At 40.2% G+C, this 576,716-nt stretch overlaps 1 protein-coding gene across 2 annotated transcripts; it reads left to right on the top strand.

Annotated features, from left to right (window-relative positions):
• The first annotated feature begins 231,657 nt into the window (after nucleotides 1-231,657).
• PDZRN3 (PDZ domain containing ring finger 3) lies at nucleotides 231,658-487,264 on the top strand. Of its 2 annotated transcripts, XM_070738250.1 has the most exons (10): nucleotides 231,658-232,489; nucleotides 246,932-247,018; nucleotides 251,296-251,403; nucleotides 446,312-446,559; nucleotides 452,862-452,949; nucleotides 477,357-477,455; nucleotides 479,717-479,779; nucleotides 481,150-481,254; nucleotides 483,313-483,429; nucleotides 484,520-487,264. In XM_070738250.1, the coding sequence occupies exons 1-10, from the start codon at nucleotides 231,770-231,772 to the stop codon at nucleotides 486,059-486,061; spliced, it is 3,177 nt and encodes a 1,058-aa protein (XP_070594351.1). In that variant the 5' UTR covers nucleotides 231,658-231,769; the 3' UTR covers nucleotides 486,062-487,264. The 2 variants fall into 2 exon arrangements, with proteins under 2 accessions (XP_070594351.1, XP_070594352.1); XM_070738251.1 differs by lacking the exons at nucleotides 231,658-232,489; nucleotides 246,932-247,018; nucleotides 251,296-251,403 and adding an exon at nucleotides 402,050-402,195.
• Nucleotides 487,265-576,716: the final 89,452 nt, after the last annotated feature.

The following is a 576,716-nucleotide window of genomic DNA, read 5'->3' as shown; positions in this document are numbered from 1 at the left end:
GGATCCTTTCGGATCGCCTGGGCACAACACCAGGCTGTAAACTCGGCGGCTCGTCCGTACTCTGGCCGTCAGCCGCGGCCGTTTCCCCAGATTTCCTGGGAGCTAAAAACTGTTCCACGGAACTCCTACCCGGACTTCCAGTAACCCCCGGGTTTTCGCAACTGTCCCCTTTGTCCCGCCAAATTTGGTCTAGGTGCCTCTTCCAAATCTGACCATCCTGAAGCTCTACCTCATAAGATCGGGGCCCAAGCTCCTTGCAAACCGAACCTTTCTCCCATCTCTTATGCCCGGAGTAATCGCGGGCATACACTGCGTCTCCCACCGATATCTCTCTTCCGGTAGCCTCCGGCCAGTGCACAGCTGCTGTGTACCCCGGGTGCAGCCTATCCAGAACAATCCGTAGTTTGCGACCCATCAAAAGTTCTGCCGGGGTCCTACCAGTGGCTACACACGGGGTCGAATGTTGGGCTAACAATAGCTCGGCCAGCTTCTCCTTCCACGAGCCCTGATGCATTCTTTTAAGGGATTCTTTCATTGACCGAACTGCCCTTTCCGCCTGGCCATTACTGGCCGGATGCCAAGGCGAGGACAATGCATGCCGGATGCCTGCAGCCACCAAAAAAGACTCGAATAACACAGAAGTGAATTGCGGCCCATTGTCCGAGACTAGGAGGTCCGGAAACCCGTGCATGGCAAAAAGGGCCATCAGGGAATCTATAACTTCCTGGGACTGAGTGGACTTTAACTGAGCCACCTCCACCCACTTAGAAAAGGCATCTACCGTGACCAAAAAGGTGTGTCCCATGAAGGGGCCAGCTAAGTCAATGTGCAAGCGTGTCCATGGGCCAGATGGAGGTTCCCAAGCCAAAGGTTCAGCCCGGGGAGGAAATGACTGTCCTTCTTGACATTCTGAGCAACCAGCGACCCGCTGCTCCACATCCTTGTCTATACCTGGCCACCAGACGTAATCCCTGGCCAAACCCTTCATTCTCACAATGCCAGGGTGCCCTTTGTGCAGCAGTGTCAATACCTGATTCTGCAGTCTAGCCGGGATGACCACTCTTCCACCCCTCAGGAGAGTTCCCCTCTCAACCGAAAACTCACTATGGCAACGAAAAAAAGGAATATAAACGTCCGCTGGAGCAGAGGCCGGCCACCCTCTCAAAACCCATTGTCTCACCTGGGCCAACACTCGATCTTTACCCGTTTCCCTGGCTACCTCTGGAGCGGCCAAAGCCAAGGGCCCCGCAGACAAAGCTAAAACTGAGCAAGCCAGAGCGGGGTCTGCCAAAATTTCTGCGAGGGGGCATCTGCTGAGAGTGTCAGCGTGAGCAATGTGACGGCCGGGTTTGTAAGTTAAGGTGTAAGTATAATTGGCCAAAAACACAATCCAACGTGTCATGCGCGGGGACAATACCGTGGGGCTCTGGCGGTTACCTGCTAATAACCCCAATAATGGCTGATGGTCAGTGACCAACTCGAAGTGCCTACCGTATAAATACTTGTGGAAACGGCGGACCCCGGCAATTAGGGCTAAAGCCTCCTTGTCAATATGCCCGTAATTCCTTTCCGCCGAGGCCAGGGTCCGGGAAAAAAACGCTAAAGGGGCTTCAGAGCCATTGGGCAAACGATGGCTTAGGACTGCCCCCACTCCATACCTGGAAGCATCGCAGGTGAGAACTAATGGCAAACTTGGGGAATATTGCGCTAGGACACTGTTCGAGGTAAGTATTCCTTTGACCGCTCTGAAGGAGGCTTCTTCCCGCTCCCCCCAGTGCCAAGCAGACCGCATGTCCAGCAGCCGATGCAACGGTTCCGCCACCGAAGCCTTATGTGGGATAAAGACCGCATAAAAATTTAAAAGCCCCAGAAAGGCTTGCAGCTCCTCCTTCGACTGGGGTCTGGGAGCATTCCAGAAAGCCTTAGTTTTCTCCAGGGTGGGATGGATACCCTTCCCATCCACCCTAAACCCCAGGAAATCAACCTCCTCTTGAAACTTGTTCAGTACCTTTTTTACTCTCCGTAGCAATTCATCCTCGGAACTCCCTGAGACCAGGACATCATCAAAGTAGGGCACCGTGCCCTCCAACCCATATAATAAACGCTCCATCAATCCTTGAAATATTCCAGGGGCAATAGAGACCCCAAACTGCAATCTATGACACCTAAAAAAAACCCGATGTGTGATGATTGACTGGGCCTCTGCAGTCATAGGGTCGACGGGGAGTTGCTGGTATGCTTGGGACAGGTCGAGCTTGGCAAAGACCCTACCAGTACCGAGAGTGTGGAGTAACTGCTGCACCACTGGGAGCGGGTATGAGTGGTGAGCCAGAGCCTTATTAACAGTGCATTTGTAGTCTCCACACAACTTCAAGCCCCCATCCCCTTTGAAAGCGATTACCAATGGGGTCTCCCAAACTGTCTGGTCAACTGGCTCCAATACCCCCTGGGCAATCAGCCGGTCCAATTCAGCATCAACCTTGGGTCTGAGGGGAATGGGCACTCTGCGGGCTTTCAGCCGCGCTGCGGGCACTTTGGGGTCGAGGCTAAAAGAGATTGGGGTCCCGGTGTAACAACCCAGCTTGTTATCAAATACTGAGGGAAATTCCTTAGCTAATTCACTGAATACAGACTCCCCCTTAACGGCGTTGACCCCCGAGACGGACAAACCCAAAGACTTGAACCAGTCTAACCCCAAAAGGTTGGAAAATGGTCCGCCTACCACAATAAGAGGCAATCTGCCCACGAACGATTTGAACCTAACAGGGAATCTGCCCTCCCCCAGAACTGGAATAGGGGCCCCCTGGTAGTCCCGTAAAGTCACATTGCAAGGCTGCAGGTGACTCTTGCTCAAACGAGGGATGCACTTCTTCAACGTGGCCCAGGAAACCAAAGAATGTGCGGAGCCGGTGTCCACTTGCATGGAGCATGTCACGTCCCCGAGGTGAACCGTCACGGAGATCTTTCCCGCCGAGTCTAACGTCTCTTTAACATAAGTAGTTGCCGGGCGTGGACAGCTGTAAACCGCGTTGCAATCCTCTCTCTTATTTGAAGAAAATCTCCTCTGCCAGCGGGGATTGAACCCTTGGGAGTCCCTCTGCTCTCGTGAAGCGGCCGGAGGGGACCTGCGGGAACGGCAGACCCTCGCAATGTGGCCTCTGGCACCACAACGCCGGCAAGCCACTTCTTTAAAAGGGCAATTAGACTGATAATGGCTTCCTCCACACCCTCTGCAAGGGGATAGAGGGGGACGGGGGTGAGTAGCAGGAGGCTCACGACCCCGGGAAGCCCCCATCCGGCAAACTTCCTCCTCCTCAGCCTTGCTGCCATCCTCTTTCTCCGCAACAGCTTTAGGTTTCTCTGGCACGGCAGGCCCCTTGGCTGTAGTGTTAACGGAGCTGTCCATGGCTGCCAGTGACTGGGTGGACAGCTCAAAAGCACGAGCCTCAGCTAACGCCGTTTGAAAAGTTAAATCCCAGGTGGCAAGAAGACGCCGCTTAAGGCGGCCATCCCAGATTCCGAAGACTAGCCTGTCCAGTAAATAATCGTTTAGGTCAGAGAACTCACAATATAAGGCTGCCTGGCGGAGAGCGGCCACAAAGTCATTAATCGATTCTCCCTCCGCCTGGTTCCTTTGATAGAAAACGTATCTTCGGGCACAGCGGGAAGGGGCTGCGGCATAATGGTCCTGGAGAGTTGACAGGAAAGTCTGCCAAGGCACATCATGTATTGAGACTGGAGCAAACAAGGCCCTGGCCGTCTCAAACATCTCAGGACCACAGAAACCGAGAAAATAAGACCGTTTGCGGTCCCCCGAAATCTCGGTATACCCATTGGAAATCAAAAAACAATCGAAACGGGTGACATACGAGTCCCACGTCTCCCCTTGTGGGTTAAAAGGGGGAAAAGTCAGCTGCACAGACATTCTCACTTACTGCAGATATGGACTAAGAAATCCGGAAGGTCAGGTTTGAACCCTCGTCGCCAGTATAATAACTGAGGCCTTTATTAAAACATGGTAGTTTAATCAAGGAACGTGCCAACCGGGCAGGTACAGGCTTAAGAGTAAAAGTTAATACACAGGCTTTTTATATCTCACTCTGCCTGAGGCAGTCACCAATCAATACAGAGGAACTTTCCCGCTTACATTGTAACTGGGGCTTGCACGCCCTATCAGCACCTTGGATAGGGATCAGCGGCGCGGCTCTAAGCGGCCGGCTGTTACTATGCGGATACAGCAGGATTTCCTTGAATATCCACTCCTCTGGTTGGGAATTGTGAGGGTTAACCCAACATTTCACATGATCATCAGGTTGAGATATACAACCTGAGAATGCACACTTTAACAAAAGTTTGTTCAAAATTGTGATGAAAGGGGAGAAACATGAATCAAATACAAAAATAACAGCATGAAAACAACTGGTGTGGAGATATAAATCAACTCTTACAGAGATCAGACAAAGATATCAATTATTCACAACTACAGCATTCCTGGAAAATGTATCAGACAGAACTTTGAAAGAGGTAACATGTCTCATTCCACAAAACCTATTTGCAAATTATCTCTGTATCTCTGTCTCATTATTTTTCTTTTGTAGTTGTCCTTTCATATCTTTAGGAATCTTTATTAAGATCATCTCTATTTGCACATCTCTGGGAATAAATTTGAAACTGATCCGTAATGGAAATATTTCTATAAAACAATTTTTGAATTAATCGTGTCTAGCATATTTATTCATTTGCTTATAGTCTTAGCCAGTCTTATGTGATATTTTACTGAGTACATAAGTAGAAAAACAACTATGCAGATGAGTGTGTGCAAGAGATGGAAACAGGACTGCTCTAAATATCAAGCAACCAATATTTCATCAGTGATGAAAATTAGAAAAGGAAGAGAACAAAGTAAATATAATAAGGAAGAGAAAGGAAAGTGGTATTTTATTAAATGCCATCTATTGCACAAAGAGGATTCGAACATTCCGGGCAATAAACAGATTTCTTTTAAAAAAAAAAAAAAAATCTTCCACCATCTTCTACTCATCCATAATCCAAATACAAGATACCAACCTTTATCGTTATTTAAATATTGTCCACCTGTATAGATTGATAGATTGAGTCTTCGGAGAGGGGCGGCATACAAATCTAAGTAATAATAATAATAAAAGGAAACCTCTTATTCTCTTTCATTTTAAAGCCCCTCAATTTATCATTCACTTTAGTACCATATAAGCAAAATGCAAAAATGTGCATAAAGAATGTTACTTTTATTTTAAATCAGATAGATGAGTTTGCTTTTCAACAGGAATGCAATAATAGCTTATGCTCAGTGCTAAGCATTCAGAGACCTGAATCAGAGGCATTGCACAAATGCTTTCCCAGCTACTTTCTCTGCAGCAGAGAAAACTGATCTTCCCCAAATCTACTTATGTTTGGCTTCCTACCAAATATAAAAAGGAACACCTGTGCAATAGCCCACACAGATTCATCTACAGGGGCATCGCTGGACTATTTTCTTTCCTTTGGGTGTAATGGAAGATAGCTTCATTAAAGGGAACCCAAAACATAATTAAAGGAACAATATGTTTGTCCAGCTGACTACCCATCCTGTACTTTCATTATCTCTCTAACAAGTGAGACTAAATTCTAATTTTCCTTTTTTCACACTTTACCACCTAACAATTCAGCAAAGTTTATATACTCTCAGTGCTCTTTTTCTTCAAGGCTAATGTAGCTTTCCCCCCCTGTGCTTCCAAATTGTAAGTTCTGATCCAAGGTCAGAAGCTTTGGGGAGTTTAAAAAAAAAACTCCAGCAGAGAAAATAGGCAAAGTGGAACTTTCTTCTAATGAAAAGGAAATGGTTAGTGAGGTGTATGCTCCACTGGGCCACAGAATGAGTATTCTGTTTCTCAAACCACTGGATGTGACTTTAATCTATTTTGTATATGAATTTCTAAACAATTTCATATATATTGATTTAAAGATACAGCCCATTGTGTTAAAAAACATTTATTTCCTGATATCTGTGTTTCAGATTACAATTTTCAATTGTTGTCTTAAATTGGGAATAAGCTGCCATGAATTTGATGCAAGTTAAATAGATGTGTTTATATCTTGAATGCCTGTTCTAGATGGTGATGGAGAAAAAGACGCTTTTTAAAATATGCAAAGACTCTAGAGATAAATCATACCTATTGCTTAACTTCTATAATGATTTTTAATATGAATGAGAGAGAAAGCTGATATTATAAGATGCAGGCACACAACTGTATTTAATACATTGTACAGGCAGAATTAGCTGTTATACTTTAATTCACCAGAAAGAAAGAAATACTTCACTGCTCGCATGCTTGAACTAAATGAATGCATCAATTTTCTTAAATAGTTTGAAGGAGTAATTGTCTTGCATTTTTTAAATCGTTAATTGGCAAGCCAGTTCTTCAAAGTAACATGAGAAAAACGTTACGATTGTACACTGCCCAGAGTCCGCAAGGAGTTGGGCGGGTTAAAAATTCAATAAATTAAAGTAAATTTAAAAAGTGACTAAGTCCCAATTCCCATAATGTCAAACTCTCACATAAAATCTAAACCAAACTGATAGAAGCTTAAGAAGAGGTGTCTTAATATAAGCCAATTGTTGGTGATTGTAAAAAGCAATTTTAAAAAAATTCTCCAAAAATGAAGATTTTTCAATTATTGGCTCCAATAATTTAAGGATCTTTTAAAACACATCAATTTATCACTTACTTTAGGATCAAATAAGCAAAAGCATTTGTTTTCATGTAAAACAGAATGCTGCCTTTGACTCATAATACCTTACATAATAATTGTTAGGTGTCATCTTTCATTTCTTAGGGCAACAGACTATAGTGGATGCTTGTTAGCCGTCTGGCCTATAAATTCTATTGACTCCTGGTCATCTGGATTTATTCCAGATTTTCAAAGGTTAACTGGGAGAATCAGACAATGGTGCATTTTTACTGTGTTATCAAATTAAAAGAAGGCACTGGTCTATGATGACTTCTCTTGAACTCCTGTGTGTTAACCAATACTTTTTCACAAATACCCAGAGTAAAAGCAAGGAACTTGAGGTGTTTGCGCAGCTGCAGGTGTTCATGGGTAAGCTTGGTTATCTTCAGTCTTTTCCATCTGGATTCATGATTGATTTTAGGACAGAATTGGCCATAGTTATTCTGATTTATTACTCACAGAAAAAGACCATTGAACCTTCTTAGTAGTTTCTGATATCCTTGACCAGAGAATTCTTCTGGCCAGTTTTCATAAATGAAAGGCACTTTGCTGAAGTATTTGTATTCATACTTGCACAGATGGACTTCAGAAATAATATACTGGCAGTTGAACCCTGACAAATGCCTGGAGGGCAATATATTGCTTCCAGTCTACTTAACAGCTATATGATCATGTTTTAAATTATAATAATTTAAGGATCTTTTAAAGCAGATCAATTTATCACTCACTTTAGTACCAAATAAGCAAAAACATTTGTTTCCATGTTAAACAGAATGCCTTTGATACAGTACATAATAATTGCAAGGTATCATCTTTCATTTCTCAGGGCCATAAACATTCACAAATACAGTACAACCGGCATTATTTCATCTTTTAGATACTGGTGCTGTGGCTGTGTCATCTGGAATTTTTTCTCATTAAAATTCCCTGAAATAACTATGGTGACATCTTTTAGGCATCTTTAAATATTTTGTCTCTATCAAGGTTTTCCATGAATAAATACTGCAGATATGAATAGTTGTTTTCATTTTGCTTTTCCAGTTCTTTATCTCCCTTACCCCAAACCATTTAAATATATTTTAATAGTATATTTTATGTAGCTCTAACTTCATATATTTGATTATTAATAATTTATGTTATTAATTATTAATAATAGAAAACAATGTTTTCTGTTTTTATTGTAAAATGCTTCAAGGTGAAATGGAATGGAATGGAATATAGTATAGAAACATACAGAAGAAGAGGAGAAATGGGGAAGCAAAAAAAAAGGAAATAAATAAATAACAAGGAAAAGTGTGTTTGTAGACAGCTGTGATTGTGGGATCCCTGATGGTCTGGTTGGTTGGTGATCTTCTTGCCGAGATCTCATTTCCCAACTAGCTGTATCATTACCTAGTTGGATAAAGAAACATCTGAAAGAAAATAACCAAGTTCAAAGTGTACCAAGAACCATACAGTGTTAACCTCAAGCTACAAATATTTTATTCTGTTGGCACAGGTGTAATTTTCTACTTTCGAAGGACTACAACTAATTATGAAGAAATACAGGGAAATGTATCAGGGATGAAAAATATGAACCAAAACTCAGAATCTTCTCTCACCCAATTTTTTAAGCTTTCCTATTAAGAACTTTTAACAGAATAACAGATTTGGAAGGTCTTCTAGTCCATCCCCAATTCAAACAGGAAACCCATTTCAGACAAATGGTTGTCCATTTCGGGAGATAAGTTGTTCCATTAATTAATTCTTCTAACTGTCAGGAGATTTATCCTTAGTTCTAGTTTCTTGCTTCTCTCCTTGATTACTTCCCGTCCATTGCTTCTTGCCTGCCTTCAGTTGCTTTGGAGACCAGGTTGACTCTCTCTTCTTTGTTGCAATCCCTTACATATGATTTAGCCTCCAATCCCCCAATCTTTGTTGCTCTTCTCTGCACTCTTTCTAGAATCTCAACATCTTTTTTAAATTGTGGTCACCAAAACTGAATATTTACACTTCATGTGATCTTGATTCTATTCCTCTATTTTTCTTCATTTGGATCTATTAATTAATTTCACTGGTGTTCTTACTTTTGACACCTGTATTTTAATTCTAAGTTGTTTGAGTCTGGTTCCATAGCTCTAAATGTTACTCAGTTTGCCCTCTACACTGTAATCACAGCACTGGCATTCAAGAAACCATGAATTGGTCCCCAAACTTTCTCTCCACAAATGGTCTCAATAAATCTGAATTAGTACTATAGATGATCACTGAAGGGACTCTTCTATTTTTGCATCTCAAAACCTAACTAAAATGGAGAAGTGGCTTTTGATTCTGCAGACAAAGGATTTTTCCAAGGCACTCAAACAAGGAAGAAGGTATTTTTTTTAATTTCAAATCTTTTTGGTGACCCTCATTTGCAATCAACCACTTTGTGAATTTCTAATCAGATCAGATTCTTGCTGTGCAGGAAATTGGAGACCAAACACAACAACAGAAATGTGTGACACACCACTGCAGATGTTCAGCATGCTAAAATGCGAGCCTCATATATCCTCAGACACTGACAATTTTATAAAAAAAACCCACAGTTTTGCTATATAATAAATATCTGTGGCTGCATAAAATGATTGTAGTGTTATGTTTTGCTGTTATTTGGAAGAAATGTTGGCAATGTGTCAAAAGAATCCACATTGTTTTCAAATAGGACAAATTACATATGACTATGTAGGATTTTTTAAGATGTTCATTTTTTGTCTTTTTTCCCTAAGACGAATACAGAAAAGACAATAAAATGGAACATACACATGAAGGGAAGGACAAATAAACTGCTGCTATTTTATTAAAACCGACCCATTTTGTATGCCACAATAGAAAAACTGTCTATATGTTGTGGTTAGCTCTGGCCCAGCTCCTGCCCCAAGGAATGTGCAGGTGGATGTGGGGGAGACATCCACATGCCGTAGGCCTGTTTTGCTCCCAGTAGAATCTGCCGACGAAGTCTCCTCTGACCAAGGAAGCGTGAGTGACAGGGAAGAGGGGAGTTTGGCAGACAGCCCAGGAGGAGATCAGTCATCTGTATCATCCCTGCATAGGATGCATAGGAGACAACAACTGAAGGATTATTACAAGAGAAAATGAGGCCACCTGTGGTTGGGTGGGGCTGCTGTAATTAGTGCTACAGATAAAAGTGCAGCCTGGTGTTTTAGCCGCATGGCAGTTTATCTGATTCATTGTTTCGTCAAGATCATGGTTTTTGCTCTTCAGGATTGTATGTGTGGACTCTCTGGACTTTATAATTGGATTCAATTTCCCAGTTATTGGGTGAGCAATTGGACTGCATTTAACCTGTGCCTTGTGTGTACCAGAAAATCCCTTTGACATTTAAAAAGGGAGCTCTTTCTGTTTTTCTGTTTATAAAAACTTTTGGGTTTTCCTTTTATCATGTGGTGTGTGTCTTCCTGGACTAATTACCCTGTAATTATGGGCGGTTGAAACACGCTGGCAGAACATCTATATATTTTGTTTTCCTTTTCTTTGGTAAAACAAAAAGTCTCTCTCTCTCTCTCTCTCTTATTATTTATTCTTCCTCTTTTAAAAAATAATTCCACTGAAACTACTGTCTGTCTATCATCTATCTATCATTCATGTATCATCTCTGTCTCTATCATCCAGTTTTCATGTCTGTCTGTCTGTCTGTCTGCCTATCTACCTACCTACCTACCTATCTGTTTTCCTTCCACTTTTGTTGTAACTGGGAGGAAGGCAGAAGGGTCCCCCAGTATTTAAATTAATATGCTCAGTCATTTTCAGAAATAGTGATGGTAAATGCAAAGATATATTGAATTAAACATCTGGTTTGGTCCTCATTTGTGGTTCCAAGGGCATACATTTCTAAATGAAAAGAGGTCAATTGATTCCCAACCCATTACAAAGTAATGATTCACTAGAACAGAGGTCTTTACAGTTGGCAACTTTAAGACTGGTGGACTTTAACTTCCATTGGAATGTTACCTAATCTCTCTCAAATTGTCCCCCCCCCCATTAGCATATTTTCTTTCCTTTGCTCCTTATTGGCAGTGGGGGATATTCACATACAAGGACAGAATTACTATTGGTTTGTCCTTTCTAAAGATTAAGGAACCAATTTTAAACTGGGGATAAAGATGGTGCAGAGAGCTAGACTTGTGCTTTCCACAAGCTTAAAAAATACTTTTAAAACTAAAATGACTGGGAAAATAAGGAGGCTGAGAGGCAGCAACAGAATTGTTCATGGGCACAAATGCCTGGATACCACAGGGCTAGAAGTATTCAGTCAATTTCAGAATTGATTGGCAGCAGTGAAGGGCTACCAAATTTTTTACTACCATAGTCTGGGCGTGGCTTATGCAGGATGCCCTGCATTTTCTTTCAACATCTTTCAGTGCAAATTGGGTGCTCTGGGGTGGAGCTCCATTTTTGTTACCCCACTGAGTTTTCCCCCCATCTGGGCAGCAGCCCACTCCTGATTGGCAATATGATTACAGCCAGATGTTGGGGAAAATATTTTATTGCATGAGCAGAAGAGGCTTTATACATACCAGGGCATTTTTCCAATACTCACTACTGTACAAAGGGGATCTCCCCAAAGGAGGTGAGTCCACACTCTGAAATTACCTTTGACAACCAAATTGCTATATCTTCCTATTTTCTAGCATGATTAAAATGATGCCTCCCCTAAACTATTTTCCAGGATAATTAAATGCACCTTAAATGTCAGCTAAATCTGTTTACGGAGACATATGCATGTTCACAGTAATTTTCTATGCCTCTGCCACTGTTTTGTGTGTTTATTTTTTCCTAGCTGATTGCGCAGTAAAAAAACCTCCAACTTTTGTGGGTCAGGCACATTCCTCTGGAGAATTGTGTTACAAATTATTTTTAATTACAGTTCCTTCCTTTATATAATACTTCTCTGTTTAAAGAACTAGAAAACTGATGAGAAGGGGCGTTGGTACTAACCTAATATGTCCATTCTCATAGGGTGGAACTATAATCCAGGATGGGTTCATCTCATCCAATTAGATAATGACTGAGTATATTAATTTAAATACTGGGGGACACTTTTGCCTTCCTCCCCCAGTTACAACAAAAGCTAAAGGAAAACAGATTTGATGTGGCAATATTGAGTCAGAAGGCAACAAGTCCATGCCTAGGGAAAAAAACCATGCTCAAAAGGAGACAATAGAAGCTGCAGAACAAATAGACATAGAAGGAAGAATGCAAGGATGAAGTGACCCCACTATTCTATCCACATCCCATAATCCAAAGGTACAACTAGCCAGGGTAGGTCTGCATGATATTTCCACCCTATGAGAAGGAGCATATCAGATTATTTCCAATGCCCCTTCTCCATAGTAGCTGGAGCTATCATCCAGGATGGGATATACCCAAGCAGTTTGTCGTAGGGAGGGAAGCTTAGGAATACCTTCAAGTATCAGCATGCAAAGCAGATTGAAGTACGCTATGGCCAAAGGGCACCTCTGCAGACGTGAACTAATCTATCCTGTAATGCCTCATGAATAGCAATGGCGATGCCCATGCTGCAGCACAGCACATCTCCTCCAGCAATACTTGAGTCTTCCAGGCCACTGACATGGCAGCACTCCTACTGTGCTGCCACGTACAGTGATTCTGGTAGGACAGGATGTCGAAGACCGAGATGACAGCTCGGAGCCAGTGACCGAATGTGGATGCCAACACCTTAAGCCCCGAAGAAGCAGGCAGGAAGGACACAAACTTTGATTCAGTGCATCTAATAGGTGCGGTGTGTTTAATAAAGGTCTGATGTACGCACCCTCCATACATCTAACTTGTGCTATTTGCGCTTGAGCTCATTGGAGGAATTAGTACAAAAGGTTGGCAGTATTAACTCAGTTAATGAGCTCAGTGGTACCAGGAGTTGACCTTTGGGACGAAGGTGGAGTCTAGACAGAGGACCACCCTGTCCTGATGTATAATGCACATCACCCCTAACAGAGAGTGCAGACATCTCAGAGATCTTCCTGGCTGAGGTAATACAACCAGGAAACTACCTTGTACATCAGATGGTGACCTGAGAGATCTGGGACTGGGTCCCCGGGGAGGCTGCAGGTGCTAGTGATCCATCAGACATAGGTGGCACAACTAGCATAGGTGGAGTAGACTGAGACAGTTGCCCCCAAAGGTTGTTGTCATGCTGGAGAATTTGGGCTCTATCGAGAGATAGGCTGTGTGTTACTGCATTGCTTCTGTCTATGCTTTCTCCTCCAATCTCGTTGAGAAAGCTCAGGTTGTGATGAATGGGATTTCTTGGACATCCCTAAAGCTATCTGCTGTGAAGAAGACTGAGCAGAGGCCTCAATTGAGTGGGCCTAGGTCTTGGCCTTTTTCTTAGAAGGGAGATCTGCCATGTCACCTGAGGGAAAAAAAGGAAAAATAGGCTAAGTCAAGAAATACTGGGGTAGGCTGTTGCTTAGTGGCTGTAGCTGGAGTCCCCAGATGCCTAAAAATGCCTAGAAGAGTGGAAGCAGGGCCAAGACAGAAACAAAATGGTGTCCAGAACCAAGTGGGTCCTAAATGGCCACTCACAATGCTCTGAGTCACAAGAAGCCAACCCAGAAGTGAGGCACAGCCCAGGAGATAAACATGGCCATAGGAGAGGCCAAGGGAGTTGCCTGCAATAGACTAGAAGCTTCGGCTGTGCTCCGAACACTCGTGGGATTCCATAGTTTGCCAAACAACAGCCCATTGCTCCCAGCTGACTGTTGGCACTCAGAACTGCTTTCATGTGCATGTGCACCACTCGACAGGCCTTACCATTGTGATCGGACGTCTGGAACCTCTCACTGACAGATGATCATAGGGAGAATTGTGGAGGCAGCAGCAGCAGGTAGAGGAAAAAAAGACATCAGGGAGCGAAGGCATGACTCCCCTCATGCTGTCCAGTCAGTGGATGACCAGTTGATCCTTGAGGCAATGAGGTTCATGGCAGATAGAATGGCTTCATGGCAGAACTGCTTGTACTAGAGCAAAAGTCAATGATTAGCTCCCAAAGCAACTTAAACCTTTCCCCTCACACCGAGACAGATGATTGCAATTGAGGGGGAAAGATGGAGTATATGAGCTCCTGTAAGTAGCTATTAGCCGGAGAGAAATTAAGGTGGAAGAAGGCCCTAGATGTCAGGAGCGGAGCAGGGCCAAGGCCCCTTATTGCTCTTGCCACCCAATCAGAGTCAGTGAAAAATAATCAAAGAAGCCTCAAACCCATGTGCTATGAAACAGGAGAAAAGTAGAGATATCAGGTAAAGAAACTAATAATCCTAGGATGGAACAAAACCACATCTGTTCAGACTGAGGACTGAATTGTAACTGGGTGAGGAATGCAGAAGTGTCCCCCAGTATTTAAATTAACAGATTCAGTCCACCCACTATGGAGTTCCACCCACTATGGAGAAATCACAGTCATGAATGCAAAACCTGAAATGTGCTCTCTGTATTTCCATCCATATCAAAATACATTCCTGACCATTATCAACAATAAGGCATATTTGACATTCATTTATGTTGCCTTTTTTGGAGGCTAAGAGAATCAAGATTGGTTGTATGTTTGATCACACTCTTGGGTTCAGCCTACAGTTAAGGTAATAGGAATAAAAACAGAAGTAGGTATCATTCTGATACTAAAGATTTTTCACTGATCAGCAATAGTTGAAAAATAGTATATAAAATCATGCATGGGACAGAAAAGGTGGATAGAGAAAAATTCTTTTCTCTGTCACACAATACTAGGACGAGGGAGCACTCCCTAAAGCTCATAGGTAAGAAAGTGAGGACAACTAAAGAGAAATATTTCTTCACCCAGAGGGTCATTGGTTTATGGAATTCACTTCCAAAAGAGGTCATGACAGCTGGATTAAACAGGCAGGATTAAACAGATTCATGGATGCCAAGTGTATCGGTGGTTATTGAAACCGATGTCCAAGTGCTGCCTCTATGTTGGTTGAAGCAGGCGGGATTTCCTTGAGTACCATTTGTTGGGGGTCAAAGGAAAGGGAGGGTTTTGCCTTCTCTTTCTGCTCAAGATACCCATGCACAATTGGTGGGCCCCATGTACAATTGGTGGTGACACAGAATGTTGGACTTGATAGGCTTCAGCCCGATTCAGCATGGTTCTTCTTATGTTCTTATGAATAATTATCAAACAAAATATTCCGAGACCAGAAAACATTAAGACATCACATCTGTTTTACAGCATATGGTCAAACCACAGTATAACATGATTCAGTGGCATTTTGCTGGTACCACAGGATTATACCAAGTGAGGGGCTGCCAAATATTTTACTACCACACTGTAGGTGTGGCTTATGCCAGGTGCCCTGCATTTTCTTTCAACATCTTTCAGTGCAAATTGGGTGTTCTGGGGGTGGAGCTCCATTTTTGCTACCGCACTGCATCCCCGCTCACACTGTCTGGGCAGCAGCCCTCCCCTGATTATACCATAAATAATATTTAACACTAAAGCAATATGAAATTTGAAAACCATTACTTTCCATTTTAATAATCCAGATGCAATACTCCTTTAATATCATCCATTGATTATCTTGTGTAGATGAGCGAAACATATAGTTTCCCCTCTCGTCCCCTTTCCATATCTGAAACCTTAAAAGAAACTTTTTGGGCACATAGAAAACTGTATTGAGTGACAGAGAAAATTAGATTATCTCTTGTTCAGAAAATATTTCTGATAGTAAAGAATTCTAATTCAGTGTAAACCTATCATTGGATATATATCCCGCTCCTTCATGAAATCTGAGTTGCTCATAGTAATTGCTAAAGACTGGAAGAGCAAACCAAGGCACTTTCTATTTATAAAATGCCTTTTTTATTTTAAAAACTTTACCAGGAAATAAAACATTCTAGGTCCAAAGTTATATCTGCAGTCTTTAAGGTTTACAAAACAAAATTCATATATTATTGCTGAAACTGATTAGTCTTCCATGTACCCAGATAAAAATGAGATTGACCAGGCCTCAATGAAAAACCTTAATTAGAAGACATGGGGAATTTCTACATGGGACAGGAAATCATTTATAGTTTTAATTATCAAAATATCAGAAACTTGTTTGAATAGAATCCAGGAATTAGTGAAAGCTACTGCAGTCCTTTCATTAAGGATGCCATATGCTCCCTCTGTTTGATTCCTGGAAGGGAACAGACTGCTCTGTTTTACTATTTAGTAATAGTTAGTAAAATCAGCCACACGTGGGCTGGAGTTAAACATGTTAAACTACAGTGTGACTTGTTTACCTTATTGTAACATGCAAAGTCTGCGGACAGGGGCAGCATACAAATCTAAATAATAATAATAATAATAATAATAATAATAATAATAATAATAATAATAATAATAATAATGTCATTCACTACCTCTTATATAATATGTTCTGTCGGGCTCTCTGGTAGACTCCTCCCAAAAATTCACAGGTACAAATTTCAGACACACACACGTTTGAAAATTCAAAACAATGTTCTTTATAATGAAAATTCACTTAAACTAAGCCCTCTTTTGGTATAGCAAAGAGCACTCATCTCCAAACAAACTGGTAATTTGTACAAGTCCCTTATCAGTTCTGTGATACTTAGCTTGCAGCTGTGAGGCAATTCACAGTCCTTCTTCTTTCACAAAGTGAAGCACACTTTGCTCTGGTTTAGTTTCAAAGCAGGGAAAAATCAGCACACTAAAAGTCAAAGTCAGTAAAGCAGTCACGAAACACAACGATCAGATAATCCTCCACAATGGCCAGACCCACAGGCTGCTATTTATAGCAGCCTCACTAATTACCACAGCCCCACCCAACCACAGGTGGCCTCATTTTCTTTGATAATAATCTCTCAGTTGTTGTTGCCTATGCATCACTCTCCGCATGCGTGGCTGTATCATTAACTCTTGTTCTGAATCCAAGGAGGAGCTAGATAATTGATCTCCTTCCGAGCTGTCTGCCACACTCTTCTCCTCCCTGTCACTCATGTCTTCTTGGTCAGAGGAGCCTTCATCAGCAGATTCCACCAGGGGCAAAACAGGCCTGCAGCATGTGGATGTCTCCCCCACAACCACAGTCCTTGGGGCAGGAGCTGGGCCAGAGCTAACCACAACAATTATATATAAACTTTAGTTTGAGTCATATACAAATCAAATAGGGGGATGGGAAGACTCTGTTATTGTTATAATATTATGTCAAGTTTTTACACTTGGCAGCTTCCTGGATAAGTCCTTGCAGGTTTTTTGATGATTTTTTTTTTTGTTTTTATATGGCTTCCTTTGCTTTCTTACGAGAGATAAAGAGTGACTTTTATTTAATAATAAAATTGCTGGTGAAATAGGGATTAGAGCAGACTTTAGAAGACATGAAAAAGAAATGGGAGAAACAGAAAGATAGTTGGGGAGAAGAAGAAGGAGTTAGAATAGGTAGTCATAGAATAAAACATTGAAGGACAAAGGCAAGGGGGAAAAATCTGGAGATTATTGTCAAAATATAGACTCAAAAACAGATGAACTAAATGATCTAAAAGAAGTATATGGGAGACAACCTTAAAAAAAGAGGGATAAAACTTTGGATGAGGTTGAAAGATGTGAGAATGCAGTAAGAGTAATGAAAAGAGGAGTACAAAGCAAAACATCCTATGAAAGTTTTTTAATAACATGTATGAATATTAAAATATTAGAATTATATAAGTTGAACAATTGTTTGTATGGGATGTAAACAGTAATGGGCAGCCAAAATTTTTAGTGCCACAGTGTGGGTATGGCTTATTTTGTGGGTATTGCTTGATGGTCATGTGACTGGGTAGGAGTGGCTTGCCGGCCATGTGACCAGGTGAGAGTGTCTTGAATGATCATCATTGTTCAAGTGAACTGCTAAGTCCTCAACTTACAACCTCATCAGTGTCGCTCTCTGGGTTGACAATTTGCTTCACGTTTCCCGCACTCTCCTTCATAGGTCGCCCCCTGCCTCAGGCTGGGTAGCTAGGCTAATGGGTGCCGATCAGCTGTTGAGAAAAGAGGGGGGGTAATGGGTCCCCTGAAACTCCTGCTGGTGCTGGTCTCCCTGCTGCTGTCCGAGGATGAGGAAGAGGATGGGAGGGGGAGGGATAGTCAGCTGGGCACACAGCTTCATTTCCACTGGTGGAACTGTGTTCCACCCCATCCTGCCTACTGCCCACCCTGGGTGTAATAGATAAAAATTATGTTTGAATATTTGTTAGAAATGCAGTTATGGAATTTATAGGTCTTGGCATATTCGGGTTTCTTCGCGTGTAAGTTTCAGAGATTTCTGGGTTTTTTTCGATAAGGTCCCACTCGTCATCTTCAGGCTGTTGCTTTTGTCCTTGTGCTAGGGTGAACACAGCAAGACCTGAGCTGCCTTCCCTCTATAAATACTGGTGGGTGGGTGTGGAATGCTGGCTCAGCAGCTGCAAGCTGTATTAAAATTTTCTGGTGAGTCAGTGGGGTAACACCTGGGGTCATTGATGTAATTGATGTATGCTGATTAGTTGATGTTTGTGGATTGGGGGTGATATCCTGAGTAGTTGGAGCTTGCAGACTACTTAGTTGTTTTGTAATGTGTGTCTGGGGTGTAACAATTTTGGTTTGGCTATGAGTTTGTGGTCTGATCATGTGTTTATGGTGTTTGTCAGTTTCCTTTGTGTGCATGTCAGAGGGGGTTGCAACAGTTGGGGTACTGCTATAGTTTGGCTTCTGGGTGGTGGTTGTATTTGGTCTGTAGGGCGGGTGTGGGTTTGGGTCTGGTGGGGGTGATTGGTGGTAGTGTCCTGTGTTATTCTGGGTCTGGTTTCAGTTTGTATGGCTGGGATATGTTTGTTAATGAGGGCTGGTTTCCAGATATCTGGTAGGCGGGAGGTATTATCATGTTTGTTCATATTGTGTGGGTGTTTTTCTATTTCATTGGTTTATATGATTATTCTTTTGTTGTTGGAAATTAATTTAGTTCTGTCAAAATAAATTTCATGTCCTTTTTGAAGTGTTGGAAAAGGGAGGAAGTTTTTTTTCTTCTTTTCTTAATGTGTTCTTATGTTCTGCAACACGTGCATTTACTCTCCTATTAGTTTGTCCAATCTGCTGGGCAGATTTTACATGGTAAATTTACATCAAGACAGTCTTTGGCACTAATCAAAAAATAGCCAACATTCTAAGAAACTCCAAAACCTAAGGAATTTATGGAATACCATGTAAAATGGCAAGATCTTCATACCTGTACCTGTGTATGTGTGCTTAGAAAATGGGGTTTTTAAAATGTTTTTAGTAGAAATTTAGATTTGCTGAAATTGTCTTCTGTTATTCTGTTGTGAGCCGCCCCGAGTCTGCGGAGAGGGGCGGCATACAAATCTAAATAAATGAAATGAAAATGAAATGAAAATCTATGAAAAAAACCACACTCACACACATAGTAATAATGAAAAGTTAGAGAATTGGTCATGATTGATATATGAAAAAATTGAATATTGAAAACAGGAAAGATCACATATTTGATTAGTAGAATGATAGGAGAAGGGGAGAGAAAGTGAGCTAAAATAGAGACAGAACTATGAAGAAATGTGAGGAAGAAAAGAGTAAAAATGGATATTAAAATGATAGGAATTATGGTAGATTAGAATTGAAAGATGATAACAGATATTTTGTGTTAAAATCAAAAATGAAAAATGTTCTGCCGGGCTTCTCGACACGAGCCCCCAATTAAGTTCACAAGTAGGAATACAGACACACACAGTTGTAAAGTCAATAACACTGTTTTATCGAAAGTAAAGTACGAGCCAAACACACTTTTAGTCAAAGTGCTCACCTTCAAAGCAACAGCCTTTAATGCTGTGAAGAACAATAAACAAACACAAAGCAGATAAAAGGCAGCTGTAAAGACGTCACAGCCACCCCCCTTCATGAGTTCTCAAGTCACAAACCTAACTATGATTTAGTTCAAAAGTCCTGGAAACAGTTCAAAGAGTCCTTGTAGAATCTTGATGCAAAGTACACATCTCTCCTTCACCGAACGGATAAACTTCCATGCCCAGAGGCAAGAACACTGACAATTTAACAGCAGCCCCATTAGCCTAATTACCCCCAGCCACAGGTGATCTCCCTTATTTCCTGTAGTATTTACGCAGTTGCTCTTTCCTAGACATTGCCCTGTATCTGCGCACATCAATGAATGTCTCCTCTTCCGAATCCAGTGATGATAATGATGACTCAAGGGGCGACTATCTAATCGGCTGCCTGCCATTACCTCCTCTGACGATCCCACTTCACTTTCGCTATCTGCTACAGACGCTTTGCTGTCAGAAGCAGTTGGCAGTAAAACTGTCCTCTGACAAGGGGAGGATTCACCCACATCAACCCCCACAGTCCTTGGAGCAAGAGCTGGCCCAGAGGTGTTGTGGTTAGCTCTGGCCAAGCTCCTGTCCCAAGGACTGTGGATGTGGGGGAGACATCCACATGCTGCAGGGCTGTTTTGCCCCCGGTGGAATCTGCTGATGACGGCTCCTCTGACCAAGAAGATATGAGTGACAGGGAGGAGGAGAGTGTGGCAGACAGCTCAGAAGGAGATCAATTATCTAGCTCCTCCTTGGATTCAGAACAAGAGTTAATGATACAGCCACGCATGAGGAGAGCGATGCATAGGCAACAACAACTGAGAGATTATTATCAAAGAAAATGAGGCCACCTGTGGTTGGGTGGGGCTGTGGTAATTAGTGAGGCTGCTATAAATAGCAGCCTGTGTGTTTGGCCATTGTGGAGGATTATCTGATCATTGTGTTTCATGACTGCTTTACTGACTTTGACCTTTTGTGTGCTGATTTTTCCCCGCTTTGAAACTAAACCAGAGCAAAGTGTGTTTCACTTTGTGAAAGAAGAAGGACTGAGAATTGCCTCACAGCTGCAAGCTAAGTATCACAGAACTGATAAGGGACTTGTACAAATTACCAGTTTGTTTGGAGACCAGTGCTCTTTGCTATACCAAAAGAGGGCTTAGTTTAAGTGAATTTTCATTATAAAGAACATTGTTTTGAATTTTCAAACGTGTGTGTGTCTGAAATTTGTACCTGTGAATTTTTGGGAGGAGTGTACCAGAGCGCCCGACAGAACAAGAGCCAACTACAACAAAAATAAATTGTAATTATTAAGAATAATATTGTTATAATTATTTGTATTGATATGTATGAAACCCAGAAAACAAACCATTCACATGACATATGTAAAATTAAAAAAAACCCCACCTTCTATTTCAAAAAGAGAGAGAAGAAGACGAAGGGCACCTGAGCTAAGATGTGGAATATATTCTCTACCATCTACAAGATCAAGAAGCTAATTTCAGGTAGCTATTAAAATAATTACTTAAATTATATTAATGAATGTGTATTTTATGTTAAAACTCATCGCACCTAATTATCTACTTTTGGCATTTTACAAGTATTGCAGCATTTGGTATTTGTTCCTGGATCTGAAACAACTAAGAAAAATTGTCTGGTGCTCTCCTTGAAAAGCAGAAAAAGTGTTGTGTAGTTCTGACATTCCGTGGTAGTGAAAAAAATTATCTGTCACATTTGCTTTCAGTGAATAACACCCGTTTTCTTTCCTAAGAGTCATAAAAAAAGGTTAATTCAAAATTTATGAGTATCTGGAAGATAGATTAAAGGTACGACAACAGACATCAAACCAATCAATCCCTCTATGAAGAATAAGATCCTAAAAACAGAAGAAGGTCTTCTTGTATTTATTGTTTACCAGCTGTCCTGGTATGTTTAATCAAAAATGGATTTTTGGCTCACACTATTAGATGTTGTTATTACAATATTTTGGGTCTGGTTTTCAGACGATATGAAAAAAAAATATCTTGTGATCTATTTTATCAGACCTAACACAGATGCCAGTCTAATGAGTTGATATATTAGACTGGAGAGAATGAAGTGGGAGGTGATGAAAACAGAGGGAGGAATGCTGAGGTCTCAAGCTGAGCATTTGTGTTCAAAGCCAGTTATCTGGAAATGCTGAAAGTTTGGTGGCTGAGAGTTTACCTCAACAAATAATTCCCTCAACACTGTCAAACTATTTACTAAGTCTGCACTATTATTTCTACTAGTTTTTTCTCATCATTCCTATCACCCATTTTCTCCCGCTTATGAGTGTTTGACTAACTTGTTGCTTGTATTCTTAAGATTTATATTAATATTGATTGTTTCCTCATTGCTTATTTTGACCCCTATGACAATCAGTAAGTGTTGTACTTCATGATTCTTGACAAATGTATCTTTTTCTTTTATGTACACTGAGAGCATATGCACCAAAGACAATTTCCTTGTGTGTCCAATCACACTTGGCCAATAAAGTATTCTATTCTATTCTATTCTATTCTATTCTATTCTATTCTATTCCATTCCATTCCATTCTATCTAGAAGTTTAGCCAGACAAAGAATGTAACAATTTATGCAAAATAAAAAGATGGAGACTTAGAAACATAGAAACATAGAAGTCTGACGGCAGAAAAAGACCTCATGGTCCATCTAGTCTGCCCTTATACTATTTTCTGTATTTTATCTTAGGATGGATATATATTATTTGGATTTGTATGCCGATATATGTTTATCCCAGGCATGTTTAAATTCAGTTACTGTGGATTTATCTACCACGTCTGCTGGAAGTTTGTTCCAAGGATCTACTACTCTTTCAGTAAAATAATATTTTCTCATGCTGCTTTTGATCTTTCCCCCAACTAACTTCAGTTTGTGTCCCCTTGTTCTTGTGTTCACTTTCCTATTAAAAACACTTCCCTCCTGAACCTTATTTAATCCTTTAACATATTTTAATGTTTCGATCATGTCCCCCCTTTTCCTTCTGTCCTCCAGACTATACAGATTGAGTTCATGAAGTCTTTCCTGATACGATAGTTAGGCAATGTGTAACGGACAGATTGGATGTCAAATTGTGAGTTTAATATAGATTGTATCTGTTATTTATTATTTTATTCTATAATCTTAAATTGGATATTGCTTGACTGTTTTTATTTGTTCTGGTCTCTGGTTTTTGACTATAATAAACTTGATTTGATCAGATTTATTCTATACAAAGTAGGAATTTTTCAGTAGAAAGTATAAGGTCTGTGTGATGATGCTGGTAATTCAGACATGATACTTACACGTATAATAACAATGTAAAAATAATCATTGCATCATCATGACAAAATGTGTCACACCAATTAACATTCTGTATGGATGTAATCACTTGGATAATTCATTTTAGAGATTTGATTATCATCTGATATGTCTAATATTGATTAAAGACATGTGTTTAATTATTAAATAATGTTTGCTTTGGATATTTGTTTACAATAACTCTTGTAAAGTTTTTCTTGGTTTTGCTATTGTAATTTCCTTTGAAAAGCAAATTAATAAACAAAAATATTTACTCCCCCCCACTTATCTATTTTAGATTTATCCCTTTTTTAGGTTTGTCCTTTATTTTATTTTTTTTTAAGAACGTATAATCCTTGTAAACATACTGGTGCCACTGATACATACCCATATATCGATACAAATCTCTATATATTTATGAAACTGAAGCAATGTAGATATATTCTGAGAAAGCAGTCACCAAGGCAGCATAAATTACATGACTGATACTCATTTCTACACTGCCCTCAGCTCCTTTGGAGTCAATATTATTTTGGTGAAACTGCTTTAATTCACATGATCTGGATATTATTATTATTATATGTATATAAAAACTACCAAACTAATGCAAATAGTACAGAAAGAAGTTCAAGGGAGACACTCTTTCAGGAACTTTTTTTAAAAAAGATAGGAACTTCTGAATAAGTGGCTACTCCAATAATTAAGGCTTGTTAATTAACATGCTCACTAGTACTATTAAAAATAACCTAGTGGTACTGTAATGGATGATTTCTGAAATATCATTTTTTGTAAATATGGGAATATCATTACAATCTACACCTGCATTATCAATACATTCTGTGTTTACCTTATTAGTTTATCCATTTTTCACTGCTCTAGATTAGGGAGGGCCACATCAGTGTTGTGTTTAATCTCTGGATCCTGGGGTGGGTGTAGTCAGGATGGGCATGGCCAGTTTGATGGTGGCACCTGTAGCAGTCCAAACACTCTGGGGGCACCTGTAACAGCCCAAACATACTGCCAATGAAAACAAGCTCCTAAGCTCTGTTTTTGGCTGCAACTGCCTCCTGCAACCTTTTTCCAGTGAAAACAGATCTCAAAAGGGCTGCATGCGGCCATCCCAAGTTCTGTTTTCACTGGCAGAGCCACGAGCTGGCCTTTCACTGTTTCCATGGTGGCCCCACAGGCCAGATCGAAGCACCACACAACCAGATCTGTCTCATGGGCCTTGAGTTTGACACCCCTGCTCTAGATGTATTGGATTCAGATCTGTTGAGGCAAATGTGGCTTGAAAGAATAACCAGATCTCTGGAACAACAATGTGGGTAAAATACTGTATTTACCTGAGAAGAGGACTATTTTCTAAATTAATGTAACTTTAAAATGGAAGAGTCAAACAGATGTACACTGGTACCTCGACATAGGAGTTTAATTCATTCCAGACTCGAGCTCGTAAGTCGATCAACTCGCATCTCGAACAAATGCCTTTAGACTTTGTTTTTCGTGCCAAGATAACTGGAAGCAAGGAGATTCTTGCGCCACCTAGTGGAAGCTTGGCTCATATCCCAAATTTGAGCTCGGGTGTCGAACAGAAATGTAGCTTGCGTTGCGGCTCGTAACTTGGAATACTCGCACATGGAGCAGCTCGTATCTAAAGGTACCACTATATTGTGAATATAAGTAGGGATATACAGGTAATCCTTGATTTATCACCATTCATTTAGTGACCATACATAGTTACAAGAGCAGAGAAATAAGTGACTTGACCATTTTTCACAGTTTCAGCCTTTGCAGCATCCCAATCAGGAGTGAAATGCTCCCGGTTCGCTCATGCCTGTCAGTCGTTGGAGAGCCAGTCGTGAAGGGAGTTCAAGGCTCTGCCCACCCACCCGGACATCACCATTTGGATTCTTTTACCCTCTGAACATGCTCAGAATATTTTGTGCATGCATGGAGAGTAAAAGATAGTGGTGTTCAGGAAGGTGAGCAGAGCCTCGTGATCCCTTCGTGACCAGGTCTCCAACGATTGACAGGCATGAGCAAAACAGGAGCATTTCACCCCTGAACCCCATGATTATGTAATCAAAATTCAGATGCTTGGTAATGGGTGCATATGACCTTGGGATGACCATCGCTGCATCCCAAGGTCATGTAATCACCTTTTATGACCTTTTAACCAACTCCCCTCAGAGATTAGGACTGCCCCTACTCTCCCTGCCTTCCGTAAACTCCTTAAAACCCACCTTTGTCATCAGGCATGGGGGAACTGAAACACCTCCCCCGGGCATGTTCAATTTATACATGGTACGTTTGTGTGTGTGTTTGTTAGTAAATGGGGTTCTTTTTAAATCTTTTTAAATATTTTAAATCTATTTGGATTGTCATGATGTGCTGTGTCTTGTTGTGAGCCGCCCCGAGTCTGCGGAGAGGGACAGCATTCAAATCCAAATAATAAATTAAATAAATAAATAAATAATAAGCAAAGTCAATGGGGAAGCTAGATTTACTAAATAACTGGATTACTAATTTATCAACTGCAGTGATTCACCCTGCAAAGATACCGTGTTTCCCCGAAAGTAAGACAGTGTCTTACTTTCTTTTTACCCCCAAAAGCCCCACTACGTCTTACTTTCGGGGTATGTCTTACATTGGAAAAAAATTGAAAGGGTCGCGTTCCCGAAGGCATCTCCCCAGAGTCCAGAAGGGCAGCCGCGGGACAGGAGCCTCATGAGCCCTTTTCCAAGTTCAACCTCAGGGCTCCAAGCGGTGTGCACGCGTGGAGCCACAGACGCGTGTTGGGGAAGCGTGTGTCTGGAGGGGAGGAGCCGCTCTGCGCAGTTGGGCAGCCCCACCTGCCTGCTGGAAAGGAGGCGGGCGAAGGAGGGCGCAGCTCCGGCCGCTCGCCTCGGAGCTGGTCAGCCTCGCTGGCCGCTTGCAGCCGAGCCTCGGCAGGACTCGGTTGCTGGGACGAGCACCTTCGCTGCAAGCCGCCGCCCACTCGGCTTGCTTCGGACCAGCACTGTCCTTCGCTTTGCCAAGCCTGGGAAGAGGTGGTGGTGCCGCGGCGAGGCGAAGGCGAGGGGCGCACGGGGAGCTTGGAAGCGACGTCATCGGGCTCCCCCCCCGGCAATACCCCCGTGTTTCCCCAAAAGTAAGACATATGTCTTACTTTCGGGGTACGGCTTATATTAGCCAACCCCCCTGAAACCCCCGATATGTCTTACAATCGGGGAAACAGGGTAGTAAAATGGGACAAAACTCACTCAACAAATTTCTTAATGGAAATGTTGGGCTCAATTGTGGTTGTAAATTGAGGATTACCTGCATGTAATGCATACAAATCCAATAAATCAAATGTTTGTGCAAGAATGTTATAGGGGAAGATTTAAAAAAAAATTCCTGGTGGATTAATATGGTAATTTGGTGACAAAAATTCCAGTGTACTCTTTTTTTTTCAATTATGTGATGTAAAAACAAGCACATTCAATGTCTTCTTTTCCAAAAGAAAGAACGAATTATCCAAGCTTTATTTCCTTTTTTTTCTCTCCAAAAACTATGTTTTGTATTTGACTATGCAACAAAATATATAAAATACAACCATGTTTTCAAGGTAAAATGCATGATATGACACTGGCAAAGAATATACTATGTTCTACTTGGAAGTAAATCACACAGCACTCAATGCTTATCTGAGTGCAATGGATCTGTTTTCTTCTCTACTACATTTATTTATAGACAGGTTCAGCATCAGTGAAGATCTACATGGAATATCACATTTATAGGCAGGTCACATCCCTAATCATGCAGATGCATTAATTAAATGTTTTCAAACTCAGTTTCCAGATTTCAGATTACTTCATAAAAGTGAGGAGTAAAGGCAGGCACTGAGAGAAATATGTCATGTTAGTTTATGGTGATCTAGCTGATTTCGGTAAAATTGTGGTCAACAGATAAGAATGCAGTCGGGATATTTGAGAGACTGAATTGATACTTTCCATACATTAATAATTCCATGAATTATTTGGCTTTTTTGTTTGTTTGCAGAGCTCTTCAGTTTAATAAAAATTCACCTGGTGTATTAGGTGAAGAAGAAACATAAACAAAAGCTCAAAGAGAGAAAAGAGAATAAATTAGATATTTTTATTTTGAATTTCAAAACCATATCAACTGGTGTATCCCTTCTGATCAAATTCAATGAAGATAAATGATACATTCAGATTGACATTCTAGGATATCTCATTTGCAGGCTTGATAATTATCATAAGATTCAGCCTACCACCTAATAAACAGCACTCTTTTGTTTGCCAATCATATTCATATTTTATCCCCTTCAATTTCTTCAAGTAGTTCTCTCCTCAGGCACACTGACTAGATGGAATCTCACTGAAAATATCAGGACTAATGTCACTTCTAGAATTTATCAACACAGATTTGCCATTTTTAAAGTATCCTAATTTATAGGGCATGGATGAGGAATACTTTCAGCTTTCAGAGACACACAATCATTCCTTTCTGACATTTCCTCTGACCCTATCAAACACAACACCAAGGTTGTATCACTCTAAAAACAACCACATATAGCCCATATTTATTGTAGAGTGAACTGGAAAGAAGAAAAAAGAAACAAATGTGAAGGCAAGAGAAACTCGGTCTCTAATCAGTTCTGCTCTCTATTTTGTTCCATGATTTTCTTATCTTTTTCCAGGGTTCTTTGATGATTGATCTAATGGGCTGTCAACAAACTTGTAATAAAAGGAAATTCATGAAACTTCCAGGAAGAATTATTTGATTGGAAAAATGAGAAGCCTTCCTCCCTCCCTCCCTCCCCCCTCTCTCCCTCCCTTCCTTTCTCCTTCCTTCCTTCCTCCCTCCCTTTCTCCCTCTCTCCCCTTTCTTTCCCTCCCTTCCTAACTCCCTCCCTTCCCTCCCTCTCTTCCTCATTAATCCTCAGTGTTTAACTGAATATAACTTTATAAAAGCTATCTATCCTTTGACTGAGAGTTCTAAACAACAGATTAAAAATATCCCCTTTCCTGGTGTATCTGTAACATGCAGATCTCTGGTGGGCATTTATCCATTCTGAGAGTTTGTATATTTATTTTCAGATATATATGACATTCATGGTGGAATGTCGTGTACTGCATATGAATAATGCCAATATGAATCAGGCAGAAATCCATGAGGTGCATCTGGAGAAAATGACTAAGGACAGACTATTAATCTTTTGGATTTCTGCCTACCAATATTATATAAATAGAACCTAGAAAAAGGACTATGCCTTGTAGATATACATCAGATTAAATTAACCAAAGACATAACTGTGGATTGATCTAAGGAGCAAGTTAGACCGAGCAATGAACTTGACTATCATCTACATGATTGGTTGTTTAATTGTGGGCATTGCATTCCACTGAACATGGGCAGCACAGAAGGGAAAAGCAAGCATTGTTTTATTCTGCACTACCGCGATGTCATTTCACCAATAAATATATAGGTGTACAAACATGCATTTTATGTTGGCATTGACTTTTTAATGGCTATGTAATATTCCTTCTTTTCTTTTAACTCTTCATGCCTCATTTTTAGAAAGATGTGAGATACATGCAGTGAAGGGCTACCAAAATTTTTACTACCACACTGTGGCTTATGGAGGATGCCTTGCATTTTCTTTCAACATCTTTCAGTTCAAATTGGGTGCTCTGGGGTGGAGCTCCATTTTTACTACCCCACTGCGTTCCCCCCATCTGGGCAGTAGCCCCCCCGGATATATATGCGTGTGTGTAAAATATCACATATAAGACCCTAAATGATTTTATAGCTCACAAAATGGGCGTACTATTAGAAATGTACCCCTATTTGCTCTTCTAATTCTTTTCTTGCACTCTTTCTCTCTCCAACTTGCTATTTTTAGATATGTTGGTTTACAATAGTTTGGCTGAGAACAAGGAAGTTCCAGTGTATCTGTTGCTAATCAGCTGGTACTGTTATGGAGTATAATCCTTGGCCTGTTTTACATGTTTATCTAGCAGAATATTTGATTTGCACTTGTTAGATGCATAAGGCTTACAAAAGAATCTTATATGCCTGCAAAATGTTTTGGGACTCATGTATGAACTATTTACACAAATAAGTCTGCTCTGTCTTCTGACTAAATGGACAGTTTAGCATTTTATTTTTCATGGTGCTAACTTTCATTTTCTAAAACAACTCAAAGAAATGAGATCAACACAAAATAATTTTTTAGGGTGCCATCTTTCAGAAACACTGAAGGAAAAAATTAAATGTGTGTGCCATGTAGCTTTTTAAGTGAACTTGGCATGACAGTTGATCTATTATTAAGTAGACATTGAAGTTCAACTGTTGAATTATTAAATTCATGTTACATTTGCTTGCCAGAGGTTTTTTTTTGGTCAAATAAATTCATCATAACTATTATGTGCACATCTTCACTATTATCATAAACATGTTTAGCATGAGGAGAGGAAATATATTTTAATGTGACTTTTAAAAAAAATTCCTAAAATTTTATTGTGATCTGGTCAGATTAAATTATATTCCTAAAAAGTTTGAATATATATTTCAACACAGCATGCAGCTGCTGAGCCATCAAACCACACCCACACACCAGTATTTATAGAAGGAAGGCAGCTCAGGTCTCGCTGTGTTTGCCCTAGAACAAGGACAGAAACACCAGCCTGAAGATGATGAGTGGGACCTCGTCGAAATGTTGCCAGAAATCTCTGAATCCTACATGGGAAGAAACCCAAATATGCCAAGACCGTCATACCTGTACCCATGAAAATCTACGAAAACATATATATATATATATATATATATATATGTAGGAAGGGAGGATAGCTGCTGAGAGCTAGCTTGAAATAGATCTATACTAGTCTCCCTTCATTTTCATATCAGCAAAATATATTGCAGATATAAAAAATAATTTGTCGGCTATAGCAACTGCTTGGATGGCCCCCGGAATATGCTCAGAATAATATCTATCTAATTTCCTTTGAGTCTTAAATTGAATGAATATTTGAATTGAATATTTCTATAATTTATACATTGCATTCTAAGATAGCAAATGTCTGGGCCCCCTGTATGATGAACCTTTTCCTGAATTGTCCATAGAAGTTCAAAAGCAACTTTATCAACTGGAAAAGAATAAAGCTCCCTGTAAAAAATTAATCTTATTATATTTTTTAAAAAAATTAAACTCTGTATGTGGCCATTTGTCCTTGTTACCTTTTCAGAGCCATAGCCATTCTGCATCTCTTAGCTGAAGATATTACAGTCAGTTCAAAGGTACCACTATGGAGCTTTTATAGATCTGAAGGCAGCCTTTGATTCTATTCCATTAAAACAATTCTGGAAGAAATTAGCATCCATAAAAATAGACTTCTATCTATCTTCACAATTATGTCCCAGCAACTCTAATGCTATTTAAAGACAAAGTATTGGCTACATGGTGCTTCATTATGCATTTATAAGGACTCTTTTAGTTTATATGCAGTCCAATCAAAATTCTTGAAACTCTCACTAAGAGTTCCTTATTCAACTTCTAATATCCTAACATGAACAGGATTACGCTGCATTTCCCTTGGGGCCTGATTAAGATTTTGTTGTCTTAGATTCTGTATGAAACAAATCTACTGGGGAACTTCCTTACTTCATCTCACCTGACTGGATAGGTTCTCTTCTAACTTAAGAAGACAAGTTAATGATGATTTAGCATATTGCAGTTTCATCTTGTCAGCACCACCTGCTTTGGGACTTGATAAAACACTGGCTGAACTACAGCAGAGAATTTGAAGTCTAGATATTGAAAATGACAGAGCCAAAACCTTCTATCCCTTTTATACTGGGAATGTCGCTAGAAATCTTTTCAACATCTTATGTGCTACACATAGAAGACTATTTACCTTGGCCTGAATTGAAGAAGTAACTATAAGGACAACAACCTGTAGATATGTAATCATCCCATACAAATCCTAAAGTTGTTTCTTTTCAGATTTGAAGGCAAAATACATTTTTAAAACATACATACATTTTTAAGATGGCCTCTATATACACAATAATGATCAAGTTTAATATTTCCAATTGTCAATAGTTCTAATTGCCATTGTGATCAGGAGTATGTTTGTTACATATGTAGGATTATTTGCATGAGTGCCGCTGATTGGCTAATCATGCGGCGGGAGTTTTAAATGACTGCCAGTGGCTGGCAGGCTCCAGGCTAGCCCTTCAAAGCAGCTTCCCTGGAGCTTGCCGGCAGTTCCGTATTAGTTTAGTTAGTTTAGTTTAGTTTAATCAGATTTGTATGCCGCCCCTCTCCGCAGACTCGGGGCGTCTCACAGCAATAGCAATACAATGTAAGACAAATCCAATATTTAAATTAATTTAAAAAAAACACCACAAATTAAAACCAATCATACACGCTAGCGTACCATGCATAAATTTTATAAGCCTAGGGGGAGGGAACATGTCAATTCCCCCATGCCTGACGACAGAGGTGGGTTTTAAGGAGCTTACGAAAGGCTAGGAGGGTGGGGGCAACTCTGATATCTGGGGGGAGTTGGTTCCAAAGGGTCGGGGCCGCCACAGAGAAGGCTCTTCCCCTGGGTCCCGCCAAACGACATTGTTTAGTTGATGGGACCCGGAGAAGGCCAACTCTGTGGGACCTAACTGGTCGCTGGGATTCGTGCGGCAGAAGGCGGTCCCGGAGATATTCTGGTCCAGTGCCATGAAGGGCTTTATAGGTCATAACCAAGCTACAGCTAGGAGAAAATAAAGTGCTGAACTGTTGCTGTGACTCGTCTCCTCATTTACGTGCAAATCTAACAATGTTACTCTTCTTTTAGGTGACTACTCTTCAGAAACCTCTAAGAAGATTTAAAATTATTTATTGTTTATTAAATGTGTTTGACACCTATCTAGGTTCCATCATTTATAGCAGAGGTGACAAACTCGCAGTGTCATGTTGTCATCATATTACCCTTTCATTAAAATGGGAATGTGCCATGAGTTTGATACCTCTGATCTATAGCATGAGTCCCCAACTACTGGGCCACACAAGCAGATGTCAAGTATTTGAGTGCACCTGCCTCTCACACAAATAGAGATGCACACACAAAACTATCCCTTGACATCACTGCTAGTTTACAAAACCAGAATGATAGAGGACTGCTGATCTATAAGTGTTTCCCAACCTTGGCAACTTGAAGATATCTGGACTTCAATTCCCAGAATTCCTCAGCCAGCATTCGCTGGCTGGGGAATTCGGGGAGTTGAAGTCCAAATATCTTCAAGTTGCCAAGGTTGGGAAACAATGATCTATAGGAATTATAAACTATTGGATTCCTCTTTCATGCCACTACTTGTTAGCTGCTAATTGTTTTAGAATTTTCTTGCAATAAAAAAAAATCATTGTATTGTACTAGTTGTCCTAGTCCTTTATTAGAATTGTGCTTTGAAACCTCATTACCTTTTGATTGATCAATCACTATAATATACTTAGGTCTTTTGTTTCTTCGCTGCATAAAACTATTTTTGTTGTTGGTGTTATAGTTGTTGTTTGTTTTTTACATTTCATTTTATTTAAAGAAGGACAATAATATAAAATTCTGACGTTAGAAGGACTTCAAGATTTTGGAGGTAGAACGAGAAACTTGAAAAAGGTTGTGGGGAATAGAGTTAATTCTCTTGATTCTCTTGCAAGTTCTTATGAGGCAGAATCTTATGGGTTAAATCACATGACATAATAATACAGTGACATCATTTAAGGGTTAAATTTACAATCTATAGTTCTGCGGGTTTGGGGTTAGGGATGGAAATAGGCTCCCTGAGGTTTTCCAGAACTTCTCAAACTAGTGCTATTGAAATTCAACCATGTTCCAAACAATCACTAGAAACAGCATGATGTGAGCCATGGTGGTATAGTGGTTAGAGTGTAGTACTGCGGGCTACTTCTGCTGACTGCTGGTTGACTGCAATTTGGCAGTTCAAATCTTACCAGGCTCAAGGTTGACTCAGCTTTCCATCCTTCTGAGGTGGGTAAAATGAGGACCCAAATTGTTTGGGGAAGTATACTAACTCTGGAAACTGCTTAGATAGGGCTGTAAAGCAGAGGTGTAATTCATATTTTCCCCCTACTGGTTCTGTGGGTGTGTCTTGATGGGTATGGCGGGGAAAGATACTGCAAAATCCCCAATCTCACCCCACTCCTCGAGAAGGACACTGCAAAATCCCCATTCCCTCCCCACTCTAGGGCCTGTCAGAGGTGGTATTTGCTAGTTCTATGAACTACTCAAAATTTCCCCTACCAGTTCTCCAGAACCTGTCAGAATCTGCTGAATTTTACCCTTGCTGTAAAGCACTGTAAAGCGATATATAAGTCTACGTTATATATAGTGCTATGTTATATATATATACAGTGTTCCCTCGATTTTCGCGGGTTCGAACTTCGCGAATAGCCTATACCACGGTTTTTCAAAAAATATTAATTAAAAAATACTTTGTGGGTTTTTTTTCTACACCACGGTTTTCCCCACCCGATGATGTCATATGTCATCGCCAAACTAATAATTTTTGCAAATAAATAACAACAAAAAACCCCATAAATAATTATGTTTATAAATATCAGGATCACTAAGTGTCTTATTCAATGGTGAGTGCCAGTAATAATGGTGAGTAAATGGTTGCTAAGGGAATGGGAAATGGTAATTTAGGGGTTTAAAGTGTTAAGGGAAGGCTTGTGATACTGTCCCTAGCCAAAAATGGTGTATTTACTTCCGCATCTCTACTTCGCGGAAATTCAACTTTCGTGGGCGGTCTCGGAACGCATCCCCCGCAGAAATCGAGAGAACTCTGTACGATATATAAGTGCTACGATATATAAGTGCTATGATATATAAGTGCTATGTTATATATAGTTTGTATTTTTCAAAATACTTTAAAAGAAAAGGTCCATATTGGGATGAACCTGGGCCACAGGGAATTGTGTATGTCTAGTAGTCAAATGAAAACAATGACAGGAGTGACATAATAGCACTGTTCCAATATTTGAGAGGCAATATTTGAGAGCAATCCAGCAATGGAACAGCTTGCTTTCAGAAATTGTGAGTGGTCCATCACTGGAGGCTTTCAAAAAGAGACTGGACCAGAGGGGGCTCCTCCTGATTCAGACCGATTCATCTGAACTGGTACCAACCCACTGGGAATGTTACGATGACATTCTGGAACCAGTTTGGTCAGTAGTGTCTGTGGATGCACCCATCTTTTTTTTTATATTATTTGTAATTTTTCAGGGTTTTTTTTCTTTTGCACATGTGCAGAAGCTGCGTTTCTGGCACTGTGCATGCATTTCCATCTTGTTTTCAGCTTTTTTGGGGGGGGGGGTTATTTTATGGCACTGTGCATGCACATGCCCATGAGGTATGGCCACATGCTGCAGGAGGAAACAAACTGGCAGCAAGGTAAGTTAGAACATACCCCTGGAGTGGACATCTATTTGTCTGAAATGGTATAGGTCTCCTGCTATACCTGTGACCCTGCTATAGGGTTGTACTAAAAGACTTTCAAGGTCCCTTCCAATTCTGTTATTATATAATGCTATGTTCTATGAAACAATTGCCCACTTTAATTTAAGGATGAGCAAACCCTTTCATAACAAATCAAAAGCCATCCGTTTTGATAGATGAACCATAGACATTTCCTTTTGTCAATACTCACTTAGTCGCCCTTATCCAATCTAGCATTTCCACTACTTCAGCAAAATCTGATAGAAAGAAGGAAAGAACTGCTGGGAGTCATCCACATGCTCATGGCATTTTAAATCTACAAATTATTTCATTCAATAGTTCCATGTTAAATAGCATGGGGAATAAAAGCAACTCCTGCAGAACTCTACAGAACAAAAGTTATTGTGCTGAAGAGAATCCCCTAAGCACCACTTTCTGGAGTTCACCATCCCGGAAATATTGAAATATTGCGTTGCTATTTCACCCACATGAACCCATGGTTACAATTTCAAGGTCCTTGATACTGAACATTACTGAATGTTCAAAGAAATGCAGTATTTTCTATCCCTATCTTTGCCAGCAAAGATATTCCATGGAATATTCAAAATGGTTCACCTACGCTGATTACAGATTTTCTAATAATTATACCTGTTTTCATTATGTAATAGATGAAGAAGAGCCTGTCATTATAATTCTAACCATTTACTGAAAGTGCAAATGAGCGGTCCAAGAATATCAATGAAACTATTATGTTGATTAAAATCACATTTAAAATATGCCTAAATTTCATACCAGGGTGACATTCTACCAGGACCATCACAATATTACAAAGTGAAGAGCAAATCTGAAACTTTTCTCCAGGAACAGAAGAAAAAAAATGTGGGATGAGAAGAAAAGATAAGCACTCTAGAAAATATTAGAAATGTGGAAAGAAAGAGAACAGGACAACCAGAAGTAAGGTGGAGGGACTCTATTAGCAGTGATGAGTGCACCATTGCAAGACTTGAAAACATGGGTTAAAGATTAAAAGAGCTGTGACCCTGCGGCACCACGGTTAGAAGGCAGCCACTGCTCACTCCAAGAGTTCGATCCTGACTGGCTCAAGGTTGACTCAGACTTCCATCCTTCCAAGGTCGGTAAAATGAGAACTCAGATTGTTGAGGCCAATTTGCTGACTCTGTAAACTGCTTAGAAAGGGCTGTAAAGCATTGTGAAGTGGCATATAAATCTAAGTGCTATTGCTATTGATCATCATAGGGAAAATCTATGTGGTCACTAGAAGTTGAAAATGAATTGATGATAGCACATAATCAATCACTCAATAGTTGTGTTAGCTTTGATTCATGACTAGTCAAGTTCCAAGCCTAAGTTTTAATATATTGCCCATAGTAACCAGGCTGCCCTGGTTGTCCTGTGAATGTTTATAGAAGAATTGGCCAGTTTTATATTGCATGTATTCAAACTGCAGCTTGAATATTCCAGTCTCCAATATGGTTCTAGCCATTAATAGATTCAAATTGTTTCTTACTCCATCCTTGCTCACCACAAAAGCTGTAGAACTTTTTAAAAAAATTAACTTTAACAGTGATAACATTTCAGTGAAATCCAAAATCACAATGTGATATCTTTTTCCCCAGTTTAAAATGATACAATCAGAATAACAGAATAAAAGTTGAGGGGGGAGTATATATTTGGAATCCTCTGAACATATTGCAGTCAGAAGTGAAATCAAGGTTTAAATGACAATTTACTTTGGGATTAAGGAAAACCCAATTCAACTAAAATGAGTGGTGCCTGTGCTATGACAGTTAATCAGATTGCAATGTAGTTCTGCAGAAAAGAATTCCCTTTTCAACCCAGAAGGCAAATTCTTCAATGTTGTTTCTTTCAGGAGAGTAATACATTCTATTGAACAGACAGAAAATTACCTTTATGTGAATCCAAGCCTAATGGAATTGAAAAAGTGACTTTAAAGTTCCATGTACCTTCATAACAAAATATCAACAAAAAAAGAGTTGGAAGAGATATTGGAGTCCTCGGAAAGGGGTGGCATAGAAATAATAATAATAATAATAATAATAATAATAATAATAATAATAATAACAACAACAACAACAACAACAACAGCAACAATAACAACAGCAACAACAGCAACAACAGCAACAACAGCAACAACAATAATAATAATAATAATAATAATAATAATAATAATAATAATAATAATAATAATAATAATATTGGAGGCCTTCTAGTCCAACCGCTTGCTCAGACAGGAAACCCTACTACACCTATTAATCAGACAAATGGTTATCCAATCTCTTCTAAAAAACTTCAAGTGTTGAACCATTTACAACTTCTGGAAGCAAGTTGTTCCACTGATTAATAAAGAGGTTTGAAGAATTCATCTTCAGAATGGTCTGCTTTTCTTGAATAATAATAATAATTTTGTGTCTTTTAACAAGAATCCAAAAAACATAAACTTTATGATTTGCAGTGGAAACATGATCCTCTATCTATCTACCTACCTATCTACCTATCTACCTATCTACCTATCTACCTACCTACCTATCTATCTATCTATCTATCTATCTATCTATCTATCTATCTATCTATCTATCTATTTTGTCAAGTACGTATTATTAGTAATATACATAGATATAACATTATTTCTATCCATAAGATGGGGACTAATAAGAGGGAACATCAGGACAGGGACGGTAGGCACACTGGTGCACTTATGAACGCCCCTTACTGACCTCTTAGGAATTGGATGAGGTCAACAGTGGACAGTCTAAGTGTAAAATTCTGGAGGTTTAGTGATGAAACCACAGAGTCAGCTAGTGAATTCCAGGCAATATGGAATCTGTTACTAAAGTTGTATTTTTTACAGTCAAGTTTGGAGCAGTTCCCTTTGAGTTTGTATCTGTTGTGTGCTCAAGTATTGTTGTGGTCGAAGCTGAAGTAGTCATTGACAAGAAAGATGTAGCAGGTGATTTTATTAGCTATGCTTAGGTCATGCCGAAGTAGTTCTAAGCTTTCTAAGCCCAGGATTTCACATTTGGTTGCATAAGTTATTCTGTTGTGAATAGAGTAGAGGCAGTGATGGGCTCCTTTGGGAATGGCCAGGAACACAGCTCCGGTAGCAAAATTTGGAACTCCACACCAGAGCACCCAATTTGCACTGAAAGATGTTGAAACAAAATGCATAAGCCACGCCCACAGTGTGGTAGTAAAAATTTTGGTAGTCCATCACTGAGTAGAGGGCTCTTTTCACAAAGTATCTCTGGACATTTTCCATTGTATTTATGTCTGATATACAGTATGGGTTCAAAACAGATGAGCTGTATTCAATGATTGGTCTGGTGAATGTTTTGTATTCTCTGGTTAGTATTGTGATATTACCAGAGAAGACGCTATGTAAGATTAGGTTAACAACTCTTGAAACTTTTTTGGTGATATTGTTGCAGTGGGCTTTGACACTTAGATAATTTGATATGAATATTTCATGGTCTTTTATGGAGTGAGGGTTGTCTGCAAGGTCTTGTCTTTTAAACTTCTATTTGATGTTCTGAGTCTTTTTGCCAATGACAGAGCATTTGTTGGTTGAGATTTGCACTTGCCAGATGTTTGACCGTTCTGACATTCAGATGTTTGACCATTCTGACCCTATGCACAAGGTCTTTTTGAAGGGTAGCAGGATATTTAGACAGCTTTTTGTAAGTAAAGAAGATTTTTGTATTTTTATACATGTAATCCTTGACTTACAACAGTTCATTAAGTGATCATTCCATGGAAAAAGTCAGTAAAGAAAGTGACTTATGACCATTTTTCACACTTACAATTGTTGGAGCATCCCGCATGGTCCTGAAAGGCTAGGCAAGAAGCAGCACCCCTCAATGTGAGTGATGTCAAATTGGCCATGCCCACCCAGTCACATGACGACCTGGCCATGCTGAGTTCACATAGGGACTATTCAGAAGGCTGAAAAAATGATTTTTGACCTGCCCTCGCACTTACAACTGTCCTCACATTTTATGTTTTATGTCCTATCTTATCCCCATGGTTAAGAGCAGCACCCCAGCTGTGAAATAAGTGACATGGCTGTTAAGAATGCTGCAATGGGCATAAATGTGAGGACAGTTATAAGTGCGAGGGCCGGTCATAATTCATAATTTTTCAACCATCTGAGTAGTCCAACACATAGTCACACCCACCCAGTCACATGACTAGCTAGCCATACCCTCCCAGTCACATGCCCACCAAGCCACACACTCTCAAATAAGCCATGTCCACAGAACCAGTTGTTAAAAAAATGAATCCCACGACTGCATAAATTATTACATAAATAGAATGTACAATTTTCTGAATCCCTTGGATGAAGATAATCATAATAATAAAGGAATGATTTAATGTTTTCCCAGAAAAAATCATTAAGTAAATAATAATAATAAATTAATATGTTGCAAAGTATTACTTTCTATTGATTTCATTTCAGAGATCTATTGCTTCCAAATTATAAACTTATCTTAATAGAGATATGCATTGGCACTGTAAAGAGTTGGAAGAGTCTCTCACTAGATGCATTTTTTTTTAGTTGATACATTTTAGTTAGATCCTTTGCAAAATCTTTCATTTGTGTTGTTTTAACGTTTTAATAGGTTTGCTCTATTAACGTTTTAATACATTTGCTCTATTGTCTCTTTTGAAAAAGTTTATATGTCACTTTGTGGGCATTCAATCCAAAATTAAGGTGAAATGTCAATTTGCTGGATCTTGATACAATTGACTTTCTGTGCAATGGACACAAATGTCCAAGGCAATTTAGTCTGTATGCATAATTAGGACATTATGCTTATTTCATTAAAGTGGTCATTGCATCAACTTGTATCATTTGGATAATGACCTTGTTAAACAAATATGGAGTCATCGTGGAAGTGACACAAATGATGTCATTTACATAATGATTTTATAATGAAAATGCTATAAATCATTGCAATTGTGTGCTGTCATATATAATGGTAATTGTAGAATAAGAGATACACCATCCCTAATTAGTCCATTACAATAAAATTTTAGAGTTTTATTTTTTTAGGCTCAGTGTATGTATTTATCAAATTATTCAATAATCAGCAGGAAGCTAATGTTACTTCCCACCATAAGCAACTTCAATCAAATCCCACTAATGTCATTGGAGATTGTGCACCTGATCATTCTGAAAAATTGTGTCAAACTTTGTGCCAAGAACCTTGCCTATTTTTTTCATTTAATTTGGATCCTGAATTGATATAAAGATTCCTATAAAGAGATCTCATTTTAAATACTGAGATGGGTGGCATATACATTAAACAAGCAAAACAACAACAATAACAACAACCCAAATTACAATTACCGGTAATCTTAATGACAAAACTGAATCTAAGTGACTAAAAAATATACACCTTGGAGTAATGTAGCAGTACATTAGTGTTTTATAAATAAATAAACTTTGTTATAAAGCCCCGGTCCAAAGATATTTCACCAGAAGAGCCCTTCACTCCTCCACTCAAAACAGAATATCCTACGAAAATAGACTAACAATCCTGGGCCTAGAAAGCCTAGAACTACGGCGCCTAAAACACAATTTGAGTATTGCCCACAAGATCATATGTTGCAACGTCCTACCGGTCAATGACTACTTCAGCTTCAATCGCAACAACACAAGAGCACGCAACAGATTCAAACTTAATACAAACTGCTCCAAACTTGATTGTAAAAAATATGATTTCAACAATCGAGTTATCGAAGCATGGAACTCATTGCTGGACTCAATTGTGTCAACCCCTAACCCCCAGCATTTCTCCCTTAGACTCTCCACGATTGACCGCTCCAGGTTCCTAAGAGGCCAGTAAGGGGTGTACATAAGTTCCCTGGTGTGCCTTTCGTCCCCTGTCCAATTGTCTTTCCTTTCTTTCACCTATCATACATATTCTCTTCCTTTCATATATCCTCTCCTCTAAGTTCACTTTTACCCTTATATATATTACATGTCTATTTTTCTTCCTATGTATTTGTGTATTGGATAAATAAATAAATAAATAAATAAATAAATAAATAAATAAATAAATAAATAAATAAATAAATAAATAAATAAATAAACAAACAAACAAACAAACAAACAAACAAACAAACAAACAAACAAACAAACAAACAAACAAACAAATAAATAACATCATACATGTGAACAAATTTACCTCACTACTTATGTGGGCTCCTCCTGCCCATACCCCCTTATCTTTCTTGGAGACCTCAATCTACCTCTCATTAACTGGACCCTAAATTAATGTATGACTGAACGCATCCATACAACACTGTTACCAATCAGGGACTCGACCAACTAGTAACAAACAATACTAGACTCAACAACTGCCTTGACCTCATATTCTTCAACAGCAGTTTGTAGTTTATGGACTACAAATAAAAGAATCCTTTTCCAACAGCAATCACAACATGATAGACGTCAGCCTCAATCTACACCATTACAAGAGGCACCTTAATAATGGGACACACAGGTACAACTTTTAAAAAACCAACTATTAACTCATAGATGCAGTGTCACTTATTTCATAACTGGGGTGCTGCTCATAACCATGGGGATAAGATAAGACACAAAACGTAAAATGTGAGGACAGTTGTAAGTGTGAGGATAGGTCAAAAATCACTTTTTCAGCTTTCTGAATAGTCCCTATGTGAACCCATTATGACCAGGTGGTCATGTGACTGGGTGGGCATTGCCAATTCGACATCACTCACATTGAGGGGTGCTTCTTTTTGCCTAGCCTCACATGATCATGGGGATGCTCCAACAGTTGTAAATGTGAAAAATGGTCATAAGTCACTTTTTTCAGTGACTTTTTCCATTGAATGATCACTAAATAAATTGTTCTAAGTCAAGGATAGCATGTACAAAAATACAAAAAGCTTCTTTGCTTACAGAAAGCTGTTCTAAATATCAATCATTACATTAGAAATATCTGCAAGCTGGAGTTACCAATCAGGCAGGGTGCCAGAGCACCTTGAGGAATTAAAATAGTTAAAAATCAAAGATAACTATCAGCAGCCAACTCTTGCTCATAAAGAGAATCCCTTTAACAGAGAGATCATTTAAGTTCTCCAGAAAGAGCACAACTAGGAGAAGCAATCCTTAGATCCATTTGTACCACTTAAAGATACCAGCTGGTCTCACTCACCTCATAAGATATCCTAAGGAAATCATCCATATTTTAAAAAAGATTACATGCCCCCCTTCCCCCCCCCCCCAAAAAAAAAATCAGTGCCAAGCTTGCATCCTGCTTCTTGGAAATATACCCCAAAAGGACAGTAACAAGAACCACTAAAGCAATGAAGGAAGACCCCCCTCCAAGATAGAAAAAGCACTTGAGATAAGCCTAGCTAGAATGAAGCAAAGGAGCAAACACAGTAGTTGTTGCTTGTTAGAACAATTACAAATAGATACAGGAACTAGCCAGATTTCTGAAGCTGCTTCTTTTGAGCAACAAGGATTAACATTTTCGCTTCCAAACAAAGCTGAGAAGGGAAAATTATCACATCAATAAACACATGATTAAATATCACCAAGCACATAATTAAACTTCACCAAAACCAGTTTGAACCAAAATTCAAAAAGGATATGTAAACTCATGTTTGAATGTCAATCTTTTTAGTTAGCCAAGAAGCCTCAATGAATGTCACTCAGCTTGGTTCCTTGTCATTAAAAGCTTTTTTCTGAACTGCAACAGGGGATTATTTCCTCCCAACAGCAGCAAAAAAAAGCAACCCTTCCCTTTAAGAAAGTCAAGCAAAGAAATAAAAACACTCTGGAGAGAGTAAGTCTAGGGGTACTGCCAAGAATGTTACCAGGGTTAACTGAGAAACAGTTTCTGTAAGCAGGTCAGTAAAGATTAGTCTCAGGAGTGGGTTCCACTTACCTTCCCCTGGTTCGCATCACAATGTATTAACCTGTGAATGGGTGGGAGAGGCTCCTTTTTCAAGCAGCTGAACAAAAAAAGATGACAGGATACAGAGACTGGCACTGGCCGATTCAGTTAAGTGACACCACCAGCGAGTCACTACCAGTTTGAGTGATCTGGTTCAAACCCAGAGGAATCCATCCCTGATTAGCCTGTAGAAACACCACCATGTTTTAATTCCTTATAGGATTAACCCTGTGAAGTAGAAAAAACAAAAGAAGCTTTCTTCTGACAACCAGTTCTCCAAATTGCTTAGAAAGTTAACAATTGGTTTTAGAGAACCAATCTAACAACCGGTAGAATCCCACCTCTGAGCTTATGTCTCCAGCAACCAATTTATCAGTATAAACTCAAATCCATTTCATATGCCTTCAGCATAAAATGCCTTTCCAATCAGAAGGTTATTTATTATTTTTCTCAAAAGAATAAGATCTGATTGCCAAGGAACTTTAATTTTGTGTCCTTACTGACACAGGAATAAGGAACCATAAGACTAGAGGATTAGTAATATGGTCTCTTTCACAGATAAAATGTACACATGGAAAAGAGAACAGAAACATACTATTCAATGGGAATGATTCTTATATTTTGTTCTTATCTTCTCAGGAAAATCCTATAAATATACTGTAGATAAGTAGGTTCATTTTCAGAGAATTAGGAAGCCACAAAGATACAAGTTTTTCCCTCTCTAATACCACAGGAATCCATTTATTAATTTCGAGTTTTGAATCCTGGATGTCATGTGGCTATTCGTTTTCTAGCCTGCAAGGTTTCTAATATCTCTCCCTTGTTAACAATACAGCATTCTCTGGGTTGTAAATCAAAGGTTCTCATCTTGCTTTCTTTGACCCATACATGTTCTACTTGCCTCTGGATAAGTCTGTCTTGATAACAATCTTCCTCACCCTGGTTTCCTCCAAATGTGGATTTCGAGTCCAAAGGGATTTCCAGAAGGGAAAATTCTGGAAGGTTGTCTACAGACATGCCACATCTTGCATTGCCAGAGGATTTTTCTGGACCCATAAGCTCATACACAGACAATTGTAAGAAATAAAGATCTTTTTAATAGCATAAATATTCTATGATTTCATCCAACTGCAGACTCAATGATATAAATAAGCTCAGACTGTCAACAAACTATAACGTAACCAAAGGCATAATTTGATTGTATAGCATGAGAAGTTCTGTAGCTTTCAGACTTACATCTACATAACCTTGATATTGGAAGACATAACATCAAGGAAGAAGGAAAAGAAGAGACCTAAAAGACTTACTAGTGAATTCCAAGGTCGTATGATATGGTCATCTTTCAGAGAATGGAAGAAAGACAGAACTTCAGAACAATTGGAAGTGGACTGCATAAATATATAACCATGGTTTCTTTTTATTATGGTGACTCTGTAAACTGCTTAGAGAAGGCTGTAAAGCACTATGAAGCGGTATATAAGTCTATGTGCTATTTATGAAGTAAGAACTATCACTTTGCAATTAGCAGTATTGAATAGGTACTAGAAAATTTTAGCATGGATATTTAGTCCTTAGTGAGCCTAGTGTAGTATTACAGGCTCTGCCAACTGCTGGGAATTCAATTCTGACCAACTCAAGATTGACTCAGCCTTCTGTCCTTCTGAGGTTGGTAAATGGAGGACCCAAATTGTTGGGGGCAATATGCTGATTCTGTAAACTGTTTAGAGAGGGCTGTAAAGTATTCAAGTATTGTGAAGCAGCACATAAATTTGAGTGCTATTGCTTTCTCCAACAAAGACTATCTTGCATAGTGCTGGAGGGAAATGGAGTGAAAGATCTGCATCTTAAACTCTGGAATGTTTATACAAAATGTACAGTTCATTATTCAAAAGCAGGACAGCAATTCAGCAACATAATTTCACAGAGGTTGCTATGTATGATTAATTTTCAGTTGGAGAAAAAGATCAACAGTGCTAGATAAAAAAGAGGCTTCAGATTTTTTTGTATTCTCCTGCCAATTGGCAATATAATTATTTCCTAAATAGGTCTCTGGTCTAGTTAGGAGCATTTATGCTGGTCTTGCCTGGAGCTGTTTTCCAAGTGTAGTCATCACAACCTTATCTCCAGACAGCAAGAAAAAAATGATCAATGTGTTGATTATGTTGAGTTCGGTTTTCCCTCCAGCCGTTCAACCAACTGCTCTCTTTCGTTATCGAGAAGAATAGCTGGCAAAAGGCCTTGTGACTCTCATTATCCTAAAGGCCACAGAGCTGATTCTTAACTTTTTGAACCAAAACCAAGGTCTGATCAATTCATTCATAGAATTTAAAAGTTGTCTCTCACTCAAGACAGTATAACACAGATTTCTCTAATATATTATTCAGGTGTGCTAGTTGATAATTCTGGGAAATGATGTCTCATACAACCAGGGAAAAATAAGATCAGAAAGGGTAAAAAACCATGTTCACCCACAGAATGAGTATTAATAGAGGTGTAATGGTAATGGCAAGGAATTGAAGTTGTCTTTCCAATAAACTGTTATTTATAAGGTAGATAATATTTTTGTATGATTTAACAGAATAAGAGAGGTGGAAGGGACCTTGGAGTCTTCTAGTTCAATCTTTGGCTCAAACAAGAAGCCTCATACCATTTCAGATAAATGACTGCCTAATCTCTTCTGAAAAGCCACCAGTGATTGAGCATCCACAACTTCTGAAGCTAAACCTGGTTAATTTGGTTAATTGTTCTAACAGTCAGGAAATTTCTCCTTAGTTCTAGGTTGTTTCTCTCTTTGCTTAGTTTCCATCCATTGTTTCTTGTCTTGTTTCATTTTCTTCTAAAATAACAACACTACAACAATGAGATAGTGAAAATCTTATGAAAATGCTATTCTCACTTTGAGCAATATTATGATAGTTACCTCAAGTGAGAGTGGCTAGTCATCTATACAGGTAATGCTTGAACTATGACCTTATCATGAAGGACCCTTCAAAGTAAAAACAGTATTGAATGAATGATGTTTGCAACTGGTTCTCACAATTCCAGCTGTCCCAGCACCCCCACGATCATATCAAATCATATCATTTCGCTTCAGGCCAGTCTACCTGTGTCTTTTCGGCCTGGGCTACCCAATGTAAAGAGGAATCATCGGACTATTGTGGCTTTGACCCAGTCTACCCGATGCAAAGAGGAAACGTGCCATCAGTTTGAGGACTGGAGTCAAGCTGGCCATGCTCACCCAGTCAGCCACACCCAGTGAGTGGCATCAAGCTGGCTATGCCCACCCAGTTGGCCATGCCCACCTAGCCCCCTGAGGTCAATCACACCCTCTGATGCTGTCCTCAATGAAATTGAGTTTGTCAGCCCTCCTCTATACTATGTACGTCTACACACATTCGCGCCACTCATACTCTCTATCCTGCATGACATTCCTTGTGCCCCTCTCCTACTTATGCAGGGCCTCTTGTGAACCACCGCAGACCTTCAAGCATGTTCTACAACCATCGCTGTACCTCAACTCTCACACATACTTTTGAATTCTTGTGCACACTCTTGCATCCTCATTAACTCTCCCAAGCACTCCCTGCATGTTCCCTTGCTCCTTCCCCCCACCTGGTAGCTTCTTATCTGACCTGACCTGACCTGCCTTACCTCACCTGACCTCACCTGACCTGACCCTACCCTACCCTACCTTACCCTACCTTACCTTACCTCCCTGGGACTTGCAATTTCCTTTCAGCTTTTCCCCACCATTTGGACCTGCAACGTCTTCCCAGCTTCCTCACCTAACAACCATAGGGTTCGATTAATGATGGCAACCAGAACTGTAGGAATTCCCATCATTATGTGATATGGTCCCACTTTTTGATCACATGGCTTACAGTGGAAATTCCTGTTCCAATTGCCCTCATAAGTCAAGGACAACCTGCAATCCTTTTTCCCTTCTTATTTTACTGTGTGGTTTCACTTCTACAAATATCTTCATAAAATATAACATTTGTTTGTAAAACCTTACTGTCTGGTTTATCCATGTGCTTGATGTGGATCTTTTTATCAGCAATATCAGTTTGAAACTGTCTGTTGTGGAATGATAGGAAAATAGAATCCAATAAATTATTTGTTTGTTTGACAAAAACATGTACAAGATAGCAGGTGTTGGTATAAACATAAATATAAGCAAAGTAGGTACAGGTAAATTAGAACAATAGAACAGTAAGACAGGGATGGTAGGCCCAATGGTGCTCTTAAGCACACCCCTTACAGACCCCTTAGGAATGGGTGAGGTTAACCATAGGCAGTCTAAGGTTAAAATTTTGTGGGTTTGGGGGGGGAAAAACCACAGTCAGGTAGTGCATTCCTGGCATTGATCACTCTATTGCTGAAGTCATATTTTCTGCAGTCGAGTTTGGAATGGTTTTACATTGAGTTGGAATCTATTGTGTGCTTGTGTATTGTTGCAGTTGAAGCTGAAGTAATCATTGACAGGTAGGATGATTTTTTAAACTACATTTAGATCATAATGAAGGCAATGTAGCTCTAAGCTATGTAAGCCCATTACAAGTCTGATGGAATATGGTATTCTGCTGCGAGCAGATGAGTGGAGGACTCTTTTTGTGAACTATTTCTGTACTCTCTCAGTTGTATTAATGTCCAAAATGCAGTGTGGGTTCCATAGAGGTGAGCTGTACAAAGTACAAAGTACATCTATCATGAAGAATATTTATTTATTTGTTTGTTTGTTTGTTTGTTTGTTTACTTACTTACTTACTTACTTACTTACTTACTTACTTACTTACTTACTTACTTACTTACTTACTTACTTACTTACTTACTTATTTTGTCCAATACACAATGAGGGTTTTAGTGGGTATATATCTATATACACATAATAAAATACATGATGTTATAGAGGAGGTACTCATAGTAAAATATATCTAAGAAATAATAGAAAAGAAGGTATAGTAATAGAACATATCAATGAAAGAATAGAAGAGGAGATATAGGAATAGAAGAAAGGTATAGAACAGAGGTCCCCAACCTTTTTTGCACCAGGGACCGGCTTTAAGCTAGACCAGTTTTCCACGGCCCGGTGGGGGGGGGCTTTGGTCAAATGGGGGTGGGGTTATGGAGGGGTGGAGCTTAGTGACGCAGCCCTCCACACTTCTCCACAGGGCGGGGAGAATCAGGAGGCTCCTTTGGCGGCTGGGGGCTGCCTGGCTTTGTGATTTTGGCTGGGGGGGGGAGTTAGGAAGGTCCTACTTCTCCCCCCCCAGCCAAAAATTCAAAGCCTATCTGCTGGATACGGGCAATGAGTGGGACAGAGCGGCACGGAAGCCTCTTGCAGCAGCTGCCACAGCCACCGGCTTCGGCGCCGCTCGTCCCGCTCATCGCCCGTATCCAGCAGATAGGCTTTGAGTTTTTGGCTGGGGGGGGGAGAAGTAGGACCTTCCTAAGTCCCCCCCCCAGCCAAAATCACAAAGCCAGGCAGCCCCCAGCCACCAAAGGAGCCTCCTGATTCTCCCCTTTGAATCCCGCCGGCCAAGAGCACTTGGGCAGCAGCTTCTGCCAGACACGGGGAATGAGCGGGACGAGCGGCGCCAAAGCCGGTGGCTGTGGCAGCTGCTGCAAGAGGCTTCCGCGCCGCTCTGTCCCACTCATCGCCCGTATCCAGCAGATAGGCTTTGAGTTTTTGGCTGGGGGGGGGGAGAAGTAGGACCTTCCTAACTCCCCCCCAGCCAAAATCACAAAGCCAGGCAGCCCCCAGCCGCCAAAGGAGCCTCCTGATTCTCCTCGCCCTGCCCGATGCCCCACCCTGTCCTGCATAATGTCCTCTGCCGGGAGGGCAGCGCCGCCGCGGACCGGCTGGAAAACCCCAACGGCCCGGTCCCAGTCCGCGGACCGGCGGTTGGGGGCCTCTGGTATAGAAGATATAGGAGAGCAATAGGACAGGGGACGGAAGGCACTCTAGTGCACTTGTACTCGCCCCTTGTAGAAGTATATGGTCTTCTACTAGGTTGGTTGTTGCTAACGAGTCAGTTGAGGCGACTGGGGCTAAACGTCTTTGTCCACCTGTCTGGGCGGAGTTTGACTTGGTGTCACCTGATGAAGTGGACAAGGCCATTGGAGCTGTGAGTTCCGCCACCTGTTTACTGGATCCGTGTCCCTCTTGGCTGGTTTCGGCCAGTCGGGAGGTGACACGGAGCTGGGTCCAGGAGATTGTCAACGCCTCCTTGGGGAGGGGGTCCTTCCCGGCCCTTTATAAGGAGGCACTTGTGCGCCCCCTCCTCAAGAAGCCTTCCCTGGACCCAGCCGTGCTTAATAACTACCGTCCAGTCTCCAACCTTCCCTTTATGGGGAAGGTTGTCGAGAAGGTGGTGGCACTTCAACTCCAGCGGTCCTTGGAAGAAGCCGATTATCTAGGTCCTCGGCAGTCTGGATTCAGGCCCGGCTACAGCACGGAAACTGCTTTGGTCGCGTTGATGGATGATCTCTGGCGGGCCCGGGACAGGGGCTTGTCCTCTGTCCTGGTGCTCCTTGACCTCTCAGCGGCTTTCGATACCATCGACCATGGTATCCTTCTGCGCCGGCTGGAGGGGTTGGGAGTGGGAGGCACTGTTCTCCAGTGGTTCTCCTCCTACCTCTCTGGTCGGTCGCAGTCGGTGTTAGTGGGGGGTCAGAGGTCGACCTCGAGGTCTCTCCCTTGTGGGGTGCCTCAGGGGTCGGTCCTCTCCCCCCTGCTATTTAATATCTACATGAAACCGCTGGGCGAGATCATCCAAGGACATGGGGTGAGGTATCATCAATATGCCGATGATACCCAGCTGTACATCTCCACCCCATGCCCAGTCAACGAAGCAGTGGAAGTGATGTGCCGGTGCCTGGAGGCTGTTGGGGCCTGGATGGGTGTCAACAAACTCAAACTCAATCCAGACAAGACGGAGTGGCTGTGGGTCTTGCCTCCCAAGGACAACTCGATCTGTCCATCCATTACCCTGGGGGGGGGAATTATTGACCCCTTCAGAGAGGGTCCGCAACTTGGGCGTCCTCCTCGATCCACAGCTCACACTAGAGAAACATCTTTCAGCTGTGGCGAGGGGGGCGTTTGCCCAGGTTCGCCTGGTGCGCCAGTTGCGGCCCTACTTGGACCGGGAGTCATTGCTCACAGTCACTCATGCCCTAATCACCTCGAGGTTCGACTACTGTAACGCTCTCTACATGGGGCTACCTTTGAAAAGTGTTCGGAAACTTCAGATCGTGCAGAATGCAGCTGCGAGAGCAATTATGGGCTTCTCTAAGTATGCCCATATCACTCCAACACTCCGCAGCCTGCATTGGTTGCCGATCAGTTTCCGGTCACAATTCAAAGTGTTGGTTATGACCTATAAAGCCCTTCATGGCACTGGACCAGAATACCTTCGGGACCGCCTTCTGCCGCACGAATCCCAGCGACCGGTTCGGTCCCACAGAGTTGGCCTTCTCCGGGTCCCGTCGACTAAACAATGTCGTCTGGCGGGACCCAGGGGAAGAGCCTTCTCTGTGGCGGCTCCAACCCTCTGGAACCAACTCCCCCCTGAGATTAGGATTGCCCCCACCCTCCTTGCCTTTCGCAAACTTCTTAAAACCCACCTCTGCCGTCAGGCATGGGGGAACTGAAACATCTCCCCCTTGCCCATGTTGTTTTGGTATTAGATTGATTGTATGTGTGTTTTGTTTATTTGTTTTAATACTTGGGGTTGTTTTTGTGAATTTTTAGCTTAAAACTGAAATTGGATTGGTGGGTATTGGATTGTCATTATATATTGTTTTTTGTCTTGCTGTGAGCCGCCCCGAGTTTTCGGAGAGGGGCGGCATATAAATCCAATAAATCTAATCTAATCTAATCTAAAGACAGCCAGTTTGGTTAAGGTATCAGATTAGAAACTAGGAGACAGTGAGTTCTAGTCCCATTTTGGGGAAAAGCCAGGTGGGTGACATGGTCCAATCCCTTTCTCTCAGGCCTAGAAAGTAGGCAGTGGGAAGCCATTTTCAAAAAAAGTATTAAGAAAACTGCAGTCACTTCTCCAGGCAGTCACTAGGACTCAAAAGCACACATAAACATACTATAACCTATTACTAATTTATTGTGGCTAATGCTAATTATGTTCTTTAAATGAATTCTAGGAGTAATCTCAAGATTACACTTATCATTAACAAATCAATTCAATCTGCACTGAATACTCTGAGGGTCATGTTAAACTGCAGGCCTTATGGTTGAAACATCTGACCTAATTTTTTGGACTTTACTGCTTCCTTCCCACTTGTTGCTTTTTCTAATATTTTGCCTGAGGAAACGTTCTGTAGAGACCAAAACTTTCCACACACATTTGTGCCACATTGATTGGGCCTAATAAAGGTATTGCTCAACTATGAATTTTAAATCTGTATTTAATAGACCAACTTGGCTGTGCTTGCTTTTTATCTCCAGAGGTAGGCTCTACCATAAATATTACTTATTTTTCCCATTTGTGACAGAAAACTGATATTCAGTACTGTGCAAACTTCAGAATTAAAATCAAGGGAATGAAAACACTGAATAGATATCCACACAGCAATGCACAAAAATGAATTGCACATATTGTACACCTGGGATCCAGCTCTGAATTATACTGTTCAGGGGAGAAAAAAATGTGTGCAGGATTTTATTTGCTGCCTACTTGATTAGATTAGATTTATTGGATTTATATGCCGCCCCTCTCCGTAGACTCGGGACGGCTCACAACAATGGTAAAAAACAATATATAGTAACAAATCTAATATTTAGCAATCTAAATTACAGTTTTAGGTTAAAAAATCCAAAAGAAACCCCAATATATAAAAAAACCAAGCACACAATTGAATCATACACAGAAACTACATGGGCAAGGGGGAGATGTTTCAATTCCCCCATGCCTGACGGCAGAGGTGGGTTTTAAGGAGTTTCCGAAAGGCAAGGAGGGTGGGGGCAATCCTAATCTCTGGGGGGGGCTGGTTCCAGAGGGTCGGAGCCACCACAGAGAAGGCTCTTCCCCTGGGTCCCGCCAGACAACATTATTTAGTTGATGGGACCCGGAGAAGGCCCACTCTGTGGGACCTAACCGGTCGCTGGGATTCGTGCGGCAGATTTGGATTTGTGACAGTTTATAATTAAACAGAATGATATTATACAACAAAGCATAGAATTCACTAACTACCAACTAATTAAGCTAAGCCTCGCACCATTGGCATCCAAACACCTTGCACAATACCCAGGTCTTAGCAGTTTCCCAAAGAGCTCAGGTGGCGCAGCAGGTAGAGTGCAGTACTGCATGCAGCTAAAAAGCTGACTGTAGATCTGTAGGTCAGTGGTTCAAATCTCATCACCAAGTCAAGGTTGATTCAGCCTTCCATCCTTCCGAGGTGGGTAAAATGAGGACCGGGATTGTGGGGGCAATATGCTGGCTCTGTTTTAAAGTGCTATTGCTAACATGTTATAAACTGCCCTGAATCTAAGGAGAAGGGTGGCATTTTAAAAAAAATGAATAAATAAATAAATAAAGACCAAAAAATTTGGGACATTCTGGATCTTGGAAGGCAAAGTGCTCCAAATTTAGGGACAGACATGTCATAATGTTATCCCTTTCTTCTCATATGGGGGGAGTGTTGAATCTTCATTTTCTTTTTGGTATAAAAGCACACAGGACAGATGAATATTCTAATAAATATTTGTAAATTATCTTTATCAATTTCTCATCAGTCTCCAATAATAATTTATCTAGAGTCATTAGTTCTCTATTAATACCCCAAGTTTTCACCTCCTTCATATAAGAACATTCGTAGGCACAACCACCATTCTAATTCTACCCCTTGTACTTACTTTCCATCATTGTCCTTCTTGCCCTACCTTCTAGCTATGCTTAAGATAGTGTCTAACAACAATAATTAATTGCATAGATGCAGGTGATCATTTTATCACTATCGTATGAAGTTTTGTTGCTGCGGTAATGGTTTTCTTTTTAGATCTCTCGCCCTCCCTCCCTCTCTTCATGTAAACTTCCACACACATTTCCTAAATTATATTGTATAACAGTTAAATTGCAAGCTGTAGAAAGCAGCAACCTGGACAGCCTATGGAGACGAAACCTTGAAACAAATGTGGGTTACAACAAATGATTGGGGGGAAAAAAACTTGTGGCAGTCTTAAGCCATTTCCCCCCAGCAAGCTACCAAGGTAAGATAGAAAATGAATCTCGGCTTCACAGTCTGATTCTTTTGGCAGCAGGTTCAACTATTGTTGCAATACATTTTCCCCTTGCTTTTATTTTCATTCCTCCCTCTCTTTCTTTTTCTTCTTGCATGACTCATGTTAGACAACAGAGAGCACAAGGAAAAACAACTGTGGTGTTTAACCAAATAGCCAAGTAATGCCTGCTGCTTTCATTATTCTCTGGGTGATGGTGGCGGTCAGATTAATCAAAGGTGGCAACAGATGGGAAAATTTCATAAAAGAAATTGTTCAAACACATCCGTGTCCTGGGATATTGACAGTTATGGTTGCAAGGTAACAAGGGAATAAGCTTATAGCCATTTTTTTCTACTGATTATAAAAATTGAATTACCTTTTTGGACTTCTGGCACAGCATTGATTGATTGCAGTTGTGATTTCCTAATTGAGTTGTTCTGTTGTTTCTCAGGTTTTAATTTCTCATTTGCCACCCAGAGTCAGAACAGAGAGATGTGGCCATGTAAAAAACCACAATAATAATAAAAAGTAAACTTCAAACAAGACCCCTGTTTCCAATGCTTGGCAGTAGATTTCCACTATTCTGACCATAGAAAACAAACAAAAAATGTAAGGTTAGCCTTAATGAAGAGTTATCGCAATTTTTTTAAAGGAATAAATCACCATATCTAGGAATAATGAGAAAATCTTGGGGCCACATGAATAAGGGATAATTTAGCCACTTTTGATCACTTCAACATCCATGTTGTCAGTGCCCCAAATAGCATCTGAGAAATAAATCAGATTCCAGTCCAATTCTCTCAGCCAAGTTTCAATTTATTAGCAGAGCCATGTTGGTCACAACATTGCCATCCTGATACTTACTTACTTCCATTTCCCCACCCAGGTTAATGTTCATCCCACATCCCTATACCCACAAGTTCATCACAAGGACCAGTCCGAGTGGCAGGGACCGACTTCCTCTTTACTTCAGTTGATGCAGAACAAAAGATGATCTTGGACTCTAAGAAAGGAATTTGTTGTGGCTAGTAACTTTCCCTCTCATACAACTACCCCTCCCAGTTTCCTCTAATACTATTCCACTGTGGCAGGCCAAAGTCTCTAACTCCATGTGATGGCTTCAGCCTGACACATCTACTCCAAGGGTGTCAAACACATTCATAGGCTGGATGTGTCACACACTGGCCATGCCCACCCTAGGTCTACGATTGGAAAAAACATTGTGATATGTCACATGATGGCAATGTGATGCTGTGAGTTAGACACCAGTGATCTAAGCCATTCGTTATTTTTCCCTCACTACCTTTAAGGAGGACTTTAAAGGAATAAGTGTGGATTTGGGTGTTATAACCCAAACCCGAATCTCCTAAAACAGGGGTGTCAAACCCGTGACCTGTGGGCCCAATGCGTTACATGCGGGCCATACCCACCCACCCCATTTTAGCAAAGGGGAAAAAAGTTGTAATATCATGTGGCAATAACATTGCAAGTTTGACACCCCTGTCCTGAAACAATCACTTTGAATATACAACTTAATTATATTATCATGCAAACAATAAAGCAGTGTAGACTGGGCTCTCAGCAAATAAATGGCAGCTTGTTGGGCAGCCCTGGACAAAGACAGAATCATAGTTTATATACTGTTGGCCTATTAAATTGCAAAGGTAAAACAAAGAAAAAGGCAGGCATGGAAAATGTTGGAATATTTTGGTAAAGGAAGCTGTATGACCTTACTGTTTATTCCTTCCTTCTAGGTCAACATGACATATCAGTGAATATAATGAATACAGCTGACATGTGCAAGTAGTCTTCAACTTACAATCACAATTAAACCCCAAACCTCCTTTGCTAAGCAAAGCAATTATTGAGTTATGACCTTTTTTGCCATGCTTGTTAAGTGAATCACTGCAGTTGTTAAATGAATCATGCAACTAGTAAGTGAATCTGTCTTCCACCATTGACTTATTACAAATGGTGATTACATGATCTCAGGAGAGAGCAAGCATCATAGGTACATGCTAGTTGCCAAGCACTCAATGCTCACATGACCATAGTGATGCTACAGCAGTTACTATAGCGAGGCTATGTAACTTTTTCAGTTGTTATAATTTTGAATGGTCACTAAATAAATGGCTGTAAGTCAAGGATTACTTGTTTATGGGAGGAGGTACCTTTTACCATCATATAGATAATTTCTTTCTAAAAGAAGATATCTTCTTATAAATGATTGATAATTTGGGACTACATCAAGATTCTGAAGAGTGGAGAAGGTACCTAATTGACTGACTATATATCAGCAAGTTGATTTTGATTCCTAATAACAACATAGATAGATTTTCTCCAGGATGATCTGTCCCTCACCTGGTTTGTCAGGTCTTCTAACAATGAACTCATCACCATGTACATAAGTCTGTAAAAGAGAATAAGAGGAGGGCCAGCAGCAAGGTAGACCCATCCAACTTGCTGATGGCTACCATTTTCTCTTTCATTCCAACTTTCCCAGTATTATAACTTTTTTTTCCCCAAAAGAGATGAACTTTCATCCCTTTCATCTCTATTCCAGAGAGCTGGGTTTTCTCACAATATAGGACAATTCCACCAAAGTAGGTCAATTCAACATAAAAGTTCAAAATGGAAATAAAAAGCTGAATTGTTAGAGAAGAACTGAACCTCGGGCCAAATCAATGCAAAAAGACCAATCAAAAGATACTGGTTTTGTTTTCTTCTTTCATGACATGGGCAAAAAAAATGCAGAGAAAGGAATAATATAGGATTGAAGTGGTTTATGATAAGGCAATGAACTAATTAGTTTGCTTAGTTTCTTTTCTACCCATTTGTGTGGAAACCCCCCCCCCCCCCCCAACTTACAAAACTTCAGAGAAGACTGACTCAGGCTGCAAGCCCATTTTGCTTTCTTCTTCGACTCAGTGAAGCATCCGGTATGAGTTGAATGCTTGCCCCTTTCTCTGTGGGAAGGAAGGAAGGAAGGAAGGAAGGAAGGAAGGAAGGAAGGAAGGAAGGAAGGAAGGAAGGAAGGAAGGGAGACATCACATCTGCAATATACCAATGGCTCAACTGCTTCCATTCTGATCCATATTGTAGATATATATACCGAGTCTACGGAGAGGGGCGGCATACAAATCCAATAAATTATTATTATTATTATTATTATTATTATTATTATTATTATTATTATTATTAACAGATTGGAAGGGACCTTGTAGGTCATCTAGTTCAAGCAGACCCTATACCATTTCTGACAGATGGCAGTCCAGTCTCTTCTGGACAGCTTTCAGTGATGAAGCTCCCACAACTTCTGAAGGCAAGCCATTCTATTCATTGATTGCTCTCACTATCAGAAGTTTTCTTCTTATATCCAGGTTGCATCTCTCCTTGTTCAGTTTCTACAGTTCTGCTTAATAAATCAAAGCTATAGTACTTAATTCATTACTCTAATTCCTTAACTCTCCTTTGTTTTTCCAAACTACTATTTACTCATAACTAAATGCCCTTAAAAACTCCACAGTTACTTATTTTCAGAAATGAAGTGTCAATTCATATTAAATATTTTATATATTATATATAACTAATATCTTTTAAAATACAAGAGAAGGCAGATATTTTTTCAATGGATTTTGATCACATACTTATGGCCAAAATCTAGAGTATTCTTATATCTACCTCCATCACAAAAGATGAGCCTATCCTTTCCCTCGTATTAGTTTTAATAATGCCTCAGTGTGGCTTCCTGTAGCTGTAGAACATTCCAATTTCATGTCAATAGATCCTCATATCTGACATTGGAAGAAGAGAATATGATAATAAACAACCACTTTCAGAAAATCAAAATTCTGTTGCATTTTGTTATTTTCTGGAAGTGAAGCTCAGCTAAATGATAGTTCCAAAGAGCTAGGTAGGCACTAAATAAATTAGAAGCAGTACAACAACTAATGGCTAAAATTACTCAACTGAAATGGAAAACAGGTGGACAACAAGGTATAAGGTCTACATTTCCTTGAGATCAATTGGACAAATAAATTTCTCTAGGTGCTACTAAGTTATATTTGGACAGGAATTGAAAATACATCAAGGATTCCCAAATTATCCCTTCCATTACCACTCACAAAAGTTAAGCGACCTCTACTAAGAGTGTCTTAACATGTAGGGTTTCACAAATACAACTGTTATAAATTGACTGAAATATGTGATGAACTTGGGGGGGGGGAGGAGATCTATGATTGCATTATGTGCAGAGATATAACAAAATGTGGACTCTGTGAATTGCATCCATTGCAGGCAAAACCTATTGAAAATATGCTGGTACTACACATAGTAAGTGACAAAGGTCCATGAAGGAATGGGTGTTCTCACATGCAGCAGATTTCATTGCCATCTAATTATATTAGTTCACTGGAACTAATATATTCATATAATTCTAAATACAGCAGTTTTCATCTTTTATTTATGCACTAAAATGAAGAAATGAAATTACCCAAATATTCAGAAAATCAACTTCTTGAACAGTGTCACATTTATGGCTGGTTTAACTCTGATTCTCAAAGACATAAATAGACATTAATTCATTCTGAACATACACAAGGTGATTATGCTTTTTAATGACTCATTTTCTCTTTACCCTTCATTGTGGACCAAAATTCCTGGCTAGGATTGGGAGAGAGGAGTGGATGAGAAAAAGAATCACAAAGCAAACTGCAGATGGAACTGTTGTGATTCAGCCTGAGGCTCCTCAGGGACCGGCTGCGTCTCTGCTGGCTCCACGCCCAGAGGAGGAGGACAGTGAACAGGAGGGGGAGGACCAGGCAGACGGGGGAGAGGAAAGTCAGGAAGAGGAGGAGGGAGAGCAGCCTGAGAGCCCCGGGGGGGGGGCTCTCCCCAGCTAGTAGCCTGGACTCATTGGATGAAGAAGCACAGGCTATAATTGACATGAGACAGCGATGTGCAGCTCAGAGACGGGACCAATTAGAAAGGTATTTGCATCACTGAATTGGCAACAGCTGGGTTTGGGTGTGGTTCTCCTCAGCAGGGTTTAAAAGGCAGGCCCGCCCTTGCAGCCTTGTGGAGTGTTATCAACTGGAAGTTCTGTGACCCTGCTTTGCTTCTCGACGTCTCTGATCTTGGCTTGTGGCCTAGAAGTCTGGAAGACTTGGGGGAGTCATGGGTTTGTTATCTCCAGCGTTGTTTTTGACAGCAAGAATCCTGTTTTATTTCATGGCCTTCGTGAAACCTCCGTGAAGTTCCAGCGTGTTCCTGTCTGTAAGAACAGTTTTTGTTACCTGTGTTTGCTTTGAATTATATAAACTGCCTTTGCTTTTTACCAGTGTGTCTGGCTTCTCTTTTTGGTTGGTGTTGGCTTCTGGAGGGACCCAGACAGAACAGTATAATGCTTCACCAACCACCAGACACCTGGTTCATAGTTTGGGGGTGGTTTGTTTGTTTTTTCTTCCTGCTCTCTGCTGCTGGTTCCTTGTTTGGCATTTTTGCTTTTTTGGGTTCCTGTTTTTGCCTTCCACCATGGCAGTTTCTGCAGCTGACATGCAGGCTGTGTTTGATGAGTTGCGCAGGGACATTGCGCAGTTGACCCAGACGGTCCTGGTGTTACAACGCCAGGTGGAGGATTTGTCCCACCAGCTGGCCCCACCCCAGTCGTCCCCTGTGGTACCTCCTTCAGCGCCTTTGCCGAGGAGGAAATGTTTCGTGGCGATGCCGGAAAAGTTCTGGGGGGACCGGCAGCTGTTTTCTGCATTCCTGAGCCAAGTGCAGCTGTTTATAAACGCCCAGATGGTGCACTTTCCTGGAGATGACCACAAGGTGGCGTTTCTTTGTAGCTTGTTGGCTGGCCCTGCAGCGTCGTGGGTGGCACCTTACCTGGCTCGAGATGACCCTCTACTTCAGAACTTTACTGCTTTCTGTGACCAGCTGTGTCATCAATTCGCAGATCTGGTGCAAGAGCAGATGGCCACGCGGGAGCTGAAGCAACTGCGCCAGGGTTAGCGCCCCCTGGCGGACTACATGGCTGACTTTCGGTCCCTGGCTGGGCAGGTCCAATGGAATGAGGCTGCCCTGCTCGAGGCCTTTCAGGATGGATTATCGGACACTATGTTGGATGAGCTGGTGCATGAGGTGCTGCCCGGCACTCTGGACGCTTTGGAGCGGCATTGCCTGGCGATAGAGGCCAGGCTGTTGGCCAAGGAAGTCCATCGAGCGGGACGGTCCAACCCCCGTGCTTCAGGCGTCCCGCCGACACATGTTCTGCAGCGGGGGTTGTCGACCGTAGGAACCCCGGCTCTGGTCCCTGCGCCCCACCGTTTTCAACCAGTGCTGCCTCCACGCCTGATGGATCATGTTTCCGCCGGGGAGCCGATGGACATGAGTTACACACGACCCTGCCAGACCCCGGAGGAACGGGGGCGTCGGCAGGCATCTGGGTTGTGTTTCCTGGGACATTTTGCTGTGGTTTGTCCCCACAAGAGGTGGAGCACGGTGGCTGCCGCCGTTCCAGTACCCTCCAGCTCTCCTGTGCTTCCAGTGACTTCCCCCGTTCAGTGCCAGGAGACAACCCCTTGTGTCCCTGTCCCTGTCATGGACTCTCTGATGGCGGGGCCTACGTCTGGATGTCCTTAGTCATCGGAGCGGTCGGGAAACGAGGAGGGCCCGGCTTGGTGGCAACACTAGGTCGGGCGGGAATCCCACTTTCTCCTGACTCCGCGGCTACCGACTTCGGACCGTTTTGACACCTGACGATCTCTGGGACCCTGCAAATTGCCCAACGGACTCAGACCTATCCTGCGTTGGCCCTCGTGGATTCGGGGGCGATGACGAATTTTCTGGACGAAGCCTTTGCCCAATGTCATTCCTTGTTCCTTTGTCCTGTCATCCCGCCGTTAACTGTTGAGACCATTAATGGGCGGGTGTTGCTGGCTGGTCCCATCCGTTTCCAGACCCTGCCGGTGCGGATGTGCATCGGAACTCATGAGGAGGCCCTGCAGTTTTATGTCACCAAGGGGCTTCATTTTCCCCTCATGCTGGGGTTGTCATGGCTGCGCGTGCATGACCCGCATGTGGTGTGGTCCCAGAACCTGGTAACATTCTCCGGTTTGCAGTGTGTGGACCACCACCGACATGTGTGCGCAGCCCATGGCCGAATAGTTCCCATGATCCAGTTACCCCGTTGCCTCGAGGAGTTCGCCGATGTTTTTAACGAGAAGGAGGCGTATCGGCTACCACCGCATCGGACATACAACTGTGCCATAGACCTGATCCCTGACGCCAAGCTCCCGGCTGGTCGTTTGTATTCCATGTCAGACCCGAAGCTTGTGGCTCTCAAGGAGTTTATTGAGAAGAATTTGGCCAAGGGATTTATTTGGCCATTCAAGACCCCTTTGTCTGCCCCTGCTTTGTTCGTGAAGAAGAAAACGGGCGATCTTCGCCTCTGCTGTGACTATCGGCGCCTTAACGCCATCACGGTGCGGAATAGGTACCCCTTGCCCTTGATCCCCGAACTCATGGACCAGTTGCGGACGGCAACAGTGTTCACCAAAATTGATTTGCGCAGTGCGTACAATTTGGTCCGGATGCGGGCCGGGGATGAGTGGAAGACAGCGTTCGGCATGCGTTACGGCCACTTCGAATACACCGTGATGCCCTTTGGCCTTACCAACGCCCCAGCCGTGTTTCAACATCTGATGAATGACGTGTTCCGGGACATGTTGGACCATTTCATTGTGATTTACCTTGATGACATTTTGGTGTATTCCCCGAACCATGTCCTGCATTTGGGCCATTTGCGCCGGGTCCTGCTCCAGTTACGGGAGCAGCATTTGTAGGCCAAGCTGGAGAAGTGCCAATTCTTCCAGACTACCGTCGAATTCCTTGGGCACATTTTATCTCCAGGTGGCATTTCCATGGACCCGGGCAAAGTGGCCGCACTTCAGTCTTGGCAACCTCCACAACGGGTGAAAGACGTACAATGTCTCTTGGGGTTTGCGAACTACTATCGAACTTTTATTCCGGGGTATGCCATGTTAACCACGCCCTTGACTCGGTTGTTACAAAAACAAGTCCCGTTTGTTTGGGGGGAGGCGGAACAGTGGGCTTTTGATGCCCTGAAAGCGGTGTTCATGGCGGAACCGCTTCTGCGCCATCCTGATCCCGCTCGGCCGTTTGTGGTGGAAACAGACGCCTTGGACGTAGCGGTTGGTGCAGTGCTCCTCCAAGCCCATCATCCCGGTGACATTCTGTTTCCGTGTGCCTACTTCTCCTGCAAATTGTCACCCTCGGAGAGAAATTATACAATTTGGGAGAAGGAACTCATAGCGGTGAAGGCCGCCTTTGAGCATTGGCGGCATTACCTGGAGGGGGCCCGTCACCAGATTGAAGTATGGACGGACCACCAGAACCTCGAGTATCTTCAGATGGCTCGGAAATTGAACCAGAGACAGATCCGCTGGTCCTTCTTTTCCGCGTGGTTCAATTTCCGCATCAGGTACACTCCCAGCGCCCAGAACCCTCAAGCAGACACATTGTCTCGCAAGCCGGAGTACACTCACCCAAAGGAGCTGGCTCCTCTTCAGACGGTTCTTCCCCCTGCAGCTTTGGCTGCGACCCAGGACCCAGTGGACTTGCGTCGCCATTTACGGGAGGCGCAGCAGGGGGATGGGTTTGTAGTGCAGAGGGTGCAGGAGTTAACACCCAATTACCCCTGGACATTCCAAGACGGTCTGCTCCGGTACCGGGGGCAGCTGTATGTTCCAGCTGGCCCAGTGAGGGGCCTGATTATGGCCCAGTGTCATGACTTTCCAGTGGCGGGGCATTTTGGCCTGTTCAAAACCTTAGAGCTGGTCACTCGGACATTCTGGTGGCCACGCATCCAAGATGATGTGCATTCCTATGTGGCCACCTGTGTCCGGTGTCGTACGGCCAAGGGGGTGACTGGAGCCCCGCCAGGATTACTGCAACCTTTGCCCACGCCCAAGAGACCCTGGGGTGCCGTGACCCATTTGCCTTCCTCTGCTCGCTTCATGGTAGTCATGGTGGTAATGGATATGCTCACCAAGATGGTTCATTTTGTACCTTGCACTAGGGTGCCCACTGCCCAACTCACGGCTCAAATGTTTATCAGCCACGTTTTTAGGTTACATGGGCTCCCAGATCGGGTGGTCTCTGACAGGGGAACACAATTCACAGCCTGGTTCTGGCGGGAATTGATGTCGGCCCTGCATGTGTCCGTGTGCCTCGCATCGACGCAGCACCCCCAGACCGATGGAGGCACAGAAAAGGTCATCGGGATACTGGAGCAATACCTGCGGTGTCTAGTGGCGGATCGCCAGTCTGATTGGTCCAGGTTCCTCCCTGTCACGGAGTTTGCTTTTAACAACTCCCGCCACTCCTCGACCCGACTCACGCCCTTTTTTGCAAATTATGACTTCCATCCTCGCTTCTTTCCCTTGACCCTCCTAGATTCCCCAGTGCCTGCTTCAGAGGACTTCCTCTCGGAGCTGCAGGCGGTCCACGAGATGGTGAAAAGGTACCTTAATAAGGCCAAGGAGGACTATAAGAGAGTGGCTGACCGCTCCAGATGGGATGTGCCCCCCTTGGTGGTGGGGGATCAGGTGTGGCTGTCCACAAAATACATAGCCTCCGAATTACCCAGACACAAGTTAGATCCCCGGTTCCTGGGCCCTTTTCCTGTTGAAAGGGTTATCAACCCGGTGGCCTACCAGCTCACCTTGCCGGCCAACTTGCGGGTCCACCCTGTGTTTCACCATTCGCTGTTAGTCCCTGTCCCTCCCGATTGTCCGCTCCGTCCCAACATTCCTGCCCTGTGTGTTCGTGACCACCTCCCTGATGCTATGGTGCATGCCATTCTGGATTCCCGTTGGGTGGACGCTGGCATCCAATACAAGGTGCAATGGGTGGAGGGGGACCCTGATGATTGCTCCTGCGTGGAAGCTGCCTTGCTGGATGCTCCCAACCTTCTTCGGGATTTTCACGCCCGGTTTCCCCAGAAACCACATCCTCTCTGCTGGCAGGTGGGGAGGGGCCTTCCGAGGAGGGGATGGTGTTGTGATTCAGCCTGAGGCTCCTCAGGGACCGGCTGCATCTCTGCTGGCTCCACGCCCAGAGGAGGAGGACAGTGAACAGGAGGGGGAGGACCAGGCAGACGGGGGAGAGGAAAGTCAGGAAGAGGAGGAGGGAGAGCAGCCTGAGAGCCCCGGGGGGGGGGGCTCTCCCCAGCTAGTAGCCTGGACTCATTGGATGAAGAAGCACAGGCTATAATTGACATGAGACAGCGATGTGCAGCTCAGAGATGGGACCAATTAGAAAGGTATTTGCATCACTGAATTGGCAACAGCTGGGTTTGGGTGTGGTTCTCCTCAGCAGGGTTTAAAAGGCAGGCCCGCCCTTGCAGCCTTGTGGAGCGTTATCAACTGGAAGTTCTGTGACCCTGCTTTGCTTCTCGGCGTCTCTGATCTTGGCTTGTGGCCTAGAAGTCTGGAAGCCTTGGGGGAGGCATGGGTTTGTTATCTCCAGCGTTGTTTTTGACAGCAAGAATCCTGTTTTATTTCATGGCCTTCGTGAAACCTCTGTGAAGTTCCAGTGTGTTCCTGTCTGTAAGAACAGTTTCTGTTACCTATGTTTGCTTTGAATTATATAAACTGCCTTTGCTTTTTACCAGTGTGTCTGGATTCTCTTTTTGGTTGGTGTTGGCTTCTGGAGGGACCCAGACAGAACAGGAACCTTTCAGGAAAACCAATAAAGGAAACCAAATAATTTCCAGCCTCTTAATTTAGATTTCTGCAAAAAAGAAAAAAGAAAGAAAGAAAATAAAAAATAAAAAATGGGAGGGATCTGGACTAGCCTAACAACATAACTAAAGTCTAACAGTCTAATATACTTTTTGTAGATTGTTTCCGGATCATGTAAGGAGCACATTAATGTAATGATGAAGGTACAGGTAAGGATAACTAGAATCCAGCACCACACTCATATACAGTAGTACCTCTAGATACAAGCTGCTCTACATGCGAGTATTTCAAGATACGAGCCATGAGGGGAGAGACATTTCTGTTCTAGTCCCGAGCTCAAATTCGGGATACGAGCCGAGCGTCCACTAGATGGCGAAAGAATCCTTGCTTTTGGTTATCTTGGAGGGGAAAAACAACGTGTAAAGTTATTTGTTCCAGATACGAGTTGCCTCGACATACAAGCTCCCTTCTGGAATGAATTATGCACATATCTAGGGGTACTACTGTATAAGGTCACAAGTGAGTTTTATACTGATTTTCTGAATGATAACAAAAAAAATATATCTACATATACAGTATTTTTCGGAGTATAAGATGCACCGGAGTATAAGGCACATCTTAGTTTTTGGGGAGGAAAATGGGGAAAAATATCTGCCTACCAGGTATTCATCTGGCAAGCATCCTTAGTCTGGTCAGCTTCAGCACATTATTTTATCCCCTGGTTAGGGCTTAAAAAAACTTATTTGGATTGAGCAGCAATGAATAAAAGCCTTATGGCTGGAAAAACCCTTTGGAGATATTAGCAATGAAAATGCCTGTAAGCTGGTAAGAGCAGGGAAGATCATTAGCAACTCATTAGGGCTGGAAAAAAAACATTCTTCAGAACAATTAGCAATGAAAAAAAAGTCTAGGATGTAAGAACATAAGAAGAGCCATGCTGAATCAGGCCAAAGCCCATCGAGTCCAGCATTCTGTGTCACACAGTGGCCCACTAATTATCCATGAGGATCTTGAGCAGAAAGAGAAGGCAAAACCCTCCCTTTCCCTTGACCCCCAACAAGTGGCACTCAAGGGAATCCTGCCTGCCTCAACCAACATAGAGGCAGCACTTGGACATCTGTTTTAATAACCATCTATATGCTTGGCATCCATGAATCTGTCTAACCCTGCCTTGAAGCTATCAAGGCTGACAGCTGTCACGACCTCTTCTGGAAGTGAATTCCATAGATCAACGACCTTCTGGGTGAAGAAATATTTCCCTTGATGTATTTCCAGGCACACAAAATTCTAAATATCAGATTCGGAATACTTTCTGTCTTTAGCTATTTACATGGAACACATACCAAATCACTGGTGGATTTTGTCCTAGTTTTTTTTTTTCAATGCGTCATTCTTTAAGAGTTCATAACAGAAAGATCAGGTGGAAGAGCTAAGTCAATTTCTTTGCCAGATCAAGTCAATTTCTGTAGCCTTTAATAGTAGTGTTTCTCAACCTCAGCAATTTTAAAATGCTGGCTGGAGAATTCAGGAAGTCGAAATTCACATACCCTAATGTTGTTGAGGTTCAGAAACAGTGTCCTAAAGCAGAGGTCGCCAACCCCAGAGCCACACCCCACTACTGAGCTGTGAGCTGTTTGGGCTGTGGAAGAGGTGGGCGGCACACGGATCACCCAGTGATGGGCTCCTATGGGTATACTCAGGTATGCAGAACTAGTAGAAAAATTTTGATTTTTTTTCTTTTTTTCTCTTCTGGGTTCTAGGTATGTTTTTCCTATTGCAGTAAATGAGGTTAAATGTGTATAATTTTAGAAGAGCTGTGTGTGTGTGTGTACATATACATGCCATTTATATAGTAGATTATGTATATTTTTGTGTGCCTGTGTGTAATATGTATGTACACATATAAGATATATATACATAGAATTAAATAGTATATTTTGGATGTTCAGTAATAGTAAATAGATAGGGGAATTGTATCTCTTTTGAGGAGAGGCCAGGCACCCTAACCCTAACCCTTGATGTGAGTGATGTCAAGTTGGCCACCTTTAAGTCAGTTACATGACCTTTAAGCCACCCCCAGGTCACTTGATCATCAAACCATTCCCACCGGGTCACATGGCTGGCAAGCCACACCAACAAAATAAGCCATTCCCACAGTAAAATTTATTGCAGCCCTTCACTGGTATCCCCACTTGTGTGAAGAGCAGTTGAGTGTGTATGTCCACACTCCATTTGTACAAGCAGCAGGTACATGTGCCCATCACTTGTGCAAAGAGAGCTGTGCATGCTCAATTGCCAGCAACTCACATGCACACCTCCCAACTACCAGTCTGCAAAGTCAGAAAGGTTGAGGAACTCTGTCCTACAGGAATGGCCTATTGTCCTATGACATATAACTTTCCTCTTTTCCTTTTTCTGATGTAGGTGCTTGGATTTGCCACTTCCCATTGTATTCCATGTCATGGATTGTTAGATGACACCAACATTCTGTAATTCAGGTTTTTAACATTACAGCAGGCAATGATGAACTTACTAGTTATTGCTGATCCCATAATTGCAGATACTACTATGATGACCAAAAGGATAGGAGGAAGCATGTTAAACTGTGCATTAAATCCATTGTAGAAAACGTATTTAAAATGTAGGAATATTGTCCAGAATAATTCCCTTGGTTTCATGAAGCAATTTAAACCACATTTTCTCTATTGCATTCAAAGTTGGCTCAGGTTCATAAAATTACACATCTGACTGAGATGTAATTTTGGAAAATCATTACCCCTTGCACAGATTTGTCATTTCGTTGGAGAAACATCACTTCTAAAGGAGTACTGGCTTGATCTAAATCTCATGACAAATTGTGGATATCAGAATGTAACTGACTTGCAAATGGATTAAAGAATTCTAGGTTGAACAATTTTTTTCATCCTTCTAGGCCTAGATATGTAAGATCTTGTTCTTACTTTCCAATTTCCTAGGATTTGGAAATACAGTATGGGTAGAAATACTTCCAGGAAAAAATTTCCGATTGAACATTCTCAAAGAGTGGGGAAATTATTTTCCCCAATGTTTTGCTTATATGTTTTGTTTTGTTTAATGTTATGTTTATTTGTATATCTGTTTGTTTGTTTTTATTTACTTGTACTTATTTTGGTTGCGATGTCTTTGTATGTATTAAAAAAATAATAATAAAAAAGAAATACTTCTAGGTACAGTATTTTACAGGTACAGAATATGTGATACCTTGCTCAATAGAAGCAACAGTGAGAGGGATCTTGGAATCTTAATGGACAATCATTTAAATATGAACCAGCAGTGTGCAGCAGCTGCTAAAAAAGACAACACAGTTCTAGGTCACATAAACAGAAGGATAGAATCGAGATCACATCAAGTGTTAATACCACTTTATAATGCCTTGGTAAGGCCACACTTAGAATACTGCATCCAGTTTTGGTTGCTACAATGGGAAAAATATGTTGAGACTCTAGAACGAGTGTAGAAAAGAGCAACAAAGATAATTACAGGATTGGAGGCTAAAACATATAAAGAATGGTTGCTGGAATTGGGTATACAGTGGTATCTCTGCTTACTTAATTCGTTCTGTGACCAGGTTCTTAAGTAGAAAAGTTTGGTGTTGGGCACGTTTTCTTTTAAGTATTTTTTGTTTGTTGTTAATTTAGTAAATAAACCAATTAAAAAAGTAGAAAAGTTTGTAAGTAGAAGCAATTTTTCCCATAGGAATCAATGTAAAAGCAAATAATGCGTTCAAACCCATTACAAAAGAAATAAAAGCTTGGAATTTGGCTGGGAGGAGAAGGGGGAAGAAGAGGAGGACAGGTGCTGCTGAAGGAAGAAGGTGAGGCAAGGGGAATCCAAAAAATCCAAAACTTTAAGGCTTAAAAAGAAGAGTGACTCTGAGGCGGCGAGGAGGAGCATGCACCTCCCATACACCTGGTGCCTTCCATACATTGCACCAGAGAGAGAAATCCAGGTGGGGGAGAAGAGGGAACCTCCTGCTCCTTTGATCAAAAGGCATTGCTGCTGCTGCTACCTGCTTCCTCTTCCTTCCCATGCTGAAGGGCTTCCCTCTCCTCTTGAAACAACTTGCCTCCAGAAGTTATGAATGCTCCAACACTGGAAGTTTTTAAGGAGAGATTGGTCAACCATTTGTCTGAAATGGTGGTGTAGGGTTTCCTGCCTAAGTAAGGGGTTGGACTAGATGATCTTCAAGGCCTCCTCCAACTCAGTTATTCTATTTTATTCTAAATTACAATATAGTGTATTTGCCCCCGGAGGCGGAGTAAAGACGCTGAGACATGGATTGTGGATTAATTAAGAGTCATTTATTAATTAACATATTTAAATAACTTTAAATAACTTTAAATAAATTTGAATAAATTTGAATAAACAAATTTGAATATTTGATTCAAAACAAACAAAGGACCTGCAGAGCAAAACTAACGGGGCGGAAATTCCTACCATAACATTCTTTGGCAACATTGGGCAATAACTCCTTGCTGATCCAGGTGAAGGTACCACCTTCACCTGGATCCTAGCCACGCTTCTGCGTGTGGGAGGAGATCACCCTCCAATCCCTGAGGGACATTGGATCCGGTGATTCCCATGGACATCCTCTCTCCAATCCCCGACGTTGTTCAAACCTCTGGTTCCTGGAGAGAGGCGGTCCATCACCCTTTAATGATGCCCTGAAAGGAGCATGCGCAGTTGCATCTAATTGCCCATTTCCGCCCCAAACCTGCCAACCCCAATGACCAAAGGGAGGCCTATTTATTATCTAACTGCACCGCGCCCCCTAACCAATCCAATCCGCACCCGTCAGTGTGGAATAGGCGAAAAAACGGCCGCCTCTAAAGGGGAGGCCGCAAAAAATTCCTATTCGGCCCCGAGGCGACCTCAGGAGGACACACTGGTGATAGCGGAGGGTGGGCGGGTGTTTGCAAACAGAAAGCAACAGTGCGGCTGCTTTTGCAGATCGCCCTTTAAATAGGGCGATCTGTGGGCCCGCCTTAGCCAGCCGGCAGCGCGCTCTCATTGGCGCGCTGCCAAAACCCGAACTTCCGGTTTCCCAAGAACCCGGAAGTTCGCAGCTCAAAAGAGCTGCCTCATCGTCCCCCCGCCCCTGAGGCAACTCCGGCCGACGGTTGAAACCGTTGGCCGGGTATTTGCCCCCGGAGGCGGAGTAAAGACGCTGAGACATGGATTGTGGATTAATTAAGAGTCATTTATTAATTAACATAGTTAAATAACTTTAAATAACTTTAAATAAATTTGAATAAATTTGAATAAACAAATTTGAATATTTGATTCAAAACAAACTAAGGACCTGCAGAGCAAAACTAACGGGGCGGAAATTCCTACCATAACATTCTTTGGCAACATTGGGCAATAACTCCTTGCTGATCCAGGTGAAGGTACCACCTTCACCTGGATCCTAGCCACGCTTCTGCGTGTGGGAGGAGATCACCCTCCAATCCCTGAGGGACATTGGATCCGGTGATTCCCATGGACATCCTCTCTCCAATCCCCGACGTTGTTCAAACCTCTGGTTCCTGGAGAGAGGCGGTCCATCACCCTTTAATGATGCCCTGAAAGGAGCATGCGCAGTTGCATCTAATTGCCCATTTCCGCCCCAAACCTGCCACGGAGGGGGGGTCAGATCTCAATCTTGGCCCCCCCGACCCCCACCCAGCCTCCTACACAAATTCCTGGAGGCACCTCTGCAGGTCCGACAGGAAAATGGCGTTCCCCTCCTCTGAGACGTGAACGCCGTCGGCTCGGTAGAGCCAGGGGGTTCCAAATTTTATATGGGGATGCTTCACTACACACACCCCCAACTCCCTAACCACCTTCCCAATGGCCTGGTTGACCCTCAACCTGGCCTTGTTAACGGCTTTGGGTGAAACAGCATCCCGCCAGACAAGTCTGGGAAGGATCTCAGACCACACAAGACGTGTGCCTGGATACGCGGCTGCGATGGCCCGAAGGTCTTCGCGAGCCTGGATGCTCACCGACAAGCCGCTCAAAACGCCGAGATCATTGCCCCCGAGGTGGATCACCAACAACTCGGGGGCTCCCTCGGAACGACACCGTTCAAAAAACAGGGGGCAAAGCCCCTCCCAGCGCATTCCCCTTCAGCCCATCCAAACAACGTCCATCTTCGAGCCCAGGGAAAGCTGCGATCCGACAGGGGACCGTGAAGCAAAACGGCCGGCCCAAAACACGAAACTGTGGCCCATGAGCCAAACTGCGGGCCGGGAATCAGCAACAGCTGAAACAACAAACAGAAAATTAAAACAGCCAAAACGGGTCCCTATCGGGGGGGCCTGACGTATGTACGAAAGGCTGCCGACCTCCAACGGCCTATGGCCATAATGTGGCGATCCGCCAGACCAGCATTGGCGGCTGTGGTAGCCGCGCCTATACGAAACGAGTGGGTGCCGAACCTGGAGGGGTCCGCGCCCACCTGTTCAAGGGCCTGCTTGGTAACCGCCCAGAACTGGTACTTAGTCAAGGGGCCCCCATTACAATGACAAAATAAAAAACCCTGGGTTTCCCCACGACTAGCGCAAAAAGCAGTTAGAGCCGACACCGGGCAAACGGCACCATCAGTCGTTGGTGCTAAAACAATCTCCACACCACAACCACGCTGGTCCGTCTTGGACTGTCGCAGGCGTATGGAGACCCCACTAGTTCGTAGCTGCACGTCGCTCCGCTGGAGCGCGCGCATGCTATTGTCCCGAACAGAGCTGGCTAAAACTTCGCTCACCCGAAAAGCCCCAAAAAAGAGCGTAGTCGCTGCCGCATGGAAAAGGCAGGCTTCATAGTGTGAAGTGCACAGCCTGATCCACGTGTGGCTTAGGGTCGACAGCTGTAATATGGATAAGGGCTGCCGGGCATCAGCCGCTGGTGTCGGCCGTTCCCGGGACCACCCTTCTAACATTCTCCTAACCCGAAAGTCACTACACGTGTCAGGGAACCCTTGAGCCTTGGCGATGAATGCCAGGCCAGCCAACTTGCCCCTAATGGTTTTCACGGTCAGACCACGTTGGTGTAGCAGCACGCAGTTCTCCAACAACTGGTCGACCGGTACGGGCCACATCTGCCTATAGCCCTTACTAACCCTGAACTCCATAAACTCCTTACCTGACCGGAGGTACACAGCCCGGGTGCTTGGGGCTATCGACAGCCCAATGGCCTGATTTGCCTCTTGCCTCCATGGTTCTGCAGCCCGGCCAGGCTCCATAAGTGTCCTGGCATCTGTTCTGGTGTGCGTTGCGCCCAGGGTGCCAATGCCCGGAACCTGGCAAGCTGTCCACGGGATAAAGCGTCAGCCGCACCGTTCTCTAACCCCGGCACATGGCGTGCCAAGAACAGTGCATTCAGAGCCAAGGCTTTACTGATGAAAAATCGGACCAGGTGCATTACCCTCTCATTCTTTGAAGACAAAGAATTTACCACGTGGACAACCGCCAGGTTGTCACACCAGAAATGAACCACCTGATTGGCGAGCTGACTGCCCCACAGTTCAACCGCCACCACTAAGGGAAAAAATTCTAGGAATGTGAGATCCCTCCCTATACCGGCCGCAGCCCATTCAGCCGGCCATGTGGAGTGGCACCACTTCCCTCCTAGCATCACCCCGAAGCCAAGGGAACCCGAGGCGTCGGAGTGCAATTGCAAGTCTGCTTGGAGAAGCAAATCTTGCCGCCAGAAGGAGATCCCATTAAAATGGGCCAGGAAAGTCTGCCATACCCGCAAGTCTTCTCTGGCCCCCATGCTGAGCCGCACATGGTGACGGGGCGAGCTCAGACCCTGCATGGCGGAATACAGTCTGCGTAAAAACGCCCTACCGGGAGCAATTACCCGGCAAGCGAAGTTAAGCAGCCCTGTAAGCTCCTGGAGTTGCTTGAGGGTCACCCTCTTCAGGCTGGCTACCTCCTCCAGTTTGAGCCTCATCTTCAACAGCTTGTTTTCCGGCAGTCTGCAAGACTGCGTGGAGGAGTCCAGCTCTATACCTAAGAAGGACATCCTAGAGGATGGCCCTTCCATTTTCTCTGGCGCTAGGGGCACCCCTAAATAAGCACACAGCCCCTCAAATGCCGCCATTAGGGCCTGGCATTGAGGTGTGCCCGCCGGGCCCGCCACTAGGAAGTCATCTAAATAGTGTATGACCGACCTGGACCCAGTTCGACTCCTGAGCGCCCACTCAAGGAAAGTGCTAAAGCTCTCAAAGAGAGCGCATGAAATCGAACACCCCATGGGGAGAGTTCGATCCATGTAAAAACCTCCCTCAAAGCAGAAACCCAGGAGATCGAAATCGTCGGGGTGTATGGGCAGGAGCCTAAAAGCGGACTTAATGTCGCTCTTGCCCATTAGTGCCCCAACTCCGCAAGCCCGAACCATAGCTACTGCCGCGTCGAACGAGGCGTAGCGGACTGAACACAGCTCCTCCGGTATGAAGTCGTTCACTGACTCCCCCCGGGGGAAAGAAAGATGGTGAATCAACCGGTACTCACCCTGTGCCTTCTTGGGTACCACCCCCAGGGGGGATACCCTTAAATTCGGGATGGGATGGGAGGGAAAGGGGCCCAGTACCCTCCCTTCATCTACCTCCTTCTTAATCTTTATCCTAACCAACTCCTCATTACCTTGAAGTGACCTCAAATTCTTTGCCATAAAGGCCCTACGGGGACCCTGATACGGAATTCTAAAGCCTTCACTAAAGCCCTGTAGGATAGCAGCCGCCCTCTCGGGCGGGCGATATCCCCGCAAGAGTTCAGTCAAGCGCTCAAGCCTGACCGGACTGGGGCCCTTGAGTCGCAGGAACGGCGGGCTTGTTCTTGTCCCTGCCGTTCCTGTTTCTCCCGGGACGCGGGCACATGTGCGTGGCGTGGGAACCTCCGCACTTCCCGCAGGCATGCCGGAACTTACAGGAGGAGCGAGCGCAAGAGCCCTTGGCGCCGTACTCAAAACAAAGTGGGGCGGTTCGAACACCCTGCCCCGCAACCGTGCGGGGCGCAGCCGGCTCCTCCTCCATTAAATGACCACTATCGGTCCTTTGACCCGAACCGCTCTTGCGGGTCGCCTGAAACCAGAGATCGGGCACTTCCCGATCCCAGGGCAGAGAAGGGTCAAACTCCACCCTCATTCGGAACGCCTCGTCGTAGGTCTGCCAGGCATCCCCTTTGACCTCGAAGTGCGCCATGGCAATGAGGTCAATGTACTTAAGGAGCGCCGTGGCCCTGCCCGGCTCCTTCTGTATGATGACGGTGGCATAGGTCAGGAAGGCGTAAAGCCAAGACCTGAAAGACCTAGGTACCTTGACCTTTTTGGCCCGATTGGTGCGGGCCTCCTCATCCCTTTCCTTTTTGGGAACTTCCCTATTTAATAGGGTGTAGAGATCAATATATTCCCCCCTCCAAATCTTATCTCTAATTGAGGGGTGCAAATGATACCCTAAAGGAGTCGAGGGAAGGCCTGCAGGAACCGCCCCCATGGCAGCCGCCATGGGGTCGGTCGAGGTGGCCACGCTGTTATTGGCCAACCCCGCAGAAGACACGGCCGCCGTAAGGCTGGCCAATCCAGGCAGAACCACAGAACCACCCACCCCCGAGGGGGCTACCTGAACCCCTGCCACCCCAGTCGTGCCGAGCAAAGACCCCGTGTTCACCACTGGCGCCCCGGCTGGAACCAAAGCCGGCGGTGCAGTCGCCCCCCAAACCTGGGAGCAGACCATAGGCGTGCTGGACCCCAAAGGAGGGCCCAAGCCGGCCGGTCCTGCCGGGGGGGTTAAGGTGGGTAACCCCTGAACAACCGGTGCGGGTGCGATGGAAAGAGACTCACCCCTGCCATCCAATGGGGCCCCAAGGGCCCCTGCCATCCAATGGGGCCCCAAGGGCCCCGGCCGCAGAACTGGCATCCCGTGCCACAGGGTCGCTCTGGTCCGGAGCTTCTTGCGCATGCCCAGCGACAGGAGGGGCTCCCAATGCTGCTGAGGGCCCGGATCCACTGCGTGCCCCGAAGGCAGCTTCCCAGCGGGCGTCCATGCAGTCCAGGCGATCTAAGAGAGCAGAGAAGGCTTGAGCAGATACCACGGGTTCCTGGCCCCGAGGGGGCTGGGCGGCAGGAGGGGGTGGCACCTGGGGGGTAGGAACTGCAACCCCTGCCTCCCTAGCCCGTAAAGATGGGACCCTGGCCCTCTGTGAGCGAGGGCCCTGTGGAGCCTGCTTGGCTACACGCTTCCTGGGGCCCATACTAAACAGGCCACCCAATCACAAACCAAATACAAAATTAAACCCCAAAATTGGGCCTATTCCCCCTCAGCCACCTGGATGGGAGGTACTGAGGTCCTAAAACCCGGGGCAAACCCCACCAAAGGGAAGCCCAAAACCTACCAAAGCGTGGCCTCCTAATGGGAGCCCCAGGGACCGTGGGGAACCACTAGGTCACCCTACCTAATCCCAGCACCCCCAGAACAAGGCCCCTTGGCCTCACAAACCTAAAAAACCCCTATGCCCCCTACCTAAAAAAGGGGAGGGGGTTCTCCACCCCTTCAGAGGGTTCTAGGCTGGGGTGGGTGGGCTAGCTTACCACCCCCGGGGGAAGGGGCCTACCTATAACCCCCTTTACCCCGGGCACCACCTTTCCCAGACCAAAAATAAAAGTACCCAGCAAAATAACCAAAATCCCGAACCCAGACTCAGAGGCAAAAGCCTCTGAATCAAAGACTGCCACCGGGTGAGGCCTTCGGGCCCTACCGCGACCTACCCCCACCCCCCTGGAGAGTAGGCTACCCTACTCTCCGCTGTAAAAATAATAAGGAGATGAGTCAGGGGCCCGCAAGCCCCGGACCCTGAAACCTGCCGAGGCCTCGATAGGCCCCGTCCTCCCAGGAAGCAATCCGCTGCCGCCGCCGCCGATTGCCGTCCGTCACAGCCGCTGTCCGTTCGCCAAGAAAAAGCCTGTTTGCAAACTGTTTGCAAACAGAAAGCAACAGTGCGGCCGCTTTTGCAGATCGCCCTTTAAATTGGGCGATCTGTGGGCCCGCCTTAGCCAGCCGGCAGCGCGCTCTCATTGGCGCGCTGCCAAAACCCGAACTTCCGGTTTCCCAAGAACCCGGAAGTTCGCAGCTCAAAAGAGCTGCCTCATCATCCCCCCGCCCCTGAGGCAACTCCGGCCGACGGTTGAAACCGTTGGCCGGGTATTTGTTGCCATTCCAAACAACTTAATATAGGTACAGATTAACTGGATGTTCTGGAATGCATTTAGAAATCTGCTGCAATCAAACAGAGTTTTAAAAATCATTATGATTTTGATGTTGCCCTGTAAATACGTCTGGACTCCCGAAATTTAGCAAGCCATGGTTTATATTCTTGCCAAGTGCTTCAGGGTTTAACATGGATTTAAGATTAATATGGTTTGTTTTCTAAGTGATTTAGTTGCCACAGTGTGGTCTGTTTCTGCTCCTTTTTTTACTTTTGTCCTTTGCAGAGAAAATGGTTTCTTTTCCCTCACCCCTGTCTCCAAAATAGGACAATAATAACCCTCTTAAAAATCACAGGTGATGATTGGAGGCAAGAAGCAACTGGATTCATGAGATAAAGTTCCCTTTAGGGAGGAAATTTCTGTTGAAAATCTTGCCCAATCTAATGCAGAGAACATAACATTGTATAAAGCCTGTTATCATCTCCAAATAATATTTCCAGCCGTGAGAGGTAAAATTTAGTGCAATTTGAAGTTCTGACCGTATTGTGGGTTAAGGGCAGGACAAATATCCTAAATCTTATTATTTGGCACTTTCTTTCTTTCTTTCTTTCTGTCAGTCCCAGCACAGAGACCGAACAAAATTAACTTAAAAGCTGTGTGGCAAGAGCTTTCAAATACTAAAATGCTTGATCTGTTTTTGAGAAATTCTAAAAATAGAAATGCAGGGATATAATTGGTTCAGACTGGCAAATGGACTTGAAATTGGCCTGCAATCATTGTGTACTTGTGTATTTGTCTTTTCTCTCTGTCTCTTTCTCTCCTGCACATTCGCATGCACATTCAAACAGAGATAAATATGTACTCATATCCCTGTGCAGTGGATTATAAATGCTCAGTGCCATTCAGCTGTAACGGAAACAACCATTTTCCAGTTATAAGAAATAAACCTACATTCTGCTCTGACATATGTCAGTCCTGAAGTAAGCCTTGAAGAATTCAACAGATTTTCTTATTGAAGCGCCCATAAGTCACTAAGCATGTGGTCAGAAAAGATGGTGGCTGCAGTGTTGCAGGTTCACATATGTGTATCAACATAAAATTCAGATCAATATTTGACCTTCGTTGCAGCTACCATCTTGAATCTTTTGACCATACCCTACAAATACATCTGACACGAAGCTTGTCAATTCTATTACCTACAATACCAGAAACATTTATATCTAAAAGCATGGATGCTCCATTCCACTGAAGACAAAGAGGAAGTTCAGAGGAATAGAACATAATTGTCTAAAAATCAATACCCCCAAAAGAAAATGTATGATTTGCATGACGAGAAGAGAGAAGGGGAATAGTCCAAGCAAAGAAACCCAACCAATGTGATATTTCACTCCTTAGGGATATCAATAATGATTTGATTAGTAACATAAAATATTTTTAAAAATTGCATTCATATGAAGAACAAATTGATGCCATTAAAAATGTACGTTTTAAGGTTTTTTATTTTTTTAAAAAAATATTATTATTATTATTATTATTATTATTATTATTATTATTATTTATTAGATTTGTATGCCGCCCCTCTCCGTAGACTCGGGGCGGCTCACAACAATAATAAAAACAATATACAGTAACAAATCTAATAATTAAAAACTAAAATACCCTTATTTAAAAATAAAACATGCACACAAACATACCATGCATAAAATATATAGGCCAGGGGAGATATCTCAATTCCCCCATGCCTGACGGCAGAGGTAGGTCTTAAGAAGTTTATGAAAGGTAAGGAGGGTGGGGGCAATCCTAATCTCTGGGGGGAGCTGGTTCCAAAGGGTTGGGGCCACCACAGAGAAGGCTCTTCCCCTGGGTCCCGCCAGCCAACATTGTTTAGTCGATGGGACCCGGAGAAGGCCAACTCTGTGAGACCTAATTGGTTGCTGGGATTCGTGCGGCAGAAGGCCGCACAAATCATGTCTCCCAGGAAATATGGTCCCTTAGTTCTATTTAAATGACACCTGAATTCTGCAATTCTGCAAAAAGTGACTTACGAATTGGCTGAATATAACCTATCAACTTTTGTGACAGCAGAAAGTTGAACTTCCTTCTTATTGCTCCTTCTGGAACAATATTGTCAGCATCAAATAGTTTTAGCAGATAAATTCTAAATGGAATGCTCCGTAGAATTGATGAAGATAGAAATAGGAATAGCACTTAGATTTATATCTCGCCCCATAGCGCTTTAGAGCATTCTCTGGACAGCTTACAGAGTGATTGTCCCCAACAATCTGGGTCCTCATTTTACTTCCAAGGTCATTTTTACTGACCTTGGAAGGCTAGAAGACTGAATCAACCTTGAGCTGGTCAGGATTGAACTCTATTCTGTGGGCAGAGTTGGCCCACAATATTGCATTCTAACCAATGTGCCACCAGGGCCCTTCAAGATTATTATTTATTTGTCTTCTATGCTGCCCAATCCCGAAGGACTCAGATAGAGGATGGAAATACTTTTCCACGTATAGTGGTTACAAGTTCTTAGAACACCTGAGCAGACCTTGTTGTAAACAAGTTGAATAATAATCTGCACCTATTTGATTTTGACTTTATGTTAAAATATTCTCAAAGCTAAAGGGGTGAGGAAATGAATCATCTTATCATCCCCAATGCCCTCCCCTGATGCCCTCCTTGATTTTGATTCATTCCTATGATATTTAGACCAGCTACATATGGCAGATGGTTTCTAATTCCTTGGTTGGTTACTGTAGTTTCATAAAAGCTTTGAAGATTTTGTTTTTAAAAAGATCAGAAATGACTTGAAATTAAAACAAACCCAGCATGGGGTAAAATAAAAGCATTGTTATTTGTTGTTGACATTAATAACCCTGATATTTCCAAATTGTTACATTATCTCCAGAAGTTTAGATTCAACTGATGACATTATTTTCCATATTTTATTTGATATTTTTTTATTATACAGTCAAGTGAAAAATTCCTTCTAAATCTATTGCTTCTCTAACACATTTTATAGACACTTACATGTTTTCCCACTGGAAATTTCCTTAGTATTTGGTAATCTTTTAATATTTTTTTACTAGCCTTGTTTGCTAAGCGAATATGTATTTATGTCAAGGTATTGATTGACTGATTTATAAGAATCTGAAGCAACTTTTGTTTTAAGAAAACCTCCAAGGTGTGCAAACTATAAAGTTATAAACAACAAAACACAAAAAATAACTCTAATGCAATGCTGTACCAAGAATAGCAAAAGTATTTATAACATAGAAATACAATATAGTAATTTCCAGTACTTCTTTCTGAATTTTACCCAGTGAAGCATATCCTCCACTACAAAGGAATTGTTGACACCAAAATCCAAAGGGCAAGCTAAATTGACATCATTATTGTTGGGGATGCAGAGTTGTACTAAACTAACATCTGGCAATATCTACCAGATAGGTCTTCCATTAATATCTCCTCCCACCCCATCCCCCAAAAAACTATGTTCCCCTAACACCACCACCACCACCACCACCAAATCTCAGGCTAGGACCCAAATAAAATGAGTCCATAGTCATTTACTGTATTTTACTTTCTCTTTTAGATATTATGGTCCAAAAGCAATCATGCCTTTTGATTGATTGATTGATTGATTGATTGATTGATTGATTTTGTCCAATACACAATGAGGGTTTTAGTGGGTATACACATAGTAAAATACATAATGAAGGTTATAGAGGATATACTCATAGTAAAATATATTTAAGGAAGAATAGAAAATATAGGAATAAAATATATCAATGAAAGAATAGAAGAAGAGATATAGGAATAGAAGAAAGGTATAGGAGATATAGGAGAGCACTAGGACAGGGGACGGAAGGCACTCTAGTGCACTTGTACTCACCCCTTACTGACCTCTTAGGAATCTGGATAGGTCAACCATAGATAATCTAAGGGTAAAGTGTTGGGGGTTTGGGGATGTATGGTATGTTTGTGTGTATGCTTTTTAAATAATGGGGCTTTTAGACTTTTAATGTTAGATTTGTTATTTTAGACTTTTAATATTAGATTTGTTACTGTATATTGTTTTATCACTGCTGTGAGCCGCCCCGAATCTGCGGAAAGGGGCGGCATACAAATCTAATTAACAATAACAATAACAATAACAATAACAATAACAATAACAATAACAACAACAACAACAACAACAACAACAAAACAATAATAATAATAATAATAATAATAATAATAATAATAATAATAATAATAATAATGACACTATGGAGTCCGGTAATGAGTTCCATGCTTCAACAACTCGGTTACTGAAGTCATATTTTTTACAGTCAAGTTTGGAGCGGTTAATATTAAGTTTAAATCTGTAGTGTGCTCCTGTGTTGTTGTGGTTGAAGCTGAGGTAGTCGCCAACAGGCAGGACATTGCAGCATATGATCTTGTGGGCAATACTTATATCATGTTTAAGGCGTCTTGGTTCTAAGCTTTCTAGGCCCAGGATTGAAAGTCTAGTCTTGTAGGGTATTCTGTTTCAAGTGGAGGAGTGAATGGCTCTTCTGGTGAAGTATCTTTGGACATTTTCAAGGGTGTTAATGTCTGAGATGCGATATGGGTTCCAAACGGATGAGCTGTATTCGAGGATGGGTCTGGCAAAAGTTTTGTAAGCTCTGATAAGTAGTGAGAGATTGACAGAGCAGAAGCTACGTAGGAGTTTAATAGTTGGAGTTTAATATTTCAGTTAGAAACAGTACTCTCTACCCATCTCTTTCTAGTTTTAATGGAAGAAGGGTTTGATCTTATTTTACTTATTTATTTAGCCATTAAAATATTTGGTTCCTTTTAACGTTAAATTGGCATGCTTTTTTCCCCCTAAGCCAGTGATGGTGAACCTTTTTTTCCTATGGTGCCGAAAGAGCATGTGTGCACACTATCACGCAAGTGCAAGGGCCCACACCCATAATTCAATGCCTGCGGAGGGCAAAAATAGAGGCTCTCTGTAGGCTGGAAACAGCCTCTTTCACAACTTCTGGTGCACCCAGTAGGCTCGTGTTTCACCCTCCCCAGGCTCCAAAGGCTTCCCTGGAGTTGGAGGAGGATAAAAACACCCTCCCACATCCCCCCCCAGAGGCTTTCTGGAAGCCAAAAATGCCCTCCCAGAGCCTCTGTGAAAGCCAAAAATCAGCTGACTGGCACACACATGCAGGTTGGAGCTGAGCTACAGCAATGGTTCACATGCCAGCAGATATGGCTCCACTATTTGTACCCTATGACAATCATTAAGTATTGTACCTCATGATTCTTGACAAATATATATTTTATGTACAATGGGAGCATATTCACCAAAGACAAATTCCTTGTACATCCAATCACACTTTGCCAATAAAGAGTTCTATTCTATTCTATTCTATTCTATTCTATTCTGCCATTCAATTTCTGACCTGTGCTCTTCTTTCTGTTTTCAATTTCTCACCTGAAATTTCAACTTTATTCCATCATTGCTTTGATGGAATAATTCTAATGAATTAACCTTGGCTGTTGGTCTTTGGCAGAAATGTTTTTAGAGTCTAACGTTTCATTTGAAAATCATCAGTTCTGTTGAAAATGTTTTTTTCACCTATCCTGTCAAGGTTACATTATCAAACCTAGTGATAAGAGTGTCAAGTTTCCTAAACTACTTTGGGCTTCTTCCAAAGAGATAAGAGGCTGGGGTTGCAGAGGGAAGCTATTAGGTTTTTAAGTTAATCAACAGATATCCAGTCCAATCTCCTGACTGACTTTACTAAAATATGCAATAGAATGTTACCCAGATATTTTTAAATCGGTATTGAACTGTTTTATATGTTCAAGTGAATGAGAAAGCATTGCTGAGATCAGGAATATAACCAAAGCAATTATTAGTGTAGCAGGCTTTAAAACTACTGATTGGTTTTCTCTTAATGGCCAATCACTTAGCAACCATTCAAAGTTATAACATAGCTACCCAGGGCCTGCTTATGATCCTGTTCCATAGTGGCTCACAAATATGGTCAAACACTTGCAAACTGGCTTGCAATTACAGCCTCGTGACTTTGAACTGCCCTTGATTTTGGGCAGTTTTTGCTGGTTTCAAAACATGCTCATTTGAAACAATGGCTGTGATTTAAAAACATTCTCTGTTTGAGCCATGCTGTTCTCTTAAGAACTACAACATTCATTTAATGACCACTGTAATAACTGGAACTCACGTATTAATCAGGCCGTTTATTATTAGAACTCGTGCCAGAGCAGGCAGATACACACACTTAAGGTTACAGCAGAAAGCATAACATTTATACAGCAGACAGGCTGAGGAGCCAACCAATACAAAACAGAATAATCTCCCGCCTGCATTGTTACTTAGTAAGCGCGGCCAATCAGCACCTTGGAGAAGGCGCCAATCCCCGCGGCTTTCCTTGCTGCCGGTCGTCAGGCAGATATAACACTCCTTTCTTCTTGGTTGGAACAAACGTAATCCTTCAGGTAGGCGGGTTTTTTCGAAATCCTGCTGGAGCGTCTGAGCTCTTCCTGAGACTCCGGCTCGGCTTCTAACTCTGTCAATCTTTCCCTTAACTCCCTGCGTGGAGAAGCCACTCCTGAACAGATACCTGGGGCCGGACTTCCCAGTCCCCTAACTGGGGCTGGTAACGGAAACACCTCCCTTTCCAGCAATCCTTCCCCGCGCTCAGTGACTTCCTGATCTCTTGCCCTGTCCAACCTGATTTGGTCCAAGTGCCTCCTCCAAACCCTGCCATCCCTTAATATAGTTTCAAAGGAACGAGGCCCCAATGCTCTACTTATTGTTGCCCGCTTCCAGTTCTGCCCCCCTGAGTATGCCCGCACATACACCCTGTCACCTACCTCTATTTTCCTTCCCGCTGGATCTGGCCACTGTGCGGCAGGGGCATATAAGGGATGTAACCTGTCCAGGGTAATCCTCAGTTTCCTGCCCATTAACAATTCGGCCGGAGTCTTACCAGTCGCCACACATGGCGTGGAGTGCTGAGCCATTAGCAACTCCGTGATTCTCTGGTGCCATGACCCGTGTGGCAGGGCATCCTTGGCAGAGCGTACCATGCGTTCCGCCTGCCCATTTCCGGCGGGATGCCAAGGCGATGCCAGGGCATGTCTGATGCCCACAGCTGCCAAAAACGACTCAAAAGCCACAGAAGTGAATTGAGGGCCATTGTCCGAGACAAGTATGTCAGGGAACCCATGAGACGCAAATAATGATTCCAAAACTGTCACAATAGCCATAGACTGAGTAGACCTCAAGCGGGCCACCTCTAACCACTTAGAGTGGGCATCCACGACTATTAAAAAATTCTCGCCCATAAAAGGACCGGCCAGATCAATGTGTAGCCTTGCCCATGGCCCCGCAGGTGGCTCCCAACACAACGATTCCGCTCGGGGGGGAAGAGACCTACTCTCTTGGCACACCTGACAAGCTGCCACCCGCTGTTCTATCTCCTTATCCATGCCAGGCCACCAGACATAGTCTCTAGCAAGCCCTTTCATACGGACAATGCCGGGATGTCCTTTATGTAACACAGATAGGACATGTGCACGTTGCTTGGGGGGAATTACAACTCTACTCCCACGGAGCACACAACCCTTTTCCACTGACAGCTCTAGTTTGCTACGAAAATATAGGGCATATTCCTCCCCAGGAGAAGAGGCAGGCCAGCCCCGGAGAATCCACTGCTTAATCCTAGATAAAACTAAATCTTTTCCCGTCTCCCTGGCTACCTCTGGAGCTGCCAATAAAACAGGCTCATTCCCAATGGCCAAAACCGTGCTGGCAGGAGCAGGATCTGACAGGAGCTCCGTAAGGGGACATCTACTCAACGCATCCGCGTGTGCAATGTGGCGGCCCGGCCGGTAAGTCAACGTATAACAATAATTGGCTAAAAATATTATCCAGCGCGACATGCGCGGAGACAGCACAATCGGACTCTGCCTATTCCCAGCTAGTAACCCTAACAGAGGCTGATGGTCCGTGACGAGCTCAAAGTGCCGGCCATACAGATAGTTGTGGAATTTCCGCACCCCCGCGATCAGAGCCAAAGCCTCCTTATCGATATGCCCATAATTCCGTTCTGCCTTAGCTAGTGTGCGGGAGAAAAATGCCAATGGAGCCTCCTTCCCATCTGGCAACTTGTGGCTCAGCACCGCCCCCACGCCGAACTGTGAGGCGTCGCATGTAAGAATTAAAGGCAACGTCGGGGAATACTGGGCGAGTACACTGTTGGAAGTCAGAATTTCTTTTACCGCCAAGAATGCCGACTCTTCACGCCTCCCCCAATGCCAAACAGCCTCCTTATCCAGCAACCTATGGAGCGGCTCAGCGACCGATGCCTTGTGAGGCAAAAATACGGCATAAAAATTTAATAAACCTAAAAATGCTTGCAGCTCTTGTTTTGACTGAGGTCTCGGCGCCTCCTTAATTGCCCTAGTCTTATCCCCTGTGGGGTGGATTCCCTCAGCATCTACTGTGAAACCTAAAAATTCTACACTCGGGACCCCATAAACACACTTTTTTGCCTTTAACTTGAGTCCAGCATCTCTAAACTTAGACAGTACCTGTCTAGTTCTCATTTCCAACTCCTCCGCCGTCCCCCCAGAAACCAATACATCATCGAAATAGGGGACAGTTCCCCCAATTCCGTAAAGTAACCGCTCCATGAGCCCCTGGAAAATTCCAGGGGCAATAGACACCCCGAATTGAAGTCGGTTGCACTTAAACACCCCCCGGTGAGTAATTATAGATTGCGCCTCAGCAGTTTGGGGGTCCACAGGCAGCTGCTGGTACGCTTGCGTTAAATCCAGCCTCGCGAACAACCTGCCCTTTCCTAGTGAGTGGAGCAGCTGCTGCACCACTGGCAGGGGGTAGGAATGATGAGCAAGCGCCCGGTTGATAGAACATTTATAATCGCCACACAAGCGAATTCCCCCATCCCCCTTGACCGCAATTACCACTGGGGTTTCCCATTTCGCCTGGTCAATAGGTTCTAAAACGCCTTGGCTAATTAATCTGTCCAATTCTTCGTCCACTTTGGGCCTCAGAGGAATGGGTACACGGCGGGGTTTAAGTCGGACAGCTGGGACATTAGGGTCTAAGCTAAAAGAAATCAATGAGCCCTTGTAACAGCCCAGGCTGGAATCGAACACCGAGGGAAATTCCTTGGCCCACCTGTCAAAACCAGTCTCCTCCCTCACTGCATTCACTCCCGTAACAGATAACCCCAGGGCAGTAAACCAGTCCAAACCCAGCAAATTGGCAAAAGGCCCATTCACGATAATTAAAGGCAATTTGCCTGTAAAAGCCTTTAAATGAACAGTAAAGGTACCCTCCCCCACAACAGGGATCTGAGTTCCCTGATAGTCCTTGAGGTTGAGCTGACACGGCCGAAGTTGAGACTTCCTTAGCGCGGGAAAACATCGCTTCGCCGTCGACCAGGACACCAGGGATCGGGCGGATCCAGTGTCGACTTGCATCGGGCAAACAGTGTGTCCCAGGCGCACAATCACGGAAATCTTGTCCACCGAGGAGGACGTCTTTCGCACGTACGCTGTAGTCGAACGCGGAGAAGTATAAATAGCATTGCAGTCTTCCCGGCGAGAATACGAGGACCGTCTCTGCCACCGAGAGCCTGAGTTAGAAAAGTCTTTTTGCTCCCTCTGAGCCGGCGGAGGAGATCTGCGGGACCGGCAAACCTTAGCGATATGCCCTTTAGCACCACAGCGCCAGCAAGAAGCGCCACGGAAAGAGCAATTTACTCTGAGATGCCCCCCCCGCACCCACGGCAAGGAGACAGTGGGGCCCGGGGCCGGGTGGCAGGCTGCTCCCGTCCACGACTCGCAGTCAACCGACAAACTTCCTCCTCAGTAGGCGCCGATGCCCCCTCTGCTTCTGCAGGCACCCCTGGCTTGTCTGGTGAAGGGCTAATTGGCACGGTGACATTAACTGAAGAGTCCATGGCTGCCACGGATTGTGTGGACAACTCAAATGCCCTGGCCTCTGACAAAGCTGTGTGAAATGATAAATCCTGGATGGCCAATAACCGCCGCTTGAGGCGACCATCTCTTATGCCAAATACCAGTCGATCAAGGAGGTAATCGTTCAAATCCAAAAACTCACAATAAAGAGCAGCCCTGCGTAAGGCAGCTACATAGTCATTTATCGATTCGCCCTCACCTTGATTTCTCTGGTAGAATTTATACCTTCGAGCACAACGGGAGGGAGCAGGGGCATAATGATCTTGAAGAGTTTTAAGAAATTCCTCCCAGGGCACATTGTTAATGGAAACCGGGGCAAACAAAGCCCGAGCTGTCTCGAACATTTCCGTGCCGCAAAATCCGAGGAAATAAGCCCTCTTACGGTCACCAGAAATCTCTGAAAATCCATTTGCGATTAGAAAACAGTCAAACCTGGCCACGTATGAGTCCCAGGTCTCCCCTTGTGGATCAAAGGGGGGAAAAGATACGTGGGTAGACATTGTGGTAAATATAGTTACCCACAATAGTAGGAATCCTCGTCGCCAAATGTAATAACTGGAACTCACGTATTAATCAGGCCGTTTATTATTAGAACTCGTGCCAGAGCAGGCAGATACACACACTTAAGGTTACAGCAGAAAGCATAACATTTATACAGCAGACAGGCTGAGGAGCCAACCAATACAAAACAGAATAATCTCCCGCCTGCATTGTTACTTAGTAAGCGCGGCCAATCAGCACCTTGGAGAAGGCGCCAATCCCCGCGGCTTTCCTTGCTGCCGGTCGTCAGGCAGATATAACAACCACCACAAAAAAGATCATAAAATTGAGCTCACGGGGTAACCTGCTCAACAATGACCACAACCTATGACTATAATTCCAGGCTCAATTATGGTCCTAAGTTGAGGACCACCTGTACACAGAAAGAAGAACATCATATACAGCAGACCAGCAGTCAAAACCACAGGGGAAAATTAACATTTAAAAAACCTCTTGACTAATAACCACATGGGTAGAGTGAATACATGGGCTAGCAAAAATGATCCTGGGGTTGGATTAAGCAGTCGGGGGAGACCCTGAATTCAGCTTCTGCACATGCTCAGAAGGAAATAATAGTTTTTTAAAAAAATTCAAAAAAAGAAATTCAAAAGAAGACTGGTAGTTCCCATGGACCAGCACTGACAGATCTGGTTCAGTGATGTCATCATAACATCAGCAGTGGGTCACTACCAGTTCGGGTGAATCAGTCTGAACCGGGAAGAACCAACCCCCTGGCCTAATGGTTAGAATGCAGTATTGCAGGCTAACTCTGCCCACTGCCAGGCGTTCCATCCTAACCAACTCAAAGTTGACTCAGACTTCCATCCTCCTGAGGTGAGTAAAATGGAGACTAGGATTGGTGAGGGCAATATGCTGAATCTGAGGGTTGTAAAGCACTATGAATACGTTTAAGTGCTGTTGCTATTGCACTGATACTGAGTTTCTGATAATTCATGGATTTAAAGGTCCACCCATGTATTGTTTGTAAGATTTTGAAAAAATGCAGAAATTATTGCAATTTGACTGTCCAAGATAAAATGATTACTCAACATAATGATCTTCCATTGTGCGGAGAAGAACATGGCGGGCACTGCAAGCAATTATAGCTCAGCTCTGAAAGGCTTTGTTCATTCATTCATTCATTCATTCATTCATTCATTCATTCATTCATTCATGGAGATTTATATTGCCGCCTAATCGCACATGGCAACTCAAGGTGGTCTACACGGATATAATATTTATATAATTCTTTAGGCAAGTATTTGTCAGTGCCTCTCAATCGTGACAACTTTAATTGTGGACTTCAACTGGCAGAATTCTCCAGCCAGATGGGTAAATAGGTCACCTGGTGGGATCCAGGAAGGAGACCTGCTCTGTCATTGCCTACCCTCTGGAACACCGTTCACGTGGCTCCTATCCTGGCCTAAGGCCTTAAGGTCTACCACAGAGTTTTGGTTAGAATGTGTATCAGATCTTTTGGGGGGATGACACTCAGCCAACATTTAGATTGAAGTTGGCATTTTTATACCTCTTTCAAATTGTTCCCAAGGATCCAGGAAAGGCAGATATTGTTGACTGATGGTGTTAGAAGAGCCATTACAGGTTATAAGCTGTTCCAAGTAAAGCTGCCCTCTGCAGTTGATTGATTTGTTGTTGCTGCTGCTGATGCTGATGCTGCTGTTGTTGTTTGTAAGTCATCCAGATGTTTTAGATTAAACTTGCCATTTTATCATTATTATTATAAAACTATTTTTACTGTTGTATTTGATAAAGCAGAGAGAGTTATGAAAGATTGAAGGAGACTATAAATCATAAATAAATTTTGATTATTTAAAAATGGAAGAAAGTTGTACACTTTAAATGGCAGTTGTAGATTTGAATTATTCTAGAAACAAGTCTATGGTTCCAAAAAGAAAGAATATTTGTACCTCTGGATTGAAATGTAGGATCCTTGTAGTGGAGTGCACCAGTTCCATCACATTTGAAACAGGCTTGAACCAAACTTACTTACTTACTTACTTACTTACTTACTTACTTATTTGATTTTTATGCCGCCCTTCTCCTTAGACTCAGGGCAGCTTACAACATGTTAGCAATAGCACTTTTTAACAGAGCCAGCATATTGTCCCCACAATCCGGGTCCTCATTTTACCCACCTCGGAAGGATGGAAGGCTGAGTCAACCTTGAGCTGGTGATGAGATCTGAACTGCTGACCTGCAAATCTACAGTCAGCTTCAGTGGCCTGCAGTACAGCACTCTACCTGCTGCGCCACCCCGGCTCTCAAATACCTCCTGAAGTACCCATATAGGGTTTCATAGATAGTGATCAGCATGTCTGCCACATAGGACTTTATAGGGAATACCCAGCATCTCAAATCACACCAAAAGAAGCAAACTAGGGACCAGTGTAGCACATGAAGCATAGATGTTACATGGACATACTGAGTTATTCCCACCACTGCCCACACATTCTATATGAGCTGCAGTTTCTGGGTGGTCTTCAAAGAAAACCTCAAGCAATAGTCAAGCTATCAGGTGACCAGGGCATGAGTGACTTTCTGAAAAGTCTCCCAATCTAGGAAAGGGCACCATTGGCACACTGATATATTTGAAGAGTATATATATTCCCCAAATATGCAGGAGATCTCTTAAGAGAGAAGGGAGAATCTGAGAAATTGTACTCTTGCTAACCATAACCTCTATACATAGAACTGACAATGGAATTGAAAGTTTATGTGTGATTATTTCACACCATACTAAGTCATAATATGTGTGTGAATTATTATTTTTTACATCATACTAATGTAATAGCACTTAGACTTAGATACGTCTTCACAGCCCTCTTTAAGCAGTTGCAAAGTCAGCATCTTGTCCCCAACAATCTGGGCCCCATTTTTAACCTCCTTGGAAGGATGGAAGGCTTGAGACGGTGAGATTCGAACTGCTGACTTGCTGGCAGCCGGCAGTCAGCAAAAGTCAGCAAAACTGTACCACCAGGGCTCTTGTTGCATGCAATATACAGTATGGATTTAGTCTTTATAATCAAACTACCACATGGAAAAGGATAGAATTTGTTGCTGTATGAGGAGCATTTCCCAGATGTGTGTAAACACTACAGAGAAATGAACATGTAAAGCTGCCCTGATTAAGAACTCTTCCTGAGATGTTCTTTTAAAATGCCTGTTTGCTAGCTCGGCTTTCTTCTTCAACGCAGCAAGAAAGGTGGCTGTGAACTAGGTCAGTAATAAATGGAATTTCCAAGCCTTCCAAAATCCAATTCATAACCATAGGAAGATTTAGTATCTTCTCACTAAAAAAAAATTATTTCCACTTGAGGAGTGATTTGTCGAAGGGAGGTATTTTTAGAAATGCTTACAGGTATCTTTGGAGTAGTTTCTAGCTGTTGTTGCCTTGCGTTATTCACCAAATAATTCCATTCCCCCGTTAAAAGTTTTTTCTGGCAAACTTTTTGTTCCACTACCTGCTTATGAATATTCAGTAAAGAAAAAATCCATCTGTTTGGATTTGTGTGAAGTGTGCATTTTAGCTGTTTTCCTATGTTCATCCTTCCAAGCACATAATTTTCACAGAGCAATAGTATTTTGAAATCCCCCATAGAGGCTGCATATTGTAATTATTTTTTTGAGAATCTTATTCAAAAAATTAAAGTGAAGCCAATGATCATTTACATTGTTTTTTTACATATTATGAAGCAGGATTGGATATTTGAACCCCATATGTAATAATTAAAATGGGTTTAGGGTATATATTTTAGATTTCTAACCCCACATTCACATGACATGTTAAACCATGTTATCAGAACCTCAAAACATGAGTAAGGAATTTTAAGTATACATGATTTGTCCTTGGTTTCATAACATCAGCCTGTTAGTTTATTCTCTCTTAATCTACATCTCACTCAAGTCTCTTTAATTTATCCTGCTAGCATACATTACTCAGTGCCATGATCAATAATCACCACAGTGACTTCTGTTCCTTAAATATCTCTAGAACAGGGGTGATTTCATTGAGGGCTGGATCAAAGTTCTGTTTGACCTCGGGGGCGGGGCAAGGCAGATGTGGCCAGCTTGACATCATTCATATAAAAAAGACATTGAAACTCTAGGGCAGAAGAGAGCAACCAGAATGATAAAGGGACTGGAAACCAAAACATATAGGGAAAGGTTGCAGGAATTTGGCATGGATAGTCTAGGGGAGAGGAGGTTCAGGAGGGATATGATAGCAGTCTTCAAATACTTGAGGGGCTGCCATAGAGAGGAGGGAGAGGTCATACTATTTTCCAAAGCACCTGAGGGCTAGACAAAGAGCAACAGATGGAATCTGACCAAGGAGAGATTAAACCTGGAAATAAGGAAGAACTTTCTGACAGTGAGAGTGATCAACCAGTGGAACAGCTTGCCAGCTGAAGTTGTAAATTCCCCAACACTCTACACTTTCAAAAAGAGATTAGACTGTCATCTGACCAAGGTGGTGTAGTGTCTCCTGGTTAAGCAGGGGGCTGGACTACATGACCTACAAGGTCCCTTCCAACTCTAATAAATAAATAAATATTGGGAGCACTTGTAGTGGATGAGCATTCTACCAGCACAAACAGGCTCCTAAGCTCTGTATTTGACTGCAGCAGCTTCCTGCAATCTTCTGCCAGTGAAAATGGAGCTCAGGAGGGGCTCATAAGGCGCTCCTGAGCTGCATTTTTGCTGGCAGAGGCACCATGGGCCAGGCTTTTGCTGTTTCTAGGGCAGCCCTGTGGCACAGATCTAAGCACCCTGCAGGCCAGATACAGCCCCCAGGGCTTGAATTTGACACCCCTACTCTAGAAGCAACCTGATCTAAAAAGTTCCCAGAATTTTCTGTTTCTACCATACATCTTGTAGCTCCTCCATTTTTAAGATGTGATCAAAGATTCAGTAATTTGTTTGTGCTGGCTAAGCTACAATCTATTTTTATATTTTTTCATTTTGAATCTTTTCTTATGATCTAGCCATCATCTGATTCATCTGATAACTTTCATCATCATTCCTACTAATGACAGGGCCTTCATTCTCAATATAGCTAAATTTAAAGTTTTCAAATTGAACTTGCAGTAAACAGTAAACTTATTTTGGACTACAGGAAAACATCACATATTTATATCTGAAAAAATTAGGTCAGAATATCAGCCACACAGCTCCAGGTGTTACCTGCATCCCAGCTAATGCTTCGCTTAAAACACAATAAGAGAGCTTGAAGGGATCTTGAGGTCTTCTAGTCCAACCTCCTGCTCAAACAAAAAGGTTTGCCTACACATTTTTATATTAAGCAGTCATTCATCCCTTAAGAAAATGATGCAAATAATTCCCCCAACAAACTATTTACTAAGTCTGCACTACTATTACTACTAGTTTTTTTTCTCATCATTCCTATCACCCATTTCCTCCCACTCATGACTGTATGACTGTAACTTGTTGCTTGTATCCTTAAGATTTTTATTAATATTGATTGTTTCTTCATTGCTTATTTGACCACATGACAATCATTAAGTGTTGTACCTCATGATTCTTGACAAATGTATCTTTTTATTTTATGTACACTGAGAACATATGCACCAAAGACAAATTTCTGGTGTGTGCAATCACACTTGGCCAATAAAGAATTCCATTTCTGATCCAAAACTGGTAAAGATCCCTCCAACTAGATAGAAATACAGCCTAACTCTGACTTTTCTCGATTCAGCTTCGGTCCCTTATACCTCATCCACATTGTATCCTGAATCAAACAGAGCCGATTGTGATGGCCATCACCCAGTTATGTCAAAAGCAAACTGCAGCGATGCCAAAATGTTGACTGTTGGGCAGTAACATCTTTGTGCATATACTCTGACTAGAAATTTGCGTTCCAATATTTTACACGTGACAAATCACAGCATTCCTGTGATGCAATTGTGCACCTTTTCCCAGCTGATCCCTTTTTCCCTGCCAACACAAAGCCCCTTGCCAACATATCTGAAAAGAAATGGAAAATAAATCTGACTGTTATTTGCACAGAGATGGGACTCAGCTTGCGAATCATTGCACCTAATCCCCTCACAGAGATATTGAAAAGCACTAAAAAGAACTACAGTGCCTAAAACACGATTTGAGTATTGCCCACAAGATCATATGCTGCAACGTCCTACCGGTCAATGACTACTTCAGCTTCAACCGCAACAACACAAGAGCACGCAACAGATTCAAACTTAATACGAACCCCTCCAAACTTGACTGCAAAAAATATGATTTCAACAATTAAGTTATCGAAGCGTGGAACTCATTACCGGACTCAATTGTGTCAACCCCTAACTCCCAACATTTCTCCCTTAGACTCTCCACGATTGACCTCTCCAGGTTCCTAAGAGGCCAGTAAAGGGCGTACATAAGTGTACTGGTGTGCCTTTCGTCCCCTGTACAATTGTCTTTCCTTTCTCTCACTTATCATATATATTTTCTTTCTTTCATATATCCTCTCCTCTAAGTTCACTTTACCCTTATATATATTACTACATGTCTATTTTTCTTCCTATGTATTTGTGTATTGGACAAAGGAATAAATAAATAATAAATAAATAAATAAATAAAAGGATAGACAAATCACCTGTGAAGGGTCACAAACCTCTGGACTTCAGTCTTCTGACAAGACCCAATAAAAATACCCTTCTGGTTATAACCTCTTGTGAAAAATGCACTTCTTTAAAAGAAGAACTGGAGAGAGACCATTGAGAGCTACTTTAGAAAGCTTTCCCTAAAAAGATTTCAGAAGGGGGGATTTTATTTTGTTTTATTTCTGAGGTTATGACATGCTAAAAGGGAGGACGGGCTGCAATGATTCCAAGGAGCAGAGCTGGAGATCTGAAAGAAGAAAAAGAGAGAGTTAGAAGACCTTTCACCTGAGAATAATACAGGTTAGCCTGCTAATTCACAGCTGAACAGCTAACAACACTCCATTTGTTTTGTTTTCTAGTCTATTAAATTGATTAGTAGCGTTGCTTCTCCTTCCTAGGACATGCGTGCGATGTAGCTTGACAGAGCACAAAACTATTTTGGTCTTTCTAATCAGGGCATCTCCGGAAGGGATCATGCAAGAGCAAAGGACAAAGTTTGTGTCCTGCTGTCATGACAAAAAAAACTCTCCTTAGGACATTATATGCAAAATATACAAAATGAGTGGAATTCTCCTCCAGAGGGTGCCTCACTGTATATCGTTTTGATGAAGACACAGGAGCCTTCAGAGGATTCTGTTCCTAATAATTCTAAAAAAATAATAATAATCAAAGGCCTAATGTTGCAGCATGAAGAAGAAGGAGAGAGAGAGAGATGAGGAAAACCAGAGAGACAAAATAATACTAAGAATAACTGCTGCTTTCTTCCCACCTTCTAGGTCAGTGATGGCGAACCTTTTTTTCCTCGAGAGCCGAAAGAGCGTGCTTTCACACTATCACTCATGCACGAGTGTCCACACCCATAATTCAATGCCTGGGGATGGCAAAAACAGCTCCCCTCCCCTTCGGGAGGCTCTCTGGAGGCTGGAAATGACCTGTTTCCCAACTTCTGGTGGGCCCAGTAGGCTCATATTTTGCCCACTCCAGACTCCAAAGGCTTCCCTGCAACCGGGGGAGGGTAAAAACGTCTTCCCCCATCCCCCCAGATGCTCTCTGGAAGCGAAAAACACCCTCCCAGAGCCTCTGTGCAAGCAAAAAATCAGTTGGCCGGCAACCACATGCATGTTGGAGCTGAGTTAGGGCAATGGCTTGCATGCCAGCAGATATGGCTCCGCGTGCCACCTGTGACACCCGTGCCATAGGTTCACCATCACTGTTCTAGATTATCTTCTGAGCCTTCAATCATCTGATAAACAAAATGCAAAGTATAGGGGAAGCCTTAAGTTCGGTTTCTCTCTCTGCAATCCTTGTTTCCTCTCTCCTTATTAATATATATGAGCTCTAGCCTACATGACTTAGCATTTTTTTTTCATTTTCCCCCATATTAAACCTGGAAGATAGATGCATCCATAACCCAGGAGCTTTAAGATTGAGCATTATCTATAATCTAGCTCTACATCTAGAATGTAGGGCATATAAGTAAATCAAACATTTGAATCCCCTTATTACCACCCTATTCTCTTGTCTGTGCTTGATGCCAGAGGCTCACTAATGGCTCTAGACCCACCCTGCTAATTTCTGCAATAGGGAGGTTGTAATATTGAGTAAACATTACTTTCCTCTTGTTATCGTGTTGAACAGTATATAGATTAATATGAACTCTCACTAGAACTATTGATTCAAAGGAATAATCCTGAAATGTGTTTTTCAATTACACTCAGAAATTGGTCTTTTGAATTTCCAAATTATGAAAGGCAAAGCGGGTTCAATTTAATCTGCAGTACTTTGACACGAATAGACCATTTTATGAAAGTGGCTTTTAAAGTGTTGGTAGGGAGAAAGCAGACTTTGGTTTGCTTTCATTATCTTTTGCTTCCCTCTAGTGGCCAGAGGTTGCATGATTTTATTTCAATCAAAGTTGCTTGTTGAATTCATTTCAACCTAAATCATTGTTACACTTTTTTAAAAACTTGATTCTGTTATTATCATACACTATCTTCTAAAACAGAAAATACATAGCAATTTAAACAATTATCTTCTATTATATTACAGTGCTACCCTTGTAAATTATGGTAGGTAATGAGAGAAGCATACAATTTACTCTACATAGCTTTCTCTTAAATTACAATTCAAAACCAGTTATATGCCATTGCAGTCATTTATATATATATATCTACAAATATATGTTTTACAATCAAACGAATACAACATTTGCAAAACTGCACATTTACATACCATCACATTCAAATTCGAATATATTTCAGACATTTTATCTATACATTTTAGCTCTGCTTCTATTTTGTCTCTTTGTTCTCTTTTTTTCCTATTCTCAATCCATTCGGACCGCTTCTCCCATATTGTATAGTATTCTGAGTCTTTTTATCCTTTTCATTCAATTGTCAGTTTGTCCTTTCAGCACATTCATTTTTTTTTATTATTAATAACCTTCGTAAGGTATTTTTGTATTTCTCCAACATTACGCAAAAGCTCTTCTTGCTGCTGTTATTATATGTTGAATAATATATATTGTTCTTTTGTCTTATATCCCTTTTACTACCCCTAGGAGAAATAGTTCTGAAGTCCTGTTATTTCTTATAAAGTTACTGCAGTCACGATACAATGCTGCATTATTCACCATATTTTAAACCATTTATACAGCATGTGCCCACATATTTTGAAAAGTCTCTTCTTGTTGAAATGTTTCTTCTCTTAGGCACGAGGAAGAAATTATTACAATTGGTTGGAAGCCTAGCTTTTTTGTGAAATAGCTCTGATCAGATTCCTCCCATACATTCATGGTGTCTTGTATAAGTAGATGAAAGCCAGTTAAATGTATCTAAAGATCCATTTCAAATCCAAAATACAAGGGAAGGCAAGTTTATTAAGAAAGTTAATACTTCAGCAAGATGCCTGCATTCCTGAGAATTCTGTTTTATTGCTGGGGGGGGGGAGAAAAGGAGAAGGACTTTATTGTTCTGTAGAAAATTAGCAGTCTTCTAATGAGGGAGGCAGAATAGAGAGAAATCCCTATTTTTCCCCCTGGCTGTTTGTCCACAGTATCTTGCTAAGCAAGAAAGACCAAGTAAGAGAGGGAGAGGGAGGGAAGGAGAAAGAGAGAGGGGAGAAGGAGGGAGAGGAAGAGAAGGGGGAGAGAACAAAAGGAGGAAGACAGGGAGGAAAGGAGAAAGAGAGAAAGAAGAAGGAGGGAGAGGGAGAGAGGGAGGGAGAGAGGAAGGAAAGAGGGAGAGAGAGAACAAAAAGAGAGAGAAGGAGAGGAAGGGAAGAAGAGAGAAAGAGAGAGAGAAAGGAGAGAGAGGGAAAGGGAGACGGGAAAGAAAGAACAAAAAGAGGGATGGGTGGAGAGGGAGGGAGAGAGGGAGGGAAAGAGGAAGAGGAAGCAGGGAGAGGGAGGGGAGAGAGGAAGGAAGGAGGGAGAGAGAACAAAAGGAGAGAGAAGGAAAGGTAGGGAGAATAGAGAGAAACAGCGAGAGAAAGGAGGGAGAGGTGGAGAGGGGGCAGAGAGAAAGGGAGGGAAAGAGAGAGAGAGAAAGGAGGGATAGGAAGAGAGAGAGGGAGATAAGGAACAAAAGGAAGGAGAGAGGAATGGAGGGAAGTAGAAAGAGAGAGAAAGAAAGAAGTGAGAGGGAGAGAGAATGAAAGGAGGGAGAGAGAGGGAGGGAAGGATAAAGAGAGAGAAAAAGGAGGGATAGGAGGAGAGAGAAAGAAAACAAAAGGAGAGAGAGAGGGAAAGGGAGGGAAGGAAGGAGAAAGAGAGAATATGAGCAAATGGGGGCTCTGCAGCAAACTCATCTGCAATGTGAATGGGAGCTTCTGATCAAGCAAGAGGCCAACTAAACCCAAGGATTTGGCCATCTTCAAAACTCACCCCTTTCCCCAGCTCTAGCCTCAGCTCATCCCATGTTAACAAGACTAATTGCAGAAAATCCTTCCCACCAGCAGAAAATCCTGGAATTGCTTTCCTTACCTCCTCACACATTAAAGCTGCAACCACAGCACCGCTCGCTGGCCAAATGATGCTGCCGTACTTTTACAATGCCTGATGAATCAGAAGAAGGCAAGTTAATCCAGTTGCCTGAATGTCCCCAGTTTGCCAGCTTGCTGTCTCTGTCCTAACGATCATGTAGGATAAATTATGTAAAGAATCAATGCTCCTGGGACATTCTTGTTCTTTAGAGGGGATGATGACTGGACAACCATTGAAAGAAGTTTCTACATAAACAAAGCATCTTACAAAAAAGCCAGACATCTGAAGAAGTGGACAAAGAGATGGATGATGGCAGAAAAGCAAGTTCAGGTGATAGGAATCCTATATCTTTCTATGTATAGAATTTAAATAGAAGCTAAAGCTTCAACACACAAAGTCACCCTCTATGGAATTAGAGTGAAATGCTGACCTCTAAAACTGAAAGTTTACTTGAGGTAATGGTGGCACCATAAGACCTAAGTTGGGAATGTTATGTCCAAATAAATCAATATTTTTTTTTAAAAAAAATGATCATTGCCTTTCAGCTTATTCCAGCTCAAAGGGCTGCTGTGCAGCTAGAAATCAGAAATAGAAGAGAAACTGCCATTGTCTCAAGGACCTTGAGGAAAAGCTCAATAGAAAGAAGCTAAATATAAATGACGTTAAGGCTTACTGAGAAGCAGGAAGTAATTGAATGAACCACAATGCAAGAATAATGTGGATTTAAGGAAGGGATCTGAAAGGCATATCTAGGGAAACTTGGGAGTGGCAAGAAAAATTTCCCAGTTCCTTTTATAAAGGGTTAATTAACATGCAGTCTCTTTGAAGCATTGTTTGTTTGTTTGTTTATTTGTTTGTTTGTTTGTTTGTTTCAATAACCACCAAGTGTATCGGTGGTTATTAAAACGGATGTCCATGTGCCGCCTCTATGTTGGTTGAGGCAGGCAGGATTCCCTTGAGTACCATTTATTGGGGGTTAAGGGAAAGGGAGGGTCTTGCCTTCTCTTTCTGCTCATGATCCCCATGGACAATTAATGGGCCACTGTGTGACACAGAATGCTGGACTCAATGGGCTTTGGCCTGATTCAGCATGGCTCTTCTTATGTTCTTATGTTGTTTGTTCATTTGCTGGTTGGTTAGTTGGTTTATATCCTGTCTTTATTATTTTTATCAGAGTTCTGTCTGATAAATATCCCTACCTATCCCCATTTCAGTGGTGAAATCCAACTTTTTTACTACTGGTTATGTAGGTGTAGCTTGGTGGGTGTGTCAGGGGGAAGATACTGCAAAATCCCCATTCCCACCCCACTTCTGGGGCCAGCCAGAGGTGATATTTGCCAGTTCTATGAACTACTCAAAATTTCCACTACCAGTTCTCTGAACTACTCAAAATTTCTGCTACTAGTTCTGCAGAACCGATCAGAACCTGCTGGATTTCACTCCTGCCCTATTTCCCACTGTATTCCAGGAGAGACCTACACATCCTTGTAGCCACATAAAGCCCTGCCCACTTGTCAAGCACCTTCAATGGTGCCTAGGTCCTAGCTCTTCCACCTCTGAAAACCAACCTTTGAGATGTTGTGCAATTCTCCTTCTGTTTTCAAGACCACTGATCTTGCATGTCTCTATCCTTCGTTATGCAACTGATCCAAAATGAAGCCTAGACAACAGGGCATCTGGTGAGAAAGGGAAACAGGGCAGTGGAGGCATTTTTCTGCTTGCCTCCAGAAGATCTGGGTGTTTCATTGCTGAAGGTTTTGAAGACGAAATAGGACAACCATTTGTCTGAAATGTATAGACTTCTGCTTGAACAGGAGGTTGGGCTAGAAGAATTCCAAGTCCCTTTCAACTGTGTTATTCATAGAGTGAGCCAGGTTTGACTAGTAATGGTCAAACATAGTAATCTCCATGGCGTGATCATCATACCCTTTGGGGAGGTATTGTGTTTCATCATTCAAATCTGCATAAAGTACGAATGTTTAAATTTCAATGCCCTGGAATCTTTGAGGTTTTTTGGGAGAAATTTGTTGCAGTCAGAAAGTTCCTTAGAGCTAGCTCAGCAGCTTAGCACAATGGATACTCAGTGAGGAAGAATGTTTGTGGCCTCACCACTTATATTCATGGTCCTCACTGTCATCCCAGTTGCTACTAATCAGTACTAATTGAATGCTTTGCCTGAACTTTTTTTTTTTTGCAGACTACATTATATTAGGATGAATCAGCCAAATATTTTCTTTTACATGGAAATTCTGTGAAATTACAAAGTAGGAATTAATTCTGATGTGCTGGCTCTGTCCTTTTGACTTTGACATTCAAATTGCTGAACCCATCCAGCTTTGCATCAGACATCATGTCTAATGCAAAATCGAGAAAACATGACTTTAAGCCTCTCAGAGTTTTTAACTACACCTCCCTGGCAAGGAGTCCTGCCAGATTTGCAAAGAAAATGAGACCATGGCTGAAAAGAACAAGTGTCAGCACATCAGTTTCTCCACTGAGTCTAAATTTAACTGCTCAGTGTCTGTTAAAGATAATATTACATCCAATGAGTTGTATCCTGCTATACCACAGAACTCTTTTTGATGCTTCCTTCATAGACTTTCAGACTCATTTGTTGGCACCAGGATTGGCTGAAGGAGCTCCTCAGTAGCCATTATGGTCTGCAGTGGCATGAATTCTGTCCAGGATATTTAAATTAATACAAAGTCTACTGGAACAAGACAGTCATGTATCTGAGAGTCTGATTCTGGAGCTGGTTTGCTTAGTTAACTCCATTTTTGCCAGAGTTTTAACTGGAATTGAAAAAAAATGATCTGAAGTACATAGGGTAGTGAGGATGAACCTATGGCACGGGTACCAGAGGTGGCACGTGGAGCCATATCTGCTGGCACGTGAGCCGTTGCCATAGCTCAGCTCTAATGTACATGTCTATGCCAGCCAACTGATTTTTAGCTAGCACAGAGGCTCTGGGAGGGCATTTTTGGCTTGTAGAGAGTTTCCGAGGGGATGTGGGAGGGCGTTTTTATTTTCCCCTGCTCCAAGGAAGCCTTTGGAGCCTGGAAAGGGCAAAACACAAGCCTAGTGGGCCCACCAGAAGTTGGGAAACAGGCCATTTCCACCCCCTGGAGGCCTTCTGGGGGCTTCCAGGGTGTGGAAGAAGCTGTTTTTGCTCTCCCCAAGCATTGAATTATGGGTGTGAGCACTCGTGCAGGCGTGACAGCATGTATGCATGCTCTTTTGGCACCCGATGGAAAAAAGGTCCGCCATCACGGATATAGGACAACTATATAAGAAATAAAAGCTAGGACAATTCCTACATCTTTCCTGCCTATTTAAATATCCAACAAGCAAATATTTAAGGGAGTTTTCTAAAGGCAGCAAATGATGTGTTACTGCTAAGGTAGTTTCCCTAACCTAGTGTCTTTCACATGTGCAGGTCTGCATGGCCATTGATATCAAGTTGGGAAGAGCTTCATGAAGGAGCTTAGATATTTTTTTTCTCCATGATCTCCTGGCTTTGGTGTATTCTAATCTCTTTATTGAATACATTTCTTGGATATGATATTCTAGCACAACTTATTTCCTTTGGGGTTCTTCAAGATTTTCAAACTTCACTGAGTAAGATAGGCAAATTCGCTTTTCAAAGCATTCCTTGGCTGGTCACTTGAGGCAGCAGTAGTAAAGTATTTCATTTCTACCACTTTCATCCAAGAAAATTTAAATAGTTCTCCCAGTATTCATATACTCTATTTACCATATAAACAATTTCACTGTCCCCATTTCTTTAAGAAAGGGATATCTTCCAAAGGAGAAATTGAAGAGCAATTCTCTCTATAGCTTCAGTCATATCTTCATTTAGGAATTCTGGACCCTCAGATTGGACCACTTATGCTTCCCTTAAAAAACACTTAGAATAAGAAAAATGGGATAAGGAAAAGAATAAAGGAAATGTTGTAGGCATGGTTTAATTAGACTTTAGTAAGGCATTTGACAATGTAGGTGTAAGTTACCTCTTGATAATATGGGATAGAGCATACCATCACCAGTTTGATTCACAACTGGCTGACCAACTGTATTCAGTGGATAGTCCTCAATGTAACTACATCTACATGGATGGAAGCATGCAGTGGGGTATCCTATCTTAGACCTGGTACTAGAAAGGGAATTCATTAAATTTGCAGATGCCACCAAGTTGATAGATAACAAGTTGATAGATAGATAGATAACACTTTAGATGATAGGGTAAGGATTCAGAAGGTCCTTGAAAGACTTGAGTATTGGGACCTATTCAACAAAGTGCAATTCAGAGATGAGAAAAGGAAATACTTATACATTGACAAGACAAATCAAATGCACAGATACAAAACAGACAGTATCTAATTCAACAATAGCAATTGTTAGAGATATATATGTGTCCTAGAAGACCACTGCTTAAGTATGAGACAGGAGTATGCTGCAGCTGCCAAAAAAAAAAAGCTAATGCGGTCCTAGATTGCATCAATAGAAGAGAGTTTTAAGATTATGTAAAGTGGTAATATCACTCTATACTTCACTGGTGAGACTGCACTTGTAATACTTGGAACACACTTGGAATTTCGGAAAGCGTTAAAGACACACCTGTGCCGGCAGGCCTGGGAACCATGAGTGACAGTTTTTCTCTATCATTGCATGAAAGAAGGTTTATTGATTGTTTTTATTGTGGGTTTTTAAATTATTTGTAATGTTTTAAATTCTATTTATTGTATTCTCTCTTTTTTATTCTTGTAAGCTGCCCTGAGTCTGTGAGGAGAAGGCCGGCCTATAATTTAATAAAATAAAATAAAGAATAAATCCAATTCTGATGATACCATGATACAAAAAAATTGTTAAGACCCTTAAAAGAATGAAGAGAAGAGCAACAAAATGATAAAAGGACTGGAAGCTAAACCACATAATAAACAATTTAGGCACCTAGGATGTCTAGTCTAATGAAGAGAAGAACTATTATTTATTTATTTATTCATTCATTCATTCATTCATTCGACTTCTATGCCGCCTATAGAGGTGACATGATAACAGACTTCCTATATTTCCAAGATTGTCACAAAGAATAGGGGGAAATCCTATTCTCCAAAGCCTCTGAGAGCAAGACAAGAAGTAATGGATGGAAATTGGTCATAGAGAGAGACAATCTAGAACTAAGGAAACATTTCCTGATAGCGAGAGCAATGGATCAGTAGAATGGCTTGCCTCCAGAAATTGTGGATACTCTTGTTACTGGAAGTTTTCCAAAGGAGACTGGACAGCCATCCATCCGGAATGATGTAGTGTCTCCTGTTTGAGCAGGGGATTGAACTAGAAGACATGTAAGATCCCTTCCAATTCTTTTATTCTATGTTCTATTCTTCATAAGCAAGGTATAGATTAGAAGAGGAGATAGAAGGGATCTCCTTCATTCTTCTGTGTCCTCTACAACTCATTTTAACAGACTACAGGGATGAACATGATTTGACTTAAACTGGGGATATTCAAGGACACAAAATTTTCATTAAGAACTCCCTTCCCATCAACATACTTCTCCTCCAGTCTAATTCAAACTCTGCTGAAATAGCAAGTTTATTAAATAGTGCTTTTGACAAATGGAATCATTTCAGTTGCCAACCATGGACCATCTTCTCCTCCTCCTAATTACATAGAGTATGATAGCTGAATTATAATGATGTTTTTTAAAGAGAGAGCAAAAGAAAAAAAGATGAAACAAGTACTTAATTTTTTTATTTCTTCAACAATAAACAAAATTGTTGGATCATTTTAAATAAATTAGAATTACTATATTATATTGTTCTTCCTTCATAACAAATTACTTTATTAAAGGCTTTTGGTATTTGTATTAAGGTTTGCCTTCTACACTTTTCTGCCTATACAACGGCAGAAGCACTGAATACATTATAACAGAATATAACATATTGCAGACAAAGCAATTTCCTCTGATCACCTCTGTTCCAAAACTACTCCCCCCCCCACGACAATCTGATGTTCCTAGTTCAAAAGCAAAATGATGGCAATCTGCCAGTTTCTCTTTATGCAGCAGACCAATGGGGAGAGCTCCAATTTCACTGGTAGAGGCATCACAGGCCCTGTTTCCTGGGAAGCTCCCATGGGCCAGATCTAAATACCCTACAGGCTGGATCTGGTCCCAGGGCCTTGAGCTTGACACCCATTTTCTAGAATAAGGGTTCAACACAAAAACATAAGAACATAAGAAGAGCCATGCTGAATCAGGCCAAAGCCCATCGAGTCCAGCATTCTGTGTTACACAGTGGCCCACTAATTGTCCATGGGGATCTTGAGCAGAAAGAGAAGGCAAGACCCTCCCTTTCCCCTGACTCCTAACAAATGGTACGCAAAGGAATCCTGCCTGCTTCAACCAACATAGAGGCGGCACATGGACATCCGTTTCAATAACCACCGATACACTTGGCATCCATGAATCTGTCTAATCCTGCCTTGAAGCTATCAAGGCTGACAGCTGTCTTGACCTCTTCTGGAAGTGAATTCCATAAACCAATGACCCTCTGGATGAAGAAATATTTCCATTGATTTGTCCTCACTTTCTTACTTATGAGCTTTAGGGAGTGCCCCCTTGTCCTAGTATTGTGTGATAGAGAAAATATTTTTTCTCTATCCACCTTTTCTATCCCATGCATGATTTTATACACGTCGATCAAGTCACCCCTTAAACGTTGTCTTTCAAGGCTGAAGAGACCAAGGCATTGCAACCTGGTATCATAAGGGAGGTGCTCCATTTCCTTTATCATTCTTGTTGTCCTTTTTTGTACCTTTTCCAGTTCCATTATATCTTTCTTGAGCTGTGGTGACCAGAACTGTACACAGTACTCCAAGTGTGGTCTCACCATCAATTTGTACAGAGGCAATACAACACTTTACCGACTTATTTTAGATTCCCTTCCTAATCAAGCCAAGCATGGAATTTTATTATTATTATTATTATTTATTCAGTTTGTATGCTGCCCCTCTCCGGAGACTCAGAATGGCTCAAAACACAAAACATGGTATAAATCCAACAATAAAAAGCAATTTAAAACCCTGAGTATAAAAACAATCATATATCTCAGACAAACATTGCATAAAACTGAAGACGGCCCGTGGGAGAAAGTTTCCCCAGAGGTGGGTTTTGAGGAGTTTACGAAAGGCAAGGAGGGTGGGGGCAATCCTAATCTCTGGGGGGAATTGATTCCAGAGGGTCGGGGCCACCACAGAGAAGGCTATTCCCCTGGGTTCCGCCAGATGACATTGTTTCATTGATGGAAACCCGGAGAAGGCCAACTTTGTGGGACCTAACCGGTCACTGGGATTCATGCGGCAGAAGGCGGTCTCAGAGATATTCTGGTTCGATGCCATGAAGGACTTTATAGGTCATAACCAACATTTTGAATTGTGACCGGAAACTGATCGGCAACCAATGCAGACTGTGAAGTATTGGTGTAACATGGGCATACCTAGGGAAGCCTATGATAGCTCTCGCAGCTGCATTCTGCATTATCAGAAGTTCCCGATGTCAGCTGTGTATTGAGGAGGATGCCCAAGTTGCGGTCCCTCTCTGAGGGGTCAATAATACCCCCCAGGGTAATGGACGGACAGATGGAATTGTCCTTGGGAGGCAAAGCCACAGCCACTCCGTCTTATCAGGGTTGAGTTTGAGTCTGTTCCAATAAGTTTACTTTTTTTACTGCTGCTGTGCACTGGGTTGACATCTTCATTGAGCTGTCCACCAAAACCCCAAGATCCCTTTCTTGGATTGTCTCAGAAAGTTTGGTCCACATCAGTTGGTAAGTATAATTGAGGTTCTTTGCCCCAATGTGCATAACTTTGCACTTGTTTAGGTTAAAATGCATTTGTCACTTTGTTGCCCACTTACTCAATTTCAAGAGATCCTTCTGGACAACAAACTTATTTGAATTGTTCTTCTTTTCTAATTTAGACACAAGATCTGAGAGCCAAAATTTGGCCTTAAACAAATGCTTCATTTAGGCTATACCTATTTCCACATAACCCCTTCAGGATGGATGAAAACAGCATCAAATTTTGTTCACTGTAGAGATTTGAGAAAAATTTAGCAAAATTTAAAGCCAGTCAGGAAGGATTTGTGGACTTTTTTCCCAAAAGGTGTTTTAAGGAGCTTTCTGGTTTTGCTTTGAAGACATTTCACTTCTCATCTAATTCAGCTCCCATCTCTACAGTGTAGGAAAGCCAACCCTGAATTTTCCTTCCTAATTGCCAGATTTTCTTTGTTCGTTCATTTATGTCAGAGAAAATTACTTTGGGCCACCTGAATCTAGACCAGACAGGCTGGGCACCTCTGGGTTTTTCACTGTGTTGGATTTGCAGGATGTGGAATGAAACCTGTCCAATATGTTGCTTTCTGACATTTTGGAAGCAATCTTCCTGGATCTAGGAAACAGCCTTGCAATGTAAGAAAAATTGAGTATATCTCTACTCGTTAAGTTCTCCGTTCTAGAAGAACTGAGATTTAAGAAGTAGAAGATTGCAATAAAACCAGCTATAGAGCACCGAGAAGTGGTTTGATAGAATCCCCTTACCTTCCTTCTCTCTAAACTTTGGAGGATTCATCCAATACTGAATTTCAAGGACCACAGTTCTACATGAACTGCTAAGTAAAATGTGTTTTTTGTCCCATTTCAACTCAGAAAATGCTATTTCTATTTTATTCTCCATTCCCAAGTGAAGTGAAATTCTCACATAGCCCATGTGGGCCAGAATATGAAAATGCAGCAGTTTAATTGTCTCGTCCTCCTTGCCATGGCAAGAAGCTTCTGAGATTCTGGTTGTGTTTGCTATGTATTTATTTATTCATACATTTGTTTGTTTGTTTCCATTTGTATGCCGTTCAACTCCCTAAGGACTCTGGGTGGTTCACAACAATGAAGAACAACACATACAGTATTAAAATATTCGGAAACCACCTCAGAAAAAGAAGTAATTAATAAAACATATAGTTGTTCCGAAATGGACAAACTGATGATGGAATTAAGGGGCATCACACACTGGCCACATCCACACCCAGTTTAGCAAAGGGGGAAAGTCATAACACATCATGTGACAATACCATGACGATGCGATTTTGACACCCCTACTCTAATCCATCTCGGCCATTCTCAAGATATAAACACAGCTTCATCAAGATTTTAGAAGTATTCGTAGCAACCAATGATGTCATTTGAAAAGCATTAGAAATATGGGTGTAAGAAGGTTCAAGATACTAAAGAACATATAACTGGACCTCCTCATTGTTACATAAACCAGCCTTGAAATGGAAGCTCCTACGCAATTATAGTACTTTTTCCAGATAGTATGAAACATGAGTTATACAGCATTTGAAGACTATTTGCATATAGGCATGTATGTTCTTGAATAAATACAGTACATGCAGTTATCTCTAAGACAAAATGTAGGAACGCTGATGGTTCTGTCAATAAACACAAAGAAATCTAGGGAAGCTAGATTTGAAATTAAATATGTGCAAGGAGAAATATTTTTATCACATTATTTGTCTCTTGAAGACCACAAGAATGGATCAGCTACCAGGTTGAACAGCAGTCCAAAGATAACTGACTAAGTGCATCTTATCTTGCCCCATAATTCAACTGGTAGAAAAAATGAGGCCAGTACAAACTTCTGCTTGATATATTCTCTACACATCATTTTTTTAAAAAGATTTTTTTTAGGTCTCTGTGTTACAACTTTCTATTGTTCTCAAGGCAAAAGAAGGATAAGATTCTATTGGGAAGGAATAAAATATAAATCTAAAATGAGTCCTTTCTTTTGTTACTGCTGATAGGTTAAAATAGAAGTGCATAAACAGATAAGAAAGACTTTCTCCTCAGCATTTGTGCTGCCTTTGCATCTTAAGAAAAATGCTTAGTTGTAATAAATCTTCTCATATTTAAGAAGAAATGTTTCCAGTCACTTAAAAACTTGTTTTTTTTGGTGTGATTAATTGAAATGGACAGTACCAAGGGGTTGTTTTATTTCCTATTCCCTCCTTTGAAGTTGGAGATAGGGCTGCTTTATCTATATCAGATAATAAGGCACAGAGGGCCAGTCCCTAATTTGAAAAGGGATATGAGACAGAATCTAAAGAAAAGTTGTGCTTTTTTAACCAGAAAGAAAACAATTACAGCAGTCAGAATTCCATCATTTCCTCCCTCCCCCTACCTCTCCCTCACGGATCATCCTTTGAAGATATTACACCCAACACCGTCTAGATACACCTGCTATTTTGATAAAGGTAACCATTTCCCAAGATGACCCTGAGGCAACATCCCAGACTGTATTTGAGGTCATCTTATTTCTCCAAAGCATTAGAAAAACAAAAGAATCTGAGAGAAAGGAGAGAGGAAGCCATTTATGGAATCCATCTCATATATCTTTGCTAATGAGCTGGTTTCTTCCCTTCAACAAGGACACACTGTTGGGTTACTGTGCGCAGTTGGAAATCTGTGGCAATTGGACTTATTTTGAACAACAGATGATGCCCCTACAAAACGTTTAACCTTGTGAGTAAACCATCCAGGTGTGAAGCTTCCTTTTTCTGATTGTCATCAAAATCACATGGCCAATTCACTTTATTATGCTCCAGATTTTGCTAGTTCTGACTCTAAAACAGATGGAAATGGAATAAAACAAAGAAATAAATAGATCAAACTTTATTTTTTAATGACCAAAAAACTACTTGAAGTCATTTTTAAGAGGTTTGTACCTAACCAAAAAAAAAAAAAAAAAGGAAAGGGAAATTTTTCCTTGTTCTCCATGGGAAAATTACTCTCTTCAATTGGTTTCATAAGTATTGAATTGTGCTTCCATAATTATTTGTATATTCACTATTGAAGAACCCTTGAAAGACTATAGAATATTGTTATAGGCTGTAACCCTGAGTTTATAAAACTGATAGCAGTTTAAGCATAAACATCTATGGATGCAAATTATTATCTTCACTTAGACTAAGCTAAAATTTATGTGAGGCCTACTATTTTAACAAAATAAAATGGAACAGTTTCATTGAAACACCATAATTTGTAATAAATTGCTAGCCACTTGATTGATTGTGTTCATGTTACATTGGATTTAAGTTGCAGGATAATTCCAGGCAGTTTACATCATAAGATTTAAAAATATTCTAAAAACATAACATTGAATAATCACCAAAATAAGCATAATCCAAAAGGTTCAACAGTGGTCGTTTATTACTCAAATTCTCTCTGGAACTGCTCTTGTCTCTTGTGGTTTCTGGAAGGTCAGCAATGCAGGATGCAACATGGTAATCATACATAAATGTAGTAATAGGAAAAAAGATAATAAAACCAAGAAATCTGTAAATTAGATTTTAGAATTGCCTATGAGGTTAGTTTCATTAGTCCTATAGTTTTACTACTATATATAAGATCTATGTATGCAACCACTACAGTGTGAAAAGTAACTTAATGGCACATAATTAGGCAACTATACTTTCTAAACTGGTTTTAAGTAACATTTAAGTAATCATATTTTTAAAACAGTAAGGTTGATGATAAACTTACACTGAAAAATACTTTTCATCTAATTTTATTTATGGTTTTACAGACTTTTAAGTTAACAATGCCGTATTCAGCTTTGATTGGTTTCCAGTTTTTAAAATGGCATGATATAAATCTATTTAAATTACATGTTGAGTCTCTAAATTGACAGAGCAATTTGATTCAATATACAAGGTGTTGTGTTTGGGCCTGGGCCAGCCGTTGCTCCCACAGATGGGAGAGATATGGCACAAAGTGAATGTGAAAGCCTGGCTGACAGCCAGGAAGACGTGGCAGACAGCCAGGAGGATGAGGCCACTGGTTTGCAGAACTCAGCAGACAGCCCAGGGGATTTGGCATGCAGTCCCTCAGACAGTCTTTCGTCCTTGGATTCCTCTGCAGACCAATTCATAGACATGCGTAGCCGAAGAGTTATGCAAAGGAGGGATCAATTGAAGGATTATTACAGGTCATCAGAGTAGTACCTGGGCTGGGTGTGGTTCTTATACTGAGGGCTGGGTGTGGTTCCCTTAATGAGGGCTAAAGGTATAAAAGGGAACAGAGGCACAAGGCAAACTGTGGCTGTTTATCTGTGCTATTTTGTGGTTCCTGCTCTGAAGTTTCTGTTCTGTGCCTTTGAAATTTCAACCCAGCTTTTTCAGGCACATGGGAGGTGAAACCTCTGGGACTTGCTGTTTGCTCCAAAGATTCAAAGGACTCCTGAAATGTCTCTGCTCATTGCAGGTTGTCTTTGTTTGCTTTTTCCTGTGTTTTTGTATGCGGCTAAAGTAAGCCTTGCACTATCATTGTTTCCTGACACTAAGGACTGTTTTAAGTAACCCTTTTTTGTTTGTTTAATACAAGTTTGCTGATTAGAAGAGCACGTGTGTGTTTGATTTCTTTTCCTTGGACTGTTACGCACTGCCTGAGCCCAGTCAGGCAAAACACAAGGAATGGAGAATGTTCTTTTGTATGTTTGTGGTCCCCTATCCTTTACTCTTACATTACCAAGCTTAACCTGGTTCATATGCGGTTTTTTGTTCAAGAATACTGCTTATTTCTATACTACTCATACATCTGTTCTGCCTCTTAATGAGGGGTCTTTGGTGAACTCTGAGCTTGCTTGTTTTTGTACAGATGTTTAGTCACCCAAACTAAGTAATTGATAATGTTACTGTAGAAAGTCAGCACCCAGGCACCCTCCTAGAGAATGAAATATTTTGAGGAATATTAAAGAGGCAGGATAAAATATTTCTCCTAAAGGGAAAATGGGGGGAAAATCTTAAGGGAAGCAGAAATCACCTCCAGTCTCCCTGCCTAAGTGGCGCAGTGGTTAGAGTGCAGTACTGCAAGCTACTTCTGTTGATCACCAGCTGCCAGCAGTTTGGCAGATCGAATCTCAGTAGGCTCAAGGTTGACTCAGCCTTCCATCCTTCCAAGGTTGATAATATGAAGACCCAGATTGTTGGGGACAATGTGCTGACTCTCTGTAAACCACTTAGAGAGGGCTGTAAAGCACTGTGAAGTAGTATATAAGTCTAAATGCTATTGCTATTGCTATTGCCCCAGCAGAAACTGAGGAGGCCAGCTTTTAAAAATGTAGATTTGGTAATCCTTTCAGAAAGACTGGTCAAGACAAAAACTTCAGATCAACAACAAGCCAAAAGTAGACAGGATTAACTAAGCCAAACACCTAGGATTTATATTTTCCCTTTTGCCTATAGAACCAGCCATGGCACCCTTCATGATCCCGTAGAAAGCTCAAAGAACACCAAGGACCCTTCATATCAACCTTGAACTACAAATATTCTCCTTTATTACTGACCCTTTATCCTAGATTTCTTAATCAACAGAGCTGTGGTTATATCTGGAGCAAAGGAACCTGATCCCCCTCCTCCTTTTTTTAACGCCAGGACCAAATTGTATCAACTTGTCTTTTTTTTTCCCCTTCATTTTTTCCTTCCTTTTATGGATGTTAATCCTCACACTCTCAGAGAAAAGCAACACGATAGCCAGCCACTGTCAAAGCAAGATGACCCAGATGAAAACTGGGCCACAAACACAAAAGAAGGATTTAGGAAGCCTTACCTAAGGTAGAGATGAGAAAATCCAAGCTTGTACAGCCAAAAGATTGTTGCCCCACCCAAGATTGTTGCCCTACCCAAGATTATGAGTACTCTAACAACCACAAAACTCCAATAATGTTTTACCTTTTTCAAACCAGGCAGGCAGTTATTATGTCTCACCACTCTGACACCAACTATTAACATACTGTAACTATGACAGAAACTATTGGTGGATCTCCACAAGACATTTCATTCCTCTAGTCCTGCTTTGGAAAATGTGCTATAAGTTTATCTCAAAGCCAGAATAACATTCTGTCTCCTGAGGCAAGGAGCTTGCTTCATGTAAAAGCTTGAAAATTCTCAGTTATGTCTTCTTCACTCTGCTAAACAAATAATTCCCTCACCATTTTCAAACTGTTCACTAAGTCTGCTTTACTATTACTATTATTTTTCTCATTGTTCCTATCACCCATCTCGTCCCACTTCTGACTCTATGACTGTAATCAGTATGACTTGTTGCTTGTATCCTTACAATTTATATTAATATTGATTGTTTCCTGATTGCTTATTTGAATCTTATGACAATCATTAAGTGTTTTACCTCATGATTATGGCCAAATGTATCTTTTATTTTATTTACACTGAGAGCATATGCACCAAAGACAAATTCTTTGTGAATGCAATCACACTTGGCCAACACAGAATTCTATTCTATTCTATTCTATTCTATTCTATTTCTATTCTATTCTATTCTATTCTATTCTAGTCTAGTCCTGTTTTACTCTTCTTAAGGTACTGCTTTACTACTTACCACAATAAAAACTAATAACTTAAAACACCTTGTTTGAAAATTATAATTACCATGTTTAGAAAGTAAACTTATTTTTTTTCTTGACTGCATAGTAGGCACTAGTATGGTTATTTGATTGAAGAACCCGAGTGGTATGATCCTTTGAGAACGGTATGCAATGAAATTTCTTTTTAATATATGACAATTACTGTACACTCAAAGTGACAGTAAAGTTCTAAGTCTAAGTTTTGGGTCTTTCATTGAAAGAAAAATGACCACAGTCTACTGAGATGTTTTCAAGGTCAATCTTCTGTTTCATTGTGAAGTATAGATAAGAGTTTATTGAGTTCATCTTGGACAAGCTGCAGTCTCCACTGGCAACTGTTTCAGAAAGCAACAAAATATATTTGGAAAATATGGTCCACCTTATTTTTTGCACATATGTCCCAGAAATGTTTTAGATCCGGTTTCCAGCACACCCGTGCACTTGAAAACCAACTGGCCCATGTGCCAGAACCCAGAAGAGCAACAGGCGATGCCTCTGTATGCCCAGAGAGATGACTCTGCATGCCACTTCTAGCATGCATGCCATAGGTTTTCCATCACAGGCTCAGAGCTTCAAACGTTTTGTATATCTGTTTATTAAAGGCAAAGAAATTATTTCCACAAATAGTTCCACATCCCTAGATTACATACACAGTTGCATGTTAAGAATTTGCAGTTCTTAATATGATTAGATCATGCAGTCCTTAATATGATTAGATCATGTACTGTCTGGAGACTGTGAGGTTTAATTTAAGAACTTTGGATTAAATCCTACCAAGACAGAGTTAGTGACTAGTGATCAATAGATAATAATAATAATAATAACAACAACAACAACAACAACAACAATAGAGTTGGAAGGGACCTTGGAGGTCTTCTAGTCCAACCCCCTGCTTAGGCAGGAAATCCTACACTACTTCAGACAGATGGTTATAGAACATCTTCTTAAAAACTTCCAGTGTTGGAACATTCACAACTACTGGAGGCAAGCTGTTCCACTGATTAATTGTTCTGTCAGGAAGATATTGGAACACTGGTATCACGTCTCTCCTGATATTTGGACAACATTTGAACAATATGTAATATTGGTTCTGTTAATTATTCTGGATAGGATCATGCTCCTCCCAAATAAATAGTTGTGACTGGAGAATCCACCTGGGCTTAAACAGCGGGGAGAAGTTGTGGCTGGGGATAGTTTAGCCAGCTCCATCTAGTGCATGAGTCATGACCATAATATGCTAGGATGTCCTAATTGCTGTGATTCACCATTGCAATTCTGCATTCATCATTCATTTGGACTACTGTCATGTGCAAAAAATCAGGAACCAAAACAGAACTTGTACTTCAAAATTACAAGTTTATTTCATACATAAGAATCTGAACTACTAATAGTCAAGGTGAATTGGCACAATACAATACAAAACCATTCCCTAAAACTGGATAGTTTCCCACCTCATTAAAAAACATTGATTCCTTTTGTCTGATCAAGCAAAATCATTGTTCACATATCTATCAGCAATTATCAGGCCAGTGGCAACCCAATTGACTAATTTCTGCTTACAGCTTCATGCTTCCACTCACTAAACAGGTCTTCTGCTGTTATGCCATAGGCTCCTCTGATTTTTCTAGCCTCCTCTCTGCACAGCCACATATACACGCTCCAAGTGTCTGAACCGAAGAGCACTATTGGATTAGCCTGCACAACCCCTGTCCCTGATATGTTGCTTAGGACAGCAAGTATAATACGTACAACAGGCATAGCAGACAGGCTGTGTCTCTTTAAAGAATAGTACAAGCTGTTTGGGATTTAAGAAGCAGGTTTCTTGGAGAACTCTAAGCAGAATCCCTGCAGACCAATTCTCTTTAAATAAGGCTGGTGCTGAATCTCCAACCAGTAGGATGGAGGATGCCTTCCAAGTGGTTAATTTCTGTCCTCCTTTCTGGGGCTTCTGATAGAAAATACACAAAACCTCTAACTGTGAGCAAATAAGAATAGCTTTACTATTTATAACAAGATGACAATGCCACAGGGGTTTGGATACAGGCAGTATCATACTGGTATAAGACTAACTAAATAATACTAAACCATTGAATCTCCCTTTATCTTGCTTAAAGCAGACGTGGGTTCCACTTACCTTCCCTACTGACAGTCATGCAAAACAGCTGGAAATGACTCTCTGCACATGTGCAGAATCCTTTGCGCATGCACATAGGGGTTTTGTTTGCAAGCCACAGTGACATGGAGGACCATTTTGGGAGCATGGACTGCTGGTCATTGCTGTGGGTTTGGCGAGCAGCAGTAAATTTCCGCTATTGGTCTGAAACCGCAGGAACCCACCTCTGGATAACCCCCCACTCCTTCTCTCTCTCCATCTCTCTCTCTCTTTCTCTCTCTCTTTCTCTTCTTTCTATAATAACTGAGGCCTTTTACCAGAACATGTGAGTTTAATCAGAACATGCCAACAAGGCAGGTACAGGCTTAAGAAAATACAGGCTTAAGAAAATACAGGCTTAAGAAAATACACAAGAGAACACAGACTTATATACAGGACGCCTTCTGAGGCAACTACCAAAGGAGGGTTCCCGCTTTAACAGTAACTATGCTTATGCGGCCAATCAGGACCCTGGAGAGGGATACGCGAGCTCGAATCTGACAGCCGGCTTATTGCTATGCAGACACAGCACTCCTGCCCCTTCGGCTGACACAGACATAATCTTTTAAATACCCAGGTCTGCGACAGATTCTCTCGGAGCGCCGGGGCTCTGTGGGATGTTCTGACCTCTCGATCTCGGCCGGATGGATTGGTTTGGGAGCCTGGCCCACCTCTTCTTCCCTGTGATACGCTGAGGAAAAGCTTCCTGAAGTTCCTGCAGCTGTGGGTGGTTCCTGAAGACACACCCCCTGGAACTCATTGGCTTCCCGATCTTCATTTCGATCCTCCCTATTAAGTCTAATCTGATCCAGGTGTCTTTTCCAAATTCGCCCGTCTCTTAGTTCTACCTCGAAGGAACGAGGCCCCAGTTCCCTGCATATTGTACCTTTTTCCCAATTCTTATGTCCTGAAAAGGCACGGGCAAATACCGCGTCTCCTACAGACACCTCACGTCTGGCAGCTTCTGGCCACTGTACTGTTCCCGCATACCCTGGGTGCAACCTGTCAAGTATGATCCGCAATTTGCGACCCATTAAGAGCTCCGCTGGCGTCTTTCCCGTGGTTACACAGGGGGTAGTATGTTGAGCCATGAGCACATCAGCCAATCTAGCCTTCCAAGAGTTCTGGGGCAGCCGTTTGAGGGAGTCTTTAACTGACCTAACTGCCCGTTCCGCCTGGCCATTACTGGCCGGATGCCAAGGCGAGGTCAAGGCATGTCTAATGCCAGCAGTGGCCAAAAAAGATTCAAAGAGGACTGATGTGAACTGCGGGCCGTTATCCGAGACTAGTAGGTCCGGGAACCCATGCGTGGCGAATAGGGTCATTAAGGATTCTATGATGGCCTGTGACTGAGTGGACTGCATCTGGGCCACCTCTACCCACTTGGAGTATGCATCTACGGTGATTAAAAATGTTTGCCCCATGAAGGGACCGGCCAAATCTATGTGCAAGCGTGTCCAGGGGCTAGCTGGTGGTTCCCATGTTAAAGGTTCCGCTCGTGGGGGTAAAGACCTGCTCTCCTGGCAAACAGCACAGTTAGCCACACATTGCTCCACTTCCTTATCTAATGCTGGCCACCACACGTAATCCCTGGCTAGACCCTTCATTCTAACTATTCCAGGGTGCCCCTTGTGCAGCAGGGACAACACCTGGTTCCTCAGCTTGCCTGGTATAACCACTCTGCCACCCCTTAAAAGAACTCCTTTCTCTACTGAGAACTCCGTGCGACAGCGGAAAAACGGAATGAACTGGTCAGCTGGGGTAGAGAGTGGCCACCCCCTCAAAACCCATTGCCTTACCTGGGCCAGAATGCGGTCTTTCCCTGTCTCTCTAGATACCTCGGGGGCAGCCAGTACAACTGGCCCGTCTGTCAAAGCAAAAACGGAGCTGGCCGGTGCAGGGTCTGTTAATTCTTCATGTACTGGGCACCTGCTGAGTGCGTCTGCATGTGCAATGTGACGACCCGGTTTGTATGTTAACGTGTAGGTGTAATTGGCCATAAAGACAATCCAGCGTGTCATACGTGGAGACAAGACAGCTGGGCTCTGGCGGTTACCTGAGAGTAACCCTAGCAAGGGCTGGTGGTCCGTCACTAACTCGAACCTTCTGCCATACAAATACTCGTGGAAACGGCGAACTCCCGCCACTAGGGCCAATGCCTCCTTATCTATTTGGCCATAGTTCCTTTCTGCTGCGGCCAAAGTCCGAGAAAAAAACGCCAAAGGGGCTTCTGAGCCATTTGGCAATCTGTGGCTGAGGACAGCACCCACTCCGTACCTGGAAGCGTCACAGGTGAGAACTAATGGCAGACTAGGGGAATACTGAGCCAGGACACTGTTTGAGGTGAGTATTCCTTTGACCCCTCTGAAAGAAGCTTCCTCCCGCTCCCCCCAGTGCCAAACAGACCTCTTGTCCAGAAGCCTATGCAACGGCTCTGCCACCGAAGCCTTGTGCGGGATAAACACCGCATAAAAATTCAAGAGACCCAGGAAAGCCTGCAGCTCCTCCTTCGACTGGGGTCTGGGGGCATCCCAAATGGCCCTAGTCTTTTCAGGGGTGGGATGGATTCCCTTTCCATCCACCCTGAATCCCAGGAAATCAACCTCTGGAACCCCAAAGACACACTTTTTCGATTTGAGCTTCAGTCCCGCTTCTTGGAATTTGAGCAATACCTGCTTAACCCTGCGAAGAAGTTCGTCCTCGGAACTCCCCGAGACCAGCACGTCGTCAAAGTAGGGCACCGTGCCTTCCAGCCCATACAGCAACCGTTCCATCAACCCCTGGAACAACCCCGGTGCAATAGAGACCCCAAATTGCAGCCTGTGGCACCTGAACACCCCCCTATGCGTTATGATCGCCTGGGCTTCTGCTGTCAAGGGGTCTACGGGGAGCTGTTGGTACGCCTGGGATAAATCAAGCTTGGCAAAGATCTTACCATTACCCAGAGTGTGAAGTAACTGCTGCACCACTGGAAGCGGGTATGAGTGGTGAGCCAGGGCCTTATTAACAGTGCACTTATAATCCCCGCACAGTCTCAATCCCCCATCCCCTTTGAAAGCGATGACCAGTGGGGTCTCCCAGACAGCCTGGTCAACCGGCTCCAACACCCCTTGTGCAATCAGACGGTCCAATTCGGCATCAACTTTTGGCCGGAGGGGAATGGGCACCCTGCGGGGCTTCAGCCTTACAGCTGGCACTTTGGGATCAAGGCTAAAAGTAATCGGGGTTCCCGTGTAGCAACCCAGCTTGTCATCGAAGACGGAGGGGAATTCCTTAGTAAGCCCTTGAAATACTGATTCCCCTCTCACAGCGTTCACCCCCGCAACTGAAAAGCCCAAAGCCTTAAACCAGTCTAAACCCAGGAGGCTGGAGAATGGCCCGTCCACCACCATCAGAGGCAACCTGCCCATGAAAGATTTGAACATGACAGGGAATCTCCCTTCCCCCAACACCGGAATGGGCGCCCCTTGGTAGTCCCGTAAAGTCACAGTACATGGCTGCAACCGACTCCTGCTCAATCCGGGCATGCATTTCTTGATGGTGGCCCAGGAAACCAATGAATGCGCGGAGCCCGTGTCCACTTGCATGGAGCAATTCACGCCTCCCAAACGAACTGTCACGGAGATCTTGTCAGAAGAGCCTGAGGTTTTCCTCACGAACGTAGAAGCTGGGCGCGGGCAGCTATAGATGGCATTGCAGTCATCCCTCTTAGTGGAAGAAAATCTCCTCTGCCAACGGGGATTGGAACCTTGGAACTCCCTCTGCTCTCTAGGGGCGGCTGGAGGGGACCTCCGGGAACGGCAGACTCTTGCAATGTGGCCCCTGGCCCCGCAACGCCGGCAAGCCGCTTCTCTAAACGAGCAATTTGACCTATAATGGTTTCCCCCGCAACCCCTGCAAGGGGACAGAGGGGCCCGGGGGCGGCTGGCAGGAGGCTCACGACCCCTGGAAGCACCCAGCCGGCATACCTCCTCCTCCTCAACTTCGCTGCCGCCCTCCTTTTCTGTAGCGGCTTTCGGGTTCTCTGGCACCGCTGGCACTTTAGCTGTTGCGTTCACCGAGCTGTCCATGGCTGCCAGGGATAGCGTGGAAAGCTCAAAAGCACGAGCTTCAGCTAAAGCTGTCTGAAAGGTCAAATCCCGGGTGGCCAGCAAACGGCGTTTAAGGCGGCCATCCCAGACTCCGAACACTAGCCTGTCCAGCAAGTAATCATTTAAATCTGTAAACTCGCAATATAATGCAGCCCGGCGGAGAGCGGCCACAAACTCATTAATGGATTCACCCTCTGCCTGGTTTCTCTGATAAAAAACGTAGCGCCGGGCACACCGTGACGGGGCAGGGGCATAGTGATCTTGGAGAGTTGATAGGAAAGTCTCCCAAGGCACATCATGGATAGAGACGGGAGCGAATAAAGCTCTGGCAGTCTCGAACATCTCGGGGCCGCAGAAACCGAGAAAATAAGATCTTTTGCGGTCCCCAGAAATCTCGGTATACCCATTTGAAATTAGAAAACAGTCGAAGCGGGCAACGTAGGAATCCCAGGTCTCCCCTTGTGGGTTGAAAGGGGGAAAAGTAAGCTGTACAGACATTGTCACTTACTGCAGACACAGATGCTGGATGGAAATGCAGGGCTGAAATCTCGTCGCCAGTATAATAACTGAGGCCCTTTACCAGAACATGTGAGTTTAATCAGAACATGCCAACAAGGCAGGTACAGGCTTAAGAAAATACACAAGAGAACACAGACTTATATACAGGACGCCTTCTGAGGCAACTACCAATCACATACAAAGGAGGGTTCCCGCTTTAACAGTAACTATGCTTATGCGGCCAATCAGGACCCTGGAGAGGGATACGCGAGCTCGAATCTGACAGCCGGCTTATTGCTATGCAGACACAGCACTTTCCATCTGCTGACTGTGCAGATTTCTTGACATAATATATTGTGAGACCATAATACTTATTTAAACAAACCAAGTATCCCTTTGGAAAATACTTCATGCATTAGTTGAGGTATTGAAAAGTGTTCTTATGTTTCACTCTCCTTTCTTCTCTCCCGAGCGGGTTGGATCGTTTTGAGCATCTGATCTCTTCCCTGTTGCTCTTCTTGGCTCTTCCAAGCCTTGATTCTTCTCCAATCAATTTGCTCGATCAGTTCCCTGCTAGTGATGTTCGCCTTAATCATGCATTGAAAACTGACACCCCAAAGCTACCCTTCTCCTCTGTTAGCTGCAGACAGGGGACAGCTGTGTGCTGAATGCTGCACAGAGACAAGCCTCGCACTCCCTTTCTTTTATTTCTTGTCCTCCTCCCTGAATCATTTCTCTCTCTTGATGCTAAGAGAGAAAAGACTCCCAGTTAGACTTTTTTTCAAACTTATTCCCTCTCCATTGCTCTGAATTGGATGACTTCTACTTCCCACCTTGCATTCCCACACCCAGCCATCTTTTCTTTACACTCAGCTCTATAGCTGACTTTTGAAAAAAAAAAAAAGTAGGTTAAACTCCTGAGGAGTTTCTCCCTGTCTCTCTGTCCCCTAGTGTGACCCCTCTTTATTTGGTGATCCCACCAAGATATGATGTTGCTCAGATTAGCTATGTTAAACTCCACATGCACTGGTGATCTTAAATGCCAAAGGAAGGTGGGTTGCTCCCAGTTCAGGCTGGTTCTTAGAACTGGTAGTGCCAGCTCCACCCATCTGCCCGGGATGCTTCTACACATGCATACAAAGTAATTTACAACCCCCACAGTGGTTAATTCTTCCTGGATGGAGGGGATGAACAGGGTTTTTTTTAGAGTAGGTTGTGGAAGAATGGACTCTAGATGAAGAACGAAAGGGATCAAGGAACAGGATGGCTATAGTATGTCCATCTTTGCTCTTCTTGAACTTTCAATAGTTTTTGATGTCATGGTATCACCTTGGAGCTTGTATGAGTCATGGTAGCCTCCAGGAGTTCTGGATGGGGAGCATAATTTTGTGCTGATTCAACCTCCGTCCTCCAAAGGAGATCCCAATGGGGGGTTGATAGGGAGAAAGAAATCCAGCCCACAGCCCCTGCTTTGTGCGTTGGAGCTAGATGTTCTCTCTCCACTCCTACACCTGTTTAACATCACACAATAATCACTAATATGCTAACATACTGATTTTTACATCTCCACTTCCTTCCTTTATGTACTGCCTTAGTGCTTGGTGGCTCTGGTAGCCTTGGTGGGAACAACAGGCTTCAATTCAACTAAAGCAAGCTGGACTAACTGGAAGTTAGCATTGGAAGGGTTTTTGGACCTTCCAATGCTGAATATTTTCTATGTTTGGTTTTCCTCGGATGGACCCAGAGGAAAATCTGGTAGACTTCCTGGACTCACTCTCTGTGTGGACTTGACTTGACTTCTTGATTTGATCTACATAATGGCATCCCCATACATAAACCTTGGATGACCTTTTAAAGATCTGTAAAAGTATAATCTGAAATGTAAAGTGTCCTCTTTAGTATTAAGTTAAAGCAGGTGAGTTAAACCTTGATTTAGTTATGTTTGGAGTAGATCTATTTAAATAATTGGGAGGAGTTAGTGTGACTACATTTAAGAAAAACATCTGGTACTAATATATTGCCATAATGTACGTTTCTCCAATTCCTTGCTATTTCTACGGGTCAGATACACATGCACAGAAATACACAGTGCAAACAGTGTATATCATCTGTACATCTCCCATTTTTGATGCGAGGCAAATTGTTGAGAGGCAGAGGCAGATTTTTTCCCTCCCCCAAAACTAAGGTGCATCTTATACTCCGAAAAATACAGTAAATTTCTCATACAAACTGCTATAATATGCTTTCCACATTATCTAACTTCAGTTTCATTCCAACTCATTCATCAGTTTTAATTTTAATCCCATCCATTCTGATGCAGTTTCTTCCTTTATTCCCCTTCACATACTTCCAAAACTACATTTTATTTCTATCAGAATGGCTTTGTATTTATTGTGTTTTAATCTTAAGCATCCCTTGCTTTCTTCAACTCTATTTTATATACATTTGTCTATATGCATTCTATGAAACATTTTCTTATCCAGATTTTTTGCAGCAATCTCAATTTTTTTGCATTTAGAGCCTCTCTCATTTCATTATTTTACTAACCATCCTTTTTCACATTTCCCATTAACACAACTGTACAAGTTTCTATGGCATTCTGGAATACAATTCTTTTCACTCTAGCCATTCTAAGTAGCTTCCACATTCTCTCTTCTTACAACCTCTCATCCTTACACTCTCCTTTAGTAATCTCTCATAAATAATCAACAATGGATGGTTTTGAATATTGTGTTTAGCAGTAGCGCCCAAATACATACTGTTAATGGCTGGAGGAAGCTGGGTACTGATTGTGATTTACACTTTTGTAGTATGGTTTGGTAGGGTTTTAACCTTTTCCCCTTTAGACCTGAAATTGCAAGATCAATTAGACAACTCTGCAGGTAAACAGATGAAAAAAAGATAGCAGGAGGACCCTCTGTACAAAATACTGATTTTACACAAATTAACATAAGCTTCTTGAACAGAGAGCTGTCTTCTCCATAATGATCTGAAATGACATCATAAAGGAAAAGGCCATGACCTATACTCTATTGTCCCAGAATGCAGGATAATTATCTTAAGTTACAGGAAGGCAAATTCAGATTGCATGCTTGGATTAACTGCCTAATAGTAAGAACAGTGTGACAGTGGAACCAATTATTCAGAAAAGTAGTAGACTTCCCTTCACTGGCTATCAGAATCTGATAACCATTTGACAGAACTGCTGCATTGAACAAAGGACTGGTCTTAATTGTCTAAATAACCACTTTCTACTCTTTAAACCGAATCTAGGCTCTTAGAGTTTTCTTCCTAGTCATATTATGAGTAACATCCCTATCTGTTCTAAAGAGAGGAAGCAAGGCAATCCACACATGTTACATGGATTCCATAAAAAGAAACATAGAGGAGGTATAAAGGGCCTAGGGGATGAATGTTTGTTTTTAATAATTGGGGTTTCATATTAGATTTAGATGAGTTTTAATGTTTGGGTTTTTTATATGTTCCATTTTATATTTATGCTTGTTGTAAGCTGCCCTGAGTCTATGGAAAAGAGAGGCCTAGAAACCCAATAGATAGATAGATAGATAGATAGATAGATAGATAGATAGATAGATAGATAGATAGATAGATAGATAGATAGATAGATGATAGATAGATAGATAGATAGATAGATAGATGATAGATAGTAGATAGGTAGGTAGGTAGGTAGGTAGGTGATAGATAGATAGATAGATAGATAGATAGATAGATAGATAGATAGATAGATAGATAGATAATGCTTTTTCAGATGAAAGAAATTGGTTTTAAGGAATATTTAGGACAGTAGTTAATTCAATCCTCTACCAAGATTGGACTGCTCGGTGTTCCCAGGGATTTGGGAGAATCTCTATCTAAGATTCTGTGCAGTTCAGAAAACCCACAAATTCCACTCCTGGCTGACCCTGCCCACTCAGCCCCTCTCCTCCCAGTAGTCCCCATGCAGTCCATTTTAGATGCAGGTTAGGGAAGTGCTCACACAGAGGCTTGGGAAGGGCAAATGAATGGGCCAACCAGAATTTTGGGAACATTTTTGGCCTCCAGAGGGCCTCCAGAGCCAGGAGAGGCCATTTTCGCTCTACTGGAGGCTTGAGGAAAGCCTTCAGGGCCCGGGGAGAGCAAAAATGTCCCCCATGGTGCAGGAGGCTGACATGGCCACTCCCACCCAGCAACCAGACAGAGAACTCCTTACTAAAATTTTTGAAGCTCATTCCTGACCAAGATACGTTCTAAGCAGAATGTTTTACATTACTCCTTACTTTTAAGGGGAGTTTACGATGACTTCTTAAAGAGAAGAAATAATGGAAAAGTTATAATTATAGCTCAGCTTCCAAAAAAAAAAAAATTCAGTAAAGGATTTAAAGCTTCACAAATATGAAACTGTTTCAACCATAAGATGCAGAGAAGTAATGGCTTTGGTTTCCTGTTCTCTTCTAAGCCAGTTATTGCTTTAATCACATTTTAGGGCATGGGTGTATTTATTTTATTACATACTGCATTTTTATCTTACAATGAATCATGCAAAAGATTAATCTGAAGGTTTACTGGTGGGGAAGGAGTTGGAATCTTTCACTGAAATCTCAGTATCGGTTTGTTGTACTTGGAATGACAGTGTGAGGGGTAGAAAGATTAAAGTTTTGACCTTAGCATACGAGATAAAGCAGGAAATATCTGGTTTATTTCAGAACTCCACCTCAATACTATGTTTTATTTTTAAAATGTACCATTAGAACTCTCTAATTGAATAGTTGCTACAAAATGTCATAGACCAATAGTAAACCTGTGCCTTTGAGATTCGGCTATTGTGTTTCATGTCAAGTCCTATCCAAGTACACGTTCTCATTTCTCGTGGTTTGGCTTTGGTCTGTAGTATTTTTATCCTGGTTTTCCACCATTTCCATCAAGAATCAATGTGATGCAGTGGTCAGTGTCTTAATTAGAACCAGGCACACATAAGTTCCTGTTGCCTTGAAAACCCAGTTTCCTTGGCTGTACTCAAAAGTTCCTCCCTACGTGATTAGAATTTCTGAAAGAGGAAATAAACTTCACTCAATGGACAATTTCTTCTAGTGTTATTCTATTATATTTCCATCACTCAGCACAATGGCACTTCATTGGGGAATATGCTTATTTTCTTCATCAGGAAGGTTTTAGAAACACCTGGTAAGGGGAGGAGAATATCACAGGGAAACAAGCAATCTTAGAGATGAGGCTTATTGGGATGGTGAAGGTGTAAGTAAGATGCATACTGGATCCCAAATGTAGTTGACAGCACTAAGATGTTTTCAAGCAAAGAAGACAATAATGAACAAACTAAGTTCCACTCCTTTATTTGTTTAGTGAATTATAATTGATTGTGATCTGCACAAAATTCCTTCCAATGCTGGAGGTTTTCAAGAAAAGATTGAACAACTATTTGTCTGAGGTGGTATGAGGATTCCTGTCTTGGACAGAGGGTTGAGCTAAAAGGTCTCCAAAGTCCAAGCATGGGTATGGTTAAATGGAATGAGATCGGTTCAAGCTGATATCATTATTTAACTACTGAACAACTTTTTTAAAAAAAGATGAGAAAAATACAAGGTTTTATCAACACTTATTGCAAATTTGTTCTATATTATCTTACAAACAAAGTAATAAAAATGGAATGATATTATACATATGCCATGGATATTGCCCTTCAGAATTAAATTTAACCACACCTACAGTAAAAACCATGGAGTCATTCTGTATTTTTCAAAAGCAGACTTCAGTATAGAAGTTAATGGTTTGCAATGGCAATATGCAGAATAGAATAGGGATGGAGCTGATTGAAGGCTTCAAAAAATAGCCTCAGCAAACCTGCAAGCCAAAAAGCAATGTTATTGCATCCTATGAACAGTTGTCATGTCAGCTGTCAGAATTATTAAAGTAGAATTTGAGCCACTTGAGTTTAAACTTTTTCTTTCCTTTCATATGCCAAATGTGCAATTCCCATATATCAATAACCAATTTCTATTACCAGCTTTTATTTTAGCCTTTTAATTTTTCCTTGGGGGAGTGGTTATATATTTCTTTTGAAAACAGAGATATATCTATACAGATGGAGAAGGATTGTTTCATTAATGCATTTATATTGAGATTACAATGAAGTTGAAAGAAAATATCTTCCAATATTGATTTATGTGGTTTGTATTGCTCATGGGATAAGATCATATACATAGGAAAATAGGATGTTAACAGATGTAAGCAGGAGTCTCTAGTGTTTGTGGCACATGAGTTAGTATTTTAAGTTCCAGAATTATGTTTCCCCCCTCAGTTCAGTTAAACTTAGCACCTCTCAGTGCTTTAAGATAAAAGGATTATTCAAACTTGTTTTGTTTTGGTGTGTGGTTGCACTGTTTCAGATACACGGTCTCTGTGCGTGCGGGTACACACACACACCATAAATTTTATATGGTCCTTTCATTTTATGTTCAAAGACTCCAAGCACTCAACATATGTGATCTATGTACCAAGGTGATACCCTAACAGAGACAAATTATGTTCAGGCATCTGAAAGTCATCATTTCAACACACATGTACATGTTTTGAAAGGAAACCTACAAGGGGATCAAAAACATAGCTTAAGCCACATCTGTTTGGGTTTAAAATACATTGTCTGAAAGTTCAAAGTTGTTTCTTTTTGTCTTAACACCCCCCCCTCAAACTCTCCTACTCAGCTGTTTTTTCCCCCTTACATTCTTCACTAGTATCAAAGAAACATTTTCAGTAACCATTCTGTGCTATTTTAAAATAGTAAACTAGATAGACATATAGATATATAAATAGATATACATGCACACACATCAAAGTTTCATCAAGGTTTTGGCTTTCTCACCCTCGGGACATAGAAATTAATTGGGAGAAAGAGCTGAGGAAGTCTCAGTTAGGAGCTCAGTTATCTACTGTATGTTGGCATGCTATATATTAAAAGTTCAATTAAGTGCATCCATGAAAATTTCAAAACATGTGGGACATTGTGGAAATACTAAATATATCACATCCCTGGTCTTAATTTATCATAGATGAGTCATTGCTCTATTGGACCACAAAATATAAATGAGTAAAGGTGTTTAATCCTACCTCTGCTTGGCCAATTTGATGTGCTCAATTTCATTTTTGTAGACAATAGTTGGAATCTAGTCCCACCTGTGTCTGGAAAGTGTGCACATTGCCTGGCCAACTGTAGCCTGGTTCACATTAATTTCATCTGGAGATAGTCAAATTTATTAGGTTTTCTAGAGATGAGAAATTAATAATTGCTTTCTTCTCAAAGAAAGCTTTGTACAGAGCAAAGTATTCAGTGAGAATTTGAGTGTTCCCTTTATTTTTTTGAGCAGTATATACTGCTCAAAAAAAATAAAGGGAACACTCAAATAACATATCCTTAGATCTGAATGAATGAAATATTCTCACTGAATACTTTGTTCTGTACAAAGCTGAATATGCACAACATCATGGGAAATTGATTGTCAATCAGTGTTGCTTCCTAAGTGGACAGTTTGAGTTCACAGAAGTTTGATTTACTTGGAGTTGTTTAAGCATTCCCTTTATTTTTTTTGAGCAGTTTAGTTAAACTGGTCTTCCCCATAGTAATGTATGACTATGAGAGTTGGACCATAAGGAAGGCTGAGTGCTGAGATGTTGAAGAAGACTCTCAAGAGTCCTTTGGACTGCAAGGAGATCAAATAAGTAAATTCTAAAGGAAATCAACCCTGATTGTTCTTTGGAAGGACAAATACTGAAGCTGAAACTCAAATTCTTTGGCCACCAAATGAGAAGAGAGGACTCATTGGAAAAGGCTCTGATGCTGGGAAAAATAGAAGGCAAAGGAGAAGGGGACAGCAAAGGATGAGATGGTTAGATGGTCATCAAAGGAGTGAGCATAGATATAGTCAGACTCCGAGAGACAGTGGAGGACAGGGAGGACTGGTGTGCGGTGATTTATAGGATCACGGGGAATTGGGCATGACTTAGAGACTGAGAAACAATAACTATGTCATTATTATCATTGGCAATATGTGTTTTAGGATAACAAAGTGTGAGTATCATAGTGTGTGTAATATATAGTTCACTTACATGCAAACTTGACAGAAATGAAACTCTAACAAAATGAAATTCAATGCAAAGAAAAGTAAAGTCTTACACTTAGGGTAGAAAAACCAAAAGTACACATATGGACTGGGTGAAACCAGGCTTAATAGCAGTAATTGTGAGAGAGATCTTGGAAACTTAGTGAACAACCAGTTATTTATATAAGCCAGCAGTGTGTGGCGGCAGCCAAAAAAGACAACACAATCCTAAATTGCATTAGCCGAAGGATACAAACAAGATCAAGTGAGGTACTAATATCACTCTATAAAGCCTTAGTAAGACCACACCTAGAATGCTGCATCCAGGTTTGGTCACCACACTATTAAAAAAAAGATGTTGAGACTCTACAAAAAGTGCAGAAAAGAGCCACCAGGATGATTAGGGGACTGGAGACTAAAAAATATGAAGAATAGTTACAGGAACTGGGCATGGCTAGTCTAGTGAAGAGAAGGACCAGGCAAGACATGAAAGCAGTGTTCCAATATTTGAGGGGCTGTTACAAAGAGGAAGAGATCAAGCTATTTTCCAAAGCTCCTGAAGGCCAAACAAGGAATAAGTGATGGAAACTGATCAAGGAAAGATTCAACATAGAAATAAGGAGAAATTTAAAAGTTAAAAGAACTCACAATAAAGGACAGAACCTTACACTGCAGAACTTTCTCCTAACACTTTAGGTATTCTGCCAAAGTCCTGCTGAAAGTGCAGATTGAGTAATTTGCTTCTAGTAGACCCATTTCAGGACAAATGCTAGAACAGGATAGTTTAACAACAAATATTTCAGGCCTTAATCAAAGTCAAGATGGAAACAACAAAAACCCAACTTAGATGCTTTGTAGAGATTTATCATCTCAGTGTCCCACTTTATAAAACTGTCAGATTCAGATATATAAGGATGTAAGTAAAAATAAGTCTCTGCAGAGTAACCAGTAATGCTGACCAAGTATCACAATGAGTGGAACTGAGGTCAGTAAATTAATAGCCAATACCTTGGCTCCACTCAGTTCTTTCTCTGCTGCTTATACCAATTTGCCCTCCCTAATTTGAATGATGGATAAGTTTTAACTGAGGCTGCTGAGGTTTTGGAATAAATGACAACCCTCAAGTCTGCTCAAGTGGTATGTAATTGATGTTTTAAAATAAAGGAGGAAAATTTTAAGGCATCCCAGAAATAACTGTTGGTTCAGCAAATATTAAAACATTCACATTTAACTGTTTTATGCCTCTGAAGGAATATGAAAACTTCATCTGCTATAAATGCAAGTCTTTCTCCTCCTTCTCTACTTCCTTCTCCCTTGCCATCTTCCTGGCCAATGAATTTAATTTTAATTTAAAATTTTATTATTATTTAATTATTTTCAGGACTCTGAGTAAGGGCAATGTGGTAAATTATCTTAGGGCTCATAGATTCTTTCAAATAAAGTTCAATTTTTGAAATCTATCAAGAGCACTATATTTTTCTTTCAAGGCAAATACAATCTTATTAGTAATTTCTATTTTCTGGGCCATTGACTGAAAAGGAGAAAAAAGAATGGAGGAAAAATATTTATAAATAAAGTGGCAGTGGGCTCAAATGAACATACTCCTTGACATTATTATTAGATTAAAAGTCCTAATCTATAACTTTCCCACATATATGGTTGGAATTCAATACAACACACTTGGAATACTGCATCCAGCTTTGGTCATCACAATATAAAAAAGATGTTGAGGTTCTGGAAAAAGTGTAGAAAGAGCAACAAAGATGATTGGGGGCTGGACACTAAGACATATGAAGAAAGGTTGTAGGAATTGGGTGTCTAGTTTAATGAAAAGGACTGGGGGAGGCATGATAGCAGTGTTCCAGTATTTAAGAAGCTGTTACAAAGATTGGGAGGGGGAGACTATTTTCCAAAGCACCAGAAGACAAGGCAAGAACCATTGGATGGAAACTAATCAAGGAGAGAAGCAATCAAGAACTAAGGAGAAATTTCCTAACAGTGAGAACAATCAACCAGTGGAATAACTTGTAGACTACAGGCTCTCCTCCTCTCAGCTTGTATCAGGGAAGAGTTATATATTTTTTCCCCTGTAGAATCACCCTGGTATACCCAAATATCAGAGGAGCATACTACTTTCTTTTTTGCTTTTATTTAAGGGTATATTTATTTATTTATTTATTTATTTATTTACACAAACAAACTTATTTGTTTATTTACACAAACAAACTTTACACAAACATTAAAAACATTGGACATTTTGTGACAATCCTGTTTGTTCATTTCTTTGTAAAATATTTACATAACAATAAATTCCATTATTGCTGAATATAAATTGCTTTTTTCTTTTTCTTTTTTTAATCTTACATATGTATCCCTCATCATTGTTGATTTATATCCAAACCTTCTTTTAATTTCCCTTTTTCCAATTTTTGCTCTCTACTTTTTGACTGTATTTTCTTTCTATCCACTGATAAAATTTATCTCATATTGCATGGTAATCCGTCCCCCCTTAATTAATTTGGTTCCAAAATTTCCTTTCTCTATTACACAACTACCACATATGATAATAAGAGCCTTTTACTATTTTACTTTTCCAACATTGTGCTGGATATTTACTGTCTTTGTTATTTTGCTAATTTTGCTATTCTGTCCTTGAGAATGATTGGTGGAAATATGTTTGGTTTCCAAGTTAAACAGGTCCTGTTGCTTAATAATTTAGGATTTTTAAAAAATGTTCTTAATACTGTCATCTATGGGAGAGGGATTCATATGCAGGTTTATTTTCCAATGTAAACTTTTCTAAAAAAAAAAAAAAGGCAACTGGACTTTTTTGGTTTTGAGAGGGTTTTTTTGCTCTTAAAATGTTTTGCTTCTCATCCAAGAAGTTCCTTATGCTGCAAAGAATATAAACCAATTCCCCACCAATCAGTTACAACTGAAGAAACCTTTTGGATGAAAAGCAAAATATTTTTGCTTTCTTTGACTGAAGAAAGGCAAATGAATGTGGAAAAAGAGGGTCTGGATACAGCATAGTTTCACAAATTGCTGAGAAGAAAAGGCCATCCTGGTAAATTAAAAACGCTCATGGAACTTCCACAGAGAAATACCTGGAGCATCAATCAGCTGTTCCATTGGCTAGGTGGAAATACTAAATCTAGCAGCAGCAGTGAGGCTTGGAGATGGTGAGTAGCATGTTTTTTTCAGGGAAGAAACAGCTGTAAACATACTTTTTTAAAAAATGTGGGCTGCACAAGGCTGCTTGGCATGTTGTGTGTGAATGGATTAAAGTATGATAGAGAATTGTGAGAAAGAGTAGCCATGAGATACTGTCTATGAGGTCTACCTGCAGTGGATTCATTTGTTTGTTTATTAGCATATGTATGTACCGTATATACTCGAGTATAAGCCGAGTTTTTCAGCCTCAAAATGGGCTGAAAAACCCGACCTCGGCTTATACTCGGGTCACCACAAGAGGGCGCCGGGTGACCACAAGAGGGCGCACCGCCGGAGCCCGGCAGACATTGCTGGCTTGGGCGAGTGTGGGAAACGGCAAAGTGTGGTGAACCGAAGCGGCTGTGGCAAGAGTGTGGCAGTTGCCTCCTCTCCCCTGCTCTAGCAAAGATGCCAGCCAACTGCAAGAGCGGAAAAGACGATGGGAAGCTGGTGAGGTCAGGGGGGGGGACTCATGAAGCAGGAATCCCCCCCCACTTCGCATCGTCTTTTCCCCTCTCGCACGCCGTCGGAGCAGTTGGCTGGCAACTTTGCTGCGTCACTCGGAGCCCCCTTTTACTTCCTGCTTGGAGCTCCTGTCGGCGCCTTGCAGCTGCCTTCCCTTCTCCGGGTCCAGCAAAGTTGCCAGCCAACTGCTCCGATGGCGTGCGAGAGAGGAACAGACGATGTGAAGCTGGTGAGGTCGGGGGGGGGACTCAAGAAGCAGGAATCCCCTCCCCCCTGACTTCCCATCGTCTGTTCCTCTCTCGCACGCCGTCGGAGCAGTTGGCTGGCAACTTTGCTAGACCGGAGAAGGGAAGGTAGCTGCAAGGCGCCGACAGGAGCTCCAAGCAGGAAGTAAAAGGGGGCTCCGAGTGACGCGGCTGTGGGAAGGGTAGGGCAGCTGCCTTCCCTTCTCCGGTCCAGCAAAGTTGCCAGCCAACTGCTCCGACGGCGTGCGAGAGGGGAAAAGACGATGCGAAGCTGGTGAGGTGGGGGGGGGACTCATGAAGCAGGAATCCCCCCCCCTGACTTCCCATCGTCTGTTCCTCTCTCGCACGCCGTCGGAGCAGTTGGCTGGCAACTTTGCTGCGTCACTCGGAGCCCCCTTTTACTTCCTGCTTGGAGCTCCTGTCGGCGCCTTGCAGCTACCTTCCCTTCTCCGGTCCAGCAAAGTTGCCAGCCAACTGCTCCGACGGCGTGCGAGAGAGGAACAGACGATGGGAAGGCAGGGGGGAGGGGATTCCTGCTTCATGAGTCCCCCCCCGACCTCACCAGCTTCGCATCGTCTGTTCCTCTCTCGCACGCCATCGGAGCAGTTGGCTGGCAACTTTGCTGGACCCGGAGAAGGGAAGGCAGCTGCAAGATGCCAACAGGAGCTCCAAGAGAGAAGTAAAATGGGGCTCCAAGTGACGCGGCTGTGGGAAGGGTAGGGCAGCTGCCTTCCCTTCTCCGGTCCAGCAAAGTTGCCAGCCAACTGCTCCGACAGCGTGCGAGAGGGGAAAAGACGATGCGAAGCTGGTGAGGTGGGGGGGGGACTCATGAAGCAGGAATCCCCCCCCCTGACTTCCCATCGTCTGTTCCTCTCTCGCACGCCGTCGGAGCAGTTGGCTGGCAACTTTGCTGCGTCACTCGGAGCCCCCTTTTACTTCCTGCTTGGAGCTCCTGTCGGCGCCTTGCATCTACCTTCCCTTCTCCGGTCCAGCAAAGTTGCCAGCCAACTGCTCCGATGGCGTGCAAGAGAGGAACAGACGATGGGAAGTCAGGGGGGAGGGGATTCCTGCTTCATGAGTCCCCCCCCCCGACCTCACCAGCTTCGCATCGTCTGTTCCTCTCTCGCACGCTGTCAGAGCAGTTGGCTGGCAACTTTGCTGGACCCGGAGAAGGGAAGGCAGCTGCAAGATGCCGACAGGAGCTCCAAGAGAGAAGTAAAACGGGGCTCCAAGTGACGCGGCTGTGGGAAGGGTAGGGCAGCTACCTTCCCTTCCCCGGGTCCAGCAAAGTTGCCAGCCAACTGCTCCGATGGCGTGCAAGAGGGGAAAAGACAATGCGAAGCTGGTGAGGTGGGGGGGGGAACTCATGAAGCAGGAATCCCCCCCCCCGACCTCACCGGCTTTTCCCCTCTCGCACGCCGTCGGAGCAGTTGGCTGGCAACTTTGCTGGTGCCGGGGAAAGGAGGCAACTCACCCTTCCCACAGCCGCTTCACAGTGTTTCGAAAGACAAGTACTCTGTCATTTCATCATTTAAAATAGCCCGTCGAAGCCGTACATCCAGGAGACCAGCCTGTCGGAAAAAATCCACCTTGCCAAAACCGCACCGCACGTGTTTGTGGTTCACCAGGTGCAGTTTGGCTCCTGTTCTCTCCTTTAGCAATTATTCCAGTTCCCTGTTTGAGCAAAGGGCTCAAGGGATCATTAAGGCATAATAGATGAGTCTGCATTCTCCAGCTAAATGTGGTTGCTTCATTGTAAACTCTGGGCCGGTGAGAATTACAATCACTTGGCTTCAACTTTTACAGTCTTGGAGGCTCAGCCTGGCTTTGGAAGAAACTGGTGAACTTAGCTTCTTGTCATTATTATTATTTATTTTTATTTTTATTTATTAGATTTGTATGCAGCCCCTCTCTGTAGACTCATTAGTAGACCATGTGGCTGACATGGACAAAATATAGCAGCAACAACAACAACAAAATCAACAACAAAATCAACAAACAACAATAACAGAGTTGGGGGTCATGCTGATAACCTCACAGCAGCTAATGCTGAAGCTCTTCTTTGGATACAGATTTATTTATCTATCTATCTATCTATCTATCTATCTATCTATCTATCTATCTATCTATCTATCTAATTGGATTTGTATGCCATCCCTCTCCAAGGACTCAGGGTGGCTGACAGCATATATAAAAACAGAACAATAATGTAAATCCAATTAATGATGAGAAGGAATCCAGTTTTGAAGGATTCTAACTCTTAGGTTTTAGCTTTGTTGCTGATTGAGCTACTTTTTTTACTTTTTAATTTATTGTTAATATTGTTAATTTGTTTACCCTCTTTTAAATTTACAGAGCTAGTTTACTGCTTTTCTTTAAAATAAATATTCTAAAACATGTCTCAATTAATGTAATTTTATTGGTTTCCATTTTTATAAGTTACCAGTAGCCACTGCATTTTCTAACCTCGGCTTATACTCGGGTCAATAAGTTTTCCCAGTTTTTGTGGCAAAAATTGGTGCCTCGGCTTATACTCGGGTCGGCTTATACTCGAGTATATACGGTATGTTAGAAATCCAATTATGGAATCCCAGAATTGTTTGCAACTTCTCACTTTTTAGGAGTTTTCCATGCTTTGAATTATATTGACATACGCAGAAATGTCTCCTGTTCTCCTATTCAGCTAACTGCTGCTCAGATCTGTCCTTTTCCATTTGTAAACTACCAATTCATTTCCTGCTGTTAATCTGACCAAGCAACACTACAATATCACCTGACATCATACTAAGTCACTCTTCTCAACCTAGGTTTAAGGTACAGTTTCCAGCAGTGTTGACAGGACATGTGTCTCAAACTATATGGAGACCAGGTGAGAGAAGGCAGGATACGGAGTAGAAAGACTGTGGTTCCTCCTCATTTTTCACCCATTAAAATTATCCCGTGAAGCTTTTCACTGTGGGGAGATTACAACAGTCATGTCAGGTCTAGTAATAAGTTGCTCTCTCTCTCTCTCTCTCTCTCACTCACTCTCCTTCCCTCCTTTTCTCCCCTCTCCTCTCAATTTTCCCTCCTGCACACTTCCTTAATAGGCAAAACATTTGTTAAAAATTATTTCCTCTTTTTCTGCCTGTTCTGTCTGGGTCCCCCCCAGACGCCAACACCAACCAAAAAAAGTATCCAGACACACTGGTAAAAAGCAAATGCAGTTTATATAATTCAAAGCAAACACTGGTAACAAAAACTGTTCTTACAGACAGGAACACTATGAAGCTTCACAGAGGTTTCACGAAAGCCAGGCAATAAAACAGGATTCTTGCTGGCAAAAACAACGCTGGAGATAATAAAACCCACGCCTCCCCCAAGTCTTCCAGACTTCTAGGCCACAAGCCAAGATCAGAGACGCCAAGAATTGAAGCAAGGTCACAGGACTCCCAGTTGATAACTCTCCACAAGATTGTAAGGGTGGGCCTGCCTTTTCAACCCTGCTGAGGAGAACCACACCCAAACCCAGCTGTTGCCAATTCAGGGATGGAAATAACTTTCTAATTGGCCCCGTCTTTGAGCTGCATGTTGCTGCCTCATGTCTATTATAGCCTGTGTGTCTTCATCCAATGAATCCAGGCTACTAGCTGGGGAGAGTCCCCCCCCCGGGGGTCTCAGGCTGCTCTCCCTCCTCCTCTTCCTGACGTTCCTCTCCCCCGTCTGCCTGGTCCTCCCTCTCCTGTTCACTGTCCTCCTCCTCTGGGCATGGATCCGGCAGAGATCCAGCCGGTCCCTGAGGAGCCTCAGGCTGAATCACAACACCGCCATACTTTTATTTTGCTTGTAAATTATCCATCTTTAGCCAACATTTTACAGGGGGGGGGGGGAGAGACAGACACCCATATATATGGAGTTCTTATGACCATTCATTTAAGCACAATAGTGCTTAAAAGAAATAACTTATTTCTAAACCTTGCACTTATAATTGTCACAACATCCCCCCAGCCACATAGTGAAAATTCAGGCACTTAACAATCAGCAAGTAATTATAACAGTTGCAGGATCCTGGAGTCACCTGATTGCTATTTACAACCTTCCTAGCTGGTTTCCCACAAGCAAAATCAATGTGGAGATGACTGCAAAAAAAAGATTGTAAAATGAAAGTGCAACCCATTTGATTTTGCAAGGAAGGAAGGAAGGAAGGAAGGAAGGAAGGAAGGAAGGAAGGAAGGAAGGAAGGAAGGAATATCCATCCTTCATATCTGACTGTTTCCCAGGAAAACATGTTCTCAGCCTCTTCATACTAGCTAGAAATCCAGAACAAATTGTGGCCCTCTGGATCTCAAAGTGGAGGCTGTTCCATAGACAAGCACCATGACAGAGATGGAATGATGGGTTAGTCTTACATTATTTCATAGGGGAGACATGAAGTGCACTGGATACATTGAATGAACAAAGATCTTCGGAGATAGGAAATTCTGAAACTAATCAGACCCCACTATATGTCATTCAGCACTTAAAGATAGCCTTGAAGCAAATTTAGAAGTAGGGCATGACTTGTGCTCATTGTCCCTTTTCCATTGCTGGCATATCCCACTGCCTACCTATGTCCCCATCTTTCTAGGGCATTATTTTTCCTCCCTTCATCTCCATAGCTGCCACAATTCAACCACTATTACCATAGTTGTACTAGCCCATTTGCTTTTTCTTGGCAGCTAGTCCTCGAGTTACGAATGTACTCGTACTGCCAATTACATTCGTAACCCAAGGATTCCCAGAATATCTCCGGGACCGTCTTCTGCCGCACGAATCCCAGCAACCAGTTAGGTCCCACAGAGTTGGCCTTCTCCGGGTCCTGTTGACTAAACAATGTCGTCTGGCGGGACCCAGGAGAAGAGCCTTCTCTGTGGCAGCTCTGACCCTCTGGAACCAGCTCCCCCCGGAGATTAGGATTGCCCCCACCCTCCTTTCCTTTCGTAAACTTCTTAAAACCCTGCCGTCAGGCATGGGGGAACTGAGATAGCTTCCCCAGGCCTATATTGTTTATGTATGGTCTGTTGTGTGCATGTTTTTTAAATTATGGGCTTTTAGTTTTTAAATATTAGATTTGTATTGTATATTGTTTTCTATTATTGCTGTGAGCCGCCCCGAGTCTACGGAGAGGGGCAGCATACAAATTTAATTAATAATAATAATAATCGTTAGAGTGAATTACATGAAATGAATGTGAAAACTCCCTGATTTCACCCATGCATTTGATAATCAAATGTGTGGGTCGTTAAGTGTACATAAAGTATCTCAGGGTGGAGAAAGCCGAGTGCAGGAATAAGACCACTGTATCTAGCTAACAAAGGCCTCCCCAGTCCACTGAAATATCTCATGGTCCTCTTCCCACTCCTTGGGGGTCACAAACTGCTTGGGCCTTTCTTCCCCACCTAGAACCAACCACTCACTTACTTTTGGCACCATGTTTCAAATCCCCATGCTGCCCATATTTGGCCTCGGGTGCTGGAGCCGCGTCCAGCTAGGCTGACAAGGATCACCACCACCCCTTCTCTGTTGAGCCCAGCCTCTTTCACAAGGGGGTATGACCCTGCTTGCTAAAATGCCAAACCCACCCAGATATCACAAATTGTGCCACCACAGAGCTGGAGAGCTTAGCATGCCACCACTCTATTTCTCTCACTTACCAAAAGTACTCCTTAAAAATTGGAAGAAATGTCTCCAAAAAAACCTACTTTTGGGTTTCTCCCCACAGTCCCAGACACTTTTCTTTCACTGGAGAAATGGAAAAACTGGGAAAAGTTGGAAATGAAAAAAATTTGCAGGGAAACTCAAAATGTTTGTGGGGCTTTTTTCTAAAAAAGTAAAATTGCCCTTTCTAACTTCGCTAGATCTTACTTTTTTTTCTGATGAGAAGTTGGAAAATCTGAAACTTTCTTTTTGTTAAGGAACTGTCATAACTCGAGGATTATCTGTAATGTCATTCCGCTCAGTCATAGTAGCAAACACAGGGGCCAGAAGAAGAGATTCACTATCCTCGTCTTCCTGTTCCCTCTATTTCCTTGTTGTAGTCTTTCAGTCAGGACCACCAATAGCTTGTTTCTCTTACTATGTTCTGAAATCACTGTTGCCAGAAGCAATCTATGTTTCTATCTATTGTTTTTTTATCAATTTTTATCCCAAACATGCATGCTTTGCTTTGGGCAGATAGCATTCAAAACCAGCTGCTCTATGCAGACAAGAGTTTGGGCAAACAGAATTGTTGGGGTCTCAATAGCATCTACTTAAATCATATTGAACCTAAATTTCCATAACACTTTGCTTTTGTTCTTTCCCTGATGTGGTTACCAAGTTGTGTAGCTTCTACTTATGTAAAACATGTGTCCCTTCTCTGGCTTCTCGATGAAAATTTGGATTATCTTCCAGTAATAACATTTGGCTTTAGTAATAAGAAAATTTCTTCCTCCCACGCTCACCACTCTTCCTCTCTTGAGTTTTATCTTCCTCTTTCAACTGATTCCATTTCTGATTAATTGTTCTGTAGATATTCTAGACATAATAGCTCTGTGGCTTAATAATGCTAGAGATGGACTCCACTCCAATGATTCAAGCCCCAGAACTGTGTAGGCAGGGTAAGTTCCTGTCATTCGCCTTAACTTCTGGACACCTAACAGTCAAAAATATGTTACAAGTTGTAAGCCACCCTGAGTCCTACAGGATTGGGCAGGATAGAAGTCAAATAAATTAAATTATATTAAACTATGCAAGAAGATAGGTAGATACCACTTCAGTGGGGAGCTGAGCTGGTGCTCTATGCAGTTAATCAGATTCCTGATGACTCTGCGTCTTCCTGGTTGGGGCTCCTGCTTGCAAGGCAGCTCCAGGAAGTGAGGGGTTCTTGGGTGACACTACAGGAAGAGCTGTCCATCTTTCTCTCTGTTGTGAAGTCAGCTCACTCTCCTGTGGCACATTTTGGGAAATGTGCAAATGTGTCCTATCATTGGGTTGGTAGCTTAGCAAGGCAAACTACTACTCTGCAATAGCATTGTAGTCTCCTGCAACACCATGTGAAGAAGAAGAAGAAGAAGAAGAAGAAGAAGAAGAAGAAGAAGAAGAAGAAGAAGAAGAAGAAGAAGAAATTAAATTGCCCTGGGACTTCAGAATTCAGGCAGAGAGGCATTTGCCACATAAAACCCCAGACTTAACAGGGTGCGTTCCAAAAGTAATGCATTTTTTAAAAAGTAATTTATTGAACAGATTTGAACAAACACTTAAAATTCTTCAAAGTACTGTCCTTGGGCCTAGAAGAGATCCAATCAGCGTTGACGAAGACCTTGCGAGAGGTCTCCGAAGATGTCTTCCATGGCAGAGTTACTGGAAAAAAAATGTGTAGAGGCCCAAGGACAGTACTTTGAAGAATTTTAAGTGTTTGTGCAAATCTTTTCAATAAATTACTTTTAAAAAAATAATTGCATTACTTTTGGAACCCACCCTGTAGATATGAAACACAAAAAAGTCAGGATAGTGGATGTGCCTGTACCTGGAGACTTCAGAATAGTAGAGAAACAACTGTAGAAAATAATGAAATTCAAAAACCTACAAATAGAAATAGAACAACTGTGGCAAAGGCAAGCAAGGATAGTGCCAATAGTAACAGGTGCCTTGGGTGCAGCCCCAAAACAACTGGAGCACCACTTGAACACCATGGGCATTGACATTGAAATTTTCCATTAGTCAATTGCAGAAGGGGGCTTTTTTTGGAACTGCTTCCATCTTGCTACAATATCTATAATACTGTCAAACATCCAGATTTGACTATTCCAGGTCCTTTGTAAGGACTTGATAGGTAGACAAAAATGCCAAACCCAGATGAACATCTGGCTAACTGTGATGATGATGACGACGACGACTATTATGATTATGATTATGATTATGATTATGATTATGATTATGATTATGATTATGATTATGATTATGATTATGATTATGATTATGATTATGATTATGATTATGATTATGATTATGATTATGATTATGATTATGATTATGATTATGATTATGATGATGATTATTATTATTATTATTATTATTATTATTATTATTATTATTATTTACCAAGGAAAATAGGTGGTAGAGGACTTTTGCAAGTGAGGCAGACAGTGAAAGAAGAGAAGCATGCATTAGCTGACTATGTGAAGGAGAGCAAAGAGTCAGTGTTGATAGAGGTCAACAATAGGAAGCTTCTCAAGGTGAAGCAAACCAAGGATCAGTACAGCAAAACTGTAACTCAATGTCAGATGGACAGTTGGTGGAACAAAGTATTGCATGGCCAGTTCTTGGAGAAGATTGAAGGCAAAGTGGATAAAGAAAAGACCAGGTCATAGTTTACAAGTGAAACACTCAAAAAGGGTACAGAAGGACTAATACTAGCTGCACAAGAACAGGCCATTAAAACAAATGCTATCAAAGCCAGAATTGAAAAATCAGCAGACTCTGTAAAGAAACAGATGAAACAATTGATCACATACTCAGCTGCTGCTAAAAGATTGCACAGACTGACTACAAGCGTAGAAGCAATGCTATGGCACAAATGATCCACTGAAATTTGTGCCAGAACTACCATCTACCAGTGGCAAAGAACTGGTGGGATCATAAGCCCTCAAAAGTGGTTGAAAATGTGCAAGCATGGGACTTCCAACTTACCGAATTTTGAAACATAATACACCAGACATCATGATCGTGGAGAGAAAGGAAGTATGGATCATCAATATTGCAATCCCAGAAGACAGCAGAATTGAGGAGAAGCAGCTAGAGAAACTAGCAAAATATGAAGATCTGAAAATCGAGCTGTAACAACTCTGCCATAAGCTAGTGAAAGTGGTCCCAGTGGTCCTTCGCTTGCTGGGCGCAGTGCTAAAGAATCTCACCAGACATTTGAAAACCATCAGAATTGACAAAATCTCCATCTGTCAATTTCAAAAGGCTACTTTCCTGGGATCGGCATATATAATTTGCTGCTACATCAGGCAGTCCTAGGTGCTTGGGAAGCACCGAACTGGTGATGAAATACGAAATCCAGCATAGCGATCTCGTTTGCTGTGTTGCATTGTTAATAATAATAATAATAATAATAATAATAATAATAACAACAACAACAACAACAACAACAACAACAATACCAACGGTGGTGGTGATGATGATGATGATGATGATGATGATGATGATGTAGATATTATGCTACTCCCCCTCCCCCCGCGTAACAAATTGGGATGGGAGAGATGTCTGTTTAAAGTTCCAAATCTATTTCCAATTCAGTGCAATCTAACTGTCCCCAGTCATGGGGACCAATATATTACCATACCCATAAATATTGCCAAACTTATTTATAATCGGTTATTCTTTTATCTGCTCCAAGATGCTATAAACAATAGGAATCAAAGGGACAGGAGGTGGGGGGAATAAAGTTAGTCATTGATTCACTATATAAAATATAAATACCTATATTATGGTGTAGAAAGTTTCATATAATTGAAGATATTTTCGTATTCATATTCTCATTTCCCATAAAAAGAAGATCACTTAAAAATATAGGCCAAACAAAATCTTTAAAGAAGTATAAGTTCAAAATGAATATTTAGGCTGTGCCCCACAACTGGCTCGCTGCAGGAATCCAGATGAAGATGTAATTCATGTCTTCTCTCTATGATCAAATTATGGATTGCACAGCCTTAGATCACGAGAACTGAGAATTTTGCTGTTCCACTGTAAATCACCATGCAAATTTATGCTATTGCTATATGCTATATCATTACTGTCTTCATCACCTTCCATATCATAAAAATATAAGGCATTAATTTTAGCAAATTATTATGTATGCATCTGTACACATACAAACATACATTGTAGGAAATGTTGAAGAAGCAGTTTAATTTAGGATTTTACTCTGTCCATATGGGAGAAAAACATACTTCAGGAAACATATGGAAGCAAGGATTAAATCTGTTCTAGCCTATTTAATTTATAGAGCAAGCATCCTTTGGGGATGCAATAAATTCATATCCTTTCTTGAGTGGTAATGCTTGCTGAGGGACTTTAGATTCACAGATAGGTGTATGAATATCTATTGAACTGCCATCTGTATTGCAATAAATGAGCATATTGAAGATAAAGATAATTTTATTTTTCTTGCAACCTTATCTCTGGGGATAATTTTTGAGAAAAAGTCAATGTTAGTAGAGAGAATGCCAATTTTTTTTTAATCCAATTTTATTTTTGTGCATTGATTAGAGAAGTTCATAGAGCTAAAGGGATTGGATTAGAAGGTTTTAGAAGGTAAAACCAATGCCAAAGGATTGAAGAAAACCACTGGAAATATATAAAGATAGACCTAAGAAAATTAGTATGTACCGTTTAAAGTTTCTTTCCAACATTACAAGCCACATGTAGCCATCCATGTTTATGTAAGCATCAGTTTTATTCACAAGTGGTCAACCACCATATAATTTGAGTCTCTGCATTCCAGTGTTTTGCATAGCCACCACTGGATTTGTGCTTTTGAACCATATCTCTTCTAACCAGTGATGGGATTCAAATTTTTTACTACTGGTTCTGTGCGTGTGACTTGATGGATATGGCATGGTTTGGTGGGCATGGCTTGGTGGGTGTGGCTTGGTGGGAGTGGCAGGGGAAGTATACTGTAAAGTCTCCATTCCATACCCACTCCAGGGGTGGGTTATTGAAAAATCCCCATTTCCTCCTGATCAGCTGGGACTCAGTAGGCAGAGAATAGATGGGTGTAGGGTCTGTCAGAGATGGTGTTTACCATTTCTCCAAACTACTCAAAATTTCCTCTATCGGTTCTCTGAACTACTCAAAATTTCCTCTATCGATTCTCCTAACTACTCAAAATTTCCTCTACTAGTTCTCCAGAACTGTTCAGGACCTGCTGAAACCCACCTCTGCTTCTAACTCTGAAAGTTGCTTCTATAATTCCATAAATCATGAGAAAATACAATATTCAAGAAATCACCATTATACTATAGAATATTAGCATCTACCCCTCTCCTAGAAGAATGAAACATTTTGAAAAATATTTTTAAAAGGTAAGATAAAATATTTCCCCTAAAAGAGAAATAAAAATCTTAAGGGAGACTGTTACGTACTGCCATATGGAACACAGATTTGCATAGCTACTGATGATTGGCTAATCTAGTAGCGGGATAAATGAACTACTGTCAGTGGCTGGCTAGGCTAAGGAAAGCCCTTAAAAGCAGCTTCTCTTCAGCTTGCCAACAGATCATATTACATTTAGCCAGGAGGTTAAAAAGTTGCTGAACTGTTCCTGTGTCTCATTCCTTCTTTCACGTGCAACCTAACACTGGAATTGAAGGTGGGATTCTGAGGAAGGACAACAGAACAAAAGCACCTTGAGGCCTCTGTGGTCATCTTAGAAGCATGCATCACCCTGTTCCAGCCATACTTGAGGCTGGATACTCACATCACTCTCGCTCCAGCAATCTTCAATCCAAAAATGGAAGAATGGCACACCTATATGAGCCACTTTTGCATGTTCCTGGAGGCCAACAACTTCTAAGATCTACCCGACAATAGGAAGAGGGCTCTCTTCCTAACCTACTGTGGGCCAAAAATTTATAAAATGACACACACATTGGTGACACCCACAGACATCGAGTCCATTTTGTGGACAATGCTCCAGCCAATTCTGAAGGACCATTATGCTCCAGCAGCAACTCCAATGATCAACACAGTAACTGAATTTAAACATGCCTGGGATAAACATATATCCATCCTAAGATGAAATACAGGAAATAGTATAAGGGCATACTAGATGGACCATGAGGTCTTTTTCTGCCATCAGTCTTCTGTGTTTCTATGTTTCTATAAACAAATTTTACCATCGCCACAATCCAGGATATTGCAACCAAATCCAAATTTATAAACCAGGAGAAAATTATGAAAGATCAGATCATCTTAGAAATGAGATATCTCAATCTACAAAAGAAGCTGCTGATCAGTAGGGGGGAAACCTTCAAAAATGTCATAGAATAGGTTCAAGCCACTGAATCATCGAATAACTCAGCAGTAGACTTCTGAAAGCCTGGCACAGTCCATCGCACACACAGGGAGCCTAATTGGATGACCAAAATCTCTAAATATGATGACGAGTCCGTGGAGGATGAATTGGTGCACCACGTCCACATAGAGAAAAGGATAATCCCCAGAGGCTATGAGAACAGGCAAATCTGATGCTTGGTTTGCCTAGGGTGCCATGCCAGGGTGCTTTAAAATTTAAATAGTCTACTTGCCGCTGGTGCCAGAAAAGAGGACAAATTGCAGAAGCTTGCCAAGCCACCAACCAAACGCTTACTAGCCAGCCCAGTACCAACCTAAACCAACCACGGGACCATGAAGCCAAGGGCAGAACCATTCACGGATCCTATGAAGTAGGCACAGGAACAATTATCAATACCAGGACAGCTGGGGAATATACAACCCCATTGTGGATCACTCCGATGCCTGCCAAGGTGGAAAGTTCCATGTCACTGTGATGATTGAGAGAACACCATGCAAGATGGAGCTAGACACCGGCTCCCTATTCACCATAATAACTTGGGAAAACATGGACCTGGTCCTGCAAACCATCACAAGGCACCAATTCAAGCTGCAGCACATTCAGCTCAATTATTTCCATGGAAATCTCATATGAATGCTTGTAGGGATTGTGTAAGCCAAATATTAGCTATGCTTTAGGATATACACAGAGACAGTTATCTGAAAAAGCATGGTGAAGATTTGCCCAGAGACAGTGAGTCATACAATAGCCATGAACTTTGGACACAGTAAGAAAAAACCCTCAACAGCGCTCCTGGCACGAGATAAGACACTGACAGTGTGATTGGCTGGCAACTCAGCTACCGATAGGTGCATAAAGTGAGAATTTAGTAGCCTATCATAAGCTGTAGATGATACCTTTTATAACCAATTAGAAGCTTAATAGAAATAGCCTATGAACAGTTAGGTATCTAGAAGCCTTATTTTTGCATATAGAAATAGCCTATGTACCTCTGGAATTCAAAGAATTCAGAGACAAGCTACCTCTAACCATCGTCAAGTGAAACAAACCAACCCTGCTCAGAGTAGAATAGCTTAAGCTTTTTGGTATCATCATCACAGAGCTGCACCAAATTAAGGGGGATGAACTGGACAAGTTACTGGCAGACTTCCAAGGTATGTTGAACGGGACTCTATGTAAATATAAGGGAAAGACCACATCATTTAACCTAGACCCCAGTGTCACCTCCATTAGATTAAAGCCCCAAAGAGTCTCTTTTGCACTTAGGTCAAAAGTGGATGGACAACTGGTTAAGCTAATCACCCAAGGGGTCCTAGAGCCAGTTGACCATGCCAGTTGGGAGACCCTCATCATCACCCCAATGAAGCCAGACAGCTTGTGCATGGACTATAAGGGCATCATTAATAGGCCTCTGCAGCAAAATGTTTATCCAGTGCCCATAGTGCAACACTTATTCTACTTCCTAGGAAATGGATTTTTTGTGTGTTAAATTAGAGCTGGCTCAAGCACACCAACAATTGCCAGTAGATGCATCCACTGCAGAAGCCCAGACAATTGTCACACACAGGGTGGATTTTAAGTGCAACTGCCTGCAATTTGGGGTAAGTATAACTGTTCCAGAGAATGATGGAATGTTTATTACATAGCATCCCTGGAGCAGTATTTTGATGACACCCTCACTGATTGGACTTTCTACAAACTAAGAGGGGAGGGGTGTTACATACTACCATAGAGAATACAGATTTGCATAGCTGTCACTGATTGGCTAATCTAGCAATGGGAGAAATGAATGACTACCAATGGCTGGCTAGGCTAAAGAAGCCCTTAAAAGCAGCTTCTCTTCAGCATGCTGGCAGATCATATTGCATTCAGCCAGGAGAATAAAAAGGTGCTGAATTGTTCCTGTATCTCATTCCTTCTTTTGCGCACAACCTAACAGAGACAGAAACTCAGAGCCCCAGCTCCCGACCCCCAAGCAGATACTAAGCTGAGGCCAGCTTTTAGAAATGCAGATTTGGTAATCCATTACTCACTGCAGCAAGGTCTGAATAAAGGTAGTGTTAGCCTTCAGTCACAATAGGAATTGCCCAATAAGACCCTTAATTGCATCAGCCAATCTTCAACCAAGTAAACTCAGACAAACTCCTAGGATTTGTACATTGACCCATGGGAAACTGACAACAGTCAATAGAATGCACATTCTTAAACAGGAAGTTCCAGGGCAAAGCCCAAGATAAGGTATAAATATTCCCCAATCTTTCCAATTAGCCTCCAATCTCCATTTTATTTCCAGTGCCTTTCCCGGCTTGGAACTGAACTATATGAATATTTCTATCAACAATACATAGGTATTAAAGAAAGAAATACAGTAATACCTCGTCTTACGAACCTAATTGGTTGCCGGGGGAGGTTCGTAAGGCGAAAAGTTTGTAAGGCGAAACATTGTTTCCCATAGGAAACAATGAAAACTAAATTAATGCGTGCAATGGGAAAAAAACGCAAAAAAAACCGCCGCCGGGTGCTTCTCAGCGTTCTCCCAATGCCGAACCCGAAAGTTCGGCAAAAGTTTGGGTTCGGGTGGCTGCCGAGAAGCCCCGCCGCCTGGCTGTCACCTTTTGAAACAGCCAGGGGGCTTCCCAACATCCTCCTGAACCCGAATGCCAAACCTGAACTTCTGGGTTCGGCGTTCGGGAGGCCGCCGAGAAGCTCCGCCGCCCGGCTGTCGTCTTTTGAAGCAGCCGGGGGGCTTCTCGGCGGCTTCCCGAACGCCAAACCCGGAAGTTCAGGTTTGGCATTCAGGTTCAGGAGGATGCTGGGAAGCCCCCCGGCTGTTTCAAAAGGTGACAGCCGGGCGGCGGGGGCGGGTTCGTAAGACGGAAAACATTCGTAAGAAGAGGCAAAAAATATCCGAACCCCAGGTTCGTATCTCGGGTTATTCGTATGACGAGGGGTTTGTACCATGAGGTACCACTGTATAGAGAAAGAAATATATAGACAGGAAAGAGAAAATGTGTACTGTATATTGAAAAAGGTACAGGTTGGAAAGATACTGGATATAGTTTCATTTCCTGCAGTGTAGACCAAGAGTATCACCATTCTTTGCAAATTAGTAATCTATTTTTCATTCCAGCAATAGTTATATAACCAGAAGGTGGCAGCATTCTATTCAAAATAAATAAATTCAGAGCAGACTAAACCCGAAGGGTAACAGCTGTCAAGAGAACATTTAATCTTAATATTGACAAATTAGACATCAACTGCTCAATTATCAGCCTAGTCAGAATTAGCACAGCAGTTCTGTCTTTTAGCTATAGCATATCGTGGTTTTAATGCTTATTATGTAGTGTTGGAATTAATCAGATCTGCATGCTCATCAACACATTAATTTGATGTGGTGGAGTTGAGCTCAGCGCAAGAGCATTTAAAGAAATAGATTCTGCATATTTTACATATGAATTCAAAAGAAGGAAAATGTCTCTCTTTTTTCTTACCATTGTTCTCCGAAGAAATCAAATGTTTTCTAAAAGTTTGGAAATTCAGTACTTTAAGAATAAACCGGACTTGAATATGGACAAGATCTTCAGAATCTATGCTGATATAGTTCTGCAGAGGAATTATTGAGTCCATCATCTGCATCTCTATAACTGTCTGTTTTGGTTCTGCAGCCCAACTAGACAGACACAGACTTCAGAGGATAATCAGAACTGCAGAAAAAACAAGTGCTACCAACCTGCCTTCCATTGAGGACCTGTATACTGTATACTGCACGCAGGGGTGGGCTACTGTCCGTATTGGGGGGGGGGGGGAATGCAGTGGGGTAGCGAAAATGGAACTTTACCCCAAAACACCCAATTTGCACTGAAAGATGTTGAAAGAAAAGGCATAAGCCACATCCAGAGTGTAGTAGTAAAATTTTTGGTAGCCCTTCATTGACTGTACGAGTAAAAAAGAGTGCTGTGAAAATATTTACTGACCCCCTCACATCCTAGTTATAAATTGTTTCAACTCCTACCCTCAAAATGAGGCTATAAAGCACCAAGACAAATTCCTTGTTTGTCCAATCACACTTGGCCAATAAAAAATTATCTTCTCTTCTCTTCTATTTTCTAAGTTATTTAATTTGTTCTGGAATTCCCTGCATTTGAAATATTCTTGGGAAAGCATAGAATTACTGTAAAGGTTATGTTTATATTAACAGATTTGATGGTGCAGTTTAGCTATGTTTATGTCTGTGTATTGTTATTTATTTATTTAGCCTATGGCATATCATACCATGTTTGCCCAAAAATAAGACAGGGCCTCATATTTTTTTTGAAATATGGCTTTGGCCTTATTATTGGGTGGGGGTTGATGGATTATTATTTTGGGGATACAGTAGGCAGCGAGAGTGGGACTGGATGTCTCATTGCTGCTGCTTCCTCTACTTGTTCTGGCCTCCGCCACTGCCTCTTGGAGCAGGACTCTGCAAGGTTTGTTGTGCTGTTGCATGCATGAACTGCAGGACTGCCAGGAGCTTCATCATACTGGAGCAGCTCGAATCCTGCTGCCATTCATGCATGCAATGGCACAAGCTTGCAGAGTTCTGCTCCATGAGACAGTGGTGGTGGTGTGGTGAGTCTCACATAGACTCATTTCCATGCATAAATCTTTCTCCCCTTTCACTCCAAGAGGCTGTGCAGACACGATGAGTCTCATAAAGACTCATTTCTGGTGGCGTTTGGAAGAGAAAAGATTTCTTGCATGCAGCGTGCAGCTAAAAGGTTCCTTGTTCTTAGTGCCTTATGTGCACTCTTCCCATCCCCCTTGCTGAGAGAGAGGAGGGAGGGATGGAAGGCAGAAAGGCAGGTGCTTTACCTTAGGAAGCCTATGAGTGTTTCTTCCCCCTCCCGCTTCACTCGAGAGCTGGAGACAGGAAAGGGTTAGTGAGCACACCACCAAGGAACACAACAGAACTACAAGTCCCAGGTAGGACGAGGATCTCATGGTGCGGAATAATTTGGGGATTGCAGGTGAGGCAGGGAGGAGTGGAGTGGCCCACGAGATGTGTCTCTTACTTGGGACTTGTAGCTCTGTCACATTCCTCAGAGAGAGAGAGAGAGCAAGGGAGACGCAGGTGCGCTGGGTGGCTGTTCCTGTGGGCTGTTCCTGCAGGCGATGCCCATGCGCCATCATCACCTTCATCCCCTGTCTGAAGGAAACAGAGAGGACAGGTGGAGGATGAGTGGCCTGAGCCAGTAAGGGAGGGAGGGAAGGGTGGGAGGCAAAGCTGAAGAGGTTGCAAGGCCAAACCACAGCCCAGTGCTCTCTAGCTGACTTCAGGGTACTGCAACATCAGTAACCACAGAGGCACAAGCAACAAGTGCCCAAGAGATGAGCTCACCAGCATATCCACCGCAGAAACAGCAGCAGCAATTCCAAGCAGTTCCAAGCCAGCACATAGCTCCCCCTGATTGCTGTGGCAGGTACCTGGAAATCCTAGGTCACTGCATACACAGGAACAGGGACAGGCTGGATGCGCCCATCTGTTGCTCAAACCCTGCACTTGTGGGCTCGCTGTACCCAACTGGTCTCCTTTCAGGAAACACGCTCCTGCCTGCAAGGAAGAGGAGGCGAGCGTTGATCCCTGCTTTGAAGCCTCTTCTCAGGCATGAGTGCATTTCAAAATGCCACTGGAGGCGGAGCCCAGAGGAGCCAAGCCAGTCCTGCGGTGTGTGCCCACATATGCACACCTGCCTCTTGCTTGCTCTCATCTTTCTCTCCCGGCCAAAAAAGTGCCCACCACAAAAAGAGCAGCTCCTGGTGTGTCCCCCTATTTCCCTGGAAAGTAGTTGGGGGAGGACTTATTTTTGGGGAGGAGCTTATTTCAGCACATGTCTAAAATGCCTGATGGGCCTTATTATGGGAAAATGTATTATTTTGGGGAAAACATTGTACATGAACTAGCAATATTTATTAATTTTTAAATTACTTCAATAGAACCCAATAAAAATATAAATCCTTCCCCGCAGGGAGGCGGAACCAATTAGGAGGTTCCGCCCCAGATGCCTGATGGATCCAGAAGGCTTCCAGATGGCGCTTGGGGTTATTCCAGATACACTTGTCCACAGTTCGGCAGAGTCTCTTGCTGAGGCCTGGAACAAGGCTGCAGGGGAGGCTCTTGACCGGATTGCACCGTTGTGACCTCTCCGCGGCACTAGACCCCGTAGAGCTCCATGGTTCAACGAGGAACTCCAGGTGTTGAAGCGCCAGAAGAGACGTCTGGAGAAGCGATGGAGGAAGAGTAAGTACAAATCCGATCGAACACTTGTAAGAGCTCATATTAAGACTTACAAAGTGGCGCTCAAGGCGGCAAGATGCGCGTATCATGCCGCCTTGATTGCATCAGCGGAATCCCGCCCGGCCGCTCTGTTTAGGGTAACCCGCTCCCTTCTTAATCAGAGGGGAGTCGGGGAGCCCTTGCAGAGTAGTGCCGAGGATTTTAACACGTTTTTCGCTGATAAAATCACCCGGATCCGAGCGGACCTCAACTCCAATTGTGAAACAGAGTCGACTGACAATGAGTCAGTTGAGGTGACTGGGGCTAAACGTCTTTCTCCATCTGTCTGGGAGGAGTTTGACTTGGTGACACCTGATGAAGTGGACAAGGCCATTGGAGCTGTGAGTTCCGCCACCTGTTTACTGAATCCGTGTCCCTCTTGGCTGGTTTCGGCCAGTCGAGGGGTGACACAGAGCTGGGTCCAGGAGATTGTCAACGCCTCCTTGGGCAGGGGGTCCTTTCCGCCCCTTTATAAGGAGGCGGTTGTGCGCCCCCTCCTCAAGAAGCCTTCCCTGGACCCAGCCGTGCTTAATAACTACCGTCCAGTCTCCAACCTTCCCTTCATGGGGAAGGTTGTCGAGAAGGTGGTGGCACTTCAACTCCAGCGGTCCTTGGATGAAGCCGATTATCTAGGTCCTCAGCAGTCTGGATTCAGGCCTGGCTACAGCACGGAAACTGCTTTGGTCGCGTTGATGGATGATCTCTGGCGGGCCCGGGACAGGGGCTTGTCCTCTGTCCTGGTGCTCCTTGACCTCTCAGCGGCTTTTGATACCATCGACCATGGTATCCTTCTGCGCCGGCTGGAGGGGTTGGGAGTGGGAGGCACTGTTCTTCAGTGGTTCTCCTCCTACCTCTCCGGTCGGTCGCAGTCGGTGTTAGTGGGGGGTCAGAGGTCGACCCCGAGGTTTCTCCCTTGTGGGGTGCCTCAGGGGTCGGTCCTCTCCCCCCTGCTATTTAATATCTACATGAAACCGCTGGGTGAGATCATCCAAGGGCATGGGGTGAGGTATCATCAATATGCCGATGATACCCAGTTGTACATCTCCACCCCATGTCCAGTCAACGAAGCAGTGGAAGTGATGTGCCAGTGCCTGGAGGCTGTTGGGGCCTGGATGGGTGTCAACAAACTCAAACTCAACCCAGACAAGACGGAGTGGCTGTGGGTTTTGCCTCCCTAGGACAATTCTATCTGTCTGTCCATTACCCTGGGGGGGGGGAATTATTGACCCCCTCAGAGAGGGTCCGCAACTTGGGCGTCCTCCTCGACCCACAGCTCACATTAGAAAAACACCTTTCAGCTGTGGCGAGGGGGGCGTTTGCCCAGGTTCACCTGGTGCGCCAGTTGCGGCCCTATTTGGACCGGGAGTCATTGCTCACAGTCACTCATGCCCTCATCACCTCGAGGCTCGACTACTGTAACGCTCTCTACATGGGGCTACCTTTGAAAAGTGTTCGGAAACTTCAGATCGTGCAGAATGCAGCTGCGAGAGCAATTATGGGCTTCTCCAAGTATGCCCATATCACTCCAACACTCCGCAGTCTGCATTGGCTGCCGATCAGTTTCCGGTCACAATTCAAAGTGTTGGTTATGACCTATAAAGCCCTTCATGGCACTGGACCAGAATATCTTCGGGACCGCCTCCTGCCGCACGAATCCCAGCGACCGGTTAGGTCCCACAGAGTGGGCCTTCTCCGGGTCCCGTCGACTAAACAATATCGTCTGGCGGGACCCAGGGGAAGAGCCTTCTCTGTGGGGGCCACGACCCTCTGGAACCAGCTCCCCCTTGAGATTGGGATTGCCCCCACCCGCCCTGCCTTTCGTAAACTCCTTAAGACCCACCTTTGCCGTGAGGCATGGGGGAACTAAAACACCTCCCCCTTGCCCATGTTGTTCTGTTGGTTGATTGGCTGTCTGCCTGTTTTTTATATATACTGTTTTTATGAGATTATTAATTTAAATTGTAACTGGATGGGTGGGCATTGGATTTGGTATTGTGTACCGTACTGTTTTTTTATTATTGTTGTGAGCCGCCCTGAGTTTGCGGAGAGGGGCGGCATATAAATCCAATAAACCTAACCTAACCTAAACCTAACCATAAATGTTAAAAAGATCTGTGTTCAAATATCAATGTCTAGGCCATCTAACCACTGAAGTATGGCATTGTTTATAGTTTTTTAAAAAATAGATACTGGATCAGTATATGCCCCCAGTTTACAGCCGCTTACAGTGTGACATACAGTCTGTGTGCATGAAAAGAATGACTGAAAGTGATTATAATTGTTCATTTATATTTTCTACAGGAAGGGCAAATACCTATGTGCATATCAGTTCCAACTTTATTCATTGATGAAGAAGGCTTATACACATTCTAACTTTAAATAAGTTTGTGTCAATTTCATAATCTTGTATATGTTTAATTATAGCTATTCTTTGCTATGCTTTTGCTTAAGGAGCTTGCTACTTCGTTCTCTAGTTCAAACCATATTTTCGGTTAGTTCTCACAAATGCAATTACCACTCAGATTAAATAAAAAGATATATATGAAGCACTTAAACAAAATTCTTGCACTTTGAAAAGGCTGGGATAAAGCAGGAATGAATAAAACGTTGGAGTCCAGATGAAAAACTCCTAACTCAATAAATTTTACGCAGACGGATCCTTGTGACCATTTCAACTTTGGAAAGGCTGTGTGTCACCCTTATCTCTGATAAGGAGTTAATTTTCACCTTTCTTGTTACCTTGATCCAGATTTCACGATGTCACATGCCAAATAGCAAGGCTCTGTCTACAATATAAACGAAGAACTGCTCAAATATAAATTCTATTAGCTTTCTGCTGACCTCATTTCAGCTACCTATCCAGATAGATAGAAATAGATTGTAAAAATCTTCTCTCCACAACTCATTTTTAAAATAATTAGTACTGCGTTTAAAATAATAAAAGGGAAAGGAAAAAAGAAGAAAAAAATGCACAAAGCACAAACGTATCCTATATACATTACAAGGAATTATATATTATAAGGAATATATAATAGGAATTGTGCTGGTATAGTGGTTAGAACAGATTGTTGCATTTTAATTCTGCTCACTGCCAGGAGTTTGATCCTGACAGGCTCAAAATTGACTTAGTCTTTCATCCTTATGAAGTTGGTAAAATGAAGATCCAGATTGTTGGAGCCAATATGTGTTTAGATATTTTCTAAATATTAGATTTGTTCATTGTACACTGTTTTATTGTTGTTGTTAGCCGCCCCAAGTCTGCAGAGATGGGTGGCATATAAATCTAATTAATAATAATAATAATAATAATAATAATAATAATAATAATAATAAATCATGCTGACTCTCTAAACCACTGATGGCAAACCTTTTTTTCCTTGGGTGCTGAAAGAGCATGTGCGTGCTCACATCCATAATTCAATGACTGGGGAGGGCAAAAACAGCTTCCCCCACCTCCCGGAGGCCCTCTGCAGGCTGGAAACAGTTTGTTTCCCAACTTCTGGTGGGCCCAGTAGGCTCATGTTTCGCCCTCCCCAGGCTCCAAAGGCTTCCCTGCAGCTGGGAGAGGGTAAAAACACCCTCCCCCATCCCCCGGAGGTTCTCTGTAAGCCCAAAACGCCCTCCCAGAGCCTCTGTGCGAGCCAAAAATCAGCTGGCTGGCACACACGCGCATGTTGAATCTGAGCTAGGGCAATGACTCACATGCCAGCAGATTTGGCTTCATGTGCCACCTGTAGCACCTATGCCATAGGTTCGCCATCACTGCTCTAAACTGTTCAGAGAATGATGTAAAGCACTATGAAGCAGTATATAAGTGTTATTGCTATAGTAAGTACTTAAAAATAAGTGAGTTAACTTAATATGACACTTTTATCATTTTTTAACCTATTGTGCTTGGTATAAATGAGTGCCCTATTTAATTATTCTATTGTACTTAGACTCTAATATTGTTCCATCCCCTCAAAGGTGCTATAAATGTATATTTTAAAACTTCTCAAATCTTAAAATTAACATTAGTTGTTTGCTTCCATTATTTAATACTTGACAGTAAGCTTGATGACAGCTCCATATTCAGAAAACCAAAATTTCTCTTATTAATTGGTAATTTGCATTTTCAAAAAAGATATTCTTAGTATTGAAGAAGTTCATAAACATTTACTAAATAAAGAGTTTATTTTCTGAAAATATTTTCCATATATTTCCACAGGGATTCCTCTCAGAATATAAATTAGCCTGGGAATAATATTCAGTTTGACCATATCCATCTTTTCCCAAAGGATAAGGTCTAATGTTTCCAATCTATCCATATCTGAAGAAACCTCTTTTTATATTTTATTTATGTTAATGTTATAGCTTTCACTGTATCAGTGGTGGGTTCCTCCCAGTTCGAACCAGTTTGCCCGAACTGGTAGTGACCTGCTGGTGATGTCATTGAATTTGATAGGTTGGTGCTAGTCTGTGGATGCCACCATCTTTTCTTTTCTTTTTTTTAGTTGTGAATTTCTAAACTTTTTGTGACTTGAAAGAAGCCCCCCCCCCTCCTGCCATTGGGTTTATGCTGACCTTTATTCCTTCTTCTGAAGCCCATTGGATCAACTCCTCAGCTGTGTTTCTGGCTGATTTCAAGCTATTGAGCATGCACGGAAGCAAAATTACATGTGGGGATGCATGCACAAAACATGTACTTCCATCACAATGAGAACCAATAGGGAAGGTAAGTAGAACCCACCCCTGCACTGTATATAAATATAGATGTATAGATATGTGTAATTCATGGCTTATGTGTAATTCACTTAGTGTCCATTCGAAGTTATAATGGCACTGAAAAAAGTGATTTATGACCAATTTTCATACTTATGACTGCTGCAGCATCCTCATAATCACATGATCAAAATTTGGGCCCTGGACAAATGGGATACATTTATGATACCTGCCCTGACTCAAAATCATGTGATTACCATTTGTAAACTTTCCAGCTAGCTTCCAACAAGCAAAATCAATAGGGGAATCCAGATTTGCTTAACAACAGCATAATTCACTTAACAACCACAGTGACTTGCTTAACAACTGTGGCAAAAAGATCATAAGATGGGGCATAACTCATTTAACAATGGCCTTGCTTAGCTAGAGAAATGTTGAGCTCAATTGTGGCCAGAAATTGAAGATCAGCTGTACTTAAATATTTAATGAATCCATTACAAGATAAAATTGGCATTCCTTAAATGGGTGATTAATCACCTATTGCCAACAATTCCAATTTGGACTTATTAATAGATATCCTGCTTTTTTACTAAAGGCATGTGAAATGAATGAGACTCAGACAAGGAGTACAAGATGGTTCCGTTTATTCAGCTCTCTCGAAGTGACTTCAGCAAGGAACGCATCTGAGCTGTCAGTGTCAGAACAGCCCTTTTTATACGTTTAAGGCTCGCGCCTAAAAGAAACGGCCGCGCGTCTTAGCCAATCAGACGCGGCCAAGGTTTATTCATAGTTTAAACAGTATTTACAAGGTCTTTTCTTTTACAGAATTTTACATTGGTTATATACAGACTTAACACCCCTCCCTCATTAGTTGAATCAAACTGTCAATCCGTGAGCCAAGTGACGTAGTCCTCCAATCGATTGGGCCGGCGTGACGTGCGCTCAGACCTGCGCAGATCATTACCGGCTGGTATGTCTATGGTGGAGGTTGGCTCGTCGTTGTCTCCTGTCCGCGGCTGGGCCCAAGTTGGGGCTCTGGCCTGCGGAGATAAGTATGCTGATGGCGCACCGTGCCCAGAAGAGGAGGAAGGCTCGGCGTCGCTGGAGGATGCATCTGGCCGTGGTAAGTCCTTTTGTAATTCCAAAAGTTCGAGTTGCGAATTAATGTCTGCTTGGGGGGAAGAATTACCGTTAGCGGCCGGCTCTTCATTTGATGTTATGCGCCCCCTTAAATGATCGATGTGCCGCCTCCATGTGCGGCCATCTTCCAATTGTACCACATAAGATTTTGGGGCTGTTTGTTGCATTATCTTTCCTTTCAGCCAACTCAACCCCCCATCAAAATTTCTAGCAAAAACAAGTTGCCCTAGGTACATATTTCTTTCAGGTGCTATACATGTTTCATTATTTACATTTTGAGTACAATAACGAGGGTGCAACCTGTCCAGGGGAGACCTTATTTTTCGACCCATTAAAATCTCTGCTGGGCTTTTGTTTGTGATGGAATTTGGGGTGATATGCTGCATTAGTAAAAATTGATCTAATTTGTGTTGTATTTCCCCTGGGCCTGCCCTGCGCAAGGCTTCTTTGGCCACACGTACATAACGTTCTGCAAGGCCATTAACCCATGGCGAGTAAGGGGATGTGAGTGCGTGTCTGACCCCTAAGTTGCTTAAAAAACACTCAAATTGTCTGGCAGTCAATTGTGGCCCGTTATCTGAAACTAGGATGTCTGGGCACCCATGTGTGGCAAACAAATGGTATAATGCCTTAATGGTGGCACAAGTAGTAATGTTTTGCATAGCAATGATTTCCACCCATCTGGAGAACGCGTCTACCACAATTAAAAAGTTTTGAGTTCCAATAGGCCCTGCGAAGTCAATATGAATGCGGGACCATGGCCCAGTGGGTCTTTCCCATTCCAGAGGTGTTGTTTTCGGGGGATTGGGTCGTGACTCCTGGCAAGGGTCACAGTTTGCTACCCATTGCTCAATGTCCCTATCCAAACCTGGCCACCACAAGTAACCCCTGGCCAAACCCTTCATTCTGACAATGCCAGGGTGTCCTGCATGCAACATACTTAGTACCTTCTGTTTTAAGGTATTGGGAATGACCACCCTGTCGCCCCATAACACGCATCCCTTCAAGTAGGATAATTCCAACCTTTTAGCTTTGAATTCTGACAGCCCAGTTTCCTCAGAGTCTCCCAACCATCCTTTTTGAATACAATTGATTACCTTTAACAATAGTAAATCCTTCTTAGTGTGCTCAGCCACCTCTTTGGCAGTGGTCAGGCGGTTTTCCTCAAGGTCAATTAGTAAAACATCCTCTGTGGGGGTTGGATCTGAGACTAACTCGGGCATGGGGCATCTACTTAAACCGTCAGCATGGTTTATTGATTTTCCCCCCTTATGTGTTAGATGGTATTGGTATCCTGACAGGAATAGAGCCCATCTTATTAATCTAGGGGACATGAAGGGAGGAGTTGGTTTATTTGCAGCTAGAAGACCAAGCAGGGGTTTGTGATCTGTTATTAGTTCAAAACTCCTCCCACAGAGATAGTAATGGAATTTCTTAACACTAGAGACTAGGGCCAATGCCTCTTTGTCTAATTGGCTGTAATTTCTCTCCGCCATGGACAATGTTTTAGAAAAGAAGGCGATGGGGGCCTCTGTATTGTTTGGCATTATGTGAGCTAATACCCCGCCAACCCCATACGCCGAAGCATCGCACGTGAGCCTTATTGGCAAAGTTGAGCTATATTGAACCACTACGCTTTTAGAGGTCAATAACTGTTTTATTTTATGAAAAGCTTCGCGCTCCATTGTGCCCCAGGTCCAGGGAACTCCCTTCTGCAGCAGTCGGTGTAGCGGTTCTGCTGCCGTTGCCTTCTGTTTTAGGAAGACAGAATAAAAATTAAGGAGGCCCAGAAATGCTTGGAGTTCTGTCTTGTTATTTGGCTCGGATGCTTTGGTTATGGCCTCTAATTTATCTGCTGTGGGGTGTATTCCCTCACTGTCTATTCTATAGCCCAGAAATTCTATGCTACTGGCTCCCCACACACATTTGTCTGGTTTTACTTTTAACCCCTTAGCTTGCAGTCTAGCCAATACTTCTCTGATGCGCATGTTTAATTCTGCTTGGTTTTTTCCTGATATAAATATATCGTCAAAATATGGGGAGGTTCCTTTTATACCTGCCAATAATCGTTCCATGAAACTTTGGAAAATACCTGGGGCGGTACTGACCCCGAATTGCAGGCGGGTGCACCTGAAAGCACCCCTATGGGTCACTATGGTCTGGGCCAGGGATGTGGCCTCATCGACCGGAAGCTGTTGGTATGCCTGTGCCAGGTCGATTTTCAAAAATACCCTCCCTTCCCCCAAAGAATGTAGCAATTGTTGGACTACTGGGATCGGGTATGGATGGTGTTGAAGGGCCTTATTGATAGTGGCTTTGTAGTCTGCACAGACCCTTAAGGAGCCATCAGGTTTAACTGGGGTGACTATGGGGGTTTCCCATGGCGCTTGTTCTACAGGGACTAAGATGCCCTGGGCAATCAATTTGTCCAATTGGATGTCTAGTTTAGGCAATAGTGGTAGGGGTACCCTGCGAGGCTTAAGTCTGACTGGGGGTACCTTGGGATCTATAGAGAAGGAGATAGGGGCCCCATTATAGGTGCCCAAAGTAGGGCTGAAAACCTCAGGAAATTCTTGGATAAAGTTAGGAATATCAGGTTCAGCATTTACATGACAAAGACCCAGTATTTCAATACCCAAAGGAGACATCCATGTTAACCCCAGGAGGGAGTGTTTGGCTCCCTCAACCACAATAAGAGGAAGAAAATATTCACAATTTTTAAATTTTACAGGCACATCTACTTTCCCCAAAACAGGTATGATATTACCTTGAAAATCCCTTATTATTAAAGTTGAGTTAACAAAGTCAGTTTTAAGAAAATTTGGCATATACATTTTGAATTTGTCCCAAGGCATAATAGAATGCTTAGAGCCTGTGTCTAATTCTAGGTTACATGGTTTGTTATTTAAAAGTAGCGAGATGATAATCTTGTTCCCTCCTTTAGCAGTTGCGCAATTTACGTAAGTTTGTGCTTTACCTCGTGCGTAGTCACGGTTAGCGGTAGAGTCGTTTCTGCGATTGAAGCCTCTGGGAAATTTGTTGTCTCGCGGTTGTTGTGCCTGGTTGTTGAAACGTTGTTGGCGGGGTGTAGAGAAGGACTCCTCTGGAATGGGCGCTCTGCAAGCCTCGGCGATGTGCCCGCGTCGATTGCAGCGGCGGCAAATGGCGTCCCTGAATGGGCAACGCTGTCGTGGGTGATTTCCTCGGCAACCGGGGCATGGGTTGGAGGGGCGTTGGTATCTGGGTTGTCTGGCTTGCTCGGATGGCAGCAGGAGACAGGTGTCGTCGTCCGTGGCAGCTGGGCTGAGGTCATCTGTGGTTTCGGCGCGGGAAACAGCAACGGAGATTTTGGAGACGGTCTCCTTCTTTTCGTGTTCCTTGAGTTCTTTGGCGGCCGCGTCAGCTACTTCGGCTGTTTGAGCCAGCTTGATGACTGACTGCAGCGTTGGGTCGTCCTCTGTCAGGATTTTGTTTCGGACCGTCGCATTCTTCATCCCAAAGATCAGAGCGTCTGTGAGGCGAGCTTCTGGGCTGTCAAATTTGCACTTTGACAGCACCGTGCGAAGTCTCGTGGCGAATTGATTGATTGTCTCAGACTCACGCTGGGTCATCCTGGAAAATTGATGTCTGTAGACTACGGCAGGCTTCGTTGGTTTGAAGTGGTTTGCAAGTCTTGCTTGGAGGTCGTCCCACGGAACGGATTTAGCTGGAAGCGGGTCGGTGAGCGTTTGGACGAGGTCAAAAATCTCAGTCCCACAATAGTTCAAGAAGATCGCCCGCTTCCTGTCGTCTTCAGCTTCTCCCATTCCTGCCGCTTCTAGGAAGATTTCAAATTTCGCCATGTAGGCGTCCCAAGACGACTTCTCGGGGTCGAAGTAGTCGGGAGCCCGGCCGATCTGGAGGTGATTCATGCTTGCCTCGTGGATTCTTCGTTCTCTCGTCGCCAGTGAAATGAATGAGACTCAGACAAGGAGTACAAGATGGTTCCGTTTATTCAGCTCTCTCGAAGTGACTTCAGCAAGGAACGCATCTGAGCTGTCAGTGTCAGAACAGCCCTTTTTATACGTTTAAGGCTCGCGCCTAAAAGAAACGGCCGCGCGTCTTAGCCAATCAGACGCGGCCAAGGTTTATTCATAGTTTAAACAGTATTTACAAGGTCTTTTCTTTTACAGAATTTTACATTGGTTATATACAGACTTAACAGCATGTATATCATTTACCCCAACACTGGAACAGTAGTGTGAAGTTTAGAAATAAACATCACATAATCTACAAATAAAGACCAGTTTATATTAAATTATACAATTCCTTTGAGAGTCTATGTGATTTTTTTTTGGCTGCATCACAAACAGCTTAAGAATATATTTAGAATAAACCCAACCAAATCTGAGAAGTGGCAGGCACGAATTGATGACAACAATATCAATTAAATCCCAATTCCAATAATTCCCAAGAAGCTCTTCCCTCCATCATTGATTTACCTGCTACAATTTTTCTTGATCAGATACTATCCTTTGGACTACAGCTAATCCTTGACTTACAACCATTTGTTCAGTGACTGTTCAGAGTTACAATGGTACTGAAAAAGGTGACTTACGATGGGTTTTCACATTTAAGACTGTTGCAGCAGCCCCATAGTTATCAAAAAAACCATGGTCCTTGACTAAGTAACTTGAGATCAAATGGTCTCCTGTCTATAGATAGTGATCAAAATTTAGGCACTTGACAACTGCCATGTGTTTTTGACTATTGCAGTGTCCCGGGGTCATGTGATTGCCATTTGTAAACTTCCTAGCTGGCTGGGAAAGATGGTGAAAAATGTCAATAGGCCAAGTTTATCCTTCCTTGGTGTAAGATAAGCTAGCAATCTATTGCTCTACAGCTATTTCACACTTCACCTCTTATCAACATCCAATAACACGGGTAACATAAAAGAATGGAGAGAGTTGCAGTCTAAAATATTTGAAGGACAATATTTTAATCAGCCTGACATGTAGAAAGAATATTTTGTCATGTATCCCCAATGTTAATCTAAGTAGAGAAAGTAGCCTCTACTAAGACTTCATTCAGTCATCCACAACAAAACAGTGGAAGTGTTTGTGCTTCTTGTAGTTCTTTCCTTTAAAAAAAATCCTTCCATAATGGAAACAGCTGAATATGTAGAGTGTCCTTGGAATTACTGTTCCTGGGAATTTTTCTCTCTCCCTTTCTCTCTCCTTAACTAAGTAACTTGAGATCAAATGGTCTCTTGTCTATAGATTTTGCTTAATTCTAGAAAAACAGTGCTTGCTGTGATCTTGCCAGTCATGCTTGGTCAACCACCTTTCATGCTCCAGATACATCAAGTTGCTACACTAAGTGAAGCTAAACAAATGAACTCAAGAAGATAAACAGGCCACAAGGATGCTGGAGTGGGAGGGTGTAGAAGCCGAGGGGGATCTGATGCTTTGCTTTAACAGAGTGTCCTATAAAGCTTTATTGTTGGAAACAGAAAGTATGCTATGCATGATCACATTTTAATGAGTTAAGCCTGACTCTGGAAAGTTACATAAGCAGAACACTTTATTCAACGCTGAACTTTTTCCCCTTTTCCACTTCAACTTCAGGCCTGAATTTTGCTCTGCTGTGGCAATGCAATTTTCAGTTTTCAAATTCTCCAGCTATTTGTCTTTTGTGGTGTGAGTTGAGACAAAAACAGATGCTGTAATTTGTCTGAAAGTGCAATGTTTGGAAATGCATGTTGGGCAATGATAATGCAAAAAAAAGAGAGCTTTTTTGTCTTAAATTCAGATCCAGATGAAAGAATTTAATCTCATTTTGAAATTGAAGCTCTGCTGTCACTGGCAACCCTTCTAAATTTTGATGGCAAACACCACAATTCTGTGCCTGTATTAAACACAACATTGTTATTTTTGCTTTGACCCTAATATCTGCTAAAATCAGAAAACAAGGCAGAAACTATTTTTCCCTGTTATTCAGAAAAGCTCATGCAAAGATTATTTAGAGAAGCTCATGCAAAGATTGAGATCTGTTCCCAAATATTTTCTAGGTATTTGTTCCTCCTGTACACCAAAATGTTTAGTATTTAATAGCAATAGTACTTAGACTTATATGCCGCTTAACAGTTCTTTGCAACCCTAAGCAGTTTATAGGGTCAGCAGATTATCCCCAACAATCTGGGTTCTCATTCACCAACCTTGGAAGGATGGAAGGCTGAGTCAACCTTGAGCGGATCAGTATTGAGCTCCTGGCAATAAGCAGTGAGTTATCCTGCAAAACTGCATTCTAACCACTGCTTCACATCTGTTTGGAAACAACTCAAACCTTTCACTCTGCCTTTTTTCCATGGTTAGGTCTGAAATTCCAGAAACTGGATGGAAAAAATATATATAAATTCATTTTATACCCTAAATCCTCGTAACCAAATATAGTCTAGATGGAAGTGAAATAACATACATTACCCTCAAAGGCTAACAGAAAAACCCACTGTGGATTATATGGAGTGGTAATGTAGGGGCTATTGACATATGGACCACACTTGCTTTGAATCCTACATTTTGCTTGGAGGGCAAAATGTAGGATTGAAACCAAACTCTTGTTTCACATTTTATTTATTCATTTTAATAGAAGACACTTTCTAGGTCATCGGTATTAGGAAATAATAATGTTTCGTTCTACCCCAAATGGCATGGGCTATCATCCATTTCAACCTATACCTAGCTGAAGTTTGTCTCGGACGGTGCAAGTGATTATAGAGTGAATAATATGAAGTGTTACATCCAGCCTTTTCGTATCATCAACAAAAATGGTTGAGGAATTATGGGAATTAATCTACACATCTAAATGATGCCCACAGTGTAAATTATTTCAGTAGAGTTTCAAAGAAGGTTCTTATATCAGTTATTCTACTTTCCTTATAGGAGAAGGAGATGGCATCAGGGACCTTCTATGTGAAAATCTACCTGTTCTGTTACTTAATTTGCTCCCTAATGTATGTAAACAACTTTTAAAAAGAAATTGGTTGAGCCACCTGCTCTCTGTAAAAATAAGTTTAGAGAATCCACTTCCTGCTTTGAAAATCTTATAGAGTGGGAAGACGGAGGTTGGAGATTTAGGAGATTTCTTGAATTACAGAACATTCACAAATTATTTTATTCACTAAGCAGGAACAATATTGTTTATTTTAAAGCAGCCATTTACCATTAGTTCAATTGCTTCTTTAACTACTCTATGGGAAATGCAGCATATTATTATTAGTTTAAACATGCATGCCTTGAAAACATTATACAAGTCACAGTGAGACCCTCAAGAATTATTAACCTGAAAGTTTAATAGCTCTTAAAGCTACAGTATATTTCAAATGCCACATTAATTTGTTGCTGAATATACTGTATTTTTATACTGTTTGGTTATAGAAAAGGTATAAAAAACATATTTATCTGGAGGTGGGTTTTTTTGTTGTTGTTGTTCTGTTCCTGGTAGAATATTAGCTCCTATTTTACGCCCTTAAATAAGGGATAAATAATGCTTTGAGCTACAAATTCAGATTTGTACAAATAATTGTGCTGTAAAGAGATATTATAGTGTCATAGGAATATATTTATGCAATATTACAACAGGACATCTGTTAAGTTGTGGGAATAATGATGCTGGAGACTGACTCTTTGACCACTGTTTATTAGGCAACTTTCTATATACAACCAGCAACTTTTGATGTGACAGCCGGCTCTTTTATAGGGAGGTCTCAGATGCTTTAACCAATAGCATTTGAGCATTCTTCCCACTCAAACACTGGACCTTAATGGAATCATTCTAACTGTCAATACATAACAACATAAGCAGTCATAGAGGATAAAAGTCATCATGTTCTTTAAAAATTACAAAATATTAGTAAAGGGAGAGACCATATTTTACTTCATCTTTCACACATAAGTTATTTATTTATTTATTAGATTTGTATGCCGCCCCTCTCCGAAGACTCGGGGCGGCTAACAACAATAAAAAAGACAATGTAAACAAATCTAATATTAAAAATAATCTAAAAAACCCCAATTTAAAGAACCAATCATACATACAAGCATACCATGTATAAATTCTATAAGCCTAGGGGAAGGGAAAATTTCAATTCTCCCATGCCTGACGACAGAGGTAGGTTTTAAGGAGCTTGCAAAAGGCAAGGAGGGTGGGGGCAACTCTGATATCTGGGGGGAGCTGGTTCCAGAGGGTCGGGGCTGCCACAGAGAAGGCTCTTCTCCTGGGTCCCGCCAAACGACATTGTTTAGTCGACGGGACCCGGAGAAGGCCAACTCTGTGGGACCTAACCGGTCGCTGGGATTCGTGCTCAAGATCTTCAAATGCTAGATCATAAAGTCATTTCAAGTTGAAATATGCACTGCTGAAAAAAATAAAAGGGAACACTTAAACAACATAATATAACTCCAAGTAAATCAAACTTCTGTGACAACAAACTGTCCACTTAAGAAGCAACACTAATTGACAATCAATTTCATGTGCTGTTGCGCACATTCAACTTTGTACAGAACAAAGTATTCAGTGACAATATTTCATTCATTCAGATCTAGGATGTGTTGTTTGAGTGTTCCCTTTATTTTTTGAGCAGTATATATTAAGCTGTATAAATGGCGTTACAAGTCCCTGTTTTAGAATCTTTGCTATGAGCCAGATTGTGTTAAGTAATATCTTAATTACTGAAGGATAACACAAGATCAAACTTCAAATGTCAATATATACTTACTCTCACTTTGAAAGTTAAAGGTAGATATATAAAGCCATCCGTTCTGTGTGGTGATGTTTATGGCTGTGATTTACATTTATTAATTCATTAGTTTTATCTAATTATCAGTTTAGAGAGCAGAAGCTGGTATATTTAATACTTATTCTTCTTGCACAACTTGGAATTAAACTATTAGATTTGTTTATCTGCTTTTACAGAGCAATTCCTTTATTAGCTGTTCAAAGTCATATGAAGGAACCTATACAGTTAGCCTACAAAGATACAACCTGTTGTTTCATCTATATAATTACCATGTGTGCACAACAAGAGTTTTTTTTTAACTTACAGTCTTGTTTTATTGTTATTGAGAAGTCGTTTACAATGCCCCTAAACCAATTAATGATTAAGAAAAATGCCTGAGCATTATTCCCCCTTCTCTCATATTTTCACTACTGACATTTATTGGTTAGGCAAATACCAGATGTTATGGATTATAACGGTGATATTTGCTTGCTCCACTCTTTTGCAAAAGAATAATAAATTGAAGAAATCAAGGAGAGCTTGTCTTTTATTCATCCTATCCTTCTAAGATTCCTTCAGTATTCAGGGTCATTAATTATTCTGGAAATGTCATTGTGTAAGGACACGTTGCTAACTCTGGCATTAAAAACTGGAAATGTGAAGAGTCTTTTTGAGACAATCATTTCTTACCTGTAAGGTTATAATCTAAAGATAAACAAAAGTACACTACCTGTATATGGATGGCATTTGCAAAACAGAGATGTGCCATTTAACATTATTATTATTATTATTATTATTATTATTATTATTATTATTATTATTATTATTTCTTAGATTTGTATGCCGCCCCTCTCCGCAGACTCGAGGCAGCTCACAACAATGATAAAAACAATATATAATGACAAATCTAATAATTAGAATTTAAAATAACAATGGTACATTTAAAAAATCTAAAAAGCAAGGAACCCCAATATTAAAAAAACATACATACAGTCATATCATGCACAAAAAACTACATTGGCAGGGGGAGATGTCTCAGTTCCCCCACGCTTGATGACAGAGGTGGGTTTTAAGGAGTTTACGAAAGGCAAGGAGGGTAGGGGCAGTTCTAATCTCTGGAGGGAGCTGATTCCAGAGGGTCGGAGTCACCACAGAGAAGGCTCTTCCCCTGGGTCCCGCCAGATGACATTGTTTAGTCGACGGGACCTGGAGAAGACCAACTCTGTGGGAGCTAACCGGCCGCTGGGATTCGTGCGGCAGAAGGCGGTCTTGCAGATATCCTGGTCCGGTGCCATGAAGGGCTTTATAGGTAATGACCAACACTTTGAATTGTGACCGGAAACTGATCGGCAACCAATGCAGACTGCAGAGTGTTGGAGTAACATGGGCATATTTGGGAAAGCCCATGATTGCTCTCGCAGCTGCATTCTGCACGATCTGAAGTTTCTGAACACTCTTCAAAGGTAGCCCCATGTAGAGAGTGTTACAGTAGTCGAGCCTCGAGGTGATGAGGGCATGAGTGACTGTGAGCAGTGATTCCCAGTCCAAATAGGGCCTTTCTGTTTCAAAACATGTATCATGCAACATTCTATTGTTCCCCTGATTTAGGATGTGACCAGAATAAGCTAAAATCAGAAGCAGGATATATTATGTCAGGAGGAAAAGTTGGCAGGCTCTGGAGAGAAAATATATTTTGCTTTATGGTTTCAAATAATCCCCCTCATAAGGCTCTTCTTAAATATAAGCTTGTGTTCTAAATGGTACCCCTTTTCAGTGATTATGCCTTCTTTACATAGATAAACAAAGAGGGTAAGATGGAAGGGCAAGATTTATTTTTCATTTTCCCTCCAGAAGCCACAACTTTAAAAGACCTTAATGACATTCTTCTCCAAAATGTAAGTGAGACAGCAGAAATAAAGTTATGTTTTAGTAAATGGAAATAATGCCAAGAAGTTTCTTTCTAAAACATTAAGTGGCTCTTTTAATCCTTTGTGTAAGAGGAGAGAATTAGAGTTAATCTCCATGGGAATGATGAAATCATCTTTCTTTTAATTTGAAGTTTAATTTGTTATAAGACAGGGATGTAATTTTATCCTCCTATCTGAGTTTCTTAGCCATTGACATTCAGAGACATATAAGTGATAATGATGGCAACATACAGCAATCATCATAAGTGGCCATTCATTACTTCATCCACCATGAATCTAATATTGAAAGTTTTCACTTACTTGCCTCTCAGATGTTACTAGTAGGCAACCTCCTAGCTAGAACTTGCTTATAGTTATATTCTATAACTTTTATTCTCATTCTTTCACTTTATAGAACATAACTTTATTTAAAATAAATTTACTTTACTTTAAAGAGCCATGGTGACACAGTGGTTAGAATGCAGTATTGCAGGCTAACTATGCCCACTGCCAGGAGTTCAAACCTGACCAGCTCAAGGTTGACTCAGTCTTCCTTGATTGATAAAATGACCCAGATTGCTTGGGAGCAATAGGCTAATATTGTAAACCACTTAGAGAGTGCTGTAAAGCACTATGAAGTGGCATATAACTCTCAGTGCTATTGCTACTTGCTTTTTCAGATTTCCGAGACTGGTGTAAGAGATAATTTCTATAACTTCCTAGGGTTTCATCCTTCCCAAGGTAAAATCTGGTTTTCTAATGGACAAATAGCCTCCAGGCAAGGTTTTATAGATAATTTGTCTATGAAATCTCTACAGTTTTTGTGCGTTGATTAAAATCAGTGTGGCCCTTGACACATTAAATAGAGAACTAAGCATTTGCACTCTATCTTCTGCAGCACATTTCACATTTAGGCACAGTCACAATCATGTTCCTTTTTGATATAGCAACAATATTTATGATGAGCCTCATATCATGCTGTCTCACTTCCACAGTCTGCTTACTAACGAGATTGGAGAACTTTAACTCTAGAACAACAACCTCATTCAAAGCAAAATATTAGTCATATTTTGGGAGATGAGTAGGTACCGGTATATAAATATGACAGACAGACAAACAAAAGAAAAATAATAATAAGAGATTAAAGACTATGTTATGCATGAGTAAATGTTAGTGGTTTATTTTTCCTACCTTATTGATTAAAATATGCTTGGCGTAGGAATGATCATAAAGTATATAGTACATAGAATAGTGAAAATATAAAAGTCTTGAGCTAGGATTTGTAAATGGTATAGGACAAGGCATCACAGTGTCATCACATGTCATAGGACATTTCTCCCTTTGCATTTTAACATCCATGGGCACTTATTTCTTTATTTTTATTTATTTGTCAAACATATATAGGATAGTAGTAGTTTGTATAAACATAACATAAGTAAAAAAAAGTAATGATAAAAGAGGGTAATAGGACAGTAGGACAGGGACAGTAGGCACAATGGTGCATTTATGTACGCCCCTTACAGACCTCTTTAAAATGGGGAAAGGTTGACTATAGACAGTCTTAGGTTAAAGTTTTTGGGGCTTGGGGAAGAAACCACAGAGTCAGGTAGTGCATTCCAGGCATTGATCACTGTATTGCTGAAGCTGTGTTTTCTGCAGTCGAGTTTGGAGTGGTTTACATTTAGTTTGAATCTATTACATGCTCTTGTATTGCTGCGGTTGAAGGTGATGTACTCATTAACAGGAAGGACATTTTGGTATACTATTTTATGAACTACAGTTAGATCAGATCGGAGGCAACATAGTTGTAAATTGTCTAAACCCAGTATTTTAAGTCTGGTAGAATAAAGTATTTTGTTGCGAGCGGAGGAGTTAAGGACTCTTCTTATGAAATATTTCTGGACTCTCTCGATTGTATTAATGTCTGGTATGCAGTGCGGGTTTCAGATAGGTAAGTTGTATTCTAGAACATTCTAACAAATGTTTTGTAAATTCTGGTTAGCAGTGTAATATTGCCAGAAAAGAAGCCCTGTAAGATTAGATTAACAACTCTTAGTGCCTTTTGGGCAATGTTGTTATAGTGGGCTCTAGCACTTAGGTCATTGGATATGAGTACTCCAAGGTCTTTGACAGAGTGAGAGTCATTTACAAGTTCATTTCCTCCAAATTTATGTTTTGTATTCTGATTCTTTTTGCCAATGTGTTAGACAAAACATTTGTTGGTTGAGATTTGAAGTTGCTATGGCCAGGAATTTGACAGCCCTGGTACAGGGTCTCCTGCTTGAGCAGAAGGATAAACTAGAAGACCTCCAAAGTCCCTTCCAACTCTGTTATTCTGTTAATGGCTTTAATATCCAGCTATCTTTTGGAATCTAGTTGTGTAAGGAATCTGATAGTTACATGTATTTTCATGTATGGCTGGATGACAATCAGGTGGATGAATATTGTGTAGTCTCTCATCATTTATTTTTATTCTTATATTGCTAAAGAATGCCTGTAGATGGCTCCACATCACTCTGGATGATAGTGTCCAATTGGGTATTGAATGGGTGCTCCATTGATAGTAAGTTTCAACCATCTTCTTTTCATGTCCTGAAAAACAGAAGAGTTGAAATATCCTCATACTTGTAGATCTGATTATTACTATAATACTGTATTTCAGTGTTCCACGCACCATATTGGAAATAACCTGTTGCTTATGATCTTGATGTAACCAGTCTTACCTAGCAATAATTATCAAATCTTCTGCATGGGCAAACAGATCTAATGTATCAGTGTATTCAAATAAATGGCTTCCTTCTACATTCAGAAGAAATATTCCGATTCACACCTCTTGGTCTTCTCAAGACACATTCTTTCTTCCACCTCATAAGTGTTATCATTTTGCTGGGAAAGAGAAAGATATTTGCTCTCAAAATGACTAGCTGGTGACTCATATGCTTGTTTAAAATCTACTGAGCTATGAATCTCCCTTATCTTATCCTGCATGTTTCTAACAAAAACACTTAAGCATTGCCTTTTGCTGACCTCTTTCTGCATAAATTTCTGCAAGGACAATTGCTGATGGTATATATTGGTAGAATGGTCAATATCAAAGAAAGAGTAAGAAGTGCGATTTACAATGGGAACATCTGGTCTTTCCTAAATAAATATTATTCACTCCCAATTAAGTATAGTTAGATCATATCCTCCCCATTAATGGTTCTCCTGCCTTCAGACCTTTTATCAGTTGCAAGTAATAGGCAGTAAACTATTTATTTTATCATGGGTTTACCACGGATGGGTCTGGTCATCCTATTCCCTTGGACAAAGAAGATATTATTCAGTTGCTCACAGAATATTTTTACACAGTTTTTCAAGAATTTAATCTAATAAGGAATTGAGTCATTAACTGCTTCATGTGAGTAACAAGAGCTCCTTGGAAGAGAGTTCTATTAACTAAGTAACTCCCATAAAATTGAAGGACCATTTAGAATTCCCTGATAAATATTCACAGACTCCGAAGTCCAATTTTCATAAGAGACTCTATAGCTTTACAATTTTGCAGTAGACATCTCTATATCATCTTGCTATAAATACATTTTGGTCAATATAATTTTATGAACTCTGTAAATCTTGAATCTAGTGGGAAAATGGCATAATTTGATAAATGGTGAAGAAACCCATAAAACTTAAAATTATCTTACCTTATTTCTTATTAATCACACAAATGTATTTGCTCAGACACATTAAATTATTGCAGAATTACATTCTGGGATTCTGCGTGAACAAACACATGCACATAAACATACATAAAGGCTTTGATCACCAATTTTTAAACCATGGCATGTTTTTGTACCATTGCATTGTGTGGCATTAAAATAACTCGTCATTGAAATTCAGTGGTGTGTGCTTTTTCATTAGGTCTCTTGCTGCTATAGAAAACTGTTTGTGTAGGCATTAGAACTACAAAAGTTTTCTAAAAGAAATGAATGCACTTTTTATTTGAAAAACAATTGCTCTTATATTATTAGACAATTAGTGTTGAATACAAGACACAGTAAAGATATGCATCATAACATCATCACACAAATGATGCAGGGGTGGGTTGTGGATCATTTTGGTGTCGGTTTGCCAAGGTTGCACTGGGTGCTCACATGTGCAGAAGCAAAATCCAATATGGTGGTGCCCACGGACTGGTAGAACCGGCTCCATGAACTATCACCAATTTACTAATGGTTCTAAGGAACTGGTTAGAAGCAGTAGGAACCCACCTCTGAAGTGACGTGAATTATATAATTTCTATCAGTCATATCCAAAACTGTCACAAATTAAATTATTCATGTTATTATTAAAATTGCATGAATTATTATTATAAGTCTTAACAATATGACATTACCCGCCCCTCCCATCTAGATTAGAACTGCCAATGTTTTTGTTTTGTCTTGTCTTTGTTTTGACTGCATATGTCCCTGTGTTTTTAACTTAAATAAAACATTCAGACAATGCGTTGCAAATGAGTTCTGTGCTTTCTAATTTTTTAAGTCATAGTAATTCTAGTCATTTAATGTATAACATTTAATATCTAACAGCAGTTTAATGATGGGCTGGTCAGATTTCTCTAAACAGCCTCTCTTTATCATAAACAGATAACTAACAGTACAAGTTCAATATCTGAAGCTTTTCTTTAAAAAGCTAAAAATCTTCACTTGAAAAATTATAAATTATATATATATATTTATTTATTTATTCATACACTGCTTAGGCATCACTCCCTCTATTGATGAATTTGTTCATTTACTGTAAACAGACATATAAAATATAGAAGGACCAATCCATTGCATTTCCATAGAATTTTAACGATTGATTGTCATGCTAACCAGATTTCATGTGGGTCTTCTGTTCACGTTGCCATGGAAGCTTTGGGAGCAAAATGTTAAAATTCTCCCCTGCTAAAATACTGGCAGTATTGTTTTATTATAAATCACTAGTTTGAATCCACATATTTTTTTACTGGTGTAGAAAGGTTGGTGAGCTTTGCTTGCCAATTTTCCTGATATTCCTGATATTCATATTTATCAGTTTTGTTCCTCTAATATTTAAGATGCCATTTTATACACCCATCTATTTTAGATGCTATTTTATATACAGTATGCATCCACTCCAATAGCTCTATGTTTATTCTATTTATTTCATCTTTATTATTCATTGTTATGTTCCGGTTGCTACGAGGATAAAAATATTAAGACTATCAAGGTTACAAGGATTAAATGTATCTATACTTGGTCTTTGTAATCTAACCTTGAAGTAGTTTAAGAAAAGGAGGTATTATTTTATATAGAAATAGGAGCTATATTTTAATTTTAAAAATCCATTCTTAAATTATTCTCTGTCTCCAAAACAATATTATAAGGTCTTCTACCAGCCATTATTTTTTTCCTGTCTAATTTATGTTATTTAAAAATATCCATTCATTATATGACATTTCTGGCAGGGTAAAATACGATTCATATATAAATTAAAAGTCAAATACAATGCACATAAGATTGAGGTGACCAGACATCCCGCTTTTAACAGGACAGTCCTGATTTTTAACAATTTGTACCGCATCCCGCGGCATTTAAAAAGGTTCTGATTTTTTGAAAGAATTAATGTCAGGCTAGGGAACTTCTTCCACCACCGAATGAAAGGAACCACCCTCTGAGTGGCTCAAAATGAATAAAGTGCTTCCTTTCTCTGGGCGCTGGTAGGAAGAAGCTTCTTCCATCACCCAGAAAAAGGAAGCGCTTTATTCGCTCTGAATGGCTCAAGAATCAAGAAACCCACCCCCTACCCCGCTTTAGCAATGTTAAAATCTGGCCACCTTACACATGATAAATCAATTAATAGTTAAGTAAAGGAAATTTGGGGTGTTATAGACTTTGACTTTAAAAAAGGGGTGTCTAATTGAGGTTTAGGTGAAAAAAGATGAAAATTGTACACATTTTTATAATGCCTGTACAACTTTTTAAGGAAATATCTATGTGTTGATAAAAGGCATTTAAAAAAGCATAAGTGATGTTATTTGTTTTCATTTCTGTTGGTTTTTCCTTTGACAAATAAAGGCCAGTTCTGATGTTCTAATTTCGTGTTTTATAAAGCCCTTTTTTCTAGTTAAAATTAACAATCTAAAACTATTGGTAACATCAGGACTTTTGGAGAAGAAATGGCAAATTAAAGGTGAAATGAAGAGCTGGCAAGTAGACTGGCTATTCTTAATACTCTTCAGATGAAACAGGGATTTGAGATCACCCACAAGTGCTCCAGACAATTGCTTTTTACAAGGAGACAGCAAGACAATCATGATTGGCAGTTTTATAAACTCTATGTTCATATACCTACTTCCCTTTCTAATTACTTTTGGAAATTGTTTGTTAAATACTTTTCAATTGTTAGAAATGTTTTGGTTAACAAATTTTACACATCAGGTGAGTTTTCTTCAAACCTAAATTAAGAAATAAAATAAAATAAACAGCAAAAAGTTATTAGACATTTAATTTTTGAAAGTTAATTTGAAAGAAAATTTTGGAATTAATTATAAGACTCCTTCCTGTGAAAAAATGTTTTAGTTTGAATTATATTTTTAAAATGCATGATAGGATAGGATTTTGAAGGTTTGACATTAGAGGGAACTAGAAAGAACTAAAGATTACAATTAAAGGAGAAGAGTATTTAAATTTTATTTACATATTTTCATGTAGATTATAGATTGAATGGAATAAAATACTTTAGTATTGGATGTATTGAAGGACATTTGTGAACAATGGTCTCATTAATTAAAATAGTGTTTGCCATTAGGCTCATTGAAAGAGTGTTTAAATGATGTTATGGAAGAAGAACAAGTTCTACTAACATAGGTACTTGGAGCAACCTGAAAGTGGATTTAAGAATGAAAGGCTACAGGAATGATATGGGAAAAGATGTTATAATTGATGTTATAATGGTTATACAATGGATTTACAAATAAAACTGGCTGCTGCCTTAATAATTAAAAAGAACATATAAATAACAAACCCGAAGAGTGTTCTGGATAACGGTTAAAATTGTATATATGGTATATTGCAATCTCTGGTAATTCTTAATGAACCTTTGCTGATCAGGACTGAATAATAAGGCTTGAAGAAATTGTTATAGATAATAAAATACATGAAAATAAACAATTTGTTCTATTTTATTAAGAGAAGGTAATAAGTTAGCAAAATTGTTTATGCCTGTTTTGATGTTTGAAGAAGTAATTCATATGTTTTTCTTTTATCACTCTATTCTTATTTTATTCCTTTCTTTTCTGTGTTTCTTTCTGTTTTCTTCTTTACTGCACATTTTTCTTTTCTTTTTGAAGTTTATATTAATTAATTAATAAGCTGCGGTAGTGCAGTGGTTAGAATGCAGTACTGCAGACTATTTCTACTGATCACTGGCTGCCAGCAGTTTGGCAGTTCAGGTCTCACCGGCTCAAGGTTGATTCAGTCTTCTGTCTTTCTGAGGTCAGTAAACTGAGTATCTGAATTGCTGGGGGCAATATGCTGATTCTGTATACCACTTAGAGAGGGATAAGTGAATATTTGAATGGAATATTTCACATCTTCTTAATAAAAGATTTTTTTGGCTCAGAAGTTGTCACTTTCTTAAGTTAGATGGAGAGACAATCCTTACAGAAAGCAATGTCTGCAAAATGGTCAACCCAGAAAAGCAATCTTTGCTCTACTGAGGGGATCTTGCAAACAATGTCCAAATAAAACAGGGAACAGAAAGAAACAAAATGCTGTGGGGAAAACATCACCCATCACCCAGCTGGATGCCTATTCCTTACGTCCCATCAAAGATGATGGGGAAACATTGCAGGAAAAATCCCACTAGTCCATTGGCATCGGGAAGAAAGAAAGCTGGGATGGGAGAACCAGAGGAGTCATTCTCAACCACATAAATTGTAAGCCGCGTTGGGAATTGGAGCTAGAAGCCCTCTCTGACCAGGGGGAATTCACCGAAGCACCACTGAGAGAGGGGCATCTGAAGAGTCTTCATATTTTCTTCAGACAGCCGCATCTCTGCACAATGAACTGAAAGGAATAACAGCAGTTTGCCAGCAAAGCATTTCTGGAAACCTGGATCTAGGACCTCCACCATTACAAACATTGATTCTCCATGCCTCTTTTCCCATAAATCCTCACTTATATACTGTCTGGGTGTGGTAAATTGTTTCCTAGAGATATTCAATGACCAGATTTCCTTTCATAGAGATATTCATCTTCTAAAACCTTTCCCATAAAGATATTCATGTGTGCTTCATGACCTTCTTACCCTGGCATCTAATAGAGGCTCCTGGTCCCCAAGGTCTTCTTCCTCCTCTGAGTCAGACTTTACCATAATTGGGGTTTCTAGTGGTTCCCCAGGTTTTTCAAGTTACAATTCTACCGCACTCTCACTCTATGATGTGGGCACCAAGATGGACCCTTTCATACTCCTCAGAATCTGTGACTAATCATGGACCACTCACAACACCAAGAAACAAGCAACTAGAAAAAAGAATACAACGAAGAGATGATTGAAATACAGAGGGTGAAAAAGATAACAAAGCAGATGGGGAAGATCTCTGGGATGGGAAAGATAAGGAAGTAAAAGAAAGCTAGAAGCGGAAAGAAAAAATATAAAAAATGGAAGCAATATCAGACAACAAAAAAGGGAAAAAGAGAAGAGAGAAAGATAGAGAATATAACAAAAAAAATGAGCTAAAGATAGAAAAAAGAGCTAAAAGAAATATGGGTGAGGCAACCAAAAAAAGAAAAGAAAAGAGGATTAAAACTTTGGAGGTAGGTAAAAGAAAGGGGATAAAAGAAAAATGTATCTTTTTCTTTTATGTATGCTAAGAACATATGCACCAAGACAAATTCCTTGTGTGTCCAATCACACATGGCCAATAAATTCTATTGATTGATTGATTGATTGATTGATTGACTGACTGACTGATTGATTGATTGAAATAAAAAGTGTATATTAGTAATAATATTTTTGAATATAAGCTTGATAATAGAAATTATGAAGATTGAAAATATGTAACTTTTAATATGTTTTGTGTGGAAAAAAAGAAATAATATTTTTGAATATAAGTTTGATGATAGGAGAAACATATAGAAAGGATGTTATAGGTCAATGATGGCACACTGAGCCACATCTGCTGGCACGCTAGCTGTTGCCCTAGTTCAGCTACAGCATGCATGTGTGTGCTAGCCAGCTCATTTTTGGCTCACACAGAGGCTCTGGGAGGGCATTTTCGGCTTCCAGAGGGCCTCTGGGGGGGATGAGGAGGGCATTTTTGCCCTCCCCAAGTTCCAGGGTAGCTTCTGGAGCCTGAGGAGGGTGAGAAACGGGCCTACTGGGCCCACCAGAAGTTGGAAAATGGGCTGTTTCTGACCCCCCGAGGGCCTCCATGGGAGCAGGAGAGGCAATTTTCTCCTTCCCAAGGCATTGAGTTATGGGTCTGGGCACTCGCACAGGCATGATAGTATGTGCACACATGCTTTTGGCACCCAAGGGCAAAAAGTTTCACCATCACTGTTATAGGTGTTGGGATATAAGAGATAAAAATTGGAGTTAATGTGTTTGTTTAATTAATTTCGTATTATATAAATAAAAAATATAAATATTGAAATATGCAATATATTTTTGAATATATTTGATAATAGAAAAGATGAAGATTGAAAATATGTAACTTTTAAATATGTTTTACATGGAAAAAAGAAAAGTAATATTTTTAAATATAAGTTTGATGATAGAAAAAACATGTAGAAATGAAGTTATAAGTGTTGGGATATAAAAATTTGTGTTAATGTTTATGTTTAATCAATTTACTAGTATCATATAAGTATGAATAAAGTGTTCATTGTAATAAGGATAAAATATATGTATGAATAACATGTAGATATGAAGTTATAAAATAATATAAGAAAAGGTGAAGATTGAAAAATAGAAGAAAATATAAAGATTGACATATGTAATTTTGAAATATATTTTGTAGGGAAAAGTAATGATGTGGAAAAGAGAACACAGAAATCATAAGTTTATTGTTGATTAATGTTTAGGAAAAAAAGTGAAGTAAAATATACTAATATTAGAAATATAGCTTTGCTGGCATTAAAATAGAATAGTAGAAAGAGTAGTAGATTACTGAAAGAGTAGTAGATCCTTGGAACAAACTTCCAGCAGACGTGGTTGGTAAATCCACAGTAACTGAATTTAAACATGCCTGGGATAAACATATATCCATTGTAAGATAAAACACAGGAAATAGTATAAGGGCAGACTAGATGGATCATGAGGTCTTTTTCTGCCGTCAGTCTTCTATGTTTCTATGCTTCTATGTTAAAATAGAGATAAAATAAGAGGGCATAAAAGACTAAAGACAGATATTAAGACAAAAAGAAACGTGAGAGATGTATTGAAAAAGAAATGATAATTGATGGTTATTTTTTTAAATCAGAAAATATTGTTAAGAATATTGCATGGATTTTTGAAACTCAGAAACAAATGCTCTCGCCTTGAGATGCTGAAAGACAAAAAAAATGGGAGAAAAATTATGAAAGCTTTCCTTGATGCAGTTCTACTCTACAAAGATCACAGTCAAAGAGGAAAATATTTAGATTTCAGATTCAATTTATGTGGAGGGCAAAGGTCAGCAAGCAGAGACAAAAATAATTAAACTTCACTGTAGAAAAGAAGTCAAAGAATCCTGGGTCCTGACAAGAAGGGCAGGAGAATGCTTGGACTGTTACTTATACTTTGTCTCAGACAATGTAGGCAACATAGGGCTTACTGCTGTGAGCCGCCCCGAGTCTTCGGAGAGGGGCGGCATACAAATCTAATTTATTATTATTATTATTATTATTATTATTATTATTATTATTATTATTATTATTATTATTATTATTAAGACGAAGTCATCCTAAAGGTAGCATATAGAGTTCATCTTCCCTAAATAGTTTAAGCAATTGTTTGGAAGTGTCCAAAGTGTCTAGGAGCTGGGTGATTGTCATTTTTCTTTGCTCACTATCACCAATGCTTTACTCACACGATAGAGGGCTACCCTTGGAGATGACCCAGACATTGCAACTAGTGCAGAATGCATTTAGGAGGTATGGTGGCACAATGGTTAGAATGCAGAATTGTAGGCTAATTCAGGTCACTGCCAGGAGTTCGGTCCTCACCGGCTCAACCCTTGATTCAGCCTTCCATCTTTCTGAGGTCAGTTAAATAAGGACCCAGATTGTTGGGGGGGGGGTATTTTGACATTGTAAACTGCTTAGAGATTGCTGGAAATCACTAAGTAATGGTATATAAATCTAAGTACTATTACTATTGTTATAGCATTTAGACTTAAATACTGCTTCATAGTGCTTTTATAGTCCTCTCTAAGCAGTTTACAGAATCAGCATATTGTCCCCAACAATCTGGCTCCGCATTTTACCCACCTTGGAAAGATGGAAGGCTGAGTCAAACTTGAATTGGTGGTGAGATTTGAACTGCTGAACTACGGCTAGCAGTTAGCTGAAGGAGCCTACAGTGCTGCACTCTAACCACTGCGCCATCCTGGCTCTTTATAATTCATGCACAATTTTGGATGCCTCAATGTTCATTCATGTAACACCACTGCTGCATAGCCTGCACTGTCTTCCAGTTGCTTCCTAGGTGCAATTCAAAGGGTTGGTTACCACTTTTAAAGGCCCTACATGACACATAGCCAGACTTCTTGACGGATGCTCCTCTCCCTGTCAATATCAGCCAGTCCTATTAGGTTATATAGTATGAGTGTACTCCATGTCTTCTGTTTTATTGTTGCCCTTTGATGAGATTTTGGAGGAATGCTTTCTTGGTGGGAAGCTGTCACAGCTGTTAGGACAGCCTCCCACCTGAGATCAGAGAAATCTTTCTCCTTTTGACTTCCAGAGGTCTGTCAAGACATGGCTCTTCCCCCAGTTATTGAGTTAAAATGGAGACTGAGCTGGGAGGATCTTTAGTCTGGCATCTGGTGGGTGTTCTGGATGTTGCTGGAACTTTGGTTGGAACTTTGGTTAATTGGAAATAACGCTTACTGGATGAAGAGATTTATAAGTAAAAACTCCATCTTTATTCCTCCTCTCCTCCGTATTCAAAATGCATTACAGGCAGTCAAATTCCTTCCTCTCCTTTCTTCACGATCACAGCACACAACAGCATTTCTCCGAACATCTTCCCTTATCTTAGTATTTATGGCTAGTCAGCTTTAGTTCCAAGCAATTACAAAACAGCTATTAAATAGTAGAGAAAACATTTGCTTACTTTGTAGCCTTATCGGCATACATCCATGATGGATTTACAACATTGAGAACTCCACCCTTCTTCCCCGCTGGCACCCGGACGTGATGAATAAATCACTTCAGTAATTAACCCATTCCTCCCCTTAATATCTCTTCCCTAACACTTTTTCTCTGTGTCGCTGTACCCTCTTGAAATGCAGATTTAACCATCTATTATCTGTTTCTTCTTCACTGGAGTCTGGGCTCATGGCAACGTCCTGTGGCTGGCCTCCCACCTGTTCTGACACCTGTAACCAGGACCTGCCACTAATTCATAAACACTATCTGAATCAGAATCTGCAAACTCTTCACAATTTTCCAACTGACCAGGAGTATATACAACAGTGGGAAGGGTACTTTTATTGGTAACTATGTTTTATGGATTGTTGTAAGTCACCTAGATTTATTGTACCACATAGGTAGCCACATAGGTCCTGTAAACACATATTTTTTCCTGCATAATTTTTATTGACTAGTTTGTAAAAATATGTGCTGCAATAAACTGTAATAAAAATCACTTTTAAGTATAAAAAATAGTTACTGCAGATTACAATGTTAGATTGTAGATATTTTTACTTTCTCTTTATAAACTAGCTCTTTATCAATGTACTAGAAAGTGACAAATATATTTTAAATGATCAAAGTTTAATGCATGGTTTAAAATTAGACTGAATTCAGTGTAATGCAATATGAGCTCACTTTTATTTTGATCTTTTTCCTTTCTTAAAATTTATTTTTTAAAAGTTATTATTGGAAGGGAGATCATGACCCCATTGCAAAGATCAATGCTTAAAACTATTGAGTCTCTTTCCACTGTAAAGTTTACCCTTCATTCTGGCCAGTTCTTGTTGCTGGATATTGTGGGTGTGGCCTATGCCACTGGTTATGAATCAGTCCTGGGGGAAAAAGCAGCTGAAATAATACATAATAAAAAGACTCAGTGAGTGAAATGTTCTAATCATTTTTTGTCTAAATAATTTATTATTCCTAGGGATATAAAAAAAAGTCAGATACTGTTCTTACAAATAAAAATGTTTTGATTTGAGTCACTGAGAACTAGGTCAGCCACAAAGGTGTAGCTCCATTAAAATAGCGATCAGATGTGTCTTCCCTGCTGTGCTTTTTAAATTCCTAAATCATACTGCGCTTCTGGAGATAGAGTAATAGACATGGACTAATTTAACACACATATGTACATACCTACATGTTAAGGAGTGTGCAGAGCAAGCCTTGAGTTATCAAGGACATAAGAGAAAATGTGGGATTGCAGTAGATATCCAGTAATTATCCAGTCATACACACAAATACATTGAAGTACAATTAATGTTTATTTTTAGGAATAACATAGTCAAGTTAAACAATCGGGTCATACACATTCAAATCAGTCAATATCTCTTAATACAATAATTTTCTTACAAGCCTGTCTTTGTCTTACATATCAAATATACATTACAGCTTAGAAATACATTAAACTATCAAAGAATAACACAGAGCTCACTATTTCAGTCAACAAATGAATCAGCACAGAGTGCAGAGAGAGAATCATGATCTCTATCTCCCTCTTATGGTAACTTGAAACACCACAGCCAATCAGAACTCAGTAATACATTTAAAGCTATATTACCTTAATACATACAAACATACTGTATATAGTTGGTTTGTTTATATATTGCCAACCCAGTTGTTTAGACATCATCCTAACAATACATATGGCAACAGAAAGGGCATCCAACCAGTAAACACTCTGCTAGCTCCATTTAGTTGCCCAGGCTACACCCTACCAGGGATTATGGTAAAAGAGGATGATGATGATGTACCTACATATACATTATAGACACTTCAAGATCAAAGAAAAATATGTAATGGTAGGTACCTATAATGTCCATTATTCATTCCATTGGTATAGTTCCTATTTAGTACTTATGTTTCTTTGCTATCACTAGACCGAGAGCCTGTTTTTAATATTATTTTTAATAAAAGTATGGAAACTATTTTTAATAAAAATATGGAAAACCCCTAAATGGCACAAAAGACTTTTTCCCTGCATTGTTTCTCAACATTTAAGCAACAGGTGGTCCTTAATTTATGATCATAATGAAGCCTGTCCATTACAGTTGTACGTTGTGATGGTTGTAATCTATAATTAGATTACTTACCCAATTTCACAACATTTTTGTGGCAGTCATTAAGTGAATCAGCATTGTTGTTAAGCAAACACCACAGTCATTACATGAACATTTGTTCGTATGGGTATTACTGCTGAAAACTGGAAGATTCTTTTTGCAAAAAATGTTGTAAATCATGATATGTGACTGCAGAACCTGGCCAATGCCACAAATGTGGGCAGGTTACTAAGTGTGCAAAATGTGGTCACATGATCAGAAGGAAAACAGGTGACAAAACGTCAGAACTGGGTCACAGGTACCTTAATAGTTTGGATTATTCAGAGCAGGAAATATCAGCCTGATTTGATGGTTGTGAAAAAATTTCTCTTCTGTTTGCATAAAGGTCCCATGTTTAAAATCAAGTCTCCTCATTTCAATTTCAGGCTAAATGCTTGATGCAAACACATTTTCTAAGGAAACCCCCCCAATCCTTTGTGTTTTGGAATGATCTCCCATCATCACTGCCCTAGTAAGTCTGAAATAATTACTCCAGCATACAGTACTTCAGCAATGTCATCTGAATGAAAGTGCACATTATCATCTTTACACTGATTTTCTTGTGTTTTTCTAATTTGGCTGCCGAAGGCATGGGAATATTTTGGATGCTTGCTGGAGCAGCTTTGAATGTTTCCATGAGCAATAAAAAAGGAATGGCTTTATTTTCTCTGCTTGTTCATAGTAAGCCTCATTGGGGAGGGGGGGAGAAAAATAGTTAAGCGGGATGATTCTTCAGGTCCAAGACCAAGAAAAAGTTGATCTTTGGTGGAATTTGATATAGACTTCACATGATTCTCCACAAAGGTGGAGGATCCCCTCTATTCCTGCACAACCTACTTGGGAAAAAAATTGTAAGCAGAGTGTATTTTGCAAGAAGTGACTCTAAGGGATATCTTCTTATGGTATCATCTAATTTTCTCCACATGTCTTCATTCCTCAGCTATGCATGTATAAAATTCACTGAAAATATAATAATATAATAGCAAGATCCATTAGATTCTGAAATATGTTAAATTGTAATGTTGTCTCAGTGGTCTGTTTGGTGAAATCCCTATTTATTGACGGCTTTTTGCTCCAATTAGTGTTCAATGTGTGCTGACCTGCCTCTCTTAAATTCAGAGCCAACTGAGAATGATTACTGTATTTTCCGGCGTATAAGACGACTTTTTAACCCCTGAAAATCTTTTCCAAAGTGGGGGGTCGTCTTATACGCCGGATATAGGACAGTGGCGCCGATATTTGCGATGGCTGGGAGGGGCGAGAACACCGCCTCCCAGCTGGGCGAGCATGAGCGGAGCGCAGGCTCGCCCACACGCTGCCTTTGGCAGCACAAGCGTGCCTGTCCGGCCGGGGAAGAATCGCCCCGGCCGGACGTCAGTTTCAGCTGGGGGGGGGTGAGAACACCGCCTCCTAGCTGGGCGCGGCTGCGCAGAGCGCAGGCTCGCCCACACGCGACATGTCTAGCTGCCACCGTCTGTGCCTCGGTTCCGTAGCTCCACCTCACAGCTGATCACCCTGCTGCCGCTGCTGAGAGAAAAAGAGAGGGAGAGAGGGGGGAGAGAAAGAGATAGCAAGAGAGGGGGAGAGAGGGGGGATAGCAACAGAGGGAGAAAGAGAAGGAGAGAGAGAGAAAGAGACAGGGAGAGGGGGGAAGAAAGAGAAAGAAAGAGATAGCAAGAGAGGGAGAGAGAGAAAGAGAGATGGAGATAGGGGGAGAGAAAGAGATAGCAAGAGAGGGAGAGAGAAAGAGAGGGAGAGGGGGAGAGAAAGAGATAGCAAGAGAGGGAAACAGGGGGTTAGCAAGACAGGGACAGAGAGAAAGAGAGGGGGGATAGTAACAGAGGGAGAGAGAGAAAGAGAGAGGGAGAGAGGGGGGAAAGAAAGAGAGAAAGAGATAGCAAGAGAGGGAGAGAGAGAAAGAGAGAGGGAGAGAAAGAGATGGCAAGAGAGGGAGAGAGAGAGGGAGAGAGGGGAGACAGAAAGAGAGAGAAAGAGATAGTAAGAGAAGGAGAGAGAGGGGGAAAGAGAGAAAGCAAAAAAAAAGAGAGAAAGAGAGATAGCAAGAGAGAAAGCGAGGGAGAGAGAGGGGCAGAGAGAAAGACTTTGATCATTTCCCCAGGTATTTTTGTACCTACTTGACCAACATTATTAGTGGTTGCAAAATTGAATGTATGAACTTGTTCATTTCAATAAAAAGAGCCAGGGAAATGATTGAATGTCAAACTGGATGCATTTATTTCTGCGTGTTTGTATTTGTTCTTATGTTTAACCATTGAAAATGTACTTTTCCTCCAAAAAGAGTCATATTTCCATATTTCTTAGGCAACATTTTAAAATAACTTTAAAAGCTGAGGTCATATTATTCACCCTGCTCTGTATCATAGCACACTGCACAGTACTGAAAATTGGCAGGGTCACTAATTAAACCCGACAAGTTAAAATCTGTTTAAGTGACATTGCAAGAGGATAAAGACAGAAAGTGCGGAAAGAGGAAAAAATGGATGGGCTGTTTGGATTGCCATATCATGATATCACATATAGATTCTCATTCCATAATAGAATTTCACATAGGTGTCAGCATGCTGCATGTTAGACTGAAAGATACCTACAGAATAGATGGTAGGAGAAAGAAAAATAGCCAGGTTCACCTTTTTGTGTTGACAAATTATGATGAGTTATAATAATAAACTTAATTGTGGTGAGGAGAAATATGAGATGCAGACAAGACAGATAGACAGAGACATATGGAGAGATAGACAGAGGAGTGCTCCCACTTGGCTCTCTCTCTCTAAATAATTCATTCATAATTTTAACAATAAGATCTTCATCATTAGTAATTAAAATATTGTGTTATCATGTTCAGAAATGATTTTTTTCTCAATGCAAGTACATCATAGACCTAGACTCAGTTTTTGACAGTCAGAAGAGGGGTAGTCTTATACGGCGAGTATATCTCAAATTCTATATTTTAACTGGAAAAGTTAGGGGGTCGTCTTATACACCCAGTCGTCTTATACGCCGGAAAATACGGTACTACCATGAAAGGACAGAGCTAAAAAAAACCCCTGGTTTCCTGTAGCTTTTTCTAATTACAAGATCAACAGAGAACAAGACTGACAGTTTCTTCCCTCATCTCTCAAGGCCCCATACAAGTGCCTTTATGGTGACGATCACTGCTCAGAAGGCAGAATTTTAACAAGTGCTCTTTTCCTGGCATACCAGCCACTGACAAATGCTCCACTAACACATTCTGGCCAGTGGTGGGTTGCTCCCGGTTCGGCCTGGTACTAAGAACCAGTAGTGCCAGTGATGGGAGGGTCCGGCCACCCACCTAGGACACTTCTGTGCATATGCAGAAGTGTTTCACACCCACACGCAAGAGTGCATGCAAACCAGTAGTAAAGGGTTTTAGAACTCACTACTGATTCTGGTGAAAAAAATAAAACAGGGTCCAAGTTACACATAATATGAATGTCATGGCCCCTCCAGTAGCTGAATCAGATGAGGACAAGGTGTGGGAATCAGCATCAAGGCAACTTGAGAGCTCCAAGGGGGAAGAGCTCCAAGGGGGAAGAGCAGCGGTCCCCAAACTACGGCCCGTGGGCCGCATGCAGCCCACTGTACCCATTTATCTGGCCCGCCGGTGATTGACAGGAGCACAGGGAAATGAGAGCAAGAAAGAAAGAAAATGGAAAGTGAGGGAGGGAAAGAGAAGTGGAGAGGTATGAAGGAGGGAAAGAAGGAAAGAAGGAAAGAAGGAAAGAAGGAAGGAAGGAAGGAAGGAAGGAAGGAAGGAGAAATGGAGGGACAGAGGAAGGAAGGACTTTTTTCTCTTAACATACATTCAAACAATACAGTGTACCATCTAATTTTCCATGAATAAAATGCGGTGTTTTGTTAGTAACTAATATCAGTCATCAAAAAAGTTGCAAAAGTTTTTTTCTAATTTTGTCATCCAGTTACATTCATTTTTTAAATTAAATTCCCTCCTTAATGTTCCTTCAAAAAGTACAACACCAATTATTTTTATAACTTATTAACCATTATGCCAAAGTGCTTCCTTCTTTCTTTATACATTTTTCTATAAGCCAAGAAAACCTTGTATAGCCAATCAGATGTTAACAAAAGAAAATTAAAAACAAAACATAAACATATATGAATTTCAGACTTCTTCCCCCCTCTGAATAGTACATTCCCATTTTGTTTTTTACTTTAAGATAAGGTATGTGCAGTGTGCATAGGGATTTGCTCATAGGTTTTTTTTATAGCCCTCCAACAGCCCAAGGGACAGTGAACTGGCCCCCTGTGTAAAAAGTTTGGGGACCCCTGGGGAAGAGGGACTGGAGCTGTCAGGGAGAGGGTGGCACTCTCAGAGGGAGAATCAACAGCCCTCAGATCTGGAGATGGTTAATGAGGAACAGGAAGAACAGCTGGGTTCAGTGCCTGAATGCCCAGAAACTAGAGGAGAGGAGAGCAGTGGAAATATGTGAGCCAATCCTTGGGATGGAAGAGCCACCACTGCTAGTGAAGCCCCCTCCTAACTCTGGGGATAAAAAGCAGGGGTACGAGATGAATAGATTGATTGTGATTGTGATTGTGATTGTGATTGTGATTGTGATTGTGATTGTGATTATGATTATGATTATGATTATGATCATGATCATGATCATGATTATGATTATGATTATGATTATGATTATGATTGTTTATTAGATTTGTATGCCGCCCCTCTCCGAAGATTTGGAGCGGCTCACAACAACAAAACACAGTACAAATCCAATGATTAAAAAACCATTTAAAACCCTTAATATAAAATGTCATACATCCTAGACGAACCATACATAAAGCGGAAACAGCCCGGGGGAATCAATTTCCCCATGCCTGACGGCAGAGGTGGGTTTTAAGGCATTTGAGAAAGGCAAGGAGGGTGGGGGCAATCCTAATCTCTGGGGGGAGTTGATTCCAGAGGGTCGGGGCTGCCACAGAGAAGGCTCTTCCCCTGGGTCCTGCCAGATGACATTGTTTTGTCGACGGGACCCGGAGAAGGCCAACTCTATGGGACCTAACCAGTCGCTGGGATTCGTGCGGCAGAAGGCAGTCCCGGAGATATAGTTGCAGACAATTATTCATCTCCGTTCCAGACAGACATATAATAATAATAATAATAATAATAATAATAATAATAATAATAATAATAATAACAACAACAACAACAACAACAACAACAACAACAGAGTTGGAAGGGACCTTGGAGGTCTTCTAGTCCAACCCCCTGCTTAGGCAGGAAACACTACACTACTTCAGACAGGTGGTTACAAACTACTTAAAAACTTCCAGTGTTGGAATATTCACAACTTCTGGAGGCAAGCTGTTCAACTGATTAACTGTTCTGACTGTCAGGAAATTTCTCTTTAGTTCTAAGTTACTTCTCTCCTTGTTTAGTTTCTACCCATTGGTTCTTGTTCTACCCTCAGATGCTTTGGATAATAGGTTGACTCCTTCTTCTTTGTGGTAACCCTCGAGATATTGGAACACTGCTATCATGTCCCCCCTGGTCCTTCTTTTCATTAAACTAGCCATGCCCAGTTCCTGCAATAGCCTCCAGTTTTAGCCTCCAGTCCCCTAATCACCTTTGTTGCTCTTCTCTGCACTTTTTCTAGAGTCTCAATATCCTTTTTGCATCATGACAACCAAAACTGAATGCTGTATTCCAAGTGTGGCCTTACGAAGGCCTTATAAAATGGTATTAACACTTCAAGTGTTTTGATTCTATCCCTCTGTAATTAATGCAGCCTAGAATGGTGTTGGCTTTTTTGGCAGCTGCTGCACACTGCTGGCTTATATTTAAATGGTTGTCCCCTAGGACCCCAAGATCCTTCTCACAGTTACTACTGTTGAGCAATGTACCACATATACTATACCTGTGCATTTACTTTTTCTTGAAATTCACCATTGAATTTCATTTTGTTAGATTGTACCCATTGTTCAAGTTTGTCAAGATCCTTTTGCATTTTGTACCTACCTAACTTGTTAGCCTGCATTGAGAGAAAAACTTTTTGCCAGGGCTGCTGGGTTGCTGATTAAAGGAATCATTGGTTTAAATACAGAAGGTTTGTAATGTTTGGGGAGCTGAGTCAGAACAATAAAATTCCAAAATCTTCTTTGATAGTCTGTTTTGGATGAGCTATTCTGGGACATAGGAGACAGTTATTAATGTAGTTCTTCCAGATGATTAAAAAACAAACACCAACACAGGAAATCTGCTGTGTTCATACCTGCTATGAAATTAAATATGAAACCAGCTGGACCCAAGCGATGGGGGAAATTGGGACCAGCCTATATAGGCTATACCCCCAATCTACCACTCAAAGCAATTGCTTCCATACACTTAGAACAAGTGGTATTCCATCCTGCCTATTGATGAAAAGACTGCAGAAGCTCAAACCATTGTAACCCACAGGGGAGCATTCTGCTACACTAGACTGCAATTTGGGGTGAGCATGGCCCTGGGGTTGTTCCAAAGCGTGATAGAACAGCAACTTCACAGTATCACTGGGGTTGTGCCATATTTCGACGATGTCCTCATATCAGGGGCATCTAGAAAACAACTAATGGAGAGGCCATAGCAGTGATAGCAAACCTTTTTTTCCTCAGGTTCTGAAAGAGCATGTGTGAGCACTATCGTGCATGTGTGAGTGCCCACACTCATAATTCAATGCCTGGTGAGGGGAAAAACAGCTTCCCTTACCCCCTGAGCCCTCTGGAGACTGGAAATGGACTGTTTCCCAACTTCTGGTGGGCCCAGTAGGCTCGTATTTCACCATTCCCAGGCTCCAAAGGTTTGCCTGGAACTGTGGGAGGGTAAAAATACCCTCCCCCATTCCCCCAGAGGCTGTCTGGAAGCCAAAAACGTCCTCCCAGAGCCTCTGTAAAAACCAAAAATCAGCTGGCCAGCAGCACACAGGCATATTGGCGCTCAGCTAGGGCAACGGCTCATGTGCCAGCAGATATGGCTCCTGCGGCACCCGTACCATTGTTTCTCCATCACTGGGCTATAAGAAGCCTTTAAAAGATTCCAGGGAAAAAACTTAAAGTGAGGAGAGATAAATGGCTAATGGGGTACCAAGTGTAGAATTCTTGGGGATAAGACTGGAATTCATCCCACTGAAGTCAAAATTAAGGCAATCAAGGAAGCCCCAGCCCCTAAGTATAAAGCAGAACTGCAAGCCTTTTTAGGGTTATTAAACTTCTATAGTATGCCATTTTCTTGCAACAGAAAATGAGCATTGATGAACCCTGACACAGACTTTTTGGAAAGGCAGTCATGTGGACATGGGGACAAAAAGAAGCCAATGCCTTCAAAGTTGTGAAGAACCAACAGAGATGAAATGATAGAAGGTGTTGAAGCTACAGGAACCTTGGGGGCAAGTGATCATACAATATTGGAATTCAGCATTATACAAACACAAGCATTAGAACAAAGTCAAACTAGAGTCTTGGACTTTAAGTGAGCTAATTTCAATAAACTTAGAGAGAACTTGAGAAAGCTTCCATGGATTAGAATCCTCAAGGGGAAAACAACTCAAGAACCTTGGGAAATTTTGAAATGTGAGATTATAAAAGCCCTGACTAGCACAATACCAATGTGGAAGAAAAATAATAGGTCACAAAAGAAACCAACATGGCTGCATAAAAATCTCTCTGACAAATTGAAAGACAAAAAGGACAAGTTTAAAAAGTGGAAAAAAAGAGGAAATAACTAAGGCAGAATACCAGCAAATAGGCTGAACCTGTAGCCATTTGTCTGTTTCCTGCCTAAGCAGGGGGTTGGACTAGAAGATCTCCAACGTCCTTCCAACTCTGTTGTTGTTGTTGTTGTTGTTGTTATTATTATCATCATCATTATCATCATTATTATTATTAAGGGGTGGCACAGTGTTAGAGTGTGGTACTGCAGGCCACTTCAGCTAACTGCTAACTGTAGTTCAGCAGTTCAAATCTCACAACCGGCTCAGGGTTGACTCAGCCTTCCGTCTTTTCGAGGTGGGTAAAATGAGGACCCAGATTGTTGGGGGCAATATGCTGATTCTGTAAACTACTTAGAGAGGGATGTAAAGCACTGTGAAAAGGTATATAAGTCTAAGTGCCATTGCTATTATTATCATTGGACAATGTCCTTGTCCAATACAACACCACCTTACCCCTGAGACTCACGTATGATGCTTCCCCTTTTGGAGTGGAGACAGTTCTTAAGCCACATCTTCCCAAATGGCTCAGAGGCACCAATCAGAGGCTGATGCTGAAAGGGACAACAAACATTGCAGGCCTCTGCCCTGGGAACAGTACAATCAGGCAGAGACCACTACAACTGAACCTGAGGCAACAGCAGGAGACAAGTCATGGACCGAGGAAACTATCAGAGGTACCTACCGGATCTTCCCATTGACTCCAGCAATGTTACAGAAAATGATGAGATGGAGAGAGACTCTATAGTCACCAAGCCTGGAGACCAGTTCCAAATCTTTCTCTGGGACACCGTAGGAGCTAAAGCAGGGCCATCCAGTCAGCCCAGAAACACCTAAGAAACTGAACTACGCAGACCAATGTATTGATAGGACTATGTCACATTGATTAACTCCTTATCGGTTAAGCCAAGAGCCTAGGGGGAGGAGTGTTATGTATTTAGGTATGGTTTAAATTTGCATGTCACTCACTGATTGGCCTAGTCATGAGCAGGAGTTTTGAATGGCTGTCAGAAGCCATCCGCCTCCAAAGCAAGCCCTTAAGAGCGGCTTGCATGGAGCTGGCTGGCATTCTGCATTTACAGCTGAGATACAATGAAGCCTATACTTCTTGATATGTCCCCGAACTCATTTTGTTATGTGAATCTACCCTGTTTCCCCGATAGTAAGACACCCCCGATTGTAAGACGTATCGGGGGTTTCAGGGGGGTCGGCTAATATAAGCCGTACCCCGAAAGTAAGTCATATGTCTTACTTTCGGGGAAACACGGGGGTATTACCGGGGGGGAGCCCGATGACGTCGCTTCCAAGCTCCCCGTGCGCCCCTCGCCTTCGCCTCGCCGCGGCGCCACCGCCTCTTCCCCGGCTTGGCAAAACGAAGGACGGCGCTGGTCCGAAGCGAGCTGAGCGGGCGGCGGCTTGCAGCGAAGGTGCTCATCCCAGCAACCGAGTCCTGCCGAGGCTTGGCTGCAAGCGGCCAGTGAGGCCGACCGGCTCCGAGGCGAGCGGCCGGAGCTGCGCCCTCCTTCGCCCGCCTCCTTTCCGGCAGGCAGGTGGGGCTGCCCAACTGCGCAGAGCGGCTCCTCCCCTCCAGACACACGCTTCCCCGACACGCGTCTGCGGCTCCACGCGTGCACGCCGCTTGGAGCCCTGAGGTTGAACTTGGAAAAGGGCTCACGAGGCTCCTGTCCCGCGGCTGCCCTTCTGGACTCTGGGGAGATGCCTTCGGGAACGCGACCCTTTCAATTTTTTTCCAATGTAAGACATACCCCAAAAGTAAGACGTAGTGGGGCTTTTGGGGGTAAAAAGAAAGTAAGGCACTGTCTTACTTTCGGGGAAACACGGTAACAGTCAGTTTCTTTGCAAAATGTCAATGCTCCTTGGTTTTTTACCTCCTATCTACCTCTTGACTAGAAAATCTGGTATGCAATGAATCAAAGAGGAGATATTTATACCCACACTGTGAGAATGTTTACAGTGTTCAGTAAATTCTGTCTGTGGTTTAGACTTTGTATATTTTCAGAACAACCAAAGGTTTTTCCAATGACATTGCTGCCGAAGCCAGGGGAAATCTTAATTTATGCAACTCCAAAGCTTTACAACATACTAAGATTAAAAACATTTTGATGAATGAATCAAAGCAATACAGAAAAAAAAGATCTGCAATGTATTAAGGTTTTTCTCCCTGTCCCTCCCCAAAGTCCAAACCCCATCCAATTATTTTGCAAAAGTATAATCAAGTCACTTCTGTTCCCCAGAGAAGTCTTATTGTTATTGTTTTATTAACTGAAAACTTGATTTCTGTGTTTCATGAGAAATGAATATGGTAATTACAGATTTGCCCATTAAGTGCCTGCTATCATATTCCAAGAAATTCCTTTGTAAGCAACCTTTAATACTTTTCATATGGGTTGTCTGCAATATTTCAAAAATGCGGTGCAAATGCTGGGAAGACCAAAGCTTTGGTCAGATGTTGAGAAGTAGAAAAGAAAATTAAGTCCCTTCATCACCATGTGTTGATGACAATCAGACAACAGTTCTATTATATGTTTCTCTCCCCACCCTAGTCCTTGATTAGGAGCAAGATTTAACTCAAGATCTATGCCAGCACTGCAAACAGTATGCAGACCTCTGGTGCAGTCAGGGTGAACAAAATTCCTAGGCCCATTCATCTCTGTGCACATAGAAGTTCTTTTCATACCATACACTGGATATAGTAAAGTGAGAAGTTTGCTATCATCCATTCTTTATTCAGTAGTGAAAAGCAAAGTAGGCAATGAGGATATCCAAAAATTGTACTGAATAAAATGTCTTTTGTTTCCATCTCGTCCCTAAATGTGGCTAAAGTTGACTCAGTCTTCCATCCTTCTGTGGTCAGTAAAATGAGGACCTAGACTGTTCGGGCCAATATGCTGACTCTGTAAACCGCTTAGGGCTGTATAAACACCATGAAGTAGTATATAAGTCTATTTCTATATCTGGATATTTTATTCAAAGGATAAAATTATGAAATAAAAAGGGAAATAATCACATTGACTGTAATTGTAAATAGCTCTGATTACTATTATGATTTGGTGCACAATCCAACAGATGTTTAGGCTGGATTTGACATTTTTATCCGCCGGTTAAGTTCTTCCCAAGACCCAGGGATAGACAGATGTTGATGTTTGATTGTGTTGGAGATATCATCACAGGATGTAAGCTGTTCCAAGTAAAACTGCCTTTTGCAATTCATGGGTGATGAATTTGTCAATGCTGATGATGTTAATGTCACTTTGGCTTTATCCTGCCTACTTCTTCATGTTCAACACTAAAAGGACAAATTCAGCCACAGCCCAAAGAGTAATGAATATCCCTGTTTGAAACTTAGGATAAAGTGGGCAATGCTTCTGAAATAATTTGTTATTACAGTAAATGTCCTTGTCAGGGTTTCAAGTAACACCCCAAAAGAAAGAAGACCCCGAGGGTTGAAGTTCCTCAAAATTCCATTTTATTAGTTACGTCATATAGGCACATCTGGGAAATCCCAAATCTGAGAGTTCCTGATTTTCCAGAAACCAAAAGAAATTCTTTTTTTTTCCTTTTTCCCCAACCAAAAGAAAGTCAAAAATCCATCCCCTGCACCCACAAGTCCTAGTCTATTTAAGGGGTGATGATGAAGGAGCCAATTTGCAGGAAACAACTTTGTTCATTGTAAGAAAAGACAAATAATGCCACAGGAGCCAGATGAACAGGAACAGACTTTTACTCACTCGTTGATCCAATACAGCACCACCTTACTCCTAAGACTCACGTGTGATGCCTCCCTTTTCGAGTGGAGGCAGTCCTAATCCACATCTTCCCACATGGCTCAGAGGCACCAATCTCCTTTTATTCAAAAATATTATCCCCTGCTGAGAGGAACTATAGCCAGCTAGACAAAGAGCCCTTAGCAGCAGTGGCTGGAATCAAAAGATTTTATTAATACCTCTATGGGTGGAAGTTTGATCTGGTCACCAATCATAAATCAAGAAAAGACATTGGGCAAGCCGATGCCTTAAGACATTGCCTAATGGACAACCATTTAAATATGAGCCAGCAGTGTGCAGAAGCTTCCAAATACCACTTTATAATGCCTTGTTAAGATTACACTTGGAACATTGCATTCAGTTTTGGTTTCCATGATGTAAAGAAGATGTTGAGACTCTAGAAAGAGAAGAGTAACAAAGATGATTAGGAGACTGGCGGAATGGTTGCAGAAACTGGGTATGTCTAGCTTATTGAAAAGAAGGACTAGGGGAGACATGATATCAGTGTTCCAATATCTCAGGGGTTGCCACAAAGAAGAGGGAGTTAAGCTATTCTCCAAAGCACCTGGGGGTAGAACAAGAAGCAATGGGTGGGAAATAATCAAGGAAAGAAGCAACTTAGAACTAATTTGATTTAATTTAATTTATCTAATTATCTTATTTATCTAAGGAAAAATTTCCTAACAGAACAATTAATCAGTGGAACAGCTTGCCTCCAGAAGTTGTGAATGCTTTAGCACTGGAAGTTTTTAAGAAGATGTTAGATAAACATTTGTCTCAAGTGTTGTAGGGTTTCCTACATAAGCAGGGGGTTGGGCTAGAAGACCTCCAAGCTCCCTTCCAAATCTGTTATTCTACTTTAGATCAGAGGCACAGTGGAGAAATCAAACATTTGTATAGGAAAAAGCCATAATAACCACATTAGACTTCAGTATTATATTTCAGTGTTTCCTTGTTAAAATGTTGGTACTCATCTTTCTTGTGTGGGGAAAAAACTCTATAATGAAATCCTACTTCCAGGTGCAGGAGAGAAAATTTGTTCTCAGATATTCTCAGAGGTCCTCTTTAGATACCTCACCATAATCAGAGCTGTCATTCATATAGTGGTCTCCTTAATATTTACCAAAGAAAAAAGGCAAAGCAAGGGATCAGATTCTGGTAATCTATTCCCTAATGTTTGTGGGAAAAGAACATCTCAAAAGCAATGCAAAGATGAATAGAATCTTCTTGATCTACAACAGCTTCTTGAACTCATATGGGAGATAAAAAGAAACCAGTGATTCCTATTCCTAATACTAATCCTGACAACATAATATCTCCCCCCCCCCCATAAATTGCAGAGCAATAAATGAAAATAGCTGATCCCTATCAACTTCTGGTATAAATCTATCTTAGATATTTGTAAAGTCAAGTTGTGGTATCTGTGTTATCACCAGGGAAATAGATTGGGTGGGGGGAAAAATCCCAAGTAGGGCTAAAAAAAAAACCATGTTTCTAGCTAAAGCTCTGCTGAAGTTCACCTGAGGTTCATTCCTTCTATATCAGCTTGTCAGGAAGCCATTTTTTTTTCTTTCATATCCTCCATGAATCTGAGGAACAGCATTTCTTTGAAATGGGATTCTGAAATTCATACCCTGTTGCCAGAGAATTCACTGGTCCGCAATGTCAGTTTTTCTTGTGCTGTATGATAGGCTGAAAATAAAGCAGCAATAGAATTCCAAGCATCATTGTGGCAACAGTATTTATTTAAAGAGAAATTGTATAAGCATAGACATATTGGGACCAGCTGGCTAAAACAGAGGCTGGAGTCAAGGAAGACCATTATTTGAACTGAAATCCATTGAGAACCCTTAATTTCACTCTGCAGATTTTTATCCTAACAACCTGATGTCTCTGATAAACTTCAAAACATCAGGAGTTTTTTTAAAAAAGACAGGTAATTCGCCGTTATATAGAATTTTAATTCAAAGCAACTGCTGATTCAAGGCACATCCAAGTATCCCGGAGAGGGGCGGCATACAAATCCAATAAATAAATAAATAAATCCTTTTAAAAAGGAATTCTGAATGATATTTAACTAGTTTCCTGATAGTGATATGAGCAGCATATAAGTTAAATACATGCTGTGCATACATACATAATATATACATACATACATATCAGGTGAAACCCAACAGGTTCTGACAAGTTCTGGAGAACCAGTAGCAGAAATTTTGAGTAGTTCATAGAACTGGTAGTGAAAATTTTGAGTAGTTCAAAGAACTGGCAAATACCACCTCTGACTGGTCCCAAAGTGGGGTTTGAATGGAGATTTTGCAATATCCTTCCCCTACCATGCCCACTAAACCATGCCCAGCAAGCCACACCACATCCACCAAGCCACACCCACAGAACCGGTTGTAAAAAAATAGATTTCACAATACATACATACATACATACATACATACATACATTCTATGATTATGACTATATCTATCTATCTATGCTCTCTCTCTCTCTCTCTCTTACAAACACATACATACACACATTCTTTAGATAAAATATTTCAAGTTGAACAAAGGACACACTGATTCTAGATCAAACAAAGAGGACTTGAACAGGTTATAGACTTTTTTTTTTCAGAGAAGCACTGTGAGTGGCAGCTCACCCCCAGTAATGTAATCCTGGGAATGTCTTATGATCAGGATTAACAAAATGATCAGGGTGAACTTGAAATGAAAATAATCAGGGAGACATCGAAGAAACAGACACTGTTTTTAAAATATTATCATCCTACTGACTAGGTCATGGCCTATTCTAATCTAATCTTTTTAATGTCAAAATGACCTTGTTCAGAAAAAAAGGTGTTCTGGAAATGAAATGAAAACTGAGAAATTTAGAGCAAAAAAAGAGCTCAATCATAAAAACCTTCAATAATAGAAAAGCTTCATAAATTTACCTGAATACATATAAATGTGAAACTAAATATAGAATTTGGAATGCAAAGTTGTATGTCCTTCTTCTCTGCCTAGTCAACGTGGATATCAAGTTTTGAAACAAAAAAGTAATGTTACATTGAATAAAACCAGAATTCAAACAAAATTGTCCTCCTTTACTTAGTTGGATTATAAAAAAGATTAGAAGGGTTCCTTGTAATAGTTACTAATGGATAAAACTGATGCAGCATGACTTTTGTTGCCTGAATCTTGCAAAATTTATCACCACTATTTATTGTAGGCTACTAAGAAAACCAAAATGACATCCCCTATTATTGAAAACAGTAGAAGACATGTTTTCAACATGCTAGGATAGATAGAATTTCTAATGAGGAATGGACTCAACCATCAAGCTTAGCTTTTTATCTTTATTTTTTACAGTCATATTTTTGCATCAGTTGCAATAAGTATGTTTATTTTAAGCATATGTGTATGTCTGTCGATGTAATTCCTTGACACCTTTCTTTCTTTCTTTCCTTCTTTTTTCCTCCCTCCCTTCTTTCTTTTCTTTTTGCTAATACATGCTTTTTTGCAAGCTATTTTATGTATTTGTTTTATTTATTTATTTATTTATTTATTTATTTATTTATTTATTAGATTTGTATGCCGCCCCTCTCCGTAGACTCGGGGCGGCTAACAACAATAGTGAAACAACATATAACAAATCTAATATTTAAAGTAGTTTAAAAGACCCTAATTTAAAAACCAAACATACACACAAACATGCCATGCATAAATTGCATAGGCCTAGGGGGAAGAGAATATCTCAGTTCCCCCATGCCTGACGACAGAGGTGGGTTTTAAGGGGCTGATGAAAGGCGAGGAGGGTGGGGGCAATTCTGATCTCTGGGAGGAGTTTTAATATTCATCTTAATTAAAATGAATGTCAATGTAGTATGTATGTATGTATGCATACATACATACATACATACATACATACATACATACATACATACACATTAAATTGCAAGTCATTTTCCCATTGTCCCCATTCTAATATTGAAAATCCAGAGATGCCTCTAAACATTTCATAAGGTGTATACAGATACTGATTCTCTAATCATATATATAAATGGTATAATTAATTCCTTCTGTACTTTGTTACCTGGAATTCCTTATTTCCTATTGGCAATGTTTCTATAAATGCTGCTTTTATTTTTACCTGTCAGACTATATAAGAAAGCATAATGAATTCTTAGTAGCCAGGCCTTTGTAAAGAGAAACACATCATTGCCCTGAGAACATATTTCAATATGCCATGGTTTGCAGCATGACTTTTGTTGCCTGAATCTTGCAAAATTTATCACTACTATTTATTGTAGGCTACTAAGAAAACCAAAATGACATCCCCTATTATTGAAAACAGTAGAAGTCTTAATTGCAGGGGTGTGCTTAATTTGGCTTACTGGTGTGCTTATGTCTAGTTCTAAGGTTCCAGATTATATATATCTCCCAAAAATCTCTTAAAAATTTGACTGCAAAGTAATATTGTGACAATAGACAATCTGAGAAGAAAAATTCAGAATGTGGTAATGACAAGTCATTTATGTATTGTAATTACGGAAACGGTATAAATGTATATATGAAGTCTCTTGGAACTGAGTTTGATTCAAACACTGCACTTTCAAAAATGGCATGTGCATTAGCACATTGCCTAGAGCACAAAACCATGCAAGACCATCTGTGGAAAGAGAATTATCTATAATATTGGAGCTTAGAGTCTTGCACATCTGTACAAGTTTATTATAAACAAAAGCATGTAATTGGACATGTACAGTACAGATGGAAAAGACTTTCAGGCAAGTATCCAAATTATTCTAGAAATTGTTACACTTATTTTAGCCTTGAGAAAGCCTACAGATTTTATGTGGTTGTAGCATACAAGATTATTTTCAGCATGTATTTATCCATTGCTTTTCAAACGAAATAAAAGCAGAAACAAAATTACATCTCCATCTGCATACACAAAGCAATGTTTGTTAGCAAGCAATCTCACAATTAATCAGAAAATACTCAATAATTTAATCATGCTTTCAATTTTATTTTTTCTAATAATATTTTTGAAAAATATGATTAATGGTTACACTGTATGGGATAAAATTTATCCCATACAGTGTAATATTCTTCTTCCTGTTTCTTCTGTAACTCTAGAGTAAGTTTACTCCATTTTGCACATTCTAGTATTTTCTTAATTACCAGATCTTTGGTTGGTACATTTTCTTTTCTTTTTATTTTGCAATTTTGTGCAAAAACCAGTTGAGCTGCACTTAATACATGTACTATCAAATAATAATTAGCCTTTTCGTGTTGTCCTCTGATTATTCCTAATAAAAATATCTCAGGTTTAAATTTTAATTCAAACTTTGATATCTCTTTTACCATATTTTGAATCATAATCTAGACTTTCCTTGTTTCTGGGCATAAGCACCACATGTGGTAGTAAGTACCATGCATTGACTTACATTTTCAACAGTCACTTTTCAGGTTTGGGTAAATTTTTGCTAACCTTGGCGGGACATAGTGCCATCGGTAAAACATCTTATATTGATTATCTCTGTATGGTACCAACATTGTAATTAACTTTCCAGATCTTTTACCTACTGACAGTTTTTTAAAAAGACACTTTCTTCAAGCAGTAGTGCAGGAATAAGTCTGCATCTTTCAAGACCATGATTTTTATGTAGGACAATGCTCTATCACATACATTGAAATACAGTGATACCTCGTCTTATGAACTTAATTGGTTCAGGGATGAGGTTTGTAAGGTGAAAAGTTTATAAGACGAAACAATGTTTCCCATAGGAATCAATGGAAAAGCGATTAATGCGTGCAAGCCCAAAACTCACCCTTTTGCCAGCAGAAGCACCCGTTTTTGCACTGCTGGGATTCCCCTGAGGCTCCCCTCCATGGGAAACCCCATCTCCAGACTTCCATGTCTTTGAGATGCTGCAGGGAGATCCCAGCAGGAAAATCCCAGCAGCGCAAAAACGTGCACTTCACTGGCAACGGAAGTCCGGAGGTGGGGTTTCCCAGCGAGGGGAGCCTCAGTGAAATTGCAACATCGCAAAAACACGTAAGTCCTCGAAACCCCACCTCCGGACTTCCATTGCCAGTGAAGCGCCCATTTTTGTGCTGCTGGGATTCCCCTGCAGCATCGCAAAAACATGGAAGTCTGGAGGTGGGGTTACCCATGGAGGGGAGCCTCAGGGGAATCCCAGCAGCACAAAAACAGGCACTTTGCTGGCAACAGAAGTCCAGAGGCGGGGCATCCCAGTGGCAGCGGCTTGGGTTTGTAAGGTGAAAATAGTTTGGAAGAAGAGGCAAAAAAATCTTAAACCCCGGGTTTGTATTTCGAAAAGTTTGTATGATGAGGGATTTGTAAGATGAGGCATCACTGTACTCCACTGTGTGGCTAGCCAGTAAAGGCCTTAAAGATGAAAGAATAATGACATGGCCCCCTTTCTCAACTGACCTAAACCCTATTGAGAACTTGTGGACCCTTCTTAAATGGGAGATTTGTGGTGAAAGAAAACAGTACAGCTCTCTGAGCAAAGTCTGGGAGACTGTGGTTGCTGCTGCACAAAAAGTTGATCATCAGAGATCAAGAAACTGACAGACTCCATGAATGGAATGCTTATGACTGTTATTGAAAAGAAGGGTGGCTATATTGGTCAATGGTATTTTTTTGAACTGTCAGAAATAAAATTTATTTGTAAATTTTGAGTTGTTTGTTCATTTTTCTCACTTTAACAGATGAAAATAAATGAGTGAGATGGGAAATTTTCCATTTTTCATTTAATCACATAATTATTCTGCACACTAATGATTGTCTAGTAATTGTGCACATGTAGATATTCTCGTAAGAAAACCATAACCTCACTTTTACTTTTTTAAAATATTCAGATTTGAAGTTTATTAACATTTTGGATTGACCGAGAGCACTATAACTGTTCAATAATAAAATCAATCCTCAAAAATACAGCTTGCCTAATAATTGTGCACTCTCTCTCTCTCTCTCTGTGTAATATCTACATCCACATCCATCCGCTAAGGGACGTCTTTAGTCTTTGAATGGCATATGAAAGATGCACATGGCACTCATTTCTATCATCTTAAACATGGGAAGGATTCTATAGATTCTGAAGAGGTCCTGAGTTCCCCAGTTATATATTCATAAAGTAAAGGAAACAATAAATGAAAATATACATGAAGGATAAAAAGAGAATATTCTAATATTAGAAAAACTTAGAAATCCTTATAAACACAGTATATGTAAAGCATAACAATCTGGTTTGCTTCCAGGCTCTCTGCAAGGTTATTATTAAATTAAACTATACAGAGAAAGAGAGGGAGGGAGGGAGGGAAGGAAGGAAGGAAGGAAGGAAGGAAGGAAGGAAGGAAGGAAGGAAGGAAAGGTCATTGGCTTCAAATTGGCTTCACATTCCCAGAGAGTTGAAAAAAACAATCATCACACAAGTATATGCTGTAACTATATCAGCAGTAGTTTGAAAAATTTGGAAATAACTGGGGAGGCACTTGAAATGTCTCCACGCTGTATTCTTTGACCTAGATGGAAATATGAAATATGTTTAAATACAAAAAATGTTGAAAAGGCTGATTTGTAGAAGGGGAAAAAATAATGAAGGGGTAGAAAGAGCCACTTATTTATGCTTAGTTTCCTTGGTTTGGTTCAATGAACCCAGCATTTATCTGGCAATGAAAATGGGAGGAGTTTAAACTGATAGCTATCACTTGCCTGAAGCCGCCTAGTGACCGTATAGTTCAGAAAAGATTTGAAGCTCAATTTGCAATAAATACACCAGTAAACAAGGCAGGCTAATACAATGAAGATTAAATGCAGTTTGCCATAGTGGGCATAGCCTTCCCCCAAACTTCCTTTTCTGGTTGCTTCTGAATTAAAATTCATTGAAAAAATCTGAATGCTGTGTCCCTTTTCCAGAATACAATCTTCACAGCCTAAGATCCACAATTCACTCTGCCTCATAAAAGGGTGAGACTTTTTATTATATTTTTAATCCCTTTTAAACATGTATTTATCATGTATGCATTTTACTTATATAGGCACGCTGCATCTTTCGATTTTCTACAAATCCTTGTCATCTCGACACAAAGTATATGCTAGCAATTCAACTCAACCAACAAATGCTCTTTCTTACACATTGGAAAAATAATAATAATCAGAAGATCGTAGATGATTCTCACTCTGTCAAGGATCTTGGAATGCTCATCTCAAATTATCTAAGTGCCACAGCTCACTGTAACAGCATTGTCAAAAATGCATTAAAAGTTAATACCCTAATCTTGCATAGCTTCTTCTCCGATAATATTGAACGACAAAACTTTTACTAGACCAATTTTTCAATACAGCTCATCTGTCTGGAATCCACACTGCATATTGGACATGAATACAATTGAATGAGTCCAGAGATATTTCATGAGAAGAGTCCTCCACTCCTCTGCTTGCATCAGAATACCTTATGCCACCAAACTTGAAATTTTGGGATTAGAAAATTTAACACTTCGCCATCTTCGATCCGACCTAAATGTAGTACATAAAATTATCTGCTACAATGTTCTTACTATGAATGAACACTTCAGCTTCAACCACAACAATATAATAGATACAAACATAAAATAAACCACTCCAAAATTGATTGCAGAAAATATGACTTTAGCAACAGAGTAGTTTATGCCTGGAATGCACTACCTACCTGACTCTGTGGTTTCTTCCCCAAACCCCCAAAACTTTACCCTTAGACCACCTACTGTCAACCTCCCCCATTCATTCCTAAGAGTCTTTAAGGGGCATGTATAAGCACACCAGCATGCCTACTGTCCCTGTCCTAATGTTGCATTTTATTTGTATCCATTTCACGTATTCATAATTATGTTTATACTTGTATCTGTTATCTAATACATGCTTGACAGGGAAAAAAATACAAATATTGAAATGCTCACCCATCCTTAAAGATAGATGGTGGGAGAGATGGAGGGAGGGACAGAGAGGGGAGGTGAGGGAGAGAGAGATCAATCAAGTTTTAAGACTGATGACTATCCAATTTTATAGTAAAAGTATAAAACATATACACTTCAGAGCAATACCTACCAGCCAAAATGCCGGACAGCAAGCAAGAAAGGGAAGGCACAAGAATAGCTAGGGCAGCTTACTGTTTTGAGGCCGATTTTTTTTTCACTGTCATGAGAAACTCTCTCTTCCAGACTTCTGAAAGTTTCTCTTAACCGCTGCTAGTTTTTAGAACATAACACAGAGAAAAGCAACATCAACTTTTTACCATTAAAGGCTCTGCAGCAATCTTGAAAGACGTGGATCCCAGCTTGGTCAAAAGCCAGGCTTCTGAGCGGTGCAGATTGTTTGCCAAGGACAGCCAAGTAAAACCAGATGCTGTGTGCTGGGATTGTGCAGGATGGATAAAGAAAAGGAAAGGGAGCTGAAGAAATAAGGCCACATTTAAATATATTTTAGGAGCTCTTCTGGCAAAAATAAGGAGAGTTAGATTTAAATTAATAAAACTTAAATGTGGACAATATCCAGATATAGAGATCATGGCTGAAATAAATTGAAAAGTAGTGAAAGTAAAACAAAACATTATCTAGGTAGGTTTCAGCCACTTTTAGATCAAATAATTTGACACTGAAGAAACACTGCAACTGAATAACTTTAGAAAAAAATCAGCAACTTCAAAACTCTCTGAACACGGAGAAGCAAAAACATCTATAAAATGATGGAGCCATAAAATATTTAATGGACATTTGGAGGAATATTCCATTTCTGAAAGTTTTTGATTTCCCAATGCCCACAATATATTTCAGAAATAGACCTACATATTCCATAATTATAAAATCCTACTGACAAAAGCCAAACATCAGATTCATATATCAAAACAGTGGCTTGCAAAGGAAATTGGGTTTGTAACTGCAAAAAACATGGGCAGCTATGTATATCTATCCATATGGGAATCTTTGAAGCTGTTGGAAAGTAATTTCTTCTGACCACACCCAATATGTAACCTTTGCCTTGGAGAGAAGTTTAATCCAATAAACAACTCAACTTTAACTCTGACCCTGTTGCCTTTGGCTTATTTCATCAGTCTGATGCCTGTTCATCAGACATACAGGCTCTAACATGACAGTTTTCAAGTCTCTCATATAATCTCCTGAAACTTAGTTTAGTTTCTATTACTATTTGTTTACTATTCAGTCAGCTACTATTCTCCAAATTCTTTGCAAATTATAAAAATGAAAGCAAGCACATATATTTGTCTATAGTGTGACTGTACAAGACAAATGATACAAAGAGTAAATAATATAAGTAAGGAGCTTGGCCCTTCAAAAATTATTTTAAGTAAAATTCAAAATCAAAACAAGGATCGTATTTTGATGGCTTTTCATGAATACATTTATTCATAGATATCATAATAGGAAAAAGCAACATGTGATTCCAATATTGAAAAGAACTGTACTGAGGTAGCATCCATCTTGCAATAAGTTTACATTTGTTTGGATATGTCCAGGCAATAACTTTCTTTGGAAAGACTGGAAACCAACTTTTGGTTTGTATGGTTCGCCTTCAGAGCAGGAAGTATGAAACATATGGACCACTTTATTCCAATCTGGGATGGTATAAAGTGAATGCTGCAATCCACTTGAAAGTATATGAGAAAGAAACAGTACTCAACATATTTGATGAGAGATGTAAATTCAAGCTTTATGCATTCACATATTTGGACTGGATGTAGAAAATTCAGAATAAGGTCTGTAAATCAAGGATCTTCCTAAAGTTGAAATTTATATAAATTTAAGTAATTTTATAATTGAACAGGTTTTCATTTAAATAATTGTTGCACAGAATGATGCCTTCCAGATATGGTTATGTTGGTGTGGCACAATGGAATAATAATCTAACATTTCAAAATCATACAAAAATAGAAAATGTGATTTTAAACTTTGATATATTTCCTGCCGTCTTTGGTACTCTCAGGATTTTTCTTCAAATAATTTCCTACAAGTTGATTTGTTCTCTTTTTATCTTTTTCCTCTCAGAAATTATTTCATGTTTAACACATTGTTTCTGTAAATCCAAGATAAGAGAACTGTCTAAGTCATTTTACAACTGTCTAAGTCATTCTTCTGGTTTATTATTTATATGTTCCCTTTTAATTATTAAGAGGTCAGCTGGTTTCATTTGCAAATACAATGAAACAATATTTACCATATCATTCTTGTAGACTGACATTTTAAAATTCATGTTCAGATCCATAGTCAATGAATGAATTTTTATAATACGGACATTCTTAGGAGAAATTTCTGAGTACATAGTTCCCAAATATCCTTGAATTACAATGGAGCAATATTATTCGGCATGGAATAATTATTCCATGCCAAATAATATTGCTCCATTTTATATTAATGGATTTCCCCCCCTCATTTAATTATAAACTTTAGTAGTTATTTCTGATTCCCTCTAGTTAATGTTCAAAGTCACCTCTTATCATGCGTTTATTTATTTATTCGTTCATTCATTCATTCATTCATTCATTCATTGATTCATTTTGTCCAGTACATAGTACACATTGAAGAGAATAGATATGTAATAATATAAATAAAGAAAAGTATAGAAGAAAAGATATAAAAGTATAGGTGAACATATTTGAAAGGAAGAAAAGATAAATGAGATAAGGAGAGACAATTGGACAGGGGATGGAAGGCACACTGGGGCACTAATGCACGCCCCTTACTGACCTCTAAGGAACCTGGAGAGGTCAATCATGGATAACTTTATTTCTAATTAACAACAATTTCCCATGGGTAGGTTTCTTAGGTTAGTTTCAAAATTTAAATATTTATTTGTAAATTTGTAAACACACACAAACATTATTAGAGAAATTAATTGCTGAATGTCTATTCTTATTTCTTGTTCAACTTCCCCCTTAATCCATTTATAATTTTTCCAAAATTAACTTTCTAGTCACCTTTCCACTGTTTTTTCTAATTAACATTTTTAAAATTGCATAAAAGCATCTTTCATCAAGGATTGAATGAAACTCACTCCATTTTTTTTTTAAAGTATGCCCTTCTAAAAGTTCTTAACAACCAAAAAGCCATTAACAAGCAATTTCCTAAAGTGGTTAAGTAAGGAAGCATGCTATTTGGAAAGTGCTTCTGGATTTTAGAATTGAGGTGGAGAAGAGTGAAATTTTGACTCTGGGCTTTGTTGATTAGATACATTTGTTGTTATAGAAATGGCTAGTATGTATTAAGTCTATAAAAATAAAACGTTGTGGCTGTAATGTTGTTATTTTTATTCTACCATGCTAAAAAGAGTCCTTTTGTTTTTGTTTTTCTTTTAGCTTTTTACCTTAAATTTCCTGTTTCTACTCCTTTCATGCACCAATTTTTCCACTTTTCTTTTGTATTTTATATCTTGATAAATCTATTAAAATCATTAGTAGCAATAGCATTTACACTTATATACCACTTCTGTGTGCTTTACAAATGTCAGCATATTGCTTCCAACAATCTGGGTCCTAATTTTACTGACCTCGAAGATTGCAAGGCTGAGTCAACCTTGAGCCTGTCAGGATCAAACTCAGTATTGCTTTATAACCACTGCACCATCATCATGGCTCTTAATAACCTAGTAAGAAAGGAAGCGTGAGAAACCCAATGTCCTTTTGAAGGCGACAGGCTTACCAGAGACCAAATCTTACAGGTTCTTCACTGTAAAGGAGCACTTGTGAATCATCTTGGACCTCTCCTGTGATACAACTCATCCCATTCTGTCATTTCTCTTCCTTTGATCTGATTTTATTTTTCAATTGCTATATTACAATCATTCAGTCATACAGTCATTCTACCGATTATCTACCAATAATTCTTTTCTTTCACTATTTTTTTAAAAGTTGTCTTGCTTTCTATACTCAAAGTCAGGGTGAGTTCTACTTACCTGGCTACCAGTTTGTTTTCTCCCATGCCATGTGGCTACACCTCATGGGTGCGCCTGCGTGGATCTGTGACATCATTATGATGTCACCAGCAGGTTGCTCCCAGTTCGAACCAGGAGGAACCCATCTCTGCTCTAAGTGCTATTCAAGACACAAAAGTCATGGATTTTATGGGAAAATATATTTTTAAAATATTTAAAATTTTCTTTAGAGGTCTCCCCTCCCCCCTAGGGAATGGTTTGATAAGCTCAATTACTTCCCAAAATTCCATTTCAGTGTTATTTTTTTCCTTTTCATTCTCCAGAAATACAGATGACAATATTGCTTCAGCAATTCAGCAAAAAGCAATTCAGGCTTTTTGTTTCTCTCTAAATCTTCAAAATCTACAGGGAATATGTCCTTTGAAATGAGCCATTTGGAAGCTTCCTCAACTTTTCCAACAGCTAACTCACTTGGCAAAAACAGAAATGAAGAAAAAATACTATAAGAAATGTCCAAATGTTGACTTCTCCTCTATCAGATTTCTAAAGGAACAATCAGCTTCCCCAATACTCTAAAAGTTCACCTTAGTTCCCTTTCTACTATTCTTACAGAATGCTTATCTTAATACTTACACACTCCCAAGTGATATTCTATTTAATTTTTTTTTAAAAAAAGATGCTGATAGGAGAAAAAAATTCCTAACCCTAACTTTTTTTTCAAAATTATAATCATTTCTTCACTTTTAAAAGTAAGCTATAATTTTATATTAATATTAATATAGATATGTAAATGCATTAGTGTCTTGATACAAAAAGCTACCAATGTGGAAGAGCTTCTAATAGAACATCTAGCTCAGGTTCACAATGGTTTATGTTATCAGTCACTGGTTACAGTCATGGACACTTGTAAATACGGTCTTAAAGCCGGGGTCACCAACCTTTTGGACCTCAGGCACCACTGAATTCATAATTTTAAATCCTAAGCATCACTGATATGATTGTCCTAATGATTGGCTGAGTGGGCGTGGCTAGGTGGTGATGTGAATGGGTAGGCATGGCTAATTTAATGTCATTCATCTCAAGGAGTGCCTCGTAGGCCTCTACTTGCCTCTCCCCTCCCAGCCTCTCCTCCCCTGCCTGCCCAAGCTTCTTATTTCTCAAACAGGAAGCAGTTGTTGGAACTAAGGAGTCACCATGAGAAAGAGTTGGCAAAACAGCTCACTTCAAATTGGATCTGACTGAGAAGGAGGCTCAACAGAAGCATCTCACTGAGGACTAGAAGCATAGGCTTTCCAAGCAAAGGGAAGACCTGCAGGAGTGCAAGGCCAGGAACCAGCACCTGTAGGTTCAGCTGGGTGAGTAAGTCAACCAGTTCCAGGCCATGATACAATCATAGTACGAGGCCTCTGGCTGTTTGCCCCCAGCCTTTGCTCAAAGCCCCATACAGGAGGCTGAGGCAGATCCCAAGTCCAAATTTCTTTCCTCCTCCAACATGCACAAAAACACCCAAAAGGGGGAGACTCTCTGCAGCAACATAAAGGTTCATTGCAAGTATCCATCCTAGGGGTCATAGTTTGAGGATCCCTGATTTAGTGCAATATAAAAAATGCAAAATTTTCTTGTGGACCACCAGTGGTCCATGGACCACCAGTTGGTGGCTACTGTCTTATAGGACGCTTGGAAGGAAATACTTTATTTTCAAAAGTAAGAGTTCATCCTTTTTCAGCAGAAGTGACAATCTCATCATAGTTTGTGTTCATCCAACATCAGAAATATGTACCAGCAGGCAAAGTACATAAAAAAATACATATCTGAAAAATAACTGCTGAGGTCCAGAAGTAATGATTTTCTGCAGGCTTTTTCAGGTAGTTGACTATCCCCTTTAAAATGAAGGTAGCTGCTCTTTTAACTTGGTCTAGCAGGTTCCTGTCTTGTGAATTCTCTCAGGATGTAGGAGAAAACAGAAATAAAGCTTAGCCAAACATCTGGATTATTTTTCAACCAATTTAGCATTCTACCTGAATGTTTTCCCCTCCATGAATCACTGAAAAAAACCTACAACTTGAGAACTGCAACAGGATTATTTCCTCCTCATTTCCCTCAACCTTTTTTCTTTGGGGTTATGTTTTCTTTAATTGTTTAATTAGCTACCATAAAGCAGCTTATTCACATTGTAAAAAAGATAACATAGAAAGGAAGGAAAACTACAATGCATAGAAATACCCCTCCTGGTTAAACCAAATAAGAAATACGACTAGATGAGCTAAATCTAGTTTATTGTACATCTGCTTTTTTAAAAAAATGTGTCTGAAAATATAAAACTTTCTGTCTCCATTTTAAAATGTTTGATCCATTAGGGCAGGTCTTTTCTAAGTTCCCTTCTCTGACTGATTGGGAACTCCTGCCTCTCTTATCTGAATGTTTCTTGGGTAGTGTCTCTTCTCCTTTTCCCCCAAGGTCAATCTTACATTCCATTACAACTTGATACATTGCCATCATTAGTCTTCATCTGAAAAGCTTAAAGTGTCTTACCCAGTCAAGCAAATCAAAGGGCAAATCAGACTAAACACATGTAGGAATCCATATTCAGACCTACTGTCAGATTCACCAGCTAGCACCTTGCTGGCATTCTGTCATCAGTTGGGAAAAGTTTATATCTTTATGATAGGAAATTGGGAGGGGGAAACTGACAGTTGACGAAGAACAGGATGTTACAGAATCTGGCTTGTATTGGTGCTGGCATCTTCAAGACCGTTTACCCTGAGAATGGGATTTCACCAGTCCAAACACCTCAGTGCTTCTCATAACATCTTGGCAGTGCTACGCACTGGTTACGCACAAAAAGACCATGGGAAGAGGGCAGCAGTAAACCGGAGACTTAGTTCTGTATCGGCAGAAGAGAATTTTAGATTCTGCTTGATTCAGCATGTCTTAGTAAAAGTGCCTTTTCACTTCAATCAAATGGAATTGAGAGTTTTACTTCCCTAAAGGTTCAGACTGGGATTAGGGTGATAAGTACAGTGAAGTGTTATGATTTCTCTATCCTTACAGTGTCCATCCACCCAGAGGTCCAGTTTAGAACGATCCATTTCTTAGTGAGGAGGGACAGGCCCCAGAAGCATCTACTGGGGCACTGTCAGCATTCCAAGTAATGCACCCATTTAAAGCAGAACTTCGAAGCAGGTAGACTCCTCAAAGAACAATTTATTGGATACATCAGATTGGCACAAATCCGACTCTGAAGTTCCTACAGTTTTCACCTAATTAATAAATTAAAGTTTCCCCTTCCTCCCAAGTCATCAATCACATTGTCCAATAATGGTGCTGTCAGGTTGCCTGGTTACTCCACTCATCCTCTTCTCGACCATTTATTGGAATGACCTTGGTTCCAACAAGAAAACTTTTTATTTTGATGGCAAAGCCGAGCTATCTAATCCCCCCCCCTTTCTCCCCCTCTACTTTGTGGCAACCATGAAGCCTCATAGATGGTCTCAGCCAGGTTCACTTCAGTGCCATACTACATGGCAGATTAAACCACTTCAATTCCCTTGGAGTGATGTCAAAGGTCCAAACAAGATGCCCAGGACATAATTTTCTAAAGTTATCTAGAATTTGATTGAATGGCTAGCAGGAGGCAATGGCAAATCATTTCTGAAAACCTTGCTAAGGAAACTGCAGAAACAAAAGACCCTGAGCAAACAAATGATTAAATATGGTTTGGCTTTATTCTCTTTTTTAATATGTGGTGTTAGTGATTCAACAATAGCCATTTAGGCAACTATAATGCCTAAATTATAGGAATAAAAGATAATTTACATACAACCACTGCCAGAATGATATAAAATGATCATCAGTGCACAGTGCAAGCTTCAAAAATATAAAAGGCAACCAGATGCTTTGTAATTATTTGAGCAACTCCAACAGAATAGGATTTTTCCCCTATAAAAGGCATAAGTTGCAATTGCTATTATCCCTTTTCTTTTCTTAGTTAAATTGCTTGTGTGGTTTAAAAAAATGTTTCAGGGATATCTTGAATGTGACTAAATTTACATTTGGAAAAGGGAAAAGAAAAAGAAAAACAACAACCCAGAACTAGAATATTAAGAAATGCCACAAAGAATGTTTTCAATTAGAGAATATGGGGGGGAAGCGATGGATATCAACATTTAACAATATAATTAAAATAGATCAATTTATTTATTTATTTATTTATTTATTTTATTTATTATTTAGATTTGTATGCCGCCCCTCTCAGCGGACTCGTACATTACATTACAGTACATTATGCAGAAAGAACTAAAATATATATTGATTAGTTGATAAGTACAGTTAATACTCCCAATACAGGTCTTGCATGATGAAAATATAAAGTTATGTTTATTTATTTTTCCACATTCATCAGTTTCAGGAAACTTCTTGTGCCAGTGGTGACTCATTTTCCAGTTATATCTGGTTTGCATCACTTGCAATTTATTATACATTGACCACTGTCCACAAAGGAAAATTAATTAATTACTTCTCTGAATTTTGTAAAATCCTCTTGCAATAGTAGAAATAGTAATGGAAATATTAAAAGGTTTTGGGGATAGTTAGTCTTAAAATAAACAAGCAAAGTAACTTCAAAACAAATATAAAAAGTGGAATGAAATTGATGGGAAAATGTATTTTTCAGATTGACTAATATTGAATATTATACCATAATATACCATAATGTTAAGACATGAAAGAAAAATGAAGAAGAGTACAGTATTATGGGTGAAATTGTTGGAAATAATTTGTATAATAAAAGTGAATGTTTTACTTGATGATTTTGTTTTAAGTTTACTTATTATGACAACTGATGCCCCATTTAAACAATGGCAGAAATATATATCTAAGTTTATATGGCAAAGGAAAATACAAAATATTTCAAAAAGCAAAAGAAATGAGAGGGATTTGAGCTGCCTGATTTGAAATTGTATTTTGCAGCCTGCTACTTAGTCTGGACAAAAGAGTGTATTTTGCTGAGTAATAAAGAACTGTAGAATCCGAAGGACTTGAACTGAAGGTCAGATGGTTTTCTATGGTACAATAACATTAAAATAGTTTTAAGTATCATTTAATTATTTGTTTAGCAAAGTGATGGCATTTGGGAAAAACTTGTTCTTGTGTCTAGTTGTTCTGGTGTGCAGTGCTCTATTGCATTGTTTTGAGGCTAGGAGTTGAACAGTTTGTGTCCAGGATGTGAGTGATCTGTAAATATTTTCACAGCCCTCTTTTTGATTCGTGCAGTTTACAAGAAGGTAGGTTGGTAGCAAATGTGTTTTTCTGAAGTTCTAATTATTTTCTGAAGTCTGTGTCTCTCTTGTTGAGTTAAGAATCAAACCAAACAGTTATAGAGGTGCAGTTGACAGACTCAATAATTTCTCTGTAGAACTGTATTAGCAGCTTCTTGGGCAATTTGAGCTTTCTGAGTTGGTGCAGAAAGAACATTTTTTGTTGTGCTTTTTTGATGACATTTTTGATGTTAGGTGTTCATTTTAGGTCTTGTGATATGTTAAAATCTAGAAATTTGAAGGTCTCTACTGTTGTTACCTTGTGGTCTAGCATTGTAAGAGGTGGACGTATGGGAGGGTTTTTCCTAAAGTCTGCCACCATTTTTATGGTTTTGAGTGTATTCAGTTCCAGATTGTTCTGGTCTCACCACAAGGTTAGTTGTTCAAACTCCCTTTTATATACAGATTCATCATTGTCTCGAATAAGATCAATCACTGTTGTGTCATCTACGAACTTCAGTAGTTTAAAAGATGGATCATTAGAGATGCAGCCATTGGTATCTAGAGAGAAGTGGAGACAGCATACAGCCTTGGGGAAAGAGGGGCTTTGTGCTAATTGTACAGGTATTTGATGTGATTCTTCTTAGGTTCACATGCTGGTTCCTGTTTGTTAGAAGGCTTATGATCCACTTGCAAGTGAGTTCAGGTACCGCTAGCTGGTTTAGCTTAATTAGAAGAGCATCTGGAATGATGATATTGAATGCTGAACTAAAGTCTACAAAGAGGACCCTTGCATAGGTCTTTGGAAATTCAAGATGTTGTAGGATGTAGTGCAGAGCCATATTAACAGCATTATCTGTTTATCTGTTTGCTCAGTATGTAAATTGTAGGGGGATCCAACAGTGGATCTGTGATGGTTTTCAAGTGGGACAGCAAGTGGGATAGAGTTGTGGAGATAGGTGGTAGTTTCCTTTCAAACCTGCAGTAAAACACATTCAGGTCATCTACCAGTTGTTGATTTCCTTCAGTGTGGGAAGATGGCTTGCTGTAACCAGTGATATTTTAAAGAGTTTTCCACATGTTTGCTGCTTCATTTGTTGAGAACTGATTCTTTAGCTTTTCTGAGTAGCTTCTTTTTGCTGCTCTGGTCTCCCCTGTTAATACATTTTATGGCATCGGACCAGAATATCTCCGGGACCTCCTTCTGCCACATGAATCCCAGCAACCAGTTAGGTCCCACAGAGTTGGCCTACTCCGGGTCCCGTCGACTAAACAATGCCATCTGGCAGGACCCAGGGGAAGAGCCTTCTCTGTGGCGGCCCCGACCCTCTGAAACCAACTCCCCCCAGAGATCAGAGTTGCCCCCACCCTCCTTGCCTTTCATAAGCTCCTTAAAACTCACCTCTGTCGTCAGGCCTGTGGGAATTGAGATATTCCCTTCCCCCTAGGCTTATAAAATTTATGCCTGGTATGTCTGTATGTATGATTGGTTTCTTAAATTAGGGTTTTTTAATTTAACTTAAACTTAAATATTAGATTTGTTTATATTGTCTTATTATTGTTGTTAGCCGTCCTGAGTCTACGGAGAGGGGTGGCATACAAATCTAATAAATAAATAAATGAATGAATGAATGAATGAATGAATGAATAAATAAATAAATAAATAAATAAATAAATAAATTCTGGCTTGATTTTATAGCATTTTCTCACCTTTTCTATAGGTTTTTTCTTTGAAACTATGTATCTGCTTAGGTTTAGCTATGAACCAAGGTTTGTTGTTACTGTATATTCACAAATTCATAGTCGCTACACATAGGTCTTCATAGAAGCTGACAAAGGATGTGGAAACATGGAGAATATAAGATGAAATCAAGAGAGCAATTGACTGCACAGGGATTTAGTTTCAATGGTTTCTGCATGCGCAGCTAAGAGAAAGACTTAATGTAGATAACAGGATATTGGAATAGAGCATTTAAAGTTGACCTACATACAAATTAAAAATATATAATTGCTAATTGCTAAAATGTACAAACTTTTATTGAAACATTAAACAGAAAAAATGGAAAACTGTATTATAAAATAGGTTAAGAACATTGGACACAACATATTTATACAATAGAGGAAATATGTGGTTAAAAGGATTGAAATTTACACTATATTTTAATTTAAAAGAGAAATTTTATGATGTACTATTGGTATATGACTCAGGAAAAAATGTCCAGAATATAAAAATGTACTTCAATTTATGTTGGAAATGTGAACAACATCAACATCAAGGGTCAATTTATCAGCTATGATGGACTTTTAAAAAATCAGATTTTTTTGTGTTCAAATACATATGATACAAAAAATAATAATAAATCAACATTAAACTGAAACCAGAACATTTTTGGCTGATTGATTGACAATCAACTAGAAAAGAGAATATTATTTGTATATATAATTATATACAATAACACTATTATATGTGCCAAAATTCAAAAACCCACAATGGAGGATTGAGGAAGAATACAAAACTAGCAGAGATGACAAAAATAATTTGTTTGATTACAAAAAAAGGCAACAACTACATTTAATTGTGACTGGAAACCACTTTTGATTTTTTGCTGGGGAAAAAAGAGAAAAAATGAATTAGGGATGTGAAGATTAGAAAGGTAATTGATGGGGGGGAAGGAGACTACGATGTAACCATAGAAAAGAGGTCTTTTTCTATTTTTTAATTGATTCACTATTTTTACTTCTTTTCTTTGTTTCTTCTTTAATATTTGTATTGTCTTATCTCAATAAATACTTATTTAAACTTTTTTTTCAAAAAGTGATGCTTTTGCATGATGCTTAAGCCCAAATAGCTTCCCAGCAAAGCAAAGATCAAAACCTAAAAATTTTACCCTTGTTCATGGATTTGATACAGACTTACCCATTTTATAATCCCTGTGGGTTTCAGGTCTCTGAGCACTGTTAAGGTCAGCATCAGGCACTGAAAGGCTACCCACTGGGGATTTATTAAAGTATGCAAAAAATTCTGACTTCTGAACCACAATGTCCATACAGTTGACTGTCACTACCATGTATAGTTGATTATACAGCCTAAGGATTTTCCTCTAAATTCTGCTTCCTTTGCAAAGCTTTCCTTTAGTTTTGTATTCAGTATTCCAAATCAAACAACTACAATATCCAGAGCAGATACAACTTTTCTAAGTTAAAACATTTTCCAGTTATAGTTTTGCAAGTTCTACTTCCTGCAGCAATCAGTCCAAGTTCCCACTCACATTTTAACAGATCTGTTGGGTTTTAATTTAGTTTAGAATGGTTCAAAGAGTGAAGGTTTAGAAAACCTACTTTTCTCCATTTTGCCTATCTTTGCTTAACTGTAATTATATTTAAGTGTACAGAAAATGAGACTGGGAACAGAAGCTATAATTTCCAAATGAATTGTGCCTAAGTGAAACTAAAGATTCTAAGATTTAAAGAAACATTTCATTAAAGAAATGGATAAGCAGGGCTGGGCTTGGTAAAATATTAGATTGGATAGATTTAGGAAACAACTGTACTGTAACAAATCCAAAATGAAAAGTTGAAAAAATATCTTAGATGAAACAAATAGCAAACTACTCCCATACATTACTGGTGCTATGAAGCATTTCATGGATATGTCCTTAAGTCACAAGAGTCTATTTTATGCCTCGCCCCTCTCTCCCTCAGCATGTGTGTTGTGTCATTCTTCATTATTACTTTTCACATTCAATTTTCATTCATTGCTTGGTTGGTTGGTTGGTTGGTTGGTTGGTTGGTTGGTTGGTTGGTTGATCAATTCATTCATTCATTCATTCATTCAGATTTAAATAGCTGCCCATCTCATCAAAGGCAACTGGACGGCATACAACAAAATTCATATCTGATAATTGAATCCAAAGCTGATAAATATGGCAATATTATTCTATATGGAGACTATAATTCAAGCTTATGTAACAGTCAGCAGCAGATTCAACTCACTTTAGGAGATATCCATCTCATTGCACTCCTTGTCTCTTTTCTTAGGTGGAGTGCTACAAGCAAAAAACCAAGAGGAACTCTTATGCATTCTTGCCTTGCCTCTTCTTACTGCTCTTCTGCTAATTATTCATTAGACGAATCATGAAACTTTCAGTTATGCTGGAACTGCATTCCAAGAATTCAGTCAATATATTTAGAACCTTTTTTGGGTTCATGTGCAGAGAAGTGTGTGGGGTCATGCATGTGCACACCCTTAATTCCATGTGCCCCCACACACGTGTTTGATCCCCTCCCCCAAATTCCTGGCTTGCAATGGCACACCTGTTTTTCACTCTCCCCAGAGCCTTTGTAGGAGCCTGGGGAAGGTGAAAAAGGCTTTCTCCACCCCCTGGAGGCCCTCCGGAGGCAGAAAATGGCCCATTTGCCAACTTCTGATTGAATCAGAAAGCCTTTTTTTTTGCTCTCCCCAAACTCCAGAGCCTGGGGAGGGCAAAAACAGCCTTCCTCACCCCCTCAGGGGGCTGGAAACAGCCTGTTTCATGAAGAAGACCCAAAAATCAGCTGGCTGGCATATGCATGCATGCCAGACCTGAGCTCGTATGCCCACTGATATGGTTCCATGTGCCACTTGTGGCACCCGTGCCATACATTTTTCATCAAGGACCTAGAAGATTCCTCCTTCTCCTCCTTCTTCTGTCCAATCCCAAACACTGGACAAGTTTAATTTAATTTATTTTAATTTATTTGACTTATATGCCGCCCAATCCCATGGGACTCAGGGCAGCTTACAACCATAAAATGATACAATAATACAATAAGTCAAGTGTAAAACAGTAGAAAAAACAATAAAACACAATTAAAATAATCCATAAAACCCCCTAAACTAAGCAATACAATCATACACAAATCCATACTAAACATCTCACAATTTGGCCATGACTAGGTGTTAACTTTCACTGCACCCAGGCCTGCCAGCAAAGCCAGGTCTTGAAGGCCTTTCGGAAGAGTAGTAGGGTGGGAGCAGTAAGGCCATTGGGGGGGTAGTTGGCTCCAAAATCCCAGAGAAGGCCCTCCCCCAGGGGCCCAGCAACCTGCACTGCTTAGTTGACGGGACCTGGAGGAGGCCAATCCTGTGGGATCTAATTGGCCTCTGGGAGGTATGCGGCAGGAGATGGTTTCGTAGATAGTCTGGCCCTAAGCCATGTAGGATTTTATAGGTAATAACCAACACTTTGAATTGGGCCCACAGACAAATTGGCAGCCAGTGCAGAGCATGGAGCATAGGTGTTATGTTGGTGTATCTAAGCACACCCACAACAGCTCACGCAGCTGCGTTCTTGACTAATTGCAGTCTCCGAACACTCTTCAAGGTTAGCCCCATGTAGAATGCTTGAAGTTGCGGCAATTTTCTTGGCAAGGTTTCCCAGAAGTGGTTTGACATTGGCTTTTTTCTATGGCTGAGAGAAAGTGACTGGCTGAGAGTAGAATTAGAACTCACAGTTTCTTGGTTTCTAACATGATATCTACAAACAAATTGGCTCCAACTAAAAAATAACAAATTGGAAAAGATTGATTTACTTCTGGAAGGAGAAAGGAGTTTAATTCCCACCAAAAAGATACAGGATAAAAGGGATTTAAGTACAAAACATTTCTTTTTTTAAAAAATGTTTCATCTGAACTTCTTTTTCCTTCTAGTGACAAAACCTGGAAAGAGAACTTTTGAATTTTCCCATGAGATATCTTTATTCAACCAGCTTTCATTTCAGAAAGAGGCCTCCTTTTGCTCCTCTTGATGACCATAAGAATTATGTCTGGGACTTCAAAGAAAAAGAGGCTAAACTCAAAGCCTTCAGAGGTAAATAAAACCTACCTTTAATCCTGGCTATTTAACCTTTTAGGTTCTCACAGTATTTGCACTGTGAGTTGTGATTTCAATGTAAGCAAAAACACCGGGATAACAGTTTCTGAAGCAACAATATGTTGAAGGCAACCATGAATGTCCATGCTCTCCTAAAGACAGGTTCATAATATGGGTTTTCTTTAAACACTAAAAAATTAATCCAAGGCTAAGTTATGTATCACTGAATTCCACTGATTGATTTCAATGGGAAAGAGGGTCATCTATGAAAAAATTACCCTTTGAAAAAAACTGAACTGAAAATTGCCATGTTCAATGAAGTCAGATTACCCTCTCATGTAGAATGAATGATGGCTTAAATGGGTCATATTTGACTGGGTATCTTAAATTATGCTATGGTAAATTGTTTTACAGTGATCCCCCGTTTATTGCGTCCCCAACCATTGCGAACAGGGTACTTCGCTATTTTTCAACCCGGAAGTCAAAAATACCATCTACGCATGCGTGCCGGGCACGCATGCGTAGATGGCAGCGGCTTCCCTGGGTCTTCCCCCTCTTGCTGACGTCAGCGAGGAGTTTCCCCACCGCCCACGCAAACTCCTCGCTGCCGCCCGCCCTTCGCCCGCCCACGCCGTTCATTCTCGCCGCTTTCGAGCTGAATCCGGGAGCAAATTCGCTCCTGGATTCAGCTCGAAATCGGCGAGAATGAACGGCGTGGAAAAGGCGTTCCTTGCCGTTCGTTCTCGCCGCTTTCGAGCTGAATCCGGGAGCGAATTCGCTCCTGGATTCAGCTCGAAATCGGCGAGAATGAACGGCGTGGAAAAGGCGTTCCTTGCCGTTCGTTCTCGCCGCTTTCGAGCTGAATCCAGGAGCGAATTCGCTCCCGGATTCAGCTCGAAAGCGGCGAGAACGAACGGCAAGGAACGCCTTTTCCACGCCGTTCATTCTCGCCGCTTTCGAGCTGAATCCAGGAGCGAATTCGCTCCCGGATTCAGCTCGAAATCGGCGAGAATGAACGGCGTGGAAAAGGCGTTCCTTGCCGTTCGTTCTCGCCGCTTTCGAGCTGAATCCAGGAGCGAATTCGCTCCCGGATTCAGCTCGAAAGCGGCGAGAACGAACGGCAAGGAACGCCTTTTCCACGCCGTTCATTCTCGCCGCTTTCGAGCTGAATCCAGGAGCGAATTCGCTCCCGGATTCAGCTCGAAATCGGCGAGAATGAACGGCGTGGAAAAGGCGTTCCTTGCCATTCGTTCTCGCCGCTTTCGAGCTGAATCCGGGAGCGAATTCGCTCCCGGATTCAGCTCGAAAGCGGCGAGAGCCAGCGCCCCCCGGACCCCCAACCCGGGTTTGGGGGGCTGCTAGGAAGCCCTCCATGCCGGCGGCAAACAGCCGCGCCGCCCCCAATCTTCGGCTCCTCGCTAGCGCTGTGGGAATAAAAACACAATCTGCACATGCGCAGAAGGTGTTTTTACTTCCGCATCGCTACTTCGCGAAAACCCGCTCGTTGCGGGGGCTCCTGGAACGGAACCCTCGCAACGAGCGGGGGATCACTGTAGATATATATTTTAGGTATAATATAAAACCTGTGAACCGACACAGTTGTCTTAACCTCATCTACACTTTAAATTTAACTGAACTAAACTGTGTTCAACTATGGGAGAGGAATAGAGGTGGTATTCAGCCAGTTCGGACCAGTTTAGGTGAACCATTAGCTGAAAGTTTGAGTAGTTTGCAGAACCAACAAATACCACCTCTGGCTAGTATCCCTGCCCACTGGCCTGTTGGTTCGCCACTTGTTCCATCAGTCCAGTCACCTGTCATTTGGCCGACATGCCTGCTTGCCACCCTCCTCGCCCACTTGCCCCACCCCCTTGCCCCACCCTACCCCACCCTACCCACCCCACCCCCTTTACATCTTGCCTCCGCCATGCAGCCCAGCTCATCTCTGCACCTGACCTCCACACCTTGTCCACTTTGCTCCCCAAAAGTAAACATGCATCCCACTTGCTCTTCATCTTGGGTTGGGGTCCAATCTTGCCCTGGAACCTCCACCCACTCGCCATTACCTCGTCTAGGTTGGGCAATGTGCTATTCTCCTGCTTTGGACTTGCCCCATGCCTCCACTCACATGCTGCCATGCCCCTTTGGCCTCAAACTATGCCCCCGGGGCTGAAACAATTTATTCAGCCTGTGGCTTGCCATGCTAGGCCAAAGAGCTGTGGGCGAGAGTGGCGTGGGCATAGGAGTGCTGAAGCGGTTTGGGAATGGACTGGATAGTTCTTGTAAGAGGTCCCATCTGAAAAGTGCTGCAGTGGAGATCTTGTAGCTGCTGTTTCTGTCCCTTGCCAAGCTTGGTCGCTCATGGAGATGCTCCATGTGCTCTCTTGGTCCACAGCTGCTTCTCTCCACTGCTGCTCTTGCTAGGATAACATCTTGTGCAATTTAGCAGCTGTGAGTCACCACTTTCCTCTATTTATTTATTTATTTATTTATTTAATTTGACTTCTATGCTGCCCAATCCTGATGAACTCAGGGCGGCTTACAACAATATAAAATTTCCATATAAAGTTACAAATAACAATAAGAAGTCAATTAAAAATATAATTCTAAAACCCTAATTTAAAACTCATAACCACACATTTCACTTATTAAACGGGGGGGGAGGGGGGGCTTGATCTAATTGCCCCATGCCTGGTGACATAAATGAGTCTTAAGACGCTCACAAAAGGCAAGGAGGGGGGCAGTGCGAATCTCCAGAGGGAGCTGATTCCAGAGGGCTGGGGCTGCCACAGAGAAGGCTATTCTTCTACACCATGCCAGATGACATTGTCTGGCCAACGGGACCCAGAGAAGGCCAACTCTGTGGGACCTAACCGGTTGCTGGGATTCATGCGGCAGAAGGCAGTCCCATAACTAATCTGGTCCAGTGTCATGTAGTACATGGTTTCCCAAAGCAGGCAAAATCACAATAGATAAGCTGAAATTATGCCAATGTCCCCTCCTTACTAACTTGCCGCCTGTTCTTCAGGCAGCTGCTCTTCTCCACGACATGAAACACAGCAGTGCCCCCAAATCCAATGCTTGGAGATACACCAAGTTGAGGAAACTTGGGAGGGTTGCATTTCTCCTATTCCTGGTGTCTCCCAAAGTCATCCAGAAGCATAATAAATGCAGCTTCCATGTTGTATCCTGGATGAACACTGACTGCTAGAGCCAAAGAAAACAAATAAATTAAAAAATTAGACTACACGTGAGCATTTAAAATTCTGCAGAAATCTGTGGTAAAACTGAGTAGCAATAGAGAATATGCAGGAATAAGAACTCCTAATAATTTTATGGCAGAGAACACTTTAAATGTGACGTGCATTCTTTCATGAGCATAAAGAGCTTTATTCATAATTTTCCTCCAGTTTTCTCCTGAAGAAAGGGTAAGACTTAAGTGAAGAAGGAAGGAAGACAGTGAATAAAATCTTTACTGTCCTGAAAAGAATTCATTTCTGTGGCACTATCAGAAGTTTTTCCATAAGTGCCTTTGGATTATTGCAAAAAGAAAATAATGAGTAAGCCTGCTTTCCCGCAAGATGCAACAATAGTTATGCTTCAGGATCGTATGGAGGAAATAAAAAACTGGGCTGTTCTCCAGAATATAAAATACTGAAAAACTGGCTAAATGGAATTTGCTGAACATATTTTGCCGCAAGAAGAATTTTTGGTTGTAGAAGAGCAGAAATGGTCTGAAATATGCCTACATACACACATCCCTATAAAAAACAAACCCTACTGATGAAAATTGCCTGCTGCAAACAACAACAAAACTCACATTGGGTTTGTGCCAGTGCTGAATCCCTCTAGCATAGACCAAGCACTCTCAGATCCTGGTTGAGATAGGAAATCAGCCTTGAAATGAGTATGCCCTGATGGTTTAAGGAATGATTTCACTCCTCTACAATGCCTGCACTCAAGAAAGGCTTCAGAGGAATTGAATAAGCCCCCTCACTCTTTCTTCCAGCAAAGGTACACCTTGGATGGCAGTTGCGGTAGAAAGCAGGTCTCCTGCTTACTTCAAACCTCAGGCTGGAAGGGGAAAAAAAAAAACCTTCTAAGAAGGCAGGAATGGGGCCTCCTCCTTCATGAAGAACTAAGGCATAGTGTTCCAACTGAGAAGAGCTCCTTTCACAGGCTCTGCTTTTCTTCCTGCTCGCCCCGCCCTGTGTATAACGGCTTTTAAGAAAGGATCTGAACTATGAAAACCTTTCAAAGCAATGCTCCAGCTAATACAGGGCACATGATTGGAGATCAGATTTTTAAATTAGCCTTTTTTTTCACTCGTTCATAAACAAAAGCTTGGCTCTTGCTGAGCTAACGATATTCAAGAGAACAGTACTTTTTAGCAACATCTGCATGAGCTCCCTGGGGAGCATCTTTAAAGGAAAACATGTCTTTTTTTTTTTGTAATGACAACCTGTATTTTTCCATCCTGACAGAATAACTTTGAGAGGCCTTAGTTAATTTGGGACAAACTTGACGCTATGCTTTATAAACAAGCAAGAGAGATTTGGTGACGGTATCAAGGAGATTTTGCTAGCATATACACTTAGCTTGAACCTTACTTGCCTGGCGTGTAATTCTGTTCTCAGTGCTCAGAATATGATATTTTGTTCTCCATATCACAGGGTAAAAAAACAAAAACAAAGAGCAACCGCTTTGTGTTGCAGTGACTGGGAAGAAAGAAGTAAAAAGAGGGAAACCAGGAAAATAGGAGCCCAAAATGTCAACTCTCAGGCATATTTCAAATATGATAAAAGTAAGGATTGTATGTCAAGACCCATGTGTGACAGCTGTGAAAAACGCAAATTTCATGCTAGGGATTGTTAAGAAAAGAATTGAAACAATTTTCATGTTTCCATACAGAGGTACATGAAATATAGTGGTGATTCTTCAGGCTGTTCCATCTCAAAATAATTCAGCAGAGTTAGGAAAGGTGCAGGGGGAAAAAAGATGAGGTAACAATGGTGAGTAAAGGTTTTGTCCCACCTCTAAAAAAAACGTGGCTAGGGAAAGATAATGGATGGGCCCAACTGAAACACACCAGTGAATCTAATGATGATGATGATGATGATGATGATGACGATGATGATGATGATGCATGACCAGTTCTTGGAGAAGATTGAAGGCAAAGTCGATAAGGAATAGACCTGGTCATGGCTTACAAGTGGAACATTCAAAAAGGAGACAGAAGGACTAATACTGGCGGCACAAGAACAGGCCATTAGAACAAATGCTGTCAAAGCCAGAATTGAAGAATCAACAGACAATCCAAAGTGCAGACTCTGTAAAGAAACAGATGAAACAATCAATCACATGCTCAGCTGCTGCAAAAAGATCGCACAGACTGACTACAAGCATAGACATGATGCTGTGGCACAGATGATCCACTGGAACTTGTGCCGGAACTACCATTTACCAGTAGCAAAGAACTGGTGGGATCATAAGCCCGAAAAAGTGGTCAAAAATGATCAAGCAAAACTACTGTGGGACTTCCGACTTCAGACTGACCGAATTCTGAAACATAACACACCAGACATCCTGATTGTGGAGAAAAAGAAAGTATGGATCATTGACATCGCAATCCCAGGGGACAGCAGAATTGAGGAGAAGCAGCTAGAGAAATTAGTGAAATACAAAGATCTAAAAATCGAGCTGCAACAACTCTGACATAAGCCAGTGAAAGTGATCCCAGTGGTACTTGGCACGCTGGGCACAGTGCCAAAGGATCTCAGCGGACATTTGAAAACCATCGGAATTGACAGAATCTCCATCTGTCAATTGCAAAAGGCCGCTTTACTGGGATCGGCAAACATAATTCGCTGCTACATCACGCAGTCCTAGGTGCTTGGGAAGTGCCCAACTGGTGATGAAATACGAAATCCAGTATAGTAATCTCGTTTGCTGTGTTGTATTGACATAATAATAATAATAATAATAATAATAATAATAATAATAATTTATTAGATTTGTATGCCGCTCCTCTCCGCAGAGTAATACTTTATTGGTAATAGATTTTAAAAAGAAATAAAGGGAAAGCATTGTTTGTCTCTGTTTTTGCCATTTAAGATAAGAACATTTAATGCACCAGTGCAATAGAATTAAGGTAGTCCAAATTAATTGCTTGTTGGAGTTCCTGGGAAAATTTAAGAGTCACATATCCTCTTGGTCATTTCACTCACTTTTTTAGACTTGTCTCATGACAGAATTTCCACTGTTGGGGAAATCTAGTCCCAGAGCATGAAAACCTTGGACATCTTCTTTCTTGGAGCAAGAATGTTGAGGAATCCTATGAACTTTGGTCTTGAATGGCTGCTTATGGAGAAATATAATATATGGTCTAAGCATATTTATATTGTGAAGAAAGTAAATTAAAACTTTTACAATTTTTATTTGGCTCAGGAAACATGATTGGCAGGGGTTTTTTTTAAATGAGAAAGATTCAATTTTTTTTAAAAAGCTAACTTCTTTTCAACTTTTCTAAGAATTTCATCTGCCTTCAATTTTTGGAAATGTTTGGCTTATTGTAAAGGATTTGATGTAGGCCTGATATTAGAATGTATTTAGTATTTTTGCAAATGTTGGAATCTTGACATCTCCTTTTTTTCTTAATGAATTCTTTGGCTAGAATCCCATTGACAACTGGATTGGTATTTGTTAATGTTTATCTATGTATGAATCTCATCTCTGTTTATCTTTGACATAGCCCACAGTTCATCCTTCAAATATGTTTTAGGTAGTTTAGACTAAGGATGCCAGGTGTTCCCAGCATAGCTCAGTTTTCTAGCTGCCATGCCATACTGTCTTCTTCCCCTTTTCTGACCCAACAACCTAGTGAGAAAATTTGGGTTAAGGGAGCCCAAAGTCATCAAAATAATTTCCATGGCTGACCCCCTCAAGTCACCCTATTCTCTATATAACACTTTAATTACTGCATGCTTCAGCTCCATAATTCTATAATGGCAGAAGTTAAATCAAGGTACACAAATTGTTCTTGATCCTCTTCTGTCTAGCTATAGAAAGATATCAACAGGAATCTCTCCCCTAAGTTTGTACTTGTATACTATAGTTTGGAGTTTTGGACATTTCTCAAGCTTTGGTTTGTAGTCCTCATGTCCTGTCACAGGCTTATTCACATGAGATCTCTGATTCCTCATAAGTAGTATGAGAGCGCTTTCCTCTGATCCTTGAGGGGGGGGACTTCAGTGCAGGTATATTTTATACTAGCTTTATTGCCAAATCCTATTCTGCTTCGGTAATGAGAGCAGTGTTGTTTTTACACATTTACTGCAGAACATGTTAATAAAAATGATCAGTGAATTCCTCTGGATTGTTTCTCCTAGTATTAAATATTCTCCCTAACAGGAAATGGGGATCAGAGAGGATGTAAGAATATGAGAGTATATGTGTGAAGGATTTGATGTCAAGATTTTTTTATGCCCTTCTCCATTTGTATAGAAGCTATGGTTTATGAAGTGGTGCTTTATTCCTTTTAGACATAATCGTCCATTGGGGACTCCTTCCTCTTCAGCTGCTTCTTGCTTATGGAAAGGATGGTATATGTAGATACCGTAAGGTATGATGGATCTCTTAGAATAAATTCTTCCAGGCTAAACAATTAATATGACTGAAGAGGGGAAACAATATCCCGTAAAAGAGACCCCCGCTCCAAAAATTGTTTTGGAAAACTACGCACCCTCTTTGGAGTCAATCCCATCCCTCCTTGTTCTTTAATTTCAGTTCTGCTTTCTCCCTGTAGGTGAAATGCGTCAAGGCATGTCATGGAGGGGGTTCCTTTCTTTGTTTCTGAAACCCAAGAGCTTATCTGGCTTTGGTGTGCATTAAACATCTGTTTGGTGTGCATTCCTTGGCTTCCACAGTACAATCTCTCCTGCAACCCAAGCCAAAATAGCCATGGAGGGCAACACTGAGTGACTGGAGAGGCACAGGTGTCCATGGCAATAAGACATTTTATGAGGAGGAGGAGGAGAAGAAGAAAACATGAATTGTAATATTTAAAAATTACCCATGATGTTAGCGGAGGATGAAATGAAGGCAGAATCATGAGGGCAGACCAGCAAGCATCTTTGAGTGAAAAGACAATCACCCTATATAGCTTCTGAATTTTTGTTGAAAATAGTTAGAATAGAGTAGAATAGAATAGTAGTTGCAATAAGCATGATAATCTGAATATATACGATACTGAAAGTCTTCCTGTATCATTTAACACAATATTTATCTCTCATATGTGCCTTATTAAGAGATTAAGCTTAATGTTTGAGCTCTTTAATAATTTAATTTTTTTCCTGGCTTTTTATTCTGAAGTCTTCCTTATTTACAAGGCATTTTGAATAACTTTGTTCATTAGGTTATTTAAAGTTTTTTTTTTAAATGGTAACTGACTGTTAACTTTAGCAAGTTATGTCATCTATTGGTCAACATTGTTTTGTCACTGCAATCTTCTTGGTGATGCCTGCAAACTGCAGCAAAAGAGATTGGATCCAAGGTTATAGTTAAATAACCATCCTAATTGCAGAGAAGTCTTTAAAACAAACAAACTAATCAAATATATTGCATTCAATCAGGGAAAGGTGTGTCCATCCTATATTTTGTAACTTCTTCACTTAGGAAGAAAATTATTTTAAAGATCTTCAATATTCTTCTGGTGTGGTCTTACGTAGTTGCTCTTCATTATACCTTCAAAATGAATGAAGATTATATATGTATGGAAACAGATTTTCTGAGAATGAAGCTTTCCTGGCCGTATGACATGCACACATAATTCTCAGTGACAGTAATGGGACAGTAATAGACCACACAAGGCACAAAACATATTTTCCATAAGGAAACCCAGGCAGCATGTGGAAATTCCATTGCTTCTTTGCAACAGTTTGGAATCCAGCTGGCAAAATGAAGTCTTTGTAAATGGAACCATCTCCATGGGTTGAAATAGTAAACTGCTTCCTCTGTCCACAAACTCTTTGCATTTAAGTCCCGCTGGTTCTAACCAAAGGGCTTCAGGGGATAATAAAATTACTTACTGTAGAAGTAAGTAACAAACACTTTGAAATTCCAATTCCCAAATTAAAAATGTTCTGGTCTATGAAAACAATTGTCATTAAAGTCCCTTTCCTAGATACTTCCACAGCATTTCATTCTTCTATTACTATAAACCAAATGTGTCAGGCTTGTGTAATCCAATACTGGATATTGGACTAGCTGTAGCTCTCAAAGGTGTCAGCCTGCTCTCAAATCTAATGCCTGGGAACATTTAAAGAGAGCCTGAAATGAATGGGATCTTTGACATGGCAAAGCAAGTGTTCACTCCACAACTTTAGTGGCCAAGTCACACAGACATCTTGGTTGCATAAACCAACTGTGACTATGACAATATGGGGAAAGATGCTGAGTACATGGTGAATTGGATGCAGGCTGTTCGATGTTAAACAAAGAAAATCCATTTGTATAAGATGACACAATGTGGGTAGCATATTGGATACTTGAAAACATTTCACAGTTTCTAGAATTTTAGGATAATAGCTATTTTATTCAGTTAGCCTCTTCATAGGTTCTACGAGGGGCAAATGTATTATTTAATATTTATAAAATACTCCATGATGTGGAAAGGTTACAGACCTATATTTCAAGCATGTTTAACAAATAAATAAATATTACATTTTTATTCTATATAGAAAAAGAGGAAAAATGGTAAAGGGATATTAGAGCATATACTGGACATTGAAGCCAAAACAAGAGTTCAGTTCTTAAATAAAGCACAATATTCTTCATTTTGAGCAGTATTCTGTAAAAGTTAGATGATGTGATAAAACCTTAATTCAAAAATATTCATGAATTAATATTCAGAAAGAATACTCATCTTTGCTCTTCTTTTTTTAAATTAATTACTTGCATGAGGAATTGGAAAGAATGTTTAACCGAACGACAGATTATAGAAACTGTCAATGCACTGTTGATTCATACACTTTCACTGTTGATCTTGGCCACTTTCATCCTTCTTGCTGTACATTCCTTATTCCCACTGAAATTTTGTCCTTGCAGGTCCAGATTTCCTATATGACAAATCAGCAACTAAATGTTTCAAAAATTCTAATCTAGCCATGTCTTAAATAACATTATAAACAACTATAGCGCTGTAATAAATCTTCAACTTTTTCCTCTGTAGCATGTTGAAGGCCATCTGACTTGGGGGCGATCATCTGGCACTATTTCCTTCACTTTCTCTATCAATGTGGTTTTCCTGGGAGGAGCCATAGTGACATGGTGGTTAGAATGTAATACAGTGGTCCCTTGACTTTTGCAGGGGATACGTTCCAAGACCGCCAACGAAAGTCAAATTTCTGTGAAGTAGAGATGCTCCCTTCCTTCCTCCCTCCTCCATAGCTGGTTTTACTTGCTGTTCTGTTCGAAAAAACTTCCTAATGTTATGTTCGGGTCACATACGACCTGGACCGAAAACTCTTCATTTGAAGTGCTTATGTTTGGTCAATTTGAAAACTTTTTTCACTTGGAAAGTAGTCTGAACATTTCTGTACACAATGATATGAAAATTGAAATGAAAAAAGTAAATCTTATTGGTTTATTTTGCAGATATATTGCATGCCCCCCCGTTTTTGTGAATTTGTTTCAATTTATGGATAGTTTTGCTTGCAAAATCCATTCTATTTTACTAAAGTTGGTGTGGGATTGGTAGCTTGAACATTTCTGAACATAATGATATGAAAATTGAACTGGAAAAATTGATGCATATTGGTTTATTTTGTTGATGAAATGCATGCCCCCCCTTTTTTTGAAATAGTCTTCACTTTATGGATAGTTTTGCTAGCAAAATACATTCTATTTTACTAAAGTTGGTGTGGGATTGGTAGCTTGAACATTTATGAACATAATGATATGAAAATTGAACTGGAAAAAATGATGCACATTGGTTTATTTTGTTGATGAAATGCATGCCCCCCCCCCGTTTTTTTGAAATAGTCTTCACTTTATGGATAGTTTTGCTAGCAAAATACATTCTATTTTACTAAAGTTGGTGTGAGATTTGTAGCTTGAACATTTCTGAACATAATGATATGAAAATTGAACTGGAAAAATTGATGCATATTGGTTTATTTTGCACATAAATGGGCCCCCATGCTCATACTCAAATAGGCTTATACTCGAGTATAAGACAATATGGTTTTATATTCAAAAATAAACCAATAAGAATCATTTTTTTCAGTTCATTTCTATTTTTCTTATGTTCAGGATTGTTTCAAAAGGATATTCCAAATATTTCTAGCCAAATATGTATAAAAAGTGACAATAATGGCACACAGCAAGGCCGAGGGGGGGTGGCCCTTTTGTGGCAAAAATAAACCAATAAGAACCATTTTTTTCAGTTCATTTATATTTTTCTTATGTTCAGGACTGTTCAATTTAGTATATCAAACCTTTTGGGGGGAAATTCCTTAGGGATTTGTAGCCTTAAAAAATAGAAATTGACACGAAATTCAGAAAGGATGGGGGAGGGGCTTTTTGATCAAAATAAAAATATAAGTCTCAATTTTTCCAGTTCAATTTTCATATCATTATGTTCATAAATGTTCAAACTAGTTTTCCAGTTGAAAAAGTTTTCAAAAAGATCAAATTCAAGTACCTAAAAAAAATCATTTTGGTCCAGGTCTATATGACCCGAACAGAGTAAACGTGACTTTTTTTTTGCCCAGAAAAAACATTTCCCCCCAACCCCACAAATATTTTTTTGATGATCAGCATTGTTAAGTTGAGTAAATGAATGCCTAAAATTTTAAAGAATATTTCGTATTTGGAGCATAAAAAAATAAAAAGTGAAAATGGATGCAAGCAGCCGAAGGGGTGGGAGGCCTTATTTCTGATGTTAAAAAACCAATAAGAATCATTTTTTTCAGTTCCTTTATATTTTTCTTATATTCAGAAATGTTCAAGCTACCAATCCCACACCAACTTCAGTAAAATAGAATGGATTTTGCAAGCAAAACTATCCATAAATTGAAAAAAATTCACAAAAACGGGGGGGCATGCATTATATCTGCAAAATAAACCAATAAGATTTACTTTTTTCATTTCAATTTTCATATCATTGTGTGCAGAAATGTTCAGACTACTTTCCAAGTGAAAAAAGTTTTCAAATTGACCAAACATAAGCACTTCAAATGAAGAGTTTTCGGTCTGGGTCGTATGTGACCCGAACATAACATTAGGAAGTTTTTTTGCCCAGGAAAAACTAAGCCCCCCACCCCCCAAAAAAAATTCTCATAGAGAGAACCCCTGAAATGATGAAAAGTCATGAAATTTCAAGTTTCAGATATGCAGGGAAAATGTTTTACAGGGGACTCAAACTTGGTTTCGGGTCACATACGACCCGAACAGAACAGCAGGGTTTTAAATAAAAGTGAGAATAAAGAAGCTTTCTTGAGAGAAGAAAATTGTTTAGAGAAAATAATAAAAGAAAAGATTAATAATACAAAAGCTCAAGCTAGCAATATATATAGAATGTTATTGCAAGCAGAAGAGGAAGTAATAAAAGGTTTGACAAGATGCTGGCAAAATGATTTATAAATAGATGAAAGTGAAATGAAAGAAATACTAGAAAATATACATAAGATTAAAAACACAAGAGTTAAAGAGATGAGAAGAAAAATCTTACACAAATGGTATTATACACCAGCACAACTTGCACACTTCCAGGGGAAAGAGAAAGGTAATTGTTGGCATGGTTGCCAAAAGAAAGGAATTTTCATGCATATGTTCTGGGAGTGTGTAGAAATTCAGAAATTTTGGAAGGAAGTGCAGAATGAAATAAATAAAATGTTAAATATTAATTGGACAATTACAAAAGAAATAGCGATTTTAATTAAACAAAGAGAACTAAGAGATTTTAAAGAAATAAAAACTGCAGCATTGGAAAGTGCTCAAGCGGTAGTGGTATTGGGTTGGAAAGAGTCTATAAAATGGACATTACAGAACTGGTACTGGTACATGGTGGATCACATACATTTTGAAATCATGGAAATAAGATTAAACAACTTTGATGAAAACAAACTGGAGAAGCTGATGGTACGATGGAATAAGGTGAAAGGTTATATGTTGAGTAGAATCTGTGAAGCAAATGTGAAAAATAAACTCCAATCACTTTTTCAGTAATAACAAATGCAAAGTAGAGCCAAGGAAATATATATATATAAACTAGTAAATTTTCGAACCCCCCGCAATGGGTGGTGGTGGTGATGGGGGTTCTTTTGTCGGTCAGGTGATGGGCACATGCACTGTGCACTGTTTTATGTTTGTTTTTTATGTAACCATATTTACAAAATCAATAAAAATATATTTAAAAAAAACTTACCCCCAGAACCCGCAAGGGCAATGGAGCAACAAGCTGGGGGCTTTGCTACACAGCGGCAGGTGGCAGTAAGGCTCGGCTTCAAGTGGAGTGTACCAATGCTCCAAGAATTAAAGGGGAGGGATCGGGAGGCTGGGGCGGAAGCAGAGCTTTTATTTAAAGAAGCAGGATGACTGGGGTGGTGGGGGAGGAGAAGAGTTAAAACACACAATATTGTACATCTGGCGGCTGCGGGAAAAAGTTCAAATGTTCAAAAAAACCCCACAGAGTATTTTTTTTATTAATATTTTTTGAAAAACCATGGTATAGCCTTTCCGCGACAGTTGGACCTGCAAAAGTCAAGGGACCACTGTAGATAACCAACTAAATATGAACCAGCAATGTGCAACGGTGGCTAAAAAAAAGCCAACAAAATCTTAAGCTGCATCAACAGAAGGATACACTCCAAGACTAGGGAAGTACTAATACCACTCTATAAGTTCCTGGTTAGACCACACTTAGAGTACTGCATTCAAACTAAAAAAACCTAAAAAACTAAAACTAATTTTGGTCACCACATTATAAAAAAAGACATTAAAACTCTAGAAAAAGTAGAGAAGAGAGCAACCAGAGTGACAAAGGGACTGGAAACCAAGACATACGAGGAATGGTTGCAGGAGCTGGGCATGGATAGTCTAGAAAAGAGGAGGTCCAGGAGGGACATGATAGCAGTCTTCAGATATCTAAGGGGTTGTCACAGAGAGAATGGGGTCACACTTTTTTCCAGGGCACCAGAGGGCCAAACTAGGAGCAAAGGATGGAAGCTGAGCAAGGAGAGATTCAACCTGGAAATAAGGAAGAACTTTCTGACGGTGAGAGTGATCAAACTTTGGAACGGCTTGCCACTGGAAATTGTGAATGCCCCAACAGTCAACATTTCAAAAAAGAGATTGGACTGCTAGCTGCTAGGAGGTGCAGGATCTCCTGCTCCAACAGGGGGTTGGACTAGATGACCTGCAAGGTCACTTCCAACTCTAATAATAAGTAAATAAAATTAAAATAAAGAGTGAGCAGGGGATATCTAACCTATTTTTAATTACTTATACTTATGTTAAGTAAATATGTAAATATGAGTCAGTCCTAAACTTGGAAGCCAGGAAAGCAAGTTTACAAATTTTTATTTCTGCAATAGAATAGAATCTTTCACTAATACATTCTGTAGTTAGGAATAGAATATTCTAAATTGTGTTAAAATGTGACCTTGATCTAAATGCTTTCCTGGGTCAGTTTTCACCCTGTTGCCCTCTTCTTTTCTCCTTCTCTGCAACAATTCCTTTTCCTATGGACATTTCTTCAATTTAGAACATATGAAGGTCTAGATATGATATGTAATGGTTAGAGGTAGTTTTATGAAATTTCTGAGTTTAGCCTGCATTAGCTGCCCCCTAACTATTTTTAAAATGCCTACAGACATTATCTTTTCACCCTCATCTTCTGCTTCTCCACCTCTGGTCTACTCAAGACCAAGCGCACAAAGATACCTTTTTGTCATCCTGCATAAAACTAGGTACCATTGGATAGATATGACAGAAATAACTGTGGTCTTTCTAGAAAGAAAATCCTAGGTCCAATCTCTGGTATATTCAGGCAGGGTGGGAAGTTCTTTACCCTGAATCTTGGAAAACTAATTTTGGTTAGCAAAAACTCCCTCCCTCATTTATTTTTTTTTTGCTCTCCAAGTAGAGACTTCAGAGCATACATTTGTATACCTGGATAATTTCTGATGAACATTCTAGGGCACAATTTCTCAGTGGGAGGGAGGAGGTGGTCTGTTGTCCTGATAAAGTGGTTTGTTCATTTAGTGCTTGGGAAAGGTCCCATCAGGCACACCTCTTACATTTCAGAGAGTTGGGAGGGATTTTATACATCATCAGCCACAAACCTCTACTCAGTGAATAAGAAAGTTAGGCAGAAAGTTAGGCAATCTCTAGTTGAAGTCCTGCAGCAATTACATCACCCGTCTTGAAGATTTGTTCCACTGACAAAGCATCCTGTAATTTAAACCCATTAGATTTAGATATGCTCCTTTGTATTTTTGCTCTCTTCCACGTGATAGTGGTTTTTTAAAAAAATATCTGAAGAATGTGATTGTGCCCCCATCTCTTTCTAGGCTAAAGATATCCAATTCCTTCAGATTTCTTTCTTTCTTTCTCTGTCTCTCTCTCTTCCTTCCTTCCTGCCTTCCTTCCTTCTTTCTGTCCTTTATTTTTGTTGTGAGAATTGTTTTCTGAATCACTGACATTCTCCATTGCCTTCATTTATATTATTCTCCATTGCCTTCATTTATATTATTTATTTATTTTATTTATTTATTATTAAGTTTTGTATGCCACCCCTCTCCGCAGACTCGGGGCGGTTCACAACAGAACAAAACAATTCATGACAAATCTAAATTATAGTTTAAAATATTTAAAAAAACCAATTTACTAATCAAACATACCATGCATAAATTGTATATGCCCGGGGGAGATGTCTCAATTGCTCTCGCAGCTGCATTCTGCACGATCTGAAGTTTCCGAACACTTTTCAAAGGTAGCCCCATGTAGAGAGCATTACAGTAGTCGAACCTCGAGGTGATGAGGGCATGAGTGACTGTGACTATTCTTAAAGATTCTCAGAAACAGAGATAGTACTGTATTCTAGATGAGAACTGTTGAACACAAAATAAAGATACTGTAGAAATATTCTTTTTTAAAAAAAAAGTTTTATTGAAAATTTATACAATTAAAAAAGACAGTACATAATCTTTGGAATCTGCTTCATACTTCTTTACACTAATCTTGTTTTGTACATTGTCTTAAAACGGACAAACATCTCACACAAACAGAGATAGAAATAAAAAACAAATAAGAAAGAGGAAACAGAAACATGTAACAGCCCTTCTCCTTTGCTGTCTATCTTGACAGCTATTTCTTATATCTTATATATTATTTTACGACTATATTATTTATATTACTTCTTATGACTACAAAACTACAACTACAAGCTCGGTCTTTTTCTTTCTTTCTTTCTTTCTTTCTTTCTTTCTTTCTTTCTTTCTTTCTTTCTTTCTTTCTTTCTTTAAGACACATCAGACTGCTGCTTCCACATATACAAGAGTCAAGCCAAGAACCTCCTTCCCTTTGCTTATGGATCCCTGTTCTATTTAAGTTGTACTGAATTGCATTTCCAAGGGATTAGCATTTCCTGCAAAGTTCTGTCACCTGCAAGTTTGACAAAAATGCTCTGGGAAACCAACCACCCTGGAAGATCTGTCCGCTTTCTTTCTGCCAGAACATACTTATTATTATTTATTTCTTAATTAGATTTCTATGCTCCCCTTCTCTAAGCGACTCAAGAAAACATATTGCAAGTAAACATGGTGTGCTCCAGCTCCCATCTATTTCTTCAAGGAAAGGGGGGGGGGGGCAAATAAGTTATTTGCAATGATAGAGACAACCTTCTTTGCATAAAATCCCCGAATACCAGAAACAACTCCAAGAGCCTCTCGGCATAGAACTTTACCATCCATTAAACAAAGAAAGCTTCAGGGAACTGCCGTCTACCCTTCCCTGTGCAAACTCCCGAATGCCTCAGCCGAGACTTTTTTCTTTCTTTCACCCCTCTTTTTTCCTCCTTCATATATCCGGCGACCCATACTGCTGATTATGCTCATGAATAAACAGCATTCTCAGCTTCAGGGAATGAGGCGTCCCCCGTCCGAATCTTTCTCTCTCAAAAAGAAAAGCAGAGAAGAAGCTAAACCGAGCCAAAAAAGGCGAGAGCAGGAGGGGTTTGGGAAAGGCCGTGCGTGAGGGGAAGAAGGGAAGGGAGGTGGGCGAAAGGAACCCCTGCGCTTTCACTAGGATCAATGCGGTAGAGGATTCCTCACCAGCCTTTGCAAGGAAGTCTGAGGCAATTAGTTCAGTCAGTAGACAGCCCGCAGTCAGCCAGTCTGGGCTGCTCCTCGTGCCTCGCAAGGAATGAGAGAGGAGAGCGGTGAGAATAAATGTCCGGTGACCTCTGCAGTTGGGGCTTCTTCTCTCCAAGGAAGATTTTCTTTTTGTTTCTCCCTTTCCCCCCCCTCCTTGGACAGCGTGTGATTTGGAACGCTTTTATATATTTATATAAAACTAGCTGATTAAAACCGCGGCTTTATTTTCATTTCTCACCCCAGAGAAGTGGGGGAGTTTGGGTGGGTCCGTGCGCTCGGGTGGACGGACGGACGGAGGCGTTTGCCTTGCGGTCAGCGAAGGCGGAGAACGATGGGGTTTGAGCTGGATCGCTTCAACGGGGAGGTGGATCCCGACTTCAAATGCAATCTGTGCAACAAAGTTTTGGAGGACCCTCTCACCACCCCTTGCGGTCATGTGTTCTGCGCCGGCTGCGTCCTGCCGTGGGTCGTGCAGCAAGGCAGCTGCCCGGTGAAGTGCCAGCGGATGTCCACCAAGGAGCTGAACCACGTCCTGCCCTTGAAGAGCCTCATCCTCAAGCTGGACATCAAGTGCGCCAACCGCGCGCGGGGTTGCGAGAAGGTGGTCAAGCTGCAGCACTTGGCCGAGCACGCCGAGATGTGCGACTACTCGCCGGCCAAGTGCCGCCATAAGGGCTGCGCCGAAGTGCTCAACTTGCGCGACGTGGACGCGCATATGCGCGAGAGCTGCGAGGCCCGGCCGGTGGGGATCTGCGAGCAAGGCTGCGGCTTGGTGCTCACCCATCGCGAGCGCAAGGCCGGCTCCCACTGCTGCCTGCAGGCGCTCAAGGCGCACAACGGCGCCCTCCAAGCCAAGCTGGCCGGCCTGGAGAAAGAGCTGAAGAAAGAGGCGCTGCGGGCCGGCAAGCGGGAGAAGTCGCTCCTCTCGCAGCTCTCGGCCGTGCAGCTCGAGCTCCAGATGACAGCGCTGCGCTACCAGAAGAAGTTCACCGAATACAGCGCCCGCCTCGACTCGCTCGGCCGTAACCTAGCCGCCTCTTCGCCCACTAAGGTGAGTGCGACGCCACCCCCTCCCCCCCCCCCGACAGACAGGCGGCACTGCGACACCCCCAATCCAGCTATTTCTCTCCTTCCACCCCCACTTTTTTCCCTCATGGGTAGCCCTAAAGACAGAGGAGTGGGAGCCCTATGGTGTCTTTAATGACTGCCACAATAATGTCTTTGGATCTAATCAAGTGACCCGTGGCCCCAGGGAAATCAGAGGACACAACCCTAACCTCTTAACCCTTATCCTAAAGTTGCATCCTTCAACATTCACTTCTGAACATTCATGGATATAGGATTGCTCTGCAGATGTGTGAGCGTTGAGCTACCCAGACATGGCCTGTGTGCGCAGCTTTCTCCAAATCTCTTTTGCAATTCATATCGGTGGGATGCCCCAGTTAGGGAAAGCTTGGTTATACAATCCAGTATTTCGCTCTCTCCTCTTTCTCCCTCCCTCCTTTCCTCCTCCCCCTCTTTCTCCCCTCCCCTCCCTCCCCCTCTTTCTTTCCAAACATTACATACCAAATGTTCTGGCCTCTTTTATGCACCTCCCATATTCATCCCTGCAGGATAAACTCTTTTGAATGCGGTCACCTCCACAAATGTGCCAGGCCCTTTGCAATTCGAGTGGGGTCAAGAATAGTTTGGCACAAATGTTTTGGTGAGAGAAAACATCCCTCTTGGGGGGAGGGGAGGAAACAAAACAAGACCCTGAGGTTGCCATAAGACAGCCAGACTTTTGGCATCCTGTATCTGTAACTTGGGAATCAGCAAACAAATCAAGGCAGAAGGAAGAGTGAGGAGACAGGATATTTGTTGTTTATTTTCTTCTCTTTTCCTTATTAGTGAGAGTTGGAGGGAGAGCTCTCTCTTCCTCTTTACTTTGAAATCTGTTTAGCCCCCTCCACTCTCCCTCTAACTCTCTCCCTTCTTTACAGACATATCTGTCAGCTGCAGTTTTAGCCAGCTGGTGGGCTCAGCGTGAAGGGCAAATATTTACAGCTAAGCTGCTTTCCACTAACTTAGGAGAAATAGGACCTGCAAAACAGAGGTGTGGTGGGTGGTGGGTGGTGGATGTTTAATCAGAGTTTAAGATCCTCTACCAAGTTCCTTTGCTCTTTCTGGTACTGATTTTTTGGAGGGTGGGTGGGATGCAACTCCTCTCATATCCACAAAAAGTTGCCTTTGTGGACTTCTTTTCTTTACACAATTAGGTTTTATTGTAGACACCTCTTATTGAGCATTTCTCCCTTGGAACTACAGTTTGTTCAATCACGACTGATTTTGAGAGGTTTCACACCATTTCCCTCACTTCTAGCAAAGTGGCTGGGAATTATGGAAGTCAAAGTCTACTTATCCAAAGCCCCTGATTGGGGGAGAGAGGTAGTAGAGGGTTTGAAATACTTTAATGTTTTGATAACAGTTAGTACAGAGTTTTGAAATACTTTAATGTTTTGATCACAGAAGGAGGAAAATGTCAAGACATCTTTTGAAACAAAGACATGGATATTCAAGAGGCTTGCTTTATTTTATTCATTTATGATCATTTGGGCAAGTTACATATATTTTCTCTTAAATTTAAAAATTTACTCAAGCTCTCTAGATAATCCTTAAGGCCTTCAGCATTTCTTTCTGCAAACCACCAGGAGTTCATGCATATTACAGTGTATATAAATAGAATGAATTAGTAAATAAATAAATAAAAGAGAAAGCATAAATGGTGGCTCTCTTAAGGAGAATAAAAAAATAACCCAGATCAGTATTTCTTTTTCGCTTGTCCCAGAAAGGAAATGTTGGTACCGCAGTTGGGATGATATCACTCAGGGTGATAGCAGGAATTGGTAATTATGTAGAAAGATCACCATGTAGCTTTGGTAGCAGCTGTTTCTCATTATGTTACAGAGTGTGGCTGTCCATTAACATATCTAAGTTCATCTATTACTAAAAGCACGTGTGAAATCTGTTTTAGGATCTTGAGAAAGCAGAATGATAAAATGGAGTTTGTCCCTTGTAGCTTACAAAAAAAATATCTTGATTCAGTACTACCCAAATAAATGAACGATCTATCTTTTCACTTCAAAATCCTTATAGAAAGAACTTTAATTGACATCTTATAATAATTAAGAACCAACATTGGTTCTTAATTATTTAACTCCAAAGTTGCCTACAACTAATATTCTGTGACTTGATGGAAAATACTCATATAATTAAACATTTGTAAACACTAAAGAAAACAACAACAACCAAGGAAGATGCAGGGGAATACAACACAGTAATAGAAGAGCCCATGTAAGCAGGAGAGACATGGCCCAGTATTGCCTTCTAAGATGTTTCTTTGACTGGGGTGGGCAAAATGGCCTCTCCCTCCCCCACAGGGCCTTTGGAGGCCAGAAATGGCCCATTTCAATTTGGGAAATGGGCCATTTCTGGTTTCTGGAGGTGAGGAAGGCCATTTTTGCCCACCCCAGCCTCATAGAAAGGCTCTGGAGCTTGGAGAGAGCAAATAATGGGTCTCCCACACTCCCTCCGGAGGCTGGAAACAGCCTGTTTCCCAACTCCCAGTGGGTCCAGAAGGCCCAAAAATCAGCTGACCAGCACAGACATGCACACCAAACCTGAGCTCATGTACCTACTGATGTGGCTCCATGTGCCACTTGTGGCCTGCGTGCCATAGGTTCGCCATCACAGTCCTAGGAGGACAACCAGGATGCTAAAAGGTTTGTAAGAAAACAGAAGGAATGGTTGGAAATGTTGGGTGCTTGGGGAAGAGAAGACTGAGAGGAGATATGAAAGCTTTCTTCGGGTATCTAACTACCTGTATTATATAATAGTAGAAAATGGAGTAAGATATGGTTCTCCATATCTGGGTTTAGATCTTCAAAATTTTGGTTGCTACTAATTTTAGAATCTATAAAGAGCCATGGTTTCAGATCAAGGTAATATATGTTGAGTTCTTATCTGAGAGCAAAAGGAAACAAATGGCCAGAAATTTGAAGTTTCTTCAATTTGCTTCCCCCAGTAAGATTGACAGTTCTTAAGGAACTATTTTAAATAAACTTTCAATCCAATCTACTAGATCCAATTACTAGAAAAAGTTAATATTATAAGAGACCAAGAAGTAATTGTCCCATATTGCTCATTCACATTGTGGACTGTGGGATAGCAAAGACTATGCCAATGTGACTTGATGGTAATCCAGCAAATCTCAATCATCATTGTGGTGCCATGGGGAAAATTCAGTGAGCTGTAACATTCAGGTTCCACATTTATTTTCAGCATGCAACTTTATCTTCACTTTTTTTTCAATTTACTATTCTGTTGAACTCCATACCTTCATTTGTATACTACTGGTACTAACCTGATAACTTTGATGTTGATATGAAACTTTTTGTCTCCTGGTGTTTTTTTAATCCAAGTTAGGGTATATCACCAAGTTCTTCTCTTTTTGCTCTCTATCCTGGATACCTAAACGAAAGCCAAACTTTCTTGACAAATACGATACTATTATACACTGATTATATACAGTGGTACCCCTACCTATAACATCTCTACTTACAAACTTTTCTAGATAAGAAAATATTTTTTGCCTCTTCTCAAGAACCATTTTCCACTTACAAACCTGAGCCTCCAAAACTGTAACCAGAAAAGGCAGGGAGAAGCCTCCATGGGACCTCTCTAAGAAACTCCTGGGAGGAAACAGGGCCAGAAAAGATGGGGAGAAGCCTCCGTGGGGTCTCTCTAGGAATCTCCTGGGAGGAAACAGGGCCTCCACCCTCCCTGTGGTTTCCCCAATCACACACATTATTTGGTTTCACATTGATTCCTATGGGAAAAAATGTTTCGTTTTACAAACTTTTCTACTTAAGAACCTGGTCACGGAACAAATTAAGTTCGTAAGTAGAGGTACTACTGTACTTTCTTTCATGTTAACTCTTGCCATGAAACTAGCATCTGAATACCTAGATGTAGAGCTTGGATACCTCTTTAAGGTTGTAAAATACAGATAGTTTTTGAAGTTTCTTATAAGTTTTTTATTAGCATATTGGAATAATAGAATTAGATCTTAGAGATCCCATTCTGAAATGTGCAATTGTGAGCAAAAAGCTATATGCATTTCTCAATCTGTTTTCATAAATGCGCAGACGGGGAATGATCTCATCATTGGAACATGTAATGTCTGAATTGACTTTTGGTTTTGCAAGAGGGCTGGGGCATTATTAAATTACCCAACTGGACACTTGCTATTTTCTTGTTTAAAGTCTTCCAATAGCAGTGCAGCAATGTTTTCATCAGATTTATGGACACAGCTGGATAATATGACTGTTTGTTTTCAGCCTATCCACAAAAAGGCTGTTATGCAGTTTTCAGAAAAAAAGGCAGCATGTAATCTGCAGAAAGCCCAAAGGTGTCAAGTCACCATAAAAGTGTGGCCCAGTCTTCAATCAATTACATGCCTTTCACAACTTTTTGGGCAACTTTCCAAGGTTAAACATTTTGGCTAAAAGAAGTGTAATTAGAAAATATACATCTTTAAACACTGAAGAAATACAGAGTTGAACCACAGCATGGCTATAGACCTGTTCCCCTTTCTCGCCTGTGTGAGGAGTGAAAGGATGGCAGGTTTCCAGTATTTTGATCCCTGGATTATTTAATCAGACCGCGATGTCAACATAGTTATGTGCAGCAAAGGGCAAAGTTATAAACAAATGGCAGTCAGGCATATTGGCTCAGGGATTAGAGTGATACTAAGATATTCTGCAGCAGTTAATGTAAAATGGTTTTATTCATTAAGCCCACCATGCTGCACCATGTCAAAATAAGCTTATATAAAATACTAATTGTCTCAAGGGCAGCAGCTGTTAGTATTTTGTTTGCTGTGCTTATTAGTATTAAATCAGTCAATTCAACTATAAAAATATAATTTTGTTTTAAATATATATTTTTGGCTGCGAGAAAAGATCAATGTGCATTTTGTTATATTACGACTAAAGATGCACATCAATAATGCATATATATTATTGACTTGTACTAGGAAGTAAATAAATTTATGTCCAGGATATTCACATCCTGGACATAAATTGTTTCAACTCTTACCCTCAAAATGTCGCTATAGAGCACTGCACACCAAGACAACTAGACACAGAAACAGTTTTTCCCCCCAAACACCATTACTCTGCTAAACAAATTATTATTACTATTATTATTATTATTATTATTATTATTATTATTATTATTATCATTATTACTATTAGTCTTCTCATCATTCCTATCACCCATCTCCTCCTACTTATGATTGAATGACTGTAACTTGTATCCTTACAATTTATATTAAGATTGATTGTTTCCTGATATTTATTTGTACCCTATGACAATCATTAAGTGTTGCACCTCATGATTCTTGACAAATGTATCTTTTCTTTTATGTACACTGAGAGCATATGCAGCAAAGACAAATTCCTTGTGTGTTTAACTTGGCTAATAAAAAAAATCTGTTCTGTTCTGTTCTCTAGCATACATTAAAAAGACAAATAATCATAGATAACAACAATTCATTTAGTGGCCGTTCCAAGTTACAATAGTGCTGAAAAAAGTGACTTGTGACTGTTTTTCACATGACTCTTGCAGCATCCAATGGTCACAAAATTCAGAAGCGTGGCAACTGGCAAGTATTTATGATCTTCTGACAAGCAGAATCATATGTCAGATGTGGAAAGCCACATTCACTTAGCAGCCATGTTGCAAACTTAACCACTGTACTGATTCATTCAACAACTCTGGCATGAAAGGGAAAAAGATCCCACTATATGGCATCTGACTAAGGTGGCATAGTCAATGTGCAAACATGTTGTAAAAATGCAGATATGTAAGAACTTTCTTGAATATTGTTTAGAGTATCCTCTACTGTTAGAGATAATACAGTGATCTCTCGATTATCGCGAGGGTTACGTTCCAAGACCTCTCGCGATAATCGATTTTTCGCGATATAGTGGAAACACCATCTGCGCATGCGCACCCTTTTTTCCCATGGCCGCACATGCGCAGATGGTGGAGCCGGTGGATGGGGAGGTGGATTCGCTGCCCCCACCAGCCCTTCCTGCTCTGGGTCAGAGCCGCGGAAACCTTCGGCTCGCTGAGGCTGCGTCTCCAAGCTTGCCTGCCGCCGCCGCTACGCCTCCGCCGCCTCAGCCACCCCCTCTGCTCTGCAGGGACCTCGCATGCCACGATCTCCCTCTCTCGCCCTCCCCGTGCTTCTGCTCGGCGGCGACCAAGCGGCAGGTTTACAGTAATGGGAGAAAAGAAAAAAAATCCCCAAAAGAGAGGGACAAGAGGCAGGCACAAAGCGAGGGCACAAGGGGAGCTGCCCGGCAGATGTTGCTTTTTTTCTTCTCGTGGACAAGTGGAGGGGGGGAGAGAGAAGGAAAGAGAGAGAGAAGAGTGGAAGGAAGAGAGAGAGAAATGATAGAAAAAAGGGGAGAAAAAAAGAGAAATGAGAAAATGATTGAACCTTGGTGTAGAAAAAAACCCGGACATATTTTTAATTTATTATTTTTTGAAAAATCGCGATATAGCGTTTCGCGAAGATCGAGATCGCGAAAATCGAGGGATCACTGTATACAGTATTTCAGAATGTGGACAGTGCAAGAGAAGAGGCATCATCAAGCCCCCAATCTACTTGGTGAATTTGCTCTCAGCATACTTGTCCCAAAGAAAGTATAAGATGGTTCAAAGTAACTGAGGTGAGACTGTCTTCAAAGTTCTTGTTAGCTCATCCTTATAGGGCAGGGGTGTCAAACTCAAGGCCCACAGGACGGATCCTGCCTGTGGGGTCTTAGATCTGGTCTGTGGGGCTGATCTGGAAACAGTGAAGGACTGGTCTGTGGTGCCTATGCCACGAGGCCCTCCCGAGCTCTGTTTTTGCTGGCAGAGTGTTACATGAGGCTGTCGCAACTAAAAACATAGCTCGGGAGCCCATTTTTGCTGGCAGAGTCCTCAGACAACCAATGGCACCTCCGACATGAGTGATGTAAAGCTGGTCATGCCTGTCCTGCCCGCACCCATCTTGGCCCTCATGAGGTCAAACATAACCCTGATGCAGCCTTCAATGAAATTGAATTTGATTATAGAGTGATAACCAGAAGTTTGAACTGGATCCCAGAAGTAATATATGAAGAAAGAGTGAATGCGCTTAAAGGAAAGGAGAAACTGAGAATGTTAATGTTGGAAGACGTTGATCTGCTCCTGGGGGGAAAAAGAGATTACAAATTTAAAGAACAAAATTCAGTATCTTAAAAGGTGTATTGACTTAGTAGAAGGAATTATAGTTAATTTATGACTGTAGGAGATATGAGAGGTGTGATAAGGCTGGATCCACATAGATCGTTTTTATTTTTTTCTGTATTTTTTAATTAATTTAACTTTAAACTTTCTGCAGGTTTTTTTTTTACTTTTTAAACTTTACATTTCTTTTACTTATTGCTTTTCATTGTTCTCTGCTTTACATAATGTTTACTCAATGTGAAGAGTATTTGTTCTTTGCTTTCGATAAATTTAATAAATAAATGTCAAATAGTAACCAACTCTAAGAATATATAACTTCTATTACCTAGAGATCTACAAGGCTTATTAAAGTATATATCATAAATTATTGATAAAACCTCAAGTAACATAAGTTTTGGGAAGAGAGGTCTGAGAATTTTAAGTGGTGGAAACGGTGACTTCAGTCTGTATGGCCCAAAATTTCTCATTTGGTGTCTTAAAATCTCACAACTCTAAAAATGGAAGCAAACAAGCAAGCGAGGCAAAAACCGCACCCCTACTTGTCTCACTTTGAAAGCTACAAAAGGAACTCTTAAAAGGTTCGTTGTAGCCCTTACAAAATACCTTTTACCACCAGTTTTTATAGTGGTGGTGATGCGTTGAAATAACTGTTCATATTTTGATTTTTGCTCTTGTATTTTTATTTTCTGAAACAACCATTATTGTTAGTTTGGAATGCAGAATTATTTCTTAAGAGCTTGACTCAGCTGTGGGAGGACCCAAGCCAGAAACATTCCATTTGTTTTAGCATCAGATGATCTGAATTGGGGTAGGGGTGGCAATGACATTTTGCAGCAAAGTATTTCCTTAACAATCAGTGTGATTGACAGAGAAGATATTTAGTAGAGGGGAGCACTGCATTCTTTAAAAATGTGAATTTCTGGAGGGGCAAGAAAGTTGTGACAGCTTTGAAAGCACATCTGGTAGAATTATCAATATGGTTCTTCAACCTCCCTTCCCTAGTTATTCTGCTAAAATGCAAACAGTTATGAAATTAAGGTGCATAGCAAAGTTGATGTAGACAATGTTTACAAAACTTTGCTGAAACATTCTCTTCCAAACTTCATTGGATACTATCCTGTTTCCCACCAATAAGACATCCCCTGATAACAAGTCAAGATAATAAGGTAATAAGGATTTTGAATGCATGACAATAAGGCCAAGTGCTTATTTTAGGGTTCAAAAAAATTATAGGAGAGGGTCTTATTTTTGGGGAAAACACAATATACAACACCAACATTTTGTTCTTTTCTTAGAGCAGCATTGGAATTAGAAGTAGCAATGGAAAGCTTTCCCCTGCTGCTATAATCATGGCTTCAATTCTAAATGAAATCTAGAATTGGCTTTTTGGTAAAAATAGTTCTTTTTTCTTCCATCAAGCAATAGAAAAGAGAGGATAGGATTTTGTGACAATGACATCCTTGTGTTTTATTTTCTGAACTTACTAGATCATAAAACCAGTCTCCTAGGACTGGATGATTTTGTCTTTTTTTCTACTTTTTTCCCTTCTGGAAGAGGTAAGTATGCAATAAATTATAGTGAGCAGAAAGCAGAGTTTCCCTGCAGACTGGATTTTGATGATACACAGCATCAGACATTTAGAGTTTGAGATATAAACATGTTTAGCTTATGTGAAAAAGAATCTTGGGGAAATCAGTGGTATTTACATATAATTAAACTTGAGGCATTATGATACATTGGCCTTTGAAGTCTAACTTAGTAATATTTTCCAAAGGCTACTTTCACGTTAGTAGGAATTTCTAAGAGTCTGTAGTATTTACTAGTTGATTTTAGCTCTCTTCCCTTTTCATTCAAAGAAGTGACAGGAAAATATGTGACCCTTCAGCTTACAGAATATTTCTGAGTATTAATATAACTTGACTGACAGTTTCATTATTAACATGCAAAAAGAAAAAAGACCTTGGAGCCCCTTTAGTCCAACCCTCTGCCCAGGACAGGTGTCTTTATAACATCCCAGACAAATGGTTCTCCAAACTTTTTTTTTTTAAAAAAACCCTCCAACAATCAGGGAGACAAGCTTTTCTTTTGATTAATTGTTCTCACTTCAGGAAATTCCTCCTTATTTCCCGGTCTCTCTTTGACAAGCTTCCACACATTGCTTTTTGCCCTTCCCTCAGGTGTTATGGAGAATAAATCAATGCCCATTGGTCATCCAACTGCAAACCCATCTGATGGTGATACTGTCTATGTCATATTGTTCTATCTTACCAAGACATAGGCTGTGGTCTACTTTGTCAAATGCTTTACTGAGTCCAAGTATATTATATCCACAGCATTTCCCTGATCCACTCTTTTAATTAAACACTTTATCAAAGAAGACAATAAGATTTATCTGACATGATCTGCTTTTAATATACCCATGCTGAACTCCAGTAATCACCTTGTTCCTTTCTAGGTGCTTTCAAACCTGCTGTTTGATTATCTTTTCCAAGATTTTCCCATGTATTGGTGTCAAGCTGATTGGTCTATAGTTTCCTGGATCCAATTTTTTTAAAGCTTTATGAATATTGGAACCACATCAGCACTTTTCTAGTCCTCTAGCAACTCTCCAGGCACTCTGAAAGATGTCATTCTGTGGTTCTGAGATCACATTAGCCAGCTCCTCCAATATTCTGGGATGTAAAATAATTAGTCCCAGAGATTTGAACTCATCAAAAACAAATAGGTGTTCTCTTGTCAATCCCTTACCTATTTTGACCTCATTTTTTGTTTTGTATCCCACAGTGCTATTTTTGATACATTGGGCTATTTTTTCCCCTTTTGGGTAAAGGCAGAAATTAAGCATTCTGCTTTCTCTGTGTTGCCCATCGTCTGTTTGCCATTTTCTCCCATTGGTGTACCAATCATTTCCTTGATTTTCTTTTTGTTCCTTTTTTATTGAAAGATACCGGTAACTTTTTTTTGTTGTTATTTTTGGTTTTTGTTGCAACTCTTAATTCCTTCTGTCTTTGCAGATTCTGGCTATTTCCTATTATTCTGCTCTAGTTTCATGTCCTTCTTTCCATTTTTTTTACTTTATCTCCCAATTTGTCACAGAGCTTTTTGTGCAGCCATGCCGGTCTCATCTGGAGTCTCTTGTTTTTTCTTTTCAGTGATATTGCTTTTGTTGGACCTTTTATTATCTCATTTTCAGAGTATCCCAAGCATCCTATATCATTTTTCCCATTAAGATTTCTATCCGCAGAATCCTTATTTTCTCTTATTTTCCTGAAGCCTCCAGGAGCATGCAAAAATGAGACATATATGTTCACCATTCTTCTGTCTTGGGGCCAAAGAAGGCTGGAGCTGGAAATGTTTGTGCAGTTATCCTCTAGGTTGACCACGCAATTTGGGGTTTGCTTCTTAAGATGGCTGCAGATGCCACAAGGTGCCTTTGTTCTGTTATTCTTCTTCCACCACCTTTGTTGCCAGTGTTAGATTTACATGTAAATGAAGGGGTGAGGCATAGTAACAGTTCAGCACCTTTATTTTCTTTTAGCTGGAACTAATACTGACTGCTGGCAGGCTGCAGGGAAACTGTTTTTTAGGGCTTCCCTGAAGCCCACTAGTCACTAAGAGGGGTTAAATCTCCAGCTGCTAGATTAGCCAATCAGCGACAGCTATGCAAATAATCCCTATGTAACATAAGCATTCTTCCCAATTTCAATGCATTTTTTGACAAGACTTACTCCATTATTTCTATAAAGATTAATAGATTTTTAAAATGACTTACTATTTTAATATCTGGGCTCCTCTGTGGCACACTTTAGTTTTTCAGAAGGAATTGTGGTTTAAAGGTGAAAATCTTGATTTAGATGGCTTTGTGAACAGAAAAAGAATTGTTACTCGTGACTCTGTAAAATACATTAATTTCAAGCCACTTACATATTAGCTAATACTTTTACAAGATGTTAAAGGTGGAGCAAAAATTTTATCTTGACATCTGCATTTTTCTGCTTTGTTAATTCTCTGGACCATTTGGAAAGCAAATGTCCTTTGAAATCATAGCAGATGCAAATAAGCAGGTTTATTAAATTAGAATCTCTGTTTCCTATTTTGAAAACTGCTAGGGATATTAAATTATTAATCAGCAGGTTGTAATTTGATCCTCCATCATAGAAGTTGATTTTCTATTAAGAAATGCCCTTGCTTCAATAGAACCAACAATTCAATTTTAAAAGGTATTGAAAAATGAAAGGAGTTAATCTTAGTTACATTGTATCAATTTTTATTTTATGGAAGCTTCAAAATTACAAGTTTATATCTTTTTCACATATATACATTGATTTCATTTCTATTATTCAACAATATACACTGCTGTTATAGTAGTAGGGAGACACAGTTGTTGCATTTTTCAGTATTACTGATGGGAAATTAAAATACACTTAAAATTCTCCTATTTTCCCAAGAAATACTATACTGTCCATAGGCTCTTTTATAGCACAGTAATGCTACCTTTGAGGAGAGTGCATCTTGAACTTTGTTCTTGAAGGTCCAGGTTTCAAGTAGAATTTGTTTCCATCCCTGATATTTGATATTTGGAATTGCAAGCACTAATTGCTGAATCCACATGCATGAAAGAGTGATTTTTCCTTCAGTACTATGTCTCCCCATTTCAGTAGTGATAAAGGATGTAAGAGCGGCAAATAACTTTCCTATATTTAGGAACAGGCTCAACAGCGGACCAGACGTGATCAATTTGCAGAATTTCACGGTCAGTTTGTTATTGTATATGTGCTTGCTGTTTCATAATTAAACAAATGGTAGATACAGCATTTTTCTCTAACCATTGTTTCCTATCAGACAAAAACGTATTCATTATATTTAGAAAAGTCTGCATACAAACAATAACAAAATATTTTGTAAATCAGGGTGAGGTGAGTGGAACAGTCACTGAAGTTGATTAGATTCAAGTAGCATTTCACTAAAAGTATATATGTATTTATGATAGACATTTCCACTATTTTCCTGGTCAGAAAATAGCACAATAGACAATTTACAAAGATGAAAATTGTGTGATTTAAACAGTTCTTTTGTTGTTGTCAGTTGCGAAGTCATGTCCTACACATCACGACCCTAGGGCTTCCTGTTTTCTACCATCCCCCAGAGTCCATTTAAGCTCACACCTACTGCTTCAGTGACTCTATCCAGCTACCTCATTCTCTGTAGTCCCTTTCCTTTTTTTGCCCCAAACCTTTCCCATAATTAGGGTCTTTCCTCATTTGGTCACCAAAGCATTTGAGTTTCATCTTCAAGATCTGACCTGAGTAGTCAGGGTTGATCTCCCCTAGGACTGATCAGTTTGATCCATCTTGCAAACAGTTCAGGTTTACTTAAAATGGTTAATGTTGATAGGGCATAAGAGAGTGGAATCATTATCTCCAAGTTTGATTTCAAAAGATTGCCATGTTTTAGTAAGAGGTACCATCAAATGAAAAAAAGAATTCTGTTTTCCTTCTATCTTTCTTATTGTTTTCTTCTCTTCACGCTCCCACTTTTTCTTATCTTATCTTTTTTTTCTCCTTATTGTCAATAATATTACTATAACTAGATATCTTATATCTATTATATATTATATGCTTTTAATAATATCATTAGGATTATGACCTTGTTATGAATACCAACTTATATACATTATTGACTTGTCTTTATTCTGTTTGATATCTCTATCTCTTTTATTTGTAATAAAACTTAATAAAGATTATTTTATTAAAAAAGGAAAAAAGAAAAAAAGAATTCTTCCTTTAGAATAAATATTCTAATTTTGATCCTTTCTCCTTTATTCTGATGTCATGTTTATAACACAGTTGTGAACAGCCATATTCCTCCCTACAAATTTATTAAGAATTAGATTGTAATAAATTGCAGTAAAATGCTTGAGGAAAAGGAGGAAAAGGAGAGAGATAACAATATTGCATCATGAATATTTATGGAAGATGTGTACGGTGTACACTACATTCCTAGAACTATGTTTATTGAAGGTAAGCTCTATTTGCATTAACCAGCACCATCAAAGGCTTCTAGCTAATTAATATTCCAATATTTGTTTTTGTATTTTCTGAATGCTAAATGCTTGTAGTCATACATACGAAGATACCTGTTTCAATAAATGTCTTAGAACAAAAAGAAAAAATCCAAGATAATAAAAATTAGTGACTGCTTCATTTTTTTAAAGTTGGAGAAATCAAATCTTTAGCCAAGTCCTAGTTGTTTTTCAAATCATAGAAACATAGAAGATTGACAGCAGAAAAAGACCTCATGGTCCCTCTAGTCTGCCCTTATACTATTTCTTGTATTTTATCCTAGGATGGATATATGTTTATCCCAGGCATGTTTAAATTCAGTTACTGTGGATTTACCAACCTCGTCTGCTGGAAGTTTGTTCCACGCATCTACTACTCTTTCAGTAAAATAATATTTTCTCAGGTTACTTCTAATCTTTCCCCCAACTAACCTCAGATTGTGCCCCCTTGTTCTTGTGTTCACTTTCCTATTAAAAACACTTCTCTACTTAACCTTATTTAACTCTTTAACATATTTAAATGTTTCGACCATGTCTCCCCTTTCCCTTCTGTCCTCCAGACTATACAGATTGAGTTCATTAAGTCTTTCCTGATAAGTTTTATTATTTATTTATTATTATATGATAAGTTTTATGATTAAGACCTTCCACCATTTTTGGACCTGTTCAATTTCATCAATATCTTTTTGTAGGTGAGATCTCCAGAACTGAAGTACTCCAAATGTGTATTACACAGTATTCAAAATGTGGTCTCACCAGCGCTCTATACAGCGGGATCACAATCTCCCTCTTCCTGCTTGTTATACCTCTAGCTATGCAGCCAAGCATTCTACTTGCTTTCCCTACCGCCTGACTGCACTGTTCACAATCTACTTGCTTTCCCTACTGCCTGACTGCACTGCTCACCCATGTTGAGACTGTCAGAAATCACTACCTCTAAATCCTTCTCTTCTGAAGTTTTTGCTAGCACAGAACTGCCAATACAATACTCAGATTGAGGATTCCTTTTGCCCAAGTGCATTATTTTACATTTGGAAACAAATCACCTTATGAAACAAAATTTGTCTCACACTTGCCAATATTAAATTGATTTTCCTCACTTCTTTCCAGGGTGAAGAGACAAAGACACTGAATTTTATTCTTCACCGTGATTCAGGATCTCTTGGATTTAATATAATTGGTGGTCGTCCGTGTATGGTATGTTGATAGTGAACTTACATTTCTTATGAATATTTAATCCAAAATATGTATTTTGGAAAAATAATGAAATACTGTATATAAAACTATAATTCTAAACATAGGAAAAAAGGCCAATTGAAGATCAATGTACAGTATGTAGTTCTCATTTAGTGACCACAATTGGACTCCTTGATTATTCTCACCGCAGTTGCTAGGTTAAACTTTGAATTTGTTTATGATCTTACATCAGCTTTCCTTTGCTTTCCAAACCTGAAAAAGTCAAAAAGTAACTTTTTCATAAGTTCTGTAACTATAAACATCACTGTAAAAGGCAGTTGCTAAAAAGTTGACCTATAGGATTTACTCCAAAGAAACCAGAGGTGAGTTCCTACCAGTTCTAACTGGTTCTTTAGAACTATTAATAGCTCGGTGATAACATCACAGAGCTGGTTCTGTGGGTGTCTCTGTGGGCACTGCCATCTTGGGTATTTATTTTTTTGCAAAGTTTTATTTTATTTTATAATATATATAAATTCCATATTCAATTTAAACAAGATGTTGTTAGGGTGCATATATCTATATACACATATTTTTAATTAAAATGTAGTCACGTTAATTTAATTATAATAATATATTTTTTAACCTTTTTACAACTTCCATTATAGTATCAATTAATGTCAAATAATATCAAACCACCAAATTAACAAAGAAATTACCCATCTGTTTATTTTCTTATATACATTATATTTTGCCCAATTTTTCAAGAATCCATCTCTTCCTATCTACTTTCCTCTCTTCACTCCTCCCCTCTACTTCCCTCTCTTCCTTCCCTTTCTCCTCTCAGCTCTATTTCCCTCTTCTCCTCCTCTCCATCTCCTCTCCTACCTTCACCACTTCTTTTCTTTCCATTCCTCTTTTTCCTCTCTTGCCATCTTATATTTTTCTTATCAGCGACCCTGTGGGGTCTGAGGTCAACCCAGCAACACAGGAGTATTTTGGGGCATCTAATTCTCCATCAAGCCTGGCAGAAAGAGTGGCTGGAGAGTGATGGAGGGTGGCCAGCTGCTCCTCCTTGTCCTCCCTGGAGGGACTCACTTTGCCTGCAGATTCTTTACCGCCAAGAGCCGAGCCGACCATAGCTGGTCTGCCTGATCCCAGGAACAGGCAAATTGAATGGTGGGCAAGGGGGACAAGGACAGGTTCCTCTTACCTCTTCCTAGTGGTGCATGTCATGATGTTTCATGTCCCCTCATGCAATTTTGCTTCTTTGCACATGCAGAGAGACGATTTTTCTTCCATGCATGTGCAGAGAGCCAAAAATTGGCTGAAATTAGAAAAAAAAAGAGATGGTGGCATGCACAGTCTGGCAAAGACAGCACTGCAACATTGCATCATCGGCATGGCAGGCCAGAGTCTGATTGTTGTCAGTGCCCTAAAAAATAGCATCTGAGAAATAAAGTAGATTCCAGGCCATTCTCTCATCCAAAGTTCGATTTATTAGCAGAGCCATGATGGCCACGTCATTGCCATCCCGATACGAACTTCCTTCCAGTTCCCCACCCAGGTTAAGGTTCATCGGACATCCCCACACCCACAAGTTCATCACGAGGACCAGTCTGAGTGCAGGGATTTCATGGACTTCCTCCTTATTTTAGTTGATTCAGAACAAAAGAAAATAATTTGTTGTGGGTAGTAACTTTCCCTGTCATGCAACTACCCCTCCCAGTTCCCCTAATACTAATCTACTGTGGCAGGCCAAAGTCTCTAACTCCACATTGTGGCATATTGGAGCGGTGCACCAGACCACACCACACCAGTAGAAGCCCACCTCTGAAGGGGGATGGCATCAGGCTGGGCAGTGATTGGATGTTGGGCAACCCAGCTACGATCAGCTCAGTTCTTCATGAGTGAAGAATCTGTGGGTGAAGTAAGCCCCTCCAGGGAGGGCAATGCCTGGAAGGATCTGGCTGCCCTCCTTCACTCTTCAGCCATCGTGTGACCAGGCTAGCCAGAGGATTAGGCACTCAAAAATGTGTTTGTGTCACTAGGTTGACCTCAGACCCCGCAGGACAGCAGAAGCCAGAATGCCATCACAATCTGAGCTCCCTTTGGAGTCGGTTGCAAACAATGTACAAAGTGGCTCCCAAAGAGAATGAAGTAGGCATAGCATACCCAGAACTTCCATTTCTTTGCAATAGCTAAGGATGGAAGAGATGCTGCTTTTTATTGATATGTTCCGAATGGGTGTTTTTATTATGTCTTAATTTATTTCTATGTAAAACTCACTTTTGATGTCCAATTTGAATACCATCCCTTGTTGAAAAGATAAGATATAAATTCCATTAAGTTCCTACTGGTATAGTAAATTTAAAATTGGAGAACAGAGATGGTATTCAGCAGGTTTTGACCGGTTCTGGAGAACCAGTAGTGGACATTTTGAGTAGTTCGGAGAAATGGTAAATACAAGTTCTGAATGGCCCCACCCCCATCTATTCTCTGCCTCCCTGCTGATCAGGAGGAAATGAGGATTTTGAAGTATCCTTCCCTTGGAGTGGGATGGGAATGAGATTTTACACTATCCTTCCCCTGCCATGCTCACCAAGTTATGCCATGCCTATCAAGACACACCCAAGAACCAGTAGTTTAAAAAAAAATTGAATGCCACCACTGGCTTGGGAGAGCCAAATGCATGGATTTGCCTTTGCTAGGGATATTATTTGAATGCCTATCTCTCAGTTCAGCTTACTTGTTGAGAGAAGAATTAAAGAAGAGAGTGCTGTATATATTGCCTTTTTGCTCGTAGAGAAAAGACTAATAAACAAATGAATTCTTTGGAACAATATCGCCTGACCTGATTTTATCCATATGCTGAACTTCCCATGCCCATTGTGAATTCTGGGAGTTGAAGTCCTTTACATCTGGAAAACAGCAGTTTGGAAAAGATTGCTGTATGACTCGAACAGTTTCTTCAAAAGCATCCTTAAAAAGTGGACTCTGGAATAGAAGCCAAAACAATAGATACATACAGCTGTGGAAGGCTTAAAAGACACTTTACCTGGATTGATTGACAACCTCTCTTCATTGAGATTTTGAGTATATTTTTCTAGTATTACCAGCACAGTTCAACTCTGAGTTACAAATATTTTCTTTTATCTTTAAAAAATTAAATTGGTTATTACAAACAACATTTATATAAAATTCTGTTAACAATTTTAGGTTTTAAAAATATAGAAGGTTACTCTACTTGCATTAAAAATGAGATGGTTAAAAGCTTAAAATAAACTAGCTACTGTAAAAGTAATGCTGCTAAGCAAATTCCAGCTGGTCAGCAACGAATAAAATGTTTCCATGCTATGGAGTAATATTCATCACGGAAGCAAATGCGCCCTGTTAAAAGAAAAAGCAATGTGCAATGATACATATTACAAAACCTCTTAACAATCAGCAAAATGTTTACAGATGAATCCTGAATCTAGAACCTTTTAAAAATATAAAGCTTTAATTTATTTTAAACTGTTACTCATATAAAAAGTTTCCACTTTATGAATGGGTATTTTAGCTAGACTACAGATTCTGCTCTGCAAATTCACACTAGAACAACTAGAGACACATACAATTTTTTCCTCAATGCCATCACTCTGCTAAGCAACTAATTCCCACAACATTGTCAAACTATTTACTAAGATTGTATTATTATTATTATTCTAATAATAATAATAGAATAAAAGTACCTATCTTTTCCCACTTATGACTATAACTTTGTTGCTTGTATCTTTAGGATTTATATTGTTTTTTTCTACGGTGACTTGATTGTTTATTAGTAACCTATCACTAATATCTTATGATATTATCTTATGATTCTTGGTGAATGATTTTTTTTCTTTTTATGTAGATTGAACATATGCAAATTCCTTATATGTCCAAACACACTTGGCCATTAAAGAATTCTCTTCTCTTCTCTTCTCTTCTCTTCTCTTCTCTTCTCTTCTCTTCTCTTCTCTTCTCTTCCCTTCCCTTCTTATTTGTAGATGTGGGCAAAGTAAGAGGCATCTTGGGATCTAGCTTATTGTATTTCTTCTTATTAGGAGCATCCAATGTAGCTATTCCAAATTAGATACCAATTGTTGATGCTCTTAGCATTTACCTAGGGAAGGTCTGCATTCCTGTGGTGCAGACCAACAATGTCCTCTAGCATCCACATGGCATTCCATATTTAAATAGTGAGCATTGCTATGATTTCGGTTTCCTTCTCTCATACGTGCTGTTTGCATTCTTCTTCTTTGCTTTGCTTAAAGGACAATCAAGATGGCCCAACTAGTGAAGGAATCTTTGTCTCTAAAATAGCCGATAGCGGGCCTGCTGCGAAGGAAGGAGGACTCCAGATTCATGACCAGATTATTGAGGTAAGAACACTTGGTCTAATCTATTTTCAATTGGCATAGCTCTATCCTCATTCTGTGGCAAAAGTATAGCATGCATTTCCAATCCAGGAGAGTAGTAACATGGGCAACAGAAACTGGAAGAGAAGGCAGCTGAAGCATACTTGACTGTTTCAATGTTGACCTTCTGGGCTTTAGGTATAGTTGTTACCTAATTATAGAAAGCAGATTATGGAAGGTATGTGCTTGTCCTGATATTTTGAAGAGCAAGCTTCTACTTGGTATGCTGCAGTTATTTCTTCTGAAGCTGATGGAGACATGCAAGTGGTTAAGTTAAAACCATATGTGAGGGCAAATATTTGTTGTGAAAACTGTGACTTTATTTAGCTTGGTTTCTAAGAAGTTTTTTTTCCGAAGAAGACCAAAATGTTTCAAACAGTTGATAAGGACAGATGCCTCTCTTAGTGAGTATGGGAACACATTTTGATAAGCTTCCCTTAAAGAGTTACTGGATGCTCATTTTCGACTTCTCGACCCGCCCCATTTCCCTAATGTCCTGATTGCTTGAAAAAATAGTTTTTATTGTTGTGCTTCTTTCTTAAGATGGTGTTAAAGCTCTTTTTATGTTTTGAAGGAAAAAGTTAAAGTTATGGAACAAAAATCAATTAATTGAAAATCGTGTTCAACTGTTGATTTTCCTCAGCATTTTAATTTTTAAAATTGTTGTAAAGATAGAAGCATTACTGGACTATTGTTCTTTTCTTTTTTAAAAAAAGAAAGGCAAAAAGGAGTTTTGTTTTTGGGCCAAAGATAGCAGTGGAGCAGCCAGTCTCTTCAAGTCCTTGAATTCCTTTGCTCTTATGTTTTTAAAACATGCAATAAGCAGCTGTAATGGATTTTCTATTGTCAGAAAGCAATATATAGACTTTCTGTTTCCTGCATATATAAAATAAATGTATTTATTCATGTACTTACTTATGTTAAAGATAGAACTGGTTATACTTGGAAAAGGCTGTTTAAAGATGCAATGGAGGCTGAAAAACAGAAAGCAGATTATAAAATAATATCTGATTTCAAGTTATAAAGAGGCTGTCTGGAAGAGAAAGAATGAATATTCATGCAGTCTTTCTCCACTAACTTTTATAAATCTTGAAGCAACTTCAATTTCTCTCTCTAAAAACTGGATCACATGGTTTTGGTTTTCTGGAATGCAGCCACTCCAGCAGTCATGGGTCTCCCAAGATATGCCCATGTCTCCTCCGCTGACTGCATTCGCTGAAGATTGGTTTCTGGACATGATTCAAAGTGTTGGTTATGACCTATAAAGCCTTAAATGGCATCGGACCAGATTACTTGCAGGACCCCCTCCTGCTGCATGAGTCCCAGCAACCGGTCAGGTCACACAGAGTCGGCCTTCTCCAGGTCCTGTCAACTAGACAATATCGCTTGGCAGGGCCTAGAGGAAAAACCATCTCTGTGGGAGCTCCGGCCCTCGGGAATCAGCTCCCCCCCAGAGATTCATACTGATCCCCAACCTTGTCACCTTCCATAAGAACTTGAAAAGCCATCCATGCTGCCAGGCTCAGGGTCACTAGACCCTAGCTTCTGGCCAACTAATGTGATGTATGCTTGTTGTTTGAATGTGAACGAATTATTTTTAATGTTCTAGGGTTTTTAGAATAGTTAGGTATATTAATTGGATTTTAAATGTTTATATTGTATACTTTTTTTTAATATATTGAGTCCACGGAGAAGGGCAGCAAACAAGTCCAATAGATAAACAAACAAGCAAACAAACAAACAAACAAAACAAACAAATAAATACATACATAAATACACACTTACATACATACACACACACACACACACACTTCAGGTGCAGCACAGCCATGGTTCCCGACTTATAACCAGCCATGCCCTTCTTCAGACCTGTGTGTTGGTCACATGGTCTCAAGGTAAAGAAAACACTCATTTGATTTCAGGAGGCTTTGCGTAGGTGACAGCAAGATATATCCACGTGTAACTACCAGGGACAAGTGTTTTTTTTCCAGTGAGACCAGTCCATCAGGGTAACCTGATCTACCCAACTATGGAACTGTTTTTGCCTTTCAGCTCCAATCTGGGCAGGCAACCTTTCTGCCAATGAAGAACACACACACACACACACACACACACACACACACATGAAGACACATCATATATGTACCATGTAGGGAATATTGATGATCTATTTATGAAGTTATAAGATTTAACGTTCTGTAACGAGGTTCAATACATGAATCTGAAGTAGGAATAACACATCCAGACAGTTGGATTAATTTCTTTATAACTACGGAATAACTTTGGTAGAATAAGTGGGAGAGATCGGATACTGTAACAGAGTTATCTTTAATTTCGTTTGGTGTCTCCAACCTTCACAAATCTTGAGATTTAAAAGGCTCTGGATGCCTATGTAACTTATCTTCTGCTAGTATGATGGGTAAGTCTATGTTTGGTTGAACATTTGAACTGTATTTAATCTCTTTAATGTCCAAGCACATTAACGCTATCTGGACTCCCAAAAACAATCTAATCTTAATGTCTGAGAGATAAAGATATGTTTTAAAGGTGACCTTGTTCTGGTAGAAAGAATTTGAAACAGATAAGGAATGGTGTCACTCTGTAGTTATTAATCAGTAGATACTGGTCTCTTCTACTGAGGAATTAAAATTTATTATTTTATAATTATTGATCTGGGCATCAGTGATTACTGGAACTGTAAAAGATGGAGAGCATTCTGTACTGTAGAAGAGTAAGGATTGCTATCTTTTAAATATCGGCATTGTAATTGAACTACAATTTTGTGGCAGTTCATTGAACTCATGGAGATTATGTATGCTGATATGGGATGATAATAAACTTTACTGCTGTCTATGGATTTTACACTGTTCTTTACTAAAAAATGAAGTTGGGTTACATCAGTGCTTCTCACTTATTTTCTGTTACCCCCGCACCCCCACCAGGAAGAAGTAAATATTTTGTGCCCTCCCAACTATCCACCACAACTGTAAATAGTATCGCGGCCTTCCCTGCCTTCCCTGCCACCCCTAAATTGCACCCCACTGCAAGACGCATATCCTACCTGACACTTGTACTGGTACCTTGGTCGTATTCCTCAGTGTTGTGTCCAGGGCTAAAAGAAAATGTTTCACAAATTTGAGAAGTTTGATTGAACTCACAAAACATTTTCTTTTAGAATGGGCTGCCCTGGACACAACACCGAGGAATGCGACTGAGGCACCAGTACAAGTGTCAGGTAGGACGTGTGTCCTATTCCCTGCGGTAAAGAAAGCATATTCCCTGGGTCATGTGCCCCTTGGCATCTCTCCACTCGCCCCCCAGGGGGGCATGCCCAGGGGTAGGCTACTGCCCAGACCGTGTATGTGTGTGGATGCAGTGGGGTAGCAAAAATGGAGCTCCATCCCAGAGCACCGAATTTGCACTGAAAAATGTTGAAAGAAAAATACAGGGCATCCTGCATAAGCCATGCCTACAGTGTGGTAGTAAACATTTTGGTAGCCCTTCACTGGGCATGCCCCACTATTTGAGAAACACTGGGTACATAAATAGAGTGTAGGATGAAGATGGTTCATGTGGTGGCTTATTCATGCTCTGAAAGATTGACATGACTGTCAATCTGAAGGTTGACATGAAAGATTGACATGACTGAAAGATTGACATTTTACTGAAAGAGTAGTAGATCCTTGGAACAAACTTCCAGCAGACGTGGTTGATAAATCCACAGTAACTGAATTTAAACATGCCTGGGATAAACATATATCCATTGTAAGATAAAATATAGGAAATAGTATAAGGGCAGACTAGATGGACCATGAGGTCTTTTTCTGCCATCAGTCTTCTATGTTTCTATGTTTCTATGACAACAAACTATAGGAAAAATTGAAAAGGAACCCAAATCAGCTCTTTTAAAAACATCTATCTGAGTAATGTATATAACTTTTCTGCATTCCCATTCATATCCATATGCCTTCCTTAAAAAGAAAGAAAGAAAGAAAGAAAGAAAGAAAGAAAGAAAGAAAGAAAGAAAAGAGCCGCCCTGAGTCCCTAGGGCCGTGATGGTGAATCTATTGCATGGGTGCCACAGGTGGCACATGGAGCTATATCGGAGGGCACATAAAGTGTTGCCCTATATCAGCTCCAGCATGCATGTGTGCACTGGCCAACTGATTTTCAGCCTTGGGAAAGGCCGTTTCATTCTCCGGATGCTTTAGGGAAGTTTCCCTGAAGCCCTGGAGGCAAAAAAAAATTGCTGAACAGACATTGTGCTGTTTTTTGCATTCCAGAGGGTTCAGGGAACCCTGCCCAGCTGGCAGTATGGGCTTTCACACATCTGTTTCTGGGCACGGTGCTGCTGCTTCTCAGGCTATCTTTTGAAGCCAGTAGCTCCATGGACAGCTGCTTCACTTTTCCGTCTTATTTGTCTGCTGCTTCTCAGGGCCCGAGCCTGGTGCCACTGTTGTGCTCCCTGCTTTTCTACCCTCACTAGCCCGCTGGGGGGGGGGGCATCTGCCCAAGAAATGGCAGGTGCTTCATCAACTTGATGGAGTTTGGCATGGAGTGTTTGTCCTGGGTGGAGGTGTCCATCTTCCTGGACTGGACTGGACGCCACAGGCAAAGGGCTATGTGGCCAGTGCAATTTTTGCAGAAACCTGGATGGCAAGAGCAGGCTCTGGTGCTTCTACCGAAACAACCATGGCGTGGTTGAATGGGACTACTGTGACTGCAGACAAAGTGACACAGGATCTCCACGCCTGCTATAATTTCTTGCAAGGATTGGACGGGTGTTAACATGCCTGTGTGAACTATACCCTTGCCTTCATATGGTCGGGCTACAAACGGACAGTCAGGCGCAGCCATATTTCACACGCTTCCCCTTACTTTGTCCCTGATATATTTTAACAAATGTATTTTATTTGAAAGCGTGCGGCGTGATACATGCCTATTGGGTTAGCGTTTCTAAAGAACGTTATGTATCTATTGAGGGCGGGTTTCTCTGAATGTCAAGCTTTTGGAATTTTCTAGTTTCTAGTGATTCGTGCCTATTGGGTTAGGAGTGCAAAAAATAGCACAGCGGCAAACCGGAAGTGCATTTTTCTGAATTTCCGATTTGTCCATTTGGCAATTTTTTCACCTATCGGGCTTCACACCCCTTTTGGCACGTGAACCAAAAACGATTCGGCATCACTGCCCTAGGCCGTTGGGTGGCATAGATAGATTAGATAGATGATAGATAGATTAGATAGATGATAGATAGATGATAGATAGATAGATAGATAGATAGATAGATAGATAGATAGATAGATAGATAGATAATAGGTAGATAGATAGATAAGGTAGACAGACAGACAGACAGACAGACAGACAGACAGGCAGACAGACAGATAGATAATAGTTAGATAGTTAGATAGTTAGATAGTTAGTTAGATAGATAGATAGATAGATAGATAATAGATAGATAGATAGATAGATAGATAGATAGATAGATAGATAGATAAGGTAGACAGACAGACAGACAGATAGATAGATAATAGTTAGATAGTTAGATAGATAGATTAGATAGATAGATAGATAGATAGATAGATAGATAGATAATAGGTAGATAGATAGATAAGGTAGGTAGACAGACAGACAGATAGATAGATAATAGTTAGATAGTTAGATAGTTAGATAGATAGATAGATAGATAGATAGGTAGGTAGGTAGGTAGGTAGGTAGGTAGGTAGATACTAGAAGGCAATTCCCGAACTTTGAATTCATTGTAAAGAACTTGATTTGAAGCAAAGAAACTTGGAATCCAAGCTGGAAAGAATTAGAATTCTATATGCTGGAGAAGAAATCTGATTCCATCGAACATGCTTCAACATGAGAAATGCTCTGAGAAGATTTGATGAGGAGACAGTGTCAAGCTGTATATATGTTATTTAAATCAACTCTGTATGTTAAGTAAAACATATGACAACCCTCACAGTGCCTGTAGGTAGAATTATAGAAACAGAAAGCTGATTATGAGGCCCACTGCCTAGTTAGGGGATACCATATCTAATAATGGAAATGATACCCTGTTTCACAGAATTAAATTATGGAAACGTTGATTAGCAGGATTTTTTTTTTAAAAAAAAAACCTATTTATATGTCTGTGTTGTACTCTAGTTAGCTATTTTGTGTTCATTTCATGATCTGGAAAAAAATAGCAGTGTGAAAGATTGTCTTTGTGCTCTTAACAGTATATGCAAAAATGCAGTATGCTTATGTCTCAGCTAAAATCAGGACGTTGCAAACTGGCAGATGATGAAACAGAAAAATAATAGGTTTATAACAAGAAAAATATGTAGGCCTGAAAGAGAACAGGATAAGCTATTTTTGCTGTAGTTTGGACCATTCTTAAAGATTGCTTCACTTTGACTTCTGAAGTGAGAAACAAGAAAGAAAAGGGTGTTTTTGTAGATTTTATTTAATAACTGCACAGAAACATTATTACCCTTTAGCAGAATGAATTTGATTGAAATCACTAGTAAAAAAGCTTGATTTAAAATCAACTCAATTTAAATCATATTTTTAAGAGCAACTGTCATCTCTGTCTCACAGCTCCTACTCCTCTGATCTGCTGTTGACTCACCAAGAGTCCCAATGTTGCAGAATATACAGCCTTATGCTTCATAACTAAGCTCCATTTCATGCTGAGTAAACAAAATTATAAATGTATCTTAAATAGAAAACTATTTTAGATAGATTTTTACTCCAAAATCATTTTATTAAAATAAATCTGATAAAATTTTAAAAAAAGATTTAAAATTTAAAAATCCAATTTAAATTAAAAACAATTAATTTTTTTTAAAAATCATTGATTTTTAACCATTTTATCCTTAGTCAGTAGCCAACACAAAAAAAGAAGAATGATCTATTAATACAAATTTTAAAACAAGTGCTGGTCATATTCAACAGTTCATTTATAAATATACAAGTAAGATAGAATACCTATCTTACAAAATACTTTAGATATTAAATGTCATAGTCAGGTTGTACTTGAACAACTTTTAGAAATAAACAAAATTCCATTTCATGATGATCTTAATAAAAAAAATTCATAGTGTTAACTTGTGAGCCAGGAGTATGAAATTTCTATAAGGTTCTGTTTTGATTTTATTTAATTCAAAAATATATTTTATCATTTAAAGAAATATGTAAATAGCAAGAATAGAGAGCCGTGATGGCGAACCTAGGGCACGCATACCACAAGTCGCACGCAGAGCCATATCAGTGGACCCGCGAGCTCAGGTCCAGTATGCATGTGTGTGCCGGCCAGCTGATTTTCAGGCCTTCTGGGCCCACTGGGTATCAGAAAATAGTCTGTTTTTCAGCCTGTGTTGTGGTTAGCTCTGGCCCAGCTCCTGCCCCAAGGACTGTGGATGTGGGGGAGACATCCACATGCTGCAGGCCTGTTTTGCCCCCGGTGGAATCTGCTGATGAAGGCTCCTCTGACCAAGAAGATATGAGTGACAGGGAGGAGGAGAGTGTGACAGACAGCTCAGAAGGAGATCAATTATCTAGCTCCTCCTTGGATTCAGAACAAGAGTTAATGATACAGCCACGCATGTGGAGAGTGATGCATAGGCAACAATAACTGAGAGACTATTATCAAAGAAAATGAGGCCACCTGTGGTTGGGTGGGGCTGTGGTAATTAGTGAGGCTGCTATAAATAGCAGCTTGTGGGTTTGGCCATTGTGGAGGATTATCTGATCGTTGTGTTTCGTCACTGCTTTACTGACTTTGACCTCTGGTGTGCTGATTTTTCCCCACTTTGAAACTAAACCAGGGCAAAGTGTGTTTCACTTTGTGAAAGAAGAAGGACTATGAATTGTCTCACAGCTGCAAGCTAAGTATCACAGAACTTATAAGGGACTTGTACAAATTACCAGTTTGTTTGGAGACGAGTGCTCTTTGCTATACCAAAAGAGGGCTTGGTTTAAGTGAATTTTCATTATAAAGAACATTGTTTTGAATTTTCAAACATGTGTGTGTCTGAAATTTGTACCTGTGAATTTTTGGGAGGAGTCTACCAGAGAGCCCGACAGAACAGCCTGTAGAGGAGAAGGTCTTCCAGAGGCTGGAAACATTCCTTTTGCCGACTTCTGGTTGAACTGGAAGTTCCATTTTTTTTGCTGTCCCCAGGCATCAGAGCCTTTCTAGGAGCCCGGGAAGGGTGAAAACAGCCTCCTGGAGGCCCTCTGGAGGCCAGAAATGGGCCATTTTCTTCCTCCAGAGAGTCTCCTAGGAGATGGGGAAGGCCGTTTTCGCCCTCCCAAGGCTCCTAGAAAGTCTGAAGCCTTGGGAGAGGAAAAAATGGGTGTGTCATCATGTGTTGGTGGTGCATGTGCATATGCATGGGGGGCATAGTATTACAGGTGTGGGAATGCAAATGCAAACCAAAAACGGTTCACCATCCCTGGTATAGAGAATGGCTGAATTTCAGTTCAGACAATTAATTTTAAAAAATGAAATACAAAAATGAAATTAATAGCATATTTCTTCCAGTGGTTTTTATACATAATTCTCTGTATGTTGTTCACATTTTAATTCTGCTCAGGATTAGATTAAACACTTGTGAACAGTTCCAAAAAGGATGTAAATTCTGCTGAGTTGTATTTCTCAACTTGAATTGAAGATATTGACTTTACTTTAAAAAGTTAAGATACAATTCTTCCACTTCTGGTTTAATTCCTTCAATTTTAGGTAACTAAAAAGTATCATGATTTAACTTTTGGATGTTAATTTGTGGGTCTGGATGTTATTTTAGAGATACTATAGCAACACAGTGCTTTCCAGATGTGTTGGACCACAGTTCTCGTCAATCTCAGCCACTGTGGAAAACACATCTGGAGTACACTGGGTTTTGGAAAACTCATCTATGGTACTTTTTTGGAGCTCATGCACAACACAATAAGTAGACAATTAAATATAATCACACTTAATGTCTCACATATTTAGTAAATTACTATGTCAGTTGTATAAAGTGATTGGAATAAAATTAATGTGGATCAGCTGAAGAACTATTGAATATTGAAAGTATTCTTACTCAAAAAGTGGTTTAATTTTATTTAAAAATATGGGATCATCTGTATTTAAACAGCAATATATAAAGGAAAAAGACCCCTGAATTTTCTCTAACCTTTTGCATAGATTTTTACAGAAGTGATCATTGCCTTTGAATTCCAGCCTATTGCACTTTTATGACTTTTCCCACTATTCAATTTGAACCAGTTTTTGGAAATTGTCTGGACAAGTTCCTGCAGCGTTCTTGGAAAGGTTTTTCAGAAGTGGTTTGGCATTGCCTTATTACTGAGAGAAAGAGATTAGTCCAAGGTCACCCAGTTAGCTTTGTGTCCAAGCAGGACTACAATTCATGGTCTCCTGGTTTAGCTTTCCAATAGGCATTGAAAGTTAAGTATCAAAAGGAGGTTTCCATTGCCTGCTAGAGATTAGGGAGATTTGTATGCCGCCCCTCTCTAATGTACCAGTGGTGGGTGTAAATTATTTTGCCACTGTTTTGTATGTGCTTGCTCATGCAATGCTTCTGTACATGCGCAGAAGAGTCCCAGGCAGGTGGGCAGAGCTTCCTGCCACCGGCGCTACAGATTCAAAGAACTGGTCTGAACCAGGAGCAACCCATCTCTGCAATGTATCCTTTCTCAAGCTGGTATCTATTAATTGCATTGAAATGCAATTAATAGATACCAGCTTGAGAAAGGATACATTGCAGAGATGGGTTGCTCCTGGTTCAGACCAGTTCTTTGAATCTGTAGTGCCGGTGGCAGGAAGCTCTGCCCACCTGCCTGGGACTCTTCTGCGCATGTACAGAAGCATTGCATGAGCAAGCACATACAAAACAGTGGCAAAATAATTTACACCCACCACTGGTACATTAGAGAGGGGCGGCATACAAATCTAATAAATAATAATAATAATTGGGGTAGGAGGCATGAAAGTAACTACCTTGAGAGGGAGGGAGAAAAAACTAAACAGATAACCATCTAATAAGAGACTTTGGGAAGTATGTCTTCTGTTCCGATACTAGGCCTTTCATTGTTGTCCTTCAATCATGTGGAATTCATTGCTTTGAAACTGTTCATTTTTAAAATTGATGCAAAACATAATGTCAGGATGCACACTTGGTTTCTTACCCTCTTCCATCCCAGCTCAAAATGAAGACCCTTAATAAGTATAAGAATTCAGCTGTGCTTGAATCCATCCACAGGGCACCTCTTTGAGGTCTTTGGAGCATTTTGTTTTGAATCCTTTGAAGCAGCTTGGAAGACATTCACAGTTCATTGGCTATTATACAAAGTAAGGAGCGTGTATTATTGCAACACACTCTACACCCTGAAGACTGTTTGGAGACTATAATTGATCCAGAATGTAGGTAGGTACACTCACATTACACCAATACTCCGTGAGCTGCACTGACTCCCTATTGGTCTCCGGGCACAATTCAAGATGTTGGTTATTACCTTTAAAGCCCTACATAGCTCAGGGCCAGGGTATCTTCGAGACCACCTTCTACCTCATAATGCCCAGCAACCAGTAAGATCCAACAGAGTTGGTCTTCTCCAAGTCTTGTCAGCTAAACAGTGTCGGTTGGCAGGGGAAGGGGAAAGGCCTTCTCTGTGGCTTTCCCAACTCTCTGGAACCAAATCCCCCATGAGATCTGGACTGCCCCCACTCTATTGGCCTTACAGAAAGCATTGAAGATCTGGCTGAATGATATGTTTATATGTGATTTTTAAAATTGTTTTAAAATCTTTTATGATGTTTTTAAATGTACTTGCTATATCCTGTTGTAAGCCGCCCAGAGTTCTTCGGGAGTTGGGTGGCATAGAAATACAATAAGTTAAATTAAATTAAATTAAATTGTAGCAGCTTCCTGTTATTCTTTATACATCATTTTAAAGCAGAACACTATGATTACATTGAAATAATATGTGTCGTTTTAAACAGCAGTGTTCTCTAATAAGCTTGTAGAATTGTTTTGACATCCCTCCATAAATATAAATGATAACCGTCTGACAATATTAACAGTAAAACCTTTTCCTGTTAGTTTAAGTGCTTTCAAATGTGGGTGATTTTTTGAGACTCTGTGTTATGTGTCCTATTGATCACGTCTGTGTACAGACGTTTTTTATAGACTTATGTCCTAACCAAGAGAAATAGACAGAGAAAGCAGATTCCTTTCCTGTTCTTTTATTCAGCTTCCTTTTATTGCTTCTTATAGTGACATGAGCAAGCCCTTTTGGCTTGGTAAGTATAGATTGTTGTCAGCTTAGTTTCTGCGGAAGTAAAGCCAAAGTAATCCACCCAAGCTGGACTTTCAGAAACTTTAGAAAGTGTGAGAACTGGAATATTTAGTGCAAGAAACAAAGAAAACATTGTCTATCACACCTCTGCATCTGTGGAAAGGCTTACATGACGTTGTTTTACCGAAGTAGATTTTCCTTAAATGATTTTTTTCAGTTGTTTTAATTAGTTTTGTGCTATTGACTCTATTCATGTGATTCACTCAACCTTAAATCAATAAAGTAAATTTTAATCAAGTGTTTTGTATGAGTCCAGCCATAACTCATAGAGAAAATCTACCTATGTGGTTGCTAGGAGTTGCACACTAGACATAGCTTTCTATGTTTCTCAGTATTGCTGCCAACATGGATTTATCAAAAACAGATTATGCCAGACTAATCTTATTGCATTCTTTGACAAAGTGAGAAAATTAGTGGACCAGAGGAAGGCTGTCGATGTGGTTTACTTGGACTTCAGTAAGGGATTTGACGAAGTAGACCATAACCTACTACTAAATAAAGTAGAAAAATGTGGGATGGGCACAAATCAAAACTGGCTATCCAACTACACTCAATGTGTAGTGCTCAATGGAACTTCATCTACATGGAGGGAAGTATGCAGTGCAGACTCCAAGGTTCTGTTTTAGGCCCAGTACTCTTCAACATCTTCATCAATGACTTGGCCAAGGGGCTAGATGGGGAACTCATTACTTATATGACAGTCATGAAGTTTTGTACCTCATGATTCTTGACAAATGTATCTTTTCTTTTATGGACGCTGAGAGTATATGCATCAGGGACAAAGGATAGATGGGGAATTCATCAAATTTGCAGATGACACCAAACTGGCAGGACTAGCCAACTCTCCAGAAGATAGGCTCAAAATACAGAAGGATCTTGACAGACTTGAACACTGGGCTCTATCAAACAAATGAAATTCAAGAGTGAAAAAAGCAAGGTTCTACATTTAGGCAAGAAAAGCAATATGCACAAATATAGTATATGTGGTATCTTGCTCAATAGTAGTAACTGTGAGAGGGATCTTGGAGTCCTAATGGACAGTTAGAACAATTAATCAATAGAATAGCTTGCCTCTAGAAGTTGTGAATGCTCCAACACTGGAGGTTTTTAAGCAGTTGGACAACCATTTGTGTCAAGTAATGTAGGGTTTCCTGCCTAAACAGGGGGTTGGACTAGAAGTCCTCCAAGGTCCCTTCCAACTCTGTTGTTGTTATTATTAGAGTTTGAGGTTTTAAATGCAAACCTTATGGGGAAAAATGTAGTCATCAAATATATAAATAACATAAATAACAAAACATTTACAGGTAATCCCTGATTTATGACCCCAATTGAATACCAAATTGCTGTTGTTAAGTGAGATACAGTATTTGTTAAATGAGTTTTGCCCCATTTTGCAACCTTTCTTGCCACAGTTGTTTAAGTGAATCTGTTTTCCCCATTGATTTTGCTTGTCAAAAGGTTGCAAAATTTGATCACGTGATCTTGGGACACAGCAATTGTCAAAGGTATGAACCAATTTCCAAATATTTGAATTTTGATCACATAATCGTGGGGATGCTATAAAATTTCTATTTCTGAAAAATGGTCATGTCCCTTTTTTTTTTATGCCAGTGTAACTTTAAATGGTCCCCAAATGAACTGTTATAACTTGAGGTTTATCTGTATTCTGGGGGAAAAGAAAAAGAAAATGCATCTGGATGATTGCTAGATATATATATTGTCTTCTTTGCAGCTCTTTTCCATTTCCTAATACTGTATATTTATAATTCTATGATAAAAAGTGATTTAAAAATCTACTAGTCAGGAGCAAGCTCTTGAATACTGTAGTCCTAAAAGTATGGTACATTTTTACCTTGTGGCAGGATCAGTACAGTACAGTGGGGCAATATTTATAATGTGTATGGATTGTGCTTCATGAAAGTTTATAACTAAAATATTTGCAGTGGGTGTTTTTGCCCACGCCATATGATTTTTTCATTATTTACTGAATATGAAGATCAGGATTTGAAGAAACCCATGTGGTCTGCGGATCTCGTCCATAATGGTCCAGGGAAATCTTCTGATCATACAGTACTGAATGTTTGAGTAGAAAAATTAGGAAAGGCAGAAAGAAGCGGGGAGAGATTCTTTGTACAATACATTATTTGTTGCCCTTTGGATCCATACTTTTATGGATTTGGTTCTCAAAATTTATATTTATCCTCCCCCAACAATCTTTTTCCTGTTTTAAGTTGTTTGTGACAGCCATGGCAAATCATTGGCAAACAACAACAAAAAAGAAATTCAGCTGAACGGTAAATTAATAATGGCTCTCGTCCAAACCATCTTGTTTCATTTTAAAGTATTTCCACACATGGATGGGCTGTTGCCCATTTTATTTATCCCATATTGTTTCCCATCACGTTGGTTTTTCTTCTGCTGCTGAAAGCTTTGAAGATAGAACCTCCTTTGTGGCAAGGGAAAACCCATCCTCCTCTTGTTGCAGGCTTTTTCAATAACTAGAGATACCTTTCTTGACTCTTCTCTAAATTTAGACAACTTATTTGCTTGTTATTTTGTTTTGTTTTTTGTTTGGTAGTGTACAAAGATATAACAATGTTTATATACATGATATTAGTAAGAGAGAAACATTACTGTTACTGATTACTGCAACACTCTCTACATGGGGCTACCTTTGAAAAGTGTTCGGTAACTTCAGATCGTGCAGAATGCGGCCGCGAGAGCCATCGTGGGGCTTCCTAGATTCTCCCACGTTTCTACAACACTCCGCGGCCTGCACTGGCTGCTGATCGGTTTCCGGTCACAATTCAAAGTGTTGGTAATGACCTTTAAAGCCCTACATGGCATTGGGACAGAATACATCTGGAACCGCCTTCTACCGCACGAATCCCAGCGGCAGATAAGGTCCCACAGAGTTGGCCTCCTCCGGGTCCCGTCGACCAAACAATGTCGTTTGGCAGGCCCCAGGGGAAGAGCCTTCTCTGTGGCGGCCCCGGCCCTCTGGAATCAACTCCCCCCAGAGATTAGAATGGCCCCCACCCTCCTTGTCTTTTGCAAATTACTCAAGACCCACCTTTGTCGCCAGGCATGGGGGAGTTAGGATATTCCTTCCCCTAAGCCATGACAAGTTATGTATGGTATGTTTGTGTGTATGTTTGGTTTTTATAATAAGGGTTTTTAGTTGTTTTATTAAATTGGATTGTTACATGTTGTTTTTTATCGTTGTTAGCTGCCCCGAGTCTGTGGAGAGGTGCGGCATACAAATCCAATAAATAATAATAATAATAATAATAATAATAATAATAATAATAATAATAATAATAATAATAAATAAAAACATTAGGACAGGGGACAGAAGGCACGCTGGTGCACTTATGCACACCCCTTACTGACCTCTTAGGAATCAGGAGAAGTCAACAGTGGATAGTCTAAGGGTAAAGTTTTGGGGGTTAGATAGTCAGGTAGTGAGTTCCATGTATCAACTACTCGGTTACTAAAGTTGTATTTCCTGCAGTCAAGTTTGGAGCGGTTTACTTTAAGTTTGTATCTGTTATGTACTTGTGTGTTGTTGTGTTTGAAGCTGAAGTAGTCATTGACAGGAAGGATGCTGTAGCAGATTATTTTATGGACTATGCTTAGGTCCTGTTTAAGGCAACGTAGTTCTAAGCTTTCTAAACCTAGTATTGTAAGTCTAATTGCGTAGGGTATTCTGTTGCGAATGGAGGAGTGGAGGGCTCTTCTAGTAAAGTACCTCTGGACATTTTCTAGAGTGTTTATATCTGAAATGAGATGTGGGTTCCAGAAAACAGTGATGAAGAACATTCATTTCTTTCTTGTGGGAAATGCTGTACTTAGTTGGCAAAGGATATTTTGTAATACTTAGGAGCAGCAGGCTCTCCAAATTAGTTTAAAAAGGAGAAGAAGCCTACAAAAGTGTCAAATTAAATGTCTTTTAGAGAATGAAATAATGTCAAGTTTTATAGAACTAGCAATAGCACGTAGACTTACATACCACTTTACAGTACAAACAAAAAGAAAACAAATATGACATGCTAGGAAATTGCCCCCAATAATTTTGATCCTCATTTTACCCACCTCAGAAGAATGGAAGGCTGAGTCAACTTTGAACCTGGTGAGATTCGAACTGCCAAAGTGCAGGCAGGTAAAGTAGCCTGCAGTTCTTCAGTCTAACCACCGCACCACCATGAAGAAGAAGAAATGGCAGTCTTCTAACACGTGTCTGAATTGCAGTGTTCCTAGCGTGTCATATTTGGTTTTGTTGCTGTTGCTTTAAGCCATATTTAGATAGCTTGCAATAACTTCACAGATTAAGATAATGTTTTGCTCCAATGTTGCACATAAGCAGAGGTTCACATAAGTTTCTACTTTGATGTCTACCATATCTAGGGAGAAGCCAAGAGAAATAGCTCCTATTTTATGATATGAACACGTTAAGCCATTTCACAGTAGTTAGTTAATAATATTTCTTGAGTTTTGCATGTATTGACACTGATAAGATAAGAACAGAGTAGACAACTTTTGGCACACTAGGGAGCTTTTCAGAACTCTTTTTGGAAATATTAGTAAATATTGATGAGGTAGGTCAGGAGAAAAATGACTTTTTTTCAAAGACAGGAAACTTTATATGGGCTTTTTATTGAACAAAAAAAATGTTGAATTAATGGTTTATGCATTTGAGTTTTAAAAAAGGGCTAAAGTGACTGTGGAGGAAAGCATAAAATGGTAATGAGTTTATAGAAAAAGGTGAAAATCATATCCCTCTTCTCTATTGACTTTATTTGATGTGTATATTCAAAAATTCTAATAAAAGAAATGTCACGCTGAGAATTGCCAGCCAACAGAGACATTCAGTAGTTAAAGAGTTAATGTGTGTTTTCCCCTCTGAGCACACCCCCTCTTACATCACTCCCACAATTCATATCTTTCCTACATGTCACATCCGCTTGCTTACGTAGGCGAGCATTCCAATCTATACTCTTCTCTCTGTTCAGCCATGTTCCGTTAGGCTGCTTGATAAAGAAATGCCGCTGCTGGCACAATGTACTCCTTTTTATTTTCTAAATAAAGTTTGTTTTTACTTTGATTCCTGCCTGCTGAGGACTCATTAAAATTCCCTCCATCGCAACAAGAAAGCAATGATATAAAGACAGCAAATAAACAGTATGATATACAGGATTTTTAAAAAAATTCTTGATTTTGGAGAAAAATTGGAAAAAATTGGAATTTTTCTTGTGTCCATGTTTCTGTATTTTGGTTGTATAATAAAGAATATCACAGCATAGAATAGTATAATAAAGCACATATTTTTTATTGTCCAAGTGTGATTTGTCTTGGTGCATATGCTCTCAGTATACATAAAAGAAAAGATGTTCGTCAAGAATCATAAGGTGCAACACATGTACAGGTACAAATAAGCAATCAAGTCATATTAGGAAAAAGTCAATATAAATTGTGAGGATACAAGCAACAAAGTTACAGTCATACAGTCATTTGTGGGAGGAGATGGGTGATTAATAGTGGTGCAGACTTAGTAACTATTTTGACAGTGTTGAGGGGATTATTTGTTTAACAGAGTGATGGCGTTCGGGGAAACCCCTGTTCTTGTGTCCAATTGTTCTGGTGTGCAGTGCTCTATAGTGTCGTTTAGGGTAGGAATTGAAACAGTTTGTGTCCAGGATGTGAGGGGTCTGTAATATTTTCACAGCTTTCTTTTTGACTTGTGCAGTATATAGGTTCTCAGTGGAAGGCAGGTTGGTAGCAATTGTTTTTTCTGAAGTTCTAATTATCCTCTGAAGTCTGTGTCTGTCTTGTTGGGTTGCAAAACTGGTAATACCACTCAAAATATTAGGAAATAGCTAAACCAAAATTTGATGGTAGTGTTGATGGGGTCTCCATTCAAAGTAGCTTAGTAACTTTATACAAATCCTGTGTCTGAGGTTGACAAGAAATTAAATTCATAGTCCAGAATTAAAGTAAGATCATCACAGGTGAGTATTTAAAGAAATGGAGGTCAATTAATATCTCAGACCTTTTTAACGTTTATTTCTGTGGGGGTATTTTACTGGCCCAAAGCCAATAGATGGTAATAAATACTGTTGGTTTAATTGGAACTATCTTTTAGTATAGTATTAAAGATTAACAGATAATCTGTAAATTGTACAGTTGATTTCATAAAATTATTCCAGAATTTTCAATTTTCAAGGAAAATCAGTTTCTCTATCCCAACTGATTGTTATGACCTACTTTCAGAACATTAAAACACAGTTTCACACTATTGTTTAATCTCCATTTCTCTAAACCAGACACATATGCACATACATACATACCCTGTGGAACATTTCCATAATGTTTTCAGGAAGTCTTGTTTTTATCACATATGCTTAATTAAACTAAGCTGTCAATGAGGCGATAAACCATAGCAGAACCCACTTGGAAGCAGAATGCAAATTTGGAGCAATAAATAGAGGTCTTGGGAAAGGTCTCAGTGGTTTCTGTGGGTCCAATTTACCACCCAAGGTCATTCATATTTTCAGTGAATTAGTTGGAGGAGCTCATCTTCCAAGTGTGAAAATGAGTGTGAAAGTAAATTGTGAAACAATTGCAAAGGGGGAGGGGGCTGTTTGATTATGTAATCTATGTTACTTGTACCTCTTTTGAAGACAGAATATTTTAAACCTACCGGCTCTTCGTTTTAAATGTACAGTGATCCCTCGATTATCGCGAGGGTTCCGTTCCAAGACCCCTCCCGATAATCGATTTTTCGCGATGTAGGGTTGCGGAAGTAAAAACACCATCTGCGCATGCACGCCCTTTTTCCATGGCCGCGCATGCGCAGATGGTGGGGTTTGCGTGGGCGGCCGGGAAACCCGGATCTTTGTCTGCTCGCTGCTGCTGCAGCAGCAGCGAGCAGACGAAGATCGGGGTTTCCCCGCCGCCCACGCAAAGGGGAAAGCCCGATTCGGCTCCTCGCTGCTGCCGCCGAGCAGATCAGCTGCTGGGCGGCCGCAGCAGCAGCGAGCAGACGAAGATCGGGGTTTCCCCGCCGCCCACGCAAAGGGGAAACCCCGGCTCCTCGCTGATGCCCCCACTCGCCCGCCCGCCCGCCGCCCGCCAGCAAGAGGGGGAGAGATAGAGAAAGAGAAGGAAAGAAAGAAATGAGAGAGGGAGGAAGAGAGTGTGAGAGAGGAAGAAGCAAGATAGAGAAAGAGAGAGAGAAAGAAAGATGAGAAAGGAAGGGAGTGACATCATCGGGTGGAAAAATCGCGATATAGCGTTTCGCGAAGAACGAGATCGCGAAAATCGAGGGATAACTGTAACATGAAAATATCTTACGGTTGCCATTAAAAATAGTGCTCAGAAAAAGGAGAAAATACAGAGGAGGGTCCTGAAGAACTGTCTTGAGTGCTTGCTTTTGGTATATCCTTAGCCTGTCATGGACAATAATAATTCAAATACAATCTGAATTTAAGGAATGCCTTCCTTAACAGTAATACAATGGTACCCCTACTTAAGAACTTAATTCGTTTTGTGACCAGGTTCTTAAGTAGAAGCAATTTTTCCCATAGGACATTTCTTCAATCAGAACTGAAGAAACTTCTTGGATGAGAAGTGAAACATCTTCAAGGAAAAACAAAGTCCAGTTGCCTTTTGAAAAAGACCTTTGGGAGTTTGACTCTAGCTATTTCCATACATCCTTTGCCATGGCAGATAGAAATATCACTTTCAGAACTATGCCCTCAATCTTGGTTCCTTTACCTTACTAAGCAGTTGCTGCCCATACAGAAAGTGACATACAGTACATTACTTTTTGTGCAGTGATTGGAATGTAGGAAGATGCTATGTGCTACTTTCTTAGTCCCAGAGAAACAGTCTCCCTTTAAATACAGCAGGACTGCTTAACTGGAGAATCCCATTAAGATAAAGCTGGGAAGGGGAGAATTCATAGCATAAGGACCAAAATATGTGGCTTTACTAGAATTTTTATCTGTGGTATGTCTCTTTTCACTCTCTAAAACTCTCCTGCTGAGTTTAAAGAGAAATTGTTGAGGAGCAAAGTTATTTATTATTCCTAATAAATAATTGGGAAAGGAGCAATTGATAGCAATCTGGTGTGTACACTCTGTATTGTGTGTGTGTGTGTACATTTAGTGAGACTTGACAGAAGCTGGAAGATTGTTCTACTGCAGAGGTAGAACATATTCCACAAGGTCATTGCTTGGAAGCAAGCAAGTTTTGGCTGCTGAGTAAGGCTCTGTTCTTTCAACCAGCCAGACTGTAAATGGCTGTAGAGGCATAAGGCCAGATGATGGAAGGTGATTTTGCATGGAATCATTCAGTGCCTTTGATGTGGCTGACTTTTCTAAGCTTTTTCTCCTTGCAATTCAGAAAGTTAGCATATGAGCCCTTGTTCCATATTCCATGAAAAAACACAATGTTCTTTCTGGATTGCATGGATCCAACTTCAGTATGGTTCATCAAGAATACTGCAATGGAAAGAATAAATAAAAGCAGGGGTGGTTGCCCTATGCTTTTGAACCATCTCCCCTCCCCTTCCATGACAGATAACAGACACCATCTCTGCTTATCTTTGGGGGGGGTGTAAGATCTGGTTTTCCTCTCAAGTCACCATTTGGTTGGTTAAGTACAGCTAATATTGTCAGGGTTCCAAGTAAGAGTTCCATTGCAGGCAAAAACTCTGAGGCAGGTAGATTCCTCAAAGAATAGCTTTATTGGAAATATCAAATTGGCACATATCTGGTGAAAACCAACTCTGAAGGTTCCCATGGTTTTCACCTAATTAAAAGTGAAAAAATGTTTTTTTGCCACAAACCCAAACAGTCACATGGCCCAATCAAAGCAGCATCCACTGAGCTGGTGGCATCACTCCTCCTTTTTCCTACTAGATGTGAGAACATCCTTGGTTCCTAGAAGAAAGTATTTTATTTTGACTACACAATCCCAGCTATTCCTAACCCTCCTCCCTATCCCTCACTTGAAGCTCCAAGATGGCTTCGACCAGGTCAAATTCAGGGTTGAAAAATATTTTACAGATGACCATCAAGGAGCATGCCAATTTATGGTTGTATGTCATGATTTGTTGTGGCCTGCCAGACAATGAGGTTGGGAAGGAACTTGGACTCTGGGAAAGGCTCTGATGGATTGGAAGCAGAGCTAGAGCAGTCCAACATTTCCCAGATGACTTCGTAGTCAGAGATGAGTGGGGAAGAAGAACAGCTGAGGCCTGTTTCAGAGGCACATATTCACAGAGCTGTCAGGAGAAGAGAACATTATTATTATTATTATTATTATTATTATTATTATTTGGATTTGTATGCCGCCCCTCTCCGAAGACTCGGGGCGGCTCACAACAAGTGAAAAGCAATCCAATACATTTCTCAGAACAACTGAGAAACAAGAGCCAACTTGGGAAGAAAGGCACATGTGGATGCTGAATGGCCCCTCCCTGGCAGGAGTGGTGATTACAGGAGACATTAGTTCATATTTCTGAAGATTTGCTTATTATAGTTTGTGTCTCAGAAACTTCTTGCCAGAAATTAATTTACAGTTTTGCAATTGGAAGCTGTTGGTCTGACAATTATTGAAGGAATGATAAGGTCTGTTATTGCAATTAACCCATGGAAGGATTATTGCCTGGACATTTCTCTGTGTGAATACGACAAATTCACAGTAGCTAAATAAGGGGTGGGGGGTGGGGAAAAGGATTTTGTTTCTTGGTTCTGCTAAAGCTGGGTCTGAACATGATGGTCATAAATTGGGTCAGTCAAAACCTTTTTTGTGCAAGAGTTATTAGGCAACCATGGCAATCATAAAATAAACACACTGGCATTAAATGAGGGCTGTGGTGGTTTTATGAACCCATTCACTGTACTGCAGTTTGCCGTGGTGGTGGGGAGAGGCTCTGTCAGAACTTTGGAATTGGGTTGTAACACCCTTTTTCCAGGGAACTTATAGTAGTGAGTCAAGGACTACCAGGATTAAATGACTGGTGGAAAACTGAGTACCAAAAGAATTAAAATTGTTAAATAACACCTAAATAATCATAAAGGTTTCTTAAATGACTTTATCTATGAAAATGCTTTGTTTGTTTGTTTGTTTGTTTGTTTTTGTCATCTAAAGAGTGCACTACATTTTGCATTTAAAATGGTCTCTCTTGAATTGTGTAGCACCTTCACTTTTACTGATGCCCATTGATTTGTGGCTACATAAACTAAGCAGTGTGCAACAATGATTGAAAATAGATGCTGTTGACCTTTTCTTGTTCACTCCTGTTCAGCTAGATCTCCAATCCATCGAGTGTAATTGGGTTCTTTACTTTTTCTTAACCACTTTTCTTTCTCAAAAGTGGCAATGAGTCCTCGGGTAACCCAATTAATGCAATGAAGTTTACCTTCTTAATTCCATAGGAGTTAATGGCTAAGGCCATGGTTAAACATTTTCTTTTGAAAACTGTGCTAAGTAGGGCAGTTTGCAAAGCCAAGGTCAATGCCAAAGCAAGTGGTTGGAACTTAGCCTTGGTTTCACATTTTATGTTTCTGGCAAGTACTGTACTATAGTTATGCCTGTCAGTTCATAGGCCTTGCTCTACATTTTATTGCCATGGGCAATTTTAACTGTTAAGCACTGAAGTGTATCCTTAAAATGGCAAAGGGGCTTGCTTTTTATCTATAATTTATGGGGGATGCCTTATCCCTGTCAGTGAAAAGAGTACAAGCATCAGCATTAGGAAAGAATGCACAAGACTAATGGGTGATGACTCAGTATTTCAGGCCACTTAATCTGAGAATTCTGGGATCAACAGAAGTTCAAGCAAATGTGAAGTTGTTTTAAGGAAAAACAAAAAGGAATTTTAGTAACACCATCGAACGGAGAATAAATACCCAAAGTTTTGGAAATTGCTGGGCATTTTATATAGCAATGCACTTTTTTCCTTCACGGAAATTAGCAGTCTCTGTCTACTTCATTATCATTCATTGTGCCTCTGATATTGGCATGTTAAAACCTACAGTATTCTGTAAGTAAACTTCACCCAAGACTTATGCACAGAATCTTTTTCCATTCGCAAAAATCCTCTTCCCTTCTGATCCAAATAATTTCATGATTCATTGTACCTAAATTACATATGCACATGGAAAATGAACTGGATCTAATAGGTTTCCTTAGATGTATCCCACAGGACATTGTAGTCTAGTCTAGTCTATTCAATCTAACAAAAAGAAAGACTAGGGCTGACCTGATAGCAGTCTTCCAATAGTTGAGGGCTATCACAAAGAAAGAGGGGGGAGGGGTCAACCTATTATCCTAAGCTTGTGAAGGCAGGACAAGAAGCAATAGATGGAAACTAATCAAGGAGAGAAGCAGCCTAGAACTAAGGAGAAATTTCCTAACAATGAGAACAGCTAATCAAAGAAATAGGTTACCTATAGAAGTTGTGGATGTGCCACCACTGGAGGTTTTTAAGAAGGGCTTAGACAGCCATTTTTTAAAAAATGGTATGAGGTCTCCTGCTTAGTCATTCTGTCCCTTGAGAAGATGATTCTTGAGAAATCATTTGTGTTATTGATCTGGCTCAGTTCTTTCAGCACTGGTAAACAAGACAATTAAAATGACAAAGATGGATGTATCTCTTTTAGGGGGTATGTGTGATAAAATGTTGTTACATTGTGTGTTTGTGTCCATCATAAATGCAAGACCATTCCCGCCTTGCTCTGCCCATCTGTTTCTGACTTCTGCCCATAGCAAGGGAAACTACTAAAGCAAAGCAGGGATGAGGGAAATTGGCATCATATTGCCAAAGCTGCAGACTAAACATTTTAGTTATGGATAGGGAACAACAGAAACAGTTTTCTGATTCATTCCAAAACCATGCATTCAGGAAAGCCAGCCATCATTGCAGATGGATCTCAGCTGCAGTACTTTTGAGTAACCACTTGGATAACTTATGGCTGGCCTTAATACACAAGCAATTGGATCGTTTGCCTGAACTGTCCTACATGGCTGCCACTTAATGTGTTTTTCAAAAACAATGAATCAGTAGAGATGATGTTGTGAGCCGCCCCGAGTCTTCGGAAAGGGGCGGCATACAAATCCAAATAATAAATAAATAAATAAATAAATGTTGTGAAATGCAATTCTGTATATATCCCTGTCATTATTTTATATGGATAAACTTTTCTAGTAAGACTGGACATATATTTTTAACTTTTAAAATGAATGTTTAAAATGTGCTACTTGGATATTCTTAAAAGTATTTTTTTCAAAAGGCAACTGGACATTCTTAATTTTTTTTTCTTTGAAAACATTTTGCTTCTCATCCAAGAGGCTACTAAACTGAAGAAACTTTCTTGGATGAGACAGAAAATGTTTTTAAGGAGGAAAAGAAACTCCAGTTGCCTTTTGAAAAAAAACACCACCTTTCAGACAACCATGACCTGGATGATTGAGAAGCTCTACAGATACTAGTTGGATATAAATCACAATATAAATGGCTAAATAATATGTGCTTTAAAAATGCAAATGCAGCATTTCTAAGCATAGGATGAGATATTGCCTTGTGTTAAGGATTTGCCATTTGTTTAAAAATCAGAATTTCTTGTTCAGTACACATGTTCTTCACCCTCAGCCATGAAAAGGGACATATTAGGAAAATTAAATATTGAGGCTTATTAAGAGCATGAAACCCAGTGCACTATTATACATAGCCAATACAGATTCTTGCGTGAGAAGGGTCCGATGTCTGAGAGCTCTACATCAGAATTATTACAGTGGTACCTCAAGATACGAACCCCTCGTCTTACGAACAACTCGAGATACGAACCTGGGGTTCAGAAAAAAATTGCCTCTTCTTACAAACTTTTTTCGTGTTACGAACACCAAACCCGAACTTGTTTGTTTATGTTTGTTTATTTAGATTTGTATACCACCCCTCTCCGTAGACTCGGGGCAGCTCACAACAAAGTGCAAAAAATACAATTTATAACAAATCTAAATTTCTACTAAAAACATTTAAAAACCCCATTTCTAAACACACATACCATTCATAAATTGTATATGCCCGGGGGAGATGTCTCAGTTCCCCCATGCCTGGCGACACAGGTGGGTCTTAAGGAGCTTGCGAAAGGCAAGGAGAGTAGGAGCAGTTCTAATCTCCGGGGGGAGCTGGTTCCAGAGGGTCGGGGCCGCCACAGAGAAGGCTCTTCCCCTGGGGCCCACCATCCGACATTGTTTAGTTGACGGGACTCAGAGAAGGCCCACTCTGTGGGACCTAATTGGTCGCTGGGATTCGTGCGGCAGCAGGTGGTCTCGGAGATATTCTGGTCCAGTGCCATGAAGGGCTTTAAAGGTCATAACCAACACTTTGAATTGTGACCGGAAGTTGATCGGCAGCCAATGCAGACTGCGGAGTGTTGGTAAAACATGGGCATACCTAGGTAGGCCCATGACTGCTCTCGCAGCTGCATTCTGCACGATCTGAAGTTTCCAAACACTTTTCAAAGGTAGCCCCATGTAGAGAGCATTACAGTAGTCGAACCTCGAGGTGATGAGGGCATGAGTGACTGTGAGTAGCGAGTCCCGATCCAGATAGGGCCGCAACTGGTGCACCAGGTGAACCTGGGCAAACGCCCCCCTCGCCACAGCTGAAAGATGGTTCTGTAATGTGAGCTGTGGATCGAGGAGGATGCCCAAGTTGTGGACCCTCTCCGAGGGGGTCAATAATCCCCCCCCCAGGGTAATGGAAGGACAGATGGAATTGTCCTTGGGAGGCAAAACCCACAGCCACTCCGTCTTATCCGGGTTGAGTTTGAGTCTGTTGACACCCATCCAGGCCCCAACAGCCTCCAGGCACCGGCACATCACTTCCACTGCTTCATTGACTGGACATGGGGTGGAGATGTAAAGCTGGGTATCATCAGCGTACTGATGATACCTCACCCCATGCCCTTGGATGATCTCACCCAGCGGTTTCATGTAGATATTAAATAGCAGGGGGGAGAGGACCGACCCCTGAGGCACCCCACAAGGGAGAGACCTCGGAGTCGACCTCTGACCCCCCACTAACACCGACTGCGACCGACCGGAGAGGTAGGAGGAGAACCACTGAAGAACAGTGCCCCCCACCCCCAACCCCTCCATCCGGTGCAGAAGGATACCATGGTCGATGGTATTGAAAGCCGCTGAGAGGTAAAGAAGCACCAGGACAGAGGATAAATCCCTGTCCCGGGCCCGCCAGAGATCATCCATCAACGCGACCAAAGCAGTTTCGGTGCTGTAACCGGGCCTGAAACCCGACTGCTGGAGACCTAGATAATCGGCTTCTTCCAAGGATCGCTGGAGCTGGAGTGCCACCACTTTCTCGACAACCTTCCCCATAAAGGGAAGGTTGGAGACTGGCCGGTAGTTGTTAAGTACGGCTGGGTCCAGGGAAGGCTTCTTGAGGAGGGGGCGCACGAGCGCCTCTTTATAGGATGATGGAAAGGATCCCCTCCCCAAGGAAGCGTTGATAATCTCCTGGACCCAGCTCCGTGTCACCTCTCTGCTGGCCGAAACCAGCCAGGAGGGACACGGATCCAGTAAGCAGGTGGCGGAACTCACAGCTCCAATGGCCTTGTCCACTTCATCAGGTGTCACCAGATCAAACTCTTCCCAGACAGATGGACAAGTACGGGCCCCAGTCACCTCAACTGACTCGTTGTCAGCCGACTCTGTTTTCCAATTGGAGTCGAGGTCCGCCCGGATCTGAGCGATTTTATCAGCGAAAAACGTGTTAAAATACTCGGCACTACTCTGTAAGGGCTCCCCAACTCCCCTCTGATTAAGAAGGGAGCGGATCACCCTAAACAGAGTGGCTGGGCGGGATTCCGCTGATGCAATCAAGGCGGCATGACACACGCATCTTGCCGCCTTGAGCGCCACTTTGTAAGTCTTAATAAAAGTTCTTACAAGTGTTTGATCAGATTCAGACTTACTCTTCCTCCATCGCTTCTCTAGACGTCTCTTCTGGCGTTTCAACTCCCAGAGCTCCTCGTTGAACCATGGAGCTCTACGGGGTCTAGCGCCGCGGAGAGGTCGCAAAGACGCAATCCGATCAAGAGCCTCTGCTGCAGCCTTGTTCCAGGCTTCTGCAAGAGACTCCGCCGAACTGTGGACGAGTGCATCTGGAATAACCCCAAGCGCCGTCTGAAAGCCCTCTGGGTCCATCAGGCGTCTGGGGCGGAACATCTTAATTGGTTCCACCTCCCTGCGGGGAAGGATTGGAGCCAGGAAGTCAAGCCGTAATAGGAAATGGTCTGACCATGACAAAGGCAATACTTCTAAGCCCCTTAGTCTCAGACTATTGCTCAATTGCTCATAGAGGAATACCATGTCGGGTGCGTGCCCTCCCTCATGCGTTGGACCCTGTATTACTTGAGTCAGGTCCATGGCTGTCATGGTGGCCATGAACTCCTGTGCCAGTCCAGAGGCTTCGCCGAGTGACGGCAGGTTGAAGTCCCCCAAGACAATAAGTCTGGGGAACTCCACCGCCAACCCGGCTACCTCCTCGAGCAGCACAGGCAGGGCTTTAGACACGCAGCTGGGAGGCAGGTACGTGAGAAACAAGCCCACCTGAACCCCTAAGTCCAACTTCATCAAGAGAGACTCGCAACCCGCAATCTCTGGAGCAATGAGTCTACGCAGGCAAAGGCTCTCCCTGGCTATAATAGCCACTCCTCCCCCCCTTCCCTGGGGTCGAGTTTGATGCCATATCTGAAACCCAGCTGGGCAAATTTCAGAGAGAGGAACTCCTCCCTCTGGGCCCAGCCAGGTTTCAGTAATACATGCCAGGTCGGCCTCCTCATCCAGGATTAAGTCCCGGATGAGGAGAGCTTTATTTACCACCGACCTGGCATTAAGCAGCAGCAACCTGAGCCCAGGGCCAGAATTACACTCACCACCAGTACCCAAGGTTGAGCTGACAGAGCCAGAACAAGGGATCGTTATTACGCAACGATCCCTCGTTCCCCTGGAACGGCTAACTCTGTGGCCCCCGCCATATCTGCCTCTCCCCAGCAACACCGGGATGTTCTGACCCTCTGTCCCCCCAGAGATAGGTGCTTCCCCCCTTCCTGCCCTTCCAGCACCAGGTGGGCCAACTATGTTACTTACATCCTTCCCATTCACTTCACCCATATTATAACCCCATTCATCCCATCCATCCCGTCCATCCCAATCATTCATTCCATACCTACTACACCCTCCCCAGTTGTCCATCATTAACTCCCCCAATAATTTAGTTAAAAGTAGCTCAATTTATAGTTAAAATACTAAAACTTAAAATACTAACAAAGTAATAAATATGCATAGAAATATAAGATATATAAAATATGGATAATGAAGTAATAACTTAGTTAATTAAAATGAGTCCAATCTAATCTGTAATATATAAAAATGTACATATAGAAAATATAGGAATATAGGAATTTGATTAGCAGCAAAGTCGTATCTGATTCTCAGTTTCTAAGTTCTGGATTAGTAGTATGTTCTATGTCCCCGAAAAGACAAAAAAGAGAGGGGTGGTGGTGTAGGGGAATGTCCCAGTCCTGGATAAGTCGTCTCCTCTTGATGTTGCCCGACTCTGCATCTGGCTCCTTGGCTCCAACCAGGACCCCTGGCTCTCACCAAACGTTCATTCCACAGCTCCAAACGCTCACAATGCAGCTCCAAACGCTCGCAATACAGCTCCAGACACTCACAATACAGCCTCGGCGTCACCCCGACATCCTCCTCAGCTCCTCTCCCCTCGCAGACCTCGTTTTCAGATCCTCTCTCCTCACAGACCTCGTTCCCAGCACAGACCTCTTTCCCGGCGACGACAGTCGGTCCGGCCTCTCCACGCTGGCCTTTCAATCGGCAGACCCTCCGGCGCTGAGCGCTCCCACCAGCAGCGTACCAGCGACCCCGGCCCACCTCCAACATCTCCAGCCAGCACAATCCAGCACATTCGCCTCTCGTTCTGGGTTCGGCGTTCGGGAGGCTGCTGGGAAGCCCCCCAGCTGTTTTAAAAGGTGACAGCCGGGCGGCGGGGCTTCCCAGCAGCCTCCGAACACCGAACCCGGAAGTTCGGGTTTGGCGTTCGGCTTCGGGAAGCTGCTGGGAAGCCGCCCGGCTGTTTTAAAAGGTCACAGCCAGGCTGGGGGGCTTCCCAGCAACCTCCCGAACCCCGAACTTTTGCCGAACTTCCGGGTTCAGGGTTCAGGAGGTTGCTGGGAAGCCCCCCAGCCGTCTCCCGAAGCCAAACGCCAAACCCGAACTTCCGCGTTCGGTGTTCGGAGGCTGCTGGGAAGCCGCGCGGCTGTTTTAAAAGGTGACAGCCGGGCTGGGGGCTTCCCAGCAACCTCCCGAACCCTGAACCCGGAAGTTCAGCAAAAGTTCGGCATTCGGAGGCTGCTGGGAAGCCCCGCCGCCCGGCTGTCGCCTTTTAAAACAGCCTGGGGGCTTCTCGGTGGCCTCCCGAATGCCGAACCTGGAACTTCGGGTTTGGCGTTCGGGAGGTCGCTGAGAACACCCCAGGCTGTTTTAAAAGGTGACAGCCGGGCGGCAGCGGTTTTTTTGCGGGGTTTTTTTTGGTTGCACGGATTAATTGACTTTACATTGTTTCCTATGGGAAACAATGTTTCGTCTTACGAACCTTTCGTCTTGCGAACCTCCCCCTGGAACCAATTAGGTTCATAAGACTGTATTTCCAACAACTGTGCATAGTGTTTGTTCTTTTCCATTTAAAGTTTTTCACACGTTCTCTACATCACTATAGTTCAAGCATAGTGTTGATGTAAAAATAGAGCAGTCTACATAGTGTCTAGACTTGTTAACCTGATCCTACGTAGCTTCTGCTCCAGTAATCTCACACTACTTACAAGAGCCTACAAAACTTTTGCCAGACCCATCCTTGAATACAGCTCATCTGTCTGGAACCCATACCACATCTCGGACATCAACACCCTTGAAAACGTCCAAAGATATTTCACCGGAAGAGCCCTTCACTCCTCCACTCGAAACAGAATACCCTACGAAAATAGACTAACAATCCTGGGTCTAGAAAGCTTAGAACTACGGCGCCTAAAACACGATTTAAGTATTGCCCACAAGATCATATGCTGCAACGTCCTACCAGTCAATGACTACTTCAGCTTCAACCGCAACAACACAAGAGCACGCAACAAATTCAAACTTAATATTAACCATTCCAAACCTGACTGTAAAAAATATGGCTTTAACAATCGAGTTGTCGAAGCGTGGAACTTGTTACCGGACTCAATAGTGTCAACCCCTAACCCCCAACATTTCTCCCTTAGACTATCCACAATTGACCTCTCCAGGTTCCTAAGAGGTCAGTAAGGGGCGTACATAAGTGCACTAGTGTGCCTTTCGTCCCCTGTCCAATTGTGTTTCCTTTATCTCATATATCATATATATTTTCTTCCTTTCATATAACTTCTCCTCTATTTTTACTTATTATCTTTACTTCATGTCTATTCTCTTCCATATGTATTGTGTATTGGACAAATGAATAAATAAAAATAAATAAATAAATAAACATACTAATGAAGTAGTTACCATGTTTTATGTTTGTCTCTGATAGAAGTTGAAATATGAGAGGAAGTTCAATTTAGACCATGCATCGATTCTTGGATAAGAAAATATTAGATCACTTGAGGTATGATATCTTTATGGATACTATATCATAAGTTAGGTCATGCAAATTCCATTGGTTTGAGGATGGCACAAGGGTTTTATTGCAGTAAATTGAGGCTGTATTGCAAAGGTGTAGTTTGCTAAATGGTTGGGACCATTTTTTGTTATTGTTGCCATTCAAGGTATAGAATGAATAGAAAATAAATTTCTTGTGGTGATTGACCACGCTCGTCTAGGAACAAGGAAACCCATGTCCTAGTTCTTTTTAGGTACAAAAGCCAGCAGGGTGACTAGGTCACTTTAGCCAATTTCTCTTCCTCTGTTTTTCTGTCTCCTAGGCCAGGGGTAGGGAAAGTTGGCTCTTCCATGACTTGTGGACTTCAACTCCCAGAATTCATGAGTCAGTCATGCTAGCTCAGGAATTCTGAGAGTTGAAGTCCACATGTCATAGAAGAGCCAACTTTACATACCCCTGTTCCAGACTGAAAACCATTCTTGAAGACCATTCAAGAAGAAGTACAGACATTTCTAAAAATGTTGCCATGAAAACTGCATGGATTGACTTGAAAGGCAATTGCATCTTCTGAATATATATGGAAGTTAAGAAGCTGAAAGATTAATGCACTATAGATGATATGTCTGGGGTCCTTGGTGCTTTCTGGGTTTGGTGGGTTTTTTTTGCAAATATTTCATTACCCAACTAGATAACATCATCAGTGCACTATTTGATAATGAAACATCTTCAAGAAAACAACCAAGCTCAGAAACTCTGAACTACAAATATTTTCTTCCATTAGTAGAGATGTCATAATTAGACAATGATTTAACTCATGTTTCAACTTTCATTTAATTGAGGATCCTGTTTCCAAAAGCTGCTTTTTAAAAATTCATTTAAAACGTTTATATGTTTTCCACTTCTCTATTAGTTCTGGCAATTAACAAAGATGAATTAAAAACCTTTTATAAAACCATTAAAATTAAAATAAAGCACAAGTTTTACAACAGAAGCACTAAAAAAAATTGAGCATTATTCTTTTCATGGTCATATTTACACATTGGGACCCAAGTGACAATGTTATACACTTAAAAGAAATAAAATAGAAAGATAAAATAATAAAAAGGAAAGTGAAATAGAATAAAGATAAAAACAATAGTTAACAATAGAAAATGGATAAAAAGAGAAATTAGCTTTTGATTACTTTTATCCATAGCACAAGAAAATGAAAATGTAAGACTTTTAAAAAAAATAATCATTCAAAACCGTAAACAATTAAGCTTTATAATAGCAATTACACCAAATCTTGGCTAATGTATCTGTTTCAAAAAGAAGAGTTGTTTTTCTCATCATCAGATCAACTAGCAGAGCTTTGCAACAGAGTGATTATTTTAAAGTGGTTTAAAAATGGCAAAAGGGTTGGGGAACAGTATTCTTCACATTTTGGATTCCAGATGTTCTGGAAATAAATCTTCCAAAAGAGAAAGTTTTTTGGGGGTAAAAAGTCTTCCACTTAGATTGGCAATCCATGTACTGCATTTATGGAAGCTAAGGAGATAGCAATACTCCTTAGACTTATATACTACTTCACCATGCTTTATAGCCCTCTCTAAGTGGTTTACAGAGTCAGCATATTGCTCCCAACAATATGGATCCTCATTTTACCCATCTCAGAATGATGGAAGGCTGAGTCAACCTTGAGACTGGTGAGGTTCGATCTGCCAAACTGTTGGCAGCCGGTGATCAGCAGAGGTAACCTGCAGTATTCTAACCATTGAGCCATCGTGACTCAATGAGTATTAGCTTTTATTGCTTTGTGTGACTATCCCTGAAGATCATCTGCTTGGAGATGAATGGGTTTCTTTTGCAGTTGATTGACCATTTGTAAGGACAGAGTGCTGTACTAGGTGGTCCAGGGACACTATCCAGCAAGCCCTGCTAATGTTCATTGGGAGAATGATGTACTCTGGTTGCTGCTACACAACATACATTAAAAAAACCTAGAAGTATGGGGGTATTAAAATATGTTGTGGGTTCCTTAGCTATAACATAGAGTTTTGGCTTTGATATCCATCTGTTCCATAAGATGGGCTCCACCATGTAGATCAAAATTTAATATATCTTTGTGCCTAAATGGGAACAATCATTATGATTGTCCCAGCAAAATTAGCAGATTCTTGTTGTTTTCATGAATATACACAATAATATTATACAAATTATTATTCCAATTCATGTCCTACAATTTGATTAGTGTTCAGTCACTTTATTGCTTCCAGTGGTATTTTAATACTAAAACTTGCAGCCTTTTCTTTTTTTTCCTTTTTCTTCCCCCCCCCTCCTTTTCTTTTCCTTTCTTTTCCTTCCCTTCCCTTCCCTTCCCCTTTCTTTCTCGATAAACCAGTGCATGTAGTCATTCAAGCATTTTCATTCTAGGGCTATATCAGTCTAGCAGCTGTTGCTTTGATTGCAAAGGTATGCTTGACAGCTTAGGAAGAGTTTCATAACAAATGGCAGCAACTTCTGAAAGAGATAAATACATTTTCAGTAGAACCATCTCTGAAGAGCTTTATAATTTAAGCTCTCAAATGTTCTTAATAATAAATCAGCAAATATATATATTGGTCGATAAGGAGGTAGATGTAGGCAAGTTCAACAATTTCCAAAGACTGAGACACTGAGCCTTATGTATCATGTTTCTATTGACAATGTAGTTTATTTGAGGATGGTACAGGATTGATAGTTTTCAGTAATTGCTGTACAAGAGGTTGCTGTTAGTTTTAAGCTAAGCACTACCATTCCATTGCATTAACCTCAAACTTCGGTATGCTTAGTTCAAAGCCTTTATATGGAGGGTGCTGGATAATTTCAGTCTGAACTCATGTTTAGAAATCCGTAGAAGTATAGCTAGATGCAAGGATTGCTACATGCTGAAGAAGGTATGGCACATATCAGGCTGTCAGCAGTTTAAATAACACAAAGGGGGAATGGGAAAAGGTCATACATTGTCCTCATCCATTCGATTTCTTTGTTTCAAACTTTTTTATTCCCTCCTACCCCCACCCCCCAAATTGCCTATTCACCTTTCCATTTATCCTGGCAAACTTAAAAACAGGATACTTTTTGTTTGTATATTGCTTACTATGATAGCGAGAGCTATCATGGGCGTTCCTAAATTCGCCCATGTCACACCAACACTCCGCAGTCTGCACTGGTTGCCGATCAGTTTCTGGTCACAATTCAAAGTGTTGGTTATGACCTATAAAGCCCTTCATGGCACTGGACCAGAATATCTCCGGGATCGCCTTCTGCCGCATGAATCCCAGCGACCAGTTAGGTCCCACAGAGTTGGCCTTCTCCGGGTCCCGTCAACTAAACAATGTCGGTTGGCGGGGCCCAGGGGAAGAGCCTTCTCTGTGGCGGCCCCGACCCTTTGGAACCAACTCCCCCCAGATATCAGAGTTGCCCCCACCCTCCTAGCCTTTCGTAAGCTCCTTAAAACCCACCTCTGTTGTCAGGCATGGGGGAATTGACATGTTCCTTCTCCCTAGGCTTATAAAATTTATGTATGGTACGCTAGTGTGTATGATTGGTTTTAACTTGTGGGGTTTTTTAAATTAATTTAAATATTGGATTTGTTTTACATTGTATTGCTATTGCTGTGAGCCGCCCCGAGTCTGCGGAGAGGGGCGGCATACAAATCTGATTAAACTTAAACTTAAACTTAAACTTACTGATAACAGAAACATTTCCCCCTTTCTGTCTCAAGTTAGTAAACCGCACAATTTTAGACCAGTGCTCTTGAAGCAACCTGGTTTATGGAATATCAGAACTTGGAGGTCTCCTACTCCAACACACTGTCTGAGCAGGAGACCATACCTTTCTGAACAAATGGTTGTCCAATCATTTCTTGTAGACCTCCAATGTTGGAATACTTACAACTTCTGAAGGCAAGCATTTAACCGATTAATTGTTTTAACTGTCAGTACATTTGTCAATTTTAGGTGGGATCTGTCTTTGATAAATTTCCATCCATTACTTCTTGTCTTGCCCTCAGGTGCTTTGGAGAATAGGTTGTCCCACTCTTTTCTGAGACGCTTTCTCAAATATTGGAAATTATCATGTCATCGCTGATCCAGAGATATCTTAAAACAAGGATCTTTTAAAATTGTTATTATTCCAAGTCTTACTGGTATCTTGAAATAGCCATTCTGAATTAATACTGTTGTGCGCACCTCTATAGAATGAGTTCTTTAAGTGAGTTAAGTCTAAACCAGACTGACCAAATTAGAGCACAACATAACGCATGGATACAGCCATTAATTTTTTCATTTTTGTTTTGTAGCAAACCAGACAGAGAGAAAAAGCGATCAAACTCTGGGGGGGGGGACGGGAACAGAGAGCGTGTATCTGAAAAAGACAAATCCTGTTTTATTTTACATGCATGAATTAGTGGTGTGAATATTCCATAATAGATCACTCCTCTTTAGAAGGTTTCCTATGAGATTAGATTTGATCCAGATTTGTTGCCATTGTCTCCCAACATAATCTATGGAACACGTCATAACTCATGTGCCTTATCTCACACTAATCCTGTGACCTCCATCTGGATTCAGTTTGTAGTGCTTTTTTTTGCTGCCTCCAGAATTGCCTCTGGCTTCAGTTGCTAAAACTGATGGGATGGTTTTCCGCCATTCTGAGGAAATATTGACATGCAGTTGGAAAATCCTTAAGAGGCTTAGCATAGTTAAATAACTACAAAAATAAACCCATTCCTTCAAAGCCAAGGAAAAAAAAATGAAATCCTGACTGTTCCTTCTTGCATCTACTGTATACCCAACAATCAGACCACTCCCATGCCATTAAATTATAAGTATCCTCTCTGGCTCATTGGTCACATTAACAATAGTAATTTAAATAATTCACATGGGCCAAAATAAAGGGGAAAATCAGCTTTGTGAATGAAACATAATTTCAAAGAAAGGAATTCTCACCCAGATTTCTACCCTAGCCCTGAATAGAAATTTCTATAGAACTTTCCCCTAGCTTCTCCCATAGCTTCTCATATGTTGTGATTGTCATAAAAAAATGTCAGTCATATGATCAACACATTTTACAACCTTTTTTTTTTTGTAGTGGTTGTTATGTGAATCCATTTTTTGTTATGACTCAGTATGGCCCAAAAAACCCCAACCAGAAGTAACTTCTGGTTTTCAGCGAAAATGTACCGTAATAATGACTGCAGTCACATGACTGGGGAGCACTGCAAATAGCTGTGAATGCAACCATTTTGTCAAGCTCCAGAAATGCGGTCACATGACTGCCAAGGGATGGTGAGATTGTTGGAACTTCAGAACCAGTTCATGCCTTCCTTTTGGCATTTAGTTCACAACTTGAAACCATCAGAAGGTGACCTGTTGTTCTAAGTCAAGGTTTATATGTAGACATTGGTCTGGGAAACATAAAGGCACGAATAGTCTCATTGCTGATCCAGAGATATCTTAAAACACGGATCTTTTAAAATTGTTATTATTCCAAGTCTTACTGGTATCTTGCCAAGGATAGAGTTGTGGTTAAGTTGGACATTGCTTGCTACCAAAAAATATGCATCAAGCAAAAATTGTCCGGAAAATGAGAACCATAAGTCTCATGAGGTTATTTAATTTTTGCAATTTTGCCCTTTTGTTTTTATATTCCCTAAAAGGGTCAAAGAGTAAATAGGTTATTAGATTTTGCAATCCTAGTAAACTCTTCAGCTGACCTATAACCTTAGCCTTTCTATAAGCACCTGTTAGAAATAGACATCCCATCTGCGCACAACAGTATAAATAATAGGAATTTGAGTTGTGGGAACCCTTAACAATTTTCTTGGATGACAGCTTAAAACAGCTGAGGACAATATTGGAAAAAGTAGCTTATGTCTCAAGATTTAGTCTGTTCCCTTAACAACATGTTCAATATACTACACTTTTTGTTAAATAGTGCAACTTCATTGTTATATCTCAGAAAAAGTACATCAGTAAACCTAGATATTGACTTGTGACCACAATTGAGCCCCAAATTTCTGCTCTTAAGTGAGACAAGTATTAAGTGATTCCCCCCCCCTCCTTTTTACAAGTAAAATGCCCTACATGGCTCAGGGCCAGCTATGAGACTGTCTCTTGTCGCATACCTCCCAGAGACCAATAAGAGCACACAGAGTTGGCCTCCTCTGGGTACTATCGACTAAGCAATGCAGGTTGGTGGGACCACGGGGGGGAGGGCCTTCTCTGTGGCTGTCCTGACCCTATGGAACCAATTACCCCCTGATGTCCATACTGCTCCCACCCTAGTGGCCTTCCGTAAGGCCATGAAAATCTGGCTTTGGCGGAAGGCCCGGGGGGGGGGGCATGAACTAATAACTGACAAGACCAAACTGCATGAATGGTATGTATGCATTTGATTAAGACTGTTTAGTATTAATGGATTCTTTTTTAATACGGGGTTTTTATAGTTTTAGATATGATATTCGGCTTCTTCTTACTGTTCTGTATCTATTTGTATCTGTATTTATATTATTATTGTAAGCTGCCCTGAGTCCTTCAGGATTGGGTAGCATAGAAGTCAAACAAGCAAACAAACAAACAAACAAACAAACAAACAAACAAACCTTTCTTGCCATACTTATTATATGAATGTTGTTAAGTGAATCTTGGATTTCCCAATGACTTTGCTTGTCAAAAAGTTGCAAAAGGTGATTACATGACTCAAACCCAGCAGCCGTCATAACCAGTTGCCAAGCAGCTGAATTTTGATCACATGATCCTGGGACTGCTACAAAAGTCACAACTGTGAAAAATGATCATAAATCACTTCCTTCAATGCTGTAACTTTGAATGGTCACTAAATGAACTGCTGTAAGTGGAGGAGTGCCTGCATTTAGATAAGGTTGTTTGGTTATGGACACATAGCAATATATCAGTAAAAAATGGAGTTAGATCCAGTCTTTCCTTTGTAGCAGTGCATTACTTTGCTACTAACATATTATTTTGACTTTATTTATTTATTAAATTTATTTATTTTTTAAATTTGTATGCTGCCCCTCTCCGTAGACTTTGGGAGTGAGGCTGCCAAAAGGAGAGTAGAACCACAACTCAGGTTTCTCTTTGGCAATTATTGGGCTAGTCATTGACCCACAGTTCATATATAGATGCATAAATTTCCAGGCCAGCCTCTAAAGATTTCTTGAAATTTAATATCCTTCCTGTTCTGCCTGTAATAATGGTAGCCTAGTATTACTGAGAAAACCGTTCCTTATGAACATAAAATTCATCTTGTCAATTTCCCCATCATTAAATTGGAGTTTGCATCCTAAATATTTAAAGAGTTAATATGGGAATGTGACACTGGCCGTTTTGACAAAGGTATGTTCTCTAAAATAACAATTTATATTATAAGTTCTAGATACCATATAAGTTTACCCTTAGATTTGCTTAAGTAAAGTGAATTAAGAAGCTAGTACAATGTTGTTTCCCTCCCTTCTTTTCTTGACCCTAGATCCACGTTGGCGAACCTATGGCACATGTGCCGCAGGTGGCATGTGGAGCCATATGTGAGGGCACCCAAAACACTGACCTATGTTAGCTGCAATGTGCATATGTGCACTGGCCAGCTGATTTTTGGCATTTTCATTGTCCCCAGGCTTCAGGAAATCCTCAAGGGCCTGTGAATGGTGAAAAATTAACCAAAAGGGCCCATTGGGCCCATTTTTCATCATGCACAGGCTCTGGAGGCTTTCCTAAAGCCTGGGGAAGGTGAAAAATGGCCAGTGGGCCTACTGAAGGTCCAGAGAATTCAGTGAGGTCTGCATCATACACTTGTGGGGGAGTGTCAGTGTGGGTGGTTTGTACATGAATGCACAGGGGTAAGGGCATTGTATTATAGGGGTGAGTGCAAGCGCTATCGCATGCACACACACCCTTTTGGCACCCGGGCAAAAAAAAGTGTCGCCATAATTGCCCTAGATCCTTGTGTTCCATCTCATGTTGCTGGAAAGAGCTGGAAAAAGAAAGAGGGAGGCAAGGAAATTTAATTTCTGTGAAGGGTTTTTCTTTACTGTTCATTTTATCTCAAGTATAAAACTGGCATATAGATCATGATATACAAATATTTTACTTATCCTAATTCCATTTCTGTACCAAAAACAGGTTTGCTAATAATAAAAGAAAGCTTTGTTTTTGTTCTGGTTTCTGGTAGAACTTTAGCTATTACAAATAACTCTTACTAAATGCAGTATTTCATAAACAAAGAAACTCCATTTTTAGTCTCTTCTGTATTCAAAATGCAGTTCATACTAGCACATTCCTTTCTCCCGTTATATCTCTTAATTACATTCCTCATACATTCCTCCCAGCCTCCTCCATTTACCAAGATTTATGTACTCACAGCAAGATTAAAAAAACAGCAGAAATGACTGTAAAATACAGAATGAATTCACTCGCTTGGGAGCTAAACGGGAATACCTTTCATTTTAGCACTACAACATTGAAATTCCACCATTCTTCCCCACTGGCCCCCTGATGTACCAAATACATCACTCCAGTATTTAACCCATTTCTCCCCTTAATATCTTCTTCCAAACACCTGTTCCTTACGTTTTTGGACCCTTCTGAATTTAGGATTGACCTAGCGAACGTCTGTTTCTTCATCGCTAGATTCTGGACTCATAGCAACATCCTGTGCTTGGCCTCCCACCTGTTCTACTATGTGTAATTCCAGGCCTACCACTAATTCATAAACACTATCTGTATCTGAGTCCTCAAGTTCATCATCATCCTCCAACTGACCAGGAATATGTACAACAGTTTTTAGCTCTGTTTGCATTTTTGCATGTATATATTCCATTTATTCATCCTGGAGACCTGCATCTAATTTCACACATTTCATGAGCTGTATAATAAATAAAACTTTGTCATTGCATTTAGAAGGAGGTTCAGTGCAGGGCATTGCCAAAATTGAGTCTTGAATGATTGCCAGCAGATTCCAAGTTTATACTCCATTTTTTTTTGTATCAAATGAGTCACACTACAGTTTCAATACTGAAATGGACAACTATGGAAGAAATGAATAGTACAAACACATAATCAGTAATTTTTGTTTAATAGAATAGAATGGAATAGAATAGAATAGGAATAGGAATAGGAATAGAATTTTATTGGCCAAGTGTGATTGGAAACACAAAAAAATTATCTTGGTGCACTTGCTCTCAGTGTAGATAAAAGAAAAGATACGTTCATCAAGAGTCATAAGGTTCAACACTTAATGATAGTCCAGGTACAAATAAGCAATCAAATCATATTAGGAATCAATTGAAAGGATACAAACAACAAACAACAAAGTTACAATAATAATTCAGAGAATCTAAAAATAATAATAATAACAATAACAATAACAATAAGTCTTCGGAGAGCGGTGGCATACAAATCTAATAAACAACAACAACAACAACAACAATAATAATAATAATAATAATAATAATAATAATAATAATAATAATAATAATAGAAAAATTGAAAACCATCAGAATTAACAAAATCTCCATCTGTCAATTGCAAAAGGCTGCTTTACTCGGATTGGCAAACATAATTCGCCACTACATCACACAGTCCTAGGTGCTTGGGAAGCGCTCGACTGGTGATGAAATACAAAATCCAGCATAGTGATCTTGTTTGCTGTATTGTATTGACATAATAATAATAATAATAATAATAATAATAATAATAATAATAATAATAATAATACAGTCATATGTGGGAGGAGATGGGTGATGGGAACAATGAGAAGATTAATAATAATGCAGACTTAGCTAATATTATGACAGTGTTGAGGGAATTATTTGTTTAGCAGAGTGATGGCGTTCAGGAAAAAACTGTGTCTAGTTGTTTTGGTGTGCAGTGCTCTATAGTATCCTTTTGACGATAGGAGTTGAAACAGTTTGTGTCCAGGATGTGAGGGGTCTTTAAATATTTTCACAGCCTCTTTCTTTTTACTTGTGCAATATACAGATCCTCAATGGAAAGTTGGTGGTAGCATTGTATTGTTTTATATTGCATTGTATTGTATTGTATTATTATTAGTGGGTTGATGAGGTATTATATTAGAAATTTGCAGGCATAGGCAATAGAGATTTGCATTTGAAGAAATGCTAAGACAAATTCTCCTACTTTAATTAATCTTTAATATAGGTCTTTATTCAACCCTAGATGGAAATCTGAACAAAAAATCTGTTTTAGTGAAAAGCAGATATGTGTTGTATTAGCGCACAGTGTTCCAAATCTTTTTAGAAGTCTTCATAGCCATAGTTTTAGAAAAACCAAGGTCGGAATTAGGAAGAATAAATCAGCTCCTAGTGATTTACGATAGCATCATTCAATGATCAATACCCAGTCTTAATCTATTATTACTCTTAAAATAAGTTATCTCTGCTGTGCAGATAAATAAATGCCTCTTTTGATCTTTAAAAAAAAATCTTGTTGGACAGACAAGAATAATGGGGAAAAAGAAATGAAAGAACACAGATAGTCCTCGAGTTATGACATTATAGTCATAAATAAAGTCATCTACTCTATGTGACTTTCCTGATGTTATGGTCTTTTTGTGATGATTATTAAATAAACGACATCATAATTAAGTGAACTGTGGTTTGCTGTGGGTTGGTTTTGTGTTTGCAGGAGTTGCAAGCCAACACGAAGCAACTGAGTCCTACTTGTAAATTATTTCAGATGCCATAGCAGTGTAGGAAGTTAGTACAGTACCTGCCTCTCTACTAGGAAAATGAGATATTTTATGAAATATTAAAAGGGCAGAATATTTCCCCTAAAAGGGAGATAGAAACTCATTTCCTTACCTATGTCAATGAGCCATTAAGGCCTGTGCCACTCTATTTTACATAACAAAGATCTACCTCTTTCAGGCAGAGCTGTAGTAGGAATTACCCAAATCCCTTTCATTACATCATCACCCAGCAGCACTCAACCAAGCCTGGGACACAGACAACCTACAGAGGTTACCCCTGCACGGCCCCATAGAAGTCTGACAACCAATCAGAATGCAAGCTCAAATTCCAGCAGAGGATATAAAACTCTCTCCCTCTGCCACCCATCTGGTTTTTTGCCCAGGATCTCAAACCATGTGGTCCTGTCCACCATTAAAAACCATCTTTACAAACAGCCACCATGTTTCCAGTGTCTTTCTCCTCACTTGGAACTGAACCCAGATGTACATTGCTTCCACAATTTAGATTACATACATTGGATGAAATGTGTGCCAATTGCAGTTTATGCAGATTAAAACATTTCTTAATAACCCTTCAGTTTTTCTTTTTTAAATGGCCCAATTTATTATTTATTTATTTATTGGATTCTATGCCACCCCTCTCCTAGGACTTGGGGCGGCTCACAACATATAATACACAATATACAATATCTTGAATCCAATGAATTAATTAAATAATCTAAACCCCCCAAAAAGCATAAAAACAATCATTTCATTCAGTCAACATTCTCTCAACACATTCATTGGCCAGAGGGCAAGGGTTTAATGACCTGGCCGCAGAAATGAGTCTTCAGACTCATAACTACTTTGAATTTGCTAAGTAAAGCTTTTGATTGTCTTAGCCCATGGCCACCTAATGGGACAACAAGCTTTTTCCCTTTTCCTCATTTAATAGACATTCTTGAACAAAGCTGGTGGAGCTAATTGTTGCCAAGATTAAATTGAAACAATTGTACTTTATGTCCTGTTTATCATTATGACACCTCCTGCTCAATTCAAATTTGAGTTTAGCCTTAAGCATATCCTATATTGTTGTCTGAGTTCATCTATGTGTTCTTATGGAAAATATGACTATATCCATTTACTTTCTAATGCTAAACCAGCTGTGACACTTCTTTATTGCGTATGTACTTACAAAACAGATTTTTATTTTGATGAAGTTAAATTTTAGCTATGATTTAAGTTTCTTGCAAAGTTATTATACATTTCCAAACATGCAGCAATACAGTCAGGTAATTGATTCCAGAATAGTTAATGGCTTTTGTTTTTGTTTTCTCAAAAGCTTCATTAAAATGTGCTTTCCTAGCAAATGCTTGGATTGCAAAGAATGCGCTTTTGTTTAAGGCTTAAGCAGCTTTCAAAGTAAAGTGATGTAATCTGTTCGTGATAAGTAAAAGTATTTGTTTATCAGTTGTGATTAACTGCATTCTCATACTAGCCACAATTTAGTCTGTAATTGTGAAATGGGTAGAGAAAAGATATCTGGCTGCAAAGGTGGCAGGTTAAAACCAGAGGTGATAGGGCATGCAACAGAAAGACGATAGGTAACAATTTAAACTTTAGAAAGTACAGGGGTGGACAAAAAACTGGAAACACCTTGAAAAATCATCAAAATATCTTTTAAAATGGTGTTGGTCCACCTTTTGCAGCAAATACAGTCTCAATTCTCCGAGGTATTGATTCATACAAATTGTGAATTGCTTCCAAAGGAATTTTAGCCCATTTTTCAGTTAAAGCACCCTCCAGTTCTTTTACAGACGATGGTGGTGGAAATCGACTTCTTACTTGAATCTCTAAAATCCACCATAAATGCTCAATAATGTTGAGGTCTGGTGATTGTGGTGGCCAGATGAGATGCTGAACTTCATTAGAATGTTCCTCATGCCGTTCTTTAACACTTCTTGCTCTATGGATTGGTGCATTATCATCTTGAAAGATGGCATCCCTCTCTGGAAACAGTTCTTGAATGATAGGATGAATTTGGTCAGCCAAAATTCCTAAATAGTGATGGCTGTTAATTCTTCCATGAAGGGAAATCATTGGCCCGGCGGATTTCCAAGAAATAGCACCCCAGATCATCACTGAACCCCCGCCATGTTTGATGGTTGGGAGAAGGCAGTCTGGATAAAATCATTGTTTTGGCTATCTCCAGATGTAAACACAGTGAGAGGTTGGAAAAAGGGTAAACGATGATTTATCAGAGAAAATCACATTTTGCCAGTGCTCGAGGGACCATTTCTGGTGGTTTCTACACCACTCTAAACGCTTTGAAACATTTGTCTTTTGCAGCTTTGCAGCTCTTCAATGGAATCCAGATTTGTGAAGCTCCCTTTGAACAGTTTTTGTGGAAACTGGGTTCTGTACATGTCTATTGAGCTCTGCAGTGATTTTAGGAGCTGTGGTCTTGCAATCTGCTCTAACAATTCGCTTTACAGTCCGACGGTCTCTCTCAGACAACTTCGACTTTCGACCAGACCTGTGCTTGGCTGAGGACATTTTCCCTTCTCTTTAAAAAGCAGTCATTACTTTTGAGACATTACCTCTTGAAACGCCAAACATTTGGGCACTTTCTGTTACACTAGCGCCTGCCATTCGAACACCAACAATTTGGCCTCTTTGAAAGTCCGAGAAGTCTGCCATTTCTAGAAGGTTATAACCAATTTCCTTAAATTTCTGTAAAAAAAACAGAATTAAAAAACAAAACAAAACAAAAAACATTAAAATATGTCAAGTTTTGATTGATTTGAACATGTTCAAACATTATGATGCCAAAACGTCAAGTCAAGTTTTTGTCCACCCCCTGTATCACTAGCACTATCAGTTTCCCCCCCCCCCCCAAGATTTTAAAAGTTTTAACCTGGGAAACCTACTAAATAACCTAAATATGGATTAAAACAAAACTGCACTGGTGGATTTTAGGACAGTGGTTGCCAATTTTTCCAGTTTGGTGCACCAGTGGGGGTGAGGGATCATGGTTCCATTTGAGCTGCAACTCCATGCTTGTCCATTGCATGAACGTCAGTGCCTGTGCAACTAGAGCTGCATCTACATGAATATTAGTGTGGTGCGATCCAAACTGGCCATGGCCCTGTAATAGGCTATGGCCGGGGGGTTGGGGATCACTACTTTAAGAAACAGCCCTCTTTAAGTTACTCTTCTTTTACTTTAAAGCCATGTTTCCCAACCTTGTCAACTTGAAGATGTCTGGACTTCAACTCCCATAATTCCCCAATGGGCATTTGTTGGCTGTGGAATTTTGGACGTTGAAGTCCAGACATCTTCAAGTTGCCAAGGTTGGGAAACATGGCTTTAGAACATCATTTTTTTTGGGGGGGGGGGGGGGTTTCCTTTCTTTCCATCCTTTTTATGAACACAAATCCAAGATTTCTGTAGGAAATATTGGGTACGGTATTTTCAAATGGCAGAAAAAGTGTCTGGAAATATTATTTACAGAATGGAAAGTTGAATATGATCCCAATACTACTGTGTTTGCTAACTCAGCAAGCAATAGCCATATAGAAAGAGTTTGTGATTCCTTCCAAATGCTTACAGCTTCATACTGTTAAGAAAGTATTGGCAGGAAGTAGTAGCCTTTCTCCTCGAAATATAAACAGTATATTTTCAATGGTTATGCAGGGTTTGTTTGTTTTTTTGTTTGTTTTGCCCATAGCTTGTGATAGTGAGTTTAAAAATCATCACTGTAGTCAGGCATTTTAATTGAGTAAATTTTGTTTATTATGATAAAATAAATGAAGCTGGAATTAAGCTGATGAAACAAATTACAGTGGTACCTCTACCTACAAATGCCTCTACTTAAGAACTTTTCTAGATAAGAACCAGATGTTCAAGATTTTTTTTGCCTCTTCTCAAGAACCATTTTCCACGTACAAACCTCAGCCTCTGAAACTATAACCGGAAAAAGCAGTTATAGCCTCCCTGGGATTCTCTAGGAATCTCCTGGGAGGATACAGGGCCAGAAAAGGTGGGAAGAAGCCTCCATGGGGCTTCTCTAGGAATCTCCTGGGAGGAAACAGGGCCTCCACCCTCCCTGTGATTTCCCCAATCACATGCATTATTTGCTTTTACATTGATTCCTAGGGGAAAAATTGCTTCTTCTTACAAACTTTCCTACTTAAGAACCTGGTCACAGAACAAATTAAGTTCGTAAGTAGAGGCACCACAGTACTTGGTTCTTTTACAGTCTAAATTTTCATGAAAATGGTTTTGATCACCCTGATGTATGATCTATAGAATGAAGAGACAGATGTCAAGATTATGAACATCTTATCTTGCTGAAATGTTGGTGGTTTTGCTTCTATCTTTCGGGGTACTATAAAGTGGTACTGAGAAACTCTAGCTAAAATTATCTTGAACTTCTGTATTATTGTACCATCCCATTGCCTCCTATCTCATTTAACATCTGAAATGTTTGTGAAGAATCACTTGAAAAATTGAAGCAAGATAGTCACCAGTGAAATTCTAACATTGGGATCATGATGAAGCGTGAACAATTAATAGCATGGCAGAAGATATTGGTACTCTATAACTGAAGTTTTTCAAGAAAAGATTGGACATCCATTCGTGTAGGATTGTGATGGTAAACTCTCTGTGGGTGCATGCGTGATTGTCAGCTGCGCTTCTGGGTTCCGTCGTGTGTATGCATGCCAGCCAGATGCTCTCTTCTCACAAAGACTGTGCCAGAACCCAGAAGACAGAAGCTGGCTGATGCACACATGTGTTGGACCAGCTGGCTGGTCCACATAGCACACAGCAGAACTTGGAAGAGCAGCTGGCAGCTGCATGCATGTGCAGCCGGTCAACTATTCTCTTCCGGGTTCTAGCACTCTGGTGCACGTTCTCCAGTTTCAACACTCGGTGGTAGAGTCTCCTGGTATAGGGTCTCCTTTTCGAGCAGGGAATTAGAAAACAAAACCCCCAAGGTCCCTTCCAACTCTGTTATTCTGTTGTTGAGTGGGCAATTGCTGTTGTGATTGTAACTACCCACTGTAAGATTGAACTTTGGGGCAAATTAAATAAGGTAAAATTTAACCAAGTAATATATAAGAGCTTGTATCTGGGGGATAAAACATGGAAGGTTTAAGAAACTGGGGAGTCTGTCTTGACCACTAGTAGACCCCAAGATGATGATGAGCAGAGAATGTGATATAGTTGCTAAAAAGATAAATCCCTTTGGGGATATATTAATGAAAACCTCTTGTGATGATATATTTATTCTGTCTTGGTTGGGATTTTGTGTCTCGAACTGGGAAGCACACTCTGGAAAGAATATACTGACCATGTGGAGCAAATTCAGAGGAGGCTATATCGAGACAGGGTAGGATTTTTTTATTAACACAACAAGGCTGTGTTACTATATCTTCTAGACTTTAATACTGTAATGAACTTTGTTGGGTAACCTTTAAGATGGTTTGTAATTGTAGCTGGCCTAACATGTGATGATGCGTATTGCCTGCTAGAAGTTCCAAATGACTCTTGTGTTGAAACAGCTTCACTGGTTGTCTTCCAGAGCTAATTCAATCTGGTCATTAGATTTTACAAGACTTAGGTCCCAGCTATTTATAGGCCTAATTATTCCCTTATAATCCTTCCAAAATTCATGATTCATCAGCAGTGGTACTGTTACAATTCAAGGAGGAATTAAACTCATTACAAGTTATTCTTAAAGTGATAGAGGATAGAAACGGATAAACAGATTGATTATAAATAGCCTAATAATCTAAAATAGATTATAAATACAAAAAGAGACAGTATATTGATTTACTTAAATAGGGACTTGTTTTTAGAAAAACTCTAATTCACACCCACAAACTATATGAATTAATTCTATTACATTGTAAGGATGGTCTTGCAATCCTAAAAGTGTAGACTTCCCCCACCACTTCTAACTGCTTGATCCTATTAGGGCAGGTCCTATCCAAGTTTCTTTCTCTAACTCTTTCTCTAACTGAAGCATGGTTATCCAAACTTTTGGGTTGCGTTGGGTAAAGATGAATTGTCTTTGACCACATATAAATATGCAATGTAGTTAATGTATACAAATATATTGTTTTAAAATATTTTTATTATCTTGTGGGGCTTCAGTACTACACTTGGCCTAAAGACTAATTCCTCCTCCTCCTCCTCTTCCTACATCTCCTCCTGCTGCTGCTGCTGCTGTTTTAGGTGTTGAAGGAGATACAAAATTCTTGTTCTTGCTATTCTGGTGATCTCAACCAGTGGTGAAATTCAAAAATTTTCCCTACCAGTTCTCTGGTCATGGGCTGGTGGGCATGGGTTGTTGTTGATGGGATCATGTGACTGGGTGGGCATGGCCCACTTATTTTTTGTAACTTTTAAAGCATTTTTTAACTGCTGGTATCGGTAGTTTAACAAATGCTTTAAAAAGTGTTTTTTTTTTAAAGTTCTGATGATCAGCTATGACAATCATCGGTGCCCGTAATCATCAGAACCTTTTGTTTTAAAGGTAACCCCCCCCCCCTCTTTACATTACTTCCTATTCACCAGAACTGGCATTAAAATTTCTTTTAAAAACGTTAAAAAAATGTTCTGATGATCGTGCGGCACAGCTGATTGTCACATCGGATTGTTGGAACATTTAAAAAAAAACTTTGTAAAAGCATTTTTTACTACCAGTTTGGGTGAAGCAGCCCAAAATGGTAGCATTTCACCCTTGGCCTTAACCATTGGTAATTAATGTTGTTGTAATGTTGTTACATGCTCTTTTTTGTCACTGTTGTTAGCCACCCCGAGTCTGCGAAGAGGGGCAGCATTCAAATCAAATCAAATCAAATCAAATCAAATCAATCAGTCTTTGATGTTGTCATTCCATCTTCTTCTGCCTTGTGTTCTTTAACCTTCTCCTCTTTTTGTGTACGCCTTGTATGGTATGGAAACCCAAGACTAATTTGTGGTAACAGAGGAAAAGCACAAGATCCCTGCTAAGATAGAATGAAAGATCTTCTACCCCAGCTTGCTATAGATGCAGTCCTAGGCTGAATATTTCCTGAAGCCAGCTCTGATGTCCTCTAAATAGATATAAGCAATTCCAAACATTGGTGCATGCCAATACCTTGACTCAGCTTTTCTCTTTCTTCTGTACCAAAAACTTTCCCTTGGCCATTGAGGAACCATAATGACTCAGGGTCAGCTGCTTTATAGCATGCATTTGTAAGGTCTTTTTCTAATTTATGTAATTAAATAAACTTGCATAAGAGTGCAGAAATCTTTAGTGATACAGTTTACCATGCATTTCTACATTAACTTTGAGTAGCCCCTTGGGCTTTCTGAAGAGGCTTGTGAAAATAAAAAAAACACAGTTCATCATTAATAATAGTTCATAAATAACGCTTTTAATGTTCTTACAATATACAACTGTATATTGCCACATTTCCTGATTAGGTTAAACTGAAACCATATATTTTCTTTTTACAAAACAGAATTGAATGATATCAGTTATATTTGTATAAATACACAACCAGTGTTTGAGTAAAAATATTAAATAATCCTTCAGGTAAAAACTTTAGAACAAGAGAATAGATAGAATAGATCTTGGATCTCCTTTAATCTTTCTAAAGGCCTCTTAATCATGTTGGGTGTGTGCCCCCCTTCGTGAATCGGACCCTCAACTACTTGGGTCAAGTCCATGGCTGTCATGGTGGCCATGAACTTCTGTGCTATCCCAGAGAATTCGCCAAGCGATGGTAGTTTCAAGTCCCCCAAGACAACAAGTCTGGGGACCTCCACCGCCACACTGGCTACCTCCTCAAGCAGCACAGGCAGGGCTGTTGACATGTAGCTGGGAGGCAGGTATGTGAGCAACAAGCCCACCTAAACCAATAGATTCAGCTTCACAAAGAGGGACTCACAACCCGCAATCTTAGGAGCAGCGAGTCTGCGCAGGCTAATAGTCTCCTATTCTCTGGGGTCGTGGCTGGTGCCATACCTGAAACCCAGCTGAGCATATTTCAGAGAGAGGAACTCCTCCCTCTGGGCCCAGCCAAGTTTCAGTCACACATACCATGTCGGCCTCCTCCTCCAGGCTCAAATCCCGGATAAGGAGAGCTTTATTTACCACTGACCTGGCAAACTAGACTTAAACTTAAACTAGACATACCCAGTACTTGCAAACGTTCTTCATATGTTTTAGCCTCCAGTCCTCTAATCATCTTTGTTGCTCTTCTCTGCACTCTTTCTAGTGCCTCTACATCCTTTTTACACCATGTTGACCAGAACTGAATACTGTATTCCAAATGTGGCCTTACCCCTTGGTGGTTACCCCATTACATAGTGGTATTAACACTTCACATGATCTTGATTCTATCCCTCTGTTAATGCAGCCTTGAACTGTTTTGGCTTTTTTGGAAACTGCTGCACACTGCTGGCTCATATTTAAATGGTTGGCAATTAGGACTCCAAGATCCCTCTCACAGTTATTACTATTGAGCAAAGTACCACATATACTGTACCTGTGCATTTTGTTTTTGTTGCCTAAATGTAGAACCTTACTTTTTTCACCATTGAATTTCATTTTGTTTGATAGCGCCCAATGTTCAACACTGTCAAAATCCTTCTGTATTTTGAATCTATATTTTTGAGAGTTGGCTATATTCCTGCCAGTTTGGTGTCATCTGCAAATTTAATGAGTTCCTCATCTATCCCTTTGTCCAAGTCATTGATGAACATTGTCCAAATTGGATTATGAGAAAAAAATGCTTGGTTTGATGAATAGAATATAGTATAGAACAGAATAGAACAGAACAGAACTCTTTATTTATCTTTGATGCATATCTTTCAGTATACATAAAAGAAAAGATACATTTGTCAAGAATCATGAGGTACAAGACTTAATGACTGTCATATGGTACAAATAAGAAATCAGGAAATAATCGATATTAATACAAAACGTAAGGATACAATTGTAAGTATGATTACAAATCACTTGTCACTTATAGTCAATTATCTCTCATAGCAAGAGAGAGTTTATCTAAATCAGGGATGTTATCCATTCTGTTATTCACTCTATCCATACTCTAACCCTGGGAAAAGGAATTGTCCCACCCTTAATAAAGGAAGCTGTAGTGAGACCACTTCTGAGAAACATATAATTGGATCCGATAATTATAGGTTGGTAACCAACATTCCCTTCTTGGCCAAGACATTTGAACATTTGTGTCTGATCAGATGCAGATACCATTAGAGAAAATTGATTAATTAGATCCATTTCTGTTGAGGTTTGGGTGTAATTTGGTGCAGAAACATGTTGCCATGTAGAATGATATTTCCTATGAGTAAGGTAGAGTGCAACCTTGTTCATTCTCCCAAATGTCTTCCACCCATACATGGACCACTTCCAGAAGATGTTGTGGGGAAAATATCTGTTTAATTTCGTCATTTATACTGTGAGGTTCTACAAAGTTCCATTTTGTTCACCATTTGTGCTTCTGTTAAATCATAGACATTCATAAAAATACACAGAGAGAGAGAGAGACAGAGACAGAGACAGAGAGAGAGAGAATATTTAGGGGTCTTTGGTACTATCTGAGCTTGGTTATTTTCTTGTAGACATTTCATTACCCAAACTAGGTAACAGTGCTAGTTAATTTTACTTAATTTTATACTTTACTTTATTTTTACATAATTTTAGATACTTAATTTTAAGTAACATTGTTAATTTTGTACATTTCAATTAATAAAATATTTACTAATATATCAGTCCATTTAATTTGAGGGAGGTTTTTTTTTTTTTTTAAAGTCCAATTCAACAAATAGATGAATTAATTAATACCTACGGGACCGTCTTCTGCCTCTTGCACCCAGAGGTACCACAGAGTCGACCTTCTCCAGGTCCTGTTGGCCAGACAATGTCGTCTGACAGGGCCTGGGGAAGAGCCTTCTCTTTGGTGAAGCCAGTCTTCTGGAACAAACTCTGGAACAAACTGGAACAAATTCCCCCCCGGAGATACGTACTGTCCCCTCCCTCCTGGTCTTTCATAAAGCTCTGAAGAGCTACCTCTGATAGTGGGCATGGGAGCCGTGAGAGATTAGATTGTCTCCGACCGATGTTGTGAATGATTGAATTGAATGAATGGGAATGACTTTTTATGATTTTATTAATAATTCTTTTTTAACAATAATTAGATATCTTCATACATTATGTGCACGCTGCCTGAAGTTGCTTCGAGAAGGGCGGCATAGAAGTCAAATAAGTAAGTAAGTACGTAAGTAAGTAAGTGGGAGGAAAGAGAAAGAAAACCAAAATTCATATAACCCTCTATCTCTAGCCCTAAGAAAGCTATTTAGCTGCTATTTAGGTCTGGGATGTTTTGGAATTTCTTTGAGCTCAAAAATCAAATATTAGTAGTAATGTAGAAAAACTAAATACACTGGATTACAGTAAGAGGTGCCATTTTAAAAAAAAAAAATCACTGGACTTCCATCTTAGAAGAGAATATATGTGTGTGTGTAAGCAACTATATTGTAACTGAAAGGCCACACAAGAACTCCAAGTTTTCAGTAGCCAACTGATAAATCACAGATTTGCCTTGTTGGAATTAGGAAGCAGGGAAATTAAAGCTTAACTCTTCATATTTTTGCTGAAAATTCATTTTCCCAAGTTGCTTTTCCACCCCTGGGAAAAAATATATTATCTTCCATTTCAACTCACAGTCTCCTGCCACTGTTTTTCATTACAAAAATCCCAAAGTTCTGCCTGTTGTGTTGATCTCTTACATGTGTCGGCTGAGCAGTGTCTAATTTGGAACTAAATCAATAAAAATCAGCTATAGCAATAAATATAAAGAGAACAGTATTTAGTTCTGATCCTTTGGTTTAAATTATCTTTGGAGGGGGTTTATATGATCAAAGCTAATAATCATGGTTTTGTTGGGCTTTTCCCCCCCTCCTTCCTTGCTTGCTTTATTCTTTCTTCAGATAACATTCTCCACCCCCACTTTGTATGAAAGTGAAGCTGGAAATCTTGCTTAAGTTTTCACTTGATGGAAAGCATAAAGTCGATTTATGTGCATGTTTCTTTATAAAGTCACTGAATTTAATAAATGACTGTGAATAGTCTGATAGTGAGGACTCCAAAATAGCAGTATTATATCAAGAGTCTGAAAATGCCTCATTCATTGGTTTCCATGAGGTAGAAAGTTATATAATGGGAGAAACAATATTTTAAATTGATTTTAAAGCTCTGATTAGTCTTGAGAATGGAATTTAAATCCAAGTTTTTCCCCCTCAAATGTAACAGATGGAATGGAATGGAATTCTTTATTGGCCAAGTGTGATTGAACACACAAGGAATTTGTCTTTGGTGCATATTCTCTCAGTGTACATAAAAAAAATATACATTGGTCAAGAATCATGAGATACAACACTTAATGATTGTCATAGGGGTCAAAGAAGCAATCAGGAAACAATCAATATTAATAAAAATCTTAAGGATACAAGCAAAAAGTTACAGTCATACAGTCATACGTGGGAGGAGATGGGCAGTGATGGGCTACCAAAATTTTTACTACCACACTGTGGGCGTGGCTTATGCATTTTGTTTCAACATCTTTCAGTGCAAATTGGGTGCTCTGGTGTAGAGCTCCATTTTTGCTACCCCATTGCATCCCTCCCATCCGGGCACACCTGATTATCTACTATATAAAGGGTATGTGTATACACACACACACACACACACACACAGCTCTTCTAAAATTATACACATTCAACCTCATTTACTGTGATAGGAAAAACATACCCAGAGCCAGAAGGGGGAAAAAGAAAAAGAATCAAAAATTTGCTGCCCATACTGTGTACCTGGCCAAACGTTTGCTACCGGTACCTCATACCTGACCATACCCGTAGGAGCCCACCACTGGAGATGGGTGATAGGAATGATGGGGGAAAAATAGTAGTAATAAATACAAATAAATTCTGTTATTGGATTTTTAAAATATGTGTTTATGGAATTAAAAAGAGGGACTATTTTTGGCAAAGACTACTTTATCAGATAACTAGGATGATATGTTCATAAATAGCAGTTTTGACAGGGGAACCAATTATTGAGGGAGGTGGTGGTCTCCTTTTTGTACATTGTGTTTAGGCACAGGCTAGATCAGAGTTTTTCAACTTTGGCAATTGCATTATGTATTGACTTCAATTCCCAGAATTCCCAAGCCAGCATACCTGATGGGGAATTCTGGGAGTTGAATTTATTCACCATAAATTTGCTAAAGTTGAGCAGCTTTGCACTTAGATAGTGAGGAACACATTATTTCTGGGCTGAACTGGACTTAATGGTCTAAATCAGTGGTTCCTAATGTGGGGCCCACGCCCCACAGGGGGGCAATTTGATTTTTAATAGGGGCAATTGGAACCTTGTTTAAACCAAGTTAATGGCTTTTTAGGCTTCCTCCACATGAGTAGGAGTTCTCTTTTTGAATAGTAAGAATTATATGTCATTGGGGAGGGGGTGTATCAAGATTTTAGAGATGCTTAGGTGGGGCATGGGCAAAAACAGATTGGGAACCACTGGTCTAAATAGACCCTTCAAACCTTATGATATTATGAAGTCAGATAAATGAAGAAAAGAATGTCCCATTGTTCCTGATTGGTGTTCAATGTACTCATTGTGTAAAGGGAAAGAAACAGTCTGTATTCTTGTGTTGCTTTCCAGAAATCCTAGGGGTACAGTTTCCAGAATTCCAAGCTATTGTGAACGCCTTCTCTTTTACAAACAGATTGAAATGATGTATTCAAAGCACTCTTGTTTGTTTTCTTAAAAAGACAAATCTGAAACTTGTCAACTATTTCAAGACAGAAATTTCTTTTCAAGTTGAAAACAGGCTTTTGACTTTAAGATTGTGACCCATTCCCATGAAAATATAAAAGTTGTTTAAGTACAAAGATCTGTGTCTGCTTATTTGGGTTTTCCCTTTATTGAAAGAAAAATTCAGATTGATTAACGTGAATAAGAATTGTGCACTAGTCTTCTAAATAATTGTATTGTACAGTGATGGAACATGGGCATGAATTGCTTAGCCAGAGACAGAGCAGATGCATCATTTTAAGTTGTGGGATTCTAGTAATAGTTTTAGTTTCAAAATGATAATGGCTTTAAAAATATATATAAAAATAGCTGCTAACATCTGATGAAAAGAATATCTATATATTGACCAGTAAAAGTCCTTTGTATTGTTCTAGAATTTATTTAAAAACCAAAGCCATTTTAGGTGATAGTATATCCTTGGATGTGAAATATTACGCCTCTTCTGCTTTGCTTCTTCTAAAACTCAGATGCTTCTTATTAGTCTATATAATCAACTTTTGCCAATAGAAAATAATTTTGGGAGCTCTAGCCTGTTCTTGCATGAAACTTTAAAGATAAACAGGCTCAGTTTCAGCATTCCTGTGGGAGCAGAACAGTACTGTCTAAAAAATTCATATTTTGGGACCCGCTTACCAAAGAAGCAATTTTTATTCCTGAAAAATTTAACAATGAGGCGTTTCCTTAACATTACATTTAATGAAGGAGCCCTACCAAATATATTCTGTATGTACCTCAGTCTGGACTACAAAATTCTTTGTTCATTTTCTTATATAGAAGTTAGCATATGTTAAGTTCATGTGGAAAGCATTATTAAAGATAAAAATGATTAGCTGTGTAAATCAATAAATCTTGTTGGAAAAGAATCTGTATGGTGCTTTAGCACTTAGATGGGAATAACTGTAATGGACAGTGTTTAGTAGGACTTCAAAAGGTTACTTCTTGTTGTTTAGGGATAGTGAGGAAGGGGGCATGATAAGTTTAGTTAAAGATATTCATACCATGGAGAACGTAGGCAGCATTTACCCAGATATGCATGGTCTGGAGAATATGGGTGGGAAGAAGATCTTGTGAAATTAGAACTCAGTCTCAACTATAAATGAATAACATGGAAAAAGATGTTTATATAGTAAATAGATACCACATTCTTCAAGATTCAGTGAAAACCACTAATCTGAATTTGAATAACCTTAAAGGCAATTCAGATAAACAAAACTCATTATTGTTTTGTGTGTGTATATATATATACAGTACTGTATGTATATAATGTATGCATATGTATATCTATGTACAGTATGTATATATATACAGTATATCTATATATCTATCTAAATCTATATAGTCTGATCTCAGTATTTTTATATTTATATTTTAAGATTCAAATCAAATGTTTATTATGGTAAAAGACCAACATAATACTTTGAAGTTACTCGTATACTGTTGTATGAATCCTTGGATGTAAATATTCTATATCAGGGCATGTAGCTTGATTGGAAGATCAATTGGAATCCCATCCAGTTGTATAACATATTGTAAGTGCATGTTCTTATAGACAGATGGCTATCCTTTAAAAGTTAGTATCAATGGACAAAATAACATATAATGAATATCTTAAAGCAAACGTTTTACATTCACAGAGTTTGTTTTAGAATCCAAAATTGGTATAACTGTAAAATATCCCTTGGTGACCAATCTTGATGACTATATGAATGAATGTATGATAGTTATTATCTTGTCAGCAATATGGAAGTAATTTGCTATTGCCTTCCCTCATGTTCCTCTCCCCTCCTGCCTCAAGCTCAATTGTATGATTTCTTACTAGTTTCTCATCCAGGTAGTAACTGTATTTGACCCTGCTTAACTTTTTTCGAAATCAGCGACATGCTGTCACTTGCTCTTTGATTATATTTTGGGTGAACTACTGAGATCTGACCATAGCATCTGTGATGAAAAATCAACATATGCTACTTCACATCAGAGGTTGATCGTGCATTAACTGTGGTATTACTTCTGTTTGCTGCAGATGTGTATCTGTTTCTCTACTTTCTCTACTTTCATACTGAAAAGTGTTGGAAACTTCAAAGTTATACTGTAATGTGCTGTTCCCTCTATTGTCTTTTATTTAAAACCGTGTTTTACTTTTCTTTACAAATTCAGTGTACATATCCTTTCTTTATTTGTTGAAAAAGAATCTGTTAGATGGGAATAACTGGAATGGACAGTGTTTACTGAGACAAAGAGCCTCAGTGGTGCTGTGGTTAAAGTTCAGTACTGCAAGCTACTTCTGCTGATCACCAACTGCCAGCTGTTTGGCAGATCGAATCTCAGTAGGCCCAAGGTTGAGTCAGCCTTCCATCCTCTCAAGGTTGGTAAAATGAAGACCCAGATTGTTGGGGGCAATATGCTTGCTCTCTGTGAACTGCTTAGAGAGGGTTGTAAAGCATTGTGAAGTGGTATATACACCGCCCTGAGTGGCTTCAAGAAGGATGGCATAGAAGTCAAATGAATGGATGGATGGATGGATGGATGGATGGATGGATGGATGGATACTATTGCTAAATGCTATTGCTATTTTTTTTTTACAAATAACTCAAGGTGGGAAGCATATATTTTCCCCACAACAACTCTGTGAGGTAAGTTGGTCTGAGATAGTGTAATTGGCCCAAAGTCGCACAACTAGATTTTATGGTTAAGGCAGAACTAAAACTCACAGTGTTCCTAACCTTAACCATTAGACAAAACAGTCCCTCTTTATCTTTCTTTATCTGTTTCTACTCTACAAACACGGCCAAGAAATTCATATTACAATGAAATATTGTAGTTATATGAATAGAATATCATATAACTGAAATTTTGTAATGTCAGAATAGATAAACTATTTATCTATAGGTTACTCAAATGAACTATTGAATTCAACCTGTTTTCTCCCCTAATAAATTGGTATAGATTTGATACCTAAGTAAACATTTAAATATATAGTAAGAACCAATAGCATATTAAAACTAATGTCTAGATCGTTTGTGGACCATTTTCCATTTGAGAACATTATGTATTTCAACACAAATTCTTCAAAGCCTATTTAAGTACAGTAATACCTCGTCTTACGAACTTAATTGGTTCCGGAAGTAGGTTTGTAAGGCGAAAAGTTCGTAAGACGAAACATTGATTCCCACAGGAAACAATGTAAAAGCGATTAATGCGTGCAAAGGGGGGGAAATTGCTAAATGGCACTCCACTGGGCACCGCCGCCTGGCGGCCACCTTTTAAAACAGCCAGGGGGCTTCTCGGCATTCTCCCGAACCTGAACTTTTTGGGTTCAGCTTCGCGAGGCCGCCGAGAAGCGCCGCCGCCCGGCTGTCACCTTCTGAAACAGCCGGGGGGCTTCTCGGCGTTCTCCTGAATGCCGAACCCAGAAGTTCGGGTTTGGGTTCCGGAGGCTGCCAAGAAGTGCCTGGCTGTTTCAGAAGGTTACAGCTGGGTGGCATCACCCGGCGGAGTGCTGTTTTTGCGATCGGCGGTGGCATTTTCGGCCGATCTGGAGGCTGGAAAGGAGGTGGGGAATCCCAATAGGGAATTCCATGGACGGAGCTTTGACGTCACGAAGACGTCCTTCCTGGAGGCCACGTTTCAGAAGGTGACAGCCGGGCGACGGCGCTTCTCGGCAGCCTCCCGAACCTGAAAAGTTTGGGTTCGGGTTCAGGAGAATGCCGAGAAGCCCCCCGGCTGTTTTAAAAGGTGACAGCCGGGCGACGGCGCCCAGCGGAGTGCCATTTTGCGATCTGCGGTGGGTTCATAAGACAAAAAAAGTTCGTAAGAGGCAAAAATTTTCCGAACCCCAGGTTCGTATCACGAGGGGTTTGTATCATGAGGGGTTTGTATCACGAGGTAGCACTGTAGTTTGATTTATGTTGAGTTCTTTTTTCTTTCAGTAGCAGATTGAGTGTCACAAAGAAGGTGTCTCAGAGTTACATGCAATGAATGTCCAGGTATTTGTCTTGAAATTTGTTGACTGGTTTCACTGTTCACTTTGGCTATTAGGAATTAAGGCCAAATTGTGACCGCATAGTCAATTTTTATTACTGAAATCAGAATCGGAAACATGCTGGCGGAAATTGGATCAGAACTGTCCAGTGAAATGTTTCCAGCCTTCTGATGATCAAGTTCCAAGAAACAATCATTCAGAAGTTTCATAAACTCAGACCAGCTGCTTTTCTTTAAAATAACATAATATTTTTCTTCATAAATGGGACAGCCATGGTACATAGTGAAGAATAGGTCCTTGCGTATATACTTTTTTCTGAACAGCTGTTCTTTATCTTAACACTTCTTGTTTGAGAAGTCATTACAGTAAAGTTTTTGATTGATTGATATACCACTATAAATGTTCTCTATATAGAAAAAATATGTTTAATCATGTGAAATGCAGAAATTGAAGGCTTATGAGATGCAATTAAGGATGGGAGAGAGGAAATTGCAAAACACAATTATTATTCTCTCTCTGTTTACAGAATAAAAATATCATCCTCCACGTAAGTTCTACTTGGAATATTTTCCAAGGACACCTGCACAATTCACAGATTTAAATCAAAGTTGAAACTGAAAGCTTCTGGAATTAGAAGTCAACCAAACAGCAGAATCAGAAAAGAAGAATCTCTGTGAAAATATTGTTTGGATTCCTTCTTATCCTGGCATACATTAATCACTAATTGATAGATTTGAATTGGGATGTAGAAGTTTGGGTCAAGATCTGTCAGTCTCTAGATCAGGGGTAGGCAAAGTTGGCTCGTCTATGACAGATGGACTTCAACTCCCATAATTCCTGAGCTAGCATAATTGGCTCAGGAATTCTGGGAGTTGAAGCTCACATGTCATAGAAGAGCAACTTTGCCTACCCCTGCTCTAGATAGAATTTGTTTTTCTTGTATTAGAATATTTTCTTCTTTAAAATATTATTTGTTGAATTGCCAACATTGCTTGATTGACCTAAGTGTCTCTTCAAGGTTTGCCTTTCATAAACTCATTCATTGATCGGTTTCAGCAGTTAAAGCAAACATGTTGATAAATGCAGAACTGAATAGTGAACCGAATATTAGAATAAAACTGAAATGCTACTACAGATAGTCCTTGATTTATGATCCCAATTAAGCCCAAAATTTATGTTATTAAGTGAGACATTTGTTAAGTGAATTTTGCCCCATTTTATGATATTTCTTGCTGCCGTTGTTAAGTGAATCACTACAGTTGATCAGTTAGTAACCTGGTTGTTAAGTGAATCTGGCTTCCCCAATGACTTTGCTTGTGAGAAGGTTGTAAAAGGGACACAGCCACAGTTATAAATATGAACCAGTTGCCAAGCAGCTGAATTTTGATTACATGAGCATAGGGATGCCAGAAAGGTCATAACTCTGAAAAACAGTCATAAGTCACTTTTTACAGTGTTGTTTTAAATTTGAACAGTCACTAAATGAATTGTTGTAAATCAAAGACTACCTGTATCACATTGAGTGTTCAGAGTTCATTACCGAAAGTAGTTTACCCATATATTGTCACTGATTAACAAAATATCAGTAACAAAGAGGGAGAAAAACAAATGCTTTTGTTAACCTATTCACAGATTCATATATCACCCAATTCCAGACAATTGTAGTGGCTTCATTCTTTGAGATTGATGCAATAGGTTGATTTCTGCCCATGGGCCAATTGGAAAAAAATTCTACAGTTAAAAACAAAAGTAACCAGTAGATAGGTCCATCCAATAGGTCTCTATTGATTCCAGGAGGATAGTGTCTTCAATAAGATACTATTGCTTTTGTAGCAAATTCAAGCAGCACTTTTGCCACTTCTTTCCCAGCTTGCCAGCCTAGAAACACAGAGAAGAGGTGATGTAGTATTGCTTGTTGCTGGAGTGGTACACCTATAGTTGTGGACTTTATTTTATTTGCAGGGGTGGGGCTGGTGATAGGGATGAAAAATACTGCTGTTGCCGAATCCTCAGCTAAAACTCTTACTGGTAGGATAATCAAAATCTTGATTATCACATTTACTCTGTTCCTTTTTTCCCCCGAACGCCATTACTCTACTAAACAAATAATTCCCTCAACACTGTCAGACTTTCTACTAAATCTGCACTTCTATTCTACTAGTTTTTCTCATCATTCCTATCACCCATTTCCTCCCATGTTGACTGTATGACTATAACTTGTTGCGTATATCCTAAGATTTTTATTAATATTGCTTCTTCATTGCTTATTTGACCCCTATGACAATCATTAAGTGTTGTACCACATGATTCTTGACAAATGTATATTTTATGTTATGTACGTTGAGAGCATATGCACCAAGACAAATTCCTTGTGTGTCCAATCACACTTGGCCAATAAAATTCTATTCTATTCTATTCTTATACTCGTATTCACTCTTCCTCACAGGATTATTATGGAACAATGAGTACTATCTAGGAACTTAAATAATATGTTTTACAATGGTGAAAGAATAAAGTCATGCAGACTCAATGTAGATTATGGTCTAAATCTTAACTTTCATACCTCAAACTGGCCAGAATTTATGTTCACGGGAACGAGCTTTTCCACATATCCTTCCCTCTGCAATTCTGGGCCTCTTCAAATTGCTGTTTCTGGAAAGGACATGACCTTATTACTTTTACAACCTTTACAGACAGCTGTGAATGCATATTGTAAGTCCTAATGACATCCTGTGCACACTGGCCAACTCTAAGTATCTGCCTATATCTGTTCTCTTACTATGGAAATAGTAAATGGAGTTTGGATTTCATTGAGCCAAATGCTTCCATAGGCAAAACTTAACAATTGCACTATATTGTGTGTGCATGTGGATGCCATTCAAGGTGATATAAACAATGAAAATTGTATTGTGCTATCCTGCCAGATGCTCTTACCCTTGTGATAGGAGCATCAAGACTTCTCTTACCAGTGCATAGTGCAGTTTAAATTAAAACAGTGTGATGCAACTTGGAATATAATACTTTCAGAAATTAGACTGGTCTTCATATTGACAGTCTTTTATAAGATCCTGAAGACTTGATTTTGCCAGTGGGTCTGGGGGATCCAGAGTGTGATAGAGCCCATCAAACAGCTTATTTAATTGTATGTTGTCATGGTGTGCGTGTGTGTTTTATTTTTATTTTCCATACAGTGCTTTTATTGCTTGTAAGCTGTCTAGAGTGTGGGTGACTATATAAATTTCATAAATAAATAAACACATACATATATAGATGTGTGCATACATACAATACATACCATATTTTTGGGATAAAAGACGCACCTTAGTTTTGGGGGAGGAAAATCGGGGAAAGAATCTGCTTACCAGGTATTCATCTGGCTAGCGTCCTTAGTCTGGTCAGCTTCAGCACATTTTTTTATCCCCTGGTTAAGGGCTTAATTTTTTTTAAATTATTCTGAGAGAGTAACAGTGAAAGAGCTTGGGTACATTAATAGCACCTGGTTAGGCCTCGGAGCAAGTTAAAGTAATGAAAAAAAACTCTGCAAAGACTTAGGGCTTGGAAAACATTTCTCACAGAGAGCAACAATGAAAGAGCTTGGGTACAATAGCATCTGGTTTGGCCTGGAAAGAAATATCTGGAGCAAGTAAAGCAATGAAAAAACCCCTACAAAGACAGGGTTTGGAATATGTTCTTGGCAGAGATTAACAGTGAAAGAACTTGCAAGTCTGTAAGAGCTGGGAACATCGTTGGCACCTGGTTAAGGCTAGAAAGAAGCTTACTCAGAGCAAGTTAGAGTAATGAAAAAAACCCTGCAAAGACTTAGGGCTTGGAAAACATTCTTTGCAGAGACAAACAATGAAAGAGCTTGCAAGGTAAGGACTGGGAAGATCGTTAGCAGCTAGTTAGGGCTAAAAAAAAGCTGAAAGTTGCTATTGTGTTATTAAGTTCATTTGATGTTTAATAGTTTTTATTTCTGCCAGTGTTGAAGTATTTTGAGGGTGCATTTGCAAAGCCTTTTCAGCATGTTCTAAAGATATACAGTGGTACCTCGTGATACGAACCCCTCATGATATGAACATCTCGAGATATGAACCTGGGGTTCGGAAATTTTTTGCCTCTTCTTACAAACTTTTTCCGGCTTACAAACCCACCGCAGATCGCAAAATGGCACTCCGCTCGGCTGTCACCTTTTAAAACAGCCGGGGGGCTTCTCGGCGTTCTCCCAAACCCGAACTTTTCAGGTCCGGGTTCGGGTTCGGGACAATGCCGAGAAGCCCCCCCGGCTGTTTTAAAAGGTGACAGCCAGGTGGCGGCGCCTAGCGGAGTGCCATTTTGTGATTTTTTCCCCTTTGCACGCATTAATCGCTTTTACATTGTTTCCTATGGGAAACAATGTTTCATCTTACGAACTTTTCGCCTTACGAACCTATTTCCGGAACCAATTAAGTTCGTAAGACGAGGTATTACTGTATTTAGTTTTTGTAAGTTCTCTTCTTTTTCTTTTCTTTTATTTGATGAATAAGATATATAGATTCCTCGAATAAAGGCTTTGGTAGTGTCCCACACAACTTGTTGTGAGGTTTCACCATTGCAATTGCATTCAAAGAAGGTATGTTTTTAATATTAATGTTAGATTTGTATTTGTATTATTTGTTGTGAGCCACTCCTAGTCCTCGGAGAGGGGCGGCATACAAGTCTAACAAATTATTATTATTATTATTAAATGTAGCTACTCAGTGTCATCTTGTACCCTGAGATGAACAGCATATAAATAAATAAAAGTGGTTTTCTAAAAAGAAATGGAGAGTGACTGGAAAGACTCTAGATCTTGTTAAGGGTCCCGAGTCCAAAATCATTTAAATAAAATATTTTTCAAATGATACCACACCAGTGTTTTACCTCTACATTTTGCTAGTATCAAACTAATGGAAGGTTCCTCAGTGTGTTGGAGGAAAAAAAAGTAATCTCATTGGAAGAAACTCACATGGAAGATCTGCTTTTTTTGTCAGACACTAAACGTAGTTTTAAAGAACTGACAGCTAAGTAATGTTCCACATATGGATCTAAATTCAGTAGTTGCTTGATGAGTTAACAATATATTTTTAAAGTAAATGGATAGGAAAGCTAACAAATAAGAATGTGGGTTTTGGAAACAGAGTTCTGAGCCAGATTTAGGTCAATAAGGATCATAAGGAACAATACTAATTTGTATAGTCCTGAATTCACCTCATTAAAGTTATTATTATCAGTTTATTCTGTGAAAGAATGTGTGGGCTTCATCTCAGTTCAGTTATTCCCAAAGAGATTCAGAAAATAGTAACCAATCAATATTCCTAGTAATTCTTCTAACTTCTAGTTCAGCCTTTTTACCCAAAACGAGGAGAAAAATGAACCAGTTTTCCATCAAGGTTTTTATGACCGGCGAATCAGGAATAATGTGCCAAAATACATATGAGCAGAGAGCTAGCCCATCTGGGATCCTTTGAAACATTGCCCAATAATTTAGAAAATATACTTTGCACATTGCCTCTTCATTGTTATTTCATACAGTTCTAAAATTCAAAATCACCCAGCTGGGTGGATGCTTGAATATGAAGGCAATGAATACTAAGGAGGGAGGTGGAACATCAAACAAAAAGACCATATTAAAATTACATATGCGACACAGAAATAAGAAACGTTTGCCTACTATTCTTTAACTCTTAGCTGACAGTCATACATTAGAAATGTAGTTGATTGACAGAATTTATTGAGGCTTCCAATTGTTGATTTTGCTATTATTGGTTGTACTACTTAAACATAATGGTTTTTACTGCTTAGCTGTGTGCACATATATGTGTGTGTGTACTTATGTGTGCTTTTATTACTATTGTGTTGAACATACTGTATATTGGCTGTAAATACAGTTGCATTACTGCTTGTTATGCTATAGAAGAGCCCTTTTGAGTTGAAAGCAACTTATAAATATTAATATCATGCAACACATCTGAAGACTGCAGCTGACTGAAAATATAATAAGTATGTATATTGAACATCTGACTTGGCCCAAACGCAGCAACCCTAAGTTAGACAATTCTTCAAGGTCTCAGCAGAAGACTTTTCATTGAGGTTCCATAATTGACGATGACATCAATTGATCAGGATGCCATATGCCTGCAAACCATCTGGTATATACATGATCCAAGTATGAAATCCATGTAAAATTGCTTGAAATTCAGATGCTGTTGTTGTTTAACCACCCACTGCAAGGGAGGATATCTCATATTTTTCCCCCTCTGGTTAATACAACTCTGTATGTATCTCTGGCCTAAGTCCAAAATGCAATCTCTTTCATCACACTGAAATATAAAACCTCCCATTTGAGTTCATGTCAGTTACTAGTCCTCCCCTAATGAGCAGTTTCATAAGGCCACAAGTAACTTTTGGGCACAGTGCCATGGTACACAAAGATAGTCAGCAAATAAAGCAACACTTGACCTGCTACAATTAAAAGATGACTTTGATGGGAAAAGTAAAAACATGAGGCAGCGGCAATGTAAGTTTTGTATTGAAGAACACTATTCCAATACATGTTAGAGAGCAGCTGTGATGGCCCACAATTTCTTTATACAAGGACAATGTTTGACCCTTCTGTTTACCTAAATTAACAATTTGGTTTCAGAGTTGGATAATTCCATACCTTCAGCATTCCAAAGGATGTGAATCTGGATATAGTTTCAGTGAGAATGTGATTTTTAAACTTAAATGGCTTGGTCCGGAACATATAAAGAATTGCCTTGTCCACCATATAACCTGTCCACTTCGTTAGGTCAGTTTTCTTGTCCACCTAGAGTGAATACACAATAAATAGCACCTTTTTTGTTACTGAAGGGTGCCTGATGGATCAGCAGTTAAAGACACTGAGCTTGTCAGCTAGAGAGCTGGCAGCCTGGTTTGAGACCTGAGCTTTGCACTATGGGGTGAGCTCCCATTACTTGTCCTAGCTCTTGTCGATCTACCACAGGGCTGTCAAACTCCTGGCCAGATGTGTCACATGCTGGCCAGGCCCACACTCATTTTAGAGAACGGGGGAAGTCCCAATACATCACATGACGCCACAATGATATGAGTTTCATACCTCTGATCTACCAGTTCAAAAGCATGCAAATACAAGTAGATTAATAGGTACCAGTTTGATGGAAAAGCAATAGCATTCTGTACACCTTTGGCATAAAGCAATGCTGGTCACATTACCCCAGAAAATGGTAGAACAATGCTGGCTCCCCTTTGTCAGGGAATGCTGCTAATCTAGAGTCGGATACAACTGATGGGAAAATCTTTATTCTGCCTTTTGTTTGTTGCTGCACCAGGGGCGGCATACAAAAATCAAATCAAATCAAATCAAATAAATAAATAAATAAATAAATAAATAAATAAATAAATAAATAAATTAATTAATTTAGGGCATGCCAATTTTTTCAACTTTCAGTTTCCAATTAATAGGAGTACTCAAAGGTTGTGAAATGCCTTGTAGATTGGAAAGATATTTTGGTTAATATAATTTAGATATGCTTACTACATAAATATCATAACCTTTTAACCTTTTGTTTCTTTCAATATTAACACCTAAAACACCTGAGAATCAAACAGTATAGCAATGCTAGTAATAGATAAATAGCTGTAAATTTTGTGTTGAGGGATTTTTTAAAATTATTCCGGCACTGTTGACAAACTTAATTTGTAACTTCTATTTTACTCATATTATTTAAATGGGTAACCGTGGCACCAGACCAGAATATCTTTGGGACCACCTTCTGTCCGCACAAATCCCAGCGACCAGTTAGGTCCCACAGAGTTGACCTTCTCCAGGTCCCGTTGACTAAGCAATGTCGTCTAGCGGGACCAAGGGGAAGAGCCTTCTGTGTGGCAGTCCCGGCCCTCTGGAATCAACTCCCCCCAGAGATTAGGACTGCCCCCACCCTCCTTACCTTTCAAAAGCTCCTGAAAACCCACCTATATCGCCAGGCATGTGGAAACTGATATAGCCCTTAGCTACTATGGTTTTTTAAGTATGGTCTTAGATTTGTACATTGTGTGTTGTTGTTGTGAGCCGCTCCAAGTCCTCGGAGAGGGGCGGCATACAAATCTAATATTATATTTATTTATTTATTTATTTATTTATTTATTTATTATTTGGATTTGTATGCCGCCCCTCTCCGAAAACTCGGGGCGGCTCACAACAAGTGAAAAGACAATCCAATACATGATCCAATTAATTAAAATATTATAAATTTAAGAAAAACCCCTATACTAACATACACACACACAAGCATACCATATATAAATTCAACGTGCCCAGGGGAAGATGTTTAGTTTCCCCATGCCTGACGGCAAAGGTGGGTTTTGAGGAGTTTACGGAAGGCAGGAAGAGTAGGGGCAGTTCTGATCTCCGGGGGGAGTTGGTTCCAGAGAGCCGGTGCCGCCACAGAGAAGGCTCTCCCCCTGGGGCCCGCCAACCGACATTGTTTAGTTGACGGGACCCGGAGGAGGCCCACTCTGTGGGACCTAATCGGTCGCTGGGATTCGTGCGGCAGAAGGCGGTCTCGGAGATATTCTGGTCCAGTGCCATGAAGGGCTTTAAAGGTCATAACCAACACTTTGAATTGTGACCGGAAACTGATCGGCAGCCAATGCAGACTGCGGAGTGATGGTGAAACATGGGCATACCTGGGTAAGCCCATGACTGCTCTCGCAGCTGCATTCTGCACGATCTGAAGTTTCCGAACACTTTTCAAAGGTAGCCCCATGTAGAGAGCATTACAGTAGTCGAACCTCGAGGTGATGAGGGCATGAGTGACTGTGAGCAATGAGTCCCGGTCCAGGTAGGGCCGCAACTGGTGCACCAGGCGAACCTGGGCAAACGCCCCCCTCGCCACAGCTGAAAGATGGTTCTCTAATGTGAGCTGTGGATCGAGGAGGACGCCCAAGTTGCGGACCCTCTCTGAGGGGGTCAGTAATTCCCCCCCCAGGGTAATGGACGGACAGATGGGATTGTCCTTGGGAGGCAAAACCCACAGCCACTCCGTCTTATCTGGGTTGAGCTTGAGTCTGTTGACACCCATCCAGGCCCCAACAGCCTCCAGGCACCGGCACATCACTTCCACCGCTTCGTTGACTGGGCATGGGGTGGAGATGTAAAGCTGGGTATCATCGGCATATTGATGATACCTCACCCCATGTCCTTGGATGATCTCACCCAGCGGTTTCATGTAGATGTTAAATAGCAAGGGGGAGAGGACCGACCCCTGAGGTACTCCACAAGGGAGAGACCTTGGAGTCGACCTCTGACCCCCCACTAACACCGACTGCGACCGGCCAGAGAAGTAGGAGGAGAACCACTGAAGCACAGTGCCTCCCACCCCCAACCCCTCCAACCGGTGCAGAAGGATACCATGGTCGATGGTATCGAAAGCCGCTGAGAGATCGAGGAGCACCAGGACAGAGGATAAACCCCTGTCCCGGGCCCGCCAGAGCGACTTTATCAGCGAAAAACGTGTTAAACTCCTCGGCACTACTCTGCAAGGGCTCCCCAACTCCCCCCTGGTTAAGAAGGGAGCGGGTCACCCTAAACAGAGCGGCCGGGCGGGATTCCGCTGATGCAATCAAGGCGGCATGGTACGCACATCTTGCCGCCTTGAGCGCCACTTTGTAAGTCTTAATAAAGGCTCTTACAAGTGTTCGATCAGATTCGGACCTGCTCTTCCTCCATCGCTTCTCTAGACATCTCTTTTGGCGTTTCAACTCCCGGAGCTCCTCGTTGAACCATGGGGCTCTACGGGGTCTAGCGCCACGGAGAGGTCGCAAAGGCGCAATCCGGTCGAGAGCCTCCGCAGCAGCCGTATTCCAGGCCTCCGCAAGAGACTCCGCCGAACTGTGGATGAGTGCCTCTGGAATAACCCCAAGCGCCTTCTGAAAGCCCTCTGGGTCCATCAGGCGTCTGGGGCGGAACATCTTCATTGGTTCCGCCTCCCTGCGGGGAAGGATTGGAGCCAGGAAGTCAAGCCGTAGTAGAAAATGGTCTGACCATGACAAAGGCACTGCTTCTAAGCCCCTTAGTCTCAGACCATTACTCAATTGCTCGGAAAGGAATACCATGTCAGGTGCGTGCCCCCCCTCATGAGTCGGACCCCGTACTACTTGAGTCAGGTCCATGGCTGTCATGGTGGCCATGAACTCCTGTGCCAACCCAGAGGTTTCGCCGAGTGACGGCAGGTTGAAGTCCCCCAAGACAATAAGTCTGGGGAACTCCACCGCCAACCCGGCTACTTCCTCGAGTAGCACAGGCAGGGCTTTTGACACGCAGCTGGGAGGCAGGTACGTGAGAAATAAGCCCACCTGAACCCCTAAGTCCAACTTCATCAAGAGTGACTCGCAACCCGCAATTTCTGGAGCAATGAGTCCACGTAGGCAAAGGCTCTCCCTGGCTATAATAGCCACTCCTCCCCCCCTTCCCTGGGGTCGAGGTTGGTGCCATATCTGAAACCCAGCTGGGCAAATTTCAGAGAGAGGAACACCTCCCTCTGGGCCCAGCCAGGTTTCAGTAATACATGCCAGGTCGGCCTCCTCATCCAGGATCAGATCCCGGATGAGGAGAGCTTTGTTTACCACCGACCTGGCATTAAGCAGCAGCAACCTGAGTCCAGGGCCAGAGTTACACTCATCACCAGTACCCAAGATTGGGCTCACAGAGCCGGAACAATGGACCGTTATTAAGCAACGGTCTCTCGTTCCCCTGGAACGGCTAACTCTGTGACCCCCGCCATATCTGCCTCTCCCCAGCAACACAGGGATATTCTTATTCTTATTCTTATTCTTATTCTTACTCTTACTCTTACTCTTACTCTTACTCTTACTCTTACTCTTACTCTTACTCTTACTCTTATTAAATTTTTTTTTTAAATTAGCATAATTTTAAATCTCTACAAGTGATGCATGGTCACAAGAAGGGCAGGGAAAGTTATTTGTAAAATAAATAAACACACACACACATGCTTACAACTTTTTCAGGGTGAAGAATTTAAACTATTAGTACATATATACATAGAGTTCAAAAAAAATATTTCTACAGTGTCCAACAATCCTATTAATAATACATTAAAACAATCCTTAAAATTCTAATTTAAAAAACTATGATTACAATTCATTCGACAATCATATTAAAAACATTCATTGGTTGTCCCACTTGGAGAATATTTAAAACGTAGTTGCCACTAATAAGCACCTTTATTTTGAAAAAAATATTTTGCCAATCTTCCAAACATTGATAATGGAAGGGGAAGTCTTATCACTGTGGCTGCTGCACGAAATCTACCTACCATCTAAGATCTATTTTCCTATTGGCTGTCCATTGACAGCTCAGCTGGTGGTAACATTACATCCCCGCTATTGGCTACCAGTTTTGAAAGCCACCATATAAATAACTGCCTGGCAGAGGCTTGCCTGTGCCAATTACTACTTTGTTCTGTTGACAGCTGTTCTAATAAAGGGGTTCAGTTCTAATCACATCTAGGCCTCAGTTCCAGATCCTGTCATTTTATCCAATCTAGAATAGTTGTATTGATTACAGAACAGAAAGTAGAGTTGAAATGGATCTTGGAGGTCTTCTAATCCAACCCCAGGAAACCTTATACTATTTTAGACAAATGCTAGTCCAGTCCCTTCTTAAAAATTTCCAGTGTTTTAGCATTCACAACTTCTGGAGGCAAGTTGTTCCACTGATTAATTGTTTTGTCGGGAAATTGTTTCTAAGTTCTAGGTTTCCTTTATTAATTTTTTTCCATTGCTTCTTGTCCTGCTTTCAGATGCAGAGAGACAAATGTAGAGAACCTCAATTAATAGCAGTGGGAACAAGAAGTCTACAGCTGGCCAGATACAGAAGTGTGCCAGAATCATGCTGTTACCTCTGGCAGCTGATACATAACCTTTTCAAGGTACAGCTCAGGCACAAAGCCATCTATGGCAAAATCCCATATTTGTCTGCAGGGAGTATATTTATACTGCCATGCATGGACAATGAAAACTGCAGTGTTTGCTAAACTCATAGACAAGGCATTGAAGAGCAACACCATATGGGTTCTGGCTTATATAGCTGGATAATTGACTCTGTAGCTTAAAATGTAAGATTATCTATTTAGGAAAATTTCTGCTGCAGAAAAAAAATCAGACAATTTCCACCACCTAGGCTAAGTTGCAACCTAATTACAACCACTCAGTGATCCAGTGATAAGCCATTCCTATTCTTGCATTGCAGGTAATTTTTTTTCACCTCGGGAAATGGAAACAAAAGTTATCGCAGAGATGGTGGGAGCTATATGTGTACGTGGCTTAATTTATCCTAATGTTTCTTGCGTTCCTGAGACAGACAGCAGCTGTTCTTGTGATGTGGAATTTGACAGCACAAACTGGCCTAAACCACAGCGAGCTGAGGAGACACTGGATTAATAATGCTCTCTAGTTTCCCAGCTCTTTAGAAAACTTCCTTTTCTTCTGGAGCAATCAACCATGGATTTGTTAGCACTGTTGCTGATAAAGCCCCTTTCAGAGGATGAGATCTTTATATATATATATAACTTTCTTTCTGCCCATGTTTCTGCTGTCTTCTTTGAAGACCTGGCCACATTTCTCCAATGAAATCTTCAGAGTTTTGAACTCTGAAAAGGAGCAGATTCCATGCTTGGGATAAAGTTCTTTCCCACCAGTTTTTTTTAAGAGCAAAAGGCCTGTTCCTTTTTTTATGGTCTTTAAAAAAAAACATGTGAGACTGAAACTGTGTTATAGTACACGGTAAAGCTGTAACTCTACTCTGTTTCTCCTTCCCCCTCCCTCTTCCACAGCCAGCAATATTTCTGGTTATGCTCAGCTGCTGTAATAAGATCTCTTTGCTGCTTGCTGCTCTGGAGCTTGTTTGTCTTGGCACTCTGCTTACCGAGGCACTTTAAAACAGAGGGTCAGTCAGAGATGCTTGGGGTTATTTCTTCTCCTTTTCCTGCTTTCTTGAAATAGTTTTGCAAGTAGTAGAATGGTATACTCTTTGACGGCCTTCCATTTACACACTGAGTAAGCACCTTTTCAGTAGGGCAGAAGGAAAGCCCGTTAAAATGCTGAATATAAAAGATCCAGTGGGGCCTTACAGATAGTCCTTATTTTACAAAAGTTCATTTAGTGACTGTTGAAAGTTACTGCAGCACTGGGGGGGGAGAGTTATGACCATTTTTCGCATTTATGACTGTTGTAGCATCCCCTTGGTCACGAGATCAAAATTCAGATGCTTGGCAACTGACTCATATTTTTGACAGCTGCAGTGTCCCAGAAGCATGTCATCACCTTTTGTGACCTTCTGATAACCTGGAAAGCCAGATTCACTTAACAGCTGCGTCACTAACTTAACAATGGTTGTGAATCATTTAACAATTGTTGCAAGGAAGGGTTGTAAAATGGGGCAAAATTCTACTTAACAAATGTCTCACTTAACTTAATTTTGGGCTCAATTATAACTCCAAGACTCCTTATATTAGAGGCTCCAATTGGTTGTCTTATATCTCAAGGAAGATAATGCTGACATTATCTACTGTTGATGCAAAATATAATGGGTTACTTGCTGATGGGTACAAGGACCACATCTATAGTACAGGATATCCACCTGTTGTCAATTAAAGATAGTATTATATATAGTCCCCTTTATGGCTTGGGGTTTTGATATCTTTGGAACTGCCTGCTGCAGTTAAAAATCTGCCAATATGTGCACACATTGGTCAAGAAGGGATGCTACAGATTCCTCACCAGCCCCTGAAGAAATGAAGGTGATAGAGCCTCTTGGTCTGAACGCCACAACCCCAAGTTTAGAGGATGTGTCTTTCTGCTGATACTTAGGAAGGCTGCAAAAACTGCTTTTCTATGGGGCCTTCAAATATGAGGCTGTTATATAATGATGGGTATCAATTATAGCTAGTTGCTGGCTACATTGGGTGATATTGTTTTAAATATTGTTTTATGCAGTGTTTTATTCCTTTTATGAACTGTAAGCTTCCTGGGTGAAGTGGCATGCAAAGAGATGTTTAAATAAGTAAACACATAAATAAATAACGATTTTGCATGTACAGGTCAGAGAAAACTGCACGTTTAAGATCAAAATGGCTGGACGGGGACATTGAGCATTTCCGCCTCTTATGTTTCAGCTTAATGGTGCATCGTATTGTGGCTTTTTAGTTCTAAGAATACAAAATCATTATTATTTGATCAGTTTGAACTTGAGATGTTTTATAGATTTTTATCTTCCACCAAAGAATTGTAACATAGTTATAAAACATTAAACAGTGAAATCATTGGGGGTTTTTTATGTAGCAGTTATCCAGTAAGTAGCAATAATGAAAGGCTTAGTTTTACAAAGCTTGTTAAGATGTTTCCCTACTTTTCAAAGCTTTTATACTGTTAATGTATAAATTGATGGAATGAATGTCTTCAGAGTTACTTGCCAAGGAAAATGAGAGCTTTGCATTCTACAAATGTTGAACATTTAGAGCTTTTTGTATTACCATTACTAACATCAGCTCAGCCTCTGCATTATAAAATGTATCAAAATACTAATAGTATTTATTTTTCTCATCTCACATGTAAAAAAAATGAATGTAGAATGAACAGAGCATAGAAACATGTTATTGTTAATTAAACCTCAGCAGGGTTAGATTAAAAAAAATGCATACACGTGGCTATGTTAAGCAGTGACTTTTTAATTCAATGTACTGTTTTGTAGAGGTAATTAGGAATAGAAGAGTAGTTAAGGTGAGAAAATACCCATATCCATATCCACCATGTGTTCCAAGTGACACTTCTTTATTAATCACTTTGTTTTGAAACTTTCCAAGCTTCTTTTGATCCTTTTTCTGGAAGAGGTTCTTAGGAAGCTAATTTGGAATAGGGTGATGGCGTTAAGAGAATAATTACTCCATTTTCACAGGGAGAAGTCATATTCTGGAGTTCCTCTCAACTCATAGGCCTGATCAGTATCTGGGAAGCTGTATTTAGGAGCTTCCTGCAAGTTGTCTCAGATACGTTAGATATGAATTAGACATCCTTTTGGAAAACGTTTGGGGACGTTATACAGATAGTCCTCAACATACAACCAAAATTGAGTCCTAAATTTTAGTTGCTAAATGAGAAATTTGTTAAGTGAGTTTTGTCCCATTTTATGATTTTTCTTGCAACCTTTGTTAAGTGAAACACTGCAGTTGTTAAATCAGCAACATAGTGGTTAAGTGAATCTGGTTTCCCCAATCAGTTTGCTTGCAGAAGGTAGCAAAAGGGGATCACATGACTCCAGGACATTGCAACCACCATAAATGTGAATTAATTGCCAAGCATCTGATTGGTGTGATCATTAGTATGAAAAACAGTCATAGGTTCATTTTTCAGTGCCATTGTCCACTTCGACTGGTCACTAAGTGAACTGCTGTAAGTCAAAGACTACCTGTAGTTACTACCATATGTTCTAATGAAAGCATAACAGTTAGGAAGTAAAAAAATACTTCAACCAAGAAGCTAATAATTTGAACAAACATACCCTATATGCAACTGACTGTAACCAAGGAGATACATTTTATTATATATCTGGCACCTATTTATATATTTAATAAATTTATACAGATGACCATCTTATACACATGATTTGTTAACAATTGACAAAACACCAACCCTTTGTTTTGTGATTTCACTGTGAAAAGGAAGAATGAGCCAGTCCTTAGCTTTCCATATATGGCAATCTACATTCTGAATTAGTCCAGAAAAGAAAAGGTATTTGGGTCCTCAAGATTCAATGTGGCTTAGGAAGCAATAGAAAAAAAATTGTCTGAGTTCGGGTTTTGCCCCGGGTAATATTTTGAATGTCTATGCGACGTTTCGGTGAAATCACAGTCACCATCATCAGGCTGAAGTTGTTAGCTTCGTGCTGCTGTAAATATAGTTTGTTTGCCATTTGCTCCTTATAAATAGTGTGTGTGTGTGTGTCACATGTTTTTTTGCTGAATTTGAAAATTAAGGGAGACTAGGATAGATCTATTTTGGCCTTATTTTGGCCTCATCAGCTAGCCATACCCACTGGGACTTGAACCTGCAACCTTTGCCTTGTAAGGCAGAGAATTATCCTCTAGGCTACAGTATCCAATCCCTTCAGCTCTGCACCAGGGAAGGGTTACATATTTTTGTGTCGAATCATATACAGTGGTACCTCAAGATACGAACCCCTCGTCTTACGAACAACCCGTGATACGAACCCGGGGTTCAGAAAATTTTGGCCTCTTCTTACGAACGTTTTTCGTCTTACGAACGCCAAACCCGAACTTCCGGGTTCGGCATTCCGGAGGCTGCTGGGAAGCCCCGCAGCCCGGCTGTCACCTTTTAAAACAGCCGGGGGGCTTCCCAGCAGCCTCCCGAAGCTGAACCCGGAAGTTCGGGTTTGGCGTTCGGGAGGCTGCTGGGAAGCCACCCGGCTGTTTTAAAAGGTGACAGCCGGGCTGCGGGGCTTCTCGGCGGCGGCGGCAGCAGGTTGGTAAGACGGAAAACGTTCAGGAGGCCGCTTTGGGTTTTTGGCTGGGAGGGAAGGCAGGAGGTCCGGCGCTGGGGAAGGGAGTCAGGAAGGTCCTCCTGCTCCCCCCTCAGTGAAAAACACAAAGACGGTCTGCTGCCGCATGACAGGCAGGGCGGAGCAGCATGGAGCAGACCGCCTTTGTATTTTTGGCTTGGGGGGGGGGGAAGCAGGAGGCGCAGGATCGGGCGGGCGGCGGGCGAGGCGTGACCGAACGGGCCCGGCTCAGGCTAGGACGGGGCGGGCAGCGGCTGGGCGCGGCGGCGAGGGTGCGTCCGACTGCTTGGCTTCCCTCGCCGCCGCAGGCAACGTGCGTTGCGAACTTTCGGGCCGGCCAGGCTCAGTGGATCAAGCCGTGCCTCCTGGGCTTTCCGTCACTGAGCCGGCGAGGCTCAGTGATGGGAGGCGCGGCTTGATCCACTCAGCGGCCCGGAAAATTGCAGCTCGTGTTGCCTGCGGCGGCGAGTGAGGCCAAACCGAGAGCAGCATCACCGCGGCTCCTGGCTCGGTTTTCCCCGCAGCCGCAGGCAACACGGGCTGTGATTTTCCGGGCCGGCGAGGCTGTGACAGGAGGCGCGGCTTGATCCGCTGAGTGGCCCGGAAAATTGCAGCCCGTGTTGCCTGCGGCGGGGAGGGAGGCCAAGCCGAGAGCAGCATCACCGCGGCTCCTGGCTCGGTTTCCCTCGCAGCCGCAGGCAACACGGGCTCCGATTTTCCGGGCCGGCGAGGCTGTGACGGGAGGCGCGGCTTGATCCGCTGAGCGGCCCGGAAAATCGCAGCCCGTGTTGCCTGCGGCGGGGAGGCCAAGCCGAGAGCAGCATCACTGCGGCTCCTGGCTCGGTTTCCCTCGCAGCCGCAGGCAACACGGGCTGCGATTTTCCGGGCCGGCGAGGCTGTGACAGGAGGCGCGGCTTGATCCGGAAGGCGCGGCTTGATCTGCTGAGCAGCCCGGAAAATCGCAGCCCATGTTGCCTGCGGCGGGGAGGGAGGCCAAGCCGAGAGCAGCATCACCGCAGCTCCTGGCTCGGTTTCCCTCGATGCCGCAGGCAACACGGGCTGCGATTTTCCGGGGCGGCGAGGCTCAGTGATGGGAGGCGCGGCTTGATCCACTCAGTGGATCAAGCCGCGCCTCCCGGGCCTTCCGTCACTGAGCCTGGCCGGCCTGGAAAATCGCAGCCCGTTTTGCCTGCGGCGGCGAGGGAGGCCAAGCCGAGAGCAGCATCACCGCGGCTCCTGGCTCGATTTCCCTCACAGCCGCAGGCAACACGGGCTGCGATTTTCCGGGCTGGCGAGGCTCAGTGACAGGAGGCGCGGCTTGATCCGCTGAGCCTGGCCGGCCCGGAAAATCACAGCCCGTGTTGCCTGCGGCGGCGAGGGAGGCCAAGCCGAGAGCAGCATCACCGCGGCTCCTGGCTCGGTTTCCCTCGACGCCGCAGGCAACACGGGTTGCGATTTTCCGGGCCGGCGAGGCTCAGTGACGGAAGGCCCGGGAGGTGCGGCTTGATCCAGGAGGCGCGGCTTGATCTGCTAAGCCTAGCCACCTTCCCCAAGGAGCCTCCCAACCGCAGAGGAGGCAGGGAGAACTTTGCACCACTTCGGAGCCCAGCGCAGCGCATCGTTGGGAAAACCTTCAAGGAGATAGTGGCAGCAGGAAAGAAACGGGCTCCGAAGCGGCGCAAAGTTATCCTGCCTCTCCACCTCCTACCCCTGCGGCCGCCTTCCCAAAGGAGCCTTCTGGCTGCCCAGGGGGCGGGGTTAGCTTTGTGCCGGGGGAGCGGGGGCTGCCACCCGAGCGCTCTTGCCCAGCGGGAGGCGAAGCACTGGGGTGGGGTGGGGGGCTGTCGGGACACCTCCTACCCCAGCACTTTGAATCCCGCCAGCCAAGAGGACTCGGGCAGAAGCTTCTGCCAGACACAGGCGATGAGGGGGAAGCTTCTGCCCGAGTGCTCTTGGCCGGCGGGATTCAAAGTGCTGGGATGGGGGTGTCACGACAGTCCCCATCCCAGCACTTTGAATCCAGCAGCTTCTGATGAAGACGGGCGGTGGGCGGGGCGAGCTGCCACAGCCCCTGGCTTCCGCGCCGCCCGTCTTCATCAGAAGCTGCTGGATTCAAAGTGCTGGGATGGGGACTGTCGGGACACCCCCATCCCAGCACTTTGAATCCTGCCGCTTCTGATGAAGACGGGCGGTGGGCGGGGCGAGCTGCCACAGCCCCTGGCTTCCGTGCCGCCCGTCTTCATCAGAAGCTGCTGGATTCAAAGTGCTGGGATGGGGACTGTCGGGACACCCCCATCCCAGCACTTTGAATCCAGCAGCTTCTGATGAAGACGGGCGGTGGGCGGGGCGAGCTGCCACAGCCCCTGGCTTCCGTGCCGCCTGTCTTCATCAGAAGCTGCTGGATTCAAAGTGCTGGGATGGGGACTGTCGGGACACCCCCATCCCAGCACTTTGAATCCTGCCGCTTCTGATGAAGACGGGCGGTGGGCGGGGCGAGCTGCCACAGCCCCTGGCTTCCGTGCCGCCCGTCTTCATCAGAAGCTGCTGGATTCAAAGTGCTGGGATGGGGACTGTCGGGAAACCCCCATCCCAGCACTTTGAATCCAGCAGCTTCTGATGAAGACGGGCGGTGGGCGGGGCGAGCTGCCACAGCCCCTGGCTTCCGTGCCGCCCGTCTTCATCAGAAGCTGCTGGATTCAAAGTGCTGGGATGGGGACTGTCGGGACACCCCCATCCCAGCACTTTGAATCCTGCCGCTTCTGCTGGATACGGGCGGTGGGCGGGGCGAGCTGCCACAGCCCCTGGCTTCCGCGCCGCCCGTCTTCATCAGAAGCGGCGGGATTCAAAGTGCTGGGGTGGGGGCCTGTCGGGACAAGCCGCGCACAAAGGCCGAGGCAAGGCTGAGCAGGCTGCGAGCGCTCTGCCAGGCGGCCAAGAAGCATTCAGGGCGAAGTGACTTCGCCCTGAATGCTTCTTGGCCGCCTGGCAGAGCGCTCGCAGCCAGCGGGCGGCGGCGGGGGGGGGGGGGAACCTCGCGGGGAAGCCGGGCAAGAGCGATCTTCTGCCGGCCATGGGCGAGCGGCGGGGAGTCGCCAATGGCCGGCAGAAGATCGCTCTTGCTGACCTGATGCCTCGCGGTGAAGCCGGGCAAGAGCGATCTTCTGCCGGCCATGGGCGACTCCCCGCCGCTCGCCCATGGCGGGCAGAAGATCGCTCTTGCCCGGCTTCCCCGCGAGGCAGCAGGTCAGCATCCTGGGCGGGCGAGCGGCGGGGAAGCCGGCGGCTGTGGCAGCTGCTGCCCCCCCACCTCCCCGGCTGTTTTAAAAGGTGACAGCCGGGCGGCAGCGGTTTTTTGGGGGTTTTTTTTTGTTGTTGCACGGATTAATAGACTTTACATTGTTTCCTATGGGAAACAATGTTTCGTCTTACGAACCTTTCGTCTTACGAACCTCCTCCTTGCACCAATTAAGTTCGTATCATGAAGTATTACTGTATATATATATATGAATAAATGCAATAACCAACACATGGCGCAAATTCAGAAAAAAGCTATTAAGATGGTGAATATTCTGGAAACTAAGTCCTGTGCAGAACAAAGAATATCAATATGTGATCAATATATAGAGGGAAGTTATGACAACATATCCTATATATTGGAATTGTATAGCAAGCACCAAACTGGGCTCTAGATTCTCAGTTTTTGTCTGAAGCTTTGTCCATGCTTTCTCCTGGAAATAGTTATGTCAGTTTCTGCTGTTTCAGAAAGAAATATTCTGCGAAATAAAAGACCTGCCCCAAAGGAATGGGGCTGCATGCAGAGAAAGGCGCATGTTTAATTCTGCAGCTATCTAAATGTATTTGAGAAACTACCAAAACATTAAGAAGGGCTGATGTGCTCAATTAGACAGTCTGCAGACTTGTTTTCAATCAATATCTTAAACCTTTATTAGACATCCATCTTTGCAATTTCCATTTACAATATGTTCATTAATAGCTGTTAACTGTAGTCAATCATTTTGTACAGATTAAGAAAATGGTAAAACTCTCTTAGAAACAGTCTATGGTCCAATCTTTATGATAATTGGACACTTGTCTTAATGAAAGAATAGAGCAGCACCGTGGCTCAGCAGTTTTCTCAAGGAAATAAACCTCTATTATAAAAAATAAAATGCTTTTAGAAATTATTAATTAGTCAGCCAAGTGATTCTAACTGCATTCAAAGGTGATTGTACAAAAACAAATGGCCAGGTATATACTGTATAGCATTCTAGTTAACATGTCAAAAAGGCAAGCCATCTGAACTCTGATGCTGCAAAATCCAGAACAAGTTTATTCCAATGTTTTAGCAATGTTAAGTAATTTTTACTTAAAATTATTTTATTTACTTAGAAAATTATTTACTTGGAAAATTATTGACAACTTGGGCAGCACTGTCAGTCTTTGTGGACAGAAAACTGATGTTACATGAGAAAAACAACAACATTTAACTGTTTCAGTGCTTCTTGCAATTATTAACCCAGATTCAGTCAAGAGTCTAATCTAAGGGAAATGCAGACCCATACTTTGTAAGGTCATTTGAAAAGAGTAGAAATGAAGGTCTGTCTTTAATAAAGGATTTAGCCAATTGAAGCTCTGCATTTAAGTTTCCTTTTTTTTTTTATCATTCTCAGGAGCATGTGTTAAAATTTAACAGAGTACATTTAAATCCACTTCATTCCCATGCTCAAGCAAATGTTTGCCTGCTGCTAGGATTATATTACAGTTGCTCCCTGAATCTTTCGTAATTTGGAAGCACAGTGGTCTGTTGTGATATTGAAAAATAGTCTTACTCAACCTCAACAACTTTAAGATGCGTGGACGTCAACTCCCAGAATTCCCACATTTATTTTGTAGTTTTGGAACTGCTACAAAAACTATAAACATTGTGTAAACATTAAATAATAATAGTTTTGACGCAGTATTACAATTTTTCTGCTGTAACAGCATTGTTAGAGGCTCAGATGTCTAGTATTTTAAGCATATGTTCACTCAGGTGAGGGGACAAGATATTGATTTAAGTAGTTAATAGTTTGTTTTGAGTAGTTAACAGCCCTGTTTTGCACAAGAGTCAAAATTGCTTCAAAGGATTATTTATTCATTAAATTTATATGCCGATCACCTCTGTATCCAAAACTACTATGAACACTTCTAATGTAGTAAAAATAGAAATCTAAAAAGAATTTATAAATGTAAGAACAATTAAAAGCATAAGGATTAAATGTAGACTAAAATCCAAAGCTTGAATGGAGTATTGGGTGGTGCCTTCTCTATTACTCCACCAGTCATCTCTAGGCAAAAGTATCTTGATTGAGACCTCATACAGAGCCAGGTTTTAAGACCCTTCCAGATCAAGCCAACTCTGGTGACAAGAGGTTCTAAAAGGTAGCGACTCTGGCAGAAAAAGACTCTTTTTTTCTCTTACAAACCATCAGCTGGAAATTCATGGGTTGGTGGCCCATGTTTTGTCAGAACAGTTGGGGCAGACCAATCACTTTGGGGAAGCAACTCTTTAGATACCATGGCCCTATGCCATAAAGAGCTTTAATCAAGGTTGAATTGGGCCCCAAAAGATTAGCAACCAGTGCAGCTATCATCTACTTCCTAGGAGTTTCCATAACATAGTATCAGGGTTTGAAATGTAGTTCAAATCCCAGTGTGAGGGTATGGCTAGCTGATGTGCCCAGAAAATCATTAGGTATATTCACAAATGCAAGAGATATCAAACATAAATTGCCTAGCCTGCTGTTCTATTGGAGATAGGTTTAGTCTTTTCAAATAAGGTCCAATGTCTTGGGAACTGAAATTAGAAAAAGTGTGGGTTACTATCTTCCCATCAGGCTCATATTAAACTCAAATTTCCCACTAGGAAGCCCAGTAATTGAAGCAAAGGAAACATCTGTTTCAGGAGGCTTGCGTCTGCAGAAAAAAGTACAATATTTAGGCAAAGTGCTATGTTAAATTTCTCTTATATAGTGATAAAGTCTCGTTGCTCCTGTCTTTTTACTCCATTCTTCAGATTGTGTTCATGAAATTATAACATTTCCACAGACTTTTCCATAACTTGGTTCATAAACATGAAACCTTTCCAATGCCTTGTCAAAAAAGATGAAAGATAACTTTGTTTCATAGGCATGTTGTCTAGAGTCTTAGCTTTTATTTGGGGTTTAATTTCTTCTTTATCTATCTGAGTTACAGTACTATATTTTCCCCCCGGACATGACAGCTTTGTAACTTTCTTCATTCAGTAGAGTTTTGTATTTTAGTAATTGAAATTAAAGTGTTTGTATTTTACCTTTTCTTTTTAAAAATGATTTTGTTTTCTGTGAGATAACACTGCAGTATTCAGTCTCCAGCCCTAGCAGCTGTCTAATATACCACCCAAACATCAGAAGGCTGCTGTACCTTCCCTTTTCCTCCCAATAGAAAAATATATATCATCATGTCTGGAAGAAACTTCATCTGTATAATTGTAGGAGGTTTTTTTTGAGATTAGATCAAGTCCTATCTAAGTCATCTGGGAGACGAAATTGGCAGAGCCTTTCTGAAGAGCATTTGATTTGGCATGTGTAGGGGATGGTACTGTATTTGGGGTACTCACTGTATATCTGTCTTTTTGTATTCTAGTTTTTATTGTATTTGCAAGCTGCCCAGAGTTGGATAGGTTGTAGAACATTTTTTTTTAAAAAAAGAAGCCCTTAAGAAAGGACTAGGGAAAAAATTACTTGACTGTTGAATGTCTTTGCATATTAAAAAATACATCAAACTGTGGAGGGAAAATTAACAATTTATTCAGATATTTTCAGATATTATAATAATAATAATAATAATAATAATAATAATAATAATAATAAAAAATAATAAAAAAAAATAATAAAAACTACTGTGGGACTTCCGACTTCAGACTGACTGAATTCTGAAGCATAACACACCAGACATTGTGATCGTGGAGAAAAAGAAAGTATGGATCACCGATATCGCAATCCCAGGAGACAGCAGAATTGAGGAGAAGCAGCTAGAGAAATTAGTGAAATACGAAGATCTAAAAATTGAGCTGCAATGACTCTGGCATAAGCCAGTGAAAGTGGTCCCAGTGGTACTTGGCACGCTGGGTGCAGTACCAAAGGATCTCAGCGGACATTTGTAAACCATCGGAATTGACAAAATCTCCATCTGTCAATTGCAAAAGGCCGCTTTACTGGGATCGGCAAATATAATTTGCCGCTACATCACGCAGTCCTATGTGCTTGGGAAGCGCCCAACTGGTGATGAAATACGAAATCCAGCATAGTGATCTTGTTTGCTGTGTTGTACTGACATAATAATAATAATAATAATAATAATAATAATAATAATAATAATAATAACAACAACAACAACAACAACAACTATTATTATTATTATTATTATTATTATTATTATTATTATTATTATTATTATTATTATTTATTAGATTTGTATGCCACCCCTCTCCGAAGATTTGGGGCGGCTCACAACAATAATAATAACAACTCAGCTTTGTACCAGGGAAGGATCAAAACAATCTGAAAACATTCCCTTCTCCCCCAAAAAAGTCTGAAAACAAGATGACAATGCATGTGCAGTGCTGGAAACTCAGCTTCTGTACATGCACAGAAGGAAAAAAACGCAATAAAATTTAAAAAAACCCTCAGAAATAAAAAGATGGCACCCACAGACTGGCATAGACCAATCTGGTTCAAATCGGGAGGAACCCAGAGAGAGGGGTGGGGGAAGGGAGAGGGAGAAAAGCACATATATACACTGAGATGGTCTGCTACTTCTGACTTTAAATCTTGCCAAAAGTGTTCAGCAAATTATAAAGTTAATTAAGACAGAAAGTCTGATGGGTGGTTGACCTTCCTTTTATAAATCCCTCATTGTTGCTTCATTTAACTCTGCCAAGAAAACTTATTCTCTTTGATGTTAATGTAATGGGATTAAAATAAACTTGCTACCCTTCAAGACTGAGGTCGCAGGAAGATTCATTAAGACAGGTTTGATTAACATGGCTGTTCTTCCTTGGATAAAAAGCCCTATTACAATGTTTATTAGTTCTTTAAGCTTTAGGTTGTTCTTCTTGCATCACCTGGATTTTTTCAATAGCCCTGGACAGTATTTGCGAAACCAGGACATCCTGGATATGTCAGACTATCATTTTGACTTGGGAAATACATACACTTTGGAAAGGATGTGCACTTTCTTTGTCTTAAGTGGTTTATATTCTGCCTTGGAGTACGAATTAGTCTAAACTGGCAATATAAACCAAAGTCTGCTGCTCCATGGTCCTTTACATTACAATGTATAGATAAGATCAGAAAAATGTACAAGCTTTGGAATACTATTTATATTCCATACCAACGGTCCTTCACTAAGTTCAGTTGTTTCGATTTTATACTTTCTATGTAAAATGATGATTGCTGTTTTGGTCAGAGTAGATATGAGGGAATTTTGAGAATATGTGAGTGACAAGGTTTGGTAGGGAAGGTTTGCCTATTTGCCAATGACTCTGAAGTGTGCAATAGGGTTGATATTCCTGGAGGCATCTGTAATATGTTAAATGATTTAGCTTTACTAGATAAATGGTCAAAGCAATGGAAACTGCAGTTTAATGTTTCCAAATGTAAAATAATGCACTTGGGGAAAAGGAATCCTCAATTGGAGTATTGTATTGGCAGTTCTGTGTTAGCAAAAACTTCAGAAGAGAAGGGATTTAGGGATAGTTATTTCTGACAGTCTCAAAATGGGTGAACAGTGTGTGGTCGGGCGGTAGGAAAAGCAAGTAGGATGCTTGGCTGCATAGCTAGAGGTATCACAAGCAGGAAGAGGGAGATTGTGATCCCGCTATATAGAGTGCTGGTGAGACCACATTTGGAATACTGTGTTCAGTTCTGGAGACCTCACCTACAAAAAGATATTGACAAAATTGAACGGGTCCAAAGACGGGCTACAAGAATGGTGGAAGGTCTTAAGCATAAAATGTATCAGGAAAGACTTAATGAACGCAATCTGTATAGTCTGGAGGACAGAAGGAAAAGGGGGGGCATGACTGAAACATTTAAATATGTCAAAGGGTTAAATAAGGTTCAGGAAGGAAGTGTTTTTAATAGGAAAGTGAACACAAGAACAGGGGAACACAATCTGAAGTTAGTTGGGGGAAAGATCAAAAGCAACATGAGAAAATATTATTTTACTGAAAGAGTAGTAGATCCTTGGAACAAACTTCCAGCAGACATGGTTGGTAAATGCACAGTAACTGAATTTAAACATGCCTGGGATAAACATATATTCATCCTAAGATAAAATACAAAAATTAGTATAAGGGCAGACTAAATGGACCATGAGGTCTTTTTCTGCCATCAGTCTTCTATGTTTCTATATAAATGATTTGATTTGATTTTCCAGCTGAACAACTTTAATTTTCTTATGGCTTTATAGGTGTGCTTGATTTATGTCCAAAAGTTTTGTTGCTAAGTAAGGTGGTTGTTGTAAATTTTGTCCCATTTGTTATCTTTTTTTGCCACAGTTGTTAAGTGAATCAGTGCTGTTCTTAAGTGAATCATGTGGCCATTAAACAAATCTAGCTTCCCCCATTGAGTTTGCTTGTCAGAAGTTAGCTGAGAAGGTTACAGATGGTGAATGCATGGCCCCAGGACAGTGTGAATGTTATCAATACATGCCAAATGCCAAGCACCCAAATTTTGATCATATTACCATGGGGGTGCTGTAACAGTAATAAGTAGGTGAAAACAAGTCACAAGTCACTTGTTTCAGTGCTGTTGTAACTTCCAACCATCACTAAAAATCTAGGATACCTGTATATTTAAATGCCAAATTTATTAGGTTTTACAGTTCCTATTATTCCTGATTTTTCCAGTGAATTATTAGCTCTTTTGCTCTATAGCCTATGTACATACACACACACATTTTTGTGTAAAATATAAAATAGCTGCTTCCAATGTGTGAAACTTTTTGACACTTGTTTTGGAAGCAGCAATTATCATCATCATCATCATCATCATCATCATGTACATTTCTTTTTTTCCCTCCACCTTTGGTGCCTACTGTTTTGTGGGTAAACCTATGTGGGTAAATGTCTAATGTCTAATGCCATTTTTGACCAAGGATATAAGCTGCTAAGGAATTTGGTGTTTTAGTATATTTAGCATATTTTCTCCTTAAAAGACAAGGGGTTCTCATATTCTCGGCATTAAATAGTAGCAGCTTTTAAGGGAAAATAGAGGCCTAATTTATCACCCTTATGGCAGATTGCTCTGGGTGTAAGAATCATATAATCTATATTGATCTAATACTTTCTTTAATCCCTTTTAAATAGTCACTTGGTGTTTGCTTGAAACCATCAAAGCCATAAATTCTCTGTATTTGTTTCTCTTCAAGTCCAGCATGTAATTACAAGCTTTGAAAGTGACTGGTTTCAACTGAACTTCAAAAAGAGCGTCAAGCCATTTTAATCTTTCCTAGATTACATGAAAGTGGTAGCTGTGCTGTTTTGAAGGATTAACTGACCGGCGCTTTAAGCTGTGCCTCCTGCAAAGTGGTGGCCCGGGTTTCACTCATGTGTAAACTAAAGAACCCAGATTGCTGAGCAGATGATGCTAGCCCTTCAAAGCTACATGCTTTGTTGGTTTTTAATGGGAGACCCTGATGCAAAAAGATTTGAACTATAACCTTGACCTCACCACCCTTGGATCAACAGGAGTAATTTGTTAAGAGATACTGGGTGTCCAAAATCTGTTGCATGTTCGTTACTCTGAAAGCAAGGGAGAGCCTGGCCACTTAATTTTTTAAAAATGTGATTTGTAATTTCTATCTACCTAGACACTAACTTTAATCATGTCTGCACCTACCTTTAAAATACCTTCATGCTAAGAATAATCTACCTCTTCCTTTTCTGTGAGTTACTTTAATTTTTATTATAGGTTAGCTGCAAGCATTCCCTGTTTACAAGCTCACCAATTATTTTTGTGCCATTCCTCTCTGTTTTAGGGCTTTCTAGACCTCCCAGAATGCTGTGATTTAACTTTCCCAAAATCTCAAAAAGGAAGCATTGAAATCTCATAACATGGGCCACCTTGTGAAGGTGCATCTATCAACACTGCTGCTATTGTTATTATTTTAATAGAGTAGGTAGAAATTGGTGTGTTCATTCCTTATATTTGGGGAGATTGTTGAATCCTGATATTAACAAAAATATGCCTCAAATTGCTGCTTCCAAGAAGGGGGGGGGTATGTGTATATGGATATGGATATAAAAGGAGGGGGACAAATTAGACTTCTGAGCAAATTATTTTTTTCCCAAGTGCCTCCCTGCTTTTCTGTGTTATAGTGTCTTGCTAACCCTTCTATACATTTAATTCTTTATAAATATTAAAAGTATTTAATTTTTTCTTAATTACTATAACAATAATCTGTTTTAACATTTGAAGTGAATAACTATTGGTTATTGAAGAGTCTTGACACAGCGGTTACGAGACGGTTCTTTATTTTCAGCTCTTTTAGAAGTGACTACCAGCTGGAACGCGTCTCAGCTGGGCAAAGGAAAATCGGCTCCTTTTATACATTTATTTTCCCGCTCAAAAACAAGCTGTCAGCGCCTTAACCAATCAGGCGCAACCTATTTACATATTTTCCCTGGATACAGTTTATAGCGAATTTTAAAGTATTCAACACCCCTCCCTTTCTACAGAAAAAAAAATACATGTCAATCAGAGAGCCATGTGACGTAGTCGTCCAATCGGGATGGTCTCTGTATGCTTCTTGCCGACCTGCGCAGTTCAGTTGGTCTCTCGATGTCGGCGGAAGAGGAGGTCGGTTCGTCGGTACCTCCTCTGGTTTCTAAGGGCCGAGGCTGAGCTTCGGCCCCCAGAGTCGAGCTGGCTGGCACATCACCGACCTCTGCTGATGAAGATGGCTCCGGGGTGCTGGCAGAGCAGCTTCGTTGTGGTGAGTCTAAGTTTAGTTCCAGTAATGTTGGTATTGCGTCATCCTCAATTGGATGTTTTACATTTACAACAGGTCGTTGAGCCATAGGCTCCGTTTCGGGGCACCTCCTTAAATGATCGATGTGCCTAGTCCATACTCGGCCATCGGCTAACAGTATTTCATAAGTTTTTGGTGCTTTTTGTTGAACCACGGTGCCCTTAAGCCAATTAAGGCCCCCACTGAAATTTTTTGCAAACACACATTGCCCTAAAAACAGACGTCTTTCAGATTTTTTAGACATGTAATTGTTTGTACAAAACATAGGGTGTAACCTGTCCAAAGTTGACCTCAGCCTTCTACCCATGAGGATTTCTGCTGGGCTTCTATGGGTTACTGCATTTGGAGTGATGTGCTGGGCCAATAGGAACTTATCTAAATGCTCTTGCACTTCTCCAGGCCCAGCTCTTTTCAAGGCCTCCTTGGCAACACGAACATATCTCTCTGCCAATCCATTCGCCCATGGCGAAAAAGGAGAAATGAGGGCGTGCCTAACTCCTAATTGGTCTAGGAATAGTTCAAATTGTCTGGCAGTCAGTTGGGGCCCATTGTCAGATACCAATACGTCTGGACAGCCATGTGTGGTAAAGAGATGGCGCAGAGCTCTTATAGTTGCACATGTGGTAATATTATGCATAACAATAATCTCGACCCATTTAGAATACGCATCAACCACTATTAAGAAATATTTTGATTCAATGGGACCAGCGAAATCTATGTGAATTCGGGACCATGGCCCTTTGGGTTGCTCCCAATCCATGGGAGTGGTCTTAGGAGGTTTTGGCCTTGATTCCTGACAGGGGTCACACTTGGCCACCCACCTCTCAATTTCGGCATCAAGTCCTGGCCACCAGAAATGACCCCTTGCTAACCCCTTCATCCTCACGATGCCTGGATGACCCACATGCAACATATTCAACACTTTAGACCTAAGACTTTCCGGAATTACTACCCGGTCACCCCACAATAGACAACCTTTAACATAAGATAGTTCCAATCTCTTACTCTTAAATTCAGAAATGTCTTTCCCATTATACTCGTTATTCCATCCCCTTAATACACAATTAATAACTTTCATGAGAATGGGGTCTTTTTTGGTATGCTCTGCCACTTCCTTGGCAGTTGTCAGGGGGTTATCCTCTAACTCTATCAGTAAGACATCAGCAGAAGGGGCAGGGTCTTCTACTATTTCAGGGATGGGGCATCTGCTAAGGCCATCCGCATGGTTTATGGTCGTCCCTCCCCTGTGTGTTAGGTTATATTGATATCCTGACAAAAAGATAGCCCATCTAATTAATCGTGGGGACATGAAGGGTGGAGTTGGTTTTTCTGGGTCTAGAAGGCCTAACAATGGTTTGTGATCGGTAACCAACTCAAAATGTCTACCAAAAATGTAATTGTGGAACTTTTTAACTCCCGCTACCAATGCTAAAGCCTCTTTGTCCAGCTGACTGTAGTTCCTTTCTGTGCTGGACAGCGTTCTTGAGAAAAATGCTATAGGGGCCTCTGTGCCGTTAGGCAGCACATGAGCCAGGACACTACCCACCCCATAGGGAGAAGCATCGCACGTAAGACGTAGGGGGAGTAACGTACTGTACTGTACCACTACGCTTTTGGAAGTTAAGAGGTTCTTTATTCGAGAAAAAGCTTCATTTTCAATTCTCCCCCAATTCCAAGGAACTTCTTTCTGAAGCAGCCGGTGTAGAGGTTCTGCTGCTGTGGCCTTCTGTCTCAAAAAACAGAGTAGAAATTAAGTAGGCCTAAAAAGGCCTGCAATTCTGCCTTACTCTTGGGCTCTGGGGCCTCCTGTATTGCCTTGACCTTATCACTGGTGGGATGGATTCCTTCGCCATCTATTGTATAACCCAAAAAATTGACACTTCTGGTTCCCCACACGCATTTGCCTGGTTTAACTTTAAGTCCCTTGCCCTGCAGCCTTGTTAGAACTTCCCTTATTCTTGTGTTTAGCTGGGTTTGATCCCTCCCTGAAATTAGAATATCATCAAAGTAGGGTATGGTTCCCCTGATTCCTGTCAATAACCGCTCCATGAGACTCTGAAAAATCCCCGGGGCTACACTGACACCAAATTGCAACCGGGTGCATCTGAAAGCCCCTCTATGGGTAACAATAGTTTGTGCTAATGAGGTAGGTTCGTCTACAGGCAGTTGTTGGTATGCCTGCGCGAGGTCGATTTTTGCGAATACTTTCCCCTCCCCTAGGGAGTGGAGTAGGTGTTGTACAACAGGTATGGGATATGGATGATGTTTCAAGGCTCTATTTAAGGTTGATTTGTAGTCTGCGCAGACTCGTAAGGAGCCATCTTGTTTGAGAGGAGTTACTATTGGGGTTTCCCAGGGAGCTTGGTCTACTGGGACTAAAATGCCTTGATGGATGAGCTTATCCAATTCTATATCTAATTTAGGAAGTAGAGGCAGGGGGACTCTCCGTGGTTTGAGGCGGATAGGAGGCACATTAGGGTCAATGGAGAATGAAATTGGTGGTCCTTTATATGATCCCAGAGTGGGACTAAAGACGTCAGGGAATTATCTGACGAAATCAGGAATGACAGTATGTGATAATTTGTGAATGCCTGAGACTTCTATACCAAGGGGAGCCATCCACTCTAAGCCTAAAAGTGAGTGAGTAGGCCCTGACACCACTAACAATGGAAGATCAGCTTTAAAACGTTTGTTTACAATTGGCACAGTTAGTATCCCCAGGACAGGAATTAACCCCCCTTGAAAATCCTTAATAATTACATTTGAACGCATTAAATCATTTTTGCTAATATGTGGCATATACAGTTTGACTTTTGTCCAGGGCATAATACTATAGCTAGAACCAGTATCCAGTTCCATCTGGCATGGTTTAGAATTTAGAAGTAAAGAAATATTAATTTTGGCTTTGTTGGCCGTTACTGTGTTATTAATTGAAATGTCCCGGTTACCTCTTAAGTAGTCGCGGTTAAAGTTGGAGTGATTGTTGCGGCCGGAAGGTTTGAATCCTCTGTTTTCGCACGGTTGATTTTGGAATCTTGGCGCCCGTTGAGTGGAGAATGCTTCCTCCAGCATGGGGGCTCTGCATGCTTCGGCTATGTGCCCCCGGCGGCCACAACGGTGGCAATTGGCATCGCGGAAAGGGCAACGGTGGCGGGAATGGTTGCCGCAGGGATCGAGGAAGGTCTTGACGGATGAGAAAGCAGTCGTTTTCGGAGGTCGTAGATGGGCTCACCTCGTTTGGAGAGTTGGCGCGTTGAATAGGTGAAGAGATGTGAGCCTCGACTTCTTGCTTGTCATTCTGTTTAAGCTCTTTTGCAGCCGCCTCAGCAACTTCCGCGGTCTGGGCTAATTTGATGACCGTTTGAAGTGAAGGTTCCTCTTCGGTCAGGAGTTTGTTTCTGACAGTCAAATTCCTCATTCCGAAGATGAGAGCGTCAATTAGGCGTGCTTCCGGGTTTTCAAAGCGGCATTTTGACAGCACGGTTCATAGGCGCGTAGCGTATTGGTTGATGCTTTCTGCCTCTAGCTGCCCCATTCTCGAGAACTGGTGTCTGTAAACGATCGCCGGCTTCGTTGGTTGGAAATGGGCTGAAAGTTTTGTCTTCAGGGAATCCCAGGAGATGGAATTTGCCGGTGCCGGGTCGGTTAATGTCTGGGCGAGATCGAACATCTCCGAGCCGCAGTAATTTAAGAAGATCGCTCTCTTCCAATCGTTGTCGGCGTCCCTCATGCTGGCAGCCTCGAGGAAGATGTCGAATTTCGCGAGGTAGGCATCCCAGGTAGATTTCTCCGGGTTGAAGAATTCCGGAGCTCTTCCGACCGGCAGGGAATCCATAGCGGCAAGCGAAGGCTCATTCTTCCATCGTCGCCAGGTGAAGAGATGGTTCTTTATTTTCAGCTCTTTTAGAAGTGACTACCAGCTGGAACGCGTCTCAGCTGGGCAAAGGAAAATCGGCTCCTTTTATACATTTATTTTCCCGCTCAAAAACAAGCTGTCAGCGCCTTAACCAATCAGGCGCAACCTATTTACATATTTTCCCTGGATACAGTTTACAGCAAATTTTAAAGTATTTAACAGTTATCATTAATTAAGAATTGTCTCTAAGTCATCATTTCAAACCACAATGTAGAATAGATGGTTAAACTATGGTTTGAATACAAACTTGCTTAACACTGGCTATGAGGACTCATTCCCATTATTGGCATTGTCATCTGTTTTATTTTGTGGCAGCAAGGACTCCTTAATGCTCCATCCCAATATTCACTGTTTTCTACAACGGGTGTCTAACATTGCCCCACCAGTCATACACCGCTACCCGACTTAGGATCTTGGGAAAGTCCTGGATTTCCTGATGGATTTTCCATACGAATTGCTTCAGCAGCCAGTTTACAGCACTTACTTATAAGGTAGCATTTTTTGTGGCCATTACATTGGCCAGGAAAGTGTCCAAGCTGGCTCCCCTGTTGGTCAGGACCAATTTGTGTGTGTTTCACAAGGACAAAGTGGTCCTCAGATTGGACCTGTCCTTTCTGCTGAAAGTTAATACATTGTTCCATCAGCAGCAGATTATCCTTCCAAATTTTTGTCCTCACCCAGTTCACCCTTCCAAAAAATGTTGGCCCATGCTTGATATATGGCGAGCACTATGTATTCATATGAACGTTCCATGAGTCAGAATAATTTTTTCTCTAATTTCAACAATCATCATTGGGGCCTTTAGTGATGCCGACCACAGTAGGTCGCTGGATACGCTCCACTATAGCCAGAGTGTACAAACTTCAGTCACAGCCATCACATATCCTGCCCACTCAATGAGGAGTGCTGCTACCTCGGCAGCGTGGGTGACTCAAAGGTCTCTTGAAGAAGTTTGCCATGCTGTGATTAAGTCATCACCATCACCCTTTGTGTGGCATTATAAGATTGATGTTTGCACTTCAGCTGAGGCATCATTTGGTACGAGAGTGCTGCAGCAAGTTATACAGGCCTAGCTCCTCAGAAACAGTCTAGGCTAGGGGTAGGCAAAGTTGACTCTTCTATGATTTGTGGACTTCAACTGCCAGAATTCCTGAGCCAATCATGCTAGCTCAGGAATTCTGGGAGTTGAAGTCGACATGTCATAAAAGAGCCAACTTTGCCTACCCCTGGTCTAGGCAACCAGTTCTGCCAGCTTTGGTATGTCACATTCCTGATGCTATATCCACCATGAGAGAAAAAGTGAGTATAGCATCCAGCCACACCTGGTACAGTCAAGCGGGACTGTTGGCTTTGGATTAGTGGGAGGAATGTGTTTTTCATTGACTATAGCACAGTGGACTCTGTCTTCTTCGTGAAAAGCTGTAAAAGATAGCAGCAAGGGGGTGGGGATCTGGACAGCTTTGACAAACTCAGTCCAATCAGAGAGCAGACCGAGTTAACCCAATCATGGATCCTATATCCAGCTTTCTGAGAAGAGGCGTATCAGGAAAGACCAATGCCCCATCTCATCACTTCCTGTTTCTTTGTCTGATATTGTGCACGTAAGATATCTGAGTTGGTGTTTCTGCTGAAAAATTAAGGATCTTTTCCCCAACTCTTATCTGATATCAGTATTCCTGTAACTTACATGCACAATTCTCTGTCTTCATTTCTGCAATAATAAGGAAGAAGTCTTAGTCTTCTTCTATGTGGCTTCTTTTCAAGTATTTGAAAATGCTATCATGTATCCCCCTCAGTTTTCTCTTTTCAAGGCTAAATGTTCTCAGTTCCTTCCATCTCTCTCCATGGGACAGCTTTAATCCTCTAATCGCCCTTACTACTTTTCTCTGAACCTGTTCCAATTCATCTAAATCCTTCTTAAAGTGAGGTGTCCAGAACCAGACACAATATTTGAGGTACCGTATTTAATCGAGTATAAGTTGCTCCGACTATAAGTTGAGGCACCTACTTTTGCCACAAAAACTGGGAAAATTTATTGATTCCATTATAAGCCGAGGGTGGAAATTGCAGCGGCTACTGGTAACATAAAAATGGAAACCAATAAAATTACATAAATTGAAGTATCAGTAGATTAAATGTTTTAGAATATTTATTTCAAAGAAAACCAGTAAACTAGCTCTGTAAGTTTAAAAGAGGGTAAACAGGTATATGTCCCCCCAAGGCAGGTATAGGCAAAAAAAAAATGCAAGTACCTACTTACCTCAACCCCCCACTGCTCCTGCTGGTTTGGGTTAGGGTTAAGATACTTAACATCTCCTTGCTTAAGTAGGAGACAAATAGCTGTCCAATCTCTTCTTAAAAACCTTCAATGATGGAGCATCTACAACTTCTGTATTCAGGTCTGTTCCACTGTTTAATTGTTCTCACTGTCAGGAAATTTCTCCTAAGTTCTAGGTTGATTGCTTTCCATCCTTCGGTTTTTGCCCTGCTTCCTGAAGATTTGTAAAACAGGTTGACCTCTTCTTTGTAGCAGTAATGCAATGGAGCCTCTTCAGACATACAGTGCTAGATTCTTGCCATAAGTTTGCAACATTGTCTGTGTAAAAGGGATAAGAGTTACTGAATTATTGAGGATGGCATGACATATGATATGAAACCTTGGTTTAATTATTATTTATTGAGTATTCCATAATTGAATGAGTTCATGCCTCAGACTAAGCCAGACCTAACACACCATATTGTAGTTTAATGCAGTCCTATCATTCACTTTGCAATCCTTGGAGAACCAAGGGTTGTGTAAAATGAGATGAAAGAGCAGGATCCATAAGAAACTTGTAAGTCTGCATTATTTTCCCTGACCATAGTGTGCAGAAATGACTTCTCAATTGCATCTGGATGTATGCCTGAGACTGCAACAATCATCATATTTTGGTTCAAGGAAGTTTCTGTTTTTAGATTGGAAATGTCTCTTTGAAAAACTGTTTATAAACCTGGTCCAGACTTGGCTTTGAGAAGAAAACAGCTTTGCAAAACATCAGCTCGAGGCAGGACATTCCAAGCTTTTCCAAATGGCAGGTATATGTTTTAAGAGGTTCCTGAAAAAATAAAGTACTATTTGGAAAAGAGGCTTAACTTCTGCTCAGCAGCATCTGTTTTTTGACTTACTTTGCACCCCTTTCAATGCAATCCCAAAAGTGTTCCAGCCAGAACTGTGTTTATTTCAGGCAGACTTGCATGGAACAGCTTTTAGCAGGTTGTACCTTTTTTTTGCTTATGTCTACATAGGTATAACAAATGACTTACCTGGTTGTCAACCCTGGAGTCATCTTGGAATATCTTCAGAATTGGCACAATGAGACTGGGTAGAGCTGCGGGAAAGGGGGAGGGGAGTAGGGATAGTTGGGGAAATATGTAGTCAAAATAACATTCTTTATTCTGGGAACTGAGGACATTCTCACCAGCACCTGTCGGGTGTGGATGACCTGATTGGGGCATGTGATGGTTTTGTGTAATGGGGGAAAGAACTTGGATTTTGAGTTGACTGGGGAAAATCTGGGGAGATTCAAACTTAATATGAACTGCTCCAAACTTGACTTTCAACAACCAAGTCATCGAAGCGTGGAACTCATTACCGGACTCAATTGTGTCAACCCATAACCCCCATCACTTCTCCCTTAGACTCTCCATGATTGACCTCTCCAGGTTCCTAAGAGGCCAGTAAGGGGCGTACATAAGTGCACTGGTGTGCCTTTCGTCCCCTGTCCAATTGTCTTTCCTTTCTTTCAACTATCCTATATATTCTCTTCCTTTCATATATCCTCTCCTCTAAGTTCACTTTCACCCTCTTTTATATTATCACATGTCTATCTTTCTTCCTATGTATTTGTGTATTGGACAAATGAATAAATAAATAAATAAATTCAGAGTCACGTTTTCACCAGCTGTGCCAATGTGACATTCCTAAACAAAAAAAATATCTATGCTTTGCGGAAGCCTCTGGCTTTGGAGTTTTAATTTCACCTGGGTTTTACTTGGAACCCTGACACTGGCCATCTGAGGAAACTATGACCTCTTAGTGACCAGCAGAAAATGTAAACTTTAAGTCTACTTTGCCAAAAAAATGGTTTTTAAAATCATTTTTATTGAACTCACTGGAAAAGAAATCATCTTCAAATGCCCATCTTCAAAGGAAAAAGACAATTTTAGTGGCATACTTTGGAAAGTGCATTTGGCCCTATTGTCTTTTATTCTGTTACAGTTTTTTTTCATGCTCTATTTTTTCCCTTTTGACTTACTGTATTTTTTGGAATACAGTATTTTTAGTTTTGGGGGAGGAAGACAAGGGGGAAATTCTGCTTCTGCCTCGCAGCAATTTGCCTCACAGCAAACAGTATAGATGATGCACACTATTTGCTGTGTATTTTTGTGAATGTGTGCCTGACCCATAGAAATAGCAAAGTATTGAAGAAATGTAAATTATGGCAGTATATGAATGCCGGAAAGTTTTTGTAAATGTAGTCACACCAGCTCCTCCCAATTATTTAAATAGATCTACTCCAAATATGACTAAGACAGGGTTTAACTCAGCTGCCTTATCTTAAAACTAAAACAGGACACTGTTACATTTCATATTATACTTGTACAGATGCTGTTAAAACTAATGTGGCTTTCTGGAAGTGTAGTTATTCTCTGCTATTTAACCCTCCTGTTCTGTTTAAAAAAAGTTACAAATCTTCTGTTCCCGGGTCACCCTGACCCGGACCGAAAACTCTTCATTTGCAGTGCTTATGTTTGGTCAATTTGAATACTTTTTTCACTTGGAAAGTAGTCTGAACATTTCTGCACACAATGATATGAAAATTGAACTGAAGAAATTAATCCTTATTGGTTTATTTTGCACATAAATATGCCTCCCCCCCGTTTTTATGAATTTGTTTTAGGTTTATTGATAATTATGCCTGAAAAATACATTCTATTTTACTAAAGTTGGTGTGGGATTGGTAGCTTGAACATTTCTGAACATAATGATATGAAAATTGAACTGGAAAAATTGATGCATATTGGTTTATTTTGCACATAAATGTATGCCTCCCCCCATGTTCAATTATTTCAATTTATATAAAAATTATGCTGTTAATTTCAAACTTACACACTTTTTTTTAGTAAAATGGATTTGTTTCATAAAATTAGTTCTCTGGCTACAATGTGGTTGATTTTCAAAAGGATATTCCAAATATTTCTAGCCAAATATGTATAAAAAGTGACAATAATGGCACACAGCAAGGCCGAGGGGGGGGGGGTGGCCCTTTTGTGGCAAAAATAAACCAATAAGAACAATTTTTTTCAGTTCATTTATATTTTTCTTATATTCATAAATGTTCAATTTAGTATATCAAACCTTTTGGGGGGAAATTCCTTGGGGATTTGTAGCCTTAAAAAATAGAAATTGACACGAAATTCAGAAAGGATGGGGGGAGGGGCTTTTTGATCAAAATAAAAATATAAGTCTCAATTTTTCCAGTTCAATTTTCATATCATTATGTTCATAAATGTTCAAACTAGTTTTCCAGTTGAAAAAGTTTTCAAAAAGACCAAATTCAAGTACCTAAAAAAAATCATTTTGGTCCGGGTCTATATGACCCGAACAGACTAAACGTGACTTTTTTTTTGCCCAGAAAAAAAAATTTTCCCCCACCCCCACAAATATTTTTTTGATGATCAGCATTGTTAAATTGAGTAAACGAATGCCTAAGATTTTAAAGAATATTTTTGATTTGGAGCGTAAAAAAATAAAAAGTGAAAATGGTTGCAGGCAGCTGAGGGGGGGGGAGGCCTTATTTCTGATGTTAAAAAACCAGTAAGAATCATTTTTTTCAGTTCCTTTATATTTTTCTTATATTCAGAAATGTTCAAGCTACCAATCCCACACCAACTTCAGTAAAATAGAATGCATTTTGCAAGCAAAACTATCCATAAATTGAAAAAGCTTTCACAAAAACGGGGGGGGCGTGCATTATATCAGCAAAATAAACCAATAAGATTTAATTTTTTCATTTCAATTTTCATATCATTGTGTGCAGAAATGTTCAGACTACTTTCCAAGTGAAAAAAGCTTTCAAAAAGACCAAACATAAGCACTGCAAATGAAGAGTTTTCGGTCCGGGTCAGGGTGACCCGGGAACAGAAGATTTTTAACTTTTTTTGCCCAGCAAAAACTAAGCCCCCCACCCCCCACCCCCCAAAAAAAAATTCTCATAGAGAGAACCCCTGAAATGATGAATAGTCATGAAATTTCAAGTTTCAGATATGCAGGGGAAATTTTTTACAGGGACTCAAACTTGGCTTCGGGTCATATAGACCCGAAACAGAACAGCAGGGTTAAAAGAAGATACAATAGCACTGAGCCTCTTCAGAGCAAGCATTTATTTTTAAAAGCTTCTTCATTTCGTTAAGTTGTCTAGAACAATAATAAAGCAATCTTTAAAAAAATAAATCTAATAATTTGAACATTCTACAGACATTTATAATTATTGACTTACCTCCTTCCATCCATAGTTATTGACTATTTTCCAGCAATTTGCCTCCTTGCCAAAGAGTGGGGGTGGCTGGGGGGGGGGCTATATTTAGTGTATAAGATGCATCCAAGTTTTCACCCTCTTTTGGAGGGTAAAAGGGGTGTGTCTTATATGCTGAAAAATATGGTAAATCTCCAAGAACAATTTCAGGAAGGATTTTCCTGATCTATTATTGTTTAATATTATTTGGCTGGAATCACATGGAGATGACACATACTGATATGCTAGTAGTGTGATTCTCCAATGTAAATACAATCTGATCAGCATGTCAGCATTCCAAGCAATGCACCCATAGAAAGCAGAATTCTGAGGCAGGCAAATTCCTCAAAGAACAATTTATTGGATAAATCATTGGCACAACTGGTGAAAGCTGACTCTGAAAGTTCCCATGGCTTTCACCTAATTAAAAAGTAAGTTTCTCCTTTCCCCCAAGTCACTGATCATACTGTCTAGTCAAAGAGATGGCTGGTTGCTTGGTTACTTCACTTCTCCTCTGGCCATCCACTAAGTGCCAAAGCTCACTGTAACAGTATTGCAAAAAAGGCATTAAAAGTTGTTAACCTAATTTTGCACAGCTTATTCTCCAGTAATATTGAACTGCAAACTAGGGCATACAAAACTTTTGCTAGACCAATTCTCAAATACAGCTCATCTGTTTGGAACCTGTACTGCATCTCAGACATTAACACAGTTTACCAAGTCCTGAGATATTTCATAGATATTAAATACCTCAAAGTCCATAGATATGAGAAGAGCACTCCACTACCTTATGCCACCAGACTTAAAATTTTAAGCCTACACAATTTAGAACTTCACTGTCTTCGATCCAGCCTAAATGTAGTACATAAAATTGTCTGCTATAATATTCCACCTGTCAATGAATATTTCAGCTTCAACTACAACAATACACGAACACATAATAGATGCAAACGTATGGTAAACTTTGCAAACTTATTTGCAGAAAATTTGACTTCAGTAACAGAGTTGTTAATGCCTGGAATGCACTATCTGACTCTGTAGTTTCTTCCCCAAACCCCCAAAACTTTAAGCTTAGACTATCTACAGTCAACCTCATTCCATTCCTAAGAGGTATTTAAGGGTCATGCATTAGCATAAGCATAGTGCATAAGCCTACCGTCCCTGTCCAAAATTCTCTTTTATTTGTATACATTTCATCCATAATCATGTTTATACTTATATCTGTTATCTAACATATGCTTGATGAAATAAATAAGTTAAATAAATAAAAATAAATATCCTTTACTTAATTTGCTTGAATAGCCTTTTCCTGTTCTTTGGAATACCCTGTGTCATTGCCTTTTCAAGTCAAACTCATTTCATATCACTGGACCATTAACCTTTCAAGAATTAAATATTAACTATGATAGAATTTCAGCTGAAGTAGCTAATATAGAAGGTTATATTATTTAGTAGAACATCAAGTAAGTGGAATTTGGTAGAATTCAATATAGCAGAAGGAATAATAGGAATATACAGTATCTGGTATTATGTGTCCAATGAATGAAATCCAAAAATGGATGATTTAGGAATGTCTAAATAACTCTATTGTATTTAAATGTATATTTACCAATCCCACTATTTCCTTTCAGAGTAAGAAGAATAGTGTAAGAATATGCCAAAGTTAAAGATATGAGATGAGAAAATAAAGGAGGAATTAAAGCTAAATTTATTGTTCTCCATACTTCTTCATGCCTTGTTACTTTCTCAATCCATTCTTGCTTTTATTGCATCCATATAATAATTCATAGCACTGCCTTTTGCTCTTTAAATTTTGAACCTCTCTCTTTTTAAGGATCACTAACCACAACTGTCTTATTCTCCCATTCTCTCATCTAATCTGTGATTACTTCATACTTTTTGTTATGCAAGTCAGTCCTCATTCATTCTCATTTATTCTCCACATTATTGTAAATCACTTACTTTTGTATTCAAACTACAGTGCAAACTTCGCATCGCGATGGAAGTGCACATTTTGCGTATGTGTGCAAGAAATGACTCTCTTCCCAAAAATGACCTTCTGCACATGCACACAGATTTTAATTACAATCTGCGGGGACTAGCGGACCAGTTTGGAAGCATGGACTGCCAGTCATCACTGCTGATTCAGCAAGCATCACCGAATTTCAGCTACTGGTTCTAAAGAACCGGTCCGAAACAGCAGCAAACCACCACTGCTACAGTGGTACCTTGATCTTCAACTACTTTGAAACTCATCAAATTTGATACTCAACATGTTTTGATGTGAATATTTTGTCCCAGTACTCATCGGTTGTTTGGTACGCAACACAGAAGCTAGAACTTATCAGTATCATCTGCCTTCCGACATATTACAATTCTTTTGGGGGGAAATTTGTTGGGTACTTATTGTTTTTGGTATTCCTCGCACTACCACAAAAACAATTAATGATGAGTACCGAGATACCACTGTACATTTCTTTGCTTCTTATTTTAGAGGCACATTTCTTAAGTATGCTATTGCTGCTACATTCAATTTACTTTTGTGTTTTTATTGACATATTGAATCCTGAATCCTCATTTACATACTTTCATTCCTGCATATCCTTTACTTCCTCTCCACCAGTATCTCCCTGACTTCATGTTTCGCTATCTATTTTCCCATCTAAAGTAAACATTCAACAGATGTGGTGTTTGTTTGTTTTTGCCATTTATTCATTTTCCCTGTCAAACATAATTACCTTAGGATTTTCATGCAATAATACTCAGATCCAGACTCTCTTTTTCATTGTATGATCTATCCAGGGGCGGGCTACCATTCCCGGCCCTACCAAAACAAGCTGGGAGAGCACCCCGCCCCTGTGCGTGTGTGCCCGTGCGCACCCACCCGGATGCATGATTCAGCTTCTTTGCATGCACAGAAGCCGAATTTAGCAGGAGGACACACGTGTGCGAGATTTCTGGGTTTTTTCTCTTCTGCGCATGCCACCATTCGCCCCACATGCCTCTCACGCTGGCTTCCCTCCCCCACTGCCCACTCTGCCACACCACCACCCACCGGGCCGTTCGCCCCATGTGCTTCTCATGCCATCTTCCCCCCACTGCCTGCTCTGCCATGATGCTGCCCACCACGCCGCGCTGTGCTCTGGTGACCTTCTGCAGGGGCGCTGAGAGCATGCAGGCCGGGTGACACCAAACTCTGGTCACATGGCCTGCTCTGTGCTCACCTGCACTGCAGGCATCTCTCTCCTGTGGGACAAGAGAGCAGGCATGTGGCCAAAGCTCGGGCAAGCTGATTTTGCCAGCTGTCACTCTAGGTGCTACAGCGAGAGCCAAAATCTCGTGAGGGAACGTCCTTCTGGAAGCAAAAATTGCTAGTTTCTTTGCTTCCGTGCATGAGTGGCAGCAAAAAACCCAGTATTTTTTAATTGGAATTGCTCCAGCTATGTGTGCACAGTGCGTGCACGCCCGGCAGCAATGGAGCAAGGCTACGTGCTCTGTTTTGGCTGGCAGCAACCGTTCTGGCTGCTGCCCATCACTGGATCTACCTGATTCTCATGGGAAATCCTTTAATTTTTCAAATTCACTGCTCAGTATTAAATCTTTTGCTAAGCATTCTGATGATGTTCATGTACTTCTATCAATTATTACCTTAATCAGCAACCAGTTTTCAACTTCATGTTTGTACCAAAACTACCAAATATAATGCAAATCTATTCACTTTATTATACGCTTACCCCACATTAACCAGTCGACAGTACAGGTAGTCTTCCACTTACAACTGGTTGCACAGTGATTGACTAAAGCTATTAACTATCTGAAAGGGGAGACTTAAAATATGTCAGTCATTCCATCCTCTGGTCACATGGCTGCACAGCAATCCAGCTGAATGTATGGCTGTTTGCATTATCCCATGCTCATATGAGCATATTTTACAACAGTTTTGGCAAAAACCTGCATTTCCAGTTTTGGGCAATACCATGAGCATAGCAAACAGTAGATTTGCAATTAATGACCACTGCAAAAAAAAAAAAAAAAGATCAGGTCCATCATGTTTTACAACTGTTAATGACTTACAGTTGTGATAGGAAGACGCCAGTGCACTTGTAATAATAATAATAATAATAATAATAATAATAATAATAATAATAATAATAATATTATTATTATTATTATTATTATTAATTAGATTTCTAACAAAAATGTGTGCAATACCTTCCAGGCACACTTATCAAAATAACATCTCCCTGTTTTTTCCCTTTACTTTTTCTGTCTTTCTTTTAAAGAGCAAGAACACCATTCTCCCCCTGCTTATTCAACAAATCTCACAGCCACAACATGTTTAATTTATCCAGTTGTACATCAGCAGCCTTTCCACTTTTCAACAGAATTTATGCCTGCCTTTTCATGCAGTTTTTTTTCTTCAACATCAATCTTTACTATTAAAGTTAGTTGCAAAATTCAAAACCAGAAGCACAAACAGATGACTGATTCAGCTGGATTCATAAACTTCTTTATAAACATAGTAACATAAATTTACAATATCATAAACCAAGTTCTTCTTCAAGCAGTTATAGACAACAGAGAACAGTTAGTTTCACTTCAGCAGCAGAAAGCAGAGTGGACAAAAGAACAAAGTGGACTGAGCCATGCCCAGCCTTAAGTTTCCAGTTTCAATTCTCTGCACAGACACATCAGTGGTTAGCTCCTACTGGCTGACTTAATTGCTATGCCTATTCAGAGGCTAACCTTATTAACATGACTTTCCCAGTCATCAATATTCTAACTTTTACCATACTCATTTAAGTAAGTGTGAGCTTTTAATTTCAGGTTGATTTTGCAAATTCTCATTCTTCTTTGCTATAGAATCATATTCAGCTATACCAAGTTTCCTTCCACACAAAAGTAACCCCCCCCCCCCCCAAATAAAAAGTCAAACTAAATTTAACGGGCATAGGATTACTTTTTAAACCTTTCATGTAAAGTCTTTAAGTCAAATTATCACTAATGTTTCATGAACTCTAAGAATTGTTTTGAGTATACTTTTAATTCAAGAATTTGCAACAACATATTTTCTAATATCTCTGTGGATTTGATACTATATTAATAAACCCTAGGCAAATTTGGGAGTTTAAAACTATTCCCCAGTTCACTTTCATATTAATATTATAATTAAAGTTATAAAATTTTGATTGCAAAACCCTGGACATCTACTAGAAGGCTGCAAATAGGAAGCTTTAAACTTTTTCTTGCCAACTTTGTGAGCCACCCCAAGTTTTTGGAGAAGGACGGCATAGAAATCTAATAAATAATAAAGTGGAAGCCCTAATTATAATATCACAAAAGATTCAATACCATTTTGTGTAGAATGTAGGTATGATGTCAGTCAAGGATGGGCTACTGCCCAGACAGGCTGGGGGGAATGCAGTGGGGCAGTGAAAATGGAGCTCCATCCCAGAGCACCCAATTTGCACTGAAAGATGTTGAAAGAAAATGCAGGGCTTCCTGCATAAGCCATGCCCACCATGTGTTAGTAAAAATTTTGGTAGCCCTTCACTGCATACAGTACACATTCTGATATATTTTCAGTGTGATTTACCAAAGCAATCATAGTTGTCTGCTTCACATAATAGGCAGATGAAAAGCTATTTTATGTGAATTTGTATATATGTATGCAATCTGAGTATATTAAGTCTTCTTTCAATAGATTTATATTTATGCCTTTTTACAGAATCTATGAATAATACTATTTTACCAGTGTGATTTTTTTCACAATTTTCTCCCTTACCCACCAACCTAAGCATTTAAATTATATTATGAAGGTTTATACTTTAAGCCTTAGTCATTCAAGGAACATTATACTGGGGCATTAAAATGAACAAATCTATTTCACCATGCTCTGAATTTACTCTGTTGACCCTCAAGTCCACTGCATCTCTCCATTGTACTTGAATCTCTTTAAGATTTTGGAACAGAAATAATTGGAACATTATATGAAATATGAAATACTAAAGACACCTATGCAATACATTTTGGAACTTTCCAGCTGAATGCAGCTGATGTTTGATAGAAGTTTAAAGAGAAAATCAGAAGTGTGTGATTTTGTGTATCTGTGTAAAGATACACAAATGTAACATGCCATAAAAACATGTCCCGAATTAGGGGTTTTCAATTTTGCTGCAGTGTTTCTTATGTATATTCTGTCCTGTCTAGTACCAAGTCAGGAGAAAATAAAATAAATGGAGGCTGGCTACAAGGAATGAAGTTCCCTGTTTACTTGATTTTCAGAAACTTCAGTGACAGCAGCATATTTCTGGAATGGCTGACAAAATAGCTGAGTGAGTGGATGGATCTTTGTAGGGTTCTGGGGTTTTGTGATTGAGATGCTCCAGGGGGTTGTGCAATGTAGTGAGCCTTCTGTCTTTTACTATTCCAATGGTGGTGGATTAATCCTATTATGTCCTAAAGGACATGTCCTGTCCTTAGACTTTCTCCATTTCTCTTTTGGTGAAATATTCTATCCTGCCTCTTTTTAATATTAAGAATAAAGAATATTTTAAATACATTAAAAGCCGGATTGGCACAATGGTTAGAGTACAGCACTGCAGGCTACTTCAGTTAACTGCTAGCTGTAGTTCAGCAGTTCAGATCTCACCACCAATGCACATTGCAGGGGGAATGTATCTATTTATCCAGCTAGAGAGAGAGTTTCTGTCTAAACTTGTAGTAATGTGTTTTGTTTTGTTGGCTTTGACCAGTGTGTGGAGCAGGGCATAAAATATTTAGAAACAACTCTTTTGCTTAGAAATAGATGACTTTTAAATATTAACTTGGCTCAGAGAAATAAAGAAAGGGAGGGTGAGTGGGGTGCTTGCATGATTTGTTTATCATTACCCTTAATGGCAATGTTTTATGATTCAGAACACACTCCGGCTGTATAGGCCATCCACCCATTGTCACAGCATAGGTTACATTCATATATTCCTATTGGGCTTGCCCTGAACTAGGTTCTTCTTGTCAAGTTGAAATTAGGTGAACACAGTGCTATTTTATATCCTAGGAACTAGACTGGTACATATAAGTAAAGAATATAGTCACAAATAATATTTTCACTTTCTCAAGGCCTTTTGCACACATAATATTTGGGGTACCGGACTCAGGACAAGTTTGCATTGCATAAGTTTTAAGCTTCTTTGTGTGTTAGTTCTATAAAAACTGAATGGTTAAGAATCCAATCCAGTCTATTTGAAAACTTAACAGTGTGCTCATAGTGATGCTATTTTACCACAAGAGCCCAGGTGTTTCCTGTCTGAAGTTTGGAATGGCTGTTTGGTTTTCAGTCTCTTTAGAGGAACATGCTTCTTATATAGGTTGAATATGCAGCTATGAAATATTTTACTTTCCTCTGCTTCAGCAAAACACAAATGACAAGAATTACTAAATGGAGCCAAGTCATGTAACTGAAATAACATGTAGATAATAAGCATTCAGAACAACTAGTTGCTTTATGCTGTAACTCCTTAAAGATGGCTTTCTGGGGAATTCTGCTTAAAAGAAGCAATTCTTTTAAAGGCTGAAATGTGGTTTCCCTTGTATCAGTGATGATACCAATGTAGCTGGATATAATATGTTGATTGCTTCATCTGTTATAAAGCGGATGCCTCAAATTAGTGTAAACTGTTTGGGATTCAAATGTTGAAGTGGAGCAGCCCTGCTGTTGAAATCTTTATGAGTGGCTAGCTTATTTTCCTGGCTGTTGTCAATGCAACAGGGGTGGATTCCATTTACCTTTGCCACTGGTTTGCATCACAATGTTTCGTGCACGTCCCCTTGTGCAAATTTGCTTCCGTATATACTCAGCAGGATTCACACTACTTGAGGAGCTAATCATCTGTGCTTTGGCTGAAGAAATAAAGGTCAGTATTAACCTAGGGATGGACAGGAGGGCTCTTTTTCAAGCAGTGGAAAAGGAGAAGCCATCCAACCATGGAAGAATTTGCCAAAAATTCCCTTAAAAAGGTGGCAGCGCCGATGGACCAGCACCGACTGAACCAGAACAATGATGCTATCGTCACATCACCAGGGGGTCGCTAATGATTCAGGCAATCTGGTCAAAATCAGGTGGAACCCACCCCTGCAATACAAAATTAAAGGGGGACTGAAACAAATGCCTTCTCAGTTGTGGCCCCTAATTTTAGGTCCGTGCCTTTGGAAATAAATAGGACAACTTCAAAAAAAACTCAGCTAATTTTGATAACAAATAATAGAAGACAATATTACAACACTCATGTTTTTTTAATGAGAGACTTACATTTTATTCTTTCACTGCCTGTAGCGATAATCAAGTGCAATTTTTTCATACTTCAGCTTTACTTATAGCCTTTTCCCTTTGTTGATCAAATAGTATCTAGTCAGCTTTTGGACAAAGTAACTTAGTTGTTAATTCTTTGTACTTGACATTGTGTAATGGAAGTTGTTCTGTTATTCATAAAGAATAGCAGCTAAGCTTTCATCAGCCACTTCTCTTGATGGTTCTAACCAGGATCCTTTTTTATAGCTTTAAATTCATTATAAGGAAGCCATCTAGTGGCCATTTATAGGTTGGCTAATATTTTGTATCTCACATTTTGAAATACAGTAAGTTCAGTTCATTATTTTTTTAAAAAAATGCAAAAGGTTTAGATGTTGTGAATAGTGTCAATCAGGATCCCTAGATCGATTATAGATGGGGAGAAAAAGAGAGAGAAGGTGGGCATGATATGCACACACTGCCTATACCAGTGATGGCGAACGTCTTTTGGTTCGCTTGCCAAAAGGTAGGTGTGTGTGTGTGTGTGCTAGTATGTGTGCACGTCCCCACACCCCTTCCCTTCCCCTCCACACATGCACACACTCCCCCATGCTGTGCTCCACGCATACGCACAGGCTTTCTGAAGCTTGGTGGGTGAAAAAAATGCCCAAACGGGCAAACGAGATAACTTCCCCAGGCCTATATTGTTTATGTATGGTATGTTGTGTGCATGTCTTTTTTTAATTATGGGTCTTTAGTTTTAATTATTAGATTTGTATTGTACATTGTTTTTTCTATTACTGTTGTGAGTCGCCCCGAGTCTACGGAGAGGGGCGGCATACAAATTTAATAAATAAAATATAAAAATAAACCAGAAGTTTGGAAAAAAAACACTTTCAATTTGCCATTGTGCTGTTTTTTGCACTCTTGAGCTCCGGCGTGCATAAAACAGCCCAACAGGCAAACTGGAAATTTGTTTTTAAAAACTTCTGGTTTGTCCATTGGGGTATTATTAATTTTTTTTGCCTCCAGGGCTTCTGGGAAGCTTCCCTGAATAATATGTTGAATCCCTGAAGCATTCAGACGACAAAACGGCCTTTCCCAAAGCCAAAAATCAGCTGGCTAGTGCGCACATACGTGCTGGAGCTGAAACCTGGCAAAGTCTCGCATAGAATAAATTAACTGCCTTGAAATGGCCCTGGGCTGGGCCTAGAGGCAAAAAGGAGCTGTGACGTTCCTTCAATATACCAGGGTGATCCGACATGAAAAACACATAGCCCCTCCCTGGTACAGAGCTGAAGGGATCAGGTCTGGTGGCTCAGCTGTTAATTCTCTGCCTTACAAGGCAGGAGCTGCCGGATCAAATCCCAGTAAGGGTGTGGCTAGCTGATGAGGCCAGAACAAGGCCGAAATGGTGCCATCTTAGTCTCCCTTAATTTTAAAATTTCAGCAAAAAACATGTGATACACACACACACACACACACACATATATATATATATATATTTGGGAGGGGAGAGTATGCCCTACCCAAATTAGTTGGATTTATGATGAATATGCTTGTAGAAGACAAAGCTACAAATATAATCAAATTTGGTATCTGATAATAGTTTTATTACAGATTAAGATTAAGATGCAGGATTGCAACATAATTTGTTTTATATCAAAGAGGTAGCAGGCTTTCCTTTTCAACCTCATCTTTAGTTAAAATATTTTCAGAACTTGATGAGAGAAATGTTCCATAACATATGAACCAATATGAAATATAAGTATAATTTAATTACAGTGGTACCTCGGTTCTCGACCACAATCCGTTCCAGAAGTGTGGTTGAGAACCGATTTGGTTGAGAACCGAATTAATTTATCCCATAGGAAATAATGGAAATGGATTTAATTGGTTCCCAGCCCATTGACTTGCTGGGAACCAATTAAATCTACAGTATTTCCTCTATATCCTATGGGATAAGGATCTGAGGGGACGGGGTGAGAGGGAATGGGAGTCGGAATCCCGACACGCCCCTCCTGGCCGCCCTCTTAACAGCCTCCCAGTCTCTACCTTGTAACTGCTCCAAGCTGCAGGAAGGGTAGGGCTGGCTGCAATACCGGCAGTTTTGGGGGGCTCCTTTCCTCAGCGGTTCAGTTCGGTACCTCCAGGCAGCTGCACCAACTTTTTCCTTCCCGGCAGCGGCGGCTCCGGCGGCTTACCTTCATCACATGACGTTCCTGACGCTGCTCCTCCTCGTAGGGAAGCCGCCGGAGCCGCCGCTGCCGGGAAGGAAAAAGTTGGTGCAGCTGCCTGGAGGTACCGAACTGAACCGCTGAGGAAAGGAGCCCCCCGAAGCTGCCGGTATTGCAGCCAGCCCTACCCTTCCTACAGCTTGGAGCAGTTACAAGGTAGAGACTGGGAGGCTGTTAAGAGGGCGGCCAGGAGGGGCGTGTCGGGATTCCGACTCCCATTCCCTCTCACCTCGTCCCCTCAGATCTTACATTTCGGATAGTAAACAAAATTTTCTGTTCAGTATCCGAATTTTTGTTTGGATACCGAAGCAAATTTTTGCAGAAAATTTTGTTTGAAATCCGAAATGTATGAAAACCGAGGCATTTGAGAACCGAGGTACCACTGTAATTACTGTGGCATTAAAGTTAGATACTGTATATTGTTAGGGAAATCCATTGTGAAATACTGAAGAACAATGCTGCACATTTGCTTTTAATGGAAAAATCACCTGTGCAAATAGCCAGGTCAGTTAGCAAACAAGTTTCTATTGCTCAGAAAAAGAATTTTGTCTTCCAGAGGACAAATCCAAACTTCATTATTCTCTTCTTTACAAGGAACATTGAGTTTTTGAAAGATGTTTGCATACAACTTAATAAAGATCTTAATGTATTTCTTAGCTGGTAAATTATTTGTTTTCTGTCTGTTAATGGCCATTGAATTAGATTTGATCTTTAGACATCAGCTTTTAAACATTCTAACATTTGATACAAATGCTGTAATGTTCTTTGATTCCACATAACCACAGTAGACACTAAAAGAACCAAATAAATGCTTTAAAAGTAGTATTTAAGTTTATTTGAGCATTAAATTATATTGTTAGTTTATATAGCAGCTAATATTTTGGCAAGTAATTAGGTATATCCATCATACAATATTTAAGATATTATCCGAACAGTAATTTACTATATAAGGGCAAATATATATTAGTTATAAGGATTTGGCACCTGGAGTATTTAATCTGGTAATCTTTACATTCACAATGGTGTGAATATCACTTAATTATTGTTTTGGAAAAGGAAAAAGAAAACTGAAAACAGAACAGAATCCAATAGAGCAGTGTAGTGTGGTGTAAATAAAAGAAAAAGATGTGTCTTGAATTGTTGCCACAACAAAAATCTATTTTGGATTTATGGAATTGAACAGTTATTTCAAGATACACATAAAATAAGTCAAAATTTGTGTGAAGACCTAAAAGAATTTTTTTTTCTTTTAAACTTTGTAGTATTTTATAATTTAACCCAAATACAGTTGTTTTATGTATATTATTTCCTTGGAAAGTTAACACACTGTCTTAATAAACTGCACTATTTTACTCTTGATATTAGTTCTGAATTAAGGCAAGGCATTATGGAAGAGGGAATTTATTTCTTAAAGTCATCACATTTTCCACTTGCAGTTCTAATCACAGGAATCAGATAAATTAGAAACTAAAGTAATAAACAATTACTATATAGAAAGCTATATACTTTTAAAATGTGATATACAACCTACAAAAACAAAGGCATGGCATCGGACCAGAATATCTCCGGGACCTCCTTCTGCCGCACGAATCCCAGCGACCAGTTAGGTCCCACAGAATTGGCCTGCTCCGGGTCCTGTCGACTAAACAATGCCATCTGGCGGGACCCAGGGGAAGAGTCTTCTCCGTGGTGGCCCCGACCCTCTGGAACCAACTCCCCCCAGAGAGCAGAGTTGCCCCCACCCTCCTTGCCTTCCGTAAGCTCCTTAAAACCCACCTCTGTCGTCAGGCATGGGGGTAATTGAGATATTCCCTTCCCCCTAGGCTTATAAAATTTATGCTTGATATGTCTGTATGTATGATTGGTTTCTTAAATTAGGGTTTTTTAATTGATCTTAAATATTAGATTTGTTTATATTGTCTTATTATTGTTGTTAGCCACCCCGAGGCTAAGGAGAGGGGCAGCATACAAATCTAAGAAAGAAAGAAAGAAAGAAAGAAAGAAAGAAAGAAAGAAAGAAAGAAAGAAAGAAAGAAAAAGTATACCATACAACTTTTGAAAAAATAAATATTGCCTTTATCAGAAAATGCACATTGCAAAATAGTAATAGCACTTAGACTTATAAACCACTTCAAAGGCACTTAGACTTATATACCACTTCACAGTGCCTTACAGACCTTTGTAAACAGTTTACAGAGTCAGCATATTGCCCGCCAATATTTGGGTCATTTTACCGACCTCAGAAGGATGGAAGATTAAGTCAATCTTGAGTCGGAGAGAATCAAACTGCCAAACTGCAGGCTGCAGAAGTAGGCTGCAGTACAGCACTCTAATCACTGCACCATCATGACTAATTTACAAGTAACTTTTTTTTCCTTTTCAGTCACATTTGCTCAATGGAAGCTTTACTTTGGTAGCATCTTTTTCATTCTTGTATCTCTGGTTTTTTTCATTCTTGTATCTCTGGTTTTTTCATTCTTGTATCTTTTTCATTCTTGTATCATCTTTTTCATTCTTGTATCTCTGGTTTTTTTCATTCTTGTATCTCTGGTTTTTTCATTCTTGTATCTTTTTCATTCTTGTATCATCTTTTTCATTCTTGTATCTCTGGTTTTTTTCTTTCTAAAAATTCCCCTTTTCATTGTTTCTCCTTCCCATTCTATCCTCACATTCTTTTTGGCTTCCAGGAAAGAGATTCTTGAGAGAGATCTAATTGCTTTCTTTCAAAAGACAAGAGTGCCAGATGATAATAGGTCCACCATGACCCAAGGGCCAAGGTTACTCAACCCGTCTTTTAGTTTTAGTTGTGCAAAAGAAGAAAATTATAAGCAATCATTGAAAGATTGCTGAGATGTAGTTGTAAAAAGGTAGCATTTATCCTAAGAGAACAGAACACTGTTTTTCCTTGTTAAATAGCATATTAAGTTCTCTACAAATTTCAAGTTCCATTCAGTTCTGAAAACCACAAAATAAACCTGTTGAAATTGGGAATATACAAATATAAGTTATGTACTACTGTACTTGAAAGGGGATTTTTTTAATTAAAAAGAAGAAGAAATCTAGGATATCCATGTGCTCTTTTTCTTTAAGTTCACTTCAGTTCTGATTAATTCCTGATTGTATACACAATCCACAGTTGTATCAAGTTAGGGTATTTCTAAATTGCTGATCAGGTAAACAGATGGTGAAATGTTTAGATGATCCAGTGTTAAGAGAAGGAAAGGCCACCTTCAAATACATGTTACAGGATTCTTGAAAGGTTTACATTCTCGTTCTTTTGTTACTGCATTTTTGGAAAATAATTACACCCATGGAAGCTTTACTTTGGTAGCATCTTAAGATATGCCAGTCGTGTCCATACAACAATACAATGTGCTGTAAACTTTCACTAGATGGCACTAGAATGCCATAATTCTTTGAATGAGTCCTAATTTCCAGCTCATCTCTAAAATAACCAAAAGTTAGGAATTAAATTTACCTGTCTAATGTAAATCAGAAATCAGGGCATAGATTGCAGAACCATATAACTCCCTTCTATCCATAGACATATATACATACCCTTGATAAGCAAAGAAAATATAGTTTTACTTTGATGGTTTTTAATATGAAGACAGTATTACAAAATTAAAGAGCAGATTAAGCTTTTATAAGATTCTATAGTTTTTCATTTCTGGAGATTACATGAACTCATCTATGTTATTTTCTTGGCAAAATTACGGAAATGTTTTTCACGACATTCTTGTGATGTTTTTTTTTATTTCTCAGTTTAGTTCTGTGTTATAATAGTTTTTCTCTTGCAAATATATTATTAATAATAATACTTTGCACAATTTCAAGCAATGTTTTTTATTATTATTATTATTATTATTATTATTATTATTATTATTTAGATTTGTATGCCACCCCTCTCCGAAGACAGCTCACAACAATAACAACAATGTAATATATTGCATTCACCTCAAAGAAGAATCTAACATTATAGTAATTGGTAGATAATATCTAAGAAGCACAGATGTATAGTCACTGCTGGGATAACAGAAATCACAAAACACTTTATCAGCATAAATACCTGTCCTAATTATTATATTTGTGAAGAACTTAATGTTGCAAAACTCTAATGTTTAAATATGATTAGCTGAATCAAGATAATGTTTTATAATGCTTTTTGTGTGACTATTAAAAGCAAAGTGCTATTAAGTTTTTAAATGCTGCATACAACTTTATCCATATTAAACCAATGAGGTTTTAGAATTTAATGACCTCTGACCATTTGTTTCAGACCCAATGTGTTAAACTATAATTCTCATAAATCTCAATCAGCAAAGCCATTAGTTTTGGGAAGGCTATGGCATCATTTTAGTTTAAATTAGCAGTGAGTAGCAGATGCATTGAAGATTTTATTAGGAAGTACATTCTATTATAATCTTATTCTTTTCTTTCCCTGTTTCTTATATTATTGGGCATGGAACAAAGTAACTGCTGTCCAATTTTTTTAAAGTGTTCCTCTTTTAATTTTGAAAGATACAACATGCCTATTCAGGATAGCACAGTTTTTGAAACAGAAGATCTCATCTTCTCTTAAGCTGCCAAAGCCAGAATTTTACACTGTGCTAATTCAGTGACTTCAAAGTTGCAGTATTTCCCATTTTGACCCTTTTGTTATATTTTGTAAGAGAGAATTAATGCCAACAAGCTCTGTCCTGATTGCCAGGAAGAGAGATGCATTTTGGCTGAGCCTCTCTGCAATTTACAATTAAGTCAAAGCTAGCACTAATAATTGGAAGGCTTTAGCTGGGCAAATAAACAAGGTGATTCTATTAAATAGGTGTGATCCTTCCTAAATATTAAGATCTTCCCTGGAAATCCTGCTTAGAGTAGCCACCCACATCTGGCTAAAAAAAGGGAGAGAAAACCTTTTTGATACAACAATCTTTCTTAACAGATGACAGGTCTATTCAAGCTTTTAATGGAAGGTCTTTTAATTTCTTCCTGGATGTGTAAGAATGTTAAGCTTTTAATGCCTACTTCTGTTGCTGTTAATGTATTGTTTTTATTGGTTGTATTATTTTTTAATACCCCCTTCAATTTTTAATATTACTTTTGTTTGGGTTCTTAAATTTTGTTTTGTATAATATTGAGAGGCAGGATTGAGATAATTAAGATGCAGAGAGCAGGATATAAATATGTGGATGGGTAGTCAGACAAAGAGACAGAGGTAGGTAGCGTATAAAGGGAATTAATCATGTCCTGACTTAAATAATTTCCATAGGGGTAATTTGATAAAGGGACATTGCTCTGCAATTTTTTTCAGCCGTTCTTATTTCCAAGTTATCTGTTTAAAAGTTTGCTCCGCATTACAGAAACCCTTTGTGCTTTCTTTCCAATTTTTATAGCAGATTTTACTTGATAATCCCATTAACAAGCATGAAGTGAGCACAAAACCATGCTGTTACCTGGCATTACAGATTCGTTCAACATCAAAAAAAGAAATTGATGGGGTAGAATAATCCTATTTAGCATCCTTCATTGAACATCTTTTGAAAATAATTTTATTCATTTAATTAGAAGATTTCTCCAAATGAAGATTGCTCTGGCTTTATCAGGTTAAAAGAATTTGCTTTGGTGATTCAAAGCACTTCCCCTTTCCTTTTACTTAAGTGCCTGGGGCTGGATCCTGGAAAATATCTTATTAAATTGATTCTTATTTTTCAAAAAACAAATTATATTACTTAGGGCACCTTCAATAATAAAGAAGCAGAATATGTCCCTTTATACTTTCCTATGTAGAATTTGGCCTCCAGTACCATGGATTAGTCATGGCAAACAATGACATTTATTCAACATTGAAAGGGATTATACAATATCATTTTCATACTGGAAATGTGCATGCATAAAATTTAGCATCAAATAAAGGAGGCTTGCAAATTAATTCCATCTTTTCCCCCTCTTTTTGAGAATGATTTAACTCAAAAGTATCATTTTAGTCTTCAGAAACTATCAAGATTGACTCATTAGGAATGTGACAGTTTCCTCTGGTCAAAAAGTGTAATTCATACTCCCTTTAACTTGACCCACTGGTTAACAGGGGATAAAGTTGACTTCTTACAATTATTTTTCTTTTTAAAACTCTTTAACATTTCTCATTCTCTTACCATAATGGTTTGCATATTTTGTATTTGCATGAAGGAGAAAAATAGCATTGCTCTGGCTTGACATTTCAATCATTAAAGAAACATAGTGAAGAGCCCATATACCCTATTTTTCAGAGTATAAGATGCAACTCCCACCCCCCAAAAGAGGCTGAAAACGTGGGTGCGTCTTATATTCCGAATGTAGCTTTTTCTAAGCTTCCCCCCCCCCCTAGTTCTAACGAGGCAATGCGATCTTTCCAGATTGCAGGCTTTTTCATTGCTACTCTGAAGTTTTTTTCCAGCCCTAAGTCTTTGCAGGATTGTTTTCATTGCTATTCCCTCCGAAAAAGGTTTTTTTTCCCCCAGCCTTAATCAGGGAATAAAATTATGTGGTGAAGCTGACCAGATTAAGGATGCTAGCCAGATGAATATTTGGTAGGTAGCTTTTTCCCCTATTTTCCTCCCCCAAAACTAAGGTGTGTCTTATACTACAGTGTGCCTTATACTTTGAAAAATACAGTACATCTGGTGGTTTCTAGATGTTTTGAACTTCAAGCCTTATGATCTAATAATTGTAACTAGTGATGGGCGAACCCAACAGTGTTCGGGTTTGGAAAGTTCAGACAAACTTCACGCAAAGTTCGGCCAAACCCGAACCTGAACGGTCCATGGCACCAAAGCTCCGCCCCCGGAATCACATCATTTTTTAATTTAACAGATTTTTTATTTTTATTTATTTTTATGAAAAAGGTGCCACTGCGGCGGCAGTGGCACCGCAAGCAACGGGAGGTCTTTTCACGTTTTAAAAAAATATTTTTACATGAAAACACCTCCCTTTGCTTGCAGCGCCGCTGCGGCATCCTTTTTCGTAAAAATAAATTTTCTTTTTTACATGAAAAAACCTCCCTTTGAAGGAGCTAGGGAATCCCTCCCACAAAGAGATTCCGGGGGCGGAGCTTTGACATCACGTATACCGGCAGGTTGCTAAGGATGCCAAGGTGATCATGATGGAATTCCCCACTCTCTTCCCGGGCGGCGGCGTTTTGTGGTGTTCAGTCGAACCCGAACCCGAACACTGCAAAGTTTGGCATGAACCTGAACTTTGCAGGTTCGGTTTGCCCAACACTATACACAACCAAACTGGCTTCCTTGCATTGCTATAATTTTGAAGGCATTGTTCTACAAATGCTTCTAGTGGTTGAATCAGAAATTTGAATTTGGGCTTTCCTGGTTCAGTTCAACAGACCCAAAATCAGAAACAGAAGAAAAAAGAAAGGAGTAAGAGACATGATATTGTATAGATTAGAGAACAATTCAGATGAATGATAGGATGGTAATAGCTTGTGAGTTGGGGATATTACAAAGATTGGGAAAGACAGATCCAAAATACAAAGACAGACATGGTTTTTCCTTCGAGTTCAGTTTATTGTACTGTTTCAAATTTATAGTATACGTGCATAATTATATGCATATATTTATTTACTTTTATAATGGGTTTCAAGAATGTATTAGAAGCATTCTGGGATTGTGGGATATAGGAAAGGTTGGGAACCACTAGTATAGAGCAAGAACATATAAATATTTCATCAACAAGGCCATATTTGTTGGTTCTGGATGTAGCCATGCCCATACATATTTATTCACTTTTTAACTTTGAACTGTCACTAAAGTAACTGTTGTAAGCCAAGGACTACCTATATATGAAGGAGCTATATGTTGTAGGATAGATGAGCCAGAAATGCACGTATGACTGTAATTGTATTTTTGAAAGGATTTTTGTTGTTTCTTTGTTCCATTCAAACTTCTGGCTGAACAAGCAGCTTGTTTGAAGTCTTAACCAAGTAACAGACTGTAGCAAATGTGTCTGGTTACAACCATGCACATTCATTGTTGCTGGGTTTAGGATGTTTAGGATTGTGGCCAAAATCTGCCTAGAAATCTAGGTAATAAAAAGGTAATGTAGAACACCCTGCAGGGAAAATTTAATGCATGTTCATTCATAGTCTTATGCAGTGAAGGGTTACCAAAATTTTTACTACCACACTGTTGGTGTGGCTTATGCAGGATGCCCTGCATTTTCTTTCAACATCTTTCAGTGCAAATTGGGTGCTCTGGGGTGGAGCTCCATTTTCACTACCCCACTGTGTCGTCCCCCCCATCCGGACACAGTATTTCAGCAGATAATTCATTTTTATTTTAAAAATCTATTTCAGCAGATTATGGACAAGTTTGACATTTTTCAGTGTTTTTTTTTTTTAAAAAAAAATCCTACTATAGCAGTAGCTGCATTTTCCATGATATAAAAAAAGAACAAGATAAGGGAATTAAATCAGCTTATTCAGTTTAAAGTATCCCAGATTTGTTGTATTTTAATCTTACATTTGGTTTGTATGGTATATAATAGGATTCCAATAATAGTGTCTCATACAATATCTATTTCCAACACTGTGTGCAGAAGATTTTGTTTGCAAAATCAAGGTGAAGATGAGAAATGATTCATGTCTATCTGCTTCCTCCAAGGTTCTCATTAAAGTGATGCTTTTTTGACCTGTGCCATTATAAACCAGCCTCAAATATGAGAGGGCTTGTACTAATGAATACCAAGCATACCTTTGCTTCTTACAATTAAGGTAAAGTCCGTGGCAGAGCCAGATGGGGCATTTATCCAGGAGTCAACAGTAGCATTAAAGAGATAATTTAACTGGCTCCTCTCTAGAGTGGCTTTGTAGTTTAGTTCGGTATTTAATAAGATACGTTTATTAACCGAAACCTTTGTATTTGAAGCAGGTTATAGAACATTCATTTTAAATACATAAAACATGGCTATATTATGATGAAATCAATCAGGAAGGTTAACCTCATCAGAAAACACCTGCTGAGTTGCAAACCTTTTCAAACCCTTCAAAGCTGCAGAACTGACACAGGGCCTGCTATCATAAATCCTCCTAAGGTATTTTTCTGAGCACAAGGAAAGTCTAGGTTGGGGTTGGCATTGTAGCCCCATTTATTCTTCTCTCTAGCCACCATGCTTGCTGCTAGAAGGATTGAATGCACTTTGTCTGAATGTGCAACTCAAACAAGATTCCACTCGACTAAAAGTCTGGTTTCAATTAGAACACCTACAGTATACCTGTATACTGCACGAGTCAAAAAGAGGGCGGGGAAAATATTTACTGACTCCTCACATCCTGGACACAAATTGTTTCAACTCCTACCCTCAAAACGTCGCTACAGAGCACTGCACACCAAGACAACTAGACACAAGAACAGTTTTTTTCCGAACGCCATCACTCTACTAAACAAATAATTCCCTCAACACTGTCAGACTTTCTACTAAATCTGCACTTTTATTTCTCATCATTCCTATCACCCACTTCCTCCCATGTTGACTGTAACGTTGCTTATATCCTAAGATTTTTATTAATATTGCTTCTTCATTGCTTATTTGACCCCTATGACAATCATTAAGTGTTGTACCACATGATTCTTGACAAATGTATATTTTATTTTATGTACACTGAGAGCATATGCACCAAGACAAATTCCTTGTGTGTCCAAGCACACTTGGCCAATAAAAATTCTATTCTATTCTATTCTGTTATTTAGATCCTGTCTTTTATTATTTGTACAAATCACTCAAAGCAGCCAATACTGTATATCTAACATACCTTCCTCTTCCTGTTGTCCCCACAATAACAATCTTTTGAAGTAAGTTGGGTTGAGAATGACCAGTCCAAAGTTATCTATCTCAGAGGTAGGCTCAGGAATTCTGGGAGTTGAAGTCCACAAGTCATAGAAGAGCCAACTTTGCCTACCCCTGATCTAGCTAAGATGGGACTTGAAATAATGGGCTCCCCTTTTTCAGCCTGGTGCCTTAACCATTAGACAAAACTGATTCCTTCTAAATGAATGAATGGAGGTCAAAGGCAGGAGGGGTAGCCAATGTAATGATCCTGTTTTCTACTCTGTGTGAAGTCCTCTATGCATTAGATACATTCTCTATAACTCTTGCCTTTTTTCTACCTTTTCACCTATGACTCAAGATAGCCTGTGTAGTAGTAGTAGTAGTAGTAGTAGTAGTAGTAGTAGTAGTAGTAATAATAATAATAATAATAATAATAATAATAATAATAATAATAAACGATTCTGGCATAAGCCAGTGAAAGTGGTCCCAGTGGTACTTGGCACGCTGGGCGCAGTGCCAAAGGATCTCAGAGGACATTTGAAAACCATCGGAATTGACATAATCTCCATCTGTCAATTGCAAAAGGCCGCTTTACTGGGATCGGCAAACATAATTCACCGCTACTCCTAGGTGCCTGGGAAGCGCCCGACTGGTAATGAAATACGAAATCCAGCATAGTGATCTCGTTTGCTGTGTTGTATTGAATAATAATAATCATCATCATCATCATCATTATCATCATCATCATCATCATCACCATCACCACTTTCCCAGTTTAAGGAAGTCTGAGATTCATTGTATCTCTGTATCAGCAGTGGGTTGCTCCCTGTTTGGGGGCTGCAAAGTGGTAGCATCGGCAGCGGGAGACTCCACCCATCCACTGGCATGCGCAAAAGTGTCACACAGGCATGAACTGGTAGCAACGGGTTTTAGAACCCACTACTGCTCTGCATCCATTGTGCATTGCTGAGCATAGATGTGAGGAAAGTGTCAATATACTGTATAAGCAACTTGAACATGAAAGAGCCAGCAGGAGAATAATTATTCCAATTTAGGATAATATGCACCTCTTCAGAAAACACTCTCAGATATACCCACAAAACATACTTGGAATTATCCTTTAAATATTTCATGTACGATTAAAATAATATGCAAATGCAACAAACAAAATGTTAAAAGGTTTTTATATTTATGTAGTTACTTACCAAGCAACCATCTAAATTATACTGAAGTAACCAAAGTATCTTTACAGTTCTCCAGGAATGTCACAACTTTGGAGCATCCCTAATTTTTGTATTAAGCCATGGTTAACTGACTCGATTTCCACATTTCCATTTTTCTATTTTTCTATTTTTTTTAATCCATCTGAATCTCAGGAATTGGAATAAAATAGTTTTGGTTTTAAATGAATATGGCAATAACACTTAATATTGTTAATGAAAGCCATATCTCATACAGTGGAGAGAGTTTTGTTACACAGCGCTACAAAATGTATGATATTTTGCTATGAACTCTGGAACATTTTCATGATTATTTATATGGTGTTGATGTTGATGATTTATTAAATTTATATATTGCCCAATTTCCAACAACTCTGCGAATGATTCATGCTAGAATAATCAAATAGAATATGCTGTGTATCAATAAAACCTGCAGATCAGGGATGGGTTCCTCTTACCTTTTGCTACTAGTGCACATCACGATTTTTGTGCATGCTCACTACATTTGTGCATGCATCCCCTTGCACAATTTCTGTGCATGCTCAGAGGGTCAATTTTACTTCTGCACATGCTCAGAGAACTGAAAAACCACAGAAAAATTACAAAAATATATGGTGGCATGCACAGACTGGCAAAGACAGCACCGGAGCCATCACACCAAAATTGTGTCATCAGCAAGCCACTACCGGAGCACGCACACCGGACTGCACTGGTAGGAAACCACGCCTGCTGCAGATAAAAGAACATTGCAAAAAATGAGTATGAAAGAAAGATACTTCATGAAATGCATTAGATAGGTAGGTAGGTAGGTAGGTAGGTAGGTAGGTAGATAGATAGATAGATAGATAGATAGATAGATAGATAGATAGATAGATAGATAGATAGATAGATAGATAGATAGATAGATAGATATTAATCGAACAAATTTGTTGGAAAATATTCTTGAAGTAGATGAAGAAAAATCTTGCAACAGAACAAAAATCCTGCAACTGTATGGTGCAGCTTTATGATGGTTATTGGAATGCATCCCAAATTGTTGCTTTTCAGTAATTCAGTAATTCATTGAGAAATAGAAACAGAAACATAGAAGACTGACGGCAGGAAAAGATCTCATGGTCCATCTAGTCACAAATGTGTGAATGTGAACAGGTATGTTGGAGAAACTATGTTTGCCAGTTTTGATTAAGTTTGTGATAAACTGTATAGATTTGAATTATGAAACATTTTACAAAGCTAAGACAGATTGTTGCTAAATGCAGTAAGATTCATATAAAAAAGAAGTAGAACCTGGATGAGATCAACGAGAATACTTCAGCAATGGAAAGACAGTAAAGCAGGAATATGTGATGTCTCCTTAGTCATTTATTTATGAATACAGGTAGATCTCAATTTACAACCAGTCACTTAGAGAAGTTACAATGGACCTCCTCCAAAAGCTACTTATAAACTGGTTTCGAGGTTACAGCTGCTGCAATGCACCATAGTAATTAAATGACCAACCATAGTGATGCTATTGCAAAGTTTCTAATCTTTCTTTGTAATGTAACCTTACAAATGTATTCAGATATTTTGGATTCAGATAAACAACTGTGGGTTTAACAAGTCTGTTGCTTTATGAAATTACAGAATGATCTATATCACCTAGATTTGATTACATAGTATTAGTAGAAGTACAGATTTTGCACCAACACTGATACAATTACAGTGGTACCAGGATTTAATATGATAAAGTCTATTTTTCATTATCTCTATTTTTGTTCTTGTTTTGCCTGTGGTTGCTGTCCAGAAACATCGTATCAGCAAATGTCTCCAAAATGAACAAAATATGTTTATGAATATTAAAACATATACTTTAAAGAACTTCATTTCCTTTTGGTTCTATTTTCTGTAGCTTTATGTCAAAATTAAAATTTCTAAAATCAGGAAATATGATGTAGGAACAAAGAATCCTAGCTATTCAGACTAAGATCCAGTGATGAAAACCAAATGTTTTTATTACTGGTTCTGTGGGCGTGGCTTGGTGGGCATGGTGTGGCTTGGTGGGCGTGGCAGGGGAAGGATATTACAAAATGTCCATTTCCTCCCCACTCTGGGGTCAACCAGAAGTGGTATTTGCAGGAGTGGGGAGGGAATGGAGATTTTGTGGTATCCTTCCCCTGGCATGCCCATCAAGCCACACCCACCACACCCATAGAACCCGGTAGTAAAAAAAAATGGATTTCACCATTGATCCCAGGTCTATCAAGAGATATGGTGGAGGTTCTGACCTTGTGTGTGGATCAGGATAAGGGAAATTAGGATCAGTCATTATAGAAGTTGCAGTAGAAAAATAAATAACCAACCAAGCATGAGAGGTTTTTTCCCCCACTATGTAATAATCATTTTATATATGGGTATCGTAGTATACTCACGTATAGTAGTATACATAGTATGCAAATAGTGAAAAATGAATTTACATAGGCTGTTCTAATGTAATTGGTATAAACCTTTTGGGGAGGAGATGGAGATTTAGCTAAAGATCAGTTTTTCTCTCCCTCCCTCTGTGTGTGCATGTGTTTTTATTCTGGCATAAATAATTACATAAATGATTTTGGATTATCACTATAGCAGCTCCCGCCAATTTTAGGGACTTCAAATATATACTGTTTGGAATTATGAGTCCATCACATCTGGAGAGTACTAATCTCTGTGCACAGAGGCATCCAGATGATGAACTACAGCTTAGTAGGAACAAATGTCCAGAAGGAAGGAGGGGTCTCTTACATGGAATAGAAGATAATTGCTCTATTGAATTTGGAGAGAGAACTATACGAATAAATTTTTCTGTGGTCCATAAACATTTAGACATTTATGGGCACAGAATGCATTTCTTCCCTTATAACCTCTCTGTGGCATTGGATGTATCACTTGGCTGCCATTATTCTGCTTTCTGAAACGCATCTTGTAAAGTTATTCTACCTGAAACTTCATGAGATCCATGTCTGCCAAGATTTTACATCCTTATAAAATTGATTGCAACCTGCCCACAATAGGGAACAGTAGAAAACTGAACTCGGATACATGGCTTGTCCATTAAACCGGAACTAATAGTTGTTTTTTCCATAACATGGTCTTCAAAAGACTACTGTATTCTGAGCTAGTAAGAAATGAGGCATGTTTGTTGGCTTTATCCGATCTTAATGATTCTATAGTTAATTTGGAAGGAAAACAGCAGAGGGCTATGAGCCAGAACACAAAATTGCGCTCGCCGCCATTACTTGTTCTTTCGAGGCCAGCGCGATTTTGCTGTTGCACCTGTGGAGGTAGCAAAAATGTGAATGGAGCCGCAAGTAAAACCTAGCCGAAACACGGGTGCAGCAGCAAAATTGTGCTGGCCCCACAAGAACTTACGAGCTGTGGCAGCGAGCGCAATTTAGCATTCCGTTTGTAGCCCACCACTGAAAGAAAACCATTATTATTATTATTATTAGAAAGATAAAGCTGCCCATAAGGACTACAGGAGGCCTATTGAAAAATCTGCAAAAGTAGTACTATTCTTTCAGAATTCAGATGTTATCACTACATGATTACTTAGCCATCATAGGCATGATTGCCATAATGACTTTTACTCCCATTCCTTTCTAACTGTACTTGAAAGGTACAGTAAATTTATGGAGTCAAGGGTATTTAAAACAATTAACAGATGCTCTATGTTTAGGGATAACTATGACTCTCAGATTTATTAAGCATACATCTGAGTCTTCACAGAGGGACGCAAAATAAAATAATAAAATAAATTAAATTAAATTAAAATAAAATAAAATATGCAATTCAAAGATCAAATGAGGGTTTTGGTGCAAAGAAATTTTGTGACTTTAAGTCCATGAAATGTTCTCAAATGAAACAAGGACATCCTCTGTTTTGTTGTGTCATCCATATACTATATGATCTGATTAAACAAGGAAGATTTGACTGTAAAGCTTACATTTCTCTAGTGTCTACTGTATTATAAAAATAGGTTCTAAAGCAAGGTAGTGTATGCTTTGAGTATATTTTCCATCGTGTTCCACTGCATCTTTCAAATTCACATCCAAAACAAAATATGAGCCTTTTATTATTAAAATATTTGAAATATTTATATTCGTCTTTCCTTCAGAACCTCTGGGTGACATGTGTAGTCTTTCTCAGTCCAATTTTATTTTCAGTACAAACTTATGAAGGAGCATAGGCTAATAGAGATTGACCTTACCACCAAATGAATTCAAGGTAGGTATTTGAATAGGAATCTCCAAAGTCCAGCCTTCTAATCATTTTCAAAAACACAAAAACAGGCAAAAAGGAAGGAAGGAAGGAAGGAAGGAAGGAAGGAAGGAAGGAAGGAGGGAGGGAGGGAGGAAGACCGCCTTCTGCCGCATGAATCTCAGCGCCCGGTCAGGTCCCACAGTGTCGGCCTTCTCAGGGTCCCGTCAACCAGACAATGTCATTTGGTGGGGTCTAGGGGAAAAGTCTTCTCTGTATGGGCCCCGGCCCTCTGGAATCAACTCCCCCCAGAGATTCGCACTGACCCCACCCTCCTCGCCTTCCATAAAAGGCTAAAGACCCATTTATGCCGCCAGGCTTGGGGCCATTAGATCTTAGCCCCCTGATCAACTAATGCTTCAGTGAATGTTAATGAATGTTTTTTTAAATTATTATTATTATTATTATTATTATTATTATTATTATTATTATTATTATTATTCATAGAAACATAGAAACATAGAAACATAGAAGACTGACGACAGAAAAAGACCTCATGGTCCATCTAGTCTGCCCTTTTACTATTTCCTGTATTTTATCTTACAATGGATATATGTTTATTCCAGGCATGTTTAAATTCGGTTACTGTGGATTTACCAACCACGTCTGCTGGAAGTTTGTTCCAAGGATCTACTACTCTTTCAGTAAAATAATATTTTCTCATGTTGCCTTTGATCTTTCCCCCAACTAACTTCAGATTGTGTCCCCTTGTTCTTGTGTTCACTTTCCTGTTAAAAACACTTCCCTCCTGAACCCTATTTAACCCTTTAACATATTTAAATGTTTCAATCATGTCCCCCCTTTTCCTTCTGTCTTCCAGACTATACAGATTGAGTTCATTAAGTCTTTCCTGATACGTTTTATCCTTAAGACCTTCCACCATTCTTGTAGCCCGTCTTTGGACCCGTTCAATTTTGTCAATATCTTTTTGTAGGTGAGGTCTCCAGAACTGAACACAGTACTCCAAATGTGGTCTCACCAGCGCTCTATATAAGGGGATCACAATCTCCCTCTTCCTGCTTGTTATACCTCTAGCTATGCAGCCAAGCATCCTACTTGCCTTTCCTACCGCCCGACCACACTGCTCACCCATTTTGAGACTGTCAGAAATCACTACCCCTAAATCCTTCTCTTCTGAAGTTTTTGCTAACACAGAACTGCCAATGCAATACTCAGATTTAGGATTCCTTTTCCCCAAGTGCATTATTTTACATTTGGAAACATTAAACTGCAGTTGCCATTGCTTTGACCATTTATCTAGTAACACTAAATCATTTACCATATTACAGACCCCTCCAGGAATATCAACCCTATTGCACACTTTAGATTCATCGGCAAATAGGCAAACCTTCCCTACCAAACCTTCCCCTATGTCACTCACAAACATATTAAAAAGAATAGGACCCAGAACAGACCCTTGTGGCACACCGCTTGTAACCTGTCTCTGCTCAGAATACTCGCCATTAACAATAACTCTCTGATGTCTATGCTTCAGCCAGCTTGAAATCCACTGAACTATCCAGGGATTAAGTCCAATCTTCACTAATTTATCTATCAGCTCTTTATGTGGAACCGTATCAAAGGCTTTGCTGAAGTCCAGATAGGCAATATCCACGGCACCACCTTGATCCAACACCTTTGTGACATAGTCAAAGAACTCAATGAGATTAGTCTGACATGATTTGCCTTCAGTAAAGCCATGCTGATTTGGGTCCAATAAGTTATTGTTTTTTAGATGCTGATTTATCCTCTTTTTGAGTAGAGTCTCCATCATTTTAACTACAACTGATGTCAAGCTAACTGGCCTGTAGTTACCAGCTTCTTCTCTACTGCCCTTCTTGTGGATAGGCACAACACTGGCCATTCTCCAATCCTCAGGGACATCTCCTGTTAACAGGGATTGGTTAAACAAATCAGTCAGGGGGGTAGCAATGACAGATCTGAGTTCTTTAAGAACTCTGGGGTGGATGCCATCTGGACCCATTGCCTTATTTATCTTTAATCTTTCAATTATTCTGTCAATACAACACAGAAAACAAGATCACTATACTGGATTTCGTATTTCATCACCAGTCGGGCGCTTCCCAAGCACCTAGGACTGCGTGATGTAGCAGCAAATTATGTTTGCCGATCCCAGTAAAGCGGCCTTTTGCAATTGACAGATGGAGATTTTGTCAATTCCGTTTTTTGTTGTTGTTATTGTTGTTGTTGTTATTATTATTATTATTATTATTATTATTATTATTATTATTTATTAGATTTGTATGCCGCCCCTCTCCGAAGACTCGGAGTGGCTCACAACAACAAAACAGTACAAATCCAATGATTAAAACAATTTAAAATTTTTAAGTATTTTTAGCTATATTAATTGGAGAGGAGGGGCATACAAATCAAACCAAATCAAATCAAATCAATCAATCAATCAGTGAGGAAGGAAGGAAGGAAGGAAGAAGGAAAGAAAGAAAGAGAGAGGGAGTGAAAAGAAAGAAAGAAAGAAAGAAAGAAAGAAAGAAAGAAAGAAAGAAAGAAAGAAAGAAAGACTCAATTAGCATAGTGGAGTTAATCTAACAACTGTCAGAACATTGCATTTATTTATATGTAAATAAAGCAAATGCACAAATCAGCTAAAAAGCCATATCATGATGCATTTGACTTTAAACCCCAGCTTTTAATAGAACGTATTGCCTTTTATATGATCAAGATAGGTTTCTCTTTTATTACTGGAAACATGTGCTACTGTGCTGCTTAAAATTACAAACACGAATCCTTGTTTTTACAGTATATTAATATGTATCTTTAAACAATCCCTCTCTAAGTAGCTGCATTTAAAGAGAACAAAATAATTAGAATGTGTAGCTTATTTTAGGATTTACTTTTCATGCCCAAACACACCCATACACACACCCTTACACATTCTTTATTGGCTCTGTTTCCATCCATGTCAATCACATGAACCATTTTTTTTTAAAAAAAACCTACTATATACTATGTTTACTCTATTCCTTAAATATATGGTAATTGCAGAATATCTAACACTGAGTTAGGGTCTTGGAGTCCTCCCAGTAACCCTTTACAAGTGACCAAGATGAGATCAGGTTCCCCATGCATAATCTCTACTACTGCTAGAAGATTTCAATTCTATTTTTAACCAGTTATTTTATTCCTGACTAAACTGGGAAACTGAACACCTACCTTTGTCAAAGGGTTCCTTTACTACCTTCTCGTGTTCTAAGAAAACCTAGTCATATCTTATATAAAGTAAGTACACCCTACTTTCTTGGAAATGTTCCAAACCTGTTCTAGTGACTCTTACATTTATGATTCAGATCTTTCTGCAGGACTAACATCTGAGTAAAATCTTTTTATCAGGAATACTATGCTTCTGATTCTCTCTCTGGATGGTTGAAGGCAGTTAAAGGCTACCAAAATGTTTACTACCACACTGTGGGCATGGCTTGTGCAGGATGCCCTGTATTTTCTTTCAACATCTTTCTGTGCAAATTGGGTGCTCTGGGGTGGAGCTCCATTTTCGCTACCCCACTGTGTTCCCACCGTCCGGGCAGCAGCCCATCCCTGGTTGAAGGACAGCATCATGGATGAAGTATCTTTGATAGCTATCATAGCCTTGAGTGGTGTCCTTCTCCCAAGCAGGTGATGAGCATCCTATTTTGCTTGACCTTTGGAGAAGAGGTTGACAGAAATAGTGACTGATGCATTTTGTTCCGGTTAGAGTTGACTATTTGACGGTGATAGCTTGAGATGGAGGCAGCATACAAATATTGTTAACTATTAAAAATGAATTAATTAATTAATTGAACATTAAAATTTATAAAAATAACCAAACTTTGAACAACATTGAAGTGGGTTTTTTTTTTTAAAAAAAATGTGTTTCTTTTCAAAGCATACACCTTATCTAGGATAAATCTTCCATCCCATAGAACAGTGGTGCACTTGTACAGTATATTTGATAGTAAAACCTGCAAGGTTCTGTAATAAATTTTCTCCCCCTCCTCCAATATGTATTATGTCAAAAAGATTGCCAGATCCTGTTAATTTATTTTGGACTGGCATGATGTAATCGTTAACAGGCCATAATGAAGATTGAAGGTTTAATAATGCCAAGTGTTACAAATTTCTGTTTAATCATTTCTAAATTGATTAGTTGCTCTTGCCCAAATGCTTAGCCACTGAAAGGCAGGGAGCTAAAAATCCATGCTCCTGTGGTCGAGCTTTGATGGATGTAGCTTTGGTACAGTGGTAATTGAGTTATTGAATTTACTCATCTTCCAAATGATGTTTGCATTGTCTCAGCATATGTGTTTAGGGCCAAGGGAAGGTCATTAGGAGCTTCAGTCCGGGGGCATGTTTAGGTTAAAGTGATTTGGAACAGCCCACACTGAGCTGACTCAATTAAAAGGAATAGCACAGCAAGAAGCGAAGGGCGACAGAGGAGGGAGTTAGGGTGGATGTCACACACTGGTCAGTTGGCAGGTCCCAGCGGTCTCTTTAAAAGAGTCTGAAGATCCTTTAACTAAATGTCTACTTCTTGCCTCAGGCTCTTTAGCCATTGACAAATGGCTGCTGTAACTGGGAGCCAATTTTGTATGAAGGACACCTAGAAATGAAACCTTTTATTTTATAGCTGAACATAGGAGATGAAGGGCCAAGGTAAAATATCAACTAATAAAACCTCCCTGTTCTGTAAGTGAGAAGAGCTTTTATAGAAGTATTTTTTTTATTTGTTCACAATTTAGAATTGTCCTTGGTGACTTGTATAGAGATACATGTCTTAAGTAAAAGGGAGTATCTTTGAGCCATACTTGACTATTATTTTTGAAAGAAATCTTATTTACAGATCTTATTTGAAATTAAGCTTGACCAAATTTCCTATTCATCAGCTTTCAAGTCTTTTGTACTAAGGGTTGGCTTAGCAGTTGGAGGCATAGATGTAAAGCCTATCTAAGTTGAGTAATTGCATAAATCTGGAATGTTGATTTTTGGCTACAGAGATATGATTATTATAAATATTTAGGGTAGGACTTTATAGGTATAGTAAACCTTGAGTCAAAAAATTGTGACACATGTGTGAAAAGACAAATAACACAAGGTGATTTTTCCACTTCTAGTAAAGTGGAAAATTGCACAACGTTGCACTTAATTTGGCATTTTGAAAGGGTTAAACTCTGCACTTGGCAGACTGAGATTATGAAATATAATTATTTCTTTTCACAAGGTATTAGAAGTTCCTTTAATTTAGCTCCCAAATGGCCTAAACTCTCACAGTATTGCTGAATCCTTTGATAATTTAGTAATGTCACTTTATAGGACAAGAATACTAATTTCTTTTCAGTTTGCTGATATTTTCAAATAAGATATTAGCTGAGTCTGTAAATCTCACAAAACTGGCCAGCCTTGCAAGATTTCAACCACTTTTCTTTTTTTTAATTGTTATTTAACTTAACTGGAAGGTGTTCTCTGATCTTCAGCAGTCCTGTGTGATCAAGAGCTCCCATGTCCTTAAATGTTGTTTTTTTTTTAAGAAAAAGAATTGAGATGTACAAGTTTGGAGAGGAAGAACAGTCTCTGATACCTTATATTTTTACTGTGAAAATTATAGGGAATCTATTCCTTTTTTAATGAGATATAATATTTTTTCATACAACAATCTTGTAAAAATAAGAACTAATATTTATACAATGAAATGATAATAACAAAAATAATTAATATACTATGGATGGGAGAACACATTTTAAATTCACCAACCTTATGGATGGTGTACAGTAGGCCTACATATACAGCGTCTTCCAAAACATACTGTAATTCTTTCATTTCCCTTACGCCAGAAGGCAGAGGAGAAATATAAATGCCTGCCTTTTTTTTTAAAGAAAAATCTTTTAAAACTACTTATTTTTATACATATCCTAATATCCTTCAGGGAAGAAATATTCAAGGAAGAATCTTATCTTTCTATCTTAGATACAGGGGAAGGAAACATGATCTAAATCCAATCACTCTTAAAATACTTCAAAATATTTCAAGCATTCTAAATTAAGGCTGGCTGTTTTAGAAGGTTCAGTCTTAGAGAAACAGATACTGTCCAAACACTGCTTTGTATTTGATTTCCATCAACTAAACACTATTAAAATCAACAGTAATATTTCCTAATCCTTTAGACCAAGAAAGAACACTGGCTTTTAATCAATAAGCATTTGATAAAAGCATTGCTTGAGGATATTGCACTGAGTGATGGACAATAATTGTGACACTACATTGGTACTTCCGCATGTAGCTTTTTATGAGACACCAGCTTTCTGGGTGCTAGACACATTTATGGCTAATGAGAGTTATACATTTAGTATGCTGGATTTAACAGATCTTGCCATGAACAAGTGAAACAAAGGCCATTTTCCCACACAGCCTACAGCCTAAATATAGCAAGGGAGAAAGCCTTCCCCTTGCTCAGATTTGTTTCTATTACTGGTGATGACAAAAATCACAATTTAAGGGCAGTTGAAGAGACCCACTGGAGCAATTGTTATGGATAAAAGACAGCACTGCTTATTCGTTCTTCAAAAATATCATTAAAATATGACTAGGGGATTTTATTCAGTAGTTGATTAAAAGGCAGAGGGTTTCACTTCTCCCTATTCTTGACAACCATTGTTGACCAAGAGGGAGGCATCCATCACATCAAGTTGTTGTCTTCTCAGGAATCTTCCATTATGCAACTTCTTTTGATGATTTAAGGCTCTTCTATTTCGAACCTCCATTGTTCATCTCTGTTCTATCTCTCTGGTTTACACATATTTTTACTTATCATTCCTTAACAACTGAAATGTTGCAGCATTGTGGTTGTCTTTCTTTGGTTTGCTACATATAATTTACTTCATAATTCTTGACTTTTTAAAATTATATTTTTATTCCACTTTTTTTTTTACTTTTTAAGTAACTCAAAGAGGTAAACATTGTCCCTTTTTTTTCCTCCACAACAATTGGGATCAAAGACAACTAGCTCAAAGATACCCAGCTGGCTTTTTTGCCTAAGGCAGCGCTAAAATGCACAGTCTCCTGGTTTCTAAGCCTTCACCTTAACCACTACACCAAACTGGCTATTTTATGCTGTGTCTTTTGTATTGTTTGTTTTGTTCATGGCTATTAAATGTTAAGCCTTATTTAATTTTATGCTGTAAGCCTTCCAGAATACATCTAAAACTGAGTTATCTACCCAGGCTGTAAGAAAAAAAGGAAAAGAGATTAAGGCAATATAATTTGTTACCTTATATAATTCTCTTTAAACATACCGTATAAACTGGATGTACCTGGCAGTTTTATGGATGGGAAGTGGGTGATGGAAAATATGACATTTTTGTTCAATCTAATTTTGAATCCATCTTAAACTCTTCTCTTGATATGCTCAGCTTAAGGGTAGCACATACTCTTAATGTATTTTTAAGGCTATGTTAACATGCACATTTTATGTTCCTCCATGAAAGAGTTACAATCTTTGCAAGGAGAGAAAAAAATATCAGAAAGGATCATTAAGTCACTTCCTGCTGTGAAAAAAAAAAGGATGCTACTGTGTGGCTTTACAATGTAGCTCAGGACCTCTTTCAAGCCCTACTTCTCTTTGTGAGCTCTATGAATTGTGGCACGTCTGTTGCAGGGAACAGAAGACAAATGAAAGCAATCCAAATGGTCTCACTTTCATTCATTCTCTCAAACATTTTCTGCCATCATGCCCACCGGTTAGGTTAAAGAAAAATGACTGAAAGATATTCGTCTTCTTAATGAGGAGCAACTCAAATAAATGAAATATTGGGACATTTGAATATATCATACACCATGCATTGCTCCAACTGGAAAAAGTCACCCAAAGTAGCATCTAAGATGACAGCTAAGCAATTAAGGAAAAATATGTCCAAGGCTCTTCCCCTGTCAAACTGAATCATGACCCTTCTTTTGGCAGACCTATAGGCTGAATCCCTCCCAGAAGTGGGCAGGGAGCTGTAGACAATAGCTGACATGTCATTAAAGATGGTATGGACTTTTATGCACACATGTCATCTTATATACCATTGGGTCATCACTAGCAATGAAACAGATCATGCAGTCCCTTTCATGAATAATGGGTGAAAGCAAAATCAATGTCACGGAAGAAGTGGGCATTATGTTCAGGTTTTTGACAATTTATATGTGCATATTTTGTACAGATTTTTCATTTTCTGATTGGACGCGGCTTTGGGAAAGAAAAGGACATAGAGAATGAAGCTGAACAAAAGAGGCTGTCATTTTTTTAAAAAAAATCAGGAAGATAACAGAGAAAACAAAAGATCTTCCCTCCTCCAAAAGACACCAAGCTCCATAATACATTTTTTTCTCTCCTGAATATTTTGCATACAAAAAAAAAAAAAAGGAAATAATATTTTTCAGACGCATTTCTATTTAAAGAACAACTTGCTTACATTTGCTTCCAGCTGAGGTTTTTATGGTCACCAGAAACAATCTGCACAATCATAATAGTTACTTTGAAAAGGTTCAGTTTTAATTATCATGTTTTATAACATTCACTGAAATTAATAAATTGATACTTTGTGGCCTGTAGGATGAAATTACTCTTTTTCTAATTAGTCTTAAGACAGTATTGTATTGCAAGCTGAAGGAGGAAACACCTCTGTCTGAAATTTCAAAAGAGGTTCATCTCGGCTTCATTTGGCTAATGGCAATTAACACAGATGGCTAAAAAAAAGTAATTATCTCTTCTGCCACCTGTCACAAGTGAACTATTTTCTTTAATTGCTTCAAATTACTCCTAATCACACAAAACAGCTATTTAAATCTGCATCTTGAAGCTCAGGAAGAAGATTTAACACCTGACTGGTATGACCATCTTGGTGGCATAAGGTAAAGTCCTTGAGATTGGCTTCAAGGATTAGAAATTCAAGTAAATGCCAGTCCTGGCTTAACCAAAGCATTACCTGATCTACATAATTATGAAATCAAGCAAAAGGTTGTCTCTTTGTCAGGTCTATGGTTCCCCTTCATTAATTCTCCTTCATTAACTGCTATTGTAATTGATCTTAGCTGTAGTCAAAGGAAGACATTTGATGTGTGTACAATCTCAAAAATTCGTACCTAATTCAATCTCTAACTGCTTTTGCCCTGGTACATGCCATACAGTGGTTATAATGCATGTACAGATCAAATGTACGAGAGTAAAATAGTATAGTTTTAAACAAAAGTTATTAAGTTTGTCTAAAAGCAGTATTTCTTTTAAATAGTTTTTTCTGGAACAGGTAAATTGCCAATTTATTGACTACAGCAGTGACCTCCACCGGCTCAAGGTTGACTCAGCCTTCCATCCTTCCAAGGTGGGTAAAATGAGGCTCCGGATTGTGGGGGCAATATGCTGGCTCTGTTAAAAAGTGCTATTGCTAACATTTTGTAAGCCACCTGAGTCTAAAGAGAAGGGCGGCATTAAAAAAATCAATCAATCAAACAAACAAACAAACAAACAAACAAACAAACGGACGGACGGACGGACGGATGGATGGATGGATGGATTCTAGTGACCATAAGAATTTGTTTTGAGTATAAAAACTGAATGCGGTCATTTAAAAATCCACTCTGGAAGAAGATGGATGTAGGGAGGGGAAAGGTGAGAGGGAAATGGATGGGAGGAAAGGAGTAGGAGAGAGGGAAGAAGAGGGAAGTGGAGAGGATGAAACAGGAGAAGGGAGAGGAGGAGAAGAAATGGGAGGTGAGAGAAGGAGAGAGAAGTAAAGAGGGGAAAGGAGATAAATATATAGAATACTATGGTTCAATTATGAAAATAATGGTTATAACTTTGATGTACAAAAATATGCATTTAAAAGAAACTATAATATATGATTAAGAGAATATTGGTTATAAGCAGAGTGTATACAGTAACACTATGTATACATAGAAAAGACTGGATACAACTAATACATTATCATTGCATAACTGGAAATACGATGTATTATAAAGAAAAATGTTTAATAAAAATATTTATTAAAAAATAAAAATAAATATCTACTCTGGGCAGCCAGGCTTTCTTCATTTCAGCTACTTAATTTAAAGCAGTTCAGAAAATGACATATGTCTGTTTATTATATTACTCTTAAATCTATTGGTAGATCTCAGTTTTGTCCATTATACTCTACTTCGGTGTAAGACTTTTGTTAATCCTTGATGATATATGCTGCTTAATTTTGGATGGATACAGTCTTGAATTATAAAATAGCATGGACCAGAATAAAGAAAAAGAAAACCTGTATTTTGCTTAGATAATCGACTGGAACAATTTTATTTATCAACATGTAGATTGCCTTAATTGCTGATGTTACAATCCCCCAAAGGAGCTCCTATGATCACACACACGCAACTAAAAATATATAAAAACACAAGTAGATGGAAAGTAAATAGTATTGTAGGAATGTCTATTGTTTTTCCACTTTATATTGACATTTGTTATTTATTGTCCATTCCTTGGTGAAATTGTGATCAAGTATTACAATTTTATGCTTAGAGTGGCACTTTTTCTTTGTTCAGTCAATGTTCTAACCAGTGGCAGGCTACCATTCCTGGCCCTACCAGAATGGGCGAGGAGCGTGCACGTGTGCCCACGCCAGGAGTGCGCGCTAATCCGCCGCAAGATTCGGCTTCTGCACGTTTGCAGAAGCCGAATCTCACATGAAAACGCATATGTGATTTATTGGTTTTTTTGCTTCTGTGCATGCACGGAAGCCAAAACACCTGGAAAATGGACAGAAATTGATGCGACCTTCAAAACAAGGTAAGGACTGACGGTCTACTCCCATCCACTCGCCTGTGTGGTCCCGGTGGAGGGGCGAGCTGAAAGAGCTGCTGCTCGCGGCAGAGTGAGCAGGATGCTTGTTGCAGCACCAGTGGGTGGCAGGGGCTCGCAGCATGGGCTAATGGCGCGGTAGAGGGGCAAGGGGCAGCTTGGAACCTGGGGAGGGCAAAATGTCTTCCCCAATCCCTCCAGAGGCCTTCCAGAAGCCAAAAATACCCTCCCAGAGTCTCCATACAAGCCAAAACTCAGCTGATCAGCCCTCACATGTGCACTGGAGCTGAACTAGGGCAACGTCTTGCGTTCCAGTAAATATGGTTCTGCGTGCCACCTGTGGCACGCTTGCCTGAGGGTCACCATCACTGCTTTAGATCAAAAGATAGTGCTCTGATATTGCTGAAATGTAACTTCCTACATCCTTCACCATTGATCAGATTAGCTGATATTGCTAGTAGTTGTAGTTCAGCCATTTATGGACGGCTAATTATTATTCACTCCTATTTTGTGCATTCATTGCTGACTCTTGTTACTTATTTTATTGAAGTGTGCCATTAATATTTTTAAAACTTTAAATGGTTACAGCATGAAAAGTTATGGGGTTGATGGTCCAAATCACCTGGAAGGCACCAAATTGTAGTTTCTGATCTAGGTCTTGCAAGCCAATTGAAGAATCTTATATTTTAGGATATTCTCAAAACAGCATGCCTATTATAATTACTGTTGAAATCGTAGCATTTCAGAAATTTTTGGAAAAACAATATTGGAAAAACATTCAAAGTAGGGGGGAAAAAAGGATGTTTGCCAATATTCTGCATTGGATAATTGTTGAAGAAGCCTTCCTTTTTTGTTGAAGTACGCAACACAGAGTTTAAAACTAAATAATGGAGAGGTGAGTTTAATTTAGCCACTAGCAGGAGTGGGTTCCTCCCAGTTTGGACCAGAGTGCCCAAACCATTAGCGATCTGCTGGTGATGTAATTTTGACGTCATAGATCCAGTTCTATCAGCCAGTCCATGCTCGCCACTGTTGTGTTTGGGCCTGGGCCAGCCGTTGCTCCCATAGATGGGAGAGACGCGGCACACACTGAATGCGAAAGCCTGGCTGACAGCCAGGAAGATGTGGCAGACAGCCAGGAGGACGAGGCCACTGGTACGCAGGATTCAGCAGACAGCCCAGGAGATTTGGCATACAGTCCCTCAGACAGTCTTTCGTCTCTGGATTCTTCTGCAGATCAATATATTGATCTGCGTAGCAGAAGAGCTATGCAGAGAAGGGATCGACTGAAGGAGTATTGCAAGTCATCATAGTAGCACCTGGGCTGGGTGTGGTTCTTATACTGAGGGCTGGGTGTGGTTTCCTTAATAAGAGCTAAACGGATAAAAGGGAACAGAGGCCGAAGGCAAACTGTGGCTGTTTATCTGTGTTATTTTGTGGTTCCTGCTCTGAAGTTTCTGTTCCGTGCTGTTGGAGTTTTCAACCCAGTTTTTTCAGAGAAGAGGGAGGTGAAAGCTCTGGGACTTGCTGTTTGCTTCAAAGATTCAAAAGGACTCCTGAAACGTCTTTGCTCATTCCAGGTTGTCTTTGTTTGTTTTTTCCTGTGTTTTTGTATGTGGCTGAAGTAAGCCTTGCACTATCATTGTTTTTGGACACTAAGAACTGTTTTGAGTAACACTTTTTGGTTTATTTAATACAACTTTGCTGATTAGCAGAGCACATGTGTGTTTCATTTCTTTTCCTTGGACTATTACGCATTGCCTGAGCCAGTCAGGCAGAACAGCCACCATCTTTTTTCCCCCGTGAATTTTTGGCTATTTTTTGGTATGATGGCTTTTCCTTGTTCTGTGCTTTGAAAAAAGCCCTTCTGCCCGCCCCGGGTTAATACTGACCTTTATTTCTTAGCCCGAAACACAGCTGATCAGCTCCTCAGCTGTCTTTCAGGCTAAATCCACTTTCTGAGCACACATGAAAGTTAAATTGCATGAGGGGATGCGCGCGCGCAAGGGGAGCAATGCAAACCAATGGTGAAGGTAAGTGGAACCCACCCTTGGCCACTAGGGCTCAGCTGGTGACTGAAGATTTCAGTAATTCAGGCAATTTGGTATAATGTTTAGAGCACCAGACTAGAAGCTGGGAGACTGGGACGAGTCAGTCTCTCACAGCCCTAGGAAAAAGACAGCAATGGCATTTCTGAAATCTTGCCAAGAAAACTGCAGGGATTTGTCCAGGCAGTTGCCAACACCAATTTCGAAGGTGTGCACATACGTAAGCACCACTGGATTATGTGAACACTGCTTTGGGCTTTCATATATTTAGCTTTCTGTGAAAGATGTCCACAAAAGCATTTCCAACCAGGGGATTAATTGACACTGATGCTTATATTTCTGCATTTGAAAACAAGCCATTAGTAACTTTAAATTGTTTAAGAACAGCAACAATAGAGCCCAATACCTTAGCTGTGTTATTAGTTGATCTTATTGATGTCAGAAAATGAAGGGTAAGTCCTGGGAAAAAAACCCAGCAGTCTCCAATGTGAGGAGATAATTGTATTATTGATTTTTAAGGATTATTGTTCTTATGGGATTGGGAATTTTGTAACAACTGCCTTGGCTCATAATCAATGAGTTAGAACAAATTCATCTCAGCTCCCTCATGGTGGAGCTTTATTAAATACATGTTTACCTCCTGTATGAAATAAAAAATGGAATAACTTATGCTACATGCACCTTTTCCTAACTTAGGAAAATAATCCATTGCAAAAAAACACAACATAGTGTGGCAAGAAAACAGTAATAACTATGAGTTGTTTTGTGAGGTGTGCCTTTTTAAATAGGCCCTTCCTCATAATCATTCAGAAATCGGTATGTACCCCTGGAGATCATATTTTTCTCTCCTGCTAGTACTTTGTGCAGTTCGGGTGGCCTTTGCTCATTTCCCTATGAATGGTAATGGTGACTACCTTGGGGCACACAAAGCAATCTTTAAAAAAAAGAAAATGTTTAACTAGAACCACTGGGACTAGAACTTCTGCTCCCTGGGCCATAATGTGAATATCAATAAGACACAAGTCTGTGGAGCTCCCTGCTTGATTTGACAGATAAAGGATCACTTAGTTAATTAGAAGATGACATAGTGCGTTTGTGCCCCTTAGTTATACCTTGCCTTCTGCCTCATCCTTTTGTTTTTCCTATGTCCCTTCTTTCTTTTTTGACAAGCTAAATTACATCATTACTGGTGGTTTCACTTGTTAAGCACACCAGAAACCGAGAATATTTTTAGCAGTAATGATATCCAGTTTCCCATCAGATTTATCTTTCCTTCAGAGACAGAAATGTCTCTAGATGTATCAAGCCTTTTATAAAATGTAGTAGTCTCTAGCCTTCATCTGTATACTTTTAAAGAGATTATTAAACACAGATTGGGAAGCTGATTCTTCAAACAGCCTCCACAATGAAGGCTCACTTTCTGTATACGTCTTTAAGACTCCAGCCTTAAACCTCATATTTCTTTGTCTTGTTGTCTCTCAGTTAGGTTATGATTTAAAGAGTTATTGTCTATCACACATAAACAAGCTTCCCTATTTACAAGTCATGTGGAACGTTAACTGCATCGTACAACATGCATAAAGTGCATGTCCATTTCAGAATCAGCACTTGAGCAAATAGATGTGTATCTTATAACATCAAACTCGACTCATAATTTAATGCCGATAAGAGAAGAGGAAGTCCACGAACTCTTCTGATGAAGATACTCCCTCCTTACCCTTGTATTTTAATATTTATCAAAGTCCTATCCAAAAAGACAGAGAAATTGCTAAAAGGGTTTTGTAGGAATCGTATCAAGGAAGGAGCAAATGTATTTATTAATTAATGGATCTTTTTACTTTGTGGATACATTCATGGATGGATGTAAAATGATTAAAATAATGTGCTCGACATCAAAAGCTCTAAGATCACACATTCAATGGGGCTGCATACTTTTCAAAAATAATTTGGAAGAAGTTCTTTGGAGCATTTATAAGTACACATCACCTCACTGCTATTAATTAAAATATAAGACTGCAAAATATATATGCGCTTGCTTTAAGAAACCTGCTCATTAAGGTTAATGTGCTTCTTCGAGCAATAACACCTTTTATTTCAAATAGAGAAAGCTTAAAAGTATCCACTTTAATTAAAAAAAAACCAGACACTTTATTTATACAATACTAAAATGACTTTTTTTTAATCATCTTTGAAGTGTGCAAATCCCTAACTTGGAGTGAACAAGAATTTAATAGTCTCCATCGTCCACTTAGAAGAGTGATGGTGAACTTTTTTTCACTCATGTGCCAAAAGAGTGTGTGCCCACACTCATGCCCTCTCCTGCACATGCAGACAATCCTAATGCTGCCCCGCTCATGAGCACAACTGCTCCCATGCTGCTCCCCCCTGCACATGTGTACAGGCCTCATTGAAGGCTCTGGACTCCTGAAGCCTGGGGATGGTGAAAAATGGCCAAATGGGCCAACCAGGCATTTGGAAACAAAACTTCCAATTGGCCCATTGGGCCATTTTTTGCCATCCCCAGACTTCAGGAGGCTTCCTTGAAACCTCTAGAGAATGAAAAATGGCCCAACAGGCAAACTGGAAGTTTGGAAAAATGGACTTCTCCTTTACTCGTTGGGCTATTTTTTGCACTCTGGAGGCAAATGATTTATATTTACTTAGTAGCTGTACCCAGACACGCGTTGCAGTGACTCACCCACAGTCATTCACATGGCTATATTCTGGACCAATTGTAGTCTCTGAATGCTCTTCAGGGGTAGTCCAATGTAGAGTGCATTGCAATAATCCAACCATGAGGTGATAAGAGCATGAGTGACTGTGCAGAGAGCCTCCTGATCCAAGTAGGGTTGCAATTGATGCACCAGATAAACCCTTGCAAAGGTCGCCTTAGTCAGAGCTGTTAGATGTTGGTCCAATCTTAGCTGTAGGACTAGGAGTACATCCAAATTTGTGAACCCATTCTGAGGGGGACAATCCGCCCCCCAGCCAAGGATGGACAGTCGATACAGTCTTTAGGAGGCAATATCCACAGCCACTGTCTGGTTTAGGTCTGAGCCTGTTGACACCCATCCAGACCCTCACAGCTTCCAGGCACCAGCACATCACATCCACTGCTGCACTGAACTGACATGGGGTGGAGATATACAACAGAGTATCATCAGCATATTGCTGATACCTCACCTCAAAATTGTCAGACGATCATATCCAGTGGCTTCATGTAGATATTAAATAGGAGGGGAGAGAGGACCGAGCCTTGAGCCACTATACAAACAAGGGGTCTAGGGGTTGACCTCTGTCCTCCTGCCAATACCGACTGTGAACAACCAGAGATAAGAGGAAAACCATCGCAGCACGGTGCCTCCCAACTCTAGCTCTCTTAGTCATCCCAGAAAAATAACATGGTCAATGGTATCGAAAGCCACTAAGAGATCAAGTAGCACCAAGATAGAGGAATGATCCCCATCTCAGGCTCGTCAGAGATCATCCATCAGCGTGACCAAAGCAGTTTCCATGCTATAGCCAGGTCTGAAGCCAAATTGACAAGGATCCAGATAATCCGTTTCATCCAATGACTGTAGGAGCTGAAGTGCCACCACTTTCTGTACAACCTTTCCCACAAAGGGAAGGTTGGAGACTGGATGGAAGTTCTTTAATTCCGCTGTATCCAGGGAAGGCTTCTTGAGGAGGGGTCTCACCACCGCCTCCTTTAAAGGTTGAGGGAAGGGCCCTTAAGTTTTATTAATATTAAAGATAAATTTGAAATCATGGAATTATAAACGAAAGTATGTTGTAGTAAATGGTATCAAAATTTGTTACTAAAATGAAAATGTCATTATTTTATTTTTTTACTTCTTATTTATTTCTTAGAAACATAGAAGATTAACGACAGAAAAAGACCTCATGGTCCATCTAGTCTGCCCTTATACTATTTCCTGTATTTTATCTTAGGATGGATATATGATTTATCCCAGGCATTTTTTCTTTATTTATTAGATTTCTATGCTGCCCTTCTTGAAGCGACTTAAATGTTCTGAAAATATGATATGGCTGAAATGGAACTTGTTTCTTGGAAAAATTAAGATTTCGTAATTATATTTAAAAAGCTAAAGGGAGGTTGGGCAAGTTACTTGCTTCTGTGATGTGAAAATAAAAAGAATGCCTCCAAAGCATGTTTCGTAAGGATGAGATACAGGAAATGAGGACCCACCAGAGATCCTGAAGGATATTATCTTGTCCACTCTGAACTAGACTATTGTAGATATTGTAGGACTTCTTTCATGAAGATGTAGCAGCTTGTTCCTGGCATTTCTTAGCATGCTAAAATTGGTTCTTGGATCATTAACAGTTTGTTAATTTAAAATAAATACATGTGTAAATAAATTGATATTTTTCTAGTTGTCCACTCAGAAATTGCCAAAACTTTACATTATCAGTGGAACATTTTGTGAGTGTTCAGTTGTGTAGTGTTGTGGTTCAGCCTGAGGCTGCTCAGGGGCCGGCTGTGTCTCTGCTGGCTCCATGCCCGGAGGAGGATGACAGCGAAGAGGAGGGGGCTGAACAGTCGGATGGGGGAGAGGAAAGTCAGGAATGGGATGAAGGAAAACAGCATGAGAGCCCCGGGGAGGGGGCCTCTCCCCAGCCAGTAGCTTGGAGTCATTAGGTGATGACGCACAAGCAGTCATTGACATGCGACAGAGACGTTCAGATCAGAGAAAGGAGCAATTAAAGAAGTATTATCAGCACTGAATTAGGAACAGCTGGGCTTGGGTGTGGTCCTCCTTAGCAGGGTTTAAAGGGCAGGCAAGCCCTTGAAGCCATGTGGAGTGTTATCAATTGGAGTTATGGTGTCCTGCTTTGTTCTCGGCGTCTCTGTTCCTGGCTTGTGGCCCAGCAGTTTGGAAGACCCGTGGGAGGTGTAGGTCTGCTATCTATAGCCTCATATTGGCAGCAAGAATCCTGTATTGCTGCATGGACTTTTGCCTTCGTGGATATATCTGAAGATACAGCATTTTCCTGTTTGTAAGGACATTTTCTGTTACCTGTGTTTTTTCTTGAATTTTATAAACTGCCTTTGCCTTTTATCGGTGTGTCTGGCTTCTCTTTTTGGGTTGGTATTGGCTTCCGGAGTGACCCAGACAGAACATGTAGTATACAGTACTAAATTGTGGATAACATCTTGGTATTCATGGGAAGATCAAAACAGTTAAGGTTCGGTCCTGAGATAGAAATATCATGGATCTGTTTGTGCATAGCAGTTGGGATTCCTGAATGGTAACAAAATAGCTGCAGAAACTCATTGCACTCATTTAGTCACTGCCAATGACAACTGTAAACATGAAACTCTTCCTTGATTGTGCAAGGAATAACAGGTCAAAGGAGGCTGGCTTTCCTACAGGCAATGCTTTTAAACCAGCCAGGACATAAAAGTCCTGGTTGCAGTTAGATGGAGGCCATCTGCTTGATGTAACTGTGATTTGAAAGACATCACTTCAGAACTACAGTGGTACCTCTACCTAAGAACGCCTCTACTTACGAACTTTTCTAGATAAGAACCGGGTGTTCAAGATTTTTTTGCCTCTTCTCAAGAACCATTTTCCACTTACAAACCCAATCCTCCAAAACTGTAACCAGAAAAGGCAGGGAGAAGCCTCTGTGGGGCCTGTCTAGGAATCTTCTGGGAGGAAACAGGACCGGGAAAGGTGGGGAGAAGCCTCCCTAGGGCCTCTTTAGGAATCTCCTGGGAGGAAACAGGGCCTCCACCCTGTTGCTTTTACATTGATTCCTATGGGAAAATTGCTTCTTCTTACAAACTTTTCTACTTTAGAACCTGGTCATGGAACAAATTAAATTCATAAGTAGAGGTACCACTGTATAGTTATAATGAAAGCTTGACCTCTGCCTAAGTATTTGAGGACAGGTAAAAGGCTGTAGGAAGATATCAGCCCTCCGTTTCTGACCCTCAGTCTGATTAGATTCAAGTCATCTTTTATCACAATCTTTCTTGATTCAAAAGTTTTGACTGCCAAACATGAAGCACAGTCAATTTCTCATTGATTTGCTAGCCAGTGCCTTAGGTTCAAAATAAATGCTTCCAGACAAATAATTCTTCATTTATAGTTATTTCAAATAGGTTTGGAGAGTGTGCAGGGAGATTCAACTATCATATTTGCTATCAAAATTATTTGAAATGAGATTTCAGAGCCCGTTTGTTGAAGAAAGTATATCAGGTAAATACTAAAAGTAAAGGAAATCTTCTCATTTTAGAAGAACACAATCAAGTTTGACCTTCTTGGTGGCTTCACTTAAAACTGAATTCATTCCAATAGAGGGCAGTAGTGTCTCGCTAGATAGTAATGTTCCTTGGAAAGAATGTTTGCCTGTTTCACACACACACACAATTACTTTTATATAAATTAATTCCTTCAGGTAAAAAAATAATTAACTAATAGAGTTAATTCAGAATAAAACAATCTTTCTTCATCTACACAGAATAAGAAGGATCTGTCAGGTAGCCTTGTGTTTTAAATATCCTTTTGAAAAAGAGAGATACTGAAGCTGTGTATGAAGGTAATACATGTCTGGAATGGGAGATAATATTATTCTTGAAGATCCCCATAATCCAAAAACAAACTTGCGGGTTTTGAATATTCATTTTTAATGCATTTCAAATATTTGTTTGCCAAAACTGTTTGCGAAAAGTATCCTGTCTTTGATTTTTGCTAGATTCTAATCCAGTAAACTACTTAAATCTGATTGCACTGTGACTAACTCAAACACATGGGTTTGAGTATTCCTGCCCAGCATATCAAAGAGGATAAAACTGAACAAAAACTGTTGTTATTTAATTACATAGCATGTGTCAAATCCAGAAGGTTTCAGAAGTATTGTAGTTCTTAGAAGAACAAATCTGTCAGCTCCACTCTTTTTTTAAAATCCACTTACTGTGAATATCGCAACAAAGATTTATTTTTTACAAATCTTCCATTTAATTAATGAACAGTAGAGCTGTGCAATGTTAAAAAGTGGAGATATTTTGGAATATGAACATATGTGCAACTTTAATTTTTTTCAGCCTTTTGCTGGAATCTTGGTTTTTTTAGTGAGTTAACTGTTTAAAGCAGCCATGTCTTTGTTTCAGGTTGAAATAGAAGCCTGAAAATAGATATAGCTGTTTTAAAGAGGTCTTCTGCGCCTGCTTCTTGGAATTCTAAAGAATATCTTTTGTGTCATTTACGAAGCATGTATAGCGCTAAAGACAGTGGTTTTTCTTTAACTCATGCAATATCTACCTTTTTTTTACAGTTTTATTAGTTTACGGTATAAAATACAAAATTACAAAAGCGAATAGTAGAAAAAATAAGGGAGGAAAAGGGGAAAGAAGTGTAGGGGGAAAAGGAAGAAGAAGAAGAAAGGCATTGAAATCTAACTCTTTCTGGTGTTAACATTAAATCTCTATTGTTTACTTTTACATAATAGTATAAAGTACCATTTCTATGACAACTAATGTATCTAATCAATAAAATCAAAGATTCATTTTTTCCACCTCAATCACAAAGTCCAGAAGCGATTCCCAAGTAGAAACAAAAGTGGTTTTTCTTCTATCAAAGCAGTCAATTTATACATATCTGCTAATTCCATCAACTTTTGCAGCCATTAATTCCTTGTGGGGATCGAAATGTCCTTCCATCTTTGTTAACTCATGCAATATCTGTTTTATACAGATACAAAACATGGTTTATCTATAAATATTGGTTCAGTGATTAGAGGATTGTTCTTGATTTCCGCCTGATCTTTTCCACTTTGATTGAAAATTAGACTCTGAACCTGGGATTCTATTATGAAAAGTAGATAGTTATCTCTTTCTTATGTCTATGGGAGATGATTATGTGTAGCTATTTCAGCATTAAAGCTGCAAAATTATGTGAAATTTTAACATTGGTTTCAAGAAGATAAAGATCTCATTCAAATTTCAGATGAAAGAGTGTCATCTAAAGATAGTTTGTTTGTTTGTTTGTTTGTTTACTTACTTACTTACTTACTTACTTACTTACTTACTTACTTACTTACTTACTTACTTACTTACTTACTTATTAGATTTGTATGCCACCCCTCTCTGCAGACTCGGAGAGTCTGTTCATCTTTTCATCTTGTTCATCTTTTCTTCTTGTAGATGGATTTATGTATTTAAAAAGTCCCTGTAGTTACTTTGCAAAATATAATAAACTGCGACAGAAAACTTACTTTTAAATATCATTTCCCAAAGCATGGAAATTACATAATATTGAAAGCTTCCGGAGACTGTCTTCCATCAGCTTAAAGGATAGAGAAGGACTGACTTTTATAGCAATCAAGACCCTTACATGAGATCACAAATAGGCAAAGAAGATAACGTAAGTAAACAAATAAATCAACTTAATAAGCAACTAAGGACAATTTACACTGAAAGCACTGATGAGACTCTTGTAGTATACTTTACCAGAAGCTATCAAAAAGTCCATAGAACAATTGTCCCTAGGCTGCTGCTAGTATCACACAGATTTGTGGTCTATAGAAATGACACTAAACAACATTGACTTGACAGCAACAATGTGACGAGGGCACAAAATCTAGGAAATGTAGGAACTGGAGGATAATTAAACTGATGATAGTAAGATACAACTAGATAGCAATGAAATAATCTTTGTACTGTTCACTAGGATCTTTGCAACCCAAATCTTGTAGCCATACAGCAACTTATGAGGAAAATGAAAATTCTATTTCAGTATAGGAGGATCAAAATAGAATATAATTATTTATTGGCCAAGTGTAATTGGACACACAAGGATTTTGTCTTTGGTACATATGCTCTCAGTATACATAAAAGAAAATATGCATTTGTCAAAAATCATGAGGTACAACACTTAATGATTGTCATAGGGGTCAAATAAGCAATTAGGGAACAATCAATATTAATATAAATTGTAAGGATACAAGCAACAAGTTACAGTCATACAGTCATAAGTGGGAGGACATGGGTGATATGAATGATGAGAAAAAACTAGTAGTAATAGTAGTGCAGATTTAGTAAATAGTTTTACAGTGTTGAAGGGATTATTGGCAACAATTGTTTTTTCTGCAGTTCTGATTATCCTCTGAAGTCTGTGTTGCTCTTGTTGGGTTGCAGAACCAAATCAGACAGTTATAAAGATGCCAATGACAGACTCAACAATTCCTCTGTAGAAATGTATCAGCAACTCCTTGGGCAGTTTGAGCTTCTTGAGTTGGTGCAGAAAGAATATTCTTTGCTGTGCTTTTTTGATGACCATTTTAGGTCTTGAGATATGATAGAACCTAGAGATTTGAAGGTCTCTACTCTTAATACTGTGTTGTCTAGTATTGTGAGAGGTGGTAGGATGGAAGGATTTCTCCTAAAGTCTACTACCATTTCTACAATTTTGAGTGTGGCTCGTTGTTCAACCTCCCATCTTTATGCAGTTTCATTGTTGTGTCGAATGAGACCAATTACTGTTGTCTAGTGATGGACGAACTGAACTCGCACAATTCGGGTCCGTACCGAATTTTGCGGTGTTCGGTACGCCGAACATGAACCTGAAATTCTTTGAAACTTCGGGCAAAGTTCGGGGTCGTGTTCGGAGGTTTGACATCACCGGCAGGTTGCTAAGGAATCCAGGAAGTGGTCACCTTGGCGTCCTTAGCAACCTCCCAGTGAAAGGACCATGGCTGTGGCAAGGGAAGCAAGAGAGTGACCTAGCGCCTTCTCCGCTTTGCTCTTTATCTGTAACTATTTAAAAAAGCAGACTGGAGCTGTGCAGGAGAGCTCTATCCATCTCTCCTGCACAGCTCCAGTCCACTGGCGAAAGCTTCAGCTGGGCTTTCCCCCATTTGCCTCAGAAATGGTCCAGTCCCACCTCTCCTGCTTGGCTCCAGTTTTTTGCAGCTCACTGAGTTGGGACAAAATAAAATCGTACAAAAGGCAGCGGCTTCTCCTTGGTCCTTCTCCCTTTCTCCAAGCAAACCCAGTCAGCCTAAGGGGCTTTTGGGGGGGGGGTTAAGTCAACATTTCTTCCCCCCTGCAGTTCCCAATGCGTGCTGCTCTTTCTCTTCTCCCCCCTCCAAATTATTGGGGAGAGGAGAAAAGAAACGGCACAAAGCCAGAAAGAGAAAAATTGAAACAATTCTGCCGGCACTCTAAAAGCACCTTCCTCTGCCGCCACTAGTGCCCGGCTCCTCCTCCTCTTCTCAGAAGATGACAGCTGGGTGACGTCATGGTGGGCGGGGCCAGAAGTGTTCAGGTTCGGGTTTGGTGATGTCACCCGAATTTTTTGTAAAGTCCGCCCGAATCTGCCGAACCCGAATTTTGTCGGGTTCGCCCATCACTACTGTTGTCATCTGCTAACTTCAGTAGTTTAACAGATGGATTGTTTGAGATGCAGTCATTGGTATATATAGAGAAGTGGTGAGAGTACACAGCCTTGGGGGGGGGAGGCTGTGCTAATTGTACAGGTATCTGATGTGATTTTGCCTAGCTTCACCTGCTGCTTCCTATTTGTTAGGAAGCTTGTGATCCACTTATAAGTGTGTTCAAGTACCACTAGCTGATTTAGTTTAGTTAAAAGTATGTCCATTGTGATGGTGTTGAATGCTGAACTAAAGTTTAAAATGAGGACCCTAGCGTAGGTCTTTGGAGATTCAACATGCTGTAGGATGTAATGCAGACCATATTAACAGCATCATCTGTTGATCTAAATTGCAGGGGGTCTAACAGTGGATCCATGATGGTTTTCAAGTGGGATATCACTAGCCTTTCAAAGATTTTCATAACTACAGATGTTAGAGCAACTGGTCTGTAATCATTCAGTTCCTTGATGGTGGTCTTCTTCAGTGCTGGGATGATAGTAGAGCGTTTGAAGCAGGAAGGAACATAGCACACCTCTAGTGATTTGTTAAAGATTTGGGTGAAGATGGGGGTCAATTGGGTGAAGATGGGGTGAAGATGGGGGCACAGACTTTTAAGCAAGAAGGGGTTATCTTGTCTGGGCATGGTGCATCATTAGACATTAGATGTATCTTCATAGAATTTGCCTTTGGTATCATTTTTCTTGCATTTTGCCAGTGCTTCCAATTATTCATAAGTTTAAAAAAAACGCCTTCCATCTTCACAAATGACTAGTCTCTAATTATAAAGAGCCAAACTCTAATGACAGTCGTAAGAGTTTTATGAGCATATGAAAGACCTGATAAATAGCCTTATTGATGGTGGAATACATACTTCACATGGATTTATAGTTATTTCAGAGTTGATTAGGTTGTCCAATTTCTGTGGCTGATTAAAAATAATTTTGTATGGAAATGAAAAATCTAGATTAAAAAATAAATGCTTGTGCTCAAAGGCATGCATTTTTTTTCTTTTTTCTTTACTTTGTTTCCAAGAGTGGTCATCATCATTAAATGAACTCAGCATATATAAATGGTATGATTTATTACAAAGGAACAGCTGCTCATGTGTTCTGCCATCTTTTCATATGAGAAATGTTCAGAATGAAAGAGAGTTAATTAGGCTATTGATACAGTCATCCAAATGTACATTGCTCCCAACATATATGAAGCCACTGTCCTCAAACCCTCATAAGTCTCATACATATTATAATGCGAGTTAATTTGCGAAGTAAAAATGTATTAAGAGTTGGGTGCAAAACAAAAAATACTAAAACTGTTTATGCTTTTTTGCTTGAATTACTACTTATTGGACTTATTTCATGGATGTTGCAAAATTAAATGAATATTTGTTAACAAGAACATGAAATGTCAAAGTTTCTTGACTTATCCTCCCAACTGATATTATGGAATGTTTTAAAAGTACACTCTGATGTTCTAATTTGTTCTTCTGAGAGGATTCTTACATGAGATACCTATTTTGTTTCATTTTCTTAATAACACTAGAATAATTTTATTTATTTTATTTTATTTATTTTATTTATTAATTTTGTCCAATACACAATAATACACAATGAAGGTAATAGAGGACACCTTCAAAGAAATAGAATTAGAGAAAGAATAGAAGAGAGAGTATAGGATAAAATAATCAATGAGAATAGAAGAAAGATATAGGGATAGAAGAGAAGATATATGGGATATAGGAGAGACAATAGGACAGGGGTCGGAAGGCACTCTAGTGCACTTATGCACGCCCCTTACTGACCTCTTAGGAATCTGGAGAGGTCAACCATGGACAGTCTAAGAGTAAAATGTTGGGGGTTAGGGGATGATACTACGGAGTCCGGTAATGAGTTCCACGCTTCAACAACTCTATTACTAAAGTGGTATTTTTTACATTCAAGTTTGGAGCGGTTAATATTGGGCTTGAATCTGTTATGTGCTCTTGTGTTGTTGTGGTTGAAGCTGAAGTATGGTTTATTTCAGTTGCAACTGGTGCAATGTCATTCCGATCCTGGAGAGGTAGATATTGAAAGTACATGGAGATACAGTAAATGACGAAGAACTTATACACTGTGACACAAGAGAAGAAAATTTAGCATGCAGTTTAATATATCTCACTGAGCACAGAGTAGCTTTGTAAGGTCACGACCCAAGAATGCAACATTCAGTAAGTGCAGGACTAGAGAAGTCTTCTCAACACTGTCTTCTTAACACTTTGCCCAATATTTGTTACCCTGAGTAATACTTTTCCATGCTCAGTGTTTCCAATGTTTAAGAGACAAATTTCTCCTACAAAACAATTTCCTTCTTTGCATTAGTAAATAGGTTCCTAGAGATTGCAAGTCTTCTTACCACTTGCCATAAATCATTCATAAAAAGGACAAAATGTTCATCTTCATAGTAAATGAAACTTGAAGAAGTGAAGACATTAAGTGTACCATAACACCCAACACTAACTACTCTTCCTTTTAGCGCACCAGCGGAGCCACGTTACTATCAGTTTTTTCCCTTGGCGAAGCTGGGATGGGTGTGGCCTGCACGTGACACATCCAGCCTGCAAGCCTTCATTTTGGCACCCCTGTAATTTAGCATATCATCATGGTGTGTCTCTTAACACAATAGACTGAGATCAGCAAAGATAGCAAGCAAATATATGGGTCTCATTTGAGGATTGAAGCTGAAAATTGTCCTTTACATGATGCAATATATTTACAATATAAATGTATATTTGAAAGTACATCATTGTACAACCTTAGGTTATTTGCATTTCATGTGGCTTTCATACTGAATATAAAATATCATTTGGTGAGCTAAGCTAGCAATCATATTTCTATAAGGAATACTGTGGGAAAGTTCTACTTTAAACTCAGAAGTTTATTGCCAGTTTGGGACAGGCTTTTATCTGTTGTAATCTTGTGGTATATCTGAAAAAAAAGGTCCTACATGTGTGTGAGCAAAGAAATAAATTTGCAGGTCATCACTGCATATTCAAAGAGATGAATCGTCTCAGGAATAGATGTATTGCTGGAAGATTCTGGATGAGCTCTAGAACTTTGTTGTTGTTAGTTGCAAAGTCATGTCCGACCCATCGTGAACCCATGGACAACATTCCTCCCAGCCTCCCTGTTCTCTACCATCCATTTAAGCTCACACCGACTGCTTCAGTCAATCCATCCAGCCACCTCATTCTCTGTCTTCTCATTCTTCTTTTGCCTTCAATCTTTCCCAGCATTAAGTTCTTCTTTAGTGAGTCCTTCGGTGAGTCCTTCTTAGAACTTAGCAGAGGTGTAAACTAGATTCTACTTCAGAAAGTATTTTAATTGCTAGAATGGCCACATTTTTCTGTGCCCCATTTTATCTTCACAACAGACCCTATGCTAACTTATAATGATTGTCCTAAAATCATGAAGTCTAGTACTGTAACTATAGTATCAAACCACCTCTCTGGTTAACTTATGAATAAGACTTACATAACATATGAACCAATCTTTGGTATGTTGTAGCATAGGTACTGTGCTCTAATTATTTCTTGTCGGTGCTTAACCTGAGGGCACGAATTTAGACAAAGACAGCATGAAGTATTTATCAGATGAAGGCAGTAAATCAGTATGTCTTGATGCATCCCAATACAAGTGAAATTCTAATTTATAGGTTGAATGCTTGACAAGAACTTATAACATTCACTATCCATTTTGAACACATATTGTGGGCTTTTCAAAGAAAGCTGCAATAACCTCTTCTGTTTTAAATATACATAAACATACCATAGCTATACAATATTATCTGATATCATTAGGTGCTAGAAGCACATTCTAATTATTATGATGCTAATGGGAATTGAGGTATGATAAACTTTGCTATTATGGGATTCTCTGGTAATAATGTGCCTTAAAGACAGGTTCAGAATGTTCTCTTCCCAATTTTTAGGGCTTTCAGAACAGCTTCTTGACCTTAGCAACTTTAAGTTGTGTGGACTTTAACTTCCAGAATTGCTACATCTTATCTAGCATACTTGGCAATTGAAGCCTACACATCTTAAAGTTGCTGGTGTTGAGAAACATTATTCCAGAGGGTCCTTGGTCTTAAATCCTTTTGTTCAACATATGACCTCTTCACAACAGACTTTTTCTTTAGTTGTAACTGAATATTTGTCGTTTTCTTTAACTTTGCTGCATAAGTTAATATTGCCCATAATAGCTGTTTTTCTGCAGCAGAAGTGTTTGGGATATGACTTACATTTAAAATGTACTTTTAATATGCTTAAGTATGCTAAAAAATTATCCTTGGGGACTACAGTAAAATGCAGTTGTGTTTATTTGTAATTGCTACAAAATGGTTTACAGAATTGTTAGTGTCTTTTATTATGCCCTGCTACTGAAGTGCTTGCTTGTTAATTAGAGAAATTTCAGCTGTCATAGGCAGCAATTATCTTCCGTATCTTTGCCTGTTATGAATAGTCAATGAGAGCTGATTAATATGCATGAATAGCAGTATATAGTGTGTGCATTGGACTAAAGCAGGAGAAGAGGGAGGGTTGTATACCGTGTGAGGGCGTGTGTTAAGGAAGAAGGCAGAGCAAGTGATCAGAGCATCTCCACTCCGAGCCCGTTCAGTTTCATCTGATTATCTTGTATGTGTCAGAGGAGTATTTGCCTGCATGCTTGGAAACAACAACTTTCTGGCTCTCACAGCAAATAAGGAAGACTCTTTTTCTGAAACATGGGATGCAGCCTGTGCTCTCTTCAGAAGCAAGAAGAACAATACAAATTACTATATGAAGTTTGCCAGGTAATGCTGTTTTTGCTTTCAATTGGAAGGATCAGGGTACATTAACTTATCCTGGTGATAACTGATGGTAGTCTAGGTTGCTAGAACAGGGTGAAGGAATGAAGGGGGAATTTTAATTTGATTTCCTCGATGAGATTTCTTTCTTACTTCAATGGAAAGGTTTGGGAATCTTGCTTCACAGCATGCAGTCTGACAGAAGTTTAAATATTTGTTGAAATGCAAAAACCAGTTAATACACTGGGGAATGTTGTTCCCATTGGTAGGTTTTGTTTTTTTTTAAAAAAAACCCATCTCAGCCAGGTGAGCTTTGGTTAAGTCCTCTGAACAACTTTGGAGTAATATGGATTATGATTGACAGACTGCAAGGGGAGCTTTCTGTTTACCAATAATATTTGTTTCTACAGATCACGTGCATTAATTTACTTACCTACAGGAATCAGATCAGTAACTGATGTCAAAGTCGCAAATTGTGGGAAAGATGGCTCTTATAAATAAAATGAATAAATGTTTCCTCAAATATTTACCCAAGTTGTACTCTTAGATTCCAGAAATCTATGAGTCAGTGGTGACTAGTTCTTGCAGAATTGTTTTAATATCATTTGATAAATTTGCCAGTCCCAAGTGTCCAAGAAAGAGGAAATAATGCTTTTAATAATAATTACTCCTTTGGGGAGGACTCTTTATTTCTCCTTTTCAGTTGCTTTGCCTGTTAAATTCTGTCTGAAGTTCCTTCTGAAATATCCAGTATTTACTGTAGATTTGTACTCATAATGAAGGTAGATGCTGTCAAAGATTGTGGGGGGAAAAGCCATTTGATAGCAGAAACTATTTAACTTCTCTTTGTTAAAAAAACATTTACAAGCTTTGACAGATCAAAACTTACCTTTAGAAATACATCTCATTATCTGTATGTAAATAATGTGTGCACTGATTTTTATCTTACAAAGTGGTGTTTTACAAAATGAAAACACTTAAGTAGTTTAGCAACAATGCTACCTGTATTGTCAAATACAAAATCTGGACTGCGTTTTTTTTATATATATATATACTTGCCAGCAGAGGGTGTTATTGTAAATCATTGAGAAAGGTGATTTTTCTTAGCATTCACAATGTAGTGTGTAAAATGGATCTTGTTCTATTGTTGACAGAAATAGAAAAGGAATAGAACTCCTTTATAAACTCTCCTATGGATGTATTGCCTGTCGTGAAAGATGCAATTAATCCAGAAATGATTTTGTAACTACAAACACGACATTGAGCTCATTGTCAGGATGTTTTACAGTAGTGGTCTACATCTCTTTTATAAGCAATTGCAATGTATATCTTATGTTTTAAAGTTAAGTAAGGATTTTTTGCCTGTCATTCTGGCTTCAGAAGATAGAAAATGTAGTTTAAGAAAATGAAGTCTTGATCCTAATTTAGCAGACTTCATATGCAATAGACCAAATTTTTGTTTTATATATTCTCCTCAAAATAAGAGAGATATCCATTGCATAAAAATGAAATGGACAGTTAATGTTATTTTAATGTTATAACAGCCATGTGATGCAAATTGTTATTGGCACCAATTTCCATGATTTGTATAGTAACATCATTATGCAAATTATGTAAACCACCATAATGACATCATTCCATATTTAACGGGCAGTTGAGAATAGCAAATGCCCTTTTGTCCCAGGCTATATATTAAAAGAACCATTTATTATCTTATTATTATGTATTTTGTGGAAGGTTCCGGGTTTTTTGTCCTTTAACATTACATTAGAGTATCAAGTTATTATGTCACATGAGCAAACTTATTTATTTACCTTACTTTTATTAGGGCCACCCACTTGTAGAATCATTCTGAGCAGTTAATGGGGTAATAAAGCCTCACATTGCAAAATGAAATACTGAAGATATAAAATATAGATCACACTGAAGAGAAAACACATCAATCATATATTTATATGTACAGTTGACCATGCATATGAATTCCCTGCTATAAGGATCCTATTACTCATATAATATCACATACAATCTTCAACTTTGGCTATGAAACAATATTTTTCAATGCAACAGATTCACCTTCTTGGTATAACATTCTTATAAGTCTCTTATCTTAATTGGTTCCAGACAGTTGAAAGAACCTCTGGATAAGGGAGACATCTCCCCCAGGCTTATATAGTTTAATGTATGGTATGCTTGTGTTGTATGGTTTTTTAAATGATGGGTTTTAGATGCTTTCTTTTAAATATTAGATTTGTTACATTATCACATTGTTATTATTATTGTTGTGAGCTGCCCGAGTCTGCGGAGAGGGGCGGCATACAAATCTAATAAATTATTATTATTATTATTATTATTATTATTATTATTATTATTATTATTTGATAAATGAATTACTTACTAGTTCCTATATTTTTAATAATTAATTTTATAGTTGTATAGTACTTAGCTTTATATTTTTATATATAGTATTCCTTTTAACTGTTTTAATTATTAGTAATTATCTATATTTTTAATTAAATTATTGGCGGGGGTTTAATTGATGGATAATTGGGGCGGTTAAATAAGGTATAGTATGAATGATTGGTATCGTTGGGATGGGTGGGGTGGGTGGGATTATGGTATAGATGGGATGAATGGGAATGACGTGTATGATACATTTGGCCCACATGGCGTTAGAGAGGCAGGAGGAGAGGGGACACTTATCTCTGGGATGGCAGAGGATTGGAATATCCCAATGTTGCTGGGGAGAGGCAGATATGGCGGGAGCCACAGAACTAACTGTTCCAGGGGAACAAGGGATCGCTGTTTAATAGCAATCCCACATTCCAGTTCTGTGAGCTCAACTCAGGATACTGGTATCGAGTGTAATTCTGGCCCTGGGCTCAGGCTGCTGCTACTCAATGCCAGGTCGGTGGTAAATAAATCTCTCCTAATCCGGGATTTGATCCTGGATGAGGAGGCTGACCTGGCATATGTGACTGAAACCTGGCTGGGTCCAGAGAGAGGAGTTCCTCTCTCTGAAATCTGCCCAGCCGGGTTCCAGGTGTTGCATCAGCCTCGACCCCAGGGAAGGGGAGGAGGAGTGGCTATTATAGCCAGGGAGAGCCTCTAGGTTGCTCCCTTGTGGGGTGCCTCAGGGACGGTCCTCTCCCCCCTGCTATTTAATATCTACATGAAACCACTGGGTGAGATCATCCAAGGGCATGGGGTGAGGTATCATCAGTATGCTGATGATACCCAGCTTTACATCTCCACCCCATGTCCAGGAAGTGAAGCAGTGGAAGTGATATGCCGGTGCCTGGAGGCTGTTAGGGTCTGGATGGGTGTCAACAGACTCAAACTCAACCCTGATAAGACGGAGTGGCTGTGGGTTTTGCCTCCCGAATTGTCTGTCCATCACCCTGGGGGGGGGGGAAATTATTGACCCCCTCAGAGAGGGTTCGTAACTTGGGCATCCTCCTCGATCCACAGCTAACATTAGAAAACCATCTTTCAGCTGTGGCGAGGGGGACGTTTGCCCAGGTTCGCCTGGTGCACCAGTTGCAGCCCTATTTGGCCCGGGAGTTACTGCTCACAGTCACTCATGCCCTCATCACCTCGACGTTTGACTACTGTAATGCTATCTACATGTGGCTACCTTTGAAGAGTGTTCCCTAGGTATGCCCATGTCACACCAACACTCCGCAGTTTCTGGTCACAATTCAAAGTGTTGGTTATGACCTATAAAACCCTTCATGGCATCAGGCCAGAATATCTCCGAGACCACCTTCTGTCGAACGAATCCCAGCGACCGGTTAGGCCTTCTCCAGGTCACGTTGACTAAACAATTTCATCTGGTGGGATCCAGGGGAAGAGCCTTCTCTGTGGCGGCCCCGACCCTCTGGAACCAGCTCCCCCCGGAGATTAGAATTGCCCCCACCCTCCTTGCCTTTTGTAAACTTCTGAAAACCCACCTTTGCCGTCAGGTATTGGGGAATTGAGACATCTCCCCCGTGCCTATACAATGTATGCATGGTATGTTTGTGTGTATGTTTTTGTTTTTAATAAGGGGGTTTTAGTGATATTTAAATTATTAGATTTGTTGCATATTTTTTCCGAGTCTACGGAGAGGGGTGGCATACAAATCAAATTAAATAAATAAATAAATAAATAAATAAATAAATAAATAAATAAAAATAAATAAATAAATAAATAAATAAATAAATAAAAATAATATTATTTGAGGAACTTGATGAGAAATGTGCTATAAAGGATAAAACTTGAGTTTTATGCACAATAAATCACAATTCTCCCAAAGCAACAAATATAATAATTTTTGCATGATACTTTTTCCCACAGTAGCCTTTTTTCCAAGATTCCTCTCTTATTATTTATTTATTATTTTATTATTTGATTTATTAATTAGATATGTATGCCATCCTTCTTCGAGCACTCAGGGCAGCTCTTCCCACCCTCCTTTTATTTGTTGAGCAATTTGATCCACAATTTTGGATCAATTACTTTTTGCTCCATAAAATGCACCTGATCATAAAACACACTCCTAGTTTTGGCATCCGCACATCCCGTTTTCAGCCTCAGCATGAACTGTTTTGGGGTTCTGCATGTCCCATTTTCAGCCTCCGCACAGTCCATTTTTTGCCTCCTTCATGGAAGTTGAAAATGGGGATGTGGAGGCCAAAAAAGGGGGTGGGGGTGAGCGTGCGGGGCTTTGGCAATATTTGCTCCGTAAGACACACAGACATTTCCACCCACTTTTGGGAGACAAAAAAGTATGTCTCATGGAGCGAAAAATGTGGTAGTTAAAATGAAGTACTTTATTTATTTATTCGACTTCTATGTTGCCCAGTGATGGGCTACCAAAATTTTTACTACCACACTGTGGGCATGGCTTATGCATTGGTTGCTCTGGGGTGGAGCTCCATTTTTGCTACCCCACTGCGTTCTCCCCCATCCAGGCAGTAGCCAACCCCTGATTATCTACTAAAGTACACACACACACACACACGCACAGCTCTTATAAAATTATACAAACTCATTTACTGCGATAGCAAAAACATTGAGCCCAGAAGGGGAAAAAAGGGGGGGAAAGTTCAATTTTTTGCTACCGGTATTGTGTACCTGACCGTACCCATAGGAGCCCATCACTGATGCCATGCAATCCTGAAGGACTCAGGGTGGCTTCAACCAGTTTATAGTGTTACTTTTGAACCCTTTAAGATAATAGTCTTGGGCATTTTGATCAGCTTTAGCAGCATAACAAGCAATTTGTGTACTGCAAGTTAAAGGAATGCATAGGGTAAGAATAATGTTCTGTCCTTTGTTTAGAGTGCATTAATGTTCCTGTTGTTATAGTACAGGAATAATTCTTGCTCCCCAAGCTATTCGGCAGTTATTAAGATGATTACAAACACGCCAGGTCATGGTTCAAGCAAACCATGGTTAGACTTGTTTGTTTGTTTGTTTGTTTGTTTGTTTGTTTGGTTGGTTGGTTGGTTGGTTGGTTGGTTGGTTGGTTGGTTGGTTGGTTGGTTGGTTGGTTGGTTGGTTGGTTGGTTAGTTGGTTGGTTGGTTGGTCAGATTCTATGCCACACTTCTGCGCAGATTGTTTGTTTGTTTGTTTGTTTGTTTGTTTGTTTGTTTGTTTGTTTGGTTGGTTGGTTGGTTGGTCAGATTCTATGCCACCCTTCTGCGCAGACTCAGGGTGGTTATGAGAGAAAGGAAAAGGAAAGAAATATCTACTACTTTGGCATGTGGTTATCGTTATATTCCAAGAGAAGTATCTTCTTCTCTCTCAAGTACAGCATACTCTTTGAACATTCATGTGCTGCTTCAACTTTATGAAAATGTTAGTGGGAGGAGAAGAGTTTGTTTTACAGCTTCTCTAGTGCAAGGTTGTCAGACCCACCACATTGTCTGATATATTGGGACTTTTTTCCCCTTCGCTAAACTCGGCGGGGTGGTCCCAGCACATGACACAATCAGCCCATGGACCACAAGTTTGACATCCCTGCTTTAGTAGATTGTGTGGAGGACAGTTCACTAATCACTAACAGAGAATTATTGGACAGAAATCCTATCTGAAACAAGTGTTTATCTTTTTTTTTAAAGAAAAAAGTGTGTGTGTGTTTGTGTGTAAAACTTAAAAGTGGAAATATAGCAATAGCAATAGCACTTAGACTTATATACTGCTTCACAGTGCTTTATAGCCCTCTCTAAGCGGTTTTCAGAATAAGTATATCACCCCCAACAATCTGGATCCTCATTTTACCGACCTGGAAAGGATGGAAGGCTGAGTGAACCTTAAGCCTAGTGAGATTTGAGCTGGTGAACTACAGCCAACAGTCAGCAGAAGCAGCTTGCAGTACTGCACTCTAACCAATGCTCCCCCAAGGCTCTTTTGTTATTATGAAATATTATGAAATATTTTGATAAACTATAAAGACTTCATTTTATTTCATGTTTTTGAACTATTTAAAGTTATAAATACAGTGGTACCTCCTCATACGAACTTAATTGGTTCCAGGAGGAGGTTTGTAAGGTGAAAAGTTCGTAAGATGAAACAATGTTTCCCATAGGAATCAATGTAAAAGCAAATAATGGGTGCAAATCCTTCAGGAAAATCCCAAAATTTAGAAGGGAGGCGAACAGAGGGCAGGGAGGAGCAGCTAAAGGGGGCGGGTGGAAGAAGCAAGGCTAGGCTAAAGGGTGAGTGGGAAGGAAGAAAGGCAAGGGGGGTGCCCCTCCCTTTTCTTTCTTCAAAAGACACAGTTTCAGTGCCTTTGCAAGCATACGAAATCATTACTCCTCCAAGCTGCCCCTCCCTTTTCTTTCTTAAAAAGAGTTTCAGTGTCTTTGAAACCATGCGAAATCTTTACTCCTCCAAGCTGCCCCTCCCTTTTCTTTCTTCAAAAAAGGGGGGGGGAAAGAAACCGCTTCATCCCACCAGCAGCTGCTTGGGTTCGTAAGGCAAAAATAGTTCAGAAGAAGAGGCAAAAAAATCTTAAACACCGGGTTCGTATCTTGAAAAGTTCGTTAGAAGAGGTGTTTGTAAGATGAGGTACCACTGTATTAGCATATAAGGCAAAGCAGATAATAGACTTTCCCTAGCAGTGTGTTGAAGAACCTTTTCTGACATGGGAGTGCGAGCGGGGGGGGGGGGGAGGAAGCACCAGAAACCAGAAGAATAGCTGCCCAGCATAAGCATGGGAACAACAAAAACCAGAAGAGCTGTTCCCTGATGCACATCCAAGGGTGGGCTACTGCCCAGACGGGGTGGAACACAGTGGGGTAGTGAAAATGGAGCCCCACCCCAGAGCACCCAATTTGCACTGAAAGATGCTGAAAGAAAATCCAGGGCGCCCTGCATAAGCCATGGCCACAGTGTGGTAGTAAAAATTTTGGTAGCCCTTCACTATGCGCATCTCTGGCTCCTTTGTCTTCTGGCTCCTGGCCCATTCGACGACCAGTTGGCACGCGCAACAGGGAGCTGCTCTTCCAGCTTCTGGCATACGCAAAGACCAGCTAGAACCTGGAAGAGCTACGGGTGATGGCTGGTGTGCCTGGAGAGATGACTCTGCATGCCACTCCTGGCATGCGTACTATAAGTTCACCGTCACTGCCCTAGCACATTGTCATTAAATTGAAACATGGCATATAAATACTATTTGCTTTTCTGTCCATATGTAACAACATAAATATTGCTTCAAAACAGGATGAAAACCTACATGATAAATATGAATAGATGGTCCTATCCTAAAGTCGAAGAATGCAAATTCTACAGAGCTAGAGGGATTCACAGGCAACACTATGTTCCAGGCAGTGAAGGGCTACCAAATTTTTTACTACCACACTGTGGGCGTGGCTTATGCAGGATGCCCTGCATTTTCTTTCAATACCTTTCAATGCAAATTGGGTGCTCTGGGGCGTAGCTCAATATTTGCTACCCCACTGTGTGCCCCCCCCCGGTCTGGGCAGCAGCCCACCCCTGGTTCCAGTTTACTCTACATTTGACATTGGCTTTATTTTCAAAGCACATATAGTATCCATGCATATTTATGGCGCTTTGAGTTAATGTACATATATATTCTATACAGTTACAACTATCTGAATACAAGTTGTCACATGACAAAAGCTTAATTGTAAATGTTTTCTTGTACAGTTTATTCTAAAGAGGAAGTCTTTAGAAATTTGAAACAAAAATGTTCCCATGCTGCTCTAGATATTACAGAAAGATAGGTGTTCTAATTTGTTTTGTTTTTCGCCAATATCAACAATAAGATTTCAATCAAGGCTGGCAATCTGTGGCCCCATGCGAAACTGGTGCTTCATATGTTTTGGAATTGCACCCAAAGAGCCTATCACTGTTGGTACTATGTTTGCTTTATTTTGTCATAGTCATCCTACTTCTAGTCACAGGCCTTCATATTTTGGGAATTTCTTCAGTTCTTTCTCTTCTATTCTGTTGTCCCCAGGTACTGCAACATCCACCATTTAGACTTATTTTCTTCCTTTCTTATGGATAGTTGTTAAGTCTAGAGTATTATGTATGCATATCATTTTCTTTTGAATTCTAAAGTTCCAGAACCCTTTAGTGACCTTTTTCTATTTGTTTGTCTATTTTGGAATCCCATCAGTTCTTCAAGTTATTCCAATACACCATTGTTATTATAGTCAATTTGTCTAGTCAACCTCTTACAGCAGTAACTGGGTTATCTCTGTTTCTTCAGCATTTCATTTTCTGTCTGTTGCTGACTTTGCATGCATTTGTTTTTAAGGCTTGATCTTGTGCAGCCTCTCTGTCTCCTTCTTCAGCTTTCCTACTCCATTTGTCTGCTATTTTGTTTATGTACTGACCACATAATACTTTGACATGGTCTATTTTCTGTTCTTTATTTGGCCTTTCTTGTAGACCACCTTGATGTCTCCAGTAGTCAGTATGTCATCGTGATATACTAGTTTCAGGGCATCTTCATTATTGTCCTTGAGATCTTTGTTTTCAGTCTTTGAATACAGTAGTACCTCTACCTAAGAACGCCTCTACTTACGAACTTTTCTAAATAAGAACCGGGTGTTCAAGATTTTTTTGCCTCTTCTCAAGAACCATTTTCCACTTACAAACCCGAGCCTCTGAAACTGTAACTGGAAAAGACAGGGAGAAGCCTCCATGGAGCCTTTCCTCCTGGGAGGAAACAGGGCCTCCACCCTCCCTGTGGTTTCCCCAATCACATGCATTATTTGCTTTTACATTGATTACTACAGGAAAAATTGCTTCTTCTTACAAACTTTTCTACTTAAGAACCTGGTCACAGAACGAATTAAGTTCGTAAGTAGAGGTATCACTGTATTTACAATAGGTAAACAACTTTTTTTCACAGAGTGACTTTGAAGGACAGTTGGAAGATCTGATACCAAGGCAACAAGCAGAGAAGCACAGTTTAAGCCCATTCCAAAACAACTTACTTGAGGAAATAAGATAGGATTTGATAGGATCCTCCCCCCAATTCACACAAAGATAAAGGGAGAAAGGAGAGAGACATAATAAATCTTTTAATATTCTATTACTATAGATAGTCCTCAATTTACAATCACAATTGAACCAGAGTTTTGGCCACTAAGCATCATAGTCTTTAAGTAAGTCATGATGTGACTACAATCATTTTAACAAATAATGTCAAGCTAATCATGTGGTCATTATGTGAACCATCCAATCATTAAGCAAATCAAAATTCCACTTCTAGCTTTGCTTATCCAAAGCTAGGTAGAAAGGTTGTAAATCATGACCATGTGACCATAAGATGCTGAAACTGATGTAAATGTGAACTACTTATCAGTGGCTAAATTGCACTTATGTGACCATGGAGGTGGGAGGACAGGTCATAACTCATTTTTTCCAAGGTTATAGTAACTTTGAACTGTTTTTAATCAAATGCTCATAAATTAAAGACAACCTATAGAACCTGTTGGCTCTTCTAATAAAAGTAGTTTTAGACTTACATGGCATTGGTTCCTTAGTCTGCTCCACTCTGTCACACAAAACATTTGTACAGAGTTTTGTTATATATTTTTCTTTTCTCACAAGGTATTTTTAATGAGGCATTTTCGCCAGTGTATACAATATCGTGTGAATCTTTCTTCCATGTGTACAGAATTGTGTGGAGTTTTCTCTGATGGATACATTTCATTAGATAAGTCCATTACAAAATTTTCAGAAGAGAAGAAAGTGAAAAATAAATGTTGATGCATCAGCCAGATGAACATCTTCAAACTTAAAAAAAAATCCAGGCATACAATATATATTTTGGTAATCCATACATATATTAGCAATTTTGAGCACTAAAACTTGGACATAGTATTTAATATGCTATCATCAGTGTCTATGACATGGTTGGTAAATAATAACGTTTTGAGAATTTGAGAAGACAGTGAATGCCATCTGGAAAATGGACACACTTTTCATTAAAGAACAATGTAATAATAAAAGACAGGAGGTTGAAACTAAGGATTTTGCTGTAGACAGTTTTCTGCAGAGAAAGTAGCTCACCATTCTCATCAGTGAGAGAACTGTAACTTTCTGAAAAATGGCTCATAACGATATTGATGTCTCTTTGTGGATCAAAATCCACTCTTAATTAGAACATTTCAAGAAACTGGCAGTAGGATTTTTCCTTTTTGCTTAGTTATAAATAATGCAATTTTTTTTTTCAATTATCTACAAACAAATTTCCCTACATTTCATAATAGAAGGATTTTTTGCATAGGTAACTATGTGCACGTGGATAACTATGTATTGAGAAACAGTTCCAGTATACATTAAAATAAAAATAATAGTAATACAAAAATACTAAACTAACATGGCTGATAGATGTCTATTCCACTATATTCCTTCCAAGAATTGTAGTATGTTTAGTTAAGCTAAAACATTAAACCAAAGATGGTATAGCTATTGTACTTTGCTTATAAGAAAGCATCTTTCCTCCTTAAAATGATAAATGATTGGGTGAATAGGTTTTATAAGGTTTTACATAGATACATCTGTTCAATGCTAGGAAGCAGGTGGTAAGAATTCACAGGGGAGGAAGCAGTGGGGACATTTACTTGAAGCTTTACTGTCACATGTCAAATACTGGAAGGAAAAACAGGCATCAGGAGCAGAGGGGAAAGTACACATTTAATAAATGGGTTATGTTATGTTCATTAATAATGAAAAGGAAGGTCATGGCTCATTTTCAGGAACACCAAACCAAGCAGTAAAGCGGTGTACATTGACACTGAGTCAATTGAAGGGTTGTGCTGTAAAGCATTGATCTATGTTTTCTGACTTGGCCCTCAGCCAGATTCTGACCAAGAGAAGAAGAATTTATGGTGAAGATGACGATGGTATATTCAGATACCATCAGAAGATACTTTCATTTGTTTGTTTGTTTATTCAAATTTATATGCTGCCCAAATCCCAAAGGGCTGTGGGTGGCTCACAACCTAAAAACAAAATGCACAATTTTAAAGACCCCTTAAAAACAATTTAAAACAGTTTAAATTCCATATTCTTCCCCAATATACGTATATATATATATATCTATAGACTAAAATTTTATGCTACCTATCTTCCCTACAAGGTGACTCTGGGTGACTTACAAATTGGAAAAAAGTAAAAGATAGTTAAGAGAATAAACAAACACAAAGTTAAAATATTAAGAAATATACCAAAAACTAAACTAAGAAAGTTAAAAACCAGATAGTTAAAAACCTTATAAGTCACCTCCATTTTTAAATAATTTTTAAAATAGTTATTTTTAACATTTATATGGCCCATCTCATAAAGTGACTTGATGATGTACAACTAAGTTAAAAATAATAATGGAGTAAGGAAGGAAGGAAGGAAGGAAGGAAGGAAGGAAGGAAGGAAGGAAGGAAGGAAGGAAGGAAGGAAGAAAGAAAGAAAGAAAGACTTGTGGGTTGGTTTCCAAACATTTAATTACCAGCGGGTGATAGCCTTCACAAGACTCGATGATGACTCACACCTGACCAATCACAAAAACCTCACTTGACATGCCCACACCTCATAAATAGAAGAACACGGACAACCACATGGCCTATACTCTGCTGAAGATGTTGGTAATGAAATGTTTGGAAACCAACCCACAAGCTTGGAGAATTAACTTTCGCCCTCATCCTAACAAACTCAATCCAGACAAGACGGAGTGGCTGTGGGTGTTGCCTCCCAAGGACAATTCCATCTGTCCGTCCATTACCCTGGGGGGGGGAACTACTGACCCCCTCAGAGAGGGTGCGCAACTTGGGCATCCTCCTCGACCCACAGCTGACATTGGAACATCATCTTTCGGCTGTGGCGAGGAGGGCGTTTGCCCAGGTTCGCCTGGTGCACCAGTTGCGGCCCTATTTGGACAGGGAGTCATTACTCACAGTCACTCATGCCCTTATCACCTCGAGGTTCGATTACTGCAACGCTCTCTACATGGGGCTACCTTTGAAAAGTGTTCGGAAACTTCAGATCGTGCAGAACGCAGCCGCGAGAGCTATCGTGGGGCTTCCTAGATTCACCCACGTTTCTACAACACTCCGTGGCTTGCATTGGCTGCCGATCAGTTTCCGGTCACAATTCAAAGTGTTGGTCATGACCTTTAAAGCCCTACATGGCATTGGACCAGAATACCTCCGGAACCGCCTACTACCGCACGAATCCCAGCGGCCGATAAGGTCCCACAGAGGTGGCCTTCTCCGGGTCCCGTCGACTAAACAATGTCGTCTGGCGGGCCCCAGGGGAAGAGCCTTCTCTGTGGCAGCCCCGGCCCTCTGGAATCAACTCCCCCCGGAGATTAGAACTGCTCCCACCCTCCTCGTCTTCCGTAAACTACTTAAGACCCATCTATACCGCCAGGCATGGGGGATTTGAGACACCTTTCCCCCAAGCTTATTATAATTTATGTTTGGTATGTATGTGCTGTTTGGTTTTTAATTGATAGGGTTTTTTAGTTTTTTCTTAATATTAGATTTGTGCCTGTACAATATTGTTTTATCGCTTGTTGTGAGCCGCCCCGAGTCTTCGGAGAGGGGCGGCATACAAATCTAATAATTTTTTTTATTATTATTATTATTATTATTATTATTATTATTATTATTATTATACCTGAGCTACAGATATTCACCACTATTGAAAATACATTTAACAGGTGAATGTTGTTCCATTCAATTAAAAAATGCTTTAGTCTTAGTATTACTACTTTGCCATTTATAGATTATAAGAGACAAAGGAAGTATAAAGGCTCACACACAGAGATACTGTACTTGAAAGCCTATTTGTAAACAAAGCTGCAGTTGTACTTTCTGAAAAGACTGCCCATTCCAGTGAATTTCTTTAAAAGAAAAATTAAAGGAAGCTGTAAAAGGGATTAACCTTAATTTTGAACCTCTTTTCTCTTTACCCCCAGGGAGAAAAACAGATTTAGAAAACAGGTGTTGTTCCCAGCTGTGTTTGTAATAAAGTTATAATGTTTTTCTTTCCTCAAAATGCAGGTATCTTTAAAGTAGCTAAACCAGGACATAAAGGGATCCAGATATTTGTAGTTCAACAGAATTGACATTTTTAATAATACAAATCCCCAAATTACTATGATTTTATATAAAGTTCTTTGCTCTTTACATAAGGACAAAGTTGTCATACTCAGAAGTTAACATTCATTTAGAGTTCACTGGATGCTACTCACAGAACAGAACAGAATTCTTTATTGGCCACGTGTTATTGTCCTCCAAGAGGGGCAGCATACAAATCCAATTAATAAATAAATATAAATAAATAAATATTTGACACACAAGGAATTTGTCTTTGGTGCATATGCTCTCAGACTATATAAAAGAAAATATACATTTGTCAAGAATCATGAGGTATAATGCTTAATGATTGTCATAGGGTTCAAATAAGCAATCAGGAAACAATCAATATTAATATAAATCTTAAGGATACAACCAACAGGTTACAGTCATACAGTCATAAGTGCATGACTGTAAGCTGTTGGTTGTATCCTTATGTTCTGTCGGGCTCTCTGGTAGACTCCTCCCAAAAATTCACAGGTACAAATTTCAGACACACACACACGTTTGAAAATTCAAAACAATGTTCTTTATAATGAAAATTCACTTAAACTAAGCCCTCTCTTGGTATAGCAAAGAGCACTCCTCTCCAAACAAACTGGTAATTTGTACAAATCCCTTATCAGTTCTGTGATACTTAGCTTGCAGCTTTGAGGCAATTCACAGTCCTTCTTCTCCCACAAAGTGAAACACACTTTGCCCTGGTTTAGTTTCAAAGCGGGGAAAAATCAGCACACAAAAGGTCAAAGTCAGTAAAGCAGTCACGAAACACAACGATCAGATAATCCTCCACAATGGCCAAACCCACAGGCTGCTATTTATAGCAGCCTTACTAATTACCACAGCCCCACCCAACCACAGGTGGCCTCATTTTCTTTGATAATAATCTCTCAGTTGTTGTTGCCTATGCATCGCTCTCCGCATGCATGGCTGTATCATTAACTCGTGTTCTGAATCCAAGGAGGAGCTAGATAATTGATCTCCTTCTGAGCTGTCTGCCACACTCTCCTCCTCCCTGTCACTCATGTCTTCTTGGTCAGAGGAGCCTTCATCAGCAGATTCCACCCGGGGCAAAACAGGCCTGCAGCATGTGGATGTCTCCCCCACATCCACAGTCCTTGGGACAGGAGCTGGGCCAGAGCTAACCACAACACCTTATGATTTATATTAATATTGATTGTCATAAGTGGCAGGAGATGGGTGATAGGAACAATGAGAAAAACTAATAGTAATAGTAATGCAGAGCAATGTAGGTAAATTTTAACCTGAATGACATTTCAGTAATGAAAATTACCATTCTTTGTAGGCCTACTAGGTCTACTCAAAGAAAAATAAATCCCTCTAAATTTAATAGTCTTGCAAATAAGTGGGTAGTCTGTTAATTAGCTTATTAATAAAAATGTTACTCATACAAACAGTTGCTGTTCCTATAAGCAATATATATTTATAAGGAAACTGCAGAGTAGCAGGAGACCAAGCTCAGTTTTTTACACCTTTCATTTTGCATCCAAAAAACCCCAAATTCAGTTCCCAGTATTTTCATCCATATGTGTTCTTATCTCAAACCATATAATATTCCTGCATGTCAGAATAGATACCAATAATGAACATATAGTCTAACACAAATGTATTTATGGGTAGATTGTATTGGTCAGCCAACTAGAAGTAGATGGAGAACTTTTAAGAGCAAAAAGAGGGCAGAGTCATCTTTTACTAGTCTAGGTGAAAAAACAACAGTATCCAGGTCAGGATGGACCACTGCTGGAAGATGGGAATAAAAATATACCATCAGGCAGAATCAGCATGCTTTGGGTGATATAAATTAGACCTGGAGCATCCAACCTTGGCAACCTTAAGACTTGAGGACTTCAATTCCCAGAGTTCCTCGGCTGGCTGAGAAACTCTGGGAGTTGAAGTCCACACGTCTTAAAGTTGCCAAGATTGGGGACAATGTTACCCAATGGGATCCAGGAAGTGGGTCTTCTCTATGATATTTTCTCCTCTGGAACAATGTGCCCCTCAGAGATTCCCTCATCTGGGTCTTCCTCCAGTCCTTGGGGTAGAGTAGTTGGTAACCCCTGTGTTTTCATGGCATTGGCCCTCTTCTTTTCTGGATGTCTGTTCTGTATAGTCTTTTCATTACTTTATTCTTAATTATTTCATGCTGTACTCTCCCCATAGTCAGGACAGCCCCACACATACTCATTCACTCAATGAGTGGGGGTAATACAGTACCAGGAAATGAGTGCTGTGAAAGAGGTTATATAAGATTAAAGAGGTGCATAATTATAACTTATGGTAGACACCTGATATTGAACCATAACAAAGTTCACAATATAATACCCAAGTCTACAGTGCTTACATGAATCCTTAGACCCTGACTTTACCAGTCAGTACGGTCAATTATGAGAATTCTTGGAAAGAAAAATTGACTAAGGATGCAGCACGAAACTAATAACATATACCAAAAGCAGTGCTTCTCGGTTATTTTCTGTTGCTTCCCCCCCCCAGGAAGAAGTAAATATTTCACGCCCCCCAACTCTCCACCAGGATTGTTGCTTGCAATATTCAGCACATTTTCACTGAAAAACCTCAAGCGGCTTATTAGCGTGATTGGGGTATAATGTGCTTAAGTGATGCCTTAATTTATTTGGCTTCATGCTGTCTGCTGTCAACATTTTTAGACACAGTAAACATACCATTCTCCAATGCACTGCTGCGGAGAGTCCAACATGGGTGATACTTCAGCCTGATTGGTTAGGAACTGAGTTAGATTAGCATAATAATTAGCTCCGCCCTGTAGCCACCCCCCTATAGCTCAGTCTTAAAAACTCAGCCGTAGTGATAGGGACTAGAGTTTGTTTCTCTGTTAAAATTGTATATATGTTTAAATAAGTATATTACAGTAATTGTATTAAATGCATTAATTTCTCCTATTGTTTTTTCTCTCTTCTTTCTTTCTTACAGAAACAGAAGAGGACAAAGGATTCAGGTGGCTACCCTTTGTGGGTATAACCTGCAACTCATTAACTCCTCAGGGCTCGCACCCTCCGTGGGAGCAGCCCAGAGGTACGGCTTTCCCTGGGCTGGGTCCCTGACCTCCGTGGCCAAACCCCACCATCATGCCCAGTGGTTAATCCCAGAGACGTTGGAGTGAATTGAGGTCCCTAGCCTCCGAGGCCAAACCTCACCGAGCTCGGAGGGGCGAAGGTACAGCTGCCCCAGTGGCACCCCACCCCCCTCCCTCACTCTTTGGAGCTCACCGCTGGCGTCCTCCAAGCCGAAAAGGGGAAATCCCCGAGGCTTCTCTCTTGCGCGCTGCGGAGGAAACCGCCGATTTCGGCGGCAGATTCAAAAAGCTGAATATCAGCTATTCATCGGCTTTTGGGAGCGGCGCGCCTGCAGCTTCGGCGCCGAGGAAAGGAGCCGCAAAACAACGCAGCGGGGGATAAGAGGGGCCAGCCGAGGCAGGGTTGCCTTCGGAGAGGAGGCTAGGCATTACAACAAAGACGCCTGCCGCAGATTCCTCCCGCTTGGTTGCGCCCGCCATTTTGGAGGGCTAGGCGTTAAAAATAACCAACGCCCACCTCAAATTTCCCGCGCTTGGCTTCGCCCACCATTTTAAACAAACGGAACAACGCGGATTAAGTCAGGCCTTCCCAGCATCCCTAGAGGGCGACCACGCCCATTGCCGAGCTCCTTAGCGCCATTTTGTTGGGAATACGGAGCTCGGTCGGTCAGCATTTCTCCAATCTAGGAGCAATCGAGAAACCGTGTTTTTCACCTTACTTACTGTGAGTAAATTAAAATTGGGGATGGCTGAACAAACATGCAGCGCTCCTACCGAGGCTGCAGCTGGGAGGGAGGAGGCCCCGAAGTCAAGCACCAAGGCCCATTCCTCTAGAGCCAAGACCAAAGCTTCCTCATCTTTAAAGGAAGCAGAAAAGAAGATTAAAGCCCTAGAGGCGCAGCTGGAGGCCGCCCAAAGGCAGGCCTCGCTGAACCCTTCGCCTCCTGCACTGACCACTTGCCCAACACAGCCAACCTTGCCACAATGGCTTCCTAGCTGCTCCCCAGGGGCACATAGAGATTCAGTGGCTTCAGTGCACAGCGCAGAATTATCTCCTGACAGACAGGCTTCTCAACTGCTGCCTGAACCACAGAGGTCTGACTTTTTGATGCCTCAGACCCAATCATGGTACCAGCCTCCTCCACCACGTTATGCGCCCCCTTCTGCAACATTCACCCCTTCAACAGCAGGGCTTAGGGCCAATGAGACCTGGCAGTCTATGCCACCTGCCTTGCAAGACATGTTAACCACTGCATATACGCAGGGCGTGTCCATTGGTTCACAACAGAAGGATGGATCGCAGAACAGGCCACCTAGGAGGGACCTTTGGTCTGTACCACATGCCTCCACTTTCCCACAAGAGTCTGAAATGGAGGAGGAGGAGGAGGTGGACACAGATCACGAATGCGAGCTGTCGGAGGATGAAGCCCCTCCACCAGACCAGCCCGTTTCAGTGATGCTTTTCAAACCAGCCCTTTATGATGTCCTTTTAAGGAAGGCAAAACTAGTAGCCACTGTGACAGACACTTCCAAGCCTCCCGTGGCAGCAGCAGGCTTACAACCAGCTGCGAGACTATTCAATGAACCACAAAAGGAATCCCACCACATACCATCTTCACAGATTTTTGTGGAAAGCGTCAAACGCCCATGGGAACATCCAGCGGCAGCACAGGGGCCTTCTATGATGGATCGTAGATTCTACACCTTCGATCCGGAAATTGAGGACTTACTATCCTTCCCGACCATTGATCAACCAGTTGCGAGTTTGGTCTCCAACGCGGTGGTCCCGTCGGACCTGGCTGAAGGGTTAAAGCCGGAGGATAAGAGGGCAGAGACACTCATTCGCAAAACCCACCAGATGGCTTCATGGGCCTTGAGGGCGACTGCAGCCGCCTCTTTCTTCAACAGGACCAGTATCCTCTGGCTACAGGAAATACAAGCCAGAGTGGGGCCAGAAGATGGGCGACTTAGACAAGACCTAAGCAAACTGATCTTGGCATCCGAATTCTCAGCGGATGCCACCTTAAACACAGCCAAATTTGCCTCTAGAGCAATGGCAGCAACCCTGTCATCTAGGAGATTGCTTTGGCTACGATCCTGGCAAGCCGACGCTAAGTCTAAATGGCGCCTGGCTTCAGCACCCTTCTACGGCTCAGAACTTTTTGGTCAGTCATTGGACAAGGTCCTTATCGAAGATAAGGACAAGAAAAAGGTCTTACCAAAATCAGCCAGGCGAGCGGATAGACGTCAGACTCCCTTCTACCGCCGCCAGCCCTTTCGCCAGGAGCCTGCCACGGCGGGCACACAAAATCCGAGGCCTTACTCTAGTGGATACAACCAGAACACGTTCAGGAGTAACAGAGGTGGATACAGCAATAGAGGTAGGCAGTATCAGCAATCCAGGAAGCCCTTCGGAAACACCAACCAGAGGGGATTCCGTGGACAAAAATGACTGGGCTATGGAGATCCCTATTGGAGGCCGCCTCCAGGCATTTGCCACAGCATGGAGCGGTACAACTACAGATGCGTAGGCCCTCAATACAGTCTACCAGGGTCTCAGACTCAAGTTTCTTTACCCACCACCTCAGCGTTTTATCCAATGTCCCTGGACCAGCTGCCCCCACAAGAGGGCTCTCTTGCAGCAGGAGGTCCTTCACCTGTTGGACATTGGGGCTATAGAACCGGTCCCCCCAGATCAACGGGGGACGGGGTATTATTCGATAGTTTTTGTAGTACCAAAAGCCTCGGGGGGATGCAGGCTGATCTTGAACCTGAAACAGCTCAACCTGTACATCAAATATGTCAGGTTCAAAATGCATTCACTCCACACTATTCTTGCTTGCATAAGAAGAGGCGATTGGATGACCTCCATAGATCTAAAGGAGGCATACCTCCACGTACCAGTGCACGCAGACCACCGCCAATACCTCAGGTTCTGCATCAACGACAATCACTACCAGTACAGGGCAATGCCATTCGGTCTGTCATCCGCACCGCGGACTTTCACGAAGCTCTTGGACATTTTAACAGCATCCCTCAGATCCAGTTCAGTGCGCCTGATGGCGTATCTGGACGATATAGTCATCTTTTCGAGGGATCCAGAGAGGGCACAGTCAGATCTACAGGTGACCATTCAAACCCTAAGGGACCATGGCTTCACAATCAACTTCCTCAAAAGCCATCTGACTCCCACTACGTGTATCCCTCACTTGGGGACAGTAATAGACTCCCAAATAGGCAAGGTCTTTCTGTCCCAAGAACGTCGACAGAAGATCCGGGAGATGGTGAATCTTCTTTGTCAACAAAAGCAGGCATCCTTGGCCTTCCTATCGCAAGTACTCGGGACCTTTGTTTCCTGCATCGAGATTATTCCTTGGGCCCGCTTCCACACCAGGCCCCTACAGTGGTTTCTTCTTCCTTACCAGCGAAGTCGATCCAGCCACTCTCATCGCCTGGTGTCAATACCGAGAGCGGTCAGACGCTCCCTCCCATGGTGGCGCTCGTCGGCCCTACTTCAGGGTTCCACCTTCCTGAGGACAACGGAACTGGTCATCACCACAGACGCCAGCCTCACGGGCTGGGGAGCACACTCGGAGACACAAGTGGCACAGGGGCTGTGGACTTCAGCGGATCTACAAGACACCAACATCAATCTTCTAGAGCTGAGAGCGGTCTTCCTAGCTCTGCAAGCCTTCCACAAGGAGTGTCAGGCCAATCATATACTGATATGTGGCCACTCGTTCCCACATAAACCATCAGGGGGGAACGAGGTCGGGCAGGCTAATGCAGGAGGCCAATGCCCTCATGTCCTGGGCAGAGTCAAACCTGCTATCTCTCAGAGCAGAGCATATCTCAGGAGTGGACAATGTGCAGGCGGACTGGCTCAGCAGGTCCACCCTACATCCAGGAGAGTGGCACCTGGGGAAGAAAGCGTTCCATGCCGTGATAAGGAGATATGGAAAGCCGCTAGTGGACCTATTTGCCACGTCAGACAACACTCACCTGCAACGCTTTTTCTCCCGCTTCCCGTCACCGGGAGCCGAGAGGGTCAATGCCCTCAGGAGCCCATGGCTGGAGGGCCTATTGTACGCTTTTCCACCAGTATGTCTTATCCATCGGACAATTGCCAAACTGATAGCGGAGAGAGCCGAGATAATATTAATCGCACCTTACTGGCCACGCCGTCCATGGTTTGCGGACCTGATGGACCTGTCAATATCACCACCATGGCGGCTTCCAATCAGCCTTGTCTCCCTCAGCCAGGGGTCAGTCTACCATCCAGACCCCCAGTGGTGGAAGCTTGCCGCGTGGCACTTGAGGGGAACAGGATGAAGGCAGCATCACTTCCGGAGGACGTAATAGCTACAATTCAGGCAGCCCGGAGGCCTTCCACCACAAGGATATACCAGGCCACCTGGTCAGCCTTTTACCAATTCTGCATGGCTAGGGGAGTGGATCCACAATCAGCATCAGTGGACCACGTGCTGTCTTTCTTACAAGTAGGTCTGGATAAAGGGCTTGCCCCGAATACCCTTCGCATGCAGGTGGCAGCTATCTCCACCATAGTCAAGCTTAATGACTGGAGATCCATCTCCCATCATCCCTGGGTGAGAGATTTTCTCAAAGGAGCCTCCAATCTTCAGCCTCCAACAGTACACAGATTTCCATCATGGGACCTTTCCTTTGTCCTGGACACTTTAACAGCGCCGCCTTTCGAGCCGCTCCGTAATGTTTCACTGCGACTATTGTCTTTCAAAACAGCCTTCTTAGTGGCCATCACATCGGCCAGAAGAGTATCTGAACTTACGGCCCTTTCGGTCAGACCAGACTTATGTCGCTTCCACCCCAATAGAGTGGTTTTACGCCTTGACCCAACCTTCCTGACAAAGGTGAACACCTTGTTTCATAGGTCCAACGACATTGTTCTCCCTGACTTCTGCGCACAGGGGAACCATCCGCTGGAACTACGCTGGCACAAGCTAGACGTGCGTAGAGCGGTAAAGATCTACATTCGCCGGACGGCCACATTCCGAAGGACGGAGGCTCTTTTCGTGTCCTTTGCAACATCTACGATGGGAGCCAAAATATCTCCTACAACGTTTAGTCGCTGGGTGACTTCCTGTATAACTACTGCATATACGTCAAGATCGCGGACAGTACCGTAAAATGTCACGGCGCATTCCACTAGGAGTGCGGCAACTTCCGCAGCGTGGTCCACGCAGGCTCCCTTGGAAGACATCTGCCGAGCTGCGACTTGGACCACCCCAAACACATTCATTAGACACTACAAACTGGACTCATTTGGGTCCTCTGATGCGGCCTTTGGCCGGAGAGTGCTGCAGAGGGTGTGTGAATCGCATGCGCCCCTGGTCCAGCCTTCTCCCGCCCTGTTATCTTGATCTTGGGTATATCCCATGTTGGACTCTCCGCAGCAGTGCATTGGAGAAGGACCGTTGAACTTACCTGAACGGTCTTCTCGATGCACTGCGAGGAGAGTCCAAACCCATCCCGGCCATTTGGCCCAGGGGCTCAGTCGAGTTAATATTGTTGAGTTAATAAAGTTGTGTTGATTGCACTACTCCTTCGGTTTTTTTGACTGAGCTATAGGGGGGTGGCTACAGGGCGGAGCTAATTATTATGCTAATCTAACTCAGTTCCTAACCAATCAGGCTGAAGTATCACCCATGTTGGACTCTCCTCGCAGTGCATCGAGAAGACCGTTCAGGTAAGTTCAACGGTCCATCTTTCCTCGTCTCCCACCGTAGTCAAAGGAAGTCAAGCACTACATATGTTTTGTCATATTTTCTCGTCTTAGCTTTCAGGAGACTTACATTTGTTTCATTACCTCCATTTCTCTCCTCCTTTCTATTCATCCCTGCTAAATATTTTTCCATGGTGTCTCTTAAGGGTTTGTTATATGCTCTTCATATCTCCTGCTTTGTGTTGTGTGCTACTCCTCATTATTCCCTGTGGCAAAAAAAGCATGTTCCCCAGGGTCATGCGCCTTCCTTGACATTGCTCCATGTCCACCCAGGGGAGGCAGCCCCACTATTTGAGAAACGCTGACCTAAAGTAAAGATAAATCGAATGGATATGAAATTAAGAAATAAGAATTATGATTATAAAGAATAAGATTCAGAAAAGCTTTTCAATCTGTCATGTAATTGAAATAGAATTATCCACTCAGGGAAGGATTTTGAGGGCAAAAGGGGAAGTAGGAAAGAAAGAAAGAAATAAATAAATAAAGGAAGAGAAAGAGAGAAAGAAAGAAAGAAAGAAAGAGGAGAGCGTGGAGGAGGAACTGGAGAAGGAAGGAGGAGGATATAGTAGTTGAAAAGGGGAGAGAAGGTATAAGAAAGTAGGTATTAGAGGTGGAATAGCCACCCGAAATAGAAAGAGGGGTGTAGGGAGGGGAAAGATTGAGACAGATTGAATATGACAAAGCAAAATGGGAATGTAACTTAGCCTATTGTAATGTATTTAAGAGATGATATATGCTTATTAAGTTGTATTGAAGATATATGATGTTGTATATGATTTTAATGTGAAGAAAAATAAAAAACTTCTGTTAAAAAAAAGAAAGAAATAGAAGTTGACTCATCTTGTAAATATACAGATAGGGAAGCGTGCTCCACATGTTGCAGTTAGTAGGTATAAAGTGGAGCTTAAAAAGTCAAAATAACATCTCCTTCATGATACTTTCGGTGGCTCTGGGGAAAAGAATGTTTTGATGCACTATATAAGTGACATAAATGGTTCTGCTTTCTTCTTCTCTTTAGAGAACCTCTATTATGACATATGCCTTTCTTGCTCTGTCTTACTTGCTTCACATTCCTCTGGGATCAAAGTTCTCCAACAGATGTCATATTCTATTCCCTTGTTCCTCAAGGAGATAATAGTAGTACTAGGATGATGTTCTTTTGTACTCCAAGGAATAAAGAGGCATGATATTGATAGCAGTAAAACTGTGATCTTATCTATAGAAAGTTAGTCTAGAAGCTGCTGCTCTGCCTAGCATGTTTCTATAGAAACAAAAAAGAGGTTGCATTGATAAGGAATATCGGATTCCTTGTTGCGTAACTTGCAGTTTGTGATATGTTGATGAAACAAAATTCTCTAATTGGATGCATAAAATAGACTCCTGACTTGGGTGGTTAACATGGTACAGGTAGTCCTCATCCTGTACAACCACAACTGAGCTCAACATTTCTGTTACTAAATGAGTTTTGGACCTTTATGCCCTTTCTTGCCACAGTTATTAGAATGGAATGAAATGGAATAGGACAATGATGGTGAACCTATGGTATGGGTGTCACAGATGGCACGTGTAGCCATATCTGAGGACACCGAGGCATTTCCCTATGTCAGCTCCAGTTTGCATGTCAGCTGATTTCCGGCCTTCTTTTTGGCTGTTTTGTTCTCCCCAGGCTTCAGGAAAGCCTCCTGAACCCTGGGGATGGTGAAAAACAGCTCAACTGAAAGTTTGGAAGCTTCAGTGAGGCCTGTGTGCATACGCAGGAGGGTAGTGCGGATGGTTGTGCACATGCACAAAGGAAGTATGGGGGTTGCGCACAGGCACAGGAGGGGGCATTGTATTATGGGTGAGGGCACGCACAAGTAAGCTATCACGCACATGCACATCCTTTTGGCACCCGAGCCAAAAAAGGTTTGGCATCACTGGAATAGGGATAGAGATAGGGATAGGGGTAGAGTAGAACGGAATGGAACAGAACAGAACAGAATAGAATAACAGAGTTGGAAGGGAACTTGGAGGTCTTCTAGGCCAACCCCCTACTTAGGCAGAAACCCTACACCACTTCAGACACATGGTTATCCAACCTCTTCTTAAAAACTTCCAGTGTTCGAGCATTCACAACTCCTGGAGGCAAGCTGTTCCGCTGATGAATAGTCCTAACTGTCAGAACTTCTCCTTAGTTCTAAGTTGCTTCTTTCCTTGTTTAGTTTCCACCCATTGCTTCCTGCCTTACCCTCAGGTGCTTTGGAGAATAGGTTGACTCTTCCTTATTTGTGGCAACCCCTGAGATATTGAAGCACTGCTATCATGTCTCCCCTGGTCCTTCTTTTCATGAAACTAGACACACCAGTTCCTGCAACCGTTCTTCATATGTTTTAGCCTCCAGTCCCCTAATTATCATAGTCTCCACATCTTTTTTTGCATCATGGAGATTAAATTTAAATTTAATTAAAATTTTATTAATTAAAATTTATTAAAATTAATTAAAATTAAATGAATCACTGAAGTTAAGTTCGTAACACTTTAACTGGTAAAGTGAATCTGGCTTCCCCATTGACATTGCTTGTCAGAAGGTCGCAATGGTTGATCACATAAGCCCAGGACATGGCAATATCATAAATATGAGTCCGTTTGGATTTTGATTACATGACCATGTGAATGTTGCAACAGTCCTAAGTGTGAAAAGCAGTCTTAACCCACTTTTTTAGAGTTACAATTTTGAATGATCCCTAAACCAAAGGTTGTAAATGGAGGACTATATGTATAAGTACGTGTAGTGTAGTATAGCATACACTACCAAGACCTCCCTCTGTGGGAGATGGTCAGTTGAGGAATAGGAAGTTTGACATGACATGACATAACATAGAAAACACTTTTCCTTCTTTCAGCCGCACTTCCGGATCCAGTGATTTACCTTCCTATAAAGTAAAAATTTCTCAAACTTTCTCAGTTCACATCACTTTTAATACCTCTGTAATTGTTTTGGGGTGTCCCTAGTGATTTCCAAACTGTGCATTTGGACAGTTAGAACAATTCTGTTTATTGAGTAGTGACATTCTGTCAACACCTGTAAATATAAATTGATGAGCATATACAAGTTGGATTAAATAACAATACAGGTAGTCCTTGGACCAGGTGTGGGCTACTGCCCGGATGGGGGAGGGAATGCAGTGGGGTAGCAAAAATGGAGCTCCACCCCACAGCATCCAACTGAAAGATGTTGAAAGAGAATGCAGGACATCCTGCATAAGCCACATTCACAGTGTAGTAGTAAACATTTTGGCAGTCCTTCACTGCCTTGGACTATGATGATAATTGGGATTGGAATTTCAATTGCTAAGTGAAGCAGGTGTAAAGTGAGATACCACTTAGATTGTTTACTGACAGCAATTCTAGTTGCCATTATAACCCCAGAACCGCACAAGTTGTTAACTGTAAGCACTGGGAAGAGGTGGGATTCAGCAGGTTCTGACCAGTTCTGAAGAACCGGTAGTGGAAATTTTGAGTTGGTCAGAGAACCGGTAAATACCACCTCTGAATGGCCCTGCCTCCATCTATTCCTGCCTCCTGAGTCCCAGCTGATTGGAAGAAAATAGGGATTTTGCAGCAGTCGTGAGGAGGGAATGGAGATTTTACAGTATCCCTTCCCTGGAGTGGGGTAGGAATGGAGATTTTACAGTATCCTTCCCCTATCAAGTAACACCCACAGAATCTGTAGTAAAAAAAAATTTGAATGCCACCATTAGCGAGGAGGTGTTACTGGGAAGAAGTGCTGGAGGCAGTGCTACAGCCAACAGGGGCCACAGGCAGGACGTCTATGGACAGTGCTATGGAACCATAACCACACCAGCAGGAGCTTCTGGCATGTGCTATGGAGTGCAGGAAGGCAGGGCTGGCAGGGAGCATGAGATCTCTGGGATCTTGCACTCTGTAGTGGGGCTGCTCAGGACAAAAAGCAACTTACAGAAGCAAGTTGTGACTTTCCTTGCCAATTTCCTCATTGACAATTCCAATTGACTTTGCTTGTGGGAAGCTGGAAGGAGAGATTGCAAATGAGGGTCACATGACCATGGAATGCTGCAAAGGTCATAGGTATAAGCTGCTTGCCAGGCACCTGAATCATGGATCAAGGACTACCTGTATATAAATGGTGATGTATTTACACAAATAGTACAACTTACACATTTGGGTCAGACAACACCTATAAATATGTATATAAGTTAAATAAATTACATAGATTTACAAAGAATTGCATAACATTCATTTTAAAGTCAAATTAAAATGCCTCCAGGCATTCTAAATTTTGAAACTGAAGCAATTAACTTCTCTGTTAGGTTGATAGATTTTTAATGTAGGTTGTATAGTTTTTATGCCTCCTAGGTTTGTTCAGTTACATTATACAACCTTTATAAACTATGATGTATAAACTGTAAGTATATATAAACTATATTGCTATTGTAAAAAGTGCTCAATGCATAAAAGGAAACATTTAAAACAACCTGAACAGGTCGGGGAGGAATGGAATAACAGAAAGAAAAAGAAATTAAGAAAACTAGGAACAAAACAAAAAATTCTAGTATCTTCAGTACAGATGTTTTAATTATGTGCAGATCTTTGCCACTCAAATTTTAAAAATTGCCTTAGGCCAGTGATAGCAAACCTTTTTTTCCCTCAGGTGCCGAAAAAGCAGGTGTGCTCACTATCGTGTATGCCCACACCCATAACTCAAGGCCTCGCAAGGGTGAAAACAGCTTTCCCCTGCCCCCAGAGGCTCTCTGGAGGCCAGAAACGGCTTGTTTCCCAACTTCTGATGGCCCCAGTAGGCTCATGTTTTGCCCTCCCCAGGATCCAAAGGCTTCCTTGGAGGCAAGGCAGGGTAAAAACGCCCTACCCGATCCCCCAGGAGGCTCTTTGGGAGCCAAAAATGCCCTCCCAGAGCCTCTGTGTGAGACAAAAATCAGCTGGCCAGCACACACATGCACATTGGAGATGAGCTAAGGCAACAGCTCACGTGCCAGAGGATATGGCTCTGCATACCACCTGTGGCACCCATGCCATAGGTTCGCCATCACTACCTTAGGCCAAAGCTATACAAAACTAAATACAGTAGTACTTCTAGATACAAGTTTAATTCGTTCCAGAACCAAGCTCGTATGTTTGATCAACTCGGATCTCGAACAATGCCTCTAGACTTTATTTCCCCCCCGCTGAGATAACCAGAAGCAAGGATTCTTGCACCACCTAGTGGAAGCTCGGCTCATATCCCAAATTTGAGCTTGGGTGTCGAACAGAAATTTTGCTCCTGTCGTGGCTCGTAACTTGGAATACTCGCATGTGGAGCAGCTCGTATCTAGAGCTGCTGTACTCTACAATCTTGCCTCTCAGTCAAAACACAATATTTGAAGTTTGAGAGTTGACACATTCCATTAAACCAACATAAACATCTGGTTCATCAATATTTTCAGAAGTATACAGTTCTTTAAAATTGAAAAGCTCCATATTAGATGACAGTTTAGCTAGACAAAGAGGTTAGAATATTAACTTCCTTCCCACAACATATTTCACAGCAGAAATAATATCTAACTTGCCTCCTGGAATTCAAGAAGAGTTTGGACAGTCATTTATCCAGGATGCTATCAGGCTCCTGCCTTAGGTGGTGGGTTGGACTAGATGACCTCTGAGGTCTCTTCCAGCCTTAGGATTCTATGTTCTATGTTCTAACAGGTGACATTTGGGTGATGACAATCACATTCTTCTCACTTGACTTGCTGTAGACACTTCGGTAGAAATTGTTCATTCCTATACTCACTCTTTTTGTCTTTTGCAGGCATTATCACAAATGTTCTTTTTGGCTTTGATCAGTATTTTGTCACTTCGTTTTTTTCTATTTCCACATTTCACTTTTATAGTCTCTAGTAAACTCAAGGTAGAGTACCTAAAATTATAAAGCTTGTATAACATAACTGTGCAAACCTAAGAGGTATAAAATCTATACAGTGTGCATTAAAAATCTATCAACCTAAAAGAGAAGTTAATCGTTTCAGTTTCAAAATTCAGAATGCCTGGAGACATTTTAATTTGACTATAAAAAGAATTTTATGCAATTCTTCATAAATTTAATCTTACTAATAAACCCAAACTTACTAATGTGGAATTTTTCTTAGGTATTCTTTCAAAATTATGTTTGCATGTAAGAAGGTTATCTGGAAGAATGCTCTAGATCAGGGGTATCAAACTTGATTTCATTGTGGCTCACCTCAGGGTTGTGTGTTGACCTCAAGATGAGTGTGGCCAAGTTGACATCCTGTCAGGATCACTGGTAGTGCTCTGCCAGTGAAAATGTGCTCCTGAGCTCCATTTTCGGCTGCTATGGCATCCTGCAACTTTCTGCAAGTGAAAATGGAGCTTGACAGGGCCAAATGCCATTTTTGCTGGCAGAAGCAACACAGGCTGGTCCTTTGTTGTTTCCAGCGCAGCCACACAAGCCAGATCTAAGTACCCCATGGGCCAAATCTGGTCCCTGGGCCTTGGGTTTGATATTCCTGCTCTGTTGACCAAACAGTAACCACCTTCTAGTAGCAGCTTTCTTTGGAAGAAATAGAAATGCCTAACCTATAAGGAGATTATGCCAGAGAGGCATATGATAATAGGTGTGTTGCAACAGACAAAACACTTGTGAACTTTTATTGCCTTTTGTCCTTGTTTGTCCATCACAACATAAGGGGTTTAAAAAAAACACCACATACATGATTAATGTGTTTCAGATGTCCTTTGCATTCCCTTGCTTGGAAGACTTTCCATTTGGATTTGTGCCTAGGCCTGCCATTTTTCATCTCATGGTGTCATCTTTTCTTGATTAGGAACATTCATCATCTATTGCCTTAATGGTCTGTTCTATCATTCTGTTTCTCAGTCATGGCTTTGCAGTATTGATGTCTTGTTACATATAGATAGCTCATTTTTGTGTTATATTCTTGACTGACTATTTGAATTACTTTTCACTCTAAGTCTTCTCCTTTACAATATTCTTTCTGAGTTTAACCTAATCCTTTCTCAACTACAAAAAATACCCTTACAGGATTATTAGTTGTCAGCAGCAAGAAGTGGGATTTTTTTTCTGTATCTTTCTCTCTTTATTTTAATCTAGTAATCATCCAGATTTTTGTAGCCCTTTCAAACCAGCACAGAATCATAAATGTGCTTTTAAATAACTCTGGAGATAGATGTTTTGTATTAAAATTTAATTTCATATTACCTGTTTTCTGAATCTTGCTTCACAGTTACGGTAGATAAAAATGGTGAAATTAGCTAGTTTGACTTTTTCTACCTCAGTCCCTCAATGCTTTGTCTATCATCAAAGAAGATTTCCTATTATTCCTAGTCAGTTTTATCTAATATTTTTTCCTCTTATTGTGACATTAACAGCTACATACTTGCTCTGCAAAACTCTGGATGAGCATTAGATGGTAAGAAATGTTTAGAGAGAATTGTTTCTCAGCTACAAATCTAGTGCAGACCAACCCTATCTAATCTCCACATGCTACTTGACCTTTTTAACTAATTGTACTTGGAGGTTTCTGCATGTAAGGTTAGCTACTGACTTATAGCAGGTAACTTTGAGGTAAGTGGTCAATAATTCTTGAAGAATATTTTCTGTCTGCAAACCTCCAAGAAGCTTTTAGAAGTTAAGCATAATTTGGTGCTGCTGAATTCTACTCCATCTGAATTTCTTTATTTTATGGTGGAACTTTCAGTGAAAAAGCAATTGCCTATTCTATTGTTATTAATTTATCCTTTTCTTGTTACAAGATCAGTCAGAGAGCAAGCACAATAAAGACAGGGCTATGAATATAACAAACTCGAAAGATACTTTCTAATACTAGTAGTCCTCAACTTAAGACTGTTCATTTAACAACAGTTCTAAGTTATGACAACCTCAGAAAAAGTGACCTATATGACCTGTATTTTCACTCATGATTGTTACATAAGCCCTGGTCACATGGTCTCAATTTGGGAATATGGTAACCAGCTTACATTTACAACCAGTTGCAACATCCTGTAGTCATATGACCAAACACTCATTGGGGAAGGTAGATTTTTTTTAACAACCACAATATTATCTTAACAATGACCAGAAAACTTGTAAAATCAGGTCCAACTCAACGTATGATTGCAACAAGTTACGAAGACAATTCCTATCCCAGTTACACTTATAAATCAAGGACTACCTCTAAACCCCTTTGGGGATGAAATACAGAATAACACATCTTCTTTTTTCCAGTTGAGAAGTTCATGCATGACATGTGCTTTTGCATTCTTTGACCCAGAATAGAGAAACTTAAAGCATTATGCAATATATTTTGTTTCAGAATGATACTCCTTTTGCTTGCATTGGCATTGGTCCTCCCAGTCAAAAATTCTAGGGAGCTAAATTCATTGTCATCCCATGAATACAGATCAAGGATGGGTTCCAACTTACCTTGCGGCATGGCATGTGCACTTTTTCATGTGCGTATATGAACAGTGCAAAAAACCCTGATTTTTTAAAAAAATCCTACTGAAAACAAAATGGTAACGCATGTTCTAGAAACTCGAGTTTCTAATGCAATGCTAGAAAGTCAGCTTCTGCACATGCGCAGAAGGAAAAAAAATTGAAAAAAGATTGTGGCGCCCTCAGATCAGGACCGACCCATCCAGTTCAGTGACCTCATTGTGACATCACCAGTAGGTCACTACCAGTTCGAGTGAACCTGTCCAAACCAGAGGAACCCACTCCTGATACAGATCCAATGAAGTTCACAATACAATGACTTCCCATATCCCCATGAATCCTTATTCATAATAATAATAATAATAATAATTATTATTATTATTATTATTATTATTATTATTATTATTTATTAGATTTGTATGCCACCCCTCTCCGCAGACTCAGGGTGGCTCACAACAATAATAAAACAATGTACAATGTGACAAATCTAATGTTTAAAAAAAACACATTAAAAACCCAACATTTAAAAACCATGCTACACAAGCATACCATACATAAAACTATATAAGCCTGGAGGAGATGTCTTAATTCCCCCATGCCTGGCGATATAGTGGGTCTTAAGCAATTTACAAAAGACAAGGAGGGCGGGGGCAGTTCAAATCTCTGGGGGGAGTTGATTCCAGAGGGCCAGGGCCGCCACAGAGAAGGCTCTTCCCCTGGGGCCCGCCAGATGGGACCTGGAGAAGGCCAATTCTGTGGGACCTTATCGGCTACTGGGATTCGTGCGGCAGAAGATGGTCCCCATTTTTACAGCTAGGCCTAGCAATTTCAAAAAGCTGCTTTAAAGTAGGAGGAATATAACCCCATATATGGGGGGAATAATAATAACATTTGCCATTTTTCAATATTACCCTCCAGATTTGTTCTCCCCTCTTTAAATAAGTCTTTAAAATATGAGCCTATCCCCGGATATTGAATCAGGATGTGGTGTGGTGTTTTATCTTTTAAAATGTTGTTGGCTTTTTTTCTGGATGTCCCCTTTTTGGCAATATTTTTTTAAAAAATTTGTTATGATATTTTGTAAGCCACCTAGAAATTTCCTAAATAAATAAATCTTTACAGGTCATGGAAGTTATAAGCTATTTATTAAAATAATTAAACTACCCAATTATAACAGGTCTGAATATGTTTTTCCAACCGCACACTCTCAGTTCAACTCATCTCACAGGGTTGTTGTTGTTGTGGGAAAAATAGGAGGAGGAAGGTGTGTCAGATATGTTGGCTACCTTGAGCTATTTGTAAAAATAATAAAGGCGGGATACAAATAAATAAATATTTACACTCTGTGATCTTGTTAATTGGATTCCTTGGGCATGATAGACGTCTTGAAATACCTCATTTCTCACTAATAGTGTTCAGAGGTTTCTTGCTAGTAAGAAATGATGCAAGATGTCAATGATTCTGACATTAATATAAATCTAAATAACTCCCAGGAAAGCAGTGGGATTGTGCTTGATTCACATGACTGGTTTTATTTCCATACGTAGAATGATGGTTTCAGTCATCCCAAATATTCCCATGTGATAAATCTAATATGCATTTAGCATGTCAGACATCCAGCACGCTCTTGTCAATGGGAAAAGACAATGAAAGCTTCTGTAATACCGTGTTCCATTAATATCTCACTGGTAGATAAATAAACACAAGAAGGAACAAGGAAAAACAGCAACACATCAGTTTAAACTTAGATCTTTTTACTACTGTGAAAAAAGGGGTAATGTGAGAAAATGAAATGAAAATGATGTTTATTTATTTATTAGATTTGTATGCCACCCCTCTCCGTAGACTCCGTAGATGTGTATGTTTTAGAACATTTTGAAGGTTGGCAAGCTTGCATATATGGCTAGAATTGTCTACTTCTGATTGCTAAAAACCCAGGCTCAGATATTTCAAGCAGTAGTGAGTTCTGAATTAGTTTGCTACCAGTTCACGCATGTACACAACACTTCTGCACATGTGCAGAAGCACCCCGGGTGGGTGGGCAGAGCCTCCTATTGCCACTACTGGTTCTAAGAACCAGTTCAAACCGGAGCAACTCATCACTGATTTCAAGGTACCTTTGTATTCCACACATGCAGTTTTCCTCGTAACTATAGCTACTCCACCACTAAGTAGTGTAGCTATAGCCTTCACTGTAAATTAGACTTTTCTTATATATATCCTCCAAAGTCTTTTGATTCCCACATGGCTAGGGAATTCTGGGAAAGATAATCTCAGTAGTGAAGGGTACTCCAGCTTAGGAACTAAATAAATTCAGCGAAAGCACCATGTGATATTCCACATGACCACATCTAATCACGTATGTGATTAATATGTTTGTATAGCCATTATGAACAACAGTTCATTTGCCCTGCAGGATTCTGAAATGAATATGAATTACGGTAGTTTAATGAATTGTAATAATAATAATGGTAGGTATTCCATGACTAACCTAAGTAAAACTATGGTGAAACCTCTTTTTTGCTTACAGATATAAAAGCTACTTTATTAAATTTTCATTTGTGTTTGGTAATGTTATAGTTCCAGTACAGAGCATTCTTCTTGAATTCCAAGGCCCATGCATGTTGCAGATGGATACACGTGCCTGAAATAGAGATAGAAACACCGGGAGGGGGGGAGTCCCCCCCCTTTTTTTTTTGCTTTTTCTGAAGCTATTTGGGAAAAAGTGGGGAGGACAGTTTTTTTCCCCATTTTCCCAAGTTTTTTTCCAGGCATTCCCGTCTTTAACCTGGAGTAAACCCAAATAAATGTTGGCAGTACTGCTTACTTAATCAATAAATGTCAATGACTTACACCAATTAAAAGCAAAACAAATTCAAGGTTTTTTTAAAAAAAACTTTTAATATTTTAATTAATTGGATTATGTATTGGATTGTTTTTTCACTTGTTGTGAGCCGCCCCGAGTCTTCAGAGAGGGGCGGCATACAAATCCAAATAATAAATAAATAAATAAATAAAGCAAAAAAGCTGTTGAAATGAGGGCCTAATTCAGTGCAACTATTCTATGAGGCCACTGAGAAATTTATCAAAAAGCTCTTCTTCGTTAAAATAAATTCTGAAAGCAAAGTCTTCTCTAATTGAATAAGAACCAATCGAATTATTTTTTTAAAAAAAATCTATAGCAGAATTTTCCGGCATAGCGCTTGTTTTAAGAAGACTTGGCTAAAGAATACTTTCCATCGTTTTCATTAACTTTAGACCAAGTAGTATTTAAGTGTTTTTCTGCTAACAGTGATCTCGGCATGTTACACTCGATATAACATGGGTTGTTTCTGTATGCTTTAACTCTGATTGCTTTGTCACCCTAATTGCTTAGTCTTTTAAGGAAAAGATCACAACTAAACCTCAGGCATTAGCATTTCACATTTCATTTATGGTAAATAATAAAACTTTGCTCACAATCAGCATTTCTTCCACTAACTGAATTGAGCTTAATTTTACAGCAGTACAAATAGTAATGTGCTCAACTGAGTGAGTTAATGACATTTAATTTGACCGGAACAAAATTGAGCATTCCTTTGTCTTATATTTTTGCAAATGCAACCAACACCACTGATTTACCCAGAGAGTGCAGAAAAACAGAAATACATTAATTCCCGGGTTGGCTGCACTTTCTGGATGAAATGTGGCCAGCTGGGGTCACCCTGAGAGTCATTTTTCCATTTCTGTTAATCTAAAAGGGCAATGCTACTGCCTCAGCTGACCCAGATATCTCTTTTTATTAATTTCCCATTTTTTCCCAATTTTCATTCTCTTTTTGCCATAGCACAGCATTTTCTGTGCATATTATTTCTACTATCCCACGTATGCATTCAACCCTCTTCTCGTGCATCTTTTTCCGCATGCTCACCTTAATTTGCCCATTTTTCTTCTCTCTTTCCAAATCTATCTGAACCTGTCTTTTATATGCCTCATTTCTTTACTCCTTCCATTTTTCTTTATTCTATTTATATACTATACCCAGTAAGCAATTACATATATATGTGCCAGAGAGACAGTGTAAAATAGTTATGATGCTTGGTTGATGGTTAAGTTGCTAAAACTTGGAACTATACAGTCTACCTTCTACTTCTTTTTCTTCTACTTCCTCTTAGTCTTAATTTTTTAAAAAAGTAAGTTGTGTGAGAAAAATAATCATTTGTCCCTTGAATGCATTGACAGCTTTATCGTAAGAAATACAAAAACAGGTAGGAATTGCAACCATGCAGGAACAATAAAAACAATAAAACAGCATAGAGATAGTCCTGGATTTATGACCACAGTTTGGGACTAGAATTTCTGTTGCTAAGAAAAATGGTTGTTAAGTGTGTCACTTCTGATTTTTATTTTTTTATTTTTTTTGCCACAGTTGTTAAGCAAATTGGTGTGGTATTAAGTAACTCATGCAACCAGTAAGGAAATCCAGTGTTCCCCATTGACTTTGCTTGTCAGATGCTAAGTGGGAAGGTGATCATGTGATCAAGTATGAGAGATCAGCTAGAGATCAAGTATTGATCTGCTACTTCTGAGGGGCTATAACCCAAGTCAGAGTAAATTCCAACTCATTCTTCAAGGTCAGGTTTTTCCCAGGCCATTTCAGTCTTCTTGGGAAGTTGTTTTAAGTTCGGCTTGTTCTGTTTCATCTAGTTTATTACTGAAATTAAGCTCTGAATTGCATTCCTCACAGTTTCATACATCTATTTGAAAAAGTGCAGAAGGCATGATAGACCCCAGAAATGCCAGAGAAGGTGATGGGTGTTAAATAATAGTCTCTTAGCACCATATTCTGTGCACAATCTACATAGAAGCAATGTAAAACAATCCTACCAGATGATCAAAACTGGGTGTCAAACTCGCACCGACATGGTGGCATCAGATGATGTATCAGGACTTTCCCCCCCCCCTTTGCTAAAATGGGCATGAGCATGGCCAACACACGACACATCCAGCCCATGTTTGATCTAGAAGGATACCAAGGCTGATGATATCAAAAAAACACTAAGAGAGAATGTAAGTATCTCCATTAGTTCCAGGAGGACAGAATCCTAATAGAAATTGGTCCAGGAAACATTTGAGATTGATTTATACAGTAGTTAAAAATGTCATTTGAATCAGCAGAAGGTTTTAAAATATTTTTATACATTGTATCTTAAAGGCACATAGAAGTGTATCCTATCTCAAGAAGACTTTGGTTAACCCCTACCCCCCTTATTTAATTATTTGTTTTTATTCATTTATTAGATTTGTATGCTGCCCTTCTCCGAGGACTCCGGGCGGTTCATGGCATATAATATAAACAATACAGTACAATGGCAAATCTAATTAAATTTAAAATTACAATCTAAAAATCCAATATTTAAAAATGCATACCACCCACGGATTGGTCCAGACGCGGCCAGGGAAAATCGAGCGGCTGTGAAGCCACGCCTCCACAAAAGAAAAAGTTTTTAAAAGGAGCCGCAAGCCACGACGAGGCATTCTGAAGCACCAAGATCGCTTGTACTTGTCAAGCTGTGCCTCCGCAAAAGAAAAGGTTTTAAAAGGAGCCGCAGGCCGTGGCTGTATATAATAATAGTAATGGCCAGTGCTGTGCCTATCCACAAGAAGGGCAGTAGAGAAGAAGCTGGTAACTACAGGCCAGTTACCTTGACATCAGTTGTAGTTAAAATGATGGAGACTCTACTCAAAAAGAGGATAAATCAGCACCTAAAAAACAATAACTTATTGGACCCAAATCAGCATGGCTTTACTGAAGGCAAATCATGTCAGACTAATCTCATTGATTTCTTTGACTATGTCACAAAGGTGTTGGATCAAGGTGGTGCCGTGGATATTGCCTATTTGGACTTCAGCAAAGCCTTTGATACGGTTCCACATAAAGAGCTGATGGATAAATTAGTGAAGATTGGACTTAATCCCTGGATAGTTCAGTGGATTTCAAGCTGGCTGAAGCATAGACATCAGAGAGTTATTGTTAATGGCGAGTATTCTGAGCAGAGACAGGTTACAAGCGGTGTGCCACAAGGGTCTGTTCTGGGTCCTATTCTTTTTAATATGTTTATGAGTGACATAGGGGAAGGTCTGGTAGGGAAGGTTTGCCTATTTGCCGATGACTCTAAAGTGTGCAATAGGGTTGATATTCCTGGAGGGGTCTGTAATATGGTAAATGATTTAGCTTTACTAGATAAAATGTCAAAGCAATGGAAACTGCAGTTTAATGTTTCCAAATGTAAAATAATGCACTTGGGGAAAAGGAATCCTCAATCTGAGTATTGCATTGGCAGTTCTGTGTTAGCAAAAACTTCAGAAGAGAAGGATTTAGGGGTAGTGATTTCTGACAGTCTCAAAATGGGTGAGCAGTGTGGTCAGGCGGTAGGAAAAGCAAGTAGAATGCTTGGCTGCATAGCTAGAGGTATAACAAGCAGGAAGAGGGAGATTGTGATCCCCTTATACAGAGCGCTGGTGAGACCACATTTGGAATACTGTGTTCAGTTCTGGAGACCTCACCTACAAAAAGATATTGACAAAATTGAACGGGTCCAAAGACGGGCTACAAGAATGGTGGAAGGTCTTAAGTATAAAACGTATCAGGCAAGACTAAATGAACTCAATCTGTATAGACTGGAAGACAGAAGGAAAAGGGGGGACATGATCGAAACATTTAAATATGTTAAAGGGTTAAATAGGGTTCAGGATGGAAGTGTTTTTAATAGGAAAGTGAACACAAGAACAAGGGGACACGATCTGAAGTTAGTTGGGGGAAAGATCAAAGGCAACATGAGGAAATATTATTTTACTGAAAGACTAGTAGATCCTTGGAACAAACTTCCAGCAGACGTGGTTGGTAAATCCACAGTAACCGAATTTAAACATGCCTGGGATAAACATATATCCATTGTAAGATAAAATACAGGAAATAGTATTAGGGCAGACTAGATGGACCATGAGGTCTTTTTCTGCCGTCAGTCTTCTATGTTTCTATTCTATGTTTCTAATAGTAATAGTAATAGTAATAGTAAGAATAATTTATTAGATTTGTATGCTGCCCCTCTCCGAGGACTCGGAGCGGAACACCACAAGACAATACACAATATACAAATCTAATAGTTAAAAACAATTTAAAAACCTTTATAAAAATAATCATACAGTTCAAACAGACCATACATAAATTATAATAGCTAAGGGGTATATTAATTTCCCCATGCCTGTCAACATAGATGAGTTTTCAGGAGTTTATGAAAGGCAAGGAGAGTGGGGGCAGTCCTAATCTCTGGGGGAGTTGGTTCCAGAGGGCCAGGGCCACCACAGAGAAGGCTCTTCCCCTGGGCCCCGCCAGACAACATTGTTTAGTCAATGGGACCCGGAGAAGGCCAACTCTGTGGGACCTAATTGGTCGCTGAGATTCATGCAGCAGAAGGCAGTCCAGGAGGTATTCTGGTCCAATGCCATGTAGGGCTTTATAGGTCATAACCAACACTTTGAATTGTGACCGGAAACTGATCGGCAGCCAGTGCAAGCTGCAGAGTGTTGAAGAGACATGAGCATATCTGAGAAAGCCTATGATTGCTCTCGCGGCATCATTCTGCATGATCTTTTCAAAGGTAGCCCCATGTAGAGAGCATTACAGTAGTCGAATCTCGAGGTGATGAGGGTATGAGTGACTGTGAGCAGTGACTCCCTATCCAAATAGGGCCACAGCTGGTGCACCAAGCGAACCTGGGCAAACGTCCTTCTCGCCATAGCTGAAAGATGGTGCTCTAATGTTAGCTGTGGATCAAGGAGGACACCCAAGTTGTGGACCCTCTCTGAGGGGGTCAATAATTCCCCCCCCCAGGGTAATGGACGGACAGATGGAATTGTCCTTGGGAGGCAAAACCCACAGCCACTCTATCTTGTCAGGGTTGAGTTTGTGCCTGCTGACACCCATCCAGACCCTAACAGCCTCCAGGCACCGGCACATCACTTCCACTGCTTCACCGACTGGACATGGGGTAGAGATGTATAACTGAGTATCATCAGCATACTGATGATACCTCATCCCATGCCCTTGGATGATCTCACCCAGTGGTTTCATGTAGATATTAAATAGCAGGGAGGAGAGGACCAACCCCTAGGTACCCACAAGGGAGAGACCTAGAGGTTGACCTCTGACCCCCCACTAACACCGACTGTGACCAACCGGAGAGGTAGGAGGAGAACCACTGAAGAACACTGCCTCCCACTCCCAATCCCTCCAGCTGGTGCAGAAGGATACCATGGTCGATGGTATTGAAAGCCGCTGAGAGGTCAAGAAGCACCAGGACAGAGGACAAGCCCCTGTCCCGGGCCCACCGGAGATCATCCATCATATTCTGAAGCACCAAGATCACTTGCACTTATTAACCCTTTGGGACCCATTTCAGGCCACCCAATGAAATGAGTTAAAGACTACAGCATGTTTGTCCATGTTTCCAGAACTAAACAGGTTCTACAAACCATCAGCGGCCATTGCTATCCATACGCCCAAACTGGAGTGTACTGGTAGGATTTCACCACTGCAACAGAGGAATGAAGAATATCACATGGAGAAAGTGATCACTGCATTTTAGCTGCAGAGAAGCAGCCATCTTGCAACACCAACAAGAATAAATTGTGATGCCATAAAGACAAGCATATTTATTGAGGCAGAAGTTTTGTGAAAGTACAACACTACAAAGGCATATGCTACAATAAATCTGTTAGCCTTTATGTTGCCCTGAGATGCTTTGTTCTTCTGCTATAATTTAGAGCTCACAAATCATAAAAGTACTTATATATTATATTTGTATCCTTTCCTGCTTCCAAGGATCAGAGCTGTATTTTAATTGTACAGGAACTCTGGAAGCTACATTTATTGTGTTCAAGACTGTCCTGTTTTTCTCTGCCAAAGTTCATAGGCAGGTCAGAAATATTCGACTCAAAAGCCGTCTAGGACAAGTGAACCCAGATGGTCAGGATAAAATGAAGAACGCTGGTGGGAATGGCATTTTCAGGACTATGGACAGAGCTCCAGGCACATTATGCATTTGAACTCTTCCCATTTCCTGGAAGAGGTAAAGCAAGGGTGGTAAAGTCTAGAATTCTGTCCTCCTTTCAGAGCAAGCTGTTATTAGTTTGCTGGGATACATTAAGACCCTCTCAAATCAAGTCAAGTGATACCCAAGGTTCTTGTTTCCGATAAAAGATAAAATTAAAATTTCTGTTTACAAACTGTTAAAGGAATTTTGTAGTACTTCATGAGGGGGTGATTAGAAGCTAAGTGATTCATTCTATTTCCATATTTGTGGCACTTCTCCTTCAGAATTGTGTGTATTTATGTGTGAGAGATGGAGGGTAGGGAGGAAAGGGGAGAGAGAAGGGAGATTATTTGTTTAATTACTCTCTCATTTGCCAGCCCAGCAACACTCTTTTTCCCTTCTATGAAAACCTTTTCCTCTGGAAAACTAATATCCTGTTTTCAGGTACCTATTAGCCAATTAAAACAAAATGATGTCAGGATGGACTTGCTGTCCTCTTAATAGATTGACATCCTGTACCATGTTACATCTCCATTCAAAGACCTGAATTGCAGCAGGTATTTTTGCCAAAATGGGAAGATGTGAATGCTGCTGGCACCACCACCATTCAAGGTGGTGCTCTTCCAGATGTTTAGGTGGAAAACCATGCTGGCCAGTAAATGTTGGGATTTACCAAATTCCACTTATGTAGGATATATCAGGCTAGGGAAGCAAAGTTATCAGAGTTGCAAACCAAACATATCTGACAAGTTTCAGATTGGAGGAGTTCTGGGAATTATATGTCCTACATCTCCAAGTCATACCTGTTAAGTGAAAGCTAATCTATATGGATGTAAATTTTGAAATTAATCAAAATATATACAGATACACGCAGACAGAGCAGTCAAGTGTTTCTGCAAAGAAGGTTTAATCAATCTCTTATCAATAATGTTTATAATATGTTTTGGAATAAGAATTGACATGTACATATGTATTGCAAGTCATTCCCTCCCTAACTGATGTTAGCACTGAAATAATGCAAAACTTGTTACAAAGATGCTGTATATATTAGGGGGCTCTTTAAGAGTGTTTGGTGTGAAAAAGCCATTTGGACAGTGAAGTATTTTTAGCCTGCAAAACAGATAAATCATGGATGAACAAAACTGTTTTTTATGGCACTGTTGAATTGAAATATATTTGCACCATCATGTCCTGCTTTGCCAAAGCATAGGTGAATGCAGTGATATATTAAGATATATCTCTATATACTGTGATGATTCTTCCACAGTAAGGATAAATCAGGCTTTAGAGATTCCTGATCAAATATTCTCTTTATCTTTACTTTTTCCTCCCAATTGTTTCTATATCTAGTTGCATTCTTTACATACTTTTATTTTTTTTAAAGTCATTAAATCAAATTATTTTCTTGATAAATATGTACCCTAATGCCGGACTAAATTCCAGTATGTTTTCAGATCTCAATATGATTTATTTCCTTCCACATTATTTATTTCCTTTGAGTAACTATGAAAAGGAGACTAGTGATGTGCATGCATCATTGATTATAGGCAGTTATTATTTAGTAAGCAACTTCAGGTAGGTGGCCATAATTTTTATCAGAAGATAAGAAAACAACAACAACCATGTCTAGTTTTCATGAACTTTACATTTTGCAAAACAGCATATTTGGAGTGTTGAAGAAGCCAAGGGATTACCTTAACTTGGAAACCCTTGCAATCTGCAGGGATATAATAGGGTAGGAGATGACCAGGCTGAGTCTGCAAGTGAGGTCATTGTAAGTTTGATGACATTACACTGCGACCTGAGACCTAAATCCAATCCCCCTATGAATTCCATTGACTCTTATCTAGCTCCAATTTGCCTTGACAACTGGTAGATCAGATTCTGCTGTATAGGTACCATGAAAAGTAGCATTTTTGAATTCTATTCTGGTTACTGGTTTCTTGTGCCTGAGAAATAGGTTCCGTCTGATTGGTAAAATCATACAATAGCTGTTGAAATAGACACTGTGACACTTGCCCAATTAAAAAAGAGAGAATTCCAGGACGAAGAAGCATGATAGTAATATATTTATAGGTCATACCTGCTCAGTTTGAGTCCCATTTATTTGCCACTTGGGGATTTTATGTTAACACTAAAACTTTGGTTTTCTGATAGTTTATTGATGGATTTTTGTATTGTACAGAATAAAGCTAGTGCTTTAAGTGCTTTTCTTGTTCCCATCTGTGAAATAGACAATAATAACTGCATTGTTTGGCATACTGTAAAGCTGTAAAGCTAAAATCGCACAATCGCCTAAAATAAATGGATGATAGACCGAAATAGCAAGTGCTTGGATTATGCATTTAAATAAGATTAAAAAGTAGTGGAACTTATATGCAACCTTGTCTTTCAACCTTCATAAATTGGGACTGTTTTTTAATAAACATCCCCAAGGAATACAGGGGGACTAGAGCCACATTTGAACATATTCTCAGTGTCCCAAAGGTGTTTTTTTCCAAAAAGGCAACTGGACTTTCTTGGGGTTTTCTTTCCCTTGAAAACATTTTGCCTATCATCCAAGAAGCTTTGTCAGTTCTGAATGAATGGAAGGAAAGTTAATAGACACCTTACCATTCAGTTTATTCACTGAATAAAACATTTTCAAGGAAAAAAATCCAACCAAGTCCAGCTGCCTTTTGGAAAAGCACCTTTGGGACAACCATGATTGAGAATCTCCATAGACATTCCCTGGATATGTACTGGAGCATTAAGAGAAGAAAATGTAATGGAAAAAGGATATAAGAAAAGGAGCCTGAAGTATCTTTTGAAATGATGGAGGAAAGCAGGCAGAGCCATACATGATATTTGACAGGCATCACCTCTACTAGACAATGCACCAGATGTTCATGCAGCTTAATTCTTTCAGCTGAGTATCTCTGAAGTGCATTTTCACTATGAATTAACAGTAATAGGTGTCACAACAAAATGCTTTTTCACTTCAAAGAGAGTTGAAATAGAAATTGCATAATGTTTTGACAACTAGCCAAAACAATAACCAAAGGAATATTTAAGAACCATGGTTAGTATGCACTACAGCAGGCTACTTCTGCTGACTGCTGGGCTGCCGGCAGTTCAGCAGTTCAATTCTCACTGGTTCAAGGTTGACTCAGCCTTCCATCCTTTTGAGGTCAGTAAAATGAAGACCCAGATTGTTGGGGGCAATATGCTTAGAGAGGGCTGAAAAGCCCTGTGAAGTGGTATATGTGTCTAATTCCTATTGCTAAGTGCTAGTTAAAAGGGGGGGGATGTAACCCAGCAATTTTTAATAGGTTTCTTAAATAATCTAAGGTCATCTCCAACCAGATGAATTTTCAGCCAAGACAAAAGCAGTTGCATGACAGTGATTATCAGGATATTTTTCTAATATAGAAGTCTAGACCATGTATACCTTAATTATTCTCTGTTCCACAAACATAGGGATGAATAATATTATAATTGACAGGTTAGCTGATCAGCTACAGAAATAACTTCCCATGGCAAGTTGAAAATGAATCTGGAAGTTCCAAAGTCATTAAGACTTTTATCTGTTATTTATGAATACAGCTACTTTACCTTTTAATACCTACTTTACCTTTTTATACCTACTTTACCTTTTAATATGGACCACAGTCCATTTTGAAGTTATTTATAAACAAACAAACAAACAAACAAACAAACAAACAAACAAACAAGATAGGGAGGGAGGGAGGAAGGAAGGGAGGGAGGAAGGAAGGATTTTTCTTGTGCCATAAACAATGCCAAACCAAAACAATTTAAACATGTTCACATCTGACAATGTGGACAACAGGGCAAGATGCTTTAATTCACCCCTTCAATATTTGCATGGGTGCTGTTGAAAAGGAAATTGACTTAGACATTTTAGAAGCAGCCAGCAGAAGAAAAGCCTTGTTGCATAAGGTTTAGCCCAACCATCATTATATTACAAAGGTGTAGAAGGGTTTCAAAATCAAAGTTCATCCATTAGAGAAGCATGTATCCTTACAGGGATGGGAAGATAGGGGAGGATGTTTATTTCATAAAAGTTTTCAGTGAAAGAGAAGCCATGTTCTTACTTGCCTTTTTTCTGGTTTTGTTGTCTCCCTTCACAGGTAAATGGAAAAGATTTGTCCAAGGCCACTCACGATCAAGCCGTAGAAGCCTTTAAAACAGCTAAAGATCCCATTGTAGTGCAAGTCCTAAGAAGAACTCCACGCACCAAGATCTTCAGTCCTTCTCATGAGTGTCTCTTGGTAGACATAGGCACTCAAACTGAGATTACCTTTGAACATATCATGGCTTTAACCAAAATGGGCTCACCTACCCCACCAGTTCTGGATCCATACCTCTTACCTGAGGAGTAAGTACTATGTTCTGTAATGCTGAAATTTCAGCTAATGCTATGGGTGCTATTAGTCACCAAAAACAAGTTAAAAAACATAGAAGGGCTCAATTTCATACGTTGGTGTCCTCAATAACTGAAATGCTAACACCTAACTTTATATTCAGCCCCCATTAACTGAACAATTTTGTATTGTATGTATGGGTAATATGTGATCCAGCAATCATCTTACACCCGTAAAAGCAATATCAGATTTATTTATTTATTATTTAGATTTGTATGCCGCCCCTCTCCGCGAACTCGGGGCGGCATCTGATGAAATTCAACAACATGATTTCCCATTCAAAACACACCATACAGACACACCCCAAAAAGTGAAAAATATGAGTTATGTATTAGGCTATTTTACTCTTTAAATCTTCACTCTTTATTAACAAAAACCCTGAGTCCTAATGACATCACACCCAATGGACATGTTAGTGCATTCCTCTGCAAATTTGGAACCCGTTCATTTGGCTTTCTAAATGGAAAGAAAGAATCACATTTCTTCATCTCTTAAATCCTTCAGTTTGGCAATCCAGGTCAGGTATCTGGATATCTAAACTCTAAACCACAGTCTGCCTAGTAGCAAGACAATTAAAAATAATATGGTATATTCATACACATGTCCATATTAGTATGGAACTTTAAACCAGTTTCTTTGTGAGGACCCATTATTCTCTGGGTAGACAATTATTCTCTGAGTAACAATTCAGACTGTCTTAAGTGTAAAGTAATGATGGGTGTTTTCCAGTAAGCCAAAATAACTACAAAAATCAAAGAATGAACATCGAATTATCAAGTAATACTTTTCTGTATGAACAAATTTGTTTTTGAAGATGTCCTTATTTCAGATAAAGATTTTTAAAGAGCTATTTCTATGAAATCTTCAGGGAGAAACTATATAGAAGGATTTATATTAAAATAATTCTCTTTGAATGTGTTCACAATATGATTGCATTTGTATTAAAGTAATTATTAAAATACTTTTTATTCCAATGAATCATTTTTCACCATAACACTCAATGAAATTAGGAATGGCCAATTAGGTTAATCATTATCAATTGAACTTTTAAATGAAAGCAAAATCACAGCAACTCAGAAATAGCAGTAGCAGCTTATAATTGAACCATCCAAATTAATTTAAAAGACTGAGTAATTAAAAGCCTCAACAAGATTTTCTTTGCTTGGCAATTAAAACTTATCAAAAGAAGGACAAACTAACCTATCACTGGGTGCGATTATTGAAAAAACCAACCGCAAAGAGACATTTTGGGGGGCCAATATCACAATGGAAACAGATCAAAATAAAAGAAATATAATAATAATAATAATAATTAATAATAATAACAACAGCAACAACAACAACAGAGTTGGAAGGGACCTTGGAGGTCTTCTAGTTCAACCCCCTGCTTGGATAGGAGACCCTACACTACTTCAGACAAATGGTTATCCAACATCTTCTTAAAAACTTATAATATATTTTGATGAAGTTCCTTGGATTACCCTCACACTACTAATTTGAAATTGCAACAGTTCAGGCAATGCTATTTAACAATTTAGTGCTTTATGAGTAAGAAACATTGTGCTGATTTTTTTTAATTATTTTTTTTGGAAAACATGTTGCTAGCTGAAGCAGACTGCTCACTTAGCTGTGTTTCCATAAACATATCTAGAGTTTAATTAATACTACATGTGCAAAAGCAATCTGGATGGCTATACAGTATTTCCTGCCATCTAGTGGTCATTTCTGTAGTCTAGTTCAGTGTTTCCCAACCTTGGCAACTTGGAGATATTTGGACTTCAACTCCCAGAATCCCCCAGCCAGCAAATGCTGGCTGGGGAATTCTGGGAGTTGAAGTCCAAATATCTTCAAGTTGCCAAGGTTGGGAAACACTGGTCTAGTTGTAGCAGGCCTAATGGCTTTGTGCCTAGGCATAAGTAAAAAAATAAGTGTAATTTATTTATAAAAACATTTAATTGCCGCTAAAGGTTTTATATACATAAGTAAACAAAACTAAGGAAATCACCATCTATTTACTTGATATTTTTTTAGCAATTTGATAATCACTACTAAATAAGTAGGTAAATAAACTCTACGTAAATCACTCATATTTTAGAACTGAGGTGAGGAACCATGGCCCTTTTAGGACTTGTGAACTTCACCTTCCATAATTCCCAGCCATGAAATCCACAAGTCTTCCCCCACCTCTGTTTTAGAACAAGCAATATCACTCGCTGAAAATTAATACACCCTCCTCCCAGGATACTTGATATAGTCTTCAACATTAAGTAAAAATTACATAAATTCTCCCTCCCCCCAAAAAATAAAGTGCTGGTTGTTTCCTGCCTTGTTCATGAGAGCTCCTACTAGGAAAGACCATAAAATAAATGGCAAGAGTACATCTATCACATAGAGTTTAGGATTGGGAAATTTGGTCTTCTTTTATCTGCAAAATATAGAGATCCTATGAATTAGATACAGAAATTTTGCTAAATTATCTTAGGATAGATACCCAAGGGAATGGGAATGTACTACTTGTTTGTACCCATTAAAAACTGCAGTGCTCTCTACATAGGGCTACCTTTGAAGAGCGTTCAGAAACTGCAGATCATCCAAAATGCAGCTGCATGAGTGGTCATGGGCCTTCCTAGGTATGCCCATGTCTCTCCAGCACTCGGCGGGCTGCATTGGTTGCTGATTGGGTTCCGGACGCAATTCAAAATGTTGGTTATGACCTATAAAGCCCTACATGGCATTGGACTTGATTACTTATGGGACCACCTTCCGCCACATGAGCCCCAGTGACTGGTCAGGTCCCACAGAGTCGGCCTTCTCCAGGGCCGTCAATAGACAATGTTGTTTGGTGGGGCCTAGGGGAAGAGCCTTCTCTGTGGGGACCCCGGCCCTCTGGAATCAGCTCCTCCTGGAGATTCGTATTGCCCCCACCCTCCTTGCCTTCCATAAGCGTCTTAAGACTCAATTATGTTGCCAGGCTTGGGGTCATTAGTTTCCAACCCCCTTGCTGATATATGGAAATGTATATTTGCCTCTTTGATTGAGGATGATTGATTTTTAAACATGGGTTTTAGATTAACTAGTTTTAAATTTGATTGGATTAGGATATTTTTGTATTTTTTTAAATATGTTGTAAGCCTCCCCAAGTTCTCGGAGAGGGGCAGCATATAAATCAAATCAAATCTATCTATTAATCATAATAGTGTTAAGTTTCTTTGGTTGGTTGGTTGGTTGGTTGTTTATTTATTTATTTTTGATTAATAGATAGTGGCATTAAGTTCTTTTTCATCCCAGTAGAGAATGAAAAATAAGGTGGCGGCGGTTAAAATGTTAGTTGTCCCTCCTTTTCAGATTAGTATTACTATTTTAACATCTAAGATCTTTTTTTTTCTAATACTGTACATTATTTTTAAACATAAGTAATTCTGTGGGAAACAATAAAAACAAATGTAAAAACAACAGGCAATCAATGCCTGGATCCAATCATTTGCTAAGTTTAGCTGGATTGTTTTCTGGTGGTTTTAAATAAGAAATAAATAATTATGCACTTCCTCCTTGGTCTCCTTTTCTTACTCCCTCCGCCCCCCCCCCACCTCTAGACTGTACTGCCAATAATTTCCTTTCCCTGTAGTTTGCAGATGATAAGAATGGTTGCTAAGGATGGTTGCTAAGAAAATGTATTCTATACTTTCCCTTGGTTTTCTCAATAAAGCAGCCTTTATTTCTGCCTTTATTCAAATATAACCTAGAAACTGACCCAACTATCTGTAAAATACAAATAATGCGCAAGTATGTTGTCATCTTGCTGAGTTCCTTTTGAGAAGTTAAAACAATGGGTTACTGAAACAGTCTCCTAGAAATCTATGCTCTCCCTTCCGTATGTTCCAATTTTTAAACAGAATTGTTTCTGTTTAAAGAAACAATTCTGTTTAAATTGTTGGCAAGAAAATATGTTTTCCACATTTATGAAAGTTTTCTTATTTACCACCTGAGATGAGGACTTGATTACCTCATTCCAAGTGGGCTTTAGTATTTTTTGTTTTGTTTATTCTCTTGTTGATGAAAAGTTACAAAGTCCCGGTGATGGCTTTTCTTCACGTTACATACCTGTTCAGCCTTTCTGATAGCTCACACCGTGGTCGCTCTAGCGATCTTGTTTTTCGAATTGGAGAGCAACTTGGAAATTAAATTAGATACAAAAAGGACCTGGTGAAATCCGGAATATGTAAAAAACAAAATGAAATAGACAAAATATTAACAGGCTCTGATAAAAAATTCATAACCAAAATGTATAACTATCTAAGTCTAACTACTATCTAACTACGAAAATATCGAAGAAATAGTTAAACCTAATATGATAGCTTGGATGACCAACTTTGGCTATGCGATCCAACTGGAAGACTCGGAAAAACTATGGTCAGTAAACTACAAGATGACGCTATCAACACCTTACAAAGAAAATATCTATAAAATGTTTTTCTGATGGCACTATGCGCCAGCGCGCTTAGCCAAAATAAATGTGAATGTAAGCAACAAATGTTGGAAGTGCAAAAAAGAGGTAGGAACATACTACCACATTTGGTGGCGATGTAAGGAAGCAAAAAAATTTTGGACCCAAATTCAGACATGGATGGAAGAAATATTGGATTATAAACTTGAGATAAAACCAGAAATGTACTTATTAGGAATAATTAGAGGCAAACATAGTAAAGAAAATTATTATTTAATAAATCATATACTCACAGCTGCAAGATTAGCATATGCACAAGTATGGAAGCAAGAAAAGACCCCAAACGAAGAAATGGTGATTAAAAAAATATTAGACTGCGCCAAATTTAGCAAATTAACATACGAGATACAAAACCAACAAAATAAGGACTATTACAGAGTGTGGGAGAAATTATACAACTGGGTGGAAATTAAGAAAAAGGTATAGTAAATAGAATTGTAAAAGATAAATTTTGTATATATATAAATTGTAAATGTTTAATGTTGTTTGTATGTTGTTTAAATATTTGTATGTTAAATATTTTTTTAAAAAAAATAAATAATAAAAAATAAAAAAAATAAAAATAAGAAGATGTTGGATAACCATCTGTCTGAATTAGTTTAGGGCTTTCTTTCTAAGCAGGGGGTTGGACTAGAAGACCTCCAAGGTCCCTTCCAACTCTGTTGTTATTACTATTTTTATCGTTCCTTCATGATCTTCTTCTTTGGGTGGAGTTTAGGAAGACTGGAATTTTGTTCATTCGTTTGTTTGTTTGGAAAATTGATATATCTGCCTATTTGCTCACAGCGACTCTAGATGGCTTATGGGCAATAAAACATCTAATTAAAGAGAGGAAACTTTTCTGCAATCTTCCAATATCACCGCAAGCATAATAATTTCTCCAAGTATTTTTTTCTTCTGTGGAAAAAATAATAATTCAAAGTCTTTTTTAATCAAGCCAAAGAATAGCTGGAAATGATCACAATTTTTCATGTGGTTTCAGATCAGTTACCCACTTTCCCCCCATGATCTTTTCAATGGAAAGTTAGTGTGCTGCTGAACAGCCACCACATAATTTCTCATTGATTTTTCAAAAACACAACAATAGCTGCGCAAAGACACAAATTGGCATACTGAATCTTACAGTCTAAACCTCTCAGGACCGATGAACAGATGGAAAAGAAGAAGAAAAAAAATCCATCATCTTCAGTGACACCATTAATCATGGCCTTTACCTCTCTATCTTTTGGCATTTTTTAAAAAAAGCTGGGGGGGGGGGGAAATGTGTCCCCAGTGATCCAAGTTTGCCTCCTCTGCAATACAATAGACCTGTTCCCTTCTGATAGCAGTCTCATGCATGCTTCTCCTCTCTCCCATCTTATCATTCACGCAATATCTTTCCCCAAGCTTTACTTCCCCTGAAGTTATATCTTGCCTGATAGTGAATTGGCACTGTCACTGGAAGTCTGTTCAAGGCCCTTGTGGAATAAATGTTCTTCTGTCTAGTAGCAGCAAACCACACCTGGAGGAGGCCATTATAATATGATGCTGTTGCATTATATTAAAGAGGCAAGACGGCTTTTATATGTGGAAGCTTTTAGAGGGTGGGTCATTGTTTAACGTGCTAACAACCTCAGCGCCATTGATCACAGGCAATGCACCAGTCTGGATGCATGCTGACATATTAGTGATGATCTGCCATGTGACTAGGGGAGGATTAATATGCTAATTAGAATCAGGAGAGATAACCTAAACTGTGCTTTATTTTCCCAGGCATTCATCAGGGCATGAATACTATGACCCCAATGTTTACATGGGAGGCATTCATCAAGACATGGACAGAGAGGACCTAGAATTAGAGGTATGAGTAATAACTTGAAGCAGTCATTTAGTATACAAATGCTTTAATATATTTTCATGTGCCACCACCATTACTGCTGCAATCAAATTAGGCATTACATTATCCCAGCTTATTGGAAATATGCTTCTAAATAATCTATTTTGTTCAGCAGTTTACGCTACAAAGAATAGGAAATTAGCACTCATTTGGTTTGATATTCAGTTAATTAAATATTACATAATTAAAGGGTAAGAAGCAATGTTTTCAGCTGGTTTACAACCACAGATTTTCCACTATGTATTTCACATATGAAAAGACTGGTAATAAAATTTGAAAGCTGGAGCATTCATTTATAATGTTTCTGTGCATATATGAATTTTTAGTTGGAAATGTGCTATCCTAAATCTTAGCCCTCCTCATTTTTGTAGGGAAATGAAGAAAGTAAGGAAGTTGACTGACCTTGGTGGAAACATGCAAGGACTAACCCTAACCTAAGCAAGGGGGTTTGAAATATTTGTAATCCATGGGAAACAAGATAATCTTCCAAAGTGGCTCAGTGTCAGCTAATCTAGAGAAGAAGCACATCCAGGAATACTAGCTCTAATTTTATTGTAAGGATAAAACCTGTTATTTAACCTTGAAAGCCTAAAAGTGCAAGTTCCCCCCCACTCCTTTACAGTCCAAGATACTGTGGAAATCCCCTCCATTGCTTCTGCAGGTTACACTGCCTCTCATCTAATCATTGTTTAGTCTACAGCTCTTCCTTCTGTCTCTTAGAATCAAGCACAATCAGCATTGTAGTCAAACACCATCCTGATTCACTTCAGTATATGGGGACAGAAGAAGTAAAGTACAATTAGTCAAACTTGCAAGATCCTATTATTATAGCCAATCTCAATAAAAGTAACTCTAGCTTTCCCGTAGAGTTCATTTCTGGTCTGATCTACTTAATGCTGTTGAAATGGGTATGGGAAATGATAGCGTAAATTGAGTGATGGGAGTGCTTTATTATGGGAGGTTCCTCAAGCTGGTAGTCATGTTTTAATTGGCTGTTCCGCATTTATTCAAGGAAGGAAGAAATGCAAGGAAAACTCAGCTCAGAAAATGCTGGAATAAATACATAGCTTCCTTTTCCAAATTACTATGAAAATCATTTTCTGTCAGAAAGAATACTACCTAGCTCCAATATCTCAGGGGCTGCCACAAAGAAGAAGGAGTCAACCTATTCTCCAAAGCACCAGAGGATATAATGAGAAGCAATGGGTGGAAACTAAATAAGGAGAGAAGTAACTTAGAACTAAGGAGAAATTTCCTGATTGAATGGTTGATCAGTGGAACAGTTGTCTCCAGAAGTTGTGAATGCCCCAACACTGGAAGTTTTTGAGCAGATGTTGGATAACCATCTGTCTGAAGTAGTGTAGGGTTTCCTGCCTAAGCAGAGGGTTGGACTAGAAGATCTCCAAGGTCCCTTCCAACTCTGTTGTTGTTGTTGTTGTTGTTGTTGTTGTTGTTGTTGTTGTTAATAGTAGTAGTAGTAGTAGTAGTAGTAGTAGTAGTAGTAGTAGCAGCAGCAGCAGCAGCAGTAGCAGCTCCAAATTGGCAAAAACAGAGATCTTCTTTTATCAGTGTATCAGAAACAGTTTACCTTCAATAAGGTCCAGTATTGGTACTGTAATTTGATCACATTGATATGAAATGCATTAATATTTAAATCCTGCTTAGCAATTGGGCTTCTAATACAAAGTTGATCATCTTTCAGGCATATAAAATGCCCCTGTAATTTATGAACTTTGCATAATTTCCCTCTTATCTCAACCTGGTGCCTTCTAGAGCAGTGTTTTTCAACCAGTGTGCCGTGGCACACTAGTGTGCCGCGAGACATGGTCAGGTGTGCCGCGAAGCTCAGAGAGAAAGAAAGCAAGAGAAAGAGAAAGCAAGAGAGAGAGAGAGAGAAAGCAAGAGAGAGAGAAAAACAAGAGAAAGAGAGAGAGAGCAAGAGAGAGAGAGAAAGAAAGGGAGGGAAGGAGAGAGAGAGAAAGACATAGAGGGAGGTAGGGAGGGAGAGAGAAAGAGAGCAAAAAAGAGAGGAAGGAAGGAAGAGAAAGAAAGAGGGATGGAGAGATAGAGAGAGAAAGAGGAAGGAAGGGAGAGGAAGAGGGAGGGAGAAAGAAATAGAGTGAAGGGGAGGAAGAGAGAGAGAGAGAATTGTTTTGTCCAAACTTTTTTAGTGCCTCCCCACCGCTCAATGTGCCCCAGGGTTTCGTAAATGTAAAAAATGTGCCGCAGCTCAAAAAAGGTTGAAAAGCACTGTTCTAGAGACATCAGGCCCGCAGTTTCCAGATTACCTTGATGAAAATCTTTAATTTCACAACACATGGACAGACTCAACCATCAGTTCAACTGGGAAACTGTGGACAAGTCCACAGTTGGAAGTCAGATGAATCCGCCTTCAGCAGCACACAGAGATAAATAACATCTACATAACACTAAGAAAGAAAAAAGACCAATCAAAAAGCTCACAAGGAAACAAACAGACTGAAACATCTCTTCAGCAGCAATCAACACCCAATGAGCAGAGGTTAACACCAAAATCAGCACTAAAACCAACAATCAAAAAGTAAACAATACCCCAATTAAGGGACTACCAATGCCAACACACAAGCTACCCAGCAGTCTAATCAAGGAACTATCAAGAGCACTCCCACCAACACTGACAAGTACACACCATTACTATAGAACAGTAAGAGCAAACCCATTCATTTCTAGCACTTCATTCTGGTGTGGTTAGGAAATGTTTGCAAGAAAAAAACCAAGCTTTGTCTGCATTGGACTTCTGCAAGAAAACCACTATGCTTGGAGAACACCAAAGACTCCACAGTTGAACCTTGAAGAAAATACAAATATTTTCTTCTATTGGTTCCATAACATTTTTCCAGGAGCTCTATTCAGGCATCCTCCAGCTATTGCTTCCGATTTCCATATCTATCAAATGTGCAACAATTGTTATTGCCATTATACAGCAGCAGAACAAGCAGCTACTTTCAAGCATTTTACTTCAGGAAAGTTCTTAGGTTTCTATTTTTTTAAGCCCTCTAATATGACCAACTAAATATCATGGATATTTGCTGATTAAAGGGAGTTTCCCATTTAAAGGGAATCTTTCTAAACTCGGGAGACCAAGATCAATGGATAGAGTCAGAGTGTTAAAAATGCTCAGACAGTTCTAACCACATTGTTTGCTTATTGACTAATTTGTCTCAAATAGACCACTGGGCCACTTGCTTCATCGACTTAGGCAGGATTGTTGCAAAGAATGTAAAATATCAACCCAAACCACCTGGGCTTATTGCTCTATAAAACACCCTGCGACTTCCAGTCCATCATCTGGGCTTTTATGCCCTTCCTAATTCACAATTAATGACTTAACAGATATTGTCAACAAGTCCCCTGTGTAAATGACTATCGCTCTTGCTAGAATGCAGTGAAAAGCAGTAGAATCGCCTACCAATCTGTACAAGCTGATAGCAGTCACAAGTATTGAGTAACTGCCAAGTACTGTCCACTAAAGACAACAGCAGCAAGCACAGCTCTGGATTGAAAACTGAAGTCCAAAGTTGCTGGGAATTCAGCAAGATATTCCATTCCTAGTCTCAAAAAGTAAAATGTAATCTTTAAAAAAAAGCAGGCACAAATAACACTGAGGCAATATGTATTGAGAGATCTTATTTTGAAATTTCATTCAAAATGACCAAGATCAAAAAAAAATATAAACAATAGTACTCTTTTCCATGAAACCTAGCATGGCTGCAACTTAGCTGGGAAGTATTAAAATACAGGGCAGCTTGTGATGGATTTGGGGAAACAAAGGGTAGTAAGTAATTCTTAAGGATTGTTTCCAGTCACTTTTTGATAACTTATTGTTCTGTCTGGGTCCCCCCAGACGCCAACACCAACCAAAAAGAGTAGCCAGACACACTGGTAAAAAGCAAAGGCAGTTTATATACTGGAAAGCAAACACAGGCAACAAAAACTGTTCTTACAGACAGGAACACGATGCAGTTTCACAGAGGTTTCACGAAGGCCAGGCAATAAAACAGGATTCTTGCTGGCAAAAACAACTCTGGAGATAATAAAACCCACGCCTCCCCCAAGTCTTCCAGGCTTCTAGGCCACAAGCCAAGATCAGAGACGCCAAGAATCTAAGCAAGGTCACAGGACTCCTAGTTGATAACTCTCCACGAGACTGTAAGGGCGGGCCTGCCTTTTCAACCCTGCTGAGGAGAACCACACCCAAACCCAGCTGTTGCCAATTCAGGGATGGAAATATCTTTCTAATTGTCCCCTTCTTTGAGCTGCACGTCTCTGCCTCATGTCTATTATAGCCTGTGCGTCTTCATCCAATGAATCCAGGCTACTAGCTGGGGAGAGCCCCCCCCCCGGGGGTCTCAGGCTGCTTTCCCTCCTCCTCCTCCTGACGTTCCTCTCCCCCGTCTGCCTGGTCCTCCCCCTCCTGGTCACTGTCCTCCTCCTCTGGGCATGGATCCGGCAGAGCTCCAGCCGGTCCCTGAGGAGCCTCAGGCTGAATCACAACACTTATTAAGAGATAATATGAGAGCAAGTAGCAGCTAAACAAGGCTTGATTCTGATTTACTTGAATAAACCCTTGAACATATTAAATATTATAAATATTATTCATTTAAAAAGCCAGGATTGGAAAAAAGAATATAAGAGTAGTAAAAGTGTATGAATGAATGTGGGCAAGTATACATGTCCCAAAATAATTTATAAGATCAAATCTGGGTTAGGCACCAAGACTAGAGGTTTAGTCTTCCATGCTTTTGGACTCATTCTGGAGCCAATCCTCCAAGAACATCTCATCGGAAGGCATCATTGCCAAATCTTGTGTACGATTGCTCTGTGAAATCTATTCCCTACCAATATATCTCAGATGGTAACCCTAATTTCCATTCAAAAATATCTGTGTGCTCATGGATGTTTTAATATTACATCTTATATTAGTTTTTAAGGAGGCAGGGCATATCAAAAGCTTCTGAAATTACTTAGAGAAATACGATTCACAAAGTGTCAGAGTTAATTTTGAACTTGCTTTGGAAACATGGAGGATAGTAGACACCGGACAGTTTTCTTAATAAAGACACTAAAGCAGGAGTTTTTTCTTTCTTCAGAAGGCTTTTACTAATAAAAGTATTAACTCTGTGCTATATTACAGAACACCTAACCAAACTATTACACTAGATGACACTATTACAGACCAATCAACCAACCACTACTAACCCACTATCAGACCACACCAAACCAACCAACCACACCTATGCAAAGCTGTATTACAATATATACAAGTATTGACCAGTCAGGTCATAGAACAGATTGCATCATTCTGCTGATGCACCACGACTCAGCATTCCTTCTACTTTACAGTAATTACAGCATTTTCGCTACTTGCAATATTACTCAGGTTTTAAATCCTGACATAAAGAGCTGATTTTGTGGGACACAAGGAGTTAGATATTTAAGCCATTTCTTGAGTATTGATATCCATGCTTTCTTTACTGCCATTTGTATCTTCAGCTGAATTTCGCTACAATTTTTCAAATTCATAATATTAATTAAGAGCAGAGGGTCAGGGAGATATTTGGTACTCTGGATCTGATCTGTGAGTAACTTGATTAAGAGTGCCTAATTTTATCCAGCTAAGATTGCTTCTAGTGAAAACTAGAAATTATTTATTTATTACTTCATTTCTTTTGCTGGGGTCAAACATAGTATGATGCTCGATCCCAAGGTTGTAATACCTTGAGTCTTGGGACAAGAGCTTGTTCAGAGGTATTAAATATTTTAGGTATAGAGCATTCTCAAAGTTCCACCATAACTCTCATTGCTCAGAAGGATTACAGTTCTGTTCACCCTCATCAGTCCCTCACACTGGCCTGCCACCTCCATCCCAAAAGATCTTCACCACCACAATACAAAACTATTTTCAAAAACACAATTTATTAGATTATTTTGAGGGAATACAGCCCCTCAGATAGACAGTTCCCTTTATCAGCCTCTACACTAAGCATGCCACATTGAGTCTCTCCCTTAAACCGTTGCCCTCCCTTATTTTCATAGGAGGAAGAAGGGCACCAAGAACCCCAGATGTCTACTTCTGTATCTCACCCAGGTTATAAATCATTAGGACAGGTATCAAACTCAAAGATACACAAAATGTTCACATAGAAACTCCAGTGTGCGGATTGATTTCATCGATGCCCATGTCCCAGTTTATGCCTTATTACAATTGGTGTAAAAATGTCCAACAATTGGGAATCTCATACATCAAGTCCACTTCTAGATTAATTCAATACATCAGGGCATCTTCACAGATAAGGAATTTGCAACACAGAGCCCCCCACTGATATTACCTACCCTATTTACTTACTAACATAGCTAATTTGGATTTATATGCTGCTCAAATCCATAAAGACTCAAAATTGTTCTCTTTAGTAACAGGATTAAAACAGGGCATCCAAACAATAATAGCGATCCACCATTAAACATCAACATTTGCCTATCTCACATATCCTTGGGAAGGGTTTGAGAGGAGGACAAAAATCCCAAATCCAGTCTGAATATCTGGTTGACTATTTGATTAATCATAATAATAATATGAAACAAATTATAGTTGCAATACTTTTTTGCCAAAAGACTGAATAGATATCCATGTAATATGGATGCTCCCTCTTTAGAACAATTGCCCATTCCAAGCCTAGACATGATACATTTCCATAAGGTTAAAGGGAAAGGAACTAGTCAAATATCAATTAATTGAATCAACTATTTATTTATTTATTTATTTATTACTTGGATTTGTATGCCGCCCCTCTCCGAAGACTCGGGGCGGCTCACAACATGTAAAAAGACAAATCATAAGTAATCAACAATTTAAACTTTTAAAGATTTAAAAAACCCCACAAACTAACAGACTCACACACAAGCATACCATATATAAATTCAACGTGCCCAGGGGGGGGGATGTTTCAATTCCCCCATGCCTGACGGCAAAGGTGGGTTTTAAGAAGTTTACGGAAGGCAGGAAGAGTAGGGGCAGTTCTAATCTCCGGGGGGAGTTGGTTCCAGAGGGCCAGTGCCGCCACAGAGAAGGCTCTTCCCCTGGAGCCCGCCAACCGACATTGCTTAGTTGACGGGACCCGGAGAAGGCCCACTCTGTGGGACCTAATTGGTCGCTGGGATTCGTGCGGCAAGAGGCGGTCTCGGAGATATTCTGGTCCAGTGCCATGAAGGGCTTTAAAGGTCATAACCAACACTTTGAATTGTGACCGGAAACTGATCGGCAGCCAGTGCAGACTGCGGAGTGATGGAGAAACATGGGCATACCTAGGTAAGCCCATGACTGCTCTCGCAGCTGCATTCTGCACGATCTGAAGTTTCCGAACACTTTTCAAAGGTAGCCCCATGTAGAGAGCATTACAGTAGTCGAACCTCGAGGTGATGAGGGCATGAGTGACTGTGAGCAGTGAGTCCCGGTCCAGATAGGGCCGCAACTGGTGCACCAGGCGAACCTGGGCAAACGTCCCCCTCGCCACAGCTGCGAGATGTTGTTCTAATGTGAGCTGTGGATCGAGGAGGACGCCCAAGTTGCGGACCCTCTCTGAGGGGGTCAATAATTCCCCCCCCAGGGTAATGGACGGACAGATGGAGTTGTCCTTGGGAGGCAAAACCCACAGCCACTCCGTCTTATCCGGGTTGAGTTTGAGTCTGTTGACACCCATCCAGGCCCCAACAGCCTCCAGGCACTGGCACATCACTTCCACCGCTTCGTTGACTGGGCATGGGGTGGAGATGTAAAGCTGGGTATCATCGGCATATTGATGATACCTCACCCCATGTCCTTGGATGATCTCACCCAGCGGTTTCATGTAGATGTTAAATAGCAGGGGGGAGAGGACCGACCCCTGAGGCACCCCACAAGGGAGAGACCTAGGAGTCGACCTCTGTCCCCCCACTAACACCGACTGCAACCGGCCAGAGAGGTAGGAGGAGAACCACTGAAGAACAGTGCCTCCCACTCCCAACCCCTCCAGCCGGCGCAGAAGGATACCATGGTCGATGATATCGAAAGCCGCTGAGAGGTCAAGGAGCACCAGGACAGAGGATAAACCCCTGTCCCGGGCCCGCCAGAGATCATCCATCAACGCGACCAAAGCGGTTTCCGTGCTGTAACCGGGCCTGAAACCCGACTGCTGGGGACCTAGATAATCGGCTTCTTCCAAGGACCGCTGGAGCTGGAGTGCCACCACCTTCTCAACAACCTTCCCCATAAAGGGAAGGTTGGAGACTGGACGGTAGTTATTAAGCACAGCTGGGTCCTAAATATCAGTACACATTTAAATATATTGCATGATGTTTTTTTAATCAACTAATTGTGGGTGGTTCTTGCCCAAGTTTATTTTATATAAATACTCTGGCAATTAGGCCCATTATAACCTCTTATGTGCCCCGTTCAGGATTTCAGTCTGTAAACTAGTGGCAATGTTATAGGATTAATTTCATGGAGCTGATTACATAGGTACTGTATTTGCTGCTCATCTAACACCTTCACAGGGTTGTTTTCTAAAGCCAAGACTGTGCCCCCTGGGAATATAGATGAGTTCATCTGTTTAGTTTAATACCTCCAGATGTATGTATCCATTATCATCCATGCTTTAAATTTTTGCTGCCGAAAACACCACTATAAGCTCACATTTTTCAATTGTGAGAGTCTTTATTAAAAGACTCCTTAATAACAAAAGATACTTACAAATGAAAGGAAACGTCTAAGCTCAATATCTTATAACCTCCAGAGAGCACTTCATTTCCAATAAAAAGTGATCCTTTGTGTCATTTTCAAAAGAACAGCTCTGTTTTATAAAGTTTAAAACTGGCTTTAACAAGGATTGTTTGAAATAATGTTCAATAAACTTCTGAGGACAAATTTATCTTTGTTCAGATAGCTGTTCATTCATTATTATCTTTTATTTTGGAATTTTACTGTTATGGGCAGCTATAGACATAATAATAAGACATCCTTGGAAGAAGCCGATTATCTAGGCCCTCAACAGTCAGAATTCAGACCTGGCTACAGCCCAGAAACTGCTTTGGTCGCACTGATGGATGATCTCTGGTCGGCCCGGGACAGGGGTTTCTCCTTTGTCCTGGTGCTTCTTGACCTCTCAGTGGTTTTTGATACCATTGACCACGGTATCCTTCTGTGCCGGCTGGAGGGGATGGGAGTGGAAGGCACTGTTCTGCAGTGGTTCTCCCCCTACCTCTCTGGTCAGTCGCAGTCGGTGTTACTGGGGGGTCAGAGGTCGATCCCTAGGTTTCTCCCTTGTAGGGTGCCTCGGGTCGGTCCTCTCCCCCCTGCTATTCAATATCTGCATGAAACCGCTGGGTGAGATCATCCAAGGGCATGGGGTGAGGTATCATCGGTACGCTGATGATACCCAGCTGTACATCTCCATCCCATGTCCAGTCAGCGAAGCAGTGGAAGTGATGTGCCAGTGCCTGGAGGCTGTTAGGGTCTGGATAGGTGTCAACAGGCTCAAACTCAATCCTGACAAGACAGAGTGGCTGTGGGTTTTGCCTCCCAAGGACAATTCCATCTGTCCGTCCATTACCCTGGGGGGGAATTATTGACCCCCTCAGAGAGGGTCTGCAACTTGGGTGTCCTCCTCAATCCACAGCTAACATTAGAACATCATCTTTTAGCTGTGGCAAGGAGGGCGTTTGCCCAGGTTCGTCCGGTGCACCAGTTGTGGCCCTATTTGGACAGGGAGCCATTGCTCACGTCACCTTGAGGTTCAACTACTGCAATGCTCTCTACATGGGGCTACCTTTGAAGAGTGTTCGGAAACTTCAGATCATGCAGAATGTGGCCACAAGAGCAATCATGGGCTTCCCTAGGTATGCCCATGTTTCATCAACACTCCTTGGCCTGCACTGGCTGCCGATCAATTTCTGGTCACGATTCAAATTGTTGGTAATGACCTATAAAGCCCTACATTACATCGGACCAGAATACCTACGAGACCGCCTTCTGCCGCACGAATCCCAGGGGCCGATTAGGTCCCACAGAGTTGGCCTTCTTCGGGTCCCGTCGACTAAATAATGTCGGTTGGCGAGGCCCAGGGGAAGAGCCTTCTCTGTGGTGGCCCTGGCCGTCTGGAATCAACTCCCTCCAGAGATTTGAACAGCCCCTACCCTCCTCGCCTTCCGTAAAATGCTGAAGACTCACTTCTGTCGCCAGGCGTGGGGATGATTACCTCCCCACTTCATTGTTTCTCTGACCTCTGTAGTATGATTAATTGGGTTGAGTGTGTACGACTGCGTAGTTGTTATTTTATGATATTGATTATTTTATATTAATGTTTTTAATTGACTTTTTAAATTTTAATATTAGATTTGTAATGTATTGTACTATTGTTATGTTGTCAGCCGCCCCAAGTCTTTGGAGAGGGGCGGCATATAAATCTAATAAATTATTATTATTATTATTATTATTATTATTATTATTATTATTATTACTACTACTACTATATCTTGTCTAATAATCAATAGTGTTTGTACATCATCAAGGTTCATGCCATTAACTTTCCTTATCAGTTGCCAATTAGCAACTGATTTTATCTAATTGTGTTCCACATTCAGAATTTTGTATTTGTATATTGTTGAATGTATAAGAATTCTATAACACAATAATAATCTATTCTCAAACTGATGTCAGTAGTCATTCCTGGCTCTTAAAATGTCTGTTAGAAAATATCCCCCAAACCATATTCTTTCTAGTGTACATTTTCCAGTCATTTCAGCGAGCCTACAAATGTTTCTATTGTAGTCTAAAAATGCAGTCTAGGAAGCTGTTTTATATAGTGCCATGCCATTAATCTATTCTTTATTCTTTCTTGAATATGTTTTTTTACAGATATTAGACTACCAATCCCTTTATTCTCAGCTAGGAACATTTCATACAAAAGTATTTTCTAGGCTTTTTAGTGTGCAAAGGAGGATTTCTGGCTCAGAGCTAAATTCTTCATGTCAAAATATGCAATAGAATAAATCCTCCACTTTGTCATATCAAATTGTTTTGTTCACTTGATGGACGGTAACCATATGGCTCCATTAAAGGAATGAGATTTACCCTTTTTTATCCTTGCTGCAGAATTGGTGGGGGGACCAAAAGACAAATATGATTTACTCCCCCGCCCTCTACATACTCCTCTGGATATTTATTTAATTCACTATCTGTATAGCTGCCAAATGTATGAATTGTAATACAGGGTAGCTAACAAGGATTAAAAACATAGAACAGAAATAAAGAATAAATATAAAAACCCACAAAACCACATTATAATACGACAGAGCTTAAACTGCAATCATATCTGCATTCCAAAGTCATTATAAGTGGGCTCCTTGAAAACCAGATTTTAATTTCATTCTATTTCATTTTTACTCTATGGGCTTTATTTCAGGAAATAACTGGAAAAGCTAGATGGTATTTTGTTTAAAAGAAAGAGAATAACTTGCTTTACATTAGTAGCATTGATAGCCATAAACTCTTGAAGGTTTATGATTAGATTATAACTTTTCTGAAATGCAAATAACTAGGAAACAACTATTATTCTTTCTCTGTACACCAAATTATCATATTTATATGATAATTAGAGTAGCATCTTGTCCCCTCTTCATCAATTTATATCATATTTAGAGTAGCATAAAATCCCAGTTATTTCTGCTTCTAACTAGAGCTGAAGCAATTGTACTCAAGGGTAAATCTGCATATAATTATGCATAAAAAGCCAGATATTAAACACCTGTTCAGAATTTGTCCCGAATGCAATTTTTTTCTTGTCTAAGCTCTTTTTCTCTAAGCACCACTTCTTCAGATAACTTTTTAAATTTTATTTTGATGATTTACCCCCAGCATTGTCAATGAAAAGTGCATAGCAAGGAATGAGGAAGTGATGTGGGCTGAACGTATGTCATACTGAAAAGAACAATGACCAGCTAAGATACTGCACAGGGGTATGAAAATATCCAAACTATTAACATCTGAAATATAAAACTTTGTCTCAGGCCTAAAACACATTCCATAAGTTAATTCACATTAGTGTGATCATCAGTGTGAATGTGATATTCCAGATAACATAAATAGAAACCAAAGAATTGACAATTAAGATTTTTAATGATAGCCCTATGTATTTTTTAACCTTTGCCTCTACTAAGCAACCACTAGTCCCATGTATGTATTACATAGAAACATAGAAGTCTGGAGGCAGAAAAAGACCTCATGGTCCATCTAGTCTGCCCTTATATTATTTTCTGTATTTTATCTTAGGATGGATATAAGTTTATCCCAGGCATGTTTAAATTCAGTTACTGTGGATTTATCTACCACGTCTGCTGGAAGTTTGTTCCAAGGATCTACTACTCTTTCAGTAAAATAATATTTTCTCACGTTGCTTTTGATCTTTCCCCCAACTAACTTCAGATTGTGTTCCCTTGTTCTTGTGTTCACTTTCCTATTAAAAACACTTCCCTCCTGGACCTTATTTAACCCTTTAACATATTTAAATGTTTCAATCATGTCCCCCCTTTTCCTTCTGTCCTCCAGACTATACAGGTTGAGTTCATTAAGTCTTTCCTGATACGTTTTATGCTTAAGACATTCCACCATTCTTGTGGCCCGTCTTTGGACCCGTTCAATTTTGTCAATATCTTTTTGTAGGTGAGGTCTCCAGAACTGAACACAGTATTCCAAATGTGGTCTCACCAGCGCTCTATATAAGGGGATCACAATCTCCCTCTTCCTGCTTGTTATACCTCTAGCTATGCAGCCAAGCATCCTACTTGCTTTCCCTACCACCTGACTGCACTGTTCACCCATTTTGAGACTGTCAGAAATCACTACCCCTAAATCCTTCTCTTCTGAAGTTTTTGCTAACACAGAACTGCCAATACAATAGACTTTTCCATTTCTTACAGTGGAAAAAGCCTTTCCTGAACTGGATGATACAGTGTTTGGATAGAAGCCCAGAGTCATTCTGAGAGCTGCATGCATGCTTCCATCTTTGCATATAGCTCTTGTCTCCTCTTCATTAATTTTTAACCTAACCATAGGTTAAACTTAGGAGAAAATAACATTTCAAAAATAGCATATGTACTTCATATACTTTATCCCATCCAGAATGTTTACAACAGGATTCCTGCATAAATCACATTGTACATATCTTAGTTGTACATTCCATTCTTGAGTATTGCTTTTCTCAGACATTTCCTTCGAAGGAACCCTTGAAATAATTTCCAGATCTTGCGGAATCTCTGCATAAACATTGCAAATGTTGCTTCACAATGTATGTGTCCAAGTTTTACAATGTTTATAACATCAGAAAAGTGGAAGGTTGGCAGCTGAGTTGTGGCATATAAAAATTCACACCACTGTGAGTACTAGCCTTGCATGGCTAGTACTCAAACAAAATATGTTTTTCCTAATCATGATATCCCTAACACCATCTCATGGAACTACTTGATGAGAAAGACTACTGTGAAAATGGTGCAACAGGTTAACCAGAAGTTCATTTCCAAACTTCCAGTTGGCCGCTTGGGCTGGTTTTTGCTTCAGGGAAGCCTCCTGGACCCTGGGGATGGTGAAAAACCGCACAAAGGACCAACTGGAAGTTTGTTTCCAAACTTCAGGTTGGGCCGTTTTTCAGAAGGCTTCCCTGAAGCCTGGTGCCAGCAAAAATGGCCCCAAAGAAGTCCCCAAATCAGGCGGCAGGTGTACGCCTGCGTAATAGAGCTGACATAGGGCAATGCCTTGCTTGCTTTCCAATATGGCTTTGGGTGCAATCTGTGGCATGCATGCCATAGATTCACCATCATGGGTCTAGGAGAACTCACCATGGCCAATTTGCCACAGCCAACTCATCACTGGTTACTCACCACAGGACAAGGGTTACACTAAAATAGAAGAAATTGTGGAATAGAATCATTTTAAAAAGACACCAAAGGAGAAACAAAATGAAATCGGAATGACAAAAATTACCATTTTAATTATTTTAAATAGTTATATTGAATTGGTGAATTGTCCTGTGATTAGTTGTCCCATGGCAAGTTGGTTATGGTAAGTTGTCCTGCTGCAAGATCACCATGGTGAGTTGAGCAGGTTGTGTTGGTTGCAGTGAGTTAACCCATTCTGTTCTTAACATGGTTGTTTCCAAGATGTTTCAATATTCAACTGAGTGCCATCTTCAGTGGATAGCAAGTGTTACTTACCTGAGTAATGAAATGTTTGCCAGGAAACAAAACGAAGTTCAGGGGTACCAAGAACTTCACAGTCCAACCCTAAACTACAAGCAGGTGTAAGGCCAATGGTTTGGAGAGAACAAACAGATTGTGTCAATAATTGTTATTTTTGTATGTTGCCTCCAATTGAGAAAGAACTTACTAAGAAAAAAATAGTTGTTTGTGCAGTATCCAAATATTCCATCAGCATTATATTTTATTTATTTAAATAATAATAATAATAATAATAATAATAATAATAATAATAATAATAATAATTAGATTTGTATGCCGCCCCTCTCCAAAGACTCAGACTTACTTACTTACTTACTTACTTACTTACTTACTTACTTACTTACTTACTTACTTACTTACTTACTTACTTATTTATTCAATTTTTATGCTGCCCTTCTCCTTAGACACTCAGGGCAGCTTACAATATGTTAGCAATAGCACTTTTTAAAAGAGCCAGCATATTGCCCCCACAATCCAGGTCCTCATTTTACCCACCTTAGAAGTATGGAAGGCTGAGTCAACCTTGAGCCAGTGATGAGATTTGAACAGATGACCTACAGCTCAGCTTCAGTGGCCTGCAGTACAGCCAGTATATCCAGTACAGTATATCCAGTACCTCGTGGAAAAGGACTAATGATTCTAAAAGCACCTGAATCTTTCATAGTTGAGTCCAGTTAGGAAGAACCTCATGAAGCTTATAGCGGAATATCTGCTCTCCACATCTGCTGAACCACACCTCATTACACAAATTGAATTACTGTGTTTCCCCGATAGTAAGACCCCCCCGATTGTAAGACATATGGGGGGTTTCAGGGGGGTCGGCTTATATAAGCCATACCCCGAAAGTAAGACATATGTCTTACTTTCGGGGAAACACGGTATAAACGGTATTGCGGGGGGGGGGGGCGATGACATTGCTTCCAAGCTCCCCGCGCGCCCCTCGCCTTCGCTCGCCGCGGCCTCTTCCACCGCCTCTTCCCCTGCCGAAGCTCAGCTGCAAGCGGCCAGCGAGGCCGCTTGCAGCTTCGCTCGCCTTCCAAGCTCCCCGCGCGCCTTCGCATTCTCCCCGCGCGCCTTCGCCTTCCAAGCTCCCCGCGCGCATTGCTTCCAAGCTCCCCGCGCGCCTTCGCATTCTCCCCGCGCGCCTTCGCCTTCCAAGCTCCCCGCGCGCATTGCTTCCAAGCTCCCCGCGCGCCTTCGCATTCTCCCCGCGCGCCTTCGCCTTCCAAGCTCCCCGCGCGCATTGCTTCCAAGCTCCCCGCGCGCCTTCGCATTCTCCCCGCACGCCTTCGCCTTCCAAGCTCCCCGCGCGCATTGCTTCCAAGCTCCCCGCGCGCCTTCGCTCGCCTTCGCTCGCCACCGCCTCTTCCCCTGCCGAAGCTCAGCTGCAAGCGGCCAGCGAGGCCGATCGGATCCGAGGCGAGCGGCCGGAGCTGCGCCCTCCTTCGCCCGCCTCCTTTCCGCTCGCCTCGGAGCCGCTTGCAGCTGAGCCTCGGCAGGGGAAGAGGCGGTGGCGCCGCGGCGAGCGAAGGCGAGGGGCACGCAGGGAGCTGCCGGAAAGGAGGCTGGTGAAGGAGGGCGCAGCTCCCTGCGCGCCCCTCGCCTTCGCTCGCCGCGGCGCCACCGCCTCTTCCCCTGCCGAGGCTCAGCTGCAAGCGGCTCCGAGGTGAGCGGAAAGGAGGCGGGCGAAGGAGGGCGCAGCTCCGGCCGCTCGCCTCGGATCCGATCGGCCTCGCTGGCCGCTTGCAGCTGAGCTTCGGCAGGGGAAGAGGCGGGTGGCGAGCAAAGGCGAGCGAAGGCGCACGGGGAGCTTGGAAGCAATGCGCGCGGGGAGCTTGGAAGGCGAAGGCGCGCGGGGAGATGTAAGACATACCCCCAAAGTAAGACACAGTGGGGCTTTTGGGGGTAAAAAGATAGTAAGACACTGCCTTACTATCGGGGAAACACGGTATATGTACCGTCCAATATTACAGAAATCATATATAAAAACACATTTCTTATTGTTTAATCAAAAATTCCCTTCTTCTTTTACTGTCCCCAGTCTATTTTTTCCATCGTTCTCTCTCAAACTCCCCTCTATCTTTCATCAACTCCTCCGCCTACCTGTTTGCACCTTCACTCCTTCTCTCTCTCTCCTTCTCTTCCTCCCTTTCTACTTCCTCTTTCACCCTCTTATGGTGTCTCTCCTCTCAAATTTGCAGACTGGCATTACAGTATATCATTTCCTTAACTATTCTCCCCAAAAGAAGAAAAGAAAAGAGATTTTTTTAGTGTTATTATTATTTATTACTTTTTAAATCTTCAGTAAATCTTTTAAACTACATACAGTATATAAATGCTGAGGAAAGAAAATAACACCACCTCCAATATAAAAATTGTAATTTTGTCATCTGGCTTCACAACCGAATTAGTCCAACCACTAAGTTTTTTTTTTAATTAAGCATTATAACTTATTTTTTCCATCATTATTGGCTATCATAACTTCCTTTTTAGGCCTATTGCTTTCTAGAAGGAATTTTTGTTGACCCACAGATCCATGAACATATTAATGAGGATGAGTCTCTTTCTCAAACTGAGGTCAAGATTAATGAGAAATTTAAACTTTTGAACATTTTAAACTTGTTTACTAATTTAGTTTTTCTTGATAAACATATTTAACAGATTATTTCATGTATTCACTGTTGTGAATATAACTCACTTAATTTTAATAAAAATAAATGGCTATATTACCAAGTTTTGGCGTATTTATTTGCCTATTACCTGTAGTTGGAAAATGTAAAATGTCTGTTGCATGAAAACTAGAGCCAACTAACAAATTTCATTATTATATTTGAATTCAGCATGCGAAATTCATTAAGAAAAAAATGGAAAACTTGTAGAACAGATAAATTGATAAATTTATTAATATGTTACATTTTTTATTATTATTATTATTATTATTATTATTATTATTATTAGATTTGTATGCCGCCCCTCTCTGTAGACATTTGTTACATTAAATTGATTTTTTAATGTCTTATATGTTATATGCACATAACAAAAATAAACCTTGAAGTGGGAAGCATCAAGACATCAAGCATCAAGGATATAGCTTTCCTTAGCGTTAGTTAAATAAAATCTGATTTGGTCTAGTGGTGAAGGCACAAAGCTAGAAAAGGGAAACTATTAAGGCATTACCTTAGACATGAAATTCAGCTGGGTTACTTTGATCCAGTAATTCTCAAAGTGAGTCTATCTTCCCCTATTCTTATGGAGGATATATGAAGAGGGAGGAATATTAGGTATGTTCACCAAATTGAGGTGTTTATAAAAATAATAAAGGCAGGAAATAAATAAATAAAAACTTAAATTCCCTTTGATATGTATCATCTAAAGTAGCGACCCAGCCTCTGCATTTGGCTGATATTATTTAATCATCCTTATTGAACAGCATTCCTCAATCCCTTTGATAAAAATAATGGCAAAGATTTAGAAATATGGAAAATTCTTCTATTATCCTGATGTTCAATCAACCTTTCTGTAACAATAGAAAGCATGAGGAGAGAATGTGGAGCCATTCACAATCGCACCTATTGATTGAAAATCATTTAAATACCACCTCAAATGTCACTGACATTTACTACTCTGGGGTTTTTTTTCAAGACAAATTACACATGTTGACAAGTAAATAACAAGAGGTTGCTTATCGTGGCAGCTGTCATCTCGACATGCCAATAAATTATTCATGTCAGTGAGTTTTATTGTCTTTCCCCAGTGAATGACATAGCAGGTTGAAATGGAGAGGTTCTTGCTTGGCAGACTATTATGTTATTAGATCTTATAATGCATTAATACCAGGAAGGAAAATGAGCATTCTTGATCTGATCGCGGTGGGTGTGTATTTCCCACATGTAGGAATGTGTAAATAGTTTTCAAGACCATTATCAGGCATCTGTGCGACTTGTCTTTTCATTTCTTGCTCTTTCAAATAATCCTCAAATAAATATAGCTTAATTGCAGTTCTAAGCAGTAAGTTTATGAGGTCTCCTTAAATCCTGTTTGATTTGATCTGATTTATTAATTTGTATGCTACCTGAAAAAAAGAAATGATAAGGACAGGAATTCCATGCACTCCACCATTTAATGATCATTGATACCAGCATGTAGAAAAAACAGTGTTTCTCACTCAATGGGACTTCAATTCAGCATATAGTTAGCAACTGCAGTTTCTATTGACAAAAACAAAATTGCGGAAAACAAGAAATGTGGAAGATAAATTGATATGTGTAATTACTGTGTAAAATTGTAGCATTTAAATAAATGTTGAATAAATAGAAACTATTCAATCAGAATGAAACCGTGAGGTATATTTAAATAGAATAGGGCTAAATGGAGCAAGCAATTACATTAACAAGGATATACAAATATGAAATCGCATAGTGGAGGTTATTCAAAGGTTGAGAATAGAGAGCTGTCCTCCCTGTTCTTGCATTCATACTGTCGCTCTCTGTCAATGGAGATTTTCAGTCATCCAGGACATGATTGTCCCAAAGGTGCTTTTTCAAGAGGCAACTGGATTTTCTGGTTTTCTTTGAAGGCATTTCGCTTCTCATCCAAGAAGCTGTTTCAGCTCTGACTAGATGGTGGGGAATGGAAGGATTTAATCCAGTGAAGGGCTACCAAAACTTTTACTACCATTCTGTGGGCGTGGCTTATGCAGGGCATCCTGCATTTTCTTTCAATATCTTTCAGTGCAAATTGGATGCTCTGGGGTGGAGCTCCATTTTCACTACCCAACTGCATCACCCCCCACATCTGGGCAGTAGCCCACCCCTGATTTAATCATGTATTATTTGATTTCATTCTATAGTTTCTGTGGTTATCTGTTATTAAGGTTTAAGATTTCAAAGTGATTCCTGATGTTCTCCTTAAAAATGGTCTATGCTCTCAAGATTATATGATGGAAAATGGTTGGCTTTGTTCTTGGTGTTAGCTGGACTTTGTGCTTATACATGAGTGAACTGTGATCAATTCCACAGTCAGCTATGCATTTGCTGTTATAAATGAGTTCTCCTTATATTAATACAGTAGTCAATTCAATTTCTGTGTACTCCATATGATAATGTCCGTATATGTAGGAATCATTCTGATTCCTAGGAGAAACAAAAGAAGTTGATTTCTCTTTCCTAGGTCGTAAATTGCAGATATGTTTTCCTCATTAATATTTCAAACCTGGCATTCCATTACAAACAATAAGCAGTGCAACTTTACTGTTTTTTCAGTTTGAAATTGAACTTGACCATAACTCTCCACAGTCTCTTGCTTTTCTGCATCAGTGGTTGGAGTATAAAGTTGAATAGTTGTGATATTAAACTGACCTGCCCTATAAATTATCCCAGGAGAGAATGTTGGTTGCTCATCACCTCAGTGATGGGAAAGTGACCAATGGCAAAGGCATTTTTTGGTTAGGACCTTAATTGAATAATCTTTAAAAAGTTAAATTGCACCCTTCCGTAATGTATTAACTAAAATCATGAGAAATCGAATGATTATTATTATAATTAGCCTCTTCCAGAGAGCAGTTGGTAATTAATATCTTGTCTTGATCATTATTGCTGCTATTATGCTATTATTTTGGATTGAACAATAGTAGTGCCAATGAACTATAGAATTATGTTTAAATTTAATTTTAAATGTGGAAGAGTAACTTTGGCAAGATAGGCGATATATATGTTTAATAATAAATAAAATAAAATAACTTAAGTATTTAACTTGTATGGATTTTTTGTGCTTTCTATAATATAGATGTTTTAGTTTTAATTGATAATTATAATCTATTGGGAATCTCTGGCATATTCCGTGGTGTATTAAATATATTAAATAAATAAACGTCTGCGGAGATTCTTAATCAACAAGGTCATGTTTGTCCCAAATATGCTTTTCCAAAACGCAGTTGGATTTTCTTATTTGTTTTGAAATTTGAAAAGATTTTGCTTCTCATCTAAGAAAAACTGAACTGAAGAAGCTTCTTGGATAAGAAGCAAGGTGTTTTCAAGGAAAAAGCCAAGAAAGCACATTGCCTTTTGGAAAAGCATATTTGGGGTAAACAAATGAATACATTTTTAAATAATAGCACATGAATTGAAGCCCTATAGACTTCATAACTGATATGAGTTGTATTAATTTAATCCTTGCTCTTAAAGTTCAGAGCTTTGCAATATAATTAAAGACGGATTAGGGATGACGTGATAATAGTGTTCCAATATTTGAGGAGCTGCCACAAAAATAGGGGTCAACCTATTTTCCAAAGCACCACAAGTCAGTACAGTGGTACCTCTACTTACAAACTTAATTCATTCCATCACCAGGTTCTGAAGTAGAAACGTTTGTAAGAATAAGCTATTTTTCCCATAGGAATCAATGTAAAAGCAAATAATGTGTGCGATTGGGGAAACCGCAGGGAGGGTGGAAGGCCTGTTTCCTCCCAGGAGATTCCTAGAGAGGCCCCATGGAGGCTTCCCCCATCTTTTCTGACCCTGTTTTCCCCCAGGAAATTCCTAGAGAGGCCCCACGGAGGCTTCTCCCTGCCTTTTCTGACCCTGTTTCCTCCCAGGAGATTCCTAGAGTGGCCCCAATTCTCCCTGCCTTTTCCAGTTACAGTTTTGGAGGCTCGGGTTTGTAAGTAGAAAATGGTTCTTGAGAAGAGGCAAAAAAATCTTGAACACCCGGTTCTTATCTAGAAAAGTTCATAAGTAGAGGCGTTCTTAGGTAGAGGTACCACTGTACAAGAAATAATGGATAGAAACTAATCAAGGAGAAAATGGAATGAAGGAGAAATAAATGTCTGTGAACCAGTGAAACAGCTTGCTTCTAGTAGTTAAGGGTGCTACATCACTGGAGGCTTTTAAGAGACTTGTCTGGAATTAAATAGAGTCTCTTGCTTGAACACGGGGTTGGACTAGGAGATCGTCAAGGTGTGTAGCAAACACTAGCAATGATTCTTGGACAGCAGTGAGAAAGTGCAGACATGGATGCCCACATTTTATTTGGTTACACAGAATTAAAAATACATGCTTCCTATTGTTAGCACGTCAAAGAATTATGTATAATATTCTTAAGAGAAAACTATTCAAAGTAAATGTGATAGTAGTAGATAGCCAGCCAATAACCCAGACCAATTCAATCTAAGTATAAATATTATTTACATATATCCAGTAGAATAGTCAGTAACAATCCAAATCATTCACAGAGACCTCAATCATATACAAATACAAACAGAGATCAGAACAAACAGTTCTCTACACACAGCAATTCTACAATAATTCTCTCCCCAGAGGAATGCTGCTGGCTCCCTCTTATGGTCAACTGAATCATTACTCTTAAAGAAACAATATCAAACATACATTGTTGGTTAATTACATATTGTAGCAGTCAACTAGTTATACTCATAGTATTAACACCTATGGTCATGTCTACTAAATGGGTTGGGAAGAATTGTAGAAGTTGTTTCTACAACTTTCCTTACCTTGTTTATTCTTCTTCTTTGTTTATTCTATATACACTGGAAGAATATTGAAAATAGATTTTGAAAAGAGAGTCAAGATTTTGTTGGCCTACTTATTAGGAGACATAACAGAACCGGAGCAAATTTGAATGAGGAGAGAAACCAGCAAAAGAAAAATAGAGGGAGATTGAGTAGCTTTGGTTTGGGCCTCTGGAAAGGAAAAAAAAATCCAGGAAATTTTTTCTTAAAGCATTCCTATAGGAATGCTACTAGCTTCTTCTCTCCTGATATAAGACCCACCTTGATACCCTATATTCCCAGTGAAGATATGCTCTCAAACACAATGCGGGGGAATTGCATAAGCTCACACTGACACAAATTAAGTTCAAAACTTAATTCTATCTTTTTCTACAACCATTTTTTGGTGTTAAATGAAAAAAAGCCCACATGTTATTGATTTTGTTCATCATCTGTTCAGCACCTTTTATGTGAAGCTTCCAATCTCTTTTTCCAACAGGCTGTTTATCTTGTGGTTTTTTGGAATCCAAACTATGCAAAAATAGGAAATTGCGCAGAGCAGTAGTCCAAGTTGTTATTGCATTTCAGAGTTAACTCAGATAATATTCTTAGGAGTTGCTATGAAATTATTTAATAATGGGCTTGGTTTATGGCTCAGATTTTCACTAGGGTATTTATTAAATGATGTTGGATGATTTGAGGATTAAAGCATTTGGATCACAATCTGCCAGAGTTATAATTCATACATCATCAAAGAAATATACTAATACATGCATCCCAAGGAAAATTCCTTCTAGCATTCATTATTCATTCAATAATTTAATTATGCTCATGAAATCTTTATTAAAGCCAAAAGATTTACATGTTCTGAAGAGTTCCAATCTTCTGTATAGATACATAGAAACATAGAAACATAGAAGACTGATAGCAGAAAAAGACCTCATGATCCATCTAGCCTGCCCGTATACTATTTCCTATATTTTTATTAGGATGGATATATATTTATCCCAGGCATGTTTAAATTCAATTACTGTGGATTTACCAACCACGTCTGCTGGAAGTTTGTTCCAAGGATCTACTACTCTTTCAGTAAAATAATATTTTCTCTTGTTGCTTTTGATCTTTCCCCCAACTAACTTCAGATTGTGTCCCCTTGTCCTTGTGTTCACTTTCCTATTAAAAACACTTCCCTCCTGAACCTTATTTAACCCTTTAACATATTTAAATGTTTTGATCATGTCCCCCCTTTTCCTTCTGTCCTTCAAATTATACAGATTGAGTTCATTAAATCTTTCCTAATACATTTTATGCTTAAGACCTTCCACCATTCTTGTAGCCCATCTTTGGACCCGTTCAATTTTGTCAATATCTTTTTGTAGGTGAGGTCTCCAGAACTGAACACAGTATTCCAAATGTGGTCTCACCAGCGCTCTTTATAGCGGGATCACAATATCCCTCTTCCTGCTTGTTATACCTCTAGCTATGCAGCCAAGCATCCTACTTGCTTTTCCTACTGCCCGACCACACTGCTCACCCATTTTGAGACTGTCAGAAATCACTACCCCTAAATCCTTCTCTTCTGAAGTTTTTGCTAACACAGAATTGCCAATACAATACTCAGATTGAAGATTCCTTTTCCCCAAGTGCATTATTTTACATTTGGAAACATTAAACTGCAGTTTCCATTGCTTTGACCATTTATCCAGTAAAGCTAAATCATTTACCACATTACAGACGCCTCCAGGAATATCAACCCTATTGTACACTTTAGAGTCATTGGCAAATAGGCAAACCTTCCCTACCAAACCTTCCCTTATGTCACTCACAAACATATTAAAAAGAATAGAACCCAGAACAGACCCTTGTGGCACACCGCTTGTAACCTGTCTCTGCTCAGAATGCTCGCCATTCACAATAACTCTCTGTTGTCTACTCTTCAGCCAGATGCAAATCCACTGAACTATCCAGGGATTAAGTCCAATCTTCACTAATTTATCTATCAGCTCTTTATGTGGAACCGCATCAAAGGCTTTGCTGAAGTCCAGATAGGCAAAATCCACGACACCACCTTCATCCAACACCTCAAATCAATGAGATTAGTCTGACATGATTTGCCTTCAGTAAAGCCATGCTGATTTGGGTCCAATAAGTTATTGTTTTTTAGGTGCTGATTTATCCTCTTTTTGAGTAGAGTCTCCATCATTTTAACTGTAACTGATGTCAAGCTAACTGACCTGTAGTTACAGTGGCAGCACTAAAATTAAAAGTTTTAGAAACTCTCTTGTCTTTTATCTGCACTCTTAGCTTTTCAGGGGTTGACACACCATAAGAGACAGACCATTTTTCTTCCAGATTATCAATAAAAGAGTGTATTTTCAAAATGACTTACTATTGATGAAAGTTCACAATTGCTTTCAGTATTGACTGTATGTCCATAATCACTTCTAGGACAGTAAATTAATTTAATGCAGTCATTTTAAGCCTTGAAAAAGAAACAATAAGCAAAATGTTGTTACTTAGTTTGAAGAGCCAAACTGACATTTTATCTTGTTTTATCCTTTTGCTCTAGGAAGTGGATTTACATCGAGTGAACAGCCAAGATAAATTTGGTCTTACTGTCTGCTACAGAACTGATGATGAAGATGATATTGGTATTTATATCAGTGAGGTGAGATGGAATTTCCTTAAATAGCATGAGTCTTTTAACTGTAGCTGCAATAGTTCTTGGAGAGGGGCAACATATAAATAAATAAATAAATAAATAAATAAATAAATAAATAAATAAATAAATAAATAAATAAATAAATAAATAAATAAATAAATAAATAAATAAATAAATAAATAAATAAATAAATAAATAAATAAATAAACAAACAAACAAACAAACAAACAAACAAACAAACAAACAAACAAACAAACAAACAAACAGAGTTTTCTTTTGTTATATCAGTTTAATTTCTTTATGTAACCCCAAAGGAGAATTGGTATGTTATTTTTTTAAAAAAATCATATGGTGTCCTAGCGTTCATAGATGAATTAGTTCCACACTTAATTTTAGAAGGATAGCCACAAAACTCTTAGCTAAAGGCTCAATTATCCATTCAAGTCTTTGTTACAAGACCTAACTTTTGTTATCTTTAGGTCAGGAATTAAATAGTCAAGTTGATTTTTATTGTGGAATGCTTTCTTTATAAGGCTTCCTAAAATTGTTTCCAAAAATCACCAACATGGATATGGCTGGGGTTTTTTAATTACTGCTTATATTCTGTCATTCCCTTCTTATTTTATTAACTTTAATTATGGAAATAAATAATTGATTTGGTCTTGTTGAACATACCAGATTCCTGCACCTGTGGGACCCACTTATGAATTGCTTGATTCCTTGATGACTTTGTAATTGAAAGTGTCAACTGTCACAACTAAAAGTATTTTTGTTTCAAGTGAGATGGGTTAATATGAAAATAATGAGATTAACTAAGTTAAACCCTATTGATTTCAGAATGCCACAATTAATTTGTAATAGTTGTCTGTTAGTCTGTTCCCAAAAAAAAAGATCCAGAGTCTTGTGGGACTTTAACTAGTGATAAACATTTCTCTAAATCCCACTTCATGAAATGCATGAAATGTCATTCTAAGTTAGCATGTTTTGCATAGTAGCATTGGGATGGTTGTGTAATTTTAAGCATTGAAGCCCAATGAAATACAAGGAGTTAATATATTTACTTAGATGTAGGAGTGCATAAAGTTTATGCATTGGTTTTTCTGTCTGCAAAGATTCAGGAAGAATGGATGTGAAGTGTGGTTGAAATTTTCAGTTGCTTTGTAAGGAAATGTTTTAGTTAGAATACTATTGTTAGGGTACCCTGACAACATTTTAGTTGTTAGGGTACTTTTGTTAGAAGTATTAACAAAATAAATAGGTTAAACACTGCTGACACTGAATGCAACTATTTTACAAATAAGTTCAATAAACAAAATGTGGCAACAAATCAATATATTTTCCAGGTCCCTGAAAGCCCCATTCAACTTACATTTGTCTCCCTATTTCTCTCTCTCCCTCTCCATGTGTATGTATGTCTTTTAAATATAGATGGCTTATTTATGAATACAAGACAAGACTCAAAAACAAAAAAAAAAAACAAGTGGTTTTTTACTACTATTAATAATAATGCAGTAGGACAACATAAAACTGTGAAACATATTCAGAAGAAAAAATTCAATTCCTTCTTAGGAGAAAGAGTTAAAATTGACTAATCCAAATAGTTGATGGAACAGAAGAGTTTCCACTGATAAATGAAAACTGGCCTTTATATTCCTTAAGGCCAAGAAAAGGGGGATTGTTTGAATGATGGGGAGGAGGATTATTTCCCTAGAAGGAACAACTGAGAAGGTCCAAGAGGATAGAAATGGTATTCCTTCTGCTAGGTTTTATCAGGCAGATAGATATTACTGGGAGAAGAATTCAGTGCGTAAATGTCACAGCAGTCTTATCCCACAATTGTGAATGTTGCTCTATCAGGATTCCCAACTATAGAGAAGATAATAAACCTGTGCACCTGAATGCTTTCCCAACTTTCTTTAGATATTCATATGAAACATATGGTCTTTCGGCAATACTCAAATGTGAAGAAAAAAAAGTAGATTATAGGTGTTTGCCTAAGTAAGCAAATATCTACTTAAGATATAGTGAGTGATTAAATAGGAGTGCCTGACCTGATCTATAAGATCCATGATTAAACTTTACCTACCAGGGTAAATTTATAAACCAATGTAGTCTGAAAAATCAGCAATTGCTGCACTTAAAATTTATTAAACCCAGTTTAAAAACTACATTACCCAGAGGCAGGGGAATAAATATTTGTTAATTGTTAAAAACATGCTGGGTGAGTGCCAATACAGTTTGAATAGCTGCTTTCTGTTCTTTTATAGATTGATCCCAACAGCATTGCTGCAAAGGATGGCCGTATCAGAGAGGGTGATCGTATAATTCAAGTGAGTTCTCAAAATATTTATTCATTTATTGCTTATATTTATCTTTCCTCCAGAAGTTGAAATCCATAAATATAGTATTCATTTCTCCAATACTGCCCACAGAAGTAAACCTATTGAGAGGGGGGCACTAGGTCAATATTACGAAATGAGATACGCTGACTGACTTTCTAATCCAGACGTCTTCCTTATTAGGTGAAATTGTACATTAACTTTTGTAATTTATTTCGGTGGCGTATAATAAAACAATCACATATAAAGGAACAGTGAAAACAACTTAAAAATAGATAAAAATAAGGCGGTGAGAGAATGGACTAGCATCCAACAGACAATGCTTCGACTATGAAAGGTGTCTTATTTTACTGGGATTCCCTGTTGGAAGAAGAACCAGGTTTTGAGGGATTATACAGTTCTTTACATCCTGATTTTGTACACCACTAAAGTTGACTTCATGGCCCTGTGCATGTAATTTTCTTGGCAGAAGTGGTTTGCCGTTACTGCCTTCTGAGATTATTTTTCCCCCAGCTTCCCCAGTCTAGATTTTTTTCCAATCATATTTTGAAAGTTCCCCCTGGAGAAATCCCACCAAAACAGTCTCCTGGTGAAAGGGCAGGTGCGAACCGTTTTAAGCCAAATGCAGTTGTATTTACTCTCATAGATCAACCATGAAAGGCAAAGTGTTACTTGACAGCATTATGTTGGTGAAAAACTACCTCAGGGGATAATCCAACAGTCTCTTAACACTGGTGTAATGTTATTGAATTTGCCATCATATAGCACTTTTAGCAGGCATAGAGATTTATAATCCTTATTTTATTCAGCCTCACAACAGTCCCGTGAATCCCAAATGTCACATTACTTTTTGATGCTATAAAGTTCATGTGGCAAGAAGATGTATTTATATTTCCAGCACAAAGTTTTAAAACTAGATTTTTCCCTGACATGGAAAATCAGCTCGTTCCATGTTAAGATGCTCCTAAAATAAAAACTGGGTGTCCCCCCCCCCAAAAAAATAAAACAAATAAACACTGTAGCTGTTTGATGCTTTATGAGAATCAAAGAAAAATATAGGAAGTGGGTGTGAGGTAAATTCTTTCCATTTTTGAGATTCAGAAAGAAGATGAAAAGCAATACTTAATCAGTGGTTTGGGGGAAAGCAGAATTGAGCTCAGATAGTTCTATTTGTTTCAAGAAGATGCAGGTTGTTCTGATAAATTAAATGCCTTAGGCTGTATAAATATCTAAAATCAGAGTAATAATATCTGTCAAAAATATCCATATAGCAGCAGGTTTTTCTAGAAACATGCTTTGCTGCACTTTCGAAGTGATTGGAGAGGGTGACAGATTTTTTTTAAAAAAATTTCTCTCATCAGATTAATGGAATTGAGATACAGAATCGAGAAGAAGCTGTAGCTCTTTTAACCAGTGAAGAAAGCAAGAATGTTTCCTTACTCATAGCAAGACCAGAAATTCTCCAGGTATTCTTCTATATTTCAATTACTGATGTAATGTTATCTATGTTTTACGGTAAAAAAAAAAATTCTTCTGATGATGGAAATTGATCAAGATATGAAACAATTATTGTTGAATGTATCAATATATTAAGCCAATAGTTGTACAGCTAGAGGGGTGTAGACCCTTGGAAAAGCTAGATGGCCATATTCCAAGGGACAGTCAGCCTGGAAAAGGTCTATCTTTGTGGACACTAGGAGCAAACACCAAGTTGATATCTCAATTAATAAATTAATCAGTCAAACAATATATATGAGACATTCAAATATTACCCACCTGATAGGATAGCCAAGGTAGAAACTGGTGCGACAAATGATTTGCAGAAATGGCAGCACATAGTTAAAGACATATAAAGCAAAATGATTTTTAAAGATCCTGGGGCTAGGAAATGGAAGATTAAAGAGTTAATGCAAAAAAATATATGAAGGCATGAAGAATTATTATTATTATTATTATTATTTATACAATAAGTAGACAGGGAGAAGCAAAGTTTTTTGACAGTAGAGTTAATATTTTACATCTGCTGTAGCTCTTTTTGTCTCACTGGGATCAATAGGCAGTGTTTGATTTCAAGACATGATAATTACATGTATTTATTAATTACATATTAAATTTTTATGCAAAATAACTCTGGGTGACTTACAATTAAAATCATAAATGTAAAATATTTAAAACTTTTAAAACATTAGCTACAGAAATATTAAGCAAAAGGCAAGATCTGATACACTAGTGACATCTTCTCTGTTGGTCTCCCAGGTACCTCCAACATAATGCCCTCATAAGGATCCCAAGCCAACTGGCAGACCCAGGTTTTAATACCCTGCCAGACTTCCACTGGTTAATACTCTTTGACTATCAGGGCCATGTAGCATGTCCCTTCTGTGCGACCAAATAGGGTGGGCTGATATAGTATATTATTTGAAAGGTATGGTTTTGTATATGTCTGGAAGCTTCTTCTATTCACCTCCAAAGCATATTGAACATAGTTTGAAAAGCATAATCACTGAACTGATGCAGTCCTATCTCCGTCCCAATTGGTAGTAACACTATATTATTGCTGAACATGTCCATGTCAGAAAACATCTGATTTTATTTATTTATTTTTGCTACTACCCTGTTTCCACAAAAATAAGACGTAACCCGAAAGTAAGGCATGTCAGAGGTTTTGCAGAATTTGCTTATATAAGGCACCCCCCGAAAATAAGGCGTAGTCAAGTTTACATACGATACGGTGGAAAAACATATAGTACCATTCAAAGCTGTTCATAGCGGTACCGTAATAATGTGCCGTCCCCTGCTAGCCCCTTCCATTGCTTTGTACTGTCCAGTACAGCAGACACAGTCTGCTGCTGTCTCATCGCCATTACAGTCTCCACTACAGTGCATAGACTGTAGTTCCTCTGGTGACCGGAAGTTGCAATAGCGGGAGTATACTGTTGTACCATATAAGTGCTGTTGTTTGTGTGTGTGGGTGCCATACTGACAGATACTGTACCGTAATCAGTGTACCGTATGGCACACTTTCTTTGGGGGTGTCAGCTTTTCTGCCTGTGAATTTGTCTTATTTGAGAAATATAAGGCACCCCCCGAAAATAAGACGTAGCACAACTTTTGGAGCAAAAATTAATATAAGACAGTGTCTTATTTTCGGAGAAACACGGTAGCAATAAATTTATTTCTAGGAATTAATAAGATGATGGGGATTTTGAAATTTGAGAGGGGGGCTTAATGAAGAATTATTAACTAATCTAAACCGGGATGACAGCAAAACCTAGGCTTATATTCCATACTTGGATGCACAGCATGGAAGAAACTTAGCAGGACTTCTATGGCAATTTAATAATGCATAAAGTTTCCCAAAGGGCCATTGCTAAATTTTATGTAGTACAGCTAGATAGTATAGATGGGCACTGCCCTCTACTGTTGGATATGATTGGGCAAGGGAAACTTTTACTTTTTTAAAAAAATATAATATTTATTAAATTAAGCCACTAATATCCCTGTTTGATTTATTTTCTTTACAGCTAGACGAGGGATGGATGGATGATGACAGAAATGATTTTCTGGATGACTTGCATATGGACATGCTGGAAGAACAGCACCACCAAGCAATGCAGTTTACTGCCAACATGCTGCAGCAGGTAAGAAACATTGTTAGGCCAAATGTCTGATGAGGATATTGAAAATGTGGAGAATGTATTGTGGGAACGTAATCAAATTTCGGGCTGCAGGTATTCAGCAGCGGTGGGTTGCTCCTGGTTGGGCCCGTTTCTAAGAACTGGTAGCACCGGCGGTGGGATGCTCTGTCCATCCGTCCAGGACCCAAACCTATAGTAAAAGGTTTTAAAACCCACTACATTAGTTTTAATACACCATGCATTATATGGTGTAACCTATCGCAAAATACCTGTGTATCAAAAGTAAGTTGTGGGTACTGCTCACTCAACTACCACTGGTTCTAATGATCTTCTCCATCAACTCAACATTTTAAATTCCTTTCAGATTAGGTGGATATCTTTCTATAGAAAACATTGGATTGTAGCTACCACTTTCATTTTCATTTTATAAAAAATATCTGAGTGAAGTCCTGAAATACTGTGATAAATAAAGTCTACGATACAAACTAAAACCTGGCTTTGCATCAATGAGTTTGAAATTACATTTGTAAGATGAACATGTTCTGTTATGTTTTATACTAATATAATTTAATATTTGCTGCCCAAGAATTGTCTTTTTTGTAGTTGGTATTCCACTATTGGAAGGTATGCCAAATCAATCTTCCCTAACAGAAAGAACTTTACATTAAGTGTTGTACCCAGTGAAGGGCTACCAAAATTTTTACTACCACACTGTGGGCATGGCTTATGCAGGGTGCCCTGCATTTTCTTTCAACATCTTTCAGTGCATATTGGGTGCTCTGGGGTGGAGCTCCATTTTCACTATCCCACTGTGTTCCTCCCCACAGATCCGGGCAGCAGCCCATCCCTGTTGTACCACATGATTAAATCTATATTTTATTTTATGTACACTGAAAGTATATGCACCAAAGACAAATTCCTTGTGTTTCCAATCACACTTGGCCAATAAAGAATTCTATTCTATTCTAAACAGTGGTCCATTCCATGCATAACGATTAAGCTTTTTAAAAAAAGAAAGAAAGAAACCCATAACTTGCATATTAGTTTTGCTTTTTAAAAAAATAAACTTCCCTGTTCTTAATTTTCTTTTTAGAAAAAGAAAAATGAAGAGGATGGTGGTACCACAGATACTGCAACCATTTTATCCAACCAGCACGAAAAAGACAGTGGCGTGGGCCGTACAGATGACAGCACTCGGAATGATGAGAGCTCCGAGCAAGAGAACAATGCCGATGACCACGTTACTTCCTCAAACACTTTGGGAAGCCAGAAGAAACTCGCTTATAGCCAGGACACACTGGGCAGTGGAGACATGCAGTTCAGCAATGAGTCATTTATTTCAGCTGACTGCACGGATGCAGACTTCCTTGGCATCTCAGTGGATGAGTGTGAAAGGTTTCGTGAACTGCTGGAACTGAAATGCCAGGTCAAATCCACAAATCCATACAGCCTATACTGCCACAACAGTACTCTGGATATGAGTCGAAGCGACCATGAGAGTGTGGATAAGGAACTGGAGATGCTGAATGAGGAGCTGCGTAATATTGAGCTTGAGTGTCTTAATATTGTCCGAGCCCATAAGATGCAACAATTGAAGGAACAGTTTCGAGAGCCGTGGATGCTGAATAACAGTGGCTTCCGTAACTACAATACCAGCATTGATCTCCGCCGACATGAGCTCTCGGATATTACTGAGCTCCCAGAAAAATCCGATAAAGACAGCTCCAGTGCATATAACACTGGCGAAAGTTGCCGAAGCACACCACTCACGTTGGACATCTCCCCCAACAATTCTCTATGTAGGACAGCAGACCCTCTCACTTTACAAGGCAGGGAGGGGGCAGAAGGCACTCTGAAATTGTTATCCAGTTCAGAAGAGCAGGAATCCAGCCAGGCTAAATCGCCTTCTCTCAAAGATGCTGACCTTAGCCAGCCCTTGGAAATCAAGGAAAGGAAAATTAACGAAGAAAGCAAAAGCTCAGTTCCGGCTCCCAAAGCTGGTGGGTCCTCTTTGTCTTTATATCAGCATTCTCCATACAAGCATGCCCATATTCCGGCCCATGCCCAGCACTACCAGAGCTACATGCAGCTGATCCAGCAGAAGTCCGCGGTGGAATATGCGCAGAGCCAGATGAGTTTGGTGAGCATGTGTAAAGACTGGAATTCTTCAAACCAGAGTGAACCCAGGATGGAATGGAAAGTGAAGGTCAGAAGTGATGGTACTCGCTACATCACCAAGAGGCCAGTCAGGGACCGGCTGCTACGAGAACGTGCTATAAAGATCAGAGAGGAGCGCAGCGGCATGACAACAGATGACGATGCCATCAGCGAAATGAAGATGGGCCGTTACTGGAGCAAGGAGGAACGGAAGCAGCATATCGTGAAGGCCAAGGAGCAGAGAAAGCGGCGCGAGTTTATGATGCAAAGTCGATTGGAATGCTTAAAGGAACACCAAGGGACTGAGGACAAGAAGGAAATGAATATCATAGAACTGAGCCACAAAAAAATGATGAAGAAAAGAAACAAAAAGATATTTGACAATTGGATGACAATTCAAGAACTCCTAACCCATGGCACAAAATCACCAGATGGGACAAAAGTTTACAACTCTTTCCTCTCAGTGACTACCGTATAATTTTTCTGTGCCAAAGCTAAATACGTTAAACCCTTCTGTTGGGGGTAGAGATTCTTGCCTCGTTCAATGTGGCAACACTTGTTTTTGTTTCCTTGTTTGTATATAAGACACGTTCATCGGATCTACCATTCAAATGGACAATTTGGGTTTCTCAAACATTTTCGAAGAGGAGAGAGACATCATCCACCCCAGATCTTTGAAGGCAATACTGAAGAGGCAGAAGTTATTTGGAATACCAATAGTACCTTTTTTTGTAACATGTTATCCTTTTGCATAAAGTGTTTTAAAATAACAGGAAAACATATTAATCATACTTAACACAGGTAATATCTTTTTATTCATATATTCCTATTTTAAAAAAGGTTACACATGCAGAAACGCAATGACAACCTCAAATATGTATTTTTAACAAGGCAGTATTTTGCAATATATCTTTGCTAGTAGGTCCTTTTTCTGCAGAGGTTGCTGTTTTAATCAATATTTTTAGCTGAACTAGCAAACCCTTCATAGAATCATTTTGCAGTAACATATTACACCAGCTGTGTCTTTGGAGTTGTGCTGGCTTGCCTGTCCATCATAGTACCTATGATAGGTAAACTAAATACAGCTGGCAGATAAGATAAATTCTGATGTACCTCCTTAGATTTGAAGCCTAATTGGAATAACTTGGATTGTGCTGGCTGGACTGGTAGTACTAAAATCTCACTGTGATTACTATGAATACTTGGGTAACTACAGTCCTGTTTCGACAAAGTATCCAGAGATAGATCATTGGGTTAAATTAAAGAGACTCTGGAGGAAATTTTTCATAAAAGTGTATGGGGACAGGCAATACCTACGTACTGAAAATATTATGCATATGACTCTTTAGGACTCTAGCTAACAGCTGCACTCTTTCAGCTTCTCTCTCTCTGGTTTCTGAAGGAAGAAAGTAGGTATCACTTGAAAGAGCGGAAGGCAACTACTACATGCTGCAGCTCTGAAAGATTTTGAAGTTTGCCAAGGCTGTAGCCTGTTGAACGAATGTGCATGTGTGTCTAATGGTGTTACAAAAACCAATTATGTAATTTGAAATGCCAATTGTAGTAGCCGTCAGCTTTGTAGATTGGAATGTATTGAAGTTGAGAGCAGTTTTCATGGGAAACATGACTAGTTATTAACAAGTAAAATGAAGTTAAAATAAATTATTGTTTTATATTTCAACTCAATTGTAGGAGGCTTTATTTCATCTGTTTTAATCCATTATTCCCAGCACTGTCACTGCAGAGCTTTGCATTATTTTATACAGCAATATTGAGATTTCTCTAGCTGTGTTCTTTGAATGTTTATTTTTAGGATTGGAAAACAGTGTGTAAGCATTTAACTACTTGGGAAGATTAACAGTTTAGAAGGTACCTTGTAGGTCATCTAGTTCTATACCCTGCCAAAGCAGGAGATCCTACACCATTTCTGACAGATGGCAGTACAGTCTCTTCTTGAAAGCCTCCAGTGATGAAGCTCCCACAACTTCTGAAGTCAAGCTATTCCATTGGTTGATTGTTCTCACCATCAGAAAATTCCATAATAATAATAATAGTAATAATAATGATGATAATGATAATGCATCTACCAGTGGCAAAGAACTGGTGGGATGATAAGCCCGAAAAAGTGGTTGAAAATGAGCAAGCAAAACTACTGTGGGACTTCCGACTTCAGACTGATCGAATTCTGAAGCATAACACACCAGACATCCTGACTGTGGACAAAAAGAAAGCATGGATCATCGACATCGCAATCCCAGGAGACAGCAGAATTGAGGAGAAGCAGATAGAGAAATTAGGGAAATACGAAGATCTAAAAATCGAGCTGCAACGACTCTGGCATAAGCCAGTAAAAGTGGTCCCAGTCGTACTTGACACACTGGGCGCAGTGCCAAAGGATCTCAGCGGACATTTGAAAACCATCAGAATTGACAAAATCTCCATCTGTCAATTACAAAAGGCCGCTTTACTGGGATCGGCAAACATAATTTGCCGCTACATCACGCAGTCCTAGGTGCTTGGGAAGCACCCGACTGGTGATGAAATATGAAATCCAGCATAGTGATCTCGTTTGCTGTGTTGTATTGACATAACAATTACAACAACAACAACAACAACAACAAGAACAACAACAGAGTTGGAAGTGACTTTGGAGGTCTTCTAGTCCAGCCCCCTGCTTAGGCAGGAAACCCTACACTACATCAGACAGATGGTTATCCAAAATCTGCTTAAAAACTTCCAGTGCATTCACAAGTTCTGGAGGCAAGCTGTTCCACTGGTCAACTGTTCTGACTGACAGGAAATTTCTCCTTAGTTCTAAGTTACTTTTCTCAGATCAAGTAGAGATTTCAAGGTTGAATCTCTACTTGATCTGTGTCACAATCTGCCTTGTAATTTCTCAGGAGCTTCTTTCCTAGAAAATGAGATTCTTTTGTTGATCATGTTCTCTTTTTTGTTTCTTTTAATTTTCTATGGTTTGTATTTTTGAGCCTAGTTTATTGCTGCAGTTGGCAGAATTTTGCTTTTGGCACTCTTTGCTTTTAAAGGTCTATTCTTCATATTGATCCTTTAAAATGTATAGAGAAGAGCAACAAAGATCCTAAAGGTTCTGGAGGCTATATTGCATGATAAAGTAATGGCTGGAACTTTGTTCAAGAGAGATCCAACCTAGAAGCAAAGAGAAATTTTCTGACTAAGAGAACAATTAATCAATGAAATAGCTTGCCTCCTGGGCTTGTGGATGTAGACTGGGATGGTATAAGGCTCTTGCCTGAAACAGGATGTGGAAAACCTCCCAGCTGATTTTGTGTGTCAAATTAACCAAAAGAATTACCGTACCTCAGTATCTTTTTTGGAATCATAAAGTCGCAGATGGACACTTCAATCTCTTTCTTAAGTATTTTTTGAAGAAGTCATCTTCAAACTTGTGAGCAAAAGGTAGATTTAACCTTATGTTCATCTCATTTCATTCATTAGATTTATATACTGCCAAACTCCCAGTGACTCTAGGCCAAGGGTGTAAAACTCAAGGCCCGGAGGCAAGATCCATTTCGCGGGGTGCTTACACCTGGTCCAAGGAGCCACCCTGGAAAGAGCAAAAGACCAGCCTGTGGTGCTTCTGTCAGAAAAGATGGAGCTCACACACAGCCCTCCCAAGTTCCATTTTCACTGGCAAAGGGTTGCAGGAAGCTGTCGCTGCCGAAAACACAGCTCAGGAGCCTATTTTCGCTGCCAGAGTTCTAGGGCCACCACAGATGCTCCTGACACGAGTAACGTTGAGCTGGATATCCCTGTTGTAGGCCCACATTTGGATTTTTTTCCCCATGGCTTACTTTAAAGTAGTCATGGAGCTAAATGATATATATGGGGATGATGAAGCCCCCAATACCTTATCAAATCTGCATCTAAGCATGCAGAAACTACTAGTTAATTTTAAAAACCCAATATGTTATTTTTATAACTATGAAGTTTGACATTACCATGCCTTCACTTTCCTGTACAGTAAAAATGGCAGAGTCTACAAAGGCAGAACCTCTTCATCAGGGCTGCCAGCCCTCTTTAAATGAAAAAAACCCATGCTATCCCATATTAAAACTCACAACCTGCCTAGGGGCTACTGGCTGTAGAATTTATTAGGATGATAAACAGAAAATATGTAAATTAATCTGATCTTCAGTGGCCTTTGGAAATAGGTTACCAGATTTTTGTTAGCAAAATTGCTGAAATGTCTCGGAGCCAGACGGGTGGAAGCCATCAGCAATTTAAGCTCCTTTACTTATTTTGATTTCAAAAGAGTTCTTTCGGGAGGGGCAGATCCCTACGGAAAACAAACTAATTAAGAAAATACATTGTCACACTGAAAGGGTACCCATCAGAGATAGGAACAGTGTATGTATTCCCTTCTTTCTCTTTCTGGCCCACAAAAGTGATTATATTTAAATTCTTTGCAGCTGGAATGACAAAAAAATCAAGTCAGATTGTCCTTATATTTTCTCTGCAACATACAATCCTCATATACCTGAGCAAAAGAAACATAATTTTCATGAGAAAGCCCTTGATGAAGACTTTTAAATTGTGCCTCTATATTTTGAATAGCAATTTATATTGTGAAGTGAAAAAATATATACATTTTTTCAAGTGCCTAAGAAAAAAAATACTGTACATTTGTATAACAAAACTCAATTTTTTTCTGAGTTGAAAACCTAAGGGGACAGACAATTTCTTTCCACCCCATTTTATGTAGCCAAAATGGATCCACCGCTCCAATCTGCAAAAGCTTAGATTCATTATTGTAAGGCGAAGTCTTTTAGTATCAGGATTTTATTGCCAGCATACAGGGTACCCCATTCCAGGAAGCAGAGCAAAAAGTAATTGTAAGGATAGTTGTAGCGATGGTGGTGATAACATGAGTCTACGGAAAGGGGCGGCATACAAATGTAATAAATAAATAAATAAATGATAGCAATCACTTTTTTCATTCAAGAAAATGGTTTACAGAATCATTCTTGGAGGTATAAAAATGACATAGTCACTTTATTTTATTTATTTATTTATTATTTGGATTTGTATGCCGCCCCTCTCCGAAGACTCGGGGCGGCTAATCAATATCGGCACTTTGTAATCAATATCTTTACTTGGGGTTGTTCATTCTATAAAAGACAATGAAAAGGTGGGGTGAATCTCTGTTTAACATTTTAATATCCTAATTTTAATAACTGTATTGTTTTAATGCATGGAAAAAGCATGAAGAGAAGGCGTGCATTTCTAGAAATGAACATCCACCACCAGTAAGTCACCTTGAAATGGCATATAAGACTAAGCAATGCTGCTACAACATTTCACTATATGCAGATAGGTTGGGCAGAATGGAAATTGTTTTAAACTCAGCCTTCCTTTGGCTGTGGAGACTCAACATTCACTCATTACAATATGCTAGTCTAGGAAGCCATCACCTGTTTGACCCTTTTACATCCAGAGCTTCCATCAAATTGTTGAATAAAGTAATTATACCATTATACCCTCAAATTGAAAAATATTTGGGAAGCTGTCATAAAGAAGGGCAAGGCGAGAAGTAATGGATGTCAACTTATAAAAGAGAGATTCAACTTAGAATTAAGGAGAAATTTCTTGACAATGAGAACATTTGAATGTTTGCCTTCAGAAGTTCTGGATGCTCCATTATTAGAGATTTTAAAGAAAAGATTAAACAACTATTTGTCCTGAATAGTACAGGTCCCCCTGCCTTAGACTGGAAAACCTCCAAGTTCTCTCCCATTTCTATTAGCCCAGTGATGGGCTACCAAAAGTTTTACTACCACACTGTGGGCATGGCTTATGCATTTTGTTTCAACATCTTTCAGTGCAAATTGGGTGCTCTGGGGTGGAGCTCCAAATTTTGCTACTGGAACTGCGTTCCTGACCATTCCCGTAGGAGCCCATCACTGTATTAGCCTATATTCTAAAAATTCTCTGGTTTCCAAGGAAGCGGTGTTTTACTCAGCCACTGATTACTAAAGCAAACTCCCTTCTTCCCATCCCATCTTAATTACAGATTGTCTTGAGAAACACGTTCAATCTATTTTATATTGAGAATCTATGTTGGCAACAGAACAGTATAACTTGAATGTTAAGAACGTTGAGGAGCTTCATTAATTCTTGGAGTAAACAAGACTGTTTCTAGTATCAGCATCACCCTGAGACAAATTTCTTCTCTTGGCAGCCATTCTCTCAGTTGTTTTAGATAACTAATCAGTTAAAGTACTTTTAAAACAACTCTTTTGACAAATCGTCTTCTTTATGTTTTTTTGCCACGGTGGACTCTTGCAACTGGGAGCCCCATTAAGAATAGGGGATAAGCACCTCTGTCAAAATGAACTCTCTGTGACCTTCCCTTCCAATATGTGCTCAATCAGATGGGAAAGTGGGCCTCCCAGGTGTCACAGCAAGACTGGTGACTCTCCACGAATTCTATTGTCTTCAACAGGAGCGCTGGCTTTGAGATTTTGCATAAGCCATCCTTCAGCATAGTATGCTTTGGTTAATAAGTGAGGATCTGAACAAAGGCCTCTCAAAAAAGCAAATCCAACAATAATTGTTAAAAAAAACATGTTCTAGAGAAGATCGCACTAAAAGCTTCACAACAATTGGTTCCATATTGAGATTAGTGGACTTTACAAGAATATGGCCTCATATAAAGTTCAAATGTTGACGTTAACTGGTTACCCAAAAATGAAGTCACAGCTGAAAACTTTATCCTATCTTTGATTATGGTTTTTTCATTGCAAGTATAAAATCTAAAATCAATGTAATCCACAAGATTAGTAAATAATTAAATAATTTGTTCAAAGTTGTGTGAGACATACATGAACCTCATTTTACACAATAACAGAAAGCTCTTGCTTAGGCTAATAGTGTTTTCAATAATATTATTAAAACAACGTAATACCTTATTTTAGTTATCAATGCTGTAGAGATATATTCACATTGCAGCTCATTCCTCCTTGGGCAGGTATTGGATTAGAAGACCTCCAAGATCCCTTCCAACTCTGTTATTCTTTATTTTCTATTCTGCCCTGTTCTTATTTCATCATTTAAATGATGCCATTGATCCACAGAACAAATGGATTACTTATGAAATAACTACACAAGTTGTGTCTGCTTAATAGTGGCTGATAGTGTTGATCATCCATGACAAAGCTGAATATGCTCCAAAATTTAAGATATGCCAAATTTAAGAAGTGAGTTGGGGTTTCATGGCAAATTCTAATCCAATGCAAATTTTAAAGAGATAATGCTTGAGTTAATCTTGACTCATGATAAATATAGATATGTTTCTGCAATTTTCTTGCCCACAATACAAGATAAGTTTATCACTGCCTTAATTTGGGATTTTTTTCAACTTCCTAGTTTACTCTGCAGACTACCTATTCCTGAAGTCTCTCTTTTGATTTTTGATGTCATAACCACATTGGATATATGCTGCCTCTGACTGAGCAAATTTTTAAGAGTTGGTAATCAGGACCAATGATCCTGAAGAGGAGCAGTTGCATTTTGAGCTCATATCTAGAGAAAAACAAGAATACAGAATTTTCTTGTATAAAGTATTATGTTAACTTCAAAGTAGGCCATACTACAACAGAGACTGACTATATGACTTCATAACTGAGAAATATTAAGATTGATCCAGATCAGAATAAAAACTGATCTTGGTTTGGAATGGGACAGTTCAAAGTGGTTTTGTCTCCTTGAACATGGGACCGATGTGTCTCATTAATTTATTCGTTCATGAAATGTAAAGACTGCTCATCTACTCTCAGAATGAATCTGGGCAGAGTACAATTGCCTATGTGTAAAATCCTACATGGAACTGCAATAAGCTCTATAAATAGATTAATGCATCATGGAGCAAAGAGTCAAGGGCAAGGACATCAGTCTAACAAAATAACAAATGTTGGTGCTTGTTTGCACACAAAACATCTTAGTGAGAGAGAAGGGGGAAATAAGGTACTGAATTTAAGTAACTATGGAGATTCTCAGTCATCCAGATCATGGCTGCCCAAAAGGTGCTTTTTTTTAAAGGCAACCAGACTTTGTTTTTCCTTGAAGACATTTCATATCTCATCTAAGAAGCTTCTTCAAAATTGGATGAGAAGCAAAATGTCTTCAAGGAAAAACAAATTTCAGCTGTTGTTTTTGAAAAAAGCAACTTTGGGACTACTGGGTTTAAAACTCAGCTGACCAGCTCTTAAATTGTATGATAGTATGTGAGAATGACCTTAGGAGACAAGAAGGTTTACATCCTAAGTGTAATAAGAGGTAGCGCAGTCTCCAAGTAGAGGAAAAGCATAGGAAATGTTTCAGAAGGGATCTTCACTAATTTTATTTTCAGTCTTACAAGATTCTGTTTAATGTAATCTTACAATAAAGATAGTGCTGATACTTTTAGTTGGCTTCTAGTCAACAAATGGTCAGCACTAAATTGGGGCTACCTAAGAGTTAACAGAATCCAAGAGGGATTTGACTTAGACTTCTTATGGGAACATAAGTTTTCAGGATTTGCATTCCTCTCTTGACTCCTTCCCCAGACTCTGCCTGTCCTAGAGTAAATGGGGGGAAAGATGGGGAAAAACATAAAAACGCAGGTTTTTCTATCACAGTACTCACTTATTCAACCCTTCTTTTTGAGAGATTCTGTGCACAATAATAGTCTTCCTGATCAACAGATTATTTTAAAATTGTCCTTTACTTCATATATTTATCCAACCTTAACTTTATATTTGTCTTTTTTTATCCCTTCCTTTCCATCCCTTCAGGCACAAAATGCTCAATTCAAATTGTTTATTTCTTTCAAATTTCATTCCAATCTCCTTCATAACAAGAGTGTGACATATTTATGATTTTCTTCTTTTTCAAGATAATGGGAGGACAGAGTGAGATTTCACCCAAATTACTCCAGAATGAAAAATAATTCACTCCACAGATGGCTGCAACGTATGTCTGTTTATTTACAGAGCTGAGGTTCTAACAGCAAAAATGTGTCCCGACTCCCTTCCATTATTTTCCCCACCTTTCAGAAACAAGATCTATCTCCACTTTGTTGGAAAATCACCAGAGAAACCTGAAAGCATAAAATTGGATGGAGGAGGGAAATAAAAATATTATAGCTAGGTCTGCAAAAAATACTACCTGGATACCAATATTTGCAATCTAGGGTCTCAGATATGCAGAAATTTATTTGATACCATATAAATCTGTACCAAAGGAAACAAAGGTAAGGAATGAAAATAATAAAAATGAGAATCTTCTGTTGCATCTGATTCTAAAACATAATGAAAAGTAAAGCTTGACATTTACTGAGGCACTATTGACAGCTAGAACTGATCACTCAGAAAAGGCAGTAAAATGTGGTGGCATTATTTAGTATATCACCTAGCTTCAGGATATTAGTTGCCAGTTTGATTGCTTATTTATAACCTGCTGTATATGGGAAAATTCTGCAAAATTCTTTCTAATAGGCCTCTAGACATCCATTGATGGAAAAAAAATACTTCGGGCAAAATATTAGAAAACACAATTTTCATCAATTATCAATTTTGAGTGTTGTGCTTTTTTTCCCCTACCAATTTCCCCCCCTAAAGCTTTGTGCTCTATATTCTGGGACCATTGTGCTCTCTGGCCTGCTGTACAAATGCTACCACAGAGAACCCTGACAGTCCAAAGTTCAAATTAAAATATTTGTAGCTATTTAATCTCAATTATTTTGTTTGTTTGATGAAACTTCTGTCAGAAGTTTCCATCAGGAAAAACAGCTTCTACTTGCAAAACAAAATGTTATTTGAATCTGCACTATAGAAAAGGCTTTCTAACTGATGAGGAGAGAAAATTATCCTTTCCCACAATCACCAAGATGAGTTTTGCCATTATGTCAATGGAAGAAAATGACCAATACCGACTAATAGCTGCATCTCGGTCCAAGACATTTTACGACTCTGTTACGGTATGCTTTCTAATCATGTGAACTATAAGCTGAAAAACCTAATGGATTCTACCATAGACTTATGATAATTTCAGGTGAATGATGAGCAAATAATGGCAAAAGCATAATGAAATGTATGTATTTATGGCCTTGCTCAGAAAGTAAAAGCTATAAAGGCTTCCTTCACTAACATCAGTGGCACCTATTACCATTGATCAATATGCTGCAGCAGAAAATGACAAGAATAGTCACTTTTACAAAACATTGGCTGGCTCAGAACCAGTAGTCCCCTTATGACCATTGCAAAATGTAGAGATGTTAAGTCATCTAGAACCAGATGTAATCTAAATGTAAATAAATGAATGCATACAGGAGGCAAATGGTAATTTGCATTAACTAAAATATCTTCATTCATTCATTGATTATTTATTTATTACTGAGGTCATTAGTCTCAGTGGCAGAACCAGCTTAAGGGGATCGCAATTGATAATGAAATATGCCTTATTTGTGACTTACTTGAGGCAGTCTTTTCAAGCTGCCTCAAACAACTCAGCTTGAAAAGACTTTAAGTGTCTGTTGTTTAATCTAACACAGAGGTCTTCAAACTTCGCAGCTTTAAGACTTTGCTCTTAAGGTAGCCTATGTGTTAAATTGATCCATAGGGACAAGTTGGAATGATGATGGTGAATTGGTCATCCTGCTGCCTAGTGGGATCCCTATGTGAGCTTTTTGGCAATTGACTGGTGCTCATTGTTTTGGGTGGTGTATATCACAATAAATCCTTTATATCAGTTTGCACTAAACCAGTAAAGCTTGGTTAGTTACTTCCTTATTTAACAACCACTCACAGTTACAGTGTTGGTGAAAAAAAATCATTTTTCCATACGTCCTCGTGTTTATGCTGTTCTCAGGTCTGGAAAGCAAAGGACAGCTGAAGTAAGATCATAAGAATTGCCACAGTTTCACTTAGAGACCACTTTGCTTCATGACTAACTTGACAGTCCCAATTGATATTGCTGAAAAAGGACTATAATTGTACATTGAGTTTAAAGAGAAAAAAAGATGCTTCATGTTAACAGAGGACAAACAATGGTTTTTAAATACAACTGACTATGTAATGACGACGCCTTCAAAACACGTGCTCACCCACCACTTGCATGGCCTGATACTAAACAGGCTGCAGCCTGATAATGGGCTATGGCCCAGGGGTGGAGACAGTGAGGGGCTACTAAAATTTTTACTACCGTGTTTCCCCGAAAGTAAGACAGTGTCTTACTTTCTTTTTACCCCCAAAAGCCCCACTACGTCTTACTTTCGGGGTATGTCTTACATTGGAAAAAAATTGAAAGGGTCGCGTTCCCGAAGGCATCTCCCCAGAGTCCAGAAGGGCAGCCGCGGCACAGGAGCCTCGTGAGCCCTTTTCCAAGTTCAACCTCAGGGCTCCAAGCGGCGTGCACGCGTGGAGCCACAGACGCGTGTCGGGGAAGCGTGTGTCTGGAGGGGAGGAGCCGCTCTGCGCAGTTGGGCAGCCCCACCTGCCTGCCGGAAAGGAAGCGGGCGAAGGAGGGCGCAGCTCCAGCCGCTCGCCTCAGAGCTGGTCGGCATCGCTGGCTGCTTGCAGCCGAGCCTCGGCAGGACTCGGTTGCTGGGACGAGCGCCTTCGCTGCAAGCCGCCACCCGCTCGTCTCGCTTCGGACCAGTGCCGTCCTTCGCTTTGCCAAGCCGGGGAAGAGACGGTGGCGTCGCGGCAAGGCGAAGGCGAGGGGTGCGCGGGGAGCTTGGAAGCGACGTCATCGGGCTCCCCCCCCGGCAATACCCCCGTGTTTCCCCGAAAGTAAGACATATGTCTTACTTTCGGGGTACGGCTTATATTAGCCGACGCCCCTGAAACCCCCGATACGTCTTACAATCGGGGGTGTCTTACTATCGGGGAAACAGGGTACCACACTGTGGACGTGGCTTATGCAGGACACCCTGCATTTTCTTTCTACATCTTCCAGTGCAAATTGGGTGCTCTGGGGTGGAGCTCATTTTTCGCTATCCCATTGCATTCCCTCCCATCTGGGCAGTAGCCCACCCCTGGGTAGAGACCTCAGTGTAATCTATCTCACACTCTCAATTTTAAAAAAACCCAGTAACTATAATATTCATTTGTTAATTTTCTATTTCCATTTTGTAAGAAGTTTATTCCCAGTGTGAAATCTCATTCTCAAAGAAGTCTATTGTCTCAGCTCAGATTCTTTCTTAATGCTCCAGAAACTTCTACCTCAAACCTCAAACAATCTGATCTCATATGGAGTCATCCTTCAAGAACTGGAATTGGGAAAGACACAACTTGTTCCATAGCACCTAAGTTAGTTTGCGAAGAGGGGCGGCATATAAATCCAATAAACCTAAACCTAAAACCTAGTTTACTTCTTTTCGGTGGAAGTTAAAAATGACTGGTATACTTTTTCCAGTATTTCTGCCTCAAATAGCTCAATTTAAAAAAAACTTTAAGTGTCTGTTGTTTAATCTAACAAGGATGTCTTCAAACTTCGCAACTTTAAGACTTGTGGACTATCATTCTCAGAATTCTCCAGCCAGCTATTCTAATGATAAAATTATCTCAATTCTGCTTGAGGATGTCCTAAATCATTTTCATGAGAATGGTGTACACATTTATTACAATAACATTTTAAAGCAAAATAACCATAAGATTCAAGCAATTTGTCTCTTTTGACATAAAAATCTGTTTATAATTCACCTGTGACGTGAAGAATAAAAAATTAATAATAGAAGGATAAAGGAACAACATAAATATCCTGATACATTTCTATACAATGAACTATCTCCTCCAAATAAAACAAAACCACTATTAAAATGGCTTGCAAATCTTAGCAAATCCAGATGCATGCAATAAAAACGATCTGCTGAAATGCTATAGATAATAGACATTGGACACAAATCTCTGCAAACCTCTGGAAAAGATTGCAACTCTTGAAATATTTATAAAAGACATAGAACTAATCAGCTATTTAATGGGTAATCCTATAAAATGAGCAATGGTAGAAGACTGCTCTCTGGAGATAAATGGATTTTATTTCCTCATAGTGTGTGTAAATTTTAAAAAGATGTAGCAATTTTTTTAAAAAAAAATATCTGAGAAGCAATCTGAATAGCACCAGGAATAAAAAAAAAACTTTTGGAACAGAGGTTAGTCTGTCATGCATATGGGCACTTTAAATCATAGGTAAGATTAGTTCAATTAGTTCAAAATACCTCTAAACAGAGGTGTTTTTAATAATGATTCAAGCAGACAAAAATAAAATAAAATCAGCTATGCATGTAATACACCAAAGTCAACAGGCCACTCTGGAAACTAGACCCAGGGCCAGGCCTGCCTTCATTCAAAATTCAAGAAAGAAAACTCCATTGATGAGGAGTACTTTTACTAAGTTTGAAGTGACAGCAGCAAAAGCAAAACAAGACTGAAAACACTCAAAAGTTACAGGTTGAAAGTCATCCCAATGCACGTTTGCGCAGAGCTGTTAGGACAAGAGAACAACAGAGGACAAAGAGTCGACTCAGGAAGCAAAGCACACATGGATGCTGAATGGCCCCTCCCTGGCTGGGGAATAAATAGAAGGAAAGGGGAGTGGAAATATTTTGTATTTCTGAAGATTTTGCTCATTATGTTTGGTCCCACAGAGACTGATTGACAGAACTTAATTTGCAGCCTTTTAGCTGGGAGCTTATGGCCTTGCAATTATTGCAAGGAACTGATAAGGTCTGTTACTGCAGTTAACTATTGCCTGAATTTTTCAGTGGGTGAATGTAATTAATTCACAAGAGGTAAATAAAGAGGTGTTTTTCCTGACAAGGAGTCATAAAAAGTGTCTTGCTTCTGCTAAGGCTGACTCAGAACACATGGTTGCTATTGCTTCCCTATTGACTTTGCTTTTCAGAAGGTCTCAATGATCACATGACCCTGGCACAGTGCAACCATCATAAAACTGAATCCGTTGCCAAGTGTTCAGATTTTGATCATGTGACTTTGGGAATGCTATAAAGCAGTGTTTCCCAACCTTGGCAACTTGAAGGTATTTGGACTTCAACTCCCAGTATTCCCAGTATTCCCAGCATTCGCTGGCTGGGGAATTCTGGGAGTTGAAGTCCAAATATCTTCAAGTTGCGAAGGTTGGGAAACACTGCTATAAAGGATGTAAGTGTGAGAAACGATTATGATTCCATTTTTTCCAGTGCTGTTGTCACTTTGAATGATCTGTTAAATGAACTGCTACAAGTTGATGACTACCTATATGCTACTTTTTTAAAAGTAGGAATCTTAATGATCACAATAGAAGTCCTATAAATGTAAGCCAATTCAGGTAGCATTTGCTGCAGAGAAACATAGTGGTGCACTATCTCAAGTGCACCATATAGTAAGAATTGCATTGCAAGTGATTTGGGAAATCATTGAAACCTTTGTGAGGCACAGCCAAGACTTTCATACATTATAATAATGAGGGTGCCTCATGATTAAATTAACTGCATTAGTTTCAGCTAATGAATCATTCATTATATTTATAGATGAGCAAACATGAGGCATCTGAACTGAAAGCATGCTTTCTTTGTTTTTAATTTGATGCCTATGCCATTGTACTACAAGTAAGTGTTGAAAAGAATAGTATAATAGAGTTGAAAGGGGTCTTGGAGATCTTCTAGTCCACCCCCATCCCACTCCCGCTTAGTCAGGAAACTCTATACCACATCAGACAAATGATTATCCAACTTCTTCTTAAAAACTTCCAGCCCCTGCCTAGATAGTAAACCTTACACCACTTCAGACAAATGGTTATCCAGCATCTTAAATATTTCCAGTGTTGGAGCATTCACAACTTCTGGAGGGAAGCTGTTCCATTGATTAATTGTTCTAACTGTCAGGAAATTTCTCCTTAGTTGTTTGTTGCTTCTCTCCTTGATTAGTTTCCACCCATTGCTTCTTGCTCTACCCTGAGGTGATTTGGAGAATAGTTTGACTCCCTCTTATTTGTGGCAACCCCTGAGATATTTGAACAGTGCTATCATGTCTCCCCAGTCCTTCTTTTCATTAAACTAGATATACCCAGTTCCTGCAACCATTCTTCATATGTTTTAGCCTCCAGTCCCCTAATTATCTTTGTTGCTGTTCTCTGCACTCTTTCTAGAGTTTCAACATCCATTTTACATTGTAGCAATCAAAATTGAATGCAGTATTCCAAACTTGGCCTTACCAAGGCATTGTAAAGTGGTATTAACACTTCACATGATCTTGATTCTGTCCCTTTGTTTATGCAGCCTAGAACTGTGGTGGCTTTTTTGGCAGCTGCTTCAAACTGCTGGCTCATATTTAAATGGTTGTCCACTAGAATTCCAAAATTCCTCCCACAGTTACTACTGTTGAGCAAGGTACCACATATAATGTACCAGTGCATTTTGTTTTTCTTGCCTAAATGTAGAGCCTTACTTTTTTCACCATTGAATTTCATTTTGTTAGATAGCACCCAATGTTCAAGTCTGTCAAGATCCTTCTGTATCTTGAGCCTATCTTCTGGAGTGTTGACTATTCCTGCCAGTTTGGTGTCATATGCAAATTTGATGAGTTTCCCATCTATCCCCTCATCCAAGGTATTAATTAATGAAGCTGTTGAAAAGTACTGGGCAAAAACAGAGCCTTGGGTTACTCCACTGCATACGTCCCTCCATGTAGATACAGTTTCATTGATCACTACACATTGAGTGTGGTTGGTCAGCCAGTTTTGAATCCATCTTGTGGTGTTGCTGTTTAACCCACATTTTTCTACTTTATCTAGTAGTAGGTTATGGTCTACATTATCAAATGCCTTACTGAAGTCCAAGTTAATTATATTGACAGTATTCCTCTAGTCCACCAATTTGTCACTTTGTCAAAGAATGCTATAAGATTAGTCTGGCATGATCTGTATTTGACAAACCCATGTTGGCTTTTGGTTATTACTTTGTTTGCTTCTAGGTGTTCATTGATTTATTGTTTGATTATCTTTTTCAGAATCTTCCTTGGTATTGAGGTTAGGCTGATAGGTCTGTAGTTTCCTGGATCTATTTCCCCTCTTTTTGAAGATGGGAACTACATCAGCTCTTTTCCAGTCTTCTGGCAGTTCTCTCAACGGATTAAGCAGGATGTATTGACTGGTAGTGTAGTTTCTTCCTTAATTAACATGTTATTTTTTTTTAGTGAATATTGTACTGATTAGATGCTGATTTTGCTTATTTATTTGGTTCATAGATATGTGGAATGGGAGAAAGTGCTCTTCATATACCTTTTCTTTAACTTTTGAGTGACTCCTAACAGGTTTATATCTATAACTCTGATTATCAATTCTAAGATTTTATTTTATTTTAGTTTTACATTGTAGTATCTGGATTGATCTAAAATGCATACGGCTTTCCAGCTGAATCTGCTTCAGCTGGTCTGTATGCCATGAAATTAATGAATTTTCTCATGACCTCTGACTCAACTAATATTCATGGTACATTCTTCCACTTTTGTACAATACATTTTTTTTCAAACCTCACACTGTACGTTGAAAATACCTCCAGTTTTGTTTTCTTTGGCTATTGGGTCTTTGGCTTTGTTTAAGATGGTTTTGCAAGAATTGACTTCCAAATTTCTGATTGGAAGGTCTATGATAGCATGGTTAATGAAACCATCATGAAATATTTCTAGTAGCTATTACATATCAAACACAAGCCCTAATTATAGTAAAATCACTGTTCAACATCCCTTTGCCTCTTTTGCATCCCTGCACATTAAGGAAGGGGGCAAGTATAAGAATTTTCTATAAGTCATGTTTAGGAATGTGTTGATCTAGCATTTTGCTTGTGATCATAACAAAACATACTTTACTACTTGCTTCTATAGTGAAGGGATGAGGAGATATTTGAATAAGGTAAATGAGGAGAAATAGGGAGCAAGGAGGTCATATTATTTTTCTATGGCTGCAATATTGGGATCATGTTCAGTATTTTCACAAAACACTTGTGCTATTTTGAGTAATGTTCTTTCAGAATTCAGGAACTAATGTCATACAAATCTGTTTTGTCCTGAGTGAAAAGCAGCATTCTGCATCTAACATTTGGGCCCATCAACACTAGCCTATGACTCATTTTGTTCTAAGCTAATTTTAATATTCTATTGGTTAGAAACCTTATCAAATGCATATTATTAATTAACAATAATATCTGTTCTTTGGTTTACTATCCCTTTTCTCTTTTCTTGACTGCCTGTTATGAATATTAACTCAGACTCATTAAAATGTATTTTGCTAGAAATAATCAAACCACATTGATAGATACAATCTGTATTAACTATTTCATCAGATAAAATATCCAGAAATTGTGTGGTTTGCCAAAGTGTTCATCATCCAAGAAGGTCAGAAGGGAAGAGATAGTGTATTTCTGTGTTCAGCTAATTAAGCTATATAATAGTTAAGCTCTATGACCTCTTATATTTGAATAAGGTAAATTGCCAATATATATAACTAATTTGCATGGAGATAGAATATCACATTTTGTATCCCTGGTATTGATGGTACAATACTGCAGAACCATTAATTTAAACTGAAAAGTCTAACTTGTTAATTGCTATTATTACCACATTGCTTAGGACTAAGCTTCCTGCAGAGAAGTAATGAAGCATTCTGCAGCTTCAAAACCCCTAGGAATATTTGGATTAGTTCACCAAGAATTTGAACACTAAGTTCAAGTGGACTAAAAAGGACCAGTGTTTGCATTACTTGGGTTAAGATGGTTATTTGGTTTAGTTTTAAACAGGGGTGAAATGCTCCCGGTTTGCTCGTGCATGTCAGTTGTCGGAGAGCTGGTCATGAAGGGAGAACAAGGCTCTGCCACCTGCCTGGAGGCTGCGATTTGGGTTCTCTGTGCATGCACAGAGGATAAAAGAAACCAAATGGTAGCATCTGGGCATCCAATGACCGACAGGAACAAGCAAACAGGGATTTCACCCCTGTTTTTAAGGTGTTAGACTAAGATTGGGGAGACCATGTTTTTTTCCACCATCTTCCAAGAAGTGATTTTTGGCCCACTTATTCTCTTTCAGCCCAACCTATTATACAAAAGTAGGTTTGGAGGAAAATAGGATCAGGGAATGCTATGAATGCCAGCTTAACTTCTTGGTGGAAAGGGTGAGAATAAATCTTTAATATTTTTGTTGCCAATATACTACATTTCAAACAGCCTTAACGAGTCACTCACAAAATTACTATTGGAAGAACTGTACAGAATTAAGGTGGAGTTTCACATGAAATGAAAAATACTTGGGTTATAAATTCAGTGTGATATAATAGTTTAAGATTTTGATCTAAGCCTCCAGAGAGAGAGATTGGTTTCCCTCTGAGATATGGAACTTACGGTGAGTTTGAGCCAGTCATCCTTTCTTAGATCAGCCTTCCTCATAGGGCTGTTGTTGTGAGAATAAAAATGAAGGTTTTTATCAATGTAAAACAAGTGGAGAATAAATAATTAAAATTCACATCTCAGTAGCAATGAGGCCTCCAGTTTTTGTAGGATCCAGTAACTATTCCCCAATATTAAATTGTTGTGGTTAGCTCTGGGCCAGCTCCTGCCCCAAGGACTGTGGATGTGGGGGAGACATCCACATGCTGCAGGCCTGTTTTGCCCCCAGTGGAATCTGCTGATGAAGGCTCCTCTGACCAAGAAGACATGAGTGACAGGGAGGAGGAGAGTGTGGCAGACAGCTCAGAAGGAGATCAGTTATCTAGCTCCTCCTTAGATTCAGAACAAGAGTTAAGGATACAGCCACGCATGCGGAGAGCGATGCATAGGCAGTAACAACTGAGAGATTATTATCAAAGAAAATGAGGCCCCTTGTGGTCGGGTGGGGCTGTGGTAATTAGTGAGGCTGCTATAAATAGCAGCCTGTGGGTTTGGTCATTGTGGAGGATTATCTGATCGTTGTGTTTCGTGACTGCTTTACTGACTTTGACCTTTTGTGTGCTGATTTTTCTCTGCTTTGAAACTAAACCAGAGCAAAGTGTGTTTCACTTTGTGAAAGAAGAAGGACTGTGAATTACCTCACAGCTGCAAGCTAAGTATCACAGAACTGATACAAACTGATACAAGGGACTTGTACAAATTACCAGTTTGTTTTAGACGAGTGCTCTTTGCTATACCAAAAGAGGGCTTGGTTTAAGTGAAGTTTCATTATAAAGAACATTGTTTTGAATTTTCAAACGTGTGTGTGTCTGAAATTTGTACCTGTGAATTTTTGGGAGGAGTGTACCAGAGAGCCCGACAGAACATAAATACTGCTGGATGTGTGTCCAACATAACAGTCATCATTAAAAACTTCAGTTTTGTTTCAGTGGTAGGCAACCTAAAGTTTTCCACAGGTTTCCCACAATTCCTCTGTCGTTGGCCATGCTCTGGCCCTTGGAAATAAAAGTTGAAAAGTTCTGGGAGATACCATATTGCCTTAGCCGGCTTATTCTGTTCCTACATTATTAGCTGGGGTATCTCTTTTGGGAAGCAAGAGAGACATCTGGTTTTATATTACAGAATTATCTGTAAATGCATTATCAATCCTTTAGTAGGGCTCTGATGCAGAACCACCAATTTAGAATGCTGATTCAATCTGGAGACTTCCAATTCCATGAGATCATTTGATTCAGAAAATCAATTCAATTTGTAGATTGGATCAAATTGCCTTCAAACTGGAATCCACACTGAAAGTTTACAAAGTTCAGAAGGCAGCCGTGTCAAATCACTTCTATATTACTATCAAGAAAAAATACATGTACATCTTACTGAAAGCATCCTTACCTTTTTATTCCTTAGAAAAAAATATTTTTCCTCATGAGTGAACTTAGTGTTGTACAGATACATACATTGGCTTTAAAAATTCTTCCTGTTAAATAACTTTTTAAAAAATTTTCTGGTTACTTTGGATTTTTTTTTAAAAAAAAATCTTCCTAGATGGTAAAGGGTATTATTTTATTTTTATGCCTTAACTTTTATTTTACCATGGATTAGGATATGGGTGTCAAATTCATGACATCACATTGTTGTCACATGATATTTTGCCATGTTTTTCCTGTTCGTGGAGCTGGGGTGGGTGTGGCCTGTGCATGAGACATTTGGCCCACAAGTCACCAGTTTGAGACCCCTGGATTAGGGTCTCTGTTACCCCTGGCTCTTGAGTTGAAAAAGCCACAGTCTCACACTACACACAATCTCACACTACTTACCAGAGCTTACAAAACTTTTGCCATCCTCGAATACAGCTCATCTGTTTGGAACCCATATCGCATCTCAGACATTAACACCCTTGAAAATGTCCAAAGATACTTTACCAGAAGAGCCCTTCACTCCTCCACTTGAAATAGAATACCCTACAAGACTATACTTTCAATCCTGGGCCTAGAAAGTTTAGAACTAAGACGCCTTAAACAAGATCTAGGTATTGCCCACAAGATCATATGCTGCAACGTCCTGCCTGTCGGCGACTACTTCAGCTTCAACCACAACAACACAAGAGCACACAACAGATTTAAACTTAATATTAACCGCTCCAAACTTGACTGTAAAAAATATGACTTCAGTAACCGAGTTGTCGAAGCGTGGAACTCATTACCGGACTCCATAGTGTCATCCCCAAACCCCCAACACTTTACCCTTAGATTATCTACGGTTGACCTATCCAGATTCCTAAGAGGTCAGTAATGGGCGAGTACAAGTGCACTAGAGTGCCTTCCGTCCCCTGTCCTATTGCTCTCCTGTATCTCCTATTCCTTTCTTCTATTCCTATATCTCTTCTTCTATTCTTTCATTGATATGTTCTATTACTATATCTTCTTTTCTATTATTTCTTAGATATATTTTACTATGACCTTCATCATATATTTTACTATGTGTATATAGATATATACCCACTAAAACCCTCATTGTGTATAGGACAAAATAAATAAATAAATAAATAAACAAACAAACAAACAAACAAACAAACAAATAAATAAATAAATAAATAAAATAGAAGAAAATATTTTATAGACCTTCTTCCTCATTTTTACTTGGGATTCTATTGAACTGTAGGTGATATTCTCCAGTAAAAAAAAAACCCCAAATCACACACACACATACACACACACACACACACACACATCCCTATGATAAATGCCCAAACCCAAACATTTATTCTTCTTTGGAGAAAGAAAAGGAAAGCAATTCCTTTTTAACGAAATTAAACTTTTCTACACAGCATTATTTGAAAGCTATGACAAAATTAGTATTTCTTCATAAAGATTGCCATTTCTTCCCTGTCCTGCCTCATTTTCCCTCCCCACTCCCCACTTTTTTTCATTTTCAGAAACACCAGCCTCAGAATTAATTCATTGTTTTTAACAACCAGAAGAAACCAATCTCATCCCCTTCTTTAGCACAAGTGGAAAAAACTGTTCTCATTTGGATCTTCACAAAACAGTCTAATAAGGATTTCTAAAGATTTGCTTGGGCAACATCTCTCTCCCCATCTCTTCAGGATACTGTATTCGCTTCTTAATATTCTTAACTGCCCGCATTAAGTGCATGTTTCTGCATATATAAACATTATGCATTGTTTTTAAATACCTACTTCTCTGCCATAAATGTACTTCTTATATTACCAATGAGGTCACTCCAGGGAGCACTGTTACCATGAAATAATAATTTCCATCTATAACAATTGTGAGAATGGATTCTAACATAGACAACGTGCCTCTTTCTATGCCTTTTCCCCTAGTACATTTTCCATGCAATCTGCAGCACTTTGGGGCCTCCTCTAAGAATACCAAAGATGCACAGAAACAAGTAACTTTACTGAGGTTATGTAGTCAACGTGTTCACATATGTTTAAGATTGGCAATTTGACCTTAGAAATGTAGTGAACTTAAGTCACTACTGTTGTTGGCGTTAGGCGGAATGCGATCAAATCAACTACCGGAGAATAGAATGGAATGGAATGGAATAGAATAGAATAGAATAGAATAGAATAATTCTTCATTGTCCAAGTATGATTGGACACACAAGAAATTTACCTTTGGTGCATATGCTCTCAGTGTACATAAAAGAAAAGATACATTCATCAAGAATCATGAGGTACAACATTTAATATTGTCATAGAGTACAAATAAGCAATCAGGAAACAATTCATATTAATATGAATCTTTTAAAACTTTTTAAATATTTAAATTTATTTGGATTTGTTACGATTTGTTGTGTCTTGTTGTGAGCCGCCCCGAGTCTGCGGAGAGGGGCGGCATACAAATCTAAATAATAAGTAATAAATAAATAAATAAGTAAATAAATAAGTAAATAAATAAAATAAGGATACAAGCAACAAGTTACAATCATACAGTCATAAGTGGGAGGAGATGGGTAATGGGAACAATGACAAGATTAATAACAGTGCAGACTTAGTAAATAGTTTGACAGTGTTGAGGAAATTATTGTTTAGCAGAGTGATGGCATTTGGAAAAAAACTGTTCTTGTGTCTAGTTGTCTTGATGTGCAGTGCATTATAGCATCATTTTGAGGATAGGAGTTGAAACAATTTAGGTCCAGGATGTGAGAGATCAGTAAATGTTTTCACCACCCTCTTTATTTTAATACATAAAGGGGAATTCTGGTGGTATCTCAGCATGATCCAATTGTTCTTTCCCAGCTTCATCCAACATAAAAGTAATCCTTATATAAACAGGGAAGATAATTACCATTCATAAAAGCAGCCACATTCTGCATTTGTTTGAGGCAGTCAAGGCCTGTTTTCACTTAGGAAGACTTGCTATGATTCGTGCATGGAGTGAACAGGGTAGACTCCTCTGATGCTAGCATATTCTCATTCTGAAAACTGTTACTGAAGAGCCCTTTTTTTACCTATCTACAGAAATCCATGTGGTGTGAGAATGACAACTGTCTCTCTCAGTTTAATTTTTTAAAAAGCCACTCTTAAGTATCTTGGGGTAGGACAGATGACTTTTCCTAATCTCTGTTTGAACATATTGATCCCCAGAGACCTACTAAAGTGTCCAATGCGAGGGATCCCTTCCTATGGTTGGAAGCCTTTTCTGATTAAAGAGTTGGAAATCATTACATTGTGTGGCAAGGGATGTGCAACTGAGGTTCAAAATCATCAAAGGGAGAGAGTCTCCTGAAGAATGGAGAATCTCCACTTCACAAATTTCCCCCCCATTTCATTAGGCTGGAAATAAAAGGAAAGAGTATGCTCCACAATGCACTGAGCGAAGAAATGTTTGAAATGGACAAACCTGCCTCTCCGAGCCATGTGGCTCCTAAGGGCTCATTTCATTTCATTTCATGACCAAAATAAATGAATGCAGTTACTCCCTTTCTGAAGGAAAGGCACATAAATTGGCAGGAACCTGCAGCTACATTTCTGAAGGGGGGGGGGGTGTTAGCCAATGGAGAAATTAATAGGATGTAAGATGAGAAGCGGCTGTGTTTGGTTACTGGGGCAGAGCACAAGGTACTATGATTAATGGGATGGGGAGAGTCTGAGGAGGTTCAATTGTTAAAATGAAATAAAAACGGCATGGCATGAAATCAAACTAAAAACAGCTATAAATATTTTAGGTACCTTAATAAAAGCCCGGGAGAATATTTATTTCTAACATAAATCCTGGGGTACTATCCTCCCCAGATAAGAAAGAATATGCTTATCTCTTCTTGTTTCTCTCCCTCCAACTCTTATTTACATAGAGGCCACTATTTATTCAGGATGAAGACTTTCCTCCCATGTACCTGGTTGTAATATGTGATTAGCCTGACGCTCTGCCTCTCCATCCCTCCTTCCCTCCCTCCCTCCCTCTCTCTCAAACTCTCTCTCTCTCAATCTCTCAGATAGATAGATAGATGATAGATAGATAGATAGATAGATAGATAGATAGATAGATAGATAGATATTAGACAGACAGACAGACAGACAGACAGACAGACAGACAGACAGACAGACAGACAGACAGATATCCATCCTGTTCTAGCCAACCTGTCAGGAAGAGCAGCTTAATGTATCACCATTAGGGAGAAGAAACTTTGAGGCGATAGTCATAAACACTCTAGTTGAGATACCGGATAACACATCTTAAAAAGGATACAATCAAAGTCATAATTAACTTGTGGACTAGGGCCTAACTAATTGGGTCTCTATCTGCTACTTACTGGATAAATCTTTGACACGAATCCAATTTGTGGTTCAGAGATGGAAGATTAGATTATTGTGCCTCTGAGAAGCTTACTACATAACCACTCGTTATGATAAAAGTTCCAACTGCTTCACAAATGTCAGGGAGCAATAGATTAAAAGTGTGTTTCTCCCACTTTCCGATTTGCATTTCTTGGCATTCCCCATTGTTTAAATTGGCCTTGTCTAATCTGGCTATCCTCTGGATCAGGGCTGTCAAACCCTCGGCCTGCGGGCTGGATGCGTGATGCCTTGCCACACCCATGCCCAGTTTAGTGAAGGGGGGGGAGTCCTGATATGTCACATGACGCCAACATGATTGAGTTTGACACCCCTGCTCTATTTGTTTGTTTGTTTGTTTAATTTGTCAAGTATGTATTGCTGGTATACAAAGAAATAACACTGTTTATGTATATGATATTGGTACTAATAAGAGCAAAACTTAGGATAGGGACAGTAAGCACGCTCGTGCACTTATGCATGCCCTTACTGACCTCTTAGGAATTCGGTGAGGTCAACAGTGGATAGCCTAAGGGTAAAGTTTTGGGGGTTTGGTGATGAAACAACAGAGTCCAGTAGTGAGCTCGATGCATTAACAACTCAGTTGCTGAAGTCATATTTTCTACAGTCAAGTTTGGAGTGGTTTACTTTGAGTTTGTATCTGTTATGGGCTCGTTTATTGTTTTTGTTGAAGCTGAAGTAGTCATTGACAGGAAGGACATTGTAGCAGATGCTTTTATGGGCTATTGTTAGGTCATGTTTAAGGCAACAAAGTTCCAAAGCTTTCTAAGTCTAGGATTTAAAGTCTGTTGCAAGTAGAGGACTGCAGGACTCTTCCCGTAAACATCTATGTACAGTAGACTGAATCCCAACATGACCAAGGCTTATATTTCTGGAGTCTGAATTTTACAGTACATATCTGTACATTACTTATTTGGGGAAAGATGGTTTAAAGTAATCCATCTGGCCAGGCTGACCTATGGCAGATCTGTAGGAATTTGTTCCTAAATAGGACAATTAAACTTTTTTAAAAAATCAGAGACTCTAAGTATCAGCTGCTACAGATCATAGAGGACCCTACCCCACCCCGACCCCTGGCTGGTTCTGCCACTCCTTCTCCTACATATGGTGGTCGGGTTAATAAAGATAAAATCTGCTGCTTGTCATGATGCTTAATAAAGTCAGCACTTGATAAAAGATCTAACTGTGCCTCTTTAGAAGATATCCAAATCTCACTTCTTTTTCAAAAAAAGATAAAGGGTTTAGAAAAACCAAAATAGTAATCTATTTTGAAAAATTGGTTGTCATTGTAGGACCAGGCCAGGAATGCCCCAAACTTTGGGGGCCAAGACATATTTGTACAATTAAGATTTTTTTATGCCTTTGCCCAGTCCCCCCAAAAAAATTACTAGTGCCATGGGTATGACACTACTATATTAATCAGAAAAAAATATATTTTACGGGATCCCTTCCTACTAATAAAAATATAGATCCCGTAAAAAATATATTTTACGGGATCCTTGCCTACTAATATCTCTAGTTATTTTTTTAGGATGGTCCCTGCTTTCTTTGTTCATCTCTTTTCTTTTTTTCTTCAGTGGAAGAATTCCAAACATATACACACTGTATATATAGGGGCAGCATACAAATCTAATAAATAATAATAATAATAATAATTATTATTATTATTATTATTATTATTATTATTATTATTATTTTCATTTTATTTTCGAAGGATGTCTCTGGATCTCTCTGATGTTCCAGTTTTGAAGATAATGTTTATACTTGAGGTTGGTATTTCACTTTGTAGGACACCAGCCTCTCCTTTAATTTGAATCCACAGGAGCTAAAAAAGATGGTTGGGAAAATAACCCCCCAAGAAAGTTAGGTGGATAGGTCATATTGGGATTTAGAACAGTCCTAGAAGGCTGCCCAGCTCAGGCTTCCCATGCTTACTGTCTAGTGTTGAAATTTTTTATTTCAGTTGCCTCACATGGAGCGTAAAGGCTACCCACAGCCAAAGTTGTACAAAGTCTGTAAGGGGCATGCATAAGCGCACCTTCGTGCCTACCGTTCCTGTCCTAATGTCTTTTTATCTTTTCTATCTCTATTTTATACTTATAGTATGTTAAACATACTACAATACAATATGTATGACAAATAACCAGAGCATTGGACCAGAGTACCTGCTACCTGCTACCGCACGAATCCCAGCGGCCGATAAGGTCCCACAGAGTTGGCCTTCTCCGGGTCCTGTTGACTAAACAATGTCATCTGGCGGGCCCCAGGGGAAGAGCCTTGTCTGTGGCGGCCCCGGCCCTCTGGAATCAACTCCCTCCGGAGACTAGAACTGTTCCCACCCTCCTTGTCTTCCGTAAACTACTTAAGACCCACCTATACCGCCAGGCATGGGGGATTTGAGACACCTTTCCCCCAGGCTTATTATAATTTATGTTTGGTATGTATGTGCTGTTTGATTTTTAATTATGATAGGGTTTTTAGGGGGGTTTTTAATATTAGATTTGTGCCAGTATAATATTGTTTTTATCGTTGTTGTGAGCCGCCCCGAGTCTTCGGAGAGGGGCGGCATACAAATCTAATAAATTATTATATTATTATTATTATTATTATTATTATTATTATTATTATTATTATTATTATTATTAAATAAATAAATAAATAAATAAATAAATAAAATTAAAATAAATAAATAAATAAATAAATAATAAACCAGCGCAAGAAACCAGCTAAGCACTGTGCTACAAAACCCTATTGTGTTTGCTTTGCACCAAAATGGTTTCTTTAAACTGAAGATATTTGATTGTTTAACACTGAAAGATCAGTTTAGAAGAGAAAGCAGAGCCCGGGGTTCCTTTCAGACTGCTGTAAATGCCAAAAAAGTCTAAAATTAATAGCGAACATTGCAAATAGGGAAATAAAATAAACATTTATTGCCGTAGATGCAGTCTCTTGCTTGTGATATTTCCATATCCATGGAACATCCTCCTGCTTTTAAGAGCAGAAAAGCATAAAACACACTCTTAGCGCGAACGCCATGAATTTTTCTGTCCTTTTTAACTTTAGCTTGGGTAAGGTTGCATCTACTATAAAAGCAGAGCAAAAGAATGGAAGGGCTTTTATTCTACATAAAGCAATTACCGTTGTTGTCAGCAGCCACAAAATTTACTGTTGAAGGAAAAGGGTACAGAGAAATGAATAAGCAAAAGAGCTGAGATAAAAGGAAGGCCAAGCCAAACATTCAGAGGATTAAGTAATCTGCCAGTGGTCTAGATTTCACCTCTAGGCATCCTTTGTTTCATTTCACTCCTTGAATAACTCTGAAAAGTGCATAGTTTCATAATACTATGGCAGCTGATGCTAACCTGGCACCCTCCCCTAAGGTTTAGGCAGTGAAGGGTTACCAAAAAATTTACTATAACACTGTGGGCGTGGCTGATGCAGGATACCCTGCATTTTCTTTAACATCTTTCAGTGCAAATTGGGTGTTCTGGAGTGGAGCTCCATTTTTGCTACCCCACTGCGTTCCCCCCTGTCCGGGCAGCAGCCCACCGCTGGATTTAGTTGTCCTGAAAGGTGTCCATCCCACCATCCAGGAGCTGGAGGGACAATAATGATGGTTACCATTGGATAAACCAGCTGAGATTATATTCAGACCAATCTCTCTGTTGCATCTTTGGTTGTTTAGGATCATCTTTGTTCTTGTTTTGTTCTGGGATTGCATTTTCTGTATTTCTGTGAGAACCTCTGTTCTGCAGATACATTTAAAGTTAGGCAAATAAATACATTTGGTTTTTCAAATAGAATTGGCAGCCAATCCTATTTGTCAAAAAAATTAAGCATGAAAAGAAGTGCTTTTATTATCCTTATGACATGATTATACAGTAATAGCTACTCACAGAATATAGAATAAGTGCCAGGGTGGCACAGTGGTTAAAGTGCAGGACTGCAGGCTACTTCAGCTAACTGCTAGCTGTAGGTCAGCAGTTCAAATCTCACCGCCGGCTCAAGGTTGACTCAGCCTTCCATCCTTCCGAGGTGGGTAAAATGAGGACCCACATTGTTGGGGGCAATATGCTGATTCTGTAAAATGATTGGAGAGAGCTGTAAAAGCACTATGAAGCAGTATATAAGTCTAAATGCTATTGCTATAAATGCTCCAAATCCCGTATGATAGACTGCACTTTTCAAAATATCTACAACTATACATTTACAGCATATCAAACTTTAGTGCAAGTTTGGGGTGTTGTAGAAGTTATTGATAGGTCTCCCAATGGGAAATTCAGAATGGAAGCTATCATGAAACTACAGATCTCCACCTATCATAGAACAGTAGGTCACTTTATTGAAAGACTTCAAAGATTTATTTCCACTGAAGCTTCATAAAGGCAAAGTACATGTTCTGTTCCACAAAAGACTAGCAGATGTTTAAATCAGTGGTGAAATCCTACTGGTATGCCCCAACTCAGATATACCAGTAACAGTGGCCACTGGTGGTTCAGAAAACCAGTAGTGGTGGCAATGCGATGCTCCGCCCACCCATCCAGGTGTTGCCATGTTCTTGTTTTTAATTCTCTGCACATCCACAAAGCCTTCTGCACATGTGCAGAGAATCAAAAAGTATGTGTAATGGTGGCAGTAGAGAAAGTAAGTAGATTTCATTGCTAATTTAAATTATAACATTTCCTCAGTGTGTGACCATGATTTAAAACAATAAAGAACAGATGACATGTTGAAATTTGGTTATTACATGAGGAATAACCAAATTTAATGCCATAACATGAGCACATAGGTGCTCAGGGCATGGATAGATGGAATGCTATGCTGCAACTCTGGAAAGTGGATAAAAGAAAAATAAGTTTAACAGAATGACAGAGAGTTGGAAGAGACTTTGGAAATCAAGTCCAACCCTCTGCTCAAGCATGAGACCTTATACCATTTCAGAGAAAAGTCTGCCCATGTCTTTTAAAAAGTCTCCAGTTATAGAGCACCCACAGTTTCTGAAGAGAAGCCATTCCATTGGTTTATTATTTTCATTGCCATTCATTGTCTCTTGCCTTGCCCTCTGGTGATTTGGAAAATAGATTGACTACCCTCTTCTTTGTGGCAGCCCCTCATGTATTGGAACACTGCTATCATGTCACCTCTGGTCCTTTTCTTCACTAGACTAGACATACCCAATTCCTGCAACCTTAGACAATAATGATTATATTAATGAAGTGTACTACAATAATGATTGTATTAAGGAAGTGTGCTACATCCTGGATTGCATCTTCAACATTTGCACAGGTCAGCACATCATATACTTATCACCTTCTTATGCATTTCCCAAAAGTGACAATTCTATTGTCATTGGTCCTTGGGTTTGATTCAGCAGGACTTTTACTATGGTTTTGTGTTCTCTAGGTTTACTAGAATGCAAAGCAATTTTGCCCTGAACAAGTTTCAATAAAATTGGCTATCCTTGTCATACCTTTAGGGTAGATGTTTTTTATCCAGACTGTTTATTGCAGAATTTTTATTGTAATCTGTGAGTTGAATGACACCATTCTTTTCTTTTCCATTTAATTTTCAGTCTGCTTGATTCTATCAGTAAATATTTCTGAATTTTCTCAGTCACATAAATGTATGTGTGTGTTAGTTAGTTAGTTAGTTAGTTAGTTAGTTGGTTGGTTGGTTGGTTGGTTGGTTGGTTGGTTGGTTGGTTGGTTGGTTGGTTGGTTGGTTGGGTTGGTTAGCTAGCTAGTTAGCTAGTTAGTTCATTAGTTAGTTAGTTAGATTTCTAAGCCGTCCAACTCCAGGTGGCATAAAATTGATAGTAAAATTGCTTTTTACTCTCCTGGAACAATGTGTTATGTATTTTTTGCAGAATACTTACATAACAGAAATATTATATGAAGGTTAAATAAGATTTTATTTTCTTAATATTGTAAGCCTCTGGGCATCACAAGTGTGTGATCAGGGTGGTCATATTTTTTAAAAAATAAATTAATAAAATAGGAAAACAAACAAACAAACAAACAAACAAACAAATAAATTTGGATTTATCTCTCCATCCATTCCTTAATAGAGTATCAAAAGAAGAACATGTCCAAGATATATATATATATTATGTCACATATTTATATATATGTCACATGTTTCTTTGCTGAATCAGCTAGCCATACCCACTGGGACTTGAACCTGCAACCTTTGCCTTGTAAGGTAGAGAATTATCCTCCAGGCTACAGTATCCAATCCCTTCAGCTCTGCACCAGGGAAGGGTTACACACACACACACACACACACACACACACATATATGTAGATTGTTCTGAGTTCGGGTTTTGCCCTGTGTAATGTTTTGCATGTCTATGCGACGTTTCGGCGAAATCACATTCACCATCTTCAGGCTGTAGTTCCAATCTTTGTGTTGTTTTAAATGGAATGTTTGCAACTGACATTTCTTCCTAGTATGTAGTGTGGGGGTGGAGATTTGCTTTGAATGTAGCAAATAGATTGGGTGACCACGTTTCAGTGATCTGATTGGTTGGTGTAATCATAGTTATTAGAAGGAATGATATGGAGATTTTTTTGAGGTGTTTTGTTTAAGGCTGATTTCCAAATATAAAATTCTAAAATCATAATTATTAGAAGGATTGACATGCTGATTATTATGAAGTGTTTATTTTGTTTAAGGCTGGTTTCCAAATCTCTGGCAGGCGGGAGGTATCATCTCTTTTATTTAGACAAAGGGGTCTTCTCTCAATTTCGATAGCTTCTAGAGAAATTCTTCTATATAAATTCTCTGTTTTGTGGAGTAATTTAGTTTTTTCAAAGTCAATTTCGTGCCCTGTTTTTTTAATGTGCTGGACAAGGGAGGAGGTCTTTTCTTGTTTTTTGACTGCATTCACATGTTCTGCTATGCGTTGGCTCACTCTTCGGTTAGTTTGTCCAATGTATGTGGCTGCACATGTTTTGCAAGGGATTTCATAGATTCCTTGGTATTCCAATTGGATTTTATCTTTGGGGCTCCTTAGGATATTAGATATTTTTTGGTTAGTGCAAAATGAGGTTTTGATGTTATGTTTGTGCAGAATTTTACTAATTTTATCCGTGGTGCCTTTGATGTAAGGAAGGATGGTGGTGCCATTGTCCTGTTCTTGATCTTGTTTTTTGGGGGGTGTCTCTTTATTGATTAGGTTTGTTATTGTTTTCTCTTTGAATCCATTAGAAATTAGTACATCTTTGAGTTTGTTCAATTCAGTTTTTAAGTGCTCATGGTCAGCTAAGCGTTTGGTTCTGGTGATGAGAGTTTTGGCCACTGAGGTGATTTGTGCGGGGTGGTGGTGTGAGTGTGCATTTAGATAACGGTTGGTATGGGTTTTCTTTTGGTAGATAGTATGTCCTAGGCTGCCATTGGGTTTTTTATAGACCAGTACATCTAGAAAGGGAAGTTGATCATTGATTTCTGTTTCCATAGTAAACTGTATTTTGGGGTGTAGGCTGTTGAGATGTGTGAGGAAAACAGGGCACGAAATTGACTTTGAAAAAACTAAATTACTCCACAAAACAGAGAATTTATATAGAAGAATTTCTCTAGAAGCTATCGAAATTGAGAGAAGACCCCTTTGTCTAAATAAAAGAGATGATACCTCCCGCCTGCCAGAGATTTGGAAACCAGCCTTAAACAGAATAAACACTTCATAATAATCAGCATGTCAATCCTTCTAATAATTATGATTTTAGAATTTTATATTTGGAAATCAGCCTTAAACAAAACACCTCAAAAAAATCTCCATATCATTCCTTCTAATAACTATGATTACACCAACCAATCAGATCACTGAAACGTGGTCACCCAATCTATTTGCTACATTCAAAGCAAATCTCCACCCCCACACTTCATACTAGGAAGAAATGTCAGTTGCAAACATTCCATTTAAAACAACACAAAGATTGGAACTACAGCCTGAAGATGGTGAATGTGATTTCGCCGAAACGTCGCATAGACATGCAAAACATTACACAGGGCAAAACCCGAACTCAGAACAATCTACATACATATACCCGTGAAAATTTACGAAAACACATTATATTTATATATATATATATATATATATATATATATATATATATATATATATATAAATATATATATATATATGACGGTCTTGGCATATTCAGGTTTCTTCCCGTGTAGGATTTAGAAATTTCTGGTGACATTTTGATGAGGTCCTCCTCGTCATCTTCAGGCTGGTGCTTCTGTCCTTGTTCTAGGGCGAACACAGCGAAACCTGAGCTGCCTTCCTTCTATAAATACTGGTGGCTGGAAATATATATATTTGTTTTTGTAGATTTTCACGGATACAGGTATAACAGTCTTGGTATATTCGGGTTTCTTCCCGTGTAGGATTTAGAAATTTCTGGCGACGTTTCGATGAGGTCCCACTCATCATCTAGAACAAGGACAGAAGCAGCAGCCTGAAGATGACGAGTGGGACCTCGTCAAAACGTCACCAGAAAGGGCTGAGAAGCAAATAAGGAGCTGTGATGATGAAGGGTGATTCGACACACACACACACACACACACACACACACACATATATATATATATATATATTCAAAAGGCAATTGAATTTTGTTTTTCCTTGAAGACATTTCTCTTCTGAGCCAATTAGCTACTTCAGTTCTGACTGAATGGTGGAGAATAGAAGGATTTATATTCCTTGCAGTCATCTGGTCATTAGCACTATTTGAGGCCCCTTGGAGGTTTATCTGTATCTTTTGGGACAGCCATGACCTGGATGACTGAGAATCTCCATAGACAACATATCCAAGGAATTACAAGCAGCTTCTAATTTGGCTTCTTTGGCTAAATCTCTTAGTAGCCATAAACATGTTGGATTCCCTTCATTGATTTCATCTGTAGATGGAAAGTTCTAGGTAGAAGAGGAGATTAAATTCTTATACAATCTGTTATTTTTCTGTTTCCCAAAGTTCATTACATGTCTACAAGAGGGAATGCATTGCAAAAACTTTTTAGAAGCCATTCAGGAGTTCTGATGGGAAGGCAGGCAGTAACGGAAAGAAGAATTTATGAAGATCAATACTGACTTCCACAAGAAGTTCTGGCATTTTATGTTCCAATTTAGAATACCTTCTCTTTTACAACCAAGCTGTAAATGCCTCAAATTAACACACTTTTCTTCTTCTGAAATGCTGACAGAACATTTCTTTTAATGGTATTAGTAGGCACAAAGGCCCAGCCAAAACACTAATAAGAGTCTATTTAAAATACAACAACTAAACCAAAATAGAGCTCATGGGGGTTTCTTGCAGCAGCTCAACTGGTTTTACAGCCCTTTTTCCAAGCTTCTCGAGAGAGATCTGGCTAGTTGCCAGATGAAACTATACAGATTCTTCCAAATACCATAAATTTGGAGGAGGGGTAGAGAATGCCCCCTTTTTTTATCGTAGAACCTTCTGTCACACTTGTCTTCTTAGAACAATCTAATTCTGAAATACAGATTGTCAGGAGGCTAAAAGTGTTTTCAGTGTTGTTTGCTTTTATTTTGCCCATAAAGAAGCACTGGTGAAGGATAAGACTGTAATTTTAAGATAATTTCAATATAATTAGCTTAAAAGTTATCAACATATGTTAACAGGACCTTTAGCAAGGGAAGGGTTGATGGAGCACAAGTGTGACTTATGGCTGGTAACCTATTCCATTCTTTCTTTAATTAAAAATCAGTTATATAAAGATTTGAAGACTAAAGGATATGAACAGCAAAAGGCCAATATCTATGAGTCGACCTGATGACAAATTTGAAAATGGAAAATTGTGACTTGCAATGTAAGGAGGAATCAAGAACATGGAAGTATAATCATAAACTGACAGGAGGGAAGCTCAAAAGTAATTTATTTGTTTTATTTATTTATTTTGTCCAATACACAATAATACACAATGAAGGTAATAGAGGACACCTTCGAGGAAATAGAATTAGAGAAAGAATATAAGAGAGAGTATAGGATAAAATAATCAATGAGAGAATAGAATAAAGATATAGGGATAGAAGAGAAACTGCTAAGACTTTTATTAATAGTAAACTTTTAATACTAAAGCCGGTGGCGTACATCTTATTTTGTGGAATCAGAACTGGAAAGTATTACTTCACAGAAAGAGTAGTAGAAGCGTGGAACCCACTTCCAGGGATGGCAGTCTGTCAATCATCATTAACTGAGTTTAAACATGTCCCTCATCCAACCAAAAATTAAAAATGAAATAAAATGAACATATAAATTTTAAAAAAAAAACTCAAAGGACTTGGTGGATCATTAGATCTTTTTCTGCAGTTGGTTTTCTATATTTGTATGAAATTTTATCTAAATAAATCAACAAGTCATTTACTCGTTCTCTCAAAATAGGTTGGGCTGAGTAGGATCTGGCAGAGCAACCACAACAGTTTCCAAAAATGGAGGACTAAGGAACAACATAGGTAGCCTCTGGGCTTTCTAATACTGCCTAGCTGAGCTCTATGGAGGTAAGAGGTGGCTGCAACTTGAGGATTTGGCCATGATTGCCTTGAAGACTTCTAGGGATTAGGGAAGAACTTTAGAATAAGGCTGTGGCAGAAAGAGAGGGAGCAATGTTTTCATTGCTGGATACTGAAAAACCGTTATGCCAAGTCTCCCAGTTGCAGTTGAAGAAGAAGGCGGTACTGCCATAGCATTAATCATTTTACACATAAACTTTGTGAACACCCTAAATTTGTGGAATGGGACAACTGGCCATGGCCCACAAATTTTGATCATCTTGCCGCAACCAACTGGTGCAGTCATCTCACCACAGTCATTGTGCCACATCCAACTTGCCATGGAACAATTCGACACAGCCAACTTGCCATGGGCCAACTTGCCTTGGAAAGATCCACATGAGATAACTCAATGTGATAAATATTAATTGCCACTGCTTCTTTCATGTTATTTCCATTGACAAAAAGTTGGTCATGGGGAGATAGCCATGGCAAGAGATGACCATGCTGAGTTGTCCTAGACACACACACACACACACACACAAATTGTGCCAAGACTACTAGCTTTTTCACATTTCTGGAGACTTGAGCACTAGTGGGTTTTTTAAAAAAAAGACCTGGTATCTTCAGCTGTGTGAACCATGGGTAAAATCCAATAGGTTCTGACAAGTTCTGGAGAACCGGTAGTGGGAGTTTTGAGTAGTTCGGAGAACTGGTAGCAGAAATTTTGAGTACTATAGTTCAGAAAATTGGCAAATATCACATCTGGCTAGCCCCAGAGTGGGGTGGGAATGGAGATTTTGCACTATCCTGCCTCTGGAGTGGGTGGGAATAGAGTTTTTCCAGTATCCTTCTCCTGCCATACCCACCAAGCCACACAATGCCCACCAAGCCACACTCACAGAACTGGTAGTAAAAAAAATTGGATTTCACCACTGGTGGGAACATAACAATCACTTCACACAAATTCGATAGAGTTGGCCTAATAACATCCCTGTACAACAGCAAATGATATAAATTAGCAAAGGAAATAAAGGAATGAAAAATGGATATAGATATGTTGTGTTTGTGAAACTAAGAGAGAAAGAGGATTTAATTAGAAGGATCTTCCGGAATGGAGTTGATGAATATATGTGTGAATGCAAAGTTGAAGATTTAATTATGAAAGAAAGAGTGAAAATGTATGTCAGAAAACATACATTGGCATAATTTACTTTGCTGTGGGCATGAATGAAAAAGAGAGTTCATATGTTAGTGATAGCTGCATGTTATGCTCTAGTGAACGGTGATAATGGAAAAACCAGGAATTGTTTTTTTTAAAATGTGAAATGTTCTGAATGAATGCAATACAAAGGAAAATCTTTTTAGTTAGCAGACATGAACAAATGGAAGGAAATAAGACAGTACAAAAAAAAAGCCTTTGGATGTATAGACTAGAATTTTGCTGTTGGGTCATTGAAAAATGTAGAAAAATAATAAAGTTTATTATATGTTTTTTAAAAGTGCAAAATGAATTGGGTTGAATTATAAAATGTTTTGCATGAATGTAAAGGTGAAGATTGCTTGGTGAATGCAGTAAAGATAACAGGTCAAAAGTGAAACATGCATGAAAATAAGTGGAAGGCATGGCAAATAATTTAGCATTGAGCAGGAAATAAAGCAAGGAAGTATATTGTTCCTTTGGTCGTTTGATGTATTTAAGAGCTGATGATGACTTATGGCACCTTATCAATATTATTCATATTACATGTCCAAACATTTAAATTTTGCTTTATATCTTCTAGTGTCAGCTCATATGGCATAACTTATTCTTCTTGTTGTCCAAGGTTATCTTGGCAATTTCCTTCATCTTTTAGTCTTGTTTTTGTTCAGGCATACATTACAACTGGGAAGGCCACAGCTGGGACAATATACAGTAATACCTCATCTTATGAACCTAATTGGTTCTCGGGGGAGGTTCGTAAGACGAAAAGTTCATAAGACGAAACATTGTTTCCCATAGGAAACAATGTAAAGTCAATTAATCCATGCAACAAAAAAAACGCAAAAAACCGCCACCACCCGGCTGTCACCTTTTGAAACAGTCGGGGGGGCTTCTCAGCGTCCTCCTGAACCTGAATGGCAAACCTGAACTTCCGGGTTCGGCATTCGGGAGGCCGCCGAGAAGCCCCCTGGCTGTTTCAAAAGGTGACAGCCGGGTCGCGTGGCTTCTCGACGGCCTCCTGAATGCCGAACCAGGAAGTTCGGCAAAAGTTCGGGTTCAGGAGCCCACCGAGAAGCCCTGTCGCCTGGCTGTCACCTTTTAAAACAGCCGGGGGGCTTCTCGGCAGCCTCCCGAATGCCAAGCCTGGAAGTTCGGGTTTGGCGTTCAGGTTCACGAGGACGCTGAGAAGCCCCCCGGCTGTTTCAAAAAGCGACAGCTGGGCGGCGGGGCTTGTTGGCGGCGGCAGCGGGTTAGTAAGAAGGAAAAAGTTCGTAAGAAGAGGTAAAATATTTCTGAACTCCGGGTTCGTATCTCTGGTTGTTCGTAAGACGAGGGGTTCGTATCATGAGGTACCACTGTATATGTCTATTGTTATTATTATTATGCATTAATATTTAGAAAAAATAACATTTATGATAATCTTTAATATTGTGCATTGAATTGAACCTTATTGTTTTATCCTTTAATTCTAAAATGACAGGTCGCTTCCTCACTGCTTCACTTGAGAAAGGTCTGGAGAACCTTTGATGGGGCAGGAAAAAGAAACCTTGAATTGCATTCAACACAGAGAAGAAGAAGAAGAAGAAGGGGAAAAAATTATTTCCTCCACTTCAGAGAGAAAATAGGAATACTTCACCTTGGTGCAATACTATAATCTATCTTTTTTTTCAGTCTGCCCTGCTTCACAGCAGATCCACCACCTGCTTTCCTTTTACACAGGCAGGTTCCAGCTCTGCAGGACGCCATTCTCCTGCTGCCACCATTTCAGTCTAATCAGCAACGGGGAAAGTGACATCACAGTTCCAATCCTCTTCTCTGTGTGAAGCATTATCAACAATCCTATCAACAAGGGCAAGGTGTGGCCAAAAGAGGGATTTTCTTCGGCGCTTGTTAGCATATTTGACCACACCAGAGCTTTCAAATGGAAATAGAAACTAGAATTAGAATTGCTATGGTGGGAAGCCATCTCCACCCCTCCCTAGAAGAATGAAATATTTTGAGGAATATTTGAAAAGGGCAGAATAAAACATTTCCCCTAAAAGAGAAATAAAAAATTCTTAGGGGAGACAGAAACTCAGAGCCCCAGCTTCCTGCCCCCAGCAGATACTTTGTGCCCATTAAGGAAGACTGGGCCATAGAACTTAGTATCTTCTTGATCATACTAAGTTCTATGAAACATGGAACAACGTTTATAAATGGATAGATAAGAAAAAATAAGATATATAAATTTATTTTTAGTTAATTTCTTGTATTTGTTTTTACCTGGGTAATAACAATGTTAACATTAGTTTAAACATATCGTTTGATGATTAGGGTACAATTAGTTTATGTATAAGTAACATAGTAAGAATTTTGGTTTATATACATATATTAGTAAACATTTGGAAAATTCTAACCCAAATATACTAGACTTTTTAATATTCAATATATATTTAACTATGTATTCTTTTTCTGTATTTGAATTTATACTTTCAAGATAAGCGGGGGAAATGTACCCCCACTTTATGTCTAATGTTTGTATGTGTGTTCGTCTATTTTAAGAAAAATTTATAAAAAATACTTTTAAAATAAAAAAGGAAGACTGGGCCAGCCTGTAAACAAAAACAAAAGACATGACCTTTTAAAAACATAATAAGATTAACCCACTAGGACACAGAGCTCTCTGCATTGCACAATCTCCTAAGGACATTGCATCACTCTCAGAAACTGCAACCAAACTTAGCTCAAACAACCTAGAGAGTCCAATATGACCCCTACATAACCCCTACATCAGAGGTGGGTTCCAGTCTTGGCATGATGGCTGCAGTGCTGTTATTGCCAATCCGTGCATGCCACCATTTCTCTCTCTCTCTTTTTTTTGTTTGTAATTTTCTATGTTTTTTCACTCTGTGCATATGCAGAAGTGAAATCGTCCCTCTGTGCATGTGAGGAAGTGAAATGACCTTCACTCACACACTCACAGAAAACATCACAATGCTCACTGGTTGTGAGAAAGGTAAGGAACCCACCACATTGGCCCCATGGGAGTCTGACAGTAGATAATTGAATCCATGTTCTTACACAGGAACAGGAAAGCCCAAGAGAACATATAAAAACCCCTCTTTCTCAACTCCATGTGGTCAGCTGAACCAGAACCGTGTGCTTGGGCATTCTGCTTCATCATTAAACCATCTTTCCAATAAGCCTTTATGTTTTCAGTGTCTTTCTTGCAGCTTGGATCTGAACTAGGTGGATATTTCTTCCAACACTATAGTTCATCGCACAGTCAAGCAGATGTTTAAACTGGGTTTGGTATTTTTATCCCACTTTTAAGTCCTTCTCAAGGATGTTCTTATTAATAAAATTGTATGCAGGAAATCATGGCAAAACTCTGGGGTTTGTACATTTCCATATAATATCCGGAAAGTTTGCAAAGGGTACTTAGTCTGAGTTGAGCTTCAATTAGTCAGCTGATCCAACTTTAGAGATAAGGCCAAGACGTTTTCAAAGAAGGCTACTTTTAAACAATTTAGTGATTCTTTGAAGAGACATGGCTTCTCAATCAACAAAATTATGTTGATCTTTAAATTAAATTAGCAAAGAGTTGTATAGTTGTATAAAAACCAGTCTTTAAAAACACTTGAGGTATCTTTTCATTCAGGAAGGGCAAGGGGGTATTGGCAGATTTAAAATGGTCTCTCACTTTTTAAATTTTTCCTCATAAAATTATTGTTGTGCCATTTCACACAAAACACCTCAAACAATGTTTGTTGTATTTTATGCAAGGTGTTAAGCCATTTGGAAAGTAAACAGGATATACATATACAGCCTATTGCTATGCAATCCACCAGGTGCTTTTTTCGTTCTTGGGGTCAAAATTCAAGGATGGATGTAAAAAGAAAGAGAAAAAAATGAATCAAAATTTGGGAATGCAAGCAACGTCATTCACATTGCTTTGAAAATTGTAGAGACATTTATGCTAAATTATTAACTTAATTTGCATCTCCTCACACACAAATAAAACCTTTCCTCAGCTTCCTCTGTTCGTATTTGTGTGTATGAATTACGGTGAATGATGAACAACTCATGCAGGACAGCACATTGCCTCTAGAACATATTGATTTTTTCACAGGTGGGATAAAAACAAATGGAAATTAAAGAAAAGCATTTAAATTTCTGTCTCTGGTCAGTCAAAAATGCTGAACATTCTCCCTAGTGGCCCATTGGATATAGCAGATCTCAGTGGGCAAATGCTACACAAAGCTGAGGAGAAAGAGCAAAGTTTTTTTTTAAAAAATAATAATCTGGATTTCTGAAATACAGGGAGTTGTCAATGTATGGCCACAATTGAGCACAACATTTCTGAGTCAATTGTTAAGTGAATTTTTTGCCCCATTGAATGACCTTTCTTGCCACCGTCATTAAGTGCATCACTGCAGTTGTTAAGTTAGTAACATGATTGTTAAGTGAATTGGGCTTCCCCATTGACTTTACCTGTCAGAAAGTAACAAAAGGTGATCATATTACCACAGGATACCATTGGGAGAAAAATCCATCTGGTTCAGTTCCAAGCCATGAGAAAGACACTAGAGATAAAATGGAGGGTGGAGGCTGATTAGAAAGAAAGATTCCATTTATTGATGAAGCAAAATCACAGGGAAGAGGGATAACTAAGATAGAACAGTTATATGAGGAGGATGGGAGGCCAAGTATAGAATGGTGGTTGGGTAAAGGAAGATGGCTACAAATAAATGCAATATGTAAGAAGCACTATTTAGGGAGGAGAGAGTTAGAGAAAATAATAAGAGAAAAAAGTGAGGGTACCAACGCGCAAGCAAGTAATATATATAAGATGTTAGTGCAGTCAGACGGGGATGTGATCCAAGGATTTACTAAATGGTGGCAGAGTGAAATTATTTATTATTATTATTATTATTTATTAAATTTGTATGCCACCCCTCTCCGCAAACTCGGGGCGGCTCACAGCAGCAATAGAAAACAATGTACAATACAAATCTAATATTACAAAGTTAAAAACCCATAATTTAAAAAAACATGCACACAACATACCATACATAAACTATATAGACCTGGGGAAGATATCTCAGTCCCCCCATGCCTGACGGCAGAGGTGGGTTTTAAGAAGTTTACGAAAGGCAAGGAGGGTGGGGACAATCCTAATCTCTGGGGGGAGCTGGTTCCAGAGGGTCGGGGCCGCCACAAAGAAGGCTATTCCCCTGGGTCCCACAAGACAACATTGTTTAGTCGACGGGACCCAGAGAAGGCCAACTCTGTGGGACCTGACTGGTCGCTGGGATTCGTGCAGCAGAAGGCGGTCCCGGAGATATTCTGGTCCGATGCCATGAAGGGCTTTATAGGTCATAACCAACACTTTGAATTGTGACCGGAAACTGATCGGCAACCAATGCAGACTGCAGAGTGTTGGTGAAACATGGGCATATGCCCCCTTCACCACAGCTGAAAGATGGTTCTCTAATGTAAGCTGTGGATCGAGGAGGACACCCAAGTTGTGGACCCTCTCTGAGGGGGTCAGTAATTTCCCCCCTCCTGGGTAATGGACAGACAGATGGAATTATCCTTGGGAGGCAAAACCCACAGCCACTCAGGCGCTAATAGTCTTGGGTTGGAAGGAGGCAACAAAATGGACAATGCAAAATTGGTACCGGTACATGGTGGATCATATTCCATTTGAGATTAGGGATAAAAGGAAAAATTTGGTTAATGAAACTGATTTGCAACAACCGATGGGATGATGGGACAAGGTAAGATGATATATGGCGAGTAGAATCTGAGACCAAGCTACAAGGAATAAATTGGAATCACTTTATAATATGTAAACAGATATTTTGCTCTTGAGTTAAAATAGTATATACAAGAAACAGCCCCGATCTGGTGGTGGGGTGTAAATGCTTGTCTGGTAGTGTGCACTACTCACAGAGCACCTGTTTTATGTTGTGTTTGTGTTTATATTTTAAAAATCAATTAAAAATTGATTTAAAAAAGATGACGCAAAATCACCAACCACATCTGATTTTGGGACAGCTGACAAAATGGAGTTGAGCTTTGTAATTGAGCTTCCTGTTCCTGTGCAAGAACATGCTCTTTAATAATGGCTGTTGTCAGATTCCTTTGGGGTTATGGCTGGCTCTAAAGGGGAAATGCAAATCCTAGGTGCTTCTCTGAGATAATCCTCTCAACCTTTTGTTTGTTGCTTATCTGAGTTTCTGTCTTGAACCAGTCTTTCTTAATGGATTACCAAATCTGCATTTCTGAAATGCTGGCCTTCTCAGTTTCTGCTTGGGGGCAGGGAAACTGGGGCTGGTTTCTGCCTCCCTTAAGATTTTTTCACCATTTCTTCTTTAGGGAAAATATTCTATCCTGCCTTTTTAAAGAATATTTCCCAAAATATTTCCTTCTTCTGAGGTGGGGTGGGAATGGGTTTCCTACTGGAACCATCACAAATATGAATCAATTGCCAATCATGTGAATTTTTATCCTGTGACCATGAGGATGCTACAATGGTGTGAAAAATGGTCATAAGTCACAATTTTTAGTGTCGCGTAACTTTGAACAGTCACCAAATAAACTGTTTCCAGTCAAAGACTACTGTAGTAGAAAAGAAAAAAGTTAACATATATCTGAAAAGTGTTCTGTCGGGCTCTCTGGTAGACTCCTCCCAAAAATTCACAGGTACAAATTTCAGACACACACACGTTTGAAAATTCAAAACAATGTTCCTTATAATGAAAATTCACTTAAACTAAGCCCTCTTTTGGTATAGCAAAGAGCACTCGTCTCCAAACAAACTGGTAATTTGTACAAGTCCCTTATCAGTTCTGTGATACTTAGCTTGCAGCTGTGAGGCAATTCACAGTCCTTCTTCTTTCACAAAGTGAAACACACTTTGCTCTGGTTTAGTTTCAAAGCAGGGAAAAATCAGCACACAAAAAGTCAAAGTCAGTAAAGCAGTCACGAAACACAACGATCAGATAATCCTCCACAATGACCAAACCCACAGGCTGCTATTTATAGCAGCCTCACTAATTACCACAGCCCCACCCAACCACAGGTGGCCTCATTTTCTTTGATAATAATCTCTCAGTTGTTGTTGCCTATGCATCGCTCTCCGCATGCGTGGCTGTATCATTAACTCTTGTTCTGAATCCAAGGAGGAGCTAGATAATTGATCTCCTTCTGAGCTGTCTGCCACACTCTCCTCCTCCCTGTCACTCATGTCTTCTTGGTCAGAGGAGCCTTCATCAGCAGATTTCACCGGGGGCAAAGCAGGCCTGCAGCAGGTGGATATCTCCCCCACAGCCACAGTCCTTGGGGCAGGAGCTGGGCCAGAGCTAACCACAACAGAAAAGGGTGCAAAATAATTCCCCTTCTGAATTAGTCAAACTGGCCGTCTATTTCTCCACTCCTCAGTAGATTCTAATTATGGGAACTGGCTATTCTGCTTCATCCTAAAAATAGAGCATCAGAGACAGTAATATCCACCCAGATATTCTTGCTGTGCCACAGCAGTATTCCAAAAAGCTGCCTATCTCTCTAAAGCTCTTTTGTCTCTTGTTTAAATTTCTGAAAGGTGAGTGTACTTCTCACCATAGGGATATGCCCCAATTCCTCCAAAGGAGTTAAAGCACATCATCAATTGAAGTTCATCGAAAGAGTCATGGTGGTGCAGTGGTTTGAATACAGTATGGCAGGCAAATTCTGCTGACTAATTCTTTACTGTTACCTGCCAGTAAATAAGTCTCATAATTGTTCTGAACAGAATGTGCAATTCAATTCAATTCAATTTATTAGAATTGTATGCCCCCTCTCTGCAAAGACTTGGGGCGGCTCACAGTTAATAGTTCTCCTGGGATCTGAAGAAAAGAATTCTTTATTGGCCAAGTGTGATTGGACACAAAAGGAATTTGTGTTTGGAACATATGCTCTCAGTATACATAAAAGAAAATACACATTTGTCAAGAATCATGAGGTACAACACTTAATGATTGTCATAGGGGTGAAATAAGCAATCAGGAAACAATAAATATTAATTTTTTTTTTACCATTGAATTTTATTTTGTTAGATAGTGTTCAATGTTTAAGTCTGTCAAGAGCCTTCTGTATCTTAGGGCTATCTTCTAGACAGTGTCGGCTATTCGTGCAAGCTTGTCTGCAAATTTGATGAGTTCCCCATCTATTCCTCATCTATCTTAACAGTTGTGACTCTCCTAGACAATGAAGAATGGCATTAGGCATAAGCTGCAAAACTTTACCCATCTGGGGTTTTTTTAAGTGATTTACTTTTTAGCTGATCAAAGACTTATTTCATTAGTTGTGGGATCATAGAATCCACATTGCTATTCATTGCTGTTGAGCTAGCAATGAATCACTCACTGGAAACAACTTTGGAAAGGAGTAGAGATCCAGAATTACAGTGAGTAGGGGAAGAAAAATTTGGTCTTCCACATGAGAACCTGTTTCTCCATTTAGTCATTCTCCTAAAGTCCACCTGCACTTTCCCCATTACCTGGATTTTGGAGTCAAATAAGTTGAAGTGAACTCCTATTCCATTTCTTGGCATTCTTCCCCTCCTACCTGTGTCATATCTTGACCTGATAGCTATGGTAGCTTCGGGTTCTTCTGATATGGTGCCTTAGGTGCTTCAGCACCATTAGAATAAAAAACATCTAATAAAAACAAATATGACCAGAAAGTGATCCAGAAAATTTTGGAAAGGATTCTCCCTTCCTTTTTACAAAGCAGGCAGGAAACACCCAGCCTCCATGGCTATTAACAAAGACAATTCTGTATGGCTGATAGGAATCCATGATTTAGTACCTGCAGGTAAAACTTTTATACAGTCTTAATTTACTACCCACTAGTGACCCTTTTTTTATAAGTCAGAACAGAAGAGATTAGATTTTGCATGTAAATTTTATGTTTTGTCATGCAGGAGATTTATGATTTTAGTTACACCTAGTGCATGCAATGAAGAAAGGCTTGTAATAGCGGAGCATGTCATCTTAAATTTGATGAAACTGCCGAGCATTAGAGGATATTACCCTTCTGAAAAGACACCCTCCAAGTATAGTAAAGGTTTCAAAAATAATGCAGCACAGGTTGGTTACGTTTTCAAAGGTACTTACAGTAGGTGCATGAGAGAAGATGATCACAAATGCTGCAAACTATGAATTATCACATCAAGACATTGATATATCACGGGCTCCTCATTGAAGTTTCCCAACAACATAGATTGCTCTATAGTCTTTGGATAATTTACAGCTTTTGCAAATTGAACTGCCAGGATGAGGTTCTAGGTCCATAGGAAGCATAGTTATAGAATTATTTGTCCACACAATCAATATTCTTTAACTCTTCAGTTCTGGAGAAGAATTTGGAATGTGTTGTGATTCAAACTCCTACAGTCGCATTGTTGTTCAGTGACTAAGTGATGTCCGATTCCACATGACCCCATGGACCACAACATGCCAGGCCCCCTGTTCTACATTGTTTCCCAGAATTTGCCCAAATCCATGCTCACTGCCTCAATAACAGCCTCTAACCATCTCATCTTCTGCCACCCCCTTCTTCTTCAATCTTTCCCAACATCAGGGTTTTTCCCAATGAATTCTCTCTCATCACTTGGTGGCCAAAGTATTTGAGGTTCAGTATCTATCCTTCCAAAGAACATTCAGGGTTGAGTTCCTTTAAGATTGACTGATTTGATCTTGCATCCAAAGTCTTCTCATGAGTCTTCTTCAACTCTCTTAGTGTAATAAGAGCCGGGGTGGCGCAGCAGGTAGAGTGCTGTACTGCAGGCCACTGAAGCTGATTGTAGATCTGTAGGTCAGCGGTTCAAATCTCATCACCAGCTCAAGATTGACTCAGCCTTCCATCCTTCCGAGGTGGGTAAAATGAGGACCCGGATTGTGGGGGCAATAGGCTGGCTCTGTTAAAAAGGGCTATTGCTAACATGTTGTAAGCCGCCCTGAGTCTAAGGAGAAAGGTGGCATAAAAATTGAATGAATGAATGAATAAACAAACAAACAAACCAAAGGGTATCAAAAACAAGGCCTGTGGGCTGGATTCAGGACCATGATGTGATCGGATGCAGCCTGGAAAATGTAAGTGGCTGGCTCATGTTCCTTCAGCCCGGTCTATCCAATGCAAAGAGGAAATACGCCAGCAGTTTGGGGAATGGTGCTATGTTGGCCATGCCCACCCATTTCACCATGCCCAGCGTGGCATCAAGATGGCCATGCCCACCCAGTTGACCGGTCACACCCACCCAGTTGGCTATGCTCGCCCAGCCCCCGAGGTCAACCACAGCCCTGATGTGGCCCACAATGGATTCAGTTTGACACCCCTGGTGTAACCCATATGATTACAGAATGCATTCAGTAAAACCAGGATGAAATTGAGTTGAAACTGTCATTGAAGAATTATATGTCCAAGAGTTTTCACCTCCTTGAGATCAAAACAACTCCTTGAATTATTTGTTTTGACTGGGTTTACACTGCTTTTGTCCCACTTTGGTTAAAAAAATGTAATATTCACTACAGAAAGACAAATGACTTTCAGATCTATTTTCCTAGTTTCTGAACACAAATTTAATCACCAATGTTTTCCAGTTCATGGGAGAATTTCCCAGTTTCTGACTCTACGTTACAAATTAATGCAAGCCAGGAGCTGAACAGAGGAGCAAAGGAAGAATGTAAAATAATGGTTTATGAATCAGGATTTATTGTCCAAGTTCTATAGGATAACCCTGGAAAACGAAAACAAAAGCAGTTTGTGCGGTTTGATTTCAAAGCCATAGATATTTATGGCTCTCTTGATCCCACAGCAGTAATATAAAAGAATTGGGGTGATTCTTTATAAAATAACAAATCAACAAGTTGTACAGTGTTGGTAGTTGACATTTGATTTGAGAGGAAAAAAGTCTACTTCCTATGGAGGCAGTTCCAAACTCCTGGCTGTTTTCTAAACTAATTTTCTTAAGGTTGTTTGAAGAGATTCTCATGTCAAGCATGCCTTGTAAAGAAAGGACATGTGGGAAAAGATCCAGTCGACTGGAGAACAGATTTAACATCAGCCTTTCCTTTAACATTTCCTATAAACAGAATATTATTCTCAAATTTCATTTCCCCGCTGGATAGGCCACTTGATGTTATAAAAAAGAAATACCAATTGAACATGGAGGTGAGAGGAGAGTGAAGAAAGCAAGGGGTGAAATGCTCTCAGTTTGCTCGTGTCATGCTCAGTTTGCTCGTGTCAATTGTTGGAGAGCTGGTCGTGAAGGCAGTGTGAGGCTCCACCTACTCACCTGGATGTGGCCATTTGGGTTCTTTTATCCTCTGTGCCAGTATTGGGTTGTTACCTGGTGTTATGCCGGGCTTCACATTACAATCCCCCAATTAAGTCCAAAGTGGAAATTCAAACATGTTTGTAAAGTAAACAAAGTTGGTTTATCAAAAGGAAAATACTGTCCAAAACACACTTTTAATCAGCCAAAGTGCTCTCCCATACACCACAAGCCTTGAATGCTGTGAAAAACATAAAACAAAAGCAAAGCAGATAAAAGGCAGCTGTGAAGACGTCACAGCCACCCACCCTTCAAGAGTTCTCACGCTGAAACTTAACTGTGAATTGTTCCACAAGGTCCTTGAAAATCCTGAAGCAGTTCACAAAAGTCTTTGTAAATTCCAAAGCAAAACAACAAGTCTCTCTCTCTGTCATAAAACAGATAAACTCCCACGCGAGAGGCAACAACGCTGGCAATTTATCATCAGCCCCAGCCACAGGTGTTCTCCCTTATTTCCTATAATACTTGTGCAGTTCTTCCTTCCTTGATATCAACCTACGTCTGCGAACATCTATGAATGCCTCCCCTTCTGAATCTATTGATGATAATGATGATGATGATGATGATGATGATGATGATGATGATGATGATGATTCATTATCATGGGGTAATTAGCTAATGGGCTGCCTGTACTTTCCTCCTCATCCGATGCTGCTTCATTCCAATAAGCTTCTCCTGATACAGACGCTTCACTGTCGCAAGCTGTTGGCAATAAAACTGGCCTCTGATAATGTGAGGATTCTCCCACATCAACCCCCACAGTCCTTGGAGCAGGAGCTGGCCCATAGCCAACCATAACACGTGGTATGGGCTATACTGCACATCGGTAGCAAAAATGGAGCTGTGTGTTTAGCTCCATGTCTCTGGTGTCCACCCATGCACATCCCAGTAAGATTTTGCTTCTGTGCATGCGCAGGAAGCAAAATCTTGCAAGGGGACATGTGCGTGAGATTTTGGCAATTTTTTGCTTCTGCACATATGCAGAAGCAAAAAAAAATCACCAAAATCTTGCGCGCATGCATCCTCTCACAGGAGTTTGCTTCCTAGGCATACACAGAAGCAAAATCTCACTGCGCACACAGCTCCATTTTTACTACTGGCCCACAGTGTGGCATGTACCGGGTCGCAACCCGATTTTGACGCTGGTGACCCAAAGCTGTGTGCGTATCACAATGGTAGTGGCAGTAAGTAGCAACCCCCACCTACTTTGTGCATGTGCAAAGCATTCCGTGCATGCGCAGAGAGTAAAAGAACCAAAATTGCAATGTCTGGGTGGGTGGGCAGAGCCTCATGCTGCCTTCGCAACTGACTCTCTGATGATGGACAGGCATGAGCAAACTGGGAGCATTTGACCCCTGGAAGAAATCTATTTTATACACACAACAAAAATACTGGGGGGGGGGGGGTTATCTCCTCATTTTCTCGTAGATTTTAGAATTTTTTTTTTTTAACTGCAGCTGAAATTGCTAAAACTAGTTATTTCAAAATCAGGATAGATTAAAACAAAAAGAGAATGTAACTTGATGACCTTGTCATTTAATGAGCTATAAAAAATATTTTCCATACCATTGGAGAAACAAAACAGTTTAACCCAAGGAAGTTTTTGCATTTCATTTAGTGCTCTGTTTAGTAACTGTTCAAAGTTATAATGGTGAAAACAAAAAGCTGTGTGATCAATTCTCTGCATTTACAACCATTGCAGAATCCTTCAAATATATGATAGCCATTTGTGTGATTTGCAACTTGCCTGCAACAAGCAGAGTTAATAAAAAGGGTGGAAGTAAAATCATACCATATTAACAATAGTTGCAGGTCATCTAGTTCAATCCCCCATATAAGCAGGAGACCCTACACCATTGTGAGCCACCCCGAGTCTTCGGAGAGGGGCGGCATACAAATCTAATAAATTGAATTGAATTGAATTGAATTTCTGACATATGGCAGTCCAGTCTCTTCTTGAAAGCTTCCAGTGATGAAGCTCCCACAAGTTCCAAAGGACAGCTATTCCATTGGTTGATTGCTCTCAATGTCAGGAAATTTCCCCTTAGTTATAGATTGCTTGTCTCCTTGGTTAGTTTCCATTCATTGTTTTTTGTCTTGCCTTCTGGTGATTTGGAAAATAGGTTGAACCCCTCCTCTCTGTGACAGCTCCTCAAGTATTGGAACACTGCCATCATGTCTGCTCTGGTCCTTCTCTTCACTAGACTAGCCATGCCCAGTCTCTGCATATATGTTTTAGCCTCTAGTCCCATAATCATCTAGGTTGCTCTTCTCTGCACTTTTTTTAGAGTCTCAACATCTTTCTTAGAATGTGATGACCAAAGTCGCAGTCATGTGATGTTTCACTTAGTGACCACAGTTATTCAATTAGAGACTGAAATGGAAGTGAAAGCATAGATCCAGATTTTGGGGTTTTTTAGTAACCATGGCACTTAGCGATGGATTTGCCTGTTCCAATTGTGGTCACTAAATGAGGAGTTCCTATACTCTTGTTGTTGTTAGTTGCAAAGTCTTGTCTGACCCATCACGACCCCATGGACTATGTTCCTCCAGGACTTCCTGTCCTATGCTTTATGCAAACAATAAAATGTCTTCCATTTTATTATACAGTATTATAATTAAATTTCAATTAAACATTAAAATATATGTGTCTTCAAGTGTGAAATAGATATGACATCTAGTTGTAATTTGCTGAACAGGGAAATGTATTGAGCACATAAGAACTTTGAAATGTGTGGCCTGCATCATTTACCCATTTTATACAGATGTGGGCCCTGAATTCCTCTTAAAAAATAAACTGTTGTCAAAAATATATAGTCTAAATCTTTTGGCTGACACCAAATAAATGACTGGCAGCTGATGATAATCCACGCATTGATATAACAATGAAGTTAACCACAAAGCATAAGGCTAAAAGTATTATCTTGTTTTAGCTACACCTCATTTACATTCATAGTCAATTCATTGGTAAGCTTCATGCTGCCGAACCATACATTTTCAGAAGATTAGATCTGCTCATTGTAATGAAGAAACATAATTTAGATTGAGGGTGGTTATTGGTTAGGTAGCAAATGCATATTTTTGAGACACATTGGAAAAGTCAGAGTAATATCCTGCCTGGAGCTTCAGAGGTGCAATGCTAATCTACAAGGGCAATAAGCTTATTGCTTCTCCAACCAGTTCTCATACCTGATGTAAACAGTGTAATGTCATCCACAAAAAAAACCATGACACCACCCTCCATACCTTGTCCAATTTCAGACAGACATTAATATCCGCCATCCAACTCATTTTCTAATACCGTGTTTCCCCGAAAGTAAGACAGTGTCTTACTTTCTTTTTACCCCCAAAAGCCCCACTACGTCTTACTTTCGGGGTATGTCTTACATTGGAAAAAAATTGAAAGGGTCGCGTTCCCGAAGGCATCTCCCCAGAGTCCAGAAGGGCAGCCGCGGGACAGGAGCCTCGTGAGCCCTTTTCCAAGTTCAACCTCAGGGCTCCAAGTGGCGTGCACGCGTGGAGCCACAGACGCGTGTCGGGGAAGCATGTGTCTGGAGGGGAGGAGCCGCTCTGTGCAGTTGGGCAGCCCCACCTGCCTGCCGGAAAGGAGGCGGGCGAAGGAGGGCGCAGCTCCGGCCACTCGCCTCGGAGCTGGTCGGCCTCACTGGCCGCTTGCAGCCGAGCCTCGGCAGGACTCGGTTGCTGGGACGAGCGCCTTTGCTGCAAGCCACCGCCCGCTCGGCTCGCTTCGGACCAGCGCTGTCCTTCGCTTTGCCAAGCCGGGGAAGAGGCGGTGGCACTGCAGCGAGGCGAAGGCGAGGGGCGCGCGGGGAGCTTGGAAGCGACGTCATCGGGCTCCCCCCCCGTAAATACCCCCGTGTTTCCCCGAAAGTAAGACATATGTCTTACTTTCGGGGTACGGCTTATATTAACCGACCCCCCTGAAACCCCCGATACGTCTTACAATCGGGGGTGTCTTACTATCGGGGAAACAGGGTATATGTTAAAATAGTAACTTTTTCTAAATTAAGAATGTTTCTTTGTCTTTATCCTGAATTGTGTCTGAAATATTTCTCTTTGATCTAAAGAGGCTATTGGATATTCCCTGGAGGGCTACCAATTTTTTTACTACCACACTGTGGGCGTGGCTTATGCAGGACGCCCTGCTTTTTTTTTTCAGTGCAAATTGGGTGCTCCATTTTCACTACTCCACTGCATTCGCCCCTGTCCGGGCAGTATCTCACCCTTGGTTGTATCTAAGAGGAATAAAATTTGTAAGGAATTCAAAGATATCTTTGGCCTAATTGTTCTAGTCCAGGGTGTCACCCTGGTGGCCCACCGGCTGGTTATATCACACAGAGACCATGCACACCCCAGCTCCACAAAGGTGAAAACCATCACAATACATTACGTGATACCCATGTTCTAGTCCCGTGATGGCTAACCCTGTGGCACGAGTGCCAGAGGTAGCATGAAGAGCCATCTCTGTGGACACGTGAGGCATTGCCAGCTGCTCTTCTGGTTTCTGTCGGGTGCATGCACACCGGACAGCTGCTCTCTTCTGAGTTTTGGTGCCCTGGCACACGTGTGTGTGCAGGCGCACTTCAGTTTCGCCACTCGGTGCCAAAAAGGCTAGCCATCATTGCTCTAGTCCATGTTCTAGTCCAATATCAATTCAGAAAACAAGGAGACTTTTTTTACCTAAATATACTTACAATGTGCACTTTCCATGGTTCTGAAATCATTGCAAAAATACAGAATTGGGTTCAGCTCATCCTAGTCACATTTCCTTTACTGACCCCTCGCATCCTGGACATTAACTGTTTCAACTCCTACCCTCAAAACGTCGCTACAAAGCACTGCATACCAAGACAACTAGACACAAGAGCAGTTTTTTCCCGAATGCCATCACTCTATTAAACAAATAATTCCCTCAACACTGTCAGACTTTCTACTAAATCTGCACTTCTATTCTACTAGTTTTTCTCTATAATCCTTTTCCCCCCACTTAGGACTGTATGACTGTAACTTGTTGCTTGTATCCTAAGATTTTTATTAATATTGATTGTTTCTTCATTGCTTATTTGACCCCTATGACAATCATTAAGTGTTGTACCACATGATTCTTGACAAATGTATCTTTTTCTTTTATGTACGCTGAGAGCATATGCACCAAGACAAATTCCTTGTGTGTTCAATCACACTTGGCCAATAAAATTCTATTTTATTCTATTCTTGCAGATTTTCCTTAACAATGGAAGTGAAGTCAGACTGAAGGAGGAAGATATTCATATCAACAGAAGAGAATATTTGTAGCTGAGGGTTGAACTAAGGGGTCCTTGGTGCTCTCTGAGCTTGATTGCTTTCTTGAAGACATTTCATTACCCAATAAGGTAATCATCAGTTATCACTGATGTTGTTACCTAGTTGGGTAATGAAATAACCAAGCCCAGAGAGCATCAAGGACCTCCCAGGTATCTGTATTGCTGTGTTCCATTATGCACAAATTTTCCAAAGGCCTAAAGAGAGTTCCAGCTCCAGAGCACAGATGTGCAATGAGCAACAAATATAAATGTCTTACTTTTCAGACATCACCAATTATCTCGGCTGCCATGTGCTGCCATTAATGATGATTTCAGCTCCTGACAAAAAAAAAGGGGGACTCTTTATAGTTGGTTATGTGGGAAGCCAAAGCTATAGCCAAAGCTGTAGTTAGCTTGGTTTAAATCAGCAGAACCAGTAAATTGTAATGTTTACAACTAAGAATAGATATGTAAAGAACAGGAAAAGTATTATGAGCTGAAGTGGCGCAGTGGGTAGACTGCAGTATTGCAGGCCACTAAAGCTGACTGCTAGATCTGCAGGTCAGCGGTTCAAGTCTCATCACCGGCTCAAGGTTAACTCAGCCTTCCATCCTTCCGAGGTGGGTAAAATGAGGACCCGGATTGTGGGGGAAATATATACTGACTCTGTTAAAAAGTACTATTGCTAACATGTTGTAAGCTGCCCTGAGTCTAATGTTGTAAGCCGCCTGAGTCTAAGGAGAAGGACGGCATTAAAAAAAAATATAATAAATAAATAAACAAATAAATAAATGTTTGTCCTTCCATTTGCTTTCATGTCAAATGTAAAGATCTTCCAAATTATTTCAGTTTTTATGATATTCTATCTGCCCATTTTATTTTCTGATGTGACCATGCAAAAACAGACTTGAGAGGTAGAAAATATTTGGGGGGAAAGGACATTTTCTCCCATTTCTTTTCCCATAGCAAGAAGTGTCAATAAACAAGATAAATGTATAAGATGCCACCTTTTGGATCATTAAACAATTGAGGCTTCTGAAGTCGTGCCCTGGTCTGAAGATCAGAGCAATTCACACACCAATATTGCTAGGTTGAACTGGTAGGACTACTGATTAAGAGTTAGACATAGCATGAAACATATTGGTATCCTTGTAATCAATCTGGCTCTGGGCTTAATTGTTTTCTATTTCACACCTTTGCACCTGCATGCCACACTAGCCTGACAAATTAAAAATGAACAATGACACTCCATCACTGCTGGATTTTATCACATTGTCTTTTTAGGAGGAACAAAGGCTTGTGATTCAGTTAATTAAGTCAGAGAAAAGAAGCATATTCAGTGGTAAACAAACATGTCAGGGCTGGCTTTGCAAGATTCCTGAAAAGGCCATCAAAATTAACCAGGTTGGGGCAAATAAAGCTGTACACATTGGGTTGCATCCAGTGTAATGCACAACTTTCCCACTGAAGAATTAATTGACCCTCCTAACTACTTCTGTATGCACATCCATGCTCATTTTTATATTTTTGCCAGCGTTTTTCTCTTCCAGGGAATGACACATGTGACAACTGACAGCTGCAAGTGACAAGAGCAGGTGTCTGATTACACACAACATCCCTGTTATTTACTGAGCCGCATCTGAACTTCTTCCAAATTAGAGCGGTTAAAAAAAGAAAGAAAGAAAACCAAGGGATGTCAAGTTGGTAAGTAACCCGGGCTGAGAGCTGTTTGAATGTAGGTGCCACCTTCCATCTTTATTTACAGCTCAAGCAAATCAATAAACAAAGGCTTAGCCTACTTTTATGATTAATTCTCTTCCTTTTAAGCCTGCCCCCTAAGATGCTCAAGCCATCTCTGCAAAGGCAGAGCCCAAAAGACCTATCCATCTCCAGCCAAGGCTGCCTTTAGGCTGCAAGCTTATCTCGCGCTCCCAGGTTGCTAACCTCTCTGCAAGTCATTGCATGCCATCCTTGAATTCCACCCCACCCCCCTTCTTTTTCTGAATGTGATATATTTCTACTTTCCTTGGCAGTAACAACAAAACCTTTATGTACAATCACTACCTGTCCCAGGATAAATGTTGGCTGAACTTGCCTTTGGTGGGCCTGCGTGGGAAAAAGAAAGAATGAGTCCATACAGAGAGTGGTAAGGACAGCTGAGGGGATTATAGGATGATCGCTTCCTGTTATTCAGGATACTGCTTATAAGCGCTATGGGCTTAGAGTCAAAGCATTATTAGAGACCCCACCCACCCACTTTGTGGAATGTTTCTGTTGCCCCACTGTGAGGGAAGGTTTTGAAGTATTTCTAGCAGGACTATTAGATCCTGTAACAGCTTTAAAAAAAATCAAGTTTTTTTTAAATTATATAAAAAAAATTAAATTATATTAAATTATTGTTTATACATATCAATGTGTGAATAATGTGATATCTGGATATCATACATTTCAGTACAATAAACATAATGTTTGTTAACTCCTAGTTTACATTTCATTTTCATAGTTTCAAATACACATCTTTTACTATCATCCTTCAACTCTAAACCTTCCTTTTGGTCTTTCATATACATTCATGTCAATATATCTTTAGATAGATAGATAGATAGATAGATAGATAGATAGATAGATAGATAGATAGATAGATAGATAGATAGATAGATAGATAGATAGATAGATAGATAGATAGATAGTGTTCTGTCTGGGTCACTCCAGAAGCCAATACCAACCCAAAAAGAGAACCCAGACACACTGGTAAAAGGCAAAGGCAGTTTTATAAAATTCAAGAAAAACACAGGTAACAGAAAATGTCCTTACAAACAGGAAACTGCTGTATCCTCAGATATATCCATGAAGGCAAAAGTCCATGCAGCAATACAGAATTTTTGCTGCCAAGCCGAGGCTGTAGATAGCAGACCTACACCTCCCACGGGTCTTCCAAAGCTGCTGGGCCACAAGCCAGGAACAGAGACACCGAGAAACAAGACAGGATAACGCAACTCCAAACTGATAACACTCCACATGGCTTCAAGGGCTTGCCTGCCTTTTAACCCCTGCTAAGGAGGACCACACCCAAACCCAGCTGTTCCTAATTCAGTGCTGATAATACTTCTTTAATTGCTCTTTTCTTTGATCTGACCGTCTCTGTCTCATGTCAATGATGGCTTGAGCTTCATTACCTAATGACTCCAAACTACTGGCTGGGGAGAGCCCCCCCCCCCCCCGGGGCTCTCATGCTGTTCTCCTTCATCCCATTCCTGATTTTCCTCTCCCCCGTCCGACTGTTCAGCCCCCTCCTCTTCGCTGTCATCCTCCTCCGGGCATGTAGCCAGCAGAGACACAGCCGGTCCCTGAGCAGCCTCAGGCTGAACCACAACAGATAGATAGATAGATAGATAGATAGATAGATAGATAGATAGATAGATAGATAGATAGATTTATCATTGTTCCCCTCTTATTTCTATCTCAATTTTATTTTGTTTCTTCCCCTTCCAATATTGCTATAATATTCAAAGTCATGCTTTTCCCCACTTCCTTTAGTTAACTCTTCACATCAATTTATATCAAAAATGCATCCTTCAGTGTTTTATTATTCATTGCCTCAGTGAACATTCCTAGTATCAATCACAATCATTAATACATAATTCCATAATATAAGGTATAATTCTATTAATACACATATGTATATTAAAAAAAATTCATTATCTCATCATCCATTTTTAGTTCTATATATTTTAGATTCTCTTAACAGTTTTGTTCCCTATGCCATCCGTCTGGTAAACTCTCAAGATTTCGTTTTTCTCACCATGTACACATCCAAACTAGATTGTCTTGTTTATCTGTGTCACATAATATATGTGGATATATACATATTGTTGTTTGTTTGTTTGTTTGTTCTTTTCTCATGTTTGTGTAGTATATATTTGAGATGTTGACCCTTTGAGAGTTGTATGCAACAAAATTTCTATTCTATTCTATTCAAGAAAAGCCACAGCAACACTGTGAAGATAGAAAAATAGTGCATTTGGTCCTTAACTTGTGAGACTCATATCATGAGCATTCCATGCTATCTCACAATAATAGCAGAGTTTATTTGTTTGTTAGCTTGTTTGCTTGTTTTCTTGTTTGTTTGCTTATTTATTTATTTGTTTGTTTGTTTGTTTATTTGTTTGTTTGTTTGTTTGTTTGTTTATCACCCCTCTCCGGAGACTCGGGGCTGCTAACAGCAACAATATAACAGTGTACAATAGTAATCCAATACTAAAACTATTAAAAACCGATTAATATAAAAACCAAACATACATACATACATACCATGCATAGAATTGTAAAGGCCTAGGGGGAAAGAGGATCTCAATTCCCCCATGCCTGACAGCAGAGGTGGGTTTTAAGTAGCTTATGAAAGGCAAGGAGGGTGGGGGCAATTCTAATCTCTGGGGGGAGTTGGTTCCAGAGGGCCGGGGCCGCCACAGAGAAGGCTCTTCCCCTGGGTCCTGCCAAGCGACATTGTTTAGTTGACGAGACCCGGAGAAGATCCACTCTGTGGGACCTAACTGGTTTAAATATGAATGGCAGTGTAGGATCCAGAAAGTTGAGTTTTCCTATTTGTTCCATACAAAATGTAGCCCTTGTCTAGCACCAAAAGAGAGGGGGACATAAAGAAAAATAAAAATGTGGGTCAACATTGGAATTCTGCCAACCAAAGTTCTACTTATCTCTCTGCATATTGCTTAGGCTATCTGCCTGCAATGCTGAGTCCATGTGTAAAGTCCATATTATGCCACCTGGATTTCGACGGATTAGTTCTTCAGACAGAGGATTGTTGCAGAGTAGGACTGCTTTGAATGTTAGGTCAGATTTTCTGAGATTTCCATTCAAAAGTAAGCACTAATTGTACTGCAATTGAAGGTAAGGCTGAGCTTTGCATCGACTTTGGACCAGGTGTTTCAGACTTAGTTTCTGGAATTGGGGTGTTCGGGCATAATCAGCAGGGGACCAGACACAGATTTCTACCCCCCTGAACTCTCCTTTTTCCTGCTGAGACAGTCAGCGGTGGCATAAAGTATATGACTGACGAGTGGATTTTCTCTCTAGGAACTTCATTTAGGTTATTTTCTACCACATCAGATGCATGCCAAACATTTGCTCGCACCAATTACTGGGTCTCTCATCTGGATTTGTTTATTTAACACTGCTAATCATTCTATCTTGCTGGAAGAAGAACGAATGAATAGAAATGATCAGCTAATTTCCTGACTGCCACAGAAAGGCCAGGATAATGATGATGAGCTTTGTTGTCCTAGGGATGGAGCAAAATGGTTCGGTTTTCTTAGCAAAGGGCAGAAAAGTCTGTTTATTTCCTCCCTCCTCCCTTCCCCGTTGACTCTTTCTTTGCTTTCTTTCAGTGGGGTGGAGACGAAATCCCCTTGCAGCCTGCTCAGGATATTAGGAAAGTAAAGAGGTAATCTACACCAGCAAAAGGGAGGATATTGACCTAGATCGCCTGCAGCAGAAGTCTTCGCATGGAGGTAATATTTTAGGGTGACGGAATTGATTGCTAACCCAGGGTGGTCGTGCGTTGCGTTCATAAAAGCAGATATATGATGAAGAAAAGCCCCCATGAAAGGCACGGACCGATTTCATAGACTAGTGTGTCTGGATCAATGCCGTATTCTGTTTCTCACAGCAGTCAGAGAGGAAGCTTCCAGGATGCTCTCAGGCCAGAAAGAATAACAATAAATCTTCCAAACTAATAGTCCTGATAGATCTCTTCCACATGAAATTGGAACAGACAAAATTTCAGATGCTGAGTGAAACATTTTTTAAGCGAATGTTGCCCCATTTTCTTTCTTGCCACAGTTCTTGAGTGAATCACTGCAGTCTGTTAAGTTAGTGACAAAGTTGTTAAGTAAAGCTGTCTCCCTCATGGATTTGCTTGTCAGAAGATCACAAAAGGTGATCACATTTATTTATTTATTCATTCATTATAGTGACTTGTATGCCACCCAACTCCATATGGACTCTGAGTGGCTAACAGAAATATAAACAATAAAAACAGCAGTATAGAACTATAAAAACAATTATAAAACCCTTAATTCACAAACATACATCCATTCATTCATTTATTGGATTTATATGCCGCCCCTCTCCGAAAACTCGACAATTCAACAATATAAGAACAACATTAACATAGCTAGAAGTATTCATCCATAGGGCCAGGATAAGATGGAGCCTTACATGTTTTTATGGCCTTCCAGAAAGCTACGAGGGTACAATCTCAGGGGGAAGTTGGTTCCATAGAGCTGGAGCCACCACAGAGAAGGCCCTCTCACGCAGTCCTGCTAGCCGACACTATGTGGCTGAAGGAACCCTGAGAAGGCCAACCCTGTGGGACCTAACTGGCTGTTGGGAGGATGCGGTCCCAAATATGGCAAGCATCATAAATAAGAACCAGTTTCCAAGCACTTGAATTGTGATCATGTGACCATGGGGATGCTGCAATGGTCCTAAGTGTGAAAAATAGTCATAAGTCACTTTATTCAGCACTGTTGTAGGTTTGAGTGGTCACTAAATTCATGGACTACCTATAACTGCATATAAACTGGCTCGACTACTGTAATGCTCTCTACATGGGGCTACCTTTGAAAAGTGTTCGGAAACTTCAGATCATGCACAATGCAGCTGTGAGAGCAATCATGGGCTTTCCAAAATATGCCCATGTCACACCAACACTCCTCAGTCTGCATTGGTTGCCGATCAGTTTCCGGTCACAATTCAAAGTGTTGGTTATGACCTATAAAGCCCTTCATGGCACCGGACCAGATTATCTCCTGGACTGCCTTCTGCCGCACGAATCCCAGCGACCAGTTAGGTCCCACAGAGTGGGCCTTCTCCGGGTACCATCAACTAAACAATGCTGTTTGGCGGGACCCAGGGGAAGAGCCTTCTCTGTGGCGGCCCCAGCCCTCTGGAACCAACTCCCCTCAGAGATTAGAATAGCCCCCACCTTCCTTGCCTTTCATAAGCTCCTTAAAACCCACATCTGCCGTCAAGCATGGGGGAACTGAGATATTCTTTCCCCCTAGGCTTCTACAATTTATGCATGGTATGTTGATATGTATGATTGGTTTTATAACAAGGGTTTTTAGCTGTTTTAGTATTGGATTGTCACATGCTGTTTTTACCACTGTTGTTAGCCGCCCCGAGTTCACGGAGAGGGGCGGCATACAAATCCAATAAATCAAATCAAATCAAACTATATGTGTTTTAAATGTTGAAATGTACACCTTTTGAACTGTTTTAGGATGTGTTGGTTTTCAAGTAGAAATAGTGATAGAATAAACATTTTCAAATAAAGCAGTCTACTGTAGGTTATATGTACCGTAGCATCTGTTTTATTTACTAAGCACTTCTGGGGGAAAATAAACATATTTATCCAAGTCTGCTTTTTAAGTTTTAAGTTAACACTTTTCTTTTTCTGCCTAAGAATAAAGGACCTGTGTCTAAATGCCTTATTTTTATGATTATTAATTTCAAATAATAGTTCAAATTATGAATTTCAATCCCAATCAAAGTCCAGTAACTCACTTAATTTTAAATTATGAAGTACTGTTTGGTTTTCATATTAACAGATGCAAGGTTATTACTGAAAACTAAAAAAGCACCCGTTTCTGTCAAATTAAAGTATGAGATAAATTAACCTCGTTATGACGAAGCTCCTATGACACAGCCTATCAACTGTAAAAATAACTTGTGTCCACAAGCCACCAACCATATTTTCTTCACACCTCATTAACCAAAATCACCAGAATATTCATGGGTATCTTACTCTTATACTGTGACTACTAATATCTTTTTGCAAACAAATTTATTTGCAAGTATGAAGGGTTTTGATGTTTGATAGGATGCCACAAAAATATAAGAGAAGGGATATTCTGTTTTGTATGCATTATTTTGATTATCTGATTATTTTGAATAAGAAGAATGGCCAAATTTCACTCTTCATTAAACTGATGATATGCAGCTTCCCTTCTATCTTTGTTATCTCATTTGTTTAATTTAATTCATCGATTTGTCAAGCCTGACAATTTCTAGGAGTTGTTGCCAACAGAGCAGTGAATTTTATTTCAATGCTAGTGTAAGTGTAGGCTAGTTTACCAACGTGTAACTGCTTATATGTTTCTATGAGTGCACAAAGCTATTTCTGAAAATGTTTTACACCATCGACTTATGCAACCAATACTGAATTAGGTGTACCATTTCTTTACCTCTGATGCCATGTTGCCATATAGTTGACAAGTCTTCAATACCATCCCTGCGATTGTTATAGTATAAACATTAGGCAGCTGAGTATCAGTCCTTCAAAACTGCAATTCTATTAAAGATAACCCTTGACCACATTCAGTGACTGCTCAGAATTATGATGCTGCTGACAATAATGACTTAGGGTTGGTCTTCACAATTATGACCATTGCTGAGTTGCAGTGGTTGTCCCAAAGGTGCTTTTGAAAAGGCAATTGGCCTTGTTTTTTCTTGAAGATGTTTCGCTTCCCATCTTGGATGTGACGTTAAATGAATTCAAGGAAAAAGAAAGTCCAGTTGTGTTCTGTCCCAGTGCCCCTAAAAATCAGATGCACACTACTGGAATTAACTGATAAAGATTTTACTATGTACAAAAGTCGTATTCAGTTTGATTCTTTTTGTAAAAGTTAAATTTTAGCAAATGTTTCACCGCACTGATATAAAGTCTTAATAGGTGGCTAGAGTCCCAGAATTACATAAGCACAGCAGTAAATTACCCAGTTGAAGAAAGATTCAGTAGCATAGGAGTTGGCTGGAAGCTTGGAACTCATCAAGAAAGTCAGGAATGTAGTCCTCTTAAACATTAGCCAAAAAATCAGGAAGGGAAACTAGATTTCTAAGATGAATGATGTTGTCCTTGTCACACTGAATATTGCCAGTCACAGAGACATTCAGTAATTAATGTTTCACTTAACAACCAGGGCAAAAAATATTGTAAAATTGGATGCCAATGTCTCATTTAATTACTGCACCATATAATGTAACAATGAATTTTGTGGCCTCAATTGTGATCGTGCATTGAGAACTCACGGTATTAATTATTTTATTTATTTATTAAATTACATTTATAGGCCACTTAACTCCAGACATTTCCTGGGTGCGTTCAGTTAACTAAAGAACAATCAATATGTACACCCAGGAAAGAAAAACTGTGCAACCTACCAAAATAAAAACTGACTTGAGTTCAATAACCCTGTTACCTGAAAGGCTGGAAGAATGACTAGATTTCCAAGGACTTCCAGTATATTCAAGAGTGGCAACCATATAGATCCCCAAAGGGAATGCTGTTCTAGAGGCAAATGCGACAACTGAGAAAGTGGACTTCCTGGATCAGAAATTATGATTAAAAAACCAATATCAAAAACACTGTTCCCCGGACTGAGCCACCCATCTCACATTAAAGCTGCATTTCTGAATTAGAATAGGCTGCTCGTGGTGCTGTGATATTAGCATGTTAGTAGTCTCCCTCTCAGATCCTGTTATACCTTTACAAATTATCATTAAGTCAAATGTAGAATTAGTTTTTCATGCTTAATCAAATGCACTTCAGAAGAAGTTTATTAAATCTCACATCTCCACTCCCAGGGGGCTCACTTAGGAAGTCCACCTCATAATCCTCAATGTTTGAAGCCAGCGGGCCTGAAAGTGCTTTTTACTCTCCACCAGTTTGCAGCCACACTGTGGTTTTAGCTGTAAGTCTTTTACTGCTCACATAGTAATTTAAAAGAAAGGAATGCATGGTTTTTAGCTTGACTAACTGTGTTTAAGCTACCATCGCCCTATGCCGATGCAGAGTTCGTGCAAGCTTTTCTAGATTTCTAATTCTGCACATATTGTTATCTTGGTCCCAAGAGAAATTGTGGAACAGGCTCTCTGCCAAAGGCTACTTGGATATGACCAAGGTTCAGCTTCATAGCTTCACAAATAATGAAAAAGGGAAACTTGCAGTCCTGGATCCTCCCTTGGGGATCTACTCAGAGTAGAATGAAATGAATGGATATGTGTTCTCTGGGTATTGGGAGTTTTGCTTAGATTCCACTATAAAAAAGATGGCTTGTGGTGGGGATCATGCAGGGGTGGGCTTCTGGGGTTCGCAGGGGTTCAGGAGAACCTCTAGCTAAGATTCTGTGCAGTTCAGAGAACCCCCAAATCCCATTTCTGCCCACCCCATCCTGCCCCTCCAAGGAGCCTCCATGCAGCCCGTTTTGAATGCAAGTAAATGCAGGGCGCCGTGAAGGGGAGGGTGAAAACAAGCCTACTGGAAGTTCGGGAAGGCTGGAAACAGGCTTGTTTCTGCATTCCAGATGACCTCCAGAGCTGGAGAGACTGTTTTCACCCTTCCGGAGAATTGAGGAAAGCCTCCAGAACCCAGGGAGGGTAAAAACACCCTGCCCCATATGGTATAGATGCTGATTAGACCACACCTGCCATGGCCATGCCCATCCAGCAACCAGGCAGAGAACCCTTTGCTAAAAATTTTGAAGCCCTTCCCTGGGCCTATGTAGTGGAGCAAACCACAACTGGAATTGAAGCAAAACTCTTCCTGAATATAGCAACAGTACTTAGACTTATACACCGCTTCAAAATGCTTTGCAGCCCTCTCTAAGCGATTTACAGAATCAGCAGATTACCCCCAACAATCTGGTCGACTTCAGAAGGATGGAAGGCTAAATCAAGCTTGAGCCAGTAGGGATTGAACTGCAGAATTAGTCTACAATACTGCATTCTAACCACAGCTCCTATAGTTGAAAAGGCCTTTTTATATTCATATTATTAAGGTGACCAATTTTTTTTAAAAAAGTTCAACGTAAATAATTGAAACATTTTATTAATTCAAACAAAAATATATTAATTATGCTTACATCCCTTTTAACTATTTAATTAAATGAGTATTTTTCCACTGAATGAATATTTTTTGTCAATATATCATTTTCTAACAATATATTGGAAATTTCTCCGGTGCCCTGTGCATGTGTTTCCTAATCGCGTCTTTCCGAACTGTACTGTCACATGACATGTAACAGTTCAGTATGGCATCCCTGACCGCCTGATCACCATGGGAATCCTAGAGCCAGTAGACCAGGCAAGGTGGGAGACACCATTGGTCACCGCTATTAAGCCTGATGGCTCAGTGCGTTTGGGTGGGGATTATAAGTGCACCATCAACCAAGCACTCGCTCCCCACTCATATCCTCTACCGATGGTCTCTCATCTGTTGCATTCATTGGGGGGGGAGCATCTTTGCGAAGATTGATCTTTCAAGGGCATATCAACAGTTGCCTGTAGACAATGAAACTGCTGATTTGCAGACCAGTATCATGCACCGTGGAGCATTCAGATGCACTAGGCTGCAGTTTGGTATCAGCTCCGCCCCTGGAATTTTTCAGGGGCTAATGGAACACCTGTTACATGGAATTGAGAGCACTTTGGCTTATTTTGACGATGCAATAATAGCTGCTTCATCCTGGTCAGAGTTGTTAGAAAGAGTAAAGGTGGTGTTGACCAAATTCACAGATGTAGGATTGAGGATCAAACCCGAAAAGTGTACGTTCGCAGCACCAAGTGTAGAGTGCTTAGGTTTTGTGATCGACGGAAAGGGAATACATCCCTCCCCAGCAAAAATTCAAGCAATTACTGAAGCCCCAGCGGCTAGTTCTACAGCAGAATTACAATCCTTTTTGGGACTCCAGGTACAATGCTACTCTTGGGCTACTCCAGCCCTAGGAAGGAGGGAATGGCAAACCATTTCTGAAATCTTTGCCAAGAAAATGGCAAACATTTGTCTAAGCACTCTCTGAGAATCAGACAAAACTTAATGGGGGGAAAAACATATATTGTAAGAAATATCCATCTGGTTCAGTTCCAAACCTGGAGAAATGCACTAGAAACAATGGAGACTGGAAGCTGATTGGAAAGAGGGTCCATTTGTTGATGAAAAGGACCACATGGGTTGTGGTTCTGATGCAGCTGACCACATGGAGTTGTGTGTGTGGGGGAGGGGTTATTTAAATCTTCTCTTGGGCTTTGCACTTGAGCTTCCTGTTCCGTGCAAGAACTATAAAGCCCTTCATGGCATCAGACCAGAATATCTCTGAGACCGCCTTCTGCTGCACGAATCCCAGCGACCGATTAGGTCTCACAGAGTGGGCCTTCTCTGGGTCCCGTCAACTAAACAATGTCGGTTGGCAGGCCCCAGGGGAAGAGCCTTCTCTGTCGCGGCCCCGACTCTCTGGAACCAGCTCCCCCCAGATATTAGAACTGCCCCTACCCTCCTTGCCTTTCGTAAACTCCTCAAAACCCACCTTTGTCGTCAGGCATGGGGGAACTGAGATATCTCCCCCGGGCCTATACAATTTATATATGGTATGTTTGTATGTATGTCTGCTTAATAATGGGGTTTTTAAAATATTTTAAATTGTAACTTATTAGATTTGTCATGAACTGTTTTATTGTGTTGTGAGCCACCCCGAGTCTACGGAGAGGGGTGGCATACAAATCAAATAAATAAATAAATAAAATGTATTCTATTGGCTGTTGTCAGACTCCCATGGGGCCATGTACAAATCCCAGCAGTTTGTCTGAGATACGTTTGGTTGAAGTTTGGTCTGCTGATACAATTGCTTGTTGGACAATTCCTATTGTGGCTGAGGGCTAATCCTACTTTTCTTCAGACCTTGGTGCAGGGGATTTGCTTATGAATAGAGCTAGCTATGTCTTTATCTCTTAAGTGGTGACATCTGTTTTGGGCTATTAAAGAATATGGAGACTGCTTTCCAAGAGCATGTGTCTCCATTTCTCATCCAGGGAGATATAATATTCTGCCTTTTTAATATTTCCTAAAATATTTCATTCTTCTACAATGGGGTGGGGGCTAATTTTCTACATACAGACACACATACACATCACATACAATACATACACACATACATGCATATTTTTCATGGCTAAAAGCTCTTGATGGCTTTATCTTTTATAAGCATTTCCCGGAGAAAACACGGAGACATCCTTGTAAAATATGGATATATTTGTCCAATGCCTGCTTGCTTGCCATCATCTAAGAGTGGCTACAAGTCACCCTCTTTTAAATCCATACTGTTTGGTTTCCATTGCTACATATTATGGCATCAGATTCCATAATTTAACTTTGCAGTATGTGAAGAAGTGCCTTTAAAAAAAATACACCTTGCTATGTTTTATATCATTCAGATTTCTAAAGGAGAATCTGAATACTTAACCTTACGACAGAAAGCAAAAACACTGTCCATTCACCCTAAATTTCTTTGAGATTCGCTTAGAATTCTTACATGCTACTGGTGTGAGTGTGTAATATTCTTTGGCCCAGCACTATGGATTCTACAGAACAAAATGTCCCCTGAGTACTGTTGATCAGCCAACAAGAATAGCAATCAAAAAGTTCACAACAGGAGTGACTTCCATTTCTTTAACCTTATGATTAGAGTTAAATGTATTCCACCCTCCACCTCTCTTTTCTGAGCTAACAGAATGATTGAGACACAACTTAGAAACACCATGCTTATTTATTGCAAATACTAATTATCCCCAAAGGAAATTATCTTAGAAATATCAGTTAGCAATCACCAAGAACTAGGGATGTTTAAAATAAACATAGCATCTCGACCATCTCTGTACATCCCAACATCTATCAAGGGACATTTTTTTAATGCTCAAATCCAAATTTGTTTTATTGTCCGCTCCCCTCCACCTCCACTCTTCACTTCCATATACATGTAGAAGCAAGGACTGACAAATCTCATTTGAGTTGTCTGAACAGTATTGGATTTTATTTTAAAAAATTCTTAATCTAATTAAATTGTGTACATGGATCATTGTGGCAGGGTTATTGGTCTTCTACATTCCAACTTATTCAACCAACTCAGTTCTCTTAAAGTTCATCATCAGTCAGCAGAATAGCTGTGTTTAATATTATTACCAAGGACAAGAACAGGAAAAATAGTGGTGCCATTGCTCCATCTGGAAGTGATGGGCTACAGCTTTGAAATATGCCATCTATATGTGCACTTAGTATTGAACAAGCAAAACATTATCTATCTAACTCTGCTTTCATGCATGAGTTGAATAATGTTGGATGATATTATGGAAGTTCATCTATCTGCGCACACATCCATCTATCTGCGCACACATTCATCTATGTGTGCACACATGCATTTGTATGCATCTACAGGTGCAATAATGTCACACCTTCTTCCTTAACTTGATTTCTTCCAGGACTATTGGGTGAGTTTCTATGTGCCTGCTGGGGAGGATGTGAATTGCAGCTCTAATGTAGCTGGATGGTGCCAAGTAGAAGATACTTGCACTGGAGAGTCATCATGAGTCATGGTGGCGCAGTGGTTAGTGTCTAGTACTGCAGGTTACTTCCTCTGACTGACAGCTAACTGCAGTTTGGCACTTCAAATCTCACTAGGCTTAAGGTTAACTCAGCCTTCCATCCTTCCGAGGTCGGTAAAATGAGGATCCAGATTGTTGGGGGCAATATATTGACTCTGTAACCTGCTTAGAGTGGGTTGTAAAGTAGTATATAAGTCTAAATGCTATGCTATTGCTATCATGTATGTAAACTGTTAATTATTATAATGGATTATAGTATGTATGTGTATATATATATGTGTGTGTGTGTGTGTGTGTGTGTGTAGGTAGGTAGGTAGGTAGGTATATCATGTTTTTTGCTGAATTTTTAAAATTAAGGGAGACTAGGATAGCACTATCCGAGATAAAAAAACATGTGTGTGTGTGTGTGTGTGTGCGCGCGCGCGCATAAAAACCAAATTCCACTCATGCATCATCATGAAATCTTCAGAACTGTAAAGCCTACAAACTTGAAACTTGGCACGTATATTCCTCTTGGCTTCTAGATGTTTGCTGAGAAAGGATTTTTCAAAACGACCATCAGATCATTAATTATTTCTTATATTATTAACAAGCTCTGATGCTAAGGAGTTAGACGTTCTACTCCCACTCCCCACCTGAAAAGCTCTGATGTTATTCCTTTGCTAAACCGGATGTGGGCATGGCCAGTGTGTAACTACTCAATTAATTGACTTTGCTTCTCAGAAGGTCTCAAGAGGTGATCAATTTCTGGGACACTACAACTGTCACTGATATGAATCAGTTTTCCAAGTTTTCCAAGTATTTGAATTTTGATCATGTGACCATGGGGATGTTACAAGGGCCTTGTGAAAATATGGCAGTAAGTCATGTTTTCAGTGCCGTTGAAACTTCAAACAGTCATTAAATGAATGGTTTAAGAGAAGAACTATATATATTACAATCAGGTGGGCTAATGCCCAGATGGGGCAGAATGTAGTGCGGTAGCAAAAATGGAGCTCCACCCCAGAGCACCCAATTTGCACTGAAAGATGTTGAAAGAAAATGCAGGGCGTCCTGCATAAGCCATGGCCACAATGTGGTAGTAAAAATTCTGGTAGCCCTTCATTGGAAATTAGATAGATAGATGATAGATAGATAGATAGATAGATAGATAGATAGATAGATAGATAGATAGATAGATAGATAGATAGATAGATAGATAGATAGATGAATCGATCGATGGATCGATGGATCGATAGATCGATAGATAGATAGAGAGAGAAAGAGAGAGAGAGAGAGAGAGATGATAGATAGATAGATAGATAGATAGATAGATAGATAGATGAACGATGGATCGATGGATAGATAGATAGAGAGATAGAGAGATAGAGAGATAGATAGAGATATAGATAGATAGATAGATAGATAGATAGATAGATAGATAGATAGATAGATAGATGATAGATGGATCGATGGATCGATGGATCGATGGATCGATGGATCGATGGATCGATGGATCGATGGATCGATGGATCGATGGATAGATAGATAGATAGATAGATAGATAGATAGATAGAGATAGATAGAGATAGATAGAGATAGATAGATAGATAGATAGATAGATAGATAGATGATCGATGGATCGATGGATCGATGGATCGATAGAGAGAGAGAGAGAGAGAGATAGATAGATAGATAGATAGATAGATAGATGATAGATAGATGATCGATGGATCGATGGATCGATGGATCGATGGATCGATGGATCGATGGATCGATGGATCGATGGATAGATAGATAGATAGATAGATAGATAGATGATAGATGATAGATGATAGATGATAGATGGATTGATGGATCGATGGATCGATGGATGGATAGATAGATAGATAGATAGATAGATAGATAGATAGATAGATAGATAGATAGATAGATAGATGATAGATGGATCGATCGAACGATCGATCGATCGATAGATAGATAGATAGATATGATATGATAGATGTGTGTGAGAGAGATAACTACATGTACATTTATTAAGAAAGTGACATTTCTCATTCTGTTCTATACTATTGATATTTTCATTGTACAGTCCATTCCATATCATTCACGATATATTACAATTAAGCCTGATTTCTTGTCTTTTAATTGTATTCAGGGTTTCCATTCGCTTCCAGAATAACTACAAATTTCATAATTAGGTGAAAAATATTAATGTGCACGATGATTCATTCTAAAACACATGGCTCTAAATTACAGTTTCATTCTTCCTTCTTGTCTTAGTTGCATAAATTAAACAGCGGTTCCACAGAATTTCTGAGGGGTTTTTTTGTTTTTTAAATTGCTCATTTACTACCAACTTTTCCTTCCTATATTTAGTCATTCTGGAGGAAGGTCATCCTTGCAATTCAAGCTGCCGCATTATGAAGCCACTTAATGACAGAGTTGGTTGGCAAGTATTGTAATGAATGTTCATCCAAGTCTCATTGTCTAAGACATTCATTCTGTAAAGTAGCTTCACTCTGCATTGTTACTGACAACACTACAGTTGTTCAGGCTCATTCTCTAACTTTCACTCCATTGGCAACCCTAAAGCAAAGCCCCTCCTTCGTGTGTTTTAGCACCCAAGCTTCCAAAGTTGCGAAGTGGCTGCCTGGTGAGCTAAAAATAAGGGGGTTGCTGTGGGAGGGGGAATACGCTGGATAAAGCAGGTGGCTATAAAAAGGCTGCCATGAATAAACTCATTTGAAATTCTCTAGTGGCATCTTCCACAAAGTAACAATCTGAGAGTATTCAGAATTACTTTTCAACCTCTGCCATCATACAGCACAAGAGGCGACATAATACCGGAGCCATTCATGACAAAGCTGTGATCATTCCAAAAGCTGTAGCTACATTGTAATTAAGAACGGCAGAGGCAGCTAAACAGACACAATTCTTACACACATCCCCTGCACAAAATTCGTTGTTTTCTTTGTAGAACATCTGTTCTTCAGCATTCCAGGCATTGGCATATTTATATGTAATAGTTCCCACTGGTTTTCCTGCATCTCACCCAGCTGTGACATCTACTCACCTTTCCTATGTGCACATGCTTGCTTAGCTCAAGCACATGATTTTGACCCCTGCTCTGCTCACATGCATACTTTTATACCCTCTGCACATGTGCAAAATGCTTTGCACATGCACAGAGGGTTAAAAAAAGAAAATGGCGGCTTCCAGGCAGGTGGGCGGAGCCTCGTGCTCTGCCGCTACTGATTCTCCAAACCTCCGGCAACCCCCACTACTGGTATGTCTGAACCAGGCTGAACCAGTAGCATTTCACCCCTGATCTTATCTCCTTATATTTGTTTGACATTAAGAACAGAGTTAACAGGGAATAAAGGGAAGAGTGTATTTTCGGAGGCGTGTATTTTCCAGTAAAAAAGGATGCAGTTCCCTTTTTTGCAGCTTCTTTCACAGGGACTTTCAGCAAAGAAATAAAAATATACCTAGATAGGATTGTGGGGTTGCCCCACAATCAAGAGAACATGATTGAGAGATATTGGAGACTTTTCTCTGCAGCTCTCTTCACAGCCCACTATCAGAGAAGGTGTCTCAGGAAGAGAGACAAGAATATTAGAAGCTAAAAACTGGCTACAGAAAAGGTGCCAAGGGAAGTAGTTTTAACTTTTTGATAACATGATGTGTTCTGAGATGGGGACTCCTGGTAAGAAATTGACATAATTGGAATGCATTTATTTTATTTATTTTATTTATTTGTCAAACAGTTATAGGGTGATAATTTGTACAAATTAAACATTAGATAAGTAATGATAAAAAGTAACAAAAGAAGACAATAGGACAGGGACGGTAGGCACAGTGGTGCGCTTATGCACGCCCCTTACAGACCTCTTAGAAAGGGGGAGAGGTCAATTATAGATAGTCTAAGGTTAAAGGTTTTGGGGTTAGGAGTAGAAACCACAGAATCAGGTAGTGCATTCCAGGCATTGATTACTCTGTTGCTGAAGTCGTATTTTTTGCAGTCATGTTTGGAGCGGTTGACATCCTGTAAACTTGATCTGGAAGGCTTTCATCTGAGTGCTATAGGGGGAGAGAGAGAAAATAGTGCAGGAAATCAAGTGATTCCAATCACTGAAGGATATAGAGGCAATAATGAACATATACCTCTTGCAGAGGTAATCCTCATTTTATAACAGTTCTTTTAGTGACCATTCAAAGTTACAATGGCACTGGAAAGAAGGTGATTTATGACTGTTTTTACACTTACAACCATTATAGAATCTCCATGGTTACATGATTGAAATTCAAATGCTTGGCAACTGACTCATATTTATGATGGCTGTAGTGTCCTGGAATCATGTAATCGTTCTTTGTAACCTTCTGACAAGCAAAGTTAATGTAGGGAGGCTAGATTCCCTTAATAACCATGTTGCTAATTTAACAACTGCAGTGATTCCCTTAACAACTGTGGCAAGAACTGTAAAAAAATGGGGCAAAGTTTATTTAACAGCCATCTCGTTTAGCAGCAGAAACTTGGGGTTCAATTGTAGTCATATGTTGAGGATGAACTGCAAAGCGTAGGTCAAATCACATTAACAAAAGATTCATTGATTTTGTACAAGATATGGAACACAAGCAAGATGATGCAAGCAAAATCTACCAGGAATTACTTAGACCTTGTGAGCCAAAACACAAGAGTGGAATACTGGAAACAAGGGAGGGCAATAGATCAATCCGGGCATCCTGAAGATTACCTAAAATAATAATAATAATTAATAATAATTTATTAGATTTGTATGCCGCCCCTCTCCGAAGACTCGGGGCGGCTCACAACAACGATAAAAACAATATTATACTGGCACAAATCTAATATTAAAAAAAACCTAAAAATCCTATCATAATTAAAAAACCAAACAGCACATACATACCAAACATAAATTATAATAAGCCTGGGGGAAAGGTGTCTCAAATCCCCCATGCCTGGCGGTATAGGTGGGTCTTAAGTAGTTTACGGAAGACAAGGAGGGTGGGAGCAGTTCTAATCTCCGGGGGGAGTTGATTCCAGAGGGCCGGGGCCGCCACAGAGAAGGCTCTTCCCCTGGGGCCCGCCAGATGACATTGTTTAGTCGACGGGACCTGGAGAAGGCCAACTCTATGGAACCTTATCGGCCACTGGAATTCGTGCGGTAGCAGGTAGTTCTGGAGGTACTCTGGTCCAATGCCATGTAGGGCTTTAAAGGTCATGACCAACACTTTGAATTGTGACAGGAAACTGATCGGCAGCCAATGCAGGCCACGGAGTGTTGTAGATACGTGGGCGAATCTGGGAAGCCCCATGATGGCTCTCGCGGCCGCGTTCTGCACGATCTGGAGTTTCTGAACACTTTTCAAAGGTAGCCCCATGTAGAGAGCATTGCAGTAATCGAACCTCGAGGTGATAAGGGCATGAGTGACTGTGAGCAATGACTCCCTGTCCAAATAGGGCCTTCCAAAATAATAACCTTCCAGCCCAGATTGCATAAATTTAAAGGAAGAAACCCCTAATAATGGGAGAGTTTAAATACCTGGAAATCTGTTGGAAAATTTGTCCTGACCAGGACAGAAAGGTCCCTGAAGATCTCCACTTTCCAAAGGTCTGAAAAAGATGATATTGGTGCTGCTCTATGTGATCCTAAGCAATATGGAAGAGCTGGTTGAGGAAGTAAAAGCAGGGGACTGTAAGAGGAAGCTATTAATAGTGTTCATGCTATCTGTAGCTTCCATGCTATTCTGTAGGACCTTCAATTCCATGTGGATTGAAAGTCCTTACAGAAAGAGGATTTGGAGACCACTTATACATGCACATTAAATTTCTGGAAATCAGGTTCTTAATGCATGGAAGTATTCTGGTTAAAAGAACTATAGAAGAGTTGACAACTTCTCAAAAATAAGTTCCTGGAAGTACCATTCCAATGAGAAAATAACTGAAAGACAATAAATATAGGTAGTCCTCAACTTATGGAGTGCCCAATTTTTTGTTGCTATGTGAAACATTTGTTAATTTTGCCCCATTTTCTTGGCCTATTTGTTAAGTGAATCACTGCTGGTGTTAAATTAATCTGGTTTCTCCATTGACTTTGTTTCTCGGAAGGTTGCAAAAGGTGATCAACATGACCTCAGGACCCTGCAACAGTCATAAATGTGAGTTGGTTGACAAGCATCCGAGTGTAAATCACATGATTATGGGGATGCTGCAATGGTTATAAATGTGAAAAATGGTCATAAGTCACTTTTTTTCAGTGCCGTGGTAATTTTGAACGGACATTAAGTGAATTGTAAGTCGAGGACTACATGTAGTGGACAACTTTCAACTGACTTTAAATATTTTTTAAAATAGATATAAAATCATTATTAGCCTAGAAAGGGCAAAGCACAAAAGAAATGTAAGCTCTCAAGATGTCATAAAGAGCTCTCTTGGTTATACCAGTATATCATAAGAATTTCAGCAGTTTATGGGATTTAATAAAAGACACAACACCCACAATGTTTTCTTTTTTTTACGCCAGCACAGCAAGGCAAATTTTGGTTTCAGGCCCTGTTTCATTAAAGCACATTAAAGCATTGTATTGAATCTTTGCAATGTTGCTGCTCACTGACTAAGTCATACGGATGACAATGCCAATACATGCACAGAAACTAGGGCAGATCGACTCTTTTAAAATCGCAATTCTTTAAAAGTTCTTTAAAAGCTGGTCCTTGTGGCCTGCAGATGGTGCCAATTTTTATGTTATCCATTAAATTTGCAGGAGTGCTGCTAAATTTCAGATAGTGGTGCTTAAATATATATATGTATGTATAGTGCTTGGTCACAAAAAGTGGTCCAGACAATTCAGGGCACATTCTGAACAGGTTTTCTTCCTAATGGCAGTTCCGAATCAGCTGCTAGGACCCATATGCTCTGCAGAAAACTCATCCTAACAGCAGACCCCACAGATGGCAACACTTCTAAAAAGGAATGCAGGCAGAAATGTCCCTTGGCTTCAGTACTTGTTCAATAGCCACCAACTTTCAATTGTCTCTGGTGCAATATTTGATCTTAACATGTCTAAAATATATCTCCTCTTTCAATTAGATAAACATCTGTAAATGTTGGGGATTATCTTACTGTGTACAACACCAATGGCTTGCAGATTGTAGACCTTCTTTGCAATAGATGTTCTTTGATTGAAAGCATTTGTCTCCGTGACACGCCAGCATGCAATGGTGAATATTTAAAGATTTTTTTGAACCTTCTTTTTATGGTGCCTCGGCAGTTGCCTAACCACCTTATTAGGCATTCCAAGTTGGTTATCATCTGTTTTTATCTTTAGGTTATGTTTTAATTCTATAAGGAATGGAATGGAATGGAATAGAATAGAATAGAATAGAATAGAATAGAAATTTTATTGTCCAAGTATGATTGGACACACCAGAAATTTGTCTTGGTTCATATGCTGTCAGTGTACATAAAAGAAAAGAAAAGTTTGTCAAGAATCATAAGGTACAACACTCAATGATAGTCCAAGTGCAAATAAGCAATCAAATCATATTAGGAACCATAGTTCCCTCTAAGCTGAGCAGTGAGCAATCGCTCACTTAAAAATCATCATCAACTCAGAGTTTTCCAAACCTGGCCAGAAGCCGAGAGGGAAAGAGTGAGAGGGAAGGAGAGAGAGAGGAAGAGAGGAAGAGAGAGAAACAGATAGAAAAAAGAGAGGAAGGAAAAGAGAAAGAAAAAGAATGGGAGTAAGGAAGAGAGAAAGAAAATCAAAATCTAGTTTGAAACTAGCTCAACTATTTAAAGTGGCATTTTGATATTGATAGAGTTGCCCTATTATGAGCTCACTGTTATAGACACACAGTACAGTATTTTATTTTGAAATTCTCTGAGGCAAAACAGGGTGGGTTTTTTATTTGTTTGTTTGTTTGTTTATTTATTTATTTATTATTTCTGTGCGGCCCAGTCCCAAAGGGACTGCTGCTCAGACACTATACTTTTCCGCCCACCCACCCCAAAAAATTAGAGGGAACACTGTTAGGAACCAGTCAATATAAATGGTAAGGATACAAGTTACAGTCATACAGTCATTTGTGGGAGGAGATGGGTGATGGGAACAATGAGAAGATTAATAGTAGTGTAGACTTAGTAAATAGTTTGAAAATGTTGAGGGAATTATTTGTTTAGTAGAGTGATGGCATTTGCGGGGAAGCTGTTCTTGTGTCTAATTGTTTTGGTGTGCAGTGTTCTATAGCATTGTTTTCAGGGTAGGAGTTGAAACAGTTTATGTCCAGGATGTGAGGTGTATATTTTCACAGCCCTCTTTTTGACTCGTGCAGTATACAGGTCCTCAGTGGAAGGCAGGTTGGCAGTAATTGTTTTTTCTGCAGTTCTAATTATCCTCTAAAGTCTGTGTCTGTCTTGTTGAGTTGCAGAACCAAACCAGAGAGTTATAGAGGTGCAAATGAGAGATTCAATAAGGAATAGAATAGAATAGAACAGAACGGAACAGAACAGAATAGAATAGAATAACAGAGCTGGAAGGGAGCTTGGAGGTCTTCTAATCCAATCCTCTGATAAAGCAGGTTAACCTGTACCATCTCAGACAAGTGACTGCCAGATCTCTTCTTTAAAAACCTTAAAAACCCTTTCTCAACATGGAGAAAAGTAAAATCCTACACTGAGGTAAGAAGAATCAAAAATACACATACAAACTTGGTGAAACCACACTCAATAGCAGCAACTGCAAGAGGGATCTCGGAGTCTTGGTAGACAACCAACTAAATATGAGCCAGCAGTGTGCAGAGTCAGCCAAAAAGGCCAACACAGTCCTGAGCTGCATAAAAAGAGGAATATAATCAAGGACCAGAGAAGTACTAGTACCTCTGTATAAAGCCTTGGTCAGATCACACCTAGTGTACTACATCCAGTTTTGGTCACCACGCTAAAAAAAAGATATTGAAATTCTAGAGAAAGTGCAGAGAGAGCAATCAGGATGATATAAGGTCTGAAAAATAAAACATACCAAGAATGGTTGCAGGAACTGAGCTTGGCCAGTCTGGCAATGAGAAGGACCAGGAGTGACATGCTAGCACTGTTCCAATATTTGAGGGGATGCCACAGAGAGAAGGGGGGTCAGGCTGTTTTCCAAGGCACCAGAAAGCCAAACAAAGAATAATGGATGGAAGATCACCAAGGAGATCGCCTAAAACACGATCTAAGTATTGCCCACAAGATCATATGCTGCAACATTCTACCTGTCAATGACTACTTCAGCTTCAATCCCAACAACACAAGAGCATGCAACAGATTCAAACTTAATATTAACTGCTCCAAACTTGACTGTAAAAAATATGACTTCAGCAACCAAGTTGTCGAAGCGTGGAACTCATTACCTGACTCAGTAGTGTCAACCCCTAACCCCCAACATTTTTACCTTAGACTATCCACGATTGACCTCTCCAGGTTCCTTAGAGTTCAGTAAGGGGCATGCATAAGTGCACCAGTGTGCCTTCCGTCCCCTGTCCAATTGTCTCTCCTTATCTCATTTATCTTTTCTTCCTTTCAAATATGTTCACCTATACTTTTATATCTTTTCTTCTATACTTTTCTTTACTTATATTATTACATATCTATTCTCTTCAATGTGTATTATGTATTGGACAAAATAAATAAATAAATAAAATAAACTGGAAGTGAAGAAAAACTTTCTAAGAGTGAGAGCGATCAACCAGTGGAACAGCTTGCCAGCAGTGGTTGTGACCTAACACTTGCGATCTTCAAGGGGAGATTGGACTGCCATCTGTCTCAAATGGCATAGGACCTCCTGCTTGAGTGGGGTGTTGGACTAGATGACCTGCAAGGTCCCTTCCAACTCTAATAAAATAAATACATAAATAATGTAGTCTGCTTCAAATGTGCTGTACTTTCGGCCGTTGACTTTCCAGCAAAGTCCCACAGCAAGCTGAAGAAGGATGCTGTAGGGTTTATTGCCCTGTATTAAATTAGTCTTGCTTCGCTTCCTTTCCCTCTGAACCACCCTCTGCTTTATTCTCCAAATTGTCATGTCACCTTTAAGAGGACTTTAAAGAGAGTAGAAAGAGGTCTGTCTCAAATGTCTTTCCCAAATATAATTAATTGTTATTACTCTATAAACCCTTTCCATAAAATATATAATTATTGATTTCTGCCATTACAAACAACCCTGATTTCTCCATGGAGTGATGTCATAAATATTTCCTGTCACTTTAATCATTTCTATCATCTCATGCTTTCCAAATCAAAGAGAGCAAGCTGTTTAATTTTCCCCCCTCCAATCCCCTCCCCTACATATCTTCCAGAAGCCTCCTTCACACACAGGATGGAACCAGATGCACAGATGTTATATCCTGCTTATGTCTGGCAAGCTTATTATGTTAACTTAAACAAGAGTGTTAACTGTGGTACATGAATCCACATGAATGGATTCTTGGCACTTCTGCACACCTAAATGTTTCTCAGTTGTACTTACTACCTTGCCCAAACTCCATACAATTTGAGAAAATCCAGCCTTGAGAACTTGAGGCTGATATTCTCTCTTATCAAACCTATTTTCAGATATTAAGATCTTACCAAATATTTGTTACACCAATTCTGGAATACAGCTCACCTGTCTGGAACCCGCATTGCATTTCAGACAATCGAGAGGGTCCAGAAATATTTCACAAGAAGATTCCTTCACTCCTCCACTCGAAGCAAAATACCTTATTCCACTAGACTTGAAATACTGGGATTAAACAATTTAAAGCTACGACACTTCCAATCTGATCTAAATGTAGTTCATAAAATCATATACCGAAATGCCCTACCTGTTAATGAGTAGTTCACCTTCAACCACAGCAATACACGAGCACATAATAGATTCAAACTAAACGTAGACCACTCCAAACTCGACTGCAGAAAATACAACTTTAGCAGTAGAGTGATCAATACCTGGAATGCACTAACTGAGTCTGTGGTTTCTTCCCCAAACTACAAAATCTGTAACTTTAGATTGTCTACAGTCAAATTTCCTCCATTTCTAAGAGGTCTTTAAGAGCCTACCATCTCTGTGCCTACTGTCCCTGTCCTACTGTCCTATTGTCCTCTTTTATCATTACTTTTTACTTATGTTATGTTTATACAAACTGCTACCTGTAATCCCTTATATCGGGATAATATTGGGGCAACTGAATGGAGCTCAAGCGTTTTCTGGCCATATACCCTTCCTGACACCTATACAGGCTTCACAGTAGACAATTACTCATTGTTGTATCCTGAAATGGCTACCTTGTAACTCTGTAAATAGTTTGTTCCTCTTTCCAGCGCTGTCTGAGCCCAAGCAGGAAGTCGCTCCTGATTGGCTCAGACGCGGCCGGCTCTAGCTTTGGCGGGAACCGCAAAAGTATAAAAGAAGCGGTTTCTCCAGGCAGAGCCAGTCGGTACTCGCTGAATTGTCACTTTACCTTGCTGAGCTGTCACTTGTTCTCTGAGCTGAATAAAAGTACCGATTGCTCAAAACCCTGTCTTTGGGTCTACTTCACTGGCGACGAACGAACGGAAGAAACTTCGCGTGCAACATGGACAAAATCCAGATTGGCCAGGCTCCGGAACTCTTCGATCCCGAGAAAATGACATGGGACGAGTACATGGCCACCTTCGAGATCTTCCTCGAGGCGGCGGGAATGCAGGATGCCGGAGCCGATCGTAGACGGGCTATTTTTCTCAACTACTGCGGCGCAGAGATCCGTAGACTTGCCCAAACTCTCACCGAACCAGAACAAGCAAGAACCACAGCGTGGGACGTACTTCAACAGAAACTAGCGAGCCATTTCAAACCAACCAGACCAGCCATGGTTTACCGGCATCAATTCCACATGATGGCTCAGAGAGAAACCGAGTCGATCAGCCAATTTACAACGCGGCTTCGAACGGTACTTGCTCAATGCAAGTTTAAAGACCCAGAAGCTCGCCTCACCGACGCCTTGGTTTTCGGCATGAAGAACAACACAGTGAGAAATAAACTCCTCACCGAAGAAGAGCCGACTCTACAAACCGTAATTAAATTGGCGCAGACCGCGGAAGCAGCCGACGCAGCGGCAAGAGAATTAAGAGAGCACGGAAGGCGAGAAACCATTGCCAAAATCGACGCCGAGTCTCCCAGCGCCGTGGGAACAGACGACCTCAGCCAGCCAACTAGCAACGGGGACAACTGCCTCCTCCTGCAAGACCAGCCGAGACACCCTAGAGCTAATCACCCAGCCCCCTGCGCGGGCTGCCGGGGAAATCACCAGCGCCATCGATGCCCCTTCCGAGACGCTACTTGCCGCCGTTGCAACCGGAGAGGCCACATCGCCATCGCATGCAGGGCAACGGCACCAGAAGAAACTTTTGCCACACAACAATACCAGCGACCTCAAAACCAGCCCCCCCAATCGCGAGAAAGGAGACCGTTCCGCAACTCGGGTCAAAGGAACTACTCAACCGCTAACCGCGACTACAATAGAGGTAACTCTCAATTTTCCGTGAATAACACGGCAACCAAAAAGGGGGCTAAAATTGTTATCTCATTGTTACTAAATAACCAGCCTTGCTCAATGGAGCTGGATACGGGCTCGAGATATACCATCATGCCCTGGGAAAAATTTAAACTATATATGCCTAATGTGTCTAAGGCTGACCTAACTCAAACCTCTTTGGTGATCAGAGACTTCCAAGGGGGGGTAATCTCGGTCCTGGGAACAGCAAATGTACCTATTGCATTTAAGAATGTTAAATGTACCCTTCCCATGCTTATTGTGACGGGGGCCAAACACTCCCTGCTGGGTCTAGCGTGGATGGAACCGTTGGGGATCGAAATTTCGGGTGTGTGTAATGTAAACTGTGATAATATGCCTAACTTTGTGAAAGAGTTCCCTGAAGTGTTCAGCCCCACCTTGGGATTGTATAAGGGACCCCCTATATCTTTCTCTATTGACCCCAAGGTCCCACCGGTTAGACTGAAACCTCGCAGGGTCCCCCTTCCGCTTCTCCCCAAGCTAGACATACAGCTGGACAAACTCATTAGTCAAGGTATTTTGGTCCCTGTGGAACAGGGGCCATGGGAAACTCCCATAGTGACACCCCTGAAGCCAGATGGCTCTTTAAGAGTTTGCGCTGATTACAAATCAACCCTGAATAAGGCACTCCAACACCACCCCTACCCCATCCCGGTTGTGCAACAACTCTTACACTCCCTGGGGGAGGGAAAAAGGTTCGCAAAGATCGACCTGGCGCAGGCTTACCAGCAACTTCCGGTCGATGAACAAACAGCAAACGCTCAAACGATTGTAACGCACAGGGGGGCTTTCAAATGCACGAGGTTACAATTTGGGGTAAGCATAGCCCCAGGAATATTCCAGAGCATCATGGAACGCCTATTGTCAGGGGTAAATGGGGCAATTCCATATTTTGATGACATCTTAATTGCAGGGGAAAACCAGGAACAAGTGAACAAAAGAATAAGGGAAGTACTTAAGAGGCTACAGGACAAAGGGTTACGAATCAAGCCTGATAAATGTGTCTGGGGAACTAACAGTATTGAATTCCTTGGGTATAAAATAGATAAAGAAGGTATCCACCCCACAACAGAGAAGCTGAGAGCAATTAGAGAAGCCCCAGAGCCACGAGATAAGAATGAGTTGCAGGCATTTTTGGGCCTCCTTAATTTTTATTCCGTTTTTTTAAAGCAGAAGGCAACAGTAGCAGAGCCTCTCCATCGTTTACTCCAGAAGGAAGCCCGCTGGACATGGGGGAAAACTGAACGTGAAGCTTTTTCTCAAATAAAAAATTTATTAACTTCGAAAAGTGTAGTAGTCCAATATAGTGCTTCACTACCCATTAGGCTCACATGCGACGCTTCACCGTACGGCATAGGAGGAGTCTTAGCTCACGTTCTACCTAATAAGACAGAGGCCCCAATAGCATTTTTTTCAAGAACCATGACCAGCACAGAGAGGAATTATAGCCAGTTAGACAAGGAGGCTCTAGCATTAGTGGCAGGGGTGAAGAAGTTTCACAATTACATTTTTGGAAGAAGCTTTGAGCTAGTCACTGACCACAAACCCCTACTAGGCCTGCTAGCCCCCAACAAGCCCACTCCACCTTTTATGTCTCCAAGACTAATCAGATGGGCTCTTTTCCTCTCAGGGTATCAGTATGAACTCACCCACAAGGGGGGGAAGGAAATCAATCATGCAGACGGCCTCAGCAGATGCCCCATAGCAGACTTAGTGGAAGACCCTGTTCCTTCCACAGATGTGCTAATGATAGAACTCGAGGAAAACCCACTAACCACAGCAAAAGAGGTAGCTGCACACACGCAGCAAGATCAAATCCTTAAACAAGTGGTGAACTGTGTTCTAAAGGGATGGCAAAATGATATTGTTAAACCTGAATTGTGTGATTTTAAAAACAAAAGGCTTGAATTATCGTATGTAAAAGGTTGTTTGCTGTGGGGGGATAGAGTGATCATCCCCAAACGCCTAAGGGAAAAGGTACTCAAAATGTTACACGTGGGCCATCCTGGGATTGTCAGGATGAAGAGCCTAGCAAGGGGGCATTTATGGTGGCCAGGGCTAGATGCTGATATTGAAAGTTGGGTTTCAAAGTGTGACCCGTGCCAAGAGTCAAGGCCCAGTCCCCCCAAAACAACTCCGGCTGAGTGGGAACAGCCTGCTGGTCCTTGGTCTAGGATCCACATTGATTTTGCTGGCCCAGTGGGGTCTCAGTATTTTTTAATAGTGGTTGATGCCTTCTCCAAATGGTTGGAAATAATAGCAATGAACAACATAACCACAAGTGCCACTATCAAGGTATTGAGCAGACTGTTTGCATCCCATGGTTGCCCTGATCTCTTAGTGTCTGACAATGGGCCACAGCTAACAGCCAGGCAATTCGAATTATTCCTAGATGGCCTAGGGGTCAGGCATGCCCTCATCTCGCCTTACTCGCCCTGGGCTAACGGGTTGGCAGAACGTTACGTACGGGTGGCAAAGGAGGCATTGCACAGGTCAGGCCCTGGGGATGTGCAACAAAACTTGGACCAATTCTTACTAACCCAGCACATTACCCCTAACTCGCACACACATGTAAGCCCTGCAGAGTTATTGATGGGAAGGAAGTTGAGGTCACCATTAGACAGGTTAAATCCAAGGTTCTGTGTTAGTAATAACCAAATGTGTATGAAACCAGAAAGAGAAATGTATTTGGGACAAAATGTATATGTAAAATGTTTTGATGGAAATGTAAATTGGATGAAGGGAATTATTGTTAAGCAAAACGCACCCAAGACTTATGTTGTTAAACTAGAGGATGGTCGTTTGTGGAAACGACACATAGACCACATTCGGAAACGAGCTGAAAATCGATTGCCACAAACCGCTGACATGGACTCTCCCCCTTCAACAGACTTTAGTACATTGCCCGAACTAAGAAACACGCAAAGAGACTTATCGGGCCAGGGGGAACCATCCAGCGACGCCGAGCCATCCTCGTCCTCCGAGGCCTTCGTTGGGCCTGCCAGGCCAAGTCCGCCACACCAGGAGAACAGCGGTGAGCCATCCTCCACAGTCAGTGGCGAAGGAGAAATTGAACTGCGCAGGTCAGCGCGAGAGCCTCGGAGACCTCACCGATTGGACGACTTCGTCACATGGCTTTCTTGATGGATGAGTCCAACTATGAGGGGAGGGGTGTTGTATCCTGAAATGGCTACCTTGTAACTCTGTAAATAGTTTGTTCCTCTTTCCAGCGCTGTCTGAGCCCAAGCAGGAAGTCGCTCCTGATTGGCTCAGACGCGGCCGGCTCTAGCTTTGGCGGGAACCGCAAAAGTATAAAAGAAGCGGTTTCTCCAGGCAGAGCCAGTCGGTACTCGCTGAATTGTCACTTTACCTTGCTGAGCTGTCACTTGTTCTCTGAGCTGAATAAAAGTACCGATTGCTCAAAACCCTGTCTTTGGGTCTACTTCACTCATTATACCCAGAGAGATAAATATCTGCCACTACCTAAGATTAAATTCACAGCCTCCTGATTGGGAAGCAAGAGTTCCACTTCTAGACTACTATGTCACTGTATCTTCATATATTATAATAAACCAAAATTTAATAGCACCCTTAACAACTTTTTAAAGCCAATAACTTCACCAATTTTATAATTACTACCTGTAAAAGTTTTTAAAATCTGGGATCCCAAGAGAACATCAAAAGTTTGAAGATGCAAAAAATCTCATCCATGGGATTTCATGACATCACATGCATGACCATGAACATTTCGAAGTTTTGTTCCAGTTCACCCAGGAGTGAAACTCAAAAATTTTCCCTACCGGTTCTGTGGGCGTGGCTTGTTAGGCATGGCAGTGAAAGAATATTGAAAAATCTCTATTCCCACCCCACTCCAGGGGAAGATTATTAAAGATCTCCATTCCCACCCCACTCCTGGGGTCAGTCAGACATGGCATTTGCTGGTTCTCTAACTCAGTGTTTCCCAGCCTTTTTTGAGCCGCGGCACATTATTCACATTTACAAAATCCTGGGGAACATTGAGCGGGGGCGGGGGCGGGTGTGTGTGTGTAAAAAAAAGTTTGGACAAAAAATATCTCTCTTCCTCCCTTTCGCTCTATTTTTCTCTCTCCCTCTTTCTCTTTCTCTCTCTCTCTCCCTTCCCTCCTCTTTCTTTCCCCTTTCTCTCCATCTCTCTTTGTTTCTCCCTTCCTTCCTCTCTTTTTTGCCCTCCTTCCCTCTCTCTGTCTTTCCCTCACCCTCCTTCCCCCCTCTTTCTCTCTCTCTCTTGCTTTCTCTCTCTTGCTGTCTTTCTCTCTTTCTCTCTTCCCCCTCTCTCTCCCTCTCTCTTTCTCTCTCTTGCTATCTCTCTTTCTCTCTCTCTCTTTTGCTTTCTCTCTTTCTCTCCCCCTCTCTCTCCCTCTCTCTTGCTATCTCTCTTTCTCTCTCTCTCTTTTGCTTTCTCTCTTTCTCTATCCCCTCTCTCTCCTACTTTCTCTCCCCCCTCTCTCCCTCTCTCTTTCTCTCTCTCCCTCTCTTGCTATCTCTTTCTCTCTCCCCCCTCTCTCCCTCTCTCTCTCTCCCTCTCTTGCTATCTCTTTCTCTCCCCCTCTCTCCCTCTCTTCTTCTCTCTCTCCCTCTCTTGCTATCTCTTTCTCTCTCTTTCTATCCCCCCTCTCTTCCTCTCTCTACCTCTCTTGCTATCTCTTTCTCTCTCTTTCTCTCCCCCCCTCTCTCCCTCTCTTTCTCTCTCTCCCTCTCTTGCTATATCTTTCTCTCTCTTTCTCTCCCCCCTCTCTTCCTCTCTTTTTCTCTCTCTCCCTCTCTTGCTTTCTCTTTCTCTCCCCCCTTTCTCCCTCTCTCTTTCTCCCAGTAGCCGTGGGGCGACGGCAGGGTGATCAGCTGTGAAGCGGAGCTCCAGAGCGGAGGCACAGATGGCAGTGGCTAGACGCCGTACATTTCTGGCGTTGCGCTGGGCATGGACGTGAGGCTTGAGCCTCCGTCCTGGTCCAGCCAGCAGGCAAGCGCCAGTCACGCGATTCCAGCATTTCCAGCCGCCGCCGTCGGTGCCTCTGTTCCTCTGTTCCATAGCTCCGCCTCACAGCTGATCACCCTGACGTCGCCCCATGGCTACTGGGAGAAAGAGAGAGGGAGGGGGGAGAGAAAGAGAAAGCAAGAGAGGGGGAGAGAGAGAGGGACCACCCTGCCACCGCCCCATGGCATGGCTCCTGCCCGCTGCCGCTGCCGCTGCCACCGCCATCACCCTCCCGCTGCGCGCCGCCCTCCCACTGCCACTGCCCTCCCACCAAGCCCCAAAGCTCACCTGCTGACAGGGAAGCTCCAGCCGGGCGGGGCGCCGCAGCTGCTGGAAAACTTGGAAGGCGCAAAGAAGCAAGCTCAGCTTCCGGTCTCACAACTTTTTTCTCTTCGCAAAAAGCTGTGAGACCAGAAGCTGAGCTTATTTCTTCGCGGCACACCTGACCATGTCTCGCGGCACACCAGTGTGCCACGACACACCGGTTGGGAAACACTGCTCTAACTACTCAAAATTTCCACTACTGGTTCTCCATAACCTAATGAATTTCACCCCTGAGTTCACCTTTTTTTAAAGATTGTTTTGATTAAATATTTTGACTACATTGAGCATTAGTGTGAGGGTTCTAAATAGCATCCAAAACTAAATCAGAGTCCAGGGCAAAGTATTCCTCAAAGTTCCAACTTATTAACAGAGCCATGTTGGCACATCTGGGTGAAACCCAAATTTGAAGTCCCTCAGGTTTCACCACACCGTTGAAAGTTCAAGCCCTTGTCCCCCAAGTCTATCACGTTGAGCAATTTTCAACTGCCAGGCAGAATCTACCCATCTTCTTCTGTGCAGGTGCAGGAGTGCAGAGACAAAAGATGACCTTGACTTTCTAGAAATTATTTGTTATGGCTACAGACAGACAGTCCTCATGCAATTCCCCCTCCATAATTTCCCACAGTAAAGAATACATATTTAAATAGTATAAAGTGTGGCAGGCCAAAAACCCCAACTAAAATGGCTTTGTCCTGATAATTAGAGCATGACTTCTGAGAAGTTTGTGGATGCTATGTTGTCAATCCTTCCTTTGTTGATAGAGCCAGCAAGATTTGTATTTTTTCACTCCACTTTACTTCTGTTGTTGTCTTGAAAGTTCTCAGTTAATCACAGTTCATCATGTTGTCCGCACTGTTATAAATGGTAAGTCTCATTTCTTTAAATGAGCCATCTTGGTGAACAATAGTGTAAAGTTGATTCATTTCAAACTGAATCTAATTAAAATTAACACATAGGCAACATGACAAGGTGCAATGAATGAAAGCTGGAAATGAAAAAATTTAATATCCTTCTTTGAGCTCAGTCTTTTTCTTCACGCTATAGCTGATGGGAATGATAAATGCTTGAAGACAAAGATGTTTGGCCATTGAACTATCTTGCTAAACTGTTTCCAAAAAAAGATACCGTTTTCTAGTCAAAAACGAAATGGATGAAAATTTTCATGTAGCAGATGCCAATTAAAGTGATTGCCATCACACCCAAAAGAAAAAAGGCCTTGGCTTTGTTTTTTTGTTAACTGCACCAGTATTCAGTATAGCATCCGCAGTGCAAAATATTTATATACAGTGGTACCTCATCTTAGGAACGCCTCTTCTAACGAACTTTTCAAGATACGAACCCGGTGTTTAAGATTTTTTTGCCTCTTCTTCCGAACTATTTTCACCTTACGAACCCAAGCAGCTGCTGCTGGGATGAAGGGGTTTCTTTTTCTCCCCTTTTTTGAAGAAATAAAAAGGGAGGGGCAGCTTGGAGGAGTAAAGATTTTGCATGCTTGCAAAGGCACTGAAACGGTGTCTTTTGAAAAAAGAAAAGGGAGGGGAGCCCCCTTGCCTTTCTTCCTTCCCACTCACCCTTTAGCCTAGCCTTGCTTCTTCCACCTGCCCCCTTTAGCTGCTCCTCCCTGCCCTCTGTTCGCCTCCCTTCTAAAGTTTGGGATTTTCCTGAAGGATTTGCACACATTATTTGCTTTTACATTGATTCCTATGGGAAACATTGTTTCATCTTACGAACTTTTCACCTTACGAACCTCCTCCTGGAACCAATTAAGTTCGTATGATGAGGTACCACTGTACCTAATTTCTAAAAAAAAAAATTGGAATCATAATTGCAATGAGTACAAACTGCTAGTAGGAAATTGATATACGTATCATACAAAGTTTTTGGACAGAATAAAAAATACAAAGGGGTTAAATAAAAGTCACTAGCTCTTATATTGTTCGCCTGCACGAATGGTAAGGCCATTTAATATTAGAAAGGTGTGCCCTGCACTAACTTTAATGTGTACTTAATTCCATGTCTCTTGTTTCCTGGTAACTATTCATTTCATTCATATAAATGGTTCTCTAGAACAGGGGTCTCCAACCTTGGCAACTTTAAGATCTGTGGACTTCAACTCCCAGAATTTTGGAACTTGAAGTCCACAAGTCTTAAAGTTGCCACGGTTGGAGACCCCTGCTCTAGAAGCATCTGTCAAGATTTAACCTTGCTGTTGTGTTCGCATTTAATGTACACTTCTACTGTTTCAGGTGTAATGAAATGTAACAATCAGTGTGCAGCAAAAAGAAAAAAAAACATACTCATACTAAGAACCCCTCAAATGAGGAAAAGTCAATTAATCACAAGTTTGAGATCCGCATGACAAATAATCTACAAGTCTCAAATTTCATTTTGGGTCGTATTGACCCGAGCAGAACAGCAAGGTTAGTACAATTGATGTTCTATATGAGGCAGTCTTCCTTTAAATAAATAAATATGTATCGTTCAAATACTTCCTAGAAAACCATTTAAGTTCATTCATAATCTGTTGCAACAAACATGCCAGACAAGCTGCGTGATTCTTTGAAAGTGAAAAAATGAGACAAAATTTTCACCAGAGTGAAATGTTCTGGGTGGGTCACTGAGGTTTCTTAGGTTGATTTGAAAGTCCCCTGATTTCAATTCAACCAACATTTGGAGTCAGAAATGTGGATTTGTGTCTTGCCTTGAAATAGACTAACTAGAAATCAACTAACAACTATGACAGGATAGGATGAAATCTTCAGGTTTAGCATTTATTATCCTGTTGCAGGAAATAGCAGTTAGACCATTGAGCCCAAAACTACTTATCAGTGAAGGGACCAAAAATGTCCTGTGCAGAGCACATTAGGCAACAAATGTATTCCAGAAATTTCTATTATCCCAGGCATCAAGATCAACATGATACTAAGCAAGGAAGTAAGCCAAACTTTGATAGTCTGGAAAGCTATTAGCCCGTGTCTAAAATCAAACTACTTAGCGACAAACTACTCCTAAAACTCAAATCCTATGGCATCTCAGGATCCCTCCACAGCTGGATTACAGCATTCCTGTCAAACAGAGAACAAGTTGTCAAAATAGGAAGCACCATATCCACCCCCGTCCCAGTTAAAAGCGGTGTTCCCCAAGGTAGTGTACTGGGACCAACACTCTTCATTATCTACATCAATGACCTTTGCGATTACATCACAAGCAACTGTGTCCTCTTCGCCGACGATGTAAAACTCTTCAACACCACCGATAACACAACTACACTCCAAAAAGACCTTGACGCTGTTTCTGAGTGGTCTAACACATGGCAACTCCAAATCTCAACTAGCAAATGCTCTGTTCTACACATTGGGAAGAAGAATCTGAACTCCAAATACGAACTGAATAATCAAATTATCACAGATAATTCCCACTCAGTTAAAGACCTTGGTATACTAATAACAAAAGATTTAAGTGCCAAAGCCCACTGCAACAATATAGCCAAGAAGGCTTCAAGAGTTGTAAACTTAATCCTACGTAGCTTCTGCTCTGGCAATCTCACACTACTTACCAGAGCTTACAAAACTTTTCCCAGACCCATCCTCGAATACAGCTCATCTGTTTGGAACCCATATCGCATCTCAGACATTAACACCCTTGAAAATGTCCAAAGATACTTCACCAGAAGAACCCTTCACTCCTCCACTTGAAATAGAATACCCTATGAGACTAGACTTTCAATCCTGGGCCTAGAAAGTTTAGAACTAAGATGCCTTAAACAAGATCTAAGTACCTCCCACAAGATCATATGCTGCAACGTCCTGCCTGTCAGCGACTACTTCAGCTTCAACCACAACAACACAAGAGCCCACAACAGATTTAAACTTAATATTAACTGCTCCAAACTTGACTGTAAAAAATATGACTTCAGTAACCGAGTTGTCGAAGCGTGGAACTCATTACCTGACTCCATAGTGTCATTCCCAAACCCCCAACACTTTACCCTTAGATTATCTACGATTGACCTATCCAGATTCCTAAGAGGTCAGTAAGGGGTGAGTACAAGTGCACTAGAGTGCCTTCCATCCCCTGTCCTATTGCTCTCCTATATCTCCTATACCTTTCTTCTATTCCTATATCTCTTATTCTATTCTTTCATTGATATGTTCTATTACTTCTTTTCTATTATTTCTTAGATATATTTTACTATGAGTATCTCCTCTATAACCTTCATCATGTATTTTACTATGTGTATATAGATATATAGCCACTAAAACCCTCATTGTGTATTGGACAAAATAAATAAATAAATAAATATCAAGGTTTCAATCAAGGTACAGTGGTACCTCAAGATACGAACCCCTCGTCTTACGAACAACTCGTGATACGAACCCGGGGTTCAGAAAAATTTTGCCTCTTCTTACGAACTTTTTTCGAGTTACGAACCGGCGTTCGGAGACAGCTGGGAAGCCGCACGGCTGTTTTAAAAGGTGACAGCCGGGCGGCGGGGCTTCCCAGCAGCCTCCCGAACGCTGGTTCGTAACTCAAAAAAAGTTCGTAAGAAGAGACAAAATTTTTCTGAACCCCGGGTTCAGTTCGGGAGGTTGCTAGGAAGCCCCCCAGCCTGGCTGTGACCTTTTAAAACAGCTGCGTGGCTTCCCAGCTGTCTCCGAATGCCAAACACGGAAGTTCGGCTTTGGCGTTCGGCTTCGGGAGACAGCTGGAAAGCCGCGCGGCTGTTTTAAAAGGTCACAGCCGCGCTGGGGGGTTTCCCACCCCCCCCCCGAACCCCGAACTTTTGCCGAACTTCCAGGTTCGGGGTTGGGGGGGTGCTGGGAAGCCCCCCAGCCCGGCTGTGACCTTTTAAAACAGCCGCGCGGCTTCCCAGCTGTCTCCCGAAGCCGAATGCCAAAGCCGAACTTCCACGTTCGGCGTTCGGAGACAGCTGGGAAGCCGCACGGCTGTTTTAAAAGGTCACAGCCGGGCTGGGGGGCTTCCCAGCACCCCCCCCAACCCCGAACCCGGAGGTTCGGCAAAAGTTCGGGGTTCGGGGGGGTGCTGGGAAGCCCCCCAGCGCGGCTGTGACCTTTTAAAACAGCCGCGCGGCTTCCCAGCTGTCTCCCGAAGCCGAACGCCAAAGCCAAACTTCCGCGTTCGGAGACAGCTGGGAAGCCGCGCGGCTGTTTTAAAAGGTCACAGCCGCTCTGGGGGGCTTCCCAGCACCCCCCCAACCCCGAACCCAGAAGTTCGGCAAAAGTTCGGGGTTCGGGGGGGTGCTGGGAAGCCCCCCAGCGCGGCTGTGACCTTTTAAAACAGCCGCGCGGCTTCCCAGCTGTCTCCCGAAGCCGAACGCCAAAGCCAAACTTCCGCGTTCGGAGACAGCTGGGAAGCCGCGCGGCTGTTTTAAAAGGTCACAGCCGCTCTGGGGGGCTTCCCAGCACCCCCCCAACCCCGAACCCAGAAGTTCGGCAAAGGTTCGGGGTTCGGGGGGGTGCTGGGAAGCCCCCCAGCGCGGCTGTGACCTTTTAAAACAGCCGCGCGGCTTCCCAGCTGTCTCCCGAAGCCGAACGGCAAAGCCGAACTTCCAATTAGGTTCGTAAGACGAGGTTTGACTGTATATGAAAACAACTATCTAACACTAGCTTGAATATGTTTAAGAGAAAGGAACACTTTTGAGGTAGACAGTTTTTCTTAATGTTTAACTATAATATGTTTTCTTCTCACCTAACTTTATTTTTAATGAAATAAATCCTTGTATATTTTAGTGAAGTTTTTTTTAATAAACATAGTAACAATAGTACAACCTAAACTAGAAGGAAAAAAAGGGCAGAAATAAAGAAAAAGAAAAGAAAGAAGATAAAAGACAGCAAAGACAGGAATAAAGCAGGGCCTTCTGATTTTCGTCACACAGAACATAAACTAACATACTAACTTTTCACCCTCCATTAAAGATACATTTTTAAAAAACAGTTCTCCCCAGAGCCTAATTTTTATCTATGTGCAATTCAGAAATAATAACATTTCAATCCTAGTTCAACAAAACGTTTATTAGGAGTTTGCAGAAATATCAAACAAATAGTTTATTTTGGGTCAAATAGTCCAACTTTATACTCCTTCTTGTTTGCTCTGCACAATCTTGACCTTCAA

The sequence above is a fragment of the Erythrolamprus reginae genome, chromosome 2 (genome assembly GCF_031021105.1).
Source record: "Erythrolamprus reginae isolate rEryReg1 chromosome 2, rEryReg1.hap1, whole genome shotgun sequence".
NCBI classification, from domain to species: domain Eukaryota; kingdom Metazoa; phylum Chordata; class Lepidosauria; order Squamata; family Dipsadidae; genus Erythrolamprus; species Erythrolamprus reginae.
The sequence above is the reverse complement of the archived record's forward strand: the minus strand, read 5'-3'. Positions and strand labels throughout refer to the sequence as shown.

Coding starts and splice junctions, on each gene's coding strand:
- PDZRN3 (XM_070738250.1), top strand. CDS start 231,770: ATGGGGTTTGAGCTGGATCGCTTCAACGGGGAGGTGGATCCCGACTTC. Junction 247,019..251,295: donor TTGGTGGTCGTCCGTGTATG/GTATGTTGATAG, acceptor CTTTGCTTAAAG/GACAATCAAGATGGCCCAAC. Junction 452,950..477,356: donor GAGAGGACCTAGAATTAGAG/GTATGAGTAATA, acceptor CTTTTGCTCTAG/GAAGTGGATTTACATCGAGT.